The following is a 466,229-nucleotide window of genomic DNA, read 5'->3' on the forward strand; positions in this document are numbered from 1 at the left end:
GTTCCTATTGTAAAGAGCTAAAACATGTTGATTAGTCTGATACTTCCTTTCAATCTGTTGTATGGGTTTTCCCCCACTTCCATGTTGTTTTCTGAGATATTTTTTTATGGCTGTTTTTTATTTCTCTCTACCTTAGTTTTTGCCTGCTGTTCTTGTTTGGATGTTTGAAGAAGGTGACAAAACAATTAGAGTAAACCAGAGAAGTTTTTTGGCCAGATGTTGCTGTTAGGTGTGGATTTCTGGTTTATAAGTATTAATGCCTGGGTGAGAAATCCAGGACAAGCAACCATCTGTTCTTCCGATCCCTACAATGAATGTGGAACTTCCTCTGTTGACCATATGTTTTCCATTGCTTTTGGAGCAGTAAAATGAATTAGAGGCAATTGTGGTCACTTTTTTTGCCTTAAAATTTTTAAGCATCATAATAGTGAATCTGAGAAAGCAGAGACTCAGAAAATACTAATTGGAGGCTTAGGGGAATAGAGTCCTCAGAACCTGTCTTTTTACCTCAAATTGTAGTTAACTAAGTCTTCAGAATCCCTCAAAACCTCAAAAAACATGTGAATACATTTGCATTTTTGTGTTTGGTGGAGTTGGGAAGCATGAAGTGGTAGACACGTGGTGAGGAACTGTTCAATTTTCTTTAATGTGAGAGCACATATGCCAGGCAGGAGTGAGAAATGCCACTGCTGGCAGCAGGCAGGCAGGGTGCTGGGGGGGGGGGGGGCAGTTGGTTTTAGTGTCCACAGTTCTTATTAAAATAAGAATGCATATGATATCAGGGCAAAAACCTGGGTATTACTTCACGATTGTTACATAATTCCTTGTTATGTATGAGTTCATGACCTATTGCAGCCTTATAAAAAACCAAACAAAACACTCAATTCTTTCCTTACAGTCTTCCTCAGTTACCCAGAGAAAACCCTACGTGCCCCGTAAGAGCACTGCCGCATTGCAAGCCAACCCGATGGCGTCCTCTACTGCTGTGCCTGTAGGATTTCACTATGAAACAAAATATGTAGTTCTTAGCTACCTGGGACTTTTATCACAAGAGAAGCCACAAGAGCATCCTCCTCCTTCTACTCAAGGTAATATTTGCATATTCATCTGTACCTATTAACATATGCAGCTGTATTTGCAATTAGTTGTTCAGCTGTTTGTGCATGGATGCAGAACATTAGCCTGATGTTTAGTGTAATATATCTCTTAATATTTTAAAATAATGGGAAGAGATGGTGATGGAAACAAAGCTGTTTGTATTTAGATTACTTCTTTAATTGGTGTTTATGTAGCAAGTAAAAGTGGTTTTAGTAGCTGTCTCGAGGTTAAGAGAGGTGGATATTTATTATCTTTGTTGAGCCGTCTTGAGAACTGGAGCTCATGCTTGCTTTCTTTTGGAGGCCAGTGGAAGTAAGCAGGGGTATGTTGGTGGTGTTTACCAATGTAAACTCCGAGTGATGATACCCAGCTAAGCAGTGTCATGTGCTAAATAGTTTTGCCCAATTATGTTAACACTTCTGTTATTGTCAGTCAGTGGTAGTGCAGAGATGTAAGGCTTAACCTGACCTATGCTGCATCTATTTATTTATTTATTTTTAAGAAATCAAGGACTTCATGGAGTCAGATAAGAGTCAAATGTGTCTTCCAGAAGCGGTTTATACATACGGGAGGCTAAAGAAATAAATAGGAGACAGAATAAAAGAAGTTTGATAGATCATGTTTCACATAAACCTAGATAGTAAAAACTTCCCTTATTTTGTGGTGGCAAGCATTTAAATAATGTTGTTTGTCAAGATTGTTTGGGTGGCTTGTCACTTGTTAACAATATTTCAGTCACTACTAGTTCCTGTGATTCAGAACTTACTGTGATGAAAGGCATATTGAAAAACCCCCCAAAGGCAGTCTTCAGAATCTTTTTTTGTTAAAGAAGCTTTTAAGCATGCATACTCTCTCATTTACTGAACTTACCTGTCACAATATAAGAAATTCCTGAAAAGAAAAGAGAAGATAGCATCAAAGTTATGACAGAAATGATTTTATCAGTTTGACACTAAAGCATATAGCATACGCTGGTTATATTATGTATCGTTTAAAAAATAAATCTTAGTATATTTAAGGTATGTCTATTACTTTGACTGCATCTGTGGTCTATAAAAGGAGGGGCAAGATGGTGCTTCATAAAACTTCTTGTTGGAAAACGTGCTTATTTTGGCAATAAAGTCTCATTCTGAATATCCCATCAGGGGTAACTGGGCTATAACTGGAAATGTATTGAGTACATATAAAACTACAATGTAGAAGAGTCTGCTTTGTTCTCTAAATGCAAGATTCAGAAAGGAAACTGTTTGTCTTAAAGTTTTTCTTTTTAATAATTTGGCTGTAGTACCTTTGAAATCCTTGCAAATTGAGGGGCACCTTTCAACTGATTCTTATTACTGAAACCTCCAAGACACATTTGAATTAAAGAGCAATATTAAAACTTTATAAAGAGGAAGCTACAAATGCTTAAATAAAATTTTTGTTGTCAGTTAAGAAGACCTTTATGCTCCTGAGTCAAGGTAACCATTGGGTCTACTTTTCAGATACGTTAGCTTGTGTGATAGCAAATCCAACTACAGCCTGCTATTAAAATACTGTAAAGCATTGATACTTCCAAATCTATTCTCTCATCCTTGTTGCTCTAAGAAACTTCTAAACAGGAAATTCTCCAACATTTTCCCCACCCTCACTCCCCAGACCAGAGAGTGGCCAGAACTTCTCCTCTTCTGGTCATCTTTCACTGTGATTAGATCTCAGTATTTTTACTGTTTTCTGATCAAAGCCTCTGGGTAAAATAATTTCCCCTTACTTTTAATCTGCCTTGTTGTTTCTCACTGTTTTGTAGTGCCTTGGCTGTTACTGGACTAAGTGCACACACTTCATCCTTCTGCTTCAGGATTTGTTTCATTCTTTCCTAATTTACTTTTCCTGGTGCTTGTCTGCTTTCCATGCTTCCGACAGCTTTCATTTGTCTGACAGTTACTTTTAAAAATCCTTTCTCCCACTTCTTCTCTGATTGCTTGTAATTGAATAGTTGTTTCAGCTGTACTGCCAGGGTATGTGTGGTAACAGCTGTACATTTATTTTGAAGTACTGTATATGTTGTCTTTGAATATGAAGCAGTTTACATATACAGTCTCTATCTCCTTGTTGTCTGGCACATGGCTGGTGCTTACCTGGGGAGAGCTGTACCAAAGCACTCTGCTCTATATACTCTATTTTCTCCCCTAGAGAGAGAGAGCGAGAAGAAGAAGCAGCAGCCCATAATAGATATTACCTGCACTGCCTAATGTGCTGTTGGGAGGTAGCTGGGTATTACAGTAACAAGCATGGTCTGAGAAGCCTGGTTAGAACAAAAGAGATGTGAAAGCCAGTAAATGAAAATTAATAGCTGTTGCGTAGAATACCATCATGAGGAGGAAACTTCTGGGTTTTGGTAATGAAGACATATGAGGGATAGTTGCAGTATGACATTACATTGTGCTCTCAGTGTGTTTTTCAAGTGCTGTCATCAGCCGTTGATATGATATCTTGACTGATCCCAAATTCCCTTTGTTGGTGATTTTTGTGGTACTTTAATACCATGGTCAGTAGTTTTTCTACTGTGGCTGAACACTCTTGATTTATGAATTGAGAGGGTTAATGATACAAAGTACCTGTCATTTAATCTTATTTTGCTTTAGTTTGGTTATTGTGCTGACAGACCTTTCATGTGAAACCATTTTAACAGTGATTGTGGCTATTGCCGGTTTCTATTTTAGTTGGAGGACACTTCTGTTTTATGTGTTACATTCATATGAGGTATTGGCTCTGGTATGTGTTACTTACCCTGCACATGCTTTTCTTAGATCCAAATAAGTCCTTATTCTTTGTCTGATATCTGTGTGGTATTACAATGTAAGAGGTGTATCCAGAAAAGCTAGTTCTAGATTGCCCTTGTGAAGTTAACTTTTGTCACCTTCAGTGTTGGAGAGTGAGGGCCAGACTCCTCTAGAGGGTGGTTCAGAGCAGGGTCCTAATGACAGCCACTTTGTGTCACCTGCTGGCGGATCTTTCTCTCATTGCATGTGTACAGAACATGTGGAAATATGCTGGCGGACCTTTCTCTCACTGCATGTGTACAGAACATGGGGAAATAAGGCACCCTAGGTGTAGTTAGTGTTTCTGTACCTCCCTTCAGTCTCTTTCTACAGCAGTCTCCCAGATTTCAGTGAAGTTTCACACTCCAACTAGAGAATGTATCTCATGGGTCAAAAAACAACCAAAAAAGTGATCTTTCCCAACAGGAGTGGTAGTATTTTATCTCTGGTAGAACTGGTAGGAGAAATTGAATGTTTTTGTCCATTCCCTTCCCTTTCCTCCTATGGTCATCTTCCACAAACCTCTGCTTTCCTGCATTTCATACTAGGGTTCTTTTTCTAATGTATGTCTTTTTGTTCCAAAAACTCAGGTAAGAGGAAATCTTTAAGACACTTGTTAGATTTCAAGTTAAAACTTTTTGGGTTTTTTGCAGACTTAATATGCTTTATGAGAATGATGGTTTTTGGAGGGATTTTATTAAGTGAAAGCTCAGGCAAATTGCATAGAAAATTACCTTGCTGTATTTCCTTTTGGATTTCTTGGTTGGTATTGATTTTGTTGCAAGAAAGATGGCTTCAATTACAAGAGCTAAAACCACTTCTAGCTTCAAGCAAAGAAGGCTGACCTAAGTCAACATCTGATTACTACTTTGAAATGTCTATTTAGATGCCTTCTTTTCAGTGCAGGTACTGAAGAGACGACCATTTGCAGTATTGCAGGTTCTTGAAGAACTTCAAAACAGTTTTATTGGACAAACCAATCTTTTAACATTACAGCTCTATAGCATTCTGTAGTGGATTTCAGTGCCTCCAGGGGCAAATCCAGCAAACTGAACTGGACAATAGTTTGAGACATTATTCCTATTACAGTTTTGGCAGAATAGTGATTCTACATAGCACTCACTCCAGTGTATATGAAGCAAAGTCTGTTAGCAGTAATTTTTTTTTATTATTTTGTGGTAGGTTTTCAGGTAGGTGAATAGTACAAATTGCTCAGAAAAATCTTTTTTACTTTGTGATAGGTTTTCAGGTAGGTGAATATTACAAATTGCTCAGAAAAATCTGATAAAACACAAGTAAGATCATCTGTGTAAGTTCATGTGGCTTGAGGCAACAGATGAGTTCAGTTACCTAAAATGTGTAGAAGCTCTCTTATCTGCTCATTAGACTGTGGAGAGATGCTTTAGTATTTTTTCAGAAATCTTGTAGTATCTGTAACTACTGGTCATACACAGAAAATAAATACGAAATACTGGAAAACTTTACATTCTCCCCACAGAAGTTCGCTATTGTTATAGAAACTTCCAGTCTGCTGCAGTTGTTAGTACTACTTTTTAAGTAAGTCAGAGTACTTTGGTTTGTGATTCAACATATTTGTATTACAAATGCTTCTTTGTATTTCATCAAGGAGTAAATTTCAGTATATTTCTACTTTTTAATCTTCTTCCCCATGGTTTGACCCCATCCCATGAGCCTGTGGCTGTAATGAAGCTTGTGAAGGAAAGTAGTTTTTCTGTGTTTTCCTTGACAGAATGAGAAATCTTAAATAATCCCTTAGCTCACATAGTATCTGGAAGATTTATAATCGATGCCACTACTGCAAGGTGGCATAGATTACTCAAGAGGTGAACAAGGTTTTGACAGTTTTACAGTTTCCCTGAGGTGCATGCTATCCACGGTATGTAATCCAATTACTGCGCACAGTGTTCTTTTGACCATTTATTATCGGTTTTGGAGTTACTATATAAAGTGCTGTATATAGTCGGTGATCAAGGCATTTCAGTGGTTTCCCACACACATTTCTTACAGCTGAGCAGTGTTGAATTGGGTTACTGGGAGAAATGTTTTACGTTTGTTCACTTGTTTTGGTTAGAAGTAAACTCTTATGTCTCAGGAAATACATGTACAGATAGGCAGAGGTGGTCAGGTTTCATGCATTCTGGGTGAGCTCAAGGATCCTTAAGGGCCATCCCAAATGTAACCGTAGTACCTTGTTTTCATGGTTTTGACAGTCATGGTTTGGATAGCTGCCACTGCAAGATTTTGTCATCAGGTGACATTTGGACTGGTTGTTGCAGGATATTTTGGTTTTCTTCATACTCTATCCCTGGATCTTCACTTACGCTTCATAGTACCTACTGTTGGTCTGTAGGAAATGAAGGAGTTTTTGAGGCTGTTTTAGCTTAGATGAATAACTGGTTCCTGAGAAACTTTCCTCTTAGGGCGGAATGTACTTGCTTTGGCTGAAAAGTCACAGGCTGAAAAGGTACTTGCTGTAGGTCAGACCAATCCAGTTTGTGCTAATGAGGGAGCTATTTCCTGAACTGAGACAAGGATAGGGAGTTTTTGGGATGTGACTTGGAGAAGTAGGAGGTGTTGCCTCCAGGAATGTTAATTCCCACTTAATTAAGCCTCCTTTCTGCCCCGCCCCCCCCCTCCCCCCCCCCCCAAAAAAATATTAAAAAATTGGCTGCTGGTTGGCAAAGTTTTGTCTCTTTTTGATTATCTATATTTGGGACTAGTTTAGTTTCTTTTAAGCTGAGCCTTCTTATGGTTTATAAAGAGCTTCTTTTAAAAATTCCTTAAATCAAGGGCTGCATCTGTGTATGGCAGTGTGTGTTGTTCTGGAGTTTGCTGGGGTAATGGATATACTTTTCATTAAAGGAAATGAATACATTTGTAAAGAGATTTTTTATATATTTGTCACTATTCAGTGTTTACAGAAATTTTAGGTGTTACTGTTTTAAAAGTCTGAGATGTTAAAGAAATACTAGAATCATGTTGAAAGTACATTTTTAAGTCAATATTGGCTATACAGAAGTTAATATAGAGACCTAGGAGAACTTGAAAACAGATATTGACAAATAAAGATTGTAAGCATGAAAGAAAAATGTCAGGAGCAATCTGTAACATCAGTGGCTTTCTTTTTCATTCACCCTGCATTCACTTGAACTAAAAAAATGTAACACCTTTTCAGTTGGTGCTAGTAGTTGCTGTTGTCTCTTGTTAGCCTTAGTTTGACACAATGTAGAATCAGATGTGCAGGCTCTCTAGCTCTGGTGAATGACTTCCCATCCCTCCTCCTCCTGGGATCAAACCTGGGGAACGGGTTAGTCTTGTATTGCTGCTAAACTTCTGAAATAGCTTTATTGGTGGAGTTTTACTGAAGTATTACCTTTATCTAGTAGTCATAGCACTATCTGATTGTCAGTGATGTGGTGCTTGGTGGACTTTCAGAATACATTTTCTCTTAAATACCTGAAAAATAAAATCTTAACAAGAACATGCTTGTGCAAAAGGGAACATTTATTATATAAATAGAAAGTAGAATGCACTAACTTCTTCCTGTAGGACTGTGTAATTGAGGTTTCTTGTGTCTTTGGGTTAGGAAGAGGCCTTTCAGAGTCAGTTTAGCAAAAGCCCGTATTAGGCAAACACATTTTTTCAGCATAGGAGAGCATTCAGTGTTTATGGGCCTTACAAGTACCATTTCTGGTGTGACCATTTGCATTATTAAACAATGAAAATGTTCTCATCTACTAGAAGCTATTTTACTGTTTTATTCTACCTATTTGCAAATTGACCTGGAAGCTGTCTAAAAGAGAAAAAGATAATGCTTGCTTAGGACCGTTGGAATATGCTGTTCTCCAGCACTGTGTGTGATTTTGTTGGTAGTGGTCAACATACAATTGTAGATGCAAAAAATTGAAGTCCATTGGTAATTAGGGGAATGAACAGTGCGAAGTCACTGGTCTGGGAGGGGTAGGTTTTTGATGTTTTGGCAGGGCCGAATAGTCAGGTGCTATTGGAATCAGCAGCTGCTGCAAAGTTGTGGGTGTTACGAGATGGAAACCATTGACTGCAGCACTGATTATCTAAACAGCTCTTTTGTACGCTGGCAGCAGTGGAATTTCTCTTCCTTCCGTTTTCCGGGTGACTTGTTATCAAGTATGACAGCTTGTCATGTGTGATCATCATCACATTAGTCCCGTGAGAATGGATGCTATTCTAAATAACCTCATCCCTTCCATATAGAGGGTGAAGCACAGGTTAAAATAAAGAGTTGGTACTTGCATATACTTGTTGTACTTGACTGTGAAGCAGTGGTTCAGTAGTTCAAAGAGGCAACTTAAAGGGACTGACAAGGCATTAGTGAATGTTCATTAACCAAAAGGAGGAACAGTTTGCTCCTCTGGAATTTGTTGTTTAGCGTGGCAAAAAGAGACTGTTTGAGAAGGAATTGAAGAAGCTAAATAAAGTTATTTTGAACATAGTGATGATGTTCTGGTAACTGTGTGGTTAAGTAAAATGGAATTAAAGTGATGATCTATTGTTCCTTTAAACTGTTCACATAAATAAGTGTAAACATTTTACACTTGTGCGTTGCTTTAGAAAGATTTTGTCTCACAGTTATCTATTGAGCACTGAATTTTTAAGCATTAGCACACATGCAGTGGGTTGATTCTGGGGATTTTTAACTTACTTTTCAATTGTAGGAGACTGCACACTTACTGTCTATAGTGGTTTTTTAAATACAGAAAATGCAGTGTACTTTTCCTACACATCTGTGTGTGTTAGCTGGTATTGTTACTGTTATGTTTTTCACACACTCTGATAGGAAAACTAGTGTTACTATGTGTCCATTATGATGAAAGGGGAAGGTAATAAAACACATAAAGTGAGTTCAAGCAGATACAAATCGAAATGAACTGAATAGGCAGTCATTCATAAGACCACCAAATTATGATTTACTGTCTTTAAAACAGCAATGAAGAAAGACAAGCCAGAAAGCTGCACTGGGTGTTGCAGGACTTACCTGAAGATTTGGATGTGAAATACAAGTGATGAGGAAGAAATGAAGTCAGATGATAGCAACATTATAGATATAATTCCTTCCACTTTTTCTTTAATTGAGTAAAGGATGTCTGTAGGGTGGAATGATGCCTAGATGCCCAGGCAGAGCTGTAGGCAGTTGGTGTAGGTACAGTAAGGGTGAGATAGGTTGGAGAGTCATCAGTATTTGGGTGCATGAGAAGGGAACAGTGGACATGGGCACCATAAACAGAAGGATGGCCAGGAGGTGGTGTTTAAATCTTGGGCCCACGAGAACATGAAGTCCCAAAAAAGAATTCTAAAGAATATTCAGAAGTAAGACAGCTAAGAAGATGTGTTTTGGGTAACCTAGTCGATGATACTGTTGAAAGTAGCAAGGTGCAGGCTACTGAGGACTGGTAATTGACCTAAAACTTAGGGAAGGAAATGTCTGGAAGGGAGTTTGGGGGGCAGTTTTGTTTATTTATTTATTTATTCCAGGAGTGAGTTGATAGAAGATTCAGTTTTATATTCATGTGCATATAACAGAGATCCATTTCATCTCTAAGCAGGACATTTTAAGGAGTTGAAAGGAAGAAAAAAAATTCAGTGGTAGGCTGTTGATTCAGTGATGTTTGGTGAAAATAAAACAACAGTTAATGGAACAGATTTTGTAGTGTGCTTTAAGAATGGGATGTGAAGACATGCTTGAAAGCTGATGGAAGAAATAAGAGATGAGCAAACCCAAACAAAAAAATCAGCTAAACAGCAGGAGTTTTGAGCTGAACTCTGTCCCAGACATCTAATCTTTCCATTAGTACCCATCCCATAGAACACTTACTTGAGTAGTTATCTTGCCATAAGGCCTTATAATGGAAAACTTGACACTCAGCAAATTCCTTAAAGATTCAAATGCTTTAAATACCTTGGCTTGGTTGGAAACAGTTTTGTGTCTGTTTTGCCACAGCCTAATTAAGATGAATGAGAGTCAATGTAATCCTGAATGATACAGCTGAAACAATTTACTACCAAATACTTAGGGTCAGCACACAGAATAGGTATTTGTGATCCCAAACCAGGACATGTGTACTTCTGGGATAGGCAGCCATTTCAGATTCCTAAATGACTTGATTAGGAGGTGAGAAATGACAACTGTCTGACAATTGTGGGGTCCTTTGCCTCTATTGTTACTTGTGAACTCAGTCTTAAATTATTTAATTCTGGCCTTTAGACTCCTCATGAACAGCAAAATGATGCACAGCTAATAGATTTTGGGACCCTTTATTGATATTGCATAGTTGTTCTGAGTATTCTTGTAGATTTTGCAGGCATCAATACCAATTTTATATTTTGCTACTAAAAATCAAGATTATGCCTATGCCTGCTTTGTTTTGGTGTAGTTTGATAATGAGTGTATTAGTTTTGGTGACCTCTTGTTTATATGCCCTGGTTTGATTTTGGTCATAAATCTAAGCCACATTTGTTATGTATTTTATTTTTAAAGCATGTTTATATTTAAATCACCTGTTCTACCTTGAATAGGCCTGGTAGTTTTATGTGTTTCTGGGCTCATATAATAAAACTTTTGTAGTAAGTACCCTTCAGGGATAATACTTTTTATGTTGCTGTCTGAAATAGAACTTTCATCTTGAATTCCTCTACAGTTAATATTTCAATATTTTGTTCCATTATCTTATATCCTTATTTGAAATATTACAGTTGAATAATTTCTCTGGTTTCTTTTAGGGACTCAACAACAGCTTATGGCACAACATGCTTTGGAGAAAGAGGCTTTGGAGAAGATTAAAATAGAAATCGAGGAGGAGCTCAAACGTCTTGATGAAGAAATCTTGGAAGGTGCTCTTCTAATTTTCCCATTTCAATTGATAATCTGTGTGTGCTGTAATGGTGGTTAATTTGTAACAAGTACTCTAGTTAAAGAGATTTTTGGACACATTGAATCTCTTTACATCCCCCTCAAGCTATCTACACATTGTCACATGAAGTTGAATAGTTAAACTTTACCGTTTGGAGTTGGAGAGTCTTGCCAAAGCAAACAATTGAATGACATTTAATGGGCTATTATAAGTAATGAAATGTAAGCAGCCCTTAGCTGTTCCAGTTGATGACAGAAGTGAAATCATTCCTTAGCACCTAACATTCAGAGGAGTGTGGATTTAAACCGTTGTATTTCTCATTCCACCAGGTTTATTTTTTGTGACATGCTTTGACCTGTAGATGTAGCTTTTATATGACTCCCAGCAAGGATGATTTGGAAACAATCTTTGCTTTGCATGTGTGTTGAAAATTGGAAACCTGAAGTAGAAAGGCTCTAGATCTGTTTACATTCATCCATATAGACCTTTCTTAGAATTTTTAAACTGAGAAGGAAAAAGTTATATGAACAACATATTACTTTAGAAAATGATACTGCAGTACTGCTGCAGATATGTCCATGTGTGGGCAAATTTTACCATGGAAAAGGCTGTCTTGCTGCTTCATCAGGGTTGGTATCAGCTTAAAGTTGAGAATAGTTACACATTCAGCTATCTTATTGGTTAGGATGCAGTTGTGAAATAAGAGTTGGAGGGGTAATGTAGCTCAAAGTCATCTATGGCTTGTAAGTATCACTTCCAGAATATATTTGGACTGTACTTGTTTTACTAGAATTTGTTCATAGCATGCTTTGACTATAGAGCTGTGATTTCTTCGTCCCTCATGTAAGCTGTGTTAACTGGTGGGATAAGAAATCTGAGACTGTTGATGTTATATACTGTTTTATTTTGCGTACTTTCTTCTGTCAGCATTTACCACTACAGGATTTGACTGTCACACTTCCCCAGTGTTCAGTCCTGCCAATCCAGAGAGCTCAATAGAAGACTGCCTGGCTCATTTGGGAGAAAAGGTGGCCCAGGAATTGAAAGAACATCTTCACAAAGCACTGCAGAGCTTGCTTAGCAAGTGAGTTTCTATTTGCTTTTTCAAAGGGAAGGTGTTTCCTTTGGCATTGTGACTGGTGCTGAAATGCTAAATATGGGACTATGTTTTGTATTGCATTTCTTTTTTTTACAGCATTCTGTTATCTGGCTGGTTTTGTTGTTTTGTGTTGTAATGTGTGAAAACTTCTTTGTGGTATTTGTTCTTTGCAGTCCTGTAAGTTCTAAAATTTTTCTAAGTGTTTATCATTGAATTTCTGAGACAAATTCAAGTAGTTTGAGTTGCTGGTGAAACTGGCAGCTGGCAGCTGCTGGTTGCCATTGCCAATTTAATGCATGCTGGGCTGTAGTCAGATTAACTTCTTCTACCTTAGAGTTAAGAGTGAAGCTGAAGGTTTGTAGTCTGGCTTCAAGATGAGTGGGAGAGATTCACTGAAAGGATGGTAGTTAGATGTTTTATGACCACCATTCAGTTACACATCTGAAGCAAAGGTAGGCCCCAGGGCTAACCTTGGTGCCTTAAGAGCTGTCTTGCCAGGTTAAGCTTACTGTTTAAATACTACATTGTACTCTGCATGCTAGTATCTTGATTAATGTCTTTTGCGAATTGGTAAAATTGTTGTGGTTGCTTGGTTTTCTATTATAAATTACTAGCCTGATTTTAATAGATCCATATGAATTACTGCTGGCTCTTCTGAGTGACCTCTGAAATACATTTTTAGAGAGATGGCATTGGAAGGTGCTACTTTAGGGACATAAATGCAGTTGTGAAGGCAGCATTAGCAAATAGCTATCTGAGTCTGTGTTTTGTGGATTGGTTTTAATAATATGGCTCAAAAGAAGCTGAGAATCTCTAGTACTACTCCTCTAAACTTTGCATAGCTGTTAATGAAGTGTTTAAACAAGGGACAGGAAGCCTAGATATCGGTGCCTAGTGTAAATTTTCTGATGCATGGAGCTTAAGCCTTCCATACAAGGATTGGAGGCATCTCACACTCTTTATGGTAGGCTTCTGGAAGATTACAAATTTGGAAGTCATTCCATCTGAATATCAGGAAACGCATTTTTACTGTGAGGGTCACTGAGCGCTGGCACAGTTCGTCCAGAAGGGTTGTGGAGTCTCCATCCCTGGTGATACTCAAAAGCCGTCTGGGCATGGTCCTGGGCAGCCTGCTGTAGGAGGCCCTGCTTGAGCAGGGAGGTTGGACAGGATGTGCTCCAGCGGTGCCTTCCAATGTCCACCGTTCTGTGATTCCTTAACTAGCCCATCTATTCCTTAACTAGCTCTCTAGTCAACAGCTAAGGGCTGAATTTTTATGACCAGTATGATTTAAAACTGACTGTTCAGAGTCAGATAGGACGGGACTTTGGGCAGCCTGATGTAGTGAAAGATAGTTCCTGCCCATGATCTTTAAAGGTCCCTTCTAACCTAAACTGTCCTATGATTTTATGACTCTGACCTGGATTTCACAGCAAAGGTGCCATGTAATACCTGACTAGACAGATCATTGTCTCTTTTTCCATGAGCCACTGAAGGGAAAAGTACACTCTGTCAACTTACTGTTTAACTTTCAGAAACTACTATATATACTGTCTGCTTCTATAGGGTCAAAAAGTAAGTTCAGTACAGTGTAAACTAACAATTATTTACCCACAGAAAAGAGTATGTGGGGTACAAGTTCCTCCTTAAGTGGCAAAAGATATGCTGGTGTGTTCCTCCAGAAATGGCAGAAGCTTATCTGCCTTTACAAGCCAGGCATTTGTCCCATGTGACCTTAAAAACTTGCACTTAGTGTCTTCTGAAGAGCTAAGCTTTTGATAAATACCTCACTACACTGGAAAAACAGACTGGCAACAAGTTGGAAAATTATCAGTAAGCCTTGCAATCCATCTTTTGTGTCTAAAATGGTAAATTGAAATAACAGCATTTTTAGTTTGAATGTTTTAAAGGTTGTAGATAATTGGTTGACTGTCTGACTTTGAGGGGTCATAACCGGTGCACTCCAGGTTGATTCTTTTTGGAAAGTTCCTGAGATCAGGTCTTAGAAAATTAAGTGGTTCTAGCTTGTTAGTATCCTGATGTTCTAGGCTTCTTGTGCTTTCTATGGGAAAATATTTGCATTCTAAGTATTTTTTTAGATTTATGTATATGCATCCATCCATACATACTAAGTCTGAAATGCCTGTGAAAATGTGTTGACACACGTGCCTTTTTATAAGGCAAACTAGAGCTACTGTTTAATCTCTTGATAATATCCTTCCTGCAGCTGTTGCTCTTCTCATCCCACTGATTCATTTGGATTTGCATTTTAAAGGAACTGATGTACCAAAGAAGTTAAGAGAATGCACTTAAAATGACAAACCCAAATTATGTTTTTCCCAGTGTGCTTGAAGTCTGTTCTTTTACCCGTTTGCTACAGTAGTGCCATTTGATTCAATACTTATTTTTCCTGCTTATATTTTTCTGTCCTCTTGTATGCCTATAAACAAGTATGTTATGGTACTGTAGGCTGTTAGATCGTGACAGGTTCTTGGATAAGAGGTCTTCTGTCCAGTACTAGTTACCACATTTCCCTTTAACTAAAGTCTGAACTTGCCTTTTGTCATGGTCTGGCTCAGGACAACTGCTTTTGAAGCAGTACATCTTCTGGTGTCACTTGGCAAAAAGTATTTGTTTTTACTGACCCTTAAGGTACTATATGATCTTGGAGGAAAGAGAGGAATTTCATCATCCTAATTCAGAGAAATAGAGATGTGATAAATCTAAAATAGAGGTATCTACTGAAATATGAAGAGAGGTTTGTGATCAAAAGTGCTCTTTTTGCAAATAAAGGCTTTAACTCATAATGTTGATGTGGTCAAGCAGTCAGTGTTGGTTCACAGCCTATATTATATTTATAAAAATTTTACTCTGTATCGGCCTCTATCTCAAATAAAAATTTCTTAGTGGAATTGTCTATCTTTAAAATCTTAGCAAGAGCTTAGAAATTCTGGTATCTTATCAGAGAACCTACTTATCTAATGTCCTTTAAGTTGTGGAGATCGAATTATGAAATTCACTTACCCAATTATATCAAATTACGTAACTGGGAGGAGGTGATGCCTTCCTGACCCTGTCTGGTGCTGGTGTTTTATGTTCTGAAATGCGAGACTTGTTAGCTCTTGAAAACTATTTGCTATAATACATGTGAAAATATTTTGTTCTCTGAAAACTGAGAATTTTATTTTATTCTTGTTCTTTTGTTTCCTTTTATAACTTTCAGTGTTGATTTAACTTCTGCAGGCCAGTGACATATCAAGAATATCGAGAGCGTACACAAGAGACAGCCGCTCATGCCAGCGGATGGAACAAGGTACCAAATAAGTGATTTTCACTTTGATATCTCTCACATCTATTTGATGTCTGTAATGTTTTTACTAGGTACAGTTATGCTTCACAAATGACAAAGAATAAGAACGCTCTTGGTTTTGTTACAAAATAACTTTCACTTGCAGAATGGTAGATGTGGACATAATATGTGGTTTGTAGATAATTAACCAGAAGTTATCTAATGGAAGTATTATGTCAATTTTCCTTTTTTACAGTAAAATGAAAAGTTAAGAGGTTTTGCTTGACATAATTTTAAAAAAAAAATCATTAAACATTTTTAAATTATCAAGAGAGATTTATTTCTAACAGTTTTGTAAAGAAATCAGAGATGGATGTTTCCATTATATTTCTCTAGTGTTTCTTTGTTCTCTCTCAGGTTCAAAATACATGTTAAAAAAAAAAGTACTAAACATGGTGAAAATAAAAATTGATAGTATCTTCACAATATTTAACCTGTTCAGAAAACATAAGGATGGTGTGCCTACCTGGTTTCAGTAATAGTTATCTCAAATGAACTGAAGCTTGTTTTTAAAACGATATGCAAGTCTGTAAATGAACTATCTTATAATAGTTTTAATGTAGAATGAGTAGAATTACTGTTCCGAGATTAATCTTTCATTAGTGATTCAAAGTCATTTAATTAATCAATTAAGATTAAGTCATCTTAATCATTCTCTGATGGGTTCAGTGGGGATCAGAAAAAGAATGAAAGAATTAAGTAACTGCAAATTTACATCACAAGTTGAGTGTTAAAATTTAGTCTTAAATTTCAAATAGAACAAGAAATCTTTTTTCCCCTCTTTACATTTTTTTTTCCCCAGAAATACTCTTCCTTAACTAGATTTCCCTGCTTGCTTCAGAAATTGATCATCTAACCAAGGGTGTGGGCACTGTTAAAGCAGTTTATTAAAACATTGCTTGACAAGTTACTGCCCGTGGCTCCACCAATTATAATCGGGGTGTGTGTGCTTTCAGTTTATCATCTTGTGATTCATAGCATTTTAGTTTAAAGAACCATGAAATCTGATTATCGAGAAGGTGGCTTAAACTAGCACATTTTACTTTTCAGTTGGTGAAAACAAAAAACAAGCATAAAATCAGTCATTGTGGCTCAGCTGGCAAGGGAGGAGATGGATGGAGTTTGCCAGTTGCCTACTGCGTTTCCATATGCTACTGGTACACACCTCCTGAAGATACAGACCTGGGTAGATGATCAGCCATATTTAGGGGTTTATGGTGCAGCCTTCATTGCTGCTACAATTGTCCAGCCCCTGTGGCTAGTGGATTTTGGTCCTCATCAGCTTGTGATTGAGAACATCATCCAGAAGATGTTTTTGTCATCATCTTTGCTTACAGCATCTGTTTATATTGTTTTTGTGGTAGCTTGATGCTTCAGGAATGCCTAGCAGTTCCTTTAATAATACTTGTTTTGAGGAGATGGAATACATTTGTGTTGGTTTCATTTCCTTTTAAATTCCTTTATCATCTTAATCAGAATCGTATTTTATAACAGAAAGTATCTAGATACCTTTCCTCTGACCTCAACCTGGCTTAATTTTTACTCTAAAGAAGAAGCCGTTAGAAATAAAATTTTAAAAAGTAGCTATAAATTGACACAGTGTTAGGTCTAATTAGCAGACATACAGCAATAAATTGAGGCTGTAATGGAATGTGTTTTCAGTTATACATAAGCTGTATCTGTTGGGGTCACTAGTGGCATCTTGCACAGCAAGATGCTCTTTTTACTTCCAGTAGCCTATGAACTAGTATATAAAATCTCACTTTAAATTTCTGAGTCTTTGCAGTCATAGGTATGTATAAAAGCCCCACCTATTTAACATATTGAATATGATGCACTGAGGGCACCACACTGATCACTTAAAGGCCCAGTATCTCTGTGGCACAAAACAGGTTTAAAGTAGTCTTTGCAAATCTTCCTTGATGTTGTGTGTATGAGAAACATGGCATACAGGTAAGCATATGTTTCTGGGAGGTATGGATTACCTTGCTGGCTAGTTGGTTGGAGGTGGAATGTGAACAAAGGCTTGATCTCTCTGATTGGCAGTGGGGAAGGTGTCCTTTTTAGTCATACCAGTTTTCAAAGAACCTATGCATTACGCAAGCATGAGCAGAAAGAAGACACTTCTAAATACAGCTGGTATTTTTTCCACTTAAAAAATGTGGATCTTTTCCAGAGTGCAATGGTACATTTGAACTGCTGAAGAGATTTGGTTAACTGACTAGCATGTGGGGTGTAAAGGAATGTTTTCAGTCACTAAAACATGAGTATCTGAATGAGGAAGTACTATAGAATACGCTAATACATACGAACACCAGGTCTTCCATTAACATCCCACAGAAGCAAAATGTACCCGCAGATCTTAGAAGTGCTGGTTCTCAGTAGAAAAGTTTCAGGAAAAGAAATTATTTCATGTATTTCTCAGAAATTATGATGTGAAGTAATAAGCATGATGTTGGATTCTGTAGAGAAAGGGAGTCTTCACCTTGTATTTGAAATAAGGCTCTCATTAGAACAAACCAAAATCACCTCAAACTTACGGCAAATTATATTTCTGTAATAAAATAAATTTAATAATTGAAATACTCTGTTGCTGAGGTTTTATGCTTTGTGCTTAAAATTGAGCATTACATACATACATACTCCAGGATACATAATCCCACTTTTGTGCATCAGATAAAAGGATAACAAATACTGATATTGAGAGTCAGCTGAACTGGTAAGTAGGTTAGCAGTCATCTTAATGTCCTATTTTTACTGATTCATGGAGCCAAAGAATAATAAAACAAAAACATAAACAATAATCATGTAAAGAATTAGATTAATTTTATGTTGAAATAGTCAAAAGGTACACAGAATTGACAATTGCTTTGCATACAGCTCCTTCAAAGTCTATGAACTTTCTTTGTAATAATTTTTTTTGCATACATTTAAATTTGTAATACTGTACTATGGGATTGCAATAGTATAATTGACAGAAATCTTTCATTTACACAAATAGTCAGAAATCTTCTGATAGTAAAGTGGTTTTTTTAATGATTCCCTGGAAGTTTTCACCTGCCAACTGTTTTTTGGCATGCTGTGCTTGATATTGTGTATGTTCTTGTTAAGTCAAAATATAAATAGCCCCTAGCATTCCTTCCCATGTGTACTTGTGGAGGGAACTGCACTTCCTTTGCATGGCTAAGGCTGTATTTTTACTTTGGTCTAGTTAAATCTCATTGCCATTCAAATAGTTACTCTTGCGTACAGAAAGCTGTCGTTAACCTTTATGGAAGTACTGTGAAGGTGATTTCTTTCATGAATTTAGGGACAGTGTAATGCAAACCTGTTCCTGTTCCTAGTGGTTTCAAACGCAGAAGTGTCCATAATTCCAGTGGGAAAGGAAAACCAGGCAGTGTTTGTTGGTGTGCATGGGACTAAATATTAGAGTTTGAATTTGGTTCCTTGCTCCGGAGGCCTGCAGAGGCTTGCTGAATTTTGGAGCAGTGGATGGATTAGATATTTTAAATTGGCAAAGGAAGATGGCAACAATCATGTTCAGTATGCCAACATATAAACTCCCTTCATTTCCTAAGCAGCCTTTTTTTGCCTTTGTTTCTCTTGCCTTCATCTTACAGTAAATGTCAAATATTTTGAGATCTCAATGTTCCTGCTGTTGTAGAGTTATGTGGGTGTGCCCAAAGCCTCTGAAAGATGCCTAGTCTTGACAGCATGCTTTTTTTCCTTTGATCCAAGAAGACTGAAGTGTCTTCTGACACTTACCTCACCTTGACCTGCTCCTTATGTTTGTGCATTATAAGCTTGCACCTCTTCTGCCCCTGAGTTGAGATTAATTACAAGAAACTCAAAAAACCCCAAAGCTTTTAAATTTCAAGCACCATCTTGTTCCTAGTTACGTGACTGCAGTGTCCCAGAAGAACAGTACTATAACCTGTCTGCCATAGTATTGGACTCTCTCAGTTGTTAAACAGCTGGTACATCTTAAATTTATCAGATTATAGGCATTTTTAAGGCCCATCTGGTTTTAGTGATCCACCATGGATTTAGTACAGATCTAAAACCCAGCCTGCTTTTCCTGTTCATCTTCCTCCAGCTTTGCATCCTAAGGTGTGATTTCTGGCAATAGTAATGGAGGATATTTACATAGAAGAAAACCAGGCTGTACGAAGAGGGGACTGGCAAAGGCAGGAAGCCTGTGGAGTTCGGTCTGGGCAGTGCTATTAGCCTGTATCTGCCTTGTGCAGCTGGGAAAAAACGTTATTTGTACAGTGAATAGATATGCAATGCAGTTGTCACAAACTAGGTGCAGTAATGCTTGCAAATATTTTTCTCCTGTATCATAATAGTACTTTTTCAGATGCTAATGACTTCAATTCCTACAAGTTTCCTGAACCTGGCAAAGTGCTGCATATAAACTTTGCCCAGAGGGCCACTTGCGTGCTCTTGGATAATAAATTTAGAGTTTAAAAGTTCAACTGCATGTTGTTTAGGCAAACAAAAACATAATTTCAGAAGAAAGTGTCTAGAACTGTATAATATGAAGGAGGTGTGTTCACAGAATCTTGCATCTTCCAGAGCAATTCAGATTTGGGTTAAGGCTGAGCATTCATTTAAAGACAAAAGTTTTGGAAGGAGGAATGAGAATAGGAAATAAGGGGGGGGATTTTGTATGTGTTAAATTTGGCATAGGAGGGAGAATTTAATGTGGAGAGGGGGTTGTGTTCATCATTTTAAACAAGTCTGTAACGTTATGCTGCTGGGAGGAGTTGTTTCTGTCTTGTCTGAAAGTCAAGTGTGAACTTCTACAGACTGTCCAGTGTTGTGTATGTATTCAAGAATATATATGAGATTGCTGTTTGAATACAATTTGGATGCACATCCTTCAAACTATTTACAATGTGGCATCTTTTCACTTCTGGGGTAGCAAGTTCTGGACCTGTGGTGCTTGTTTACCTAATCTTGTGCTGGAAAAAAATGGGGTGTAAGAAAGCACTGCGGTCCTGTTTCTGTGAAACTCTCAAGTTAGGCTGTGGTGTTTTGCTTACCAGATTTCTTTCTATCAGGTTCGTTCTTTCTGAATTGTGTTGTGTTCCTGCTTTGTGTCTTCACAAAAATGAAGTGTATAGTCCCTGCTATCTTTGAATTTGTAGATGCAGACCTGTTCTGTGGACCACATGAATTTTCTGTTTTACCTACACAGTAGTATTGATAAGACTTTCTGTATTTATTCACAATTCTTGTTTTTTTGAAGGTCTTGGTACCCCTGGTTCTGCTACAACAGTTTCTGATGGAGTTAACTAGACAGGGCCAGGAACCACTGAGTGCACTTGTGAACTTTGGGGTGACATATCTAGAAGACTATTCTGCAGACTATATCATTCAACAAGGAGGATGGGTAAGAAGACAATGTTTAATTTTCATACTTTGTTCAAAGCTTATTTCTAAGAGTTACACTGATCTTAATAGGAGTAAAAGCTAAGAGGGTTGCTAGAAGTAAGCAGATGAGAAGGAATGCCCCAGAAAAAGCAACAAGAAAACAACAACAACAGCAAAAAACCCCAAACAAACAAACAAAAAAAAACCAGACCAGGAGATCTAGTTGGAAAGTGATCTTGGGCAGTCGTCTATTTCACCTGTCTGCCCCAGGGCAGAACTGACTTTTACCCATTTATTTCTGATGTTGACATTAAAGACCTATGTGACTGGACACCACAGTTTTCCCAGGCAGTCTGTTCTAGTTCTTTGTATGTCTGGGTTGTTGGATTGCAGTTGAAGTTGAAGGGGTCCTCAGATGTCAAATGACAACTACTTTTCATGCATTGTGTGTCAAAATGCTAATGTGTTGCTATATGGTGAGCTTTTGTTTGAATGTTTTCCTGTTAATATACACACAGAACTGCATTTAGAAGCAAACACCCGTAACAAAGATCCTGTGCCTGAGAGACTCATCTTTTTAATGCTACCTTCATACTCTGGTGACTGCTGCAAGTGGTATACGTTTTGGGGTTTTTTCCCTTCTTAAATTTCAGAGAGTTTTTTTAACAGGTAAGTAGTCAGGGATCACTTTGTACAGAAGTGTCAGTAGGTACTAATTAATTTTTATAATAAGTGATAAAATAGCTAATGCATATTGGAATTTAAACCTATATAGGAACATGGATAGAATGAGCAATCAAGATTTCTTTGTGCTGTATTTCCTTGTGGAAGTCTCCAGTTCATGGTAACCAATGTTCCTGGGTCACGGCATGCTGAGAAAGTTTCATTTAAAAATACATCACGGAGGCAGGTCACAGCTGATGAGCTGAGTCTTGAAGGCTGAGCTTTAGATTACTGGGTTTTGGAAGGATGCCAGATTTGAATGGAATTAATCTGGGATTAGTGAAATGGCTTCAGCAAGTTGATTTATTCTAAAAAGAAAAGCTGTTCAGGAAACCCCAGTGATTAAAAAGCGCTAGTAGGAAAAAATCTCATTCAGACAGCTTTGTATATTTCAGGAGTTTTCACCTGAAGTTTTTTTTTAAGAGCAGTTCTGGAATTTCTGCACGTCTGCACCTTTTTAGCTCCCTTCCCAGCAACCATGGATAATAGTTTTCAAAGCCTTTGGGAGGGATTGTTTGTCTTTAATGGACACAAACACTAACAGCACCCAGCCAAATGACCTTAGGTCATTTGATAAATGCACGCACATTTCAAAGTGTTTTCATCACAGGGAAAGTCCTCGCTTGCAGCTTTAAGACAGATGGATGTTATTTTGCTTTTCTGCCTCTTTTTTTTTTAACCTCAGAAAAGGCTGTGGCCTGTTGCCTAGCCCTTATTTGAGGCCTGCTATAAACATAATACAGTGCAAAGCCTCTGAAAACACACTGCTTTCCAGCATGGCCTCCAAGGGAGGGGGCTGTGCTTTGTGTTTGTGTGACTGTGCATGTATGTACAGATCTGGGTAGCTGGTGTTTAATGGGCTATGGGCTTGTCTGTATACATCCAGTCAGGCATAAAATCAGACTGACATAAGCGGTACAGCAAACAAGCCAGAGCTATTTTTGAAGCAGCAGAAGAGGGGAGGAAAGAGACAAGGTGATGAAAATTCTTTCCAGCTGAATTAATGTAGCTGCACTAACCCTTTGTGAGTTTCGCTGGGGCTGGGTTTGGGGACCCACTAGGCTTGTGGCTTTATGTGGAGGAAGGGAATATTTAGTTTTATTGTATTTTTTTTTTCTGTAAGGAAAATGTTCATTGTTACTGGGTGTCATGCTTCTCATTGTTCCGAGTCTGTGGGATGGTGTTCTGGGGATGGCAGTGCTGGGAGTGGGGTGTGGGGTCAGGGTGGGAGAGTTTGTGTTTCTGAGAAGAGCCAGGGAAGAGCTGCCTGGCAGGCTGTTAGCCATCACGCAGGTGGTGTGCATTTTTTCAGATAAACATCTGCTACAGTGTGCTGGATCAAGTTGTCAGTAGTACTTTGCTAGAGTTATAAGGGCAATGTATAAACCTAAGAGTCTCCAGTGAATTATGTCGCTGTGACAGTAAGAGTTTCAATTTCTGTAGTTTTTCCGGAGCAGTGTGAAGGTAGGTCTTTCCTATAGCTGCAAAGAGCTTACTTAAAACTGAGAAGATACTAGAATAGACAGACTGTTTTTTCGTGGATCAGGAGCAGAGGAGAGCTTCACCAGAGTCAGCTTTTCAGGGGCAGACCTGAAAAATTCTATAGTGTCTCTGGTACTGTCTCTTCCCTTGTCACCATGCAATTTGGGATCTTCTTCATTTTTTTGATTGAAGTCAACTTTTGCCGGGAGGGAAGTAGCCAGTCAAAGGTAAGAGGTCATCTGAGTCCTTCCTATGTCCCACTGTAGATCTGTGGAGTCAGAATTTTACAGAGCTGTGTCATCCAGTGGGACTTCTTGCTGCATCATGCCGCGCAGCCACAGTGCAGCTGGAAGAGCTCCTGAGGTTCTGCATGTGTGCAAGACTTGGAAGTTCTTTTGTGGGCTCAGGAGGCTTGTAGGTCCACAAAAGCATCTGGTTGAGGATGGTGGACAACAATTAACTAGAAGCAAAATTGCAAGCACAAGGGAATAAAGGCTGATAAATTGAATAACTATGCAGTAGATTTCAAGAAATCAGCATGGCTTGTGAGGAATGTGAAATTTGGGACACTAAAGGTAGAGCTTCTGAGATGAGAAGTTGCTTTCTGATTTTTCATCCCAGTCCTGCAGAGGTACGGTGATGAGATGGTGTGCTGAAACAATGAGTGTTCCCCTCCCATTCTCCCTTCAGGCCCTAAAATTGTACTTCAGCTAACTTTTCATGGTAGGGTGGGACTGGGATGTAATGGTTGGTTGGTGAATGACTGGCATATTTTTATGTTCAAGTGTGTACAGTACTTCGATACTATGATTCTGGCCGTTGTGTAGGCTGTTCACATTCCTCTTGGTCTGCGTTTCTGCTTTAGGGTGAAAGTGTTCAGAGTATCTGCAGTGCACTGCGTATTGTGCTTGGATGCAGCTGGTGACATAAATGTGAATGGAGAGATGAAATGACTGTTCCATCTAGTTTACCATCTCTTGGATTTGCGGGTAGATGCAAGTTGAGTTTGGAGGACTGTAGGAAGGCAAGGAAACCTTGCTTTTTTCTGGGCAGCCTCTCTCTTCCACTAATTGCCGTGACAGGTTTGCCTGCAGCTCTTACATTTACCCTGCTTGACTTTAAGTTTTAGTATGATCTCTCTTTTGGAGCAAAAAGCATGTTTGGCATTCCAGGTTCTCTGTTTAGACACGTGAGGGTGCACACATTCTTCCTTCTGACTCTCTGATTTGAACCCAAATAGCCATACTAAGATCTCGTTCCCTTATCGTCTTGAACCATTGCAAACCAATTCCCAGCCTGATGCAGTAGCCTCGTTCTTCTCTTTCGTGAAAGAAATGTTAGGGCTCAACAAACCGATATACAGTGTATATGCTCTCCCCTCCCCTTTCCTCCTCTTCCCTCCCTTCTCCTCTTATCCCCTCCCCTCCCTCCCCTCCCTCCTCCTACCTCCCCTCCCTTTTTGCTCTGACTTCTCCAGTGCTGAATGCTGCTGCATCAGAAGCAGTTCTTGGTCTCCTGGAAAAGTGCACAGTAAGGCCAGTCAGTTGGTAAGGATTTTTTTTCCTCTTCCTTTCCCACCCCTCCTCCCAAATAATTTATTTTTTCTCATGCTCTGTGGATCCCGTTTTCCATGGTTAGATTTAATCTATGTTGAAATAGTCTGTGCCTTTAAGGAGGAAAAAGTACAAGATTACTTGCAAGCTAGCTGCTTTTTTTCCCCCTCAGATTCACATTCACGTTACAAGCGCATCGGCTTTTCACGTGTTTGAAAGAGGTGAAATAAGTGCATGTAATTGGTGTTTATCAGTATTCAGCTAATAACCTTCCTTCTGTCAGTAAGAGGCTGGTATTTGTGACCTGTACCTGAAATTGTCTCTGCCTTCCCAGGATTCTTGGTGTCATGGTGTTCAGATCTGGATTTGAATTTAACTTAGTTAATTCCTCATGTTGAAGAAAGTAAAAGTAAATTTGCTTGAAGTATGAATAGTGTTTACAGTTTCATATCTCAGCCTTAGAAGAGCTGTTCTGTTTCCAGTGTTCTCTGCTTCCAGCTTTTCTGCCAGTTTTGACATTTTCTTTCTGCTGACAATTGAGTAATCTACGTACCAGAGTCTGTTAACAGTCTGGAGGAGAAAAAGAGTAAAGAGACACTTGCCCTCCTAGGGAAGTGAGGTAGTCAGTTTGTGTTACTGGAGATTAAAATCTCCTGTGCAGCAGTCCAGGTGTCTGCCTTGAGAATGACAATGCAGAAATAAGAGAGACATGCTCCACTGGAGGAGAGATAAGCAAGTTTAATATGGTAGAGATGTGAGAAAGGGCAACCTAACTGGAGAAATCCTAGAAAGGAATTTTCCTTTCAGAATAATTATACTTTATGCTTGTATCATGGAACACTGCAGTGAAATGTCCACTTTTATTAGTATGTAACTTACTTGCTACAGTAATAGATTTTTTTTTTTTATTTTTTAGGCGCTGTGGCTGAAGGAGAAGGAACTTAAATAATCAAGGAGTGACTAGATCTCCTTTCTTTTTTCCCTTCCAACAACTTCAGATTGGTCTGTCTGAAGAAGTAGTCTCTAAATAATGGAATTTACTTCAATTTAAACCAGTAAGACTGAAACCTTAAAGGGTGTTGCTTTGGTGCTGACTCTTTGCAGGTACTAGAGGTTATATTGGAGGGCAGTGGAAGGTATAGGATCATTTCTGCAGGCTGTTCTAGCCAAAGCGTTCCTGGAGGGGGATGACAGCAGTGGCTGCAGTATCATTGTGCATTGATTTGGTTCACACGACCTTTCCCCCCCGCCCTTTTTTTTTCCTTATTAAAAAGTACAGTCCTATTTGTGGACTCTGCTCTGTTTTTCTTGGCTACTCATATCTTGACAGTTTCACAGAGGTGAATGCTACAGTAAATGTCTGAGAAATTTTTGTTACTTTTTTTTAATGTATTTTTCTAGATCGGGGTGTTGTCGGCTGCCCCATTTGTAATCCATTTCTCTGAAGGATTAGCAGGGTAATGCTGTCAGGTCTGACTTCAGCGAGGCTCTGAAGAGGCATAGCGGAGCGGGGCTGCGGCTGGAGACACAGAGCAGGTGGAACTGCAGCCCTGTCCGTACAGGTGGGAGTGACTGTCGGGACCCCAGCAGCTGTCTGTGGCCACAGCCGTTACCTGCTCAGCCCTTGGCACAGGTGGCACTTCACCAGCACATAGCGGCTCCTCTATTACAGCTAGAAATCATACACCAGGCGCGCTCCCAGCTCTGGGGAAATTTGTTATTGTGGGAAGTTTGCTTATTTCCCCAGAGGGAGATCTTAGGATCCCTGGACACAGGCCAGTTCATTGCTCCTTGCTTTTTGTTTTTCAGACACTAGATTTTAAGCACAAATGCATTTGATGGGTTCCTAGTACTTGTATTGTCGCTGTGACACTCAGTGGGAAGAAAGCGATGACTGAACCTCATTTGTCTCTGACAGGTTATGTTACAAGACAGTCAGTACTATTACCTAAGAAACTTTCTAGCTGTGTTGAGTGTTTTGAATTTTTTATCATAGTAAAGACTGCTCTCTGGGGACATTTGCGTTCTGCCAGCATTTCCTCCTGTGCCTCAAGGTCCTCTTTTTCTTGGGGACTTCATGTGGGTCTGTTTCGTTTCGGGGGGGGCGGGGGGGGGGGGGGGAGTGGAAATAGTTCAGGGAACATAGATTTTTATTTTTATTTTTTTCCTGCAAGGTGGCACTCCTCTCTGACCTGTATACAGTATTTTTGCCTATACTGGACAGATCTGGGGTGTACGGGTGGCGTGGCAGGCTGTATAGTTTTATTGGGAGGGGGGCTTTTTTGTGTCTTCAGAGATGAGTTTTGTATGAGTTGCCTATCCACATCATTCCTTGTGAGAATACAAGGACTGTTACCTGCCTGTCTATACTTCTTTAAGAACTGAACCAGGGAGACCAGAACACTGGTTTTAAGAACACTTAAAACCAAACCATAGAAGTATACACACAGCTTGCACAGGAGTTAGACACAGTTGTTTTGCATATGTCTGGTCTTCTGAACTTACAGGGCAGGGCTTTCAAAGTCCTCTCTAAGATGCAGTAAATGATCTGTCGGACACCTAATGGGGATCTCTTTATGTTCATTATCTAATAGCATCTCCATTATAGATGCAATGTGTACAACTACTCTTACTGTTTTTGTAGGGAAAAAAGTTACTTTTATCTTCAGACATTCAGAATTTTTATATGAACATGTATTTCCACCAGAAGTGGCTTTACAGAAACAAGCTGGAATTACTGTTCTGGTAAATAAGAATTATTATTATTTTCTTATGTGTGGTTAAAGTTTTTCCTGTTTAGGATAAATAACTACTATAGTTAGTGAATCAGCTTGTTTGTATACACTTAATAACAGACCTATTAGAAAACTATGAAAAATAGTATAGTCGTCATGACAGTCAGATTCCAAGTCTTGATTTTTTTTTTTATTTTTATTAATGTTTACTGCCTTTAAATCATAATTGAAACTTGACAGGTGTTTTTAAGTAGCAATTTCATACTATATGCTAAAGATTGGTGGTGGTGTGAATCCACTGCTGAGAGTGATATTCAGTAAGGTTCGGATTACTGACTGGCAGGACTAGAGCTGAGTCCAAACTGGTGGGTTCTGCTTATTGGAGGAGCTTTCAGATATTTTTTTCAATAGTTTGTTACCAGTTTACAGTGGTCTGGTGTAGCTCACCCTGTAAGCATAATGGCTGTAACCTATCCTGAGGGCTAGTCTAGCACATTTGTTAAAAGTGCTTTGTCACTTGTAGAAGTTTTGTGGAAAATTTCTACAACTTAGGTTGAGGACAGTGATTGACTTCTGGAGCTCTGTTTTTTTACGTCTGCAAATGCCACCTTGACAGAATTAAGTTGATCTCCTCAAGACTGCCTCATGTGCTGTGGACCATCCCCACGTTCTAGCCAGGAAGGGAACTAGTCATCATCATCATCATCACTTGTGCCAAGACTTCCCTCAAGTAGCAGTGGTTGTCATTGGGAGTGGCAAGGTGCTGCGGTGAGGGACTGACTGACTTCTGCTTCTCTCGACGTACACATGGTTCTGTAAGTGTGCTGGATGAAGAAAAGCACTCCCAAGTCTGCAAGTCTCCCATCCCAAATTTGAAAACGAGGAACTCTGATATCATTTTCTGGTGTGGAGCAGATGAGTACCCATTTACAATAAACAAAGCAGACAGAGAAATGCTTACATACATTCCTTATTTACCTTTAAATCTAAAGCGCAGGGCTTATGTAAGGGCTCAGGTTATTAAAAATCCTTCCACATGTTCCATCGTGTCCTGAATTAATCTCTCTGTGGGAGCTTTGCTTCTGGGTCACATCTGTAGATGAATCAAGAGAATTGTCCTAAATGTCATTAGTTTTTATTGCAGCCGCTTTAAAAGAAAAAACCCACGCCAAACAACAAAGTGCAAATCTCAGCTGAATCAGTAGCTTTATCCTCTTGACTTTCTCAATTCAGCTCAAGAAATATTAATCATGGATCCTAAATAATGCCTATTACTGTCTGGCTTTTCAATTAAAACTTCATAAGCTTTTAATGAAAAAGTCGTGAAATTACCCACGGACACTCATTGTGTTAGCTTTCCCCCAGGTTTCCCAACCTCGGGTGATCTCTCTTCAAGCTTGGAGAGTTGTGTCCCTGAGGCACTGACACGGAAGTTAAATTGTCTGTAAAGACAGAAGGGAATCAGCCAGGCTTTATAAGGCTCTGATTTATAGGGAGCCAGCGACTGGTAACTCTTTTGAGGTCAGTGCAGGCTGCGTGAGAAAAGGAACAATAAGGTGATTGAGCTTCCTAGGCCCTCCCTTCTACTGAAGGCAGGGTGGGGGTGTAGTGTTTGTACATGTATTAATGAGGTATTTGAAATGTTGAGGATTGCCCTTGTTCTCCATATTACTGCTCCTTCCTTCCTCTCCTTACTCTCTCAAAGCAGTTTATTCTGCACGTTACACTTAGCATATGCCCAGATCTTACCTGTATTTTGTGAGAAACATATCTCCAGTGAAAGTGCTCCAGCAAAGCATGTGGCCTTTAAAAAATGCCCTGATAGGGGGGAATAACTAACGCCCGACCCTTGTGCATCCATGTTGCCTCCCCATCCTTTGTTAACCTGCTGAGGGTCTAGCATTACATCATACTGAGCTAAGATACTTCTCTGGGCTTGAGCAGCTACCAGCCCAGATAGTATTTGTGGTGGTACTTTGTGTATATTAATTCTTCATCCTTATCACAGTAAAATCATCTGTGGGTTCCCTCTAAAGAGCAACTTTGATTTTCCTTATGAGAGGAAAGGGGAAAGTTAGGAGTCGTGGGTCAGGAATGGAGCAGAAGCAGAGGCTGGAGGAATATGCATTGCGGAGTATCAGGATGGCTTCGATTTCAGCGCAGTCTGCATCCGATTGTCCCCACTGAGTATGGGTGGCTCCCTCCTCCCTGCCCCAGGCTGCTGAGTCACTGCTCAAAAGCGCTTGGCTTTTGCCAGTGCACACTGTATGACTTAAGGGCAATTCAGGTCATCTGAATATGGCCCTAGTTGGTGCTTTTTTTAGTTTATTACTGAAAAGAAGTTTCCTACAATTGCCAGAGCTTACAAGGCCATAGAAGCGTAGCGTGGGTTTGGAATGTTTTTTCATATGCTTCGTGTTGAACCAGTAGCAGCTGCATGGGTGCACTTCCTTCCAGTGGTATGTTAAGAGAAGAGCCTTTGTAAGTTGTGTGTGTCCCTGTTGCTTTTTGCGTCAGATCACATAGACTGGTGTGTTGCGATGTGCTGTGGTTAGGAAATAAATTTATTCTGATTTGTGGAAGGGTAGAGCTGAGCAGAGAGGAGGGTAGTGTAGAGGTTCATGAGATTGCAGGTTTTACCCCTAGTTATTTTGTTGTTTAATTGTTCTGAGTCTGTAGTCACATGTGGAAATAACAACTTTGCTGTGATCATAGGTGTCTGTTAGTGGTTTATATTACAGTGAGAGCATTTCCTGCTTAATCAACATCCAGAGAAAATCCTGGTGATCAAAGGAGTGAATGTACAACCTCAGAATGTCTGGACAGCAGGTTACCTCTCCATCCTCAGCACAGGGTGGTGGAAGGTAACCACAGTGACCAGCTCCTTGCTGTGCTGCTCTCAAGTGTCTGCTGGAACAGGACAGGTCGGCACTGCGTATGGGGTCCTGTTCTCACAAGCTGCCTTGGCCCACGCTGCTCAGTATTTGGTTTCTTTGGATCTGGTAATCTCTGCCTTTACTTAAGCTTCTGGGCGGGCTCTTCTTTTCCATCACCCTTACTTTGCGATGCCGGTTGCTTCCTCCTAGGTCGTAGAGCTCTGTTTTGTTTAAATGGCCTCAGCTGCATTTAAAAAAAACTTCAGTGAGTCTAGTGAAACATGACTTTCAGGAGGGTACTGGAGTCTTGAATTGTCAGTTACTGCTCACAGAGTAGAACAACAAGTTTGTTGGGCGTGTATGTGGTGTCTGAGTGTAATGCTTTATTAATTTTTATTTCATTCTGAATCAAGATTTTGTGGTGATCCTTAATGGTTAGTGAATGGCTTGATCGCTTTTAACCCCTCCTCTGAGGAACTCTGTGCATCATTTCTCTTTAGTGTCAGAACATATTACCGAGCAGAATGGCGTTTCCCACATCCAAGCAATTTAAAGGCACTTCTGAAGAAAAGTTCCTTTTGAAGTGTTCTACAAGATTCCTTTCTTCATACACAAATGTCTTCCAAAATTCCATGGCCTGAGATGAGATCTGCGTCCCACCTCTGCCACAATACCTTACAAAAATCCTGCATTCATGGTGCCGCTCTGTACTACAGCCTTCACTATTGTACAGAGGTCTCCAGGAGTGGGTCCATCGAGTTTTGCAAAATGGTATGGTTTGGGGGGAGTGGATAGAGAAACCTCACTCCCATACTTAACTCAGGCTCCACTGACCCCTTTTGACAAAGTTTGATGGTACAGTCATAATTTCCACCATGAAAGATTAAAGTGTTGCTGCCGTAAGTTGCACAGCTCTCTCAAGTGCCAGTGTAGTGCTTTCAGTGGGGGTCTGCTCCTGCTTCATTTGCTGTCGCTGCAGCTACTGCCAATGACCAGCAGTGTTTCTGCTGTCTCTCCTGCGCCTGCTAACTCACTTTTTTTTTCTTGGTGGTTTTTTTTGGTGTGTGTGAAGAGCCTTCCCCCTTCTAGGGAAGCGAGGAGTTGCAGTATGTCTGATGTCTCTGTGGAAAGTACACCTGTGTCCATGGAGAGTCTGGGCCTCTTGTGCTTCCCTGAGAGAAAAGTGCATTGCTGCTGGCCTAGGCACTACAAGATCTGCAAGTATGCCTACTCAGAGTTAGAAACCATTGACTTGTAGGCCCTGAACTCCTTGCATATTAGGAACTAAGTGATGATTGGGAGTTAGCAAAGCTGAAATGAACTTTCCTTCTGCTCTCTAAGCACAGTGCTGATACTGATTTGGCTTTTCCAGCATCAGTGCAAACAGGTGCAGCTGCTGGCCCTGTTTCACCCCTGGTTGCACTTATGCACTGGGAGGGTCTCAGTGCACCAGGTAGGACACTGATCAGAATTAAAACCAACTCAGCAAAATAAGGAATGTGTGTGTTTTTAACTTGGATCAGTTGCTGACATGGATCACTGCATGGATCCATAAAAAGTTGTGGAACAACCGTAGGAGGTGTCTTGGAATGGGAAACCATTGGTAGAAGACTGGAGCAGAACCACCCCCCAAATTCACAGGTGCTGGGAAGGGTTTAAAAAAGAGGGAGACAACCACCTGGAGTGCTTTAGGAGAGCTATTGCATGTGGAAGGGAGCAGGGAGAAATAGAAGAAGTGGATTTTTTTTCTTCATGTTCTGATAGGACTGTACAGGAGAGCTTGATAATTGAATGAGGAATTTGCATAGAAGGGGCTGTCAGCACTGCAGTACTTGATAAAACGTTCAAGTAATTTTTGTTAAGAGCAAGAAGGTAGTTGAATCTTTGTTAATAGCTTTCACAGACTACTGTGACATAGCAAGCTTTGGGGTTACTCTGTCCCCTTTCTTTTGTTTTTACATTTTGGGTATCACACCCATCTTAGGTTCTTCTTCTTTATTTCATTTTTTCCCCTTTTTCTGCTTGAAGCAAACCCCTTCTGTGTAATGTACTCGGCAGTCCATGCATGACCAGGATTGGCAATGCTGCTGTTTCTGTAAGGTGGGAATCAGTCAGTATTTTACACTTGCAGTTTCTCTAACTGGAACCCACTGTTAAATTTTTAAATGCCTACAGATTTTTCCTAGCTAGATAAAAACAAGCAAACCCTGTTAGTGTCTTTGGATGTCTGTACTCTGTTTTAACTTGTGTAGCCAAAGTTATGATGACAATCTTGGAAAGTGAACTCATGTAAGAATAGCTAAATTTGTTTATAGTAAAATCCTAGAATTACTGTGGGTTCCAGCTTGTTGGTACAAAGTAGAAATACAGGCTTCAGATAGCACTGGAAATGCGAAAAAAAAAAAAAAAGAAAGAAAAAGAAAAGAATGTAAGAGTAACACTGTTAGATGAAAATGGAGGAGCAATACAGAGCACTTGCAGCAAAAAGAGAAAGGAGTGGTATTCAGCTGGGCTCATGTACTTGTGTTTGCTTTCTTTTTCTTTGTTTCAGTTTGGTTTCAGACTTTGGTATCTTGTTCTCTGGTTAATAATGCCCACATGGTATGTTTTGGTGATGTGCTCAGTGATGCAGGAACATCAGGGAAAGGAGGAGCTCCCAGCAAAACTCTTACAAATGGTTCCATTCTCTGGAAATGCCAGCTGGGACTAGCTGGGTTTTGTAATCTCTTCTAAAATGCGGGTCAGACAGCTGCTGCTCCTGCAGGGCCCCTCTCACCTTTCTTCCAGCCCCACTAGGTTTCCAGGTGTTGTGTTTCTCCCCGTACCGGGGAGGTAATGCTGTGAAGTGTGAAGCCATCCCTTGCTCATGAGTTGTGTCCTCCTTTTCGTTCGTAGGGGACAGTCTTTACTTTGGAATGTGAAGAGGAAGAGTACGCCGGGCTCATCGCAGAGGACAGTAACGACATCTACATCCTGACCAGTGACAACTCGGGACAGGTGAGCCCCCCAGAGTCCCCCACGGTGACCACGTCGTGGCAGTCGGAGAGCCTGCCTGTCTCCCTGTCAGCGAGTCAGAGCTGGCACACGGAGAGCCTGCCAGTCTCCCTGGGACCCGAGTCCTGGCAGCAAGTGGCCATGGATCCTGAAGAAGTCAAAAGCCTGGACAGCAACGGAGGGGGGTGAAGAGAGGAGTGAGAACAACTCTTCCAACTCGGATATTGTTCATGTGGAGAAGGAAGAGATACCGGAGGGGATTGAGGAAGCAGTGGTGTCAGCTGTTGCTGCAGAGACCATGCAGGCAGCGCTTCCCGAAACCCCTGCTTCTTTACAGGAAGTAAAACCTCAAGCCGAAATTGCTGCTGTTGAAAAAGCACATCCCTCCGCACTTCTGCGTACGAAACAGGAGGAAAAGGGAAAAGTGGCCGAAGAGCTTGTTGAACCTGAAATCCCCATATTAAGTAAACCTGTCCCAAAGTTAGCCCCATCAGAAGAAAAGGCTGCACCAGAACCTGAGAAAATACTGCTTCCAGGGGAAAAAAAAGTGGGGAAAGAGGGCCATTTGGAAGAAATAGAAGAGAAATCCTCCGCTGCAGAGGAGAAGCCTATCTTATTGCCGGAAGGGAAATCTATATTGCTGTACGGTGGGGCTGCTGCGGTAGCTATATTAGCTGTAGCAGTCGGAGTAGCACTGGCGCTTAGAAAAAAGTAAGGGAGCTCTCTTGAGGAGGAGGAGGGGGGAGAGAGAAGAGAGCACAATCCAATTTTTATAGTTGTGTTACCTAAAGGTTGAGCTGCCTGCTGTTTAATTGGACATTTGACTAACTTAATGGTGATGGGGTGAGGCTGTTCAATAAGCCTCCAGCTGTGGACAATCATGTTTTTAGTAGAATTGGGGCGGGGACTGGTTTTTCGTGACTAAAGTACAGGGGTATTTTTAAAAAAAAAAATAATAAATTCTGCAAATTTAAGAACTTAAGTGCAGGTGCTGAAGAAAGGGGTGCTCATACTCTAGGAACTGGAACAGAGAATCCCCAGGGGAAGGGGACAGCCAGCTGCTGCCAACCCCTGGAGTTTTTGGCTTCTCAGACTGACCGCTATTGCAGCTGTGCTGTCTTGTCACTTCCCATCATGCCCCCAAGCCCCCTCTAACAAACATTAGCCCACCTGAGTCCTGTAGCGAGAGGCTGGTCTCCCTTTTGTCTCGGCTTCCTCTCAGGTACAGCACTGCTCCTCGTAACCTCGCAGGTTCCTCCTAAGCCCCAGTGGGAGAGTGCTTATTCTTACCTCTTTGCTTACACCGATTTTGGCCCCTAACATTTACTGGAGCCCCATCCTGTAAAGATGCTGCCTCTGTATAGCTGTATTATCTCTGAGCATCCTGGTGTTCCAGGTGGAGGGACACTGCTATTTGCTGGTTCAAGAGTCCATTTGCTCCGCTCCTTCCCAGCCCACTTCACTGCCACCCTTGAGTTACCAGAGGTGCAGAATTCATGCTGGACACGGTACCGTTCTGATCACTGTTCTGATACCGGGGTATATTCAGCAAAGGTACGGCAAAACTATGTGGAAGTGAGGCCAGTGCCTCCTGTGCTGTTCAGAGGTCAAACGCTATGCTGTCCTTTATCATGCTGCAGTCTGTAATGTCTTTCCCAGATTAAGCACAGAGCGCATTTAGTCCTAACTTGGTCTTGGCTGTGACAGAATCCCAGAAAGATAAAGCCATGGATTCTAGTAACTGAGCAAAACAGCATTAAAACATCTCTCTCTGCCTGTTCCTGACCTGACTCAAGAGTGTTGTTCAGTGCGGCTTCTTTTGTGACTCTGAATCTGTAAGTAGCTAAACTTACAGGCTCACAAATGATGAGGTTACTTTGGCAAAAAGGAAATCCCTCTTCCTGGCAGTCACACCACTTCAAATGTGCGTGGAGAGAAACTTGTTGCGTATTGCCATTACATATTAGTTACGTCAGATCCAGCCGCAAGTGTTCCTCTTTCAGTGCGCGTTTCGGTGTCTGTCTTGGGCCATACAGCAGCTCTGGGCAAGACCCTAGGCTTTCCAGGCAGAACTACTGATGCATCTAAGAGCGTTTGTGCTGGCCTTGTCGCTTAGACCAGGTGGAGTTAGGTGAAAGGGAACTTGGGATAATGTAGAAATCAAAATGCGAGCTTATGGGAAACTTACTCTTCATAAAGCACAAAGACAAGGTCCTTTATTTCTAAATAACCTTATCTAGAGTATGTCTTCTAATGAGCCTGTTTCGTAAGCGATCTGAGAATGAAGATATTTTAGCACATTCTCTATTTTAGGATATTCTTGCTACATTTTCCTGTCCCACCTGTATCCCATGGATGCTGGGAAGTCAGTAAGAACCAGGCAGATTCTGAGGAATTTTTTTTGTTTAAGCTTTTATGAGTGGATTTGCTAGAAAACTTCTTGGATTTTGAACTGCGTGTGAAGTTGAATATTAAGAGGAAGGGTTGTCGTGTGTGTACTGTTGTGTGGACCGAACTTGGGAGCTCTGGAGTTCTGGACTTTTCTGTTGATCATGGATTGCTCTTTCTCCATGTACAAAAGGTAGCAGGTTGGCCTCAACAGAAAAAAAATCATCTTTACCACGTTACAAAATGGAATTGACTTTTTTGCCATTTCCTGGTGCCCTCCTGGTACTCTCATTGCTGTGCTGTGTGCCCAGAACTGGTCACTGGGACCTCCTCACACCATGAACTCTCTGATGTCTGCCTTCCCACCACCGCAGTTCCCTCTCCTGGCCCCTCACAGAAGCTTCCCTCACGTGGAGAGGAGAGGTGTCTTTATGCTCCTTTTGTCATGGACGTGCACAAATGTTTATGGTTTTGCTTCATTTCACGTGTTGCAAGCGTTTATCAAGTGACGCAGTCTGTGAGGGTACCTGGCTGTTCCTCTGTGACAAGGGCTGCTCTACTGCCTGGTGGCGAGCTGGGGTAGCTCTGCCCCTCTGCTGCTTTGCTGATGGCTTTGGTTTCTTCCCCAGGCGTGTTCTGTGTGGGAGAAAGGCCGTTCTTCACCTGAACTACTTCCTCTCCTTAGTGGAGATGATGCATTTACCACGTGGGACATCCCCCATCTGTAGCCACACAGCAGGTTACACAGAAGTACCGCCATGCACTCTGAAGCAAAGATGGACTTTGTGAACACTGGATAACTTGTGTACAAACTGGGGGGTGTCGTGGTGGTGGTGTTTTAGTTCTTCTCTGCACCCAGTTGTTTCAGGAAAGGGGTGCAGGACAGACGAGAAGGATAAATCCATTGCAGCTAGGGAAGAAGCCCCTAGCTTGTTGGCACAAGGAGCCCAGTGGGGCATTAAATAAAAAGTGTAGTCTCCCACACACAGCAGTAAGGTGGCAGAAGTAATAAGGAGAATAAATTACTTCGTTAAGCATTTTCGCGGTGAGGCAGAAGCCTTGACTATCTGGTGTGTTGCTACATTTAATGGAGCATCATCTGCACCATGTGTTTTGGTTGCGTGGTCCCTTCTGCTTCTCATTTTAGGGTCTTCCAGCTTTGACTAGTCGGTAAGAATTTTTACCCTCTTCTGCCCCACCCCACTGACCATGCATTTAGAAAATTTATTGTATGTGTCTCCTTCCTTTGGGAACACTCCATTACCTAAAAAGGTCAGTTATGGACTTGAATTCTGCTGAACTTGGAGTTCTGCGGTCACAGCTGGGACAGGTCCTGTGGAAGTCACCAAGGGTGGAAAAGCTGAGATGACAGTGTTCTTACAGACTCGAGTGCCAGGCTGCTTGCTCTATTTTAGGTGTGAACTAGAAAATTGAAGGGTTCCCCCTGCGCCCCCCCCCCCCCCCCCATATCTTCAAGTATATTACAGTAATCCTAAACTGCAGGGTCTAATTACCCCAAACAGTGTGAGGTAACCTCTTTAGTGGATCTCTTGCAGCTGGCAGAGGAAAGGCAGTAGCTATATACTTATAGGGCATATAGAATTACTCTCACATGTTGCTTATCCCCTTCCCAAAAGTGCCTCAATATCTGTTCTCAAGTGGCCTGTACCTCAACAGAATATCTACCTTAGACCCATTCTTTCTTCACTTTATCCTTGTCTGCAGCACACCCTAAAGCCGAGATGTTAAACCAGCAGAGGACTGGTTTACAAAGAAGTGGTAAACACTTAAGGAACTGCAGTGGGTAGGATGCTAACTAAGGAGCTGGCAGGGAAAAGATAAGGTGCAACTTAAATTTCAGTTGTGCTTAACTCTAAGCTATACTCTTTTGGGTGTTGTGGCTGGGAGCTGGGCAAGGGCTTTCTTCAGCAAGCATTCCTGGAGCAGGCTGGGAGCAAAGACTGAAACTTGGAATCCCTCTGTTGCATGAAAGCCCAAACCACAGGCACAGAGCCAGGCCCCTGCCTGTTGCAGCAGTGTGCTGGGCGAGAGCCTGGTGGGCTCCTGCCTCCCGAGCCCCTCAAACTTCAGAAGATCCAGGCACAGCAGTGCCAAGCGGCTCAGCTGGGGCAAAATAGGAATATTACTGAGCACACGCAGAGATGCCGCTTGAAAACTCAAGGCTTTGGTTCTGGTTGCGCTAGGTGGAAGCTGGGTAGGGGTTCTTGGGGATAATTTGGCTGCTGAAAGATATTGAAAATAACTTCAGATCTAAAATACTAGATTTGGCCCAAGGCAACACAACTAGAGCCAAGACAGCAACACTACTGCAGCCTTCTGTCCATTCGGATGTGACTCATCAAGCAGCTGCCTGCTCCAGGTACTCAGCAGACCGGGGAGAAGCCCCTTGCACAGAGCCAGGGGATGCAGTGGAGGCACGGTCTGTTTAGTATTGCACCTGGGATTGGACACCAGTTTACCTTCTGGCTGGAGGTCAAGTGCCTGTTGTTTTGTAGTGTTTGCAGTTGGTTGTTTCATTCCTGACCTGCCGTCTGGAGAGCAAATGACTACCAAGAATCCACCCTTGTTTGTGAGGGCTTGATTTTTCATCTTGGCTGGGGGCTGTGCTCAGGCATCAGCAGTGCAAGGGCCGCGTGAGAGCTGTAGTGCTGAGTGCTCTTGCACAGGGCGTGTTCTGTTGCCAGAATCCTGTTTCCTTCTTTTCACGTAGCTCTGATCACAGCTAGGCTAGCATTTTGGACTGTATTTTTAAACTAATGGATGCTTTCTAATGGTCACAAATGAAAAATTTCATCAGTACTAAACAAGCAAAGTTCTGAAGTTGGGTCTTTTTTCATTTTGATGACTGTAGTACACAAAATAATCTGAGGTTATAAACCTTCCCTACAGTTAATTTCAGCTAGAGAGGTATGGCGGTACTAGCAAAGCCCTAGTAAGGTAGATGTTGCTATTTGGGGGGGGGGGGGGGGGGGCAGGGGGGGCCGTGCTTCTGGCAGCATAGTCTCTCACGCACTGAACCAGAGCAAGCTCATGCTGCAGCATTTCAGAATGTAATCACTGGATTCTTTTGCTGTGAAATAGGGGAGTGGAGGGGTGAACACAGCCCCAGCTGCCACGCCGGGGTAGAGCCCAGGTCTTCAGTAGAATGTCTCATTCCAGGCATGAAACATACTGAAGGTCAGCATATTTGTATGTGTTTTTTCCAACAGGAGCAGACACATACAATAGGAGTAGTGTCTACTCCAGTAGGTTACACAACAGGTGCAAGTGTTTCCCAGTGAGACATGGAGAGGTGAGGCACGTCGTTTCCTGTACCTAGTGAAGGCAGACGCTGTGCAGAACTTTTTAATTTGGCTTGGTCTGCTGGATTTCGGCACTAGGAAGGTTACAGGAACAGTACTGCTTTGACTCCACGTATGCATCTGTGCTTCAAAGTGCAAGCTGCGTATTGTGATTAAAAAAAGGAGGGGTGGGGCGTTCATAAGATTTAAGCCACCACTACTTGACTCTGGCAGCACTAGCTCGGGCCCAGACGGAGCAGGGACTGCAGGGCTGGCTCTTGGCAGTGGCGCTCCAGTTGCGTACACCGAAGTGAATCTCCCGAGTCGTGTACTTGGTGGAGGGATGAGAACTGCGCTGGCTGGGAAGGGGTCAGCTGCAGTTTACCAATACAGCCAGGGGAACCACAACGCAACACGGCTGAGATCCACCTCCTTAAGTTAAATAACTTTTATCATGTTTTTTCCCCTACTTAGAGCTGACCCTCTCTCGGTCTCTTAGGTAGGCTGACTTGCTTCCTCCAAGCTAGAGGTCTATGGTTATGCTGTAGAAGTGGGGGAGCTACAGTTAGCTTCCAGTGGAAGCTGCTTTTGATCTCCCTGCAGTATCTGCAGGGGAGGGAAGGAACACTTGATTTGGACAGAAGAAGCTGCAGAGGATGCATCTTCCTGCTATACCTTTAGGGGGTCTGTCCCCATTTTTAACTCGCATTCTAAGCTTTCGTTCAAGCATCAAGCTAAAACCCACTCAGACCAAAAGAATGCCACTTGATTTGTTAAGTAGCAAAGAGTAATGGGACTGACTGAAGCATGCATGTTAGGGGATATCTTCTGCTAGGCTTCTGCTGGGTGTAAGCAGGTAGTGATGGACTTCCAGGAATTTCAAATTCTGTTCTCAAGAGGCCTGCCTGGGGGAAGAGACCCTGACTGGTCCTTAAGTCACCCATTATTCAAGGAACTGGTCCTATTGTTCCTTTTAATATGCAAGTGCAGCCCTCCTGGGGAAAACTGTCTAAAGCTTCTTGTGCCATTGGGTTAATAAAAGTGTTTCCACCTTTACAAGTTCTTTCCAGGTTCACTGTTCTATATTCAGTTGAAGTGAAGGGGTACATAACATTTTTTCCCTCTGCTAATGGGACAGTGCTGTAAGACCATGCCCCCTGGTTGCACTTTAATAAATGGTACAGTTTTCAAAAACATGTGTAGACTACTTTGTGCTTTTCTCCCCTTCCTGTTCCAGTGCAGGCAGCAAAAGATAAAGGTGGTTCTGCTTACACGAGGCACAAGGCTAGGACCAGAGTGTCTCCATTGCTGCATCAGCAGTAGTAAATTAGAAGAACATGAATATTTGCACACAAAAACTGACAATACCAAAAAAAAATCCAGGTGGAAATTGAAATTCTTAAGAGCTGTATTGCCATAAGAACTGACAATTTTATTTAAGTTAAAAAAAAACCCCACAAAATATTTACATCGATTCAGAACTTCTGAGGCTGCTGGATCATAGGTGAAGTCATGACAGGTATGTATCAAATCAACCCGAGTCACAGTTTGTTGAACCTGAGATGTGACTACAATACTCATAAGAAATGCCAGGTCCAAGGCTGATACCTTCTTTCCCTTTATAGCATGACATTCTAAAGCTAAACACTTTTCCTCAAGCATATCCAGGTTGCATTCCCTGAAAGAATTTGCCCTGTACCTAGCCCTGCCCTTTTCTTTAGATTCTTGTTTGGTTTTAATTTTTCAAGCAAGCACAGGTTTATGGCAATTAATATTGAAGTATCTTTACTTCAGCTTTTCCTGGTCAAACACCTCAGTCTCTGTCAGTGTCTCTCTTGCTGCCAGCTCCTCACTAAGATAGACCTGATTGACATACAAGCCCCCTCCCCCCTTTGGTGATCTGTGTTGATCAGCCACCCATTTTACAGCTTGAGGCCTTTCTGGGAACAGTAACACTCAGTGTGGCTCAGCTGCAGCACCTGGAGCTGGACTGGGAAGAGCTTAACTAAAGCAAAATGCTACAGCTAATTCAAAAAAATACTGAAGTTCAGGCTCTGCTCACAGCACTTCCTCCAGGGGCACAGGCCAGGGTCTGCACAAAGGCTAGGAAAGTAAAAAAAAAAAAACACCCACAGAGAGAGCAAGCACTACCCCTCACAGGCACCAGCAGAGCTGGCACACAGCTCACACTATCACTATCATTGCTGTGCTAGTCTACAACAGCCTATCTATGAAGCTCTGCCTTCCCTTTCACAGCTGTATCTCAGAAGTTGAGAGCAGAAAAAGAGATTCACACACATGAAGTAAAGAGTCTTCAGGAATCCGCATCCTCCACACAGAGGGCTGGCGAGCTCAGTTATCCAGCTAGAGGGAGAGAAACAGAACCAGCGTTAACAGCAACAGAGCCACCGTCCCATGGCAAGACCTGTGCCCTGTGCCTGCCTGCGGAGCCCGGCAGCCACCACGGCTGCATGTCCCCACGGCCACAAACCATGGCTCGACTCTGCCACCTCCAGCACTGCATGTCTGCCATCACCGCCTGACATCACCCACTTTCCGTGCTAATGGCAGGGAGAGCACTGGCACAAGTCCCAGAACAGTGTGGAACAGCCTCCGGTGCCCAGCTCTATCCCGCTCCTAATGCCACCACGCTGGGGCAGGTGGGCAACCATCAGCCCAGCAGCCCTTTGCCTGCCCGCTCTGCGCTATGGCAGCGCCCCACGGAGCGGTAAGGCAGCACAGGGCAGTCTCCTACACTAGTGACCAGTTTCTGCATGCACGTGCGTGCGTGTCCCCTCCCCTCCCCCAACAGGGCAGTCGCTGAAGCAGGGGCCAGACGCCCGCCCGAGCCTCTACCCTGGCTTGACTGCTAGCAGTTCAGTGTCCCCCCTGTGCTGCAGCTCCAACAAAGAACAAGAATGGAGCTGCCGTGTCCCATCTGGCCATTCCTCGTTGTTCTGCTGTTGCTCAGGGGCAGCTCCTTTCTCCTTCCACTTCTGCCAGGCTCTGGGGAGCCCAGGGAGACAAGAGCAGAGGCCTCAGGCCCAACCGGTTCAGGAAACGTTGGCCTGCAGAGCTCGGGTCAGGCCTGCCTTGCCCGCACAGCTCCCCGAAGAGACTGCAGGGAGGAGACGAGCAATCGCATCTTTCTCTGCCCTACATTATAAATGTGCTCTGTTCACCAACTTCTGTGAGTGGGGTGAGGAGAAGCTGTGACATGTCCCCCTCAAGCCTCACTCCCTCAGCACACCACAGGGACTGGCATTCCCTTCTGGACAAACCTCCAGAGCACCACAGGGAAACCGGTTGTTCCCTCCAGGAAAGCCGTCTGACCGCACTCACCATTCTGACAACGTAGTTGTGGAGCTGCTGCCTGATGTAGTTCACAGTGGTGTTGAAGACACGCGGTAGAAGGGAGGGCATTGTATTTGCAATTTTTTTAGTTAAGACCATTGCTAGCACCAACATGCCCTTCTCCTGTTCCATGTCTAAGGGGATGGCTCGTGCAAGCCCTTCCACTGCCTCCGACATGTGCCGGATTATCTCCTGTATGGAAGGAAGAGAGAGATCTCAGCGCAATAGCTCTGGGAGAAAGGGATCTCTGCGCAGCCTGCCAGTCCTGTGCTGGTAACAACGTGCTTGTTCCAGCACCTCACAGGATGCTGCTCCCCCCTTCCTCCTGGGCACAGCAGCCTGCCTGTTACGTGCCCTCAATGGCAGCAAGGATGACTACATTAAGCTCAGCTGCTCACCCAAGACAAAAAGAAAGGGAGACAACACATACACTACTGGAAAATTTAGACAGCACCTTACACACTCAGGGCGAAACAGCCCCCCTTCCTCCCCAGCCTAGCCTGCCAAGTCCTCAAATGGCACAGGAATCCTGGGGCTCCCAGGAAAGGCAACCTGCCCTAAACACAGTGAAGCTCAGGGGTACAAGCTTAGATGGGGACTATCAAGAACACAAAGTGAGTTTCATAGAAAAGCTTTCACATAGGGAGGAGCTAGACAAGGTGTCCAAGCATGGAACAAATACTGCCTTGCTCTGCAGTATGTATATGCACATACTAAGCTATGCTACTAGTGTGAAAAAGCAAGGTCCACCTGGTCAGAAGTTAGGTTTGGCTCGTTCTTATTGAAGACCAAAAAGTTAGGCAATAAATTTGAAGGCCTAAACCAAACTGGGTGGAGAACAAGACAGCAGGAGTGGGGAGGGTCAGACTCTGCTGGAATCAGTCTGTGCAGGTGACAAACCCCAGTAGAAGACACCCACATCACAAAAAAAAGCCAAAAAAGATTGGTTTAAGTCATTAAATCCTGCCTTTTCAGCAAGAAGGTGAACCCTTAATTCAAAGACAGCATTAGCTTATAAAGCATAAGAAACTCAATCACAGGCAGAGAAAGCCAAACAAGCCATAAAGCCAGTTATCTTGAAGATGCCAAAAAGGCTCTGTGGAAGAAAACTGTGGCTCTTGATCCAGATGTGGATCCAATCCTTAAAAGGAAAAAAGGAGGTATGTCTAACACAAGGGACCTCAAACGCAGACCTTCTCAGCAGGTCACCCATCCAGGGCAAACCTCACTGCCACCCCCAATGCCGACAGCCTGAGCTAAACAGTTACGGCACTAGAAAAGGGTCTCACTACTTGCTGTCCCTTCAGTGTTCAGTAAGAAGCACAAGTCGAGCTGCTGGCACAAACACTGCTCCAGTTTTGCCGACATGACAAGCAGCAGACAAACAGGATCCAGCACCAAAGATCTTAAGGACAAATACTAAGCCTCAACCAGACAGTTGATTTTCAAAGATAAGCCATTGGGCCAACAAAATGAAGTCAAAATGCCTCTGAAAGTCTGTTCTCCACAACTACCCCAATTTCACCATCTGCAGAAAGGAGACTGAACCCAAGGAACCCAACTGGCAGGGTAACAGCTGCCACAGGATACAGCATCACCTCTTAACAAATCTTAAAATGTAAGCGTTTGGGCTGAATTTTAAGATGGCAACAATTAAATCGGCAAACTAGCAAAGATACAGACATTGCAAGCTTGCTGCTTCAAAGTCACTGCAGGAAGGATGCACAGCATTTAGAAAGGGACCTGCTAGTCAGGTGGCTTCTCACTCACCTCTCCAGACAGATTCTTGTTCAGGAAGTGCTGCATTAGGTCATTTACTACTCTTGCATTGATTTCTTTATCAAACCGGTCTCCAATCTCAGCAAGCTGAGCAGCAATGGTCTGGACAACTTCATTTACCTCAGGGTCAAACACTGCCAACACATACAGCAGGATTTAGTCCACAGGCTGCAGTCAGACTAGGTTTGGCACAGGTAAGCTGACCCACAGCATTTTGCAAGAATTCCCTTCCCACCCCACCCCCAATCACAGTGCATTCATGACAGTGATGCACACTACAACCTCCTTGCATGCACTCAACTCATTTACCAGAGACCGTGTGCAACAGGTTATCTGTAGTTCAGGTAAAGTGCAGCCATACGCTGCCCAAAAAACACCACACGGGAAGGTCAGAACACCTCCAACCAGAATTCGTACAGGACAGCTACAGCCAACACCTTGCTTAGAGAAGTGAGTGTGTGCCTAGTTTTGTCAAGTGACTACTGTCAGGACCTGTCTCTTAAGCACCATCTGAAGCATGCCATCTCGCGGAATCATAGAGCAGTTGCGTTGGAAGGGACCTGTAAAAGGTCCTGCAATGAGCAGGGACATCTTCAGCTGGATCAGGTTGCTCAGAGCCCCGTTCAACCCGACCTTGAATTTTCCAGGGATGGGGCATCTGCCATCTCTCTGGATAACCTGTTCCAGTGTTTCACCACCCTCACTATAAAAAAAAAAAAAGTCTTCCTTGTTATCTAGTCTGATTCTACCCTCCTTTAGTTTAAAAGCATTATTCCTTGTCCGATCTCCTTTTGGCAAAGCTTCCCATTGTCACTTGGGGCATGAGATCTATGCAGGTATGTGTAAGGGAGGGCTATTTACTGTAGCAGTTCCTCCTCAGTCAATATGCCAGCTGACACATTCTGCACAAGGGGCGATAGCCATCCTGCAGGTGGCTAGTGAAGCAGCAACAGTACCAGAAACTATCTGAGGAACAGTTTCCACCACACTGGTAGAGCAGAAAGGGATTCACCCAGTACCAAAACAAGAGTTATTCCAAAATCCCAGCCCAAATACTGATGCTGCCGGAAGAGCAGTGTGAGGCCTAACAACTGTCCTCAAGGACAGCTATCATTAGTACCAGCTTTGTGGCCCTCATTCTGATGTGCTGCAGACAAACCTCAAGGTGATGAGCGCTCTGGAAATCCATGGGGAGATAAGAGTGCTAAGCACTAGCTATCTTTGTGGTTAAAACTCCCAACGAACACCAGCACCACCTGCCACATCTGAAATCTCTCAATGGAGAAAACATTACTCCTCTGAAACAGACCAGCAGCAAAGATAGGAAAAGGGAAAAGAAAACAACACCTTCAGGGAGGCTTGTAGGATAGAGAAAAGAGCACTGACCTAGCTCACCGTTCTGCAAGTGGCCACTCCGATTGCCATCGGTCTGAAGTTCCACCTCATCATCATAGTAGCAGCTGTCTTTCAGGAATGGCACAATCCCCTGGCTTTGCAGGGAATGCAGCTGCTCTCTGAACCTGCAGTCAGAGGATGCCTCCAGGAAGGTGTACAGCAGTGCACACTCCATCTGGACAGATCCATTGATCTTAAAAGTAAGAAAAATCAACGTTAAGCCCATGCCTAGGAAAAGTCCCACTCAAAAAGTCTACACATATGCTGTTTTCCAACCCCCCCAAACACATTTCTCTGGCCTCCTTTGGGCATCCCAAAGAGCCTTAGTCAGGGAGTCCATAAGACTTCAGCAAATGCACACCAACACCTGGATGTGTGCCCACACAGAACGGTCTGGTGGTGAATGACGGATGGCTCTGTTCTTACAAACCAGTGGTGGAAGAGTCAGCTCACCTTCTCCTCACATTTCCAGCTGTGCCAATAACAAACCCTGCTCAGAACTCCTCTTTTGAAATAGGTGTGTACTTAGCACAAACCACCCACTTCTCCCTTTTCAGACATCTTTCTTTGGAAGGTTTTTACCCCTGTATTTGGGAATTGGGCATGCTACTTCCTGTGCATGAGCCCAGCAGCTTCCCTTTAAATGTAATCAGAGCACAACAGTAACAAGGTGAGAAACAGTTAATGGCACAAGTCTGCTAAAAACCCCAAGGTTCAGATTTATTCTCCCTCTTCAATGGGATCTTGACTAGCTCCGTAATAAAACTGTTCAGCTCTCTGTAGAGAACCAAGCAGCTGCTCACTAAGAACAACAACAGTGAAATGGCAGCACATTGGTGCCTGGTGTCATCTACACTGGCACATCCACCCCCAGTACGCAGGCTGTCCTGGTTTCAGCTGGGATGGAGTTAATTACCTTCTTAGTAGCCAGTACAGTGCTGTGTTTTGGCTTTGATGCGAGAATAAGGTTGATAACCCACTAATGCTTTTAGTTGCTGCTGGGTAATGTTTATACTAACTCAAGGGCTTTTCAGTTTCTCAGGCCCTGCCAGCAAAAAGGCTGGAGGGATACAAGAAACTGGGAGGGGACACAGCCAGGGCAGCTGACCTAAACTAGCCAAAGGGATATTCCGTACCCTGGGCTGCGATGTGTATATCTATATAGCCAGGGGGTTGGCTGGAGCAGGCAGCAGCATAACCAACTGAGCATCAGTGAGCAGGTGGTAAGCAGTTGTGTTGTGTATCACATGTTTCTTTCTTCCTTTCCCTCTGGATTTCATTCTCTCCTCCACCCTCTTTGTTCTAACCGTTATTGTCATTATTATTTCATTTTTATTCTATTTTATTACATTGTTCTTATCTCAACCCTCCAGTTTTAAATTCCTTCCCCATTCCCCTCCCCATCCCTCTGGGTGAGGAGGGAGTGAGCGACCACGAGACAGGCACAGGCTGCCCCCACAGCCATGCACCCTGCTGCTTCCAGCAAGGCAGGACAGAGCCCAAATTAGTTCGGTTGAGGAGGTCCATGAGGCAGTCAAACCGATGAGCAAGAGGTCCCACTGGAACATGGGGCCTCATAACCAACTAAGGCATCTGCAGAAAACTAGGAGGTTGTCCAATAATTTTAGTTAAGCAGCTAAAAAGAGTAGGATGTTGTGTAAGCACAGAAATAAAAGTGAGAAAGAAAATCCTTACTCTGGTACACAGAATGTCTGCAAGAAAATGCTTAGGCTTAATCCAACTAGGGAGAAGAATCAAGGCTAAAGTAGAATGGTTTGTCTTGCCAACTGCATAGGGTAATAGATATGCAACCAGGATGAACTTGATAATTTAAAGGAAGTTTCAGACACCTTTTGGGGAGTGAAACTTTGCAAGACCACCTATATGTACAGAACCCTATCAGTAATATACCAGACCCATATTGCCTAGGCAACAGCAGCAAAACTGGGACAAATGCATAAGTAGTAATTAAGGAGAGGTTTTTTTACTTGAGACTGGACAGAAAAAAAGACAACAGACAACAAAAAGGAGACTTCAGAAGTGGGAACAAATGGAAAATAAGGTATATAATAAATATTATTATATAGGAAATATATTATATATAGGAAAATAAGGTCAGAGACGACAAAAGGCACATCTTCCATGACCTGACCATGGATTTTTACAGACAGTAGTGAAGCTCACCTGGTGACCCACGCTCACTGGGGCACCAGCGGCAATCCCCTTGAACAACCCACTGGACTAGTTTGTGTCCAAAAGGCTTGTGGGTGGGCAGAGCAAAGAGGGCTATAACTGTACCCTCACACTAGGTAGAGTGGGGAGGAGAAGACATTTCAATCGCAGCTCAGTGTAGTTAAGATTTAAGTGTGATAAATAGTAGCTTCATAATTGCATTTAATATTGCACAAGATGCATTAAGTTGAGCACAGTGGTATGTCTATTCATTTGACAGCTTAGTTTCTAGACTTATCAATAAATACTGTAGTCTCTTAAACAGCTACGTCTCCAGCCTCACACTGTGAGGCAAGAGGAAGCAGCTTGCCAATTAAGTGGTTCCATCCACTTCTCTATTCAGAGCAGTGTCAGGGCTCCTGCCCGAGCTCCGAGGGAAAAAAGGAGGACACGAGCCAGGACTCTGAGACTTAACCCCTTTGAGGTATCTCAGAACAAGTGCACAAGAGAACTGGTCACTGTGAACCCCTGACTTCAGTCATGTTTGAACCTAACCTGTTCCATGATGGATTCAGAGACAGAGCACCTCTTGTCACCCTCTGCTTCAGACCAGAAGTCCTCGCCCTGCAAAACAGTAAGAAAGAAACGGGTGAAAGGAAAAAAATTTCCTGTAAACCCACATCTTGCAGCAATGTTCATGGGTCTGACCACATCTCATAGAAAATAACCTTTCTAGTGATGCATATCCATATTTCTGGACAGGGCTACCCACCACACAGTCAGTCATAAACAAAGGCTGAGAAAGCCACAAGTGTCCCAGCAAGAAGGGCCCTATTCACACGAATGAGGGGCATCAAACTCCTTCCCGTCACAGATGCATGAAAGACAGCAGAGCAACGTATCTTTAAAGCCAAGAGGTGGTGATGGGGAAGGGAGGGACAAGACTTCATAGTGCCAGAGGCTGGAACACAAAGCAGTGTAATCACAGGGGAGTTCCTCAGTATCTACTGAGAGCAGGTAAGCTGCTTGGGTCTGCATGCACAGCAGCATGTTCTGAAGTGAAACACCCAGCTGACAGTGCTACAGATCTGCAGGACTTTAAGGCTGCCTACCCTGACACCCATGCAGAGGTACACGTGCATACTCAGGTTATTTCAATACTTCCCCAGCAAACACCTAGGGACAGAGAAGGTTGCACCAAGCGTCATCAAAGGCTTCTAGTTACATGAACGCTAATCCATTAAGCCTCCAGGGAGCCCTACTAGGAAGAAGGGAAAAAACAGGACCCAGGTCACAAGCTCCTCTGCCCCCAAGGTGCATGCTCAGGGCCGACAACCCACAGCCTGCCTTGTGGCTGGGCAGTGCCCAAGGGAACGGGCATGCAGGGAGGCCAGAGAGCATGGCACAGGAGGTGGCCTCTCACCCACCAAGAGCAGCTGGTAAGGAGCACAGTGCTCCCTCCTCATTCGGCCAGGTGAGCTGACGGGCAGGCCAGACCAGCAGCTGAAGCAGTCACATCTGGTACAGGAAGTCCCAGAGCAAGAAAGGTGCAAGATTTGCACTTGCTGTGCAGATAACTCAAGGCTACCCACCTAGCAAATGCCAAAGCAGGGAGGACAGGAATCCTGTTTGGGAATCCTGCATTTGCTGCCTCAGATGCAATAGTCCCACAACTGCACACAGAAGTCTCTGGTGCAAACTGGCTTCAGCTCTTGATGAGCAGGGCCTGGCTGAAAGTGGGCACTACCTTCCCACCAGGCCTTCACCCAGGGCAATAGTCTGGCTGCTACACAGGTACCCTCTCATCAAAAATGGGGTGAAAGTGCCAAGGAGCCCAACCAGGTGGCCTGCAACCACCAAAGACCTGGCTAGCGATGAATGATCCTATTTCATAGTAACAACCCCTCACAACTGTGTTTTAAATAACTAAGCATGCTGGTGGAAAAGAGGAAGCGAGAACAGAAATTAATACAAACTCTGAAGGAAACCACAGTAATAATTTAGAGAGATCATGAATTTCCCAACTTTTCAAAGGCTCTTAGAAGCCCCCAAGACTGAAACATATTCTCAGCAGCCCACAGGCAGCCTCTTAACCATAAGCTTATTTTTCATTTAGTTGTTACAATAGACCAGGGGTCCTCGAACTACGGCCTGCGGGCTGGATATGGCCCCCCAGGGTCCTCAATCCGGCCCCCGGTATTTACAGACCCCCCCCGCCGGGGGTTGGGGGGGAAACCAAGCAGCCGCAGATGACTGCCTGCCACTGCATCCGCGCGCCGGCCCCCTGGTTAAAAAGTTTGAGGACCCCTGCAATAGACTAACAGCCTCTTAAAACACAGGCTCAGCCTTTACTGCTTTGCATTTTTCTTTATTCCATTCAAATCCCTATTGCTGCTACTCACCTTTAAAGGGAGTGCTGGCTGGGGAGAGTGCGGTCCTCCCTCTTCTCTGGGACCTGAAACAGGTCAGGGTGACCCTTCTCCTTGGCTTGACTTTGCTGAAGAGCCAGGTGTTAATTCAGGTTGGAGAACTTGAGACAGAATGCCTGAGATTAAGAGGAAAGTGGCGATTTAGCATTCAGCTGTGGCAGGACCTTAGCTTTGTTCAAATTCCCCAGGAGCTGTCCACACGAGCGACATTTCTGTAGGCTAGGCAAAGCCTCAACTCACACATATTTTGGTTTTATAGATAACATTTATTTTCAATTCAACATAATTCAGCCCAAGCCCAAGGTGTTCATGTTACAACTAGTAAACAGTGGATATTCTCTGATACTAACTCCTGCTCAGTTAAGCACCACGTCCTAAGCCATCACGGCTTCGACTGCGGGAAGGCTGAAGTAGTACTGAGCCTCAGCTGCCACATCGCATTTGCCTTGAAACTCACATTCACCACAGCAATCTTCTTGGCCTCTATCAGTGTTGCCATCCTCACCCAGCTCTAGTCTATGCCAAAAGCTTCATGCAGGACCACAGCAGCACTCTACAGCTGGTCAGATTAACCCATGCTGGCTCATTTGGCTGGCAACAGCCAGCTGACTAACTCGAGCACAGGCTGAACAAATCTCCCCGTTCTTTCAAGGTGCAAGAAGTTGCACCATCCTCTGCTCACACCACACTACATACACAGAGGGGCAGATGTTCTACGGTTCTGGCAGAAGTGCGATGCAACACAAGTCACTACGACTGCAAGTCGCACACAAGTGGCCAGATGTGCTGGTGAAACTAGCTGAGTAGCACTAAAGAGAATTCTCACTCGCAAAAACTTTACAGCAAAACCTCTTCCACCCAAAGCTAGCCAAACTGTGCTAGGGTTACCCATTTTCTTCATTGACGAGAATTCCAGTAAATTGCTGGAGGGCAAGCTGAGCAGTCAGGTGGCAATAAACAGACTAAATAAAACAACAGCTTGCAGAGGGACCAAGGCAATCTTTCTTACACAAGAGGATAGAGCAGAAATCAAAAAAAGCAGAAATCCTTCCTTGGGGGATTTACCACCTGCCACCTCTTTCCAAGGAAAGCTCAGGCTGAGGCTTTAAAATCCAGATTCCCTACATTTTTTGTCATACTTTCACACTGCCAGGAAACTCATTTGTCCAAAAACTCACAAAAAAGGCAACAAAAAAAAAGAAATGCACTGTTGTCTTTTCCCACTCCCTGCTTTAAAAGAAGATGTACAGACCACGTCAGTCCAGGAAGGAAAAGAGGCAAGCTATTCCATTCCTGTATCAGAAAATACAAGTCAAACAGAGATCCAGATCTGTTCCGGGCTTGCCTATACAGCTAAGCCCAGAAAGGCAGGGCACAGCAGCTTGGCACAAGGCTCTGCAACCACATCACCCACACCAGCTTACTATGCCGACTAGAAGCTCTTAAGAGGAACTTGACCCTGCTTGTGCATGCTCCTCACATCAGTTCCTGGAGATGTGCATGAAAGGTGCCTGGATCTGTCTCTACAGACCTAACGCTGTTTTGAAAGCGCTTATGCTTTTCAAAAAGAGGCAGAAGCTTATATGTTGGTTATGGCAGGAAGGTCCTCCCTGAGTGCTGCACAGGTAAAACCTCAACAAGAGCCTCTCAAAACCAGAAAGGGGCTGTGCAGCCCCTACCCCGCCAGGGTTCCTGCCGCACCCAGAGATGTTAACGGGTGTGCAGGGGGAAGAGACCCATGCACTCATGGGTGTTCTTCCCCTCAGGGGATCATCTCAGTTCTATGTAAAGTTAGACGCTCCCCAGGCAAGTCCATAGAATTAGAGACATTAAAAAAAAATATCACCCATCACAGCTGCAGATTGCAAGTTTGTTCACTCCGGCACATGAGCAGAGATAAGACAAAAAAGAACAATAATAAAATTCACCACACTCCGAAGTACTTATATGGTAAAAAATTAAGACAAAGAGGCTTGAAGATGAGAATTTCGTGAACTAAATTCCTTGAATCAGACACTCACCACTGAGGCAGTGAAAGTCCCTGAAGGGTTCCAGTCCTCAGCTAATACAAAGCTCTGCTTGGGTGGTCAAAAACACACCAAAGAACACGGAAAAGGATTTATCCCACACTACAAAATGGCTCCCTACTACTACAATACAAGGCAAAATTCCAGAAACTTCAAGTTTTAGACAATTACTTAAAATCAATGCAAGTGGCTTGCATAGTCACAAAGTTCCTCCTGAGAAGTCAAATTCCTTAACAGAATTTTAAACAAATAGACCCCTGAAGAGCAAGCCCCAATCAAGTGTAATTATGCTGATGTCACCTGAATTTTTTAATCATTAAGACTTTGGAAATCTGAATCTAACACTACCAGGATAAGACCTTTTCTCGTGGATGGAAAGAGTTACAAAAGAAAATGTATATTGGGTGAAAAGAATATTTAGTTGGAGAATGAGAAAAGAGGGAGATAATTGCTACAAACACGATCTGCATTCAGATTCAGATTCTAACTAGACCATTTGCTAAGGTTGCTTTAGGCCTGCTGAAAGTCATGGAATGAGTTTTATGGAGTATGATTTTAAAAAGCATTAGATACCAATTAATTTTAATGCATTATTCCCTTTCACACTTTCAATTCACTCATTAGACAAATGAGCTTAATGTGTTAACAGCTACCTCTGAAAAACCACTAGATGCCTTGAGGTATTCAACAGATAAGACTACAACCAGCTTTTTGAATCGGTTCTTACCATCTTCCTTAGAAAAGAAGTGGAGGGGCTATTTTAAGCACAAGTTTAGGACCCTTAAATCAGCTCTGAATAGTCAGTGTGGGGCATGTCCATTCCAACTCAACACTGTGTTGGGATGAAAGACTGGAGAAGCATGTGTTAAGTAAACATTAACTACAGTTAGAGGAGCACATCCACCAGCCGCTTGTCAACACAGAACTAAAGACCTCATTCCACCCACGCGCCAATTTCAACAAGAGAGAACTCTGTGGATGCTTCCCCCAAAGCAAGCCTCCAAGGCAATCACAATTCTTTAGATGGGGCCGGGTATATCCCGAGGGATGGTGCATACTGCTCTCCTCCAGCAACACCAGTCCCTTCAGGTCTGGTGTCCCGTCTTCTGTTTCTCCTTCTCACCCTCAAGTTGTATTAGTCTTTAAATCTTAAAAGGAACTCATCAGTGCAGCTGTTCCCAGCTGTGCCTACCAGTGAGGGGTGGCAACAGTAGAGGCAGCAGCAGGCAGGGCCAGAATCCCCTGACTCCAGGCTTTAAGGAGAAATGGCATGGCAAGTTTGCAGGGTGGAAAAGAGGGACAGGCAGGACTGCAAGACAGTCTGCACTCCACAGCTCTCTTCCACACCTGCACCTCCTCCCACATCACTGAACTACCTCCTGCAGTTCTGGGAGGCATAAGTAAAGGGAAAAGGCTCTTACTGTACCACGCTTCTCCCAGCACCCTTGCTGATGGTGCCACACCATCTTGGGCAAAGAGGCAACACTGGCCATAGTCGTGCTGGAGAGACCAGACTAAGTTCTCCCTGCCATACCACCGCCACATACTGCATATTTCAAGAGCAAATGCTGCAAGCACACATTTTATCTTCCCAGGTACAGAGCTACACATGGAAACAGCACAGCTGCAAAGCATGCAAGATTTCACCAGCTCTAAAAAACAAGGTACCTCCAGACACTGCAAGCCCACCACCAGCAGCTCCACACACACCAGCGAGAATCAGCTGGCAGCATATACTACTGTTAGAGGAACTCTCAATAATGCTCAAGGCTGCTGTGAACAACAGTAGGTCCCAGAATCCCTACAACAGTGCTAAGCCACCCTACAAATCAGCTTTCGTCCCCTCTTCACACTTCCATTATGTCTTCAAGACTGCTCAGAAAAGAATCCACCCCACCACAAATAATGCCTCTGCTTACCACCACCACCTCTCCTCACAGGTCAGCCTGTGAGTTACTATTCTCAGCTGTATCAGACACTGTCTGGTTATGAAAACATACTCTTTCCAGCAGCAAAGCCACATGCTTGTAGGGCTGACTCCTTTAACAACTTGTCTGGATTCCGAGACAAGTCCCATACAAACACCTGGACAGAGACACTATCAGTCAATGGACCTGTTGTCTGAGTTGTCAAGATATTTACCTTTATGTCTCACATTTGAGTTAGAAATCAATTAAAGCCTTCAAAGCAGAAACTGCAATAAAGCATCAGTCACCGAGAAAGTGCATAGGATTGAAGCCTTTTCGATTTCCTCTGCCTGGCAGCTGAAAGATAAGAACTTTATTTTTGGCAGTCAGGATGACATCATTCTTGGAAGAAATGAAATGGTGCCTATTTGTCCCTTCCTAGACCTGGCGGCTTTTACCTGTCTCGGAGGCAAATATTCCATTGCTGAGTTGCAGAGCTCTTTTCTAGAAGAAGGCATAATTTTACAGGTAGGGAAACTAAGGCACTTGATATGACCTGACATTTTAAATCCACAACCACTCAGTTTCACAGTCTTCCTGAAAACCTGCCACAGGCACAACCACTTTACGTAACCAGCCATTACTAGAAAGTGAGGAAGAGAAGCGAAGATAAACAGCACCGCAGACTTAAGAAGTTCCTTATTTGAGGAAGGATGTGCCTAAGCTGTGCCACACTGCTGCCCATAGCACTTCAACACATGACAGCATAAGCAAATCCTACATAATATAGCCCAAAGTCCGCCGAGGAGTCCCCATCACCCTGCCACACTCAATTTCTAGCCCATAAATCCAACGGGAACTAAACAGCCCTACTACCAGCAAAAACCAGAGCTTTTCCTCATATTTCTCTAGCTATGGAAGAAACCTGACTACTCCCATGGCAGTTCCACACATAACTAACAACTTGGCAGGAGGCAGAAACAAAAAGGAAGAGAGCCTGTTGAACTGCTGAGCTGTGCTGAGATGAATAGGGGTTGTCATAACCACAGAAAGCCTGTCCCCATCACTACTCGGCCTGCAAAGGATACGGCAGCCTCTAACAGTGCTTAGAAGGCGCCAAGGCTTTCCTCACCCGAGACCCACTGTCCTCCTAAACCAGAATTTGATTCTAGGCTTTGGAAAGAAAAGCAGGGTGGTGGGGAAACAGACAGTGCGATACATTAGCCAGATGAAGGACAGGCTGAACAAGCCCCTTTGTGCATTTATGGATGCACATACACATGCTACTGCAAAACCGAAGTGATTAATACCAAAGCTACTGACTTCGAGTTTCTCAGGACTTTCCCCACCACAGGGAACACAGCTTCCCAACCACAGGCATTTTCCATGCATTTGTCTCCAAGGGAAGCCACAACTCCAATAGTATCATTTTGGAAGTAGTAAAACTGACAAGCAGCGGGCAGAACACTGAGATGCCAGCAGGTCTGTGGCCCAGCACAGGACAGACCCCATCCCCCAGTCACTTGTGATTTATTTGCTAAACTCTTAGGAAAGATACCCTGCAGCCAGATCCACTAGACTGCTCAAACCCACCTCTCCAGCTACTCTCAAGCACAACTGCTGATCGCTTGAGGCAGTCAGCTTTTGTTTCTCTCCCTTTCAAGATAGCACCCTCCTTTAAGATGCAAATAACGCCACTACCAGTCACTCCAGCAAGGGATTTTAAACCTTTGATTTAAAAAAATACATTGAAAAGTGCTGAATGTTCTTGCTCGGTAGTTTCAGTGTATATTTATCTTCTAGTATTCAGTGGCACTGAAACTCTAAATAGAGCACAAAGACCCAACACCAATGGATGCTTGTCCAACTGCCGCCTTCGCTGGATCATTTTTACCTTTGATTCTTTATGCTGCCTTAGTACAGAGTGAACACCTCAGCCTGAATGCTAAATACTCTCAGCTGTGTATTTTGACTTAGAAATACATTGCACAGTTTTTTTGATGGGGCTTTATCTTCCTTTTTGAAAGAAAGGCTTTAGAGAGTTTCGAAAAGAAGGTTTCGATTGGCCTTTAAGGGATTTATTTCAGCTCCAAGGTCTGCCACTGTTTCACATTACTCTTCATGACAACATGAATTGCAGCAATCTTCTAGTTATCAGGGCAGTACTTTGACTTCTTAGAAGGAAAAAGAACTTCCTCATCAACCTTTATTTTCATTTGGCTGAGAATGTTGTTGCCCAGCCCCTATGCAGCACATCAATGAATAAGAAGGAACACTGCCATACTACTAACTCTCCTCAAACAAAAGGTAGGCAGGAACTTCTGATTATTGTGGTTTCTATATCAGATCAGTGATGGAGGCAGCACTGTTCAGTATTCTTCAGAAGCCAGCCTACAGATAAAGCTACATTGAAACTGAGTCAGAAGAAACCCTGCAGCTCAAATTGCCCCAAAGCTTGGAGCAGAGATTTGGATTCAGCTAACTGCAGCTAGACCCAAATGGAATTTGCACATCTCCATATTCTGGGCATGGCCACACCTAAGAGGAAGAGGCAAGATTTGGATCCTGACTGCCAATGCAGGTGGTTTTCTTTTGATCTGGGATTGAGCTTAGTTTTTTCCCCTCTGGTGTTGAGCAAAGTAACTCCAGTCAGGCAAACCCGCCCTGCATTTCATCTCCTCAGGAACATGACGAAAATACTTCTACCTTTCCTAAGGACCTGGTAGGAGGAAGCAGAGCAAACCCTGATGAAAAGACACAATCACCCTCCTAAGATTACTGATCTTTACAGGGTCAGCTCTGTGTTCACGAGTCCAACTATCAGCCCAGTAGCTGCAACACAACCCTGCAATAATGTCACAGGGCACGTTCAAGCTGTGCTTACTGTTTGCCTCTTGGAAATGACTGAGGAATCATAATTCCAGTCTTCTGACATTACAAAGGAAGGCCACAATGGGAGCAGGGAGCTCCTCAGTAGTGTTGGTAAGTGGTGGGCACTGGAACAAACTCCAGTTATCACTGGTGATGTGCAAGTGACAGTGTCAAGTCAAACAAATACAAAACTTGCATCCAAATTTAGAAGATGCCACTGCTGGGGCATCAGCACTGGACACTTATACTCTGGCATGCTTTTACAGTGGAGAAGCAACAAAGTGTTCAGTCCCTGGGGCACAGATGACAGTCTCTTATCACTTGGCCTCTCACAAATGCAGGTGCCACTTGGACAGGCTCTGACAAGAGCTGCCAAACAAGACATCAGAAAGTGGGACTGGATACAGTAACTGTCATGCCACCTAGAGGACAAGACTCCTTATTTTACTTTTAAACCCATGCACTACTGTTATGTGCCAGCCTGAGCACAGTCAGAAAATCAGGAATACCACTTCATATTGCAACTTTGAGGCATGTCACGGCTGATACCAACAATAAAGAAGAATGTAATTCTCTTTCCTTTGCCTGACTGGCAAGTTAAACAAGCAAAGTATAAAACTCATCAAAAACAATAAAAAAATGTAAAAGATGGCTGTACAGACACAGGTGGCCACTAACAGTAGCATTGCCTTTGCCTTTGGTTACCTTCAGGCTGTATGACTAGACAAGAACTCCTCTTCCAGACTTGTAAGTACCAGGAATATCTGCACTGCTTTCTGCAGACAAAAAAAAGAAAGAAAAAAGACAAGCTATAAAGATGCTCACAATGTGAAGTTTAAATACTGCATCAGCGTAGGTCATTTGAGACTACACATCCAAGGAGCAATACACCTAAGAGAACCTGATCAAAAGCTCCCTGCTTAAGACAAGTATGGTGACGCAACAGTCAGGATGGCAGGCACAGAGCTACAGCTTGGTGCACAGAACAATTTACTTTCAAGACGATTTTTACAGCTGGTACTCTCCAGAATTATTTTAGCGGAGCCTGTTTACCTTATCGGACTTGGAACACTCACTATAAAGACAAGACTTAAAGCATTGATGGAAAAAGACAAATCTTCACAGCTGCATGTTTGTCTGCTCTGAAAGCATACACAACCTCTCTCAATATTCAACAGATTCTCCAGAACATGAAAGTGAATCTTAAATGGGTTTCCTTCCTCCAAAACAGGAGGTGTATCATAGCTATAAAAATCTCTTCCATTCCTTACTTTTATGTAACAACCATGTACCGGTACAGACAGCCAAAGAGACAATCCCCAGAAGAAAAGCCTGACACTGGTCCTTTGATAACACTGAACATGCTGGCCCTTAGGAGAATTCTCTCCCACCGTGTTGCATTACAACCTCTTACTACCACCATGATAATTAAACTGATGAAGCCTGTGGAAAAAAACCCAACAAAACACAAATCAAAACAAAAACCACCTTGAAGGAATTTCTTAAGACAGGAGCCTAGACATCCTCAGGAACCTCAGAGGAAGTTGTGTATCAAACCAGGCTGGCAACTCAAAACAGCATTTACAGCCCTGATCAAAGGGTTTTGACAGCAGTGCCTCAAACTTGTGGACATGAAAGAAAGCATCATCTCTTTTAAACACCTTTAGCACAATGATAGATGGCTAAGAAAACATTCTCTTTCACAGAAACTCAGCAGGAGCCATTTGGAAGCTGTGACTAGCAGAACTGCAGAACAGTTGCCTCCAGGAGCACACATTTCCTACTGTCCAGGCAAATGGATGCAGTTACACAAGATGCCCCAGCACTCTTCATCACTCCTCCACTCAGCACTGCTCCAGCCTCTCTAGCTGTAAGTCCAAAAGCACAGTGAGAAAGCACCGATTTTACGAAAATACACGACCGTGCATGAAATAATGCAAACCATTTCACTTTCAGTTTTAGCTAATGAGGAAACACAGATTAACACTAAATCCCAAGAAGCGAATATAAAACTGAAATTAAACAACCAGCTGATCTAAGGGGATTTGTTTTGTATGCCTGTTAATCTAAGGGTGTAACAACAATTACAGTAAACTACCAGGACCGAAGTACATATTTTCTCCTTTAAATGAAATGAAAGAAATAGCCCAATACGTCAGAAACACCTGCGTATTGCCCATTCACTATGAACTGCAGCAAGAGCATACTAGGAACTGATCAAAGGTCACAGTGTTTTATCAGGAAATACAGATGGTTTCCAGACACTTAAATTCAACATCCATGTATGCAATGATTGCACACACAATCCAATTCCCCTGCTCATACCTTCAGTGAAGCTGAATAAAAGCTCTGAGATTTTAACGGAAAGTGGTGAGCAAAATACTGAGGTAGGAGTTTAAAGCCAAGTGACAGTCCTCTTGTGATATAGAGCAGCATTCTGAGGATGTACCGAGGTGTACAGCCCTTTCCTCATGTTCACCATCAAGGACAGTCCAACCAAAGCCCACCAAGGCACCTCCACGCAGTACCATATTGGTGTGAAGAAACAGGAGAGCCAGCAGAATGGATCAAGAACAGAAGTTACTAAGCAGACAAGGCAATACTAGCAACACTAAGCTAAAGGGCTACTAAAGGGGATGAGATTGAAAGATTCTTAGAACAGCTGTTGCAAAGGATGCAAAAGACACCAACACAGCACTATGCTCTATGCTTGAGCAATTGCTTCAAAAATCGTGTAGGCAGCAACGCATGCCATCTCATCCAGGTATAAGGAGGTGTCTAACACACACTGATGGCAGCTACAGGGTCCTGTTCAATAGGTGAGGCAACAGCAGGATGCCAGGACATGGTTCACTACAGACATCTGGTACCAATCAAGGCAATCACAGAAGCTTAACAGATTGCTTTCAAACCTAAAGATCGAGACTGGACACTCTGCATGACTTGTAAAAATAAATGTTACATTTTACCCCTCCTTTCCCTATCCTTCTCTGAGCTGGGTGAAAAGAAAAAATCTCTGGGAAAGGGACCAACTATACTCATTGCTGCTTATTTTAATTAAAGCTGAACCCAGCCCCCTGCAACTGCCTCCAACCCCAAGATAAGACATCCAAAACAACAGGGGATCATACTTCAAGCAGAAATCTGCTCCTTTAGCCAAGCTTTAATTTCAACTCCCTAATTAGAAATATTTGCATATACTTTGCTTTGCACAGCACACAGATACGAAGATAATTTCAGCCACAGTATGCTAAGAGAAAACCAGAGGAAGGTGCTTTGCAAAGAAATACCAGATTTGCTGGTAAATTCTGCTTTTTCACTAGTCAAAGAATTGCATGGAAATGAAACCTGCTCATCTGCTCTCAATTCCCTCCAGTAGAAAAAAACCCCAGACCTACCTCCTACTGCTTGTTAGTTCATTCATACCTAGTGGTCGCAGCAGCTGCTTCATCAAGGAGCCAACACCTCATAGCTGCTCCTCCACAGTTACACCAGCAGTCTTTGCACTGAGCATATACACTTTTTAGTGGTTATTATGTCCCTACTGCCCCATTCAGTGGGATGTAAGGGAAGCTGTAATTTCTGAATGCCAGGCCACTCCAGGAAGGTCTCCAAAGGTGGCAGTCACTAGATTTATGTGCCTGTCTGCTTCCAAATTAAACATTTTCATGCTATTACAAGAAAAAAAATCTGTTTGATCTGTCAGCTCCTCCAACTCCTTCCATCCTGTTACACAAGAAAAACACAATACACGGAAACAACATAGCATAACTGACTCCAGGTGAAAGCGCTCAGTGAAAATACACACCAGCCTCCCCCTAATTATGTATCACAGCTCTTAATGTTTTGGGAGCTAACAGAAATAAAAGGCCACACTAAGCACCTTTACAAGGCCCTCACATTTATCCAAAGGTGCAGTGTCCTAGTGCTGGGTACAGGTATACTTAATCCCCAAGAGGAGAAACTCCAGGTTTGCACAGGCAGCACTGGTGGAACTCAAGCACACTGTTCTGCTGAATGTGCACAGTGAGAAACCGAGCTGAACTCATGGTCTCAGCGGTACTAGCGCCAGCTGGCCTCCTGTGGCTGTAAGAAATTGGAAGGGCAGGAACTCAACAAAACCACCTAACCAAAAAAAAAAAATCAGTCTTATTTTTTCTTCCTAAATTCAGCAGATGTCACCAAATGCAAACAAGACGCAGCCAAGTAAGAAGGGGAGATTTTCACACCCACCTTTCTTAGTACAGGGCAGCTTATCCAGCAGGCTCACAGTCAGGTATTACACACTGCACATACACAATGGACGTTTTTTGCCTCAGCTGGACCCTAAACCCTGCCAGGCAGTTATTTTTAATGACAGGCAAGAGATCTAGAAAAGACGACAGGAAAATGGCAAGAGATAGGTTGCAGAAATTCAAGCAAGTTAACAAAGTGCTAGAATGCCTCTTTTTATACAATGCATTCCCCAGGTGTTTTTGCATAACACCAACGGCACAGAGGATATCACAAGTAGAGTATAGCTTTGCAACACCTAAAGAAGACTGAACAGCACTAAACTTGTTACTTAAAGAAGTTGCAAAGGAGAGAAAAATGCACAACCCCCACCCTTTAAGGAATACCTTTAAAAATGTTATACTTCCACGGGCAGGTGAAAACAGTTTCAGTCTGATTGGCGACAAAAAGTTACAACAGAACACCAGTCTTCCCCACAAGTGGACTTTTTGCAAAAGTCCTTTACCAAAAAAACCCAACCCAACCCAAAAACCTTAAAAATAATTTCCTGTTGGGAAACCACCTTGCTCCTTCTTCCACCTAACACAATCATTTCGAAAAGATAACAAAACAAGTATCCTGCAAGACTTTGGCTCACATACCTCAAAAAACATCAAGAAGAGCTGCCAACTTCTAAAGTAAGTATGGACTTTCTGGACTAAGACTTCAGTGATTTAAGTAACTCTGAGGCCCTCTACCTTTTTTTTTTTTTTCAGTAAAAGCTACAAAATACTGTGCATTAACAGAAGACAAGACCCCCCCCCCCCCAAAAAAAAACCAAACAAACAACAACCTGCCAGTTTCAGAGCCACTGGCCCTCCAAGGTACAGAGACCATCACCTGACCACGCGCACCAGAGAAACGCCTTTCTAGGGAAGGGGACCTGCTCACACCGTTTCTTTCCACTTCGCACGCTGTGCGGCTTCCTGCCCCAGCTTCTGCCACCCCGAACGAACGCTGCCCTCGGGTCACAGCGACGTGACCGCTGCTCGCGGGGAACAACGAGGCAGCCAAGGCTGTCACCCCCTGCACGGCGGCCAAGGACAAGCTGTGGGAAGGTGAAGGAGGCTGGAGAAGAGCACACACCGAAGTGACTCATCTTTATCAGTCACCAGGTTCTCCTACGAACTATATAACACCATTATCGGAAATCCTTCCCTGCCCGCTTTCTCGCCGCCGCTGCCACTCCACAGCCCCGCCGCCGGAAAGCCGAGGCAAGCACGGGTCCCGCGGAGCCGCCGCTACGGGATTAACCCCTTGCTCCCTCCTGCCCCGCAAACATCCCCCAGGCTGAAACCTGCCACCACAGACCGAGGGCGAGAGCGTCGGGTTTACGGCTGGGCTCGATAATCTTAAAGGTCTTTTCCAACCTCCATGACTCCACGCTCAGCTTTACCACGCGGGCCAAGGCAAGAGAGCGTCCGTCCCGGTTTACGGGATACCGCCCGTGCGGAAGGGAGCCCGGTCTGCAACAGACACAAACACGGTGGCGGAGGGTGACTCCATTACGGCGGGGTGAAGCCGAAGACGGGCCAGAGCGAGCAGCAGAGCGGCGGCCCGGCCCCGGCCCGGCCCCCCCGGGCGGAGGGCAGCGGGGGCGGGCACCGGTGACCAGCGGAGCGCGGCCGGGCGGGGCTGTCGGAAGATGGAGGGAGCGAGCGGGAAACAAAGTTCAAGGAAAAAGCGGGCGGCTGCAGAGCGAGGTCGGATACGGCCGGCGAAAACCGACCGGGGGAAGCGCATCAGTCGCGGCCCGCAGAACGTTTCCCGCAACCCGCCCCCCCCCGGCCACCGACCGCTCGCCTCGCCGGCGGGCTGAGGGTTGCGAGAAGCAACCGGCAAGTCAGGCCCCGCGGCGCCCCAACCCCCGCTCCCGCCGGCCCCCCTTCCCGAGGCGGGGGCCGCTGTCCCGGAGGGACCGGGGCGGGCCCGACCCGCCGGGGAGCGCCGCGATGCTCACCGCGCCGGCTTCCCGCCCTGCCCTCCCCCCAGCGCGGGCCGGCTGGCGGCGGCGTTCGCAGCGCCGGGCTCGCTCCCTCCCCGCTCCCCGCCGAGGGGAAGGGAAGGAGCAGGTGCGGCGGCGGTTCCGCGGCCCCCACCCCGCAGCCCCGCGAAGCGCTCCCGCCGCCGGGCCGGTGCGGGCCGTACTCACCCAGCAGGAGCGGGGCCCGGCGGCGCGAGCGCGCTGCCTCCCCTCGCGCTATTTGAGCGGCGCCAGGCCCCGCCCCCCCGGCCCTTCGGGGCGGCGCGCGGGCAACGGCGGCACGCGGGCAACGGCGGGCCAGGGGCGGCGGGCAACGGCCGCGCGCGGTAACGGCCGGGGGGGCAACGTAACGGGGGGGGGGGGTGGGGGGTAACGGCCCGGCCGAGGCCAGCCCGGGAGGCGGCCTGAGGCGATGAGGCCCCGCCGCCGGGGGGTGGGTGCGGGGCTGCCCCGGCGGGGGGCGGGGCCGGGCCGCGGGCTGCCCGGGGTGACGGGCCGGGCGCGGGGGAAGGCGGAGCCGGGCCGCCCGCCCCGCGCTTCCTCGGGGCCAGCCGCGGCCGTGAAAGTGGCTCCCGGCGGCTGGTGCCGGGGCTTTCCCCGAGCGGAGCCGCCCTCCCGCCGGCGCGGCCCCCTCAGCGTGGGGGTGACGCGGCACCGGGCCTCCGGCCCCGCCGTTGGCAGGATTGTTCTGGAGCTCGACCAGCGTCCGACCTTGTGCTGCTGGGCCGAAACCTCGTGTCCATTTTACAGCCACTACATCCCTGCCAAAAATAATATTAAATTTTCATTTAATATAGTTTTATGTGTTTAGTATCATTCTACTTCAACTAATTTTTATTTAAACAGCCTTACGGTTTTAATGTAGTTTTGTTTCTCTTACTTTGTATTTAATACAGGTTTCCTGTCGTGTGCTTTCTTCTTCCTAACATGCCGAGGCACCGTACCGATTTCAGCCTTGGTTTTGCTACGCGGAGCACACCGTGGGTGTTTAATCAGGAAGGGGCTGATGGCAGAGTGCTTTTTAAAGTTCCTGGGATTCTGCAAAATTAAGACCAAACTAATTCTGATTCAGGTTTGAGTCATGTGTTTGTCAACCCAGCAAGTGGCTTCATGCTGGGAACTAGGTAGGGGGGGAAAATTGACACGTAGGTATCTGCCAACTTTTGTAAATTCCAAGGAATTGAAGAGAAGTTTCTGGTTTTTTTCAAACTGTTCAACTTGATCTTGGAAAGTCAGCACTGCTAGCCACAGGTAGGCAAAATGCATACTCTGCCTTCTGTCCAGAAGAAATCGGCATTATTTTTTGTTCGCTTGGTTTTGGTATCTGAGTAATATAGATTATTTTATGTATTTGTATAGAAAATGTAAATAATAAAAAAGAGATGTGATCTTTTGCTTACAGGAAACCACGTGATTCCTATGTCTGAGACATTCAGAAAAGTACCACGTACTCAGCAAGTTTGGAAATACTCGTTTATCCACTCCCTTGCAGTCCACAGGCACTGAGACTGTTGCAAAGATGCCAAGGGAAAATGGTACTTTTTCCAAAGCCTGGACAGGTTTTTTGTCTTTCCTTATCCTGAATGCTGTGTAAAGGGATGCAGGCTAAGGAAGGAGGCAACTCTTCATCGCTTCCATTGAGTAATATCTATAAAATGAAGCAGGAGGCCCCCTCCTTCCCTCTGGCAGGATGATACCATCTGTGATGCAGCTGAGGAGCCACGTTACAGCACTGTTGCTTTTACCCATTACCACCTGTAGGAGCCTTTTCTCAATTGCCGCTGATGCTTTAGGATTTAAAGGAGGAAGATGCACTCGACCTCTGCTTGAATTGAATCTCCTCCAAGTATGCTTTTCCTGGTGAGATGAGCAGCCCAGTGGCATTCTTACGAGATTAGGTTTGCATTCTACCATATACAGGACTTAAAAATGCAATTGCTAATGCAGGCAGCTGTCCCAGCACTCACGGTTGGGACTTTTCAAAAACAAACATGAGGGAAGCCAAAATGCCAGGTTTTGCATCTGCTCTTTGATCTTAGCATTAGGCGTGACTTCCTCCTAGTTATGTTTCCTGACAAGTCACATGTGTTGTCTTTATCCAGGCCAAGCAGCTGTACAACATAATATGTTATGGCCAGGAGGCTCTGCATTGAACCCATTGACATCCTCCTTCCTGTGCTCCTCCTCAGAGCCAAGGGCACGTTCACGCTGCTTCCACCTCAGTAACCGCTGTGCTGTTCCTTACCTCAGCACTGAACCTGAAGAACTGGGGAGGAGTCACGGGGAACAAGGCAGGCTGGGTGAGGTAGCTTCGAGGGCATGAAACACCATGTGGGGAAAGGGTGGGAGGCTCTCGAAGGCTACTCATCATCAATGGAAACTGAAAGAAGCAGCTGCCAGCACGCTGGGCTCCTGAGGCAGGACTTTTTTGTAAGAGATCTTCTTCAGGTGTTACTTCTTACGCGCACATAGCTAATCTGTGCAGGGAGTGTGATCCTGCTCATCTCCACGGGCCCTCCATCCAGGGCTGGTGCAGCTCATTGCCAAAGTGAGCAATACAGAAACACCTCCTAGGAGACTGGTGGTTCTGTCCATAGTTTATAAAATAGCAGAACCTCTGGGTCCCTAATTGAGGTCAGGGGCTAACAAGTTTGCAGTGTAATTAAAAGCTGTGATGAAGTGTTGTAAGGCTGGCTTCCTGAGCTATGGATGGGAGCTGACCTCCTGTGTCTCAAAGTCCAGCGGTCAATTTCCATATATTCGTTTCTCTTCTGGCATCACAGAAATCCTTGTGGACTGGCCTTTTGACACCAGAGAGATCCCTCCTGGCTAACCACAGCTTTCTCCCACTACTCTCTGAAAGCAAGAGACCACAAGGACAGGAAGAGGTGTATGGTTTGAAACAGCCTCCAAGAAGTGCCGACCTACTGAGCTACACGGATGAAACGAAGTCGTGAGCTGTGTCGCTCCTGAGCGCAGCCTGCTATCTCCAGCCTCCAGGCCCTGGGGCCCACCCCCCAGCGCCAGCCACGTTACAAACACGAGGGTTTATCCTTTGTTTTGAAAATGGTTGGGTGCAGGAAAAGAAGACTCGTTCGGGATTTCCCCTGCCTGGGATTTCCCACAACTTCCTGTGTTTTCTGCTTTTGAAAAAAAAAAAAAAAAAAAGGCACGAAGTCTTATGATTTCTGTTTACTCAGTGACAGCATTGCTGCTGTCTGGGTGTCATTCCTTCAGGCATCAAGCTCCTGATGTTTACTGAACCCAGCACCCACCACTTGGGGTGAACACTGACCCTCTTCACACAGGAGATACCCAGATGCCTTGTCTTGACACATGAGCTGGTGAGCTTGAACCTCTGAATCCTTCCAGTCAGTTCAAGGGGCACAGCTCTGGAGCGCCACATCCCTTAAGCTGGCAGAGTGCAGATGAGACAGGGCATGGAGTGGTGGGGGTTTAAAACAACACAAAAAGTCAGCACAGAAACAGAAATGTCATTCATTCCTTATTTTACTGAATGCTGCTATACCACTGTCAGGTGTTCACGCTAGGACTGCAGGCTAAGAAAGTGAGCTACAGCTACAGAAATGAAGTCTTAGTTCCTACAATTCAATTTACATTACTTTCAGCCCTTCTGGGCCATTACTTGTAATTTCTCTTCACAGAGAAGCTGAAGAAACAATGTAAAATGTGGAGAGAGGAACCACGTATTTGTGTTGTATCAAGATCGATTTGTTTGTATCTCAGGTAAGATGGGCTGTGAGTGTTCCAGCAAAAGAAAAATTGAAGTCGGACCGTCTTAACACTGAGGTTTTTGTCTCAAGATCGCTTTCCCTCAGCTCCAGCTTCCTCTTTAATCATCAGCCATGGGAGTGAATGCAAGGGAAACAAACGATAACTCCACCAACAAAAAGAAAAAATAATGACTTTATTTTTTTCTTTTTTTAGTTCAGTTGGCCATCTGAGGTGCTAAACTCAACACCAACAAAGCAGTTGTGCATAAAAACAAACAATAAAACACACCCAAACAGAAGAAAACAGGCTGGAACAGATTGGGGTTTTTTACAGGTCGGGTATACGCTTTTCTGTTAACACTCCATACATGCCAACTGTAAAAGCCTCGAACAATCTGAATATCAGAGTTCACTTCTGTACTAAAGGGAACATCCCTTCACCTGGATTAGACCACACACACACGCATGCACGCACAGATACAGAGTATTTAAATTACTGCAATGCCATCAGAACATGGCATTTTCCCCTTCACATCTGCTTTCAGCAACATCCTCATCTACCTGGCTACCCTGCCTATAGCAGTACTCCCCGCAATCCAAAAGCAGGAACTTCTGGAGAGCTTTTAATCTCTGTTATTTTGCAACGGTCGAGACCCAGCAACCTCTTTCTCTGTGAACTATGTACAGGCTGGTTTTTAGTATGCTTTAGAGTTCTCTTTATTGCAGATGGTGATGACTGAAATTCCCATAAAGCCATACTGTGGCTTTTCAGTTTGTATACAGGAGATTTTATAATGCAACACCTTTCTCATCCACTGGTGTGTGGTGTAAACACTTAATTGAAAACTCATTTGAAAAGAACGTTAACTAAACAAGGTGTAGCTGTGAACATTTTAGGAACAGCTGGAAAGAAAATGGAACTGCTGGCTGCTCTAGATCATGCAGTCTAGACCACTTATAATAATTAATAATGTTCAGGATTAGGATGTATAAAAATACTAAAAACCACCAGAGCGCACACAAATGTGGTGACTAGCTCTACGCAAGCACCGTGTTCTAAGAGAGGCCTAGGCATTGCACAAAACTCAGATTCTTGACTGTGGGGGTAACCCAAGGATCCACTGGTGTCTTTACATACAAACAAATATTTACATAAAATGCAGAGACTGATAGAGAAAAGGACTGACTTTTAAAACTTGCGGTTTGCTCTAAAGTATGTTCAGCAACGCAGTTTGTAACATGCCCTAGCGAGACCATGGGGCATTGGTTAACTGAAAGAAGGAATATGTATGGAAGTCGGAGCTGAAACATCTTGTCACCTCCGCACACATTAATTCTTTGAAGCTCAGGATTTTACAGCCATTTGTGAGTTCTAATGAAAACATGGTTAAAAGGAACAGAACACTTAAAAAAAAAAATTGTACTGTGAAAACAGCAGATTAGTTGTTTTTGACGGTCCTCACTCCCTCATCCCCATTTGCCTCCCGGGTGTTTCCAGGAGGTGGTCCCCCTCCCTTCCCTGCCGGGGACTGAAGGGCTCGCCTCATCCTCAGTGTGCCCGTTTCAAAACGAGCACAGGTTAGGTTCTAAGCTCGGCTCTCCTCCTACCTAGTGCAGCGAGGAAGCGGCCAGCCCCTGGTACGGACCGTGTCACATGGGGACAGGTGCCCTTGGTGCCCACTTCTTGGAAGCTGAGGGCCTTTTTGCTCCCCTCATACGCAAAATGGACACACGTCATTGAATGCACATGGCCAAGTCATGTGCTGCTACCCACCTGGGCAGCACAAAGAGCTAGAACATCCTACTTGGATTCTGATACAAATAAGGAATCTTGTGGTCACAAGAGCCTTCTTCAGCTTTAAAAATACAAAATTTGAATTAAAAATACTCAGATAGTAAAAAAACCCAGTATCTGATATGCAAGTCATATTCTTAAAGTGCAACTGAACAGCAAATACAAGTTGTGCCTTTTACAACCATTTTGATATAAAAAGGCCTTTTAACATTCCCTTTCGCATATCTTCAAATAATTTGCGTGTGCGATGTTAGCTCTTCATTTTCACTCTCACTGCTGGAGGCCTTCAGCATAACCCAAAGACTTCACGTTTAGAATACGTGGTTTTCCTGTGCAGTAGGGCATTACACCCTCAAGTGATACCACTCTTCGGCATAGCAAAGATTGGGCCAGCATCCCCCAGCATGAAAGGGAAAGTAGTAATCTGGTATTTCTTCTTCAGGATTTCTTTCTGTTCTACAGCTCACATTCAATGATATTTTGTGAAGTTTGATGTGGTCCGTATACCTAGCGCACTATAAAATGGACTGAGGCCGATTCTCTGCACAAGGCAGTTCAACACGATGTATCTAGCTTCCCCGTCTCCCCTCCTCCTCTCCAGCTTCCACTGGCCCCTCAAATGCAGACTGTGCAAACTGCTGTTGCCCGTTCAACTCGTGCAGCTGGCCCCCGCACTGGCAAACGGGGGGTTTCTGTTTGCCGGACATCCTGTTGGTAAGCCCTCGCCCTGCGAGGTTGGTGTAGCAGGTACCACTTGCTAACACGCGCAGTTATGAAGTAGCACTGCAGCTGCCTGTCGACTTGGTTTCGTGATCATCTGGATTTAAGTTGTAATGCCTTAGCAGGGGATAAAGGGGAAACACCCGAGGCGGAAAAAACATGTTTCCACAGTTCACCAGCACCACTCAGAGCCTCTGGGGACAGTCCTACCCACTCTTCCTCAGCCCAGGTATGCTCCCGAGCCAGAGGTGAATTCAAATCGTAGACCCTGGCTTACAGATAACCTCTTTGAAGAAGGTAGCAAGAAACCATGCTAACTTCTGTCCTGGGGCAAAAAAATTAAAGGATGCTCAGCCCTGCTTGGGTGATACGCTCCAACAGCGTAATTCAAGCTGAGAGTCAGTATGCTGTATGAGTATGCTTGGGAATGGGACGCATTCTCAAAGACATTGAGGAGGAGGCTTAGTACTTCTTTAACAAGAACACGGTCAGCATCCCAAGGGGGGAAAACCTCTTAACACATCCCATTAAGAATGGGATGCACACCCAATGCACAGTGCTATTTCAGCTCTGCCGGACAAGTTACGGACATAGTGTGTTCAGGGAATCCGTCAAACAGTGAATGGTGCTGAACCGCTCATGCATATCCTGCTCACTGGTTAACGTACAATTACAATGAGTACTCTCCTGGCTGAAAAGCAGCAGCTTCACTAGCTGAGCCAAAAGGAGCTTCTTCCAACAGATGCAGCAGGAAATGTGCTATTTTTGTTTTCATGGAAGTCCCTCTAGCTGTATCTCAGGAGTGTGAGGGTTCCCTCTTTCCACGAGAAAGAGAGACATGGGATATTTCTACCTCACAGTTTTGGCTTGCTTGTTATAAAACTGTAAAATTTAAATAAATTATAGGTTTATTAGTCCAACAGAGGGTATCTGGGATGCAGAAGAAAAGTATGCTAGGAACACAAATAGATTCTTACAACTTCGTGAGTGCTCAGAATTTTGCCATAAAGGAAAACTCCTCACGCAGGATGCATCCATGGGTAAGTAAAGGTTGCCCTTGCTGTGAAGCAGGGACTAATCTGCAGTAGTGTCTTTCTCTAACAGAGTCAGAACAATTCCTCCATAATCAAATATGTGTAACAATTGAATTATTAATAAGAACACTAATAAATAGCCACAGGTAACAATGTCCAGTAATTTAGAAGTGGAAGTTGTAGGATGCAGCAAGCACACACACCCATCACTTGACTTGTCCATTTTTTTCCTAAAGATACAAAAATGAATCTTCTTTCAAGTATTAAAAAAATAAGTTAATTGACATAAAAGGGTCAAAGTGACTGAGGGCCCAGTCAGGTCTTAAGCTTCGTTTCCAATGTGCAAAAACAAAATACAGAGGAAAAAAAATAAAACACTGAAAAGTCTTAATGGTGGTTCGGTCACTTCAGGGCTTCTCCTTTTTAGGGGCCTAACAGCCAGGGAATGCCACCTGGTAACACCCCCGCCCCAGCACACACTTACCACTGTCCCACAGTCAGTATTTTCCAGTGTCAAAACAGTCACAACAAAAACAGAACAAGGAAGCCCACCAGCCTCTGAGCCGTGGCCGTGAAGACTAAGGCCAGCAGAGCAGTAGCTGTCTCTCCAGTGTGTAGCAAAGCAGAGGGCATCTTCCCTCTCTCTTCTTCTCCCCTTTTTTCCTCACATGAAGATTTAGGAGGCTATGATAGGGAGAGTGTCCTCTGATGCCCACCTCTCTCTAAAAACCAGGAGGCAGAGAGTTCCATCACACATACTAATAGTATCTTCTCTGTCTCATATTTCTTCATATCCATGCATAATGATCAACTGCATGTTTCTTTGGTGGGGAGGAAGACTAAAGCAAAGAAGGTGTCGCCCTGGGCTTCTGGAGCTCTCTTGGACAGCTGACTCCACCATACAGGCTGCTACAGGCTTCTGTGGTTTTCCAGAGAGGGTTACCACTTCCCTCCTTTCTATTAGAACTGATGTAGTAAAACCGGGAAAGGAACGGACTGCCATAAATCCAGTTTAGTTAAGGGCACTTCTTCCCTTAACCTCCTTCCCCACACATGGATTACTCATCTCCCTCCTACCACACACGCACAAATATGGTCCATTGTATAGGACCTCAAGGAGACTCCACAGTCTCAACTCTTTATCTTCAACTTGGCTTGCAAACATGTAAAACTTAAGCTTCTGGAACGAACGCACTTATCAAAAGGCTTCCGAGTGCTTCAAACCAAATCCCTGCATGCCGTTGGACCCTTTGGAGGTTTCCCCTTCAACATCTTCCTATCCATGTAATTCTGGCGAACTCAGGGTAGGCCAACTGGACAACACAGACCAGCAGAGGTAAATGTGTTAAGCTCAGGACCAGTTCAAGCTAAAACCTTTGGAAAGCATAACTGCCTCCAGGTCCTTGTCTTCTTCTTTTTCTCGAAGCCGTTGCTCCTCAAGAAGAGCCACAAGAGAATCTCTCTGCTCCACTACTTCTAGCATCTCGTTCAGGATCCTCTTCTCCTCTGAGAGCTCCTCATCTGTCTTCAGATGATCTACAGAGATATCAAAAACTATCAGCATACACTAGGCTAGAAATACACACATACCATCTATGAAATGTTCCCTTTTGCTCTCACCTTCTACTGCCATCCTTTCCCGGAGTTCCTGCTGCAATCGACTCTGCCTGTCTTCCAGTTCTAGCTCCCGAGCACTGAAAGGGAAACATCAGAAATACAAGTTCCAGGTATATTAAAATACTCCACACAATGCTTCACATCTGTCTCAATTTCTGCTCCCCTTCTAGGTATCTGCTATGCATTTTACCGATCTGTTTTGGAACAACTCTTAAAACACCTAAAAGACACATTTTTTTAAAGATTTAAATGTACTTTCAGCATCTCTGATTCTTTGCCTTCAGCTAGGAAGTGCAATACAGGAAATTGAGCAGAGTATGGGTGGGATTAAATCTAAAACTGGTGAAGGAACAAACAAAACTGCAACACCTCTATGCATCTCCTGCCACTTCCTGCTCTAAAGACAAAGTTACTTAGCAACTAGGGACAGGTCAGGCCATTGCCTTTTCAGATGCCAACACAGACAACACCCTGGGGCTTTTCTGACACAGGCACTAAGACAATCAGCTTCCCTGCTGCCTGGGTCAGCTGACATTCTCAGAAATTCATTTCAGTGAATTTATAGCAAGGGGACTGAGAAAGCTCCCAATTTCATTAACATGGAAAAAGCCTTTAATCATCGGAGCCCAAACAAGAAGCACTGGGATCCCACTACCGGCAGAGAGAAGAGGGCTACGTGGCAAAGGTGACTCAATTTTTGGCTACACTTTGAAAGTGGACTCTACCAAACCCAGGAGTCACACATTATTTCTGCATAGCTCTAAAACACCTGCATAAACAAGACATGTTTTATCCAAGAACAGCTTGGAAAGGCCTCAGAACTTTAAACACACACCTATACTTCTGCACGTGCACAAATAATTGGCACTTTCGTTCCTTATTGCTATTATTCCTTCTTCTACCCCTCTTCCAAAATGTACTTAGATTCTCAGCCAAGAATCAGCTTAAGAGACTGCTGACCTCCCGGCATTATAGAGAAGACATTACTGACATCCTCCTTTTGAAGCTTTGCATGTTCACTCACAATATCATCAGCTCGGACTCGTAGCGAACCAAGGCATTCTTCTCCTGCACCAACTTGAACCACTCCTGCATCAGCTTGGGATCATCCTTCTTACCCATGCCTGCCAAAAAAGAAACCCGGTAAGTTTTAAGGTAACACCCTGCAATCTTTACAAGCTGCAAAAACACAATGGGGCAAAATGTGCAAAGAAAGCCAAGCAAGATGCTGCCAGAGCACTCCCAAGCCGGGTCCAATTCAGTTTGCCTACAGCACACAGAAGAGTGGAAGTCACCTCCAAAAGGATTCTCTTCTCTTTGGAGCCTGATTTTTGGTTGGTTTGGTTTTTTGCTTTCTGCTTTTCTTACAATTACTTGTTTCTTCCTCACTCTTACTCCAGAAAGCCCAGATTTCTGTATGTATTCACTCTTCCTTTCCTTAGAAGAGCTTTATAGATCTCATGCCAGCTACTTAAATGTATGCTCATCAGAAATGGATTCGATTGCCACTCCATGTGTTTTACCTTTATTTTCTTCAATTGCATGTCCTCAATCTTTTCTTTTACTGGCCAAAAGTAATGTCTTCTCTTTTTTTAATAGCTAAGTAATCTTTTTCTGACTGCTTCTCCTAGTCACGTATATCTATCCATCTTGAAGATCCCCTCTGCACAATGAACACACAAACTACTACTGTATTCCACATCAGCACTGGAAAGAAAAAAAACCCCCAGACACATTTGCTAATGCCAAAGCAGAATAAAAATACCTTGGGCCTTTGCCACCTAGTAAAGAACTCTTAGTTGGCATTTCATTTATTTTAAAACCAACTCCTAAAGTTACTCAGTAGTCCACTGATGAATCTCATATCTGTCAGGAATTATGCAGAATAAATTGCAGAATGCTGTTCCCAAAGCCAAATTATTATCTAATTATTCTATCAAGTGCAAAACTCCTAGTAATCTCCTGGTCTGGGCCACTGTTTCCACACTACGTGCTGCGGCTTATACCAGACACCACCAAGGACAGTAGCAATGCGCTTGCCTGTGTGGAAGTGGACGCAAGAGCAAGGCCTCAAATCAAACTCAACAGCATTTTCATGCTGCTGCACGCTATCATCTTGCACTGCATGTAAGTTAGACATCCTAAAGTAACTAACATCCCTGTCTGTGTTTGTTATTATGGACAGATACTAGCTACATCAAGAGTAAAACCTCTCAAATAGTCATTTTGATGCCAATGACAATCAAGCAGCAAGCTTACTACTCGAACTCTGGGAAACACTTCACAAACAGCATATTAATGGCTAGTTAATTCAGACCTGTGCCCTGCCTCCACCCTTAGGATCTCAGAGAAGTGCTGCACTGGAGCTAAACAAAGGAGAGCCTACAACTCCTACTGAACTCTAGCTTGGGCTGAGAATACCTGCCTTTGAAAAATCGTAATAGCAGACCCTTGGGGAATACCAGACCCGGTTGTACCACCCTAAGAGCCTCTGGCTCCGTGGACTTTACACCAGTGTATTGCTCAGTTCCAAGCATTCCTTTCTGAGCATCTCTGCACAATATGCCCATGTGGCGACAGGAGAGGGAGACTGTACATGCAGATGTCCAGTGCTGTGGCGCCATGAAAACACTGGGAAGTCTCCCCATCCTTTCCGATGCCAGGATGTATAGAAAACAAATGCCTCTAAGAAAAAGCCAAAAACACAACGCTACTGACCTATGAAATACGTAAGTATTTTTAAACAGCCAACGAGCAGAGGAATAATGGGAGGATTGGAGAGGGAGCACTGACAACTGATGTGAGGGAGCACCATGGAAAGCATAGTAAGTGGTTAGCAAAATTACACCATGAACACACATAAACAACCCCTTCCCCCATGCCTTGGCAATGGAAACTCTACAGCAAACTCCATTTGGGACAGTTAAAGAATGTACTCAGCAAGACAGATGAGGGAAAACTGGTCTAGCTTAAGGTTTGTTGGTTTTTAAAGTTCAAGGATGCTTTTGCAAACCAGTCCTTATAAAGACACAGTATTCCTTTAATCCATACATACTAATTGAAAGGTCATATTTAAGGAAGCAGACTGTCTTCCCTTACCCCATCTTCCAAACATCTTTCAGGAGGAATAGAGAAATTGAAGCCACCAAATGAAAACAAACTTTCTAGTGTGATGTTACTGCTCCCACTGCCGCTGTTCAACATCCCTCCCAGTCACTACACCTCACCTAGCACAGCTGGGACTAGCAAAAGGGATACTGTACCTTTAATTACTCAACACAGGCTCAGAGAAGTTGGTTACCAGGTTGCTACTGAGAAGGCTGGTTTAGGGACACAGCAAGAAAAGGGCTGGGGACAGGGATGGGGGCCTTGTGTTCACTAGCTGACTAGCACTGCTACGACAACCCAGCCGTGGCATCAAGGAGAACAGGGAGTGTGTGAGGTTACGTTACCTTCATGGGCACAGCAAGGGCAGAAGGAGAGAGGTCTACGACGTGGTGTCCCGGCATTGGGCTCAACTTCAATAGGACCAAACGAGGAAGAGGAAGAGGCAGGAGAGGAATAGGAAGTTGGAAGTGGAACGGAAAAGGAGGAAAGGGGTGAAATAAAAGACAAGCAAAGGACAAAAAGCATAAGAGTGAGAAAGAAAGGAAACACAAGAAGAAAAGAAAAGAAAAAAATACAAGAAATGGAGAAGCAGAAACAAGGGATACAGTCTACAGATGAATAATGTCCCTAATAAGCACAGATAATAGGTAAGAGGTAGACTGAGGTACTGATGAACTCTTACTGAGTTGTACAAATACCAGGCAGGAGGTTATTGTTACTCTATATGTCCTATCGTACATTTTTCAATCACATGGTCTTTAACTGAAAGGTTTGTGAACAAGATGTCAGGATGAGCAGAGATGAATATTTGACTCCTGCTAATAAATGTCAAATTTCAAGCAGGGTTACAAAAAGTCTTGCCTGCATGCATAAGACACCAGCTGTAAGCAGCCACCCTACCTTAAAGCTTTATCAGGACCATGCTCTTATTACCATGGCAGCATTCACTGATGGTAAAAGCGTCCATTTTAATGGAAAATAATTTCTTCAGAGAGGGAACATCACAGTGAGAATCTGATTAACATGGAACCAGCCTGCCAGGATCTGCTGTGTCAAGTATGGCGAGCACACATGTACTCAACTGGACTGTTGTGCTTAGAGGGGGAAAAAGGCTTTTACATGGATAAAAAAGTGATTTCCAGCAGGGTGTCTGGGGGCAGTGACTGACTGAGGGCTTTGCAGAGTTAAACCAATACGTTTAAAGTTCTCAGTTCTCCCTTGACATTCTGATTTCACAAAGCATTTTAAAGCTTACAAGTCCTCGTAGTATTGGTGACATACTGAATCTTTTTCATCTTTTCTGTCAGCCACTGAAGAACAAACATTCCTCATCTCTAAAATGGTTCACTGAGGATTTGCTTTTCAGTTGTACTTAACGTTATAGAGATAAACAGTAGGAAATAACCAGCATCATGAACAGTTACAGGAGAACATATGCACCAGGAAGGTGATGAGCCTGAAACATCAGAGCTAGCAAAATGGAACTCTTACTGCACTCAGTGCACAACTGCATATATAAAGAGGAGGCATTTCTTGTGTTGGGAAAAGGCATAAACTCGACAACAGTGATATGGTAAGAACAACGCTTGTTTTGGAGAAGTCAGCAGTTACGTGGTTCAGAGAAAGCTTTACAGAACTAGACTACTGGCGAACTGGGAAGGCTTTAGAAGGGACCATCACAGAACTAGACCAGCACACAGAGGACACACTGGAGCGAGGGGGAGAGCACATCAGCTTCAAAGCCTGTGACTAAGCAGCACAGCTTTCTCAGACAGGAAGAAACCTCTGTACTGGGAGCAGGAAGGGGCAACAGCAGGAGAAGTGCCACAGCTGGCCATATGACAGTTACAAATAAAGCATCATACCAACATTAGTTGACAGTACCAGAATCTGAGTTATAGTTGTTTTGAATTTTCCAACTTCTTCATTTATAATGAAAAAAATACTAGAGCTTTTTTTCTACGATTGCCATTTCCCAGATTGGGTTACAAAAGCAAACACAAACAAGAAAAAAATCCCAAACTGCAAAGGCACAGTGAAGAAGCTTCCACACAAAGCAGAACATTTAGTCTGTGATACTTACAATATTTTTTATTTCACATCCTATCTTATTAATTAATTTTTCTATATAAGCTTTAATACTCTAACTTGGTCTAACTGCTATTTTGTGGGAGTCAGGAGACAGACATTTAACTGTATGGAAAAATCCACTTCGGTTTTCCAAGGTTTGAGATTTCATTCAGAATTGTGGGGCTGGGGATGTTGATAACCCAAGCACAGCTATACTTACAAATTTCAAACCATGGACATACAGACTTGGTGAAGAACTTCCCGTTTGCCATATTTGATGTGAAAATAAATACCTGGTATATGAAAATGCCATTCACCTCATTGTGATATGGCCACAGACTAGTAACTTTTGTCATCAGTAAGCAAATGGTCTGACACTAGGAGAGGATACCATCTTTGGTCTCCGGTAGAAAGCCACAGGGCTTACAGAGCAGAAGACTGTAATACAGAGCTCACTCCACACAATTCTGTTTTCTGCCTTTGCTTTTAGTTGCCTTATTTTTTAACAGAAATATTATACTCCCACTCTTGTCTAAGGAAAATTTGTCCTTGAATCAAGTTACAAAGTCCATGGTAGCTGTAACAGTCCTGCTACTGGAACTGTTAACATTGTTTTTCAGTAAGACAATGAACATAACCTGTATTATTATGATCCTTTCCAACTACTCCAGATGTAAATTATAGCTGCATCAGTGAATACAGGTTATATGATCATTACAATTACTTTAGAAACAACTTCTGTCCAGACTAGGATGACTAGCAAGGCTTCAAAAAGTGCTCCTTAAGTACTGGAGGTCCTAAACAGCAAGGGCAGAGGAAAGTGCAACCCAAAAACTTACCTCCTGTGGTTCCCTAAAGCTGTGAAAATTATTATGCCCTAAAAAGTGCAATAATCTGAAGTTGCAAGTATTATAAAACACACCATGCAACAGAATTTTAAATATATTTTTTAAAATTTATCTAAGGTGCTAGTTACAAAAACTGCAGCCCCAGCCTTGCTAATGAAGAGTATCCATGCGTGGTATGTCTCTAAGCAGATTGAATAGGAACTTTCTAATTTTAAAACTATCTTATTTCCTGAAATGGGGAAAGATTTTTCACTGACAGTAACCAATCTTTAAGTTTCGTATGTTTCACTATCCCTCAGATGAACTCTTTCAAGAAAAGGAGTCTTAACTGTTTCAGAAACAGAAAACCAGAGGGGGGAAAAAAAGATTACTTGCTAAATGGAAAAAGCATTCCTTCCTCAGCCAGCTGACAATTTTAGACAGTGAATGTATCACCAGATCATTCACATGCCTATCAAGGTTAATTTTTAAGGAAATATAACTTCACAGCAAGAACTCTCACAGTGTACACATATGTTGAATGATAATCCTGGGAAAAGGCTGAGCTCCTTGTCCAGTACTACCAGAAGGGAGAACTCTACAACACCCTGGTCCACAATACATTGTTAAAAACTGTCTCATCTACGTTGCCCTCATCACTTGTCCAATTATATTATGGAAATCCTTACATGTCTCCTTATTTCTCCCAAAGACATTACTAATCCTACAGTAAATAGTATTATTATATTATTGCTTAGAGAAATCACCACCTCGTGGTCTCATCAAAATAAAAACATGATCGTCACTGCAAGACAGTTTCCCAGGCCAAGGAGTCGGGGCCAGATGGGAAAAACTCTTCTGTCAAAGAAATTTAAAAACACATAAACAACCCCCTTTCTGTTTAAGTCTCCCCCACCACCAAAAACCCCAGGCCAGGTCTGGCAACACAGGTCTTCATCCACAGCATGGAAACAGTGCTGCTGGAAAAGCAGTACAAGCTACCACCCACTGCCTCGCTGAAGCAGCTCATTTGGAAGGAGCTGAAGGGCCAGAGAAGAACCATTTCTGTGAGCATCCACTTCTTAGGTTCCCTCTGCGCTGTCAGCAAGAGTCTGAGGTGTGACTATAGCTTCTGGACAGAAAATTATCACTTCTTTTTCCCCAGAGAGGCAAACCCACCAACAGACTGTGTTAATCACAAACGTTTCCTTTTCAACGCCACAGGCCAACTTTTCGGAACACACGTAAAGCCTTCAAAGCGGAGGTCAGCAGCCCAAGCTGCTGGGAAGCAGAGGCGTTCAGGAGAGCACATGGGAAGATCGGTACAGAACCAGGAGCTGCAGCTCGCTGAGGAAAGGAGTGTGCCCCAGCTCCCAAGCACACTGAAGAACCTGGAGGGGTAGGAGCTTTACCCTGCAGATTAGCCACATCCCATCAATAAAGTGACCAGAATGATCTCACCTCTGTGAAAAACAAGCCTTTCTCAGATCTTTCTGAGAAATGTTTCATGTAGCCATGACAAGAAAGATCTTGTTTGTCATAGTACTCTTGAGAGATTGCTACAGTGGTGGAAACAAAGAGCCAGGCCAAGAATAAATACTATAGCTCCAAAGCCTCTTCAAAACAAGGGACAGAAATTGTGCAGTCACCAGGAAAATATACCTTCTTCTTCACTGTATCTTGTGTTCTTTGTTACACAAGCTACACTGGACTGTTGTCTGCTTTTCTACTTTTCATTTACCTATTGTTTAAAGAAAAATACTTTAGACTTGTTGTGTCTTTTTCTGCTATAGCTACATAACACTTCTTCACAATCTGAAGCACAGCAGTAAAAATGACCGATCAGGATGAAGAAAGCACAGCAGAAAGCCTGGGGTGGCAGACACCGTCATCCCCAAGCTACAGCTCACCTTGATCCCCTTCACTATTTGCCCGTGTCCTGTGTATGAGAGCTGTGATGATTTCTGAGAAGCGGTGAGCCGCTGCAAATCAAAATGACTTGAACACGTATACCACTGACCAAATGGGATTACATCCTTTTCAAGCTTTGCATCCGAAGACTTTGATTTCTATATTGCTGACTTAGCAGGGCAGTTTGGAAATCAGCAACACTGGGCAGGAAATCCATCTCTGAGGCTAATCTCAGCTCTCCTGAACCATTATGCTGGCACTTGACTCACAAGCTAAGAGCACAACACTCTAGAAACTCTTACTGCACTAACAAATTCCATCATTCATTGAGCAGGCAGGCAAAGAGCTCTAATTTTAAATCAGTGCTTAAAATAAGAATCAGTCCAAAAGAGATCAGTAAGACAAACTGACCATGGATCACAGGAAATATATTCTTTCTCACCTTTTAAAAAATCAGTTATTGTCAGAAACCTGAGTATTCAAAAATAAAACATTCCAACTATTTGGTGAAGCTGTTCAACAGCAGTATTGTAAAAGAGCAAGAATACAGAAAGCCACCTCTTGGAGAATAGCATCCACCCAGCTGCAGGATTATAAAGTTGAGGGCAAGGATTGTGACAAATATCCCATAATTACTCTGTGTCTGACTTCACAGTTTACTAAAACAATCACTAGAAGAAACCTGGGGAAAACTCATAGACCACTGAATTGTCATGCAAACCGAACCGCACCTTTATCTGTCCAGCAGAAGGGGGGTGGGGACAGAGGCAGGGAGGGGAAAGAAAACCAGGGGAAGCAATAGTTGGACCAGAACATACATATGAATGACTGCACAGAAATCTTCTGTTTCTACCAGACCTCAAGGCACTTCAAAATGCAGAATTAGCACAGTCCTGCACTAAGCCTGCCTCCCAAGACTGTTAGTTTTTGTGTGCAGTTGTGAGAGGTGTGCGGAAAGAAGCAGATAAATTGTAATTGCTCGCATCCATTACCTAACAAATACTTTAATTATACTTAAGTTCTGCTTTATCAAGTGGTGTTTCCTGCTCCAAATTTACAGCAAAGAAAACATGTTGCCAATTCACTTCAGTCTCAAAAGCAGCCACAGACTGCAAAAACAATGTTTATCTTACAACTCCACTCCTCTTCCAGAAGAGCTAGGTTTGCCAGTCACCAGAAATAGGACTGTTTCCACTTCAGTGCATCAGACTCCAGCCCTGCAGAGTTAGATCTGCAGGGCTTTAAAGGACATGGTCAGCTCAAGTATTTTAAAATAAGTATGTTAATTAAAAGTGAAGTTTTTAAACAACTTCTAACAGAGTAACTTAAAAACAAGTACAAGGTACAAAGGATTTAAAAAACCCCCACAACTGCACTTCCCCACCCCCCCACCCCCATTTACCTGATGTTCTTAAGACTCTTGTCAAGAAGGGAGAATGTTATGTCTGAAATCAGCACTATGAAACATACCAGCTCTCTTCCTTACATCCTTCTTGTCTGTCTCGGCATACTCAGCCAAGAGCAAAGCAACACAGGAGTGTGGGACTCTTTCCTCAATGATTCCCTGCTGGGTCTAAGGAAAAGGGAGCCACTCACTTGAACACAGAGGGAACACCCAAGGTGCTTCCACAGGCAGATGAGGAGCAGAGTCGGACAAAGAATCAGTGTGTAAGGAGGAACTGGGGCTGGAACTAATCAAGCAAGGAGACTAAGAATGCAAACTACTAAAGGTCAACAGACAGAGAGGATAGGGTAAAAGGGGTAGGAGGTGAAAGGAGAAGGCAGATTTGTGGAAAAGATATGACCTACAATTTTCCAGACAAGCCCAAAAATTTTGGGAGGCCAGAGGCAGGGTCTGAGACTGTGGGGCTCAAGTCAGTGGGAAGACCAGAGCAGGAGTGAAACACTAGGAACAGCTACTGGGGAGGAACAGGAGGTCCGAAGGGTAGAAGGCTAGGACTTCTTTGTCAAGAGAGTAGGATTAAAATGAAATGCCTGAGAAGCAGAAACTGGGACTGAGAATGAAAATGGATGTGGAGTAAGGAGCTTTGGATGGAAAAAGACAGGATTAGGACAAGGACTGTCTAGAAAGCGGGAATAAAAGGGACAAGGAGCGTGTATCCCCCAGACCACTGCATCCTTCCAGTGTCTGGCTCAGAATCCATGTTTTCAAGTCTCACCATTCCACAGCTGCCTGGCAAACATCTGTGAAATCCACTGATTGTGTCCCATTTCCTCTCCGTAAGGATCTATACAGAGGATGACAACCCAGCATTGCTATCCGTTATTCCATGAGGGCATGAGGCAGAGTTCTCTGCAGTGGGTCTAAAGGTTATAAAGCCGTTGATATATCAACGTAACACAAAATCTTAATTTCAGTTGACTTTAAAACCTTTGTAACGTCCTTTTAACGTAACTGCGTATACGATATACACACAGGGGTAATTACTCAGAGTTGAAATTTGACCATCTGTAGTGTGAAATGAAACATCTGCTTTACAGCAACGGTACATGACATTTTAGAACAGGAAGAGAGGATTATGGAATCTGGGCAGAGCCACGGGAGGAGTTAAGATAGCAATCTATAATCCTGCAAACTGGAACTTGACCAAGGATGTCAGAAGTTACCACTCCCTTGCAGAAGCTGTTGCGCAATCTGTAACAGCTATGAAATGCAACCCACATTAGTGTAAAGGAAATCCAGAATTAATGCCCTTAACATTCAAAAATTATTACCTACTCACAGGTAACTTTTCGAAGTATTTTACAATTTTGCTTATCATTCTACTGACAGCATGACTCTAGAGTCATGCCTATGCCTCAGAGACACAAGTTGCCAGTAGAATAATTAATTATGTAGTTATCCTAGCTGCTCATAGTGCAGGACCATGCAGCCACACACTCTAGGGATTTTAACGGCACTCCACCTAGATGCAGCGTTCTGCACAAACATGTTAATTCTGAAGCTGAGATCTAGATCTGCCACTGAATAGTGGCAAGTATCATCAAAGTCATGTATCCCTTCTGGCAAAAGTGTTCTGGCAGCCCCAAAAGCAAATACAAAGCAAATTACAGACGAAACAATACTATAAAGACACATACTCCAGGCAGGCTATACTGGCTCACTGCATTTAAAGGGATACTGCCCAATACAGTTTTTTAAAGTTTGTTTCAAAACAGGTATTTTTGAGATGAGCAGAAACTTGATATAGCTTTAAAACAGATCAACCATTTTTAAAAAACGTGAACGTTGTCTCTGTTTGAAGCCCAAGTGACTGAGTTACCATGTAAGTAAGACCAGCCTGTTACAGAAGATCAAAAATGACCACTCTGAGGTGACTGTCTGATTTCAGAGAAATGGAAAAAGCAAACATGCAAAAAAGATAAACAGTAAATTCAATTTTCAGTTAAGAATTTCTGCAACACAGTAATTGTTAAGTGACAGTGTCCCTTTAATTAAGTATTATTTTGCTTTTCTTAAAGCCACTATTAGTGATGGGATTTTGATGGGATTGCTGTCTCTAAAGAGGCATTAGGATGAGAAGCAGGAGGAGGGAAAAGGCATAGTGGAAATAGCATTGAACAGGGATAAGGGTCTGTTAAGTGTAATTCAGCATTAACCCTTTTACAGCTCCTACTCTATGCACATAATGAGTATGGGCCAGCCCTGACGGACATAACTAGAAAGAGGGTTTTGAAGCTTCTCTGCAAGATACTCCAGGAAAGAATGCCAGAGGGACTGAACAGTGAACGAAGCACAGGGCTAGTGGAGAACTACCACATCAAAATCAGCACAGGGGAACTGGGAAACAAATTAGGTTTACTAAGGAGAAAAGTCTTTTGAAGTTTGTACTTTGGTGGGTATTAACTCAAGTGGATGTTCTTCACGAAAAGCCTATCGTGCCAGGACAATTCCCAACAGACAGCTACAGGCAGATACTAACTATGTGGGACAGCCTCCCCCAGGAGGAGGAGAAAAAACGACAGTTAAAAGCCTGGGCAAGATTATGTTTGAAGGATCAAAGGCAAAACACAATGACAGCAGGGAAGACTTCTAGTAATGTGCCTTGAATCAGGCTTAGAATGTGTGGACTTTCACTCCGCAGAGCTGGACTGTAATGCACTCCCTCCACAAAAACACAGCTTAGATCAAGTAGCTTTATACTTTGAAAGACAAAAGAAATGAGACCCTCGTGACAAGGCAACCATGCAGAGTTTGCTTTCTCTTGGATTTGCTAACAGATGCGTTCATTTCACATGAATAGATTGCGGGTGATTAAAGTAGCCAAGGGAATTTTAATTTACAAGATGGGCAAATGCTAAACAAATGCCATTTGCAATCCAAAAGTTATTGACCTATAAGGGATTCAGGAAGTAACATTAATTAAAGAAATGAAGAATCACGGTACAGAGTGATGACCAGATTATAACTGCTAAGTAAAAAAAGAGCTAAGGTAGTATGTGTTTAGCACTAAATGGGATATTAAGAAAAATAACACAGCAAGAAGTTTATTAGCTGTGTAATGATACAAACTGGGCTGACTGGAAATTCAGGAACAGCAGATTCCACCAAAAATGACTGGAACTCATAGCAGTAGATTCTTTCCTAACCTTACAGTAAGACAAAACAAGAAAGAAGAAGTATCTGTCGTCATCTACAAGTGCTTCCATAGTCCCCTGAGGGAACGTTTTTGTTTTGTTAGATCATCAGCAAGCTCTGGCTTTTCTGGAATAAGCAATCAAGCCTCGGAAGGGCAACAGGGAGGCAATGACATGACTACTTCTTTACAGTAATGTCGGTTCTTGGGAGCAAGTCAGTTCTGCTGTCCCCTTCACATCAAAATATTTTCCTAAAGAGGATTTCAGTGGTAGAGCTGGACTTTGCAAAGAAGAAGCAAAAAACCAGAACGACCTTCCACTCCTAGCAGGGAAGGTGGCTAGAGTGAAAATAGTAAGTAAATTTTGAAATAATAAGCACTTGTGGAAAATAGAAGAGGGAGCCTCACACATGGTTTGTGGAGCATGCCAGGATCTCCTCTTCCTGAGCTGGAAAAGGGGTTCTGCTACAGCCAGTCATGTGCAAGGGCTGTTTCTTCTTGTTTGTGAGCCAAGGATAGGAGAAGTAGGTGAAGGGAGGGGTGGGGAGGAGTGTCAGCAGGGTTAGTGTCAGCAGGAGGTTCAGCCATACATACCACCCAGATGCAAGTCGATGAGGTCACTGTAATAAGACTCTCCCCAATAGTCTACAACAAGGAATTGGTGAAGACAGTTATTGAATCAGATACCCACCCTAGCCCCACACAATCAAAGCAACGTCTGAAAAAAAGACATAGACAGAAACAAAAACAAAAGGCAAACAAGAAACATGCAGCTACACACATAGGCGCGCGTGCACACACAGAGACACACATATATATAAATTATGTCTCTTTCTCTGTATATATACATATATGTAAAAACACACAAATATATCACAAACATATATATTGGGAAGATGAGGAGAAAGTTCCCAGCAGACAGGCAAGGACTTCCAAGGGGAAAAAAATAATCAAGAAGTCTACACAGAGACACTTCACCTATTTCAGTCTGCACCGGTACCTGACACTAATGTCTCTCCTGTTCTTGCTGAGAAAAGCAGAACTAATCTTGTTGCTGTCACACTGAGCAATATGTCAGAAGGAAACAGCGTAATTTCTTAGGTCAGCTGCAGGAAAGGTGCAAGGGTGATTCCTCGGGAGGCGAGTGAGTGGAGGATGCGTGTGCACAGCACATGGGTGGAAGGCACTGACGGCTGACACAAATGGCAAACGCCTGAGTGTAGAAAGACGGGTACATGTGTTTCTGCTAATGCAGTATCTATGCCAGGGAAGAACCTGAGCAGGAGGTATGTGGAACAGGGACATGTACGTTCACAGCTGCTAGAGAGGCACACCACGAGTCTAGCACCCGTTTCTTTGGGGAAGAGACAGATGGGAGTACTGAGAGCACTATTTCTCACTACATATGATTCACTTGATGTAAAGAGGTGGTTCTTAAATTTTTCAGTATTGACCATCTTCCCAGCTCTTAAAAATGACTATCAAACTATATGCTAAAGGAGGACAAGGGAGAAAAAACAGAAGTTCCAGATATTTCTGATTTGATGATCTCAAAGGTCTTTTCCAACCTAATGATTCTATGATCCTATATTTTTAAATTAATAATTGAAAAAAATGAAAAATCCACACAGGAAATCAAAGCCATAAGCATGTCCAAACAGGCCAATGCACTATAATACAAAGTACTGTTACATTAATTGCAATACCATTCAAGGTATCTCTTGGGACACTGCAGAAAAATGGGAGAATTCTTCATTGAGATCATCCTACTTTACCTTTGCAGTGAAATACCATGATGCAAAAGAAAGGGGGTGAGGGGGGAAGGAAAAAAAAAGGATGACAAAAGCTTAGACCACCTGCACATGACAAACTTGCCACCCAAAATAGAGCTTACATCATCACTTGAAATACAGCTTACATTCCAAATCATTGATTCTTGCTATGAATGCAGCTATCAAAGGCTGAGATTTTCAAAGATAATCACAGCAAACATATTAAGGCAATTAAGTAATCATAGGGTGTGAGATCATTTTCTGAATTAGAAACTAAACATTAGATTCAGCATTCAGCTTTTAGAAGAACAAAAGACCAACTGTGCCATGCTTGACGCTGAGCCAATTTAAAAAAGGAAAAGACAAGGAGGTAGCCAAGAAGGTGCAATTATTTTGTCAAAATTAAGTCGACAATGACCTCCAAAATGTTTCCAAGTCTGATGAGTTGAATAGCTAGCATCATCATATAAATATTTCAACTCGACAACTTTCAAATAATGAGTGAAATTCTTGAAAAGAGTACTGAGCTGTCTGTCTGTACCTGCTGCTGTCACCTCTCAGGAGACACCATCAGGGCATTACTGTGAAGAATTTATCAACAGTCTCCTCAGTACAAGTCATTTGGCAAGAACATATTAAGGATAATGCAAAATGGATGGAAACTGAAACAAAATTATTCTAAGTAAAAAAATTCTTACTGATAGTACTGGTTTTGTTATTACCAGTCCAACTGAAAAATACATTTTTCTAAAAATGCAAAGAGGTCCAGAGGTCAGGGATCAGAGGAATTAAAGTTAATGAAAGACCTCTACAAAAGGAAAATTTGAAATTCTTCACAGACAGGAGAGATGACTAACAGGCAACACGCTAAAAGATGATAACTGACATACAGAAGTAGTTCAAATGGTCTTGTCTATCTTTTTCTACAATAGAAGAAGAAAAGAATCATCACAAAACACAGAATTCTGTTTCTTCTGTCAGGATTTTCAAATATCTAGTATTAGGAAACTACTACTAACACTATCTAAAACTTCGTATTTAAATGCCTAAGTCAGTGAGTGACTTGGTCTTTCCCTTCAGAGAGAGAAGCTAAATAAACCACTCATTACAGAGCCTAGTATGTTCTCCTGAACAGTTAATACTGGCCGCTGTCTATGGGACAGCCATTACTTTGATCCAGCACTGCAATCCTTCTACTTACATGGACAGGGTACGTGCACAGGAGGCATATCTCCCACCCTCCCCTATTTCTTCCCCTTGTACGGGCTTAATAATAAAAAGGAAAGAGTTTGGTTTTTTTTTCAGATGACAACACAAGGTTATATACTGCACTTCCCTTTTTAAACTTTTGTTCACATGGTTTCATTAGGGGAGAGATCGATCAGAGACAAAAGCATGATTCCACACCTTTACACAATGGTACCTGCTGAATGCAATGGTCACTGTTAGGTCACTATCTTAGGCAATGCAGATGACAAGAAAATTATACTGTTCACCTGAGTAATTAATGGCTATTGGAGGCAGAAATTAATTGTATTTATGGAATGTGATGCCACAGATTTTAAAAAGTAGAAATTCAGTCATTTTATTGCAAACGTATGTAAAATGTCCACACAAGAGTGGCTAGGAGGCGAAGCATGGAATTAATTTATAATCTTGTGTTTCGGTCAGGTTCTAACACAGGTTAGAACATGCTTTGCCCCCCCGGCAGAACGTGTTTCTTATTAATCCCCAGAAATAACTGGAAGAGTTGAGGCTGGTGAATTCTTTATGACAGAGTTAAGCTTCTGTAGCCATAATGTACGATCTGACGACAGAAACATGGCAAGAGCAAATACCCTAGAGAATTTCTGAAGAAAGGAGATTAATTTTGCAAAGAGTGACCTACAATTCTGTAATTCTGCTAGGAAATTCACAAATACACAAGCTCATCTAAGACTCCTTCCATTTTGGGACAACATTTGGGAGAAGTTATACAAGAGTTTAATTCTGCAGTCTTCCATATAAAATAGCAATTCTTACTCTCGGTCACATTCTGCCCTCTCTGAACATTTCTTAGGCATTCTTCTATCATTTTTCAATGAGAGAGCATTCTGTCATGAAGAATGTTCTCTCAGCTACTAAGATTTCCCACTTGTGCTGACATGTCTTACATAAAGGTCATTTAGCAGCTGAGTAATCAAGACAGACTTCCAGATTAAAAGAAGAAAAAGGAAAAGAACAATTAGAAATAAGAGAGGTGGTTTTAGTAAGTGTGGTAACTGGCGGGCCAGAGAACACAATGGGGCTAACACAGAAATACACAGCGTAAGGAAGGAGGCACCACCGCAAAGGAAGTTTTTGCACAAGGCTGTTTTTTTGAACCCACAGTGAAAAAGCCAGTCAGATCACAAAACTATTCAAGTCCCAGATTGTTCTCCACACTTCTGTACCTATTTGCTTTGGTAACCACTCAGTCCTGCTGCTTTGGCACATCCTTATGAAGCGTCAAACACACTGAATCCCGCCAATTGCTACTTGGCCAGGAAGTCACAACAGACTTTTCCTCTGGTGAACCTTCACTGCTTCACTTCCATCTTCACAGACATAGCGGTGGCTCTTCAATCCAAGCAACAAGCCAAAACATTTTTCCAACACCTGTTCCAATATTACCATTTCTGATCTCCAGCCCTTGTAATCAGGCACATAATCCGGGACCTGTCAGGTACACACACACTGCATTTGCCTGTTGGATATCTGACTCCTTGCAATCGAGGACTCTTCTTTTCAAATCATTACACTATTACCATCATTATCTGAACCAAGTACTCCTACACTCATATGCTTGCCAGATCAGATGATACTGATTTAATTTAAAGTACACATAAAATTCCTTTAACAGCTTGACATGGATACTTTTGAGTACACGTGTGCATTTCTGCTCTGCACAATTTTGTCAGAAGTAGCCAGTGTGCTGGGCTGTGCAGTGAGGAGGATGTTCTGTGATGGTCCCTTGTAAGGGCACTACCTTGATAGTCCAACACAATAGAGAAAGCACACACAATTTCACAATAACTTCCATAACGTATAAACAGGTTTTTCTTATGGTGACAGCTTTATGTGAATTGCAGCTAGGTAACCCCTGCAATTTTCTAGCTGTAATATCCAGTAACATGCAAAACAGTCAGGCAGCCATTATTAATACTTGGAGAATTACCTCCTAAGCCTTAGGCAAAGGCAAGTGAACTGAGTCTCTGCCAACAGGGAAGTCCCAGAATTAGAAGCAGCACAGGAAAAACAAGGCCACAAAAAGATAGTAGAAAAGGGAAAATGGATTCACATTGGACTCTAGGCTGTAATGGTCCAATTGCCTCTAAAACCCAAGCAGCTATGGACTACTGCACAAGCACTTGGTAATAAAACATTAAAAAGCAAACCAAGTTCTGATGGATACCTGCTTCTCCCCGGAGGGCCTTCTCCACAGCAACCCCTCTCTCCTCAAGTTGCCTCTGCTTCTCTTCCACTTGTTCAAGCTGCCGCTGGATGATCTGTTCAGAGAAGAATGGAGCAGAACCTCACCAACAGCAATTCTGCTGTCTGCAGTCGCTCATAAGTGACTTCAGTCAAATCAACCTTTTCAAAAACAAGTATTTGTATTCAACAATACACTGCTCCAAAAGCTAACTGCTTCTAAAGCTGGCATCAGAGTCCCTCCAGTGACAACATCCTCCCCACCCCATTGCACCCTATCTCTTCATTTTGCAAACACCTTGATACTCACTTATTTGCTGCAACTCCAATCACCTTCCTAAACGCTGAAATGAAAGGTGATGCTATTCAGTCAGCTGAGCCCCTGCCTTGAGTTTTAAACAAATCCCATCATCTATAGATGATGCCAGCAGTTTTCCAGCAGATTTTCTGGTAATTACAGGTTAATTTGGTAACACTTCACTCAGCAGCATAATCTAACAAAGCAATGACAGGTGCAGCTTCATCAGGTATTATCTGACTACCACTGTTCCATTCAGCGCATGATGCTTCAACTCCTCTCCAGCTAGAAAGGTGTTATGGTCATTTTTCTTCACTGTAAAACTATCATGATAGGTTTCAGCCATTCTTCCCAGTCTATAAGAAATCTGAAAGAGGGAGTAGGAGCAGGGACACTCATGTAAAACTAGAGGGAAATTCCATCTCTGGATCCTCTTCCGACACACTCAAAGGAATATCAGGATCATGGTGCTTCCACACAAGAGTTAACTGTCTGCCATGACAAGACGACTGTGAGACACTACCTGAGCTCTGTGTAACCTCTTTAGCTCTTCCTGCTTGGCTTGCCTACGGGCAGCTTTCTGCACTCGCCGGGTCAGCTTGGCATTCAGTTCCTCTTCTGTGTAGGCTCTCTGAAGGAAGGAAAAACAGGAGCAGATTTTATTTGCATGCTCAGAGGTATGGGAGGAGGGAGGACCATTTTTCTTCCAAAAATCTCAGAAGGGAGGTGTTCTGTCTTTGTCATGGCTGTGTCAAAAGTCAAGCTTCTGTAGGCAAAGGTGTTCACAGTGCAGTGAGCAACAATTTCAGGGTCAAATCAGGAGTGAAGAAGCATATACGCCAACTGCAAAGCTGTGATTTTATATAACATCCCACCCCATTCTTCCACTGCTATATGAAACCTCTTCCCAAAGATCAAATCAATTTTTATGCTGTTTCTCAATAGATTTAGCCAAATGGATTTAGTTAAATCCGTGAGTACCATATAGAGGGGTCACCTTGATTTAATTTTAAAAGAGGGCAAAGGTACATCTACATGAACAGTTACAGCAGTATAAGCTAACAAATTATTATAGACTAGTGTAGTTGTATTGATATTCCCATCTCACTATTTTATTCTCAAGCAAGAACATCCATAGTTGGGAGTTATACTGGTATAATTGGTAATGACTAACTGTGTATATTTGTGCAACTTTTCTATGAATCAAGAAGGCAAAAAGACACTTGAAAGCAGAATGACATTCTGGTGTGAGATGGGATTTCCCATCTCAAGAGCAACTCCATAAAACTGGCTGGTGTAAAACAGAGCAAACACCAGCTTTTCTAGAATTAGAATATTACAACACCAGAAGCCATCCACAAGGAGAAAGGCTATGTTTATTGAAATAGAAAGGTACTTCCTCTTCTTTTCTCTCAGTGACACTAGTTTAAAAATGTTTTTAACATTACTGAAATGGGGTTTAGTATCTTACCAGGTATACTAGTTGGGTGTGTTGTAATCTAGGAGGGCTTCCTCTCATAGACTTAAAAACGTCAGAGAAACTTCACTCTGCATTAAATGAACTATAGTGAAGAAAAGAACTCTTTTCCCACATAGATGTATGTAAGCTTTAAGGGACAGCTGTAAACAGATGTCTTCCACTTCTGGAAAGAGACCTTCCCCATGGACAGTCAACTTTAAGGACGAAATATTAAGACCGACCACCCTGAAATTTGCCTTATCTAGTTATTGCACTGTCACATTGGTTAATCTACCTCTGGTTCACTGCTCTCAGTGAAAAGAGTTTAAGGTAGGATCGCAGCTCTGTTAAAAATCCCTCAGATATGTGGTTAACAAGCATCACCATTAAAGCTCCAAGAATTTAACACTCGACTGTTTCTTTCTTTTTTTAAAACGTAAAATCCACAACAATACCCAAATCAGAAGGTAAAGTTATAGAGGCTGTGACTTTCCTATCCCACATAATACTGTTGTGACTGTGAAGACAGGGCAATAATAATTTCATTCCTGAAACAGAAAGGCAACTTCTGTCTTGATTTTAGCTTGATACAGAGTTTCATTAAGATTTCAGTGAACTCAACAATTTTGAAGGACATTGATTAAAGTGTGATGATTCACTTGAACTCATATTCTAAGTATTAAAAAACCCGATACGCACACATATTTAATTGCCTTGAAAACCAATTTGTTCTGAAGCTCAAAGATCATCTGTATCACTCTGTACAGTGGTGTAGTGCTGTGCACTGAGAACTGCATGCATTCTAACCAGACAGACAATTTGGAGCTTAATGCATTTTTGGTAGACAACCCTACAAAGAATTTGCTGCCCGTGTCTGCTAACATCTCACGCATGCAGAGTCAATGTTTGTGATGTTAGTGCACATGTGATGGGTAGCTATGGATTCAATGGGTTAATATAGGGGCATGCAATGCAACAATGGCCAACTAGTGGGAATGGAGACACTACCTTTGACGAATATGATCTCTTGAATGCCAAGGCGTGTGGTACATAGATCGACTTTAAAGGGGGAATGGTAAAGGGAAAAAAATAAAAAAAAAACGTACAAAATGAAGCAAAATCAGTTCAACATTGAAAACAGATGCACAGTAATAAAACAAAGCTGTTTTTACATGAAACAAATTTGTGCAAATGCTGAACGTGGCCCAGACTGATGAAGCACAATGGAACTTGTGTCCGCAAAATCAAGTTTCTAGCACCCTCCTGAAGGCAATTACCTTTGGCAGTCTCCCTGAGATACAGTCAGCTTGGAAACATCTTTTTCTAGAGGAATTATCTGGCTTATATCTGTCTATGGTTTTAATGACCACTGAGCAAGTATGCGTGCATGGACACACAAAATTTTGGCTTAAGATTCGGAATAACGGCTTATGCTGAGGCCTGTTCGGTCTGAACCAGCTCAGCCAACCATGTATTACTCTGCCACACAACTCTCCATTTTACTATCCGATTTACAACCTCTCCTAGGAGTCATGTTTATTTCATGCTTTTAAATTATCTCTACTTCATATAAATTATCATTTGTATTTAACTAACATTGTAAGTCTTCCTCACTGGTTTGTGACAGGAGAAACACCAGATGGGCTCAGAGCAGGTTGTGTCCTGCAGTAACAGAATTTCCTTGTCTCTCAACAGAGAGCCTGAGGAGCTAAAATTAGGGGGAGGAGGGTAAATCCCTATCTTTTCTACCCAAGGACATTCTACATTACCCTGTCCCCAAAAATAAGGCAAGTAAACCACTTAGTGTTTGTAAGAGAGGGAAATTTCCCTTGTGTCATGAAGTACAGATGGCACTGTGCCATTCTGGGCAAACAGCCAGCATTTTGCTTTTTCACATTCAATTAACTAAAAACAGTCACAAATGAAAAGCCATAGAAAACTTCACAACGTATGCAAACTCCAGTAAAAAGCAAGCTACCTGCAGTAGTAAAACACACATCTGATCACAATACCACAATTCTACAGGAACAATGACAAACACACAATGACACACACCTATAAACAGGAGACCCACGAGGCATTTACATTACAAATTCTTTACAAGATGCTTCTCTTGAAAGACACTACATTCAACAACACTGAAATAATTCACTGCTGATGACAAAGAACAGGCTAAACAGAGCAAGCTGTCTGGGAAACAAGCTCACTACAATTACCAGAAAAGCAGTACAAGCAGAATTTCAGTTTAGAGAAGGGGTTCATGTAAAAGTTATGGCACACAGGAAGTCAACTCTTACCCATAGCAAGTAGAAGGCAGTTTGTAACTTAAAAAAATATAACCCCACCCCAAATCAGTACAAACCCAGTTTTGTCAGTCTCAAAGTTCAGTTACATTTCTTTTGATAGCAAGGTATTGCAGTGTTTGCATGTACGTTTTACATCCTTGGACAGGATGCAATAAAACTAGGTAAGTGGAGTTCTCAGATTTGTTTCCTCTAAAGAAATTAATTTTCAAAAGTACTCTTTAGAAAATAGGCAGATGCTGAGCAAAGAAATTCTTCGTGTAACTTCAGCAACAGTAAACAGGAGAAAATGAAACACCATCACCATACCCTTGGCAGGGCTGGTGAGGTATTTTCAGTATTAGGATCCAGGCATCTGCCATTGTCACATACCTGCTCCAGTGCTTAGTGATGAGATTTTTTTCCTGCAGAATCCATTTTAAATCAAAGTAGCTCAGCACAGGAAAAAAAGGTGACCATCAAGGCATACTGAAGTTTGAAAGCAAGCATGGACCTCACTGAAGCCCTGCTTCCTCCTGAAGGAGCTTACAAAGCAGAACCATAACTCTGTAACTCTTATCTGAACCCCCTGTATTGCAATCTGTCCTCTGCTAGACACAGGTACCTCATTCTTTTGCATCTCTTGGAAAATGCAGAATTTCTCATGAAACGCCTTGAGTGCATGCAAGGAAGAATGGAAGGGGGAGAGAAAAAAGGGAATAAAATAAAAACAAAATAATCTTCCTCTTAGAAGAGATCTAGATCAACTAGAAAGAGAGATTAAGAGAGAAGTAAGTAAATACAGAAAATTCCTACTTATTTCATCAAGTCCTTCCACCAGCCTTAAATTCTTTAGTTATTCTAATTCATTCTACTATCTATATATAGAAAGCACTTCCTATGACACTTCAATCTGCAGTACTTCCACAGCTTTGCCACCTGAGCCAAGTATCAACTAGATCCTGCCATTTGAGACTGATTTGTGCACACTGGGTGACAAGTTTAAGACAGAAGGCACAGACCACTGGGTCTGTGACACTGCTCTCTCAGATGCTCTTCTCTTCTTGATTTTTTTTTAACAATCTGAACCAGGCACCACCAGTAAGGGACAGGGGGAACACACTTTTCATTCTTCAGTACCAGAAAGGCTTTAGTGTTCTGTAGGGTCAGTTAAATCTACTTACTCCTCCAAACCTTGCAAATTTTGTCTGTCAGAGCCTGGAAATTCTTAGGAATGAAAGAAGGGCTCTTCCCCATTACTATGATTGTGCAGTTCCTCACATCTTTCACTCATTTTTGCATTAATAATGCCATCCTAAAATTTAATTAGTTTAAAAGCAACTAAATTTGGCACTTTGCTTTCACTGTTTATTTTCCACATACAAATATGTGCAAGTAAACTGAATCTATTTTTCCCTCTGAGCTTTTATGGACACCCACTGGTGTCTCTTTCTCCTCAGTAATTTCCTTAAAGCACCACTTAAAGTGAAACTATGTCAGCTAGAAAGCCGTTGGTATGTCTTACAATATGACATTATAGCATTAGCTACAGAAGGTTGGTCAGGAACAAGAAACAGCTCTTTCAGAATAAGTAAGAGTTCACACCAGACCGCACTGGAACAAGAACACCAGGCCAAGACCAACCCCTATATACTGGCATTTCATAGGGCTCACTACTACGTATTTTGGCTTCACGGTTGTTATCTACATACACAGACATACAGAAATACTCGGCAATGGACTCAATGATCTTAAAGGCCTTTTCCAACCTAAATGATTATGTGATTCTAAGTCCTCAAAGAAAACAGGGTCAAAATGGGAAAGAGCTGATGGCTCATCTTTTCTCCAAAAAGAGAAGATACTAATTCAGACTGGGCACATTCTCTTCCCCCACAAAACATAAGCAAACTTGCATGAGTAGCAAAACTGCAGCCTGTAGCTTACCTGTTAGCTGATGATCTATCTTGACTATGTTAATGATATATGCAGAAGTACATTCCTGTCTGTAGTTTGCTAGGAATTCTACCATTTCAATGTATCAAAGAGGCTGGTAAAACAATATCCTAGGGTCAGAACCTTACAAAAAGTGAGAACTATCTCACTTATCTTTTTGCAGTAACATTAGAGCCTGTGAAATTTACTCTTCTGACATTAAATGTCTATTTTGTGTAGATCACTGGCATGCTCGTAACATGGACAAAATTCACTGTTCTGACTGTGATATGCGTTGTAAAGTAATGTCATAGTGACACAACAGATCCTTCATATAGTAACAGTGGGGAGCAGCTTGCAATTGTGAAACCAACTTATTTTAGGCAGAACAGTCAGCCAAATTACAGGAAAGCCTGTTCCACAGAAGAAACAGTAAGTACAACATAACTAATCATACACGTTTCTGATGTGGTTCTCTGAGCCTGTGATTTGCGTGTTGCTAGTTCCATCTAAAATGCATTTCCCATCTGCCTACCTCTCGCTTGGATTTCTGGGAGGAGCGTTCCAGAATATCATCACTGGAGAGGTCGGAGTCCTCTGAGAAACTCAGGTGTTGACGGAGCTGCAAATCTGAAAAGCCAGGAATATAAAGGGAAAGTTAGAGAAGTGGTAACTACTCTTCCTGTAAACATTTCAGAAGTCAGTTGTGTTTGACTGAGCTCCAAAAATACTTAGTCCTTTTATGCCAGTCTCAGTTGCTTTGCCTGGGATTGGAGTGATCAGGGAAGCACCGCTCCACAAAATGATCAATATTAGTTAGAAGCGTCATTCTAAGAGAGCATCACTTTCTGCAAATCCTGTTAAAAATAATGGTCATGAGTCTCCCTTTGTACTTTATCAATGCTCTTAAGATAGATGCAGCACTTGGATGACAGCAGCTGGCACCATTTTAGCTATTTGTACAAGGCCACAGAAATGTAACATGTTCACTTCAATCATTGAAGGTGAACTTATTTACTGTATCGTAAGTTGCCATTAATCATCTTCGCCTGCACCTGACAGCACGGGAGAGATTTACATGAGGCTGCAGAATCCCCACTTCATAGATCAGCAGCTGCCAGACCACTGAGAACACACGAGTAACTGCATCTCTGCAGTCTTCAGCATCCGTGGAACCAGGGTGAAAGAAAGAGAACAGACCACCCAAGGAAAAGATGAGGACCAGATGTAAAATAGAGATGAAATGTCACAAACAACTGATTCCAGCAAACAGTGCTTATTTCTCAAACCAGTCTAAGACACAAAACAGATGTGCCTTGTACATACCGAGAGTGAAGTTTTTATTTAAGGATCTATTATTTTCAGTGGCATATCAAATGACTCTATCAATACACAAACAGTTGCTAGCACTTATCCTGATCAGCCCATTTGACACTGGGGAGCAGTGTCATCCAGCCCAGTAGCTGAATGGCAAAGTAACCCAAACTCACTCCCAAGGACACCTAGCTGTAGGAAAAGCACATGGTGCAGAGGCACGTTTCTGTTATACCTGCAGCTGTGATCAATGGAGAAGCTTTGTGCTTGCCAGAATCCACAGTGGCACTACTTGAGGGAGTACTTGGGCAGGATTTGTCATCAGCCTTTTTCTTCTTGTCTTTCTTATACCCAGAGAAAACAGACTTCCATAACGACCTAGGCTTCGTTGCTTCCTCTGTCCCACCACTAGATTTGTCAGAAAGCCTGCTGTCATTTTTGGATTTCTTCTCCTTTTTGTTCTTACGAGGGGAGAAAAGAGAAGTTCTTTTCTTACTCTTCCCACTGGAGCCTTCTGAAGAGGTGACAGACCCTTCAGGTCCAGCCATATCAGCAGCAGGAGTGGAGAACTTCTCACTAGCAGCATCATCCTTTTGTGTGGGTCCCTCTGTGATTTTCAAGGCTAGATGCTTTGGAGAGTCATAAAACAACTCTTTGGTCTTCAAGGGCATAGAAGACGCCTTTCGTGCCCTTGTGGCCCCAGCAGCAGCCGCCGCCATCTCCATATCTTTCATCTTACACAACTGTTTAGCCATGGCATCACGCAGTGCTTGGCTCTTGACAGACTTCTCTCTGGCTCTCATTCTTTCTTCAGCAAGCTCCTTGGCCTCTGCAGAAATTTCAGGCAACACTCTCTTCTTTTGGTTAACCCCTCCTTCCATTGAGGGTGGGCCACCATTTTCTTTGACCAAGGGCAAAAGAAATGTTTTTTCTGGCCTTGGCCTACTGGTGGGAGGTGTAAAGAACTTCTCATGAAGGCTGGAGTCCTCTGTCCTGTCATCATATGTGTCTTCTACATCATCAGCAAATGGAATCTCATCCACACTCTCTGCAAAAGACTTCCGCACATCGTCTTTTTTGGAACGGGCTGACTCTTTGGCAGAAGAGGTCGGCTCATGGCGTGTGGGAGCAGGAGGTGTTGATGCTGGTGTTGGAGGTGATCTGACTTCAACCTCATTCTGCCAGACTGCTTGATGCCTCTTTCTACGCAAAGTGGCTGGTTCTTCATCCTGAGGAGGTGGTGGTGGCGGACTTGACGGAGGAGTGAGCATGGTAGAATCAGAAGTGTTGAAGCTCTGGCTAGCCATAGTTCTCATGTTGGACGAGCTCTCCTGAAGGCCAAGTCCAGAACTGCTGGATACATCTCTCCTTACTTCATTGGAACTCTTTAGCTCTTTTTCTGATGGAGATTTTGGAGTGAGCAGAGAAATCTGCTCATTTTCTAACTTGGACAGTCCATGTCTTCTTGGGGCAGGCTGGGGTTTCACAAGATGGATCCTTTCATCCCCTGAAATATTCTCATTATTAAAAGTCTTCAGAGGAGTTGTCTCAAGGGCAGATACAGTAAAGTTTGTCTCTGAGCGTTTGTTTCTGTCTACTGGGGTGAGCCCTAAGCTCCTCCGGATTTCAGCACTCTTCATCCAGAACTCTTCTACGAGGTTACTCCGTTTTAGGGCTTCTTCTGCAGTAGTAGGGCTCCCCAGTTTTTCCACCTCACTATCCTGGCCCCTAAGGACTAGTTTGGCTAAAGGAGTTGACGCTAAGGCTGGAACAGGTTGGAAACATACTGGAGGCTCCACTGGGGATGGAATGGATGTTTCCACAGAAGGCAAAGGCTGGGAGCAGATAGGCATTTGAGCAGATGTTGGGGACGAAGCCAGCGTTGGTGCTGCTGGTTGAGACTCTGCTAGCGGTGTAGGTGCAATGGCTTCTGGTGATGCAACTGGCTGGGATAACACTGGAGATGGTGGCACCAAAGGGCTCTTAACTTTCCTGTCTTTGGGAATTTCATCCTTTGGTCCTTCTTCAAGAAGGAAAGGATCCGGAAAAAAGCGTGCCTCTGGAGATTTTATTGCACGGGGTACTTCAGCCAGGGGAACTTTTATATCCTACAAAAATTGAAAAAGGGAAATATTAACTGGGCACATTAGAATACTATTCCATTTTTTCTTCTCTTTTAACAAAGTCAGCAGTAGGGCAACCATCTAAGTATCAAAATATGAAAAAACCCACACGTGGCATCCCATTCACGAGCCTGGAACATCACTTAGGATTTCTCATTAGGTATAATTCATTTTTCTGCCCCATTGTAAAAACCATCCTTTGTAGATGACAACAAAGCAAATTTAATTTTTGGAAGAAAAATGACTAAAGTCCACAAATCTGTTTCTATCTTTTCCTGCTTTCCCTCCAAACCTCTAGCTCTGTGTATTGTGGTGGTTCCTTATCTCAGACAGATTTGATGTAAGTCTCTCCAACTCTCACCAATATAGCACCTTCTGCTGGCTAGCATCTGCTGTAATATCTTCTTAAAGCAAGGGGTGCATCCACTGTTAAAAGTAAATTAGGCTGCAATTCCCTTGCCCCTTAATGGTCTGAGAGGTCTTGGTTTTCATCAACATCCAGACTGCCATATTACTCAGTAGAACAATTCTCCAATGGCATCTTTTGCACCAGCTTTCTTTTGAATGCAGACAGTTTGGTTTGACACGTGACCATTACAGCATGAACCTCTCTATCCGTGTGCTTGTATGACACATGTTAAACACCCAGGTCTTCAGTACTGCATTTAGGCACTGTCCTGATATAAATAGTAACTACGTCTAACAGAACCATTAAACGGTCCTGAAAAAGACCTCCTTGATTTTAATAGGAAGTGAATGTTGTCAGCAACTGGTTTCAGCAAACCAGCCCTATCCCATAATGTGTCCATTGTGAAAGTAAACTGGTTTATGACAAAACTCTCTAAGATAAAGTCTAATCTCCTAGCAATTCCTTAAAAACAAATACTTGGGAGGGAAAAATTTGCCTTGAACATTTTAAGGGTCATGTACTTCCTGCTCTGACACACCAGTTGCTGGAAACACCACAGCACGCCTCCATGCTGACTCCAGAAGCGACAACATGGCAGTACATCATTGACATGTCTCGCTTCCTTAAGGTGAACTATGTTGTTACTCTGGAATAAATAAGCACTGCTTTGGTTACTACTAAGAAATACAAATAGAATTTTGAATTGCAACTGCACGGAATCTGCTTCTGGTACAGAAAAGAAGGGCCAAACCAGGATAAACAGGAAACACCTTGCTTATGGCTCCTCTCATACACTTATATATGTTGTTAACTGCACATTGAAATTAAAATACCCGGTGTAACTCTTTTTGGGGCTTTGTGATGGGAATTTGTGTGACTTTGACAGAGCCACTACACTCTGAAGATAGGAAAGAAAGATAGCACATTATTTTTTAAGTCTAAATTAAGTCAGATTTCAAGATCAACACAAATTAGAGACAAGAAAGGAGGGAAGCCCACTGCTGTCAGTCCTTGTTAGTTTATCCAACGAATTGTTCCATTTAACTACAGGTAGGAAGTAGAAAACTTCAAAGATTCCCTTTCTTACCTCTGCTTGTTTTGCTTTGGGGCTATCAACTGGAGACAGAGGAAGAACACTGTCACTAGATGACTGGATAGGGATGGATGGCTTGCATGGATCTAGGAAAAGCAAAAATGTTTCCAAAAACACATGAGACTGCTAATATTCTCTTTTTTTAATGTTACACACAGCAAGTAGTAACAAATTTCTCAACTTGTTATGAATTCTAGATTGGACATCTGGAACACAGACAGAATTTTTTAAATGTCCAAAATGGTACAAGAAAAAGCAGTTAGACGGGTTCTCATGCTTTGAGAAGCGGTAATTAATAGATTCAGAACATACTTCTCAAAATGTTAATGCAACACATACCTTGCCACTGACAGTAGTAAGATGGTTCAAATCCAAGACTGTCTTCTCTTAACTCTCATAAATGTATAGATTATCTCAAATGCAATTACAATCACTCAAACACTGATGGGAAAGCTATTACCTTCTGTCACACTGCAAGAAGCACCTTCTGCTCCTTCATCATCTTCATCTTCAGAGACTTTTAGTTCTGGCTCTTCTATGCCACTTTGATGTAAACGAAATTCCGCTTCTGCATCAGATGGGATGTCATCTGATCACGGATGAGGTGAGGGAAAAAATCCAAGAGATCTTAGATATGAGTCCATCAGGACATCTGTTTATTATTTAAAAACCTTTCATAATCCTTTCTTCCTATTCACATGGTGCTAATCACTTTCATAACCTCGTAACCTGAACATCTAAACGATTCACTCTTTTTTTTTTTTTTTATTCCTAAGCAGTAAATGATGAACTATTCAATTACTAATTGAAGTCGTACCTTACCAGTTTTCTGGAAATTTTCCATTGTTTTCTCCCATATGCAGTTCATTCTACACTAGCAAGGCAAGATTTATGGCATAATATTGTGAACTTGTCACAAATTTACTTCTATTTCTGCTATTCAGCAGGATTAGTATTGAATACAGACACAAGATGAAGCCCTCTAGTTAGAAGATGGTAAGAGGACAAGAGAAATGGCATTGAGGTGGTTCTGTATCTTTTTGTCCTTCACTCTGGGCTCCCTCTTAACTATTTGAAACAAACTCCTACATCACTAAAAGTAAGACCAAGTTTAAGTACCCTCACACAAAACATTTTCTACCAATACAATGCTATTGATATAACAGGTTTAAATGATACACAGTGGTACCCTACCGTCATCCAGCTCTGCACCCGTGTCTCCCTCTTCACCTGCCTGCCCTTCTGTGTCTGCAGGCTCTGTGCCCAGCTCATCCTCCCCGTCATTATCCTCACATGGAGCTAGAACATATTCAAATATTGAGAAAAAAAAGAAAAAAACCCAACACTATACAGTGAAAAGTTTCTGCACTGAACTGTACCAACAGTTTATAGTGGAGGTATTTATTAATTACAAAACAAGAAATCCTGAAATGTGTCACCTGGAAAGACATCTATAGTAAAATGATACTATCAGACTCCAGTGAATCAAGGAATGCTTGCCCTTGTGGAGTCTCCAAGGCATTTGCAGTGAAAGCAGCCAGGGCTTTTCTGAGCAACAGGCCTTGTGAAAAATTAAACAAGTGACCTGGGAGGAAATCAAACCAAAATACAGTTTACTCTTCTTCCAGGAAGATTATTTTTTTTCTTTGCCACACCGTAACAGTTACCATTACTTTATAGCTGTATGTATTAGGTCAAAACTGAAATCTTACAATGTACCACAACTGTTCATCTTGAAACTGAAACAGGCTTTTGAGTGCATAAGTCAGAGAGACAGCCTAGCTCTGGAATTGATCATTATTACATTTGGAAACTGTTTAACCCTGGGAAGCTACAGCAGTCTTTGGTAAAAGGATCTAAGAGACCTGACATGCTGTACAAGTAACTAGGGCACAAATTAATTGAGATATTTTTAAGTAAATAAAAATATATATTCAAAACTTTCTTTTCTGTTACAGACCATAATTTGATTTGCTGGACCAAATAAAGATTCTTGAATTCATAACTCTGACAAGGGCATCTGACATCACTACTTGTGACAAGATTTAATTACAGGAGGAGAGACAAGACCGAACTGTAGGGTCTGCATTTCATTATTATATGATACTTTTTTGAAAAACCTAAATCTTATGACACCTTGTCCTGCCCTTAGTGCTATGGCATTTTTGTTGTTGTTGTTAAGCATTTTCATAAAACATACTTTATAAAAAAGGAAGCGAGCACTTCCAGGGTTTTTCCCACAGCAGTCAGTCAACTACATTTTAAAATTTGTGCAGCAGGTTAGCATCATGTTCAACAACATGTAGACATTTAACTTCTGTTGTATATCCTACTGCAAATGCGGACACAGTCAGCATGCACTATTATGCACAACGCTTGCTAATTATACACATGGGATATGGTCCTATAACAATAACAGGTATATTTATAACCTTCGGTTGCACCAGGTAAACTAAGCTGTGCAAGTCTCTAAACCTGAATGCATATAGTGCCATATTGTTATCTTTAGGAGGGCTCCTTGCACAGCTCCCAGCAGTTAGTTCCCATGGTAGGGCTAGAAGCTGTTTCCAACAGGCAGTCCAGATGCAGCCCCCCGATTCCGGGTGGCAATAAAGTTTAGCCTTATGGGAGTCAACCATGCTGTGCCAGCTTTCTCCTGAACCAGGGAGCAGGCCCTGATTCTTTTAGTTTACTAGTGATGATGTGGCTTTTGGACCTTTTATATGCCAGCATTGCTAATTTAGACAATCTTGAAAACAAACCATCCCTCCCTTAAAATGGAGGTCTTGCAGACTCTCCTCTTTCTCTAATACAGGTTTTTGCTTATTTCAGAACACAGCCTTCAGTGGGTGGTTTGTCTCCTTCCTTCAACCTCAGAATTTCTCTTTTTCCATGCTTTTCCCCTCTGTAGTATCAAAACAGACAAACATATAGGCTAGTTTATTCCCTCTCAACTATTGTGAAAAGGCAGTTACATTTACGTGTGATAAAACACCAGCCTATTCCCTTATGCCAGAGGCTTACAAAATCCAGAATCTTATAACATCAAGCGTAGGAGACTGAATCATATGGCAAAGGTTGCACTGCCCACAGGGGCATTTCACATGTACTGAACAAAACCAAACTGTGTCCCATACTGACTGTTGCTTAGGTATGTAGTAGCTTATTTTATCTTGGAAATAAAAACGTCATCGGATGGTTTTATAGTAGCAGAAAATGTGCGCAATCTTAATCAAAACAAGTAAAAATGTAACTCTGATGTTTGGAATATCTGATACCACTGTGTATGTGTGTCTTCTGATCCAGAAATCAGGAACTCATGTAACACACATAGGGAGTGTTGGAGAGAGAGGAGAGAATCAGTTCTTAAATAGGTTGGTACACAAAACTCGACAGAAGGTTACGGGTGCATACAGAAGTAGTAACTTGGTGCAAGGGGTGGATCCCATTTTGAGGGACACGGAGAGCTTGCAGGTGGCTGGTTATATTATACATATACTGTGCATATACGTATATGCAGTTAGAGTAAGGAGCAAGAGGCCAAAAGCTGTCACACAATAACTCGGAAGCTACACACTACGGCAGCCAGAAACTGGGATCAGCACTTGGCTCACATGAGCTAGCAGCCGTGAGCAGACTGCATTGTGTGCAGACATCTTGTAAACACTGCTGCCTTGCCAAAGCAGCAGCAGCAGAAGCAAATTTCTATAGGCAAGCTAGCTATTCTGATGCGCCAAAGCAACTTAGCTGTAGGTCAACTACCTAGCCACAAAATACTGCTGTTCCATTGATTTAGATACCTTCACCACTTTACACAAATTTACTCCCTTACTCTAATCCCAGCATCTTCATGCTCATCGGTTTTGTAATAGAGATAAAAGAACCACATTAAAAAGGCAGCTGAGCTCTACACCCGTACATCCTTCAGCTTTCCTGAGGCTTCCCCAAATAACATGAACCCCAAGTCAAAGGAGACGCAAAGCCATCTCTATTCCTAAAGATTCAACCTCATTCTTCTCTCATGTTTTCTTCACCAGGTAACTAGTTTACAGTTGCTACAGAGAACTGCAATTGCTTTAAGCACTCTCTGTCACTTAATCTTTCAACTGCAAGAAAGCCCCATGTTCTTTTTCTCAAGGAGCAAGGAGAATAATAACTGGTCAAGCCTTCAGTTTACAAAGCAAACTGAAGCACTCTAGCTAGATTCCTCCTTCTACTTTATGACACCCAAGACAACCTCTCTGTTTGGCCTGCCTTCAGAAGGGTTACAACAAATGTCGAGTTCATGCAAGAATAGGACTGTCTGTGCCAGGCGTGCATGCACACTCCCCCTTCCTCCCTCCCTCCACGTCCAGTCATGCAGTAGCGACAGGGCTGTAAGTTCCAGGGTTAAAGTACCAGCTCAGCTGCTGAAGGCATGGAAAAGAGACGGGCAGGGTTATTGTGCATTGGAATACATAGAACGTCACCAAACTACCTCCAGGGACTGTCTCCAGCCACGCCTGTACCGCCTCATGGCGTACGGAGGGAAGGTCGGATGCTGAATTTAAAAAACAATAAATTGTAAGAAATAAAAATTAGACCATCAGTAAGTGTCTAAAACAGAAGAGTGACAAAGGGAAAATTTTCAGTAGCAAATACAGGAATAAAACCTATGAGATGTTAAACATGGTATTCCAGGCTTGGGATTTAAATCGAGATAACATGAATCTCCGGGGCCTAATCTTCCCTGAGGATCTGTAAGGTTAGAGGAAATATGGACAGCACAGTGAGAAAAACACTGCATCTGACTAGCAGGTTGGCACTGCTGTGCTCCACTTGACACTCTGCAGAGGAGAGAAACTAAGAGATGAAAGAGCTGAGCAGTGAGAGAGGGGCGGTTGTAACAGGCATCCCAGAACCTGTGCTGCCTGGGTACAAATGTCAGCAGATTAAGAGTGCCCAAAGCAGAATGAGAGGGTCTTCTGCGTACCATCAACGCTATCCCAGGCTTCCACACCCAACCCTATCAACACTCACGGGCTCTCCAAACACCCTGTATCGCAGAATACATTTCAGCCAGGAACAAATTTGTCTGTTGAACTCAGGTTAAAAAATTTACATTGTATCCACAAGTACTTATTGGCAGCAATCCTTCAAAAAAACCAAACTGCTGATATGTCTGCACACAACTGTATTGTATGACAAAGTAATTGAAACAGCTAATCAATTGTTCAGGATTGCCCTAGTTTGCCCCAGTTCTAGAGGACTGAAAGGAAATACTGCTGCCTTTCCAAAGGAAGATGGAAAGACCACAAAGTCAATTTTGGAAGGATCATTTTTTGCTGACAGCTGTACCAATACACTATGGAAAAGCAGGAATTACAAAATACAAGTTAAAAGAACACAGCCTACTTCTGTGGTTGCAGTGGGAAGGAAACACACATCTCTTATTTGTAGGGAGGAGATGGCACACCAGAAAACTCCAATGTATTCTACTAACTGCAATTATAAGGATAGCAAAACTGATCTGGAACTGTGCATCAAGTTGGAACAGAATTAAAAAAAAAAAACCCCAAACATCTAGAACTACAAGGAAAAGACAATTATCTGGAATGGAGTATGATAAAGCAACATAAGGTAAAGCCCTAAGCTTTTTTTAGGGATCAGTCATTAACTTAATTTCACATTTGCTGTAAAAGACACCCCTTCCCACAGCACACTTACTCCCTCTGCAATTCTGGCGCAATGGTTAGAGACTCTTGAGAGAAGGCCACTACTCATTAACTGCATGATTAACTTTTACTAAGCTCAGGCTTCTGCACAGGTAAAGCACCTATGACATACTTACCTCAAGACACACTGTAATATAGCCTAGAATAGGTCAGCAGCGACTGCTAGAAGGTGCTTACAAGAGAGCTAGACCATCGGCATTTCCCCCCTCTGGAGTTTTCCTTTAAGTAACTGGCAATTCACAAAGGTCACACCTCACTTTAAAAAACAGATAATCCTGTCAAATCTTCAAAACAGGGAGCCAAAACCACCACTGATCAGATCTGCAAGCCCTTTAACCCCATCCTTCGCTGCTAATACCAGATGCAGCTCTACACTTCGAACAGCAGCAGCAGAGAAACATGCTCAATACAGAAGCTGACCCTGTTCAATCTTTGCTGTAGTAGCTACACAACGTAGCCCTCCGGCTTCCCATAAAGAGGTGCAGAGTCCCCACTGCCAAAAGAGCACATCACAGCTTCCATTACTATCGCTAAATTCAGTTACAGAGGGCTGATTGCCAGCACTGTCAAGTCATGTGTGCAGTGAGGAAAAACGCTACAGAGTCAGAGCAGGCAGGCAAATGGGCCAGAAGTCGAACTACCACAGAGCTGAGAAAGCAGTCATTTTAAGTAGATGCTGACCTGAAAAGCAAAATAGTTAACAAAGTGTAATTTGAAAACAGTTCCTTTCAGTCACTGCTGCCCCTGCCGAAGTACACTGCTCTTGAAGGGTGCAGCAGCAACAGAGTTAAATAGCTGCAACTGTGATCCAGTAATTGATGGTGTGGGGCTTGGGGGAGATTACCTCTGGAGGTGGAGGACTTTGAGGTTGGCACCATTTTTTCCTCCTCCTCTTTTTCACGGATGTGAGTCCAGTGCACATCTGCCAGGATCTCCAGAGGATCAACCGGATTTACAATCTGCTGCAGTCTAAGGTTTCCAGCTAGCAGGAGGAGGGCATGGCATACGAGGTTGTAGGCAGGGTGTATGAAGGATAGGGAGGAAAAGATGGGAGAACAGTTGGAAAGGAAAGGTAACACATCATAGGAAAGGAAATAAGAAAAGAAGAAAATAAAATATTACTGGCTAACATCAGTTTGCAAGACAGACAGAAAAAGCTTAGTATTGTGTGTGCACGCATACACCAATACAGCACTCCTCATACTTCCCATCAAAGCTGAATAATGCCATTCCAAAGACAAAGAGATGCGATTAAAAACATCACTGTAGATTACATCTCTATTGCAAGCAGCTTCGCTGAAATGAAAGATATTCTCTGGGTGTCCAAGAATATGTGGTATGCGAATACCAATTTAGCAGAAATTTCCAGTTCCTTCAGCCTATTCATGACGATTATTGCCAAAGACATCTTGCTGTTAAAGGCAAGGGACAATCTGCATTGTAGTTTGATGCACCAAAAGGTCTTTCATTCCCTACTATTGGGTTAAGCACTCCTTTCTATGTTGGGTACATATCTCTTTGTGAATTAAATTACGCGATGGATCTCAGAGTTTCACATGTGGGTATGCACAGATGGGCACACAACTTACTTTAGCACTTAAAACACTACTTTGTTCAGTCCTACTCTTTTGTACTGACTTGTTCAAAGGGTAGATTTTTTTTCTGAAGAATACCATACTTTCGTCATGACTTAACAGGCCTCCACCTCCCCAGAAGGGACTTCCTGTCACACAAATGAATTTCTTTAAAAGAAATTGCATTACTCCTCAATTACCTCCCTACACAAAGCTCTGCTACTTATGGTGTGTGAAAGGGAACAATGGGCACCTAAAGCAACTGATAAGCAACTTGTTTCACTGCTGCAGAATACACACCTTGGAAGCATCTACCATGGTGAGTATTATATTCATAGACCCTGGTCTCTATTGCTATCTGCTATGGGACTATAGCTCAGGTTTTATTTACCCATAATAAAATAACTCATTCTACGGGGACAGGTGTTCAGCATCTGCAGGAGTGGTCTTCAAAAGCAAATGACTCATCCTGAAAGGAAAATACCCACTTACTTTCAAGAGTCAACTTTCACAAAAGCTGCATTACCACTGTGTGGGGCAAACCACTGTTTCAGCAGTTTATAACCTCACAAGCAGTTAGATTTTCATACGGTGCTCTAGTGTTTGAAGGAAATAAGAAACATCAGCGGCATTTAGAGGTTGCACTCATTACTTCCTGCTGTCTTGTTTTAACGAAGTTCCTCTCTCCTGGTCATGTTTTCCCCAGACACAACACAGTGTTTGGGATTTCCATTTCATGAATGACTATGTGTGAGATTTGGCACTAAAACTGCAGAAGAAACAGGAGAAGGATCTGCAGGAAGGACAGAATCACCGGCTGGTTAATAAAGGGGAAAATGGGTCAGACGCACAAACTCAAATGCAGAGTGGGATTCACAATTTGCCAAGTACTTAGCAGTTTTACATCTCTGTTGCCTCATCAGTTTTCATATCAATTAGCACAACCACATGGTCTACCAGAGCTACAGGACATCCTGCAGGGACAGGAACCTGGGCTTTTCTCACTCCGTACCAAAGCATTCGCATGCAGGTCCCAAGATGAGTAGAGTTAGCATTTGCATTGCCGCACAGAATTTTGTGTTAAAAGGTTTAGGTTTGCCAGCAATGGCTGAGAAGTGTGTAGTCACTCAGGCTTAGAAAGAGCAGGTCCCACACGATCTGCATGTTTAAAAATGGATTTCTCTGGGATTTAGACAAGCATAACATATACATCTTCAGTTACCCTGCAAGTCTCTATACAGAAGCCTGAGCCTGTCCTGATTAGGACATCAGATCTTCTCACCTTTTCTAGTAAATCAACAGCAGCACAGCCAGCCACGAAGGACTGTGGCTTGGCTAACAGGCAAACCTAACGTTTCCTTGAGGTCTAAATGCTTGAGAATTTCAAACAACACCTGGCATAGCCTTCCCTCAGGGCTGCCCGCTAAGCTTTGGAGGAAGCTGGACATGAATTGAACTCACATGTGGAAAGGCAGCTTTCCCCTCCAGATCCACAGTAGCACCTACCAGCATTTCACCAACAGCAAACATTTTCAGGGTCAACTTTAATAGGATGAGAAGCCACCCACAAATCAGTTCCTTAGGAGCCAAGTCTAAAGCACACTAGCAACTGCAACTGGGGGAACTTCTTCAGTTATGCTCTTCAGCTGTCTTACTAACACTTCTCATTCCTACCATCAGAAGAGTTAAATTGGAAAAAATTATAACTGCTTCCCTTTTTTTTTTTTTTAAAAAAAAAAAAAAAGTCAGAAGCTAAGCTATAGTTTTTACAACTATAAGCTGCAATATGCAGTTTGACAACTACATATGCCCTCTTACCTGCAGGAAGGCACTTGGATTTTCCTCTTATGTATCCTGGCTCTAATGAACCACATTGAGGGAATAAGGGATTAGCAAGCTATTAGGACCAAGTGCTTCAAAAAAACCAACCATCAGAAATAAACTGCAAGAGAATGCATCATGGAAAATAACACAACCAGTTAGACTGGAATGTCAGATTAATTTTATGCCCATTATACGACTGTTTGAAAAATCTTGAGGGATTGCCACAGCTTGATTAGCTTCCCCCCTAGACTCTCCCCACAGACACACACTCACAAAGGACAACAACAAAAAATGCAAGTTTGCTGACACAGGTAATCTAAAGGAAGTAGTTCTGATGTGTCCCACGTGCCTGAGATATTGCACAGGTGCAGCTAGTCTGTGTGTATGGAATAAATCTGAAACCCCTAAATACATGGGGGTCACTGTTCATGCACATTACAGTAGCAAATTGTCCAGGCTATCCAGATATCCTGAGGTACTTGGCAGCTTTATCTTTTTTCTAAAACTCATGGCAATGTCAGACCTGATATATGGTAGTTGGACCAGGAGATTAAAATAACAGCTACCAAATCAGTTTTCAGGGAGCTGGTAAAGCAATTAAACAAAACACAGAAACTTCTCATGTGGGACCTGCTCTTTAAAGCATTCACCCCTCCTCTGGGGAAATGGAAGTGCAGATGGTATGCGGGTACCTTTAAATGTACCCGTGTCCTCTTCATTTGAGAGATGTTGAAGCCAGAGGCCTTGCTGCAGCTCTCTCTCCCAAGGGCAATACTCCCCCTCTACAGCAGAGGGAACCACACATCCATATATAACACCAGACACCCGTGTACACACACAAGCGATGGAGAGAGAGAAAGAGAGAAAGAGAAAGGACAGAATCAGAGAGAGAGACTGTCTGGAAATCTAGCAACTCCCCATACTCCCGCTGCTTTCAAAGTGCCTGACAGAAAACTACTTGCATGAAACAACGTCCTCTCAAGAACGCCATGGTTTAGCAGTCTAAACACACAACATGCACGTTACCATTCTTTAAAAGCAATCTTGACTTCCACAGACTTCAGTTATGGACATACAGCTCCTGCGCTGAAGAAGTAGCCAAGCAGCCTGCTGAGCTCATCAACAAAACTGCCACTAAGACTCAAAAAACTGGACCTCTGCTTGTATTAGGCAGCCAAAGACCTTTACGAAGAAGCTCTTTGGAGCCTACTAGTCTTCACAAAAAGGAAATGTGAGTAAAAAGACAAAGACAAGACCAGTGAGAAATTTGGCATGGTGGTGAAACACTGGAAACATGTCATTCTTAGCACAAACTTTGCATTTTGGTAACCAAGACAGACACAGGGGAAGGAGTCTTTCCCTAAGATTTTCCACAGAAATCCCTCAGAGCTATAATGGGAATCACGTGAACTCCCCGATTTCTCAAGGCCATCTTTTAACTATAGCGCACTACAAGCAGCTTCTGGGATGTCCTGATGACAGTTACAGGGCACTATCCCGTAGTGAGGCACTGCAAAACTGAAAACGCTGCCTCCACAATGCTTCCAGCTCTTGCTGCCAAAGAACAAAGGTCACATTCAAATCCAATTCCCAATAATAATAAAAAACAACAATAAAACAATACAGTGTCACAAAGCTGTGAATTGCACATGTTGGCATGGTGTATGGGAAGCATATTGTGTTGGTACTAGCGCTGTAACTGCCCTGTGGGCAATCCAGAACGATCCACCTAAAGCTTTCTTAGACAATAACTCCCTCAAAAATCAAAACAATAAAGAAATGAAAGAAGGGAGATTTTCCAAGGCAAATGTTCCTTATTTTGGATGGCAAATACTGTTTTCCCTGCTGTCTAGCAGAAAGGAAGGACAAATCAATCCATCTAACCTTCGCTTGACTCCTCGTCTTCCTCCTCTTCATCTTCCTCCTCCTCCTCCTCTTCTTTGTCCTCAATCTCATGATTTTCCTCAGCCTCAATCTCTTCTTCACTCTTTCCCTTCAGGAGGGCATGGATACGCACAGCCTCTTTCCATGGCACACCACCCAAGTCTGAAGGGGGTTGCTGAGGCAGCAGCAGTTCATCATCTTCGTCCTCATCTTCCTCCTCCATCTCAGACTCTGAACTACTGTAAAGGGTTTAGAAAAAATGATAAACAACAAATTAGTTACTGTTTCCTAGGTTAGTCTGAGATCACTGACAAGTTGTTTCAATACACACAAGCCTAAAACGTATGATGGAAACCAAAATACAGATTTTCTGCTTTTAGTATTCCATAGGCATTTTAGTGACAGCATCGCATGTGGGCTGCAGTACAGTCCTTGCCCTGCTTCTTTTAAAGGTGAAGCAGCAGAGAAGTGCCTGTGAAACAAAGTTCAAATATCTGTTGCAGCATTAATTGTTACAGTTTGTGACAGTTAAATACCACAGAAATTACTTTCTTCATATCACATTGCTTTGAATAAATCAGTGCAAGAGTTCTTAGCAGTGTCAGAATGCAGAAGGTCATGTCTTTTGATAATGGTAGCTACTGCTAGCTTTTTGGATAGCTAAGATGATTTTGGCACTTGCTGGGTGAAGCACAGAAGGCTTTGGGAGCAGAAAGACACACACACAACACAACCATCAGGCCAAAGGATACAGGGTATGAACTAAGGGGAGGTGGAGCAAACAAATACACAATTCCTCACTTTTCTACATCACAGACAGAAGTATAATATGTATCCCATTAAGTACACAGTGTACATAGTGGCAAGAAACTGCAGGAAGCAGTGCAAGGATAATTACAATAATGAGCTTATTATTCTCACAGCAAAGTCTAAAACATGCAAAACATTAAATCATTAGCGCTTTTTCGTACACAACTCTGTTCAGTTCTAACAGTTCCTCAATATAAGCAGCAGGGGCAAGAAACATAACCGCCTATACAATGACATTTAATTACATGATGGACTACCTAGAGGTACTGAGGAGGAAAACGGTTGCATTTGTCCTTGGAAAATTAATGTGAAGTACAGCACATTCAGAGAACATATCTGTGGGGTGAAAAGGTCCTCTTCTTTTGCTTTTCCTTTAAAGAACATTGTCTTATAAGAACTGCATTTAGTAGAGCAGAAGTTGGATGCTTCCCACATAAATCTTAAAGGGTCCAAACTCATCTGGATTGAAGGAGAAAACTGTACTTGAATGGTAAAATTTGGGTGAATCATCTGAAAACAGTACTCCACTTCTGCTGCTTCCTTATGAGAGCTATTGCCATTGTTAACAGCCTTTGGCAGAATCCATTCCATACAGACAATGAGAGAAAACTGACAAGTTTAAAATAATGAAGTTTAAATTTCATGTAGTTCTATAAAATATAACTTGTACAGTTGTAATTCTGTTTCCCATACACAGGTTTTATCACAGTATGTGACAAACTGGCAGTTAAAAACCAGATATATGGCAGCACTCTTTTATATTGCAGATAAACATATGCAGGTGCAGAATTTGAAATTAGTCTAACACTACACAAACCTATCAGATTTAAATAACTTTATTCACCTACTTGTCTGAACAGTTATTTTTGATAGCAAAGCTACTAAGGAAAACACCACCTTTTTCATGCCTGATTGTCATGTTACTTCTGTCCATAAGCTCTTAAATTCTTCTCACTGTTCTGCATATATATAACATTACTTTGCTCAAATTACAACCCACTTTTTCACAACATAAAACAAATTCTTATTTTTAACAGGTTGCCTGGTCTTCACATGCTAAATACTGAACACAGACACTGTTGCGTGCCATGGCCTTGGTGCATATTCCAGGAGACTGAAGCATATTGCAAAGACTTTATGCAGATATTGTCACAGAGATAAAAAGCGATGCTCTCCTTCTCTCTTTTTAACTTTCACACCCTTTGGTATGAAAATAAACCTGACAGGTGCTGCATGCTGGGGTTTTCGTGTGCTGTCAATAGGGTTTACTGCTGCTAAACTGTTGCCATGACCGCTGAATGGGACAAGCTGCTGCTCTTCAACCAGCCGGCTTATCGCATGTAATATTGACGACATTAAATTCTTTACCACAGAGCTCACTTTACCTTCTTTGGCTTTTATTTATAACTTGTTTTTTGTTTGACCTTTGAACACTGAGAAATGAGAAGCTGAAAGACAGCAGTGAGGTGGCCTGGTATAGTGGGCATTTCTTCAGCATGGCAACTCTGTGTTAATTCAACAGCTGAAACTTTTTTCTATAAAGCAGAGATCAAAGACCAAAGTAGGTTTCTTTATAGAAACTGTATAGGCAGTGATAAAGGTGTATCTACACAGATTTAGCGCTGAGGAACCAAAACCTACGCTGTGGAAGTGAACCTCTTCTCTTCCCTTGCCATACAGCCCCATACAGCACAAGCTGTACTACGACACTCCCTTGAAAGGCCACAGGGTATTGTCCCAAAACTGCAGAAAACATACGGGGAGTTACTGCAAGTCAAAGGTGATGAATAAGGGATCTAAAGGGTTTTCCGCCTCTCAAAACTGTGTGGTCAGGGTTTGGTTACTTACGTGATTGTTTTTCTTGTTGAAACTTAAACAAGATTAACTCTCTTTTGAGAAAATATAATTTGAATACTGTTTGCTGTAAACTTTCTCTGCAGTGTGCATACTCCTAAGTGTGCACATGATGGGAAGCTGCGCACCAAAACACATGGTCTCTGCTTGATTTAGAACTAACACCTTGGTGAACCCTGAAGCCAAATCCATCACTCCAGAAGACATGGAGGGAGGGAACACAGAGTTCCCTGTTTCCTCTGCCGGGTCCTAAACCCTCCAGCACTGTACCAAGACAGTGAAGATGATCTTTGGGGTTTGGTTGGCTTGTTTTGTTGCTGAAAAAATGGTCAGGGTTTTTCCCTTTTTTTTTTTCCTTTTGGTCTTTCTGTGACACATCATGGAGTGTGTAAAGCTGAACAGAGGATATCCAGTAGCTACATCGTCTAGAAAATTTTCTCTGAAGTATGGCCTGCATAGCCTTATCGATGCTCTGAGTAAATTGCTTGCTGTATTTGTGTTTGGGACAGAAATTTTTCCAGGTCAAACTGACAGGAAACGTGATGTGTTTTCTCTTTCCTCTCTATCACAGTGTCAATTGCCCACTAAACACTGTTTTTCACACGCAAAATTATACAATTCAGTCTATTAAAGACAGAGATAATACAGATGTATGTAGGACAAAGGGAGCTAACTGTAACACCCTGCAAGAGGAAATCAAACTCACTAACCCAACGGTGTACTGCCCTCAGACTCCACAACTCTGCAAAACACCTCTTGTAGATGACCAACAGCTTCATGTCAAAATGCCAAAACTCCACTTCTTTTAAGTAACTCTTCTCCTTTGGAAGACTTCTGCCATTTATTGAATGGGCTTACTGTATCTTGATTTACTGAAATAACTTGAATAATAACTCTCCATACTTGTAAATCTTGTTTTAGTGCTAGAAACACAAAGGACTAAAAACTCCTCAATATCATTAATGCCTATATTGTCACAGTTAATGTAATACCTAGCCCCGAGCAGGGAGCTAAAGGAAGGATGAGTGAAGCAAACAGAGTCTGCATCTTCTGCAAATAGTCCTGAGATTATTCAATCAGCACCACATGACAAAGTACTATCTTCGACAGAAATTAATGTTAAGAAATTAATAAAAAAGTAATATTTAGGTTTCAGAGAAAGCACTTGTACAAGATATTGGTAATTGCCAGGCGCTTACATGAAAGCCACAACTTCATTAGTCCACATAAATGCACACTCTTTGTCAAGGCTGAGTTCAGGCTACTAAAAGCTACTCCTTTCTAGATGTTGCATCTTCAAACTTGGCTTACCAGATAAATAACTAACATTCTGTTATTTATCTGTAATAATTTACAGATCATCTGTAATATCTGTAAATTATCTGTAATAATTCTGTAATACATTAATCCTGTAAACATTTTAATGAACATCTTCATTCCTGCATTCTTCACCACACCAATGCAATTCAATTCAATGTGTATAAATGTAGTATGGAATTTCTCATACAGTCCTATACCTGTAGGTAATGCATACAGAGAACACGTCTGCGGGACCTAAATCTCAGGAAACCTGTAACAACACTTTCTGAGTTTATTTCAAGATGACTACTAGACAGGCTGAGAGCTGAAAAGGTAAGGGTTGTTACTGCTACAAAGAAAAGCAGATCATTAGAAACTATATTAAGACTTTAAGACTCTACAAAAAGTGTGCGATTGACTACAAAGTTCACAAGCATTCTTCAGCAAGTGCTTTCTCTCAATGACTCTTGCAACTATTTCCAGTAGCTCTACCTGTATATATTTGAATACTGGTGTGCTTATACATCATTCTGCAGATAAAGACAAATTTGTGAAGGTACAGCATGTTTTTCAGCAACTGTAACTATTGCTTCAAATTAATCTCTCTCAGGCATTGCATCAGCATCCGGTTGGGATTACACGTGTCAAGCTTCAATCTTTAAACCAAAAGTCGTTTTGAATTGTAATGCAAAACATACAGAAGGGAATGTAACTTTGGAACACCCTCCCATTTGAATCTACGTTCTGTTTGCTCAAATGAGTCATCTGCCTTTGATACAATTAAAAAAAAAATAAATGAAAACATCCTTTCCAACTTAGGACTGAATTTCATGGTTTTATGGTACTACACGTGTCTTCTAAGAATGGCAGTAAGCTATTTAGAATAATAGAAACTACAAGATAAAATACCTGTGTACATATGCAGAACATTTGCAACACATTCAACAACTTTAGAAAGGGCAACCTGGTAAATAATAGGTTAAAAAAGCTAAGGGAAAAGTAGGCAAAAGTCTGTTGGGATGGTTATAAAAAAGCTTATGGACAATGTGTGCTAACCTGCTGGGCACATCCTCTTCCGTTCCTTTGTCCAACACACTGCTCAGGTTATGCTCTGCTAGCGTCTCTTCAGGAACCTCTTCCAGTTCTTCTTCCCGCTGCAGCGACAGTCGGTAGTTCTCCAGCTCAATCCGCTCCGGTGTGCCACGCAGACGCTTAGCAAGGCTGGGCTCCTCCAGCCCATTTATATTAGAACCTAAAGAATAAGCCAGCGAATAAACAATAAATTCAGCAGTCAGAACTGTACATTTTTAAGAAAATTGAGCAATTGGGAGAAAAAGGGCATGAGGCAGAGGGAGGTAAATAAAGCGAGAGAATACCTTATGTCATTATCCTGTTCACCACTACTGGCAGAACCTGCTGGGGAGCCAGACTGCAAAAGGGAATCTTACTGGTTTTGGCTAATAGATGCTTAAAAGAATGTTAAATGTCCTAGTTGAGAGAGGAAATAGGGACATTTTAGCTGGAAAACTACAACTGCAATGAATTCTGTGTAGTAAGTACTGGGGAAGGCCTGGCCACAGACTGGATATATTCTATAAGAAATAGTAGGAATGCTATGGGGCAATCCTGCAGCGTGTTAAAATTGTTACCAGTCAAGGTAAGTCTACAGAGCTAGGGAGCAAGAAAATATTATTACTACTAAAAGATGAGGGACGGAGGGAATGAAAAAGACCCACTTGGAATAAGTTTTAAAACTTTTTATAGACTTGAATTAACTTCTTTTTCATCAGAGTTTGTGATTAAAAAAACCACAGGGAAAAATCTAGGTGAGATGTCTGCAAGAACAAATCCTATGAATCCCAGAAAATTGCAAGGACATGTGAACCAGGCAGTTGGAGAAAAGTATACAGCAGCTGTATATACTGTGGCACTCGAACTAAATTCCAACCTGCATTCATCCGTTTCCTTTTAAAATTGGAGTATTTTAGCTTAAGTACCATGCCACTGTTTACCCTTCCCCAGCTTTCTATTTACAGAGCCCAATCTTTCCTAGCTTCTGTTTTGCTTTGCTAAACAAGCCAAGCCTTCCTCTCATGAGATAAGCTCTTCAGTGCGTTGATCATCCTCTAGGTCTCTGCACCTGTCCCAGTTCGGATTAATCTTTCCAGAACCTGCGTGATTAGAATTGAACACAGCTTTCCAGATGAGGCCTTATCAGCGTAACATACAACCCTGCCAGAAATCTTTCATCTGATACACACTCAGAACACACTTGCCTATTTATATGCCACATAATACTGGTGGCTTTTATTTACTGACTGATATTCAGATCTTTCTCCTTCTTTGCTTTCAACTGATAAGCACCTTGTTGGTAGCCAAAATTCTCAACACTTTCTTAGTGCATGACCTGGTACTTTCTACTATTACATTTCTATTTTTAGTGTTACAGTCTGCGACATTTTGCAGTTCTTAGTGTATGATGTGCCTATCCTCCTCTGCATTGATGAGAGTTTGAAATGTTGCCTCAGCAATGAATTTCATTAGCAGTTTTTTCCCTCTTGTTTTGCCAGTAACCTTAGTGAAAGTATTACAAAGACCAGTTCCCAGATCATTTTTTGTGAAGCTCCAGTCTGTAGGTGACATCCAACCCCATTATTTCCTTTTTTCAATAAAACATCTAATCTCTCATTTAAGTCAATGTCTTAGCTACTTGACACTTCATGTACTACTCCCTTATTTTATCCAGTTCCAATAATTATTTCCATCTGGCAGCCCTCAGGTGCCTTACTGAAGTCCAGACTGTTCAAATGCACTACATTTACCCTATGGAGGTAATCAGTTACTTCGTCGACAAAAGCTGTCAAGCTAGTCTGGCATAGTCTTTGGTGAATGTTTTATACCACTTACCTGCATAAGGTCAAAGGACTTCACCTGCAGGACTAGCAGTCTTTAGTTATTCCTTCAAAGGTGTTTTATCTACTGTTTAGATTAATTGTACTTGTTCAGATCACTTTTTTTTTTTTTCCTTTTCAATTGTTCATCTGCAAGTCATACTTCTGTCACCCAGTGGTCACATAGTATTACCCTGAATTAGATAGTCAAGGTACATCAGGATAGCTTGATTTAAATCACAAATTATTACCACAAAGCTCACAATTTCATTGTACAATTCTTCCACTCTTCTGAGACGAAGACTATTTGGTCGAATTTTAATTTGACTCATTACAGTACAGTAATATTTAAATTTTGCTTCCAGCTTCATTGGGTTCATTTCCATTTCCAAATTTTACCACACACTGACTTCTTTTGCTCCCATGTCCAGTGCCATTGTCCCAATTGAAACTGGAGACCAAGTATTCAGTTCATTGACTGACTATATGTAAAATTTCATTTTATGTCAGCCCCATCTTCACTATGGACCCACTTCTGCTTTCCCTTACCTTGCTTTTACTTACATGCTTAAGGAATACAGCTGTTTGCTTTACTTTCCTTTACAAATGTCTAACCCAGCATGAGCTTTGGCAATGTTTACTTTATCCTTACACTTTTTGTGTGTACACTTACACACTCTGAGACAGTTTTTGTTTTCTTTCTCCATCCTTTGTAGTTTCTCAGTTTATTTCTAAGAGCCTTTTTTTCAGGGCAGTTACTCACTCAGTACCATCTTAGTCTTATGCACAAAACTACACAGGCCTTGCCATAATTAATGGCATTAATTTCCAACCCCTCTCCAGAAAGATAAAATCTCATAAAGACAACCACCAGGAGTGGTTTTCTCTTTTCTTCTAGTGTTATCGAACACTTCTATGATGCGGGCAAGTGGCTGCTGTGCCCTTGGCTTGAACTATAGGGCTTCTTTATGGTACAAACTACAGAAGCTTGCTCAGGTGGCAGGCAGGAATACTACCTTGCATTTCCAGGGATATCGTGGTCTCTGCCATTTCCTGCTGCTAAGCCTTACATTGTGTTAGTATTTTCAAAGTTCAGTGGAACTGGACTGCTTTTTCAGGTGGGATTCATGGTTCATTTCATCCTGTCTAGATGGTGATACAACCTCAGCCAAATCTATTTATGTAATCTGTGTTACATTCCCCAAGCCTGAGTTCACAGTAACAGGGGAACTGACCTGGAATATTGCTCCACCACTTCTGGCTGATAGTAAAAAAGAAAAGACTCTGGGTAATGCAAGAACACCAAGGTGAGGGAAAACAAAGAAGGAATATACTAAAAATCATCATAAAACAAGAGTCCTACTTGGAACTCTTTTATACACAACAGAGCCATCAGCTAGGCTCAGCTACTTCAACAGAAATATCCTTTCACAAGCCGTTTTTAACTTGTTCCGATGCACAAGCTCAACATCGCTGCAAAGCCCACAAACAGAAAAAAATGATGAAAACAAGAAGACCAAGAACTCATCTGACATTATTTCACTCCTCTTGTTTTCTAAATCTTAAGGGTTTTTTGTCAGCCTTTTCAAAGTAAAACTAAAAAAGAAATATAAAATCATTTCATATAATTAAATTACATGAATGAAGTATTAAGAAAATAAGACTGCTCGTTTCAATGCTGTAATATCTAGGGTATGGAGAAAGACTGTCAGCAATCACTCTAAGGCAAAAGAGGACTGAAAATCAAGCTGACAGCTGTTTATATGCATTTCCTGAACATATATGATCTTTCGGGTATGTTTTCCAAAATACAAATCATCACTGCCCTTCTCATTATGAAAGCCCAGTATAACTGGTACATCAAGAATCAAACCAATTTATCACAGTGCAAACTTTAAGTGGGAGCGACTCGATGCAACTGAATTAAAAAACCTGAAAAGATGGAAAATCTGCCTAAACTTTCATGCAAAAGGACGTGTGATGTGGTCAAGTCAAGACGTTCTGCGAGCTTGACAAGCACTCTTGTGCCTCAAAATCTCAGGGACATTCCCAGCACTTTAATTAATTTATATATCCATACATTTGAGATGCAGGATTGGTCACATCCCTCCACTTCACTCTGCAAAGGAACAGCTCTACTTCAGCGAAAGAGATACAGAAACTCAACTTATTACCAGCTGCAGCAAGTGATTGCTAGGATTTTGCTCTATACAGACCATTTGGTCTACTTGGTCTGTTGTTTTTGTTTCTAAAAGGTCCTGCGAAGACCTAGCACTGGAGTAGGAGAAATGCAACTGATAACCAGCTTTCTGCATCACAAAGCCATCAAATATCAGAAGGGAAAGGGACCAAACTGTGACATACACATTTCGTTAACATGATCAGATGATTAACTATTTGTATTATGCTATAAAGTTCACACCAATTCATTTGAAGCTACAAATAAGAAACTGTAAATAGGGACAAGGAAATCTGAAGCCTTCCTGCCCTTATTTCCTCCATATACATATGGTGCAGTTCTTGTAGATGCTAAAGCTTATTCTCTAATGTTTCTCTGGAGGGGAAAGGTGCCTCTCAAATCATTATGTTGTATTGCCCAGACTGTTTTGGGGCTTGCTGGTGGGAGATAGCTGTGGAGTGCTCTCATTATCCATTACCTGACATTCTACCTCGTCAGTGCATCTGAGCCAAAAGTCAGCAACCAGTCACAACTGAAAGAAACAGGGCTGAAGAGGCTGTGTTTGCCAGAAAAAAAGCTATGTTACTACCCAGAGATGGGAGTTACCTGAAAGCCAAGAGCAGCTTCTCATGCAATCAACTGACCAGCTAAAAATCCACAAACAACATCCAAAATAGGATGTTTTAAAATCTGATTACTTTGGAAGAGTCAGTGGGCCATGAACATTACATAGATCATCTGAAGGGAACTGTTTCTTCTTAAGAGGACAGGCTGCTTAGCTGTTGCATGAAAGCTGCCAGAGTCCTTTATTTATCTCAGCCTTGACACAGCCTCCCTCCTGTAAAGATAATCATATGATCAGAGATAACATTCCTACGCTGAACTGCTCCTTGCCTGCATTGATGTGTCCTATTCCAAAAACTCTGGCAATTACTGGAAGGTTTGAGAAACTCCTCTTGAGAAAGGATCCCATCTCCATTTTCTCCCAGTACTACCTTGCTCTGTAAAATCTACACATTATTCTCATGAGCTAGATGAAATCTTGCCAAGCTTACTCCCTGACATAACATTTGCTAAAAATGCAGGAGAAAACTGTGAATCTGAGAACAATGAATTCTTCCCAAAGGGCAATCACCTGCCTGTTTCATTAGAATGTATTTTTACTAGTCATGCAGTACCTCTAGACTTCCTTTTCTAGTAAAATCTGTTAAGACTGCAAGCTAAGTTACATGTCATCTCTTGTGAAGTGTGGGTCCAGTATTTTGCACAGACTCAGCTTTAGCCTTGGGGAGTTACAGAAATTCAAGTAGTGGAGTCTACTGTGAAACACATGCAAAAGCGGGAAGGAATTAATACATTTCTCAGGAAAATCATTCTGGATTTCTCCGATCTTGTGCTTTTATGATAACGTGAAACACTGTACCTTCTTTGTTTGTACACTCGTCTTTTCCAAACTCTTCAATTACTTCTATCGCCACACAATTGTTTGAGAATGCAACTATGCCAGATAAAACAACTCCTATAGAAACAGCAGCACATTGTATATGACAAAGTACAGGTATGGAAGATGGGAACTTTTCTGTGGGAGTTTAAAAGTGATGCAATTTGGTGAGCCAGCCAGGAGAACTCTCCACCAGTGCTGGAATCCAGGGGCCTGAGTCAGAAATTCTCAAAGTCCTCAGATTCTGTTGCCATTCATTTCTAAGAAATATCTTTTGGGGTACTGTTTCTGAAGTGTGCTTGGAGTTCAGCAAATGTTATCACTGAGGTATAGAGAAGGTGGCAAACGAGATCCAGCAGCATTTTTTGGCTTCTCATTTTCCATTTGTGTTAATGTCAGATGGAGTTTCATTTTTCCCCCAGAAGTTTCACCTTCACTCACCTCAGTTCTATTAACTGCTGCTTTGTATTCCAACTCCACTTCTCATCCAAGGGCCTCAAAATGTTTTACAAGCATTAGCATATTAAAACAAACCTATTTTGCAAGTAGGTAAGTACCGTAGAGGCATTGCACAAGTCCAGACACAGAGATTAAATACCAGCAAGGCAATCTCACAACAGACTAGCAGCAGTGCCACAAAGAGGATCCAGACAGAATGCCCAGCTCCAATCCCCTCCCAACTTCACTTTAAGTTAAACCAAAACATTTTGAAATAAGAAACTACAATATGTTGCATTTTAGTTGTAATGATTACAGGGTTTACACGAGCAGGCTGAACAACAGCACCTCCTATGAGATGTTCACTGTGCTCAGCACAGTGTGTACAAAAAAAATATCTTAGTATCAATGCCTCTTGTTGGATGCTGCACATATTGAAATGATAAGTCAGTTAAGACATTCCCTTTAAATAAGTGCAACTGATTTCTTCTGAGACATAGCCAGAAATACTTTCCTTAATCCTCTCCAAAATTAGTATCTAACCACTGTTAAAAATTTTTGTACATGAAACATGTAGATGGCAACCATAAACTGACCTGCAGAAGCATGTTAAATGGAACGGATTTTTTAAGGGTTGGGAAGAAGTTTCAAGTTTTAAATCTAGATCCATCCACCCTTCAAAATTTATCTTTGCTTTTAAGAAATGTCTTCAGGAAACCACTGGAAAGAGCCCAGCCAGTCTGCTAAATTCTTGTCACTGCTTGCCCATCACACAGCCTCACATCACATACTGCAGAAATGCACATACCCTGGTAGGATCCCCCTGAAACTTGATAAGCATATCCTCAGAGCCAAAAGGGGTAATACAACACGTGCTCAAATAGAAACAAGAATGATTTATTCAAATATAAATACTTAATAGTCATGAAATGTCAATGTTATTTTGATATAATGCTTCAACTTTCTTTCTTACTATCCTAGTGTATTCCCAAGCTCTCAGGAAGCCTCAATTACTCAGCTGTATTAAGAAGCCATCAAATCTTGAATTTTCTGATGTCTGCATTTCCAGTTTGATCCATAACACGATCTGCTAAATATAAAAGCCCTGAATTCAAAGAGGATAGTATGATAAGAAAAACAAAGTCTACTCATAAGCAAGATATCCAGAATGGCCACGCACAGGGTTCAAAATGAGCTCAAACCTGAAGATGGCCTTACTGAAGTTCTTCTGTAATACACACATATCAATAAACATTAACTAAGCTTTCCACAAGATAGATATACTCTACTGAGTCAAAGCTCTTGGAGTTGGTAAGGGAATTGTACACATATATACTGTCTTAACACAGGTTGGACTTGGTCAGTACAACTGTCCTTGACCTGATATTTAAAATCTAGGGAACTAAGGAGCAGACACAGAGCAGAACGGCAGCTCTTTCTACCCTACCAGAAGAAAAAGGGTTTTGCCACTGAGCAACCAACATGCTTGAGATCTCTACTACCGTGTCAAGGCCATCCTCAGACTGTCAGTCTTCCTGCAATTCTTCCTAGTAAATCAGGAACCTAAACTTAAAAATGAGGGGACTAAGCTGCACAGACAGAAAGGTGTTTTATCTAAATATCCTCTGATGCAGAAGTACCCAGCAGAGTTACTAAACAACCAACACGACCTCCAGTGCTAACTAAATTTTACAGCATTACTCAATTCAACAGCACACAGCACATGAAATAAAAACCACTGAGATTCCTGTATATATCCACTGGTTCCCTAAGCAGTAAGGAGCAGGGAGGCTCCCAAGCACACACCCCCACCACCCCCATTATAATGTGTATGGGAATAACTGACAGCTAAAATATTCAAGGGATGCTGAAATAGATACCCCAGAAACAACCATACGAGATACAAGTCCTCCTCCTTACATTCCAGTCTCCACCTACAATTAAGTTCCTCACATCTCAAATGTCAGTAAACATGGAAGTCCCTTCTCTTCATAACTACGAAAGTGAACTGGACTGACTACTGAATGAAATTAGTAACCTATATGTTTATCTTACAGGTCTTACAATGTTTTCCCCTACCCACACACTATTTTGGTTAAAACAGACTTCCAGAATTGCCAAAACAGATACTGACAAAACACTGCTTCCTACAGCACCTGTAGGGCAAGGCCTAGCAATAGCTGCCAATTTGATTGATCTGACCTTTCTTTGTTTTAGTGGAAGCAAACAGAAGGAAATATAATTAACCAGTTTTATTTCAAGGTTATCTGTAATTTATATTTATGTCTTGAAAACAAAATTCATCTGCAATTTATACTATGAAATTATGTTTAAGGAAGTGGCTTTCATATGCGGATGCATGAATTAGCAGTATTACATAATGGAAGTTCAGTATATGGTTTTGTAATACAGAAAAGTTTGTCTTCATTACAGCAGAGATAAAGAGGTACAGAGGTATAGAATAATCCTGGAATATAGCTATTTTTGACTCCTGGAAAGAGTCCAGTGTTGTAGCTCGTGGGTGGAGAAAAGAAACAGGGAAAAGGAGGTATTAGGTCACCTAATCCAAGCCCCAGGGAACACTGCTAAGCTTGATTCCTCTTAGTTCATCTTTTCTGGCAGAAAATCTTAACATTTGTACAGATTTCACTTTTACTGCTTGCTGCCCAAACAGGTTTCCAGTACTAGAGATATATAAACCCTACATCAGCTTACACCAAGTCTGTTAGTTATTAGTGTGTCTATTACTCAGGAGTATTGCTAAGTCAGTAACATATTACCAATCATTTTCCATTTTGTTGGTAACATTTAAAATGCCTGAGCTCTCTCCAGTGTTTTGATCAGCTCTATCATGACTTGCCTGGCCTCGTTTCCATTTCCTGAAAGATGCGGAGTGTGGGAAGGCTGAAGAGCACTGAGGGATAATCGGGCTAAAGATAACATTACTTCGCAGGTGTAAATTTTGTCCTGGAAGCTATTAAAGGTATGTTACCTCAAAGGACCATCTGGGATGAGGCACATCCAGAGAGAAAACGGAAAGAAGAGGAAGGCCACGCTAGTTTTAAAATCATTATGACCTTGGCTCATAAGGTTTTCCTCCTTTTTAAGAGAAATACTCCTTTGTTTTGTTAACTAACTTGGAAATTAATATTTAAGAGTGATTGTCTAAGTTATAATCCAAACAGTGATCCCTTTCATGTGGTTATCCTCCCTAGTACGTAAGCCTTCATATAGTTTACACATAGTGGCATCTATTTCTTGTCACTTGTACGTAGCAGCCCTCTGGAACTTCTCATTTCACCGGGAGGGATCAGGCAGGTGATTCCCAGCATGCAAATAACACAAAGCTGAAGCAAGGACATTTCCATCTAAAAGTAATAGAGGTATCTATCAATACAAATATTGCCTACTTTTTATAAAAACTGGTACTTCCAGTTCTACCTTTGATGTCTTGATCAATAAAGAACAACCCATCAGGAAGTAAAAATTTTGTCATACATTACAGAAGTGTAGAATTTCAAAAGTTTTATGTTTCCCGTTCAAATTGTGATCAGATTCAAACCACGGCTTTCAAATGGGTATCTTCTTTCAACTGCTGAGCTAATAACCACTATCTCTTCTGTTGCAATCTACTACTGATTTCCATAATTACTGGAACTCAGAATATATTTAGATACCAACCATGTCCTTACTTAATTTCTTATGTCAAGATTATGAAGTGCTGCAAATGGAACAGGCTGAAATCTGAGGCTGGGAGTTACAGGAAAACATACTGGGGAATATCTGCCCTAAGTAAAAGTTCCATATACTCCAAAAAAGCATCAACATTTGCTCCCTCATCCTCTTGCACACTTTTCTACTATCTACATTTATCCCACATACTCTTGCATAACTTACAAAGCAACTGAATATTCAAAGCAATCCAAAGCTTCACAGCTTAGTGGGATTTTTTCTGAAACTAGGAAAATTCTTGTATATAGTTACATAGCCAGGTATATTCAAAATCTGCCCCAGTTCTGGAAAGAAAGCTTCAAAAAGACACATTACTGATTAAAGATAACTTACACATCAGTTCTGATGTTTTAAATCACCGAGTTACCAAAGCCTGAAAGTATTTGAAACATCTCTTGGGTAAAAAGGTCCTATTTTTAACCACTTCTACCCGCAAGCCATCAGATAAACCTCTGTAACAGCAGAAAGGTCAGCTATAAAATTTTCCTAAAAAAGAAAACACAGCCTTCTGGGATGACAGCAAACATGAGAAATGTCAGACTAAACATACATTTTTGAGAGAAGATGTAAGCAACTAAACAGAGCATAGAAGTGCCATCTCATGCTTAAGAAGCATCTGCCCAGTTTTGTTTAGAAAGCCAAAGCAAAACTCTACATCGTCAGGATCAGCTCAGCAACCACTGCTCCACCTTCCTTCATAAATACACTTCATAGAAGCAGGAGAACAGGTTCGATGTTGACTCTTGGCTATCTGTTCTTTCCCTTCAGATTATTTCCATTTGTTTTGTTGTTTGTTTCAGGTTTTGGTGTGGGGGGGTTGTGGTTTTTCTGGTGTTTTTTGTTAAGTTTCATTTTATGCCCTTGCTTCTCCTCATAGTTTGAGATGCATTACCAATGACATGCCTTAATAAATTATCCTGCTGATCACAAGCAGGTGGTAAAACTATCACTGGCTTGCTTTAATTGGTATAAGGTGAACAGACATTTACTCATTCATTTTATTATTTTTAAAGTACCTTACAGTTTCTCATCACTATTACAGAACGTTAGAGGAAAAGATCTGTATGAAAGTTACTCGTCATACCAGATGAATTGTAATATGTCCAAAATTTAAAATAACTAGTAGGCAGCAGGCTTTCTACACTACCATAGTGATGCATGTTGCAAAGGAGATGGTCTAAGCCAACATGCTTCTCGGCAAAACTGCTACCAAAATGTATCTGATGAAGCAAGCTGATTTGGGATGTATGGTGGAAAACATCCTAAATACTCCCAAAACCTCAAATCTTAGAATGAAGTTTCCAGACCCCTGTAAAAGCTAATTCAGTCCATCTTCAGTGGAAGTCACCTGTTTTCTGTGGAACCAAAACATGCCCACAGACTTTTGTGCATTTGTGAATGGCTCAGTACCTCAAAGCTTTAAAGTGATTTACATACAAAATTATGATACCTTGTTCTTAAAATTTATCTTTAATATATTACTGTTTATAAAATGAATTTCAGTACTTCGATTTCAGTTCTAGGATAAATAGTTGGATGTTTGTAAGCAGCCATAAGATTTTCTGTGGATAATTTCTTTTTGAGGGTGTTAACTGCAAAAAAGTACATGATACCTCACTTCCTCTAGGATGAAGACAATATTTAATCTGTTCACCAAGTTCTGCAAGTCCTAAATAATATTAAGAGACCCTCAGAAGTGACAGATGCAATGGAAGGACACATCTGTATAATTCAAGATTCCAGGACAGCATATTCAGAAAAATCAATACACTCTCCTTACAGAACTACAAGCAAAGAAAAAGAAGCACGTAAGGTCAGAAAGAACATGGCCCAGCCCAAACTGTCTACTTTTCTTCCTGATGTTCAGGTCAGTTTATTTGCACAACAATGGTTAAAAAGAATGATATTTGATAGAGTGTGCTATTTGGGGCTTTATTTACAGAATCAAGTTTCCTCTACAATAAATCATTTTAAAGTAAGTATCTTAGGCTGGACTGGGAGAGAGGAAGAAGGGTGGCACCGAAGGGAAGAATGCTTGAAAACGGTTTTGTTTCACAAACAAAACTAGGATGTCTTTAACAAAAGTGACTTTTGAGTGTCCAAGCCATGAAAGGAGTTCCCTGGCAGTACCCCTCTCCCATCCAGGGGGCAGGACACAGAGCTCAACTCCTCCTGTAGGCATTAGTAAGAGAACACCAGAAGCCCTGAGACCAGAGAAGAATCACAGGCACAGGAACAGAAAGTGGGAGGCATCTGTGTAGACTTCAAGGGGAATGAGGTGAGAGTGCCTGGGAACTCTCCCATCACACAAATACTTGGTTTCTCCAAGTTTTAGCTGAAAACAATGTTTCCTATACTGGTGTACAGCAAGAAAGTCTGACTTCACCTCTGATGGGGGTGAGCTCAGGAAACGCACCTCCTTTCATCCTGTTTTTTTTCCTTTGTTTTTCTTTTTTTTTTTTTTTTTTAATTCATGAAGCAAACATTTGATTTCTAGAGCGTATATGTAGCTGCAGAGTTAACAGTTTTCCTGATACAGAACAGTGGAGGCTGTTCTAGCAGTGCATCAAAATGACTTTTCTAGTTCATGCACAGCACATGAAATTTTACACTGAACGCTGACGGCTCCTCCTCAGAACTGAAAGTCCATTTTAGCCTCAAAATCAGGACTACTGATTATAGTAAAGAAACATAAAAGGCAATTTCAAAGGCACAAGTGATTACTCTCCTCCAACAAAGGAACTCTTATGTGTAACAGAACTGGTCTGTGGTTGCAGTTCTGTGAGCTACCATTTAAACACAACTACTCTGCCAAATACCATTCACAATTAGTCTCCCAACAGTTATCTGCTATTACAAGCTTTTATTTGCCAATGGTGCAGTAGAAAGCACGAGAAGCATGCAAAAAAGAGACACAGAATGAGTCCCTAATGTAGACTAATCCAATATACCTTTGAGAACAGGAAAATGTAGCTCAAAACTAAGATCCAGCTCTATCTGCTCATCATGAGAACATTACAGAATAGGCTCTTAATGGTCTTAAGGAAGGGAGGTCATCTCCTCATGTGCCATTCTTCTGAGAGAAGACAACTGTCCAGCTAGGACATAAGACACAGGGTTTGTCTATAAGGCACTGTATTTACTCATTTTCTGCCATTCCATCACAACAAAACACCCCATTATCACAGCTGCTGCTATACCAAGAGGAACCAAATCCTGCCAAGACGCTTACCTGTCATACCACGTGTGAAGGGTATGCCTCCCTGCTCCCCAGCACTGACTTGCACTCGCCCATGTTCCTCCTCTCCCCTCACAGGTGGGTATCACTGCCTTGCTTACAGAGTGCAAGACCTCTGGCCTGCAGCAAGGCACACAAAACTGCTTCCCGAATCGACCAAAATCAGTGAAGCTGCAAACTGAGAGCGCATCTATCCAAAGCCAGCTTTGCCAAAGCAGAAGAATATTTAGTATGGGGGTCCTTAGAAGGTTTTCTACTGCAATATGTCATGCTGTCCGTGCAGTGTACACCCTGCACTCCAAGCAAACCACAACATAACAGAATTTTTTTTTTTTAAAAAAAAACACAATCAGAAGCCTGAGAAACAATACTTAGCAGTGACAGATGGCACATGCCACACAGCTCCCCAAAATGTCTTCTGTGTTTGAGCATGCTAGATTTATGCCTTCCACCTTCCACCAACTCTGTATCCCCTGCAGCATCCCTCACCTGGAACCAGTGGAGGGAGAAGGGGGAGGACAAAGAAAAACTCAGAAACCTGAAGTTTGTTTGAATTTATTCCCTTGAACATTTCACACAGTTGGAACAAATAATGTCTTGATTTCACAGCAACAGGAAAACCACGTGTTACATAATTCAGAGACACACACCCAAAACAAAAACAGGTTAAAAACAACTGCATAAATCAAAATCTTCAAAGAGGCTATACAATGGAGACATGAAGCCTTTCTGAGCACTGTTTGTCTCACTTGAACATGATCTGTCACCAAGCTTATTTTATGCACACTCCCTCCTTTTCTCTGAGGAAAACAATCTCAAAATGGTCATTTCTTGGATTCCACTTTTCAAAAAAGCCAGGTATTTTAATTCGGCAATTAAGAAAAATCCAAGCCCTTCACACAAACTTGATACTTTTTTTCTAAGACACAAAACCATTCAATAAAAAAAAGTGCCCAGAAAAATTCATATCACCCTTCAGAATATACACATACAAACAATAAACAAATATTCCAGTGGCACAAGTCTACAGGTCTGAAAGCTAGAGAGAAAGGTGGAATCGGGAGCCCAGGCACTCCCAGGAAAAAGTGTTCTTAGCAGGATCCAGCCATGAGCACAAACTCAGCACATCGCTACTGTGTGTATCTTTCCTCGGTCCCCAAAACATTTTTCAGGATTTTTCAGTGAAGCTATCAGGTCAGCTTCATCTCCACTCTTCAGAACAAAATAACTTCTCCATCATGCCTTTGCCCTTCCCAGTTTTCCTGGCTTCAAATTGCTGGTCCTTTAACATTCTCCTTTCCTTTATGCCAAAGCTACCCAAATCCTGATAAGAACACTGACAAGGAACATGATGGACTGGGAACAGTCAAGCAGTTATCCTAACAGAGATTCCTGGCTTGCTATTGAGCGATGAATCACTGGGCACTGAACCTCGGTCCTAATCAGGCAACCCACACACACTCTCCTCAGCTTCCAAAAATACAGGGTCTGGTTCTTAAGTTTATATTTTAAATGTTCCAACAGAGAGACATAAATCTTGCATCAGATCTCTTTGCAGTTGTATGAAACCCCATAAAAGGGTTCTGTATCACGTGCCATGTCCTGCAAAACACGCCATCACAGCTCCTCCAAACAGAACAGACAACATTCAAGGCACAGTAGTAGAGGAATTATCTTTCCTCCCAATTTAGTGGTACATCCTGAAATATGGATGTACTACTTTTTTTCTTTTCTTTTTTTTTTTTTTTTGGGGGGGGGGTGGGAAGTTGTGGGTTGGCATGGGGTATGGATGTGTTTGTAAATGCACAGTTCAGCGGTTTAAAATGAAGGCACCACAACCAGAACATGATGTCACAGAATTACTTTGCTGTTATCTTCTGTAATTTAATGTTTATAACAGACCAAATTCAAACAAAACTCAAGTGTGAATAATAATGGAAAGAAGTGACCAAGTGGAGACTTCACGAAGATATATTTGTCTGCACATGCAAACAGTATTGCTTTGAGCTGAATAATTTTCACAAGTAAGGCATGTTCAATGTATGTAAAACCATAAAGAGACCATGTTTTTGAACAAGCAGCTTATTTCTACACAGAAATATATATAAAATGTATTTGTACTTTGTTAGACAGAGAAGTAGAATTGTATGCAAATAATACTGGAAGCATTCATAAAGATTCATTAAAATTGTACAGACAGTTAAGATCCTTTTCAAAATGTGGCTCAGATAATTCACTTTAAAGGCCATGCCACTTACAGGAAGCAGCCACCCCCTTTTCTAGCTCTCCAAGTCAGCAAAAGAACTTCCTCTCACAAAGTCCAGCTTTGCTTGCTATATACAACAGTGAAGGGCTTTGCTCAGAACATTGCTCCCTGAAAACACTTAAGGCAAATCCATAGGAAAATTTTTAACTTTTCACGTTGCATACCTGTATCATGTACACTATATATTTTTGTGATTTTAAAGCAGGAGATTTAATGCCTCTACTTTGCATTGCATTTTTCAGTTTTGCATACTATGGCTTATATTTGGCTTCTTAAATCTTTTACAGGTCAAGTAACTACTGCAAAGGTCTCATGACTTGCATTTTTTATTTAATATTGCTGTATATTTTGGAGTATGACCTTCCCTAGCAGGTCTTTCCTTTATGAACTCCCTATTGCTGATAGGGACAGAAATATATTGCTGTGAGAACACAAGCCTGAAATAGGAAACATCTTACAACAAAACATGACCAGCTAAAGTCACCCCAAGAAGCATATCATAAAGCTGATAGGGGTAAAGACTGTTCCAAGTCCACCTGTCAAGAAAGGGCTGAAAGTTCAGAAATATTTCTTACAGACCTTTAGAACAAACAGAAGAACAGCATTTGCATTAAAAGCACATTAAAACCATATGAAGTACTGTAAATAATATTAAAAAAAAAAATCCAAGACACAGCAGTTACAGATTATCAAAGGCAGAGACAGCTGAAAAGCAAAGTTGGTTTCATATTTTTTTTTTTTTTCTCTTGGCAATAGCACTGATTTTGGCACAAAGGCAAATGCAGAAGATAGAGAAAAACAGGCAGACAGCATACAGAGAAAGGTTACAGAATCTATGACAAGCATGCCACAGTCCAGCAGGACCAAAAGCACAGTAACAACCTTCCCCAACTTCCCTTCCCCAGAGAGAATGGCATCCATCACTCAAAAGCTTGTTGCCACTTCCCAAGCTGAAGGGTTGATCTATATTGCAAGAGCCAGTCTGACCATAACCTCCCTGGGAACACCCCTTGTAACCACCACATACGATGCCACACAGGGTCTCTGGCAAACCAGGCAAAACCTTAACAAGAAGCGTGATTCTAACTGACTGCTAAAACCCCCCTCAACCTGCTTATCAAGGATTGTGCCCTGCAATTATCATTACAGCACAAGGGACAGACAAAACACATTAAATGCCAGTTAAGACTGCAGCCACCCAGTGAGGGACTGACGACTTTAGCAAAATTAATACATGCCGATCAGGTTAGTAAACACATCACAAGAAAGTGCTTGTTGTGACCAGTCTCACCTCAGCTGACCAAGCCAACTGAAAGCCATTTTGTGGTTGAATATATTTTAAGCATTAAGCTGGCTAAAAAAGAAGAGGCCAGATTTGGTGGTATAGCAAAGGAGACACTGAGTGTAGGGGGAGAACCCATGCAATTTACATCCATTTGAGATTCCATGGCAACTAAAAAGCAGGCCTTGCATGAGTCACCATAAAGCTCACCAAACAAGCACTTGTACTAACTCAGGGCTGAATTTAACTCAGAGGTATAAAATTGTAAAACAGCTGGGTTTTTGTCTTGTATCTTCTTTGACTGATGTTTCTGTTCTACACCTTCCTTTTGCCTTCTAAACTATCTTTACATCTCCATCAAATATCAAACTTATGCATGTTACACTTTTTTTTTTTTTTTTTTTTTTACTTAATCATTTCAGAGGCAACTTACACTCCACATCAAGATCTACCTCACTACTGAGGACTGGCTCAGCCCTCAGGGTCTGAAATTGCTATTGCCAAATTACATTTGGTGGCATTTGCTTTAAGGGAGGTCAAACATTTTTAAGTGTATGACCTGTATGAGATGAGTCTATCAGATGGGTGAAGTGGAGCCTCGGAAACAGAGCTCTGCCTCTATCTCCATTTCAGTACAGGTTTTTTGCTCAAGGGATTTGTCTACTCTACAGTGAAAAGCAGAGTGTCTTTAGTGTCTTAAACAGACAAATTAATAAATTGCAAGAAAGCATATAGTTCAAAGTCAGAAATTATACTGAGATGTAATCTTATAGACTCCTTTTGATTATTCAGGAATAATATCCTTTTCTTCCACTGTATTAGCCTGTATTGTAATTCAAAAGGGTTTGTTTTATTTTTTCAAACCATATATAACTGTAAACACATCACAGGTTTCCTGACCTACACACCCAGCAAGAACAGGAGCTGCAGGACACGACTGTCACGCTAACAGAGAACTGACCTGCCTTTAATGACACTGTGGTTTGCTTTGAAAGTACACTGCATTTAGCCTCCTCCTGCTTCTTAACCATTGTTAAGCCAGTAGTTTTAAGATATACTTAGAACCTACCTCACGAAGAAAACAAAATCTCAGCCAATAATGGCATTTTTCTAGCAGAAAGGGGGAGAACAGCAGAGGCACTGCTCACTCTTCTACCATGAAATGTACTTCTGTCATGCACATATAAGAATGCACCACAATACGCTGCCTTGAAGATGGCCTAGCTTGACCCAGCTGGGTGTGTCCTACTACACACTTTGGGTACTGCAAGAGGCAAAGTTTTAAAAGGTTCAAAAGCTTTAAAAATTATGCTTCAGCTGTACACTGCTTTAGAAAAGCAGAAAGCAAAGAGAAGGAGCCCTAGATTTCAAGTTTTGTCATTTAATAAAGTAGTGTCTGTTCTGTTTTACTCCTCTGGAAGTACTTCAGTTCTGCTACAGGATTGTGCCACTGCTACATAAGGAGAGATGGAAACATCTGACTTACAGCTGATTCATATTTGATTTATCTAAGTTTATAGCAAACCATGGCTTATTGTTTGCTCTACTTAGTGATCACTTAGATGCTATTTACTGAATGCTCATTTATAAAAGTGAGTAATTAAATTCAATCAGTTGGAAGGACTAAATTGGAGGAAGGAGGCTTTCTGCCAGCAATTGGTTTGATAAACTAATTGATATATATAGCTAAACCCTCCTTCCACTTCTTATCACCAACAGCTTCACTCCATAAACCACCTCACTCTCACATCAGATTCCCTGTGCTCCAAGAAATATTTTTTCCATTCATCTTAAAGAATATGATCCAGCTAGAAAAAACAAAAAAAAATCTTTTAACTTTTAGAGAAAGCAATTTTAAGTCTATCCAGTTGTACAAAAATGCTGTAGTTAACCCATCTGTCCACAGCATTTTGCAAATGTCACTCTTCCACACCTTTTCCCTTTCCTCCGTTTTGCCATATGGAAATTCCACACAAACAAAAGAGGAAATCATCAAACTACACTTCAAGAATCAACTACATACACTAAGAATAAATTTCTGTTGGATTGCACTCAGTTAGAATCTTAGAAACACTTGTAAGAATAATACGTAAAGTAAAATAATAGCATGATTTTTATTTGCCTGTGTGTTTTTAAGGTCTTTTCTCAACTAGCACTGTGAAAACATTCTTTTCTCAAAGTGTTGCTGTAAGCATGTTCTCTCTCTAAAAGCAGCTTATTTAGTTTACCCATAATGTTCTGGAACAAGTACTAGAAATCAAATCTTTTCCTTTTTCTGACATCACTAAATGAACACTTAGGGGCTGGGCAAACGAGCATTTGTAGCACAGACACTTCTCCCATGTTAGAAGGAATTAGAATTTCAAGTTAAAAGGCAAAACTACTTCACAATAGAACACACACATCCACCACCCCATTCCCAAAGCCATGGCCAGGAGCAGCACAGATTCTGGAAGTGAGGGAAGAGCACCATGACCCTGCCAGCACCACGAAACTCAAGGGGTTTAAGGAATCCAATCCCATCAGCAGTCAGACACCCAGAATTCCAAAGGAGACAATCCAGAGGTAATGGGATCTTTCCCATTCAAGACCAGATTAATGAAGAGAAGCTTGGGAGAACAAGAAACCACACCCAGAATTCAGGCAAACACAGAAATCCAGTTTGTGAGCTACTCCAGCGCAGCGGAAGAACTTTTACCTTCAGTGGCGCTGAGCTGTACACATTACAGGGCCCTTCACGGGGGCCCACTCAGAGAAGACCCTCACCTGAGCATCCGTGTTTTCCTGGAATTCTTCCAGATAACGTCCTTGAAAGGACTGAGAACATCTAGGCCCCAAAGCCACAGTGCAAAACAATATATTGAGCTTTCACAAAACACACGAAATTCACATGGCACCCCAAAAATCACACGAATTACACAGCTCAAAGTTGGGTCAACATTAATTCTTACTGGTCAGCAGGCTGCCCACAGAATTCCCCTAGCATCTGCACAAGAACTTCTGACTGGACATAGAGAAAGGGAACCCCAAAAGCCATCAGCTGACACATGAAAAAGGAGTCCAAAGGGTTCTGGGCTACCTGGTGCCCAATCGAGGAAACTGTGCTTTGCAGGTGCTGGCTCGCCACCCTAACTCTGCCAAAGAGGCTGAGAGAGTACTGCACCACCCGGCTAAAGAAGGAAGCGGAGCTACCTGGGGCCCTCTCTGCTGAGGTGGAGATGGTATTTGCCCGTCCACTTCCGTCACTTGCCATGGTGTCCTGCAGAGGTCCTTTGGCGTCCTGAGAGAATGCGGGGGAAATTGAATTCATATTAAAATAGCAAATGCCTCAGAAATACTCTCTTCTTTTCAATACTGAATACACTGAACCAGGGAGGCATCCCGCTCACAGTGAAGATACCCCTTAACCATCACAAAAGGCAAGCTCTGAACCAAGCATGTTCCTTCTCAATTTGCAGATTTATTAAAGCTCTGAAAAACAAGCTGGATATCCAAGAAAGCACAGCACTAAGATCCCCAAAGTCTGCGCATCTGGGAAATAAAACAAGTTATATTTTAGTCTTCATTTTTGCCATGAAGTATGGCACAAATATTGGGATGGATCCCTTATACTTCCAAAAAGAAGGAATGCAGCTTCAGCTTGTACTAACAAAACCTGAGAAACAGGCAGAACGACAAGCACCACCACTACCACAAAGGAAAAAATAATTTAAGGGGGAAGGACAATTTGTAGCATGCAAGCGTAACAGAACTTGTTAAGAGACTAGCATGTAGTTTGCTCAGAGTATGCATAAATACTGAAAAAGGGGTTGAGGAGACAAGTGCCTTGGATTGCAATGACAGAAGCTGGGAGACTTTTCTGTATTACACAGTGCGTCTTGATCCTATACTTAGAGCACAAATGCTTCCATTATGATAGTATAGGAAAGCGATATCCTTTCTTTTCACACAGGTTCCCATTAACATACAGAAAACCTTCAGAAATGAAGGCTGGTCCTCCTCATAGCCTATGCAAGTGGGGTAGAACTTCACATCTCAAAGGAAATTCAAATAATTTGTTTCATTTTAAGAAAAAAGATGGAGAAACAAAGGAAAAGCGAAACTGGTAACATTATTCATTTATTCTCTGCATGGACTGAATAAGTATTTAAGTTGACAAGAAAACAAATCAAAACCCTGTTCTGAATGGGACAGTACATTATTTTACAATAAGAACCCTGAAAAGAGAAGTGGTAATTAAAGGAGCTGCTTTTAAATAAAATATATAGAACTGTAAGCTCTCATGACACAAAAAAAGCAACTCGATGCACTCTGATTTTTTTTCTACTTTCTAAAAAAAACCCCAGCATATTTACTTTTACAATGTTAAGAATCAAAACCCGTTAACATGACATGTTAGAGAAAATAATGAGTTACCTTTCCCGACAGAGGACCCACTGCTGGCCTCTTCCTTTGAGCATAACCAGAGAGTCGGTAACAGTAGTGAGGTTTACAGTAGAATTTACCTGCAGTAAAAACGCAGAAGATGGTCAATAATGAAAACACAGCAGTTTAGCACAATATAAATGTCCATCTCACTGCAACTTATTGTCTGCTGCCATTCCCATTGCTACCTCTAGTTTCTTCACTACAGCAAACGCTATCTGAAGTTTTAACTCCAGCCCTCCTCTCTCACCCTCCTAGCTAGCCTCCTTTTCATTGGGTGCCTGAGAGCCATTTAGCTTAAAATCCTATCAAACACCAAAGCAAAGCTGTGAGGCTTGTGTGGTATCATACGCTAACAATGGGGCAGTGTGTGAGGAACAAAGAAATCATCACATGAAAAGCTGGCAGAAGCACTTTTGGAAAAAGCAAGAATGAATACAACCAGCAGAGGGAAGTGGGAGAGGACAGTGTTAACTCCCAAAGAACCATCGATAAGAACGCACAGTGGCTTCTTGTGGAAAGGACAGTCAATCAATGATTCATTTCCACAGTTAAGACCTTTTGTGGTATTACTGGTTTAGTAACACCCCAGAAGCCTAGATGGGTTTTCACCGGTATCTGAAACACTGTCAGGAAGCCAAAGCAGCGCTCATATCATAATACAAATAATAACAGCAGCAATTTGATGGCACATGATTATCTTCCAGTGTACTTTTGCCAGTATATCCTGCTTGGTGTATGCAGTCCATAGCATTCCCTACTGCTATCCTATTCCTACAAATTTGCTAATGCATTTCAAACCTATATTCTGACCTTCACCTCTTCCTCTAGTTTCTCTGGGCTGGTATTGACACAATGCTTTGTTCTACGATGGAAAAGTGAAAAAAACACTATCTTTCAAGAAGTCTCTGCTTAAATAAACATTTCTTAATATTTACTCTTTCCAAAAACTGCTCTTTCAAATTGTCTGAAAAGAGCAGCAACAGAAAAGTTCTTACATAAAAATTCTCAGACTTTGAAGCCTAAAGCCACACTGACTGCAGAATGCTGCAGAATGCTCATCAGTCCAAGCTGCTAAATGAATAGCAAAAATGTGCGTATAGCTTTGTTATTTTTTTCTCTCAAACAAAACCCAGAATGAAATATAAGCTAAATTGTTCACAATGATTACATCAGATAGGAGACCACACATTTCTGTTTGGCCATATATGCTTCACATACATACACAACTGTTAGTCATGTAATATAATTTCAGAATCAATGCTGTAAGTGTGCTGAAACTCCAAGCTCTGTGTTTGCTTCATTGAGAACTATCTGGCCATAACTGCATACATAAGCTTGCCTGCACAGGGAATCTGGTGGCAAAAACTGTGTCAGCCCCAGCCCATACAGCTAACAGAGCAGTTCAGTCTGTTACTGCTAAATATAAAGCCAGATAGTCAGTTACTTGTGAATGCCCAAAATAACAGCAGTGCTCAAAAAATGCTTTTTCCCAACTTCGATCACTGATGAAGATGTTACTTTTACATGTTGATTTCAAAATTATAATTGGCCCCTTTAAACTCGCATGCCAAGTCTGCTGACCTTCCGGCCAAGTAATAATGGGTTTTCTATTCCTTACTGGGAGACTGGTTTGATGACTCTCAGTTTCCTCAATTCTTTGTGACCAAGCAAGTCTGTTACTTAAAGTCATTATATAATGCACCATCAATACAACATTTTGGTTCTTTTTGCCCCTTAAACCTAGATGATGTTTCCATGGCCATTATTCTACCCAGTACACACAAAAAGATTCTTCCTAGTTATACACAATAGATACCTGTCAATTTCATAACATTTCAATCTGCAGTAGAATATTCTGGAGTTTCATTCTGTAACATATCAGTTAATAGTTTTTACTTCATCTTTGCTCCGAGTGGGGAAAACCATCAGTACTAACACTTTTTTCCTGTTGTTTTGGTTTCTACACCATCGTATCTGAAATAGACTTCCTTCTATCTAACCTCTCACTTGTTTTACATCATTTTGCACATATTTTCCCATTGAGATAGACAGTAAAGATAAATGGCAGCTGTGGAAGAAAATAAAGGCATACCTGCTGATATAAATAAAAGCTAACAGGAGATACTTTCTCATATTTTTTCTTCAGAAATTTCAACCACTGCTCAAGCAAAGAATGCAACACATTGCTACTCTTGGAAGATTACTTTTCACAAGTGATGGGTGAATTCAAGTGACTACTTTTAATGTGCACATTTAGTTGATAAACTGAGTTTAATATGCTGCCATATTATGTGGTTTCTCAGATTTGTTAGGTATATTTGAAGCTTTCTTTAATTCTTAGCATGCTAGATTCTGTTAACTAAGTCATCAGCAAGTTTTGTAACCATATTACTTCCTCCTTAGTCTATCAGATACAGAAAGCAACAGTCATTACTGAACTTACATTAACTACTTCAACAACTCTTTCTATGTATACATAACACTGACTTACCTCTTCTCAACTTCGATGCTCCATTTTTCACTATATAAACAGAACATGGTTTGTAATGAGCTATTATCGTAGCCCCCGATTATAAAGTTCCTATTTTAGCACATCTAAAGTAAACATACAGAGTTGGGAGAGTTGCAATGTCTTAAAGAAGAAAAAGCTGACTGCATTTGCCTCCAATATGTTATCTTAAGTCATATTAAACACTAAGGAGTTTCCTCATTTGACAGTACTGAAGTAAGAGTAAAGGGTCTAGCTTTCAAACTCTGCCTCCAAACCACTTTAAAGCCCCCAACTACTATTTGTTTCATTGCATTCTAGCTGCTATTATTATGTTAAATTAATTCCTAAGAGATCAGTTATTTTGCTGTCAGCATGACCTGGCTGCAGGAAATCTATATTGTTTCAAGAGTTTGAGAGGTGGTGTCTTTGGAACGGACATTACTCTGGTCCCCATCCACCAAGTAATTTTTAAGCAAAGAAAGAGCTGAATTAACAGATGGATTTCCAGGACAGTTAAGAGAATTCTGGCAAAAAGGCAATTTCTCTTACCATCTTCAATATCATAGGCATAAGATGACAAACGGAGAGTTGTTGCACAGTATTCACACTTGAAGCAACTGCGGTGGAAGAACTTGCCTTCAGCACTCAGCCTTTCCATCACATAGACTCGCTTGCGGCAGAAGTAACAGACATCGCTGCCTCCCAGGTTTTGGGGGAACTCCTTTTTGAGCGAGCCCTAGACAGAAATAGGCATGGCTAAATTTGTGTGTATCCAGCCTCATCAAGATTGCATGGTCGTATTTTCTCTTCATTTATGTGGATACAGAGCATCTGGATGCTGCAGGTCTTTCACACGCGGATGCTGCAGTTCTTGGACACAATTCACAGTTTTAACCAGGACACCAAAAACTAACCTTATTGTCCAGGGAAGGTCCTAGGATGCCATACCTACGTATGTCAGGAGTAAAATAAGCTCCAGACGGAAAAGTGGACACCAGTACTATTAATGAAGACCTTGAAATAAATGACTGAATGAGGTATATGATGGAAAGCCAACACAATTAGAAATCCCTCAAACAGCAATTCTTAGACCTACATTATCAAAATCAGTATCTCCTCCAGAAAACAATAATGCAGAAGTAGCCCCAGTGGATTAAACACATCTTCATGAATATGACAAGCGATTTCTCAACTGTTCATGCACAAGGCTTGGACACTGAGATTAGATTAAAACATTTTGCAAGGAAAATGAGGACAAGAGTGAGGGTGAATGGAGAGAGGGAAACGAAGTCTTTCACAAAGCTATGACAGGTTCCATAAATGGCAGTAACAACTGGACACTCACAATACTTCAGATCTACAGTACATCTATTCACAAACACACATCATCTTCTGTACATTGTCTTACCAGTTCCTTCTTGTCTAGAAGGGTTTTGGGTTGCTCTTTCCTTTGAAGCTGATTGGCTATCTGCTCAGCCAATGAGCTCACTCCGCCTGTGTACATCTTTATATACTTCTACCAGATGGATGAAATAAAACAACAGTGAAGTGAGAAAAGAAAAAAAAAAACAACCTCAAATTAAAAAAATGAGTAAATGATAACAGTTAGGTGGTGAAAAGGTGCAGAAAGGTCAAATCATGCCAAGACAGTGGACAACATGGAGTGACAAGTAGTAACAGCAAAGCTAGTGTCATCAGAAATCACCAGTATAGACCAGGATCAACTGTAAGAAGGGAAAAGGCGGCTTACAACATTCTGCATTCTTTAAGTGCTCTAGAAATACAATGATGATGAAGAAAGCAGATCCTACTTTGACTTGTGGAGTATTTTGCACCTGGAAACCTGAGCATAGACACTTCTCAAAGATAAGGCCAAATATAGGATAAGACTTTAGGCTCCAGGTAAAAGTGGCATCAGAAACAAAGATCTTTTAGAAGGTATGTTATGTAGTCTATTGCAACATGCTGATCACAACAGCGTATTCATATGTTTAGCAACTGCAAAGAATTCATTTATAGAGCATTCCTAGAGGAGGGAAAAATCCTTAACCAAGAAACTCACACTGATTTAAAAACATGAATTCTTCCAATGTTAAAAATACACAGAGGTTTATATGGGAAAAGATGCAAGACCCCCATCCAATGCATTAAAGCCATACCTGCATACATCTGGAACATATATTGGTTCAACTGTGAACATGGCTTTATGACCAGGCTTTTCTCCATCTGGGTACTGACTGACTCCAGAACTCTGGATATCTAAAAACCTTCCAGTATCCTGAGAAATCTAGGCAGGCTGGCTGTTACCTTGCATGTACAAAACGAGTATCTGCAAGCCAAGTTCAGTCACCGCAGGAGCGGAGGAAGCATTTTTCACAGGAAATACTTACAACCGTTGGCAATAATTACATGGTTAAGAAAATCATGAGGTTACATCCATGTTAGCTCAATCACACTGCAAACACTATGTATTTGACTCAGAGCAGCAAGAAGCACACCAAGCAATTTTCCTTTTCCAGACTAAAAGCATTATGAATGTTTCTAGTGGGAGTCTCCTCAGCAAATGAAGGATCATTAGAGAGACACTCCAGCTTCTAGCAAGTGTAAAATACCAAAGGTAACGGTTTTATGAAAGGACGGACTGAAGTTGTATCTCAAAACCCCCTTTACTCATGTAGCAGAACGTGTTTGAAGCACACTAGTTATCTCCCACAACTAATAATAGAGCATAAATTTAATACATGTGGTTATTAGCCTTTAAGACCTTCACATGTTCAGACATGAGAACAGCAAGAAGCATCAGAAAAACTGAAATTCACCACAGAATGGGTACTTCTTTGGGGAAAAAGATTTTGAAAACGGAGTGCTCAAGCCATCAGACATCACCACTGCTATCAGTGAAGTCCTAATTCCTTAAGTTCTGTGCCACTGCAGTAATGAGGGTTTACTCCTACACAGAAAGAACTTCTGTCTACTGATTCCACCCCAGGATGCAGAGCACTTGCAGTATTTATATATGCAAGAAATATGATTTGTCTTTAAAAATTTTCCAAGTTCCATATTCTACCTCAGCTAGTGTGTGCATACACATATGTGCAGACTTGCCTTTCAACAACATATATCATCTCTTGTTGAATATTACATTTAAAATGGTGCTCACTGGAAAAATTTTCTTCAGCATTGATCTTTAACTAGCAATCATAACCATTTGGCCAAGAGTTTTCCTTTTTCCTCTAAAAGACCAGAAACCTTTGAGGCTTTTTAAGTTTTCTTAAAAGTTAGTTCAAGCTTTTCCATTGGAAAAATTCTCTTTTAGCTGAACCAGGTCTCCACTGAACAAATTTTGATTTGAAAACTTCATACGACCATTTTTGCAGATGCTTCAGAATCTTTAAATCTCTACCAGAACACATGAAGTTCCATGTTTCATAGTGATTATGCTAAACTTGACTCACAATACCTTGTACTATTTGGTGTGGGAAATTTAGTTGCTGAATTTTTTATCTGGGGTTCTGTGTTTCTGATTTGGTTTGCTTTTTTCCTACACATCACATCTGGCCTAATACAGGGTCTTAAATGAAGCACTTTATCTTTCCTCCCATGGGCAAAAACCTTCAAAATATGCATTGTTCTGCAGCACTTTGAAGAGCAGGCAAAGAACCCACTCCAGCTTAGGTCAAATCAAGTTCCTGCTGTTTATGTACAACAACTGCAAGTAGTTCAAAATCTCAGTGATGTTTTTAGAAAGCCAAAGTACTTCTTATTTCACACCGTCCGTTAAACATATATGCACAAATGCATTCTGTAGTTTGGCCCAGGATTCCAACAAAAGCAGCAAGCAAAACAAGAAAGCTTTACTGCAAAGCCAGAAGGACTATCAGTGCTCAAAAAATTTGATTGGAGAGTGAGATGTACCACAAGCTTTTCATTTACGTTAAACTTTAAATTTATTTCATACTGCTTTATGGCTAATAATAACCAGGCTATGCCAGGTTGCCTCTGGCTTTTCATTTGTGCATGAATATGCACAGGCATTGCATTCTGCAGGTGAGGCACTGCAAGCCTAGCCATGTCTTGTGGGGTGTCCTTGGCTGTGGGACTGGGGCGCAGCAAGTGAACACAGCTGATGCACCTTGCAATGCTCATTGCTACCTGTCGAAGAGAGTCAGATGAAGGTGAAGAAGGGCGATTAGAAGAACGGAGGCTAAGGGAGAGCTCCCACTGGTCAACAAAGAATCGGCGAGACGGTTCAGTCTCAGGCTAAAAAATAAAATAAAAATCAAAACAATCATATATGGCTACAGAGGGAAAAGGAGAAAATAAAAAAAAAACAACTCAGGCCCTTCTGCCCACCATAAAAAAAAGACTCCTGTAGGAAAACATGGAGAAAAAGGTCCAGTGTATAAATCTTTGCTTTCTCCCTAGTGAGGCAGAATCAGTTATTCTTAATTTGCTCTTTATTAGGTTTTAAGTTATTTAGGACCATTTGGAAGCAGTTACCTACTTCCACAGATGTCCAACCTCCTGTAAGCAAAGCAACTAAGCCACTGGCAAAGATCCCAAATGAATTTCCTCTGCTCCTCCTGTATCTCCCATTGTTCTGTATTACTGACCCAATGCACTTAAGATCATATTTCAGGCCATGTAAGAACTCTTCTATATTTTAACTATATAAACCAAAAGCCCACTCTCCTTGGGGATGGAAGAGAAAGAAGTTACCTTGTATGCATGCCAGTAATCAGCACCAAATTTCCAACCTAAAATTTACTGTAACCAGATTGGAAACACCACACTAAAAAGAATGAAACAATATAAAACAATCTGCTATTCTTGCCTATCAAATGGCAAACAATAAATTCCAAACTAAGAATCTGCACCCTTCTGAAACTGGTTCCTCAGAGGAGAGCCCAAAATTTTGTCACCCCTCTCATATTTAGGATTTAGGGGACCTAAATAACACACCCCTCTCATTATCTCTATGGGTCATTACGCCTATCTCCCAAGGAATACTTCACATTAATAGGAAAAAAAAAGTAGCTGGAAGTATGAGACAAAAATAGCACTGGTAGAAACTGTGCATTCCTAGAAATTAGTCTGGAAAGAAAAGTAATGCAAATTTTAAATATTGGACACTCTTTTGCAAGAAAATTACATTTTTAGTTATAAAAAGGAAAAATAAATGCCCTGTAGCTGCATGAGCCACAAAACCAGCTATTTCTAGCCACTTAGAATAGGCTAGCCTCAAGATTAAATAAACTGGACAAAATGTAAAAGCTTAGTTTTCACAGTTTCCCCAGTTCAATGAAATATAACTGTTTACTTTATACACAAATTTTCTATACTTAAGATCTTCAACATTCAATCAAACTTCTTTTCTGAAAATGTCTTACTTTGCTCAGCCTTCTTTCTCTTACTATTTTTCTTGTTTTCTTCCCTTAAATCCCACATCATAATCCATCATTGCCTGCAGTGTTTCCAACATCTGTTTCCTCTTTTTCCGCTCTACCTACCCACTTCATCCTTTCCTCTACTTTTTGTCTTCCATCTCCCCTCTATTTTCTTTCCTCCTTAATTCTGCACTATACAGAAATTAAGAGTTTCAAAAACAATTTCTATCTTTGCATCGTAATGCTGTTAATCTTTTCCACCCTCAAAAGGAACTTGAAAGTTCTAGTGAGCAACACAAAAGGTAGGAGCAAGATGGTTTGGTCTAGATGTTCATTTCTATACCACCATATCAACTGAGTAAGGAGGTGTACCTGAGCATGCTGTCTTTGGATCATGCTGGAGATATTCAGTTGTGTCACCCATTAACAAACAGGTGCTAATATGTTTCAACTAGTCTATTCAGTCTTTTATAGATTCTTCTGTGTCCCCAAATCCTATCTCAAATCTAGCCAAAGGTTCACTCTTCCTTCCTGAAGAACAGCTTCCCTGACTTTAATCATCAGCAAAGAGAGCAAACTCCAAAGAACAGCAATGAAGAGTGACCTACATGTTATAAATTTCTTTTTGGCATGGCTTGGAAAAGTTATGCCACCAGCAAAAGCTCTGGGACTGCTTATACTCCAACTCAAGAAGACAGCTTGATTTTGGACAGTTAACTGAAAACAGTAAGTCATTAAAAAAAAAAATAATCACTTGTATAAATGGTGTTTTCCAAAAGCAATTTCCAGTTTGCCAAATGTTGTTGAAGATAACTGAAAACAGAGATAGGGGCAAGAAACTAGAAACTAAAGACACCACTGTTCAAACTGGCATGCTCCCATATGCCAAAGGCGACACACTGGAGAGAATATTTAAGCACAAAACCAAACCAAAAGCACACACTGGAATCAAAGAAAATCTGCACAAGCTGCCAACTCTACCATTGGAAATAAATATACAGGAAGTACGGACACAAAAGTAGTACTTCAGAGCCAGGAAAATGTGCTTGGAAAATGTGAATGTTTTTGCTTCCAGAAGCAAGTAAAATCTGTGAACAACTGACTGGTAAACGACCAGTGTGAGATGATTTGATCTGGAGTCCAGGTGGTTTTCAGCACGTATTCTGAAGCTTTGGAGGCTTTTTTTTTTTTAACCTTATTGTTTATATCATGTTTTGAGAAACAGAAACACTGTCATTCATCAAACAAGGAGACAGAGCTGGCAAGTAGGATAAAAATACTACACAAAATACAGTTGACCGTGTCTTTTTAACCACATGACTGTACAGCAACGGTCACTGTATTTTGGTGAATTTTTCTATCCCTCTGACCCCAGATGTCACCAGTACCCAGAATCCCGCACTAATAGGGGACACCAGATATGCAGGGCTGTAGTCACCTGATGCCTCACTGCAGGTCTGGACTCCAGGAGGGCAGCCAGCTGACATGCCCTTTGCTCAACATTCTCAGGGGCTTGGTCATCAGAAAATAAACGAGAAGATCTCTGTGAGGTGAGGAAGGAGGGAGGAAGTAAACAAAACCAGCCAAAAAAAGCCCCAAAAGGAACAGACATCGAAATGCCAGACAAAAGGTATGAAATTTACATGCAGAACAGTAAGAGAAGCTCCCATGTGAAGACTTTTTTTATTCCCTATGTCTACTGTTCTAACGATGTCTTAAGTTTTTAGCCTCAAGGCCAAGAAAAACACAGTTGAATTAGTCATTATTCACAACTCTCCCATCTAGCACTGCTGCAGCCAAAACCAAACAAGCATGTGGCCTCTCCCTCTGGCATTACCACCCCCCACCCCAAAATAATTTGTGGCTTTATCATGCACAAAGGAGCTTATTTGCCAACTTATTTCACCATAGTTCTCAATTTTCAAGGATTTCCTTTACATAACCAAACTTTTACATACTTGTGTTTCTCAGATTTTGTACACTGAAACACATTTTAGGTAACGTACTTCAGTTTTCACAATGAATGAGTTGGTTTCCTTAAAGATGCTGGTAAACGGCAAGTGAATGCTGTACGTACCTAAGCAAGCATTGTTTAATGAGCCTGGCTGGTTGAAGCAAAATCAGACTATCACAGAAGCTGCCAGTTTTACTTTTGCAACTTCACTGTGTTAACTTGTTCTGACTGCACTGCCATGTCAACACAGCCCATGCACAATATTTGACACCTCTGCTATTCTGGTCTTTCATATCAATCTTCTTAAACTGTTGTGTAGTGCACTTAGTGACATGGAAAAAAGACTTGGCTTACGGCCTCCTGTACAAGACAGGCGTGTAACTTGCAATATCACACAGTTTTCAGCTAATTTGTTTGCAGAGTTCAAAAGTAAATAGACCAGGAACTACAAATGTGTGCATGAACAAACCTCAGGCTTGATCTGTCAAAAATGTCAGGGTGCTGTTCCATATTGCTAAATGTCCTCCAAAGCAGAAGAGAAAATTAGGTTCACACCCAATTTAGGAGAAACACTTTTCCCATTCAGATGCATTAATAATACTCTCTACTTTCAGCTGCTTTGAGTTCCACCTACTCCTTCCTACTAGATCATTTTCACTAAAACTAGGGCCTATTATAAAGCTGTGGGCTTCCGTGTCACTGCAAACACACGCTTATTCATTTTTTTCCGCCTGTCAGAAAACACTCAGCCCACAAGAGCCTTTTGTTACAACACATTCTGAAAGTTATAACAGTTTTATATCTGGCTACCACTTATGACTTAATTCATTCAAAGCCTTTACTGGAATGTCAATTAATTTGTCAATATGAATTCAAATCAACCAATTCTTTTGAGTGCCTCTCTTTTCTTTTCCCAAGCTCCTCTATAATACTGAGCCATTCAGACAGACTGTTGAATATTTCATTGTTAAGAAGGCTTCAAAGTCTCTATACTAAATAATGCCTCATCATTTTTGCTTTTACTTTGGCCTGTAGGAGGCAAGAGGGAATGCCAGTTGTTTAACCATCCAGAAAGCAAGCAGTGAAAACAATGCAACCATGTTCGCATGAATTAGCACAAAATATAACTCTTCTTGTTCTGCTACAGCCACAGCATACTTCACTAAAGAGGTGTAAAAGAAAAAGAAGAATGGGAAGAGCTTATGGGCTAGCTAGATCTACAGCAAAATAAAAGCATATAGCAAATTGTTGATGAAGGCTTGTTATGCATTTATGTGGCTATCACACAGAAATCATCACTCCTAATTGACTCTCAGGAGTACCAGCGTGTTAACAGCAGCATTAGGGTAAGTGTGTTTTGCTACCCGGTATATTTGCTCTCTGTATTGCAAACATCCACCACAGCCTTGTGTCATCAGCATCCATGCCATTTGTTCATGCTCTTTACCCTTTCCTGTCTGGGACTCTGCTCCCCGGGACTGTCGGCACCAGGTTCCCTGTTTCTCTGCAGGCAACAAATTGTGAGCTTAATAACAATCACAGACCAACTTCCTAGTCAAAACACACTTCATAAGATTTTTCTTATAATGCAGGCAGAAAAGAGGCCATAATGATAGCAGAACAGTTTATTAAGAATATTCTAAAACTGGCAATAATAACTTGGCTCCTGTAGGGAAATTTTTTAAAAAAAGTATATAGTCGTATTAGGTCAGTAAACCACGATATAGTACCACAATGTAATGAAATTAGTACAATAAAGATAGTAAAACACTCAATAAAACTCATACTGTGATGTTAGATCAAAGGAAGGAAATGGAAAGTTTAAAAGAAGTGGCAGAATGAATACATTAGAAGCACAGAGGTACAGGTTTTCCAAGACATCAGTGTAGCAAGGACGCAGATCTATCCGACTCACTATGAGGCCTGGGCCAAGACAATTTAAGGAAAAGAAATCATTCCTAAGGAAAAAAAGAGTGTCTCCAAAAGCAGACCCCTCAGCTGAGTCTAACAGACCAGTTCTATAGCACAAGGGGTAAAATTCCTCAGAGTTAAAAAGAGGAAGCCAAAATTTTATTATTAATTTCTTCTTCAAGCAAGAAGACATGCAAAAAAAACATTTCCTACAGTACAGAACACAGAAAATGGTCCAAGTCCACTTGGACCCAGCAGTAGCTGGCTCTCATGACTGAACTAGGCAACCAGAAAGACACAGGACAAGCAAACACTTGGAGAAGCTAAGGAGGGAAAATAAAGGGCTAAGAGGTCTTTAGTGACTGAAAGCCAATTTCTCCATATGGAAAATGAATCCCATGCCATAGATTAAAAAGTAAAACTCAGCATTCAGCTGCCTTAGTTTCTCTACCTGTAAGCTTGGGGAAAACCTTTCTTCTCTCATAAAATGTATCTGTCAAAATTTTCAAAGGATGTCGACAAGAGGAAGGCAGCTAGCTGTCACATCATCTGATAATACTACACTCAGATCTGTTTAAATTTGGGTTTTGCTAATGAAAAGGACTTTCCCCACCCATTCTACCTAGATGTCCATTCCTGTATTCTTCTTTGCATCATAAGCTGTCCACAGTGTGCCAGAAAACTAACCACTTTTTTCCTTAGGACAGCTTTAAATCAGATCAGTAAGCAGACCTGACCTATCTTGCAGATGCAGACACCACAGAGGCAGTAAAGAATGTGTGCTCCAGAGGCTGCCAATAATTTGTCCAGATTAACTATAACATGTAACTTAAACTCTGAGAAATCACAGTAATAAGGCAAGTCAAACTTCATGTCCAAGAATAAGGCTTTTCTACTCTGCTAAAAGGTAACAGGCCTTTACAGAGTTCATAGGCATACAAGTGTTCAACAAAGAAACATTTTCCACCTACAGGGAAACTTATTTGTACTATCCTCATGTAAAGTTGTGAGAGGTCTATGGAACTGCAGCTGCCTTATCACCTCAAGCTTAGTTCAGGATTGATCAGGGAGGAGTGGAATTTACTAGTGCAGTAGGAAAATGAAATAAAAATTTTAAAAGTATACAACTCAAAGAAGCGCGATGACCACATACAAAAAGACACAAACAGTAAAGGATTTCAGGTTATATCTAACTAGAAGGACAACAAATACATGTGCATCAGGACACACATTTATACACTGTGTTCAGAACTGCACTCACTCCTCCAAATCCAAACGCAGACAGACTGAACACAAACTCTTGTGAGACAAAGGCCTGGGTGTGGGGGAAACAGAAGGACCACAGTGGACATGTACAGGCCACTACAGTACTCAAAAAAATCTCTTCATAGAAGTAATCCTAAAAGAGTGTCATGGATACAAGGGCAAATTTTCAGTCACACCTGTTTAAACAAAAAGTGGAGACAGAGAAAAGCTCTGTTTTCTTCCCCTGCATTACTCCAAACATTTCATTTCTATTTTGCTGCAACTCAAAACTGAAAAAGGCTACTGTAATTACAAATTATGCTATGGTAAAATCTCAAGAGTCTCCCATGGAGATTCTCCATGCTTGTGGTGAGCTAATGCCGACCTATGATTCTAATCTAAGAGGCTGAGGAAGCCCTATCACAATCTGAAAAAAAATTGGAAATGGATTTGTAAATGGGATATCCGGTAACTGATCTAGTCACTTGTACAAGCAGTAATGAAGAGAGAGGGACAGAACATGCAGAGGGAATCACCTGCTGCCTGGGATACGGTGGAGAGGAAGGTGCAGTGGAAGAAGAGAGCATGATCACTTTTTTGGGGCAGGTCCGAGAACGTTCCTTATTCCTCATCTTTTTTTAAAACAGGAAAAGAAAAAAAAATCATAATAATGGTAGAAAAAAAGATAACATTACCATTGCTCTTGGAGAGAAAGGCCAGAACACATGAACTGAGAGACTGTGGATCTTAAGTTCACACCTCTCATGAATGACCTAAAGCCACATTTTCTCTGAAGCTGGAAGACCAAAGTTTTCCACCCACAGCCACAGGATCACATGTCCATTTAACAGATACTTCTAGGGGAAGCCAATGAACATATATCAATCATCAATTAAACCAACAATTTCTAACTTGAAGTCTTACAATCAGTGAAAGGTACAATTTGGAACTCTCCACAGCACAGCGGGACTGCTCTCTCTGCTTCATGAAAAGTTATCCATTGCTGTGCCTTGCAATGTTTAAAAATATCTATCCTGTTGATCTAATTACTCTTGCTTGCAGTCCCCATTAGCAATACAACTCAAGTCACAGTGTTCTATTCTCAGCTTAAGATCCCTCGTCTTTAACTTACAGATATTAAATAATCTCAGGTGAGTTAAACTGTACTTCATTCTACAGGAACAGAAATACAGCTGCTTTATAGTCAAGATGCAGCCAAATCTAATAGTCTGAATAATTTACAATGCATGTGTATGTCCTCACTTTAATATGCCTGAAAACATGCCTTTCTAGTTCTTAGTTCATAGTACCTCCTTACTATGTACAGTCTTTTTTCTACCACTTCTTGATTATTAATGTATCTTCTGCCTGAATTATCCTTTCTTCTGAGTCCTCACCAAAGCATATCTGGAAATTGTCGCGCTGTGAAAAAAAATGCTGTGTATCCAAAGCCACCATTAGATAGCCCCCAAAGAAAAAGCAGGCTGTTAGTAAAGATATTGCAGATGTTCATTACTGCCCTTACAGCTGAGCTGGCACTAACATCTGTTTGGGTGTTCTCTTCCCCCAGGAAAAAAAATAATAAATCAACTCTTCTATTTCAAACAGATGCTACAAGCAGCTTAAACTAAAGCACATGACTTTGCACTGAAGTGGATGAGGGACATTCATATGCTGTTTCAAAAGGCTCAGCTGTGAAGTCACTAATTTCTAGCTCAAAGGGTGATAACATTTTCAACCACTACAGCTGTTCACGGATTTATGTCTGACCATGGCCGAGTTTGCATTTCAAATTTCAAAATTTTCACAAACTTGTGTATTTTTCCATGGCAGATCTCAGAATATAACACTGAATAGGTATATGAAGTACATGTTCAGTCCTCCAGCAGGATGCATTTCTGAGCATGCAAAAACAAAGATGGCTATAGGAAAGAAGAAAGATCTATAAACAGATTTAAATAAGAAATTAAGCAGGAAAAACGGTATCTGCAGAAATCATTGGTGTTGTAAGTTCTTTTCTGTTGAGATTTTAGCTCCTGCTGACTGTGGTCACCTCAGTCTTCAGAAACCACATTTCCAACAGAATTACTGAAAAGCATTTGTACTGCTGCTGCACTTTTATCACATTTTATGTAACCATCTCAAAAGAACAAGCATCAGACCCCCAGAAGCAGAAAACATGGGCATCAAAAGACACGTGATCTCCATCTTACAAGCATCTTTGTACACTTCAGTTATTTAACCATATGTATATTACACACATACCTTGTTGAGGTTAGGACGCCTATGAAACTATAGCAGAAAACTGCTGAAGGCTGTAAGTTGAGAGCCTGGAAAGCCAGGACAAAATTCAGTTTAAAAGGGTCATCTCCCATACCATACCCAAACAGTCAGATCCTCTTCTGGATAGACTATTTGGCTTTCCAATGGTTCCATGATCCCTGATGAGATGCTCTTTCCCAAAAGCAGCCAAAAATGGCTTGGAAAGCAGTAGAATACACCACGGAAGGTGTTTTTATACAAGTATGCATTTATCCAGTGGGATTAAACACCACACCATGAAACATAATCCAGCTTTTTTAGGAGATACTACCACTGCATTAAAAATTACACACATTTCCACTATGCATGTACACTTAGCAGTATCTTCATGCATTACTAGCTGCTGCTGAGGTGCTCATAATAGCACAAACCCAATTTTGACAACACAGATCAACATTCTCAAAGTATAGCTCAATAAAGCAAACTTTATTAGTCCAATTCGTGAGGAAAATGCAGGCCACATGCTGCAAACAGCAGATTGGTGAGGTTTTCAATCTGCTTGACCTTTTGAAGGTTTTCTCTTTCCAAGAGAGATAGCATTAAAGATCTTGTGATTTAAGTAAAAATTGTTTCAGAACAGATTCTGACAGGATTTCACTCTTACAAGGAATTCTGTCTTAGCAAGCCATCCCTACCCCACCTGTGCAACAGACACAGAAACATTCTGCCTTATAAGCTCATTGAAACTGCTGGGCCTCCTAAGTCTCCTAAGTCTAAAGCAAGATTCTAGACTTAAACTGATAAGCAAGTACAGCTAAGGAAGTCAACCTGACAGACACTGGCAGGCAACAGCCCAGGGCAGATGTACTGGAGGCCCAACCTAGACCACATCCTTTGGAACAGTGTGGTTTCTCCCCTGCTATCACTCTTACGCTTTTGCAGTATACTTTCCTCTTCCATGCAGTTTCCAAGGCGCAGGAAGGATCAAACCTATCAAGCACAAGACACAAAACTAACTGCTCTTCTCCAAAAGATCCCTGAGGATCTCAACTTCATTCTTCCTACTGACAAGAACATCAGGAACCTGTGGTTTCCCTCAATAACACACCACTGTTTTGTCCCCTTAGGAACTGCTTTGCTCGTATTCAAAGGACTCTTCAGTAGAATGTACTTGCTATGTGATTTATCTTACACACGGTCACTGACAGAAGTTTCTGCTCATAAACTCTGACACCTGTGCCAAAAGACAGAACCCCTTCCCACAGCTTCATGAACAGCTCTTTCTAGTAAACATACATCCTCCCTAAGGAGCTTGTCATGAGCAATACTGATCCCTTTACAGCATCTCCAACAACATACACTGGTACCCAGCACCAACCCCACTGTTGGTCCAGGAAACAGCTTCGTAGCGAGAGTGCCCAACGTCACTGCAGCAAGCCACTTCAGTACTGTAGAAAGGTACGGTCTCACAGCTATCAGATTCTGTGTGCCTAAGCAAGCAGAATTAGGAATCCCAGCAGCCAGCTGAAGCACTGCTTCAGCAACAACTTCTTGCAGGATGGACTTCTGTCCAAGCTTGGCAAAGCTGCCTGCTTGGCTCAGTGGATGGCTTCCTACCTCAGCTGATCTCTGATCAGTTGAGAATAAATGGTTTTATATGTACTCATGGCTTTTGAATGAAGACAACTGATGTTTTTCATTTCCCCAGGCAAGTAATGAGGAACCTTTGGAGCAGGGACCTTATCAATTGTTTCTTTGAACCTCCTGTATCCTGCAGATTTTACATTCTTGAGACTCAGTTTTATTCTTCTCCATTTCAGCTGTCAGATTGCACTGCAAATCCAGCATGAAACCTGGGGATCCAAGAACCAATCATCATCTGTTGATGAAGTAAAGCCTATCAAGAAAAGATCATCTCCAGGTATAATCTTGAGAGGGAAATCATCCACACAACGCAATCAATGTCAGCGTTGAATAAAATAATTTAAGTCATCTGAAAGCACAACTGTTACAAAAAGATTTTTCAGAGATCTGCCCTACATTGCTGCCTGTTTGGAGACGCTATCAATGTTTAGGGAGACCAGATGGATTTTGCTCTTCCCCCCCACTCCCCCTCTTTTTTTTTTAAATTGTGTAGTGCGGGTGAAAACAAGAACACACACAAGAACAATAAACTGCTCTCTGATGAAGAGAAAATCCTCATCACAAAAGCAGGAAATGACAGTTTGTCCTTCTTTTGATCAATTACAAAAGGAAGACAGTAAGAACTTCTATGTTTCACTGCAAAGACTTAATTATAAAGCCTTCACAAAGTTTCAATAGCAGGTTCAAACAGAAATCTCAAGGCTGCAGGGATGTGATCTCTTCCAAGTGTTAAAGCACAAATCTTCATCCTTCTGATCCGAGAAGGACAATCAATGCAATCCAGTTTTCCTTTTTTTTTGTGGAGTAACATAAGCAGTGCTCATCAACTGACTTCATCTTTTAGAGCTATATTATGCTCTTCTGCATCGGCTCTTTGGGTTCTCCTCCTTTCCTTGGGAAGTGTTCTTAAAAAAATGAAATTTGCCTTAATCATGGATGATGTGTATCCATCTGAAAGTGCTCATTAGTCTATAAAGATTTTGATGAGATGGTAGAAGAAGAAACACTGAGTCAGGAAACCTAAACATAATGCTGATCTTTTGAAAACTCTTGACTCTCCTACTGACAATTCCCCTGGCTTGGGTCTTCTTCTTGCAAAGAAATCTTCTACATCATGGCTTCAGTCATGACATGCCCCATTAATTATGTTGAATGCCTCAAACATGAAGATCAGCATGAATCCATAGTCATGCAAAACAGTGAATTTCCAAACTAGTGTCATCTTCTTCCTCTTTAATCAGAGCATATTTCGGAGTCAACTGCAACCAGAAAAAAGCAGATGTTTCTCCGAATTATGGCTGCCGGATAAACATCTCTTAGCACTCTCGGAAACATGAGGCAGCCATTTGCACCGGGAAACAGTGGAAGCAGAGGAAGCCAGTGAGATAAGTACCCCTACCTGCCTGAAAAGATTGTTTGTCACAAGCCTTAGCTTTTGGAAGTGCATGGCTGAAAGAAAAACACCAGCGACAACGAGCCAAAACACAAGAGAAAATAATATTTGATAGCCACTGATTTTTTCTGCTGTCTATCCCTATTCTGAACTACTCTTTGACAGAAATCCTAAAATTCACTTAATTCACAGTAATACATAAATCTGCAATGCAATCTATGTGAGAAGTTGGCAAGGAAAGCTACATTTGTCACAGAGAAAGGGAAAGCACAGTCTCCTGTAACTGCAGAACACATAAGATTCCACACATGAATAGCAAAACTGATAACCGATTTTACTATTTATACCAGAGAAAAGCTTTAGTGTCAGAGATGGCATGACACCTTTCACCTCACTGGAAGTAATTGCTCACATATTTTCAATTTTTTTCTGACAGAACAAAGCTAGAAATTCTGTACGCAAGGTTTCCACTAAAACATCCACTGAAACCCTGGGGAATTCAAACTAGCATATGATGGCAGGGAAAAACTGACCAAGTCCTTTTGAAACATTAAACCATGCATCATTACTGAAAGGAGATACTGCTTTTATTCATTGGAAGTTACATTATTTAAAATAACAGACTCACATAAGGTGCTGCAAAAGGACTAGTCTAAAACCAGGACAGTGATAGCTAGTGTTGGGTGCAGGCAACACATTGTATTCATAATCAGTTTCTTTACCTGTTTCCACTGGGGTATGGGAGCAAGACGGCCCTGCTCTCGTCTGCTGGATGGTTGGTTGTGAACACGTTCTTGATAAGGCAGGACAGGCTGCTGCATGCAGGTTGTAGGGAAAATGGGACCAAGGAGGAAAGATAAAATAGTAAAGGAAACTCAAAGAAAGCCAAAGGAATGGGATACAGAATAAGACATACAAACATTTAATTAAAAAAAAAAATAGGGTAGGGGACAATTCATTTACCAAGTAAAATATAAAAAGGAAAAAAACCATCTAAAAATGGAAATCTGCACATATTTTGGATCTTCCCTTTATTTTCATTGTTTCTTCAAATCTGCCTGGTTATTCCAGCCAATACATAGTGGCTCAGGAAACATTAGATTGGTAAAGAGTGTGATAAACATCACCATTCTGAGATTATGTTATACTACTAACACTGATGTGCAGTGTAGCACAGACATACTTGGACCTAGCTTTAAAGCAGCTAGGTCAGATCCCACTCACAATCTGGCCATGGCAGCACAGAGCTTGGCACAACCTATGAAGAAAGACTTTATAATAGAGCGAGAACTTGGGCATTTAAACCATACTGAGCCTCATATTGCTGACACTGCACTGCTAGCAGTAGCTTGGAGTGACTCAATCTAACTTCAAAGACAACTACCCTGCAGCTGCAGTAGTTCACATACCATCTTGAATAATCAGCAGTCACCAGGAAGTCTCACTTGGAATGACACAAAGATCCTGATTGCAAAGAAACTCCCAGGCATTTATCTGTTGCCCTTACAGACACATACAAAACTTAATCACAATGCACAAGAAGAAAAAAAAAAAAAAAAAAAAAGATGTAACCTGGCATGAAAAGGTTCTTATCAGAAATTGAATTATCATTCTTAAAACATTAGAAGTGGAACGTTCCTGGAAAGCTTTTAAACAGCAATAGTAGTTATAAAAGAAACCTAATTGCTGGTATGTTTGTGAAAGAGATTACATAACATAATATGAGCAATAACAGAGAAACAGATTTTTATTAGGAAGTTCTTCTCTACCCCATACTCCTAAATTTTAAATTCTTCTGAGTAAGCTTCACTCTTTGCTAGGAGAGTCTCTGAAGCAGAAAAGCACCAGTACCATCCAGTCTCAAGGAATGCATGTTATTATTCATGATTTTCCTCCACAATTCCAAAATAAAGGGGTTTATTATCCAGCTCTTACCTGTCTTCGTAAGCTTGAGGACTGCACTGGTGCATTCTCCTCAAACTTTGCCAGTAGCTGGGTTGCCATAGACTTGACTTTGTTCTGATTCCCAATAGCAGCATCAATTCTCCTCTCTGTCAGGGCACTCACCAGCGTGGGCCTTTCTTCTCTGTAACTTCGTGGGATGTCCTCCTAACAATCAGTGATATCAAAATTCAACAAGACAACTGGATCACCTTTTCTCTCTACCCCTTTGCTGTGATAGGTTTCTAACACTGCAGAAAACAAATCTGTTAGTCTGCACTTGAAAGCTCACATTTCAATTTCTTTTGGCATGTCATCAAAAGTTCTGTTAAATTTTACTTATCTTTTCAACCTTCTTTGATATACTTACCTACCGAGAGACCACTGCTGAAACATTCCCATGAATCCCTTGACATAAAGCAAAGGCCTATCTTTAAACCTTCGCTGACAACTCAAAGCACTGAATTGTAACTCACTTGTACCTATTTGGCTACAAACATTTCAACAGAAGGACTGCCTTACGGGGCATACTAGAAAAGTATGCTTTTTGCACTAAAGAAACCTAAAGTTTAAATATGAATGAAACTTCTGACTATACTGCATGACTTTTCTAAACGAAAGCTTTATCCTTGGTTCTAATCAAATCAAAGTAAATTGCAACAAAAATAGAACATCAGGGAACTGCAACATTTCCTTTGTTGTGTACTATTCTTTCATAAGCATCGGTAAAATATTTGCACTATAGATACAACAAAGCATAACCTCTGAACAAGAACTAATTTTTATCTAAAAAGTCTTATATAAACAGTCAATATAGAAAATGGAAGGTCTGAAGTGAGAACAAGGAACCTACCATATGTTTTCCTCCCTGACACCTTCCTCACTGCAATACTTACATCCTCCGATTGGCTGGTTTTTCTCCTCTTTCCTGCTCCATCCAGTTCCTTTTCTTTTTTGTCCTGAAAAACGTGGAAAAAAAACAAAGACAAGGATTCTCCTACCTTTCTGGCCTGAGATGACTGTCATCAGTACATTTAAATAAGCTTTGCAACACAACTGATTAATTTTCTGGGCTCATTTTTTTAAGAAAAGGGTGTTTTCCTGATCACCCTTAGGGGATTCTTACCTTCAAATTGGACATTCTACAACACTTTCAACTAACTGGGAACTGAATAACTAGTTATGTTCCAATAAAAATGTATCTCCAAATAATACCACAAGACTAGGATTTTAAGGCTGAACTATCCCACTGATTGAGAGTATATATTATGGATGTAATGCTGCAGTTATAAATGTCATGTATTGTCCCATAGCAAGAGCTGATGAACATATGGTCTCTTGTAAATACGTAGCAGATACACACTTGCACATGCACTTTTAGCACCACCTACTTGGACAGCTGCCTAACAGACACAAGTGTTACCCAGAGTGTGGTATGGTTACCTTTGGAGTGCGCTTCCGAGAGATGCTTTGTCCCAGTTTACTGAGAAAAGAGATAGGCGATTTGGTACTGGCAATTAGGGCAGCTTTTTCTTCTGCATTCAGGTCCAGACTATCTGTTAGTAAAAACAGGTAGGACAAGGGAATGCCAATAATTTTTTTCTGTGGTGCTATTATTAAATACTCAACTGAAGGGGCTCACTGATTTTTTTAATATAACATTTTTTCTTAAAATTCTCTGTACAAAGTGATTGTAGTGTCCACAATTAATACTTTTCTCAGCTACTCTGTTTTTCCATTTTGCCAAAATCAATTCTTCTTTCAAGGTTTACAACAACCCAGAATGAATACTGTGTTTGTTTCCTCTAGTTACTTTCATATTTAAAGAGCATCATGATCACCAGTATTCTTAAGAAGAGTTCAGAGTAGAGTTTTGGAAATAATACATACTGTATTTTTAAAAAGCTATTAAACACACTTTTTTCCCACCCCACCAGAATGAGAGATTTGAATTAAGATCATCAGTAATAAAAAAAAAACTGTAGTAACATTATTAATACTTCAAGGCAGGCCATACAGATTTGTGTTAGGCAATTACATCTTTCAGTTCTAATCAAAGACCTTTCATTCCTCATTGGCCTGAAGTTAGTTTCACCATTCACAGGTGGTAAATAGGTATAAAACTGGGCCAGGGTTTTGAAATTACTTACTAAACAACTACTAGCAAGGCATCTCATATTAGCTAAGACAGATGAATCTCTAATAATAGCAAGAAAGCAGAAAAGTTATCTATTACTACTGAAGTGAGTTCAGAATTTTGTGGAAATTACTTTGTATTAACTCCTTTTTTTTGCTCCTGATGGTCTTCATCAGCACCACTAAGAAGCCAAGTTTTTGTAATGTAAAGTTATTGAGTGACTAGTATGAGCTCATGCAGAAGAAGCATGAAGATAACTGAAGCACACACACACACCTTGAAGCCATCTTTAAATCTGACAGACATGCCCCAAACTCCTTACCACTAGAGGGGATGGTGTCTTTGAACATCTCATAGAACTGTGTGAGGTACATCACCATCGACAGTTTATCTGGCTCTCCAACAGATGCCATTTCCTTTCCAGTCATAATGGGAGATATTCCAAACTCTTTTTCAGCAATGTCAAAGGCCAGCTGGTTGTTCTTCTCCACGTTGTGCTCATCCAAAGAATCAAAGTCTCTGCAAAGGGAAGAAAGAGGGCATGCACTGAATCAAGTAGAAACCAGTCTTCTGAAAGAACACCGGGATCCATCTGCTTTTTTTTCCCCCCTCTGAAATCTCAAATTTATTTGCCAGCAGCCTTTTTGTCTTGCAGAATTGATGCTACTTAATTATGGTAAACTTTGGCCCAAACGTATTATTTTTTCATTTTTTGCTCCTCCTCCAAACCCAGATTTTTCTTTTTAAAAACTTTATTATCCTCTGAAATACAACTTAACTTCCTCCTTTGCTGGAAGACTGTACTGTTTTCCCCTACATAAAATCTTTTGTGTGCTTGGAACTAAACTAGGTCTTCACTTCTGTCCCCTCTTTTCTTGACTGATCCATATTTTAGTTCTGCTGGCTTTTTCCAAAACTTGTAGAACTACATAAAAGCTGTATAAAAAGCTATAGCTTGTGAAGAATTATATAAACCACTTCAAAAGCTATTTGAACGCTCCACAAGCTATATAGCTATTAAACAGAGTAGCTCAGGTTAACTTGAGGACTCCAATAGAGAAGTAATTCAGTGCACATGGAAAGGAATAACCATATACCTTTTCAGCATGCTTTACACTGGATTATGTCTTTTAAATACAGCTCTAGCATTCGCTTTTTCTAATGTCCCTTTGGGAAGTTAAAGACGTTTCAGATTTCAATTGAAGCACCAGAGTCTTTGCTACTGTTATTTCTTCCAGCCAGTGTTTTCCTATTCTAGAATCTGGGCACTGTTTTACCCAAGATAACACGCAAGAGAATGCCTCTCTCATTCATCCAATCAGCGTATTAGTGTACAAACAGTATCAACATCTCTATTTAGACTGTGGGTCACTACTTCTAAAAAGAGCAGCCTAAAAGTCTTTTAAAGAGTTACTGTTAAACAGGAGATTTATAAAGGGCTATGTACAGACTTGTTCACAAGAATAACCGAAGCTATGAACTATGCCTGACTAACTTCACAGAGAAAAGAGCTGTCAGTCAATAATGCTTTCCAGTCAGTACCAATCTGAAGCTTAATTCTGTCAAATTATCCAGAAGGGAAAATGACAACACATTTACCTTCATATTCATCAAGCTATTATGACCTTCCACTCTGTTGGTGAATCACTGTACATTAGCTTCTATCAAGTTTAATTGAATTCATTACAATCCATTTCTCCATAAGTCACAAGTGCATTGCCTCAGTCTCCACACCATTACTTCCAAATATCACTAACATCCTGCCCTTCCCAGTTATTCAAAACAGTCAGTTACTCACATTAAGTCTGGACGGTATCTGTGGATAATGGCACATAAAGCTAGGCCACTTTTCCATGACATCGTGAGATCTGTCACATTAACACCAGCATATCCATCAGTCTGCCTCTGGCACCAACTAAGCAATTTACTAGAGCGAGCTACAGACTCTAAAAAAAAAATAAATTAAAAAAAATAATAATCATTTTCAAGTAGAAAGGCATGATGTCTCTTTCACGAATTCCAAACACAACATAAAATCCATGAATCAACAAATAAAACCTTCATGTAAACAACAGCCTCCTAACAATGGACAATAGAGGAGAGAATTCTTTTTTTTAAAAAAAAAAAAGACTGTTGTTATCTATTTTAGATCCAAGAAAGGATTTTTATTTTGCTAAAAGGTAATTAGCTAAGTCACCCTACCCCTTGTAAAAGAGCCCCAGGAATTATGAAACAGCCACAAAGGCTTGTTACATATGATCAAAAGGGTATGCAGTAGCACAGTGCTCTCTAAAGCCCAGATACACTACTTCTAATGGAAGAACTACAAATGTACTTCTGCAACTTTTTCTTTTCTCTTGAAAGCTTTCCTTTAAAAGCACTGACCTATTTTGACCTTGCCTTACTGCAAGATCTGATGAGATTACAGCCTAAAGGGACATGGTTGCAGGGCAAAGAACAAATCAAAAGACTACACAGCTATTCAGCACTGAAAGGGAGGCTTAGCAGCAAAGCCCATTCTGAGATTCCCCAAACACTATCTAGACATCCAAAGGCAAGGTATGCAAAAGGAAAAGTTCAACATAACCCTCAGGGTACAGGACGAGTAGACAGATAAAGAAGTGCTTATCACAAGGCATCTAACTTTCACAACAATGCAAGCAAAGTGAGGTTTCATCTGGTTAAGCTAAGAGATGAAATTAAGTAAAGGAAAGCATGAAAGACTGCACAAGAAATACCTTCTGTTTGTAAGAATTCTGAGTTTACAGTTACAGTGAATTCAGGCTAGGCTTCTGCACTGTAAAGACAGTGTTATAGGACAAAGGAGGTGAAAACACGTTTGTGTAAGTAAGTATGCTCAGAAATTTAACAGCATTATAAAGCAAGGGAAATTAGGCAAACAAAAATGTATTTACATGTTAATGGAAACAAAAAACTGGAAAAATCAGACTGTTGATGAAGCAATTGCTGGATACATTTTCTAAACCAAAAGAGAATGGCTAAATAATACTCTACAACCCTGATGCTCTATGGTTCCTGCACTGATCCAGCTCCAGAATAAACAGTAGCCAAGCCTACCATTCCGAGTCAGCTTTGGTGTCCTGGAGTTCACAAAGTTCTCTATTTCCAGGTGAATGTCTTTCAAGTCTCCTGTGTTATATAAATGGCGTACCTAAAATGACACAAAAAACCTAAAAATTACATACAGAAAGAGTCAGAGGACAGGAAGGAGCCATCGCAAGGCACAAGAAGGAAGTAATTATGTAGCAAAAATATCTAGCCCAAGAACCCCGGAACAAGTATCGGTTTGTCAGTGCTAAACAGCAGACTGCTGCTGCTCAGTGGATACCAAATCGCAGTAACAGACTGCTATACTAGATTACCACAAGGAAAACCTGCATACGCACACGCAAACAAATGTATAGATTTCATGTATCATTACAGCATGGTTAAAACAATCAAAATCAAAAACTCCTAAAAAGGTATTTGTTAAAGTGCAGAAGTCTACTCTTGATTCATGTATTTGCTTTTCCCTGCTTCCATGTTATACCGCCACATCAAGTCCCTATCTGTTCACAAAACATGAGCATAGCTTCATCTAAGGAAAGACAACGCAGATTGCAAGCATTCAGAAGCACCATTTGTCCAGTTACCTGCTGTGGTCGCAAGAAGTTGACATTGATATTGGGATACCGGGTGGCAGGATCAATGCTGTAATGGCTGAAGTTTTTACTCACATTCTCAGGGGTGGTCTGAGGCAGTAGCCTATAAATGCTTTCCCTTGGGAAAATAAAAATAAAAGTTTTGAGTTTTGTTTTGGTTGGTTTCTTTGTTTTAGGTTTTGTGGTGATTTTGGGGTTTTGTGTTTGTTTTTGTTAGGTTTGTGGGGTTTTTTTTGAAGACATGCATCATTACTAACACTGCTAAGTAAATTCTGGAGAGATAAACATTCAGATTAGAAATCTAACCACTTCAGACACTGAATAGCTAAGATTCAGTGTATTAAAGCCTGAAATTTAATTCAACTCCAGAATCAAAAGGAGGAAAGAAAACAATACATTAAGCATAACTGAAAGGGTTCCCCAGTGCAACAGACACTGTGACAGTGGAGCGCCTCAGGAAGAGGGCCACCAACGGGATTGGAGCACTTGGCCTGTGAGAAGAGGCAAAGGGAACTGGGTTTGTTCAGCATGCAGAAGAGAAGGCTCAGGGAAGATCTTACCACTGTCTGCAAATGTCTAACGGAAAGGTGATGGAAGTCTGGCTCCAACTGCAGGATCACTATCCTCACCATTTTTTTAAATTCAGACAAACAGAAATTAAAATATCCCCATTGTGCCATTTATACAATTTTTAAAATTATGCTATGGTTCCTGACGGTCAGAAGCTGCAGTTGCTTAAGTTTAAAACAGGTTCTACTAGCTGTGGCTTTTACTTACTGAATCATTTAACTACCCAAGTCCTGATCCCTAAGAAATCATCTTGTGCACCAAAGCAACACTCAAAGATGACAAAAACATCAGGAACTCAATACTCCAAAAAGACACAAGATGTTGTTTGGCTTATACGAAATGAAGCAACCAATTTAGGACAACATGAAATAAAAGCAGGTCATAGTTTCCTTTAAAAGGAAATCATGAAAGATATTTACAAGGTAATAGGGGATGGCAAGAATTTTTGTCTCTAGTACTTTAAAGGCACATACATCTTCATCTGGTTTGCTATAGCAAGGCTGGTGACAGTAAGTCAGGCTCACTTTCTCCATGCAATGCCAAGAAGCAAAAAAGAAAAAAAAAAAAAGTATTCTTGATCTAATCAACCAAGAACAGCTGCAACACTTCTTATTCCTCTACGAATATACTTCAATTTATCAGCTCCTTAGTACATTTTTTTTTCTTCAACTGAATTATACCCACAAGCACCCTTTCGAAACAGTGAGAATCTGTACCTCCCATTCTGTCTACATATTTGTACTAGAATAAACTGGAATGGATGATGAGATGTTGGAGGATTAGATTAGAACAGAAAGAGTATTAGTTTTCTCTAGTACCTCTCTGCAAGAACTTCCAAAGGACTAGCTCCGAGTGACCAACTTCGTACCATCCAAGCAGAGTCCATTGCAGCCAAAAATCCCCTGGCTATTCCAGTTCCCATTGGCCAAAATGGCTAATATTATAGTTGACAAAAAAAGCAGAGAAAGAAAAAGCATCCGTTAGGGAAAATTTTAAGCAAATATCAAAAATACATTCAGATGGTAATCTGCTGGGAAATTATAGCTCAGTAATTAGCTTAAAGCTCTATGCCCGCTGGGCTAGAGGAAGCGGTGTGTATTGTATGGTGAATTGCCCCCGAGTTCCCCCAAAGCCCATGTTTCCTCTATTTCCAACAACAATTCATAGCCTGGAGTGCCTTAACAGCTCCTCTTCAAGATTGTCCTTTATAACCCATTACAAAATGCTAATTAGTAACAGGCCTACAGTAGGTTCTGTAGAGAGCCTAACTGTCCCAATAAGAAGCAGATGGAATAGACACAACTTCAGAAAAATCTCTGCACACATTTTCTTAAGAAGATCACTACCATCTTAAATATTCTGTTTTCCCAACACTCCTACTCTTCATTCAAACCTCCCACTTTATCGTATAATAAACAGTATCTTTCCTTATAGTACCTCTCTTATAGACAGCACATATTTCAGTGATGGGTGCAATGGCTTGTACTTATGCTTCATTTCACTGCTTTCACATGGTAAGTTTAAAACACAAACCTCTAGAAGACTGTCCCCAACCAGTGCCACAAGTAACTGGTGGCCGTTCTGCTCTCGCACCAGGGCTGCATTCTCTGACGCATACATGCACGTGAAGTCAAACATGGCCACATCTGGCTGACCATAGTGATTGATGGCAAAGTCCAGTGATGGTAGCTGCTGATTAGTTGAGAAGTCAGCTGCTTCTCTGGCATAATTTAGCAGAGCCTCCTGGTCCACATTCTCCCGTGAGAGTAATAACTCTGTGTCGGCAAAATCCTGCCAAAACCAGAAAAGTAAAAGTGAAATAGTGAAATACACAGGTTTAAGAGTGGTGTATACAACAGTTGGCACTAAAATTCTGACAAACCCTCTGATACAGGTCTGCCCTCTAATTTCTTTCGTTCTTTTCTGTGTTTATGCTTCCCAAGAAAAGATTTGTAAATCTCTTATTGCAAACATTAATCATGTCCTACTAGCATTCCTGACTGTGAAAGGGCTAAGAAATTTCTGAGTATTTCTCTTCACAAACTTCAGACAAAAGGCACAAGACTCCTTATTTATTCATATGTGGCCAAACTACTTTTAAATCAGCTTCTGTCGGAATAAGAGGTAGGTAAATACTTTCTTCACTCCCCACTTTTTCATTGCCATAAAATGAGGGAAACTCAACCAAACTATCAAATGTTCTTTAAACATATTTCACCCTAACAGGAACAAAACCCCCAAAGCTACAAATGGATACAAATCTGGAGAGGATAGGTCTTGTAACACACTTCTGGTGGCTCAAAATACTTCAGAAGGGCATTAACTGCATATAGTTGTGTTCTAAAACACACCTATGTAAAAACATTACGTGGTGGAAGAAGAGCGTTGTTTCCCTTCTTTCAGCATACTAAAAGCAAGTTGTCCTAAAAATCTTAGTTTATAGAGAATATAGGAAAAGTTAATACCCACATGCCGTATCACTCCTTTTTCCAGCAAGCTCTGTTTTTTGGCAGTCATGACGAAGTAGTGTGTATCATCTTTGTAGTAGACAATGTTCTCCAAGTCAATACCTTGTGGTGGAACAAAAGACATGGTAGTGAAGGAACAAGTTACGTGTTACATGTGACACAAGAGCTCTATTAGAAGAAAGCAAATTGAAATTACACGGTTAGAAAGCCTTAGAGAGAGAATGCCAAGCAGCTTCCTTCCATGACTTTGAAGAATCTGAATCTTCAACAAAACCACAAAGAGCACATTTCACCTGCATGCAGCTACCTCTTTTAAAAAATACATTTATCATTATTCTAAGGTTTGCATTCAGATGTGGAGTGCAAGAAGCTAAACTCAGCATTCAAACTTTTCCTATTTAGGGCTCAGATTTCCTGAAAACTGTCAGGGAAGTTCTCCACTTCTTAACAAAAATGACGTGCATCTGCTTGATACATATCTGCTTTGTACAGCTGTAAAGAACAGCTGTAAGAATGAGGAAGTCAGATTTCAGAGACAGCAATGACTGACTTCCTTGCACAAGATGTTCATTTACTCATTAAACATGACACCTGAGTTACAAAGTTGTAGCAACAAAGACAAATAGTTTTAACTGGAAATCTGGTAATTGCTGGCAAACCTGTGGCTTCTCGTAGATCCTGGAAGAACTTCTGATTGAATATGAAGGCCACACCGCTGATCTCTTCTACTTTGGCTTCAGCTGTGGTGTTACGATTGATGAAGTTTGCTGTGATAGCAATTGCTAGTTTTCCACGGAACTCTTTTCGGCGAAACCCTATGGGAAAGATGAAGTAGTAACACTGAAAAATAGAGCATACCTAAAGAGAAGGCTCAGCACGTTATAGACAGGTGCCCTCACAAAATAAAAACAGTGAATGGATCTGATGAATTACAAACTCCTCCACAGAGAATGCAACAATTGCTTCACCAGAAAAATAGAAGTTTGTTTAGGGAAAAAGCTCACCTTCTCTTTCTTACCTCTTTTCCAAAAATTGCAACTTGCAACAAAAAAGTTAAGATAGAATTCTCTACTATACAGAGTAATATTCAACACTTCAATTCCTGTTCCCAAAAGTAAGAGCTATAATAGTACTCAACTGAAGAAAAAATGTAGGAAAAATTACCCAGGTTAAAACACCTAATTCCTTTGCTAGTGGACAGAAGTGGGAAAAGACAACCCATGTGTCTTTGATACAAATGAATTTTTTACATGGACTTTTAATCTCCCTTTCACTAATCAAATGTCTTTCCAGATTTTGATTGGGATGTTAAAAGCCATTTTTGTTCTAACTAATTTAAGAATACTTTCTATTTGAAAGCGAATTATGGACACATTACCTTCTAAGGTGTTCCTCCTGCCATCCCCTCCAATGATTACTTCAAATTCATACTCAGATACCGGATGGGTTTTTGGGTGGACCAATGCACGCCAACCTATTCCTGTTGATAAACTCCAAGTTAATGACAATATAAACAGTGCTCATAATAGAACAAATACATAAAACTACTTCTTACTGTCCATAATCCCTTTGTCACATAGTTGGTAAAGATACACTGCAGGACAGCTATATTGTTGACAGAGCTATGGCTGACTTGCACAGCCAGTCTGTGTGAATCAGAGGCAGAGACAGCTCTGGTAAAAAAACCCTATTACCTTTAAGGATCACTACAACCTTTATAGCTTCTCTAGTGCCTACTCAAACTAATAGGATGTCAAAAAACAAGTAAGCCGCCATCTCCCATGGCAATCAGAGAACAGGTTTCACAAAGACACAAAAAGCATAAGGATCATTCATTGATACAAATATCCTCAGTGAATGCAAAGAAAGGAGTTGTTTTAAAAAGGTATCTTCTAAGTGTAATAGCTTTAAATATTCTAGGAGCAATTACGATCTACTGTGTTTTGGTCTATTTCTCTGTAGTACTTCAGGTGATTTTGTTTCATATAGTAACTAATTTGGATTTGTTGCTAGAAAAAATAAATCCTACTAAAAATTCAAGTGAAAGTGTATTAATAATTACTCTTATTAATGGAGCATGAGGAAAGGACTTAAGAGTCATAAACAGGATTATGGAGTAGGAGTCTGTGCATCCTACCATAACTTCCCCTTTCTCTACAACCCATTTCAATGCTACTTGCTTTCATTCTCCTGATCCTCTGGAGGGTAAACAAGCCCCTGAAATTCCACATTGACATGGATCTCTATTCCCAAGATCAAGGCAACCTTCAAAAGGATAAGCTGGAGCTGACGGATACCTGCAAAAAAGCAGATGATAATGAAATAAAAGAAAAAGAAAAGAGCACAAGTGCCAATGCATCTCTGGTATTACTGATAAACTGATTTAAAGGCCAGCGCTATTTTCTTTTTCCCACTGTGTTCCCAGCATTTCATCCAGGCAGCACTGGTGTGTCATATCACAGCATGCCAAGAAACTTCTATATAGCTGAAACACCAGCCTTTTCAAAGAATAAAAAGTAAGTAATCATTGAATGCTTCAGTCCCCAAATCAGCAACAAGGGAAACAACTAGAACATGTACTGCAGGAGTGGGAGGGGAGAGCGCACCAGCGGGACTGCACTTCTGTCACAGATGGCAACTAGCCATTTGATCAGCTTAGCTGTTGATACTGAACTGCACCTTCATCCTAACACCTCTGGGTTAGTGAGGGCATAGTTAAGTTCCTCACCACCTCTTTCCTCTTCAGTTAATGTAGGTAGGGGGCATGAAAATAAGTGCAAACTCTTATTAATTTGAAGGAAGATATCCTACTGTCATATTTTAGACACTGAAATGAAAAAATAATCCATCTAAACACTAAATTTCAGCTGTGATGAGATACGAAAGAAGACAACATGCAAGAAGTACTGAAAGAATAAAAATGACAAGGAATTGAAAGGGAAAAAGCATACTGAAAGAATAAAAACGACAAGGAATTGGAAGGGAAAAAGCAATCTGCAAGACTGACGTTCCAAAAAGCATCCAGTTCAACCATTCCTTGCCAAAAAAAAAAAAAAAAAAAAAAAAAAAAAAAAAAAAGGCAGTTTTTGCTGTGGACAAGAAGCCAATTCTTATCTACTATGTCTGTGCTGCTTTCTGCTTCCAGTGGAGAACACAGACTGGTGGGCCAAACCTGGTTGTGCCATGTTCAGTACATTTTTTGGAAAAAATAAAAAGAAAACCTGAAAAATAATAACTCCTGCTCCACCAAAGCATTCAGCTTTCAAAGGAGACTGATTCCTCAGAATTTGAGAATCATCAAAATTATTCTCAATTTTAATATGTAAACCTCTATTATTCATAGGCTGACAGTATTCTTGAAAATATCTTCATCACTCTTCCAAAAATTAACAAAGCCAAAATTGTTCCTCCTTTTTCTAGATCAACATTCACAAGAATATTCAAAAGATCCAGTAATTTTTCTTTTTTACAAGATGTTTTCAATGCTCAAGAGGAACAGAATAATGTGGCAGCTGCAGGAATGTAACAGCAAAAAACGGAGTATTATCCATCAAATCATAAAATAAAATAAAAGGCTTTGAATCCTAAATGTACTTTTCAGCACAGGAAAAAGATATGCTTGGAAGGGTATAAAAGATGATAGATATATATTGTATGTGTAATAATCTCATGACAATGTATGTATTTCACATCAAGGTCTAGGCTGAAATGCATGATGCAAACATAATGCTGAATCATACAATAAAGACTTGAAAGCAGTGACTGGTGTAGGCTGCGTTTTAACGAGCTACCCCGTGCCCTTGCCTACATTTCCCCTGTAAAGAATGAGTGCTGCTGTGTCCAGCAGCGGCTGTACTTACTGATATGGTCTATGGATCCTGCACAGAATTTGCCATAAAACTTTTTGGCGCCAAGACCCCTCAAGTCATGTATGGTGAATGGCCACAAATGCAGCACATTATTGCGGGAAAAGGCATCCCTCTTTTCTATGACCACCACCTTGGCTCCCAGGAATGACAGGTCGATGGCTGTACGAAGGCCACAGGGTCCAGCCCCAATTATCAGACACTGCAAAACAACCAGCACAGAGTAACTTTACAGTCCTAGAAGGAAATAAGATATTTTTACTGCAGCTTCCAAGCATCCCATGGCTCTTAGGAGTAAGTGCTCTTTGTCTGCAAGATAAGCTGAAATTTCAGATCAGTCTTTCTATTGTTACCTGCCATGTTCTGCAACTGGTAACATTAAAGCAGTAACTGCAACCTGAAAATAAAGCATATCACAGAGCAGTGAAAAGTTTGGAGGAGCAGGCAAGTAAACTGCCTGTTTGCAACCCTTGTTTTAAGATAAGCTACTAAGGTGTACTCTCCAAGCTATGTAAGCACCTGGAGAACAGCAGTATTTCTGAAGGCTTCTCCCTCCCCCATTCAATTCAATTCATTGAATTTTTTCTTAAAAGAAAAAAAAAAAAAAAAGGTGATGACAAGTTTTCCTCTCATCTTCCAAAGCCTGAGCTGGCCTTTCTTGAGAAAATCTTCAGTAACATTAAAGATTCCTCATCATGACTGAGGAGCATAGCAATAGCTACTGCAGATAAATACATGAGATGCTAGCATTTTTATAAACATCATCATCTAAAGTAGCACAGACAGTAGTCAAGTCAGAGCGTTCTAACATGCCTATGCTGGTGCTTCTACTATTGCAGCAAAGGAAACTTCAGGAAAGTAAACATAATGTAAATACAAATTTTGTGCGACTAGACTATTTTTATCAAAGTATGCTTTCTCCGGCCTACCCTTTGTCATATCAAAGGTCTTTCATCTTCTCATATCTTTTTCCACTCTACTCACAAACACTATCAGAGGCTAATAAACAACTTGAGAATGTAAAATACGTGCATACTTAAGTGTTGGAAATACTTTCTGAGAAATAATACAGCAAGACCAGTTCTTTTAAGATTAAAAAGCCAAGATAGCCAGTTGACATTTCTCACCCACAGAAACTGAAGTCCACAAAGGAAGCTGGCATGAGTTTGTGCCTTCACAGGAATATAGTACATGGTCCGCTCTGTCATATCATTTTTGTACTTTGATTTCTATTGAGTATAAACTAGACCCACAGAATAAAGACTTTGCTACAGTGCTGACTGCTGCTGCCATGTGAGTATTTTCCAGTTCCTTACATACCCTTATGGCTGGACAACAAAGCGCTCTGAGAAATTCTTAAGTATGCTAAAACTTAACCAGAACCCAACCTTCTGATAAACAGCATATCCCAAAGCAAAGCTCTTTGTTTGTTGGTCATCCCCTTATGCCAGTTTTTACAGGTTGCCACTTATTCACCAGTTGTTCACTGGAGCATAAACCCTGTAAATAATGTAAAACTGCAAATATAAAGCCTGAACAATGAATACAACAGTACAAGTTACAGCAGTGACGAGGTAACAACTGACATACAAATTTGAAGTAAGACTACTGTGTAAGGTAAGAGGTCACACAACTCTGAGGGCAGAGACCCAAGTCTAGTGGAACAGGAAGAATAACAGCACTGCTTTAGTAGCTTCAGGAACCTGAAGGCACGTGGGTCAAAAAGCAAACCCAACCACTGAGCTATTAAATTCCTAAACAAACTTGTGCATTGTCCAACTTGTCATTCGCTACAAGCAATAATCAATTAGGCTCTAATATATTCCTCCAGTGTAATACTGTCTTCTTTGCAGGTAAGTATAACTCTCAAACACCACTTTTTAAACTTTCAAGAAAATTTGATGAGCATATCATATTTATCCAGGTAATAATTTTGCCCATATGGCAGCTACAATCTTCAAAGTGACTGGCTTCAATAAGCAACATGACCACACTGAGTTGGGTGACTTTTATTCTTTGATAACATTCCCCACATTAAAATAGTTATGATGGAGTACACAACAACAAAGGAATTGTACTAAAATCAGACTATTCAAACTCAGGTCTACATAATCAACTTGTAAATTAATTGCCTGTAATTTTCTCACAGAAGAAGTGTAAATTTTTTTTTTTCTCTACAACCTTCCACCCTGCCCTCAAACAAGGATGTGTTTAACAACATCTAGGTTATGTTTAAGACTCTAGATGTTCTGGATGTAAAATATATGACAGTCAAGTCATTCACGGTCAAAAGTTTTTTTGTTATTGTTTTTTACCATCACAAACACATTAAATTATGTTGTTACAGAACACAGTGAGTTTTAAGCAGTTAAAAACAGAAGAAAATTCTGCTCCCTTTTCCACCTCTAACGCTTCTTCCAGTTTCACATCTCTCATGGAAACCTACATCCTGATACTCTCACAGGCAGCAGTAACTACATGAGATGCCAAGTACAGCCAAGAAAATCAAGGCAGCTGTTGTTCCTTATTCCCTTTCCCCTCAATGACTCCAATAACTGCTGCAACTCCATGCACTGAAGCTGTCTCACCACTCAGAAACACTTCTTGCTCAAGATCTTTCAGAGATCATGCTAAGTTTTCAGTAACACCACTATGGTAATGGAACATTAAATGCAAATTGCAATTCTGTATTCTCTGTGTAACGAATGAAGAAAGAGCACCATTTTTAACTATTTACATTTGAACAACCCATCCCATCCAAGTCTCGCGTTCACGAACACTGGTTATCGGAATTCTGGCTAACTTGGACGCTGGCCATGTGATGCACTAACTGCAGAACCCTAGTCATGGCACTTCATCCCTGACCATTTTTTAAATGGGCAAGTAAAAACTATGCTACAGAAGATGAGAACTTCAAAACTTGTATATGTTCAAGTGTATAGAAAATGAGCTTCCTAAAGAAATGACTGTTCTGATAAAATGGGTAAAACCCTAATCTTTATTTCACATTCTATCATGCCACATGCTCACTTAAATTTCTGTATTTTTTAATCAGTGGTTTGCAAATTACATTAAACACTGAGAATACAAAACTAAGTGAGACAGGAAACATAAAATCAGATATGATTCACTTCTCAAAAGGCTGCTACTTTGAACAGTTACAATTACCTCTTAGGAATTACATATAAACATTTAATGGCAGATACTGTTAGGAAAGGAAACAAGTAATTAGCACAAGCATAAAGAAATATTAAAAGAACACATATTTATCATTTGTTTACATTAAAAATTTCAACAAAGTTTATATGTAAAGGCATACAAAAATAATTTATCATCACAGGTATATATTCTTTAAGACACACGAACAACAACAAAAAAATTAACTAGATTTCACTTCCTTTCAGGTACTAATTTCACTACTCAAAATGGCACGAATCGCAAATCCACAGTCCTAAATGTTTCTGCACTGGGGCAGAGGCGGGGTGCCACCTTTAATTTATTCACCATCCACCTTTTCACTTGTGTTCCTATACAGCATCTCACCAACAGCTTCTTAGCAAGACCGGCAAATTCCTCTCTGTCTTGCCTCCACTCCTCTTCCTCTTTTCCTTTACTCTCTCTCTCCTCCTCGTCACCCACACAGGAGAGAAGCTACGGAGTAAGTCTTCCCATTCCTCTAACAGAGACCAATTCAGCATTGTCATTGACATGTCCCCTGCAATTATTCCCACCACCACCACCAACAGCAGCAAGTTCTGAGGTTTCTCTCTCATCATTAAATGACAAGAGAATCACACATGACCCCTTAAGTCTGTTTATCTCACCATTACCTCATGTCCATGATCACTGCATGACACTTCTACAACCCCTCCCCTGATCTCATTTCTCCATTTCCATCCTACACTCTCTCTACCTTGGCTTTGGTGCACAAAATAGGCCAAGCTTTTGGACTATACAAAATCTCTAGCAATCTCTTTAGTCAAACATCACTCCCAGTATGCTTTACCTCTTTTACTCAGTTTTCAACTGCACTTTAAGAGATGTTTTATAGACAGCTGGCTACATCTGTTTCTTCAAAGCGTGTCCTTTTCTGATTTATTTTAAGACTCAGTACTCCTCTATGTCTTCAGCTATTCTTTCAGAGCACTAACTGAAGGACTTCCCTCACTTCTCCCACACCTCTCACCACAAACTTCCCACAGGCTTCACCCTTCACCTCTTTACCATCTTCCTCTACAACGTGCCTTTGTATCACCTCATTCACAGTCACTGGCTCAATCAGCTTTTCAGTGCTGCAGATTCACAGAACTTTTCCAGCTCAGAGTTGACTACTTTTTGTCTAAGCTGAAGTCTCTACCTTTCTGACATCTCCTCATGGCTGCCTAGTTTTCAGTTCAAGCCCAACATGATAAAAATCAAGCTCCAACACCCTTAACTCACCTCACCACTTCCCTTCTAGGTAAGTGTCACAATCAATTTCCCGAATGTCTTTCATAGCTGGATGTTAATGTCCACTCCTATCTATTTTTTTGTATATCCTCATAATCAAGCAATATTCAAGTCACACACATATTCTTCCATTAAATCTCCTCTTTCATGTTACACCTCTGCTGTCGAAGCAACCTTTCCTTCAAGGTTAACAAATACAGTCTTGCCCACTAAGATATATATTCAGAGCCCAGATGCAAAAATCACTTTTAGTCTGTTACTTCAAATAAATTAAAATAACTCTACACTCTTGCACAGCTTCCTCAATCTCTTTCTCATTAAAATATAAGCTACCTGTCTTCATTTCACAGCCTTTAACACCCCATTTCAGCTCTACTCATCATGCTTCATTCAAAATCAGAGCAATTCCTGAATCCATTGAACGCAAAGTGCAGTCAAGTTTTCAGAAAAAAAATTTTGAACTTTGCTCCATGATGTCCATACCGTTTGGAAGGTTTATTCCTAAATATACACAAAAGTCACTATATTTATCTTCCTGTAAGTCCCTCCTTTGTCATGCTGCCTCAAAAAAGTAAACCTCAATAAAGTGGTTGGACCTTCAGGGTGTTAAGGCTACTGCCCCCTGTGATTACCAACAGCGCCCAACTGTTTTATTGTTTTCCAAGTTAATCTATATGCACCTGTTACCTATCATCTGACATATCAACTGTAAGCTTTTTGAGGAAAGTGTTATCTTTACAAGGTCTAGTACAAGTGCACCTTGGTCCACTAGTAATTTTTCCAGTGATATTGTAGTAATTAATTATAAATGCCACCATCATATGAAAATGACCACTGGAAAGTGAAACAGAATAAACAATCAAGAAATCAAGAAATATAACTTTCTAATATCTAGTTGGGAATTAAACTTCAGTCCACAGATCTGAAACAACTGACATATTCTGAACAGGATGTATTTCCCTCTTAGTTCTCTACTGAGGAATTAGTCATTAATTCCTCCTATTAAGATATTTCCTTCTCCCAAAAGGTGAATATTCAAAAGAAGAAACAGCATGTATTGTCCTCAATGAAGGACAGAATCCTGTTCTAATTCTATCATCTTTTGCACTATCTGTTCCTTTTTTAAAAAAGTAAAAAATGTAAAAAAAGAAAATCCTACCAAGATTAAAGGTTTACCAGCTAAGATTTTCTAAGCCATCTACGGTACTGATGCCACAAAACCACAAAACAGAAACTTGCAGGCTGCTTCTCCTGAATAAATTACAAATATTCTGGTAATTTCCAAGGACTTCCATTTAGCTTCTGCTATTCAAGCGGGCAGTCAAATTTGGTAGTAGCAAACACAATTACTGATTGAGCATTAAATGCTACCAAATTGAAACTATATATTATAAATAGTATGCCTGAGAACATTCCTGAATCTTCCCTGGGCCTGTATTGACACCAGGCAAACATTGTTCTACATCCAGACATTTTTCTTGTGTATTCTAGAGACAAACTGGGTAATAGGTGTCTTGACCACCATAAATAAATCTCTTACCTTTGTATTGGCGCATGCTTTCCCCTTCTTATAGTCCTTATGGCTGCCTCTTTTATCCAATTTGGCCCATAAGGCTTTGGCTTTCCAGTAATTGAGCTTGGACTTCAGTTTGTGATAGAAAGAACGGTAGTCCTTAGGCTTTAGCTCTAGGTAGTCACAGAGTTCTTGGAAAGCCTTAAGAGTTCCCTTGCAGGTTGAAGCCTGGACGAATCTGTCGAAGAGAACATGAGCCTGGTTCACCTTCTCATTCTTACTTTCCTCCATCCTTCACGCTTTGCAGCTGCCCTTGGGGGCAGCTGTTCTCTTCCAGTCTGCCAGACTTCCTGATGTTGCTCTGCTGAGCCACTTTCACCTCTGGCTTACAAGCATTATTAACCTATAAAATAAAAAGAAGAAAAAGTAACTGAGCTTGCTCTTTTTTTTTTTCTTTCCAAAATTTTGACTAAGCCTGTTGAACTGAGAGCCCAGATTCTCAGTAACTAATAAGGCATCAGTCCTATCTAAGTCAACTGATCAATATCCTGAGGGCTCCCACCCAAGCTGATTGAAGCTGAGCCTTCCAAAGCTCACTGAGCCTCACTGCAGACTGGGACATCTCGCCTCTGTTAAATCGCAAAATACTTTAACCTGAGCCAGTCCCTAGGAAGTTTTATCAAAACTCATTTCACGTGAACAGCAGAGAAGTTAAAGTAAACTGGCAGATATTACATGATGTTTGGAAGTAGGCAGCATTTTAAAACAAAGGATACAGACTTACTAATGTAGCAGTCACTGTGATAACCAGATCACTGTGGTTAACACCACAGCAATAGTTACATGCTTGTCTTAAAAATACTACTACCACAAAGAACTTTAGGAGCTGGTATTCCACCAGTAAAGTAAGTTTTGGTTCCTTCATTCTAAAAGGACATGGGTCTTTGCTCATGATAATAGAGAAGAAAGAGGATGGCATAGCACAAGCCGATACCTCTGTCAGAGTCCTTGCACACACTGCTTTTGTACAGTGACATAACCATCCAGTGATGGCTACTGCAATCCTACAAAGTTAAACCTGCTAATAGCAATCAAATGCTTAAGCAAAGATGTCAAGACTGAAAAAAAATATGTCTGCCTGTGTTGTATCGAGCAGTATAAGCATTTGCCTTCCTAAAGTATTCTGTGTATGCCTGTAGGTAAGCAAGCAGTGCAAGAGTGACATGTGGCCGACGCACGACCCTCATGAGATTCTCCTAGTAGTTCCTCTACTCTGTGAGTTTTCAACTTCTTTTGACATTCAGGTCCCTACAAAATTTTAGGTGGCAACTGGGGTCCTCAGCAGATTAAATACACTAACAGGACGTCTGCTACTCTTAGTTGCTTTTCTGGGATCCCTCAGAAGCAGCCTGCAAACCTACAGAATGAATTGTTCAGACCATAAATAGCAGATTTTGTTTAAAGAAAAGGTATTTTCTCTCCCTCTCCTTTTTTATGTATAATAAATCTTTCTTCTTTTTATACATAAAACTAAGTACATGCACATAATAGACTACTCTCTAAGAAAGAATCCTTCTGTTTGTCTTCAGATAGTAGAGCAGCATGGGAATGTATGTGGGAACTATGGAAGTGAAAGCATTTCTGAGGTGCTTTTTGTCCTTTGTTTTTTTGCAAAGGGTATTCAGGTAAAAAAGGAAGTATGTGAACTTGGATAAAGCCTTCTAGATTCTCACCAGCTCTTTTCCTGCTTCCAGCAGACAGGAAGCCAACTCAAACATTACAGCTCATGTCTCTTCCCCTGCTGTATGACAGCTCCGCAGCAGTTTATTTGGGCACTCCTGCATTTCACCGTAACATGCTATTTATTGCTTACATTTAGAAATAGCAAAGGAGACCTGGAAATCTTTACATACAGCCACAAACTCTTTGTTACTGAAAATAAAAATAGAATTTCCTACAGAAGCAACAGTACAACAATGGGTTATACCGAAGAATGTGATTATGACTTTATTAGGACCACCGCCTTAGAGGACTCAGTACATATGAAGTTGTTTTTCTAACTGACTGGTAGTGATGCCATGTCCGTTATCATTACTGCTCACTAAGCAGGATGGAACTAACTGCTTTCCTTATTAATCTTAACTTTCCTGTTGTGCAGCTGGAAACAAGCTCCAGGCTTGCACCTCAGGGTAACAACTGCACTACTGCAGAGGTCAAAGGTACTGTGCTTTAAGCTTGTATCTCCTCCTCTGCTCTCAAGAAGAATGTGATAAAAGAGCTCCAGCATCACCTCTTACACTGAAGCAGTAATTTCAGTGCATCTGTGTAATACAGACACAACAAAATAGCTACAGTCATATGCCTTATCAATCAGCACATTGTTGCAAGTTGAATACTATTTTGTGTTATGTTTCCCCCACCTTTTCACCCTGCTCCACCACCCAAGCACTCACTTTACACCAGCGCTTCAGGTGACTGACACTTCCTCAGAAAAAGCAATTTAGATCATATAACTTCTACTAAGTGGAGTGGCAATTTTAAGTCTGCTAGTCCACAGTCCATTGCTGATATATCCAGGTGTAAGGACAACATGGGTTTTGTTCCTCACCCTTCCTTCTATCGTAGTTTTTCAACAAAGGAGTGAAGCGTCATTGGTCCTGCACTGCTCAGAGAGATCCCAAAGTTAAAATCCAAACTACTTTCATTCTAGGAACTTACTGCTTTGTGTTCAAGGTTTGCGAAGCCAGGAGACAAACCAAGCAGGTCATTTTATGCAGCACAACCCAAGTGGCCCATTATAGAGCAGTTCTGCCGACATCCCATTTCATGCAGGCTGTGAAATCAGTTATGCCCACAGGTCAAATACTGAGGCTTCCGTCACCTCGGTAAATCACTCCCCAGAGCTCTGCATTCTTGATGCAAACCGAAAGTCCTTGGAACCCATGAGGAACACATCAGAGAACATGGAAATTACACGAGGAAAGCAAAGGCAGGCAAGAACTATCTGCCAGGTTTCCAGAGTATTCGCATGCCTTGTCGGCTATTCTGCAAGTCTGCAGTATCCTGTATGTTTTGTCTCGAGGCAGCTGATTGCTGACTCAGAAGCTCTGTAAATTCCTTGGCTGGAGTGTTCGAGAGAAAGACAAAGGCCGTGAAAAAACGCATGCAAGAAGAGTGTTTGTGTTGCTATTTACAATAATAGCATGAGGTTGTCACTGACTCATGACTGCAAGTATGCTCAGGATCTCCAGCATTTGCCCCGACAAAAGAAACCTATGAAACACAGAGACACTGGCAATGAATAATTCCAGGTGGTGGTTCCTTCCCACAGTCACCACAGATGCAGGAATATGAATATTTGACCAAATGCATATGCGAAAGTCCAGTGCCCTACTTCTGGCAAATGCAAAAGAGAGGAAGAGACTTTGCAGATTATATATATAATGGATTTTGTCATACAAATTCAAGCTCCTGCAGAAAGTGTTGCAAATGCAGGGCTCCTAGATTCCAGGCAAATAAATCCCCATTATAGGAGTCATCCCCACTATGTTTCCCATCCTTATTTTGTTGAAAGTGCTCACTCAACTAATGACTTGAGCCTGGAAAAGTAAGATATTATGGGAATGCATTTTCCACTGGAAAAAAATGGAGAAGGATGCTGGAAATTATTGAGTTAATTCCATCTAAATTTGCAGCTCGTTCTGCCTAGCTTAAAACAGCATTTTGAGTGAATAAAACATTTGCCAAAGTAACTGCCTGTCTCCACTTCAGCATGCTGAGTCTCTCTGAGCACAATGTAAATGCTTTCTTACATTTTAATTATTTCACAGCCAGGCAAACACCACAGATGCACCCTCGACAGACAAATCTCTTGAGAAGTCAGAGATCAACAAACTGCAGTAGTATCATGAGGAATCTGAAAGCAAGCTTGTCCATCAATCGTAAAACTCCTGATAGCTCCAATAGCCCCATTTCCACTGATTTCCTCCTTTCCTTAAGAGTTCTAGTTCCCCAGCAACATTCCCCCTATGTCCTTGTCTCCCTTTCATGGCCCCTCCGCTTCTGCCTAAGCGAGACTCAGTCACACGGTCTGGAAACTCTGAGATTCCTGCCGTACCTAGGCAGCCAGTACACACTTGTAACTTGGCTAACAAAAGCCTAAGCACAGATTATTGTTAAGCTTATGCTGCAGACAGTGGGGACACCTATTTTTGTCTCTCTCCTCCACCCAGCCTCCAGTTTTCTTGTAAGAAACCAATTACCTTTGGGACTTTTATTCTCCATCAAATCTGGATGAAATTGTTCAAAAGTTACTAAGGATGAACTGAAAAGCAGATGGACAAACAGCTCAATCTCATAAGCCTCCCTTCTTCAGTAAACCACACTAAAAAAAGTCTTTATTCCAACAAATGAAAAAGCTCTGTTTTCATTTCCAGGATTTGATTTATTTTACTTTTAGCTAAAACTAAACAATGGACTTTGCTACAATATGTTCACGACTTTCTAAGTGATCACAGGTATCAAAAAGTGCAGCTATTGGGCAGTGGTAAGACTGAAACAGGTGGCAAAAAAGAGGACAATTTTAACAAGAAAAGCTAAAGCAATTATTTTAGCTCTGTATTATACAAAGAATGGGAAAACAGGAGGACAAAGGCGTGGTTGCCATTGTTTGCAGCTTCCCTTTTATACCAGATGGAATAAAGGAATGTCAGCACTGTCCACAGTATGTTTTAAGATGGTATTTAGGTCTGCTCCCATTCATGAAATTCAACACTGAAGCAAATACGGTGGAAAAAAGATGTTTGTGTTTTAATACACTTATTAATCCTGATTTGGGGGGCTTCTGCCCACCATATGGGAGTGAGTCTTTTTGGTCTCCACCTCTTCCCTGTCTACCCTCTCTCCCAAGCTAGGACAAAAGTGGGAGAATGAGAGACCAAATACGAACTTGGCTGCAAATACAAGAACTCATTCTTAAAGAGAAGATCAAAGCACATACACAAACAGTTCATAGAATTCTCACGTCAAGAAAAACTCAGTCCAGTAACGATTTGAAAAGAAATGCAAATTATATCCAAGAACATGGAAACACAAATACAGAAGCTGTTACAGATAGTATGTTGGTTCCAAATTCCTGTCAAGGTACTGAAGAAAAATGTTTAGTTGTTTATTACTAGCCATTACTTAAGTGCCATAACAAGAGTACTGAAAACATTACATCTATAAAATAAAACCTTTTATCTATATGAATTCAACAAACACTATTCTGAGGCACTGTCATACATAACACTGATCACAGAAGAGTCCCTGCAGTGAATGAACACCAACATAAATAAAAGAGACCAAGAAACACATTATTTTTTCTTTGGAATAAAAATTATACCAAGGAAGAAGTAGCTGCCCCCTTATAAGATAATAAGAGAACAGCAGGCCACCTGGATAGCTGTCATATTGCAAGACAAGCTTCAAGAACTACTAGCTTAAATACCTGACAGCCATATATTAGGCAGATCCCTCATGGTACAAGCCTTCGCATTGGGTGACCAGCAACCAATTCAGTGATCCCTTCCCACCTAGCAACAACTCACCAGCTGTGTATTTGGGAAGCTGGGGTCATTCTTTACATCTTGGAACTGTCACCATACTATAAACAACCACACAGTACTCTACATGCACAGCAAAAACACCCCTGTATTTCTCAAAGAAGTAAAGATGCTTTTATTCCAATGGTAAAAAGTACTACATCTCACTAGAACCAAAACTCTCATAACAAACTTCTTGGAGCATGGCCATTAATGCAAAAAGTCAAATGAGCAACACTTCCCTTTATAGGCCTCCCAAAACCCAATGCCATACAACAGCAAAAGCTCCATTTGTTATATGGGTGGTAAAATCCATGCATCTCCCACAAATCCTTCCAAGAAAACACAAGTCATCAAACCACAAATCTGGCTGTTTCAATACAGGGAGCCATTAGTTTACAAGCTTTTCCCATAAAGACCATGGCCCACGCCTGTAGGCAGTCAGAACATGGGTATTTTTTCTCATGAGCAACATATATCCCACTTCTAAGGTAAGCGTACAATCACTTTACACTAGGTGGAGGTGACTCCACTGCCAGGCTGAAGCACATGGAGGCTTCTCATTCCACCACTTAACAGGGCAAGAAGGTTGAATGCCAACACTGTTTGAAGTGCTTTGAAGCTGCTCCTGATATTACATTTCAACATAAAAACACATCTTAAAAGTTAGTTCCCACCCAGTTTTACAAGCTGAACTTCCCCAAACACTATCCAATAACCTGAGGAAAGCTCACATGCAGAGGGGAAAAAAAAGAAAAAAGAAAAGGAAAAAAAAAAAAAGGCCTGTAAGAAATTACTGGAATGAGTGTTTCACAAAACTGTATTTCTGACTTCAAATGGGGATAAAACAAATCAGCTGCCTTAGCACAGTAAGACATACCAGCTTTTGACATCATACAGGACATGGATTGATTCATCTTTCTGAGCAACATGCTATGCCACAGGAAAAGGAGCTTTCAGAAAAGCTTTACTGAACCTAAGAGAACAAGAACATTGTTCTGACTCAATTAGAAATTTTGAGCAGAACAAAGACTGGAGGCTACAAACACACTCTAACAACCTCTGCAGCCCAGTGAGCCAAGTCCTCTGAGGCCCTCAGGTTCTGCCAGCACACTGATCACCCCAAGCCATTCCATGACACAGTGAGAAAACAAACAAGAGCCTATATTTATGTGTAAAAAAAAAAAATAAAAATATCTCAAAAAAGAAATTCTCTAATGAAACTCACATGAACACATCTTTTAAAATTTAGATTAGTGAAGGCTTCTATCTGTCAGAACCTGGTACCAAAACACAGACTGCAGCAATCACAAAAGTTAGTACAGGAAAGCAAATCAACAGGGACAAAGACACAGACACAACCGTATGATCTGCAAGTGACAAAAGGAAAAAAATTACTATTCTTCAAAGAACACATAAAAAGGTTCATGAGATCTGAGAAGTGTAATGGTCTAGCATCTAAAGCAGTATGTGCAGTATGTGCTTGCCTACTATTATATCCACTTATGTGCTACAGTTCTCCCTTATATTATGTAATTCTGCTTTACCCAGGTCAAAGATTACTAGTCACACAGAATCACACGATCCAAACTAGGCTGAGCTTACCAAAGCCACCTTCATTTGGGTCATCAAAAGAAACATCTCAGCACCTCAGAAGCAAACCCAAAGATTGGTCATTCATTCTAATCAAGGCAGATGGCTGCCTGGACTTTTAACTCACTGCTCACTGGCTTGACAAATACCAGACTCCCACAAAACGAAGAACAAATATTCCAATTACAGACTTCAAAAACGTGCATAGGGAAAAAAAGTTTTATTTGTGCTGCTTCCAACTCTCAGCTGTTATAGGTGCGGAAAAGAGGCAGGCACTTCCTTGAAGAAAGCAGTGGAGGAGAAAGGAGTTAGAAAACAGGATTAGAAGATTCATAATTCCACCCTCCACACACACTCAACCAGCTGTGGCATCACAAATGGAGTACGCTGCACAGAGCAGTTCAAACATATTATTTAATGGATGTATATCCTGTTTCTGTGGAGGAAGACTGAATATGGAGAACAGAGGGACTTAAAAATTTTTAATTTTTTTTTTCCTAATGCAGACCTTGCAAGACTCCTTCGGACGCCAAGAAACTAAAGTAAACAGACATTTGAATAAAAGGAGAAATACAGATTTCTCCAACCCACAACCCACTTCATTTAAAAGCTGTTGAAATTTAAAAACAAAACAAATCCCAAGCTTTATTCTAGGAAAAGTCACGCTACAACCTGTGGTGCAACCTCAGCCTTTGTAATTACCAGGTAAAATATACATGCAGAGATCAAAAAACACCAAAGAAACTGAACCTTAAACCCAGACCTCCAGAACTTCCACCTCCTTTCTTTAATGAGAAAGGTTCAACTAGGAACATTACCTCAAGGACTCACCTGCATACAAGGATGAGCACCTTACCCAGTACCTGCTACTACCCTCATTTGTCACTGTTAATGCATCTGGCACTCTATATCCCAGCTATCACTGCCCCCAACCCATGCATAGCCACCAGACCCAAGCTTCACCAGCAGGCCAAGCCCCTCAAGCTTTGCTGCTGCCGCCAAAGAAAATCCCAGTGTGTTTATAACTGCTGATAGGTGTGCCCTACTCATATAGCTCAAATCACTACACCTAGCTTTTCTCTCTTCTTAGAAGCTGTGCATGAATGTGAGCTGCGTACCCTCTCTAAATATCTAAAACCAGAAATGGCAACAACTAAGAACTCAATCTGTAGTACACGGAGCAGGCTGTTACTTGATACTCCGCAGGCCACCACAGGCCTGTACTGTCCTCCCTCATTAGTCACTAGATTAGACCATGAAGTACAATTCAACAATTTCATTTCATTTTGCAAAGACAGAGAATTACACACCTCAGCAAGAGCACTACTGACTGAAAAAAGCTTGAACAGGACATAAAGCTGGATCTGAAGGGAACCAGAAGGAGACTGGTTTTCATCATGTTTTGAATTTTCTTTTTTTGGAATGACTGGCAGACGCAGCATGGAGCTACACTTCATTTTCATAGTAAAACTTCTTTGTCTAGACTCTTAAAGCATGGGGCTTCTAGATAACAGAAAAGAAGCAGAACATGTTCAATGTACACAATGCTAAATCCCAATTCATTAGATCACAGGAAGAAAAAACTCCACACATAAAATAACTCTATAACTTTTATTTCATAAATTAATAAATTAGATCATTTAATTGAGGTCTATTCCACAGGTCCCATAAACCTCTTCTGTAACCTCTCCCAGGCTGAATTCCTGTAGACATGATTTAATTCTCAGAGGGGGGAAAAAAACCAATATCTCCATCCTAGCCTTTCAAAGCACTCTCTTACTATATTTACGTCTTGGAGTCCCTAATTTGACAGTATCTTAAATTTAGTTTAGTATTAACCCTTGATAAATCTACTCACGCAAATCTTTCCCCTTCTGAACAATACCCACCCTTTGCACTCTGATATCTTTGGCAACAATAATAATTTAAGAAAGCAAAGCAAAATCCAGCCCTTAGCAACTGGAAAACTTCACTGTGAGACTGTCAAATGACAACTGATCAAACATAGCATCTTAATGAAAATTCATCTCTATTACACAATCCTGTGTGTCTAATACTTCCCATCATTCATCTTCCTCATAAGTACAAGGAAAGCTTTTACCTGGAGACAGGAATATATTGTAAGCAAATAACTTGTTTAACATTTTGGCTGAACTATGACAACAGGTAGAATACAGAAACTACATCTTCTCATGCTACAAAACGTAGCAAAACCTGGAAAGGTAATGCAGATGAGGGGGAAGTGTATATATATATATATTTATACATATATACATATATATATATATATATGGAGAGAGTATGGCAAAAACAAAACATGTAACATCGAACTTTCAACTCTGGACATAAATTAGTAGCATTTGCACATACTGTTACATAGCTTAAAAATAGTAACCAGTCAGTATGTTCCCCACTTGGCTGGACATTTGACTCTCAGTAAATGCTGAAACAGTTTCAACTGGCCAGATAGCAACTCCCCTCCAGCTGCCCGAGGCAGAGAAGATGCCTCTCTCAGCCAACACCATGCCAAGCTCATTGCCTCAAGCAAATGAAAATCTGTTAGGAAATCGGTTACAGAGGAAAGAGGTGGAGGCGGGTTTGTGATTTACTCTCCTCTCCCTGAGGCTTTGGCAAGCAGTTTCTGAAATAAGATGGCAGTCATCACTTCCACAGGCAGACATTACCAGTCTGCTCAAATACAGCTGCACTGGTGGGGACATGAAAAGACTTGGTATGAATTAGTCAGAGATTTAATCCAATCAAAGTGTAAGGATGCCATTCAGCAGAATCTGTTCCTAGTAGTGAGCACACATAAAAGCTTCTCTCTTTGCCTTTCATCCTCAAGGACTTTTCTGTCTAGTCTTTTTAATTCCATCCTCCTTTAGATAAAGGGCATTCCTCTGCAAGGATATCTGGGGGTCTGAGGCAGATATCCTTAGCTGAACCTCCCAGCTTTCTGGCAGAGAAAGTTGCTCTATGAGAGAGCATGAGCACCCTCCTCACTTAGTGCAGGTCTGAGAGTCCCCACCAAGAGACACACAATCACCTTTTGTACAAGGCACCTACACACACCTCTTTCATTGGTAAAAGCTCTCAGTGGTCATGGAGAAGTACCTGACTGTGAAATAACTTCTATCCAGCATAGTTTCATAGCCCTGGCGCACTGCTTTGCCACTAAGCTACTTCCAGGCTGGAATGTGTCTCGCAGGGCATTCCAGGATTTCCACTGGCGGATGATTCAGTCTGCACCTTGGGTTCAAACTGAGCAACTTCCATAATCCCTTATTTCATAACACCATCCTCCATCTGGTATTTGAGCACTAGCCAGAATGGCACTTTTTCAAAATGCTTTTAACGCAGCCAGGAGAAGGGGCAAGAAAGACTAAAGCGAACTTGTGACTTTCTCAGTGATAATACCAACAGGCTGCTGCTAGCTTACCTGAAGGCAGGTAGTAACTTCAGAATCAGACTGACAAGCTCTCTTTAGGAAAAATACTGAAGTTAAGAAATCCTTTCTTCAGCTTCACTCAACTGCTGCTTTCAGGCTCAGTCGGCCAGAAAGGACTGGCAGCACAGCACAGCTCCGTTAACTGGGGACGGCCAACACAATGGTGGTAGAACCATAGCATGACAGTAGCCACTTTCCTGGAGATCTATACAGTGCTCCTGGGCAGCAGACCACAGCATTAACTGTATGCTCCTCTCCAGAGAGAACAACCTGGGGCCTTCAACCTCATCCTGGTTGCTCACTGGTACTAAATAATTCAGTATTCACATATTTACCATTTGTTTATGCTAACAGAAGCATATGCTGCTATTAAGGCTTGGTCTTCTCCAGTTTGAAGGCTGAGAAATATTTGAGAAGAATTTGTTCCTGATTACATTGGAAGGCACCACCAAAATCCATATGCCTACTCTCTTCACTCGCCTGTCCTTTGCCAGACATACATCACAAAAATTATCACAAGTAACCTTTTCTCTGTGGACCAGAGATCTGGCTAATTGTAATGAAAAATTTCCTATTCCATGGGGTAGACTAGAACACTCTAACATTCGGATCTTCAAATACTTGGAGTGGCCACAATGAAAAAGCAATGTTTGCTTTTAACCTTTCACTTCCATAACATCCCCAGGTTTCTATAGTAGAATAGAATATTTCAGTTGGAAAGGACCTACAACGATCATCTAGTCCAACTGCCTGACCAATTCAGGGCTGATGAGAAGTTAAAGCATGTTGTTAAGGACATTATCACTCTGAAAGCAATATGGCTTAGTTCCCTTCCCTGGCTGACCCCACCAACTGGGCATGCACCGTCTACAGCAACTACTCAGTTATGTTCTGTAAGTATAGGGGATAACTGGGGAACAATCATTTGGAAGACCAAAAAGCAGACAGAAGGATCTGAGGCTGACAGAAACAGCCAATTTTCTGAGCTATATCATGCTATAGCAGTGGCAACTGAGATTTAAGTAACACTTTTTGTCCAATCCCTGTTACGACCTCAGAAGTTTCTTCCTGAACACAGTTGGGTTTTATGATCAACAGCTTTCTTTTCATTTCCAGGCAAAGTTTACATCCCTTTGTTTCTGTGATAATACTGACCTACACATTAGCTTTCCCTCCTTTCCTATGTATATTTATAGACAATGCCATATCCCATCTCGATCTTCATTACACTGAGGTTAAATCAAGCTCTCCTAGTCTAAGATAGGGTCTCTTTTCCTAGGCCCCCCCAAGGAGAAGAACTGCATATTGTTTGGTTTGGGGGTGGAATGACGACGATGGGGGCGATGACACAGGACTAGCAGGGTGAGAAAGTTTTCTGTATGGAATCTTAGGAAGGCCTATAGCTGTAGGTGCATTTGGGCAGACAGTTCTCAACAAGAGAATGGCATAATAGGGTGCATACTGCAGGGTACATCCTCCTCCTGACAATTCTGGGATTGTTTTAGCCTCTTCCACAACTACAACCCAGCTCTAGTACACACGTCAACGTACTCATTGATGACAGGGATCCCTATTTCTCCTTTCTTGGTCATTTCCAAGTGAAAGGACATCAGACTGTTCATTGTTTCTATACTACTGAATTTAATTTCATTTGTGTCCTATAAATTCTAATTCCTTCTACAGAATGTCAATTTAAAGATCAAGTTAGTCTCAAAGGAGTAGCATCACACTCCTCATCCTTTACGAACAGAAACAGTAATCTTTCCCCACAAACCTAGTTCCTTGCCCTCTTAACCATAATTTGGTACTTTCTGTTTCCAAGGAAGATGCTCTGAAGTGCAGTACTCATCCCAAATCCAAGCCTCACTCATTTTTGCAACTGAGCAGCATCAGCTGTAAGTAGCCTTTCATGTATATGATGATGCAAGTATGATGCATTCAGTAGAATACATGATGCCCCATATACAGCTAGCAATATTTCACAGTGCATTTGCTAGCAGAGAAGGGTCTTTGTGTTCAGATCTGAACTAGCTTCTTGTGGGTACAGTAGAGGCTTCAGAATATTGTGCTCCCTAGCAGAGAATCAAAATACCACACATGGGAAACTGACTGACCTCAAGCACTAGAGCAACAGAAGTAGGATGAAAGAGTGCCACCAGGGCTATCAGAAATCCATCTGATCAAACTGTGAAGGAAACAAATACTATGTTTGGATGTAGCAGTCTCACCAGGAAAGAGATGTAACATTAACACCACTGGTCAGGTGACTGATAAAGCTTCACATGGGCTGTTAGGCCAATCAAGCCTACAAAGAACTTGTGATCAGCCCTTCCAGTCTCCCCTACTTCCTGACCCGTTCCTATCCACGTAATAGGGTAGTACACCTCTGACAGCAGCAGAAAAATGCGTGTTATCTTTCTCACTGCAACTCAATGTTTAAAACCAGAGAAATGAGGCTGTAGAGCACTCTCCCATAAGAAAAGCCCCAGGCAAATAAAGACGTAGTTTATTAACAGAATACAGTTTTCTGAGACTGAAAAGGAACAGAACACATCCTAGGATTTGCCTCCAAACTAGTCCAGTGCTTTGATATTACTGCACATATATAGATATGACAATATATGCACAATCAATATGCCAAGCCAGAATCAAGTCATCTTAACCATGACTGCAAACATGTATACATAGCAAAAAAGCTTTACTGAAGGACCATAATGCTGTACAAAATTTTCAGCTTTCAAGGCCTTTAAAAGCTACATAAAGATGAATTTTCCGTCAAACTAGCTGTTACTGTAGCCATTTCTGTAACCGCCTGTCCCCTTACTGATGCATGTGTTGTGCAGGGTGGGAAGCAGTGCGAAGGAGGTGACCCTAGTCATTTGAAACTCCATTCCCTTGCCAGGATGGATGACATTTTACTTCTTTCTCTATTTTAAAGAATTACAGCCTTGAAAGCTGAAGGTGGCAACAGATTTCCAGAATTTTGCCTATGTGTGTAGAGCTGAAAGAAAGAGAATGGTTGTTTGGAAAGACAGGAAAGAGGTTCACACAGTTTCAAGAAAATGGCGTTTTTGGTAGTGCACCAGGGTGCAGAAGCAGCCTACTAAAAAATATTGGTATGCTCCTGCATGTTGTTTACTTTGGAAAGTAAAATCTGAATGTTGGTTTTCCCCCAAAGGCATAGGTACGCTATGCAAAGAAATACTTCAGGTAACTTATGCCGCATCTCTGTCCCCACAGCTAATAAAGGAATGTAAGATGACTACAAGCTATATGGGTATAATCAGTTCACCAAATTACATCAGAGAATTTAAGAGATAAGTACTGTTCCAGTGCTTCGAGCGTGCATTAGACTGCTCAGAAGTCTTTTATACCAAAAGAAGAAAAATTTAATGTGTCTTTGAATGGCTCTTAAAAATACCTAAAATACACCAACAGTGTAGGACATTCAGGACTGCCCTAACCTGATCTTGAATGAGTTTGGTTTTCCCTTTTCCATATATGCTATGTAACAGTGACCTCACTTCCATTAGTCTCTTGGCTAACTACTCAGATCTGACAGTAACACAGCCATTAAGCAGACCAGTAGGATTTCAAGTTTAACAGAAAGATCAGTATTTATAAATACCTATTACTTCAATCTGGAATTGTTGGCACATTTATGAACAGCCATAGGTTGAGCTGTGTGAGTACCTCAGACAAACAGAGAACAAAACAGCAGGAAGTTTACAGTATCTAGCTGGAAAGAAATTTGAAGCTATGTCCTTGACAAGCATAATACAGTATTCTTCACTGGATACAAGAGGTGGTCCTTCTGCAGCTTGGATTGCTGTTAAAGTGCTTCCAAATGCCCCTATGCCCATTATACTTGCTACCTTTAGAGAAAACAAGCTGCCGGTGTATTATGGCATGGAGGGTCTCAGAGCTCATCTCTGTATACACTGTGGGGTGTAACCCTAAGGTTACTCAATATTTAGGTATTTCAGTAACTCACAAGACACACCAGAGAGAACACTTGTGATATGTCCACACACTTCTCCAAGTACTCAGCATAGCACTTACTGCCTCTGTGTGTCCATATCTAGGCATTAGACTCCCATGTACGTCCACTTCAAGGGACAAGGCAGTTCAGTTTTAGCAGAAAGCTATTCATTATTTATATCACATTACATTGGCATCAGTTTATGTAAATAACTTAATAGTAAGGTAATACCTAATCAAAATGGCCAACAAGATAGGTACCTGGCTATTAAATACTGTTTTCCCTAGAAGAATTTAAAGGTGCGTAGGGAATCCATGAGAGAAGTTGGTAACATTGCAACAGCTAGTTGCAGCAAGGCAGATGTGGATGTAAAACATCTGCAAACTCAATCCGTTATCTAAGGTGGGTTTGTTCTTCATCTAATAACTAAATATCACATACCAACCTTGCCCACAGCTATTTCAATCCTGCCTCAGGCCAGCCCACAAGTTTTCAGTGTGATCTCCACAGATGTACCACGCTTCAAGGCCAAACAACCACATGAAGTGAACAAGATCAGCTTTCCTTTCAACAGAAGAGCAAAGATGCTCTGTGGCTCTTCTGTGAGCGCCCAGGACGAATGGCTCACTCTCAGCAGTCTTTTCTACAGACAGGATGTAGCACAGAAAAACTTCCTGCCTGTTCCTCTTCTGGCTTCCTTCACCGAACACAAGTAGTTAAAATCCATTCTTGGAAAAACACATGTGCATGAAAAGAAAAAATAGCCTGTGCCACCTAAGCTACACTCAACAACATGAGTCAATTACTACACTGATCCTGACAGTATTAAACTGGAGGCCTGCCCTGCCATCAGCTTTCCTCAGATCAGTATGTATGACTGCAGAAGCAGGATCATTTCTGGGGGAAACTTACCTATGTTTCCTTTTCTCTTCTTGGTTAGGGAAGTTGATTTGGCTGTTGATCAGGGAAGTGCACCAATCTACCCTGTTTGAAACTACCAAGTAGTTGGTCAAATAAATAAATTTTAAGTCACAGAACCACAGAATAATTCATGTTGGAAAGGACCTCTGGAGATTGCCTGGTTTGATCCCACTGCTCAAAGCAGAGTTGGCTAGAATAGGTTACTCAGGACTGTGCCCAGTCGGGTTTTGAGTATCTCCATGGATAGAGTCATGAGGGACACTTTTAACCTAACCTAATATCCTTTGCAGCAGACAGAACTGCTTATTTAACCTCCAGGCAGATTAATTTTCATGTAACCAAGCAATACAAAAGAGGATAAATGCTCAAGTCCCAGCACACATCACCCTAAAAGGTGAAGTCAAAAGGGCCAAAAGCAGCAAGTCACTTTTTCCCCTATATTAATGAAACTCACAAGGTCCTCAGATTTCCTCCTTTCCTTGAAACAAAATGAAGTGTTTATTCCCAGCCCTCCTGGAACATTAAACAAAAGAAAGCTTAACCCATGAAGATAACACATGAAACTACTCCGGTAGATGGGACTGTAGCTGCAAATCCCATTTCACATTCTGCTTTCTAAACAAAGGAAATACCTAGCCCAAGGGTTCAACTAAACTGCCTCCTCTTTCTTTGAAAATACTTCTTACCGGTCAAGTTCGGTGACATCTGAATTCATAGTAAACAAGCTCTGGAACAATCAGAAAAATAACATTAAAGAGAACCTCAAGAAATTATTATCATGTTCATCCAGATATTGACCCTGAACATAAGAGTTTAAGAGCAGCAGTATGAAAGAGGTACCTAATGACATCAGAAAGGATATTTACACATAATAGGGGGGAAAAAAATATCCATGCTATATTTTCCAAGGGTAGAGAGTAATTCCTGGCAGTGGGGCCACAGGGAATAGCTATTCAGCTGGCAACTGAACCACAAGGTTTTAAATAGATAGTTCAAAGCTAGAGATTATTCTCTTATCCTGTGCTGTCAGTGTTACAAGGCTGTGAGGAAAGGTAATACTGAGGTACAGAGAGGAATCAACAATGTTTCACTCTAAAATTAAATTATCTACCTTTGCCTATACCAAACCACATTTTGGATGACTTGCACTGTGTCAATATGATTAAAAACACTCGATATATGCAGAATCCAAATACCCATGGTTCAGTTTTAGTGCAATCAAGAGGCTTTAGTTCTTGCAGAGCTGTCATTTTAATTTTGACATACAAAGAACTCTTTCATTAAAATAAGGTTCACCTCTGGGATGAGAAATTGTTTCTAGTGCCAGTTTGTGGTAGGTACTTATAATTACTTAGGAAAACCAGTGATTTTGCGGGGGGTGGGGGGAAAGGTCACTTATGGGTGAAGACGGGTTAAGAAACCAGCAGAGCAGGCTGACCCTACAAACAGCTGATTGAGAAAAAAGCCTTGTTTAGTGGAAATCCACTACACATACGCATGTTGGACTGGAGAACCTCTAGCAGATCAGCCTCCTTATGCCCAGGGTCCCTCTTCCTTTCCTCATCCCCTAATAGGAGGGTCTGGCAACAGGATTTGAGAAGATTATCAGGCCAAAGCTGGAAGTATGCTCCAGCCAGCAGTCTAAAAGTGAAGTTAATCATCTCAGCACCTTTAAAGGGGTAAGGCCTAGGAAAGACCGAGCGAGACTGCTGCCATTAACCGGTCTGAAACTAATTGCAAGCCATGTAAATGTCCACTCTGATCATATGGGTGAACAAGTCCTAGGCCATAGTTATTCAAGGCAACAGATGCTGGGTAATACAGAAAGTACTTTTTTTACACTGTTTGTTTCAGCAGTCTCATTACAACACTGAAGTCCTCCAGTTAGAAGTCTATGTTAAAGAGAACTTTTGCTTTAATAAAATACAAAGGTAATTTGTGTGCGTGTGTATGTAGAAAACAAACTACCTCCACTCAAATCCTCTAACCAGGGAAAGCAGCACTAAGCCTTTTACAGGGGAAAAACTTTGGTCTAGACTTAGAAAAGGCTTAGTCTAAAAGCACTGAAGAAGTGAAACCTTTTCTAATGTCATCAGCGCACAGGATCAGCATCTCCCTCCTGGCAGCAAGCAGCCCAGGTAGGGGTGCTAGGCTAGCTTCAGCTACCACCTTACCATACGCTGTCACTGTGCAGACTTGTTCATAAACTTAAGAATTTATGCTGGAACTTGGAAGAAAATATCCTAAGCAATGATTTTTAGCCAAAATTTGAATTATGGCACAAGAATTCCAAGTCTTTAGGCTAAAGAGGTCAGCTACTGCTTGTAGAAGCATTCACTGAGTTTCTTCTCCATTTGATACATATATAGCCATCCTCCCCTTTGCATAAAAAGGGAAGTCAGTCCCGCTACAGGGACCCGATTTCTAAAACCAAGCTTGTTTTCAGTTAAAGAAAGAAATCTGCACACATACAATTCAGAAATTATCAAGTATTCCAGATTTTATGTGAAGTTTTTTCTTTAGCAACCTGGCTCCTCAAGCAGTAGATAAAAAGCACATCTCAGAGACTTAATAGGGCTCTGCAAATTATTAAACACATTCCTGCTCCTACAGTCCTTAAGATTCATTCTTCAAGGCCCATTTCAACAACCAAACTTTGAATACAGCATTAAGGTTTTAGAAGAAACAGAACTGCCTAATTTCAAAACTTGCTTCCCTATCATTGCTAAATTCAAATAAATTAATTACTTCAATTCTTCCTTGAGCTCTCCAGTTCATGGTTCAATGAAATACAAAGGAGTATAGATTTGTTTAAACCTTACTAAAAGCGCTAAAAAATTCATCCAAACAGTTAAAAATATCTTGGCATATCTAGTAATAATTTAAAAATCAGTTTTGAGATAAGGTAACCAACAGGGTTTCAAATGTTTTGAGACTTGAATCTGCCACAAACAGAATGAGCAGGAAAAGCCACAGCTAGTTTTTTCCTCCTTTGTTTTTAGATCCCACAGTGAAGTGGAAACCCTCCTAGAAAGAAGAGCAATTCCTTTCAGTACTCTCTCTCCATTTCAGATTGCCAAGAACAGCACAGGGAACAGTTTCTAGGATGGAGACAGAGAAACCTTCCAAAAGCAGCTGCTAGTTTTGTAAGTTTAAGGACACTCTACTCAGACTATTTTGGTCACCAATAACTGCTGTGGAATGGCACTAGAGATTCCAGAGGGAAAGCTGTTATTCATCACCGGCAAGTGAGCTACACTGAACTCTGTAAATGTATCTCTGACAAATCAAATGTTCAAAAATTACTCAGATCACTGAAGTGCATTTCTTAAATTGTACTGCACTAAGTTTCTTCAAACTGAGTATTTAAAATGTAATTTTAGTCAAACATGATAGAGAAAATTCAGCACCTGTACCCAAAACAGAAGTACTAACAGACATTTCTGCCTTCAAAAAGGACAAAGACAACATGCTTGCTCATCAAAACCAGTTCCTGAATTTTACAACTTTCTCTTCCCATCCTGTGGTTTCACTGGGTTTATTAAGTCGTATCACTTGGTATTATTAAGTACTTAATGATACTGCAGAAAGGAACACCACTACTCCTGTGGTCTGAAAACTAGCCACACAACCTTCCTGTTAATGCATGATTAGAGACAATAACTAACAGCAGATGCACTGAGGTTCTCCATGTACACAGATCCATGCTTTCCTTAAATCTATTTATTTAGAATATCTATTTCATGCTACCATTGAAAGGTATTTGTTTCCCTTTCCCCTGATTTTGGAAATAAGAAAGAGTTTCAGCTGAAGACCACAGTGCCACTACCCCTTCCTAACCAAAGAAACAAGAAGAGTCTCTTCAGTCAGGTGAGAGATTTGATCCAGCTCCCCACATGGCTACACAACTATCACAAGATATGTGAAAAGGAAAGAGAAACACCAGGTTTGTGGTGAGATAGGATCCATCACTTATGCCACAATGTGATCTTCAGCTGTTTTATGCAAATCATGAAAAGACACCCTATGGATATTCTTACACCTTAGGGAAGAAGCTGTAAGTAGTGTAATAACCTCCCTCATATTTCAAAGGCAACAAAAATTGAAACACAGAATTAAAACCCAACAAAGTCTTGGCAGAGGAAAATATTTATGTCATTATTTTTAAAAATACTGCAGTTCCAATCACCTCAGTATGCCAACATGTCTGGAAAAAAAAAATGTTGTGTTTCATTTTGTTTTTTTAGTTGCAGTAACACTAAGTTTAACTAGAAGTTGCATAAGCAAAGCCAAGAACACCCAGCCTGCTTACTGTCAAAGAAAGAATATAAATTATTTGTCTAGATCTTACCACTGAGTTTAGGCCCTCTGGATGCTTTAAGGAAACGCCTTTTTAAAAAATGCAGACACATTTCATCTTGCTCACCCCTTTAAGAAAGGTTCCAGTTGCTCTTTTAATATCCCCATATTTAACTTCAGTTTTAAAACCTGTAGATTTATTACTGCCTTTTTCTTGTGCTCGCAGCAGCTGCGCACTAAGCAGAATTTCCTTCCAGGATCTTAATTTGGCTTTTTAGGGCTACAGCTAACTGGCTCCCATGAAAAATCTGGAGGAACATCAATCAGGAACTGTGACAAAGCAGTAAAGAAAAGCTCATACCCACATCAGAAGTGCTGCGGAACAGAGTCAAACTGAATGTTTGCTGTATTACCAACTTGGCATACTCAAGGGAAGTTGTGGAAGTCTGCTGTTTAAGGCACTTAAAATTAGACTATTTAAAAAATAACAGGAGGAATAATAAGCCTTAGCTGTCTAGATTATGTTTCCTATAATTCTGCAAGAAAATTAGACAAATATCCACAGTTTTATTTTTGTGCTAGGGCAATAAGCTTGTGGGATGTTAACTACCATAATGTTTGATGCTTAAGGGTTTACACAGAACATTTGAACTGCAATATCATCCACACTATTAATTAATGTTCTCAGAGCTCTAGAGCAGTTAGGTGCCTCACAAATATATTTAGTCACACTGAGCTCCCAGGTCAGCACAAACACCTGAGTTCCTCCAAGTTTCCCAACACATTCCCCCTCAAGCCCTTGTACACACAGCTACAAAGCTTGACAGAAGACAATCCTACCCATGTTTCTTTGGGAACATGCAGTATCTGTGCCAACTTACAGACATGTTTTCATGCAGAATTTTCAGAAGGAGAGGTAAAAGTAAACACAGAAAAAAAAGAAAAGAAAAAAAGAGAAAGCATATAAAGGAGGCTCACTTTCATAGCCCATCTCTGGTGGCATACATTACATCAGGTGAAAGTTTCCTGAATGAATAGATTTGCTATTCCAGGTTATAGTCAGAAATCTAGTAACTGCTTATGCTATTTTATTGCAAGAGCTTGTGTCACCACTACCTTCTGATAAAAAGAATATCTACTACCTACCAAAATAACATCTTTTTAAACTTAAAAAATAAAAATAAAAATTAAAGTACATGCTGTCAGACAAAATTAGAAAGGTGTCCACCTACCATGCATTCAAAAGTCAGAAGATGCTGAAATCAAGGCTATATCATACTACCCATTATGATCCGGTTTAACTGCACTAGTACATCAAACAGGTCTCCTATCTCTGCCAACAATTCCAGCACTCAACACCAGGAACCACACTTCAATACAGCCGTAGCAACAAACAGCAACTCTCACACAATCGCCACAAATTTACCACAGTCACAGTTCTGAGGCTTTTTATTTTATTTCAAGTCTTCTTTGGCAGCCAAGTGCAGCATTACATGAAAACACTGTCCTGTCCGTACCTATCACTAAATCCCAGGAGCTGTCAAGCATTAATACATGTCACCTTCAGTCCATGAGACATGGCCACAGCCAGTTATCACACAAACATAACCACTAACTGTTGCATATTTTTTGTTGCTTTGTTCACCACATCCCTGCCAGTTTTTCAGCATCCATACTTCTAATTTATGTGACACAGGTTTCTGAACAGCTTTTCAATAGGAACAAGACATTCCAGGTTCCCATTCAGAAGATTCCCAAAGGGTCGGACAGGTAAAATCTACACATTTCCATTGGAAATGCATTTGTCCTAAGCCAAGAATTAATTTGCCTGTAACAGATAAAGCTAGCAATTTAATAAGAATGATGTAAGGAAAGGTTATTGTAGCTGTTGAGATTTTTAGTGTGATCACTTGTATTCAATATTAGTCACACAGTATATAAGCAAATAGCAAATTAGAGCTACTCATCTTAATAGCAAGTTAACTGTAGATGTCATGCCATATTTTTTAGTTAAAGCAGAAGAGACCTGAGGAATTTAAAAGTCAAAGCTAAAAAGCCATTTCTAACTACAGGAAGTATAGCAAGAATCACAGAACTGTTTTAGTCAAGTAAATGTACCAGTTTACTTGGGGAAAAAAAACCACCAAAACCACTTCCTCTCAAGCATTTTTCTCCCTTTCTTGTTCTCTTCTTCTCAGTTTATATGACTTATATGACTTAACTTTAAGACATCTATATAATTTCTGAATTAAGAGTAAGCCAAAAATATTTCTTCAGCATTCAACATCAACACTTAGAAAAACAGGTTCAGGAACAGTATAATGGAAGCTTTTATAGGATCTTGCCATGGTGAGTTTTCACTAACATTCCATTATAATTAAGAAAACTTTCAAAAGATCATGCTTTAGGGTCTGGCTTATGCTCTATTTTAAGTGTGATCATCCAATTCTTTCGAGAATTCAGAGCAACACTTCACAAGCTTACATACTTTATTCACACTAGAGAGTTTCTCAACAAAAGAAAAAGTTGTGAGCTATCAATATGGCTCTGAAAGGTCAAATATCTTATTTCCATCAATTAAGTTTTCAAGCTGAATAAAACTATCTGATTTACCATCTTCAGCCAGCAAGCTACTCAAAGAGCAGAGCTCCAGAGCATGCCTACTCTTCTGCAGTATGTTTTGTTCAGGAAAATGTAAACCATCTGTGATATTTTGTCTTTCATAGGGTAAAGTTGTACCACAAAGCAACTAAAGATTTCACAATGATTGTATGTTTGCAAGAAAGCAGCTAATTAAACTTTGCCTAAGCAGGCAGAAAGCACCACAGCTTGAACAACTACAATTTCTATAATGGTTCTTCATCCTTCTTTCCAGAGCCTAAACACATGGTCTTCCAGATCCTCTAAAGGGTTATGACTCAGCTAGACAACGCAGGTTAGATCTTCTTTCTTCAAATCAGCAGGGATTTTCACGTGGCATGATTATACCCAAGTTACACAGGTAACAAGCATACCCAAGACCTAGAAGGGAGAAGTTTTAGAGAAACAGCAAATTCAGCTGGACACAATCCTGCATCCAGGAAAGCATATACTGTCCTTGCTACAAAATCCATTTACTCATCTTCAAAGCGTCAAGATGAGAGATTGCTGAAAAAGTGCTGGACAAAATAATGCAACAACTAAATTCAATTAGTGTCATTCAGTTTGCGTTCAGCGTCAAGTCTCTACCCACCTCCAGTCCCTGCTTTTTGCCAGCTCACCACCATTTTAAAAGGAGAGCTACTGCAGCCTCCAGGCCTTCCATTATGAAAGAGTGGGGGGGCATGGGGTGAGGAAATCTATTTGCAACACAAAATTGTCTATTTTCAGGCATTTCTTGAATTCTCAATTGAGGCTGCTGTCACTTATGTGGTGCAGCAAAGCGAGCTGCTCCAGCATTTTTGCTCCCTTACTTCACTGTTCCTCTAGAACAAGAGTACATATCCCGCTGGCTAACCTCCTGCTTTTCAATTTTGCACTCCAGGGAAATCTATGCATTTCAATTATGCACACTTACATCACCACTTACCAATCGAGGCAGGACAGACAGAGTTCAGTTCATCCGTTAAACTGTGCGCTCTTTGGCGGATAGTGAAAGAGGTGCAGGTGTAAAGCAGGAATCTATCATCTGTGATTTCAAAGGGTGAGGGCAGATCAGACAAAAGTGCATGCAAGTGTAATAGAAGTGAGCCACGAGAGTCTTAGCTGAAGTTCTTAGAGCACATACAGACATTCTGGTGAAATCTGAATACTGTAACTTTCTTTTTCTCCCCATCACAGACACACAGGGTGGCGGGCAGACAGAACTCTGGTGATGTGGCAGTTAGTTTCTCTTCTCTGCCTAGAGTAGATGATTTCATGTCAGGAGCACGTGTTTCAGAGTATACATTGTTTTCTGTCAAAGAAAACATCCAGAACTATTATAAACTTTTAAAAAAAGATTTCTGACCACAATGTGGCAGAATTGGGGTAGAAAGGGAGAAGAAGAAAAAGCAGATTTGTTTTGAGACCTATTCTAAGTTCACATCTCCAGGCAGAACAGCTTTTAGTATTCCTATCATCAGTAAGAAGCTTCAGGGCTAGTTACTTCCATTTGTTGTTTTCTTCCCTAAGGAATAACTAGGTTTGCACTAACAGAGTTGTCTAGCTTGGCTTAGAACATGCTTGTAGGGGGAGGTGGAAAAAGACATGAGTGGGCTGGAGGAGACAACAAGAAAACTACAATGCAAATACTGTTTACAAATGCTACACCACACTGAGACCATCTCCTCAGCTGCTCAGGCAATCTGTTAAACTGAACTCCAAACAATGAAAACAGAGGTGGAAGGAAGCGTGGTACCATCTCATCCTTCGCTCCAAAGGGAGGCAGAAGGGCAAGGACATTCAATGCAAAGCTCCTAAGACCACAACAGAGGAAGTCTTTCATTTTCCCCAGGAATTAAGCACTTGGCTGCTGACTCATGTGAAGGAAAGTCAGCCTCTGTCTCGCCACAGCAGAGTAACAGTGTATACAAGTACGAGCTAAGCAGGACTTTGAAAAAGCCACTGGAATCAAAGAAGTGGTAATTTGGTAGGCAGGAGGAGGTGACTGAAAGTCAGAAGGAACTCAAGAACTGTCTATTTTGACAATGCTTTCAAGTTCTACTGGTGCCTAGCCCACCCAGCAATGTTACCCTTATGGGTTTCTATTTTTATCTGGACAGTGAAAATGTAGATGATGTAGTTAGAAGCTTCTCACTGCTTCACTGACTAGTTTTTATTTGAAATTCAGGAAGGAATGTATAAACACTCCATTTATCAGCTGTACAAGCATGAGTGTTCAATGCCTGTTACTCTCTGTATGCTTATTTCATTTCTTTGGATTACCATTGACACCTGCTTAATTTCTGTGACTCCCAAGTTTATTTGCAAGTACCATTTGTGGTAGTTTTGCAGAAACTCATGCCCTAAGAGCCTGACAGATTGCCAGCTCACTTCATTAAAAAACTCCTGTGGTAACAGCTTTCTTCCACTGCTGACCAAGGCTGTATTTGAACTGATGACCCTAAACTGAAGTGCTCCACACGTCAACTATCAGCTATGCCAAGTCAGCCTGTAACCCAGGAATACAGGGAATTCTCAAAATGGAGCCTTCTCTGTGGCAGCTGTTATTCCCCTAGAAAAACAGAAGAGCTAGTAAATATGCTTTTATAGTTATCTTTAAGCCTCTAGAAGAGGCTCTCCTTTCTTTGTCTTAATACACCTTTCCTCCCCTTGAATATTGAGTTTTCTATTACCCCAGCACATTCTAGAATACATTCCCTAATCTCCTTGTTAACTGACAACTCCTCTTAAGATTTTATCTGCACTCTCTTGAGATTACTTACTTCCATGGTCAAACTCCAGTCTTCAAGTAGCTTGTAAAGTGAGTAATAAACAATAAGAAGCAGGAGAAATTAATTCAGCATCAGCCAGACAGAAGAATTCTGGCTCTTAGGGCTGGACAAGTCTGGGAAAGGACTACAAAACTTACTGTCATCATACTGCAGATCACCTGCCAAACTGTTACAAAACAAAAAACACCAACACCACCCTGTGCCCTACCGCCCCCCCAAAAAAGAAAAAAAAAAACCCAAAACCTAAAAAGACCACAAAAAGGCCACTATCAGTCCCAGTTACCACCCTGAAACGCAAAGGAACAGGCAACACCACAGAGCAGATAGCCCCCACCCTTGCTACAGCAGCAGAGTCTGCCAAACAGCCATTTATCAAGGCTCCACAGCCACATGAACTGGAAAGTACTCCATTTCAAACTTTTGCCAGCTGTATCAGCTCAGGTTAATACCAAAACCACAGTTTGTTACAGACAGTACCTGTGACAAGCTTCACTACACTGAGAACATGACTAAAAAGGTGCTGCCTGAACACCTCGTCAACTTAATATTTCTGTTAGGTCTAAGGCAGCAGAATAATAAAAGTCCACTAATGGTAACTGCTTTCATCAGCCTTTTAATAATTTTTCCATAGAAGCATCTCTGTGATTTCTCCCTTACCATCTTAAAGTGCAGGGATGCACAGCTGCCTCACTGTTTTCTGAAGATGGCATGGGGAAGAGAGATTAAGGACAACTAAAATAAAAAAAAAAAAAAACCAAACACGAAAACTCCGCAAACAACCCAAGAATCCAACAGCCTCTGCCACTATAACACCAATAGCATCCAAGTGTCAAACTGTGCGCACTGCTGTTCTCCAGGGTGAGCTTTTTGCCACAGTATCTGGTCACACACATAGGGTAAAGGCAGCCCTTTCCCTGGGAGTCCCAAACACAACACGACCAGCATCCACAGTGGGTTTCCCAGGTTACCACAACAAAAGTTTTCTCTTCTGCTGGCACACATTAAATGCATAGAAATGGTAAGCCTTGGGTGTTATAAAAAGGGGAAGCTACAATTAACTTCATTCTTCTGTACTAAAGCTCTCAAGATTAATCATATTGCACAAGCACCTTTTTAACTGCTCTGAGGAGAGGCCTCTACAAGCAGTACTCACACATGGACCTGCTCTCTCCAAAGCTGCTGTGCTACAAACGTTGAATTCACTCTCTCCAGAGCTGATGTGTTACTAACCTTGACAGAACAAAACAAAACGAGGTAAGCAGGCAAGCCTTTCAAGTCTAATTTCTGAAGCCATTCTGACACTGAAAACAAAACTGTTTTATCAGCATACAGAAACAAGCAGACAGGAATGGCTTGATCCTGGAAAGGTTCTGAAGGAAGAAGGAAAACACTCACAGCACAAAAATTTGTTTCACCAGTACTGCCTCAAGGACCTAAAGATGACTAGCACATGAGTATGTCACAATTTGTAGTACCTTACATGCCCTTTTGACCAATTCTTGACCCACCGGGCTGGGGAGGGGCGGGGGGGCAAATGACCTAAAGAGACAGGGGAGAAACCACCTGAATATTTATGCTCTTTAGGAGCAATAATCTGTGTGTTGAAATACATAACACGTAAACAGTTTAGTAAGTGTCAGATTTTAAGTGTTCCATCATTCAGCCAAGATTTCTTGTTTATTAACTACTACATGAATCACCACCTTTAAAAAAACCTGTCAGCCTCCTACTGAAAATAAGCAAAATATTAGTCCTCAAAATCTCACACAAGCAGTAATTAGTTTTTGTTTAAAGGATACTAAGTCAAGGTTATAAGGAGAACAGTATCATTTGCAAATAAGCTCTCTAGAGCAGGAAACAGAACTTGGGTCTGTCACTGTTCAAAACGAGTTACATGGCACTTCTAGCCAAAGGCATATCCTACACACACAAAGGTGCTGGCTTCTAGAAACAAAATATATCTGCCACTCTTGAGCACCAGCAATAGGCACTGAGCCTCCAGAATAAAAAACAATGACAGAAGACAGACCCTCCACCTACCCAATTTGCAGTTCAGGACAATTTGAATCCTTAGAAGAAAAGGAAAGGAGGCTGCACAGAATGTGAGAGGGAGAAAAGGAGGGATGGCTCCTTTTCAACAATAGACAGTTCCAGCACAATTTCAATTCACATAATGTGACCATGGAGGTCACATGAGTTCACTGTATAAACCCCTCAGCACAGACAGGTAGGGCAGGAGGAAGGTGGAATCAAATGTTTACACTGGACATATTCCTCTTCCATCAAATGGTCCATCAGGTGACCAGTGCCCTGCTTCCCACCGATGGCAGTACAAGTTAAGATTCCGAATGATCAACTCCTGACATGTAATTCAAGAGATGGGACTCAGACGTACATCTAAGGATGATGCCCAGCCTGCCCTACTGCATTATGGACAAACTGAGATTCAAGGAGTAAATACTGTTCTCCCACAGCTCTGAGATTAAAGTTCAGCAGAAGGGAAAACACTGGCCTGCATAGTCCACGTTTTTACACCAGCAAGGAAGAGCAGGTTAGTATGAGAGCCTCATGAAAATATCCTGTCAGAAGCTTCCCTGTACAGGTCACATTTCTGTGCTTGTTCTCTTCTCCCTGACAAGACTATTCCACATAACTATTTTCACTTCATTGAAAAATCTTTTTGGAGGTGTGGAGGAAGGTATGAATATCAGAAGTACTTTTTATGGGTAGGCAGATTTTTCTTCTCCCATATATGCTCTTAATGCAGATTATAAAGCACATAAGCCTTTGGGTACTTCATATTCAAAAGCAGTTATTTGTTTATTTACAGTTCCAGCCTTTCTTATTATTGTTATTGTTACACACAGATACCCATTACCCTGTCTACTTACAGGGCTGAATGCCAAATGCAGCAGGATTTCCAAGACTTGAGACCTTGTCAGGTAAGAGTTCTTCAAGCTTTATCACACACTATGTCTCTTGCATAAGCTTTACGCAAGTTAAAAACCAGATGCATTATTCTTTTAAACAGTTCTTATTTAAGAATATAACATAATATTTGACGGTTGTCTTGAGAAAAGCGTAACATTTGCAAGCAGTTTACAGCCATTGTTCATTTGAGATGAAGCAAACTTCTTTCAGCATGTGACTGGATTCAAATTGCCATAGCTGCAGAGTCAAAGACAGAGGCTACTACTAATTATTTTGCATTTAAGCAGAAGTGGGAGTTACCACTTGAAGTCTAGCATCCAGCTAGCCGATATAGCCCAGAAGATGTCTAGCATATCACTAGCATAGAATTAAACCAGCGTTAGCCAAGGTTGGTACCCAGTCACCATGAAACTCCTGAAGGGACAAACTAAGCTGAAAGGCAACAGCTCTACCACACAGCTCGAAGCAGCAGCTTAAGACTCTTCCCTATCAATCAGGAGTATTTGTATTTAAGGCTCAGATATTGTGTATCTCCATGGAATAGTAGACAAGTTCTAGATTTAACTGTGTTAGAGTGGGAACCAAACATTTTAGGTTTACGTATGCTCTCAAACAACCCAAAGATTAACTCATTTTAGCTTGTTTCTCTCCATTCTAGAACAGCCTGAAACCATCACTACAGAAGGCCAAAGTTCTGAACCACCTTAAAGTTTCAAAGTTAACACACTTAGCTAGAAAAGATATTTTTTTAAATCAATTTTTTCAACAAGAGTTGACATGACTTACAAATCTTTGTACGAGTGGTGGCTACCGAATTCTGCAAGATAGAAAGAACACTGACAAATGTTAGAGTAATACGGTAAGAAAAATGCATTATCCCTTTTTCTGTTTTAAAAAGCCAGTGTTTACACATACAATATGACGTCTTTGCCCACTGCTTAGCCAAAGAAATCAAGGGATTTCCAAGAAAATGAAGCCTCCAGCCCCCACATTAACACACAATAAATGTATCTCCCTTATTCTGTGGGAATTGTGTGTTACATTTATTTATTCATTTAAACCAAAGTCAAGGATCTGAACAAGAACTTTGCTTGCCTAATGGCATTAAATGCCAAATGTATACCCCATTGAACTAGACGGGAAAGGAAAAGCTAGATCTACAGCCACTCCATAGATCTGTCTGAGCCCAACTCCAATTGGGAAGGAAAAAAAGCCAGTGATCAGCAGACTTAGACAAGTTTTTATAGAAGAGGAGATCTGTTGGAATGCAGCTGCCGTGTGCCTAGCCTATCTTTTTTTGGCAATGCTATAAATAAGCTTCTTTGGACACCACAGCTGCCCTCCCCAGTTCTTCATGAACCACTGCAACTCCCTAAATATTTCTCAAGCAGGAAGCACCACAAGCCCTCGGTGAATATCCAGCGAACTTGCTGTTCCCCCATACAACATTCACACCCTGCCCTGAACTTCAAAAGAGTCCTTATAGCAGCCTTCCTGAACCCAGACGGAAGACTTTACAGCGAGTACTAAATAAACATGTGACTATGGGTGCTTTTAAGAGGGTACTTCACCTGATAAAGTAGTAGAAATAACACTGATAACACCTTAATAGAAAGATGAAGCCCTAGCTTATCCTAACAGCCCAAGTGGAAGGGTGTAAAATAGTATAGTCTTTTCCATATTTCTACCTGCTTTAAGACAAGGAGACATAGGGGAGGCAATAACTCAAATTCTTCCTGTACTTAAGCACCGAAGTCATGACAGGTAACCTCCCTTCAGGGCCACTAATTGCAATCTTCAAAAAACTATGAGCTAAAGAGTCAACCAGAGGGGGGATGTGACCAGAAGTTGCCTTGGCAATGAGTAGATAAGGGATTTGCAAGCTTGCTTCATTATGTATTGAGTTGCTTAGGCAGTTTTATATCAAGAACATAGAGAATTAGCAGCCAGAAGACCATTTCCAAGGGGAGACTTCAACTTCCATCCTATAAACCTCCATCAAGATATTTGTATAACTGTGGATTAACAGGCTCTTCTTACATAAGAAAATACTTTCAGTTAATGGTTAGTATCTAAGACCCGAGCGCCTATGCTATGCATCATCTGCTAAATCTATTTGTGAAGTCTTATCAACAGAGACCAACCTCAGAGAACCATCTCTACATTTATTGTGTAAGTGAACAGAAGTCAAATATTAGTCTAAGTGTAAAACCATAAGTTTTTAGTCTTTTAGTCCAAAGTCCTGTGCAAACAGAACTGTCCTTCAAAAAGGAACTTCACTGTAGAGTCATCTCTGTGTTTATCCCACATCATCTTTACTTTGAAGAGTTAACAATTTATTCCATCTAAAAGAAAGGCTTGTTAAAAAATATTTTGTTTTGCACAAAGCCACAACAGGGTTGCTGAGGCAAAGCAAAGTCTACAACTCTGATCTTGGAGAGAATATTATCTTAAGATTCAAATGGAGACTACTAGCACCAGTACTGGAAAAATGAAGGGATACAGAACAGCAGCACATAGGCCACGAGAGGCAGGAGTTAAAATCAAGAGCTTAAAAGTTCTCTCTACCTTAAACCTGAAAGTAACCCTGGAACCCCTGTGACCAGGAAGTGATTCACAACCTTTAAGTCTGATGTGAAAGACTGCTAGAACTATCTCAGGTCAAAAAAACTACAATGGAACTGTTCTCCTTCCTTCCTCTTTCATTCCTCAGTAAGCCTTCCCTGTCTCCCGAACTGCGGAGAGGATGTGACTGTCAGTTCACTGGCAGCAATTTGCAGGATACCATCCCAACAACTGTCAGAGGAAACAGTGTGGAGAGATGGAACAGGCTGCATGTCTGAATATACTTCCATCAGAGACAGTTACTGCAAAACAGATCATCCAACATCGCAGAAAGCTCCTCATATTTTTACATTATCAAAACCCCACCAGGAAGTTCAGAGTCCTCCTCACCTAGATCGATTTTTGCCTTCCCACTAATTGTTATCAGCAATATATTTCACTAAGTGCCTCTAACAAAGCAGTCTTGCTACACAGAGTGGTGGAGGACACAAGAGCACAGTTACAAGGCAGGAAAACTAGTTCCTGATCTTCTGCAGAAGACCTATTCAGAGTCTACTCTGCATTGACAGAAAAGTTGCTCCTTAACAGTTCACAGCAAGATATCCAAGGCATCAGGGAAGACAAGAGTGTACCTGTGTAGGTGGCCTTTCCCGTTATGACCTTCAACGACTAAATAAAATTCAGGTTGATTAAATTATGACATACATAAACTCTGAGAGGGCATCAAACTCACCTAATACAAATCCTTTCTTAATTCAGAGTCCTGTTCTAAAGACAGAGCTATGAAAACACTCCCGAGACTCAAGTACTTATTTCAGAGTCCAAATATTTTTTGCTTAGAAATTAAGAGTTTCTCAATTTAAAGTTACTTTATAATAAGCTAATCTGCCCAGAGTCCCATGTTTTCAAGGATTCAAGCTTCTCACATGGTTGAATTAACTTCTGGCTTATCCTTGGATTTACCAACTTATTCCTTGAAAATAATCAGTCATGACCAAAACAAAGCCAACCAACTTTATGTATCAAATTACCATAATCACATTGGCACAGCTACTGAATGATGTGACAGACGGCTAGAGCTGACACAAAGGTATCAAAATTTTTAAAACTGATAGCATTTTATATCACTTAATTCTTAAGTAGTTACAATAACAAAGGTTTTTATCTCTAACCATATCTTTTGAGATAGGCCTATAAAGCTGGTTATTTTCAGAAGAGTTTTAAATATGTGCATATCTAAATCCCACAAAACCTTACCACGATTTGATTCCTCCTTTCCTTAGGCCCTCTAGGAAGTCCTTACCAGAAGCATGCTTTGCCACAAAAAAACCCAGCTGTTTCTGCTGGGCCTGTGCCCAACTCTAGCAATGGTTCCTCAGAGAGACTGGACACATACCTAGGAGTGCAGAACATCACAACCACGCTATTTAAGATGACACCAATATACCTGACCTAGGGGAGAATGGCTTCCACCCGTACACATAGCCACATTGTTATTTTATTGTGAAGAAGGTCTCTGGCAAAGTTATAACCAAGGACACTTGCCACAGATCCCAAACTAAAGAACACCCTTCAGCCAAGTTCCCCCGTTCTGCATCCTGCCTATCTGCCTCAGCCCATGACATCAGCTTTCCTTCCTTTTTCCTACAGATGCCAATCCAGACCTTCTCACTAGCAGTATAAATTCACTTAACAGCTAAATATTGCCCTACTCAAGGGAAGAATACACATGCACAAACACATTCTGTGCACACAGAGCTCTCCCCAGTGAGTCTGTAGTACTTGAACACCGGGACACAAAGATCTGGCTTTTCAAGAGCACTATCAGTCCTGTAACAAAGTCCAGGGCAAGCTGACAGCAGCTGCCAATAGAGCCAAGCCCTCTCCTGAAAACATCAACTCTATAGTTATCTTCCTCGCACAGAGTGCTTTGCGCTTCTCAAAACACAGAGCCTTCCAGCATGAGAGGAAAAGGGCTAAGAGAGCAAGATGCAAAGCAGCTGTTTCGGTTTATGGGCTGTGACCCAGTAAAGCAGATAGCCCTAGCACATAAGGTAACACCACAAACATCAGTGCATTCCTTGTGAACAGAATGGGGAAAAGTTTGTTATTCCCACCGTCAGAAAGATGCTGCATTTCTACATCTCACTGCAAACAACAAAAAGCAGTTGCACCCTTCCCAATTAAGGGGATAGCTGCAGAGAATCAGGCACACAGAAGTTTTCTTTAGGATTCACGTACTCTGTCCCTGTCACATTCAAAACAACACTTTTAATGCATGCTTGAGACTTACTTCTCCTATTTGTAAGTAAGGCTTGTAAACAAGTTTTATTTAGAGTGGATTTATATCATACATTATTGCTGAAAGTAACACTTAAACCCAGGTTTTTTCAAAAGAGACTACAACGGGACATCTGTGTCAGAACTGGGCTAATGCCAACAGGACTGTCTTCAGCCAAGGGGCACAGTACCTCACCAAATCAAATGTGGCTATTTGGTGCCTCTATTCCATAAGAATACCAAACACCACTTCAATAACTGCAGGTTTGTGAGATGAAGAGCTCTCTCCAGCTGCGTAGTCTGAACTTCATAAGCAGAAGAAAATGTTTCTACAAACCAGACAACAGTGTGTAAGCAGCAGCTTCAGAGAAGCTCTCAGAACTGGTATGTGTGCCATAATACCTATTCAATTTCTTCAAATCCAGTGTGTTCTCTTGTTCTAGTAGTGTTTATTAAATGTCTTTTCAGCACAAGAGAAAACTAGCTATGCAAAAGAAAAGAAAAGCTGAACCTGACACACTATGAAGCTGAGAAAAAACTGAAATTTCATTTGCTTTTGTTAGCGAAGCATACATTTTAGTTGAAACCTGTAAGAGCGTTTTCAAGGAAACAAGACATTCAAGATGAATGCATTTCTTTAGCGTGCCAAAATGAATCTCCATTGCTTAACCATAACACAAGTAGTGAGCATGAACCTGTAAGACAGTAAAGTAGTTAAAGTTCAAACTGTAACTGCTGTTGCACATACACAAACACATGAAAAACAAGTCTTACTAATGCAAACCGCAAGCACTGGATAGTGCTGCTCTAGGCTCTACACAACAATAGTAGGAAATGGAAGTATCTTGTCTTTTCCAGTCAAAACATACAAAATATGAACACACTATGAACACTAAGCATCTTCCAAGTAGCCTCTCTTCCACAGAAAGGTAGAGGAAATTTTCAACTGTGATAAAACCTGCTATGCCAAAGCTGTTTCACTAGAAACCAAGAGCAGCCCTCTCCCTTCACAGACCAGGTCCGAACTTCTGCTTCCCCACATCACAGCACTGGCACTCACAGGAAAAACTCAAAGTAAATGATTCACTTTCTCTCTGACAATTATTCCATAGAAAGGAAGCTGTCTAGCACTTAAATGATTACAGTGGGGCTTTTCCTTCCCGTTAACTAACCAAGGCATTCTCTGTATTTTCAGGTCTGACACTTCACTGGGGTCACAGTCTTGGATTTCTGATCATAAATCTTCTTTTTCTGTGGAATGAACAGAATGCACTGCTCAGTGTGGATAACCAGAAACAGAGAAGCAGCACAAAGCTGACATCTGCCTGGCATCCCAGAATAGCTTCAATGAATCATCTGAATCCAGGTTTGTGAGGAAAGCCACTTAGAAAGATACAACTATCAGTGTAGTACAACAAAAATGATCCTCAAGGAGTAGGGAAGATGCCTTTTGCCCACAGATTCCAGCTGCAGCACTGCCTGGGCTTAAGATACTTCTGTAACATCCCTGTATCAGAAAGCCCTAGGGACTATGACAGCAAAAGAACATGACCCCACCAACTAGGAAGGCAGCAGATTCTTGCTATAACTACAACAGAACAAAAGAAAATTGGGGAAAGGTGCCTTTCCCTTGTCTTTAACCAGACATCTACAGTGCATATGGAGGCTGAAGATATAGCTCAATCCCGGAACAAATAACCTCCTAGTCCTCCACTCAAGACACACAATTCCAGATCTTTGTGGCCTCTCTTCTAACTGCCAAGGAAGGAGGGGATTTCTGTCTTTAGGAGACAAGTTACAACACAGTTTATAGCAGCCAGGGCATGTAATTCTATTTTATTTTTTTTTTAACCACTGCTATTTACCAACAAAGCAGTCCAAGTTGCACATTCATATCCAGCAAGTCAGTCATTCAAAAAAACAAAAAAAACCTACTCAGAATCTGTGAAATGTATCTCAGATGAGACTTTGAAAGAACTAGCCAGATCAGGAAAAGGAGTAAGTCATTTGCTCATTTAAATGTTTTAAGAAGTCAGAACTGAGCCAAAAAAAGCTACCATACATGCTTCCTTCAGCTGGCAAACTGCATACTCTCATATTTGTCCTTTAAGCTCCTAAGTAAATTAAGAAAACACAGCGATCAGTCTAGGGATTGTTTCGATTTCTTTTCATGCTTCATCACCAGTGCCAATAGTAGTCTAGGCACCATTCACTAATTATCCTTCTACAAAGCCAGAAGTGAGCGCTTTACATGTATAGAAGAACCTCCCCCTCTCAATCAGAAGTGTTAAAAATAGTCGTAAAAATCTGGAGTCTTTCAAAAGCATGACAAAAATACAAGTCAGGTTTACTATAGTGAATAAGTTGGTATAAGAAGACAGAAGCCACATAAAGCCTTTCTGCCTGCTTCCCTTCTGAAGAAGGCAAGAGTACCAATTTAATTTTTTCCTTGTTTCACTGATATTTCATCGCTATTAATATGTGAAGCAGGAGGAGTTCTGCAAGTTTCCATACATTATTAGCCCCGGCAAGCTAACTTCCCTCTTTTCTGCCCGTTAATTTGAAGCATGCAGAGAAAGGTCTCTGAGACACTATCTAACAACTCGTGGAAATAATTTCCATAAATTACTCTGCAAGCAAGTCAGTCAGTTGGGGGGTGGGGGGGGGTTGTAGAGAAAAAGAAAAAAGGCACAAACACAGGGAAGAAAGCATCTGCAGTCATACTGGCCAATAATAAAAAAGTATACCCAAGGGCATAGTGATTTCAAGGCAGGAAATCCACCCATGGGGAAACATCGTAACTAGATGCAGCACACGCTATCTCATACCAGAAGCTGAACGCTACATATTGCAATATGAACAGCAGAATATTCACTGCCTTGCAAAAAGGGTGAGCATGTGCATATCGATCCTCAAATACCAACTCCAAGTCAGTTAAAATCTGAAAATCCTGTTATTGGACTGCCTATTAATTCGCTAGTTTCCACTGTATGAAACAGCTCATGCATTGATCTTCCCTGCCTCCAGTTTTTTTTCAACTGTTGTAATAAGACACCTTAAGAAACCTGCTGCCAGAACTAGTATTAATACCAAACATTGTTATACTGCATATTTTAGTACGGTTCCCTGTTTCAACTGAGGAGATGGCAAAGTTATATGGAGTTCAAGCACTGGTTAGTCAAACGGTTAACATCTTTTTTAAAAGGCAGTAGCTGGGAGGTTTGCGGGGAAGAATCCCAATTTAGTCCATACTCAGCACTCAAGATCTGGATGCACTACATCGAAAAAGCCACTAAACAGTGACAAAACCAGGAAAGTTCCTTTCTTGGTTTCCTGAAAAGGAGCAGTGAATGTTACAAAATTACAAAAGGGGCTAACTAATTAATAACTCCTGGCTGGCCTGAGGAATAGAAGGCTTCAGAGGTAGAATCTGAAGTATAAACAATAGAAACTTTCAGACAAAAATTACATAATAGACACTGAAACAACAGTTTTAAGAAGATAACTGTGAATGTTAAAACAGGCTGCCTCCAAGTCACTCCTCTTAAAAGGCCAAAGACCTTTAAAAAATGAGACTACCAAGAAAGAGACAATAAGAGAGCAGAATACTGTACTCCCATTTTTCAAATTATCAAAACTCTATAGTAAAAACCATAGTCTGTGTTCCCCCCTGTAAATCAGCACTTTTTCAACATTTAAATCAGAATGATAGTTGCACCAACAGAAATATTTCAGAATCAAATACTGAGGCTTTTGCTACAGCATAATCTTGTTAAAGAAATAGAAGTGGTTCATGGGGACCATCAGGTATGACAGAAATTTCAGAAACACCACCAGTGTCAAGGAGAGGCTTCAGTAACACTGCAGGTAGGCAGATAGAAAAACCTGTTATTTTCAGAAGTATTCTTGTAACTAACCCCCAACTTTTAGCAGATCGGATTTTGTAATGTAACTTTGAATCACCCAACTCTAAAAAAGCAAGCACAGGGGAAGGGGCACCTTTGTCACAGAATAGGTTCAATGCATACATCTCTAGACATAACTCCCAACATGCAGCCCAATGAAATTGCCAACTTCACCCCCCACCCACCCAAATTTTAAATTGCAGAGTATATGAAAAAGGGTTATCAGTTTCACTCTAACACCATTCACTTTCCCACCTGCAACATTACTAGGCTTGCCGCCTTGGGGATGTAGTGTCACCAACAGGGGTTCCCATTCAAAAAGTCAAAAACAGAAAGTAGAAGGGTTTTGTTAAGATTTTCAGCAAGTAGTGGTTATACTTAAAAAACACCTAGGGTTCATGACTTCTAGGAAGGGAAGAGAAGGTAGAAATTTTTATTTTGCTTTTTAATACTTTTCTGCAAGTATGCATTTGTACATGCCGTATGTGCCAAGTGGCAGAGTTACAAGCTATTACAGTTTTCCCAGGCCTGCATCTATTCACACCCACACCGGTATCTTGCAAATCCATACTCATATGCATATGTAAAAACAGATGTAGAGCTTCATTAGTGTATACATAAATATTCATTAGTTGCTACTCATGCCCACAAACACGTATATCATATCTGCAAGATAGTGAAAAGTTCCCTCTTACTGTACCGATCTCAGGAACAAGGAAGGACCTAGATTCTTATCCTAGCCGTGTCTAAGCTTATGAAGGTCAACCACAATAACGTGGCATTTCATTTATTTCCCTTCAAAAACTGAGGGGACACACACTTTTACCCCTCTTGTAAAATGGTCAGAACACTTTGAGATGAAAGAATGTCAGTGTAATGTCAGATCAATGGCATTTTCACTGGTTTAAAAGGTAATGCTACTTTCCTAGATAAGAACAGACTACAGCCAGAAATCCTGCAATGCTGCAAATGCCTATCTAAACTAGAGAGCAAAGTACAGGAGAAAGACAGAAAAGCAACTGTCAGTATCATTCTCCTGCATATTCCACCCCAGTTTGTACACAAGTTCTGTGAAACAGGAAAGACAGCTGGATCCTTCCTTTCTGGTTTTACTTCCTTTCAATTTCTCTTTTAGGCTTTGTATAGCTGAGTAACATTCCCACCCATCAATGTTAGGACCTCCAATTTCTCACTAGTGTTTATTTTAGGACTACACTGACTATGCCTGGTTTACGATCATACTTCACAGATCACATAGGGCGTCTTATTTCCAGTCTCTTCTGCAGAGAGCTAAGAAACACCATTCCTGAAAGCGGCTGCTTATCTTTAAATGGTAAGACAAGTCACCTCCCGTCATTCTCTGAGTACAGTGAGGATTTAAGTCAATTCTACCCAACCACCTCACAAGCAAATCCTGACATACAGTCTGACCCTACTTATGTTTATGTGAAAGCACCATCCTAAGGCCACACTACAGTAAAACGTGCCCTTCTGATTCAGTGCAAAGCCCTCTGAAGGGATCATACAGAGGAATTACATGGCTACAAACACCTCGGTGTAACACAAGTGGGTACTTTAAGTATCCACCTCACAACTAACTTTACCAAAAAAAAAACCCAAAAAAATCCAACACAACTTTTTAGTTTTCCAACACTTTACCAAGCTGCTCCTAATTGCCAATTAACAGGAAAATGCAGTCATTTCTTCAATTGTTAGAAGCCTCAATTTTTTAACATATTCAGTGGTAATTAAGAATAAGCAAGTAGCATATATTTTGCTAGTAGAAATATTATGAGGTCATGTACAGCCAGAGGTAATTTTCATGATAAAACCAGCTGATATATGCAGAAGTGACCATGTTCACAAGTGCACAAGCATACCTGAAGTTTGCCGAGCTAGGAGAGAAAGCAGACCGCAGCTAACAAAACTACATTCCCTGAGAAGTCCTGCTGCTCCTTTTGTCTCTCAGCTGCAGCCCTGGAGACACAGAACATAATCAGAACACAGACCTAGGAACCAAAACCCTACACCAAAAAAAAAAAAGAATAATGGTTCAACAGAAACAGTGAATTTGTGGCACCTCATCCCTAGCTGTATTTTCTCTCCTTTATTAACTTGCATCTATTTTCTCTTTCATAGAAGCTATAGCCTTTTAACACTTCTCTTGAAAACATTCCTCCTTTTTCTCCAGAGGTATCAAGTATGTCCTCCCAAATAGAAGATCAACAAGCAACAATTTCTCTTTGTCACTCACTACACTTCTACCCATACCCTAAGCCACACTGACAGCAACCTCATCTTCACTTCACCACCAAACCATCCCCACCTGACTAGTAATGCCGTTACAACAGTTATGGGACCCCACAGTAAACCCAGCCAGGTTCGCTATCTTTTATTCCAACAAGGCTATTTTTAAATCTAGATCAGTTTTCCCATCAAACTCTTTATGCACACCCAGACAGCTGTGCTGTGTGACAAGACCAGGAGAAGAGGACAAAGCACCCCAGGGATAAAAAAACACCAGCAGCTGAAGATAGGGGCACTGCCCAGGACACTCCTAAAAATCCCCCCTTTGTAATAGTTTTCCTTTTGTATTTAGCTTTAATGATTGCTTCTGTTGTTTCAGATCTGAAGAACCTGAGGGCCTTAAAGCCTGTCCATTTACTGGAAAGGAATGCACTTCACTGAACAATGTAGCTATAGGAAAGCTGTTTCTAAAGTCTGTTTAGAGAACAACGAACAGTTGTCTTGATTTAGTGTCTTTGGATCTCTAACTTCTCTACTATCAATATTTAAACCAAGGAGAAAAAACGCAACTGTCATAGCAAGCACTATATTCACTTTACCCTACTGGTTCTGCAGTAACACAGCTTAGCTGAGAAAAGTCCTGGTTTTAATAACGCTGCCGTACCAGGGAAAAGGAAAATAATTTTTAGAAGGGAAAAGCACAAGTCAAGCAAGAAAGGAATTTTGTTTGTTTGTCTCTAGAGTTGCCTTTTTATTTAAGAACACACAATGGAAAGCATAAAAATCTCAGAAGAATGAAGCAGACAACAGTGCCCTAAGGGAAAGGGAAGGAACACAGAGGCTGCACTCCAACAGCAGGCAAGAATTATTGGACTGTAAATTGCTAAGTGGTGCAGAATGAAAGCCCCCCCCAACCCAAAAGTATGTATTTATGATTATACATGGGCTGTCTTCTCAATAGTTGCCATGCTACAATATGCCTGCTAAGCATCTGTTTCATCCTGTCTGTGGGGCTTTTTAAAGTCAATTTAATGCCCACAAAAAGAGATTCAGCACATCTTTCAGGAGCCTGGGGAGAGCAGCATTTAAAATATCACACACAAAGGTGACAAGCAGCAGCTATTACACTTTCACTCTAAAATCAAAATGGATCTCTAAACCAACGCAGGACATTTGAACTGCTCTCCCCTAACAAAAGGGCCTCCCAGAAAATATTTTCCTAAATACCAGTCACACATGGATTGTTTCACTGGAGCAAACATTCAAGGTCACTTAACCCCCAAAATCCTACTTTTTCTAGCTGATTTCTGTGGATCCTCAGATACAGGACCCTTAAAAGCTTTTTCTCGTTTCATAGCATCATGTCCAAGCACTAGCATCAAAGCCTGCTACGTTTTGCAGACCCTAGCATTAACCAATGCTTCGTCCTACATTTACCCGAATTCTCAGTAACGGCGCAGCTATTTAATGCATTTCCCCACCAATCTTGGAACAACACATGCCATGTACCAGATGTTCACTCACCCAGGAGCTCGCAGCCTGCCACCAAGGGGGAAAAAAAGGTGGGCAACAGCTCTTAATTCTTCTGTCTATGGCTGAACAGCGTTCTCCCTCCTGTGTGCTGCATTCTGTACAGCCACTGCAGTGCTCAGAGCAAGCAGACTCACAGGAGCAGCTGGAAAAGAGCCTTGCATCTTCTAAGCTGAACACAGGTGTCCATCCCAGATTGAGGGTGGTTCTTTCACAGTAAACCTATCATCTACAGCTCCCTTAGCCAGAGGGTGGGTCACTGTGACAAGTGGCCATTGGAAGGTGATAACTAGGGCAAAAGAGAATAATAAATCCAGAAAAATTGCGTGTGCGCGCGTGTGTCTGTGTGGGAAGGGAAAAGAATAAGTGGAGCAAATAATGAGTGAAAGAATGGAGTCAGTATACAAAGAAAATTATTTACTGAACAGACCATTTGTGCTGCTGACCTCAGTTCATTCCTCTCCAAGTTTTAACTCCTTACAGTCAGGGCTTTGTCTGGGAGAGAATGTCACAGCTCATTTCCACCACTACCCTCCCTTAACCATTTTAAGATACCACTACTAGATCCTGCAGGTGAGGACACACTCCAGCAATGGGCTGCTGCTCAGTTTCAGTGCTCTACAGTAAGCTCTCACAAACCAAAAGCCTGGTCAGCCCATCATGTTTCTCCCTGCGTCCACCTCTAACAAAAAGACTCTTTGAACCCAGAGTTCAAGGGGGTGGTGGCTAGGATTCATACCTCCACCATTTTTAAGACCTTCACAGATAATTTTTCTGCAGTACCTGAATATTACCAGGATATAAAAAGTTAATGCCTGCCAAACATTCCTTCCCACAACAAGAACTGCTGTACGCAACTAAATCTCACACCATGACCTTGTTCTTGCCACCTAAAGATTTTGCTGTTCTAACTGAAACTCCATAGACACTACATGCATTTGCTGTGCATAACTGTGGCATAAACTCCAATATGTCACAGCAACACGTATTTTGCACAGCAGGAGCTATCCCACCAAATGGGAACACTAATATCTTCTGCATTTCTGCTTGGGGAAACCAGAGAATATAGGTTTTTATAACTGAAAAAAAATGTAATATATATTTTAAGTCATTACTGCATTTGAGAATAAGATCACAGAATCTACTTGCTCTCAGATTCCCTGATACTTATTGAGGATACTGCCTCCACACTGGAGCCTACACAATGAAGCAAGTAGCAAACCTGAGTAAAATTGTGCAATATGCAGCGTAACTTCACACTAAATGTCATGATTTTGTTACACAGCATAGCATTGAACTTACAGCCCCGAAAACACATTCTAGCCCATACCACTGTAAAGAAACTTTTCTAAAAACAAGCCAAAGTGTCTTGACTTTGTAGACAGGCTGAAGGCTGTTCACATTCTTCTGCGAGGTGTCAGAGGACTGCATTCAGTCAAGTCATAGGAATTAAAACTGAGCATTTCCAATTGCCCTTGTAGCAAATGAAGCACAATTCTAGCAAATAAGTCAACCTAGGTTAAGCTAAGACACCTGTTAGAAGGACCACATGCTCAGCTACCCACTCTTGTGAATCACTTCCTGAATTGCCATAATTAGCACAACATTGTAAAGCAATTCATCTTCAAATCCAACAGAAGAAATAAACACTCGGTTTACTGTGTTAATCTCACAGCACTTTATTGCTAGTCCATTTCAGAGTCTTCCCTTCAAGATCCACCTGTTGCGACACCAACAGGAAAAAGGAACAACCGAGACCAGCCAGTATGCAGCAATAACTGGCCCACTGGGTCAAGTCTGACCTATGCATCTTGAAACTACTCAGCCATCTGGTCCTTTCTTCTCAGTACCCTCTTCCAGCTTTGTGGTACTTCACGTTTCTGAAATTCCTTGCTTTCTTAAAAGTCCAGAATGAAATTACTACGCCCAATAGCTGAATTCACCAGCAGACGCCAACTGTGAGAAAGCATCATGCCTGTAAGTTATCATCATGGTTTGCATGAATACAGAACAGAATTCACCACCACTGTCCTCCACCATCGAAAAACCCTTGACTGCCTGGGATGTTTTTCTGTATGCTGGCTGATCCCTATAGCTTTATGAAACACGTTAGCTTCTCTCACCCTTGGAGATCTAGACTTTTGATATTATAAACCTTGAGCTCACTGGGAGTTTGATGAAGCATAAAATAAGCGTAGTTTACCAGTCAAATGAACAACAAAGGATCTTTTGTGATAGCTAAAGAGTACAGGAACAGTGCAGCGAAGGAGTGAGGACTTAGAAAAAGACAACCTCTTATATTTGGAGGTGATATTCTGTAACATTTGATTAATCATCTGGTTTATCAGTGACATGATTTCAAATGGATACAATAGCTTTGTTAAATGTAATTGTCGTACTGACACAACTCACCTGAAGACTTTAGATTAAGGAAAAGATGATATAAATTAGAACCACTGCAATGGTGCACAAGTACAATGCAATAAGGAAATCTGACCTCTTGAAAAACATTCACTCTGAAATGTTCTGGCAGAGGGTAAACAGTAAAGTCCCCAGGTTTTTGGCACAAAGAAGGAAGACTTAGAAAATGTTTCTCCTCAAAAAAGTAATTTTGCTTCTGTAATAGCATCTTACTGCTCCATGGTAGTTACAGTTCCAAGGTGACTATCTGAAGATACAGCCCATCTTAAGAGAATGCAGGTTAGTGCACAGCAGTTCCTGAAATAGAACATTTGGTTTTGCCAACATTTCAGTTTGGGAATGTCCACAATTTAAACTAGAGTATAAGAGTTTTGAGGAAGAAACTGTGAAGTAAACAAGTCATCTTGTAGAACACAGTTCCAACAGCACTTTCAGCTAGCCTTAGAGAATATAAGACAAATGTATTTTTTTCAATCTACCCTTTCAGAGGCTTACTATTTTAATTCCTTCTATCCTAATACTGCAGCATTTTAGAAGACTGTTGCTTCAGTAACTATTTAAAAATAAACTCTCCAGAGAGCACACAGCACTAAAAAGAAGCCTCTCCAGACTGATGAGACATCTAGACAATCGTCCACAAAAGGGCACATTAGCAGAAGAATTCTCCTACAGAGGAAGCAAACATCTCAAGTGACACTCTCCAAGCAATTTAGCTGTTTTAGATCACACTTGAGACTACACCATTTCTAAATTAACATTAGCTGATACTGCTGCTAGAAAATAATACTGCAAACTGCACCGCTAATGCAGCCTGCGAGGACAAACTTTATGTTCCTACTGGCTCCCCCTGTCAAGAACAGGCTTATGACTACTGCTAACAAAATTCAGTAGTTTCTCCTCCATGCACCAAAGGAGGGTAAGACAGTAGACAGCCAGGAGAGAACAAAAGAAAATGCCTGTGGGGAACATGAAACAGAAAGAGGGCAGTGGATTAAAGGAAGGAAAACACATAGTAAGAGGAAACCAGAAGAAACACTGAATAACAAACCTGAATAGCACACACTGCTCTCTGAAGGCACCCAAAATGCTAGTTTTCCAAAAGCCAGTTTTTCCAGTGGCACCATGCCCTGAGATGCAAGGATAAGGTACCAGAAACACAGTCCACCATTGCTGGGATGTCAGATTCCCTCCCTAATGCTACTGAAGTTCAGACTGACCACAGTCAGAAGAAGGTTCTGCATCTTGGGGAGGCACTAGGTAGGAAAGGTACAAAAAGAGATGGAAGGGAAAAGTACAGTCAAAAACCAAACAAGCAGACCTGGAGAAGATGAGAGAGGGGCTATGTGTTGTACACACAGCATAGTCATCAACAAAGATCTCCCTCCTGTCCCAGAGGAAACATGGATCAGGAGACTCTTCTCTCTCCTCATGAACCACACTGTGAATAGTCATGACCACAGCTGTATGAAGGATTGTATCAGCAAACTGTGGAATTGGCTCAGCGTACAAGCTGGCCGCCTGGAATACCTATCTGTCCTCTGGTTTTATTAAGTCTCATCACTTACTGTCTGGGTAGGATATGAGACCAAGGAAATGGGAACAAGTGCGGTATGAGTGCAGAGAGGTGTCTGAGGGACAGATCAGAAGCAAGTCTGATCAATGTCACAAAACCTGACCATGTTGAGAGGAGCGCGATAAGGGAGGATGTGCAAGGGATATTTGCTGTGAACACAGACTGGTTATTCTAAGACAAAGGTTCTCAGATTACATGAATATTTACCTCTCACAGGTATATACCTCCTCATAAGCCCACAGAGTTTATATTTTGCAACTTTAGAAGAGTCTCACTGAATGATTTGAAGGTTGGTTCACATCCTGAAATAAATTCACTGTCAAATGATACTCTATTCAATACGCTGAACTCAAAACTTCTCAGTATGTGCCATACTAAACATCAACAGAAAAAGCATACCTGCTTTCTTCCACTCATCTGCCCTATTTAAGAAAAATAAATAAATAAAATCTTAGAGCAGAGACTTCTTTACTGTGTTTTAAAATACTTGGCACAGCAGAGTCCTGGGTGGGTCTCCAGACATGTGTAACGCAACAGGCATCACATATAATGCAAAAGCAACAAGAAAGTACCAGGTACAGTGATGGGCTCAGCTGTGGCCCATCTGTCTTGTCTCTCTCTGTGGGAACACTGAATACCATCACTGTGGAGAATTTTGTGGAGATCTGCTACCGATGCTGTCACCTTCTGGATAGCTCCTCCATTTTCACACATACAACTCCTCTGTCTCTGAGGTACTGGAAGCAGACCAGGTATCACTGACACCCAACCTTTTCCTGTATTTCCTGAATGTGTACGCAGTCCTACTCTCCCTGGAAAGTCCACAGTATGTTTAGCTTCTGTTTATAAGCAGCAAGACAAATTACACTTAGGAGATCTAGAAGAAACTTGAAATACCAGGTGCAAGGCACTGACCTTCCCAGGGTCGCCAAGAAAACTACATACAAAGGCTAGCTCCAAACTAGTCTTCCTTTACAATCAATGCAGAAAGAAGCACAGCTCTAGAGAATTCTGAATGGGAATCTCACTTAAGTGATTTAGCATGGCTACATGAATCATCAAAAGCATGCCACATTCCCCAAAACTGTTTACACTTCCTGACATAGTTTAATCTAGCTTTTCTTTATCAAACTGAGCAGAACTCTGTTTATAGCAGATGGAGTACCATACACAATGTACACAGACTGTTATTAAAGAAATAATTTACTCCTACAAAAAAAGATTAGCAAAATATTCTCGGATTTGACTGTTTAAAGCATGACTCCTGGGCAAACACCTGCCTTCATTCCTCATTTGTGTGCAGTTCACCACAAAACAGAGGCAATGAGAAAGTCTACCATCTTCCCCTTCCATTTCTTTAGTCATAACCATGATTTTGCACGTGTTGGACATTTCTCAACACAAGATCCAGAGTAGTCTATGACATGGGTATCACTGGATGGATATCAATTAGGTTTGCATTCTTTAACTTGGTTAGAGCCAAATTTGGTTTCTTGTTGCCTTTAGATTAATCTCTTTAATAAACCCTGAAAAAAAACCGTAAGCAAGTGTTAAATGGTGCAAATTGGTACAAGCTGCAGTGTCTCACATAAATGGAGCAGAGTTTATACTGTCCTTTACACAGGACCCAAGAGAAGCCCTTTTTAACAGCTGTGTTAAGTATACATGGCATATTGAGAAAGACCAAGACAAAGGCAAGAAGGGCCTCCCAACCATCCTGTTAAACCAAGGCAGTTCCACCAAGGCCATAAAGAGACAGAAGCGTTAGATAGGACTCACATGGCCACAAGCACTTTTACTTGCATGGCAGAGATAACGAGATATGATCCCACAAAAATGCAGCTGTTCCGCCTATACTTTAACTTTCAGTGAAAAGTCTCCCCACAGCCTCAGAGTAAAGAGATCTTCATAATTTAAAGGGTGGTCACTATAAAACTTATGCTATGCATTGTCACTTTAGTTCAAAAGTTACTTAGCAGAAGATTACACCCTAAGACTTCATCAGACACACCACCCAAAGCTCATTCCAAAGCATCTTGCAGCCATGACAATAAAAGATATAACTAAGCAAAACACTTGAAAGGTAGATTTATTAGAAGTCTTCAATGCATTGAAGTGTCCTCTTCCCTCAGCCACATCAGCTCCCAGCAAGCCTTGCCTCACTTCAAAGCACTGCAGATTCAGAGGAATTATTTCCAAACAGCGGGGCAGAAAGCAGTAAATCAGAACAATTTTCCTGCTGGCCAAAGAGGAAGTTGATGCAATAAGTGCATTATTTCCCAGATTTTAATTAAGCTGTACAATTGGAATCCTAATGCAGGCAAACACAGCAAAAGACCCATAACATAAGACAAATACTTCTGGACTGATGTTGGAAACAGTCAGCACAGAAAACAGAAAGCTGCAAGATTTTACCTTTGTTTTGTATCCTACAATAACGTTTGAGATTCAGCAGTCTAAACCAGAACTCCAGTACACAATATGCTACACAGGAACAGAAGAAAACACATATCTTGCACAGAGAGGCTCCAACTCAAGGGATGACTGATGGACAAGTGGATCCAACAAAAGAAGGGAGCACATCCAAAAGGCAAAAACAATCAGAAAAATAAGCAATGACCTACTGAGTCCACTGCTGGGCAGTTCTGGTTCAGTCAGTTCATGGCAAGGGAAGGCATTAAGAACTTCTCTGAAGGCAGACGAGGCGGCTTCATCGATGTTTATGGAACTCTTCTTCATGATGGATGAAAAGCATCCATCTGCCACTCCTCTCTTCATGATGAGAACAAGGTAAAGAAAGGCCACAAGGGTTTAGCAAATGCCTAAAAGTTAGCAGCATTAACAGGTGGGACTACACGTTACATTCTCCACAGTATGCCCCTCTAGATGACAGTTGAAAAGGGCTAAAAAAACCAGCTTATGTCTGTAGTTGTAGAACTCCATACAGGAATGATTTGCTAAAAGGCAAAGGCAAACAAAAAAAAACCCCAAACAAAAACCTCCACTTTCAGTAAAAACGGCCATTGTTTTGAACAGCTGAGTATCAAAAAGAAATCCAGACAAAGCAAGGGCAGCCTAGACAAGTTTTAACCATGTGGCTAGACACAAAAGATCGTATCTCAAAGATGTTGTGGAGAAAGAATGAAAAAGGTTAACATTCAACCCAGATAAAGATCTGGGGAGAAGTCAGAGATGACAGGCTGAGAGAGACAGGAATCTAGCAAAAACGTTTTCCTCACAATCTCCATACCTTTCTTCCTTGCCCCTTCTCAAAAGAGAAATGCAGTTTCTCATGTTGTCTATTGCAAAAACAATAGTTTCAGAACAGTTGATCCCTACTGGAGCAATCAGGTTACTGTCTTCAGCAAGACATTTAACCTGGTACTGACCACACACCTTTAGCAGAAAAGTTATGAACTCCCCTTCAAAAGTGTGGGACAAAATAGGTTCCTCTTTCCTGAATCCGAAATAATTCTATTGTTAATTTACTGCTGTCTACAAAGAGCAAGAACTTGCATTTTCTTTTCTTGTCTCACTGAATACTTTTGAATGGAGTAAATTTCAATACCTCAGAAAAGAAAGAAGAACATCCTTCAATTTCCTCTTGCTACTTAAGCCAAATAATTCTGCTTGACTGAACATTAAAAGAAAAAGGGGGGGAGGGAGTGTCAGAAGAGAGGATGCCCACACAGGTGAGCAACCTTCCTTTCCTTAAATTGTTTCCCATATCTGGACACTGAATTTCTATCACAAGCTATTCCATACATAAAAGCATCACAGTGCCTCTTCAAATCAAGATACAATACAGGCAGGAGAATGAGAAGAGCTATGATCCATGTCAGTTTACTGTTTACACAAAGAAACTAAATGCTCTTAGAGCCCTATCAACTACGTATTCCAACTACCTCAACATTAGGAAACTGCAGGAACAGACAAATAATTCAGCGACTGAGCGTCCCAAACACAGGGTTGGAATCCAAATGTCTTCATACCATGCACAAGCACCATCTACATGCAGATCTCTTTCCTCGGAGCGTACATTCTTGGGTTCTCCTAGATGCACTTTTCCCTTTCTCCCTCTCCCTTGTGCAATCACACAGAAGATGGCATTCAGCTAGGGGAGGGAGGAAGAGAAAAAAGGAAGGAAAGGGTGGTGATTTGATGTTCCTATGCTAGCTTACCTCTTGCTCTGTCTCTACTGTTTTGGGCTCCCCTCCTAGTAAATAAAATAGTGCCTGCCTCTTGTATCTTACCATTTCCAAAAAGCAGCATGAACACCAAATCAGTATTATTGCTGCTTTATTACCACCTATCAAATTATGAACAGCATTTCTGTAGGTGACATCTCAGTTACATCCTGCTAGTTTGCAAGGCTAAGATCAGCTGTAGGCTCTGGGGCTGCTGGGAGACCTAAGAAAATGCAAGCAAGGCTCCCCGATGGAGCTCATGTAAAAACCCACTTCCTGGATTTACGGGCAGGAATTTCCCCCTCCTCCCCTTTCTAAATGAAAGGTGAGATCATCATTAGGATCTGCTACAGTAAAAGCACTCACCCAAGAAAAATCTCTCGGATCACACCCGCACTAGGAATATCTCAGCCATATTAGAACAGTTGTACAGTACGTTGCCAAAGCTGCATTTCACACCCATCTATTAACAACAGACCACAGTGTTAAGGCAAGCCCAAATAGTACACGTGTGCTTTACCTGTATAACTGAATCTGTGTGAGAACCTTACATACCATAGATCATACCCTGGATCAACAGTGTAGCCCCAGCTTCAGCCCTAAGTGAAAGGATTCTTCCACCCCAGGCTATTAAGATGTAGATCAGCTGGCAGAGAACAGATTCCTAAAACATCAGAGCTGGAAGCTGCATGGCAGAAACAAGTTTTGACCAACCTCTTACCACAGCTTCCTCAGGCTTCTCCACAGTAACAGAACAACACCTGTAACACCAAAGAAAGTCCATGTCCAGGTTCTGCTGTTGCTCTCAGGCAATTCCCTGTGACATAGTCAAAACAGAGTGGAAGTTTTCTGTCTCTAATAAAGACAGCAGCAGCAGCATAGACAGTTTTCTCTTTCTTTTTACCTAGAGCCACCCTGAATACTATTCATAAGATTACATTGGCAAGACAGCCTTTGTGTTTGCAAAGGAGAAAAAAATCCTAATCCATTCATGGATTACATAAGTGACAGAGAAGTCATTTTGAAATCCCACACGATGAGAGGAACACATACCACTAAGGACCAATCCTGCCTCAGCTTTCTCCAAAAGCAACATGTCATCAGCTCTGCTTTACCATGTGTACAACAATAATTCAAGCTTTTTCATAGAAAAGTAACACTGCTGTAGGCTTTATCAAAAGAGACTGGCACCTGCAAAATAAGTAAGATTTTTCATATGAGGCACGTTTGCAGGATATTTGAAACCCAGAGAGGCACAAAAGCTTAGAATAAAATGTCATCCTGACCTCAATCAGTTTTGTTTAGGTTTACGCCAGGAATTACAGAGTCACGTAGTATTTACAGATCCTTTCTTAACACACAGGATAGTCAGGAACAAGGTTTGAATTCAAATGTATTGGAAATTGGAATTGAGATACATGTCATTCATAACCTACATAGCTATTAGTTATTTTTTCTGCACAAATACTTAAGAATAACTGTTAAAAGAAAAAACTTCATGGTTGCCCAGTAACATCTAAGAGGGCTTTAATTTAAGAACTGAAGAATTTCCAGCTTCACCAATTAGTTATAAGGTGTACCTCCCAACTATAATTCACAGAATCACAGAACGATTTGGTTTGGAAGGGACCTTAAAGATCATCCAGTTTCAACTCCTCTACCATCAGCAGGGACACCTTCCACTAGACCAGGTTGCTCAAAGCCGCATCCAACCTGGCCTTTAAGATCTGATTGAATACAAAGTCTAGCATAGCTAGTTATATCCATCCATGTTCTTGGACATGAGTACTTTAGCAAGCTGCAAGCTAAGTACAAATCTAACTGTTTCCTTAACTGTAGTGTGACTTTTTCTGCTACAGATGAACATGTAGTGGAATTCTGGCTGGTTTAAAGGGACACTGCCAACTTCAATCTAACTCCAAATCTAGTTTTGTGCAAGTAAGCTTTCACAGACTCTTTGACCAGTAGAAATATTCACATGATTAAAGAAGTTAATTCCCATGCAATGACTTACTTTTACCAAAATCATGCCTGCATTACGACCAACTCAAACACAAGCGCTGAAAATGTTGACAGTGAAAAATAAGTAGAATAAACACATTCTCCAAAAGAAATGCAGGAAGAGGTAATCAGCGTAACTGTTGGGAACAGAAGTCTATTTCAAGTCAGTTTTTGGTTATAGGCAGAAAATCTTGTTTACTGGGTTTTTTCAAGCTCGGGTAACTTGTAGATTTCAAAGTTTGTAACCAGAATTAGCCCTAAGAGGTAGTTTCTGTATCTCCATGTTGCCCAGCAAGGGCCCATTTCTTTTCTCAGCTTCCCCTAAGCCCCCTATGCTAGTACAGACCAAGTTCATTTAAAGTGCAGAATAAGCAAGAACCCCAATTGAAGTCTTAAGTCTAACACTCCAAGAGACTTTCCACAGGTTCTTCATTTCATTAACCTTTCAAAGTAGTACAACAGAATCAACAAAGGAAGCGGCAACTTTTGTAGTGCCAGACTTGTAACATATTCCTCCATCTCAACAAAAGTTACTGTCAATTGCTCCACAGCACTAACCTTAAATGGATGACTGCATGAGGTAAGAGATGACTTCTTCAGAATATGGAATGGAGTTGTTACAATGAACGCATAAGCAAGTTTTCATTAGAGTAAGAGAAGGAGCCCTATGCCTGGAAGCAGTTACCTCTGTTAAGTCTAACACCCTTAACACATCTTAGGACAACAGCCTGCAGCAATCACGTCCGTAACATAACAAAAAAACCACAACGGACACAAAAGTATTAGATAGCTGGACATCCCTTGTACTGAGCACATCTAGAATCACAATAAAAAGCCTAAAGGCTTAGGTCTGCGACACAAGCAAAAGCACACACAGGACGAAGCCAGTACATGCTTTCTCTTTGTGGGGCTGTCATCAGCCGCCTGGCTATGGAAGCGCTAGGTGTGCTTCATGACACTGTGGCAGCCAGCGCTGTAAAGTTTACCGGCGTAACGCGACCCGCAGAGCGGCGGTCAGCGGCACAGCCGGCGGCAGGGAGAAGCAGCACGCCCCGGGCGCCCCGGCGGGACCGAGCCGGCGGGACCGAGCGCTGCCGCCCGCGGGGAGCCGGGGCAGACTCCGCACCGCGGGGAGCCCCCGCCGCCCTCCCGCAGGCAGCCTGCGCCCACCCCGCACAAGCGCCGCCGGCTCCTCCTCCTCCGCCCGGGCCGGGACCAGCGGATGAGGTGCCCGGTACCTTTCGCTGAGCCACCCCCCTCCGGCGAGGGAGCGCTAGGGGGTCCTCGGGCCGGCCTCCCGGCCGCCACCGCCTCGTTCCTCCCCGGCGCCGAGCCGCGTAATCGGGTCAGCGATCCGGCGGGGACCAGCCGCCCCGCCGCGGGCCGCCGGGGATCGGGTCTGGCGGCTGCACCCCGCCGCCGCTCCCCGCGGGCCCGCTCCCCGGCCTGGCGCCTCGCAGAGACCCCCGCGCCGCCGCGCCAGGCCGCTCCCCGCGCGATGCCGACGGGCGAAGCGGCTCCTCCGCAGGGAACGCGGCCGCCCCACCTGCCGCACCGCGGGAGCCCGCCCTCCTCCCTCCCGGGGGGCGGTGGCGGAGGAACCCCGCCACGCACTTGCCTTCGCCTCATGCTGCTCCGGGGGCGGCGGCGGCGGGGCTGGGTGGCTGGCGGCGCCTCTGCCCTGGGGGGCGCCGCGCTCCCCCCGTCCGGGTGCCGGCGCGGCGCGGAGCGGCGCGGAGCGGCCCGACCCTGCCCGCCGCGGGAGGGGGCGGGTGAAGCGGCGGCGGCGCGCGCACACCTTGGCAGCCCCGGCTACCGCTGCCTCGGCCCGGCCCGCCCCGCCCCGCGCGCGGAGCGGTTGGCGGGGCGGGAGGAGGAGCGCGTGCGGGCAAGGCCACACGCGCGCGCACACACACACCCACACACACACACACACAGACACACCCACACCGTTCCCTTAAAGCGGTACACGGGATCGAGGGGAGGGCGGCGGGGAGCGGGGACTCCAGCCGCAGGGCCCACGGGGCTCTGAGAAAGGGGGAGAACGGGGGGAGAGCGACGGCAACGGGAATGAAGCAGGTGCGGCGGCGAACAATGAAAGGCTGCGGTCCTGTCCCCCTCCCAGCCCCGCACGCTCTCGGCTCCTCCCCCGCTCCCTGGCAATGGTACGCTCCCACCGCTCGAATGGCACAGGCCGAGCGGGGATTGGCCGCCGGGGCGGGGCGGGGCCAGGGCGCGCGCCAAACGCGACTGGCGGAGCGGAGATCAAAAAAGGGGGCGGGGCGAAGAGCCAACCGTTTAAAGCGCCCCGGGCGGGGGCGGCGCTCGCGTGTGAGGCGGCGCACGCCGGGGGCGCGCTCTGTGACCGGGGCGCGCGCACCCGCCCGCCGCGGCCATGGCCCTCTGCGCTGTCCCCGCTTTGCGCTGTCCCCGCTGCTGTCACGCCGGGCCGGGCCCCCCACGCTGTCACCCACCTCCTCGACGGTGGGCGGGTGTTTCTCGCTCGAAGTAAAGCTGCTGCTGCCCGGGATCCCGTGAAGAGCTGCCCCCCGCCTCGGGCAAAGCCACCGCTCCCCTCGAGGAGGCCCCCTGGGTGGCCGGGACAATGGGCGCCGCCTGCCAGCCAGGCCCTGGCACCGGCCGCGGTGTGCGCCTGGAAGGTTTCCACGCACGTTTTGCATGTAAATGTGAAACGCTGATGAAACCGAGCGCGGGAGAGATGGCACGTAAGAAACCGGCAGGAGAAAGGTGGCAAATCAGATCTAAAAATGTCTGGAGAGACGCTTGCAAAAATCATCATGAGAAAGGGCTAAATATATTTTTGGTTCGGGGTTGGCTGGGGAGAAGCTTGGAGCTGTGGTCATAGCAACTCCCCCAGTTTGGATCCTGCTGTGTTTGGGGAAAATAGCTCATTGCCTGTTAGCTCTGCAAGAACAAAATTACATCAGATGAATGTCTGCTCCCATTATCCTTGTCTCCTGCTAATTGAATCAACTTGGAAGACCCAAATATTGACTAATTCCTCAGGTTACGCTGAGGTAATAGTACAGGTATTGGATGGACAGGGAAATGACAAAACTGTTCTTCAAGAAAGTACTGAGAAACATAAAATGTTCTCTGTGTGTAGGGTTATATATGTATGCATATCTGCATGCTTATTTAAATGCTCTTGGAAGCCGCTGGTTACTGGCTGAGCGTTCTGCATCTGAAGTGCAGTCAGGGAAAGCAGTCAGTTCAGCACATAGATACACCCGTGTCTGCATATATATACACAGGTTTGTATTCATTTATGTATATTTGTTTCATTGCTATCTATACACTTCAGTATGTATAAGCAGTGCACACATACATGCTGTCTTTGCTACGCTCAGCTGAGTATGCCCTTGAATTCTTCAGCTGAGGGAGCCAGTTGATGTGTACCTGAATAGAGCAGGAATGCAAACAAATACAGAAGCACTGTGAATGACCCAGGGGTTAAGAATCAAGTACAAACCCAGGATAATATGTTAATAGCAATGGTAATATGAAAGTACACAAGTTTCCCTTCAAATAGGCCTTTCCTTTCCAGCAGAGATAATTCAAACCTCTTTCACATCCAGAACCACACAGTCCCAATGTCCTAAAGCCACAGTCTTCCAGCCCTACCTTAAGAGAAGTTTTGACCTCCACAGTCTATTAGAGATTTTGGCGTGAAAAGCAGTCAGGTACTGCAATAACAATGTGATAAAAACCAAAATAGATACAGTTCATAAGAGATAGATAAAATGAGTTCATGACACAGCTGAGGACATTTTTACTACAGCGTGGTGTGACAAATATCAGCCAGAAGTGCACAATTCCCAAATCACTATCTATATCCCTGTCTGAGAACAGATGGAGGAAAGCCTTTAGCTGAGCTAAATTTGGCTCAACCCACCCTGTTTACTGATGGAGTTTCCATAAGCATAGAAATTAGAGCTACTGGTTGCAATCCCTTGAGAGCCGCAGCCTGCTGATAGAGCTTATGTGTTGGAAAATCTGGCAAAGACGCCTGTCCTTACCTGAGCAGATGCACAAAGTCATGCACATACAAGTCCCAAAGGGCAGCAAGAGCTCGAGTCAATGGGCATTTCCACCTCTGAAGTCAATGAAGGTCACTGACATAGTAGCTCTTTGAAGGGCAGGCAGCAGCTTCTATTACCTGTTAATAACCAATATGTCAAGGTGTCCTCCTCTACAAAGATGCAGGTTGAGGAAGCGTTAGATTATTGAAAACTGAAAGCAGGCAGAGAAGAGGGTTTACATATGTTGATACAGGAGACATTTTAAAATGCTCTTAAAGGGGCCAACGTGTGCAGTGTGTCCACTCACTGATTACTGGCTGAGCACTCTGAACAGTCAGGAGGAGAGCTGCAAGTTTAACAGTAATCTTTGTAAAATCCTAATAAGCATCTGAACAATTCCCACTAGGGAACTGAAGAGCCATCTGCACTCTAGCATGAGGCTGTCTGTGGCATCCACAGCAAGACTTGTACATCTTGGCTTGATATTTTGTAATCCAGCACCAGAGAGGCTTAGCCATATGATAGGGTTATTTGCATCATTATGCTGTTAGGTTCCCGGTGAAGTTTTCACAATGCGCTGTAAGAGGAAGGGTTTAAACAAGTAGAACTAAAGCAAAACCAAAATGGCCTACTTTGTAAAAGCAAGCTGTGGCAGCTGAAATCCCACATCACAGCCCAGCAGAAGACTGATGTTCCAGGCTGGTGATGTGCAAGGTAGGCCCATCACCATTATCTTCCCTGAGGACTTTACAGAACTGCTGGTTTGCACTGGGCTAGGTAACAATCACCTCACCCCAGCCAAGCAGTGACTCCCTGTGAATGAGTGCCTGCAAGCACTGTAAAACTAGATGCCTGGCACTCCAGAAGTCACCACTAGTAAGTAAAACAGCCATCAAGGAAGCAGTCCCAAACCAACTCAGGAAAAGATACTGTGGTTCAAGATGCACCTCTTAAAAGGAGGTGAGCTGCTACTGCTCAAAATAAGGTCAGAGTATGGTACTGTGTCCCATTTTGAAAAATCAATATACAAAAGTAAGGCCTGACTTTTTTTATGTATTCTGTTTCTACAAGAATTTATTGAAGGTTCATAAAGGCCAGGTGCTACTCCCAGTTAGACACGGAGTATAGCAAGGAAGGCAAGTTAAAGAAGAAAATCCAAGAAAGTTTTTGGTATCTCCATGATATCAAAGCTATTTTCACAGTAAAAATGGCCAAGAAATTGTGAATTCTCTTCTGACGACCTTCCAAGGCTCAGAACTTGCCAGGTGCATGACTGATCCTGTGGGAATTTGTAATCTTTAAAAAACAAGAACATCAATTCCACTCGAAGAATACTGTCCCAGAGCAGAGTCCCCACATCTGGAATTAGCAAGTAAAAACACAGCAAGTGGATTTTCAAATGAGGAGGTAATCACCGAATTACAGGGCTGGAAGGGATACTGAGGGGTCATCTAACTCCATCCCTGTGAAAGCATCTCTGTCCCATCTGTTTTACCCCTTAAAGACCTCCCCAGTGCTGCAGACACCACAGTCTATCCAGACAAGACGTTCTTTTCTCATGACTCACTCTTTTTGCCTTTAGAAAGTTTTCCCTAACGATTAACCTGGATCTCTTTTACCATAATTTATATCTACTTCTCATCCTACCCATCACAGAGAAAGAAAACATTTGTCCCTCTTATTCCTGCAACAGCCTTTTAGATGCATGAAAATCACCTCTTAATACATTCCCCAAGTCCTAAAACTCCATTTCTTCCTGACTGTCCTCCTAGGCTACATTGTGAGGCCTCTGGTGATTCTCAGCATTCACCTTTGGCGACTCTCACTTTAGTCCATGCCTTTCCTGAATTTCCCTGTGCAGGAACAACACACAGCGTGTTCCCAGTTAGAGGCCTTACCAGTATGATGTAGAATGGAAGGAGCACTTCGTGTGTTCTGTAAACATCCCTTCTGTTTATATATCTTAGTATGACATTTACAGTGCCAGAGAATTTCTTTTGCTTTCCATATATGTGGCAAGGCCACAACATGAAACCAAAGTGCCACTGAAGCATCTGCGATGCTCTCCGTCAACCAGAACTCTTACCTCCTGTATGCAAGTGTTTCTGCTAAAACTCACTACATTTAAATTGCTACCTGCTGGAGGCAATTTAATTGGGGTTCTCTTTGACGAGTTATAGTCTTATTTTCTGATGCTCACATCTACTTGGACAGCTAGAGCAAATTTTTTTTAATGTAAAAGTAATCTGTATTAAAATCAGCAGCTGAATGCTTCCAAAAGAAATGTTCCCAGAAGAAACTGAAGGACAGCAGATAAAATCTAGTCTACAGAGGTCTGAAAATTTGCTGTCTTCTGGATCAGCTGCAACTGTTAGCAGAAAATGTTGTCCAATTCTGGAGAAAATATAGAGCTGACTTCCTAAGCAATATCATAGGTGTTCAACTTGTGTTTGAAACACGAGGCAGAAATCATCAACCAGCATTCTCCTGATGCAAGTGGTTATTCACTGCATAAGCATTTGAATAACTGCAATATTTATAAAATGATGCTATTTAACTCCCTTCCACCACCCCTGAACACACACGCAACACACTGATCTGGAGTGATGTTGTGTGCAGAGGTGGGAGCCAAGTTCCAGATAAATTGCTGGTGGTGTTTTATTACAAGAAAACAAATATAAGACTAATTCACTGGAAAAAAACTACCTATTAGCTCACTAAAAAAAAGTAGAAACTTCTCTAGGTAAAAATTTCTCCAGTTCAACAGGGAAATAAAAAGCCAGCCCATCAGATTCAGTAAATTTTGATCATGTAGAAAAATGTTTCTAACCCTTCAGGCTTAAGAAAATAAGCTTTCAGATAGGAACGAATAAGGAAAGTTTCTCTGGGGCTACATGCAAATCTGCTGTGGATTCAGTGTAGACTTAAGCATTTGGGAGCATTTTAGGAATAAGAGAATCTCCAAGTCTGTGCATACACACTGCAGATAATTGCACTGCACACAGAGTTTTCCAAGCAGTAAAATACAAAATTGCTGCTGGGTTTGCTGCTTTGACTCAGGACTGTGGGCATGCAGGAAGCTAATGAGAAACACACAGCTTTCACTTCACTATACTGTAATTTTTTAAGTAAAAGTAACCCAGAACAAAGGCTACACAAGGGCAGAAAACTCCCTCCCAAAACTGTACGGTATGCTAAGGGCTGGGAAGAGTAGCCCCGCTCAGTTTGACTTCACGTTTCCTTTAAGAGCAGCAACAGCTCAGGTCTGTAAACAGGTGCAAGATCATCTAAAGCAGTATGACAAGTGCTTTTCAATCACAAAATGTAGCTATGCAAGAAGACCATACCCAGATGAAGACTGTTGCCATGCTATGCAATTAATATACTAAACAAAGAATCAGAGTACAGCATTTCCTTGTACTCAGCTAGTCCCTGACAAGGACTAAAGAAATGGATTTAAATATACCTTGGTGAAATGTAATGGAATGAAAGTCCTGCGAGGTCATCATTGAGACACTTCATTGGTTCTTCACCTAATTTGGACTATACAAATTCTGCACAAGAGCTGTCTGTGCAGAGCTCCTCCTGGGACTCGTTTACTCACATAGCATGCATTAAAGGCTAAAAGGCATGTTTACTATTTGGAGTTTGGAATAGGGGAGAGTCTGAGCTATGTTTTGTACGCTTGTTTTTAAACCAACATCTTTTTACTCCTTTAACCAAGTGTATAGAGACCAGCTCCCTTGCAGTGGTGTCTAGAAATAACTGACAGCCCTGAATCTCAAACAGGTCTGGAAGTCTTCTTCAAACTCTTAACTTACCCATGGTTAGGTTCTTTTTAGCAAAAGGCTCTGGGGTCCTGGTTGAGAATCTTACTGCTTTACTAGCACTATTAGAATTGTTCTCTGACAAGCTATAAAAAAGACTGTACCTATGTTCTATCCAAATTCATCACTGTTTAGAGAAGTATTAATAAAAAGGGGAAAGTAAATCAATTGAGTCACTTTATTGATCCTGAGGATGTGGAACTACTATTAATAGAACATGTTGATGTTGTTTTATGGATAGGTCAAAGTCCTGGTAAGGGTGTGTTTGTCATTCTAATTTATGTGCAATTTCATCAACAAAGTATTTGTTATTGCAGTATTGTATTTATTCATCTCCTGTTTTCCTCCCCCACAGCCAGAACATCTGCTAAACGTTTCTGAATCTAAGCTTGTTGGGATAGGGCCCATTACTTTTACATATTTATGAACTGTGTGGTACACTGGCATTCATTCAGCAAGGACTGCTTCCCGAGGCTCATGCGCAAATGACGTAAACCGGTATGGGTTTATGTGCAAGAGGTCCACATGTGCAAGGGTCACAGAGGGGACTGGAAATCCAGTTACATCCAGAAGTACTTACACTCTGCTGCTGCAGAGGAGCAGAACTATCTGCTAATATTTGAGTGATGCAGGAATGCAAAAAGGGAAGAACAGTTATTTATGGTGTCCTAAGGAATTGTAAGGAAGAGTAATGGGATAAACTTGGATGAAAAGAAGTTGTATCTGACTCCAGAAACATCCTCTATCATCAAAATATTTTCAAGTTTGGTCCAACAGTCCAAAAAAGCAAAGGCTACTCTGCTTGTGTTAGACCGGACAAAGCAGAACACAGGACTGGTCTCAGGATGGAAAAATGAACAAATAATTCATTTCTGATTTCTGTTTTTCTTCTGTTGTAGCCCAGCCTCTCATGCCAACACTCACACAGGCACAGCTTTATACTATTTACACACTGAAGGGAGTGTATTCTGCTGTTATTGTGCGGAGAACTTACACATGTGACTCCCATTACCACAAACAGAAGCTATGTTCATAAATTGCCCTCGTGTGCCTGGACGGAGCGGACCTGTCCCTATTTGCCTTTCCAGCTGGTTTGCAAACAGTGCCTTTCCAAAGTCGAGGCTGTAAGATTTTCAGACCTCGTGAGAAAGAACATAGCTCATCTCCTCTGAATTGAGAGAGCCATCCATGCTCCAAGGATCATTTGCCTGCCTAAATTCATGCCAGCAACAGAGCACAAGTACAGTCACAGCCTAATAGTCTTAATGAGATTACAGCTATAGATGCCCTAGTGCTGCCGTCTGGCCAAGGAACAGAACAAGCACCAAATTCATCTGGATAAAAAAAATATCCTTGGCTTTCATGTGAGCGGGCTGCAGGCTGATCGAGATTTCAGATCTATGGTGTACAAGATCCCTTTGATTGCTTTTTCCTTATAATTTTTTTGCAGTGCATTATTATTTTTTGCAAAGCAGCATATTCTTCTCATAGATCTCTAGATTTAATTAATATTTCTCAGGTAAGAATTTAAAACTGATGATCATACTGCTCTGTAGCACAATTACATTTATAGATGCCTATTGTTAGCCATGCTAGATTGTTCTCACCCATGGCTTTTGTATTTTTGACTGCTGTGTCTATATGCTTAGCTGTGATATCCATGTACTATGGTGGAGTATGGTGGATCTTTGCCAATATAATAATTCTTTTTATCAGCAGCTTATCTGATGCATCTGTTTGGCTCACTGGAATGCAATTGCTTGTAACTGTATCCCACATAGAGCAAATAGTCTTTCTGCACCTGTTCCAAGCAGCATCTGGTTTACTTACTGCTTAAATTCTTAATCTCAACAAAACCAAATAAGTTACCCTGTATAACAAAGGATGGAATCATGAAGTAAATTAAAAAGCTGATCTTTAGATAGCACCGTATCAGCTGGCTAGAGTACAAAACCTGGTGTCAATGCATTAAGGTACGGATTGTGCAGTGCTCACTGCAAACTGCAGATTTCATCGAGCTGCTAATGGGTAAGTCTGCAGCTCCTGCAAGAAGGACTTCATGCCTAGAAAAAAAAATCCAGTAGTAGCGCATTCATGGATTTTGCATGAAGCCTATTTGGAAGAGCTTGCACAAAAGAAAATTCCTCCCCTTAGAAACAAGAAACACCAGAATTTCATAGTGAATAACAAACAATAATATTTTCAGCAGAAGGTATGAGAGGTCAGCTGGGTCAGTACTCACAGAGCAAGGCTGCATAAGTGACCTTCTTCTCGCACAAGTCAGCTCCTCCCCGACAAGTACCCATAGTTCGCCCACCTCTGCCAGGGCAGGCATCTAAATTAGAGCTCTCTCGCCACTCATCGTGCCCTGCCTCCACACAGGTTTCTCTTTGGAAAGCTCACACAAACAATTTTCTATTTCCTAGGCCTGCAATATAAAACCAAAGTAAAAAAGAAATGGGACCTCAGATGCAAATCTCCTTCTCTAAGTCTTTCCCAGAGCATCTCGCAGGGTCTCAGGGAGGCTGTGTGATGATGGGTCTGGCTGCCAATTCGTCACTGTTGCCACGGTAACGGAGCAGTGGTCCCCTGTGGCTTGGTAAGGGAGCAGCAATGGAAGCACCAAATGTATGTATTGCCTTCTCCTTTGAGGATTCCTCTGACCTGGGTAATCCCCATTTCTTTAAAAAAAGGTTGTTTTATACAGCAGGTACTTCCCTCACCCCCGATCCTCACCCCCTCTGCTTTGGTTACTCCACTCACAGAGCTCTACAGCATCTCTAAGTCTTGTTTGTATGGTGTAGGAAAGCTGGCATAACCCCGAGAGAGCCACTCACTTCCTCTGGGAAATACAGTGCCATTTGAAAACAGGAAAAAAGAAATGTTGTTCTGGTAAACATCTCAACATCAGCACACGCTCACCAGTGTTTGAAGTGCTAGGATGGAGCAATATAATTTTGTCTCTGAGCAGGTGAATGAGCAGTTGAGTCGGTAATAGGGTATTTTTCTGCCAAGTGTTTCTCTGCCAACACAAGAGAGTGCAAGTGCATCCATGAGGCCCTATTACAGCTACGGGGAAGCTCAGGGCAGGCAGAGTTCCTTTGTTCCTGTCCCCTCAACTGAAAAGTCTTGGCATTATCCTGAGCCTTAATATTGCTCTTTCCTACTTGCTTAACGTATTTTCATTATAACATAAGCCTAGATATTAGTAATGTTAGGCAGGACAGACCACAGCAGCAGAGACCTACGCTGGGACTCTGGGCTGTAGTTAGAGAAGCAGCCAGGACTGCAGAAGCAGGCGTTATTTTGCTGGACAATGAACAATTGAGGCTTGTTTTGGAAAGCAAATCCTTGGATAATTAAATAATACCACTTGTTTACGAGACAGACTATTTATCTCATCTTCTTAATAAAATGTTGCTAATGGTTCTTTGTTGCTTTCCTTATTATTCTCTCTTCATGCCAAGTGCTTCTTTTAAGGTAATGCATTTCCTCTCTCAGGATGCCAGTAACAAACACAGCTCTGTGTGCACGTAGGTGGTATGGACAAAAGCAAACAGAAGTAAAACCCACATGTTTGCTTTCGTAACTAACTTTCCTATCCCCACTTTCAACTCAGGTTGTCTGAGCTTTCTCTGACAGTGGCTCATCACAACTTGCTAGATACAGACAGGCCTCCAGATGCCCAAATCCAAATATTAAAGATCCCATCATGACAGGGGGTTAAGTACCTTTTTGCCCCACCATAATCTGAAGCAGCAGAGATGGGACAAGCTCAGAACAGCAGCATCAGCCAGAAGGGTTAAAAAGACTTGAACCAGATTCAAAAAGCTGTGAGTGGGCTAAAAAAATCTCAGATGTTAAAAACAATAACAATTCAAGTCTTTTTACTTGTCTTTGCTTCTGCCTTCAAACTGAGTTTTCTGGGTTTTATCCAAACACTACAAGGATTATAATTTAATTTGGTTAGAAAAAAATTTCCATTTCTCCTATATTTACGTGATTCTAAAACATGGGACTTGGAGAACGTCACCAAATGCAATGATGGCCATGCCAATGCCACTAGACTCGGAAGAAGTATCTGTGCAAAGTAGGTAAGCCCATCTAGGCCCAGTCTCAGGAAGTCTGGACCCTTCACATTAAACATGCAGGACTTCAACAGCATCCCCCCCACCTCCTTGCATGGTGGCTTAGTGGCTTGTTCAAAATTAGTTATGAGTACACCCAGACTTACAAATATCTGTTTCCACATGGATATGAGACTACTAAACATATGAACACATGTTATAAAAAGTCTCATTAGCACAGACATTTTATGGCTGCTTCTTCAGTAATCGTAAATGAGAATGCAATAAGATCAGAAATTGAGCTGCACACTTAACTTTACACAGTGAGAATGCTGGCTGGTGCATGTAATTATATATATCTGTATTGTTGGCACCGCATGCCCCGACTTTTTTACCCTTAGCTTAGTGGGAAAGACTTGGTGCCTCTGGGTGTGATAGCATGAAGCCATTCAAAATGAAGCTGTCCCCTAAAGAAAACGATTCTGAGAAGGAATAATGCTGGGCTAGCAGGCAGTATGGAAGCAGCAGAGGAACATAGCGGAGAGGAGGTGGCTGGGCTCAGCCTGCAGCACTGAGAAGCCTTTTCCATCTGCAGCTTTATCTTCCCGTCGTCAGAGCACTAGGTAGAGCTCTTTAATGGGATCACAAGGGCTGCTGTACATTACTTATGGAACAGGGTATAAAAATGACAGCAGCTAATAAGAACCAATTTCTAATCTGTCGCCTCATCAGGCTAATTTCACAAACAGAAGGTCTGAGAGGCTAAATGGCTGGAAACAACATTCTGGCTGCTGGATCCAGGCCAGTACAGAAAGAGTGCATCTCTGCGCCTGGACACTTCAGTCTCAACCACAAACAAAAAGAGAACTACCCTAAATGTACATCCACAGGAGGACATAGATTTCGTAAACTGAGGTGGAAAGCTAAAGCCACAGCACATTCATTCTTCCTAACAATTAAGAGGCAACAGGAGTGGGAACATGAATGTTCCTTTGTCCATAAATGTCCAGACCACATTCCTGTTTGTGAAGTTCCCTTGCAGAAAGGAAGGCTTTGTCTGGAGGGCACAGCTAAGGCAAGAAAGCTTTAAAAAACACCCCAAACTTGCTGGACCAGGGTGAAAACACACCTTTAATTGAGGAATTAGTTCAGAGGAGGTGTTCATGCATCAGAAGGAGGAGGCTGGCTGATGCAAAAGGTAGAAACTGGACAGAGATGTGTGTGTGGTCCAAGAGCAGGATAAAGGCTGGGAGTGTGTGTTTGTGCGTGTAGGAAGGGGGTGGACTGTTTGTAGTGGGAGTGCAGTTCATGCATGTGAATTATAGATGTTAAAGCTGAAAAAGAGCTTGTTGGCCTTTTCATTTTTCCTTCTTTTAGCCACCGAAGATTTGAAAAGTTGAATCTTCTACTCGTTGCGCCAAAGGATCTAATGTAGTATATCTACTTCCGTATCTTCAGTCACCAATTAGATAATTCTGACAAAAAATACATGACAAGATTGGTTCTTTCAAACATTTAGGTTCATCTTTGCTCTTAGTATCACTCTCCAGGTTTTTGTAAATCTGATCTATAATTAGTCTTGTTAGGAAGTAACTATGCTGTTTTTCTATTTTAAAAAGATGGGCCCATGTTTGTTCAGTTTTTGCTTCAAATTCTCTGGTGCACAGCTGGTAAAATTAACTCACAGTTTTCAAGGCTATTAGAAAGTTATTACCACACTAAAATACGTTCTGTGCTAAATTATTTTGATATGCTAGGTTTTTTCACTGTATTTCCACACCTGATATTCATGGAGATCCTTGCTCCTGCTTGTCTATACTCCTATTAGCTGCTGCTTTGGTCATGCATGTAATTGATGGGTTTCTGGAAAGCTCAGCTACTTAGCAATTTTATAACTGCATTATAAATAATTCAATCAACTGTTCTTCCCCACATCTACTTCTCATTTATTAATGGACTTTCTTTCTAGGCAGTATTTTCTCATCTCTCATCACCATCCAATATATATACTTGGGGGAGGAATGTAATTAGTTTTGTGGTCCTTCTGCCAAATCTTCCACTGACTTCAGTCAGAGATTTGCCTGAAGAATGCGTGATTATAGCCTGTAGGAGTTGGTTCTGTTTCTGTACACCAGGAAGAGACTGAAGTGGGTGCACACAGGTGGGCAATGGAGTCCCATGGCATTTTAAGAGAAGCGTGAAAACATGGGTTTATATGTATGAGGAGAGGGAGGTGAAGGACATGGGTGAGACCAGGCAAGGTGAAAGAGGATTCTGCTATACAAGAGCAGAGCAAACTGAAAATTTTATATGACTAACTCACATTAAACTCTGGTTGGTTGAGGTTTTTTGTTTTAAACTTTTCAAATAACAGAAGAATGGATTTTGTTTTTCCCCCCTTTTCTGTCATCAAACAGCTGCGCAAATATTTTAGCATGTGATTATGGAAGCACAACACTGAAAACTTCTGAATTGTGCCAAGAGAAAAGTACAGGAAAACAAAAGGCAAAAGCCTAGGGTAAATCTAGCTGCCAGGATCTTCTGTCCTCAGGGGAACTAGACAGAGGAAAAGGGACAGAACAAAGGGAGAAGTCTGATAGCTTTCACTGCTTAACGTGACAGTATCCCAGGTCAGAAGGAAACACAGACTTTTGTAGTCTTTTTGAAGGAGGGTAGCAAAGGTATCAGAGCAATTAGTAGTCTATCAAATCACGTCTTTCTTGAAGGTTGTTGGCTTTATCTGCAGCACCAACTGCTTGTATTGTGCCTGCCTAAGATACCGAGTTCTCAGATTGCAGGTAAATTGAAAATCTGACTTACACAGTGCAGGAAGTCAGCCTTTTAATTTAGGAAATCAGAGCTATATGTTTGGTCTGTGGCTATACCAGCCTGGCATGAAAAAGGTCATCTTCCAGCAGCTTCAGGGGTTCATCAGCAAACCAGTGATTCAGGCCAGCTGACTAAAAATGCATCTCTTCACAACTTCTCTCAGGAGTTTATGCCACATAAGTGTGGGCAGCAGGTGATAATGCAAACCTAAATATGCCACAGTGAAGAATCAAGTTGCACTGATTCTTTGCCAAAGAATCCTGTCTTCTTACTGCAGCGGAATGAATTAACCCATAAAAAAATTAGCTTTCACTTGCAGCATTCTCAGTGTCTTTTTGCCACACTCATTCAGTGATTCCTCTACATGAAATGACAGAACAGCTTTGTCTTTCCCTCCTGCTTAAGTTAAAGCAATAGGTCATGTCATAACCCTACCCTATCTCCCAGCCTGTCCTGCTGGTGAGAAGTCAAAGGAAAAGATTTCTTCCTGAAGCTGGTCATCATTCTGTGCCCTGAAACACAGAGCTGGTGATACTTCTTATTTTTGTTAGGCCCATGCATGCAGCACTGCCGAAGGTACTCAAAGAAACAAGAAACCTTTGGCTGTGCTGCATGTAATCTCCCATCCCAGGGAATTAAGCAAGTGGTTATTAAAACTGCAATAACACCCACACTGTGAGCACATTTAAACCCTAAAGGAAGAAATTCTTCCTTCCATCAAAGACAGCAAAATCATTTAATGATTTCAGGAAGACTTCATACTCCAAACTTCCTCTAATCATTTTCATTCCACTTTGATTTAATTACCTGAATGATTAATTAAGGTTTATAAGCTAATGTTTTGCACAGTGCTTTGAATAAGTAAAGCACTGTATAAATCCTTGGCATGAATTGTTTATTAGGCTACTATCTATTTCACTGTTGCTCTCTCGACTCTTCCTATTCCTTTTCATATTCGCTTTCATAGGTAGTGGCCAGTGCTACCATGGCTGTTATTTCTAGCCCAAGTTAGGTGGTCAGCAACACCATACCCTTGTGGCTGTTTCAAGAATATACAGCTTTTCTGGCATCATCACATGCATTTTCATGGAACCCGAGTCTGCAGCAAAGACCTTGTGCCCTGTTAGCCACTTAACATCATTTTTACCTCAACACCAGGCTCAGTCTCCAGTCTTGCTGCACCCACCCCCTGCCCACATCTCCCACAGTGAGAACAGAGGGAGGCTCCCCTCGCTCAGCACGACAGCAGAAACCAAGGATGGTTGCAGCTCCTCCCAAAGGAAGATCAATTTCCCAACCAAGTCTTGGAAATAGCTGAAATCCTGTCCTTCCTTTAGGAAGCCTAACCAGGGCTCTCTTGATGCCACAGAGGCTGAACACAGACTACAGCACTGTCATAATTAACGTGGCCTCCAAGGCCAAAGAGGAGGCTTGTCTGTGACAGAAATCCCACCCACCTCATAGCTTCTCCACAGGCTTATATGACTGAGCAGGCAGTTTACAACTAGATGTACGAGCACTGATTTTGCCTGTCTCAGGTTGTGGTTGTTTTGAGAGATCAGAGATGTGACTCTAAAAACCAAGACATATCCCTCCAGTTGAATCAGTGGGCTCCACAGTTATTGTCTCTGCGGATCCTGTGAGGTAAATATACAAAGTACTGGGTTTGCTTTGTTTTTCTTTAACTGTCAGCCATACAAATTATGCTTTATAATTGAGAGTCAAGTCAAGTTCTTTCCTTCTTACTCACAAGTAACATTCACCAGGCCAAAACAGGCCACAGGGTTGCCAAAAATATAACTCTTTGGAACTCGGTAAACAGTTTTGTTGATACGGCTGAAAACGGAGCAGAATCATTTTCTCTTAGCGCATTGGCTCTTCAGAGGTAACGACAGCTCATTTCTTTGAGTCACTGAACTCAGCAGACCCAACTGTGAGTGCAACCCAGGCAGGCTGAGCTGGTAAATCTCATGATCCTTCTCTCATGTTCCAGTTTACTTTAACTCCTTCTAGGGTCTCCGAAGCAAAACTGAAGCATGCTCAGACACTGAAGCAACAAAGGACAAGTCCAGAAATAAAGTCCCAGCGATGCTCCTTTCTTCCTTGCCTAGGTCACTGCTAGACAAGCATAGGACTTCCTAAGTAGAAATGCCCATGCGGAGAAGGGAAGTACCCTATTCATTCTGCCCTCACAATCCCCTTTCCTTCTGTATCCTGGTGTTGCAAGCGGCTATGGGCATGGGTTTGGAGGGACTAGGAAGCCCTTCTTTCTTTTAATCCTTCTTGTCTTGGCTCTTATTAACTCTAGAAGAAAACTGCTAACAGCATCAGTTGCCATGCAGGGCCGCCATGCAAAACAGCTGTTGCAAGTTGTCCAGGTAAGTTCCACAGTGATGTCCAGGGGTTTGCCCAGCACAACGGCCAGACACAGTCCCCAGTGCCGAGAAAGGATGCGATCTGCAGTAAGCCAGCAACTGAAGAGCAAGGAGCCAGAGAAAAAAATGGAGGAAGAAAAGCAAAGGGAAGCAAATGGACAGCGCAGAAAAGAAACATACACAAAATACAAGAGAAATCAGAGCCACTTCATATGGTTTATCTAATTTGTGACTAGCATCTCTAAATACCAGGAGAGCTAGTTAAAGCACCAGAAAGGTGGGTTACTTGTCCTGAGACCTGTATGCACGTACAGACATGGAGGCATTACACAGGCAGTATGGAGAATTCAAATATAGGAGTCTGTATGTGCATGTTACATGGTATGCAGCACCAGCAGCTCTGAGAGTAGAAAACCGTGCATCAGGCCTTGCATTATAACATGATAAGCTTAAAAACCTTAGGATTTTAGTCTTTAAAGAAAAAAAAAAAAAACCAAAACAGGACTGTGAGCACTTTTTTGCTAAAATCACAAAAGTGACAGAAAAAGGTGAGGATCAACAGAAGTGGTTGCTATAGTTTGTCTGCCACCCATTAGTACCTGTGCCGGAGAAGGTACACAAACCTGCCAGTGCATTCTCTGCCACGGCAGAAGGTACTGCTTTATCTAAAGAAAACTGCAAATGCAGATTTGCTCTAACTGTCCTGACTGACAGCTTTCTCTGATGGGTATAAACAGCAAATGATAAATTTGGAACAAATTGCACCGAAAGGCTGATGAGATGTTGCCTGAGTGCCCAATACAGGATGTAACGAACAGCCCTGTGGAGAAGATTGGGTAGAAGGAAGAAAGACTTTTGACTTTTTTCCACCAAATCAAGGAGGAAACTATATACTGGCCTTCCTCCTCTTCAGCTACAGCCACTCTGCCAGAGCAGGGGGATTGGTTTCTGTGGCTCATTAACCCAGGCTACTGCTGTTTAATGGAGATCAATGTATCATTTAATAGGGAGAGGCTTTTCAGCTCTGTGAGATTTTATCTGCTGATGGCTACCATGATATTTATAGACATATCCATCAGCATAACAGCAGGAAGCAATTCTCTAGGGGTCAAACTGGGTGGATACCCTCCATTTAAACTCCATTATGGATGCAGCTTTCTGTATAGATTAACCACTTAACTCACTGAATCCCGAACATCATCAGCTATTGTTCCCAAGAACTGATGATCTCTACGGCTTAGCTGTGGGATGGTTGACTTGTTTTCAGCCTCAATTATCTTTTCAAAGAATAAGGCCCTTTGTTAACCTCTAACTTGCTGAGCAATGTGTAGGAAGCCTATTAAGTACTTCACAGTCCTCTTTTAACCCTATGATTCAGGCAGTTCTAGAGATTTAGTCCCATGATTGCCCTATTTCTGACCAGTCTGAATCTTCAACTGTCACATGAATAGCAAGACCAGAGAACCAGCTTTGGTCAGAACAAGCTTAAGAAAATAAACAACAGTGGCTTGGAAGATCAAGGCAGAAACTATGTGCATATTATGCAAAGTGTTTTAATGCTTTCAGCCTAACTTTTGGTAATGATTTACAGAGCATGCTTCTCTGCTAATACTATTTTAAGAGTCAGCTCCTTTGGGGATTTAGCATGCTTTATTCTACTTCCTAAAATTATCCAAGTATCTTTCTAGTATTGAATTTCTCCTGGTGAACACACCTTTTGGAATGAGACAGTCTTGCAAGCGGAGCTCAGAATAGACCTATTGTTCCACCAGCTCACAGCGCATAGGGAATGTTCACTGCTGCTTAATTTGACACAGAAAGAGGGATGCTGAGTCCTGGCATGGACAAGTGTTCTTGAATACAGATAACAAATTTGAGTGATTTAAAGGTTTTGTTTCTAATCGACAGAGCTATTATCAGTCATGTCTGCCCATCCATTCTCCCTTTCAAACTTACCATCATCCCTCTGTTTCTCTTAACCTTCCCTCATGTGACCTCAGTGACCTCCACCCTCATGACCTAATTGTATTCCTAGTGCCAGCCTGACACACCAGCATGCAGCTCTCATCTTCCTCTGTCTACTACCCTTCTAGTGCTTCCTCACAAATACACTTAGTAAGAAACACGAGGGCCAATGCTATCTATCTCTGAGTGCAAAAGTTAAGTTCCCAGTCTCCGGCAGAACCCTATTTTCCATCCTTGAAGGTCTGGTAAAAGTTCATACCTGAATCTCCTTCCCATCACTTTACTCTTGAGTAATTTTGCTAGTGTGTAACAGCTGCAGTGTACTCTTGCTCCTTTGCCTTGCACGAGTCTATTTTTTTTCATCCAGATATCTCAGAACACTCCATAAATACAACTTCAATTACAAAACTAATAAGCCTTCTGTCAGGTAGGAAAGACAATGACATTATCATCTCTGCTGTATGAAAAGAGAAGATGATGTTCAAAGGGAGAAAAAAATTTTATAGGAGAAAATGTCAATAAACTCTACATCCAGGATGACTTGAGATAATTTTAATGCTTGACATGTGCCTATCTGGGAAAGTTTTAGTTTTTAGCAAAATTGGGACACTTGTGCAAGTCCATTAACTAGTCAAATTGTTTAAAAAAATGACAAAATTATATAGCTCTTTAATCGTCTTAGAAACACCTGGAGCAGCTTAAGTAAAAGTCATCAGCAGTGACCACCACCAATGGCACTAATAGACCTTCAACACCCTGACCAACCTTACCTGGGACTCTCATCCTGTACATTCTGCCTGGTGCTTCTGGAGGGGGGTCGGGGGGCACTGTTTAAGCCCCATCCTGGGCACCCAGGCCTGTCCTGAGCTACATTGTAACTGTGCAGGTCTGCAACCTTGTCTCTGTTTCCTGGGCGGATGCTGGACCTAGTCCTGCCTCCTGCTGCTCCTGGCTGGACTGCTGGGATGGACCCTGAACCTAATGCATCACCTTGCCTTGTCTGATGCAGTTAATAAAACCTGTTGGCAGCGCCTGGCACTGCTCAGTCTGCTCAGGTCCTCCAGGTGTGACCCTGCCCTTGTCGGGGAGGATGCTGCCCCTGCCTGCCCTGGGCTCACCCTTGGCCTACGACTTTTCCCCTGCTCTTTCTGCTCCCCAACACTCTCATCCCCACTGCCAGGTCATTTTCCTACTGGAAATGATGGAAAAGACTTCATGAGCACTTCAGTGCAAAGCCAACAAGCCAACTTGGTCCAACCCCTTCTCAGTGGTGGTTTAAAAGCAGCCACTGGCTTCGCAGCAAAGTGGCTGCCAAGCTGTAACACCAGCCGTTGCGTTACTGCTCTCCAGATGAGCCAGTGTTGATCCGGGGTGAAAGTAAGTCACTGTGGGAATGCCATGCTGAATTGCCCTGGTTATATCTGCTGAACGATGACTGCAGTGGGAGACGGGAGAGTTACAGCTTAAAGTTCTTTGATAAACCTTTGATAAATTAAAAATACTTAAAATACAACTTCCCTGATCTACAATAGCGTTCCAAGAGACATTAATTACAGTTTATTAGCTTTTCCGTAATGTTTCAAGCAAGTTCTTTCAGGCTGTCTACACTGAGTCATTTTTTGGAAATAAAACATTTTGGAACTAACCCTAAATGAGAAATTATTTCAGATTTGGTAATACAGACTGGGTTTTCAACTTCATCTGTGAGCAGGCATCTGGAATGAAAACACGTCTAGAAAATTTTGGCCTCCCTGTTCAGCCTGCCCAAGCTTAGGCTGCTCTTAAAGCTGAAAACTTCACCGAGAGACAAGGGTTAGACTTCTCATGGGCTGCCCTTCCCCCAGTGCCAGGAAGTAAACATGTATGTCTAAGGCTACATAAACTAATTAGACATCTAATCCTACCTTTGCCTGCATCTGGTATTGCCGAGAAAGACGAGAAGGAGCAGCAAGTAAGGGAGGAACAGAGGGAAAGAGAACATCAGCTTGTTGGAGAAATGGGGGCACACACTGCTCAAGACATTCATTTTACACAAACTGTAAGCATACCTCTCAAACCAGTAAGACCCTAAAATAGTACACAGATCTTCAAAAGGAGGGGAGAAATCCACCCCAAAAGAGAGGTGCAGCACTTTCGTTGACTACCTAAAAATGTTCAGAGGCAAACTAATAAAAAAAGCAATAGCTTCTTAATTACTGTATCAAGTTTGCGAGCAAAATGACAAGCAAGAGAGTCCTGCCTGCCAGTCCACCTGCCAGAGGGCCACAAGGGGGTATGCTTACCATGAAACACAAGCCACAAAGGTTACATCAGTGAACAACCCCTTCCCAGCAGGTCTTCTCCCAAGGCTCAGGCGCTGCAACCACATAACTCGGCGGCACTCCTGGCTTTCCTAAAACAGCCTCTCACCACAGCTTTTGAGAGCATTGCAAGACCTGGCTAGATAAGAGCCAGCACCAGCAGTCTGAGATGCGAAAGAATTTAACTTCTGTGGTATTTTCTGCAGTTTCCAACTCAAGATGTAGAACACGCATCACCTATTTGTAGCGATAATTAACAGGAGATCGCAGTAAACGTGCATTCAAAATGAGGGACAGATGTCAGACAAACACTGAAAAAAGTAGTATTGAGAAGTTAGGAAGCTAGGTTAAAAATGAAAAGAAACATTTTCTCAAATCACCTCATTTGTCTTATGGTACAAATACTTCCAGGATTCATGCTGTCAAGCACTTGTCCCAACTATGAGAGCACAAGGTTTCGTTTTGAAAAAGAGGAAAGGTGGAGATTAATGGATGACAACTGATTTTGGCAGGTGGGGCTCTGAGAAGAGGTATTAACCATCAGAAGGGCTTGCGACTCTAACGCAGTGAGCAAAGAGATGCTGTGCTAGGCAAACAGGATTTAATTGACCTTCAGTGATGACAGGCTTTAGTATTTTCTCACAGATAATAACTGGTTGCAGAAAAGAAGATGCCTTAAGCCTTTAACCAAATTGGTCACCTTAAAGCTATGAAATGCCCCACCCAGCACTAATTATTACTATTATAACAGTAACAATGAAATAAAAAATAACAGATGTTATTCTTTGACTGCTGCCTTGCCAAGGCTGGTATTTTGTTTGACATGGAGCAAAGAAAGAGGCTTAATAAACTTCAAATCACCCTTTGTTTTGGAAAGCTTTTGCCATTATCTGAGTAAAACTCAAGTTTGGACGAGTTGTGAAAACAACTCTGTGTTTCCAGTTTCCCAATTTCCAGAATTTACACTTTACACAGTGTTTGTGCATCTGTGATGAAGGTTAAAACAGGGATTTGCTCACATTTTTATGTTATGTGATACCCGCCAGTTGGACTGTGGCTGTGACTACCCCTGTAGTTGTCTTTTCTGCCTTCTACCATCCTTGCCTCTTGTTTATATGGGTTTTTGTGTGGCCAGAATAAGAGGTGACTGCTTTTAAATATGGTAACTAGGAACATCAGCAGGTGGTCTCAGAATCAGGTGTCACCTCCTACTAGTTCTATTTTTGAAACAACAAAATAGGTTTGATTCTGTGCCATGATGCTTGGTAAGATAAGAAAGCGGAGCATCACCATTGCCCATCTGTTCAATGCACAGCCGGAAAGCGTTCACCTTCACCCGATCGAGGGCTCTGACAACCAGCTGCCAGAAGCTAGGGGAGCCCTGAATCTGGGCTAATTGAAAGGATCTGCAGCCAGCTATCTTCCTATTTAATAGGGATGTACTGTTGATGGAAATTACAAGCAAATTACAGATTCCAGCATGTCATGGTCTCACCAGACCCAAACAACGGCACATGGTGATAAGGACAGAGTGCTGCATGCTGGGACCTGCAGTCTCCATAGACCTCATTGCTTTATTAAAGAGTTGCTGATAAGCTATGATGTACTACAAAGCTCCACATCTTTCCTAGAAACTGTCCTTTCCTCAGCTGTGTTTATAATGGCTTTTATAATTTCCAGTTTTTCTGTTTGTTTTTATATGGATGTAAGAGGGTTTCTTTCTCTTCAAATCAAATCATAGGGCCTCATTGTTTCTATCTCAAAGTCTCTCTAATGCTGCTAATCTCATACTAACAGCCTACTGACACAGAAGAGACCACAGAAAAGTCTGTTTGCCAGTGACTGTGTGCTGGTCAGATCTGGATTAATCCTTGAGGCGATTTACCTCAGGAGGCCTTGTTGCAGGTGCCTGTAATTCTTAACTCTCCTCGAACTGCCTGGCAAGAGAGGGAGGAGAGGAACCTGTGAATCCACAGCTGATGCAGACACAAACAAGGCCCCTCTGAAATTCACTTTTCTATACAAAATCAGGATGTCTGTAGGAAAAAAATCCTTTCTTTCAGATAGAAGGTGAGGAGCATCAAGATCCCAACACAGCACACAAAATGCACTGTGATGCTGCCTCTTACTACCTGTCACTGACAGCAAGTTTGCTTGACTTTAGCTTTTCTGGTTGTTAGGAATTGTTATGCAGGAGCATGGGCAAATATGCCAGTTTCGTCCAGTGTTTCCATAACAGCGTAGCCCTGCTGTGTAAGCTAATTCAGGTACAAGAGTGACTATTTCAGCTTAAAACATAGTTTAAGCTGTTCACATTTAAGGAAAGATGGAAAACCAGCATCATTCTTATTTGGCAATGAGTGTCCATGTGACGGTTTGGTTCACCACCCCAAGCGGCTTCAGGCTTCTCTCCAGGGCTGGACTGCACCTCCTACATTCACAGCACTGTGCCATGCCATGCCGACTGTGCTGCTTCATGACCCTACATAGTAGGAGGAGGGTGCTGGGATGATGGATCAGGCTGACCAGCTGCGCCTGACATCACTTGGCAGAAGAGAGTCCACAAGCTGCATCTGAGCTGCACAAGGAATATGCCCAACTGCCGGAGAGAGAAACGGAGGCAGGAGCTGATGCTGCCCATAATCAGGTCAAACTCTGAGGCTTTGCATGTGTCCAAGTTCAGACCTAGAGCATCTGTCATCTCCACTAAGATGATTCTATTTTGGAATTATTTCATTTTGCATGCTAACGAGTTGCCAGTAAAATAGGTAATTGTTCCTGGCCTGAAGTTAAACAATCCTGTTACTGAGTGACTATTATTCGCAGGTCAGAGAGCTGCAAGAGGTTTAGTCTTCAAGGCACCACACTGTCCCCTCCAGGAAGAGAGGTGAAGTACAAAAACATTCTACCATGCCTTGCAAAGAAATTAATTTTACCTATATTTATTGTTATTACAAGGCTGCTCGTTCCACCTTGGCTTTTTAAACAACCACATTGCAACTCATACAGATCTTCTGTTTGGAGCAGCTCCTACCTCTCCCTGACCCTTCCCTGCCTCTAACATAACTGCACAAGTGTTGCCCTCACAGATCCTTCCATAGGTCGTTATTAATAAGGAGCATCTGCAGGGAAACAGGATCTGACTCACTCTGCAGCGCAGCTGCTCCTGCTGCTCACTTCCCCACCTGAAACAACAGTCCCATTTCAAAAGTCATCTCCATCACCGCAGCATGCAATTGCAACACCACCAATGCAATAGTGTGCCCTGCTAAGGGACAGAGTATTCTTGGCTGCTGCCCACGAAAAAAAAATCTTGAAAAATATCCTTGTGTATCGCAAACTTACCTTGGTTTTGATGCTGTCTCACTCCCTTTCTGAGTCTCAGTGTGGAGTATCCAGCCAGTGTGAGTCTTTTTCAAAATTGATTCCTTACCCATATTTGGGAATTTGTGCAGGGCACTAGCTGGTACAAAGCATGTTCTTCCCACAGTGCACTTTGGGACTTGTAGTTCCCAAAAAGGAATGTTGTTTTCCAAATTGTAAGTGCCAAGCAACCGAAACAGAAGACTGAAACGCCTTTACCTCCACCTTTGTTCAGCTGCAGGGCCCTTCCCTTTGCAAAGTTTCTGTGCTGTAGATTTGCCTTAACCAGCCTGAATCCTCTGCGGTTAATGGCAGAGCGTGCAAACCCCTTGGGTGCACCACAGCAGCCTACTCCTGTGGCCACCGTGCAGAGTACCACCATCGGGGAAGAGCTACTCAAAAACCAGAGAGTTCTGATCAAGTTTTTGCTTGTGCTCTCCACGCTTTCTTCCCTGCTTCCAACACTGAAATGTCATAGAAACTCCCCTTTAACAGCTGTGTTTCACTGCTGAACACGTTCTGCAATAGCCTATTTTGTTTTTTTTTTTTTAAATTAAATAATCGTAGTAGGGGGTCAGCATTACGAAATAAATAAGTCCTGCCTCTCCTGTAGAGATTAATTTTTGAAGAGGGTTTACACTGACTGCTATAATTATCTTGTAACCAAGACTCCCTATTGTTTTTCAGTAACAACTGAAGAAGAATGTGAATCGTTGCCTGCAGGGTACTGATGGAGACGCTGTTACTACGCTCCAACTCCGGCTCCTTTAACAGCGCAACGTGTTTAACGCCGCGGGGGTGACAGCAGGGCCCGGCGGGCGCGGGGTGACGGCGGGGCCCGGCGGGCGGGGCAGGAGGCGCAGGGCCTCGCCGGCCGGGCTGCGCTGCCCCTCTGCTGCCCCTGCCAGCCGCCTCCCCCGCTTGCCAGGCCGCGGCGGGGACAGCTGCGGGGCGGCAGCCGTGCCGCCGGACTCCGAAGCGGCCGCTCCCGGGGCCCGTGGCTCGGCAGCGACGCGCCTGGGGCCGGCCTGGCGCCGGCGGCCGCCGCGGGGCTCTGCCCCGCCTGCTGACGGGGGCAGCCGAGGCGGCGGGCGTTGGCTCGGCCGTTTCCCCTTGGCAGCCGCACGAGTGGGAAACCGATGGGGTTTGGGCAGAGACCGGCACCGACCCCTGTCCCGGCACAGCTGAAGTCGTCGCGACCCCACAGCCGGCGGCCACAGCCTCTCGGAGGGCCACCGAGACCGCACTTATAACGACTAATCCCCGCAGGGTCGGCTCTGCCACCGCCCCGGGAAGCCAGCGCACCGAGAAGCCGCCGCTCCTTCCCGCGCCTCACGCCGGCAGGCGTCGCCGCCGCTCCCTCACGCCACCGCCAAGACTACGTGTCCCGCCGGCCTGCGGGGCGGGGAGAAGATGTCCGCCGGGGCGGCCCTTCCGCTGCCGGGGGGCGGCGGGGTAGGGGCTCCCTCACGGCCTTCCGGGGCCGGGGAAGGCCGTGCTGCTGCGGGAGGGGAGCCGAGCCCCGCGGGGGGCGGTGGTGGCGCTGGAGCCGCAGCCGGGCGGGCGGCGGGCGGTGGGGCGCGGGGAGGGCGGCGGCACTGTCAGCCCTCCCGGCAGCCCGCCCGCCGCCATGAGGAGCGAGTCTGTGGCCTGGCCCCCGGCCTCGGCCCAGGCGGCCTCGCTGCTGGAGGAGGCGGCGGACCTGCTGGTGCTGCACCGGGACTTCGCCGCCGCCGTGGAGAGGTGTGAGGCGGGCTGCGACAGCCTGGGCCCCGGGACCGGCCCCGAGAGGTGCGAGCGGCCGCCGGGCGTGCGGAGCGGGGCCGGGGCGGCGCTGGGAAGCGGCTGGGGGTCGCACCCGCGTCGGGCTGGCGTCTGAGCGCAGGCGCTGGCTGCCCTGCTTGTGCTTTGTTTTTTTTGGTTTTGTTTGTTTGGTTTTTTTAATATAGAGGGCCTTTGGGGTTTAACAAACGGTTTGGTTGTGTTTTTTTGGCGGAGTTAGGGACCTCTTAGGTTCGAATGTAAGTATTATCTGTATGAATGGCAGTAGCACCGATGGTCCTTGTTGTGGCTTTGGTTAGTTTTTTCTTAATTATATAAATTAATGGCGGGCAGTGCGTGTTGGTAAAAAGCAAGTTAGTAACTGTCCAGAACCTGGCTTGGCTTTGGCTGCCGTTTGATAACGGCCTGGCCACATCGGCAGGTTTTGAATGAAGGAACGGGCATGTTTGAGGGAAGTGCGGTGTGCCTGGGAGCCTTCCCCCTGTCCCAGAGACACAGGTGCGGGGCACCTTCTCGGGGGGTTGAATTTGCCTTTTTATCGGGGGTGAGGAGAGGGAAAGCGGGGGAAGCAGCTGCTGGAGCACTGCAGAGTACCCAGGCTATATTGAAGAGGACGCAAGGGGAAATGTGGTTGTAAGATGCACTGATTTAGGTGTTTCTTCATTACCAGTTCTGCAGAAGTGAAGTGCTCCCTTTGTGTTGTGGGGATCCAGGCGCTGGCTGAGATGAACCGGTGGAGAGAAGTTCTGTCTTGGGTCCTACAGTATTACCACGTCCCTGAACATCTACCTCCAAAAGTCCTGGAGCTCTGGTGAGTTTCTCTCTGTGACTGTCACATACACACAGGGCTTGCATTAGGTTTAATAGCAGGCCAGACTTGAATATTGTGTGATGTTTTCCTTTTGTGTGGTGTGAGTGAGGATGAAAGTGGATCCTGGGACAGGACTGTTCTTGACTTGTGTATGTTGGAGCATGCCTGCAGATTGTTTCATGGTGATAAAATACAAAAAGGGTGATACTGAGAAAGTAACATAAGTGGCTACACCTACTGTCTGCCTTGGAAATCTCTGTGCTTCAGGTGTGGACCCTGATACGTGTCTTCATGATAGCTGCTTGTGTGTAGTAACTGTCAGCAATCTCAACTTTCACAGAGTTAGTGTTTTCTAATATTTCTTTCTTGGTTTTCAGTATCCTGTTGTACAGCAAAGTGAAAGAACCCCAGGTGATGCTAGAGGCTGGCGGTAGCTGGCTCAGAGACCGAACCAATAAGAGCCTCCCCGAGTACGGTTCATTGCTGGAGCTCTATCTGTTGCATGTGTTGCTTCCGCTTGGTCGCTTTGAGGGGGCAGAAGAGCTTGTACGTGGATGTGATGTTTTTGACAGAGACCAGCAGCTAGCATTTCTCGGGGCCATTTGTGAAAGCCGATGTCAGTGGACTCAACGGGAGGAGATGCACTTGGCTGCTGAAGAGCAGCAAGATGCAGCAACAGAAACTGTTTTGGGTAGGCTTTCCCTCTGATGTTTGTGCTCCAGGTTGGTCCCTTACTAACAAAGGGCAGCAAGTATTAACTATATATTAAGAATATTGTTGTTACAAACCAGCCACAAGGAAGTCCTGTTGTGTTATCACAGCAGGAAATGGAAGACTTAGTGATCCATTTGCTGACAATTACGAAATTTATTTAGTTTCTGCTGATGTCAAGAAATGAGAATAATTTTCCAGGTTCAGAAGCACTTCAGAATAAATGTGGTTTTGTTTTTTTGGTTTTTCTTAAGGTATAAAAGGGAAACTAAAAATACTTAGCAGTCCTTTAAGGGTACAGTTTGTTGGTTCTGTGTCCTTTCTGCTTAATCTCCATTTACAGCCAAGCCTGCGTAGAACAATCTATTTCAAGCATTTAAAGTACTGCTTCCCCTCCAGAACCATAAATCACTTGACATCAACTCCCAGGAGACAAGCTGGCGCTACTGTGGTATAAGATCACATTATACTAAAGTAGATGCCTAAAAAAAAGGTTTAATGAATTTATTACAATATTGTACTGTTTCTGTTCCCTATTATAAAAAACCCCAACTCTCATGCAATCAGACTAAGAACAGTATTACTTCAGTATCTTAGTTTCTTATTATCTGTATCTATGTGATTCCTTTTTTTCTTTTTTTGACTTTACTTTCCCCTGGCAGCCTTTCTGTTCTTGTATTGTAGGTGCTCTGTCCCAAAAGCTTTTGAACATGTTGACATTGCTACGTAGAGCGCTGCGGTCCATGTCAAGCCACTTCTATTTACTTCCTTACAAAAAGGTTCTCTTGGCTACTTTTCTGCTGTACCTGGTGGTGGTGAGATTAGACCCAGGTACAGTATTGATATTTCCAATTTTTTTAATTCCATTATGATTACAGAGAAGAAAATACTTGCTTTTAATTGATTTGGCCTGTGTGAATGTCTCTTCTTTGGGAGACACCAATCGGATGACTAGCATCTTACTATTAGGCTTGTTTCAAATGCGTCCAGTTTCAATCCATGTAGAAAAATGTAGCTTTACAAAAGCCAGTTTTCTGAAAAGTTATTCCGTTCTTAGCTCTTTCCAATAGACAAAGTACAGACTGTGAGAGGCAGGCTGAGCTGCCCTAGACGCGGGTTCAGCCTCAGTCAACTTGAGGTGCTAGAACGTGAATGTCTCCTGGAAGAGTGATTGCCTAAAAGGCTGTTCTGTCAGGAGAGCGGAAAGTTGCCCAGGGCAGCAATGTAGTTGCACAGTTGCTCTGCTTATGCTGGGGTGTCAGTAGCGATGGCTGCTCCTGTCGCTGAAGAATGGGCTGGTTCCGTGAGGTAGTGGTAGCAGCTGGGACATGGAGGGGATGGGTGTTTCCCCTTCTGCTGGGTGCTCCATAGCTATTCTGCAAATAGTTTTTTGGAAAGCACGGAAGGTCATTTGCTAGGGATGGGAGCGGTGCCCTGAGTGAAGGTCCAAGTGCTGAACCAAAGAAAGAAGACAGACAAGTAGGTTTCAACTAACTCTAGTTGGGATTAGTTCTTTCTTAATATGCTCAGTGTATCTTAGTTTTACCTTTCATAATGAAAGGCTCTTCTCTTTTTGTTTTGTTCTGCAGCTTCTCCCACATCACTGCCATTCATTTACAAACTGGTCCAGCTCTTCCGACAAGCTTGGGCAGCTGTATTTTCTCCAATCCATAGGCCTCCAATTCAGGACTAAGTGTCACAGAATACATTTTTCTCTGCTGCTGTAAAATTGTCAGCTTGTCTTGAGGATGTTAACAGGCTTTTCAAGGATGGTTGAAATCAATGTCCTAATTGAGATGACCACCTGTGAACTCCTGTGTGGTAATACCTTCATTTCTTCAGACAGGGAATGGTTTCGTATGAGTTTTGAAACCACACAGAGTATTCCTGACACTTTGCTTGGCTCTACAGCACCATTCTGTCCAACACTAGAGTAAACCACTCCTTCCATAATCTATAGCTGAATAAGAATCCTCCTTTTCAAACACTTTGCTTTGGATATAGCCGTTGAGTGAGGGTTGTGTAGCCAGTTATGAACTATGGAAGAAGGTTCCATCCTTGCAAATGCTGGGCAGTTCTCTGAACAAGTGAAAGTGTTCCTGGAGGCATGACTGTAAAAGACAACAGAGTACCGATAATTAGTGGAATATTCTGTTTTCCCTGAAGACATCTGAAAAGCTCAGTTCCTGTGGCATAGGGTTTAGAACAAGCATGTGGAACTAAAACACGGGAAGGTGAAGCCTATTCCACTTTGAAGGCTGTGGTTTCTCTTGTGACTGATGCCTCCTTATACAGGCATTCCTGATTTTAGTCATATTTAAGCCAGAAAGCCAAGGTGGTTGGCCACAAAGACTATTGTGCTGCACCTACTCTTCTTATATGCAAATTACAGCACTTTGTGCTTGTCTGATGCATAGTAATTCTTTGAAGCCTGTGGTGGTAAGGAAATAGATAAATTTTTTTAAACTAGATTCTGTATTATTGTCCAGTTGAACAGCTGAAGTTGTTGCATTGTTTTCCTCTTTCCCTACCTCTTGCTTTGTTCACATAGATGTCAAAAAGTCTCTATATATCTAGAATTGTCCCCCCTGCCCCAGTATCTAAAGTCCTGGGTTACATGGAGCCATCTAGCAATGCTTATTGTTCAGGACCAAAGTTAGTTAATAGGTAGAAAGAGATACTCTTCTGAGATCCCAAAACTTTCCCCAGATCTGTGGCAAGAAAATTAATATCTTTGCTAAAGAACTGTCACCAGACTGACTCCATTTCCAACAACCAGGGGCAAAAATTGGAGGTTTGGGGTAGTACATTAATTTCTTCTACATCTATCCACCTATCATCAGTTGACAAAGAGTAAATTCCAAAGGAGAGAGCCCTGACCTACTTAAATACTGCTTTCACTGGAGCAAACTGCTGGGTGCTGGAAAGGACAAGTTAAAGGCAAGGAGCCTTTGTGGCAAACAAGTAGCCCAGCATCTGTGCCAAAAGGATGCAGGCTGACTGACGTTGGCCCAAACTACAAAATGGTGAACAAAGTAGCATTTGGTGGGTAAATTCTATCCAACACACCAAACCTGTGAAAAGTAGCCAGTGTAGATGCCAGTGTGATGTCTTGAACAGTAGTCCCCTTCAGGTCTGTAGCAGTAGTCATACACTGATATGGTGGCTATTTCTGTTTTTTTCACACAGGTAGCAGCCTGCCTGTGCCTTCAAACTGTGTTGCTTTGCTGTCTACCAGGACACTTCGAAAACAGCCTGCATCTTCACTGTTAAAAATAATTCTGTGTCTATTTCTTCTGAAATTATCCCAATAGAGAAACACTCCCAGTATTAGTGTCAGATAAACCGGAGCAGGTCATTCATGAGTGCAGTAATGACCTTGCCTGGTTGTCTCAAGAGTAAAAACCAAAACAATCCTGTATCCTTTCCCAAGTTTTTGTCTCTGCTAGGACTTTGCCCCAGGAGAAGTAACACATAATGCTTTTATTTAAAAGTTACTTCTTACATACTCTGCGCACATAGGGAAGGGGTGCTCTCGATATTCTTGTAATCCAACTACAAGTGTAGTTGCAACTCTGCAACCAACAGTTGATGGAAACCAGGTAGAATAAAACACAGGAGCTCTGTCTGGAGTTGAGCTCTTTCAAAAAATTACTAAGTTGTGTTTACTGGCCCCCTGCTTTGCAAGGCCTCACTTTAAGATCTTTGTAAGCCAGTTAATGACATAGCAAAATTCAGCGACGTCAGGCCAAATTCTCACCAAATTGACTGTTTAGGCAACAACCATTTTTTGTTCTAGTTTTCTATTCCCATTTTTTTGTTAGGTGGCAGAGATGCAATTTTGGAGGTTGGGACCAGTGGTCTGAGCCAGCCATACATTGTGTTTAGAATGCTGTATGTCATGGTCATTCATTTACCAGGACTTTGACATTCAATTTGATTTTAAGTGTAGGTTGGTAACCTCCACTTTTTTTGAGTACTACTGATTTAGCATTTGTATTGTATTTAATACATCATGAGAGGGCAAGAAGGCAGAAACAAGCTGTCAGGTCTTTTTGCAATTAATACTGAAACTGCAGTATTTAATATTTACAATAAAGTCACTGCTGATTTACCGCTCTGTAGAGTTGCTTATTTGTGCTGTGATTAAGCGTAAGAGAACTTTTGCATTTAAAGTATTGATACTCCAGTTTTCAAATAATTTCCGGAAATGTTTCACTGTATGTCTTCATTGTACAGGCATATTTAAAAGAAGTAGAGGACTTAGTGTGAATCTGACGAGATCTAATCAACTGATTATGTTGGTAGGGTATAGGTCTGCATTTTCTTAGGAGTTCAGGGAGTGGTAATTACTTTCTGTGAAAGATCCAGCTTTTTTTGTTTTGTTTTTTAGATATGTGTCTCTGTGTACCTTGGGATGACCAAAACCAGTAATGCCAAGAATAAAGTACTTGCTGTTTATCTTTAGCTGTGTTTTTTCTCTGCACTCTCATTATATCATTGAGGGAAAAGACATAGTCATGGGGACTGTACTGTTTAAGCCCTGTTGGAGAGAATGTGCATGTATGCTGTGTGTATGTGAACTCTCTGCTAGTAACTCCAGGTATAAGAGCATATTATAGTTCTGCTTTCTCATTTTGCCATCTTCTTGCTAGATGCAAAAAACTTGTATTGGCCCATATTGTAAGCAGCTGAAAGGCTGAACAGTTGTTTATTATCAGATGAACAGTGGTCACAAAAATAAGGAATGGCTGGCAGAAAGATGAGGTTTGGTGTCTTAGCACCGGGAGGCAAGAAGATAATCCTGTGTACCTTGTCTACAGGTGATCGGATAGTCAAGTGGAATTCCTTGCCGTTCAACCTGTTCCCAACTCATTTCAGTCAGTGGAATTTAGGCAAGTTAACTCCATGTCCACGATTCATCTATAGTCACCTTTGTCAAAAAGACACCATTTTAAAATGATGTCACCTTTTGAATGTGTAAATGAAGAAATTTTGAAATGGTTAATGATCTTTTAAATGAGTTACCAGTAGCATATTCATCAGTTGTCAGTTTTAAGAAAGGAAACCTGTTATTTGTAAAGACACTCCATATGTGTTAAAATTCTGGTTAGTAATACCAGTTACAAATTTTCTTTTTTTAAAAAATGCCTAAGGTTTAGCTTGCAGAATTAACTGGGAAGACTTGCTTAAGAGCAGACTTGAGGGCTGGGTCCTCTCTGTAGGTGAATGCACGCAAAGCTGGCTGCTGGTGTAACGGGTGAGTGGGTGGACTGAGACAGTTGCCTGGGAGAGATTATGATCTCTCCTGCCTAGTTGTGATGCTGTGGAGCCCCTGCCAGTGAGGTGTGGATGCCCTGCCACCTTGCACCAGTCTGCTTAGACAACAGAAACATCAGTAACCAGAGCTGCCACTACCAACCAAGAAGGGAAGCGCACAGGAGAAGCCATGGTAAAGAAAAGAATTGGGTTATTTTATGAGGCAATGAGCAATGAATTTGGCCTTGTATCCCCCCTACTCTGATCAAGATCTGAGTGAAGGCAGGGAGGTTGATGTGACTTTTTTTGTTTTATTTTGGAGGCAACAAATACTGCTCACAGTATACAAACTATTGTATTAGCTTCTTGGTAAACAAATCTAGAGTCCAAGATGTACAGCTACATTTATGTTAATAAATTTATTATAAGGGAAGTCATATGCAGCAAAAGAAGGACGGAGTTGGAGCTTTTTTTTCTTTTTGAGTAGAAACTTCTCTGGATGTACTTTGAATACAGTATTTTAACCCTGTATTAATGGCCTTTTCCTACTAGCTTGTGAGTAGTGAAATTGGTAGCAAAGAAATGGGGACAATTCCCTAGATACTCTGTAAGACTGGGTGGAATCATCTGCCAAAAGATTCATATTTAAATATACCATGTCCAATAAGAGTGTTTTTGAGAGAACCCATTACATCAGAGGTCCTCAAACTTTTTAACCAGGGGCCGGCGCGCGGATGCAGTGGCAGGCAGTCATCTGCGGCTGCTTGGTTTCCCCCCCAACCCCCGGCGGGGGGGTCTGTAAATACCGGGGGCCGGATTGAGGACCCTGGGGGGCCATATCCAGCCTGCGGGCTATAGTTTGAGGACCCCTGCATTACATTCACGGTACTGGGGAGTCTGCATAGCAATCTACAGGAGACATGCTTATTTTTCTTTTAAAATATATCGTATTTTGTGTTTCAGATTTCTGTTATTAAACTATGTGCATGACACAGTAATAAACAATTTAGAAACTGGTTATTGACTGAGCAGCCATGATTACAGAAGTGTATGTATGAGAAGGATTTCTCAGGAAGTTACTTTAGTCTAACATGTAAAGGAGTACCAAGTCCTCTTGAGTATCAAGTTAACTGTTCACAAATTGAATTCAAAGTACCCAGGGAATGGACCAAAACAACTAGCAGCTGAAATTAATTGAGGTACTAAAAGCACTTTAATTCTCTTTCTTTTAATTTCTACAAACCTGTCTTCTACCTGTCCAACACATGTTCAGTGGAAGGTTGAGAGATCAGAAGATAGTTATCTATATATCAATAAGGCAATATAGCTGTGTCTTGGCCTGGATAACTGGACTTGGCTCATTAGCTGGGACCTACTGTTGTTTATTTTGCATACCTGTACACAGTTTTTGTCTCTGGACTTACGTGCACTCTACATGTAGATCTGTGTACTGTACACCATGTGTAGGCATGGCTACACATCTCTAGCTGCTGTGATTATTGTTTCTTTCTATGCCCAGCAGAATATTTTTCTTCCTACTTGTAAATAAGTGTTAGAATATTTTCCATTAATTCCAGTCTTATGGAAAACTTTGTAATTGCTGGTTGATTTGGGGTTTCAGGTAAGATCAGCTTACAGACTTTTAGGATATTCACTGGTTCTTCTCACCGTTTCCCTCCCCTTTCAGCGTGAGTGCATCTCTCTTCACATTGGCCAAAGTGGAGTTCAAATCGGCAACGCATGTTGGGAACTCTTCTGTCTGGAGCACGGCATTCAGCCAAATGGCACCTTCATCAACCAACCCAGCAATGATGACTCTTTAGCCACATTCTTCAGAGAGACAAGCTCTAGCAGATACATGCCCCGGGCTGTTATGGTGGACTTGGAACAATCTGTAATAGGTCAGTATAGAACTCATCTTGGAAATTAATTAACTCTTCTGGGTGCCAAAGTTCAGATCACTGAATAGCAGGGCAAATGCCCTTACCATGAGGGATGACTCCAACACAGAGGCAAAACGTACAGGTTTTAATTTTTCAATACCAGGTATTACTAAATGCTCTGTTATTCTCAGTCAAAGATGAAAACCAGACTGCACTCTGTCATGGTGCTCTACTAATAATACGCTCAGAAATTTACTGTTTAAACCTCCACTGGTTATGAGTACAATTTAGCTTTCTTAAAGAGAATCCTTTCTGGTCTTTTTTTTGGTGTGTGGTGGTATTTTTCCTTTGTTAACTGATGGAAAATGCTTTCCTTGCATTCAGATGTAAGAGAGGAGCATGAAGAATCAGACAACAGAAGTGTCCTCAGAGATTTTCAGGGGAAACCACTGTTTACTCTTGCAAGTCTCTTTTTTTCCAGTCATTCCCCTGAAGGTTCTGATGAATCTTCATCTGATCAGTCTGTAGAGCTGAAATTCTACAACAGCATGGCACAGCCCTTGTTTGATTAATTTGCTTGTATAACACAGCAACTTACATTTGCAGCACAGTCCCCTTCTTTTATTTTTCTTCTTTTCAAAACTGAGAACATCTCAGATGATAACTCCTCACTTCCATACTTTGTTTTTCAACATAACAGATCTTCCATACCATTTTATGCTAACATAAAATGTTCCGTTTGTTTTGCAAATATCATCAACTTTGGTGAATTATCTCTTCCAAGCTTATGCTTTTTCTCTTTCTTGTTCAGATGAAGTGAGGGCTGGCACCTTCCGGGAGCTTTTTCATCCAGAACAACTGATCACTGGGAAGGAAGATGCAGCTAATAACTATGCACGTGGCCACTACACCATTGGCAAAGACAAAATTGACCTGGCATTAGATCGTATCCGCAAGCTGGTGTGTACTATTACATTGGAAGCAAGACCTTAGGAGGATGGGAGGGGAAATAAACACCACATAAATTTTTTTTTGGATAGTGGCTCTCATTTTGCTTTTACTACTGTCGTTGGCTCAGAACAGAGAAATGCAAGTCCTGGATTTTCTTTCTTACTTTTTATATGAATGAAAGACTTAAGTGGAAAACCTCAAATATTGTTATAGCATTCCTATTGTAAGAAAAAAATCAATACTGCTCTTTTGGTACTCTAGCTAGAGATTTAGAGGAAAACATGCATGGAGAGTTTTCTGGGAGAACTGCTGGTTTTTGTACTGTGCACTGGGCGTATTTGCTGTCTCTATTTCAGGGTGTAATTTAAAGATACGTTCACTTACTCTTTCATGTTTCCTGTTGGCTTTCAGGCTGATGCCTGTTCTGGGCTGCAAGGATTCCTGATCTTCCACAGCTTTGGTGGGGGTACTGGCTCTGGCTTTACCTCCTTACTGATGGAACGCCTCTCCGTGGATTACGGGAAGAAGTCCAAACTGGAGTTTGCCATCTACCCAGCCCCTCAGGTCTCCACCGCTGTGGTGGAGCCCTACAATTCCATCCTGACCACACACACCACCCTGGAGCACTCGGACTGCGCATTCATGGTGGATAATGAGGCCATCTATGACATCTGCCGCCGAAATCTGGACATTGAGCGCCCCACTTACACTAACCTTAACCGCCTCATCAGCCAGATTGTCTCCTCCATCACTGCCTCGCTGCGCTTTGATGGTGCCCTCAATGTGGATCTGACAGAGTTCCAGACAAACCTGGTACCCTACCCACGCATCCACTTCCCCTTAGTGACCTACGCTCCCATCATCTCCTGCGACAGAGCATATCATGAGCAGCTCTCGGTGGCTGAAATCACCAGCTCCTGCTTTGAGCCCAACAACCAGATGGTGAAGTGTGACCCGAGACACGGGAAGTACATGGCCTGCTGCATGCTCTACCGTGGTGACGTAGTTCCCAAAGATGTCAACGTAGCAATTGCTGCCATCAAGACCAAAAGAACTATCCAGTTTGTTGACTGGTGTCCAACGGGCTTCAAGGTGAGCAGGGCTGCCATGAACTTCTCTTGAATGTTCAAAGGGCAAGTCCAGTCTAGCAGAAACCTTCATTTAAGTTTTTGATCTGGTGTGTTTCCCACTTGTGAGATGAATGAACAAAAGAAAGATGCATTTATATAAAATGTACCTTTTCTCCTTTGGACACCCCATTGACACAGACTGCTAAATTTTTAAATAAATGGAAACATATACAGTATTTCTGTATTCAGTAGCAGGAAAATGTCAACCCTATAACCTTCAAACTTAAAAAAATTGCATTTTAGAAGAAGATCAAGGTAAGGCTTATAATCTGAAGACATTGACACTGTCCTTCATGAGATTTAAAAAAACAAACCAACTAAACAAAAAAACCCCCCAAAGTTATCAATAATATTTTGTTGACAAGTGAAACATTTCTACATCAGTCCGCAAAGAGATTCTTTCCTTGTCCCAAATTTTTCCATGCATACTGACATATTTTTATAAGCTTTTCTTCATTTAGGGTCTAGTTCAAATTGATCTCTCAGTTCTGTTTTTTTATTCCCCTTGAGTGAGGATAAGGAGTTGGCTTGTGCACAAAATAGTAGCTTGAATCACATTAGACTTAATACTGATGTGATTCAGGTTTTTTCCTACCTCTTTTCCTTCCCCCACCAATGGTTTTACAATTTTCCTACCCTGTTTAAATTTTGTCCCTTTTCTCATAACTCTTTTTATTCCTCCATCTTTCCTGTTGTTATTTGCAGGTTGGGATCAACTATCAGCCTCCTAGAGTTACACCAGGAGGCGAGCTAGCCCAAGTTCAGCGAGCAGTCTGCATGCTGAGCAACACCACAGCCATTGCAGAGGCTTGGGCAAAGCTCGACCACAAGTTTGATCTGATGTATGCCAAGAGAGCTTTTGTGCACTGGTATGTGGGTGAAGGCATGGAGGAGGGAGAATTTGCAGAGGCCCGAGAGGACCTGGCTGCCCTGGAGAAGGACTATGAAGAAGCAGGAACTGACTCATTTGAAGAAGAAAATGAGTGAGAAGAATCTTAAAATTCACCCTCCCCTTTTCTGTGCTTACAATTGTCTCTGTGTCTTTTTTCATGTGGCTGCATTTCTGCTTGTCTTGCACACACCAAGTCCATTGCCATTTAGTAGACTTATAATAGGATGAGTTCTCCACTTAAGATTATAAGACAGTAAATGCAGAATATATGACCATTATTTACTTTATATCATTAATCACTTTGCCTCAGAGGGTGACTGGCTTCAGTGTTTTTGCTAATATATCCTGAAAGGATCTGTGTCATCTATACTGTCATTTATTCAATACAAAGGTAGAGTTGTGTAGCTGTAACATTGAAGAACTTGTGCTTCAAAATGTCCCCCATAATTGCTACGGACACTATGTAAGGAGAAGATCCCTACGGTGCTTGATCTTTATTTCATACTAATTCAAAACATAATGTTTGTAAAGCTGTCAGATGCAGCGAGAACTCTGTTGGGTGCCAAGAACATAAAGCTTGTCCTAGTGCCCTTGTTTCTACAGAAGTCCACAGCATGGGCTGGTTAGAAGGTGTGATCTGGCCAGCTGCTATAAGCAGGGGCCCAGTTCAGGTACTCTTAGCTTCATCAGGGGTTCAGAGCACACCATGCTTGTGCATCAACTTGTCTAACAATCACAACTGGATTGGTCTGGAGGTGCAAGCGTGCTGACAGTTCTGTTGGAGCCGCTAACTGGACATAATCTGTAACAGCTGAGGGCCTTAAAATGACCAGCTTGTGGCATGCAGGACAGAAGCATTACCAGCTCCATCAGACTTACTGAGATGACAATAAATCAGAACTGTGACAAAAAATGTGTGTGGTAGGTATAGGTGGGATGTCTAAGAACAGCAGCTATGACTTCACAGCTTAAGTCTTTGTAAGGTATATTTTTATATATTCCCATTGTTTTAGGGTTTTAGAACAATATATTTTTAAGGCATGTAGGCAGGTGGCCAGGCATGGTCTGAGGTTAAACTGATGGGATAACAAGAGAAACTGCTGGATTTTGCAGATAACAGAACAGGAAACACAGCTGGCCAGTCCGAACCCGTGTCTAAAGTAATGCGGTAACGGCAGGAGAAGCTACTGGGTGTTACATATAATGAAAGGGGAGTTTTGGGGGAACCCCACCTTGAGTGTAAGATATCAACTGAAAGTGAACGGGGTGTTGGCTTACTGGGGGTACTAACTGAAGCTGAAATTGTCAACTAAAGGTGTAAAATTAGCAGAACAGGGCCAGTCGTGAAAAAGTGGTGTGTGTCTCTGTTTAGGACTGGGGTGGAAGCAAGAGAAAGGTAATCGAAGGCAAAGAAAATGGTGTCCATTTGGGGGTACCTGTTGAGCAGCCCTGTGCTTGAACAATGCCTGCAGCAAGACAATAAGCCTGTTGTGCTGACTTTGCCATGTGTGTCCAACTTGCTTATGGTTATCTGGAAGGTTTCCCTTAACAATGATGAAACAGAGACACCCTAGAGACCAAATGTATAGCACTGTTATTTCAGTGCAGGATTTACTATTGATCTTTCATAAATTTATTTTTTTAAAAATCCATGTTTTCACTGAAACATATACTCATGGCATATAACTCCAGCAGGGCTACAGAAATGCATTATGTTTTGCCCAAGCTGTTGAGGAGTGTCGCCCCCTGTCCCCTTTCTGGTAAAGCTGTTTGTATTAGGTTTGCTAAAATGTCATAGAGAAAAGCAGGCACATCCAGAAACATCACTGATGTAGTTGGTCTTTTTACCTGCAAAATGAATGGCTGACCTTTATAGTAGAAACTATAATTAGGGGAGATAATTCAGCAAGTCCAGATCTAATTCTGTAATTTTTAACGTATCTAGAAAAAAAAATAGTATTACAGTTTTTACCAAAAAGGAGAGAACGCTTGAAACTGTACTCCAATATGTACTTAATTTTTGTTATTTAAAAGTATTTTTAAAAGTACATAGCACAGTTCTCTGTTGCAGGCATAATGCCTGAAAGCCAGTATTTTATCAGTATAGCAGTTTTATGCAGGTACTGAATAACTCAACTTTGGGATTTCAGAAATACCTGAACTGAGATGCTGTCAATTCTCCCAGCAGGTGGCAATAGAATGACAGAGAGAACACAGGGAAACATTTGTATCTTTACTGATACCTAACATGAGAAGGTATTATCATGTGTGGGAATGCAAAGACTTTCACTTTACACACCACATCAAAAGCAAAAGAGGTTTTTGTACGATCACCAAAGACCTTCTTAGGACTGCACTGTTTTGTAAGATAGCATGTTACTGTTCTAAAATAATCCACTACTCTGCCACTACTGGTGAGTTACTTAGGTAGCCAGTCTGTAGGGAGTGATGCACATCTGTTAGAGGAGACAAAGAAGTTGACTCTCCTTCATTTGCCTGTTGATGTATTTTGCTCTTTAGCCAGAACAGAACTGATAGATCACAGGACTTACTGGTTTTCTTGGCCTGGGATCTGGTGCCAAGTTGTGCTGGTTTTGGCTGAGGTAGAGTTAATTTTTTTCCTAGTAGCTAGTATGGGCTTTGTTTGGGGTTTGTGCTGGACACAGTGTTGATAACATAGGGATGTATTATCATATAACAACAGCAACAATAAAAATAATCATAATAATAAAATAATTATTTCTGAGCAGTGCTTACACAGAGCCAAGGCCTCTTCTGCTTCTCATACCACCCCACCAGTGAGTAGGTTTGTGGTGCACAAGAAGTTGGGAGGGGACAAACTGGGACAGCTGACCCCAGGCTCAGCATATATAGCTGGGGGAAGAAGGAGTGGGGGGATATTTGGACTGATGGTTTTTGTCTTCTAAAGTAACTGTTACAGGAGATGGAGCCCTGCTTTCTTGAGGATGGCTAAACACCTGCCTGCCGACAGGAAGTAGTGAATGAATTCCTTGGTTTGCTTTGCTTGCATGTGTGGCTTTTGCTTTACCTGTTGAACTGACTTTATCTGAGCCCAGGAGTTTTCTCACTTTTCCAATTCTCTCCCAGGGGAGTGAGTGGGAGGCTGTGTGGTGCTTAGTTGTCAGCTGTGGTTAAACCATGACAACAGTACTTCTAAGCTCTGGATTATTCACAAATGCTATTTGCAGAGATGTGTCTATTTTTAAATAGAGACAGAGTTTAGGGTTTGTATGGCCATGTTAAGATTTTTTTTTTAAAATCCCTCTAAGAGGCTGATTTTGATAGTATCATAAACAATTGGAGATGATAACTCACAACTCCTTTGCCCTGTTGCATTGACCTGGAGGGCACCTATGGCACAACACCCAGTCCATGTGCACATGAGAAACCCTCAGAGAATGTCCAAACCATCCCAGCTGCATGCAGGCTGCGCATCATCCTGAGGCGCAAAGGCTATTCACGAGCCCCCTGGCAGTACCAGTAAAACCACCCTAGCACTCATGCCAAATTCACTTATTTGCACACCTCAGGACTCCATGGCAGAGCTTTTTTATAATCAGCCCTATTTAGCCCTTGTCATCATCTACAGTGTCACAAGGTAAAAGCTGAAGGGGGCAGGTCTTGACCAGGTGGCTGGGCTATCAACCCTTTCTGTGTCGGGCATGTTTCAAGCCTGTTCCGTGCAGGACAGAGACGTGCCCTTACAAGATCACCATCTGCCCACACAGGTTGAATGCCAGCATCAAGCAAGATGGCTTTCTGAGAATCCAGGTCCAAGACGTATCTGCCTCATGTCTCTATGAAGTAGAGCCCAGAGGCCAACTCTGGAGTCCACAAAACTCACCGGTACCTGGGAGCACAGTTCCACACGGCGCTTTCAGGTTACCCTCTGTATCTAGGCTGAGGGTTTTCTGTCCAAGCACTCCACAACACAGGTGGACAGAGCAACATAAGGAAGCCTCATGAAAAACAGTGTGCCCAAGTCTTCCTCAGAATTTTTATATCTATGTCTGGCCTTCACCCCAGACCAGCACGTATCTCCAGCACTTGAGTTCATGGGCTATCTCAAGACAGAGCAGGTCAAGCACTCTCTTTGGTCTAAAGCAGATTTGCAAAGGCCTTTTTCTTAGCTGTGCATGTGTGAGAAAGGGAAAAATAGTAACCTGGGTCATCCCAACATTCTTCAATTGATTCTAGGGAGAAGGGACACCACTCAAGACTCTGTCACTCCCTGCTCCCTGGAAGTTTTTGACTGGTGAGGTTCTGTTCAGTGTGGCAACCCAAAATTGGTGAGTCTATGGGTCCTGGGACAGTTGAGTTTGAGTGGGGTGGAGAGAGGAATGATTAACACTGACTCCCAAAAGTGCTCTCACTGCCTGTTTCAGAAGAGAGGAGGCAGGCAATGGAAGAGCAGAGAAAAGGCAGCAATGGACTAAGCTGCAAATACAGACCTCTTTTAGGTTTTGTAGCTGTTGGATCTGACATGTTGACTCAAAGAGTACCTAAGAGGATTTGGGTGGTAGATTGCTCGAAGTATTTGCTGTGAGACTTTTTCCTGAGGTGATTCTCTGCACAGAGCTTCACATTTGGCGAAGCCACAAGCATTAACATTTCAGATTTTCTGGAGTGCCAGAGCTTGGCTGGAATGTTACCCATTCCATTGGAAGAAGAACACTAGAACAACCTATTTGTGTCTCAAAGCAATGATCTGATAGTTTTCCAGAGAAGTATGGGACTCAGCTTAAACAAATCAACAGATAGAAATTATCATGGGAATTCTTCCTCTGTAAAAAATATTTGTGGCTCCAGAAATCTCTAGCTTTTCCCAGCCAAAATCAGAGTAGTGATTTGCAGGTTTATGTAAAGATCAGCAAAATGAAGACTATACCAAAGTAAATGTGAGTTTATAAAAAACAGTATGAACTATTTCACACTGTTAAAATGTAGGCGTTAGTTAGAGAAGATACTTAGATTCTGGCTGCCAACAGTGGCAGAACAATCTATTAATACCATCATGTCAAAGTAGATTAACCTAAATTTTAGGAATTGTGTATTTCAATTTCTACTGATTAAACATAATAATAATCAGTATGTTTATAAAGTCAGAGGACACATAATACTCATATTCAAGCAATTAAGCATGCCATCCTCCTTGTTATCTAGGAGTTGCAAACACGAGGAATTCTCCACTGAGAGAAGCTGCTGCTTTCCAATGCTGAGCTAGTGCAGAAGGAGGAAACAATACAGCGGTGGAGGCGTCTTCCCTAATTTGGTGTGGGAACGTTTGTGTGATGCCTCCAGCTATGTCTTGCAATAAGCACTGCAATAGAATCAAATTTCTTTCTCTGTTTGGACAGATGAGATAGAGTCTGTACTGAATGCTGTCCCATGCTGCTGACAGCCCAGATGACTGTACATGGAAAGAGAAGCAATAGAAGTAAATTGAAACATTAATAGAGAGGCAGCTGGAGTAAGGACAGAAAGAAGTCAGGCCAGCCTTTAAGAACACTGGTAGAGCACACTTCACAATGGTAATTATATTTACTTTCCAGTTCTCTATTTTTGTTTCTTCCTCTGTCCTTCTGTTTTCCATTCATTTGCATTCTTATGTCTTCCTGTGCTTCTGTATTGGAATTTAGGAGTGGCTTTTGTCTACACATGCACAGATTGGCAGAACAGGGAACTGGGATGGGTTGTGTTCTGTAGGTGATAGATATGTGTAATACTCAGGTGTTAGAAAGTATAGTGTACGGCATGTTACATGGCCACACTGAGATTTAATAAGCATGCAAAACCAGGAGGGACTAAATGTGAAATCTGCGAAATACCTGAGCCCTGCTTGTCTGGATGAATTTGCATACATGGGGTGGCGGGGAGGGCAGGAGGCAGCGATGTGGCAGGCAGAGCTGCGGAGTCGGTGACCTATTCCCCACCGCGTTGTGACACTGAAGCACAGCAGCAGGTGCAGGGTGCTGGGCCCGGGCTGCCATCTACCCTGCAGCCCAGAGCTGGTTCCTGCAAAGACCTGCCACCGCTGATCCGAAAGGGAAGGAAGCACCACTGGAGACACCATGGTAAGGGGGATGTGGGAACACCAGTCATCCGGGGACCAGGAGAACCGCGGGTGAGGGAAGGCAGGGGGATCTGCTGCTGTTGTCAGCAGTTTGTGCCAGAAAACCCTGATCTCACACACCAATTGCTACGTAAGAGGATGGGAAAAGAGTGCCAGAAGATCTCACTGGAGCTGTAAGGCATGGTGAACCAACGTTTTCTTCAGAGTCTCTAATTGGTGGAATTATAAGATAAATTAAATCTGGAGCCTTAGCTTTTTCATATTTTCTGTTGTGACTGTATTTTCTCAACACAGGTTCATTTTCAAGTGAGATAATATTTTTTTAAGAAATAAAACAGAAGTTACCTTTGTGTCAGTTTTAAATTAATTTAGCCCCAATGGCTGTACTGTTCATAGCTATACAGTGTATACATCTGTGTTTCCGGAGAGCTTGAATGTTTTTATATGTGTATGTGTTTAAGTAAAAAAGGCCCTTAATTTTTAAGATTTGGGGGGGTTATTAAAAATCTGTAGAAATCTCTCAAAACCTCTTAAAATGTGAAAAATCCATTTCACCTTGTACCCCAGTTTATGTCTAGCACCAAGTCTTATTTTGGTGCAGAGAACTATGTTATTTTCTGCCAGTACAGCTGCAAGTCCAAAATGACAGCGCCCAGTTTGCAAGCAAGACACATACTTCTACAGGCTCCCGTGCCTTAAGGCAGACATAGGGGTAGTGAGTAAGTTTTGGGAATAGCTGGAAGATTAGTCTGCCTTTGTACAGTTAATACTTAAACCAGGTAGTATTCTGTTTTTGTAATAGAGTTAAAGCTGTCCTACATTTAGTTTCACAAAGGACCTGGTTCTTTCTACTGTCTCTTGATACATAAAAAGTCAGGTAATTTGTAAGACAGGTCCTAGTATATTAGTGATGGGATATGAAACATGAGTTCAGAGTAGGCTCCAAATTCAAATATCACGTAGAGATCAGTTTACTCTGCCTGTGACTCTAAAGAAGGCCCACTCTCTTCCCTAGTAAAAGTCCGATACCTATTTTAAAGCTGCTTACTATGAAAAATTAGAAACATCTTTTTTATTGTCTTCTCTCCTTGTCAGAATATTTCCAAATTGCTGCTGGGGTAGGAGAATGGGAGCTGAAGGCAGGAACGTGGCATGAGGCCTGGCTTAAAAGGCAGGATGGAGATACTGCTTCAAACTAGCACAGCTGAAACCCCAGTCTAAAAGGAAAGGAACTGGTTCTGCAGTCTCCAGCTGTAGTCCTATATTAAGTTTTACAATGATAGCTTTCTAAGGCAACATTCACTTGTTCCATCTGCAAAAAAACAGACCAATTCCTCTACTGATCTGAGAAACAGAGCAAAGCAGCTCTTCAGGTTCAAAGTATTGCTTGACTTGCAGTTTTGCTCTACAAGATTATATTCTTTTAAAAAGTCACTTGGCTTTATTGCCTGATTTAAAAGGAAAAAACTTTTTTTTTCTTGCTTCCAGCCTCACAGGTTCACATTGGGATTTAAAAGAAAAGCAGGAGCCTGTCCTATACAAAATCAGCATTTAACTGAAATCTCTAAGCCCAAATACACCTTCAGCGTCTCCTGAGTAATCCTGCATCCAGATTGCAACTCCCCTGCAACACACTGACCTATGAAGCCTCATCATCACTCAAATAATTCAGATACTTTTGCACAACTCTAGTTGAGGAAAACAGGGTTGTGCAAGCACACTTGAGAGCACATTACATACACTGCTGCGTATGCATTTGCAGTCAGCCACTCACAAATAGAAATAACACATTTCATTAAATGAAATATTTAAATTGGCCTTCCACATTCATTTGAACTTCTGAGGATAACTAACTGGGGCAGCAGTGACTTCTTAAATTCCACTTGCTTCTGAAAAAATATCTTTAGTTATGTTTCTAAAACATAAATGCATGCCAATTTGTGGGGAAAAAAAACCAAACACCAAACCAAAACACTGCTCCAGAGATGTGGCTGGTCACACATTCTGCCTGAGGATTTAGATTTTGGGGAAGATGCATTTTACTGTGAGGTCACAGTATGATTTTGCAGAGTAAGCAGTTACAGGATTATTATTTTTTTAAAGCTAACTGGTAAAATCTGATATTAAGTCATTGGATATGCTTTAAATTTGATATTGCAAAATAAATAATGAGCAAGGACCATTCTCTGGCCTTGAAGCCAGGTAGCATGGCCTGCTTCATATTTAGGCATCTGAATTTTCTTTCCCTCTCCAAAGCTAGGCAGTGGTCAGTGAGCTGCTCACTGAGTGACAATGAGTTGTATTCCGAATGGTGCCCAAACATCGTCTGGGAAAGTATGAACTGGCACAAGCCAAAACCGTGCCAGAGGGTGTGCTAATTATCAATCAGCACAGGCAGTCACAGGCCAGTGTTCAGCACTATGATCTGACCTTTTCTTACTCCCTAGTATAGACAGGGCCATCGAGATCATAAAGACAGAGCTCAGAAAGCTTTAATTACAATTGTTTCAAAGCAGAAACTGATGCTGAAAAACTCCACTTGCCTGAAACCACTCTCTCCATAAAAACCTGCCTTTCACTACACCTGAGTTAGTCCTGATAGTTACAACACCAGAAGTATCTGCTTTATAATCCTCTTTCTGAACTTCTGAATTCCAGCACCAGGTCCTTCATACTCCTGTACTCTTAAGTATAAAGGATTTTGGAGCAATTAGCACCTGCCTATTTTAGCCTGCTGTTACATATGCTGTTTTCTTTCTATCAAAGTTCCTGGCTGCCACAGAAACTGTGCTCAGAATTAGGCAAATAGACATGCTATATTGCAATGACACTGCCTGAATAAGCAGTGGACCTGCAATGTAAAATTCATAACTGCTCAGGAGCTTGAAGGAACATTTGTTTCAACTGAGAGAATCTGAAATAATTTCCTGAGGTGAATATTGCTTAAAGCAGTTCTTCCAGGTTTCCACCCTAGCCTGCTATCAGAGGGTAAAAGGATCAAGAGACATCACCTGTCTTGGGTTACATAAGGTTGAAGGATACCACATGGCTGTGTCAGGTTCCAGCCAGGAGTAAAAATAAACTGAACTGGGATGTGCTCCTCAGCAGGGCCAATCTATAGGAGGAAAGTTGGGTGTAACTGAAATTATTTTTTTTTCCTGCCTGTTTTCATGTGTCCATATATTACAGCACATAGATGCCAATTTTTTGAAGAACTGTCCTAGTGTCTGGTGTGTATATGTACAGTCTCATTGTGGTCAGGGAGCTGAACAGCCAAATGGAATGCTGACAGTGACAATTCACCTTTTTTTTTTTTGGAAAAGCAATACACTGGGCAAAAGTTACAATTAGGAATAAGGAACAGTAATGTGCACTGGCTTTTCTGACCTTGTCTCTGCTCTCTCCCCATAGCGTGAGTGCATCTCTATTCATGTTGGCCAGGCTGGAGTTCAGATAGGAAACGCATGCTGGGAGCTCTTCTGCCTGGAGCATGGCATTCAGCCAGATGGCACCTTCAAGAATCTGCAGGACAATCTCAACTATGATGACTCTTTTACCACGTTTTTCAACGAAACAGTCACTGGGAAGCATGTGCCACGGGCTGTAATGGTGGACTTGGAACCAACTGTAGTAGGTCAGTACAGAAATAAACCTGGAAAACAGAGAAGAGCTTACTCTTCCTACTATCACCATGGTGTGCCACCAGTGTCCACTGGTACAAAGCAGCACACTCTTTGTAGCTTGGTCTACTACTAGATAGCATGAAATTAATTTTCTCATGACACAGAATACCAGATTCTGTCACAGGTGTTAAAAACATAGGAACAGCAGGATCCCCAGCAGTCTGACAGCTAGTACGCATGTTTTGTATGACTTCCCTTGCATAAATACTTAACTTTTGGGGTTTTTTTTATTGTGGCATTTTTGCCATTTGAATTCTGCTTTTCTCTGATTCAGATTCAAAGTGGGAGCCCGACCGTTTTCCTCCAGGAAAAGAAGGATGTCTAAAAATTGGGGCACCTGGGGGAACCTGATCATCTTCACACTTTCTTTCTGGTGACTTATCCTCATGTGGGTACAGGCTGTACAACTAACAGGTTCATGAGAAGATAACTTCTGTGGCTCGATACAAGTTGCAGTATAAATCAACAGAATGCAACAATGAAAAAAAATGCTTAGGAGACAGTTCCCTTCTCCATCAACATCTGGTTTTGGGGGTCATGACCTCCTGTGAATAAAAGCTTGCATGAAGAGCAACAACAACCAGAACTTGTTGGCACTGGAGCACAGCCATGCAGCTTCTTACAATTTCTCTTTCTTGTTCAGATGAAGTGAGGGCTGGCACCTTCCGGGAGCTTTTTCATCCAGAACAACTGATCACTGGGAAGGAAGATGCAGCTAATAACTATGCACGTGGCCACTACACCATTGGCAAAGAAAGCATTGATATGGTGCTTGATCGTGTCCGTAAGCTGGTAAGTCCCAGTAGTTTTGAAACAGAGGTTTGGATTTGGCAGAAGAAAGAAATGTAGAACAGATAGCTTGTTAACTACAGATACTAATGGTTTAGAAAAGAGATTGCAAGACTCATTACTAGTCCAAGCGAGAGAAGCACAGTAGTTCCTTCCAGCTGTATGCCTCCTGATTTCTTAAAAAGTGGTTGTGAATATGTAATTTACCATTATTAGCACAGCCCTAGCACACCAATACTGATATAAAAGGGTGAAATAGGCAGTTTTACCTTGCTGGTTTCAGCTAGACTATCTAAAAGAATTGTGAAGTTCAGAGAGAGAAGCTCCACTGATGAGAGTCTGATTTTATGTCATAAGTTGAGCCAGTGAGGAAAGCAAAGCATGGGATTATCACACCAGCCCTTTCTCAAGAAAACCTGACATGAAATCTATGCTGGGTATTGCTGGTGGCTGCCCTCTCCTTCAGCTCAGAATAAGTCCATGCAGTAGATGAAATCTTTTCATTCTTCTTCAGCCCCTATTCTTTTACCTTCTTTTTCACTTTCTAGACTGATGCCTGTTCTGGGCTGCAAGGATTCCTGATCTTCCACAGCTTTGGTGGGGGTACTGGCTCTGGCTTTACCTCCTTACTGATGGAACGCCTCTCCGTGGATTACGGGAAGAAGTCCAAACTGGAGTTTGCCATCTACCCAGCCCCTCAGGTCTCCACCGCTGTGGTGGAGCCCTACAATTCCATCCTGACCACACACACCACCCTGGAGCACTCGGACTGCGCATTCATGGTGGATAATGAGGCCATCTATGACATCTGCCGCCGAAATCTGGACATTGAGCGCCCCACTTACACTAACCTTAACCGCCTCATCAGCCAGATTGTCTCCTCCATCACTGCCTCGCTGCGCTTTGATGGTGCCCTCAATGTGGATCTGACAGAGTTCCAGACAAACCTGGTACCCTACCCGCGCATCCACTTCCCCTTAGTGACCTACGCTCCCATCATCTCCTGCGACAGAGCATATCATGAGCAGCTCTCGGTGGCTGAAATCACCAGCTCCTGCTTTGAGCCCAACAACCAGATGGTGAAGTGTGACCCGAGACACGGGAAGTACATGGCCTGCTGCATGCTCTACCGTGGTGACGTAGTTCCCAAAGATGTCAACGTAGCAATTGCTGCCATCAAGACCAAAAGAACTATCCAGTTTGTTGACTGGTGTCCAACGGGCTTCAAGGTGAGCAGGGCTGCCATGAACTTCTCTTGAATGTTCAAAGGGCAAGTCCAGTCTAGCAGAAACCTTCATTTAAGTTTTTGATCTGGTGTGTTTCCCACTTGTGAGATGACTGAACATAAGAAAGATGCATTTATATAAAATGTACCTTTTCTCCTTTGGACACCCCATTGACACAGACTCTAAATAGTTACGTAAGTGGAAATCTGAAGTGCATATGAGTTAAAATTTAAAGAAGAATTCCTTTCAGATCTGAATTTTAGAAAAGCCAGTTAGTGTTCCCCCTGAAGCAGCATCTAAAACTAATGAAACACCAAACCCAATACAACTATGAAAGGAAATGCTGATATTAGGGAATGTGTCCATTAACCCCCTCACCCAGAGATATTATATAGCCTCTCCCTGCTGGCTACGTAGCAGTGTTGGGAAACATGATTTCAACAATAATACAGACATTAGCAGTGGAAAAAAGTTTGTCACACAAATAGCTGGTTTAAGAATAGAAATTTTTAACTGGGAACCAACTTTCTGTATTAGTTTTTATAGAGTATCTTGGTGAAACTGTATGTTCAGTGTTGAGTATTTGTTAAGAAAGCTACGAAGTTGCCAGTGTGCATTAAACAGAAGAATAATATAGATATTAAAATTACCATGTATGTTTATGTAATTACCATTACTGCTTATGACACTATTATTTTTTATGCCATTTGCCATCTGGTAGTTTTGAAGGTGGCAACACTCTACCCCAGCCTCTGTAACTTTACTCACATTTTTTTCAGCTCTTTGACTGTTTTCTACTCTTGCCTTTTTACAACCTTCTCTCATATTCCTGTTTCCAGGTTGGGATCAACTATCAGCCTCCTACAGTAGTTCCTGGTGGAGACCTAGCCCAAGTTCAGCGAGCAGTCTGCATGCTGAGCAACACCACAGCCATTGCAGAGGCTTGGGCAAGGCTTGACCACAAGTTTGATCTGATGTATGCCAAGAGAGCTTTTGTGCACTGGTATGTGGGTGAAGGCATGGAGGAGGGAGAATTCGCAGAGGCCCGAGAGGACCTGGCTGCCCTGGAGAAGGACTATGAAGAAGTAGGAACTGACTCATTTGAAGAAGAAAATGATGGGGAGTAATTTTAAAACACACTTTGTTCCTAGTAAGCACAGAATTGTCTCTGTATCACTCTGTTGCATGTATCTACCATTAGGTCACCTTTTTTGTATGTAATATACAGATTTAGGAGGGGTCATATAAAGACATCTTTGATTCCATAAATTGTCCTGTAAGATATGATCAGTTGTAGTAATGCCCACCACTCCCAGCAATGCCAAAAGACTTGCTCTTCTTCCTTGCACATTTATTGTCTCTTCAAACTATAATACACATGCTAAACCAATTACAATTCAATACCTTCAAGCTTATAATGGAGTACAGTGAATTAGTAGAATTTTCAAAGTTTTAATTTGACATACCTTCACCTTTTTTTTTTTTGGCATGTCAAAAAATAATGGCCACAGAAAAACAGGTCCTCTGCTTTGAGCTTTATTCTCATTGACCTTCAGCTGACTGACCTAAAAGGGACATTTCTCTCTTCTCTGAAACACCATTTCTGATAAAGCAAACATTTTCTTTAGAAATATTAAAGCACTGCATTTTTTCCACATTTGGGGGACAAACATCTCTGTTGTGAGAACATATATCCTTTTTAACTGGGTACAGCTGCAGCAGGCTTAAGATTTTTTCCTGTGTTTCTGTGAAACCATTTAAATGAGAGATTTCCCTCTTTTTCTAAAAAAAACCCCAAACAAACCCAACACTTCTTTTGCATCATCCCTACTGAAAAATTTCCGTATTCCTTAATCTACGTGAATGGTTCTTCCTCTGCAAGAAGCAACCTCTGCTTTATCCAGCAGATCACTGTGCCATCTGTGGCAATCTTTATTTAGTGCACCATGGGCAAGTGAGTCTGCGATACAGGCATTTGAATGTTCACTCAATGGTAGTTCAAAGCAGTGGTCAAAGATCTCAGATTTACAGGATTCATATCTTGCTAGGCAATGACAAATTTTCTTAGCTAGCAAACCCCTCAGTAACTTTTTATCTAGGTCTAGGTCCCTGATGGGATGCACTCATGAGTGCTGAGGCAGCTGGCAGATATCATTGCAAGGCCACTCTTGATAATCTTTGATTGATAATGGTGATTGGGAGAAGTGCCCAAAGACTGGAGGAAAACAAATGTCACTCCTATCTTCAAAAAGGGCAAGAAGGAGGACCCAGGGAACTACAGGCTGCTCAGTCCCACCTTGGTCCCTGGGAAGGTTATGGCACAGCTAAACCTGGAAACTGTTTCCAGGCACATGAACAAGAAAAAAATAATCAGGACTACTCAGAAGGGATTCACGAATGGGAAGTCATGCTTGACCAAACTGATAACCGTCTTTGATGGAACAACTGGCCTGGTAGAAAAGGGGAGAGCAGTGAGAAAATGTTTGTCTACTTAGACTTGAACAGGGTTTCCAACACTATTTCTTGTAAGATCCTCATAGAGAAAGTCTTGAAGTATGGGGTGGATGAGCAGACAGTGAGGTGGACTTAAAACTGGCTGAATGGCCAGGCCCAGAGGGTGGTGATCAGTGGCACAAAGTCTAGTTGGAGGCCATTAACTAGCAGCGTACACCAGGGTCAATACTGGATCCAGTCCTGTTCAACATCTTTACTAATGATCTGGGTGATGGGGCAGAGGGTATCCCCAGCAAGTTTGCAGATGACACAAAACTAGGAGGAGTGGCTGATACACCAGAGGACCATGCTGCCATCTAGAGGGACTTTTAACAGGCTGGAGAAATGGGCTGACAGGAACCTTGTGAAGTTCAACAAGGGGAAGTGCAAAGTCCCGCATCTGGGGAGTAACAACCCCGTAAACCAATATATGCTGGGGGTCAAACATTTGGAAAGAAGCTTTTCAAAAGCCAAGAGGAGCTGTGCTTCAGTACCAATTACTTCTGAAGGGGCTCAAACTCCTTCATAGGCTGCAAGTATCTCTTTTTCAGTTGGAGTATAGAGGGCCTCAGATCCTTTATATTCCCGACTCCAAAAACCCAAAGGTCGTCCTCGAGTTTCCCCTGATGCTTTCTGCCAGAGGCTCCAGGGTGGGACATTCTCCCCAGCTGCAGTGTAGAGCACATTCTTTACATCTTGCCCAGTCTGAACTGGCCCAAGACCTACTGCTTGAACTCTCTCTCATTTAATTTGTTCAAAAAAACCTTGGACACCAAGTTGAACGTGAGCCAGCAATGCACCCTTGCTGAAAAGAAGGTGAACGGTATCCTGGGCTGCATTAGGCAAAGTAAATCACAGAATCATAGAGTGTGTCAAATTGGAAGGGACCTCCCCGCTCCTCACACAACTACTTAAAACTAAACCAAACTACTAAGACTGTTGTCCAGATGCTCCTTGAACTCTGACAGGCTTGGTGCCATGACCACTTCCTCAGGGAGCCTTTTCCAGTGACCAACCACCTTCTCAGTGAAGAACCTTTGCTTAAGGTCCAATCTGAACTTCCTTTAATGCAGCTTCATTCCATATCCTCATGTCCTATTGCTGGTCACCACAGGGAGGAGATCAGCACCTCCCCCTCTGCTGCCCAACTTGAGGAAGCTGTAGCCTGCAATGAGGTCACCTCTCAGCTTTTTGTTCTTCAGGCTGAATCAGCCAAGTGACATCAGTCGCTCCTTATAAGTATTGCACTTGAGTTCACTGTCTTGGTCACCCTCCTCTGGACACACTCTTAATAGTTTGATGACCTTCTTATACTGAGGTGCCCAAAACTGCACACACCACTTAAGATGGGGCTGCACCAGTGCAGTGTAGAGTGGAACAATCACCTCTCTCAACTGGCTAGCTACACTGTGCTTGGGGAGGTCGAAGGAGGTGATCCTTCCACTCTGCTCAGCATTGGTGAGGCCACACCTAGAGTACTATGTCCAGTTCTGGACTCCTCAGTACAAAAGAGCCATGGACATCCTGAACAGAGTCTAGCAAAGGGCCACAAATATGTTTAAGGGACCGAAGCACCTTTTTCATGAGGAAAGGCTGAGAGAGCTGGGACTGTTCAGCCTGGAGAAGAGAAGGCTCAGGGGGGATCTTATCAAAGTATATAAATACCTGAAGGGAGGGTGTAAAAAAGATGGATCCAGGCTCTTTTCAGTGGTGCCCAGTGACAGGACAAGAGGCAATGGACACAAAACAAAACAGAGGAGGGTCCATCGGAACATTAGGAAACACTTTTCTACCGTGAGGGTGACTGAGCACTGGCACAGGTTACTCAGGGAGGTTATGGAGTCTCCCTCCCCGGTGATATTTAAAAGCTGTCTGGACACAGTTCTGGGCAACTGGCGCTAGGTGGTCCTGCTTGAGCAGATGGGTTGGCCCAGATGACCTCCAGAGGTCCCTTCCAAACTCAACCACTCTGTGATACTGTGATCTTCTTCATGTTGAGACTTCTGTAGGCAGTTACGTTTCACAGTACATCACGTTGAACTTGTATACTCTGTATGTATTATATGCATTTAATTAACCAGATCAGTAAATTACTAAACTATGAAGTTATGGAGCACCAGAAATGTCTCTGTTTAGGAAAACATCCTATTCAGGATATACTTGATTGTGTACCTAAATGGAAGCAACATGAATAAGTATTACCCAACTTAGCAGGATTTACACTCTTGCATGGCTTCCCTCACTGTTCTGTCCTGAATTGGGACCATAACCAGAAAGAGGAAATTTCATACATGAAACACATGTATGTGTTCATACCAAGAAGTGACCCTGCTATTCCAGTGACAGAGAAAAAATGGGGGGCAAGTTAAAGACAAAAAACGTGATTAAAAATGGCAGATGAATTGCTTGCTCTGTTCTTTCAAAAACTGCTGAAAGCAATGCAATGAAGAAGTGGAAGTTATTAATCCAGTGTGGAGTACTTTGTGCATTCTAAAATGCAGGGTGTGGAGTTCCTAACTTCCTGAAAACTTTTAAAATCTCATCCTGATCATCAATGTTATAGTTTATTTTATTTTATTTGCAAGAACACTTAGGAATCAGGATCCCTGCTCTTGCTGTAGTCAATGCACTCTTTGAAATGGTTTGGAAATTACTTTAGAAGTGCCGTGGCAGTTCTCAGGAGCTAGCAGCTTTTGTCAAAGTGACACTACACCATGACACTCAGTAGGCAGTGTATTTGGAGACCTGAACACCAAGTCTTTCAGTTTTAGCCATCCTTCCCCTGAGCATATTCTCTGGGCTCAGACTTCTGCCCACTATCTGTTTTGGAAGTGGGGTGTCACAGCTGACTTCCACAGGCACACTTAAAATACTCTTGTATAAGACATATGTTCCTCTTAATTGAGCATCCAGGCTCTTACAGGGGTCATTACCAAAACCCACTACAGCTGCACACTGCTTCACTAGCTTCCACAGACCTGTCAGACCTGGTTCCTGTTTATCTCCAGTGTTGGTTTTTACTTTGCTCAGGTGGTTTAACTGTCTCTAGGTAACTTATAGCTTAGCAGTTCTTCTCTCTTCCTCCCTTTTATCAGGGCGATGCTACACGAGCTAGCAATAGAAAGGCAACATCACTAAATTTAAGCCACTGCTAAGAGGCAGTGCCAGAGTCACAGTAAAGATGCCGAGTCATTTCTACTGTTCTGCTCACAACCCCCTACAGATATCCATATCCACCCATGTGACAATTCAGGAACCTTTCCACTGCTGCTGCTGCCTTGGCTGAAGAGCTCTGACTGCCAGGCAGCTGTGCTGCCTCCAACGGAGCCAGGTTGTATGAGCAGGTTCTCCATAACCTGCTCCAAGAGTATGCAGCTGGGGACCTCTTCTGTGGGAACTGCAGCAACGATGGCTCTGATGGCCTCCTGACAACCCCTCTCAAAGCCTTCCTATGTGCTGTCTCCTTCCCATGTTCAGTGAAGCAGGGTAGGGGCTGCACAGAGGTACCTGACAGGGCTGGGAGCACATGCTGTCCTCACTTGTACTAACAGAAGAACTACAGACAGTTTAGCCTCTCTCCACAATAAATTCATGTTAGCATAACCCCCCCCAGAAGGTGCACTCAAAGTGGTTTGTGTTAGATGACAAAGGGGAGGCAGTGAACATCCCTTCTCATCATCACCAGGGTTGCATTCATCCTCCTCCAAATACATGAAGTCTTCTAGACACACCCTCAGAGGGCTGGCTCTTTAATTCAAGGTGCAGCAGGAACAAACAGTATGTTAATAATAAGAACACTTATATCACAGAGCCTTGCAGAGCATCTTTGCTGCAGAAATATAGAGGGCTTCCATGTTCAACTCCTAAATTCCTTCTATAACCACTAAATATCTGTGTAATACAGGAAGGAGCCAGCAAGTCAGGGCTATGTTAAGCTGTGGTTTTCCTCCGCACACCTGTTTTTTCTGTAACATTCCTTGAATTAGTCAGACAACAGCTGAAGGCTTCTGCATAGCACATGTGAATTCAGTTTGGTAGCAGCTCACAGAAGGGGCTTTTCTGAGGGGTAACGCGGTGCCTCAAAGACATCTATGAGCTTCTAGGGAGCAAAGAAAGGGAGGCAGAATCCATCAGGAGCTCTGCACAGCCTGCGGAAGGGAGCAACCCCTTTCACTTCACTAACCCCTCATTTTCTGTTCAACTAATCCCACAGGCAGAGAGAGAGAGAGAGACAGAGACAGAGACAAAGGTTTTAAGGTTTGAACCTGACCCTAGACACGGTCTGGTGGCAGCTGCAAGAGAAGAACATGGTGTTTCTGACACAGCTGGAGCTTCTCCATGAAGGGTAGGCAGGTGGGCCCTGCCAAATCACAAAGGGACTGTCCCTTCTGGGGTTCCAGACACCCATCTATGGTCACCCACACCACATTCCCAGTCAGCAGAGCTCTGCGGCGCAGCATCACTCACCTTTAAACTCTCCCACTTCCTCAAGAGGAGCAAAGCTGGGCCAGTGCCCATGCTCTGACAAGCAAAGCTCCCTTACACGGTGCTGCGCCCCTCTGTTCCTCCTGCAGACACCCAGGAACAAGATGAAGGGGAAAGCCTGGAAACCGAACATACACACTGAAGAAGTGGCCACCCAAGCACTTCTGCTAATCTGGACATAGGCAGCTCGTTAGGGCCTGAAACCTCACAGCTTGGGTTGGCGCTGGAGTGTTTGTTTACCATTGCGCTGCCATTTGTATGTCCCGCTGCACCCTGCGGCCCACCATTGCTGTGTCATAGGTGGGTTCCTTAGCCGGCACGCAGCACCAATTCACACCCTGAGCCAAGGTATTTCTATTCCTTTGCTCTAGCTCACACAAAGTAGGAAGCTAGGTAGTAACCCACAAATGCCTAGCTCACCCGTTGTAAAAAATGTCCACTGTTTACACAGTTCAGCAAGTAAAGACATCAGCCTTCAATGGTTGCAAGTTAGCCAATTCCTTCATTACTTAACACTCAGTTTCCTATTTGCCAAGTGATTCTGTTGCTTCTCGTGTTAATCAGTTTGCATGCTCAGTCTCAACTTCTTTTTGGGTCTGGGAGGTTTCTTGAGTACCGGTGGTCGCAATCTCCCACTCCTGGAATTATGTCCCCTAGTTAGTGCTTCTTGTAGTAAACTTGGTCAGCTCATTTGTCTTGTGGTGGTACTTTCCTCCTTTAAACAAAGCACTTGCTGATGCTTAATGAAGCGCTTAGCAGGGCATGCAAAATTGCCTGTAACTTGAATTAACCATTGACAACTCATTTGTTCTAAATGTCTTAAAGTCAAACTACTGACAGTACGTTCAATTTTATTGATCATTTGATATCACCATTAGATAAGAAACTGCCGAGCCTTTCAGTTTGCCACATGGGTGAAGTTTCTAAGTGAGTAATTTATTTGGGTTCTTTTAAATGAGCTATTCCTCACTTCTAGGTAGGCTACCGCAGGCGTTGACAAGAGTTCGGCTTTTCTGTTGCTTTTGTGGCTAAACCCAAGAAATGCCAGGCCGGAGCCGTGTCAGCTTCTGAGAGGTAACAAACCCCCATGCGAGGTCCGGGCAGAACCGACCCCCTGGGGTACGGCCGCTGCCAAAGAGGGGCCTTCTGCGGCCTCCAGCCTCGCAGCCCTCCCGCTACAGCTCGCTCTTGCCTCTGCCCAGAAGAAACCAGACAGAACCGGGCTGCGGGGAGGCGGCGGGGGAGGGGCAGCTGTCCCAGCCCGGTGTCCCCACAGTCCATCCGGGGCCTGCGGCCCTCGAGTCGAGCGGGCAGGCGCTGCGCCGGGGCGGTCCACGGCGGCTGGGCCGCCCCCCCCCCCCGCCCCGCCGGGCCGCTGCCGTGAGGAGCCGCCATGTCGCAGCGGCGGGCCCCGGAGGCGGGGCGCTGCAGCGGAGCCAAGTTTCACTTTCTGTCCCGGCTGCCTGCGAGCGGGAAATGAAAGCTGAGCGGCGCGGTGGGCGCTGCTGCCCGCTGACGCAGCCGGCGAGAGCAGAGGCGAGGCAGCGCCGCTCCGCCCGGCAGCACCGCCCCGGCAGGCGCTGCCCCGCTGCCCTCCCTGCCTGCCGCCGGCCTTCCCGACTGGCAGCGGCTGGGCCGGCGCCGCAGACAGGTGCTCCGGTGCGGGGAGACGTGGTGCCCGAGCCCGCCGGCGCCCGTCAGCGGGGGCAGCGTGAACGCCGAGGCTCGAAGTGCGCCTGGTCCTGCGGGAATTGGTAAGAAACCTTTCTGTTGGTTTGTCAGATGGGATGACCCAGAGCTGCGGCGTGCTCGAGGGGGAGGGCGGCGGGGAAGGGGGAGCCGGACAAAGGTGGGAAGTCTCGTTTCGGTCACATCTGAGAGAAGTGTGGAAGTCGAGGGTTCGAATCCCCGCGGCAGCCCTTCAGGGAGTGCCTCAGGGCAGCCGCCTCCTCCCCAGGGCTGCCCACCTCCCAGCCCAGCGCCACCCCCCAACCGCCTGCTCCCCAAGATAGCTGTGAGGAGAAAGGAGCTGCTGGTGGCGGGGAAGGGGTGATAAGGGGCAGAGGTGCTGGTCCCTCCTCAGGCAGCGGGGAGCTTCGGGGGCTGCGGTGCAGGGGTGTGAGGGGACCGGTGGGGGTTTGAAGCGAGAGGCCGGTGCCTTGGGAGGGCAGGTGGGCTGTGAAGCAGGTCAGGGTGACAAGGGAGGGCAGTGGGCTGAATGAGAGGGCTGGATGGCTGCAGGGTGCTGGGTGCGAGGAGGGTATCGCCACTGCCTGTTCTCTGCGTGGTGCTTGGCTTGGCCAAGCCATGTGCGCTGAGGGAGCGGTGCTGAGGCTGCCCCTGACCTGCCGAGGGAGAAGCAGCCCCGCGCCTCCCGTGCAAGATGGGAAACCAGGCCCAGAGGGGAGCCAGCTCCGCAATTGCTATACTCGCTTACCAGGTGTTTTTTTTTTTTTCTTTTACATTTATTCAGGGAAAGGAAAGTTAAGTGCAAATCTTAGGAATGCTGTATTTCTGATAGCCAAAACGAGGCAGTTCTGTGCAAGGGTTGGGAAGTTGTGTCCGTGTCCCTGGCTGCCACGCTGAGGTTCGCACTAGTAGCGCCTGGGTGCCTGGGGGAAGAGTTTCATTGAACCAGAGACCCAAAACCTCCCGTCTCTCTGTTACCCTGCACCTTCCTGCTCTAATATCTTTCTACCTATTTCTCAAGTCACCCAAAGCGTTTTAGCTCTGAGCTTGCTCTCTCGTCTCACCCTTAATCCAGCCTGTACTACCACAAGCTGTATCTTGCAAGTTTGCCACGTCCCTAGCTGTTGTTTAGCTGCCTCTGCTGTGCCTGTCCTCCTCCTTTCTGTCTCCTTCGGCATCCCCACTGGCTGTGAGCATTACTTAGCTTCTGGCTGATGCTATACCAGCTAAACTGGTGGCTCTTGCAGTAGAAGTACAGATGGGCTCCTGTTCCAGCTGGGCTTTCCAAAACCTGAATGCCTCGTTAAATCATTTCAAGGGGAGCAGGCAATGTGAGTTCAGACTCTGTTTTGCCAAGGAGGAAATCAAATCCAATTTCTCTTTTCCTCTGTAGCTATTCTGATCACTGGGTTTGGTTATAAAAAGTAATACTCTTGAATCTATCTTTGGAAGTCTGAGGTTTTTTTCCCCCAAATAAAACTCCTCAGCAAATCTGGCAATACTTAGCGAATTTGAGTGTATGACGCTTAGAGTTCAGAAGTAAGGAATCAAAAGTACAGTTGGGGAAAAAGTTTTACTTAAGCTTAAAGATAATAATTAGGGGAAAAAAATATCTATTTCTAGTTTCCCTGCCTGAATCTTCAGAAACTTTGATATTTAGCATTATTAGGCATAGTTAACCTGAAAAATAACATGCTCTAAAAGCAAAGATTTTCTTTTTGTGAAAGGCAGAACCAGGATTTTTTGCTTATTTCTCTTTCTTGACATCTTTTCTTCATTCTTTCAGCACCTGGCCTCATGTTCATTTTATATGCCGTTTCAAATTTGTAAAATAATAATTTCTGAGCATTTGTTTTACGGTGTCGTGTCGTCTGTGTCCGTGTCACGTCCCGTCCACCACCTCACCCCCACCCCCCGCCCCAAATGCTTTCTTAAGCATATCCTTTTTTCTGATTCTGCCTCCCTGTTGGAAGTTTGCTTTTAAAAGGTTTCATTTTTGTGTAATTGCATTTGAACATTCGTCACATTGTTTTGCTTGCATATTTTTACTTTAGTGATTTTTTTTTTAAGCTTTTATTTAAAGAGCTAGTAATTGTGTCATAAGAGACTGTGGGAGTAATGGTCTGTCCAATATTCCCTTGAAAATCAAGACATTCTAATGGTTCTCTTGCTTAAACAGTTACTTTGCTTGTGATCACTTGAAAGAGCAAATGCCACCGCCACCCCGCCACCCCCCGAACATTTAGGTGCATAAAGGCCTTTAAAAATTACAATCCAAAGTGCCACAGTAGAGCAGTGACTGAGGTGCTTAAAAACAATGCAGGGAGCCCAGTACAGAAAAGAGACAAATGTTTATCAGCTCAAAACGCTAGAGAAGGTGAAATGTGCCCTTTTGAATACTTAGGATACTTTTGGTGATAGAGCATTACTTTTTATTAAACAAAGGAGTTTTGCAACATCTGCCGTTTGAACATTTGTAATCATATTTTTTTACCAAATCTTTGACAGGGATATCTGGAGTTCCCTGGCTAGGTGGAGCTGTTTCTGTGGAACTGAAAGGTTCACTTATTTATTTACCCACAAACGGAAGACAGGATGTGCAATTGCCATCAAGCTCCCCATCTGTTACCTTGCCAATAGCCTGCACACCTACAATACCCATGTTAATTCAAATATAGCAAATGCTGTTGCAGTAATCTTACTAATTTTATTGACATTCCAACTTTTTCACAATAAAAATACCAAATACGAAGACAGATCCTGTGTTTCTGGGTGCTCCCCCTCTTTCTGATCTTTCTGTGTCTTTCTGCAGTCCTGTCTTTGTACAGTAATGTTGATGGGACAAAGAAGTGGATGTCAAGAAAAGAGCAAGAAACTAGAGCTGGCACTAAGTGAGACAATGAAGGCAGAAGCAAAAATACAAAATAATGAAGAAGAAGCCGAAGAGCTGAAGGCCAAAGACCAGAGGCTAGCATCAGTCTTTGGTGTGGCAGACTTAAAAAATGGTAATAATGTTTTGTCTATTCTTCACTCTCGTATTTTCTGTTCCTAGTGCCTGCTGTTCCATTCTCTGTCCTTAGGCTTCATTTTCTCTTACTCTTTACCTCTTCACTGAGGAGTATACAGATGATTCTCATTTTGCCCTGCCAAGTAACCATTTTGGTGTTTTGGGAAGGGATTACATGAGGATCTGAGAGCTTTTTCCCATTTTAAGTCTTTAAATTGTCTATTGCAGCTGAAAATATCTAGCTGCTGGCCCTGTCACTTTCCAAACACAGCCGACATTGCTTCTGGATTTGTTAAACCATGGAATAGGCCCTAGTTATTCTACTGCATCACTAGATTGGCTTATCAAAAGCTGTCATCAGTATTTCAGGTGTACGTACTGTTCCATCCCAGCTATAGCCCACCCTTACCGCTGACTGAATGCATTTCTGAGTTTCTGTTCCATGTCCTCTCTCCCTTTAGTGCTGACTTCAGAAAAAAACCTGATTTCTGACCATGCTTACTTCTACTGCTTTGAGGCACAGAATACACAGTCTTTTTAGATGCATTGTGAGCAGCTGTGACTTGCTTTTTCCACTTCTCTCAGGCTAGTTCCTTTCTTTGAAACTGAGACAAAGAATACCAGAGGTAGGCTGAAGGGGAAACTTGAAGCCTGTGTGGTGGACAGCTAGCTTGTGGTCCCGCATGTAGCTCTTTGTTTTGTTACTATGCTTGGCTGTGTAAAAGTCTGAATAAAAATCCTCATACAGGCAGCCTTTGACTTCTGCTTTATTTTATGTTTAGGTGTGTTACGAGAAGACTGAAAATAAAGGAACTGGGAGACATCTGAGTTTCCTGATCCAGGCTTGCTTTGATTTTTCTTGTCAGTTGCCAAACAAAAATAGGTGTTACCTGCTTGAGTGACATAAGAATAGATTGAACACTTTCTCAGATCTGACCAAGATGCTGGGCCTGTACACTGGATGGCTGAATACGTGCAAAAGGAGTTAGCTGCTTCTAAGTAATTTTCACTTTCTTTTCTGGTACCTATCTGCAGGCCTCACTTCATCTTTTTCTGTGCCTACAGGAGCTATTGGACTATACAACGTTGGACAGAGCTGCTGTCTGAACTCTCTGCTCCAAGTGTTCTTCATGAATATACACTTCACAGGGATACTTCGAAGGTACCACCTCTGCGAGCTACTTGAGATACTTCCATTGTTGCTGTGTTGTTTCCACTCCTTTTTTTCATATAGGATGTACATTTGAAGGCTTGGATCATAGAGGTGCTAGCAAGGTACTTTCAGATCACTCAGCAAGGTCTCTGCCTTATTGTGTCTGTCATATACAGACTAGGGCCTGCAAAAGTAGAAGTTGCAGTGTTCTGACTTGTCATCTATGATTCATGTGCTGTTTGCACACTGGTAAGCTGCAGTCTTGAGCTAAGTCCTTATGACTTATATCTCTCTTTTTCCATAACATGGTATGAGTTTATTCCAGGTGTACTCATAGGCTGTTAAAACTAAAGGATGTGTCATGTACAGCCATATCCACTATTAATTTTTTAACTTTAAGTGTGTAAATATAAACATATTGTTATCCATAGCCTCTGGCACCTGATAGTCCTGGCTAGCACTTGATAGAGATGAGTAAGTATTGTTGCAGATAGAAAATAAATAGTGTTATTTTATTTTGCTTGACTGTGCTCCCTGCTTGTTTGTGAGGAAGATTTAGTCTTCTACCTCCCTACCAACCACACTAATAACTGGTTTCATTTGTCTTCAGTTTACTCAGTTCGCTGCAGCTTTAATCATCTAAGTGGATCATTCCTATTAAGTCCTCCTTTCTCCAGATTTCTTACATGCTCACCATTGTGCAGAGGGGGAGGAAGACAAGTTACAGACATGCAGAGATGAGAAGTGTCATAAATGGGCAAAGCTAAATAATGTAGACAGTAGGTTACCATTGCTATTTGAAGAAAGACTTGGAAAAAAACTGTGGACTGCAATAAATTGAGGGTGGATAAAGAGCTTTCCAGCTGGCATATAGTTGAAATACAAAAATTGTGATATACAGGCCCATGAAATTTTGAGGGTGTGTTGAGAATGAAGTTGTGAACAGGTGGGAAGTAAAAAGAGCTCTGGAACTGTCTGTAACTAATGTTATTTCTAAAGCCCAGGAAGCATTTCAGGTCCTGCTCGGTTTGCCCCTTATTCAGGAACAGACCAGCTTCAAATTGTGACCTTTTACTTTAGAACTGTCTGCCTGCATTGTGGAATGAGCTAGTGCAGGTGTCTGCTTTCCCTTTTTCCTTCTTTTGCTGGAAACATGCCCATTCTGGTTCCTCTTGAGCTGCTATCTGTGCTATCTGCCTCTGCTCCTTCAGGTGTGATGTCTAATATTTCTCCATTGTACTGCTTGATTACTGGTCACATTGCTGCTTCTCTTTATAGGATCACAGTGCCACCATGTGCTATGCAGAAGAGGAGGAATGTCCCATACCAAATGCTCTTGCTGTTGGAGAAGATGCAGTGTGGCAAGCAGAAAGCTGTTTCTCCCATAGACCTTGCTTGCTGTCTTTCAGCATACAGAGTGAAATGTAAGCAGTGCTGCCTCATGCCCACCTCTGTCTGCAGACCAGGGATGTTAATTATCAAGTATTAAGCAGTGCAGACTTTGACATCTCGTTCAGAGGTTCAGAAATATGAGGAGTTAGGTACATGATGATGTAGTGCTCTTTATAGCTGCCTCTCAGTTGTGAGTGAGATGCTGTGTCTTGGGGGGGAAAAAAGACCTTGCCCAATATCCTTGATGATGTCTAAAGGGTGGGAAAACTGTCAAACTCCTAGAAGACTCAGCTACTGATACTGGCCAGAGGGAAAAGGCTGTGCAGGGCAGAGAGAGGACAACCTGTAATGCTATACTGGCATGATAATAGTGAAACAGCCGCTGTTTCTTAATAGAAGGAAGGGATCATGATGAAAAGATACTGAGGTCATCCAGATTTCCAAGGGTAGAAACCGTATCCTTCCTGTTCCTTGTTATAAGGGCAGAGAGAAGAATTTTCTGGTTTAACCTCCCACCTGGGCAGTGTCCCAAAGGAGAGAGATTGTTAAATGCACAGGCATTAGGTGACAGGTGACAATGGGATGCTGAGGGTCTATTTATGTGCAGAAATACACATGTATATCCAAATGCCCTGATCTTTTATCACATAAAAGCTAGAACAGGACAGCACTGAAAGGGACAGATGCTAGCCAGCCCAGACTTGTGTTAAGGAGGAACATGAGATAACCTGAGTGTTTTCTGTTTGCATCATTTTCTACCCTGAGACTGAATGGCTCTGCAGTACGCCTTCACTCTTCCAGTTAGAGATGCCCAAAGAGAGTTTGTAAAGCTCGACAGTTTCCCACATTGTCCTTCTGCTTTAAAATTCAGGTGTGGCTCATATAGTCCTGTATCCCAGCAATTGATGCTTTACCTGAATCACAGATGTGCTGTTAGACATGAGGAAAGGTATATTTTCTGAGCTTCATTTAGTCAGGGATGTCTGTAATCTTACTAGCACCCAGCTGAAGCCCCTGCAGACTTGCAGGGAAGTTGAAAGCACTTCCACCTCAGGGTGGGTTTTGTTGGATTATTCCATAAAGCTTGTTTCACCTATGATCAAGTATAGAGGTAGTCCACAAATACCGAGATTTTGCTAAACTATGTGTAGTTTTTACACAGTTCCTAAATCTTGAGTTCATGGGCTGAGAACATCAGTTCTTCACGTTCAAGGGGATGGATTTCCCCCCCTTTGAATTCAATCTTGAGGCAGTTCCCTGCCGAGCCATTTGAAGCAAGCTGTGGCTGTATCCCACCATCTTAGGTTTCTTAATGTGCCAGTTTAGCCAGAGTGTAAAGCCAAAGCGTGATGTTACTACGTCCTTGGCTTCCTGTGCTGAAACTGTGTGCTTTTTCCCTGGGTAAGAATCAAGGGGATTATATCATTCTGTGGATGAGACATATAGATAGGCCTCGCTATCATTTTTGTCTCAGCACTCAGGAGTGTTACAGCCTTAGCGAGGGGCTGGGGGAGGCAAATCTATGCAGTAACGAGGGTGAAAAAGAGAACAGAATCTTCCCCGTATTGTTTCTAGGAAGAACTCAAACAAATGTAACCCTCAACTCAGTGAAGCATCTGAGCCCTGTCCTCTAGTAAGTGTTGGATATACTCTTGACCCTTCATCCAGCGACAAGAACGTGACTTTTGCACTGGGTTGTACAATGGGGCACTCGAGCCCTCTCATCTTCTCTCGCTGCCTGCTCAGGTCACACAGGCACATTGCAGCTTGTCTCCAATCTAAGCTCTGCCCCTGGCAGGGAGTGGCAAGGCAGCAAGAGACTGGATCTAATGGGGATCAATAAATCTCCCTTTGCTGTCTGTGGGAAATCTGTGCTTGGTGCTATCTATAATACTGATTGAGGCTGTGTTTTCTGTTTGTCCAGTGTTTGTGCAGCATGATGCTGCCCAGCTCTTTCTGAATCTCTGGAACTTGGTAAAGAAGCAGATGAAAAAGCCAGAGCTGGTAAGGACTATCACTGAAACGAACACAAGGTCCTTTGGGCTTTGTCATGTATGGTTTGCTCTGTTTCTTGAATCCTGTTCACTGACAGCTGTCCTAAATGAAATTCTTAAAGTTATCCCCTATTTGGATCTTTCCTTGCATCTTTCAAATGGGAGAGGGAATCCTGATTTCATAGGCTTCCAGCATTTTGAATCACAGTTAACCTTTGTTCATCCTACTTTTAGGGCACACCAGGTACTCCGTTCTAATAGGAGAGCTGATTAATAACAAAAAGATTGATAATTTTGCAACACTGAATTTAGTTGTCGTGCATTTCTTTTTTTCCCCAACTTTCTGTAAGCATTTATTGGTGTGTCTTGACACAGCTTCTCCATTCTTTGAATTCAGCCATGTGTATTTCATTGAAATTAGTCAATGTTAGTAAGTTATATATATGACAGTTCCTCCCAGGGAAGCTGCGTAAGGTAAGAGAAAAATGACTCTTCTTCAACCAACTGTCATAGTTTTATTCATACAGAAGACAGGCTTCTGTGACAGTTCCAAACAAAATAGTAAAATTCTGCATCAAAGCAGGTATTTCACTGTCTGATCTTGTTATAGGCTGTGCCTTTCCCCTCTGCTAGGGGATGAGAGGAAGGAGTTGTTCTCCTTTAAATGCTGAGAAGTGCCTTGTCCACATAAGTCAAGCCTTAAAGCAGTAACATTGTGTGAAGTAACCATGTCCACATGGACTTTCCCACCCACAGAGGGAAATACCTCAGCTGTGTTCTTAGTAAACCTAGTTTTGGCTTTTTTTTACCCCCCAGGTTGAAGAGCTGAGCAATTTGTACACTATCTGTGTACAGGAGCACCTGGCATGTCAGAAATGCTCTTTAGAAACAAAGAGGAACAGCAACATGTTAACTCTTCCACTCCCGGTGTTGGATTCCAATTCTCGTGCGCTGAGGACTCTGGTAAGTTCAGTGGCAGCACTGTTTCCTTAGGAAGAAGATTCCCTTCTGTTCACTGTGGGAGCCTTCTCCTTGCAGCACTGGTGTCTCCTGGGACTCATCTAGAATCTCTGCAAGAATCTCCACGGGGTGCCTGGGACTTTGGAGTCATCTTGTCTCATTCACATTTCTTTGTTTTGAGGGGTTCTAGATTTCTCAAACAATTTGTTTGATTTTGAGGGATGGAAAATAAAGTCCTTGTTAAAAAGAATGTTAACTATATACTTTGCAAGACTCAGAGACTCATTACTGCAGTGATGTGTACCTGTGAGACTTTAGGTACCACAGTGAGGCGCCCTAGATAACTGGTAATCCCTGGCCAGACGCGCTACATTTGACAAGCGCGGTGTGTTCTTTTACTGTTAAATCAGTGCTGCTGTTTGATAGCTAGATACAGCAGTGATGTAGGTGCTATGTAGGTGCTGCCACAGATAGACACTGGATTTTTCAGGTGACAGTGGACCATTGGACCATATTTATTTTCTGATTACTTTATACTGTCTCAGCCTAAAGGAACCTCTTTCAAAATCTCTAAGGCTTTGAAGCAGGTATAACAGATACTTACATATCAATGTATTTTTTGTGGAAAATGTGGAACACTTTTTTTTTGGTAAAAAAAATATTATTTTTCTTCTCTTTTTTTTCTTTTCCATCGAATGTAATCACACAAGCAGCTAAAAATAGGGTACCTTTTTTTATGCTGCTAGGCAATCTTTTGTCCTTTGAATAAATATGCCTTTTGTAGCTTTGCTGTTTGCTTGTACCCTGGGAAGCAAAGTAGAAATAGAAATCTAGCTTGAAGGAATTTGGTTCAAAGAAATATCCTCTGACTTCTTAGGAGAAATGTCTGCAATACTTTTTCCATCCAGAAGAGCTGACTGATCACAACATGTGTTTCTGTGAACAGTGTGGAAGGAAGACACCTTTTCTGCAGGTAATCAGAGAATTATGTCCCCATATATCTCTTATACCCAGAACTCCCTTTAGGACTGGTAAGGATTGGGGAAGTACTCAAACATACCAGTTTAAGAGATCAGCAACTCAAAGATTTGTCAGCCATGGCAGTGTCAGCCAGATACAAACTTCATGCATCTTTCTTGTTAGTTGTAGATGTAGCTTTAGCAACAAAAGAATGCTTTCATGGGTTTTAATGTAAGTTACCAAGGGACGTAGCATTTCTGTGCCAGTGGAAAAGCTTCTATTATTATATTGCATTTCCACTGTGGGGCTTTGCACTGCTGCATAGTTCCAGGGGTAGGCAAGAATATGTTACTGGAGCTGTGCATACACATAAAAGTAGGATATTGTAGGGTGATTTCCTTTCTTCCCTGCTCTCCACTGGGCTGCCCATTTTTTGCAGTGTTCTCTGCTAGCTGCTGAATTAACTGTTTCATGAAGAGGCAAGTGCATTGAAGAGAGGTGTGTGAGGGAGACTGCTTCAGCTCAAGGCTTGGAGGGGACTTTCCATAACATTTCCACCATTGGGCCGCCTCCAAGGCCATGGTGCATCCATATGTTTTGGTGGAAGTCATGGCAGCAGAAGTAATATCAACAAAGGCAGGGCTGGAAGGAATGAACTGTCAGCTTGGTGTCCTTCACAGAGCTCTAGTGGCCACACATCACAGGGAAGTTGGCTTGCCTCCTCAGCCACCTAGTGCTACCCACCTAGAGTTAAGAAAGCAGATGAGAAATGAAGTAGCCCTTGGGACACCCAATGCTGAGTGCTGACCACGCTGAAGTTGAGAAACTTGGTTATCACAGCTGTGTTACATATGTGTGTCTCATGTGCAGATGAGCTACAAACGTTTGACATCTGCTCTCTGGTGGAATTGGCAGTCATTCACGCTGGCACTGGCTGGTCCTCATGCTACATTCACTGGGTGGCAATGGCTGCTTCCACCCCACCTCCCCAGGGTTTGTTTCTTAGTTTTCAATGGCATTATTTATTGCTTTACAGAGCATGAAGCTAGTCCATCTGCCACAGACTCTGACCATACACCTAAAGCGCTTCTGCTTCGAAGAATCGGCCTACATTCACAAACTTAGTCACTATCTGCCGTTCCCACAAGACCTTGATTTCAATGCAGTCTTGACAGAAAATCAGTGCCAAGCAGATGACAGTGAAAAGGTAAGATACTCCTAATGCCCTTTTTAAAAAGGGCAGATTTTCTTCTCCCTTCTGCTCAAGTCTCTTAAAACTAAGAGATCACACCAGTTCTTGCCTCAGTTCAAAGCACCCGTCTTAAAAATGTATGTCTTGGGCTTTACCTGTGCCTGGTGTTGTCTTGCATCCTATGGTTTTAACTGGTTCAGGCATTATTCAACTTGCTGTGTTCAGATTAAATCACCAAAGGCACCACAACTGAAGCTTTCTGCCATAAGGAGAAAAAACAGGCTTAAAAAAAAAAATCCCTTTTTTCTGAGAGTGTTTAGTGTAACCATTTTCTTCCATTTCTAAATGTGCTAAAGAAAAGATGCAAACACAGTTCATTTGGGTGACCAAATCCAGACATTGTAAACAGTGTCTTAGAGGCATCTTCTGTCCTGTGGTTCAGCCTCCAGTGCAAGATGGCCTCAGTGAGCAGCAAACCTACTGCTTGGCTCACGTCACCAGTCCAAGACGGAGGAAGTCCATTCCTGGAAGTTTCCCATGCAGTGGTGTTTGCTGCAGAGCTAAGGTTAGCCGAGAGATGATGGCTTTGCCAAGCAGCTGAGAGTGACCTGCCGTATTGTAGATCTGTTCCCCTAACTGAGAAATAACAAGGGAAAGTGGCAACAGCAAAACCTCATTGGTGCAGTGTTGGCTGCAGTGTAACTCCTTTGCTGCCCCTTTGCAGTCCTACTGTCTTTTTCACATTCCTGTGATCTCCAGGGAGACTGTCAGCCCATAGCTGGCAGGCAAAACTCTGAAGGTAAGAGTGAAAACGGCAGGATCCTCAAGGCCAATCTAATCTTTCTCCTTTTTCCTTATGAAACACACATTCTTGCTGTCCTGGCTGCTGCTTCTCTTCAGCCAATGGAAAATGAGAATTGCTGCACTAAAAGTTTCTCTTTGTGGCTCTTCACAGGCTGCCTGGCAGTACGAGCTTTTTGCTGTTATTGCTCATTCAGGATCAACTAGTTGTGGACACTACTGTGCCTATATTCGAAGTCTCACAGAATGTAAATGGTATTGCTTCAATGATTCTGAGGTTTGCCAGGTGAGGAGACAAATCCATGTTTCTTTTGTAGCTTCCTGGACACTCCTCCAGGTCTCATTCAGTCAGACTGACTGCTAATTAAAGAGAACCAGGAAAGAAAACTGAAGCTGCAGAGCTTTGTGCACTTCGTCCTCTGCTACAGCATACTCTGAGCTGTGGGCAAAGCATCTCTAGCTTCTGTACTAAACAAGGCCTCAGGTTCTGATGTGAGATTTGCAGAAGCAGCCATTCCCTGTATGCCCTACTTTATGTACTCTAGATCTGTTTAATGTATGTCTTCAGAAGAGGTAAAAGAACTGTTCTTCGTTGAAGGATAAAAGCAATAAACCAATTTATTAAAAGGTGTTTAGCTCTTGGAAGTACGACTTAGACCATTCTTATGAGAATTGCTGTGCTGTCATCACTATGTGTCCATCTGCTAAGAGTTTTTACCAGCTGCCTCTTGTGTGTTTTTCTTCTCTAGGTATCATGGGATGATGTTAAATGCACCTATGGACACTCCAACCTCCACTGGTAAGCAAACATGTCTCTGTTTTTACCTAATGCTGCTCTAGGGTTTGGAATGAGGGTAGCAAGGAGAGGGATGACAAATGGTTTGAAGTGCATATTGCCTGGGATGTACTGGGATGCAGGAGGGTAGAAGAGGCATCCTTGTATTCTAGTTACTCTGATGTGACTGTATATGACTATACCAGGAGCCTGCAGGATTACTGAGGAGTCACAAATGGGACTGCCAGAGTAGTCTTGTTACTTACGATTGCTGCTTGGACCCTATATCTGGACTGAAGTCAGATATGTCAGTCAGGATTCCTCCATGCTTTGTATTTTGATCCATCATAAGAGAATGAGCCATGGAGGCAGATAATCCCGTCTACAAGCTATACCACTGCCAGGGAGTCAGCTTTATATGCTGCCTCAGGACCAGTGGAGAGGGATGGTGCAGTTGACCTAAATGTCAAAAAGCTAAGCAGGAACAAACCTGGGAGGTTACTTACAACCTAGATCTTCATACATACATCATCTTTTGTTTTTCTTTGCTTCCACAGGGGAGAAACAGCCTATCTCTTGATTTACATGAAAAAACACCCTCAGTAGCCTTATCCAGGAGTATCAGAATGTCTTGGGAAGCTGTGTGTTGTCCGTGGAGCTTAGCACCTCTGTGCCAGTGTGGATGTGTCCAAACGTTCCACAGGAAAGACATTCTGCACTAAGTGACTTCTGCCTTCACATTTATTTATTAGAAAAGTGCAGGGGTTGCACCTAGAAACATTTTCTTTCATACATTTTGATATTTATGTGATTCTATATATTAATTTCCTCTTAAAAGATAGTAAAGTTAATCCTTGTCTCTGCTGACTTTACCGGTTTCTGTAATGCTGATTCCTAGATTCCAGGGAAGATTTGGCCTGAAAACCTGTGTGATGTTCCAGGGAGGCATATGATATGGCTGGAGAGCTGTGATAGCCATATCTAGCCAGTAAGACTGTAAGAGCCTGAGACTTACTCTGCCCTTTTAGCACCATGTTAGATGCCGGCAGGCTGGGCAGGGGCACCCCAAAAGTCTTCAGAAACAGCTGGAACAGGGACCAGGACCCTTATGACACATGCACCAGTGGTGTTTACTCCTTAAAACCTTCCTGAAAATGAATCGCTGCAAGGCTTGAGATGTGTTTGAAAGATGGTGTCAGCGTAAGGAGGTATTTTTAAATCAGGAGCTATTGTAGTAGTTCTGCAAGGTGAGTTTGTATATATTTATACAGATGATTATTGTTTTAGCATGCTTATCAGGCATATGTATGCATTTTCTTTCCTGTATAGAGGAAAATATTCAGAGTAACAGAGATTCTGAAGCCAGCTAGTGATTTTGCACAATACAATCCATACACTGTAACAAGAGGAGAAGTGAGATGCCTTGATGTCCTTGAACTTTTGGGATTTTCCTTTAGTACTTTAGTACTTTAATACAAGCCAGCTGCAATTGTCTTGCTCTCTCCCTTCCTTCTCTGCCCATAGAGTGGAAATGTCCCTCAAGCAGGAAGTGTTCTGAAGAGAACAATTTTATAAAGAGAGTGAGTTATTTTAAAATTTGTTGAGTCCTGTCACTCTGTGCTGTTGGTTCAGCCCGTGCTCCCATGGCAGGACCACACAGCTGGAGGGAAAATCTAGAGTGCTAGAAAGGAAGGTGGTAACGTAACAATCAGAAGAGTGTTCTAAAAGTTCATTGCAAGACTCGGCTGTGAGGAAAGTTAAAAACTTCGGTTATGATGCTTTTAAAGCTCTTGTGGTAAGTCTTGGTGTACCACAATCTGTGAAAGGATCAGTGATTCTAGTAGTTTGAGATCTAAAAGTACCTTCTAGCCTAATGTATTATTTGACTGTATCTTTACAAGGGTGCTATTTTTGTGAGACTGAGCACATTTTAAAATTACTAGTTTAGTTATAATAGCAACTATATATAACCTACTTTAATTTTGCTAATGGTGAATTTGTTCCCAAATCATGTCCGTTTTCTGTCGATACATGGAAGGTAAATTGAGAAATCTTGGAGCATAGCTGCAAAATTTATGATCTAGCAGGTATTGATTTCACTGTACTAGCAAGGTCCATTATTCTGTTCAACTCTTTCTGTATTTGTACTGTTCGTGCTGCATTAAAAAAATTCCCAGTGTATTGTTTGTCACCAGTATGAGGCGTTTTCAGCTTCTTCACCTTTGGGAATGGGTTACACTCTTTCTAAAGCACCTTGCAGTGGGTGAGTGAGAAAACCAAGTTCCTGTCTGCTTTATCCAGCACTGTGTATTTGTGAAGTAGCTGAAAGATGGTGCACTTCCTGAAATGGAGAAGTTAATGGGTTAAGAGGCTGAGAAGACTTCTAATTTGATACAACCTGAAATTGAAAACCAAGCTAGGTGTACGAAAGATGCCTCAAATGTGTCATAACCTTCCAGGTATCTTAGCAATTGCTTCTTGATGGATGACATATATGAAGGATCTTTTCAGTCAGTATCTCAATGAAAAGTAGTCAATGTTTTTTGAATAAACTAGTATGGGATAAATTCACTACAAATAAGTGTTGTGGATTATTTTTGGTGTGTTTTTCCTAAACACCGTAAACACAGGTGGCAGGCTACAGGCCATATGCACAGAGGTTGTGTGCTCAGGTTAAGTATTCAGGCTAAAGCTGCTGCTGATGTTTAGCTCAACAGCCAAGGAAAAAAGGCTAAACCTTCCTGCCAACTTCGTCCTTGTGCTGGAGACACAACAGGTTTATTGTCAAGTTTGCCATCACGTGAGCTTATATTACTTCCAGATCCTTATGGGCCGTGGAAGGAGCAGAAGGGCATGCAAACTGCATTACATATAGATTTAAAAACTCTGCCTGACTGAGCTGCTTTTGCAAAAAGTCACCATGGCTGCCTGTGTGTCCACAGCAAAGTTTAGTCTTACGCCGTATAACTGCCTAAGGATGATTTTAGCTAAGTGCATGGGATTCAGTGCTAGTGTACTGACAGACAGTTACAACATGGAGACTGGTTACAACATTGAGTACACCTCGCCCAGGGGCTGGCTACTGAAAAGCACTACCTGAATTTCTGCCAGAAAGAAAGTTTTCTGCCATAGAAGCACTGCAAGGGAATCTGATTATATGCCCTGTGTTTGAGTCACTGTGTGAATGAAGCCTAGCACAGACAGTAAGGGTTGAAAAGCCAGGTAAAGCCAGTAGTACGTGTGTGGAGAGATTATTCCAAGTCCTGGTAACTCTTCCTGTCTGTTTTTTGTTTGTTTTGGGATTACCCTATCTTAAGGGAAGGAGCAGTAGCAAAATACATGTGCTCTGCTTCATATCTGACAGACCCCTCCTCAGATTCAAATATTCCCTACCTTCAAGAAACACAGAAAAATGGAAGAAATAAATATATGTAATAATAAATATCACATGCATGTATAATCTCTAAAAGTTGAATATGTTGTAAATCCAAAAATTTTACATGAAAATAAAGGAGAAATAATTTTTGATCCTTTCTTTCCAGTATCATTTCACTTTACAAGAGTCACTTACCAACTAGTTATCATTGCTATTTACACAAAAGCGCTGCACATGAGACTTAAGTTTGAAAAGGACCTATTCTAATACAGATTTTAAAATGTGGGTTTATAAAACTGTAGTTACTCTAAACTACAATGACAGGTGTAAATCACATTAGGACTTCGCGTTACTACTGATTTTAGTAGTAATGGCTTTACTGATAATTTTGTGGATCACAATAACTGTTGTGTGTCATAGATTCCAACAGCAGATCCCATGGTAGTATTTCCTGCAGGGGAGTGGTGGTAGTTTTAAGTCCTCAAAGGCATCTTGCAATAGGTTAAACCTGTGCTGAACAGATCCTCTCACTGGCAGTTGCTGCCTTTTTCTGCCCCCTGGGAAGAGCTTCCGCGTTTGGCCCCCTGGAAGCCAGCCACTACTGGCCTCTCACTTGCCCCTGGCATTTCCTACAGTGCTGCCTTTTGGGCAGCTTTGCCTTACTGGTCTCCTGTCCTTAAAGCCAAGTTTCTAGTCCTGCCCTGGCTGAGGCCCGTGCTTGTCCCAGGGATGTTTTGGTGATGCCAAGCTGGGACTGGCATTGCCAGTCACGTCCGTGCTGGTTTTTCTTCTGTAACACGGCTTGGGCTTGAAGCTGTGAGCGGAGAGCAGCACCTTCCTATCAAGTGCAAACAAACCTCAAACATCTTTTGAAGGTATTCTGTGAAACTATTAGTTTTTAGAAGAGAGCTGTTTAGCTCTGTCTCCATGCTGTTTCCCACATGGCCGCCTTATATTTTATCAGCTTCAAGTCGGCAGGCTCAGCGCTGTTTGCACCTGCCTGTGGAAATGTGCCCAGGAGTCACCAACGCTTTAGAGACCGTCATAGATAACAAAAACTTCTGACATAAGTGAAGTAAAAAAAATTTAAGAGAAATGCTTTGGAGCTAAATCTACCTAATTTAAAGAAGTCATCAGTGCTGCAAAAACTGACCAAGGGCTTAAAAATACAGGCAAATCGAATGAAGACCTTTGCACAGGCTTAAGAAATACTCTGAGCTAATGACTGTTTTCCTAAATAGGCTAATGACTGAAATTTCTGCAGCTGGTGGGATACAGTTTGATTCAGTATGAAAATGTGCTTTGCTGTGCAGGGATTGCCAGAGCAGGGAATGGGATAATGTTCCTGTTATGGGGGGCATAGGCAGAGTGGAGGCCGAGGAATGAGAAGAGTCCCTCTCATTAGGGAGGCAGCTACATGTCACCGAAGGACAGGAGACATGACAGCTGACTAGAAAGCCAACACATTGTTAATCTACATTAGTTTCTGCAATGAACTGGAGTGAATTTCTTCCCATCCTTGGTTGCAGACCAGCTGTACAGGTACCTCAGCAGTCCCTGTGACCAGGTGTGGAATTATTAGTAAAATTACTAAGTTTTATATGAAAAACTTAGCATTGTTCATCCATTAAGGAAAAGTCTAAAATCTAAGAGCTCTGAGGATGGGACACAGCTGCAGCAGACATGCGAGGAATCCACTAACACAGCAACTCCCTGCAACATACATAGAGAGTGGAGAGGAGTGGAGACTCCGTGGCCGTGCTCCGTGATGATAACTGGGAAGAAATAGTCCTCCAGAACTGGTAAGCAGCCCATATGGTCCCCTGAGCCAAAAGTTTTTCGAGACCTTGCCAAAGTGCTACCCTTTTGTGAACTTTGCTCATTTTAGTGTCATTTTAATACCAAAACACACCTCCGTCCTGAAGGCTACCCAGCTCCGAGGTGTGACCACTCCTCTTTGAGTCTGAGTCCTCAATTTCTTGTAAACTATACCTTTAAACGTGAAGCGAGAAAAATTTACACCAATCATGATAAAAGGTATGTATGACTACAGTCACTCAAACTCCACCTTGAAGGTAGAAAGGATATAAAAACAGCCAGGGAAATGGGGAATTTTTGGGAGGAGATATCACCGTGAGCAAGTCAAGGGAAACTCCATCTCAGACTGCCTCTGACTACCGGGATTGGCCGGTGGGCTGAGCCTTGCTTCTCCCCCCTTGGGACGCCTTGGGTGAGATTTAGACTAAGCGCTTTTCTTGGGAATCTTAGAAATCTCTCTAGAGAGTTACTCCCTAACATTTATAGCCAGGCTGTATTATTTATAATCTTTTCATGCATTTTATACTTAATAGAGTCATATTTTCCTGTGCTTTCTTGCAGGCACTATCACGATAATCCAAAAAACCTATATATTTGTTGCACAAATAAAACTGTACTCTTTAAGTAGCCAGTCATCAGTTTCTCACTGAACGTGGCTGAACCCCAGAGCGCGGCTGTGCTAGTTCATGAGCATGACCAGACTGAAGGTGCAGACCGCTATTAGTGTATCCAGAATCGTGGTAGTTTAATTTACATATTAAACGTGACTGGACTGGTAGTGGCAAATTGGATACCACTCAGAATTTAAACCTAGCCACACCTAACCTCCCGTTCTGGTGAGGAGAGTTAGAAAGCAAGGGGGTTTATTTTCTGCCAAATTACTCCATCTCTTTTAACGCAACACCAGGACATCAGGTGGATGATCCAGAGAGCCATAGTCATCATCTATCTTTCCTCAATGTAGCTCATTTTTCCCATAGATAAGGAGAAAAAACACGTAAGTGCATCAAATCTCCACATAGCAGCACTGAGCAGTACAACTGCTTGTTAAACCTTTCTTTCACCGCAGAATTCAGGCAGAAGAGGCTCCATCTTTTTGATCTTGGCAATAAAAGGGTTCTCCTTTGGCTTGTCCCAAAGCTGCAGCGATCTGCACACCTCCGTTAAAACCCCTGGACGTGGGGCTGGGGTGCCACGATCCAGGGCCAGCTCTGGCTCTGACTGCTGGGGAAAAGGCCAGGCTGCAGGACGGGGGGCGCAGAGGTCTGTAGTGCGGAGCCGTGTGGGAAGGGTCTGGCTGAGATGGGTGCAAGCAATGCCTCAAGGATGCAAGAGGAAAACTACCCGATGTGAAAAGGTACAAAATCCTAAGGGAAACCTGGTACTGGAGGACAAGAGTTTGGTGCCACTGTGGACCTGTTGTAGGGTGCAGCAGGGTGGACCTTTGGCCACCTGATGGATGCCTGCTGGGGCTCTTTGGGTGTCTGAGCTGGGAGAGCTAAGAGTGCTCGTGCTCAGCCTTGCAGCCTCTCAGGCTTTGCTGACTTTTATCTGTGCTAACTTCAGAACAACAGGTTCATGCTTCAGGTTGTGTATATTCTGTGTGCAGGATCTGCGTGCGGTAACAAGTGCCTGAACCAAGTGACCTGCCCTGGGTCACTGGGCATCTGAGGCGCTGCCTGTTGAAATGTGGGGTTACCCTGGGGTTGGTTTTGCCTGTAACAGGCAAAAAAATGACAGGGAGGGAAAAGGTCACTAATGGCTGGATAAAAATAAATGCTTACCGCTCATATCTTTAAAATGAGTGTTTGCAAAATTGTGGGCAGGGCTCCAAAACTAGATAGCCTGCCAGCTCCTTGTGGCAGGACACAGGAGCCTCCAGGATGGCGTCAAACCCACTCTGCCTAAAAATGAGAGGGCTGGGATTTTCCAGAGTAGGCTGCTATTCCTACTAAGCCTTGTACAACTGGTTGTTTTTTTCAGTTTATGCAGAAGTTGTTTTTGGGTTGTGAACTGTAAAATAATCTAACGTTAAGACAGCATGAAAAAGAAAAAGGCCATAAAGTAACAGGAACACAGCATCGAGGGACAAGACACTTAAAGCCTTTTGGCTTCTGAAAAGTGCCCAAGTACAGAAAATGCTGTGGTAGCTGCTCCAGGAAACACACTTGTACCATAGTGCGCCATTAGTGATCATCAGTTTTGTAGATTAATTAGTTTTGATTTTGAAGTCACGCAGAGCTAACATGGTGGCTGTTGAAAAGATAAAGCTTTATTTCTTCCTTAGCTCTTCTCTCAAGCAGAGGGGAACGCTTAAAAGGACTGTGTTGTCCCTGTAGCTCTTGACAAATCTTGACATCAAAATGCTTCCAAAATTTGTCCTTAACATTTGAATGGAGATATAATCCACTGTCTGCCTATTTTAAATATACCAACAAAATTGGATCAGAATATTTTAAATGTGTTGTACAATCAGATGGTTTGACCTTTGACAAGATACTATCATTATCATGTCCTAGGGATGCTAATATTAATCCCGAGAAACTCAGGGGGATTCTAAATAAATGGAAGATGGGATATTCATTTTAGGTTACTTTGCCATTTAAAATATTGTGTAATACAGTAAATTATACTATAGATAAGCCATCATTCAATCTTGGAAGCTTAATGTCAAAGTGAAATATTCTCCATAGGTATGAAGTTCTTTGAGCAGATGAAGAAACCCTAATCAAGATTGAAACACATCTTCAATGAAATGTTAATTCACGTCCTCACTGGGCTGGTACATCCCTATGCTGAGGCTGAAAAGTTTGTAAAATGTATTTTCTGATACTAGAAATTACTTTTGTATGGCAAGGAAGGACTGTGGAGTTGCAGAGTGACCAAGGTGGGAGTGATGGACAACTGAGAAAAAAAGATTACAATACAGCGGTATATGAATTGAGTGAACACTCATTGTGCAGGGGTGGAGACCAAAAGCCACAGAGGAGCTTGAGGTCAACCAGAAGCGCTGTGGCGCAGGGATTTTGATGATAAGCTTGGCCACAAGCACCAGGCAGCTGCGGTGTTGCCATGCATAGGCATTCAGGGAAGTGAAACACGCGCTGCCGCCCCATGGCTCACGAGGACAAGCTGCAGGCTGTAATGGGGGCAGCAGAGGAGATAGAGAGATATATATATATATATCTCTAATATGGGTGCCCAGTGCTGTGGGGGTGAAGCAGTATTGGGAATTTTTTAGCAATAGTCCTTCCTGTGGACAGATTGCTGCTTCCTCCTGAGGCAAATAGCTTTGTGGCTGCTTCTGGTGATGTGTTTAGGAGCAGACAGTGAGACAAGAAAGGGTTCATGGGGCATGTGCAAACTCCTCAAATACCAATTTTCTTGCAGAAAAGCAGACTAGGTGTCATGGCACTATCAAAACTATCAGCTGCAACAACATCTTTTACCATCACATACCAAAATACTCTTCATGCCAATCCCTCTGCTGCCTTCTCCTAGTCTCTCCTCACCCAGGCCACACTCTCTCTCTCCTCTCTGCTTCTTCCTCAGCTGCTCTCCTTTCATCTGCTCTCAACCACTTAACAGATCCAGCCACAGCTGCGCCTTATCCACATCGGCCAACCCGCTGCCCCTGAAGCCAGCCCACAGCTGTATATTATCAATGCTAATTAACCCAGCTTCATTCCTCTGCCACTGGGAGGTATACAAATGCTGCAACCTTGGTTAATACAATATGTGTAACTGGCATGGTGAGCTCACTCAAACTCATGTGAGGGGCCCACAATCAGTTTTCCAATTCTTTGAGGGGTGACATACAGGCAAATCCCTGCCTTCTCTTGCTTATTGTTGCACTTCTGCCCATATTTCCCTTGTTCGCAGGCGGGAGGGAGGGGTGAAGCCTATATAAAAAGTTTTGCAAGGGGCTGTAGCCTCTCCTTGCCCCACAGCAGCTGGGAGGGGACCGTCACAGCCACCTACTGTGGAGCTGCTCACCTGTGCCAGGATGCTCATCCTGGGACTGGGGATCTGGCAGGTACCTGCTGGAGCCGGGGACCTCTCCTCATCCCCATGCCTCTGATCAGGCAGGTGACACCAGGAAATTGCTGAGTCACCGAGTTGCTTTTTCAGCAGCTTTCTCTTCAGGTCAGGAAAATGCAGCAAATCCTCTGTGCGGTGTTTCTTGCCTTTTGAAGTATTTCAGGTAGTGCATCCCTGTCCTTCAGGGAATTTTTTAAGAGTGCATGTAGTGAGCTGGTAGAAGAAGATTTTTCTTAGCTATGGAAAGAATTGCATACTACAAAAGTGAAAATCTCTGCCTGGCTTGTTTTTCGTTGGTTTTGCTTTTGGCACTGGGTATTAACGTCCCAGCATATCATGTAGGTGTAATCTTTGACAAGTGCATGTAGATATAGGAACTTAAGTGGCATTGAGTGTTTTGAAAATGGGAATTTACATTAACTCCTTAGAGACTGAGGATAACTTACTTGTATGGCAGCAGATGAGTACGCAGCACTTTGCAGGAAAATAGTTTGGGTAGTTCTTTACCTGCAAATATTACGTAATAGACTTTTGGTAAGAGAGATCTGAAGATATACTGAATTGCAAATGTAAAAGGACTCAGGAAATGAGCTGAAAATTTTAAGAAATTTGAGAAATTTAAGAAAGTGGCTGCTTAAGAAATAGAAATAAGAAAAAAAAGTGGATTGTCTCTGGATTTGAGACTGGAAACTAAATGCGTTGAATTGCAAGCTTCCAACTCTATGAAACACTGTACAGTCAGGGTAAAAGCATGTTAAATAATTCTTGCTATAGTTTTGGGTCAGCTGCTACTCATCTTGAGAAAACTGATGCACAAATGGGGCTGAGTTTATTTAACCCTTTCATTCTTGATTGGTCTGATGACAAAAGACACTAAGAAGCCTAAAGCAACTAAAGTAAGCTTTAAAAAAACAAAGCGTGCCTTGCATGGGACCTCTTAAGGCACCGACGCGGTGATGGATGAGCTCTCTGAAGGGAACCTGTCAATTTGCTAACAGGAACTGGTTAGGACTAAACAGAAGGAAAATTTTGGACACATCATCCCTGCCACCACAAAAGTCTCTTGTGTTAATGCAATGAAAACGTGGCCCAAATCCACTGTGATTACTTCATCAAAGCTATTTGATTTCAAGGTTCCCACAGCAACTTCAGCTGCAATGCCCTGTGGTTTGGTGTGTCAAAGGGGCCTCTCCTTTACCCAGTCACTCTGACCTGACGTCCTGTTTAGTGAGCACCATGTCAAACGAAGCAATGGATTATTTTTTCTGATAAACATCTCGCATTACAGAGTTTTGTGTAATTACAGGGTATATTGTCACCTTTGCTCTTCACCAACTCCTTCTCCACTCGGAAACAATGCCGATTGCTCCTGCGCAACAGATTTCCCGTGCTGCGGCAGCACCCAGGGGTGAGGTACTCCATACACCTCGCATCTGGCCAGTGTCACCAGTGGCTTGTTTTCCCATGCCACCCTGGGAGCCGCAGCGATCATACGTAGGAAGGGCTGGGATAGAGAAAGGAGCTGCAAAAAGGAAAACCTGTACAACTTTAAACAAGCTATTTGGTTGTGTGTAGCCTTGTGGAAAAAAACACTGCAGTTTCTACGTTTGGGTGGGGTTTTTTAGTTTAGGTGAACCAACCAAGCACCCTTGTATTTGAAATACTTGAAGAAGTGAAATCATTAAAAAAAAAAAAGATGATGGGTGGGGAGGTAATGAAGTTATATGTAGGAAATGGTCACAGTTTTGAATCATGTTTCTGTTTGAAGTGCCATTTTCCAGGATCGGTATCCAGTCATCAAACAACTCTTCAGTGTCTCCAAGCCAAGAATCTGAAGTGATTTACTTTGCTTTTCAATACCAGGCTGTGTATTTTACCCAGGAGGTGGCACTGTCTGTAGTGTTTTGTCATCCCCGCACCTCCACACGCCAACAGGAGCCAGCCTGTTCGCTGCAGGGCCAGCAAGCTTTCCAGAGGTGATTCTTTCCTCATGTCGCCAGCATCTCACACTAAAACTGCTTTTAATTTCTGGTGTCTGGTGTCTGAATGTGAATGTTCAGTCCTTAGAAAAAGGCAGATCAGCTCTGGCAACTCAACAGTGACTGATTCCCATGGCTATTTTATTCCAGAAAAATAGTGAAAGCAAAATCCAAACTGGAACACCTCATTATTTGGGGGCTTAAAATCTCCACATGTGGAGAACTGCAAACTGCTTTTTCTGCTGTTTACTAAATTGCTAACTTCTCTTCTTTTTTCCGTCTCCCCCAGTAACAGCAAGAGACAGTGACATTTGCCATCAGTGCTGGGTACTGCCACTTCGATTGTGCCTACCTGTGCCAGGATGAGCGAGGGATCAGGGATGCACCATGAGAAAAAATTGAAGAGGGGGTTGTAAGGCGAGAAAACCTCTTTATTGTAAGGTATGTCCCTGGATAACTTGTCTCACATGATGCCAGCTCTCAGGAGAAAAGGTCCCTATGTGAAAAGTGCCAGGGGATGAAGCTGGTCTGGGAGTTAACTCCTCTCCGCCAGGGCAAAGAGTGTTGTGGATGGAGGGAAGGAAGAGGTCAACACTTGGGGGGAGGGGGAAGGCTTGATTTGAGAAGGATTTTTTTATAGTCCATATCCATTGTCAGCCACGGAGACAGGAACTGAGGCCGTGCTCTCAGTTGCCTCTGAGATAGGAAGCAGGGCTATTGTATTCCTGGTCACTCCTGCTGCGCAGCTGGCCTCAGCCTGTCAACTCCTGTATGTTATGTTTTGTTTTGTTTTTTCCCCCCAACAACAATGGTAGGAAAAATAAAGTAACTTCTATCTGCTGGAAGCTGGCGGGTCGATTTTCACCAGTTTTGCTTTTTTTCTTAGTTTTATTGAATTGTTACACGCGTCGTTGGAATTTTAGATGATCTCATTCTCATTTTACTTAACTGATAGTACCGCAAATAAAATAAGGTGCACAAAAGTGGCACTTCCTCAGGATGGGAAGATGTGCCATACTGTGAGCTGCCTCTGTGTCTGTGCCATGTGTCCCCCTGCCAGGGATGCTCAGCAGCTCTGAGGCTAGGAGAGCAGCTCCCAGGCACTGCGTTACCCCTGCAGCTGTGGTCCACCTTCCACGAGAGATCACTGGTGAAGGAGGTGTACCAGAAAACACTTGCTGCCCTCCAGCTGGATTATCTGGATCTCTACCTGATGCACTGGCCCATGGGATTCAAGGTACTGAGACTTCAGTTCCTGGGAGCCATCTGACAGAGCTCTGCCGCTTTTTCCTTTGGGACTAGACATGCCCTTAGTCCTCCCTAATGAGGAGTGTTGTTAAACCTCATCAGGATGTAATGACAAACCTCTGCAGGGAGTGCCCAGGAGGAAAGGTAAAGTTATGGCTGCTTAAGCTATGTCTTGTAGTACAAAAGCCACCTTATTTTACCCTGCACAGCACGTCCATGTCAAAGATCAAGTTACCATCCAGACAACATTCCTCTTAAAGCCTGGGACGTGGCTGTCATTTACTTATCCAGGGTCAAACAGTTGTGAATTACTTAGTTCCTATTTTTCTCTTCTCTCTCTGCCCCAAGGTTAAATAAATTCTCGTTTCCCCATCGTATCACATCCCTGGCCTTCCCTCAGCCTGACTGAAGCACATAAAAGCCTCTGCCCTTCCTCTGCCTGCAGGACGGATTCTCAAGAGGCAGATTTTCTTGAAGATTACTCTGTTCGTACAGATCACGGGTTTTGGCCACCTCTCTCCGCAACACAAACATAAGCCAGGATATCCAGTGTGTCTTTAGCTCCACTCACTCGTAGAATTTCTAAGTAATTTCTTTACTCACGATTTGCCCTACCTGAAACTTGCTTTTCTTTTGTGATGGTAGGCGGGAGAGGAGCTATTTCCTGCAGATGGAAATGGCACCATCATTCCCAGTGGTACAGATTTTCTGGGTACGTGGAAAGTACATTCATTGAGAAGCTGAAAAATTCTTGCTAGTTGGAAATAACAACATGAGAAGCTTCAGGTTTCCACTTTGGGAATAATTCTGAGAGAATGTCCGATGTGAAGTATTCCAGATGGCTGATTTCTCTGTGCCCTCAGGCTCCTTCTTCTGTTACTTTGCCAAGATTGAGGTATTTTTATGCCTACTGCTTACTAAACTGGCTGGGTAGGCATGGCAAGAGGAAATCTTTGAGTGTGTGTGTACCCTGCAGTGGCTTGAGGTGACACATGCTGTCACTTCAGTCCCCACACCACTCCCCGGGCTTTAGCTGTAGCCACGCTCATCCCTGGTTGCACCTGAGCTGTCCAGACCACAGGAAAGCCAACATGTCTGTGCCAGTGTACCCAGAGCATCCAAATTCCACCCCCCCACACCCCCCCGAAAGTACTGGAACTTGTCCAATGTCCTTTGCTAACTCCATGTGTGCAACACAAACAGGCATGAGCACAGGCTGCGTGGGAGGCACGACTTGGGCTCAGGTTCCCGTTTCTCCGTGGCTGATGGTGTGGGCTCCCTTTCCCCTCCATGCCCACCCTGTGCGCGGCATGGCCAGGTCAAAAGAAGACATGAGACTCACGAGAGTCAGAAGAATTTGCTGATGCTTTTTTTCCTTCTGTTAGATGAAGAATAAGGCACATTTTTGTTGCTCATTTGAAAAAAAAAAAAAAAAAAAGTGGACATTTCAGGCTGCTGGTTATTATAGCAACATAAAAAAATTATTTCTGCTTTGGAAGAGGTATATCTTCCGCTCTTGAGGCTGGTAGTAGATTATTTTGTCCTGTTTCTATTCTGCTGGAGGTGCCAATTTAATCAGGGCTTTCTAGCTGTTTTATTGTTCGCTAGTGGGAAAGAAAATGGGAGGAGGGGGGGAAGAACAGCACAGCACTGCTTATACTGTACTGCCACTGCTAAATGGGAGATCTCACTGGGGAAATTAATTGGTGTTGATGATCGGGTATCCTGCTCTAGCCCTCCCAGAACAGCGCCTTGTGGAGCTGCTCTGTTCCAAATGTAAAGCTTTTTATTATGGGATAATTATTTTGTTAGCTGAGGAATTATCCTAAACACCCCTTTTATTTATGAGCAGAAGGTCTACCTGGGGACAATATTTCAAAATAGCTGTATTCTACTGAAATAATAATAGCGTTGTAATTGTTAATCTGAATAATGCCATTATTTATTTGTATGATGATACATGGTGTGAGAGCCTCTTTGACCAGGGTCCCATGGTTCACTGTACTGTACTAACGCCAAATCAAAAGAGGATCCCAGCCATGATGATTTTTACCAGTCAAGTCTTAGTGCAGGCATTTTTTCCATATGAAAAAAAATAAAAGATCTCAATTGAATAGCAAGTCTGATTCTGTAGTGTTTCTAGGCTATGGAAGAGCTGGTGGATGCAGAAATGAAGGCTGTTGGAGTCTCCAGCTTTAACCACAATCAGATAGATCAGCTCCTGAGCAAACCAGGCTTAAGACGCAAGCCTGCAAATAATCAGGGAAACTGTTCTCAAAACTCATCAGTACTGACATCACACCTGTCTGTGGTGTTGCATTTGATAGAACACCTCTGGCAGTAAAATACTTTATATGTTAAGGCAGTGCTTTTTCATATCTGTGTGGGAATAAACCTGTATTTAGCTAAATTGTAAAGTGACGAAAGATGCAGGGGACACTGTGCCCTTCCTTGTGCAGGAAGCTGCAGTCACACAAGCCTGCAGCCCTCCTGGCTTGGAAGTGCAACCTTCACCTTTCTTTTGACTGCAGCACTGAGTTCGTGTAGGCTGAGAGCTGAGCTCTGCCATGCAGAACGCAGTGGGGCTTACCCTTCCCCGCTCCTACAACCCTAAAGGAAAAAGAACAGACAGGACCAGAGCCAGGCTGCACTGCTGGGGTGAACAGGTAGGGCTGGGTGGCAAGGGAGCTGGGTGCTTCAGCTGGTTGTGCACAATCGGCCCTTGGAGCCCAGTGAAAAGAGGACTGTGAGAGCTGCCTGCCTCTGGCAAGAGAAACTAATGTTTGAAGATTGGGTCTTGCTGGAGGCAGGGTTGGGAAGAAGGGGAAAGGATCTCAAACGCTAGCTGATCCTCTTAAAAAACCCACAGCTGCAAAAAGAACCACATTTTCAAAGCTGCTGTGGGGCTTGATAGGTCACCACAGTGATGCTAAAACTTGAAGTATCTTTTGCTTTTGAAGAAACCTTTTTTTTCTTTTTTTCTTTTTTTTTTTTTTTTTTTTTAGATTGAGAGCCACTCCTATCTTCCTCAGGAAGAGCCTAAGTTTTGATTAAGTTTTGCCAGTCCAAAGGGATCTCTGTCACTGCACATTGTCCCCTTGGAGCACCCAGCTGGCCACGATAAGAACACTTTGTGAGACTTCTTTCTTAGATGTAGACTGGAGCCAATACAGTAAACCAGTCTTAGAATGTGGATAAACCTTCACAGAGTAAAACTGATGTGATTAGAAAAATATTTACTAATTCATTAAAAATGACACATGCACAGAAACCTCTCTCACGCTTATTGTGATATTCAGTCCACTAATTCATACCCATGCTGTTACTGGAGTTTCATATTTAGGAGGAAAAGGAACAACTGGTTGGTGAAAGTAGTGAAGGTAATTCTTAACTGAGCTTGGGCAAGCTTCTTAAATATGCAAGAGAACTTCTGAACTAAAAAAAATAACCAAAAACAAAGCTGTATATGCTTATGCGAATAGCAACCTTGCAGCCCTGCTGAGACAAACGGATTAGGGTTTTAGACCGATGACTTGAAGAAATGTTCCTTTTACTCCAGTCTTCATGGCTTTCCCTGACCTGGAACAGGGTGTTTACCAGAGCAGCTGTGCTTGTGAAGGACATGACAGCTGCCCATTCTGAAGATGAAATTTTCAGGATCTGGAGCAAAGAAATTCCTGGCCTGATCCCAGGCTGGACTGAAACATGTTATAGTTACTGTTATACCAGAAACTACAGACCTCTTCTCATGTGCCAACCTCTGATAAAACAATTAAGAACAAAGGCAGGGATTCGAGCAATAGGAAGATGGTGAATTAAAGTGTGCAAGTTGATGCTTTCTTATAATTTAAATAATATTCATACACTACAGTGCTTGAACGAGAATATAGTGGGCCATTTAACTGCTGAAGCCTGCTTTTTATTTGCACAGGTCCAAGCCTGAGGATATTTCCTGTTCTGATAATTCCCAAATCAAGGAAATTGCACTCCAGTACAGCAAAACCCCAACTCAAGTTAATACTGGTCGCAGTATTTTCCCTGGTGACACATATTTTTCCCACTTGTGCTAAAGTAACAATTCACCGAGGTATTGTGGAAAGCTGAGTTCTAGCTGTGTCTCATACGCATTGTAATGCTTTAAAAAATATTATGTCTTAACACTAGTTTTAATGACGGACAGGAGATTACCAATGGCTTTGGGCTTTAATTGGTACACTAGCCACTTCTACACACAGCATCCCTGGTCAATCCTGCACTCTTGTTCAATGTACTCCCATGCTGCCATCTCAACTTCAGAGACAAATAATCATTAAATGAGCTCATGTAACAATTAGGAAGAGTTTCCTATATTGCTTTTCCTATGTAAGCCATCTGTGATTACCAGTGGAACTGCTCCATGTAACCATGCAGGCACATACAGTTTTCAGCTTTCAGAACACAGGCAGAACTTCTCAGCTGTAACTCCCTATCTGTTCCTGCAGGTGCTTATCCAGCTCCCGATGCAAAGAAATGGGAGTATAATTCCCAAATCCATCACTCCACACCATATTTATGAAAATTTTAAGGTAGAAGTGTACCTTACAAAATTACCGATGGCGTTAAACTTTACACAGAAAAATCCACTCTGCCAGTGGAACAAAGTAATACCTTCATACTTAGAACTGGCAAAACCTTTTGTCTGCCAGATACCATGTAGGTTACTTCTTTATGAATGCAAAAATTTACTTTGAAAGTAAGGAGCCAAGCCTCCTTCATTAGAACACATCAAATAAGAGGGAGTAACTTTTCCACCTTGTGATAGAAATATGATGCAATTAGAGCCCACCAGCCCTGTAACCTTATGACATTTACTGACTGTTCACCACAAACGTGCATCTATTGCATGCTTCCTAGTGCTTCTACAATGCTTTTCCACTTCTGTTTTTGATATTCTTTCTGCAAATGAACTTAAATGTCTTCTTGAAAACTGAACTCACTCGGCTGTTTGGGATCTTTACTCAGGTGTTTGAATTGTCTAAAAAGATGGAAACCTTCCTTGCTTTCAAGAAGTGGTAAGCGAGTAAGTACCTCTTCCTCCTTCCTGTTTTAGCAAGATTGGATTATCATTGCATATCCTCTTAACAGACAGTATTTGCTAGCCTCACTTCAATCGAGAGGGAACCTTAGCCAATACCCAGTCACATTCATATCTGCTGGAATCCAGGACTAGGGTTTATAAGGGCATTGCCTGCCTTGTACAGGTTGGCAGCACTAGGATTTTTGCAGGTACATTGTGTGTTAAGACATCTTGTAATGTATACATACCAAACTGCTGTTTGAAAATCAAAATCAGCTAGAAACTCCAAAATAAGTAAGTGGCAATTTTTTTCTTTCTGTTGGGTTTTTTTTTTTTTTGGCTACTTTATATGAGAGACAGTCAGTGTAAACAAACTCCATTTTAAGAACGAGAGTTTTAAGTTTTTTTGAAGTGAAAAGCTGTGCCTATGTATTTGTCAACATTATTAAGGCAGTGTCAGATAACAGAACGGTTAGATACACTTACCAAGATCCGCAATTTACTCTGTTTTCCCAAGTTACTCCCTTATCTAATAGCAGACTTAGCAGTTCACAAGGAGTGGTTCACTATCACAGGGAAGTTTGACAACTTCAGCTAAGCAAAACATACCAGCGACCTTGTTCTTAAAAGATAATTTATATGTGAAGAGCATGAACTTCCACTTCCCTGTGTAAACTAAGCAGACTCATGTTAATGTTTTTATTTTTGGTCACAGTTTCAGTTCTGCAGAACTTTTGTCAGGGGGAAAAAAAAGCTTTTTCTTCTTAGCCTTAAGACTATACCCTTAAAGCTTTTTAATCATACTGCCTTTTTCTAGATGCAAAAAATCACAAGGACTATCCTTTTTTAGAAGACTGTTTAGGCATCATCTTCAGATCCTCCAGGAATCAGGACCATATATCACCATTTCAAGTTTGTAATACTTCACATGTATTGAATCACAATGTAAGCGGAATACGTGTTACACGACAGGACAAAGGTAGCTTACAGGCATTCTGAAGAGTAATCTTGGAGCATGCATGCGTTTGCATCCCTTATATCAACTGCAGTTGATTCAGTTGTTTATTGGTACCTTTGCTCTGCTTTTTTAGCAAAATTCTCAGTTGTAGCCAAATATATATTCTCTTACCATTCAGTAATGATAGTTGAAGTTTAATAAACCTGAATATTTGGGATTTGTGAAAAGCAGTCTTTTATCATAAATCCTGATAAATTTTAGAGAAATTGAGACTCTTAGTGATTGTATTTTTGGACAAAAGGTCAAAACATACGCTATCTTTTAGCTGTTAATGCAAGACAACCCATTTAACATCAGATCTTTATGAGATAAGACAACATGCTGCTTGAGATTCTTAGATCAGTAATTCCAGCGTAACAGAATGAAAGCTCTTTAGAGGACACTGCTGAACTATGTTTGAGGAGCTATTTTCTTAATGAGGTTTCCTATTTATGAACTGCTAAAAACTAATAAACTAGTAGATTTGTATGTTTGGTTTGTATCTACAAGAATACATAAATACTGCCTTTATCAGTAGAATGGCTGTGGTGAAGACTGTGAATCTCTCTCCCAACAAATCCGAAGTCTGATAAAGGAGACATGGATGAATTATTTTGTTTGGCAACTGTCTTGTTTAACAAGCAGAAAAGCTGGGCAGCATTGTAGAAGCCAACAGTGGATTTTCACTCTCTCATACTGCTCCCTAGATACTGTCTGTGTTTTGACTCAAAAGGTGTCACTAGATGTTTTCTCTAGTAAAAAAAAAAAAAAGTCAGTGCTACTGCAGCCGATGCATCTGCTGGAGTTTTAACAAGGCACATGTTAATCAAGACTTCTCGCTCTTGAACTCTAACATGCTACTCAAAGCTCCCACAATCACTTTAGGTTCTTCCAGTCCAGTAGAAGAACAATGTGGATCAGCACTGCCTGCAGAGAGGAAGGACAATTGTGTAATTAAGGTTCAGGACTAGGATACACACTTGATGGATATCCTTTTCCAACTGATTTTCTTTGTAGTTGATAAAGGAAATGATGACATATCTTTGAGCTACTTTAGACTTTTGCAAGATATTTGAATAACAAGTGCCCCAGAAATGGCAAAGCAATTTCCATCCAATTAGATCTCCTACAGCAACTCTTCTAAAGAAAGAGGTCTGAAAAGCACATCACCAATTAACAGTTACAGTGCAGTGGTATGGACAGGAAGGTGCCTGTAATAGATAGTTTCTCCCCCCCCCAGACATGCTAAATTGAAAAGGTCAGTTACAGGGTATTATCACAGCCTCAGCTAGAAAGTGAGCTATGTGGAAGGTGCTCTGCTTCCAGGCATTCAGACTGTGGTCAGGTTGTCAATCCACAGCAGCAGGAGCAATACCCACCTAAGGCTGTGGCACAGAGCCAATCTTGACATATTCTCTACTTCATAGGAATTTTCTAACAACATTCCAATTTAATCACAACTATCAGACTTCAAGTTATTTACAGGATGTTTATAGATTGTGGTTGGCAGGAAGTCAGACTAGATGATCACAGTAGCCATATAATAGTAAAAAATTCAAAACAAGTTAGAAGCCAGAGATTGTGCATTTGTTTTAGAGACAATAGATCTTTTTCAGCTGCAGAGACTTTTGCAAAGGTAAAAGGAGAAAAAAAATTGGGTGATGTCATTTACTGAGAAATAAAGTACCTTCTATTTTGCAGCAAAGCTGCAGCCATATGACTGAGACAACGTGCCTTTCTAGCAGACCATTACTTCACAGCAATCACAGCAGCCCATGACGGCAGTAAGACTGCTTGCTGTAAGCTGCTCATGGTGCACACTTCCTAGCTTCACCAGTTCACCCACCTCAACACATATGCCACAAGGGCACTGCTCTAATTGCATCTACTATCTGTAGAGATGAAACTACAAAGCACGGTCTCCCTTGTATTCAGTTCCAAGGATTCCAAAATCTTCCAGCCTCTCCTGTGTTTTGGGAGTTCACACTCTGCTTTACACAGACCTACAACTTGTTAAGAAAATAAAAATTGCCATGCAGGGCTAGGGCAGAGGCTTGGGCTTGTTTTACCGCTATTATAAATTCCGAGCCAGCGTTTTCTTGGTCAGATCACTGCAGCAGCAAAGAGGAAGGGAAAAGATACAACTGCCTTCTAAAGAGTTTCATTTGTTTGGTCAGTGCAGGGACCTGCAGCAACATGTACTGCCACACACACTGACAAGTGCTGGTAACTCTCTAGTCTCCACCTTCAGATTTACCTGAACCCCGTGTTCACAAGCAAGTGTACACTGACAGCCATTTAACCCACTCCCTTCTTTCTGTGGTTGTAACTAATCCAACTGCATGTTGCTGCCTAGGTAGCCTCAAGACACAGTCTGTCTCCACATACTTCTCAGCAGCCCATGAGCATTTGTTAGCTACTAATCCCCAGCTGGACCAATGTCCAGCTGGAGGAGCAGATGTACAAGAGGCCACAAGTGTAGCGCTTCATAGACCTGACATCAAGGCCATCTCTTTAAGCCAGGAGAACATGCCACACTACAGACAAAATCCTTCAGGAAAAGAACATAACTATTCTCCCAGTGTCAGGTGCAGCATAAAGAGGCTCAAGTCACCACGACCGGCTCGAGGGAGTGGAGTAAGTTTCTTGAAGGACTAGCAGCTTCTGTTCCTGTGTACCTACTTCCTCAGCAGCATAATAGTCATCCTTCTTTTGGAACTACGCTAAGAGATTTATATTATCCCCAAATTTCCAGTTTTCATCAGCCATGTAACACTGCTCCTAGACCAAACCCACAGATACATCTTTCCTAGTCAGCAGTGAGATCATCTGTACACCACTGGACTGAGCCCAGTAAATGGAAAACACCTTAGCTTAGCATTTTGCCTTTGTATCACATGTTGTCCCATGCTTTTATTGTGCAGTTCATCTGTTCTGGTATAGTCAAGCCTTCATTAAAAGTTCCAAAGGGGCTGGGTGAAAACTAAAAGTGTTTTTTAGAGGGAAAACAGGGTAACATAGGTGATGAACAATAGGTAAAATTCAAAACTGCTGACCATTGCTGCTTAGGTTTTCCATCTGTTATTGTTCCAAGCTCTCTCATATTGAGCTCAATATCATTTGAAAGAAAACAGGATGAGAAACAACAGAAACAGTAATATAGAGACCCATTCAATCCTGCAAATGAAGTTCTGGTCCTTGCCTTCCTCTATCTTAAAGATTTATAGAAGACTGACAAGGACAATCAATGGCCTAGGAATAAGTTATACAGATGGTAGTTAAGTAGACTAAAACTTTGCTTGACCTGACACTAGGGCAGAGAGCTATGCCAGAAGTTTACCAAACCTGGAACAGCTTAGAAAGTGTGACTGGAAATAGACCAGTTGCTATCTCCTCCGCTGTAAAAACAGTGGCATCAAATGAATCTAGCAGCAGACAAGCCCAAAACAAGTCAGAGACAGCAATTCTTCACAAGATGCGTGGGTGTGAAAAGCCATTCTCCTGGAATGTTACATTCACAAGGTAACTGAAAAGGAGTTAACCGATGGCCATGAAACATGAAATACCCTAAACTGTTGTCAGATTATTTAAATTACACACCACTGCAGTGCTCAATTTACTCATCTTCAACAACTCCTTTTGGCCACTGTTTAAGACAAGATATTGCTGTAGGTGATTATTTAGCCTGATTCAGTTCAGCTGTTCTTACAAGCCAGCTGATTGCTGCTTATAATCAGGCTTATTTAGTTCAGAAGAGCTAGATTGTATATTCAGCTTGACTTTTTTTTTTTCCTGAAGAATTTGGATTAAAAAAAATATGTAGTTTTGCAGATGTTTATACTAGTGGTCCTGTACCATGCACTTTAACAATTTCAAATGCAAGAGCAACATGGCCTATCGGTTTTAAGAACTGCCTCTCAGCTTAAATGAGCAAGATCCTGCCAGAATAAGGCAGGGCTCTGTACTTTAAGTGACCCAGGACAAGGAATGGATGATGAATAGTTACTGACAGAGTTTATAGATGAAAAACTAGGGGAGTATTAAGTGATTAAAAAGATAAAATCATTTATCTTGAGTCAACTGTTCTGTGCTGCAATAAAGCAGAAGACTCCAAATTTCTAGTCATATCTTCAACGCAGTGAACGCAGATTAAAAATCTAAATGAAGGATTTTCTTTTCCTTTTTTGAGTAATTTCCTGTGCCCCAGATTTCACAGCTCTGCACAGATGTTACAGTATGCACTTATGTCAGTCTCACGAGCTCAGCAAGAAGAGAGATCCCACCGGCCCCAGAGAGAGGGAAAGACCAGGTTACAAAGCATCATATAAAAAGTGATTCCAGCCAGGCAGGCTGGTGTATTTGCATTCCAGTATCAGAAGTCAAGCTATTTTCTCCCAAAGGAAGATCAACTGCAGCCTGAAACATACTGTGCCTGTAAGACTATTTATGGTGTCCTGCTTCCAACCAGCAAGATACTAACTCCAGCTACTTCTTGTAGTCTCCTCTACTACCCCCAAAAAAAGTCTCATAAAAGGCATCTTGCCACCTCCAATGAGGTAACTGCTAATTTTCTCTACCTGTTCTCCCTGATAAACCAGTTCATCATTCTTTGCTACCACAGCAATAGATCTGTTCCGAGAGCCATTTTACCGTGAAGAAAGGCCTGCTAACCTGGTATCATTTGAAGCAGTGAGAGTGCAGCTGGAAGTGAAACATTTTGAGTGCAAGTACCAATTCTACCTGTCCCAAGAACATGATTTTTCTGTCTCTCTGCTCCTGTAGGCTGAATTCTTTCCCCAGGATGTGCTACAGTATCATGCTAGCTTAACTCCTGCTGCAGAGTCCTGAGAAAGTCTAGTAAGAAAGGCCAACAAGGTGGAGCCGAACTACAAGTTCTTAAATAAAAAACTCAAAACAAAAAACAACCACTTTTCATTGGAAGAGCTACAAGATTGTATTTGTCCTTAAAGTGCTTTGATCAGAAACCCAGAGATCCGTCGAATCAAAATACAAAAACAAATGCTGTGAACAGTTATAGCAGGAAGAGCTCAGTTATCAGGAATGCTAGGCTCCGGATATCTAATTCTTTGATCTTTCCACTTTACCTTTTAAGAGATGAAAGGAAATCTCTGCCCTTGTAGGCAGCGTGGCACAAGTATGGGGGTACAACAGCCATTTAATTTTACTGTAACAATCCCCAGATCAACCTAGATTAAAGGAAGACTTGGTAGCAGTCTCGAAGACTGGCTCTTCCTCTAGCTCAGCCTTATTTAATTATATCTGGCCTCGAAGAAGCGATCCAAAAATCATTATGGGTTGACAGGGTTTTCCATCATTCCCCCCTCACTCCTCATCCATTCTGACAACAGCCTGCTTTCTGTTCAAGCTCATGCATCATTGTCCCTTCACTCAGGTGCTTCTTTTTCCTCTGCTCCCACTCATTTCACCAAGCATGCCAGCCCTCTGCCGGGTAAGTGCTGCACTGTGTCCCAGAATGACCCTTTCCAAATTCTTTCCCATTAAGTCATCCAGCAGAATACAGAGAGCGCCTGTTACATTACCACTCCACCCTGAGTGCTAGCTAGTCTCCCTTCTGCTGCGAAGCAGTCTGAAAGCCTTCTCCAGTAAAATTCCTACTCAGAATGGAAAGTTTCAGGCACAAACTTTTGAAAGTTACCGTGAAATGAAAACAGAGGAAATTAACAGAACCTGATGTACTATTTTGGAAACCCTGACCTTCAATGTAACTTCTTGCCAGAACACACTTGTCACAAAAATGTTGCTTCTAAGCAAGTCAACATTGCCTCAAACGGTTTTCTGTCACAGCTCAGACTAGTCTATCATCAGCCATTCTGTTTTCACATGCCTTTGGGCTTTTATTTATTACATTATAGACATACAAAACTATCTGTAGAACCAAAACTTTTGTATTTGCTTTTAAGCTAAGAATTTAAAGTGATTATAATCAATTTATGTTAGGAGAATCAGCATTAGAGAAGAACACTGCTTAGAGTCAGATCTTGATTCTCTCCTCCCTCATGCTGTAAAAGTTAACTCAGTCTTGTCTGTTCAGCCCATTGTAAGTTATTCTGACCAAAACCACAATGCATGTAAAGACTGGCCTCAGTGATAGTGTAGACTTAAAAGAAGCAGTCGAAAATAACAATCTATTTTCCCAATATAATGGCTACCATGTATCAGAAAGAAAGAGTTATTAGCATGACTCCTTAGTACCTTTTTATCAGTACCAGGAAACAAGCCACCTACTTTGCAAATGGCTTGAGAACAGCTGCATTCACAGTACACTATAACCTGGCTGAGTTTCCTTTAAGGTACACTATACTATGCAGTTACGGAATCAGAATCCTACTTTATGTTTACCATTTAGGGGTGATTATGCATTAAGAGTTATGGCATCTCCCTTTTTTCATCTATTCAGAAAGAACCCCCTTTCTGCCAGGCCTACACAACCTGCTTGATAGGTAAGTTCATGCTCTAGATCTGCTCAGACTTTGGAAAAAAATTCACAAGAACATCACCCAATACTAGCCCCTGTTTTTACAAGTGCCCAAATACATTTAGTGAAATCTGAAGCAGCTCTCAGAAGGCAATAACTTTAAAACCATTACCTGCAATTATTGTGAAGACTATATATATTTAAAAAAAAACCCCAACAACCCAAGGGACAAACACACCTTACATGTCAAAATTTGGGTGTAAGCCTATTTTTCTGTCGTCCCAAAGTAGTAAGTTTCTGATCTGCTAGCTCATGACAGGATTTTCTTGGAAACCCATTTTTACTGTATTTGCAAATGGTAGCTTGTACAAGCACAGAATTCTTTCCTGCATCATGTATTGCCTGCCTGGAAAGGGCCAGCTTTCTACTTCTTAGTGAAATAATCCCACAGGATGCTGTGTAGGCCTCATGTCTTCAAGGGAATGAGTTTTCTACTAGCTAAAGTATACTACCACTTCAGTAAAATAAAGAACTATTTAAAGATTAGTATATTAGCTGTCAGACTTACCAAGACAGATCTATTTAAAGAGAGGCTCAAGCAGACTCAATGGCCACAGGTACATCACACTCAGGTGTTCTACATGTGCACCAGCATGACAGCTAGCAGGTCATACTGGAGAAATATCAACAGATTATTTCTTAGGGGACAGTGATTTTCCTTGCTTTTATGTAATCTCTGGAGACAGCTGACACAATACAGCTACTCCAGCATTACTACCATTAGAGCATTGCTGAAATAACCATCTAATTACACACAGTAATGAAACTGTATTTTATTATAAGCAAAAACAGCTTTCATATCATCAAGAAACTAGGACCTATACACTTTTCAAAGAGCTACCCAGGTACAAACTGCTGTGCTTAGAAATCAACTTGCACTTCCAATTTGAGAAAGATCCATGGAGTGTTACAAAAAAACCCCAAACAAACCCAAAACCAAACCCAGAAGTAATCAGAAAAAAAACAGACCTCATTAATTACATAAAATCTGCCATTATCCTGGTCCTTCCAGACAACAACAGTTACTAGCTCCAATTCACAGTGTTCCAAAATGAAAGTGACTGCTTGTTCAAACTTTCTCAGTGTTTTTTGCTTACCGATTCCAGACATGCAGTTTGGCAAAGAATCTACTAGTCCATACAGGGTGCTCTTCAGAACCATTTTAGCATTTCCTTCTTCAAAAAAAAAAAAACCAACCAAAAACCAACCAACACCACAAAATCACCGAGTACATATACTGCATCTTTGTGGGAGAAAAAGTTGGGGTGGGGGAATCTGATGCAGTGAGAAAGCTACGTAGACAACTCATAGGCAACAGCAGAAGCATATCTGAAAAGTCTGGAGAAAGGCAGGTGTCCATCTTCAGTATTCTGCATTGAAAGGGTAGTCCTTGTGAGTTTTGCACCTGAAGAAAATCAAGGAGGAACGATTATCTTATCTCTGAAAGATACCATATGCAGCTGTAACCAATGCAAAGAGCCACCAACAGAGGAGCTGAACCGTATAAAACCAGTCTGTTTCTGTGTTCCTTGGTGGTACACTGCATTTGCAAACAGAAAAATTCCTGAGTGCCTTCTGTTGCTCAGACTGAGCATTTCAGGTGACATGACCTATGTGCTTTGCAGACAGCCAATTCGAGGTTTCACTGTTTACTGCCAGGAAGGCTTTTTCTGCAGCCTTCCAACATAGATTTCATATCTGGATTTAGGCTTCAAAGCTGCAAATCCTTATTTTACTTTTTGGATGTTTATTTACTTTCCCAACCACTCCTGAAGAACACAGTTTTTCTAATATACTTAAGAGTCATGGCAAAGACAAAATACCACAAGCAAAGTTAATTAAGAACTTGAGTCTGCATCATGCTCAGTTCTCCAATATGGAGAAAATAAAAATTATGAATAGGAAGCCTCCTGTTGCAGCTCCAGCTACAAAGAGTTTCTTGGAGACTGAACTGAAAATGAACATGAGGTTTGCTTTATGCTCATCATGATTTGGTTTGTAACAAACATTTAAAAGCTTACTCTGAAAACATTATTTTGAGGATGATCCCTTGAGAAACTGAGTTTGCACGTCCTGAATTTTCACCAAACTTACTATCTCTAACTTCATATACTAGACTATGACATACCGATAACTTAACAGCTTGGAAAAAACAAAACCCAAACCAAAACACTGCCACTCACGTGCTCATTGCACAGACTCTCCAGTTTCTATTAAAGCTGAGAATAGCTGCCATCTCCTCTTTAGTCAATTCAAAGTCAAACACCTGGCAAGAGAAACAGCTGGAAGTCACCTCTTTGAACATATCAGAAACTGTAAGCAAAAAAACCCCCAACCCAACCACAAAATTAAAGAACAAGTCAATAGCGCAGGGGTGCTTGTTAGAAGAAATGACTGTTTCGTGAAGGTGGGAAAGGAAAAAGATGGCTCGCTGGATTTCCAAGACTCTACTTACTAGTCAGAGTAGGGGAGGGACGTGAGCAGGAGAGGGAGAAGTTAAGAAAAAAAATATCTCAAGTTGCAGTTACATGTGCCCGTTGTTTTAAGTTTAGAGAGCACTTAGTGTTGCACAGTGTCTCCATCCTCCACTTGGGAAAGATGCATCTTTCTGTCCTATTTCAAAGGAACATCTACGAGACTTTCATATTCCAACTAATGCGATTACACGTCTTCCAAAATCCTAATAGTGGTTTCAGTCAAGGACCACTGAACCAGGAGCAGCAAGAGGATTTATGGACACCAGGAGTATTTTCTTAGCAGTGCTTGCTCTACATAAGCCTTTTGTGGCGTGCTGCTGCACCCAGGGCCCTAGGCAAGCTGTCAGACAACTCACCCACATGACACGGAACAGGAAGTATCACATAACATGACTGCTAAGGTTATCCGTATAATATTTCTAAAAGCTTTGTTTACTCCTGCTTTCCAGCTGTAACCTTAAGTTTAGCCCTCAGTAGAGTGCAGGTAAACATACAGAGAGAAAAAGCCCAGTCCTCTTGCCTGAGGAGGACCTGGGAAGGATCACCGATTGCCCTGCAGGGAGAAGCCATGCCACCCCTGAAGGGCAGCACCCAGCTCACTCCTAACGACTCACCTTGAAGTTCTCCACAATGCGCTGTGGTGTGACAGACTTGGGAATCACAATCACATTTCTCTGGATGTGGAACCGAATAAGAACCTGCAGAAGATATATCACCAAGTCAGAGGGAGGATGGGTTTTGTTCTATCGCAAGCAGAGCCTGTTCCGACAGTTGTTTGCCACAAACTGTACAATTCAGCAGAGTTAACCCATTTCTGCAGAGCTGCATTTCAAATCATACCTGAATTCTAAATGGCACTTTCTAGAGTGCAAACAGAAAAGGGGTGAAGCCCCACATAAAAGGCTTCCTTTCTCCTTCCCCTTTCACTTTAGTGATACTTTTTTCATTCCCACCCAGACTTAGTAGGGTATACAAGTTCTCATTTTCTGCAACAGGACTTAAGGGAAACTGAAACATGACAACATCTGAAGACAGGTCAAGAAAACGTTTCTTGCTGATGGTCAAAGAGCCCTTGCAAGCATGCATTGAAAGCTACAAAGTAAACAAACTTGTGTTGCTACTTAAAACCACAGAAGAGCACCACAGGTGACAGGGAATGAAGAGCCAGCCTGTCCTTTACATTGTCTTTAGCTGCTGTTAAGGCTGCGTAACAGGAAGGAGTCCCCGCTGCCTGGTACCTACCTACCTGTGCTGGGGTTTTGTTGTGCTTGGTTGCAATCTCTTTGATCTTGGGGTCATCCAGAAGGGAAGGATCCTCTGGCTTAGCCCTACACAGAGGAAAGAAGATCAGTGGCTAGAAACCTCCAGAGATCCAACCTAGCAATAGAGACCTGTATCTGGATGAATAATTAATGGTGCACGTGTAGTCTCAAAGTTTCACGCCAGCTCCCTTGCAAAATGTGATCTTACCATGGTCTGTCAGGAGAGCCAAGTGGACTGTACGCTGTCACAGCAATCCCCTTGGATTGACAGTACTTGATCAGCTTCTCCTGGGTAAGGTATGGATGACATTCAATCTGCCAACATAGGAGTACAGAGATTTACAGTGATTTAACTGTTTTAAGATATTCCACGGATTAGTTTTTAATTAAATCGAAGGCCATTTTTAATTCTAATTTATACTCTGTACAATATTATGCATCCTTTGTTTTCTATATGCCCCCGCTCTCTTTCTACAAGTAGCTTTCCTTATAGTGATGGGTCCAAAGACTGCTAACACCACTCATTAAAACTATGCTGATCTGTATAATCTCCAGCACATGGGATGACCAGCTACACCGTTGCTTAAATGGAGCAGTTCAGTAAAATGCACACGTAAGAAAACTGTAAAACTCCTAACAACAGGATAGCAGACTAGTAAGTACAAAGGTCTTTTCGTCCCTACTTAAACATCGAATAATGGTGGAGTGTGGTGTTTGTTGTTGGTTTTTTTTCTTTACAACAACCATATTAACTTCAATACCAGTATTGTTTCATTTGGTTTTATTTGCTTTGTGTCAATACTAACAGTGAATACCTCCTAGTCCAAAGAGTGAGAATGGCTAGCTGCTACATATTTTAGACTTTTAGCTTGTGGTCCATTACAGACTTCTCATAAACACATGTACTTACTATGAATCTCTGTAAGATTATCTACATAACAGGCTACAGACTCCTTAACAGTGGATCTGTATTCTGGCAAGCTAACGTGCAGATATGCAGTAGGGAACAGGAATTATCCCCGCGTCAGGAGGCTGAAAAATTAACATTTAATAGTTTGCATAGCTGGACTTCCAGGATAGCTCCACAACAGGGAGAGAGCATCCTCCTGCTCTTTCTGAGGGAAGTCCCTGGAAATTTGTGCTCTTGGCAACAGAGCAAAAGAGTGCAAAACACAGGATCAGTTTACTGTCTTGAGTGTCTTACTTGTGGTTCTAGCTGCTTGCTGTTATCAGAAGCTTGCACGGCTGTTTCCCTTCTGCAGCATGCTGGGATACTAAACATGACAACTCAGTTTGGGATGTATTATATATATTTATTTTGCTTCAGCAGCTCAAGAGAATATCCAGTTATTTTCTCAACTATTCAATAGATAGAATTTATGCAATATAAATGAGGCAAAGTCATTCTTACTCCCTACTGGCACTCAAGCTGAAGAACTGAGCTATATTATTAGGCTTATGTTTGGACCAGGATGAAAAGCCTATGATATCTTTAAAAAGTGTCTTAAGCTATTGCAATCCACACTGTACGATAACGATCAAGTACTTCAGAGTCAGATTTCTTACTGAACCAAGTACTAGGATCATTGTAACACAACTACTACTTTGCAAAATAATTTCTCACTACAACCAAAACCAACGTGCATACCAACTGCATCCAAATTAAGAATGGGAATGGCACCAAACGCAGGGGATTACTGCATTACATGTCAAACATCTGCACAGAGAAAGTGTTTACAGAAAGCGCTATCACTATTAGGCCAGCTGGTAAGTGTTAATAACAGAAAAGCTTTCAGGATCACAAGCATTTCTTCAGGAGCAGTAAGTTTGGAAGGACAGGGACCAAAGACCCATTGTTCTGAGCTTAACTTGATTACAGTAAGCTGAGAGCTTGCAAACATTTACAAGTGAGAGATACAAGATCAGTGACCTCTATGCAAGAGACAAGGGTAATTATCAGCTACAGTGACAGCAGCAGTGAGGTGTGGTAGACGCTGAAAGGTATAAATACTTCTACCAAGTCTCCTAAAAGTACATTGGGACCGATAGTGAATAGCTATAGTACAGAATTATGAATTTTGCACTTGTCAGAATGTTTCAGTTCTATGTTGAATAGACTTCCAAGAGAACAATCCTATTAGCTTTCTGAAAAAAAAGGTGTTAAAATCCCTTTTCCATACATATGCTCAGGCTAACACAGTAAGTTAACCTGTTCTAGTAATCAGGTAACAATAACTGAAACTACAGCCCTTCAAACACCATAGAAACCAAGGACAAGTCTAGGTAGACTCCACACGGGGCTGTCCTGGGATCTGTCCTTTTCAACAACTTGTGCCAGGCTATGATCTTGTCAAGTTTGCAGATGATGCCAAACTGGGGGAGGACCAGCCAATACACCCAAAGACAGGACTGCCACTTCAAAGGAACCCACTCAGGCAGGAAGAACAGGCCAACAAAAGCCTCATTAAGTTCAACAAGGCTGCACAAAAAGCCCTGCACCTGGAAAGGAAAAGCCCCTGGCAGTAACACAGGCTGGAGCCTGACTATCTGCAAAACACCTATGCTAGAAATGACCTGCGGGGCATAGTAGGCTGAGCTGAACACCAACCAGCAGTGAGCCCTGGCAGCTGGAACACAGCCAGTAAATCATGGCAAGTGATGATCTGTCTCTACTAAGCACTTGTCAGACCACCTTTATAGTACTATGTCCAGTTTTTCCCCTTCTCACCCACTTAAGTAAAGACTGACAGACTGTCATGAATTCAGAGGGCCACCAGGATGGCTGAGGGCTGGAGAACATGTTGTGCTGGTAAAGGCTGAGGGAGCTGGGCTTGTTCAGCTTGAAGAAAGGAAGGTTTCAGGTTTCCTAATACCAGCTTTTCAATACCTGAAAGAACTTCATGCAAAGACAAGCCAAACTCTTTTTCTCCCACTGTGCACCAGTAAAGAGGCATGAGTTTAAACAAGAGGGGTTGAGATCAGATATAAGACTCCCTCCCCTGCCCATACACCCAAGGCACTGCATCAGACAGCAGAACACACTGCCTAGAGAGGCTGTGCAGTCTCCATCATTGCAGGCTTTCAAGATGGATAAAGCCCTGGGCAACCTGGTCTGATATCACAGCTGATGCTGCTCTGAGCTGTGAAATACAGCAGATTATCTTCCAAGGTCTTCTACCACCTGTATGTTCCTAAGATTTTTGTTTAAGTGCAGTTTATGTATCTGGACACTTCTGCCCTACAGCCTACCTTGCAACTCCATTTCCTCCTTCCTCCTAACCCTCATTAAGTCTGTAATCACTCCATAAAGCATGTTCCTGTTTAATTTGCCCAGGCAACAGCAACTGGCCACTCCATAGAAGAGCTGCAAAAAGGTCATCCAATTTTCTCTCAGGTCCTCATATATATGCCAAGTTTAACTCTATTTCAAGGAAGTTTTTAAAGCTCATCTGATTTCCCTCTGCTCCCTCCCCCTCAAAAAAAAGGTATTCTGGAACTGCTCCTTGCCCGATTTTCCAAGCAGTAGTGCAGAAAGTCCATAAAAAGCAGCACCTTGTGCATCTAGAAGTTGTTAAAAGGTGGGATTGAGAGAATATGCTCACCTGGTTATTTGCAGGCTTGTATTTCAGTCCCGGCTTATTCAAGATTCTTTCTATCTGCTCATGGTTAAAGTTAGAGATACCAATGGCTTTTACCAGACCAGCATCCACCAGTTCTTCCATGGCCTAACAGAAAACAGCACAAAGTCAGCACAGTACAGGGCCCAAAGAACACATTCTTCTTTACATGGCTTATTTCCTTTATGAGGAGACAAAAAAGCACTTAGATTTTCAGAGCTCAAGCTTGAGGTAAAGCAAACAAAACACCCCACCACCAGGGCACTAGTATATTTGTGCCGTGTCTCCCATTTCACCAAAGCTCAAAGGCTCATTCTGTGAAACTGTGGAAATTCACAGGAAGTTAGAAGGGGAAAATAATGATACCCAACAATCTGCTATTGTACCAATGAGTTCTTCCAAGTAGTTCTACATACATGAGAATTTAGACTGCTGAACATAATGAAAACATGGAAAAGATTGCCGAGAACAAATGTGATTCTCCTGCTGTAGCTAAACTTACCTCCCATGTCTGTAGAATATCTGTGTTGCTGGGTATAGACATGCCTTTGTCATCTGTGGGAAACAACTCCTCTCCTGCCTGTCAGTGAGAAAGCAAAATGCTTAAAACACTCTTTGGTGGGAAGTTAGGTCATCATTGTCTTCAGCTGGTGCTACTACAAACTCCTACTGCAGGACATACCAATAGTCATTATCTACATTCTTCAGTCTTTTCCCTTGCTTTCACATGGGATTATGGCACTTTTGCCCACAGCCATCTCAATAAGGACAGGTACTTCTGCTGGATGCAGTGTTCTCTGACTCATCAAAATAGACAAGACAACCTCCACTTGTAGAATTCTAGCCAGTTTACAAGTTTACTTTCTTTATTACAAAGATATACACAACTCTCCAGTGGACATAATGAAGTGCTTTATTAAAATGTGTAATAAGGACCCACTTAGGACCTGGAACATGTTCAGTCTATATTGGACCAGACCTGCTGACAGGTCTTTCATGGGGAGAGCCATTGTTTAAGTTGCTGGCATAGGGAATGTTAGAACAGCCAGTGTCCCAGTTAGGACTACATGCCAAGTATCAGCTTCATTCAAGACTAGTTGTTTTCTACCGATAAATTATACCACAACATATTTTTCCTTTGATAGCGATGTCCACGTGAAGCTAGTTTTAAAAATACAGACACTATGAAAACCAGTTGATCTCACAAGCAACAAGTAGGAATAAGATTCTGATCAGGCTCTAGCAGAAAGGCTAAGCTTAGAAATATTCAAATGGAGACATCAGTTCCTTTGCATGCAGCCAGTAGAAGTTAGGAACTAATAAGTTGCACATTTTGAAATCCAAGGTCTGTGAAGCACTAAGGCTCCTACAGCAAAGGTCAACTCAATCTGTATCATATTAAAGGACTCAGTGATTATAGACAGAAAGGGAAAACAAATACTTTCTTGTTCTGCAATTCTGTAACATGCAGACAAAAGAATCTGTCACACAGTAAAGTACAGCCCTCCTTCCCACAAAGGGGAAACCGTATCATTGCCCGCTGAACACACTTTGGATTTGTATAAGATAACACATAGGCAATAATCAGAAGGAGAGCAATATAACTCTTGCTTGCAGTAGGGAAACTTACCCCTAGTTCAAGGCCTACCTCTTCCATGATCAAAAGGGCAGAGGGTGCTGTGCAAGCAGGAATCTCAGAGGTAGGGATAAACAGCCTGGCTCACACAGCCAGAGTAAAGCTGCACAGCAGCACGGGGCTAATGTACAGACACAGTATGATCTGTGTCTGCTGGAGCAGTTACTGGGCTGTACAGCCATTTAGCTCTTCAAAACTGCCAGTCACAACAGAAAAAGGTATTGCTGTTACTGTACCTTAAAACCAAGAGGCCAGTGGATGAGGTAGAGATCCAGGTAATCCACTTTCAGGGCAGCAAGAGTCTTCTGGCACGCTCCCTTCACCAGAGGCTTTTCATGAAACGTACACCACAGCTACAGACAAAAAGCCAAGGCACACCATGACCGCCTGGGTTAAACTTCTTGGAACCCTTCTGTCCTGTTCAGGAGAGTGCCTGTCCCCTTTGGAAGGGGATGTGGAACTAGATCATCCTCCTGATCTTCAAAAGAGGCTTGTTCTGTGAGCAGGACTGGTCTGCCATAATGAGGGCAATATGTGCAGTGGCAGCACACATGACTGAAGGGTGTCACATCAGGTAGCAGAAGCAGTCTGATTTCATTAATTAAGACCTCATTCAAAAGTCACCTACTAGAAGGTCAGATATGGCATGAAAGAGGACTGCATAACTTCATGCCATGAAGTTTAAAGCATCACCCATACCCATGGTACATACCCTGCCTATTCTCCATACAAAACAAGGCAGAGCAGGGAGCTTGTCTCAGGAGTGGCCTAAGTGATGCTCTGAATTATTCCATGCCATACCACAGAGTAGGAAAGTAAAGAACCAGGGGGTCACTATAAAAAACAGGTGCCTCCTGGAATCCTATACCATCAGATCCATACCTTACTGACAATGAAGAGGTCCTCTCGTTTCACAGCACCTTCCTTGATTTTTTGCTGGATCCCATCCCCAACTTCATTTTCATTCTGGTACACATAGGCGCAGTCAAAGTGACGATATCCAGCATCAACAGCAGCCATTACCGCAGCTGTTACCTTCCCTGGAGGGGACTGAAAAAATAATATCCAAGAAACACTAATCAATATATATTGAAGACCTTTCTCCTGGCAAGATAAAATTAAGGTGGCCACCCCTCTTAAAGCAACCCCCCAACTGAAATAAAACAGAACACCAACAGCATCAAACAGAGCCCCGGCTTTACGTGCAGCCCTTTTGAGCCTATATACATCTGTAAGGAGAGATCCTGAGCTCACACCCAGCCGCAGCCGTTCCGCGGCCGCCGCGCTCAGCCCCACGCTCCGCCGCGCCGAGGCCCCCCCGCCGGGCCGCTCCCCAGGGCCGGGCCGAGGCCCCCCCGCCTCCCCCGCCGCTTCCCCGGGGAGCGGCCCTCAGCAGCTGCCAGCACGGGGGGCTCAGCCCGGCGGAGGGGCCTCAGCCCCCGGCGACCCGCGCAGAGCGCTGCGCTGCCGCGGGGGCTCGGGCTGCTGCGAGGGGCCAGCGGGCAGCGAGCGACCCTCGGTGCCAGGCGCCGCGGCGGCCCCGCCGTGCCGGGCGGGGAGCCCCGGCCGGGGGCTCGGTGGCGCCGGCAGCGCCGCGCCCGGGGTGGCAGTGGGGACGGCCCCGAGCCGAGCTCCGAGACCGGCGGCCACGACTGCGATGCGCCGCGCCGCCCCCGCCGCACTCCCCCAGCGCGGGGCCGGGAAGGGCGCTCGTCCCGCACGGGCGGTAACGGGCCGGGCCCGCGCTGCGCAGCCCCGTCCGCCTGCGGAGGGGCCCCACCGAGGCCCGCGTTACCTTCCACGTGCCCAGCCCCAGGATGGGCATCTTGGCCCCGGTGTTGAGCTGCACGTAAGTCGCCATGGCCCCACACGCCGCCCAGCAACACCACGACAACAGCTGCCGACCCAGCGCCTTTAATAGCGGCCGGGGCGGGGCGGGGACGGGCCCGCCCGGCACGGCACGGCACGGCACGGCACGACAAGGCGCGGCGCGGAGGGGAGATGGCGGGGAGGCGCCGGCGTCGGGAGCGCAGCTGCGGCACTGGGGCCCGGGCCCGGGCCCACGGCGGGGGTCCAGGGCGGCTGCCGAGCGGTGAAGAGGCCGCGTTTGCGGGCCTCGGTCACGCAGCCACCCGGGTTGTGCCTGAGGGAGCTGCCGCCGGGGCTGCGCTAACTTCACAGGCAGGGCGCGGGGTGTGCGGTGCCGGCCGTGCCTCCCACCCGGCCGGCAGCCTCCCGCAGCGCCCCGGTCCCCTGATGTGGCACCTCAGCCGCCCCAGCACATGGCAGAGGAGATGTGACACGACAGAGGTGTCTCCTGGCACCCTAAGAGCTGTTTGCAAATTGTGCTCCACAGGGCAAGGGAGGGCTGAGCCCTGTGCTGGAGCAGCACGTCCCTGTGACAGGGATGGTGGCCTGGGCTGGTCCCCCTTGTCAGAGCCCTGTCACCCCACGTGCTGGTACAGTGAGATGGCTGGAGAAACCATGTGGTGGCCAGCTTGGCAGAGTGGGGAGAACCTGTTCCCTGCTCCAGATGGGAAAAATGCAGCTTCTGCTTCAATGGAAAGTGACCTGTGGTTTAGGAGCAATTTAGGAGAAAGTGTGTTAAAAAAACCCCACTTTAATGTTAGGAGAGTTTTTCTAAAAGTGTTTTCAAAGTCACAGAAGAGGAACACTGACTTTTTAATGAGTGACATAATGATGAAATTATCCCTCCATCTTTAGAGAGGTGCTGAGGGCATTTCCAAATAAAATGCACAGTCATAAATTGTACGTGGCCAGTAATCTCACATCAGAAACTGGCTTTGAAATTTTTGCAGACAAGCATATGCTGTTTGCTGAAGAGGTCGCAGTGCAGTGGAAAAAACCCAGAGCTGCCCGGGAGGCTTTGCTGCTTGCTAGCGCATGGAGAGTGTCTTCAGGTGCGAGCGTTTGCCCTGGGTGCCTCCTCCCATGGCAGAGGCCCCTGCTCGCTGCAGCTTGGTATTTTTTGCTCCATTTAACTAAGGGCGGGCAAGGTAATTGGTTTTCCTCTTTAATGTCCCTCCTGTTTTGTGTCAGCACCATCAGCTGTCCCTGGCAGGATGCGATGTGTTTTCACTTGGATCACAAAGCCATTATGTAACTTGGTGCTTACTTCTTACCGTTCGGGTTCGGTTTTCCCTGGCGGTTTCTTGTCAGAGAGATGTCTCCATCTGGTCACAAGAGGCTTCAGGCAGAAGTTCTGTAATTTTTATTTTTTTTATTCTTTGCGCACACGAGTGGGAGAGTTTCCCCTCACAGCTGTAAGGCAAGTCGGCTTTTTGCTGTTTACCTCCCCCCAAGGCCTTGCGGGGGCTGTCACATGGCAGCAGGACCTTGGGGGAAGAAGTACTGCTGCATGTGTCACCGGGTTACAGCCAGCCTGCTAAATCCTGTGCGCTGTGTCCTTGCTAACATGGCCAGCTGTTTCTTTACAGTGAATGCTGGCAATGAGGAACTGTGTGGGGGAGGAGGGTTTTTCTTCTTTTTTTTTTTTTTTTCTTGATCCACGTTCGAGGTTTTGCAATGAAACAGGATGCATAGTATCATGAGTTTTCAGTTTGTTTTGCTGACTTTGCATTTAGTAACTGTAATTTCACAAGCTGCAACTTTGGAGACCAGCAGTGTTTGGTATCTGAGAAGAACAGAGCCCAAATTAATGGAAATGGGTATGTCCCTGGGGAGCTGTCTTTACTGACTGAGACCCTGTGGCCTGCCAAAAAAGCACAAAGGCAATGTAAGAAGGTGACAGAGTCACAAGGTGTGATCATCTCTATTCGTAAAGGGGAGAGCTGCAAGGGTCTGCAGCTTTACGGCTACCAACAGTTACAGGCATAACTGGAACCAGTGTGCTGAGGTAAGGGCACGCAAGGTTTCAAGCCCAGATCCCTGGGAAGAGCAGCGGGAGTTTCTGCCTTGCTCCGAGCCTTTAAAAGGGGAGATTTATCTTGGTCAGTGGGGTGCTGCAGTTCAGCCTCCCAGATCTGAGCATCTTTGGCTGAACCTGACTGTAGAAGACCTTGGCCTATTTTTCACTCTGAGCTCAAATCAAGGCAGGAGCATATCCTGGTGGATCTCCCATTGTCCTGGTTTCAGCTGGGATGGAGTCAGTTTTCTTCTTGGTAGCTGGTGCAGTGCTGTGTTTTGGCTCTGATGTGAGAATAGTGTTGATGGGACACTGATGGTTTTGGTTGTTGCTGGGTGGTGTTTGTACTGGGTCAAGGACTTTTTGGTTTATTGGGCCCTGCCAGCGAGACGGCTGGAGGGGCAGGGGAAGTTGGAAGGGGACACAGGTGGGACAGGTGACCCGAACTAGCCAAAGAGGCATTCCATACCATATGGTGTCATGCTGAGTATATAAACTGGGGGAAGAAGAAGAAAGGGGGGGACATCTGTCATTATGGCATTTGTCTTCCCAAGCAACTGTTATGCATGATGGAGCCCTGCTTTCCTGGAGATGGCAGAACACCTGCCCGCCCATGGGAAGGCGTGAATTAATTCCTTGCTTTGCTTTGCTAGCGTGCGTGGCTATTGCTTTACCTATTAAATTGCTCTTATCTCAACCCTTGATTTTTACATTCCTTTCTGATTCTCCTCCCCATCCCTCTGGGTGAGGGGGAGTGAGCAAGCAGCTACGTGGTGCTTGGTTGCTGGCCAGGGTTAAACCACAACACCCATCTTCTCGGAGTGATGAGAATTTTTGTCTTCACACTAGTATTTGTCCGACGGAGCTCTGGCAGATGGGAAGAGCCTGCCTGAGTTTTGGGGAGTTTGGGCTCTATGCTACTTGCAAGCACTGCCCTGCACAAGGGAGGAAGGCTTTAGGATCAGCTAGTGAAGGGCTGTGTGGAGCAATGGCCTGATGTTCCTGATGCCACAGGTGAGACACTTGCCCAGAGGGACTGGAAAGAAGAGGGTAATCAACTGGAGTTGCTTGGACTGCTGGACTGCATTTACAGGGAAGGGGCCCTGAAAAAGCGGTGATCACTGATGCCATGGCTTGAAAACTCCAAGGTCTGTACACAGTTATTACTTCCCCTCTGGTATTGCCTGATAAGCGGATGGGACATAAGGAGCAACTTGCACTGGAGGGAGCATTGTAGAATATAGGCAGGAGATTAGTGGCATGGCCAAAGATAATGCTGGATGTCCAGTGGCGTGGTTGATTTTGGAAAAAGTTTTAGAAGGGGTTGGAAAGTATATGTTAAGATTGTTGCAGTGTTGACCCTGATAATTTTGGTGAGTTTGTGATGTGTGTTGTGTTCACACTGATGAGTTGTTAACAACAGTGCGCTGGTCTGTAGTGACAAGGGATAGAGTTTATAATGAATATACATTAAGGTTGTGATTATGTTAGAGTTTGTATAAGGGTGAAAATTCTTAATATATCTTTCAGTGAGGTGAAGGGCAGAACGTAAAGGACATAAATTACAGTGGGTATCAGGGAATGGCAGTGGCAACCTGTGTGAAGACCGTGAACTGCTCAGTGCCAGCCAGAACCAATTCCAGCTACCTCCAACACTGATGTAAACACCCCATCTCATGCCAGAATTTAAGCCCACGATGCCCTGGCTCAGACACACTCCTGGAAAGACAGGTCCTCTTTGAAGGAGGTCCATGCTGAAAGGGTTTACTTTTGAGGGACCGCAGCTGATGGATGAGCCATGCTGGAGCAAGGAAACCCCTGAAGGCACTGCAGCCACTGGGTGACCCGAGCAGGAGAAGGTATACTGCTGAAAGACAGTGGTCTAAACCTTTGGCTCCCCCTGCCCCATAGCAAACATTGTATCTTTATTGTTCAATGAAAATGTGTATTTGGTCTTAGCGGAGCTGTCTCACCTGCGCCTGGGGATTACTGAGGGGTTTTACGGGTTGCTTGCTTCAGGAAGCTGCTAAACAAATGTTCTTGGATTACACGTTCATAAATTGAAAGTGGAAATTTCGGGAAGAGTCCTAAGGTGCCTCTGTTCTTGAGCAAAGGTTTTACCTTTTTTTCCATGAAACCTGACATGCAGCTTTATGGTTATGTGTTTGGTCACCTGCCCAGTAGGAGGAAATGGAAAGGTGCCACAGCCACAAAAGCAAATACCTCCTCATGTCACCTGACCTTGTTAAAGGAACCATGATTGTTTTGATGGCTTGAGTTTGGCTCTAGAGCGGGTGTCTGTGTGCGTAGGGGTGTGTGGGGAGTCCAGGTGCCCAGCTCTGCTGTCACTGGGTTGCGGGGACTTGTGTCTCTGCACCGTACCCTCCAGGGCCAGGGTCAGCCAGAGGTGGAGAGGCCAAAGGGGTCGGTGGGCTCAGGCCCTGCTGCTCCGCTGTGGGGGTGAGCAAGCCCCGATGCTGCGGTGCTGTGGGAGGGCTCGGGTACCCCAGCTGCTGTGGGAGGGGGTGGCTGGGCTGCAGACGCCTGCTGGAGGAGACAGCATCCTTGAGCACCTGTCCTGGGCTGGGTGCCCTGGGCCGGCAGCGTTTGGTGCGGCCAGGGGAATCCCCCCGGAGGCTGGCAGGGGGCCAGCAGCCTGGGCTCGGCACCGAGGGGCTGAGCCGCCCCTGCCCAGGGGCAGACCCCCGGCTTGCGTGGTGTCCGAAACGCGGTGGCCAGAGCTCAGGGCATGGTGGCCACGGTGGCCGGCGGGGAGGGGGCGACGCGGGTCTCCTCTGAGGGCTGGCTGCCCTCTGGTGCCCGCGGGGCAAAGCGCCGAGGGGCTTCGCTGTCCCAGGGAGGGTCCCTGTGCCCCCGTGCATGCTTCAGCTTTGTTCACAGCAGGGAGGGTGGCGAGGTCCAGAGAGGCTAAAAAGAGCAAGCGGGGCCTTCACGGGAAGGGAAAGACAACCGATTGGATTTGCAAAGTTTGTCTCTTGGGGAAAAGTGTGCACTGCTGTGTTTGTGCCATGCCTTCCATCTCACCCAAGCTCAAAGGTTCATTTCTTGAGATGACAGGAATTCATACTAAGTTATTTACACAGGGAAAATAATGATAATCAATAGTGTGCCATCAAGCCAGCACTGGAGGGCTGTACTCTAGGCTGTAGGCAAGATCACAACCTACTACACCTTTATTCCAGCGAAATGTATTTGAGCAGTTCCAGGAACTGTGGTGAAGGCAGTTCTGCGGTTGTTATGGTCAGGCAATGTGGTCTGCAGCTCCACTGGAGACTATCAGCTTGACTAAGCACGTATGTTTTAAAAATCTACACTGCATACCGTGCAATAAATACATAAGAACTTTGTGGCTTCTAAAGGTAATGCAAGCACGGAGAAGACTGTCAAGGACAGAAAACGCGATTGTCCCACTGTGGCTGAACTTATCTCCCATGTCTGTAGAATATCTGTGTTTCTGGGTATAGACGTGCTTTTGTCATCTGTGGGAAAGTTCCTCCCCTGCCTGTCAGTGACAAAGAAAACGCTTGAAACCTCTTTGTTGGGAAGTTAATACCAATACAACTGAGGACCATGACAGCTTTAATTTCTAGTACAGAAACTACTAATACTTTTCTACATTGTTCATGCAGGTTTATGGCACTATTGTCAGCAACCATTTCTAGTAGGAGGGACAGGTGTATCTCTTGGACCAAGCAAAGTGAGGACTCACCAAAACACATACAGATAAACAACTCGCACCACTTGTGGAATAAAGCAGAACAAGCATGCTTGCTGTACTCCTCTATCATGACTATTAAGGGAAAATAGGAAAAAGAACTGCTTTTTAAGATTTGTTTTTTGAAGAGTATAAGGCCCTGTTTAGGTCCCAAGAACATTTAACCTTGGTCTAGGGTGAGCCACATCTGCTGAACATTATGTACACACAGGCCTCCTGTGAGGGGAGCCTCAGTTTAAGTTGGTAGCACTAAGAAAATCAGAACATCTCAGATGTACAAGGACAGCAACAGATCCCCACATTTCCATATTGCTCTACACTTAGTGTGTTGTTCAGATGTTAATTATGCCATGACACTTTTACTCAAGGGCTTTGTTCACATAAAACTAACCATGACAGCTTTAAAAGTATGAAAACGTTAACAAGCTCAAAAGCAGATAGGATGGAGGTCTTAACCTGCCTGTAGCAGAAAGGAAAAGCTAAGACTAGAAATAGATTGAGACATCAACTCCTTTGAAGTACATGACGTATGAAACTTGGATGTCAGAAAGTCTCACCTTTTGAAATCCAGGGTCTGTGGAACAACACTAAGGCTCCTTCAGCTCAATCTGTACTGTATTAAGGACTCGGTAATTAAAGACAGAAATGGAAAATAGAAGCATTTTCTTTTGCTCTGTGATTCTGTAACATGCAGAGGAAAGAATTTCTGCTGGGCAGCAAAGCACAGCCCCCCTTCCCACAAAGTGGTAGGCTAAGTCATTGGCAGATGAGTATACTTTGGATTTGTAGAAGACAATGCATAGCCAAAAGTAAAGCAGCACAACTCAAGCTTGCAGCTGGGATGCCTAATCTGAGCGTTAGATCTGCATCTCCCACTATCAAAAGGAAAGAGGACACTGTGCAAGCAGCAGTCTCGGGGGCAGAGATCAAGAGCCTGGCTCGTGGGCAGAGCAAAGCTGAATGAGCAGCACCGGAGCAGTACTGATACACACAGCAGACATGTTGCCTTCCTGGACTGGAGCAGCAGTAGTCCTGCAAGCGCAAGTGGCAGTTTTGATGAAGTATTCCAGGAGGGAAAGCCAAGGATACTGCTGTTACTGTACCTTGAACCCAAGGGGCCAGTGCATGAGGTGGAGATCCAGTTTCAGGTTGGCAAGAATCTTCTGGCAGGCTCCCTTCACCAGAGGCTTTTCATGAAACACGTACCACGGCTAGAGACAAAAAGCCAAGGCACATAGTGGCCTCCTGGGTTAAACCTCTTGGAACTTTTCTGTCCTGTACCTGTCTCCTTTAGAGGTGATGTGAAATTAGGCCACCCTGGTGCTCTTCAGGTGGGGCGTGCTCTGTGAGCAAGACTGGCTGATGGGCAGTGTGTGTTGTGGTAGCGTATGTGATCAAACTAGGTTGCAAACTGAAAAACTGATCCTGTTCCCTTAGTCAAGACATGTAAAAGCCACTTATTACAGGCAGATATGGATTAAAGAGCTCTTGTAAGTTAATAATTTTAGTAGTGAGCCAAATACAGGAATTCCTGCGCAAGCAGGGGAAAAACCCAGCATACTTCTGAGACCATTTCAGCTTAATACATACTTTGAACAGTCAGTCCCCTGAAAATGGAGAATGCGGAGCATATCTGTGATAACTCTTTACTAAACAGGGTGACAAAAAGAAGCTTCCATCAGCATTGACCTGAACTATGCTCTGAATTACTCCATGCTCTAGTACATAAGCTTTCTCCACTGCTCTGAATTTCCTTCTGTTAACACGTTCGACAGAAAACAGGCCTTTCCCTAGATCCTAGGTCACCAGATCCTTACCTTACTGGTGATGAAGAGTCATCTCATTTCACAAAGCCTTCCCTGATTTTCTGCTGGATCTCCTCCCCAATGTCCCTCTCACTCTGGTAAGTGCAGGCACAAAGTGGCAGTACCCAGTACTGATGGCAGCCATCCCCGCTGCTGTTACTTGCCTGGCTGGGGACTGGAAAAACAAAGTTAAGGTCCCAAACCAGAACATACCGGCCACCTCCTAGTTATCTAGAAGCTAATGACAGACATACAAAGGGGTTTTAAGAAGAGTTCTCCCACGCAGCATTGTTAAAGCTATATTCATCCTACAAACGCAGTGTCCTGGGCTTGGAGCCAGTCTCCCATGCGGGTCAGCCCAACAGCCAGGCAGCGCAGAGCTCCTGGCACTGGGACAGTTCTCCAGGGCTGGACCAGGGGGAAGAGTGCTGTGCCAGGGAGCTCTGCAGTGCCTCTCACCCCACGCTCCGGGCTTCCCTGTGTTGGGTCTGAGAAGGGAAACAGCAGCTGCCCAGCTGTGGAAATTTGGGTCTGACGGAGAGGGCACGGATCTACACCTCCGTCATCCACATCAGCAGGGTGCTGTACGTGCTGCAGCCCAGCGCCACCCCATAGCACATCACACCTGTGATCCGAAGCTCACATCAGCTGCTTCGTGTGTGCGTCTGTGTGTTTCTACCGTGAAAGGGCACGTAAGAGCAGTGCACAGAGCCGCTGGTCTACCTTGTTCACACACGTCCAGTAACGTTTGTTTTCAGGCACTGCACAGATCGCCGGTTTTGCAGTCATCGGTAACGGTGTGCACGTCTCTGCCCGAACTTGCCTGAAGCCCGCAGGTGGCCTGCCAGAGCCGTGTGTCCCTGCCAGGTGACCGAGCCAGCCCTTGGTCGCGGGGGGGCTGCCAGGAGTCGGGGGGCTCGCAGCCGCTGGTGCCCTCCGCAGATGGGGTGAACGTAGCCCATGCTTGCCCTAACAGAAAAGTGGGCTGTTTCGTAGGAGTTATTTGGAAAGCACTGGTTTTAAAGCAGAATATTATTTTTATTGTTGGGAGAAACTACTTTTAAAGTCCTTTGCAAGTGGCAGAATAGTGAGCTGTTAATGAACCTCACAATGATCACGACACCTCTCTATTTTCAGGAAGGTGCAGGCCATGTTCAGAATAAAATACAGACGTGTAGAAATAAATGGTAGGTGGCCTGTAATTGCACATTACAAACTGGCTTTGAAATTTTGCATATAAGAACATGCTGTTTTGTTGAAGTGGTCACAGCGGAGCAGGAGAAGAAAGAAAGAAAAAAAAAAGCACACCTGCAGGATCCAAGAGCTGGTCTAGGATGTTATGCTAAGCTCACCTGAGAAACTTGGCTGCTTGCTCACGCTTGGGGAATTTCTGCGGGTGCAAGCATTAGCTGGGAATATAATAGTGCATTTTTCTCTGGGTACCTTTCCCACAGCACACGCCCAGCTGCTTTGTACTTTTTGCTCCGCTTACCCACGGACAGACAAGGTAATTGGCTGTCTCTTTAATCTTCCCCGGTTTTGCTCAGCGCCATCACCCATCCTCAGCAGGATGTGATGTTTCAGTTACATCACAAAACAGTTATATAACACAGTGTTTGCCTTTTACTTTTTTCTGGATCCCTTCTCTGTAAATCTGCTCTGACAGTTGACAGAAAGCCTGAGAGATCAAATCTTACACGACCATGAAGACCTTCCCTTGATCAGGAGTAGAATAACTGGATATAATGAACCATCACTGACCAGCCACTGCAAACAAGAATTGTGTAGGATGTGAAAGTGACAGGAGAACAATACATGGAAGTAATTCACGAGGTGTAGTATTATGTGTCCCTCATCTACTACTCCACTGAGTCAGTGTGGTCTCACCTGGGGGAAATGAAACACTCTGACCTGTCTTAGTGTCAGGCTCTGGGCAGTTGCTCAGCAGTAACACATACTATTACACCTTGTGTCTATCATCTTGGGTATGTGCATAGTGATGTTTCCCTGTAGTCTGTTCTATTGTGGGCTTTTAAAGTAGACGTCAGCACAGCCTACAGTGATACCACTGTGAAGCTTTCCAGCACTTTCAGGTGTTGATCTCCTGGTGCTGACCCACAGTCCATACTAAGGCTTGTCACACTCAACTGTTCTGGTCAGCACTGCTCTGTCAACCAAAGCTTGTTGTACCAAGTTATTATACCAGCTTTTCAAGACAAGACGTTGATGCTCCTGTGCCATCATTTAAAACGGAATATGGATGACTTTTCAATGACACTGTTGATGCAAGTGGCTTGGTTTGTCATTTTCACATCAGAGTAGAACTTCCAAACCAGCAGTAATCTGAGCAATTTTTATTTTGGATACAAAGAAAATTGAACATTAATTTCTGTCCGGGTTCAGCCTATAAAAGAGCGTGAGTGAAATAAGGCCCAGTATGAGTTGGTATGCATCTATACGTCTAGACATTTCTCCCATTTATTCTTCTTTCCCAGAAAGCTTTGGGAAAGCTAGAAGTAAAGTTAATTGTTCCCTTTTATCCTTAGGCAGTGATTATGCAGTTCATTCTTTCAGGATGGATCTCTCTTTTGTGCTCACATATCCTTACCTGCAGCCTTAAGTGGTAATGACTTGAAAACCGATGCAAGACAGATCAGTTGTTAATTCATTCTTCATGTCTTCTGCTTTGCTATTTCAGCTGTGCAGACACTCATTTAATGAGCAGAGAATTATTTAAGCCCATATATTTCACTACTTCCTTCCACCAAAGAAGAAAAACCCACAGTCAGTGAATACATATACTATGCCTTTCCTGGCATAGTTATTCCTATACAGTGTGTAAGCTACATGGTGGACAACTTCAGACAGTCATAGAAGCTCATCAGACCTCAGAGGCCTGCAGGAGGGCATGATAAAAGCGTCTTCAGTATTCTGCATTGAAAGGGTACTCCTTGTGATTTTTGCACCTGAAGGAAATCAAAGAGGAAAGATTACTCTCCAGACTGAAATAAGTGCTGTATAGAACTATGCTGGGCATACAGAAGAGCCTTCAAGGGAGGCTCTGAATTGTGCAACTGCAGAATTTAAGAGACTTACTAGTATAGAAATGGCATAGATGACCAACAAGTTCAAGTCTTTTTCTGTTATTCAGGCACTGAACAGTGGTGGGACCAAGTTACTTTCTAGGTAAGAGTTAAAGTTCACACTGCTTACAGAGAAAACAGCCGTTTCTGTGGCCTTTCAGCCAAGACTTCTTGTCTTGCTATAGGTTTCCAGGGTGCACATCTGCAAACAGTTGTTCTTCATACTGCACTTCAGGTGGTCATTCCCTCCCCCAACCACCTGTGTAAGAGCTGACATCAGTTTATAATAACTTACAGAAAAAAATTACCCTAAGTTTAAAACTGCCTAATGCTCATCTCTCCAATATGGGCATAACCAAAGTTATCAACTAGAACCCTCCTTCTGGTATTCCAGGAAAAGTCTCCTGGAGAAAGGATTCACAATCAATACACAGTATGACTTACACTCATCCTTTTAGTCAATGAAGTGAAAATGTAACTCCACTAAGATGTTAAACAACAGATGCTTCAGCCCCCAAATTATTTCAGATTTCAAAATATACCAAATTTAAACAGCTACACCAGTACCTATGAGATCAGAGTAAAGATTATGAAAAATGTAAGAATCTGAAGGAAACAAGCTGTCACTTACGTGATCATTTCACAGATCCTCCAGTTTCTGTTTAAGCTGAGAAGGGTTGCCATCTCCTCTTTAGTCAATTCAAAGTCAAACACCTAGCAAGAGAAACAGCTGAAATCACCTCTTTGATCAAATCAAATCAGAAGCAAGACTCACAAGACTGAAGAACACGTTCACATCAGGAAGGGTGCTGGTTAGAAATGATAGCTTCACAAGACAGGGAAATGAAAAGAAGTATCTTTGGGTTTTGAGACTCTGTTGGCAAAGGGAAGAAACAAACAAAAACAGACTGCCAGTTGCAGTTACATGTGCCGGCTGTTCCAGGATGCTTGGTGAGCACCTCAGTGCTGCAGAATACCTCTATTTGTGGAAGATGCATTTCTCTCCAATTCCAAAGAAACACGTGGAAGACTTCCACATTTCAATAAATCCAGCTATGTTACTTCTGAAACCTTGATGTCCAATATCAGGAAAAAGCAATGTGGTTTACTGACACCAGGACTCTTCCCCTAAGATCGCTTACTCTGCTTTTGAGGAATGTTACTGCACTTGGGCTCCAAGCAAGCCCTGCCCACCACTTCATCCACAAGTCACAGAACAGGAGACACTAGGTAACGTGACTGATATGCTTATCAGTAAACTGTTTCCAAGAGCTCTGTCTATCTTTTCTCCACCTGTAGTTTTCACTGTAGGCCTAGCTTCCAGAGAAAAAGCCCAGTCCTCTTGCCTGAGGAGGACCTGGGAAGGATCACCGATTGCTCTGCAGGGAGAAGCCATGCCACCCCTGAAGGGCAGCACCCAGCTCACTCCTAACGACTCACCTTGAAGTTCTCCACAATGCGCTGTGGTGTGACAGACTTGGGAATTGCAATTACATTTCTCTGGATTTGGAAGCGAAGCAGAACCTGCAGGAACAGACAACGGAGTCAGAGAGAGGATGGCTGCTCTGGAGGAAGCAGAGCCTGTTCCAACAACTGTTCTCCCTAAGCAATACCCGGTTCTGCAGAGCTGCATTTCAAATCATTCCCATCCTTGTGGCCCAGGTAGTGCTTCCTGGAGAGCAAAAAGGGAAGTGGTGAAGGCCCAAGTGGAAGGCCTCCTTTCCCATTCAGTTTTGGGACAGTCAATTCCTTTTCTTCCCACCTGAGCTTTTAGCAGTCTATGCAAGGCTTTCATTTTCTGCAAGGGGACTTAAGCAGGAAAGTGACATCTCAAGATGGTTCAAGAAACTCTTCCTGGCTGAGGGCCAAAGAAATAGTAGTAGCATATATTTGTAAGCCACAGAGCCTGCAATCAGCACTGCCTGTTAACACCACGAAAGAGCATCACAGGGAACAGTGATAGAGCCTGCACCTTCTCTTCAGACAGTTTCCTTACTGGCTGCACTACAGGAAGGAGTACCCACTGTCCAGAACCTACCCACCTGTGCTGGGGTTTTGTTGTGCTTGGCTGCAATCTCTTTGATCTTGGGGTCATCCAGAAGGGAAGGTGCATCTGGCTTAGACCTACACAGGAAAAAAAAAGGAAGAAATGGCAAAGAATCACTCCTGAAAGATTCCACCTTGCATGAGTACTTAAAAAATAAATACATACACACCTGTGCCATTACTCATTCAATTAGTCTGAATGTTTCAAACCTAACCCACACACTAACCTACTTCAAAATTACCTGTCAGGGCGTCCAAGTGGACAGTATGCTGTCACAGTGATCCCTTTGGACTGGCAATAGTTGATAAGTTTCTCCTGGGAAAGATATGGATGACACTCGATCTGCCAACACAGAAGCAGAGACTGTCAGTTGTACAACTACTGTAGTGTTCTGATGCTCCAGAGATGTTTTTTCTGAATCCTAATCGCCTAGTTACAGGCTGCTTTCATCCTACCCTGCATATGGTCTATGTGACAATACGAGACTGTAATTCTATAAGGCACCAACTTTTATACTGAGTCCTTATGTGTTTTTTGGGTTTTGTTCTGAGAGGCCTTATAAAAGTCATTGATTACCACCAGAATGATAGCTTTTGTCTGGATTCTTTATCCCTCCAGAGAGAATGCTTCATAGGAAAATACTCCGTTCAACAAGGTGAGACAACAAGGAAATATTCTGGTCCTTTTTGTACCGAGAAATATCCAGACAGCAGAATTTACATGACATACTGTGTCTACTTTGCTCTCTCTTTTTCCATCTCCTCATTCAACTGTATTGGCTATTCTACCAAAAAATCAAATCCCCTTGGGGTACACATCAGACTTCCCCATACTCCTGCATTACCCACCAAATGTGCCCAGGTCCTTGAGCAAAAGCAATCCCACAAATGGGTTTGCCTTTGCCTGAGGCAGGAATAACCCAGACTGCTTTCCCCAGCATATTTTTAATGTGCACTACAGGAACTTTATCCGATTCCACAGTACACTAGAGTTTTGATTGGGCAGGGCCAGTTCCATTCAACTGTAATCAGATCTTTATAATCCCTGGAATATAGTCACCTGCAGTCACTTTGCAGCTACCTGGTTATTTGCAGGCTTGTGCTTCAGTCCTGGCTTGTTCAAGATTCTTTCAGTCTGTTCACGGTTAAAGTTGGAGATTCCAATGGCTTTTACCAGACCAGCATCCACCAGTTCTTCCATGGCCTAACAGGAAGAAGCACAAAGTCAGTCCAGTGTATAAGACATGACCCAAATACATTCTTCTTGATGTGACTTGTGTCTCTTCATACGAAACGCAAAGTAATTGTTGAGAATTGCCAGGTTTTTGATTCTCAAGGGGAAAAGTGTGTACTGTGCCACGTCTTCTACTACACCAAAGCCCCAAATCATTGCTGAGACTGTGAAATTCACCATGTTACACAAGGAAAAGATGATTCTAACTCTTGTGACAGCACTGGAGAGCTATGCCCTAGGAGTATGGCAGGATCACAACCTAAATGTCTTTTTCTGCAAAATCTGTTTGAGCAGTTCAAGAACTGCATGAGAACTGTGGTGAAGAAAAATCATATAGTTACGGTCAAGTAAGTAACTTTCTAACCTCAGTCTGGTCTGCAGCTCCACTGAAAGTGACTGGGCAGCTCAGTAACTTGAGATGCTAATCTACAGTGAATAGGAACAACAGCTTGACTAAGCATGCACATTTTTAAAAGCTACCACATACTTTTGTGATTTTTTTCCAACTAATTTTGCATACATGCATGAGCCATTCTGTGACTGCTGAAGCTAAACACCACAGAAGACATGACTCTTCCACTATGGCTGAACTTACCTCCCATGTCTGTAGAATATCTGTGTTGCTGGGTATAGACATGCCTTTGTCATCTGTGGGAAACAACTCCTCTCCTGCCTGTCAATGAGAGAGAAAATGCTTGAAAATCTGTTGAACAATTCGCTTAATACCGTGAGAGTTCACAACCACGACAGCTTAAACTTCTAGTGCAGGCAAGAACACTTAATTCTCATCTACATTCAGTCATTCCTTCCTGAGGAGTGTGCTGAAATTAAGGCATTTTTTCAGTGACCATTCCCATAAAGACATGTTTTTCTGCTAGACGCCCTCTGCATGACGACTCACCCAAACACATGGAAAAAAACCACTCAGAACTATAGCCTCCAGTCTCATACATGTTCACTTCATGTGTTGTTCTTTTGTGCCCACTTAAGATGAACTGGTTTGTTCTTTTTGCAGAAGGGCATCGAGAGACCTAGTTAGGTACTAGTAACATGTAACTTTGGTCTACATAACACCAAATCTGCTGAAAAGAGCTATTACGTGCGGTGACAGTTCTTCCATGACAAAGCTCAGTGTAATACTAGGAAAATTAGAAGAGCTTGTGTACAAGTTACAAAAGACACCAAGACTGAACTGCATTTAAACAGCTGTTTGCTACTGTTACCATGAGACAATTTCATTTTCATGGCTTTGTTAACATAAAGCTAAAATAAGAGTATGAAATAAAGATGAGCAACTCAAAAGCAACAGGTAGGATGGAGACTGATCAGACTGTAACAGGATAGAAAGGCTAAGACTAGAAATAGTCAAACTGAGACATCAACTCCTTCACTAATCTGTGAAAGAGTTTAGGCCCCCAAGAAGTCTCGCCTTTTGAATTCCTGTCTCAATGCAACAACACTAAGGCAGGGTCAACAACAAGCAAGGTCAGCTCAGTCTGTACTGTATGATGTACTTGGTGATTAAAGAGAGAAATGGAAAAAAGAATTATTTTCTCTTGCTCTGTATTTCACACAGAGGAAAATTTCTGACAGGAAGCAAAGTGCAGCCCTCCTTCCCACAAGGAGTAATTTTCAGATAAGCATATACTAATTAATAAAAGAAATGGAGAGCAGCCTTCCTTATGCTTGCAGCTGGGGGACCTGCCCCTAGTTTTCAGTGGGTGTGCAAGCATCAAAGGGGTATGCAAGCAACAGTCTCAGGGCAGAAATCAAAAGCCTGGCTCATGTGGCTGGAATAATGCCAAGCACCAAAGCAGTGCTGGTACGCAGGACAGACAGGTGGCCGTCTTTCTCAGCCAGAGCAATTGCTGGGCTGTAAAGCCCTATAACTCTCTAAAAGCCATGGTCACAGGAAACAAAGCCAAGGGCATTACCACTAATGTACCTTCAAACCAAAAGGCCAGTGCATGAGGTAGAGATCCAGGTAATCCACCTTCAGGTCAGCAAGAGTCTTCTGGCACGCTCCCTTCACCAGAGGTTTGTCATGAAACGTACACCATAGCTAAAGAATAAAAACCAAGGCACACCGTGACCTGCTGGGTTTAAGTTCTCAGGTGATCTCCTGCACAGGACAGAAATGCTCCATCTTTTTTGAAAGGCAATGTGGAACAAGGCCATCCTAGCGCTCTTCAGGGGGGGCTTACTCTGTGATGGGACTGGCCTATGACACTTAATTCAGTATGTGCAGTGGCAGGACACACAGTCAGACAGATCAGTAGTAAAAACTCCTATGCAAGGTCAGATGTGTGTAGAAGAGGATGGTTTAGCTCAAGAATGCCTTCTGTCAGATTTGACCATTTGCACATTTCCTGTAAAAACTTCAGCAGGCAAAGCCATGAAAATTTAAAACAAGGTGTAAAGAAGGTTGGCACCAACCTTTACCAAGGTAAGGAGCAAGCTCAGAATCAGCTAAACAGCCTGTTTTCCTTAGTAAGCAAGGGAAAGAAAACCCAGCAACCACACCTTCCTTGGGATGTGCTGAGCAGATTACACTGTCCCAGGGTGCCCAGAACCTCATCTTCACACGGCAGAGACACTCCTTTGGCAGGACTGTGAGCCTAGCTGCTGAACAAGCTTGAGGAGCTGCCAGGCTCATCTCCTCTGCTGTGCTTTAGCAGTCAGTAAGGTGCCATTACCAAACTGGTTCTGCCTCTGTATCAGTCCATGACACCAACGTGGTCTCAGACCTCTGCATCACAGATTTGCTTGGTGCTACCTAGCCCACTCTACCTTTTCCTGCTTCCCTTCTGCACCAACTACTCTGCAGATGGCCTCTTCTCACCTATCTCACCAGGATGCTGGGTCTCCTCAGCACAGTGCCAGACCACAGCAGGGTGTAGACGCAGTGTATCCTCCCTGACTCTCTGTGGAGAATGGGTTGAATCAGTAAGCTTCTATCAGGAGTGACTTGAATGATGTTATGAATTGCTTTATCCTACAGCATAAAGTTTGCCTCCAGTACTTAAGCTTCCTACTGCGAAAATACTATAGGCAAAGCATTCCCCCATCCCTCCTCCGGGGTGGAGGATCATCAGACCCTTACCTTACTGACAATGAAGAGGTCATCTCGTTTCACAGCACCTTCCTTGATTTTTTGCTGGATCCCATCCCCAACTTCCTTCTCATTCTGGTACACGTAGGCGCAGTCAAAGTGGCGGTACCCAACATCGATGGCAGCCATCACTGCGGCTTCCACCTTACCTGGGGGGGCCTGAAGGGAAAAAGGGTATGTGTGACATGCCTTGATCTGGGATTCTCGCATGCTGCTCTCGAGGTAGCAGGACGGGAAACAGACACATGAAGGGGCTTTAAGAACAGCTTCACCGTAAAGCTGGGTCTCGTTTTAAGCACGGGCACGGGAGCTCACACCCAGCCGCAGCCGTTCCGCGGCCGCCGCGCTCAGCCCCGCGCTCCGCCGCGCCGAGGCCCCCCCGCCGGGCCGCTCCCCAGGGCCGGGCCGAGGCCCCCCCGCCTCCCCCGCCGCTTCCCCGGGGAGCGGCCCTCAGCAGCTGCCAGCACGGGGGGCTCAGCCCGGCGGAGGGGCCTCAGCCCCCGGCGACCCGCGCAGAGCGCTGCGCTGCCGCGGGGGCTCGGGCTGCTGCGAGGGGCCAGCGGGCAGCGAGCGACCCTCGGTGCCAGGCGCCGCGGCGGCCCCGCCGTGCCGGGCGGGGAGCCCCGGCCGGGGGCTCGGTGGCGCCGGCAGCGCCGCGCCCCCCCGGGAGCGAGAGGCCGCGCACGGCAGCCCCGGGCCCCGCTGCAGGAGGGCTCGCCGCGCCCGCCGTTACCTTCCATGTGCCCAGCCCCAGGAGGGGCACCTTGGCCGCGGCACCCAGCCGCGCGTAGCTCGCCATGGCCCCGCCCGGCAACGCGCTGCCCGCCGAACGCTCCAACGGCGGCGCGTCCCACCGCGGGGCTGCCGGTACGGCCCCTCCCGGGGGTGGTGCCCCCCGCCCACCGCGGTGGTTGGTAGCGCTCGGCCTGCCCCTCCTTCGTAGCCAATCACCGCTCAAGTCCTGCCCTATGGCGGCACCACCCAATCAGCAGCAAGGCGGTGCAGCCAATGGGGGTCCCGGGCAGTTGCCAGGGTAAGGTGCGGGGGGGAACCACCTGCGCGCGGGGGGGTGTCGCGGAGTGCTCTGCCGCGGGTCGGTTTAGCTTTCCTCCGAGAATGGCGTTTCGCGGGCCCGCCGGGGCCCACCACGGCCGTTACGGCTTGGCGGTGCCGTGGGCCCCGGCGGGCCTCGCACCGACCCCGCCAGGGCAGCCCAGCCACTGCTGGGGCGGGCATTCCGCAGAGGCTCGGCCCGTGGGGGCCCGGTGCGAGCCGAAGTCAGTTAGAAATGGCGGCGGTGTCCGCCCCCGTGGGCCGGGCAGTGGCGCGCTCCGCCGACCTTTCCTCCGGGCCTCGTCCTTGCCGAGGGGCTGAGGGCAGCTGCGTCCTCACAACAGAGGCTCGCCCCGTCGGTTACACGATGGAGAGCCTGGTTCAGCCGGTGGCGCCTGGGCCCACGGTCTGTCACCGGTAGAGCCGGAGGGTGCCCCGGGGCGAGTCACTAGCCGCGGGGCAGGGCGTGAGGCGGCGGCCGCGCTCCCCGCTCGGGGGGCTGCGCCCTCGCCGCTGGCCGTGCGGTGGCGGGCGGTGAGCCACCGGCTGCCCCAGGGCTGAGCCCTCTGGGCGGGAGCTGCGTGTCCCCGTGACAGGGATGGTGGCCTGGGCTGGTCTGTCCTCGACAGAGCCTTGTCACCCGGCCTGCTGGTGGAGTGCGATGGCGGTAGAAGGCGTGGGGTGATGGTACAGGGGAAGAAACGTTCCTTGTCACTTGCACGGGGGTGTGTGTGTGATCCCTGCCCCTCACGGCACCGGGGCGGGGGGGGGTGATCCCTGCCCCTCACGGCACCGGGGCGGGGGGGGGGGTGATCCCTGCCCCTCACAGCCTGGGCCGCGAGGCACCGGGTGGGGGAACAGGGAGGTTCACAGCGGGCATGCGTGCCAAAGGTGAGAAGTAAAATTAAATCCCCATTTTCCTCCAATCTCAACAGGGCCATCCCTCTGGTAAAATTCCAGAGTTGCCTGTTTTTTCTTTTCACTTTTACTTCTCCTCGTTTTATTAGTAAAGGCAACAGGCATATCTCCATGGCTTGTTTTTTAGTTACCAGTGCCTTCATAAAAGGGAGTTTCATAATGTAGAGAGATATGTGACCGCAGAAGACAAAAGGTGACCTGTAGCTCTGTAGTCGTTGTGGATGACATAGTGTCATAAACTAGTGCATCCTTTTGCTCAAAAATAGAACGGGATCCGGGTAATGGATGGGAGGGTGTATTTTAATGTTTGCCCACAGGGGGGCAGAGTTAAACTCGTGTGCCTGCTGCTTTGGAATTTCTTCAATTTCTCAGCAGATTGAATTAGGTATTGCATGCCTTAGATTTTGTAATAATGAGAAGGTGGAAATCTCTCTTCCTCTGTCTTTTCGCTTAAAAAGGTTAAGGAGGAAAAAAAATGAAGGTGGCTTACATTTGTGATAAATAAATAGGTGTGAAAATTTTCTGGTAGGGACTCAAAAGATAAAATCTGAGTTTTGAAGAGAAAATTAGCAACTATCACTAACATACTGACTTTCTGAATTATCTGATCCTTAAATTAAAGGCATGGGAAAAAAAATTCCTTTTCCCTGTTGTCTGTTGCACTGAAATGTATGAGACTGCTTTTCCTGCCTGAACTCACCAAAAGATGTTCCAAAACACGCATTTTTAAACATGTTAAGCATGAGGGGCAAATCAAGTCTGTTTTCTGCCTCCTGTTAACTGGCCACTTACAACATGTTGTATACCCCAGGGGAAACAGGAGGACTGTCTAAAATTTGAAATGGTTGGATTTCCTATGACCAGTAGCACTCTAATGTGTTCAGCACCTCCAGCTTGTTTTTGACTGCAGCAATCAGTGGGGATTGTGGGCTGATTACAGCTTGTAGGAAGAAGTATGCATTTCTTATACAGAGTTGTGTGGTTAACTACACGTTTACAGCCAGAGGCCGCTTCCACTGGCAGATTTGCCGTTGATTCAACAGCATCAGAGGAAGCCTTTTGTTAAAATGTCTGCTAGCAGTGTCAGCTCTCTCTTTGTTCAGCCAGTCTAATACCAAACTTTGTCTAACCTATTTTGTATGTTGGCCCAGATGTCCTCAGAATGGCTGGACATCCCAGTTTCAACACTGTATGTTTCCCAGGGCTTCATCACCAGAGATCCCTTCTGTTCCCATATTACAGCTCACCATGCAGCCGTGCTGGTGGCTTAGGCACAATGGGGGAGACAAAATTCCTCAGGATTTCTCAGCCTTAGTCTGACTGTGCTGGCATCTGCGGGAAGGAACCAAGCACAGCAAGAAGAATAAGAACTGACCTTTTCCCAAGCACTTTCGCCATTCTATAGTGTAAACCAGTGGGCTCAAGCTGATTGAACAGGTGCTGGGATATCATGCCAGGCAAAGCAAGCAGAGCTGCTAAAAATGGTTTATGGCCTTTTTTATACTTTTGCTCCGTCACTGTGTGTCACCTTCTGGAGAGAGATGGACTTCCCAGAAAGAGTAGTCACATTCTGACATCTCCACAGCATTGGACACCCACAGGAAGCCTGCAGCGGTATGTTTTGGTTTCTGAGGTCACCCTAGCCAATCTGGCTTTGAAGCTGTACTAACTGTTACTGTTACAAATAGAGGAAATAGGAGAAAGTCTGTGGAACATCAGCTTGAAACTACACTGAAGAGGAACCTTTTAACTTAGCAGAACTGTAGGAAGCTAGTTTTGAGAGCCACATCAAATGAGGTGGTTTGATGATAAAGAGAAGTGTAACTTGCCAACAAGTGGGTACCTGAGGGTAAATAAGACAGGAAGAGATAGTTAATAAAACTGTCAGGCAGTGGGGAGCAGACCCCTGGAGGCAGTGGAGGAGGTGTTGACAGCAGAGGAGGGCAAAACAAGGCACGTTCACAATATCCCCGAAGTATAACATGGTTGCATTTTCTTCTGGGTTGTCTACATGAAAATCTTGTGCTGTTTCATTATATTGATGCAAATGCGTTTTTTGGACATGTATCAGTTGAAGTATGTTGTATATTGATTTAGCTTAAATCTGTTACCACTTCAGTTAAAACAGCAAAAAGTACTCTTCAGCAAAATAACATCTGTCCTCCCACAGATTTAGCATTGATTTAACAGCATCAGTTTTTGAACTGGTTTAATTAAACTGCAACTTCCTTGCACAGGCCAGGACTGGTTGCTGTGGAAGCAGAAGCATGTCAGTGTCTTTTGTGTCTTTTCTCAAATTTGTAAAAAGAAACCTTCTAATCATAGAGTAGGGAGGTGGATTAATGTGGGACTGGCAAATACTTTGCTTGGTTTTCTCTAGGTCAAGCCCTGTGAAAAGAGCAGGTACCAAAACATCAATAAAGACCATACCTTCTTTGTTGTTTCTGTAGAGGAATGGGCTTTGTAATGAGGGGATAAGCAACTTAAGTTAAATAGGAAGGACACCATGGCCAGCCTCCAAATTCAGCTCATCGATGGAAGATTTGCCCATCTCATGTACGTCCCTGTCCAATTCTGTTGGTAGGCATGGTTATCACAGGAACAAGATTTTCCTCACTCATATGTACAGACTGTAGGTTTTCCAAAGCTCATCACCTTTGAGAGCAGTCTGTTATTTTTCTTGCCAAGTGGAGCTTTTGTCCTTGTGGAAAAATATTTTCATGCTCCATTTCAGGTTTCAGCAATCAGCTGTGTCTAGTTCTGACAAGAAAAGGGGTGTTTCAAATGCCTTTGGAGTAGAGGAAGGGGTATGTTTTCCATTTGTGAAACACAAAAGTGTTGAAAATATTTTCCTCATATTTGAAAACCAAACAAAATGAAGCACACGGTAAAACCAATGAGTTCATCTTGATTAGGAACAACATGAAAAATACACTGTGGAATCTGCAATTAGAGCTGAATAGAAATTGCTTTATAACCTGAACTTGTACACAACAGGGGAGCCAGATTGTTTTAGCTGAGTTACTCAGGTTTTGTGAATACGAGAGCAGAACCTCATGTGGTCTTTCTCCTGTCACATGGCAGGACCCGTGGGCAATATGAACATTTAGTGGGGATGTGGAAGGTCCAGTGATTCCCACAAAAGTTCGGCTTATTGTGCTTCACTAATCCATGGATCTGCAGTTATTTCGCTGTATGCTCCAGGTTTGCTGTAGGGTTGGTCAGATAGGCCTCCGCACTCTCAGCATCTGTCATTTCCAGAAGCAATTCAGGGCACGCAGGGAGAAGTCTGTGAGCTTCAAATTGTTCTCGCAGGATGCTTCCAGCTATTATCTTGCCTGGGGACACTTGCTTGTCCTGTGACCAGAACATGCCTGTAACCCAAAGGGCTGGAAAAAGATAGTGGCCAGGTGTGGGTTGCTGCAGAAGCCAGGAAAATAAATTTGGCCTGTGTGTGCTCCCAGCTGCCCCTGTACATTAGATGTAACCCAGAAGACCAGGTAAAGTGGCTTCTTCATGTCTAAGGTTTGAAATCACCTATATCTTTAGAAGGACAAGAGACCTTGGCCAGATAGTATCAGCTTTGTTTTATGGTATCTTCTAGAGGCATGATAACCTTCCCACTCTGCCCCACCCCCACCCCCCCCCGCAAAAAAAAAAAAAAAAAAAAAGATAGTTTGTCACCAGAGATATGCCACTTCTGCAAATGCCTTCTTAAGAAGGGCAGGACCATACTGGCCAGGTTTTTTCCTCACAGGTCCATTGAATTGCTCTTGGCTCAGTTACTTATTTGGTATATCGCAGATGCAGATTTTGACAGGGAAGAATAGTGACAGCAGTGCTGAATGTTTAAACAGTTACTTGACCTTTCCAAAATGCTAAATGTTGGATAGTGCCTTGTGTCTCTGGGAAGCAGAAAAGTGTCTTTTTTGTAATATAAAAAGGATATGCTGAATTACAGGCAAAATATTTTTCCAAGGCTCTTCTGTGGATGGCTATACCTGATGGCAATAGAGAGGAACAGACTAATTCTGAATAATAAAACAATGGAAGTCAGGCATAAAATTATTTAAATTAATGGATTCCCATCTAAGTAAAACAGGTGTGGGATGAAAATCAGAATTGAAAAGTTCTGGGAAGTTGGATATCCTGACTCCCCGTCCATGTGTGATGTATTAGTCCTGGCTGCCTTTCCACTCATGCTCCTTTTTTGTTAAGGAAATGGGCAGGGGGAAGCATGAATTAACTTGTCATACACAACTATTTATTTAGCAACTTAACTCCTAAAGTTTCCTGGGAAACAATCCTGTAAAAGAGAGGCTTGATTTTGTTGCTTTTTAAAGTCAGGAACAACCCCTCTGAATTCTGAGAAGAACAGCATGACTTGGTCCTTCTCTTTATATTACTTAATCATGACACATAGGATACATTTTTTTTTTTTTTTTATATAGGAAGCTTATTTTTGTGCTACATTCAAAACCAAACTAAGTATCAGTCAGGCTTGGTTTGTAAACTGGTATGCTCCAAGAGAACCACGTACCATGGAAAGAAATGTAAGAAGTGCAAGACCAATTTTTGTGATTTGTAGGGTGTTTGTGAGAAAACAAACATAAGAAATACAGAGATAGCTTTGCAGACACACATCAGCAAGTTCTTAGTTAAGCCAGGGTTCATTGTAACATGGAAGTAAAAACCTTTAGAGCAGTTTTTTTGAGGTGAACCATTAAGTTTTCATAGAAAGACTTTAGTACAAGTGAACTTGAATATGTCTCCCATGTGTGTACTGTTCTCCCCATTCTCTGCAATGACTCTGGAGTTCTCATTTTACTCTTTTCGTTATATTTGCTCAGATTCTTATGCGTTGTTACTATGCTTTAGTATCAGCACTATCCAGTCTGTTTTCTAACTAACTTATCATGCCTTGACTAGACACCACCCTGCTGCTTTCTTTTTTTCAAGAGGCCCTTTTAAATTATCTCCTCCCAGACAGTTTCTTACTGACGTCTGATGTCTGCAGTACTTTTTTTATCATGGAGAAAAAAAAGGCAGAAAATCATGAGATTTTCTTTGCTTTTGATACTGCTACAAGAAGTTAATTTGCACAGTATTGCAACAAGAAAACAGTTAAATGTCCCAAACCAAAACCTGCAATGTAAACCACTCCAAACCCACAAAATTTAAATGAACCTTGTAGATCTTAAAATTGTGTTTCGTGCTCTAGAAATGGGAAAACTTCTGGTTGTGAGAAAGGATTTGTTTTCCCAGCCATTGGCACCCTGTACAACTTCTTTTAGAACTATTTTTGGGGGCTAGAGCTATATCCATGAGGGCTCCTTCAGAACATTGTGTTCCACACACTTTTCTGTAGCATCTAGGCACCTGTTATGGTAAGGTGTTTATTTGAAGATGTCTGCGTAACAGTTTTGAGAGCATAGAGAATGTAAGGTTTTTCCCATGTGTATGTTTTCAGCTTGGCATATGCAGAAATAAAACATTTTTTTTGAGTGAAGTTTTCAAACAAACACACAGAAGTCACACATTTTAATTCAGAGTAACATTAGCAGTACCTAGCTGTAGGGATTACTTAAGAAATTCTGTTCCCACTTTGAGTTTGGAATATGGTGCCTCACACAGCAGCTTCCCTCCATCTGTTTTGCATATAATGAAGGCTTTTATGTATTTTCTTCCTCTTTCTCAGTCATTTATTTGGTACTTAATGATTCAGAAAAACTTCTGCATTTACTTAAAGACTACCGCTATGATTCTGGTCACAAATGCAGGGTTAGTTTAAGTGCTTACACACTCACCTCTCTCTTTTTTTGAACAGATTTGCCCCCAAGCAATGGAGTTCAGAGTTTTTGGGTTTTGTTTTTTGTTTAACCAAAACAGTAGAATACTTTATTTGCCCTCCATGGACTTATGCTTCTGGTTCTGACTTAATGAGAATCCACTCAGATGCATGAAGTTATATACTGCCTCCATACCCAAAAAGGATGAAAGCCCCACTGTATTTGCATATGAAAGCAGCATTGTATTAGGCACTAGTAAAACAAAAGGTGGAAAAATCCCTTCACTGAGGAGCTTAAATTGTAATTGGGTGACTAACTGGTGTGCAAAGTATGCCTCCCTGCTCTGTCAGGTGCACCCCCAGGTTTTAGGTAATAATAGGCTTGGTTTAAGACACGGTGGTGTGATATATTGACAAACATGCGTAGGTGTGTGATGAAAAATTACCCATGCATAGGTATGCTTGAGCCAAGAAAATGTTGTTAACTTGTCTGGTTAATGCAAGACTCGGTGAGTGGCTCTAACAAAAAGACACAAGGAGGACCGGTATGTCCTTGCCTGCTATGTGCTCTCTGAGTTCTGATGGAGAAGGCTTTATTCTCCTTGTATTATAGACCAAGGTTGGTGTATAGAGGTGTGTGAAGGACTTCAGGCCAACAGTACTGGGCAGTACTTCATGTAAGCTGTGGCTGTGGTCTCAAGAACAAGGAAAACAGCTGCCAGTCCATGAATACACCTTAGTTTGCTTGGGATTCAGCTAAACAAGGGAGTTTTGAGACTAGGCTTGGGTGAAAAAGTGATATTGACATCTCGTGGACTGATTGAAAAAGTGAATAAAGTGGTCTTTTAAACTGGAAAAACTGAGTAAGCAGAGATGTAAAAAGAATAAGTAAGGAGGCTGAAGGCATGGATGGGTAAGGTGGCTGTGGTGTTATAAGGAAAGGTATCCCTCCTGGCTAGCACAGTCCTGCTAACAGGAAGCTTCCCAGGCCCCTGTCCACATTGCAGTTGATTGCTTGCAAGAATTAAAGTTTGTGTTTAGTTTACAAGAGAAGAGGTGACCAGTGTATTGTGGTGTGATGGGCAGGGAGATGGATGTAGCCTGAGTGATTTTATGATGTAACGGTTCCTGAGTCCTCTTGGGGAAATGATATGTTTCATCTCTCTGCATAGTGTTCTCAATACGAATTTGGCCTTGAATGAAAGTGGACCATCAGAGAAGTTGCAGAGGAATGTGAAACAACAATACCATGGATAGCAGACAGAGAAAAGACAGGACCTAGGACTTTTGTAGAAGAAAAACTGTCAAGTGTTAAAAAGGACCTGAATGGGCCTACATCCAAGAAAAAGGTGAGGATTCCTTGGGCACACATTTGGGTGGCAGAGAAAACAGGCATGCTGCTGGCAGCAACCGAAGGTGGAAAGAAGTAGGGAGAGCCTAGGAGAGGAAGGCATATTTTCATGCAGTAGAAAAACACCCAGGAGGAAGTTTGAGAGAGAAGATTTCATTAAAGAGTGTGAGGATTTGATTACAGATGTTTCTTTTGAAGATGAAATTATTAGTAGAGACAGATCAGGTATCAAATAGTTCTAAACAAAGAGCTCAGAGTCTTCTGGAAATTATAATGGGTAAGTCTGCAGTGCTCTATGGCGAATACTTCACCTAGCTTTGAACAAAGTAACTATTCTATGAAAAAGTATATCAAGGGCATAATCAGTGAAGAACGCTCCTGTTTGCCACAGTTTTCATCAATCATTAATTTGTCTTTCTTATTTCCAGTGCTTTTTTCTTCTGTTTCTGCCTCACTTAGCTCCAGGCCTTTCTTCAGTGCAGTGCAGTTGCACTGGTGCCCCAGTGGAAGCATATGTGTTGAGGAAAGGAGATTCCTGAACTGCTTCTGCCATAAACATTCCAGCTAAACACTACAGCCTGGAAGGGCTCCACAGCAGAGACCCTGAAAAACATAGCCCAGCTGGTCTGAGAGATAATAGCTGCCAAATGAGTGTAGCTGTCTGCAAGAAATCAAAAACGGGGATATGGCTTCAACTCTTCCATTCTTGTGTAGTTTGAAATATGAATCAAGGTCATGAGGCTGGTTTTGCCATGCCAATGAAATGGTCTTGTTCAAAGGCTACTGGAGTTAAACCCTCTGTATTTAATGGCCATGGAGATCCTGGCTTGTGTTGCTGCGTATTGACATATAATGTTTCCTTCTGTTAATTGCATTAATGATTGAAGTATAGCCAATACATAGTGCTGATACTCAGGAAGAAATATTTTTCTTTCTATCTCTAGGACCTTTGGTTCTTTTCCTTGCAAAGTCAATCAGCTAGTTTGCCTGTGATGCACCCATATTCAGAGCTGTACCTCTAGTATATTCATACAAGAGGAGGCAGGTCTGCCCTGACTGGAGGCAGGGTGAATGCAGTGCGATGTGGGAGTGTTTCTCTTTGCCAGGTTGAGCTGATGGGTGGCAAATCAAACTCTTCTGGTACAGTGAACTTAGAAGTATACTTTGATTACATAGGCTGGACTAGCTTTGTACTGTAGGTTCTGGCTTAGACAAAGCTGATAGAGACGAAAGGTGATTGTTAACATTAAAGTTAGTGGGTAACATGAAAAGGATTATATTATATATGTAACTGTAAGCACAATTCACATCTAGTGGAAACATTTTGCAGAAGCAGCAGATTTTATTGTGGTTCTGTACCGAGGTCAGACATAGCTCTTTTTATGCAGAAAAACATTGAAAATGTTCTCCCTGAGATGCAGAATGCTTTCCAGAGCTTCCTAAATAAGCAAGTAACAAAGTCAGTGCAGTAACCACCAAAGAGGCACAGGATGCTGCTCACTGACAGCCTGGCCACTCTAAACCACTTAGCACACAGTGCTGTGGCTGAGAGCTTAGCGAAGCAGTGTTTCATCTGGCTGGTCCTGTCCCACTGACAGGTGAGGATCTAATCCCTCTAAGTGCAAAACAAAACACCCTTTCTCCTCACAGCACTTTAGAGACATTATTTTAAAACTTCTGCCCAAAATTTTCTTTAGTTTCCTTGTGTCACTTTGTCCTAGCAGAATCTGGATCCCCCATCTTTCTTTTTCATGCACTATCATTTTAACCCATTAAAAATGGAAGATAACACCCACCCACCGCCGTGGAAAGGGTGATAGATCACATTAGGTATACATATGGTTTGTGGCCCTTTAAACTTTGCATTGTGGCTGTTCAGGGGTAAACATTTAGAGAAGAAATTGTGAGTCAGATTATGTATACAAGATGTGCTCTGCTTCTTTTTGAAAATAAAAGCAGACCTTTGGCAACAGAAGCAGCAAAGGACACCACCTTCCCACACCACTTCTTTCCATTGCTAGCGGGAGCTGCGCAGTCCCGTCCGTGGTTTTGATTACTTTGGATTGGAATGACAGGCATGAGGGTAGCTAGCACGATCATTAGGAAGACTCACGTCTATTTTTTCCCCTGCTGATTTCATTATGAGTAATGGGATTTTGGACCCTTGCTTCTCACTGAAAACAAAAGGTCCTAAAGCCAGAAGAAAAAGCGACCTCTGCCTGGAACCCCCCCCATCTGGCTGACCCTGCGCCCCCTTTCCTCACCTCCTGGGCAGGAGCGCGGGGTGCTGGATGGCAGCCCAAGGTGCCGGTGCTATGCAAGGAGGCTCTGGGCAGGGGAGCAGGAAGGATCCGGGGGGGCAGCCCAGCTCCTTCCCTGCCTCTTTCCTGGTGTGCCCAGCGAGTGAGCCGGCCTCTGGCCTCCTCCCTCCCTGCCCCCCTGCCTGCCTCCCTCCCTGCCCGCCTGCCCCCCTCCCTGCCCCCCTCCCTGCCCGCCTGCCTCCCTCCCTGCCCCCCTGCCTGCCCCCCTGCCCCCCTGCCTGCCCCCCTGCCTGCCCCCCTGCCTCCCTCCCTGCCTGCCTCCCTCCCTGCCCGCCTGCCTGCCCCCCTGCCCGCCTGCCTCCCTCCCTGCCCGTCTGCCCGGCGGTGGGTGAGGAGGCCGTGGGGGGGAGATTCTCTGGGGGTGGACGGAGGCGCGGGGCAGCCGTGGCCCTGGAGGAGCGGAACCCACCGGTGCCTATGGCGTTAGCAGGGCCGGGGGTGGTTTCGGGAGAAGCCAGCAGCCTGGCTGCCGCCGGTCGCGCTCTGCACACGCTGCCGTGACCCCGTTTCTCCGTTTTGGCGGTGCCGGCAGAGCGGGCCGGCGTTTGCGTGTCCCGATCCACGGGGGGAACCAGCATCTCGGCTGCGATCCCTGGCAGAACGACCTGCCCTTACAGGAGGCATTCGCGGCGGGGGGCAGCGACCCCAGCATGGCCGCAGGCCCCGCGGGACCTCGAGCCCCGGGCAGAGCGGGGGGGCGCGTGCGGGCCGGGCTGGCTCGGCTCGGGCCCTAGCGCGCCGTGGGCACCACGCCGCTCCTTCGCGTCACCGCCCACAGGCTCGGCTTCATTGGCTGAGGGCAGTGCTCATCCTCTGGATTAGCCAATCAGACACCCCATCTTCGCGGGCGCGGGGACGCCGGGGCCTCAGTAAAACGCGGGGCCCGCCCCTCTCCCGGCGCGGCGGCGGTGAGTGTTTGCTGTGGTGCCGGGGGCGGGCTGCGGAGCGCGGCTGCAACCTGCTGCCGTGGTCCCTGTAAGGCAGCGCCGGTCGAGTCTTAATTCTCTGAAGCTGGGAGACGAGCGTGGGGGGAGGGTGGTTAGCGGCCGTGGGGGAGGGGGTGGAGGGCCCCTGGGCTTAGGGGGGCTCCCTGCGGGGGAGCAGGCGTTGGAGCCCGCGGCGGCGGGGAGCGGTCTCTCCGGGGCGCTGTGCCGGCGCTCCGGCGGCCCGACGGAGGGGGGTTGTCGCGGCCCGGGGGGGACTCCCTGAGGCGGGGGGCGCAGCCGGGCCCCGCTGGCGGCTGTCGGGACCCGGGTGCGTGGGCCCTTTGAGCGGGAGCGTGGCGGGCCCGGGCCCGGGGCGGGCGGCGCCGCCGGGGGGGCGGCAGCTGAGGCGCCTCGCGTGTGTGCTCGTGTGCGGGGGACGCGGAGAGCGGCGGGCGAGTTGCGGTCCCGCTCCCGGGCAGCCTTGTGTCCCTGTGTGTGTAGGGGAGCTGCCTCTGGGTGAAGCCTCTGCGCTCCTGGGGGGCTGGGGGGCAGGTGCACCGCACAGGGACGCTGCATGGGAACGCTGAGCGGGCGAGCCTGTGCTGGTTGGAGCGAGGAGACCGGGAAAGAACTGCTTCTGGCAGCTCGACCTTAAAACTGTGCTGGGTTGAACGCTCTGCCGATGTAAGCTGTTACCCTCAGCACCTTGCTGTGTTCTGCCGCCCTGAGTTTAAGCTCTGTGTTCCTGTTCTGTGCTGGGTTCAGGTCTGTGGTCTGTATCCCCCGTGGTGTCTCAGAGGTTTTGGTAGATTTCTGCATGCTAGAGCTATGGTAATTACTGTCTAAACAAATCTCGGGGAGCAAAGGATATCCTGGGGCATCTGGGAGACGAGCAGCTTTTCCCCTGCTGGGAATGCAGGAGCTGTGCATTTGCATCTTTTTGGGAGAAGGAAATTGGTAGCTTTCCCAGCTCATACAAGGGGTGTGTGCTTTATTTTCTTACATCTCTGAGAGCAAATGATGGTTGGCATAACTATTTGTACTTGCGGTTTCCTTCTGAGTGAGCACTTGATGTTCATTCTCTTCCTGCAGGTAACTAGTCAAGAGTGTGTGGTGGCTTCTGTATAAAGCAGGTCTTGAGTCTCTGCTGGGATTTGCCATAGGAAAGGTGAGTGGCATTATTTCCATGTGTTGCTCTCAGGCTTTCTAGCTTAAATGCTTCCATAAGCAGACTGATATTTAAATGCTGTGACGGCCAGTCTTCTCTAAATTTGTTTTGACAGTGGTTCTGCCTAATCTTTTATATGACTGAACTAGAGTTCGTGGTCCCCCGGTGATCTTAGGTCTTTGTATGAGTGTTTTGTGTTATATTTGTTGAGGTTTTTTATTGGTTTTGGCCAAAAGTACCCAGCTAAGAACTTCTACAAACAGGTGTATCACCTCTATTGTTGGGTCTTAATTAGGTTGTGTAAATTATGCAGTCTGTTCCTGTGGGTTATACAGTCAATTAATCTGAACAGTGAGGTGTCTGTGGAGTTATAGCCCCATAAAAAGCTCTGTTTTGTGTAGTAGTTCATGCTGTGAACACACTGCAATTTTTAATCGTATCTGTGGGATGCTGGAGAAAGATGGCTTTAGGTGGAAATGCTGTCTGATACTCCTTTTGTTTTAAGCCTCGGACCTTAAATGCTGTAGTTTATTGTATCTGATTTGACATGCCACCTGAATCCTAACAATAATTGATTTCTTCATTTAACATGAAGATTAGTGTGAGCGGAAAGTGGAATGTACAAGAGATTTTTGTCTGAGATGCTCATTGTCATACAGGAAATTTAAGCCTCCTTTGCATGAAATTGCAGAAGACTTCCTTTTTTTTTTCTTAATAACTGCCTTCTGTGTCAGACAGTAACTCCTGATATTCTGTAAAAATCCATCAGTCCTCAAAGGCCTTTTTAAGTCAGCTGTACCAGTAGTCAAAGTTAGAGCTGGGGAGGTTTTGCATAGTGTCTTTGTGTGATGTAGACTGTTTTCAGTGGGAGTAAAAGAGAACTAAACTGCTGTTACAGTCAAGATCACATTACTGAGGCTGTTAATTCAACTTTTCTATACACTTTTTGAAAATCTGGTAAAAATGAATGCTGATACAGTGCTGGGTGCTTCCCAAAACTCCGTGGGCATAACCCATCCTACTGACTAAACTTAGGGTCACAGTGGGCCTGAATTCGAGACGCTTGGGAGTGTGATTGAAGCAGCTCCAACTGACCTGAGATGATGGGAGCTCCCATAAGCATGTCTCTTATGGAAATGTAGTCCAGAGTTGGGTGTGCAGAAATCGGACCTCGGTCTCCCACTGTCCGTGGTTTTGAGAGCACTGAATGTTCATTGGAATATACAACAGTCCTCCCAGCGCAGAGTCTTATCTTTATATTTTGATTCCTGTGCTTTGTCCATTGCTATCTAGTCTGTGATGTCTCTGACCAGAGTGATCAGGTGGGGCTTTCAGAGTTGCAGTGCTGTGTTAGATGGACCTTTTGGGCATTACACAATCTGCTAGAAGATGTTTGACCACAGTGCAAAAGCTTGGGTGGATGGTCAAAATCCATCTCTCATTAAAGACAATCCAGAGGTGGTGTTACTTAGTCAACAGGAGCAGAGAAGGGTGCTGTTTGACCTTCTGAATGTGTAGCTGTCTGTTACTTAATGAGGACAGCAAATATGCCATTTGTGCCCACTGCAAAAATAAAAGCATTAATCCCGGTGCCTGAGAATCTGGTATTCATAGACACAAGAGGGAGAAAATACACTTGAAAGTCAAGAAGGGGATGGGATCATCTATGAGGTCACTTATGGGTTCAGTGAAATGGGGACTTGCTAGTGGTGGATTGCATCCCAGAGTAGCTATGTTGTCGCACTTGAGTGTAGAGGAATGATGGAGGAGGTGGCTTGGGGAAAAATTGGGCAGAGACTGGCATAATTACCAGGACAGGATGGGGATGTGAGGAGTTCGTTATGCAGAGCATGATTGTGGTGACATCTCTTGAGGAAAACTAGTAAGATTCTGTGTATTGCCAGTTCCAATTCTGTGGTCTTCCTCTCCACTTGCTCTGGCTGCTGTTTGTGCCTGAACTCACTTAGAGCCAGTGTGGATCTGGGCAGCTCATAACAAGCTTGGGCTTCACGTCTCACCTCTAAGCTCACCAGTGACAGCCGCTTCTCTCGTTGGGAGCCCCTGATGTTGAGTGAGGCTTTGTTTGAGCACTTGAGATAAATCTGTAGGCCAGAACAGCTTGTACAAATCTGCGACTCATCAGTTGGTTAAGTGGGCTAGTTGCAACAAGCTGGGTGGAGGATGGTGCAAAATTTTCCTCCCACCTGGGGGTGGAAAGGAATTCAAAGTCAGGAGACCTCAAAGGTAAAAACATACTCAGCAGACACTTGTTTCTTTGTTTTGATTTTGATAGTTGTCTACTCTTTGCTGCCATATTACTACTTGTAATGCGTTATCTGTGAGATGTTTGATATATCTATCTCATGTCTCTGTCCAGATGCATCATTATTAGATGCCAGACCTGTTGTCATCTGTGCTAAGTTGCAACCAAGATGGCTAAGTACAGACTTGTTCTCCTAAGACATGGGGAAGGAGCCTGGAACAAGGAGAATCGCTTCTGCAGCTGGGTGGACCAGAAGCTGAGCAGTGATGGGATAAAGGAAGCTCAGAACTGTGGCAAACACCTTAAAGCTCTGGGCTTTGAGTTTGACCTTGTCTTCACGTCTGTACTCAGCCGCTCCATCCAGACTGCATGGCTTATCCTGGAAGAGATGGGCCAAGAATGGGTGCCCATTCAGAGTTCCTGGCGACTTAATGAGCGTCACTATGGCGCACTGATTGGTCTCAACAGAGCAGAAATGGCTCTGAATCATGGGGAGGAGCAAGTGAGAATGTGGAGGAGAAGCTATGATGTTACCCCACCTCCCATAACAGAATCTCATCCTTACTATGAAGAGATATACAATGATCGCCGGTATAAATGCAGTGATGTCTCTCAGGATAATCTCCCAAAGGCTGAAAGTCTAAAAGATGTGCTTGATAGACTCCTTCCATATTGGAATGAAAAGATAGTGCCAGAACTGAAAAGTGGCAAAATGATCCTTATCTCTGCTCATGGTAACAGCAGCAGGGCACTGCTGAAGCATGTGGAAGGTAAGGGTCTTCCTTTCAGCTGTCCTCTCTTCTCCTTACACAACTGCTTAGAGCTTTGCATCTTGTTCTGTAGTGTATATTATTATCTGGGCAATGTAACACTTAATGTTTTTGGTCTCCAAGGAGAAAGTAAAGTTGGCCTGTTGGAACAGGAATCAAACTGGGGGATGTGGAAGGAGGAGAGAATTTGTTAGAATGTAAAGAGGAGAGCCAGATGCTTTCACCTTGTTTCTCACTGCTTATTTTAGATTGGTGTATTCTAACTTTGTGGTTGGTCTAGATATCCAAGAATAGTTAGAGCCTGAAGAGTCTTTGTCTTTATTCAGCTGCTTTGTCAGAAGGGTTGAAGTCATAATCTGTTCATTAAACAAGCATTGCTACAATGCAGTGGAATAAATTGCTTGTCCTGGTTTGTGAAAGACATTCTTGAGTGTTACTGTGGTGGGTGACTTCTGAGGCTTTATTCCTGATAGTTCTTTACTTTAAAAAGCTGCTGTGGCAGGGAGTTCTGCAGAGAGTAGGGACTTGCAAAAGCTTATGCAAATGTTGTATTTCCCAATATAGAAAATGCCTACCATTAAACAGTTAAGTTGGTGGCTTAGTATAAGGTTGCTTTGTTTGGGACTTGAAAAGGCTTTAAGTCATTGATAGATTCTTCCCCCCCTGCCTCTTCTGTAGTGACATAGCTTCTAGTTTAGGTTATCCTAAACTGGAAGATGGACTATATTAATTTCTTTGTCTGCGAGTAGAGTAGAATTTAGTGATTATACATGTATGAATGCAGCCTACTAGAGTTGTGGTTGCAAGTATGCACAGACTGAATTGTGTCCACTCACTTTCAGTTGTCAGACTCTCTGGTGTGTGTCTCTACAGCTCTGACTCTACTGAGCACTTTTTGTGTTCAGGCATGCAGGGACAGTCAGGATAGCTGATGCTTTCGCAGGAGTCAGAAGTCCAGGGAATATGCATGTACAAGTGTCCTGAGCTACAGAGGCAGTGAATTCTGGGGTACAGATCTCTGCTTGGATGAAGGAGGAAGGCTGGTTCAGCCAGTTCCACTGATGTAGTCAGAGTGGTTGTACATGCTACACGAAATAATTTCCAAAGGAAATAGGGGCAGGGGCATCTGCAGCCATGAAGTTTTCATATCTCTGTGAAATGCATGCCACCCTCCCAGCTCCCCCCTACCCCAAGAATGGAACCAGTTCCATGAAACCATGCTGGCCAAGCCCTTTGTGGGTGAAATGCTGCAAGTTCACTACAGCTTCAGCTGAAACCATGGGTCACTTGTACAGGCATGCATGAAAGCTGGAGCTGACAGCATCAGTAACTGGTAAAGGTTACTTTAAAACTCAGTGTGGCTGGACTCCTTGTTGCATTGAGATCAGAGAGAACAGTGTATGTTAGAGCAGTTGCAAAGCTTGTCTTTGGGATTATGTTAGGTATAACTCTGGCTATCCACACTCTCAACCAAAGTAAAATAGACCTGTCTCCCTTGTCTGTCCTACCTTGTCCTCCTGGCACATGCTTACATAGGGAGGTGTGAGGAATCCTTGGCAGAGGATGTAGTTCTGTTGACCAAGGGTTGTCCATCAGCTATCCAAACTCCACACAGGAGAAACTGCCAGATATGTGCTGGCTTTGCTGCCCTTCATGCAGTGAAAATTTGGATTGCTGCAGAGCTGGCCTGAAAGGGTGGCATGAACAGAGCTTTAAGACTTCTGCTACTGCAACCTGCTCTTCCCCTGCCCGCCCACCAGAGCTCCAGCCTACATCTGGCTGGATCTAAGAGGTTCCTTGTCTGCATTGCTGACTGTCTCCCTTTCTCTCCTGAAAGGTTGTGAGCTGCTCTTGAAGCCTTGCTGGAGTTGAATCTGATTTAACAGTGCTTAAAGTTTGTCAGTCTGTTGTATTTATAACACCCACTGTGAGGTGGGCTTTGGCTTTGCGAACTTTTTCTAACAAGCTTAGTGTCCTGCACTTGAGTGGAAGTTTCTTAGGCCTCTCTATCTTAGCTGGAGCCGTGGTTTTTGGCATTTAGAAAGTGGGCTTCACATGCCTCAAGCAGCAATCCTACATGGCTGCTTGGATGTCTTAATCATAGTGGTAACTTAATCTTGGGATATGTAGCTTGGAAACTTTAAATGGCAGTAAATATGAGTGTTTTCATTGTTTGATCTGTTGAAACAATTCTGCTTGTTTCAGTGTGAAATTTAATGTCTTTTCTGAAAGACTTCAGAGTATCCTTGAAGTTACTATTTCACAGATGTATTTTTTTTTTTTTTGGAGGAGGCCTGCAGATCCTCTGAATCTGGATGTTTTCAGTGTTGTGAGTAATTGGAAAAGAGCTTGAAATGTGGATCTGACTTCTGCTTGCACATAAAAATGATCAGAGCAACAAAATGTCAGGCCAACAAGGGTTTGACTGTGGGTTTGAATTTTGTTCTCGTTTTCTCAGTGCTCAGAGTGGAACTCATTAAGGTGTATGATATGTCTGTAGGATCTGTCATGGTTTGCATGTGAGGACTTAAAGTTAAACCCCAGCAGTCTTTCTGAAAACAGCATTTAATGCAATGTGGACCATACTCTTTGTATGCAGTTGGAGTACAGAAACAGCAGGTTCTCTGAGAGCTTGCTCTTCTGTCCTGGTGGGCTAAGCAGCATTTCTCCAGGGTGCTGCTGAAGATCTCAGTGTTGTGAGCTATTGGTGTCTGGTGGGGATACTGGGCTGTGGCCCTTCTAGGTAATTCCTATTTATTTGATAAATGCCACCAAGGACAAGTGTGGCTGTTTTGTGCAATCCTGTCAAAGATACAATGTTGGCATAAATTTTTTAAGTCTTTGTAACTGAGCTTGTCTAGTCTTTTCTGAGCACTTATTCTTTGTATCACCTTCAGGTGATGTATGTAATGATCATAGGATTGCTTGGGTTAGAAGGGGCCTTGAAGATAATTTAGTTCCAACCCCTGTGCTGTGGGCAGGGACACCTTCCACTAGACCAGGTTGTTCAAAGTCCTGACCAACCTGGCCTCAAACACTTCCAGGGATGGGACATCCACAGGTTCTCTGGGCAACCCATTCCTGTGTCTCATCACCCTTACAGTAAGGAACTTCTTCCTAATATCTGATCTAAATCCACCCTCTTTTAGTTTAAAACCATCACCCCTTGTCATGTTGCTGTGGGCCCTGCTAAAAAGCCTGTCCCTATCTTTCTTATAAACCCCCTTGAAGTATTAAAAGGGCATCACTGGTACAGCTAAAAATTGGCAGAGTAAGAGGACAGTTCTTATGTGGTTAGGATTGGAAAGGCTCTCTAAAAGTAACACTTTCTTCTCAGGCAGCAGTCTTGTGCTTGCTGGTGGAAGTGTCTTGTCATAACTTAGCAACAGTTTTGTTCTGTGCGACGTGTAGGTATGGCCCATGACCTGTAACTCGGGTCTTCAGGCAGGCTGTATTTTTTTTTTTTTCATGGTATACAGTCTCTGATGCATTTAAAAAGTGATGGCAAGAAGATATTAGTGAGGAGGGTATCTAAAGTAACGATGTGAGACTTGTTTGATGAATTTTACTTTGGATGCTGAAACATCATACTGGTTATGAAAGCATCAGTTGCAAAAATCTGCTAAATAAGAGTCCTAGATGCACAGGATCTATTTACAGGTGATTTTCTCAATTGTTTGAAGGAGGAATAGTTTTATCTAATAACTGACACTTCAGATTGAGACCCTTTTAGCAATGTCCCATTGTGAAGACAACAATAGTTGTGATCAGCTGCCCGTTTCTGTTGAAGTACTAATTGGAGACCAAGTCTAATGGACTAATTTACCCAGTGACTGGCAGAAGGATTGATAGGTTGCCTCAACTTCTTTCTTCCCTCCTGACTGTTTAACTCTGAGGACTTGAGGCATTAAGTACCTCAAGACAGGGTCTTGTGGAAGGCCTGAATCTAGAACATCTTCCCTGTTGAAAGGTTGCCATCTCTTGGTTATGGTGTGGTCACTAAGCCTTGTCATGCTCTGGGTAAAAAAAATATGGAGGGGAGGAGTTACTGGTTTCTTGAAGATGCAGATGTTGCACCCATTGGGCTTGTTTGGTGGTCAGATAGCTGAGACACATCTCTGGAGCTGGGCTTGCAGGCACACTGTGGTGATTGGGGAGGCCCGATGCTGGTGTCACCAGCTGGTGAGCAGGGAGAGCAGTGTCCTTGGGACTTTACTCTTTTGCATTACTGTGAGTGTGATACTTGTGCAGTTACAGTATTCCAGTAGTTTACATGCTAGAGCTACACATTGTGAGTCCTAGTGTCTGAGGGCAGTTACAGAAACCAGCTCGAGATCTAACGACTTGCTGCTGTTGAAATGAGATGGCCTTGCACTCCCTGTCATTCGTCACGGTCTTTGCTCTGTGATTCTGCTTATTTCTTGTGAGCTTGTGGGGCCTTTTTGCAAGTTAACTTTGCCTGTAAACTGGCAAGAAACAGCAGGGAGTGGGTAGTTCTTTGTCACGTTGGTTGTTTCAATCAGCTCAGGGAAAAGGGTGGCAGGTGCCTGATGCTAGTGCAAAAGGGCTGAAACTGCCTGACAAGGACCTGCAGCTGGGGCAGAAGGGTTTCGGATGTGAGTTGTTAGTGATGAGTTTCCATAAGCTTGGGCTTGAGGAACTGTCAACAGTGCTTCAGGCAGAGATGAGGACCTTTTACCATAGCTCTGTCCAAGGACTGTATGTATGCTGGAAGGCTCTGGAGTTGCATGCTTGGAGAAGTCAGTTTGTCACAGTGTTGCCTTGAGTTCCTGGTGGTGGTAGCGCAGCCTGGATCCCTACGCAAGACTTCTGGGACTTTCTCGCCTTATGGCTTAGTTGCCAGCTAGTGGTGATGGCTGAAAGAGGCATGAGACTTGCTACCTATTTTAATCTTGGACTGCTTGAGGAGTTTAAGGCAGGCTGTGTTTCTCTACTGCATGGGAATGATAGGCTCATGGTTTGCTTTCCTACTGTCTCATATTGACTGTGGTCATTACTGAGGCCATCCCAAAGTCAGACTGTGATCAGGAGTTGTTTTTGTAATGATGTAATGTTGGGTCTGGCTGAGATGGAGTTAATTTTCACCATAGCAGCCCTCATAGTGCTGTGCTTTGTATTGGTAGCTAGAAAGGTGTTGACAATACACCAGTGTTCTAGCTACTGCTAAGCAGTGCTTGCACAACCTCAAGGCTGTCTCCAACATTCCTCTCCCAGTACGTTGGGGTGGGTGAGGTCTTGAGAGGGGACATAGCCAGACAGCTGACCCAAACTGACCAAAGGAATATTCCACACTGTATGACATCTGCTCAGCAATGAAAGCTAAGACAAAGGAGGAGAGGCAGCATTTGTTGTTACAATGTTTGTCTTCTGGAGCAACTCTACTAGGTATACTGAAGCCCTAGTTCCCAGGAGGTGGTTGGGACACTGCCTGCTGATGGGAAGTAAAGAATGAATTTTTTGTTTTCCTTTGCTTCCATGCCTGGCCTTTGCTCATGCTTTATTAAACTGCCTTTTTTTTTGACCCATGAGGTTTTTTTCCATCTTACTTTCTCTCTTCCTGCCCTGCTGAGGAGAGGAGTGATAGACTGGCTTGGTGGACACCTTGTGTCCAGCCAAGGTCAACTCGCCACAGTCCTTCTTGGTGTGTTGACCTTGGGTGGATGCCAGGTGCCCACCTATCTGCTCTCTCATTGCCTTCCTCAGCAGGACAAGGGTAGAGCAAGTGGGTTGGGGCAGTCCCAAGCACAAATACAGGCTGGGCAGAGAATGGATTGAGAGCAGCCCTGAGGAGAAGGACTTGGATGTTGATGGACAGGAAGCTCAACATGACCCAGCAATGTGTGCTTGCAGCCCAGAGAGCCAACTGTATCCTGGGCCACATCAAAAGTGTGGCAAACAGACAGAGAGGGGATTCTCCCCCTCTATTCTACTCTCATGAGTCCTCACCTGGAGTACTGTGTTCAGCTCTGAGGCCTCCAATGTAAGGACATGGACCTGTTGGAGTGAGTCCAGAGGAGGGCCATGAAGATGATCAGAGGGCTGGAACACCTCTCCTGTGAAGACAGGCTGAGAGAATTGGGATTATTCAGCCTGGAAAAGAGAAGACTTTGGGGAGACCTTCCAGTACCTAAAGGGGGCCTACAGGAAAGCTGGAGAGGGACTTTTTACAAGGGCCCGTAGTGATAGGATGTGAGGGAATGGCTTTAAGCTGAAAGATTAAAGGAAGAAATTAAATTCTTCTACTATGAGGCACTGGAACAGGTTGCCCAGAGAAGCTGTGGATGCCCCATCCCTGGAAGTGCTCAAGGCCAGGTTGGATGGGGCTTTGAGCAACCTGCTCTAGTGGAAGCTGTCCCCACCATGGCAGGGGGTTGGAACTAGATGATCTCTAAGGTCCCTTCTAAACCAAATGATTCTATTGCAGAGGTGCTACCACCATCACTGATAGGCTCTGCCTTGGCTAGCAGCAGGTCCGTCTTGGAGCTGTCTGGCATCGGCCCTATCGGACATAGGGGAAGCTTTTAGCAGCTTCTCACAGAGCCACCCCTGCAGCCCCCTGCTACCAAAACCTTGCCGTGTAAACCCAATAGAGACATAAAAAGTCTTGGCAGCCATAAGGGTGAAACAAATGTAGATAATACGCTGCTGTCATGGTGGTAGCCTACCTGTCGTCTTTTTTTTCCTTAAAATGTGCACAGTGAGGTAACTTTCTGTAAAGATTAATTGCCAGATTCTAACACTGTGCCTACTTCCCTCCTTTACTCTGCTGAAGCTAGGTCTTCTGTCAGCCTGCAGGGAGGGCAGGATCTGGCCTTGAATATTCATTAGGCTAAAGCTTCAGTATTTTCATTAAACTTGTGAGAAGGATGCTATGACCCGATTTGGATCTCAATTACAAAGCACCAGTTCTAGAAGAAGCCCATTGTGGCTGAATTTATGCATATGATCTTGTGTGTTTTGTTGGATGAATCATCTGGCCTCAAGTGTAGCTGACCTGCAGGGGAGGAGGGGTATAGCTATCCTCAATAGCTGTTGTGTTTTCTGTGTTGCTCTGACCATATGAATAGAAGGAAGGAACTTGGTAAGAACAGGGGAGAGGGAGGGAGAAGCTGAGCCAGCCCTTGTAGAAGTTGGCTGTAGGGCCTCAAAATGAAGCCCAGTGGGGTCTGCCAACATATGATTTCCCAGGGTGCAAGTATTTCAAAGAATCTCATGGGCTACTAGCTAAAGGTCAGTTCTTAAGCTTTGCAGAGATACTACATGTCTTTGTGTGTTTGATCACCCAGTTCAGTTAAATGGAGCATAAGTGAGCTGGGGAAGAATTCTGAATGTGATTTTTTGAAAGATCTTTTTTGTAATAAGTGTGGTTCCAAATTCTTGTCATGTTTGTATGCCTAACTGCCTCCTTCTACACACTGCTTTAAGAAACAATGTTTAACAGGTGCTCACGAGGGAGAAGGTAGATGGTGTCCACTTGAGGAATGTAGTTGCCCAGTCAGCATTTTATCTGGGTTCCTGAGGAAGATATTCCAAGTACTTCAGTAATGTCTGTGGGTTCTTATGGCTTTAAGTAAGTAGACCTTAATTTTAAACTTTATTGGGGAAAGACTGCTTCCAGCCACACAGTACCCTTCAGCAGTGCCGAGACCCAGGCTTTAGTATTATGCTGGAAGCAAGACTGTTGCTGCTTCAATGGTCTTATTTCCCATTGCACCTTGTAGTCAGCAGTTGAGTCCTTTCCCTGATTTTTACCCTTCTTCCCTGTGAGATAAGATGGGGTTGTGACACAGGCCAGCTCAGATGAACTGTGAGAAAAGGTCACCTGGCTATAGTTACAGCACATGAAGTAACTGGATAGCAGTTAGCTCGCACTTGCAATGGTTGGAGTGTAAGATGGGATTTCTTTACTGTCCTCCCGGCCTGCTGGATCGGGAGTATTCTGTGTGCATTTTACCTGCAACTGAAGAGCTTGTGTGACAAGCTGGATCAGCTTCTTGCTTCCTGAAGAACAAGTACAGTAACAGTGCTGAAATAAAGCAACAGTATCCTATTGTTTCTTTAGGATTTTCATTTGACTTCACTGTGTATTTCTAGCCTCCTGGCTGTGAGGCAACACTTCCATATGAGGAAAAATCCTGAGGAGAAAGCCAACATGCTTGCTACAACTTGTTTGTCCCAGACTGCAGTGTTTGGCTTTGTAAATCAATACTAGTTGACATTGGTGTGGTCACTTTGTGTTCTGTAAAAACAGTAAAATGTATTTCTGAATCCATGTAGCTACAGCTAGTTTTGTTTAATCCATCTTTAGAGGAAACCTTTAAATATCCTGGCTCCTGACCACATTGTGTGGTTCACCTAAATTCTCCTGCGTGACTTCATCTGCTTTGTGTATATCTGAATGGTTTAGTTTGGGCGACTGCATTTGAGAGGTGGGCAGACCGCTTCCCAGGGCCAGATTCTCTGTGAATACATGGTGATGAGTATGTGTTTAATGTCTTTAAGAATCCTTGAAAGAAGAGCTCAGGCAGCTTGGCCGCTTGTTTTGCAAACTGAAGTCCTTGAGAATGGTGCTTGTGCTTGGTAAATGGGCTCAGTATTTTTCCCATCAATTTCTGTTTGGTTTTAAAATCTCAGATGCCCCTTGAGTGCTTTTCTGTAGGTCTGTGATACTGCTGCCTACACCAGGTGAATTATTTATCCCTTATATACAGAGAGTGCTTAAACTGGCATAGTATGACTGTTACTAAATGGAGTGGTGGCTCAATATGTAACAAGGTGTAAGCTCCTTGCAAGGGTTTGTCTGTTTCTCTTGCCTCACGCCGTTCTGAAATTAATGGCTAATGTGCAGCTGAACTGAGAGCTTAGCCTAATCAAAAGAAGAATAGGTCACTGCAAAACTTGCATGCTTGTATAGTCTCTGGGCAGGGACATAAAATGATTCTTACCTCATGATTCGTTCTGTTTTTTTCTGACCTGTTGTCATCCCACCGTTGCCATCCCACTGTTGCCAAGTGCTTTGACTTAGTGGGTTTTCCTGTTCATATGTTGGCTCTGTTTTTCTACTTAATGTGAAAATCACTGGTAAATTTGCACCCATATGTTCTGCAAACCATCTGTTTTGTCAGCTGCTCAAGAGGATGTTTTCTTCTTGCACCTTGGTCTCGTTTATATGGTGTCATCATTTTAGAAGCTTGATTGTGTGCATTTTCTGAGCATGAATTACTTGAAGCTGTCCTGCTTTACAACAGCAGGCTGCTGCTGTGACCTCAGTGTTTCTAAAAAGGGGAGAAAAAAGAAATATTGACATTCCCAATGATGCTAGCTTTCTCTTGCCTGGAATTTTTTGAGGAATAATATCTTTGCAGTCACTGCTTTTTACTGCAACTGTTTAGACCTTGTGTGGAAACTACTAGGAGGTTTGATCTCGACATTCACTTGGATGTTTTTGACTTGTGTTTTTTTAACAAACACACCCAAACCCAAACAAAAAAACCTCAAACACCCCCACCCCCCCCAAACCAGCAGTTTCACTGAGATTAAAATAAATTTGCTCCCCAGGTACACATTTTAGTGAAGTGGAAAAATACAGGAAAGTGCTCCAAGTTGACCATCTCCAGTCTTTCCTTCCCCTCTCCCTCATTTGAAAGAGGAAGTTATCCTGTATCTAGTAATTCTGAGAATAGTACTGTAGGTAATATGCTATAAACTTGCTTTTGAGAAACCAGTTGTGGGCAAACAGTGATCCTTACACCAGGAGAATTACAGTGATTTTTTAAGACTACTTGTGTGAGAAGCTTTAAGAGAAAAATTAACCTTGGTATCCCGCCTTTTTAAAGAGGCTGTTTGTATTGGTTGCTTAGCAGAGGTTGTTTCATGTTGGAGTAGCATGTGTGGACTCTAGTCCTCTTAGGATTCATGAGTTGGGAAGATATGGAGAAGAACCAGTGTTCTCAATGTCCTATATTAAAGGAAACATAGTCCCCAGAACAGTCTCTCCCTGTTTATTTCACATGTATAGACTGGAAAAGGAAGAAACTGTCTTCACCTTGGTGGGAATTCCCTCCTTTAGCTGTTCCTAAAACACTAACCAAGCTGTGGTCTAGCTGTGAATTGACCCTTCAGTGGCTGCTGGTGTTGATGGAGGCATGTCCTTGGCTGTTTTAAGACTGGATAATCTCAGAAATAGGGCTGAGCTAGGTAGGCAGTTAGGAAGCTGTTCACCAGGTGTAACTTTATTTTTTTCTTTGGCAGGCATCTCCGATGAGGACATCATCAATGTTACTCTCCCCACTGGTGTGCCTATACTTCTGGAACTTGATGAGGATCTGCACCCTCTGGGCCCTCATCAGTTTCTGGGTGATCAAGAAGCTATCCAAGCTGCCATCAAAAAAGTGGAAGATCAAGGGAAAGTAAAATCTGCTGAGAAGTAAAACCCCACTAACACAGCTGTTCTTAGTGTGGTAATAAGTGATGATTTATGTATGACTGCTAGGTTGCTCTGTGTGAAAGTCTCAATTTCAAGCACTAAATAATTGGAAGAGGCAGTTGTTGAGTCTTGGTCTCTGCCTTTCAAAAACTGGAATTTAGATCTCAGCATGAGGTTATGGATAACTGAAAAAAGAAATCAAGAGATCATTCAGGATGGAAACTTGCAGGGCAGTTTGCCCCAGATCTAGGATTCAGGGTGGCCCAATACAGAAAAAAAGGATTGTTATTGGTATCTACCAGTAATCAGTCTTAAATCTGTTAAGGGGAAAAGCACCAGTTTACTGGATTGTCCAGGCTGTTGTAGGTACTAAAACTTTCTCACAGTTTTTTATCACTTGTTAAGCTACCCAGTATGATTATTCTGTGTCAGTGGCCATGACAGTTTGTTCTGGATGAAGTTCCTTTGGTCTTTCAGAACACTTCCAGCTGTACAACTTTGCCTTTGTTATTTTGAGTCTTCCAAGGCCAGTTCATGGTCCAGAGGAGAATTTTTGTAGAGACGTTCAGACTTATAGTTACTATAGTTGTCTTTTGTTACACTATAGTCCAGTTTTTAAGGAATCTGGAAGCAAGCCCTTTTCCTCCACCATCTTTGCAAAGCCTAGCATGACTGCATTTTGCTGGCTTGCAACAACAGGGTTTAACTCAGACTTTAGTCCACAAACTAAGCACAAAGGTTTCCTGCTCAATGTTTAAGTTATCACTTAGCTCTTAGTGAGTGACCTGAATAGCTTTGAAACACTTAACACATACTAGAGGTTTGATCATCTTAGTCAAGTTAAAATAATTCCTGCTTACCTCGGTAAAACTGGACATAGGAAAATCCCCCTCTAAGCTTTCCTGAGTTGCAAAGATCTCTTGATAAGTATGTTCCACAGTAATAGTACTGTGGCATTCCTTGTATCAATTTCTCCAGAGGGCTGGAAGAGATGTATAAAGTATTTGAGAAGTGGGTGCAGCTTATTCAGCCATTACCCTGGTAGAGGAAGGATATTGGGCCATGCCTGAAAGTATTCTCCGATAAAACTCCTCTCACAATTCCAGCTTGATTCCAGCTGATTCTATTGCTGTTGTGTTTGGCACTGAATTTGAACAGTTCACACTATGGTTGGGTCTAGTGTAGCATGTATGCCAATTTGGTGTTCTCTTTGTACACAAGCACCAGGATGATTCCACTTTTGAAGACTTGCTCTAATCCTACTTGCAAATACAAAACTGTTACTTGAATGTAGATCTGACCTAGTGTCTCAGCGCCTGAGGATTTGGATTCTGACCTCAGTTACCAACATAGGTGGCACTTGGTATGTACTGTTTGAGCTGAATGTGTTCTCAGCATGGCCCAGCTACAAATCTTGAGAAATTGATGAGAATTCCCTTGGTATGATGACAGTATTAACTACTAAAATCCTAGAGTAGCTGCTTCTTTGCAGGGAGCAGCATTGAAGCTGACTTCATAGGTGTGAGAGGATTTATTTTTTTTTTTCCTTTGAGGAGAGCAGTGTGACAGTGTGGTGTGCCCCTGACTGTCTCCTTGCTACATGGAGCTATCGGACTTTCCTGGTCTGATGCTGACTTGCATTACTGAAGCACATACTCCAAAAAAGGCTTCATGTTAGATGGTAGTTTCTTTCTCTTGCATGGATGATGATTGGGGTTTCGTTTTGGTTTTGTGCCCCTTGCTGTAGAAACCAAGTTACATATTTCTTTTCAACATAAAGCTGGTAGCTTTCCTCTTGCTTTGTACAAGCAAGGATATTTTGGGGGTTTTTTTTGTTTGTTTGTTTTTTTGTTCTCTGAAATACTATTAGTAGCTTCCCTGCTACTCTGTTTGATATTGACTTCTTTCTGGGGCTTTAGTTTTCTGTGTGTAGAGTAACTCTAAATCTTAGTTAATACTTTACAAGTCAGTGTAATGGAATTAGATTGCTGATCAGCAGATGTTCAGCTGACAGTGCCCTGAGGAGGGCCACTGGCACTCAAGTTGATTAGGTTCTTCCCCAAATATTCAATAATGTGTGAAGTTCAGTTTCAAGTAAGTTACTGTAGCCTTGTTCACAAGGCAAGCAGAGCCACCTGTTGTCAGCAGGAGCTTCATGCATCCAGATGTGTGGGCTTACAGGCCTTGGCTATCAGTGTCCATAACCCTTTTGGCATTGTGTTACTGTAGCGTAGAACTTGTTCAGGTCCTGAGATGCAGCTGGAATATACTTGGAAACAGACCCAGCTGAACTGGGAGATATGCTCTCTCCTCCCCTTCTCTTAGAGAATTCATGATCTTTTTTGTGGATGGGATGTCGATGGATTCTGGGGAATGGAAAGGTGTACGAGTGAATGCAGAGAGCATTATTTCTTACTGCACCTGTGTGGATAAAATTGACTGAAAACGGCCTTTCAGAGTGTCATGGACAGTAAGAAAAGAACACAATGTGATTTTTTTCAGGTAGCACTGTTTTTACAGTGCTGCTTGAGACATGAGTAGTGACAGTGCCCTTGGAAGCTTGACTTAATTTGCTTTGGTTGTGTCTCCAAAGCGATGACAGGATTTTACATGCATACCTGGCAGCAATACCACCTCACAAAAGTACCAAATGGAACCAACTGGAGATTTCATTGTGCTCTTCACGATTATTTTAACACCTTACAATGTTTGCTTCTGAATAGCCTTCTAATTAAATTCCTGATTCATAAAACATGTATATTGAAGAACAGAAACGAACTTTCATCACCAGTGGCATGAAGGATGCCTGATCTTCAGGCATAGCTACATTAGATGGAGAAATGAGAAACTTGCTGGTGGCTTTAGAGATCAGTGGTTGGAAAACATTTTCCCCATATGCCTCGAAGTCCTATAAGGTAACCAGTGTTCTCACAGTTGACATTATGGATGTGGTTGATCTGGTTTGTGTATGCATTTTTAACTTGTGGTTCAGTAGCAGTAATAGCTCTAGAATCCTCTTGAAAACCTCTGTAAATATGGTGGAGCTGGCAGGTTTTCTATAACTCAATAAATTCACCTGAAAAAAAATCTAACTTGGTGTCAGTCTTTTTTTTCTTCTATTCCCTTCTTCTTTGTCTCCTTCCCAGAGTTGATGGGTAATAAAACTGACCTTCAGGGTTCCAGAACTCAAGCAGTTCTTGATCCTATATCATGTGGCCAGTTGGGTTAAAATAATCTTAGAGCAAACTTGAAGCAGTCTCTACCTGTAAAGAAGTTGGACTGGAGGGGATTACTTAATTGTCTGAAACTATGGGGGTATTTGCATAGGAACAACAAATTAAATGGGTCTAGAAAAATGGAGCTAAACAAATGTTCACTGTTTCCCATGCTTGCTTTTCCTTTTAATAAGAAGCATTACTTTTTGATAACGTGTTTAAAATTGTAGCTTCTAGAGACAAAGCCAACCCCTTCACTCTCCAAAATACTCTGGTGTCAAGCAGAGTTGTGACTCAAATGACAAGTGCAAGGAACTGCAAACTTGCTGAGGACTGTTTCTTGTTACTGACCTTCAACGTGGAAGGCCTTGGATACTGGGATAATGGGAGGCAGTGTGAAGGTTCTAAAAAAGTTCAACATTCAGGTAGAAACAAGGAAGATGCAACTGTGTGGCTTAAGATAAGAGTGTACTGATGTTTTTTTAAAATTGTTATGATTGTGTTGCGAGTGAGTAGGGAATGGAGCAGATCTGTTATTTAATATTATGCAGTTAATGTGGGAGTGCTGCTGGTTGGTTCAAAGTTGTATAGGTGTTCTTAAGGTGTATTTCCCCCTGCCCTTTCCCCAAGTCACCTTTTGTACTTTGCTCTAAATTCTGTACATAGTTTTTTGGACAAAGATTAGCAAAATTGTAGTAAATTCTGCCTTAGTTGTACCTCAGATTCTTCCTGATTCATGTCCCCCGTTTCCTGTGTTGGGAAAAGACGATCTAAAGACTGGCTTGGTTTAGTCCTCTGCCTTTTTGTTTAGAAAAGTTTGGAGCGCAAGGGAGTTTGTTATGGTCAACTTGTTCTGCACAGCCTGAGGAAAGACTGCAGACTGCCTCGGTCACATTTCCAAAATTTACTTTTTTGGGCTTTTTTTAGGAGATTTTATTTAGTCTATAGCATTGATGGAAAATGTTGAATGTCAGGCCAGCTCTGCCTCCGCAAGTTTACAGTCACTTTGTTTCAGAGCTGCCAGTTCTCAAAGTTTCTAATAACTGGCACTTGGCAATTGCCTTGTCTGTCTTCTGTGCTGGCCCGAACCTCTCCTCTGCCCTAAATTCCCATGGGTAGGAAAGGAAGCAGGTGTACTGACAACTCTGCTGCTTAAGAAAGCTCAGAGCTGTGGTAGGAGCAGACTCTAGTGATTCAAGTGGAGAGTGCAGAAGGGTTTGGAGAGAAGGAACCACACTTCAAGAGCTGTGCCAAATGGGTGTTGCTGCCTCTTCCTTGTGTTCTGGTGACCAGAGGTTCTGGGGGTGGATGAATAAAAAAAGGAGCTTGGCTTGAGCATCACACAGAGGGCAGGATGGCAAAGACGGGGCACTCCTCCCCCCTACTACCTCATTAGCTTGTCAGTCAGCTCCCAGGCCGCCTTGGGGGCTATTCGGGCAGAACTTTGCCATGTTGAGTTCCCCCACTCTACTGAAGGAAGGCAGAGCTGGGGAAGAGCCTCCCTGTTCTTGCTCTTCATGTTATGCTGACAGAGCAGGGGAGGGCAGCAAATACCAGGCTATGGATGTTGCTGCATGGTGGAGTCAAGCTCAGTGCAATAAAGTGGCCTGAAAGATGTGTTCTGGTTGCTCTGGTAAGGGAGGGGGCATTGACCTACAGCTCTGTCAGATGGCAACACAGATGCTGCAATTACTCTATCAGGCTTCAGAAAGCAGTTGTGGCCCCATGGGACCCCTGGCATTAGAAGTGCTGTCCCCACAAGCATACCCACTTGTATCTTTCCTCAGGCCTCTTCCAGCTTACATGCCGTGCTGAGGGGGAGCTGGGCCATTTCCCCACCTTCTGTCTGGCACGTGTGTGGAAGAAAAGTACTGGTACGTATTAACTAGGTAAAAGAAATTGGCTCTTCTAGAAGAGGAGTGTGAGCCCAGTGACAGCAAACGCTTAAGTTTTGGTTGCTGTTGGTCTCAGAGGAGCCAAGCGGTACTTAGCTGCCATCTTCCAGGTTGGTCTTTTCTAGCCCTTGGGAACAAGCAGCACAACTACAAAGGGCCCTGGTGCTGCCAGAGCTGTTCAGTGGAAGTGTCTGTCTCTTTCAATTAAAGACACTTTTCCTCCTTGTTTCTGGTGCTAACCTAGCAGAAGTGCTGGGAAGGAGGAATGTGCATTTTCTGTTAATCTAAATTGGGGATGCGTTGTTGAGTTAACTACCTAGTGAATTCTGCTTTCCTGACAGACGCTTGTCAGGCTCTCGGTAACTCCAGTGTACTATGACTAAAGCTGAGCTAGTTCTCTAGTTCAGATCTGTGGCTTTCCAGCTGTTTCTAAACCCTGCTGATTGTGCTCTGCAGGATCTGTACAGAAGGCAGCCGTACTGACTGTCGGGAGTGAGCAAGCAGGCCTGAAGATCCGTAACTATCCCTAACGACAAAGGAATTGCTCTTAAGAGAAACTGCAGCCGCAATGGACTTGCAGAAATGCGAGTGGACAGGAGGTGGGGCGAGCGCGATGGCGAGCCGTGTGGTGAGCCCGGAGCGACCTCACGCCGCTGTGTGCACGTAGAGCTAGCGAGGCGTGAGCAGCCGCCCCTGAAAGGCAGCGCCTCTGGTCTCTGCCGGCACTGCCCTGCGGTTTAACAAATGGTGCGAAGGTGCCTTAGTTCTGGTGTGGAATAGGTTGCAATCATCGTCTAGGTCGCTTGTACAGACTGGTGATGAGTCCTCTTTTTGTCTTGCATTGGCAGCTTTGCAAAACTAGGTAAATTCAATAGGACCAAGATTGGCTATTTGCAGACATTTATTTATTCTGGAAAAAAACCCCAAACCAAACCAAACAAACCCAACCAACCAAAAAGCCCACAATCTGTCAGTGATAGCACATTAATAATTTTGTGTGTCAGGAAAGGTCAGGGGGAAGTGTTGCATGAGAAAAGGAACTCAGCCATGAGCAGATGCCAAATTCAAGACAATAGTAAAAATTGGAGGGTGCCTTGTTTCAGCGATTTGATTTCAGATACTTTTGTACTAATTTTCCCAAAGGACCATGTATTCTTCTCACTACCACTATTAGAAGTTGTGGAAATTTATGTGCGTTTTACATGCTTTCAAAACGAGCTTTAAGGTAGGCAGTCCACCCCCCACCCCCTAAACATACCTTGAAAAATATTGACGGATGTGACTTATCCAAGTAGAATCTGTAGATGTACCTGATAGAAAAAGACTCCAGCAAAGGAAATTCCAGGTCTTGTACTGTAAGCCCCGGTATTGCTGCCTTCCCGAACATGTTATTATGAAAAATGCTTCTTAATGATATGAAACTCCCGAGCTTTGTTTTTGCACCTGCTGTATACTTCAGCCCATGCCTGTAAAGGAATATTTTTAAGTACATGCACACACACACTTCATTTTTGTGACATATTGTGGGAACAGATACTCAGTTTTTGTCAGGCAATAACAAAGCAGAATAAACTTTCACAGATGAAAGCCTTAGGAGTTCTACTGAAGTAAAAGGTACTTCCTTTCAATGCTGGAAATCTTACATTCTGTGCTTTCTCTTTCATTGCTTAAGTGATTTCCACAGCAGCAGCTAGGCTGTAAATATTTAGATAATTTAGATATTCCGCAAAGCTGTAAATCCTTCACACAGGTTGCCAGGAAGAGATTTCTGAGATCTGAGAACTGTTATTTAAATCACCTCACCTCAGTATCGGGGAGGTACCTACGCAGTGGTTATTAGTAATAATATAAGGTCAGATATTAATCTTCATTTTTAAACTGCATGCCTTCTGTTATTTATAGGTAAACTTTAACTGAGAGTCCCTGCTATGTTTCATAATTTTAATTCTCCCTGATGCCAGGCTGGGCCTGATCCGATCCCAGTCATGTGCTAGTTTATATAGTAGATGAACTATGTGTTACTGTCAAGTAACATACATTTGGCAATACCAGATGCAGTCAAGAGGCCTATGTAAATAATGATTACAAATACCCATGTTATTTTAATGCATATATAAATGGATAAATTGTTTGTTTTTCTTTAACTGTTCTAAAAAAAAAGAAACTATTTTCTGTCATTATCAGTCCCATGTTCTGAATATCTTGCTCATATCACAGTGTTAAGTACATTTCATATAACTCTGAATTCCCTATTCTCAAGTGCAGTATGTGAAGTAGAAAGTGAGATTACCATACCAGGACTTCTGTTCATTTTGCTCAAGTTTGGGGTTTACCTATAAAATGCTATCATGTTTTGGTGGCAAAGCTTGTATCTTTAGCTGTAGTGCAAATATATTTTGCACTTGAAGTTGGGCAGAGTTTCTATTTAATAGACCTTAGAACTGAAATTTCAGGCGCATCAAGTATCCTCTTAATTTTTTACCTGTGGATAACTGACTAGCTGAAAAGGGTCACATAGACATAGTCCAGCTGGCTGGACAAAAATGCACATCGCTCTCAGCTTATCTGAAGTAAAGCAAAAATAACTGTCTTTGGCTGTTCTTGTTACACAATAACAGGAAGATTTTGGTGGGAAAAGAATGTTGCAGGTGGGAACCGATAACTACAGAAGAGAAACTAGGGGCGGGCTTGGTATTTAGGCAACTAACCAATAATGAGCTTAACTTTTGTAATATGTATGAGCTAATTATAACAAGGCATAAAAGGTGACTGTAAGGGACAATAAAGGAAGTCTGCTGATCACTCATATTGAGCGACTGCGTCTTCCCTCCGTCGCAACATTTACCTTTCCAAAAGTATCAACGTATATGACTGTGAGGGTTTGATTTGTTAAGAAAGATGATTGCAAAGTAATTTTGAGGCTTCCCTCAGGGAACTAACTAGAATGTGATTTATCAATGTGATTTTTCTGTAGCACAGGAATTTTGCATTTTTATTTTTCTTAAATTATGGACTTGGTAAGCTACGGCTCTGAGTGTAACAAGTTAATTAAATTCTGTAAGCAAGTTATTATTCATTAGGAGGATAGGCTAGGGGTTTTGCTACTTCATTCAAAGTTAGAAGTTCTGATTCAGTTTTGCCATAGGCACCTCATCACAGGCAGGTCACTTATTCTTCCCGTTTATGAAACGGGGACCTCAGGGCTTCATAACCCCCTATGGGTGCACTTTCATTAGGAGCTGAGATGCTCTAGTGGATGACAAGAGGACTTATTCAGTAGGATGTGGAAGCTCCAGCATGGGGTTTGCTTTGACAGTGTGGCTCTGGTTTCAGTACCTAAGTATGAGTGAAGCTCCTTTTAAAATCTTTGTGCACTTTTGAGAGCACTTGCCTACAACTGTTTAGTAATGTCAGTGTTATTATCTAAAAAAAAAAAAAAAAAAAAAAGCCTGAGAACCTAACAGTTTGGGGCAGAAGTCCCCTGTCACTTCCATGACTAAACAGATGGGCCTGCTGGCATGTCTCTTTTTTGCGACTGTTCACAAATGTGTTGGTAAAATCAGATCTTTGTTAATGTTTAGTATAATACAGGTTTTTTTAGGCACGTGCTTGAACTGCTGATATGAACAGGGTTCTCCCTGATGGGAGGAGTATTGTTACTCTTCTTTTGGCTTTCAGTTCTCCTGGCAGTGCTCTTCCAGTGGTTACTGTTGACGTGGAAGAAATGTCAGCAAGTCCATCCCAATTCTGCATAGGACAGCCTTGCAGTTGTGTTGAGTCAGCAGTCTCACTTGAGCAGACAGCGTACTAAATGGTGGCGGTTGTATTGCAAAATACGTACTAGGGCAGATTCCCCTAGCTGTGTATCATCTTTGTACTGTCTTCACACCTCGGGCTGGGCTATTACTAAAGGTGCTAATGAAAACATAAGTATTGATGGTATATAAAGAAAATATGTTGGGTCTATATCACCCTGGGGAAAATGTAAATACAGTTATTTCTGAAAAGGAAGTATATGGCCTTTCAATATCCATGTTTTAATAGAATTATTAGTGAGTATAACTATAACAATGTTTAAGGTTTTTCTGTGTCCACTTTTTAATTTAGTGTCATTTGAACTTGCAGTATCTCTTATAGACATGATTTTTATTTCTTCTACATAGGATAGTAAGAAACTGATGCCTGTAGTTACTCTTTTCCCAATTCTAATGTAACATTCAGCTAAGCTTAATACTTAATTGTCTTCAGAAATACAGGTAATTCAATTTGATTTCAAGAGCCATAATATCATAGAATTGTAGAACAGTCCAGGTTGGAAGGGACCTAGAAAGATCATCTGGTCTAACCTTTCACGGGAAAGGAAGCCTAGATGAGATTATCTAGCACCCTGTCAAATTGTATCTTTAAAACCTCCAGTGACATGGACTCCACATAACCCTGGGAACATTGTTCCAGTGATTGATTGTTCTCACTGTGAATTTTTTTTTTTTTTTTGTATTGAGATGAGACCTCTGCTGACACAACTTGCACACATTGTCCCTCGCTCTCTTTGTGGCTCCTTGTGAAGTCAGAGCCTCAGTAGCCTTTGTAGCTGCCCTTTAATTGCTGTGGCATACTGTGATGAAGGTTCCCCCGAGCCTTCTCTTTTCCAGGGAGAAAAGACCCAGCTCCTTCAGTCTTTGCTCATAGGACAGGTTCTCCAGCCCTTTGATTGTCTTTGTGGTCCCATATTGGAACCCTCTCCAGCCTGTCTGCATTTCTTGAATTGTGAAGACCAGGTGGACACAGTACTCCAGATGAGGCCTGACAAGTGCGGAGTGTGGTGATCACACCTCTACATCTGCTAGTAATGCCCTTGTGGATGCAACCCAGGATCCAATTTGCTCTTGCTGCAGTGCTGATTAATGCTCAGCTCGTTGTCTACCAGGACCTCCAGGTCCCTTTCAACAAGGCTGCTCCTCAGCTGCACAGATCCTAGCCTGCGCTGGGCTCCTTGGTTGTGTTGTTTCAGGTGCAGGACTTTGCAGTTGTCTTTGTTAAACTTCATATAGCCCTTGCTAGCCCACTCTTCCAGCCTGTCCGTGTCCCTCTGTAAGAAACGCATCCACCTCATCACCCTGTTTGATGTCATCAGCAAACTTGGTGAGGGTGCTTTCGGTTGTGTCATCCAGATTATTTATGACTATGTTGAACAGTGTAGGGCCCAGTACTGATCCCTGGCAGACCCTACTTGTGACAGGCTGTCAGTCTGAGTAAAAACCATTGATCACCACTCTCCAAGTGTGGCCTGTGAGCCAATTTTCTACCCATCTTGCAGACCACCTGTCCAATTTGTATTTTGCCAGGTTGCCCAGGAGGAGGCTGCAGAAACAGTGTTGAATGCTTTGCTGAAGTCCAGGTAAACAGTATCCACTGCTCAAGATCTAAGTCTGGATTCCAGCTTTGCTTTAATGAATATTCCAGAAAGTGCCACTGATTCTTTTAATAGATACATCGATCTGCTTTGAAATGACAAAGTCTTATGTCTTAGACTTAAAACCAACCAACCAACCAAAAAAGAACAACTAATTATCCTGTAAATGCATTTTATACATATATTCTCTACCTCCTGTTACTGCAGTTGACCAATTCTAAAATCTGAAATGGTATGCGCTGGGATTAGGCCTATGACATGCAGATTCTCCCTGTGGTGCAAATCTGTTGGAGGGCAAAAAGGGTAGTGGTGGAAATTGCTGTATAAGCTCCATCCCAAGTGGACTATTTTGCTTGTTAGCATAGCAGCAAAAGGTAAGTATCACCACTTCGTGCATGGTAATGTGTGTCATTTGCCATGTTCACTAAATCAGTAGTAGAGTGAAGTTGTTAGGGTTTTCCGGATGAGGAGGTACCCCCAAAGTACTTTATCTCATATCTTTCTTTAGTTCCTTATTTAGCTTCTCTGCCCTTCCCTTCTGCTACCTTAGAACTCAGATTCCAGGGGAACTTGGATTTTGGTGCTGACTTCTCAGCTTGGAAAGCATTGATCAGATTTGGTCAGAATCCACTTGAAATACTGGCATCTTTGTTCAGAACAGGACTTAAATGAAAAAAACAAAACACCAACAAGCGTCAAAACCATTTCCATAGAAAGCTGCTGTTTAGATAATTAAGAAATGAATGCCAGTTGGCTGAAAGCTCACGTGGTCCTTCATGTTTGTTTTATGAGAAGAGTCACCACCTGGCTCCCTTTGGTTACTGTGTTTCTCATCTTTGCAGGCTTGTGGTTCTGCCCCATCCCCTGAAGTGGCCCTATCCTGAACTTCTACATCCAACCACATGGTACCTTCTCCAGCAGCTCCCATGCAGCGTATCTCCATGACACCTTCCTCAGCGGTGTGCCCCACTAGTTTCGGAGCTGATTATAAGAGGTGCTTAGATGGGAGGAGACGGGGTTGAGTGTGGAATAGGTCTGAGAGGGACATGTATCCAAAAAAGCCTGAAAAATGCTGTGCTGAGGTATGGATTTCCAGCTGGATCATGTTTTCTATTTTACAGTCCTGTCTGCATTCCTGTGATGCACAGGAGAAAATGAGGATTTTTGTATTTTAACTGGAAAAAGCCACCCACTTGAGAGAAGTGACCCATTTTCCTCTTAATAATTTTCCTCTGCTTGTTTTGCTCTTTCTGTTACTCCAGTGAAACACTCTCCCACAAGCAGCTGCTCATACACAGCAGTTTTTCATAGCTGACAGTGGAACTACTTGCACAGCGGGACCAAGTGGATGTAGCAGGAGAGTGCTGTAACCTGATGGGCTGTTATGGTGCGTTTCTGTGTGCGTGGGCTCAGCGGTCCAGTGTGACAAATCATTTTTTCTTTTTACTGCTGTGGCTTGCCAAAGACTTCAGTTTGTGCCTCCATCGCTGCTGGTGAGACTTGTGGTTGTTCATCACCTCATGGATCAGGTCTTTCGTTAATGATGTCCCTAAAAAAAAGTATCATGCTTGCAGGTACCACTTGATGTTAATTCCTTGAGGGTCCAAGTGTAGTGTGCCAGGAATGAGGAAGAATTGGTTGAGTTAAAGAAGGGAAAAATTGGTTACAGAAATGTTAGGAGTGCTATATTAGATATGCCTGTACTCCCAAAAAGATAAGCGAAGGGCTGTCAAAATGTTGTGCAATCTCTTTCCCAGTTTTATGTTGCTTTGCCTTTGGTTTTCATGGAGATGCAAAAAGGGCTTCACAAAGCCTGGTTGTTTGGTCTTGGTTTAAAAGGTGCTTAATAGGTTTGCCTCTCATGTCCCTGTTTTAAAGCGTTATGTACAACAATTTCCACTGTGCTCAGCATTTCTGAAAAAGCAGGTCACTTGAGCTGTCTAACTGGATGCAGAGTGTGAATACGTGACCTTGTGCAGCTCTGAGGCAGCGTTGGGGGGGTAGAATGAGGCGAGGAAGTGCCGTTGTCGTGCAGGTCCAGTTGCTGGGTAAGTGCTTAGCCCTCATGTGTTTCATGTGTCCACTGATAACCACGGAACTCATGACCGAAAACACAGTAGTGGATCTAGCTCTTTGCACTCGCGTTTTGCTGTGTTCATCTTGGTGGTTATAACCTGGGATCCTGATCCTTGTTTTCTTTGCAGTAAATGATGGAAGTCCTGCTGACTCCAGAGGGAGAGGACCAGGCTCTCCACAGGCTGTTTTTCCCCTGGATGCAGAAATAAAGCAGCAAACTCTGAAATGCAACCCTTATATCTTGTCAGCATGTTTCTTTCTAGATTCCTGGGAGGGCCCTCAAAGGGAACAGCCTTGATTGGGAGACAGGAAGAGGGCTAGACATTGCAAAGCATGAGTAATCTTAAATTCTAGCCTGGTTGTTCGTTAATGGAGCTCTGAGTGATGAAATGAGGTTTCTGAGAAAGCTTGAGATTTCTGCTCCCACCTTCTGTTTACAACAGTTTTGTGCATTTTGGTTTTGTCTGTGCTTAAAAGATTAATTTGTTTTTAAAATGGAGTTCCCTGACTCTCTACCCATGCACATGTGGCTCCAGTACCCCAGTTGCCACCATAGCTTTATGAGAGCATGTGCCACCCCCCGCCCCCCCCCCGGCCTCATGTCAACAGCTACCCAGTCTACCGACATACTGCTACTCAGAGCGAGCCAAGAGAGGTTTTGTATTGGCCCCTGTGAGTGGAGAGCACAAGAAACAGCTTTGTTGGCGTACTGAGCAGGACGGGAGGGTGGAAAGCCGATGTCCGCACTTCCCGCTGCTGCTACCAAAATCACAGTCTCCCTGTGCAGCAGCGCGAGCCCCAGTTCTGGCAGAAGAGATCCCTGTGGACGGACTGCTCCTGTTGCTGTCAGTGCTCTGGCATGGAGCACTGCTTGTTTGTGTTGTTACGACCTGTGGGCAGTGATTCTTTCCAGGAGGACTTTTTCTGAGGCAGGATTTGCAGGGGGCAAGAGAAACTGCCCCTAGAAGTCAGGGAAACCAGAAGCCGTGATGAAGAAATCCATATATACTTACTGTATTTCCGCTTCCTCTTGTTCTTACTACAAGAGCTGTTACAAGCATTTACAACGTAAAAAAAATTGTAGAGAGAGTAAAGCTCGGAAGTCTTTGGTGGCAATTTATGTTGCATTGGCAGAACCATGCTGTAGGTGCCAGCTGGTATCCCTTCGAGTTCATTCGTACTCGAAGTAAATGAATGTCCAAAACCAGCCCGCAGTAAGCCAGTCTGACCACTTCCAGGTCTGCAACAGGCATGAAGATCATTCTCCAAGTCTTTGCAATGCTGTTGCAAATGGCCAGGGACTTTTTCAAGTTAAACCTTGATGCAAAGTTAGATCTGGAGTAAGAGTTCCTGCCTGTTGTGATGCAGCACTTCAGGGCACGTTCCTGGTAACACTGATAGCTTCACCAAGGGGGATGGGTGGGACAGGCTTTATCTAGCTCCTTGTACATGTCTGCAGTATAAATACCCTTACTTGAGCAAGGCTCTCCCTTGGCTCCTTTTATTGACAAGAGGGAGTAACAGGCGTTTTTAGGATGTGAGTCATTGGACCTGTTTTAGACATTTCATTTAGGTGAGGTTAATGGTGGCTTCCTGCTACTTGCTTCTCTCCAGTGACTTGGGGAGCTCCAGTGTGACTAGATCTGATTTAGCACGTGTTTTACAGAAGCCCGTATCTGCACAGAGGCATCACCCTGCCTGATTAGACCTGGTTTCTTAGCTGCAGTTATTTTGATAGGTGATAACACATAACATGCAAACAAAACCTTGTGTTGGGTACCTTTATGCTCTTATTTTGTCATCTGCACCAAAGCTGGATTTTGCTGTTGATAAAGACAGTGACCCAGCGAGCCTGGTCTCAGACACAGCTACGGTTTCTCTCCCACCCCACCCAGGGCCACGGGCCTGGCTTCCAGCACGCCTCACTGGTTCGTACACTGTCCCCAAACACCCGGGTGGGCGCCTGCAGACTGCTGTTCTCTGCTCGCTCCGCTGCAGTGCAGGCAAACCCACGGCGTCAAAAGATGTCTTGGGGACTTGACACTCCTCCTGGTTTCAGGCTGTGATTGCACAAGTCAGAAGGATTACATTAGGGTAAATACAGTGTGACTCAGGAGAAAAACAGTTTCACATCTTTTCTTAGAAAGTCAAATGCTTGACAGGACTTTGGTTTTCATCTGCTGTAGTCTCCAGCAGGTCCTGCTGGGGAGATGGGTCAATGCAGAGGGAACTGGGCTATTTTTTCTCATTATTGGAGCATTAAATATTTTACAGAATTCTTGTGTTGAAAGCTGCAATCTGAACAGCTGAGAAAAGTTCAGACCTGCATACTTAGCTTCCAGAAAATGCCCACATGAATTTCTCTGATTAAAGTGGAGTAACCATGAGGGAAATTCTCAGGACAGACAACTTCAAATTCTAAATAGAAATGTAACAGGAAATTAAAGTAAAAAGGAAAGACCTATGACCAATACCCATAAAGAATCATTTGAACGGTGTCTAGATTTCAACTTCATAAAAAATCTAGGCAAACCACCGAGAAATATATTTGTTATCCTTTTTTGGTTATGTTTCTCAAGCTCAAACCACTTAAAGATAAAACTGACTCAGGAAATTAGTGTATTAAGGTTTTCATTTTCCGTATGTAAAGAACATATTTTACAGTATTAACATCAGCATCCAATCATTAATTTGCAATCGGTATAATCGGATGCATCTGATAATGGAAGTTTGATCCTGATCCCATTGATCCTTTTTTATGCTGTGGAGCCTGTCAACAACTGTATTTGGTGTGTATGTACAGGTAAGAAAGATTTTGAATGATGAAAGCTCCAGTCTTCCTGACAGTGACGTCTTAATGGTCTCTTCAAGTGATTTTGGTTTTGGGAGACAGTGGATACCTACCTGACGTTAATGAGCAAATGTTCACAAACTGTCCTGTTTCACTCTGTGACATAACTTTGCAAGTAACTTCTTACAAGTTGAAGGTGACTGTTTAGCGTTGGGCCACTAATACTCTGGGTGTTATGAGTTCACAAAACCTGTATGGCAATGCTGCCATATGCACACCATCACTAAATGGGACATCCAGTGACCTAGAAACGCGATGGAAAGGGAAAATTATACTTAGTTCTATTTGTAAGCCCAAGAAAACAAATAATATAATTGCAAGCTTACAGCCTATCAAGCTTTCTTCTCAGATTAATATTTCCAGGCATTTAGGGCTAGAAAATTTTTGAAACGAAAATTCTAGTCTATAGTATGTGAGTGTGCACATATATATATGCTCTGTCTTATATATGACAGTATAACAGTAATTGTAATGGAAAATCATACATCCAGAGTATACTATTGTTGCTCCATTAAAATTGCTTGTTTTGGTGTGTTTGCACATAGTGGCTTGATGTTCTTTTAAGTGAAAAAAGCCTTAGTGTTTTGTGTTTTTTTTTTTTTTTTTAAACAAACCAAGCTTTTTAACACTTTACATCTCCCTACCCCAACAACCAGAGATGAATTGGATTTCTTAAAACTCAAAGGATTCTTTTTTTTTCCACCCCCATCTAGGCTAAGAACAAGCATGAAAAATGTCAAAGGAGGCAACATAAGTATCTATATAGATGCATGTATGTAACAACATATGCATTTTTATATTTTATATGTGAGAAACTTCATTCACATTCAGCAGGGCAGGGTTTCTAAGGGGCTGCACCATGCCAGCCATAGCAGTAATACCAGTTGCTTCCCCTCCCTGAGCATTATCCCATCACTTTTGGGGTGGAGAAGCAGGGAGCAGAGCTGGAGCTTTGCTGTTATAAGAAGCAACTGGCAGAAGCCCCTTGAGCATTAGCACTTGCTTGCTTTGCCCTTGAGCTCAAATAACGCTTTTATTGGTCTTCCAAGCAAGCTATGAGTCCCATTTGTTTCTCCAACATGGAGGGAATGAGAAGACTTTTGAAAAGTCTTGCGTGCGTTTTTTGCCACTGCTGATTATGGAGCTGTTGCTGTGCGCTCGAAGGGGTTGGGATGCTTCCAGGAGCGGTGGGTTCCTGCATGTACATGGGAACAGGCTGAAGAGTGCCTGCAGCAAGGTGGGAGGATTTATTTCTTCTGGTTTTTCAATATAGCTAGATAAATACAAATAAAAAGCAGCTGAGCAAGTTATTCTCTAAGTACCTCCTGACCAGGAAAAGTGAGCTAAATAACACAAACACTTCTCTGAGCAGCAGTAGGGAAGACAGATGGTTCTACAGGGAGTCAGTTAATTCTTGCTTGCTTGACATCTTTTGCTAAGATTTGCTAAGATTTTCTCTGCTTTCTAAGTATGTTGTAAGAATTCCTATCCCGAGTTGGTCTTTTTTCTGTTACTCTTCCGCGCAGTATTTACGCAGGGGTTTGAGGGCTGCTTCATTCCAAGTTGGAGTTAAGATCACAGGTAATTTGGCCCAACTTGTGAATCTTCCACCGTTGCTGGAATTTAAGGGGGTTTGAAAGGTATCAGAGACACAGGCATAGTGCATGACTGGCAATCCTATTTTCCCCATGTAACAAGGTAAAAATTCAGTAGGTGGAGGTAAAAAGCATTTCCCCAAAGACTGTAAGATACTGAATATATGTACCTCTTCCCCATGTATGACCCTAAGGGCAGTATAAAGTTTGCCAATGAGAATCCAAGCAAACATGAGTTGGAAAGCTTGTCTCATTATGTGTACAGATACTGAGATAAAAGAGATCATAAAGCAGTTTGAGGTCTGCAAGCTGCCTGCTGCTGCAGAAAGAGCAATCCTCCTACCATCTCCTGTGTAACTTGGAAGTCTCCCGTCTAACCATACAACAAGCCTACCTCTGCTTAGCTCTATAAAAAGCATTTTTCAATAAACCAGCATGTGCTACCATTGTGAAGAGCTGGTTAAGTTTTTTTTTCCCCTTAGAGTATTTCAGAAGACAAAAGTGTTTTTTCATGGATTAAAAAAAAAATGAAATGAGAAACCACAACTTTGGGGTACAAATATTTTGTTTATAAAACCTGGAAGTGATTTTGGGAAGTGTTTTTTAAAGATTCTTTTTTAATAGAAAATGGTTTTAAGAAAACAGAAGAAAACTCAGTTTTAAATCTGGGCTTCTTTGTCCAAAAGGAAAACATTTTATGAGGGGGGAAAAAAAGCTTGTGTAATCTTCTACAAAAAAATACTTGGCATTTTTTGAACATGTCTGTGTCTTTGCATATTGTGCTGCCTCTTAATTGTCATAATTTAGCCTTCCCAATATGCAATATTATTTATCAAGGAATTTTGTTAAATACGTCATGCTCTCAAAGGAAGGTGGCAAAAAGGAAGGTTCCTGTTGCAAGACAGCATTCCTGGGGGCAAGTCACTCTGCTAAAGCCCTCTGCAAGGCAGATAAATATGCGATAGAAGAGCTTTATCCCACAAAGAATGTTTGCAATGAGCTGTCTTTTTCTTCCTTAAAAGTGCAGCGTATACGTCATCTTGCCAAATCATTGTTCTCACGTCAACTGCATTCCATGTTGAGAAACTGCATTTCTTCGTGTAAAATTGCAGCTCTCCAAAGACGGCTGGAAGTTTGGGATGGTACTGGGTTATGAGGGTGGAATAAGATGCTGCTTCTACACATTGGTATGGTTGGGGAGTAAGGTGACTTTTCCTCATTATGTTTCACCAAAGACTTGCTCTAATTCTGTGTTGTCAAATACAGGGCAGAAATTATCCTCCCTGTATGATTTATTGTTAACATGAGACAGTTTCTGCAGGCATCTATAGCTTTCTGTGTGGGTAGATTTGATGACTGTTTGTCCTGTCTTTTCTTTTAATGGCAGACACAGGCAGCAGAAGTTGACAACAGGGCCAGTAATTAAGGCTGCCTAACATTAAAAAAAAGATCATTAGGCTTGTCTAGATCCTATTTTCTCTTGTTAATATTCTTGTTAAACTTCACTCCTGCAGAATGGTTATTTTCCACACCAGAAGTTTTCCTCGGAATAGAGTGTCAAAAGCCAAATCACAAAGGGCTTGCTGAATCTACAGTTAGGAAATGAACTATTTTTGCCACTGTGAAGTCTCAGGAAAAAGGAAGAGAGGATGCAGTTTGCCCTGAAAGTGGAGGGGCTGGGAGGAAGGTGGCAGCAGGGTCAGCAGGAGGGTGACAGTAAATGGTAGAGAGGGAAGTGACAACTGAACTGCAACTGAGGCAGAGAAAGTGGGGCTGGAAGGGAGGTGGCACAGATCCTAAGGCTTGGCATTTCTTTTCTGTTGGCCAACAAATGGTCTAAAGTGGGCTTTGTCCCTCCCTTGGATGTGGTCCATGCTGTCTTCCTCCTGTTGGCGCAGAGCCCAGCAGTCCTATGAGTGCCACAACACTGAGGGGTTTCGCAAGACATGGGCTTCTGGTGTCCGTTGGTCTTATGGGCAGCTTGAATGGAGACACCTGTAAATCCCATGCATCCTGGTGGCAGATGGTATTTGGGCCTGCGCTCAGTCGTCTACTCGGCTCTCCATGGGCGTAGGAAGCTGCTACAGGAGGTTCGTGATTGCAAGTGAGCTCTGAAGCCCACCCAAGGTATTCTTACAGATATCTGTCTGAATAAAACATAGGGCACGTGCCTCCTCATGCGGAGCAGACAGGTGCTTCAGAGCCATCACTCTGATGGTGTCTTTGACAGTAGGTGACATGGCCAAGTGATGAGTTTGTTCTTGCGTGTAGCCTCAGGCCTGCTCTCTTGCAGCGGTGTAGATGCGTCTTCAGAGGATAAGGGGCAGCTACGTTGTTAGCTTGTGTGATGTGTGTCATTGTGTTCTGGTTTTGGCTGGGATAGAATTGATTTTCTTCACAGTAGCTGGTGGGGGCTATGGTTTGGATTTGTGCTGAAAACAGTGCTGATAATTCAGGGATATTTTATTTATTGCTGAGCAGCGCTTGCACAGAGTCAAGGCTGTTTCTCACGCAGCCCTGCCAGTGAGGGGGCTGTGGTGCACAAGAAGGCGGGAGGGGACGCAGCCAGGACAGCTGAACTCAACTGGCCAAAGGGATATTCCATACCCTATGACATCTGCTCGGCAATAAAACTAGGGGGGAGGTTGGCTGCTGCTCAGAAGTGGCTGGGCATCAGTTGGTTGTTGCTGAGAAGTTGTTTTCATATGCATCACTTTGCTTTCTTGGGGTTTATTTCTCTCTTATTTTTTATTATTTTATATTACTTTCCCTTTGATTACAGCTTTATTATTATTATTGTTGTTGTTATTGTTACTAAGCTTTTGTTTTATTTCAATTATTAAACTGCTTTTATCTCAGCTCAGGAGTTTTCTCACTTTTACCCTTCTTATTCCCTTGCCCTTGTCCTGCTGAGAAGGGGAGTGGGTGAGCGAGTGCCTGTGTGGTGTTCAGTTGCTGGCTGGGGTTAAACCATGACAATCCTTTTTGGCACACAACATGGGGCTTGAAGGGTTTGAGATAATAACAGATTGACCAAAGTGTATTAGAAGGAATTTATATCTGTTAACTGTTGAGTGTGATGTTATTGATTCACCTGGTTTTGATACTAGTTTATCTGATCTGTGCCGTGCTGGTTTTTTTTCTGTACGTGTTAAAGATTGGTGTCGGCTTTTGCAGTTTGCTGTGCTCTGTGGTGCTTAGTGATGTTTTGCCTGGGAGATTTGTTATTAAAACACTGACCTTGAGCTTAATCTAGTATTTGGGACCTGTACTGAAGCCATTACTGTACTTCAGGTACCATCTGATAGAGACATTTAACAATTACACTTCTTCCTATGAGAGGTTTGTTTGTGGAGGAATTACAGAATGGCACCTTCACGGCCTTCTGTGATGTTTTCTCTATTGTTAACAACAACTTTTAGTATCTTGAACATCCTTGGGTAGTTAAAATACTTCTCTTGGTATTTCTCAGGAATACTGTTTCAGTTTTGTCTAAGATTAACAAACAATATAGGAATATGATCCAGGCTCTGTGACAGTATGGTCATGCAATGCATGTGGGATAATATGGACAGCTATCTAGAGAACTTCTCACCTCCAGTGGTCTGGAACTTCACTTTCACACAACTGTAGCATCCTGATGAAGTGATAGAATGTTTGAAAAAACAAAATGCCATGGCTCTTCCAAAGCAGCACAACTTAATGTGCTGTGCTGTGCTGGTCCCTGGCCAGCATCTACCAAACTCTGTTCGATATTATACAGTGCCGTCAAGGAGAAGAGAGCACCTCTGTATCTGAAAACGTACCAACAGACAACCGCATGGCTCAACCAGACTTTACCAGTTGCCCCTATAACTACAAATAAACAATGGAAGCAGGTCAACTCATTTAGTAAGTGGTGAAGAAGCTTCTCCTAAGAGCAAGCAGGAGAAAGAATCGGAAGAGGTGGCCTGTTGTGCAGCAGACCAGTCACATGAACAGGAGGAGGAAGAGGCTGAAATAATAAATGAGACAGAAACTCTTGAGAGTGGGAACTAAGAGAGAAATGGGTGGCAGGAGCCCCTTTCAATTTGAGGAGCTTCACCTTATCAATATCGCCCAGGGAATTCCCCCTAATTTTCGAGCATTGCTCAGTTACTTAAGCATGACACCGATACTGCTGGAATAAAACCTGAAAGACAAGAGGCTCCGTCTGTGGTTTTCAGAGGCTTGCAAATGACGTTGCGCTGTCCCAGTTGTGAGCCTCACATTATAGTACTTTGGCATACCTTCCACTATCTAGATACTCTTGCTCCATCTAGTGAGTAAATTTATTGCTTATCCTGGCTTAGTTTTGGCTGTGGAGAGGGCCTGGGGAAAAAATAACATAATTTATGAATTTGACCTATGCAAAGATGGGAATTACCCGGGAAGATTCTAAGTTTGATTTTGTTGGGAGAGTAAAGGTGACAGTGATTTTAGCTTACAGCTGCTTATTGATATGTCTTTTAAATCCTATTTAAAAAAGAATTGAGGGTGGGTTTTTTTTTTTCCCCTGAAAATCTACTTGTGTTTATGTTCAGTGGGTGTATTTACTTATGTGAATCAAATGGAGGAGACGAGATAAAGCGAAAAAAGTTGGTTTAAGTACTTTAAGTGTATCTGTCACAAGCCATCTTTACAGCCAAAATGCATTCCTGTTATTCCTGTTTTATAAAAGAAGGAACACAAGGGCAGCAGCTCACAGATCTTTAACTCAGCAAAGCCATCTCTGAGGCCTGTCTGAGGGGCCACATCCTGCTGGGCACTGATAAGAGAAGAGCAGAGACAGGGCATGCCAGCACAGCGATGCTCAGGACCCTCTCTGGTGCTAGCTGAACCCCTGTTAAACTCAGAGGGGTCAGGATTTGCCCCTTCTTTCTTTCATGCTGCTTTGTCTTTCTGCTTCTGAGACCATCTTGCCTGACCCCTGCCAGACACATGCCATATTCCCCCTTTTCTTTTTCCCTTTCTCTTTCCAAAAGACATTCATTACAACTGTGAGTGGAAAGCAGAAAGAAGGGGGGGGGGGGAAGAGACCATGGCATTTTCTTCTGAGTTCGTGTTTCATTTCTTGTTTGATAGCCATGGAAGAAAAACGTGCTTTCCAACTGTCTCTGGGTGAGACCCAGGGTCTGGCACCTCACTTTTGATGCACCTCACTTCTGGTGAATGTCACAGCCTGACCTGCACCGGCCACCACCCTCACCTTGCTGCTCTCTCTACAGCCCCTCTTGTGCCTCACAGTCCTTGCAATCATCACAGCCTTCTTCCTCTGTCCCCATCCTCCAGGCTGTGGCTGGTGGCCACGGTCAGTGAGGTGACTGTCCTGGCAGGGTGCCCAGCACTGCTGCCAGGCTCACCCTCCACCACCTCTTGCCCAACTCCCCTGGCCATGCATGACCAGGCTGGAAGCAGCATCACCGGGACCCATTTGCTCTGTCTGAGCACGCATGTGGTTTATGGAGTGGTGACAACGTGATGTGCATATTTCAACCAGATGTGATGGCTATGTAGCATGGTAGCAGCAGGGACGCTTGACTGCACAGTAAGTGCCATTTTCTTTGGGTAGAAGCTTCCTAATTTTATTTGAAAACTCCTGTTATTACTTCTGAGTTTGGTTAGACTCATGTAATGGATATGTATATATACACCATATATTAAAAAAAAAAAATTCTGAAAACACACAAGCTGAAGACACAGGACTTCCATGGCTCACAGGATTTTCTGCTTTTAAGTGAAAACAGTTTTTTATTTTGAAAAAAGGTTTAATAAGGAAAGTTCCCTTCCCCACCAAAAAACCCTTAAAAACATGTCAGTGCTGTTTCGTGCCTGTTAAGGCCAAAGTTATACAGGACTTATAGAGACTATCTCAATGCTTTTGCATGTCCTTGACCACCCTGTTTATTGGTCCAGCGTTGCATGCCAGAGTAATAGTGAGCAACTCACACAGCCATCTACAGAGGGCCCGATCCAGCTGTTCTCTCTGTACAGTACTCTGTGCTATTAAATATCCTTGGTATAACTCTTTTGCACAGTACCGTTTTCATGTTTTCTTGAACAGTAAGATCTTATTTTTATAAATTCTGGGTTGCAAGGGTTGGGAGCAATGGTAAAGGAAGTCTGCTCTCCCATTTATGTCCCTGTTTCCCCAGCACACAATGCAGCTCTGGGAGCCTGCCTGGTGTAAGTCTGATGGTCTTATGGCCCACTGGTCCACTGCCAGCCTGAAGGACTCTCAGGACCATGCTGAAGGCAATACATCATTTCAGTATGTTGTGCTGTGTGTCTGTCATATCTGTCACTATCAACTACAACTGGGTGCTAAAATCCTGCTTTTCTGGAGAGATAAAAAGACAGGATCTTGATAGTGAATGCTGAGTAATGCCCAGGTGACACTTACTGCAGCGTTTGTCCTGGAGTCCTGTCTTAGCCAAATTTCAGGTTAGGCGGTTGGTTTGTCTTACCATGCAGGTTTAGATTGACAGTGCTTCTTGGCTTCTTCCATTTTAAATAGTTATTTTTGTTATTGCTAGCCATTAGATCACTTCACTGCTCTATTACTGTTGCCTTAGTTCATCTGTGAGTGATACAGACCCTATGGACGTCACAGTGGAGGTAGAGGAGGTCATTACTTATTATTTCTAAGGATCATAGCTTTTTTACTTGTGCAGTTTGGTGGCCTTGCATGACCTTCACAGCTCAATGTGAAAATGTTGTGTTCTCATCCTATGCGTCCCCAGGTTATATAAGCCTGATTCAGGGGTTTCCACATTCTTGAATATAGACTGTAATGAACCTTGTCACCTTTAATGCTGTCAGTAAAAACTTCAGATTCAGATGTCTGACCTAGGTAACAGAAATCTGCCTAAGGGAAATCACAAAATCTGCTCAGAATCTGCCTTCATGAGCTAAGGAATCAACACAGAAAGGCAGAGGGAAGGAATACAGATGGGGAAAACTTCTGGATTGATTAGAAATTGTAGAAATCTGAGAGCCAAGTATTCTTTTTCCTCTGAGACAAAGCTAAATGCATTCAGACGCCACTGTAAAATGAAGTGACTGACTGCTCATTTTGTGACTCCATGGAAAAGGAATGGATACACTTTGGTGAAAAACAGGAAGGAGAAGCCTTCAAAATATCTGACAACCGGAGCCTTCTGCTGAAGTACAAGAGTTGGTGGGAACCCTGAGAAGATCTCTGCCATTGAGGACCGCTGCTGCCCCTGGTAGGATCTTTAACCATTGCCATGGGGTTTAGACAGAGGTCAAAGATGCTCTGATTGTATTAAGGAAATAGGACAATAGGGTTGGACTAAGAACTGCTTTTAAAACACTGAAAACTGTCCTGGAAGCTTTTGGTATTTAATTAATCAGTTTACCTAACAGATAACCAGGCATTTCCTGTTGTGAACACAACCCAAGGCTTTTAGCTGTGGCTGGGAAAATGTGGGTGAATTAAAGAAGCTCAAGTGGTTCCTTGACAGAAGTAATGAGAAAGATGGATTACAAGAAAAGTACAGTGAATTTATGGAGTTCCTGTGGGGAAGAAATCAAGACGTTATAGTGGGGCAGCAGCTGCTGAGCAGACATTTGGGATGGCTAATGTACAGGAGAGCATGTAATTTATCAAAGGCAAAAGAGACTGTCTGTCAAGCTTTTTAAAACGTACCATAGTTTCCTGAATAAAAATGAACCAGTCATCTGATCAGTGTTTTGAATCTCTGGTCCTTCAAAAGTTTTGTGTTGGAGGACATTGACTTCTCTTGAACTGTTTTGTATGTGAACGTGGTCAGATGAACCTGGAATCGGACCACTCGAGACTATTTTAGCTGATATTTTGACCTGCATATTTTGACCTCAAGGCCTCAGACGAAAGTCTGAGGAGACTGTTCCTATGGTGTCTTTAGCATGGGCTAAACTGGATGTATCATACGCGTAGAGCAAATACCAAAAGGAATTCAGGAAGAGAGAACAGGCCAGATGTTCTGAAATGCAAGTCCCACAGAAAATCAAGCAGCAGCTTGGGAACTCTGCATCTCTTGTACTGACTGGAGTCCTGCTGTGGGGGAATGGGAATCGGGCAATGATTCCTCTTGTCACAAAATGTCTAAGGGGACCTTTTCATGAACAACAAGCTCCATCTTTAATCTCATGTGAGAGACCCAATCTCTTAGCTATAAGAAGCTCCTTGGACTTCTGATCCAGATTGCCTGGGGGATCACTGCCTCCAGGTCTGCCAGCACTCAGGTTTTCCTCGGGGAGACCTCTCAGCAGGGCTCTGTCCTGCTCTCGCTGACCTTGGCTGATCTGATGGAGTCACAGCCCAAACTGTCTACATCAACTCGGCAGTTGGCAGGACCCAGTTTAGTTCAGATTGTGCTTTAAAAAAAAAAAAAAAAGAAGAAAACAATCCAGGTACTTTTCTTTTTTAGTATCCTTAACATCCATTTGAGAAAAAAACATATCTAAAGAGATTGCTGTACAACTTCAAAGGCACTTTATGGAGTTCGATACACTCAGTAGCCAAAAGGCCAAAAGATGCATTAAATTAAGGTGGTATATGAATTGGCATCTGAGACCCCTAACTTTCACCCTTTGCTTGTGGGCTCAGGGGTTCCATTTTGGACCCAGCCTGGGCACCAGGTCTAGCCTGGGTCTGAGCTGTGCCGTAAGCATGCAGGTCTCCAGCCCTGCCTCTGCCCCATTTCCTGGCTGGTCTTGGCCCGGTGTTGCAGGTGGCCTCATCTCCACCCTTGTGTTGGGCCCCTTTCCTACCACTCCTGATGGGTCCCCCTGCATGGACCCAGACTGGGTTGATCTCTTGCCCTGGGACGTGGGTGACCTGGTCAGCAGCCCCCAGACCTGCCCATTGTGGGCAGCCCCCTAGAACTGTACCTGTTGGTGAAGGATTGGCTTGTATAGGGGTCGCTCCCAGCTCGTCCCCTCTCCCAAAGCAGACCCACTCCCGATGCTCCTTGAGACTGAGTTAGTGCTATGACGATAATTTAAAACATCAAGAACTAATACAACTGGTACTTGGCTTTTAACCTTCAGAACATACAGTGAATCGTTTTATTCCTATGCACTGTTTCTAAAGTCTTAAACTTGATTATGCATTTTTATTCAAATGTTCTACTCTTTCAAAGGACTAAACAGTGCAATTCTGCCCAGGGTATTTGGAAGCAGTATAGAAGTGCAACTAGTACTGGCAACCCTTTGCTGTTATTTTTGCAGTTTCTTTTAATTAGTAACCAAACTTAAATACAATTTTTCAACTCTGTAGTTTTTTATTCCAAATCTTTAATGTTTTCCAGATCCACTTCAGGTTCGCTAGACTGGGTGGTGACTAAGTCTTAAGTTTGATCCAGAGGAAACTGCCATGCCCATTTTGAGCATTCCATATTTGCTTACTTTTGCTCTTTTATTTTTAGCTATATTTTGTATTGCATTTCTCCCTTTGTGTGTATTTAAAAATTATTTTAGACTTTTCATTTTTGTGTGGCATCGATTCTTGGCACTGAAGTTAAAGTCTGGATTTGAGCAGACTATGAAATTACTGCATCAGCACAACCACTTGAAAGTCTCTGTATGTAACTGGCCCTGCATTTGTCAAATCTCTGCTCAACCGCTGTGCAGGATCCTACATAATATATTCCTCAGCTGGGGAAGAGAGAGGAAGAGGGGTGACAGTACCAGTTGCCCATCATTAACCTGGTTGACTGTGCTCCAGAATTTGCCTACTAAGCCCTGAAATGCAAAGCAGTCAAAGCTTTTCCTTGTAAACAAAACATTAAAAGTAAAACGCTCTTCTTTTTAGTATGTTCTACACCAAAGGGTCCCCCTGCAAGAAATCTGTTTTACCAAGTAGAAGGGAAACAGTAATGGCTGCTGCTTTATTCAGGTGTGATTGTGTCTTGCCAATGCCCAGGATGGACGAAGTTCTGGGCTGGTGATTGATAGTCAATGCATGGAAATGTTGTGATTTTGAAATATCATGATTTGCATCTTTTTGGGAAGCTGAAAATGTGGAGGGACAGTTTGTGTGCATAGGAAAGAGGTTCTTCAGTTTTGCAGCTAGACCTTGCATGCTTTGGGGGGACATTCAAATGATCTTTAAAGCTGTGATATTCCTGTTTAGCAAAGGTATTCCATGTCACAGGCAGAGCTGTCTCTGAGCACAGAACATTTGCCAGTGCCGCTGCACCCTTCACAGTTAAGACCAGTGACCACTAGTGGGTTTTTGCAGTGCAAAAGGTCTGATTATAGCTCTGATGAGCCCCAGGTGACACGGTATAGGACAGAGGCCTGAGCTCAGTGGGTGGCTACTGCGTGGTAGTAGGTACTGCATGGTAGCAGACAGATGCTGATGGTCCACTACTGCTCTCTGCTTTTGCTGTTTGCAGCCCTTCCTCTGTGTGCGTGTGTGCGTCATGCATGTGTATGTGAAACAACCAAAGCGCTGAACGTGTGAATGTGCGATGTGCCCGCATTGCGCCACCCGATAACCCGCTGTGCTGAGGGTGTGTTTCCCCCTGCAGCAACAGGGACCATTTCTAAAACTGAAAACCTGCAACCAGTGTCATGGAATTGCGGGTCCAGCCCCACATGGAGAGGAGGTGTCCGCCCCATCCGCCCCGTCAGCAGGGGCTTGTCCCCATAGAATGACATTGGCTTCTCCCTTCTCAAGGCCTCAGCCCCAGACCTCACTGACCCTCTCCTGAAAGACGCTTGACCAGGAGTAGGGTGAGGAGGGCAAGAAGCCACGTTGGCACAGCAGGTGGCTGGCAGTAGCGGGCCATCACGTTCCCAGAGTGTTACATTTTTCTTGATGTTAAATTAATATACAGTGGAGTATTATAGACGTTCCTTCTGCATCTTAGCCACAGTTAGATGACTTGTGTTATTAATGCCAAGTATAATAAAAATGTTTTCTAATCTTAATGGGGTTTCTGGTTCTTCCTGCCATCTTATGTTTCACTGCCTTTTTTTTCCTTCCAGAACTTCTCATGATCATAATGCTTGTGTGTCTTGGCTTCCATTGACCCTGTCCCTTTTTAGGGCTTTCTTTAGTTGGTTGCAAAGTGCACTTTGAAATTTTGCTCTTCCTTTATTAACATGTTTGTTTATTTACAGAGGAACAGTGAGGGAGTGCTTGGGGAGGATCTTTGCTTCTTCCTTTTGCTTTAATATTCTGTCATCTCATATCACCTCCTCCTTTCTGCATTGTGGAAATCTCTGGACTGTGAGAATCTTTGGACTGACGACAGCACTGTCTGGCTCATGCCAGATTGTCCTGTTCTGTCTCCTTTGACTTTGGTTCCTTGCAAAGCAGAATAACCGGAGCCTTGCAGGTTATTGGGTGTGCAACACCTCAAATGCAGCAGTTGAATCCATTGAAAATGGAGGTATTACCCTAAAATCCAAACCAGTGCTGTGTTTACGCTTGCTTCTGCCAAGAGCACCAAAGAAGAAAGTTAAAGAATTAGAAAGGGAACATCTGTAAAATATGGGGTCTCCACATCTTTGTGGGGGGTGAAGAGAGGCGGAGGTTTCAAAAAATACTGCGATGAAAAATGGCTTATAAGAATCCATGTCCTGTTACAGACCTGAACTGGTCCAAATCCTTGTCTTTTCTTACTGTTTTCTTCTCTAGTGCGTAACTTGAGGTTTCAACTATTTCAAGTATTTCTGAAAGATCAGAAAAACTGAAAACATTTTTACTAAACTTTTTTATTTTTCTGATAATTTTTTCTTTTCATTGCTATCAGCTACTGAATTCTTACCCATGTAATCATAATGTGTGCCAGCACAGGACCATGCCCTTACGTCATGCAAATTCTCAAGTCACTTTTCAGACCATATATAGGGATCATTCCCTTACCTTGGGCAGGAGGCAGGGCACCGCTTCACAGCGCCAGCTGCACTTCTCTGCAGGCCTGTAGAAGGGAAGTGAAGAGGCATTTTTCCTACTGAATGACAGTGGAAATTCATACACGGGCAGAAATGTGGTTACCTCAGCCGTAGTTTACAGGGACACCCAGGACTCCCTCTTGGAAACGAAGTGCGCTAGGGGGTGTTTAATAACCAGAAATGTTCAGGGCGTCTGTATGACACGTTGACTATAGGACAAGAGTCTCCCCCTTCCCCGAGCAGTCATCAGGGGATTGATTTAAAGTAGCAATAAGCATATTGGGAGGCAGTAGAAAGATCAAAGTACAGTAAGTATTACAGCTGTTTTCCAAAGTGTTTTATTCACAGGGGTGAGCATATCTGATCCTCTGCTTGATGGAGCTGATGGTCACATAAAACACTGCTTCGTGGGTCACTAGGGCCAAGACGCTGGAGGTAACTGATATTAGTCTTTCTCTCTAACCATCTGTCTGTCATCATCAATAACCTTCCCAATGATTTACCATCCAGGTTCTTGCTTGATCTCTGTCCAAAACTGATTATTTGAAATGTGAAAGTAATCCATCACCCATTCCTGAAGCCAGATTTTTGGGAAAAATAAATAATACCAAACAACAAAAAAAAAAAAGTTTAATGGTTTTCCCTGTAAGAAAGAGGCTGGTGAGACAGAAGGGACTGCCTGAGAGTGTCCAGAGCCAGCCAACACTGCTTTAATTTACGTCTTAACAGAAAAACAGGCCCAGAGGAAGAGAACTCACGTGAGCCCTGGGAGACATCAGCAGCCTGTGTGCTGTGACAAGCACCAGTGGGTGTCTGGATCCTGGGCCTGGAGGGGGGAAACCGAGGCAGCAGATGAGAAAAGAGAAGAAGGAAAGGGCATCTGCAGAAGCAAATAATTATCTAAAGGGTTTGTTCAACTCAACCTCTGCCTGTTTCTTTTTTCACTTGTTCTTTCCTCATAGACAAGGAGCACTGCTCACTCCTTCCCTCTTCAGCCATGATATTCTCCCTTATCATGGCTTGTTCCCTGCCCAGTATAACTTGGTAGGGCAAAATATCTTCAGGTAAGAGGCAGGCTACTTTCATGCCTGCTTTATGCAAAGGTCATTTATCAAAAGGGCGGCCTCTTTGGACGAGAGTCTTCCCGAGGAAGCAGGTAACACTACATCTGATATGGAGTGCCACAAATGAAGAGAGACGGTTCCAAGGTCAGTGTGGAAATAACTTCCACTGCAGTCAAATGTTTAAATTACTCCTGCTAGTCCTGAGCTACCACAGTGCTTGGTTTAAAGTAATGACAATTTCCCAGCATTATGTAGCAGCACAGAGCACCGGGCAGACCCTGAATGACTGGTGACCAGACAGATTGCCTGAGTCCTGGGGTGGCACAGCTGAGGAATGGCCGGTGCTGGAGTGAGCTCATGTCTAAGCAGGCAGCAGTGACAGTTTTGACTGCAGTCCAGAGGCACTCAGAGACTCAAAGGTGAGATAATGTTCAGTCAATGGGAGCATCACACAAACACAAGTGAAGAGCGGCAAGAGCACAGGGACTGGAGGAAGGACTGGATTCAAAGACCAGGTTCCTGAAGGGGAAGAAGGGTGGTGGCGTGGTGCAAATACCTGAATTTTGCTCCTGTTAGCTTTCCACAGGATGGAGAGCAGAGCACACATAAGATGTGGATGAAATGCAGCCTTGGAGATAAAGTAGTAGCAGAAACCTGCAGCAGGAGGAAGAACCCCTCTGCGTCCAGGAGGAGCACATGGTACAGTGCTGCCTGAAATGTCTTGTCAAAATCTTGTGTGTTGCCAGGTGTTGGCCGGCAAAGATTGAGAGGCTTAGGGCCCCTTGTGACCAGGGATGCTATCCATGACCCCATGAAGACAGGCTTGGGTACAGCCCCAGCTGCCCTGAGTACTCTACCAGGTGCTGAGCGAGTGTCAGTACCTTATGGTCTGGGTGGAAGTGGGGTGTTTCAGCCCTTTCTGTTCGCTTGCTGAATCCACTGTGTGTGGGTGATCTTCCAAAAATAGAAGTATAACCGATGATATGTCCCTGATAGGTCCAAAGAGCTGTCAGCCCTGCTCCTTCATCTAACCCAGCTGAGGTGCTACAGGAAGGAGATGTTTCCTAGAAAGGACTGAGGGACCCTCAGTGAGAATGTGGTTTTTGTAGGGTAAGAGAGTGTTAAGCAGTGAAGTGAGGACAGGACAGGGAGAAGAAGCACATAAAAGGTTTCTGTTGTCTGTTTTGGTCAGGAAAATAGTTTTGTGTTTGGAAGATAAACCAAGCCCCGAAGAGAAGGAGCTGATTCAGGCTCTGTGGGTGATGTCAGCCCTCACCCAGTTGCAGAGATGGGCCAGTGCTGTACAGCGGAGTGCGTTTTTGTGTATATTTGGACTACTTCAAATGCTTTTTCTTTTAAGCCGTGACGTGTGCTTTGCCCCAAGGGATTAATGTTCTTTGCACTGTATTGGTCAGCTCAAAATAAAAAGCCAACCATGAGTGAGCTTGTATGTAGAATTCACGGGTGCGACTGGCCTTGCCACGCACAACGGGCAGAATGAGGGGGTGAGTCTGGTATGGTGCCATGCTGTAACCACGGGTTTGGTGAAAGAGGAACTTCTGGGGTTTTGTGCCGTTGTGGATGCTGGGCTGTGTAACCTTTTCCTCACCAGTAAATGGTGTTTCAGGTAAGGGGAGTTTTAGGAGGGAGAAGCACCTACTGAGTACCCACACATCATCGCAGGCCCTCATGCATTGCATTCATCTGCTGGCATTCCACAGGAGTTCCACATGTTAGCAGCAGGCTGTCCATATGTGTGTTGCCTAAATGAATGCCCTCGAGAGGGCTCTGTACCAGATGGGGCACCAGGATGCTTTAGAGATAACACCATCCTCATGAACACTGCAGCTGTTGTACAGAAGTTTGGTTGATTGAAAGGAGCCTTTAAACGGGGAAATCTGGTCCATAAGGCTTTGCGTTTTCTCCCACAGTAACTCAGTTTTTCTGCTTATAGTATGGTGAATAGGAGTTCATGAATTCGCCAGCCCTGGTGTAATGCATCCTCAGATGGATGTTGTGGGGGTTCCTTTTTTTGTGTGTGGTTTGTTTTTTAAATGCAGTCAGCAGGCTGGTAACTAGTTACTTCAAGTTAGTAGACTCAGTGGTACGCAGGCTGAATTTCTCCCCTCTTTCTTAAAGTAGTCTTGGATAGCTATTTGAAACTGCACTTTCAAAATTTCTACTGCCCTATAAGCTTCTCTGTGACAGTTACTTCTGCTATTAGTAACTTTATAGTGTGTGTACTCTAGCTACACAACTTAATTAAAAAGATGATGAGCAATTTCTTTCATCCTCCATAGGAAATGATGGTGATCAGCACTTATATTAAAAACTATATATATATATATTATATATATATGGACTCTGACTCCTTTTGATGCACGCTGTAGACTTGCCAAGCCAGTTATTTTCTGGAAATAGCTTATTTTTTTTCTGGGCAGTTTAATGACCTAGTCAGTTCTAGACATCAGGCTGCTGTATAACACCAGATCAATTTGTGCACCTATAATGGCCCGGCGTACATAGGTTTGAAAAGTGGCTGCTGCACACTCACGAGGATCCCAGCATGGAGGCATTTAGGTTTCTGTGTGCGAAAAGACTGGTTCTGCATGCTGGTATCTGACCCCCTTGATGCCGACAGGCCTGAATTGTGCTAGTGTTGTGTGGAAAGGCTTTCTGCACCATGCACAGTGCTCAGGGTTCCAGCTGATGGAGCAAGAATCTGAGGTATTGCATCAGTACAGGTAATACTGGATGATGCTCAACCAACACAATGAGTTTTTGCCATTCATCTCCAGCTTTGTGTGTAGGTGAAAGGTGATCGAGAGCTTGCTTATCCTCCGTGTACATTAAATGAAAATTGTCCTTCATAAGAATGTCAGATGTCTTTCCTAATAAGATCTTACAGGACAGGATAAACACACTTATTTTGCATGTACATGACAAAGTCAAGAGATATCAATCTTTTAATGTCTATACTGCTCAAGTTCCAAAGCAAATGCTAGTCCCTGGAATGTGGTGTGTTGCCATTTTAAAGCCATGAGTTAGTATTTCCATGCATTGTGCTGAAAACCTGTTGCACTGTGGGGACAAAAACACAACGAATTGTGCTCAGAAGGAAGAACAATACTTGAACAAAGACATGACTTTTTTTTCTTCTGTCCTTAAGTAAGCCAAACCCACCATCAAGAACATACTTAAGAAATGCAGCTGAACAGAGTAATAATGGGTGTTCACATTGTGTTCTGTCACTTTAAAATGCCTGATAGCCTTGGCAGTCTTATTTTAGGTCATGTCACTAGGGAGAGGCTGACATACAAGTAAGGAGGACCCCGTGCGTAGTCTGACGTGGTACGGGATGGATGAAGCAAACAATCACGAGTCCCTGTGTAGCAGTTCTGCTTTATAGAGTTGGCAAAGAAATACGCTCTCTACGAGTACCAGCTAAAGAGCTCAGTGCTGCTGTGGGAATTTCTTGTTTTATATTCCCCAAATCCACTTTTGGCACCTTCGACAACTACAGAGTTGAAGGGTAAAGGCAGCTCATTAGGGGCCTAATCCAAACCCCATGGATGTCACTGAGAGTTTGTGCCAGCAATGGGACTTGGTTGAGTTTCGTTGTGAGCCTTTATCTTTTCTCCACGTGTATGGGTGCCTGTGATTTAACTGCTAGTGAGTATGAGTGAGTCCCACTACCTGCCCCTTCTCTAAGGGGTGGCTGCAGGGTTCAAAGGAGTGAGTTTCATCTCCCCCTCTCTCGTAAAGACTCATCCATTGTTTTTCTCTGCATCTATTAGCCAAAAAGACACTATCTAAAGTGAAAACACATTCCATTATTGTAGTTTTGCTGCTTGGAATGTTATGACACATCCCTCAGATATCGGCTTTGTTAACTGTCAACAAATTAGTGTCCTTTCACTCCCAGCATGTGCACTCACGGGCCCCTTTGGCCCCTGCCATTACAGAGAGTATCACTAAGGATGCAGTCCAGGGGACGCTCCCTTTCCTGACCTTCTACCCCAAAATTCACCTTCTCGACAGCTGAATGGCAGGACAGCACCCCTGCAGCTAGGAAAGCTTCCTCTCCTTCTGTAGCATCAGGAGAAAATGGCTGGCATCAAATTTACTTACTGTTGCCAGAAGAGCTTGAGGCAAAAAATATCGGGCTCAGTCCTGAACCAGCTTGGTTATCCTCCCATCCAGATTTATTTTATACGCTTTATGAAAGCAGATGACAGTCTTGAACAGTATCACTGGGATAGTACTTGCAGTGAAAGCCTATCTGAAAGCCTGACCCAATATTGCTATGCACTGTGCTGAGAAATGTGCTAATGGGGGAAACCACAAGCCTACAAAGGCAGGAGAAGGAAAAAACCCAGCTTATCTCTGTTTATCTCTTTTTTTCTAACACTGTTCAGTTAGAGAACTGGAGTGGTCCCAGTGAGTTTTCTGCACCATCCTACAGCCCTAAGTTATGGCTTGACGAGGGTGTGAGCCTGCTTTGCTTCAGCAGATTAGCCAGGGGACCATCCTTTTGCTCCCTCAGTGACCCACAAGGTCCCTTCGGAAAGCTGATGCTATCCTGGACCCAGCAGTTGTGCTGGCGAAGGCTGAGGGTGGCTGTGCTCTGCCCTGCGGCTCGCAGCAGTGTGATCAGTAAACCCATGTAAGTGGGCCAGCTCTCAGGGTTTAAATCCGAGTGAGAGATACCAGGATCTGGGTCCTTGCGATCCGGGGATTATGAACCAGTTATTTTAGTCACATGATTAGCGTTTAGATAAGCAGTCAGTGAGTAACCAAGGCATGTCCCCCAAATGCAGCGAGTCAGACACACCATTTAAGGGAAATGAGAGGTGAATAGCTTCGTTCCAGCCCAAGGCTTATCCCAAAAGTGTTCCAGCCCTCGGCTTGAGGCACTGGCAGGAGGAAGCTTAGTCTCACAGGCTTCTTCATTGCCTTTCACCAGCAAAATAATTACACAATTTCACTGCTGTACCACAGTCTGCCAGGCAGTGTGTTAACCTTTCCGATATGCTAATGCAGTTTTATTAAGTAGCTCCTATGTATGCCCATAGGTCAATAAATATTCACATGAATTGTGCATGGAAGCCCTACTTTATGTTTCCTGCTGAAGACAGTAAGCAACTGAATCAGGCTTCAATAGAAATCCTCTGACTTTTCTTGCTTAGAGATCTAAATTTTAGAAACAGATGTAGCACATCTGATTTTTTGTGGCCCCTAAGCAGTCAGACTGACCATGACAGTGAAGCAGAGCAAGGGCATGCTTGTTAGTCAGCTCTGCTTTCACGTCTCACCCTTGTTTTGATTACGCATCCTGACTTTCCTTCTCTTGTTCGCTGTTTGAGGACAAAAAGTAAATTCTGGGTGAATTTAGGCATGGAAAAAAAATGGATTTTTGCTATTTTAATGCCAGTCTTGTCTTTTAATGCATGGAAATTGCTGCCTGGTCTCTTGTGAAGTCAGTTTACACTACGGTCAAAGTCTTGCAAATACTCAATTAGGAGACCAGTCAAGTATGTGGGATTAAGCTGTTTATATAAATGTTTGCAGAACCAGGGTGTGAGTTCACAGGCAGGCATGGGAGCTTTGGTTTCCCAGCTGATCCATAAAAAGGGTCAAACACAGTATACTGATAAATGTAGTATACTGACAAAACGCTGGGTAGTCTCAATTCAGTCCTGACCGGAGCTTCCAGTACCAATTCCCGGTTGTTTATCAAGGTTAAGTTGGAGGCTGATGAGATTGCAGGATGTATCATTTAAAAACAAATTCAGTCTCTTCGGTGGGCACCACTGCATGGCTTTACACATATACAGGCATTTGGGAGCATGAAAACAGATCCTGCTTTAAGTAAACCAAGAGCTCTGACTGACCACCAAGAAGCAGCTCTGGTGTGAGCTGTGGGAACAAGTGAGAGTGGAAGAGGCCCATGGAATAAGGTCTGAAGATTCTGGGTAGCATCTGTCCCTGGAGTGGTCTGCATTCGTTCCTCTTTGTTTCTGCTTCTGGTACCAAACTCCTGAGAGAAGCTAGAGAAAGCACCTGGTTTTCAAATCAGGGAAAGATGGAGAAAATTAACTCCTCTGATGGAGAGAAGTAAATGCTTTCTCAACTCCAGCTTGAATTTTGGTGAGCCATGGCAGGACTGAGGAGAGTACGGTGGAGGATAAAAGCTAGGCAAGGGAGTAAAAGGTGAAAAGAGGAGCATTTCACACATTTATGCTTCTACAGTGCAATCTTGGGGTGGTGTCTTTTTTATAATAAATTTCTACGGTCTCTCAGGAAATAGAGAGAAAGCAAGGCCTCCAATGTTCTGAAAGGATTTGGTGCCTGGTCTCCTGCTTTCTGTGCTGGTCAGGGCAGGGAGGAATGAAGCCATCAGTGAGCAAACAGGACTTTACCCAACACCAGTGTGTCAGAAGGAGGAGTGACTTGTATTATGCTTGTTTTTTCCCCTTTGGGTAGCTGGCATGAGACTACAGGGACGTCCCTTATGCCCTTGTATATTTTTAGGGTAGTTTCTTTGGACAGCTTGTGGTTATGCTGTTGAAAGTATGCAACTGTTATTTTTTGAGATGAAAGGTGCTGTGTCAATGCAATATGTAGCTTTTGTTGCTTGGATTTGTTTTTAAGCACTGGTATCTGTACTGGAGTTATTAATAGACTGAATTGTCCAAGCAGGGATTCTTTACCCCCTCCTGCTGCAATATACATACTGTATTCCTGTTGCTACAGCATATACAGCTATGTTACAGCTCATACAGTCTGGTTTTCACTAAGTGCATCAGTGAACAATGTTTAAACAAAGTTAAAAAAAAAAAAAAAAGAAAAGTACTGGCAACAAAGAGATGACTTATCATTTGCAACTTTCAAAAGGAGCCTGCAGCTATACGAATCTGGAAATAATATAAACTTAACCCACAGGACTGTTGCATTGGTTTTAGAAAAGCTTACTTTAAAGCTGGTATGTGGGCTCACTAAGAGACTGAGTGGTTGGCAAGGATGCTAACGATTTATGGAATGTGTCTTTGGAAAGGATTAAAGCAAAAAACATGTTGCTTCTTACCAGCTCTGAGCTAGGAATATAGCTCTAAGGGGCGAGCGTTAAATTTTAAGCATCCAGTATGTAAAGCTTTTAAGAATAATCTTTTTTCTTTCCTTGCCCTGGTGCTTGGGATCAAATTCAGTCCAGACCGGATAGACTAAAAATCATTTCCATCTGACGTCCAGGAAAAGGTCAGGAGTTAAAGGAGTACTGGCAGTGGTGAAGCAGTTCCCAGCTTGCGTAAGTACTATTTGTGAACTACACAAGATAACAGTCAGCATTTTAGCTCGAAATGTCCCAAGCCTCATATAACTGTGCCTTCATTTTCTCCCTCTAAGCTGATTTTTAAAACTGCTTTGCACCAAGTAAAAGCACAATTAAAACTGAAAAGTGAACTCAGTTAAAATGCAAAATCCCTATGACTTGGTTGGGAAATCTTTCATTTCCTGCTTTCATTGGCCCTGTATGACTCTCTCTGCCTTGGAGTGCTCACGGTCCAGCCCCTCATTGTGTTGTCCTCCTCCTGTGGCATCCCCATCCTAGGCTCTGTTTGAAGAGACAGTGACAAACCTCTGTAAGTGGCATCATTTTTCTCTAATAGAGATTCCCTGTTACTAATGAAAACAACTCTGTTTTTTCCCTCTTTATATGTGGGTGGATGTGGTGTTGCATCTGTGTGTTTGCAGAAAGGTACTGAGACAGGCCTTGCTGCCAAACCCAACTTCCTACCCAGTATGGAGGAGGAGAGGCATGGTGCTGTTCTCAGCTCTAACAATAGCGCTGATTGCAGCAGTAAAGCTCATCCCATGTAAGGCTTCAGACATCAAATGGATGCTGTAGTTTGTGTTTGGTCAAATGGCAGAGCTTTTCCCCAGCAACATGTATTGCAGTGGGCTATGCTCACCTACTGTGTGGTTCCAAAGTGCAGGGGTAAATCCAGAAAGCTGCAAAGCAGAAGTGTGCTCTGTGTCAGGGAGCAGCATCAAGCCAGCTGGCACTAGCAATGCGATGGCCATGGTTATTGGGCATCTCACAGGACTAGTAGTCCAAAACATTTGCAAAACTACAGCCACTTGCACAGTGTGAGGGTATACGCTGTTGGATGTGGGACATGGACAAAAACTGTTAGAAACGACCTCCAAAAGGGACAGTGTCTCTTTTCCTGCAAGCATGTCTGCCATCCTCTAGTCATCTGCTCTTTCTCCACATGCTTATTTAGCTATGCAAAAAACCCCTGGCTCGTGGTTGTGGTGCAGTGTGATGCAAAAGTGCGTTATCTGCTATTTGTCAACTTTCATGCAAGTCTTGGTGACTTCAGGGGTGAAATCAGAGGTAGAAGCCTGACCCTCAGGTGCAGAGCTGGGGGGTCTGGATGTGGAAGATCACCTTGGTGGGTCACAGCCATTTTGGAGGGCTTCCACTGACTGTGGCAGTTTCTTAACAGAATCCTTCTCTCAGGAGACTTGTGTCTCTCTTTCTCTCTGAGCATTCCTGAAACCCAGAATCCAGTCCTGTGGAGGCAGTGTGAAGACATGAGACAGGATGGGCTAGTTTAGGGGTGATCCACTTTAAAACCTTCCTCCAGAATTTGCATCTGATGGCCAGGCTGTCTTTGTGGTCTCCCTGAAATCCTTGATGGCTTACTATAGAAACTGGCTATAGTGGTAGGATTTGTGTATGAGTAAATTTTCAGTGTTTAGGAAATATGGTGGTGTTCTTGCTTTGGCGATGAATGGGTACATCAGTGCTATAAAAGCATGATATCTCACACTCATTGTGAAGCTCTGAGAAAGAATAATGTCGCTAAAATATGGAAGTGAGCAACTCTTTCTTTTTTGAAGTGAAAATCCTAGAGCTATGCCTTCATTGTTTGTAATAAGTGAATTTGCTTCCAACTGAATGACATTATGTTGAATGCTCACCTTTTTTTTTTCACCATATTACTTCCACTGATTATGTTCCAGAAAAGGTAATAACAGGTGCTCATTGTGAGGGCCCCAGGAGGCTGTAACGTCCCTGACCAGCTTCACCTGAGCTCCCCATCTACACCCACGGCCGTGCTGAAGCTCAGCCCCAGCCCATTAGTTCCCCCTTAGGCTGCGGTGTGGGAGTGCTGGTCTCCAGCCCTGCCTTTGGCTCTGTGTCCTGAATGGATGTCAGACCTGTGCTGTTGGTAGCTCTGTCCTGGATGGGGCCCTCCAGTGTGCCCTGTATGTCTCCAGTGCACTGTCTGACTCTTCCCTGCTGCTCCTGAGGGCACTCCTGGGGCGAACCCTGGACTTGGTTCGCTGCTTGCTGTACCTGGAGCTGTTGATGGCCCCTGTTACTAGCACTGTGTGGGACTGCCTGACCTGTGTGCTGCCTCCGCTGCATCACTCTTGGCTCCTGGCTTGCCTGCACTTGGGAAATTTTGTGCTAAAGTGCTTGGCTTGGCTCCTTTGTGCTTTGCTAAGGTAAGATGAGAATGTGTAGCTACTAGCAAAGTTAAAAATATGAACTTGAAATTAATCTGGTAATGATAGAATTAGTGAAGTCTGATGTTACTTTTTTCCCCTCTGCTATGGCTTTATGACTATGGCACTTTGAAGGTGTTTCCCATTTCCTTCTCCCATGTGGAATATCTGCACAGCTGTCTTTGTGCATGGCTGAGCTGAGGAAAATAATGTAATATGGTTGTTTTTAAGTTGCAGGTGTGCTGCTCAGCTGCCTGAAAGGTCAAACAGCACAGATAACCTCAGAACTACAGCTGCAGCTTTGCTACCAGTGTGGGTGCCAATTTGCATCCCTCTCCTTCTGTTTCTTTTTTTTTTTTAAATCTCTTTTTCTTTTCACAAAATCTTAAAGCATTTAATAGCTTTTGAGGATTTTTTTCAAGCTGATTTAAAATTGGCTATTTGTGAAATTTAAATTTTCCTGCAGGGAAGGGATGAAAAGAAGAACAGATGGGCAGAAGCCAGGCAGCCTGTTTCCACAGGTGACTATGATGAAAGGGCATCCATACTTCTAGTGAGAAAGGGGTTGAGGTGAATTCATATGAAACTTACCTATTTTTTTCTTTTTAGATTTGGGTAGTGAGGGGTGTGACTTTACTGACTCTGGGCAAATACAGAGTTATCAAATACAGAGAAAGAAATAGTGATGAAGCAGGTCAAGGGACCTGGTGAGAGAAGGAAAGGGAAAAGGAAGGCCTGCCTTGGCTCAAACCAGGATGAGATGTGAAGAAAATTCAATTTGAGAGAGATCTATGTAGGCAAAGTTATCACAAGGAACATGGGCTGGGCATATGCCTGTACTGTTGTTTCCATCCTTCCTTGAGGTGGTGAAGCCCCTGCATGCGGTGTGTGCAATGCTGTGTGTACATGCTGGGGGGCTGGGCTTTCCCAGGCGTGGGGTGGCCTTTGAAGGTTTGATATTAAGCACATATCAGCAGTATCAGGAATTCTCATGAAGAAGGCTGCTGTACAGCCAGGAGTAATTCCCCAGTGTCTGCCCGTAAGTAATTTTCACAAGGCAAAAGAAACTTGGGTGAGTAGAGTGGAGATGACATTCCTGCTAAACAACCTGCTAATAAAGCTTGGAATGGTTTGGGAGTGGAGCACAGAAACAGCCCAAACAAAGAATCTTGTTTTGCATCTTCTTGTGGAAGTGTTCCCCTGAGGAAGTAGTCTCTGTTCAAGGGCCTTGAATGCTCTTGGTCTCTTTTGGTACTGATGATTTTGCAAAGATGTGGTGCACTGTGGCAGGAAGAGACTTGGGGATACTTCTGTGTTCGGAGGTGCTTTGTGTCTGTAGGTTGGTTGGCTGCAAAAGACCAACCTTGGAGACTCCATCAAGGAGGGTGGTGGAGCTGAGAGATCTGGTCAGAATCAGTAATGATGAAAGCATATGGGTTTAGTGATGGATGTACAAGACCAAAGCAAGCAATGCTTCTGTCAGAAGCTGAAAACAGCTCTGTCTGAGTTGTGGAGGTTCACTGGTTACTGTCAGCCACCTCACTTGGAGGTCCAGGGGAGAGGAACCTTGGACAGACATTGCTGGATATTTGCACCAGTGAATAACTAATTCAGTGAATTGTCGGCCGCTGAAGATACTAGTACATATTTCATGTTGTCTGGGTCTGCTGGTGTTTGTCAGATGCTCTGTCCAGAATTCTTGATGTCTGAGCCTTTGCTTGCTGAGTGAAGACTGTGATTCTAAAGAGTTTATCTGACAATGTCTACAGAGTTGGAAAAAAAATCACATCTGGCATTTCAGTTGCCTTTATAAACAGCATTCTGAGATAGCAGCAAAACGAGCCTCAAAACACTGTCAATAAGAATTATCCTTGCAAAGTCTGTGCTACTTTGAGTGATCCTTGAAGAGGTAAATGGTACTCAAGACACATAGAGTCAGCAAGGCTTGCTCAGTCTTGCACATGGCCACATCTCCTTAAGTGTTAATGTGAGTCTTGTGCAAGGGGGCCACAAAGTCCTAGAGGAAGTGCCAGAGAAGGAGGTATATCTTTGGAATGTGCTAGATGTGCCAAACTAAGACCTGATGCTTGTCCACTGCTCAGCTCCCAAAGGGGGTATGTTCTGCTGAGCCTAGGATCTGGATCCAGTATAGCAGCTGCAGGCAGGACTGTAGCTCGTCCTGCAATATAAAAAAAAAAAAATACAAAAGCAATTGTACCTTCTGATTTATTTATAGGCAAAACAAACCTTCGAGGCCTGGCCATCTCCTTTCTTTCTTTGATTAGTCTCTTAAAACAGATGACCTAACTAAAGAAGAGTTTTGCTTGCTTCTTCTCTTACCAGCAGCTTCTGCTGTCCCATGGCTGCAATCTGCTTTCTTCTGACAACTCCATACAACTTAATGTTGCTCCCAGGCATGTAGACATATTGCAGAGTTGCACACAGTTTTTATTGCAGCATGTTAATGAACCTGAGAATTGTTATTAATAGGAAAAAAATATTTTGGGTCCAGTGATGAGACTGTTCTAGGGTTAGGAAGGGTTTCCAGACTGGAATTGTGGAAGGAAGATTGATGCAGGTGAGGCAGTTAACTTGCAGAAGTGATCATGAATCTTGGTATGGTTGCAAGGGTGTTAAGTGGAAAAAAGGAAAGGTCTGGGTTTAAGTTCTTGAATCCTTTCAAGGAGACTTGCATTGGAAGGGCTTTAACTAGCCCTCAAATTGTTCAGTGAGACAAATAGCTTTAAGTGTCTGAGAAAATACTGGATGTAGGACTGTGGCAAAGAAAGGTGCTCTTAAGGAACAAACACCTTGCCTGCACCAAAAGGCAGATGGAGCTGAAGATGGTACAAAGCATTCATGATACCTGGAGTGTTGCTGTCCAGGTGCACCCTACCGCCTTTTGTGTGAGTGGTCCTGGGCTCATTAGAGATGTGAACTATCACAAAGGAGTTGTGTAAGTCACCCTGGGCATGCAGTCAGTGCAAATTTAGCTTTGTGGTCTTGTTTAGACCTTTTTGAAAAGGGCAACGTTGGAAGGTTGAGCTAGTTCACAGGAAGCTAGGGGTTCAAGAACTGAGCTGTCCTTACACTTTTTCTTCTGTGTCTTTACTGCTCTTATGACCCCTAGTAAACCCTGTGGAAAAGAACCTGAAGCTAATTAAGAGGGTCATTTTTGTGGCATTGGCTAAATGGGAAATGGAATCGCTTCCCATTTGCATAAACAGAGGTCTGGCAGCAGCTGCAGCTCACTGCGCCTCACTCAAAAACAAAAGGGACAAGGTCTGAAATACGTTTCACAAGAAATACATTTGTTCAATATGAGGGTTTACAGATCTGTGTGTTGAGGTAAGAAATATGTGCCTTAATGTGATTCTGTTCTACCCCATAGTTCTAAGGGGTGTCTTCAGATATCTGAACCAGGGCTGAGTTTTCAAAGCTGTGTAAGGACATGTAACATTTAATGCCCCAATACCCTGCCTGTCCTATTGCTGCACAATTAATAATGTGAAATTAAATTGACTCGATGCCATCATTACCTTGGGAAAGGAATACTTACATTGCCTTCTGTGTTATGGTGTAATTATGGGCATTCTGGATTATTTTGGTAACTGCCTGGGCTTGAAACAATCATGTTTAATTTTAAAGGAAAACAATTGGATCTTTTATACTATTTATAACTGATTTTGCAATAGATTGCTTACTTGTAAAAGAAATTTCATTGTTCATAACTGCATGGTAGACCTGATTAAACTTGATCATTGCTGGATTTCTGTGTTCAAAATCCAAATCTAGATCTAAGCTCAGTTCTGCTGTCCAGGCTGAAATGTGGAAAGGGTAGGTGTGACAGTAAGCTTATCCAATATTGACAACACTGAACATTCCAGTATCATGAGTCAGGGTCCTCCCAGATTCTGTACTTGGCTTCAGTTAATAAGAGTTGGAAAAATATTGAGTGATTTTTTTTCTTTTTTTTTTTTCTCTTTTTCCTGTTCACTTGTGAAACTTTAGGGCTATGCTTAGGTTGTATTTTCATCCCCCCGCCCTGTAATAGTAAGGCCAGTTTCCAAGGAAACCTGTAATTCTCACATGAGCTTCTGTCTCCAGGTGCTTTCAAAATATTGCCAATTATTGAAAGACTTGAAAAGAAATGTTATTAGGCCTTCTGACTTTAAGCTAGAACAATGGACCTGTTAAAATATTTATAGTTAATGTTAGGGTAGCCTGTGGGAATTGGGTTTGATAGTTTCATTCAGATTCTTTTATTTCATACATACATGTATGTTCTTACTGAGTAAGCAGTGGTTGCTGCAGGACTGGGATGTAGGGTTAGATCTGACCCCCCTGCATAGCATTGTCTTCATTTTAAGCTGTCGTTCTGGATGACAAAGAATAATTAATTTCTGTGTTTAGCATGTTGTACATCTGATGGTCCGGTGAACGTTTCCCTTGTGCTTGGTCCTAGCAGTCTTTATGCCATGGTGCTTTCTGCCCTATTCTTTTGCACTCTTACTGCCCTTGTTCTGCGATGTCTGAAAGCATTGACAATTCCCCATTGCTCAGTATCCCATGAGGGCAGGAGGCGCTGATTTCACTTAAAGCAAGAAGCTAGCAGCTTTAGATGCTTGCCCAGATCATGCAGTAAGATGTTTTCAATGGCAGGAGCAAATTGTGGGAATCCTGACTTCCAAACTCATTTACACTGGGAACACTTTCCAATCAGTTGTAGAAGTACTATAGAAGTTGGTTAAGGCTTCCCTAAACTGCTCGCATTTTATAGCATGACTTCTACTCCAAGGACACACGGATGTAACTGGATCTTTTCCCAAGAATTAGCTAAAATTAAGCAAGGTCTAATCAGATAATAAGTACTTCTACCTGAACCAATTCTAACTTCTGTGAAACCACACTTACAAAACAAAATGTTCCTGTTTCTCCTGCTCTAACCACAGGAGAATGTGTCCTCATAGGAGAGGACTCTGCTGTTTTCAGTTTATCAATAGAGTGCGTTCAGTCTGGTATCTTTTTTACACGTGTGTTTTATTGCTGAGTACTTTCTAATTCTTCAGTCTCTCTTTCTTTTCAAACTAGACAAACCCATGTAATCAATCTCAGATCCAGCGTTCTGCTTACCTGCTGTTGCCCAAACTCATAGACTCTGTTTGCCCTCAAGCTTTTTTGTCTTTTGGCAGCTGCTCTCATTCCAATTACAAAATATCCTTGGAAATTCAATACCTCATTTTTCTATTATTTAAATTATGGCTCATATTGTAGTTCAATGAATTTAATTAAAGCATTTCCTTACACACATGGTGTCCATGTGGACAGGGAATAAGAACTTTTAATCTTAAAACTAGGCATATGTAATAATTACAACACAAAAGATCATTCATTCTTATTATATTCTTCAGGTAAGATGAATGTTCATATTGCCTGGAGGAAGACATAATCTGTAAGAGCTGGCTTTAAATCCTTAGGTAGCAAAGGGAATAATCTGTTTTAAATAACCAATGACCATATTGTAAGTTGTGACCTAGTTTGAAAATCTAGGAGGAAAAAAACCATCAGGCTAACCAAATGTTTGGGCTATTGCGTGGAAACACTGCCAAACAGTGCTGAAACCTCGGACACAGGCATTCTTTTCTGGAACTAGCAGAGATTGCCTGTGGCTGGGATGCATGTGTGACCTGTATCAGTCCAGCGAGCCGGGCTAGTTTAATCAGTGGAAACTGCTGTCCTTCGATAGTGTGGATCTCTTCAACAGCAGTGGGCTAGTGAGTAGCGTCAGTGAAAGTGGAGGGAGCCATCCTGTGTGGATGGCGCTGGACCGAAAAAGTTCATTCACAGCCTTGAACTGCCTGTCCTCAGTCAGGCTATTTTACAAAATAAAAAGTGAATGTGCATATTGTACTTATCAAGGACCTTCCACTGAAATAGGATGCAGTGTGAACTACAGCCACGGGTGGGAGTCAGCTGTGAAACCAGACGACCCTGTGCTGCCTCCATGCACCAGCAGTCCCTGAGCTGCTGTTGCATCTTCCCTCAACTTGTGTTTGCTACTCATGGTTGTCCCGGTCACTGTGTTTCCAGGACTGGGCTTCTAGCTCACTTGGTTAGGAAAGTCAGGCCTTTGTGGGATATTGGAGGGGTGGATCAGGACTGCGGCTTCCCCTTGCAGGTCTGGGGGCTACCCGGTGGGGTTGGGGCTGTCCCCCCCCTGCTGCCTCAGCCCTGGGGCCCTCACCAGAGACACTGGCTGCTGAAAAGGGATCGTGATGAAAAAAGGTCTTGCTAAGGTTAGCAGATCGGAGTGTTAATTTTGTGGTAGGGGTTTGACTCTCTAGAATACCAAAAGCTGGCATCTAAGCTTTCTTTTTGAAGAAGGTATGATTTTTTATTTTTTTTTAACTTCACTTGCTGATGCACTGAGGAGGATGTGCAGCTGATAGTAGTCCCTCTCTTCCTCTCTCTGCCTTCCTGCAAGCCTGTTGGTTAAATAGCCAAACTTGCCAAAGAAGCAAATTCGATTTTCTTTGTTTAAACAAACAAAGAAACAAAACAAATACTCAGCATTTATATATAGTACAAATCAAGGCAACAGATGCAGCATGCACTCAATGTGTACTTTTTTGCTTTGTTCCACTAGCTGTCTGGTCAGTCTAGGATTGAGGTGGTCCCTCCGCCCATGCTGCTCTATTGGATGCTGTCCCTTGACTGGCTGGTGGCTGGGGACCACACTGGGAGATGAAGGTGCTGATATGTTTGTTCCCTGTGCAAAGGGAAGTGAATTTGCAAGTGAAGTAAGAAGTGAGGGCTGACGTTAGCTCCAAATATTTTGGTGGTGCTGGGAAATGAAGTTTAAGGATGTGGGCTATAACCCATAAATAGCTGGCTTTCAGTAGTGCTCTTGCTTATGCTATGACTTGCTTTGTTTCCACTGGAGTGTATGAGCTGTGATTATGGATCAGGACAGTGGTCTGTCTAGTCTGCTGATGTCTCTGTGAATGGACAACATCAGATGCATCAAGAGAATTGTAGCCAAATAAGTACTCAGGACTAAGCAGTGGCTGCTGTAAGTCAATCCTCCTTTCCCATCCTTGGATACAGCTTCTTGTTTATTGTTGCTGGCTTCAGGAATAGAAAAGACTGTGCTTTCAGGGGTGTGTGAACGTTTAGGGTGGCTGAAACTTCTCTTGTCCCAGACAGAGGGTTGACCCTGTGACTCTACAGTAGCTCTTTGCCCTCTTGTCAAGCCTGGAGTGTATAACTTTTTTCTTTTGCACCCCATTCCATGTGCTTTCTTAAATAACAAAGTAAATTCAAAACCAGCTACTACATATTTAAGATAACAAAAGGAAACGCAACAAATTCATTGGGAAAACTGCAGTTACATTTGATACACAATGAAGCCTTCAAAACACAGGAAACTTGAAAATTGTGAAATATGCAAATTCAATTCTGTTTATGTTCTTTCTGAGCCACATAGTTGACTTTACTGGTTTTTGATAGTTTTTGCAAAGCAGTTTTCTCAATCCCCTTTTTAATATAAGTGATTCTGTTTCACCATGATGATGCCATTTTACGGAGCTGACCCAACAATTTAGTATTCTAGAAGATGATTCATCCCAAATGTAAACAACTGCTTGCATTAAAAAAACCTGTAGTTCACTAGGTTCTTCCCTTCCCTTGTTCATAGTTCCAACTGTGATAAAGACACTGCCTCTTCTACTTGGAAAACTGGAGACTGGTTTGCATTAACTGAGTGTAGCTTAATGGCTTCTCTTGGGCAGGTGTTGCTAAATGAAAGAAAATACATTCATATTTCAAATTCCCAGTAATCGTGAGCAATTCTGACGTATTAATGTTATCTTGGTCACACTCTTTTTTGAATGCAGAGAACTAAGAGGATTCAGAACACGAATTGAGTACGTTACTAGTGAAGCATGTTCTTGAGCAAGAGAAGAAATGTGCTGTGCAGCAAATACTGTTATAACACCTTAAAGGCAGGATAGTTTAACTCAGTGGGATCATCTACACTGGACAGCTTATGAAAACACTTTGAGTTAAACCATTGTTGTAGTTGTATGTACTAAGGAAAAATAATTGCTAATGATAAATTCATTATTTACGCAACTACAGGACCTCTGAACTTCAAAACCATCAGTTATAACATTCTTTGCTGAAATATCCTAGCAACAAAGCTGCTGTAAGTTAAACGTAATCAATGGTTAGCTTATAATCGATACCTTGTTTTCCTAAAATGTGGAATTTTGTAGTGCTTCTACCTACGGTGATTTTAAAGTATATCTTGACATAGTAACTGCTTTCTCAGCTACTAAAGTACTGTAATCTGGGCTTGAAGTATGGTGGCAGGGTGACTTTGTTATGTTTTAATTTCTCCTTTGCCTTTCCATGATATCAGTGAGAACAAACGCGTTACCATCCGCATTGGACACAGACAGGTCCCAGCTGCATCTGGCAAGAATCTGGGGGAAATCTACTGTGAAGCAAAACTTGGAAGAACTTGTTCTACTTTAATAGCAATAAACTTCCAAAACTTGAGTTTCCTGAACACTTTGGACACTAAAAAAATATCACTAATGAGTGCTTAAAATGGGGCCTCTTCAGTCAGTCTGCCTTTCCCTGGAGGATGTTGTCCTAAGCAATGGAAGCGTGTACAGCATGCTCTATTTATAGCCTAGAAAACATACGTAGTACCAATATCTTTGGCCACATTACTTTTATTGTGTTTGCAGAGCAGTTACTAAGCTGTTCTGTTTTGCAAAATTGCAAAAAAAAAAGATTATATGGGCTGTGCAACCTTTTCCCAAGCTCCTATATTTCAACAAGTAAAGACTGAAAGGATGTATCACACATGTCCAGCCATGATGGCCTTTATTCAGAATCTGCTGTATGTTGTGGGAGTCTTCCTTTTGGCTTCAATATATGCTGGATGAGGGCCTTTGGCAGGATCACCATTACCAGTGTCTTTTACTCAGTGCATGTGCTAAATCAAAGTGAAAACATGTCAAAGAAATGCTGCTTACATGTTGCTCTTGAAAGCTGGGTGTGGTGGGGATGTTCCCCTCATCCCTCAACAAGCTGAAAGAAAAATCTGGCTAAATAACTTACTACTCATTCTGGACAACGGTGTTCTGTTAAACAGATTCCGTTTGGATTTAGCAAGGGAGCAATGTATGTGTCTAGCAAATTATATTATACTTCTATTAGAAGGCTTTCTTGATGACCAAATAAAACTCATTAGTGGCGATGGTGTTGATGCACTTCTGCACGGCCAGCGCTGTGGGCCCCATGGGAGTCACTGGGGTTGAAGGCTTTAGGTGGCTCACAGAACCTCTGTGGGTGCCCGAGGTGGAGGGACCTGAGCCTGGCCACCAGCTTGCAAGCTGGGCTGGCAGACCTGCTCCTTGGTGTTGTGTGTGTTGCCTCAGTGTGCTCCTTCCTAGTGCGAACAGCCGCAGCCAATTTGGAAACCTATGAGCAGGAGCTTCCTAGGATGACATTTTGACAAAGTTATTTGAAGAGGAAGGCTTTGTATGCACAGTTAAAGTCATTGGTCTGGATGAGTGTGGGGTTTAGGGTAGTCTCGACAAGTCTGGGATAAGGACAGCATGGTTTTGTCAGTAGTTTTGTGCTGAGGCTGTCAGGCTGTGTTCCTGATGGATCATTAGTTTTAACTACCTGGGTCCTAGCCTTCTGGGTGAGTAAGCTTTGTCACCTTCCTGCTGAGGGGTGAAACTGTTCCTCAGTTCCCCATAACACTTCTTGCTTATCCACCTCCGCAGTGCCATTTGCTGTGCCACGCTGCTGGTTTCCCAGCCTGTGTTGGCTGAAGGCAACATGCATGTGTTGTATCTTCTGCCAACGCTGCCTTCTGTGCTTGGGCTCTCATCTGACTATGTAGCCAGTTTGTCAGCCTGGTAGACCTGGAGTAAACTGTGTGTAAAACCAACAAGCAAGCAAGCAAACAAAACCCAAAAACCCCGCCAAAACCCAAAAACCCTCAAGAAAACAAAAAACTCAACAAAATCCCCTCTCCAAATACAAAACCAACCACAACTCCTCCCCTGCCCCCCGGCATAGCTGACTCATTTTAAGGGGAAAAACAGATCCTAGAAACAGCAATCTCCCCCTCCCCTTGTATGGAAGGAATGGCTTTGGCCTCTTATCTCTTAAGTCAGAAATGCATAGTAACTAGCTAAAAGAAAAAAACATATCTTAAATTGCTTATTAGTATATAACATGCCAAAATTGCCATTTATTTCTTCATCTATACATATATATACACACACATATGTATGGGCTGATAAGCTCTATAATCTATACTTCCTCTAAGTCACAGGCATATGGCAGAAAACTCTAAAGTTTGCCTGAAAAAATTTTATTTTATTTTTTGAAAATGCCTGCACAGTAGGAGTACTTGCTCTGTGCAGTTTGGGATCCTCAGTGACAAGTATATGCACCATGAGGGTTAGGAAAGGTACGTGAATGAAACGTGTAAATATTAATCACAGAGGGAGACCATGTACAGTTTACATCACTGTGTTTTAAAATTAGTCCAGTATCTCACATTTCTGGTTTTAGTCAGAATGAAAGGCTTTTTCAAACTCCCAATTAAACCACTTAGTACAGGAATTACCTCATGCTACTTTTATGCCTAAATACTGGACTGAGGCATGACACGACAGATACCTTTGCCCCAAAATTATGGAACCAGCTTCTGCCCGGTATGTTTATATATATGTGTTTTCCCTGCAGCCAGATGCTTGGATTTTTGTTGGAGGATTGGAAGGCAGAAAAGTGCTCACCGTAGTCTGGATGAGAATGTAGACATCTGAAATAATGTTACCAAGTGCCTTGTTGAGTGCAAGAGCAAGTACCCAGGTTAACTGTTTTGATTTGTTGGAGTGTTACGTGGGTTCTTTATGTATGCAAGTTGGCACACAAGGTGAAGAGCCACAGAAGGCTGAGAGCCTTTGGAAAGGATTGATTTAGTCTTGGGGGAAGACCTTCTGAAAGCATTTGTGGTCATACTGAAGTTCCCTGTGGTAGTCTGTGTAATCCTTGCAACATTTTACAGCAGAATTGCCACTAAATCAGGTAAGGGAGCAATTGCTCCATGTTTCCTCCTCCTGGTCTTCCCTTCAGAGCTGTTTGCTTTTTACACAGAGGGATGCTCAGGTTCCCTTTAGAGGATCTTGCCTGTGCTGTGCTACCTGCCCAGGCAATGGTTTCACTTTTGAGGAGTGCCTCTGTGAAAACGCTTCAAGTCTTTTAGATAGCAACTCCTTTTACCAGGGACTCTTAACTGTAGAAATATCACACACTGAGCTTATATGCCAAACAAATTTAACTTGGAAACCAAATATTATGTGGTGGGGTTTTTGTTCGTTTTTGTTGTTGTTGTTTTTTGTGTGGATCTCTAGCAGTAAAGATTATTCAGCATGTCTTTTTCTTAAAATCACTTTTTTTCTGATCCCCAGATAGTCCACTGCATGTTTTTTCCTTCCCCTTGTCCCTGGTTGATCCCAGTAAGCAGTGTGTGTATCTCCCAAACTTGTCTGTTCTGGAAATCAGCCTGTGTGTGACCTTTTTGTAGGTATATGAGATTTTTTTTTTTTTTTTTTAGGTTTTCCATCTATTGCCTTTGAATAACAATTCTTCCCATTCCAGATCATTTGTTTCCAGCTTTGCAATGACTAATCATTTTCCATTATATTTTACGAAAACTAATTTGAACAACTTTTTAAGAGAAGCAATACGTACAGTAGTTGGTCTGAACAAAACCCAGTATTACACATTTTAGCATAACTACACAGAGTTTACTCTGCATTTGGTCTTCATTTCAGATATCACTTTAGCTTGAGGACTGTAAGCCATTAACTTTATAGCCACTTGTACATATTGTGAGCAGAACTCTACTAAGACTTCTAGTCTCAGATTTTTGCCACTTTTAGAATCTAAACTAGTATATTATTACAGAGAAAATTTTCATATTTATTAAATGTTTATTTTTAAAAATAAGTTTTTGTATTTCCATAAACTTTGTTCAAAGCTGTTGCTATGTGAATTTAACCTGATCCCTTTTTCATGCTGAGCCTTTCCATCTTTCTCTGCCCTCCTATTTGAACACTCTGCCTTAGCACTTGAGGTTACCATTTTACTATGAAGAGATGAATAAAGATCTATTTTGTGGATTTTGCCTTGTCGCAGGTTTGCTGCTGGACTGTAACCGTATGTAGAGACTTCTAAACTGGCACGCATTTGCGAAATACTGTACTTAAATAGCACATTTGCCATCTAAACGGGCACTGTGCGATCAGTTGTGTGTTTTGTAGGGTTAGCTCAGTTTGTGGAGGTGGTGTTGTCTGTCAGACCTCAGTGAGCTCTGAACAGAAGTCGTGGTGACTGGGTAATGAAAGTAATTTGCTTAGAAAAGTGCAGCCAGCCTGGTCTATGTATATGGGTATTTTTTGCTGGAGTTGCCTAGTAAGGCTGTGAGCATTGGTATCTGTTAAGACATCTTTAAGGTTGCTGACCCTGTGGAATTCACTTAACGTTCTGACTGCTGCATCCTTAGGAGACTAAACATAATCAAAGCTATCTGGTACTTGAGAGATAGGAACCAAAAGTTCCCTTTTCATCCTGGAGCTGCTGTGTTGCAGCAAGCTGCCAAATCCCAAAGGGAAAATTTGACCTGTGTTTTGTGTGTATGATACTGAACTGTAGTAACTCACCAAGCTGGGTTGACCCAAGGGACTTCTCTGTATATCGTCCTTGTCCCTCTCAAGGGGATGTGATGGTGGGGATTCCCAGGGAGGCTGGCACGCTGTACTCTCGTGGTCTTGATAGTGGTAATCACTTCACCTTTTTGGAAGGGGACTTTGCCTCTGAAAACTGATGACTTCTGAATACTTGCCACTATAACAAGCTTTTGAAAACTTATAGGGAGAAGATACAAGTGTTATTGGTAATCGAATATTTGCACCTTGCTGATGACTAAAGCAGGTTCAGCTGGCCCAAACTTCATGAAAAGCAGAATAACAATTGCCAGTATTTTCCAAAGTCGGTATTGAAAGTTGTCTGATGTGCGATGCATTGAGTGACCCCAGGTCTAATACTTTCCACCTCTCAGGGTCAGGTCTCGCAGGTGCATACCACATTTTCTACGATAGCGGTGGCTGTATTTATATTTTGTTGGATCCTTCCTAGAGTGAGCAGATTACTGGAGACGTACGTGATCCCCCGAGGGGTCATAGTTGCATAAAGTGCTCACATATCTTATGTAACCCAGTCTGGATTCCTGTCACCTCAATGATACTAGATACCTTATTATTTTTTGTAACTTGGCACCACTGACATGAATGTGATTTATTTGTGGACTGAGGTAGGCACGAAATCTGGTATCAGAAATTTAACTTTTTCAGTAGTGGTGAGGAATGGAAAGAAATAAACATCTCCACTTGCTCGTTAATGCAATTACCGTACCCCATCAAACATGTGCTGATAAATTTGAGAGGCTTATACTATTCATTAGGCATATGCATTCATTAGCGTAGCCATCATAAAATAAACAGGGGAGTGTCCAGCATGGGGAAAATTTCAGAGAACAAGAGCTCACATTATACAAAGCTATGATGATAAATGTCTCCTGTGGCATAATTTTAACTCTTACCATCTGTGATTCCCTGTTGCTATAGCAACTTAAAGTAAATATTAAAAGTAGTCTGAAACCAGGAAAAGCACAGCAGGGAATGGCTGTCCTGAAAGAAAACAAGCCTTCAATGTGACCGGGCAATGGCAGGAAAAAGGACTGATGAGAACTTCAGGAGTTTTAGCTTGGAGAGTTTTCAATATGCAGGAGTGGGAGAGAAGGATCCCAAAAACTGTTTATAAGTGGTTTTAGCTGTGCTACCAAAACATTATCAAGATGTTTGGTGCTGTGCTTGTCATCTGTTTTCAACTTCAAGCTTGAGAAGTAATTTTACTTTAACTGTTAGGAGATCTATGGATATACATAAAAATAAATATGATTTTACATTTTTGACGGATATGTTTTTGATTTTTGTGGAGCTAGGGAGGGGTAAAGAGCCCTTCTGATGCAGTTTTTAAAATATAGGAACACTGCAGTGGTGTTCATCAAATTATGCCATTCAAATAGTATTACAACTGAGCGTTTAGGCCAAAGACAAAGCTTAAAAGGAGAGCTACACTTTCATGCTGGGCCAGCACAGGAGCTGCTTCCAGTGGCTTCTTCCTGGAAAATACAGGAGCTGAGCCCCATGCAGCAGGAAAAAAATGACCAGGGAAAGAAGAAAAGAAAGGGTGAAAGACTGCATTTAGTGGAAGGGGCATGAAGAATTGTTTAAATAATTGAAAGTGTTGTGAAAAGGCAGAGCGCTTCAAGAACCTAGGAACTTTACTCTTTTTCTTTTTTTTCGGGGGGGGGGGGGGGATGGGGGGAGGGCAACACAAGGGAAACCTAAATTAACTGGGGGTGCCCTCTTTAAAGAAATCCTTTCTCTGCAAAGTTTTTCTTCAACCAAGAAAAGCCCTGCTTGGGGGAATTACTAGCTGTTCTGGGTGTGTCCTTGCTTTGGTCTAATTGCAGTGAAGATTTGTTTAGCTTCTGTGGTGAGCATTCCTGTATGTTTTTTAGTGTTCCCTTTCATTCATTTGGCAGTGACTTCAAGAGTGATTTATAAGAGATGAGAAAACAAATGCAGATTTGATGTTGGGCAGTAGCCAGGGAACTTAGATGTGATAGCCGCTGCCTAACATTCTGCACAGTTCTGTGTGCAGTGTGTGCACCATGGTGGACTTAATGCATAGGATCTCTACTGAGCTTGCAAACCAACATGGCCTGGGTATTCAAAACAGGCTGGGAATCCAGGTGCCATCAGCACAAATTAAAGGTCTGTGGCTGGGCTCTAGGTGCATGAGATCAGAGGAACATAAATCAGAAATTTTGTTTGGCCCTGTTATCACTGACCTGATAGGCAGGTTTTTATCTGCAGCCTTGTGGTTTGCTCTGACAATGATAACGAATGCAAATTCTGAAAGGCAGCCAAATGTAGATGACTTTTAGGAAAGCTCTGACCCACCAGAGCTGTAACGTTTGGCGAGAAAAGTCACATCACAGTTACAGCTACTGTACATCTGAGTTTTCCTAGGTGTGTCTTTTTCCCTCTTTCATTCTCTGCTTTCTCAAAAACCTCAGTGTAATCTGAGAGTTTTCTATATTTGGCCAGTTGCTGATCAGTGCTGCCCTCAGCCTGTTGTATATCTGGAAATTGTAGACACTTCCATGGCACAAAACCAGGCTGACTGCACAGCTTCTGTGCAATGAGTCAGCTGCTCTGGAAGTATTGAGAGCTATTGACTATGTTCAAAACAGTTGTTCTATGCATGCAATAAGCCTGATGCATCTCAAAAGCCTTATAGGCTCATCCCCAAACCCCCTTGAGGTAGGTCCAAGGTTTCTCACAAGGCTGCATATTCTTTCTGCCAAGTTAATCAGGACAGAAATGGGATGTCTTAGGTGGTGGTGTGATGTAGAAAAATCTTTCCCACTCTTGCTCTAAACTGGGAGAGAGCTGTATCACATTCTCACTGATACAGCTTTTCCCTGGCTTGCTCTCCTAGCCCCAGGTGAACCATGGAGCCCCCCCGCAGAAGGCTTTCCCTGAGAACCTCTGTTTTGACAGTTGATAAAGGGAACCAGTATGTTGACCTATTAGGATATGTCATAAGATACAGTTTCAGTCTTTACACTGGCATTCCTACATGTCCATGGTAGATTCCCACAACCATGGCAAATTAAAAATTCCTCAAACTCCACCTGACTTCAGCTAATCAAATAAATAGTTTATCCAAAGCTTCACCCACTTCATCTGGGTTGCGAGTGCTCATTGTGCAAAAAGGATTCATCAGAGCCTTTCGAAGAATATTGTGCAGTCTTGTAAGCTTAACTTTTAGGATTTTTTCTTCATGTACTCCATTTTTGTCTGCTTAGTTTGTGGGGAATCCATTCCTATACTGAAGTACTTTCTGGCATGCTGCAGGAAGGAGAAAGGGTTTTCCAGGAGTTCTGGGAACAAGCCAATTGCTTGGAAGTCCTGCCGGAAATATTACTTGGAAGTTGCATAGAAAATAATAAAACTTTCATGTATTTGCCTAAATTAGGCCATTGTTCAACAGCATATCTAGTTGGATATGGTGGAGACGCATGCATACATGTGCCTTATTTGTCTGCTCAGGGTGTATATTATTTAACACAGACAGTGTGCTTGGCGGTCTCTTACTACTGAAGATAAAATGTTTCCTGCTTTGAGGAATTTACAGCCTAGATGGACACTTCATGAAGTCAAAATCCAACAGCAGCTCAAGATGGAAGAGTTCATTTTAGGAAGTTTATCTCTATTTCATGATGGTGATGACATAATTTTTACTTGGAGGAGTAGGATTTATGCTGATGTACTTTCAGTTTGTATGCCAATCTCCTTATGTATTGCATTAGACGGTCCCTGCTGCAAAGGTTTGAAATCTCAACTAGATTAAGATATCTGATCTCTGCTTCCCAAAAGTTCCACTGTGTTGTCAAATGAAAGCAGAAAGCTGATGGAAGACATAGGAGTGTGCAAAAGGCCTGCCATATTTCACCGGGATTTACTCTGACATCTGCATGTAGCTAGCTGATTTTTCTTTTTTCTTTTGACCCAAATAGCAACATAACTGAGATCAGCAGGCAGCAGCACACATTCTTTAATGCATCTAGAGAATTCAAATTATTGTTTTATGGGGGAGGTGATAGCCATGCAATTAGGATTTCCATCTGTGTGATCCTCTACATTGGTATGGTGGCAAACGTAGCATTAAATAAGCTTATTGCAGCTGTGGGAGGAGAGCTAAGGGCAAACTTTCTCTGTTTACAGTTGTTGTAGAATTTTACTACTTTGGAAACTTTGCATATGTTTACAAAACTTCCATATAGATGCTTCCTGAAGCCAAATGCTTAGATGGTCCTGAAGTTCCCTAACTCCCTATTTGCCCATCGCTCTGGTTAGCTCTGAACTTGCTGCCCCCTCAATGAAAAGCCCTTACCGGTCTTGTCATAGTCCAGGGTTTTGCAGTGTAGATCAGTGCACGTTTTCAACCAAACCTGACCCTTGTTTTGCATGAAGCTTAGTTTGGAGCCGGTTTAAGCCTCCCTGTAGTTTTACATTTGGACTGTAAGGGATACATGCTTTCATATGTGTTTTAGAAACTTGTACAAAATGTAGGGGGTTTTTTTGACCAAATGTTGTTTTGCAGTTAGAAGCCATGTTATGCTGACTGTCCTCTGTGTTGGTGACATATTATTAAATTGTAAGTAACTTCCAAGTTCCAAAAGGCATTTCCTTCCTTATTCCGTCCCTCTAACTTTCTATCTTGTTCAGGCTGCAGTAGTTTCCATGCTTGCAGTTCACAGTCCCATGGATCTGGAGAGCTCATGGCGGCTATCATTTTATTGTGCTGAGTACTTTGAAAGTTGTAATGAGACTGTGTGGTAAAGTTAATACAGCCTCCTGGTTATTCTCACAGTACTTGCAAAAAATTACTTGGTGTCATGACTTCATATCCAGATGACTGCATAAAATCAGGAAAATTCTTAATGCCTGTTCTCAGGGATATATATTTTTTAATTTATTGGTGCCGTGAAAATGCAATCATTTTATCAGGGAGATAACCCAGAACTTTCCAAATGTTGATGAATAGCATGCCAAGTCTTTTCTGCGTTCAATAATAAAGTTCAAGGTATAATGCACTGGACACATGAGAAAAGATCCTTTTTGCTTGCAGATGAATGATGTGCCAACTCTTTGTTCTGCTTTCAGCATGCTTGTGCCTGGAGATGCAAATTATTTTATTACTATTATTATTATTATTATTTTTAAGAAAAAGGTTACAGGCCTTTCAAAAATTCTGACTTGCTTAATCTATTTAGAATCTTAATGTTTTATCAATTAAGGGACATGAAAATTAAGTTTTATGTCATCTCTTGTAAGATGTTCTTAAAGGTCTTGTGGAATAAACCCTTCTGCTCAGAAAATACTGCTCACCTAACCCATTACTACCTTCTTGTTTGTAATAATTGGTGTTGTATATAAGTAACTTTCCTGTTGTATTTTTTATTAATCAAGAAGAGGGGAGGAAATGAAATGCTAGCATAGTTTTCATAAAGAATAGTGCACTTTTTTTTTCAGAAGGTTACTGCTTGCAGAACATAATACTGTTATACTGTCTTACCAGCCCATTTCAATTATTGTGATTAAAAAAAGTGATGGGCAAGGCATACTCCAGTTATTTGTGAACCACAGCACTGAAGTGAGCACCCATAACAAATGGTCCCTTCCTGGTTTATTATAATTATTTCCTGCAAGGCCTCTCTAGCTCTTCCTGCACCATCAGCCTCTTTTGCCTGAGAAACAAAAAAGAAAAAACACAATGAATGTGACTTACTGCACCGAAATAATCATGCTGCAAAGGTCAGCCTTTCCCTGGAGTTGTCTTACTATTCCCATGCTAAGGATAATATAGTCTGTCCTTTATAGAACAGTAATAACTGCATGATCTTGGATACCCGTGTGTGCTAGCAGGGAAGGGATGGCCCTGGTGCCTAATCTCCAGGATGCGTGGCTGTAACCCTTCAGAGACCCAGATCCTCTAGAGCCAGGCAGTGATTTGTGGGGTAATGCTGGGGAAGCTGCTTTCTCATTTAACGTGTTGCTTATTAACTCCTTTGCCAAATAAGATGAAAGATTCTTTCAGGTGCTTGAGTGATACTGGTGAGGCATGTGGCAGAAAAGCCAGGTACTGCATTTACCTCATAGTGCTAAACATAGAGATGTCCATTCAGGACAGCCCAGAGCTGGGCAGTTTGTGTAGGTAAGGTTTCGGGAAATACAAGTGCTTCAACAAATAGGCTCACTGGACCTGATAATCCCTGATATTTCAAAATCTATCTGTGGAACAAAGCAAGAATAATATACAAAATCATGCATATATGTATGATATGCAATCCCATGTAATCGTAAGTGAGTGTAATGTGTGGTCTGAGTAATATGCTGCTCTAGTTTAGCTCAGTTGTAAGAGGCTACTGAAGCTAATGGGAGCTTTTTGTAAATCTGGGGTTCTTCCCAGGGTGGCTGTCTGGCACTGTGGCATCATAAGAGGCCTTGTGGTATGTATTTGTTCCTTTAGAAGTAATGTCTGCATGTTTATTCCTCATGAAAGATACACATTTACAAACAACAGGTCTCCATATGTACAATGTGAATTCCTTATGCCTGGTGAGGACGTGGTTGCCAGCCTCATCAGACCCAGATGTAATGGGATCAAGTGTCCAGCAACAGGCTACTGGGGATGGGCATTATGACTCTATATCGCACATGCCACTGTCACCCAGAACAGCCACAGCTGTCTTTTGCCTGAACACTCAATGGATCACTGATCAGCACAAGGACAACAAAGTGGAGAGATACTAGCTGATAATCGGGACTTGTTTTTACTGTGAACAGGAAACTAGTGAGTTTTTTGGGTGGTAGTCCCTATCCCCTAAGGATGATTTATACCTGTTTGTGTCCCTCCATGGTTACCATACTGGCCCAGAGGAAACTGGTACTCTCTTGGCAGTCTGTGGGCAGCATTAGCTGCTTCAGGGGGAGGTGGTACATGCTCTGGCCATACTCCAGCTGGAGGTTTACTTGTCACCTTGACTGTCTAGAGACGCCCAGGTGTGTGTTTGTGGTTTTTTGTTTTGTTTTTTTCTTTCCCAAGAGGAATAACTTTATAGTAAATGGGATAGACTTAACATCTCCACAATTTATTAATTGCCAGATGAATAAGCTCCTAGGCAAAAAAAAAAAAAACCCAACCAAAAAACCCCCAAAACCAAAAACAAACAACAAAAACCAACCCAAACCAAAACCACCCTAATTTTTTAGGTGTTAGCAACACACAATTGTGTAACTGAGGCTAAGTACTTCTGCAAAGGGTCGTAACAGTACTCTGCTAAAACCTCTAGTCACCATATTTCACTATGATCTTTGGCTGATGCTAATGGTACCAAGGAATTACTGAGCAAAAATAAATGCCTCTGTGAAAAGAAAAGTCATTAACAAGGTAATACAAATGGCATCTATAAATGTCTGATGTTTCTTCTTTATCTGAAAATCCAGAGAGGGTACTTAATCAAATGTTCTCTTTGGTAGGTACAAAGCCATGTAGCTTCTGGCCCATCTATCTAAAGTACAGGCAAGGGAGAAAGCTACTTTGTAAGGTCAATCTGTCTGCTAATTGATAATTTGGCAAGCTGGCAATGATTATCAATGGCATGAGAAAAGTGACAAGGTGATATCTTCCGCCTACACAGCTGCCTAAGCTCTTAAGAATTCTGCAAGTATCCTGAAGCTGCTCCATCAAAATAACTCCTTCTATTATTTGGAATTTAAATTCAACCCTGAAAGGTATGTGAGAGCTGCAGAGTATTTTACTAGTGATATGATGTGCCTGTAAGTTGTATTCTATGCCAAATTATGCAGCAGTACTTCTGTATAGCATATACAGTAATTAGATATGGAACACAAGCCTAACGTTTGGCCTTAGGGAGTTTAATTCAGTTGATTGTAGTGTTGGTGAGAAAATGAGTTCCATAATTGAGGCTGAGATCTGATGTCCCCCACAGTATTTGAGTATTCAAATACAAGTTTCTGGGAGAAGTCCATTTCTAATATTCACACTAATTTATCATTTTAACTGACATACTTGGAGCCCAGTACAATTGTAGGTTAAACAAAAGGAAAACAGGATATTAAAGGATCCGATGGGTTGCATCCAAGTTTTGTGTGTCTCTCTCTCTACTGGCTTTCATGGAATGTGGCCCACTGTAGAAATAGTTCTTGAATTCTTTTCATTGGAAACACTGACAAAAATTAATATGCCCCTAAAGTGAAACAGACCTGGGAAACAAAACAAAACTCAGCCTCTTATAATTCTCCAAGCCAAAGGGAGTGCAGAAGCTAAACAAATACCATGAAAATGTAAGAGAAGATTTATGCTTTCAGTTTTAATACTTTACTGTATGAATAAGAAAGATAAGGTAATGGTGGCCTATCTGCTAATTAGAATAGTGCTGGAGACATACTGAAAATGGAAATTTTAAATGTTTGGAGGCTTACTGGAATTTAAACAGTGGGTATTTGAAAGAGGTGATTTTTAGAATGGTTCTGGAATGGCCCAGGTTGTATTCGGACCATGGTGCTGGACTCTTGTCTGATGACAGCAGTTCGCCCCTAAAAGCTGCCTTCAGAGCTGTTGTGGTTAGTTCTGAGTGTGCAACCACCAGCAGCAGAAACAAGGTCTTTAGGGACCGATTCTCAATAGAAAAATCTGGTGAAATATACTCCAGTAGGGTAAAGTCTCCTTAAAATGGATGTAACTATCCTTAAGGTCCATTTATGGATCCAGTAATACCCCTGTGAATACATTTGCTAGCTGGTTTGGTAACTTGTCACACTTTAACAAGCATGTCACAGAATTCTAAGGTGTGGGAGGCATATCTCTTGTTGAAGGAACAGCTCTAAATAAAACAGAAGTGTGAAAAATTTACTCTGAAACAGTTTCTTTCAAAGTTCACCACATCTACCTTTCATTGGGAAGGAGCTACTCCTTAGTGAATGACATTTTCCTTTGCTGTTTTAATCTGCATGGAATTGTTTCCACGTGAAAGCGTACAGTGATGTGATTTTTGTAGTAATGTTGCTGTTTTTGCAGTGTTGTGCAAATGGCAATTAACAGAACACAAAAATGGGATCCTGGAAGTCATCCTGAAAAGCATAATGAAAAATATTTTTGCCTTTTTGTATGAATTAAGTGCAATGATTCAATTGGTGCTGAATCCCTGCTTCCAGGCTGATTCCTCCTCTCCACCCCCCCTGCCCTGCCACTTTTTTTTGTTTGTTTGTTTGTTGTTGTTGGTTTTTAGTTTAAGTTATTCTGGGCACAGTGCTATTATAGGAAATCCCCATTCTTCAAACTGAGAGTAGTTTTGCTGCCGACTTACATGGTGCCCAATTTAGCTTTAAATGTAATGGGCTTAATCCTGCAGGAAGGCAGTGCTTTGCATGAAAGAAGACATCATATTTTTTTTTTCTATGGAAGAAAGTACTGGTTTAGGTGGACTATGATAGTAAGTATTGAAATATTCTGTATCTATCTGGGGAGCAAAGCAGTGCTTCTAGAGACCTGCTTTTCAGAATGCAACAATGGGCATTTAAGTGGATTTTTTTTTTAATGCTGTGATGATTTTTTTTGGTTTTTTAGAACTTGAATTTTGGCCTTTGATTTCCACTTCTTAGCAAAGAAGGCCTGAAAGTGTGTGTGTTCTGAATTCTTCTCCAGTTGATATTTGCATCATAAGGTGCAAAGTCCAGAACTTTTCTCTGAACAGGTGGAGGCCCTATGTACAAGCTTACACCTGGTAAGTAATGAGCACTCAGACCTCTCAGTACGTGGTAATGCTGAGATTGTGCTGGAGATAGTTTCTGGACAAACACCAATAATTCTGAGAGTTTAAGTCAAGGAAAATCCCTCTTACCTTGCAAGTAACTGGGAGGAATAAATGTAAAATGAAATCTGCGTTAGATCATTCTAGCTGCTTATTGCAGTACACCGTGGTTAGGAAGAGGAACATATGATCTATCCTCCACTATATACATTCCAGAAAAATGTATTTGTTGAGTTTGTTTATAGACACTTCTGTGGGGCTCACCACTGCAGTATTATTTCATTGCTCTTCGGCCATTCATGCTTTTAATGGAAAAGGGCAGATGTTTTTCCTCAATAGAGTTTTGTAAATGAGGGCACATCACTGAAATTTATAGCAAGCCTAAATTGTTACTCTAAAATAATTAGGTTTTCTTCTAAAAATGTCACTATTTTGCAGCAGTTTTTGGCAGGGCAGAAATGAAATGATAAATATACTCTTCATGGTTCTTTAAATGCACTAAGTATTAAATGTGAAATTAAATTGTGAAAAAACTCTACTGTGCATAGTTTTTCTGACTTGCACCAGTGTTTGTTTATCTAGATACTTGCTTATTCTGGTAAAGGGCATATGTGATAGGAAGTACAGCTGCTTGGAAAGTATTGATGCCTTTAGTGACCTGCCTCTCTCCCAGTCCTCAAAGTGCTGATGACAATGAAAAGAATTTCACTCCTAACAAGAAAATAAGAAACTTTTGAAAGTTTAATTCAGGAAAAATATCTTAATCATAACTTTTTAAAGTGAAATAATAACAAACTGTGCCAAGTAAAGTTGTCGCTTAAAATTTGACCTCTGCCATCTGCTCCTGCAGTCCCTCACTACCCCAGGATGTAGTTCAGTCTTTTTGCTGGGCCACTGTGCAGGGCATCGTGAGAAGCTCAGTTCAGCTGAAAAACTTGGCCTCAAATGAGTGATGTTTTGAAGCACTGGTCCTGGAAATCTTGAAAGGCAATGTCTTAGCATTTCTGATGGTTAAATTTTCCAGATGAAACAATAAACCTATTTTATTTTTGTTATTGTTTTGGTACAAACATTTAGCAGTTCTCATAGGAAAACATGATTTCCACAGGGGAAAAGCCTTGCTGAACAACCAATTTTTCTATATCAGTATTTCTACTTGGAATTTTAGATTACGCCAAGAAGAAAATTAAGAAGCCTGAAGTCCTAATCCCACTCCTGATATTGATTTGATGCTTAAAATCAATAAAATTTCTCATATTTTTGTATAATACTATTGAGCCACTGATTGGAGAAAAAAGTGGTATAAAGATTTAACTCTTGATAGAACATTGCATACTTGAAACACTATACATAATTTTTAATGTTGTTATCTCTGCTAATGTTTTGAGCCAAAACTATCTCTGCAATATGACCCAAAATGAGAACAAGAAGATAACTTATTTAAAAAAAAAAAGTTGTAACTGTCAAGTCTTTCATCTATACTATTAGTACACCATGTGTGGTCTCTCTGAAAGCTAAAAAGCTGATAGCTTTGACTCTCATAACTCATATGTACAATAAGTATTTCTTCTGGTATATGTTTTATAAAGTTTTTTGCCAGTCTTGAAAATGTTGCAGCTTGCAAAAGAGCCTGAAGCTAGAAAGAATGTTTTAAGTAAAGAATACAATGGGAATTCAGAGAAATTCACAGGAAGAGAAGAAATCTGATCCTGGAGAGCTTTCTGGTAATCTGGTCCGAAGGGGAGAGGTATGATTCCTCAAAGCCATAGTTGATAGACATCAACTGTTCAAAGCTAACAAAATGAACAGGAAAAGAACTGATGTGAGGGCCAAAGGAACTCTGTTCAGTCAAAGATGTGAGGGACAAAGCTTGTGCTGGCTCTGCTGAGCTATTGTGGGGACACTCTATGACAAAGGAAGTGAAAAATTGCAGGGATGGGTGGCCCTCCAAGAGCAAGGGACGGGAGAACTGATTGCCTTGTAGAAAGGTAGCTGAGAGGAAATTGCTGAGTTTTCCTACGTTTGCTCTGAAGTAGGTCTTTTTTCTTATCCTTTTGTTGTGTTTCTAGTTTTGTAATAGGGATGCTAAATTTTACTCTGAGAGAATTAATTTGGATTATTTTTGTCCTTTGATTGCTTTAAGAGGTTTTAGGGGAACCCGTTTGGGCATGAAGACTCTCTTGTTGTGGGCAGTCAGACTTTGCAAGGCACCAAGTGTGAGGAAAAGACTTTCTTGACACACGTAGTCCTGTGCCCTTTTGGACAGCAGGATACAGTGGGAATTGTCAAATGGACCCTCAGCAGCGTGATACGTGCACTATTGGCTCACACAGGAATAAACTTTGTTTATCCCTATTGAAAATCCTCTGTTTCTAACCCTGGGCAACTAAGTGATAGCAACTATCATTTAGCTCAAGCTTTGGGGTTTTGATGTATTTAAATATGAAGTGGGTATCACAGATGTAGTGAAAGTTTATCTTCCCTTCCACGTGCTTCTTGTAATGCTATATAAGAGAGGAATCCCTTTTGAAGGCAGAATGGTTTCTGTGTATGGATGTTATGAGGAGTTTATGTGTATTTAGTTATAGGGGAAAAAAACCACCCTGCTCTGATAATATCTCATAAGCCAACTCTTTTGTGTTAGCAGTGCTGCAAGCATGGAAGACAGGTACAATAAAATTACAAAGTATAGTCTCTGTAAAATTGCTAATAATAGTTATAAAGCTTATACTTGCCAGATATTGTTGCTCATTCATTCCAGTTGGGTGGGTGACTCTAGAAATCTTGAGTCTAATGCATCGGCCATTAAATTCAAACTTCAGTGGAGCAAAAGTTTCTTACTGCTGTATGAGAATCTTTCTTGGCAACCTATGAATTGCTTCATTTCTAGCACACGGGATGCCCCACATGAAGAAATAAAAACCAGCTGCCTGACACTGACTGAACTCTTTCTCTATAGATACAGAAGGGCAAGATAATGTTCACAGCTAGAAGGATATATCCTGATTATTGAAGGTTTCCATGCGTTCGTCTACCTATCTGTAAGCTGGTGTTGGAATTCTTAAGCCTTCAGAAACTCACCAGAAATGGGCACTCTGAATCTGCTTGGATGGGAGGCATCAGAGTTACCAGAAGCAGCCTTGGTCAGCAGGTGACACTCTGGTTTCCAACTTGGAACTGATTATCTTGGTATGTTGCTGGGGGACAGGCCAAATCAGACTGTTGGTGCAGGGGATACAGTGCTGGGGGAGAAACAGTCTGTTGGATGAGTTGTAAAACTGAGCTTATGACATTTTTCTCTGGCATTTCTCCGACGTTCAGTGTAATGTCTTGAAGGGAGAAAATTCCAGTTCATTGGCTTATGCTCTAGCTAGTTAAAACTGCTGTTCCTGCATATTCTTCCTCCTTGTTCTCTTGGTACTCAGTTCTTTGGTGTGGTCTTGCTAAATATTCCTTTCTTTTGCTCTGTGTTTCATCTGTTTCAGTGATGACTGACGCAATTCCTATATGTGTCTGTGAAACTCCTTGAAACCTACTACAGTGAGAGGTAGTGTGTAATGCAAGATGTGTTTAGAATAAGGGTTTATGTGTGTTTTCAGTTCAACAGGTAACCTCTCCCTCCTTGTTGTGAAAACCCCATCAGTTCAAACTTTTGCACTGTTCAGATCTGAACAGCAATTTTTGTTCCTCGTTCTCCAAACACCCATTACATACATCAGTTATTTGTTGGTGATGGTTTCCTTTTGGAGTATTTGCAGACACCTCAAACAAGAAAGTCAAGAGTAACATAGACATGTGCCTAGCAGGAGTTTTACTGAGACCACCAGCTCACTTCACATAGGTCATCAAATAGCTTTCAAAGCTTGTGCTGCCTTGGACTGGTTTTGAACCGTTGACTTAAGGTGGAAATTTTTCATATCCATTACTAATACCCTGAGCCAGTTGGCCTTCCAACCCTGTGGTCATTATTTTAAAGGAAAATCAATTAAGGTGCAGAACTTCAGCTTTGTGTTCTTTCACTTAGGTCTCTAGCATTCTGTGCTATTTCAGGGAACCTTTATGAAGTCTGACAAAAATGTAAAATAATCAGGAAACTGCAAAGGGAAAGAAATTTGCTTTTCTTTCTAAACTATAGCAAAAAAAATAATATACTTAACTAGCAAAAATCTCTGTTAATGTTGCATGTGACTTACAACTTTCTCAGCATTCCTTGAATTCTGTTGTGCCTTTCCAGACTTGCTGGGCTATTTGATTTCAAGGGTCTTCCTGGTTTTGGTATTTCATTTTTGTTGAAGTGTAGAAAGAATTGTGCTCTGCAGCTAAGTGTTGTGTATAAAGCTACATATTAGCTCCCTTTGAATCTCATAGGGAGCATTTTCATCTGATGAGTCAGAGGAGCAATAAAAACTTGTCAAAGGATGTGGATGCCTAATCCTTGCAAAGTATAGACTTCAGTAAGAGCACGACAGTCAGGGTGCTTCTGATGAAAATAAAATTGCTGAAGAATGATATAATAGTTGGGATAAGGTTCCTAGTGCTGAAATTTTTTGCTGTGTTCAGTAGTACTCGGTGTTGACACAACTGTTCTTCAGCCCAGAATGTACTTGCAGAAATGCCAGTGGTGATTTCAGTTCAGAGGTTTATGTGCTTGTGGCAGCTGCTGTATTTCTAGAGATAAGCAGATCTAACAATGTGCACATGTAAACCTTAAGTCTCCCTGACTGCTACTTCTGCATTTTCTTCCCAATAAAGATCATGAAACTGGCACTTCAAGTTACCTCAGTATTTCAGGTAGAATTTGAGTATGAATATTCTTTGAATATGAAGGTAGAAAAGGAACTGCAAAAGTGTATAGAACAATATTATGGGAACTTGACATAGGTTGGAAAGCTGTGGGTTTCCGTCACATCTCTAAGTGGATTTGCTTTATTGCAATTCTAATAAATAACTTAAGCCATTTATAGTAGATAGCTTGTGATCACATCCATTAGGCTAGGGTTTTTCCTGTTATGATGGTAAAAATTTGCTTTTTTTAATCTGGTAGTTCAGTCATGAATAGCATTGCTCTACTTTTTTTTTAAGTCTTAATTGGACAGATGTTTCATGCCTACCAATGCTCTTGTAACCTCTTCTGAGCAGAGCACCTGTAAGAGTCTGTTACCGTCCGTAATGGCGGAGATGAGTCGTCTCATTGCTATGGTACACAGGTTAGGAAAGTGGCAGCTTGTTCCCAGTTCTACTAAAGACTTCAGGAGTAGTCTTTAAGCTCTTTCAGTATCTGAAGCTCTCTGTTTGCAAAATGGGTGTAGGATCTCTACTTTCTGGAAAGTTTAGAAAACCTTTCTGGAGAGAGGTTAGGAAACTGTTCAAGAAACTTGCTCTTGATAATCTCTTTTGGAAATTGCTCTATCATTGTAAAATATGTATTTTTTTCAAAACTGACGGTTAAATTGACTTTCCAATGGTTTTTGTTTTTTGACTGTATTTTTTTGCTTTTTCTGCCACTTGTTAACCTCTTTAGGATCAAGTGGTAACAGTATCATCCCCAACATCCAACTTTTTGTTTTGGTAGGTTGTTTCGTAACAGTTCAAAAGCAATGTTTCCCCACCACCATCCTTCAGCAGTGAATAGGTGATGGAGTTGTTCTAACTGTTTCTTTACCTCACCTAAAGCATAAACTTGTCTCACATCTAAAGCAGGAACTTTCACCATCCAACAAATGGTCTAGTTTGTTATGAAGACTTTATATTTCTATCCAAACCACAACTTCATTTACCCCTTCCTCTTCACACACCCAGAGCAATGCACGCGGTTCTCATTTGTCTGTCTATATATATCTGTCAGGTTCATTTCTATTGTATTTGTCATAGTTGTCGCCTCTGGAAACACTGGGATAATCTATTCTGGTTCTGGGATGGTGAGAAAAGAGGTGCTTTATTAGCTCTTTTGGGTAAAAGACAATGCATCAAAGTTGTGTTGTGACAATAAAAGTGTGCTAGAGTTCCCGGTGGCTCTAGCTATGTCTAAATATAGCTTAAAAGCTGATGCAAGATCTGTGGTGAACTAATTAAAGGCAGTATGGTGGAAAGCATGAAAAAACTGCCAGTCCTAAGGGAAAAAAAGTTATCTCAGTGTCTGCAGTGTTCTTTGGTATTCCTTCTTACCCTGTAACTCTTAATTACTGCAATTGGGAAATTCTTTGAGATCTGAAGACTTACTTTAGGGCCTCACCTCTCAGTGACCTTTGTGTAAGTGGATGGATCCTACTACTTCATATGGCTCCCCTGAAGTTCGTGGGATGATTCACAGCTCAGGAGAACAAGTCTGTTGCCATTTCAACACTTCGGTTAGTAAAGCAAGTTCTGAAAGGCCATTGCTGTGCTATCCTGATTTAAAAGTCGTTTTATATTTGTTAATGTCTTAGAGAATCTTGTTTTGTCTATCTTACCCTCGAGATGACGTAGTAATGTGTTCTTCCTTCCAGTAACTTCCTGTTGGAAATATTTCCCTTGTTGTTTACAGTGATGTGTTGTTTAGATCTCTTCCTTGGCTTTTAGCTGAGCAGGAGGGTAGCTAAAGTGTGATCAGGTCTTTGACTTGGTAAATCCAGTATGTTGCTGTGCACTTGGATTTGATGAGAGGGATATGAACGTAATTGTGATCCCACAGAGTCTGTTCCAAACCTCAGTGAAGACAAAGATATTGAATCTTTAGACAGCTGCTGTCATGATCAGTGAAAGAAAATTAAGCCTGACTTCTGTAAGAGCAAGACCTCTTCTATAAAGACTATTTCTAAGTGGGTTTTCTTCCGAACTTTCATGGTTAAATGCAGTAAGATACCCTTAAGGTACCTACAAATTGTTTTAGATTTTGGATAGCTGCTGAAATAATACAAAGCCAAAATAAATTGAGGGTGGCCATTCTCTACTCAGGGCAATATGCGAATAAAAGAGTAAACGAAGTGGAAAGGAAAGGTTGTATATTCATGTAGAGCTCCTTTGACTACCACATCTGATTTCCATGGGCAAATCACAGTGTCTTCTCACCCCTTGCACAGTTTCAGGTTTGCCTTACATGCGACCACAGTAAGAGCGAGCCACTTCCAGCTATCTCTGCTGCAAGAAGGCAGAGGGAAAAGGTCCAGCCTAGGTTTAAGAAAGCATGCTTGCAGATATGTCAGTTGTCAGCAGCTTCCTTTCCTCTGATACCCTACCTCTCTCAGTCCTAGAAAGCCCTTTCCTGAATAGACAATAGTGTCTGTTCTCTCTCAAGCAAATGCAAATGTCAGAAACCCTGCTAGGGAGGTGATCCTGCCTGTTGCCCTGATGGGATAAATGGAGGGAGTTCCTCTGAAGTCACTGTGGCTTTGCTGATTTACATGCAAATAATTTGTTGACATATTTTCATAGACTATTTCCACGTTGTGTCTGGAAATGAAAATGACTAACATGTCTTGTATTTCCTGCTGATACTTGCTGACTTCACCTCTTCTGTTCTAGTTAGGCTAACCTTCTCCCTGCAAGACTAAGCGGTTGTAACAATTTTCCTTTCCTCTTAATTTTTCTGAGATAAAATGACCACCAACAATAAGGGTGATCTTTGTTAGGACTGCAAAACATTTTATCCCCAGTCTTCTCTCTTTCTTCCAGAAGCTGTGGATTTGTGTTGTTTCTTACACTGTTGCATCTTCCCCTCTTGGTTTATGTCTGCTAAATCCTACTTTCCATTACCATCATGAAACAGCAGAAGCCATGCCTGTTCTCCAAAATAACCAGTGTCATCCTCTTTTATCTTATTTTTCAGAATACTGCAATAAACAGTGAAAATATTTTTGTTGATGTTTCACTTCACTTGGCAGCATAGGGTCCATTCCTTGTTCTGATGTTCACCTTGCTGAACGTCGGGGCCCAGATAAGTATCTAGACTTTCTTGTTCCAGCACACCTCTACAGTCAGTAGTACTTTCAGAAAAAGTCTTTATCCCAATAGGATGACTAATCCTCAGAAGGTGCTTATCTTTCTCTTAAACTAAATTCTAGGGCAGCTCTCATCATATGGGAGAGGGGAGAAAAGGGCGCATATCTGGGATTTCACAGGGCAGGAAAATCCTGTGGAAGCTGCTGCCATAAGTGAATGAAAGGGTGCATTGGGATGCACAGAATGATTTCAGCCACTTTACAGTACTGAGGTACCAAGGTGAGGCACTTTAAGTATTTGGGGGAGGATGCTCTCATATTTCCCTGAATATAAGAGTTTAGACTGTTCTGCATGTAGTCTTGCTTATAATAAAGATAAAAACTGGTCGTATACGCTAGAGTTATGGCATGCTATGAGTGCTGAGCACCTGGGGCTCCTTGGTCTGCTCCGTGTGAGACAGAAGCATTGCTGACTCTCATGGCCAAAGGATGTTACTGTGTTTGAACAGAGCATGCAGTGTGAATCATAGTGGGAAATTAGGAACAAAGAACACTTGAACTTCTGATAAGCAGTTCAACTATGCACCAAAATGTAAACATTTGGCAAAACTGTCTGGCGCACATGTTTCATATTTCAAAAGATGAGTTATAGTTTCTAAAAGCTTAAGGGCTTTGATGTTCTCCAGTTCCTTCAAGATGAATTCCTCCTAAATGAATCTGTGAGGAATGGATTCTCTCTTCTAAGAACTTATGAAATATTTTGGAATTTTTACTGTTGTCTCTACTAAAGCAAAGTGTTGGGATGTGTGAAATGAAAAAACAGGAAAATACAGACAGTATTCAGGTTAAAGCTGACCAAAAGTTTGAGAGTTCTTGGCTGAAGACAGTTTCCATACAAACAAAATAAATTAAAATTAAGAAGAATAAAAAAATCAGCTGTCCAGGGTCACTGGTCTTTGTTCAAGTAAAACCACATGTGCAACAGTTTTGCTGAATAAGTTATGCATGCATCAAGTCCTCACTGTCCTTCATAGGAGGAACTGGAGAAAGGTCTACCCAATGTTCATGAAAAAAAACCAACCAGAAGAATATTACATATCTGTTATTTTCTCCATAAGGAAGCACTTTAAGACTAAAACAAAACAACAATGTCTGACTCTAAGCAAATAGGAAAGACTTTATATCCAGGAAAGATGTGGCATGTAGAAGTGTAGGCAGCTTCTTCTCTGCCAGCACAAGAGATCTGCCATCTTCTATGGGCCAGTCAAACTCAGTAACTTTGGGCTGTGCTCTTTCCTTTGACTGCCAACTTGAACCTCAAGATAGAGCCCTGAGAAGGAAATCTTCAGTGCAGTTTGCTAGTGCTGACTCTTCCCTTTGATATATTTCCGAATGCGGGAAATCAGTCTGACTTTGGGCTTGGAATACCGATGGCTTCCCTGAATCCCCAAAGTTGAATAGGCAGAGGGAAGTCTATATGTGGACAGTATTTTGCTGTATTTCTTCGATAGCTGTGCAGTGGAATTCAAGGGAAATCCATCATTTTCAACATATTACAGTAAAAGGCAATAAAAATACATTGCAGCCTTATTTTACCAGCAATCTGGAGATAACACAGTATCAGATACAAACTCGGAGGGCTGCAGTCCAAATCTTCAGTGCAGACAAGCTGATACTGAGGTGTAACAGACCAGACAAGCTTGAAACTTGCACCTCAGCGAAGATGTGACACTTCCTTTGGCAGAAACTACTGGGATCCTCTTGTGGCTAAAGATCCTCTGCTACAGACTTACTAACCTGTTCCTAGTGCTTTTAATCACTACTTGAAAATAAATAACTCGCTAAAAATACTCAGTCTACCTCTGTAGCATGGAGATGATGCTCATTCTGTGTGCAATGATAGTGAAAGGTCCAGGCTTTCCATGGAGGAGCCACAAAGGAGTGTACAGAGTATTCCCCAGGACAGACTAGCAAAGATGCTCTCTATCTATTTGAAAAATGTCTGAGGTCATCTGGAGATGAGCTCAATCTACTTGAAAAATGTCTGAGGTCATTCAAAGGCTCCTGAGGAACACAAGCCAGCAAGAACCATCCTGCCTGGCATCATGTGGTAAAGTGAGAGTTGTGGTTCAGGATCAAAATGGGTTTTTAACTTGTACTGATGCTGAAGTCTAGAGACAATCTGCCCAGAGTAACAGAGATAAGGAAGGGGATATCCAGGCGTTTACAATGCTTTTTTTCCTAATAGGAATGCCTTTTGCCATAGATTATTAGTGTTATGTGTAGGGGAAACCCAGAAGAATAGCGTAGAGCTGCTTTTGTACAGCTCATTATGTACAATGAAAAAAAGTACCTCTTCTCTAATTTCAGTTGCTCTTTTTTTGGGGAAATAAGTATTTGTAAGCAGAACCCCTAATATTCTGTCAGTCTCACTAGCTTAGCAGCGGTGTCCTCTGACCGCAGCTCAGGCTCACTTTGCAGGCCTGGCTACAGGAGCAGATTCCAGAAAATTAGTTTAGCATGTCAGTCTGGCATGGACCTCCAGGCTTTGGGGGGAGAAATGAATGGAGGCACAGTTCTTGTGCAGACCACGTGGATTCAAGACTGCCCTCTGATTTACACACACTGAGCTTAGGGGAGCTGCACAGGTGTATGTGAAGGCAGAAACAGACATGTTTGTGTTTGTTCTAAAAGCAGCGTGGATCTGGCACATGCAGCCAGATCCATACTGCTCAGATGCATGTTTTATGTCCAGCCAGTAGCTAACTTCATACCTGAGGCTAGACTACAGAATATGTTGTTAGTTCAAAGTGACTTTGTACTATTGCCAAACAAGGAACAGGCTCGTTGCTTATTCTGCAAATCAAAAATATATTGTAAAAAGCAACATAACACAGAATTAGGGCTGTGTGGTTTAGACATTAAACAGTCATCAGAAGCAAAAGGAAAGATTTCTGTGGCAGCATTAGCCCTAAGCCAGGCTATTTCTATTACTAGTTTTCCAGCTAGACGTGCAGCTTTACTACCTGCACTTGCTCTTGATGAAATCAGCTATGACATTTTTGTGTGATGGGAGGCAAATGGAGCCTTAAAATAGGCTGGTATGAAGCGGTGCCAACTTCTGACTATAAACCTCACCAGTGCTTCTGGTTTAAATTGTAGCTTGAACTGACCTAAAACCATTTCACAGAATAAGGAGTGTCTCTAGAGATGGTGTTTACTCTGTATGGCTGGGCCCAGAGGCCATGGCTTGATTTTCTTAGGAAGATAGTGCTTGTGGTGTCTGACTGACTGAGTCCAAAGTATGTGTGCAGGTTTGTCCATAAAATAGAGAAACTAATTTTTCCCTGTTTAAGTAGATAGGTACAATTTGGAAGTATTGAAACACAATAAGTATTGCTCCCTGATAATGACAGCTGCATCTTGATCCTATCCCTACTCTTGTTTTCCCAGCCAGATAGCTGACTGACTCTGGCAACAAGTTTGATTAGAGCCTAGCAAAAGCCAGCCGGGCTAGAAGAATTAAAAATTAAGAATTACTGATGATCTTGGTCATGTCCAAGAAAGGTCATAACTGAACTTTAGGGCCTTCAGTGAACTGAATTGTACTTACATATGTTAACACAACTTTAGACACTGACAGTTCTCTTAAGCGTTTTGGGCTTTTTATCAGTGAACAGCTGGCCTTGCCATGAGCTATTTAACATGCTTCTGAGACACGTGCTCTGTAAATTGGTTAAGAAGCATGAGCCGCAGAGTGTAGATCTCTCTTCCCCAGTCACTGTAAACACTGGTTTAAGTATGCAATCCTATAGATTTGTAGCCCTCTAGTTGCAGCTAAAATGGTCTTGAAAGCTGGTCAAGAAGAGCAAGAGCAAATGCCTACATTTGGCAAACACAGCCAAAGGCTCTTCTTCACTTATTGCAGATCTTATTCCAGGCCCTATGGGTTTGACAAACTCATAATTTAAGATTTCTGATTAACTGTCCAAGAAATAAAGTTTGTGTCTTTTTTCCTTCCTGTTCTGTTCCATGCTGCTTAATTTTCATTTGGAGCAGACCTCTTTCTCCTGGGAGAAGAGGGGGGGAAAAAAACAATCTCTGGAAGAGTGGTGGTTGCTAAACTTGCATAGTAGGTCATGGATAGGGGCTGACGCTGCAAGACTCCAGTGTGGGCAATGTAAATGCCTTCAGGAAGCCAGCAGGCAAGTGTTGGGCTGTGCTGCTGCTGAGAGCAGCCTGTGGTAGGAGAGCAGGAAGGGACAGAAGTGAGAAAGTGACAGCTTCAACACTTTTAATGAATTGCATCTTCAGAGATTTCAAAGATATCAAACAAAAAAACCCTTTTGATTTATCAGCCTGAGGAGGTGGACCTTGAGGACAAGTATCATGGTAGAAAATATTACTGCTAACCATAGCTTAAGCATATCAGTTTCGAAGCAGTAGGCTTTCTGAGACTGATTTATGAGTCACCATTCCTTTGCTTTTTTTGTGCTTGTTGAAGCTCAGGCCAGGTTGTCAGAGGCCTCGCTGTGTGCTTAGTAAAAGTGGTCACAAATGGTTTCTTTCTCTCATTCCTTTTGTAGAGACAGTTGGAAGGAACTACTTTGTGTAGTCAGATTCTTGTTAGCACCGTGCTCTCATAGTCAACCTCTCACTTTTGCAAGACTGAGTGAATTAAATTGGGGTGATTTCCCATGTGGATGAGAAAAGCCCTTATGTGGAGTCTGTCCCATCAAATATGAAACTTCTGCTCTGAAGCCCGGAGCTTTTCTGTAAAAATGCTATAAGAACATTTTTCATGTGTCCAAACATTTTTCTCTAAGTTTTGGAAGCCAAACAATTTTTTTTTCTTTTTTTAAATGAAAAAACCCCCCACCCAAACCAAAACCCAACCCATCCAACAACAACAACAACAAAAAAAACCCCAAAAAACCAAACTCCCCCAAAACATCATCAGGTAGCATGACAAAAACACATAGGATGGAAACTTCTACTCAAACAGTTAATATGGAGGAAAGTTATAAGCTACTGTAAAGGGGGTGTCCTGTAATGGAAAATGTTATGCAGGATGAGCTAGATGTGAAGCTGCCTCTGTATGTAGAACTGTAAAGCCATGGGTGACTTGTTTTTCCTCTGCCTTTGCATCTAAGTTGTACAGGCAGCATTTGCCACCAAGGTTATATTTCAATGAAATGTCAAACTAAAAGTAGAATTTACAAGCTAGTTTTTGGTTGGGTTTTTTGTTGTTTTTTAAAACTATAAATATACATACTTTCAAGTAGGACCTTCCAAATTTAATGCCAGGGAAAATAATTCATGCTCAGGTTCTGCAAAAGGTTGGTTGTATTCCCCCACCCCACCCCCCCCACCCCCGAATTCTGATTCCCTGATTTTGCTCTATCACTGGACTTACTCTCAAGGGATGGTGTCATTCTTTTTACCTCCAGGAAGACGCGAGAGAGACTGATTTTACATGGCCTATTTTTCTGGGATAGAAGTCTGCAGTTTCAACCTCTTTAACTCTTGCCTGTGAATCCTGAGCGAACAGTCCAGGGCTTAGGGACCTCTTGACCCTTTCTGCCTTCCCCTCTGCAGCTCCCCACACCACCAGACAATATATCTAGGGAGATGGTGGCAGCAGAGCAGCCATTAAAGAGGGAAAAGAGGTCCTGGGGTAGAGCAGAAGGGCTGGGTATTTTATTTACAGGGAATCCAAACAGGGTCCCAGCTGCCCTGTTTCTCCACTCTTCTTTCTTTCCCCTCTCGGCCACAGAAGATGACATAATTTCTCTACAAATGCCACAGTGGCTGGCCATTTCTCCAGTATGGTTCCTTCTGGGAATTTTTAGACCTTGTCTGAAGACTCATAAAGGTTCAATTACTCTTCTAATTAGGAAATAAAGAAGGCTTGTTATTTTGTAAGGGGCATAGCATTTAAACCTTTTAAGCAATTATTTCCATGGTGCAATATTACCCTTAATTGTGAAATGAAAATTGAAACCAAAGAGATTAAGAACCCAACAATTGGTTTAATGTGAAAAAGGAGGAAAGAGTCCACAAGAGTTATGATTGCCCCTTTTGTAGTAGTCCTTCCTCCCAGAATGCAAAAACTCCCAGACATCTGGAAGAATTAGGTTAGCAAAAGTGAATGAAAAAATTTAGACACACATGAAGGGTTACAACAACAAGCAGAAGATTATTCATAGAAACTGAATGTGCCAAATCCCCTGTGCATATGAACTGGGAAGGAGAGGAGTAAGAAAACAATGACCCAGTTTTGCCAAAATCTTCAAATTATAGGAGTGAGGAATACAGATATTGCTTAATATCAGAGCTTTCCTAGTTTATTTCTACCACTGTGCTAGGTAAGCCTGGCTTTCTGCTGCTGCTTTTTCTGAGCATAATGAATTACTTGCACAGGAATGAAGTGGCTCTTCCTTATTTTAAGGGCACAGGAGAATGCAGAAAGGGGTAAAAATCTGTAGGATGTCTTCAAGCCTAGATGAAAGCTTGCTTCTGAATTTTTATTTATTTATTTATTTATTTTTAGAACTTCCAGTTGCAAAAGGAGCTGATTTGAAATTGGTCATAATAAATTGTTATATAGTTGACAGACTGATTCAGGAAACAGCCTTCCCAATTTACTATGTAATAAGAGTTTGGTAGTGAAAAAGGCCTTTCTGTCCAGCCACTTCACAGTGCAAGCAGCACAGCAAAAACTGTGCATCCACTTAAAGAGAACATGGTGTAGCTGTGCAAAAACTGCTGCCTACTAAAATCTGTAGCTCTTTAATCATGAAAGGACTTGAACTTGACTCTCTTGGGTTCAGCTCATCCCCTGAGCTCAGCAGAGCTCAAAATCCCTGTGAGGGTTTGACATCCGTATTAGTACGCCTCTTACCTCTTAGATGGCTATACTTCTCAGCACTATATGTTCACAATAGTGAAATAAGTTGGTCCAGTAGTTGATTCACTGATGCAGTGGACAGGTGTGAAAGAGCTAACAATGTTGTTGGCATTGAGTGGAAATAATATACGATTTTATTAACAGGATATGTTTTTTGAATAATTAGAGGAGTTGGTCCAGGCTCTGCAAACTCAGATGGAAGCTGTGTTTGGTTTATCTTTTCTTTTCAATCTCAAAGTATAGATGCTTTTTTTTTTTTTTTTTTTTTCTCCTTGTTTAAAGAGAGACTTGCTGGGTCTCAAGGCTCTCTGTAGGGCTTGAGTGACGCCCTGGAGAAATCTGAATTCATGGTGAAGTCCTAACTCTGATGTGTAATTCCAGTCCCCTCCATGCACTGTGGGGACTCCTGTTGGGCCTTGCACTGAATGTAAACAGCTCTGGGTGTGATGGAGGACAAGCAAGTGAAAAAAAAAGGTGGATGGGACGCAAGAAAATGGTAGGTGTTTAGAGAGCTGATCATTGCCCTGGTAGGATGCACATTTCCTGAAAGTCAGATTGAGGTTTCAGTGTGGCAAATGTCTGGATGGGGAATCACCTGAAAAGTCCTGTAAATCAAGAGACTCATCAAGGTGAATTTCAAAATAAATCAGCTTAAAAAAATCTGCATTTGCTGTTGATATAACAGGAGGAGGAAGATAGTGTATGCAGAAAATTAGCGTCTGTTCTCAGCAGTTGTCACGTTTGTGTGCATGTTCTATAAAGAAGGAGTTAAAGCTGAAAATCTGAGGAGACTCCATGCACAGTGGATAGGGGAAGACAAAAATCCAGCTTTCTATTTTCTTAGGAATATCCTGTGCCTTCAGAAAAGGGAATAGAAATATCTTAAAACAACAGGGAAAGAGTTCATTCAGTTCCTCAGAGTTATAAAATCCTTCATCACTCACTACTGTCCCACTTGATTTACACTGGTCCCAAAGGTGGGCCAGCCACACTTGAGTGCTGCGATAGCCAAATACATAACAATAAAAAGCTAAAAAAGTCATAAAAGTTTTACACAGAGGATGTGACCAGCATAAACAGCTCACAACATGTGTCTAACTTGCAGAATAGGTGTCTGGGGCTGAGCAATCAAGAGTCTGTAGAGCAAGAAAATAGCCATAGTTTTAAAAAAATAAAGCATAAGCTACACTACACAATCTAAATGCATAATAGTTCTGACCCAGGTGCCCCCCTCTGGTTATGTGCTAGGCTCTAGCAGCACAAAACAATTTTGCACCAAAATTTTGGAGTGTTTCCATTTTGGCAAAAAGTGCTGTTTGGAGGAGACAAACTGGGTTGCTAAGGTACTGGGATGAGGGAGAGACTGGTTCAAGTCTCTGCTCCCCTCCTTCAGGTCCCAGTTTTCCTTCCCACATTTCTTCCAACTAATTAGGGCAGGGACTGGATTAGACTCGCCTACACTGCAGGTCAGGTTTTAGAGGTTTACTTCTGCTGTAGCACAGAGGAAACCCAACGTTAAATGGAAATAAAAATCTAAGCTTCGCTGAGTGAAGTGATAATTCACGTGAGAGTTGCCCTTTTGTGCACATTCCCACTGAAATATATTATACTATACAAACCTTCACTCCTTCCCTTGAACACCCTGTGTCGTAGATGAACTTTTGGTATTTTTGGGGAGCACAAAAGCCTTTATGGGGAAATTAACCCCTTTCTCCAATGTTATAGGTTTCCTTGACTGTGCGGAGCCTGCTGGCTGTAGGATCTGCTGCTGTTCTCTAGGCAGAAAATATTTACTGTGCAGACTTGGCTTATGAGCAAGTGGGCTTTGGCTAGGTGTGAGGTCTGAAGAACTTGACACCTCGTTAAGGACTGCCGTGATCTGAGCACAGTGCATTCTATGTGTCTTTATTTACAGTGCTGTATATGGAGTATCTTTAGTCTGGTTTGGGCTGCAAAGATCACTCAGGCGTTTGTCGTGTCCAGAGGAAGCCTGCAACACAGAAGGAGCAGAACTGTGCACTTTTAAAGGGTTTAGGTGAAGGCTTTGCACCTCTGTAGAAAGAGAAGGAGGTATGGTGGCTTAGTAGCGATGACAGCACAAATGAAATACTGCATTTTTATGTATTTTAACAGGTAGAGTTTGACTGTATCACAAAGGAATGGGTTTGGAAATTGCTTGACTTGATTGATTTACCCCTGTTGTATATAAGGTCTAAGGCTATATTAGCAAACGCTTGCTTGTACCCACTGGAGACACTGTACACTGCTACACTGTATAGGTAGTTCTCAGTAACTGACCTACTCTAGCTGTTATATTGAGCTTCAGCAGCCCATTTAAACTTGCTCATCCTGGGTAACGTTCAGATTTGTTGGGTTGTATGTGTACATGTGGCCTCTCAGAAAGTTTCTGGGGTTTGGGATCTGTCTCTTGTCCCCTTCCGGGGAGCTATGGCTCTGACGTGTAGTTTCCTCCAATTTTGTACGAATTCATCTCTCTTCTTTATGCCATCTCCCTATCTCTACTCTTGTTCTTTTTAGTCCTGTGGAGCCTTCATGATGAATGGTGAAAGCAAGAAACACGGGTATTTTGCAAAGGCACTTTCAAACCACGTGTGCGCTGTACTCATGGGCACAGTTCATGGTAGGTGCACAACTACAGAAAAAAAGAAAATACTGCTTTGCAAACCTACATACAATTTCCTCATGCCACTTGACAGGCCCTTCCAGGGAGGGTGTCCACCTCCTTTCTCTTCCTTCTCTATCCTGATTTCTGTTAGTTTCTGGTAGTGGTTTCTCCTTTTAACAGTTCGTCTCCCCTGGGGATTGATCATGGTAGCCTGCTCCAGCCTGCAACTCTTCCTTGGAGCTTTGTCATTATTAAGTCAAGGGCTGTAGGCCAGCAGATTCTTTGGGGCTAAGACATAGGGACAGCAGCTCTTAACAACAGCTGTTGCTCTCTGAAAACTTAATGACTGGGCCATCTGCACCTGTCATCTACTTTTCCACAAATCCCAGGACCCAGATTAACTCCTGTGCCCATGCTGCACACATCATGACAGTAATATAAAGGGCGGGACATAGTTTAATTTCAAAATAGTCTAGATGTTTTCCATAGCTTTAGTGGTGCTAAGGTTTTGTAAAAGTCTTTTTCCATCCATGCACCCCTGGTCATATTACATGTAAACTTCATATTCCTGATTGCTGTACAAACTAAACAAAGATTAGGAGTGATTTATGTTGGTGGGAACCCTGATGATTCTATCTCCATAGAGAGTGGTTGTTTAGGAATATTAACAAGCTATTAAGCCAGGAAAGGTAACAAAGAAAGAGGAATGAAAAGTCAGGTTAGAGAGCGTATCTGTGGACACGTGGATGGATACAGTTTGTGCAATTTTTTTTCCAGGAAAAAATAGGAAACATCAGTAATGATGTTTGGAAAGCACCATTGTGTGTAAATTGCCAGTACTGTTTAGAAATAATCAGGAATGGGTAAAATCTGTGCTTCGGAACAGATAGCTATGGGTAAGGCATTGCTTTTGGCATGTGGTCATGTACCAAAGTTGTTACTCTGAGTCAAAATGCCATCTCCTTTTGAGGCCGTGTTCCAGGCCTTCCAGCTTTGTGTATACATAAGGGCTGCCCAGAGTCTGGATCTGAGCCTGTAGCAGTGTGGCAGAAAAAGATGCTTGTAAAGGTACATGACTTCAAACAGGGAGGATGCACTGAATCTGAGTGGAAGCCAAGGAAGCAAACTGGCATTGAAAGTCAGAACAGTTATTACCAGGGAATATTGTGGAAAATAGTGGACTCTTTTTTTCAGTACTTTTCTGGATGCTCATCTCATAGTTTTTCTTTATGAATTAATTAGAGGGAATAAAATATAGCTAAAATGCGCAGCCCTATAATAAGAGAAAAATCAATATAACAAGACAGGAAAACCAGGAAATTGAGAGATGGGTTGATGACTGAACTATCCAAATACTTGGATTAGCACAACAAATTATGTACTTGCAGCATGTATGCATTCCTGCATCTAATATTGGAGAAAAACAAGAAAAAGAGGCTGGAGAGAGATCTTGTGTGGTTTGGATTGTATGGATTTTTTCTTTAAGATTTTTCTGTTGGATTTACATAAATTTGCCTAAGGAAAACCTGAGGAAAACATGATTTTTGGTCAAACTAGAATCAACGCAAAGACTTTTTGGAAAGGTAGATATTTGAAAAATATCTGACCTTTTTAAAATTAAAATGCTTCTATGTGAGTAAAGATCTCTCTGATGGCATTGCCTTGTAGCTGAGGGAAGCACAGCCATCTGGGTTGTTTTTGTTTTGTTTGTCTGTCAAACCAGTCTCTCATGTGATATATTATGAAAGCTGCCAAATCCTCTCAAATCTTGGGTGGCCTGGGCCTGAAACAATAAGCGGTCCAATTTCCCATACTGTTGCAGTATGTAGCCACCAATATATTTTTTTTCCTGATTGAATTTGTACAGAGAGGTTATAAAAAAATTACTCTCTTGGAGAAAATGAATCAAAATGTCTTTTGTTAATCCTTCTGAGTGTATGAAGTCCATGTTCGTAAGCCAGAACTTGTACTGTATGACTTTTATAATCAATCACAACTAATCTGGAAGATAAGTTGAAAAAGCAATGGGGAAATTGGTTGCTGTACTAAAAGGCTTAAGCTAAACACTCTTCTAGATATTTCTCTGTGCTTCTTCACATATCCTTGGTGACTTCCAAAATAAACCATGATAATAAACATTGAATAAATAATATTATTGCAGGATCTAAATTTTTTTTAATTAGAGTCTCTTTTTACAGATCTTCTGAATTTCACTGGAATGTATTTCACAGGAGTTGATTTTTGTCTCTTTTGGATTAAACATTATTGAAGAAATTTTGAGAGCAGTTGAAGCATGTTGTTCTGGCGTTTACCTCTTTCTGATCTTTTAAGATAAAGCTCAGTGGGGAATTAGAAAGGACATCCTTGACGTTGTCAAGAAAAGTTACATCTGAAATTTCATTTACTTGGAGAATTTTTTTCTTCCTTCCAATTAAATAATGAACTCAAGGATAGTCCTGAAATGTTTGAATTTCCCATGAAGCAGACATTTTGGACTTTGACCACCCCAGAGAAGTGTTTGAATAGAATTTTGCTCCATTGTAGCATTGTGCAAATAGTATTTAACACTCCACAGTATTTAACATGCCTCTGGCATGGGTAGGGGATGAAACGGTTCACATCCGCTGTGAGGTAGAGTATGGCTTTGCATTACTTATATTTCATGGCTCCAGGCAGGTACTGAGCACAGCGAATGCCAGTGGGATTCTGCAGTGGAGCACAGTGCAAACTGGGGAGTAAGTCCTGCTTATGTGGGCTGAGGAGAATGAGCAAATCCTTTCACTGATTTTATGAGTTCCTGACATCACTGGAGGCACAACGACAATACTTTGAAACACAAAGCTATACATTCTCGTATGTATAGCTATCCTACTGGCTAGTTATGCAGTCAGCAGCTTAATTGTTTTATAGTCTGGTTCAGGGTCTGTCAGATAGATCTGGTATCTCATTGAAGACTGGTGAATTTATCCATGATCTGATCAGAAATGGGAAGTGTCACCAATCAGGCTGGACTTGGGCAAGCTGTTTCTTTGATGTTTGCATTGCAAGCATCTGTGTAAGGAAACCCCTTGTGATTTTGAAGAAGCATTCAAATGTATATAACTGCTCAGAAGCCAAGTTAAATAAGCCAAGTGTCAGTTTTTTCAATCAAATATGGAACATTTCAGACTTGCTTTGGATGCCAGAAGATGGCAACCAAATGCAGGAATGTGTTTCTGACCCATGATGAATTTAAAGTCTCTTTAAAAAGGCCACTTCTTAGAAAACCTATCAACTATGATTTTACTTTTTTTTTTTTTTTTCTTTTTGCTTGTGGTGTTATAGTGTGCTAAGTTCTGGAAAAAGTAAAAAATGTGATATTTCTTCTAATGAATCCAAACACTAGCTATTAGTTAGGAATTCACGCATGCATTCTGATGCTCAGAAGCAGCTCTGACTCGAGGTGTATGGATGTTTATTTTGATGGCTGTAATATATGTGGTAGATGCTGTCAAGGACATCCCTTTCCTTTACCCAAAAACATTTAACAGTGATGCAAAGACTTTTGTAAAGACAGGCATAATTCTTTCCATATTTGTGCTTAGAAGAAGTTAATTGATTAGTTTTTGTTTATGGAAGTTGTCTTTGTGGCTGAAAATAATAAAGATATTAACCATAAGCCACTGGTGACTGGTTTACATCATTGGTATCTAAACTTGCAGCTCTGGGAATTGCTCTTAACTGCTTGTGAGACTGAGTATTAGAAATGAGAAGAATGTGGTAATGGTTCAGCCTTAATAATGGGTAGCATATGATAACGTGGAGAGTTTCATGGAGGAATAAGTTATTTCCTTTATAGGAAAATGCAATGAATAATAAATAAAATGCTAAATATCCTTAAAGATATGTCTTTTCAATCTCTAATATGAAAAGTGCAACCTTTCAAAGACTGTTTTTTTTTTTGGGGGGGTTGTATTCTGAGAACCTTATTCCTTATTTTATCCAGACAGCTGCAAGATCTGCTTTGAGAGGGGGTACTCTGAATGTGTATCGCATGGACATCCTCATGCCAATTTTTTTGTGGTAAAACATAAACCAGCAAAATAGTGCTACCCAGCATGTATGATGGCAAAGAACATGCTTTATACCAACAGTCCACTGTTACCACTGCAAAAAACCACAGGAGCGTTGGAGTCTTCCCTGACATTGTATGGCTTATCTGGGGAAGTATCTGAGGAGATACCATGATTTACAAAAGAATTCCAGAAACCCAGTAGGAGCATTAGTATCGTATTTCCATTCCTCCTGAAACGGAACTGGAGGGAAGATCATTACAAGCATTTAAAAAAGGACTTTAAATATAAATTCAAGGGACTGAATGGGAAAAAGATTAAATTATTCCCCCAGTATCACATATTTCTAATTGATAACAAGTGTGCTTCATACAGTTGGCACTTGGTGCTCAGTTGATGTGAATTGTTCTTGAAGGAACAAAAGAAAATTTGAATTTTTTTGTGATTTTCATCTGTCTCAAACAATAGGAAGAAAGATAGGGTATTTGCACTGACTGCGCAAATATCAATGTGCTGGAGGTTACACTAAATTTCAGGAGTTCAGAGCTTGCCACAGAAGGTGAACATGGGTCATTCTGGAAAGGCACAAAGAGAAACTGGAGCCACTCAGGAGATCAGACATTTTAATGAGTATATGATGAACACTGATCATGGGAGAGCCAGAAGGTCACAAAGTAATTTTTTTCAGGTAAGCGTGACCACTGCCTAGAGAATTAAACCTAGCACTTTCAATTTCACCTTCTGACCAAAGGGCAGGTCAAAGTAGACTGCTATAATGTGCTCAAAGCAGAAAGCTACACTCTACATCATCCTTGATTTTGCCATAAACTGTGGCTACACCACTTACATAGCAAAGCACAGGGATCTCTTGGAATCAAAGCCATTTTGAAATGCAAAGGAACTGGAGACTGGAACTGTGAGAAACATATGAGCTGTTACTCCTCTTTTCTGTATACTTCTGTAGTTACCTCATCATGTGTTATGCCAGTGATATGGCTTACATAGACTAATAGCATAGCTGTCTGCAGTTCAAAACTCCAGCTGCCCCCTGATAGAGTCCCCTTGAGAAATTCTGTCATGCTACTTTGTCAATACAAATAATTGAGACATACTGGGAATACTGGAGGGTAGGAAATGTAGAATGATACGTAATTTCAAAATACGTAGCATGGAGGCTTCCGTACTGCTCCCATTTTTTAAATTCATATTTGATTTCTTTTATTTAAATGAAGCTGCTGCAGGAAATTGCCTGTCAGAAGACATTACCCAGAGCACTCAAGAGGAAGCTGGGTGTGTCTAGATTTGGAGAGAAGCAAATGTCATGCCTGAATAGTTAGCAAAAAAGCTACTATCCTTCTCTTTCCATATGAGAGGGGGCATTGACAGATGTTCTGCTATGTCCGCTATTTCGCTAAATGCTGCATCCTTCAGAGAAACTCCTGCTCAGGTTCATACTTTCCTAGGATTGCTGGCATGGAGTCCCGCCTGTGCACAAATGATTTGGTACCTGGAGATCCCACCAGCCCCAGTGCCTCCTGCAAGCTGCTGCTGTGGTGTAAGCAGAGAGACCACCTCCTGGGAACTTGAATCCTGACTGAGATTGTTAGGCGATGTTGCAATAGGGAATAGTCATCATTTCAGTGACACCTCTCAGCTTTGGGACAAGATGGCTTGGCAGTATGTGCTGCTAGATGAATGTTAGGGACTTGGTGCACTCTTATATCCAAGTTAACAAACTTGGTCCATGGTATTACATAAGCTGCATTACTAACGTTTTGTCATTTGCTTCCTCTCCTGCTTCTAATTCTTTCTTTTGTTCTGAGGCAGATATTGCAGTTCCCCTTCCCTCCACTGGATAAACCCAAGGGCAGGTAGAGGTTTTGGCTTAGCAAAATGCCTGGGGCTACTGTGGAGGCTCTGTCCGCTATGCCTACTCCTCTTCCTTATAGATCCCTTGTCAGTGGTGGTGGCAGAAGTTTTCCAAGGAAGTGGCAAAAGCTTGTTCTGTCCAGAGTGACTGCATGGCTGGAAGATTGAGGGAGGGATGTACTTTGGCTCACATGTAGCTCCTTTCACAGAACCGTCGTGTTACTTTGGCACAGCCACAGTCTGCTCTAGTTGGCTCCTGGCTGTGGCTCTGCCATTGCATCACATAAGCTGACAGCATATGGTGCAGGGCACTAAAGATCTCATTTTAAACAACTCTGTTCACTAGTGCTAGTAGCACTTGCACAGTCTGTGCTTGCTCAGATTGTGGCACAAACTGCAGCTGGTTGATTTGTTCTGAGCTGGGACAGTGCAGCTCTGCCCTCTGCATGTAATAGCAATAGGACTGTGAAAGTAGGGGCTGGGTGCTCTTGTCTCTCCCATTTTTCGCCATGTCGTTCCTCTTAGTGCTGTGTCTGCTGCTGTATCTAACAAGTCTTGTCCTCCAGACTTTTTCTGTGTCCCCTGCTGCCTGTTTTCTCTATGTCCCCTATAATGTCATAGCTTGTTCCTGCCTAACACAGTCCTTCCTTGCCCGCCTTCCGCTCTCCAACTTGCCCCGCTGTCTTGCTGTGAGTGAAGCTGGTCTTTCAGTGGGAGGTTTCCTCTCTTGATAGGGGTTGCACTGAGATGGAGAACTGGGTTCCTTTCTTGGGTCTGCCAGACACTGCCTGCATGATGTCATGCAAGTCGCTGACAGCCAGGTCTACATTGGACTGAAGTCTTAAATGATGGGTGGCTTATTAACCGCGTAAATATCAGCTGAATGTCTGTGTGGCTTTAAGCTGGATCTATGTGGATCTCTTCGGTACCTTGTTTTCCATCTCTAAAAGTAGAGCAATACTCCTTGCTTTCTATCATTCTGGTTTTTACCTGTTCGGAACTGAAGTCCATTACCAAACAGAAAGCGAATTTGGGTCCTCTCTATAGACATGCAGTGTGGCCTGTTAGAGCTTCTTGGGTCTAGAGGGAGATATAGGGTATATATGACAATAAGATATAGCATAAACAGGATGGAACGTGGTGACTGCATTCAAGCTCTTCCCCTTATGCATGTGTTGCATGGATAAAATGGGGACAGTAACAAATTCACTGTTTGGAACAAATACCAGTGGAACTGGGTATCCTTGCCAGCAGCCTACCAACGATCTCTACTTGATTTTGTTGAGTAAGGGCAGCCTTCAGTTGCCTGAGGTGCCTTTCACCATGGCTTGCCATCCCTAGGGATGTGGCCCTAGAGAAGCAGCTGCAAGTGTTCAATTCTGTTACAGCAGCCAGAGCTGCACAGGAGACCTAAGCAAAGATCAAAGTATTGTTTGCAAACATGGGCATGTGCAGGACTTAAATGGATTTTACCCAGTAAAGTTGTGTTTTTCGTTTGAATTCAAGTTAATGACTGAGACCTAACCTTTGCTCATTGCCTGAGCCAAACTGCTGAAGCTGAATAGTTTATTAGCATCAGAGCACAAAGGGGCCTGGTTCTCACATTGCTGTAACAATAGGATATGTCAGAGAATATTGATTTGATTAGGCTGACACTTGGTTTACCCTTGTCTAAGTGAGAGGAGAATCAAGGCCAGGAAATATGCTTCACCCTCAAAATACCCATACCAGCAGCTATGAAATTTGTAACCCAGTTGCAAGAGTAGATGATGGAACCATCTTTTCTGCCTGGAAAACAATACTGAAAATAAAGCCAAATTTACAAAGAAGGAGCATGTACAGTGCAATTTTTTTGAGCAAATGCACTGATTTTTCTCAAAACAAGCCAAACTGAGAATGTGTGCAAATTTTCTGAGCACTGCTAATTTCATTGCATGTAATTTTTCATGGCTGGTGATGGAAAACATGGGTGTTTGGAAAAAAATACACACCTGCTGTCCATAGTTTGTGCGAGAGAAGAGGACATGCCCTTCAGGAAAAGGGGTACCCCTAAGGGCAGAGTTCCCTTAACGTATGTTAGCCTGCAGAAAAAGTGTATAAAAGCCCTGCTTTCAAAAGCAATCCAGAAGAGTCGTGGGTTGGTGTTTTTTTCCCCTGCTAATGCGTAAAGGTGCTGTGAAGTTTCTGTTCTTTGGGGGGCACTGTGTACTTGTAGCTAGGCTTAGTTTTGTAGTGGAAAAGTGCAGGTATTCTATTTTCTTTGGAATATGGGCCACTATGTTGTTTGTTTTACTTTTAGTAAGGTAAAGTCACTTTGTCCATGATTAATTCTTTCTTACTGTGGGTAAAATGTCTCTTTCCAGCAGGTTATGGGATTCCTTTTCTTTGTTTTGATTATTCTTTTTAGTATATGAATGTGCTTTTCATACATGTAGTTGGCTAAATCAAGAGAAATAAAATACTGCACCTAGCAGAAATGAGCAGATATGCCATACCAAAACGAATGGAAATGATACATAATTACACACCTACTTCTTCATTTCTTTCATTCAAGATGAGGGAGTGCTGCTCTTGGAAACATTGAACCAGTTCTTACTCTGAGGATGCTAAGTAAGTCTTTCTTCCCCATACCAGGGGGTCACTTCTTTCCCAATACCTCCATGCAAGCTGAAACTGGTACCATCTTCTGCCCTGCATTCCTTGCTTGGTTATCATGGCATGGACTGATGCATGGCATGCTTCTGGTTCCTGCTTCTGGTTCCTTTAAACAGGATCCATTGGTTTTTTTCATTTATTGCTTTTGTTACCACCCAGAAGACTCATAATGCCTTTCAGGAAGGAAAGAGAACACAGTCCTTGCCACTCATGG

The 466,229-nt window shown here is 42.6% G+C and overlaps 9 protein-coding genes and 1 long non-coding RNA gene across 45 annotated transcripts; 7 read left to right on the forward strand and 3 right to left on the reverse strand.

The window, feature by feature from the left end:
* Window positions 1-898: 898 nt before the first annotated feature.
* BCL2L13 (BCL2 like 13) lies at window positions 899-39,883 on the forward strand. Its single transcript, XM_056339021.1, is given in 7 exon segments — window positions 899-1,088; window positions 10,677-10,787; window positions 11,735-11,891; window positions 15,150-15,219; window positions 20,510-20,653; window positions 32,899-33,177; window positions 33,179-39,883. Coding segments are annotated over 7 exon segments (1,416 nt in total). The 5' UTR covers window positions 899-967; the 3' UTR covers window positions 33,713-39,883.
* Window positions 39,884-40,098: 215 nt separating this feature from the next.
* On the reverse strand, window positions 40,099-63,184 carry BID (BH3 interacting domain death agonist). 6 transcript variants are annotated; one of them, XM_056339031.1, is made up of 8 exons: window positions 63,046-63,174; window positions 57,327-57,397; window positions 49,790-49,932; window positions 47,943-48,011; window positions 45,216-45,408; window positions 43,812-43,954; window positions 42,030-42,233; window positions 40,099-41,051 (listed from the first exon to the last, which is right to left on the reverse strand). In XM_056339031.1, the coding sequence occupies exons 4-8, from the start codon at window positions 47,949-47,951 to the stop codon at window positions 41,040-41,042; spliced, it is 561 nt and encodes a 186-aa protein (XP_056195006.1). In that variant the 5' UTR covers window positions 47,952-48,011; window positions 49,790-49,932; window positions 57,327-57,397; window positions 63,046-63,174; the 3' UTR covers window positions 40,099-41,039. The 6 variants fall into 6 exon arrangements, with proteins under 6 accessions (XP_056195006.1, XP_056195000.1, XP_056195002.1 ...); XM_056339025.1 differs by having other exon boundaries at window positions 45,207-45,408; window positions 63,046-63,162; XM_056339027.1 differs by lacking the exon at window positions 63,046-63,174 and adding an exon at window positions 60,855-60,990 and having other exon boundaries at window positions 45,207-45,408.
* On the forward strand, window positions 63,124-66,642 carry LOC130149424 (uncharacterized). 3 transcript variants are annotated; one of them, XR_008821919.1, is made up of 3 exons: window positions 63,124-63,203; window positions 63,774-64,737; window positions 64,980-66,642. It is a non-coding gene; the product is annotated as an uncharacterized LOC130149424 (long non-coding RNA). The 3 variants fall into 3 exon arrangements; XR_008821918.1 differs by having other exon boundaries at window positions 63,774-64,412; XR_008821917.1 differs by having other exon boundaries at window positions 63,774-64,128; window positions 64,280-66,642.
* A 144-nt stretch (window positions 66,643-66,786) lies between these two features.
* MICAL3 (microtubule associated monooxygenase, calponin and LIM domain containing 3) lies at window positions 66,787-228,548 on the reverse strand. Of its 18 annotated transcripts, XM_056339015.1 has the most exons (43): window positions 214,971-215,081; window positions 176,198-176,573; window positions 170,203-170,410; window positions 168,523-168,639; window positions 167,721-167,822; window positions 167,002-167,157; window positions 166,344-166,444; window positions 165,408-165,665; window positions 164,693-164,808; window positions 163,296-163,422; window positions 162,721-162,814; window positions 161,441-161,588; window positions 159,965-160,161; window positions 158,949-159,061; window positions 158,402-158,464; window positions 157,500-157,673; window positions 156,287-156,379; window positions 150,802-150,897; window positions 148,557-148,613; window positions 146,594-146,698; window positions 143,921-144,028; window positions 141,177-141,284; window positions 140,318-140,504; window positions 137,266-137,354; window positions 136,042-136,129; window positions 116,439-116,634; window positions 111,420-111,658; window positions 110,228-110,317; window positions 106,982-107,119; window positions 104,901-104,963; window positions 101,618-101,722; window positions 100,884-101,012; window positions 100,418-100,509; window positions 97,034-98,906; window positions 96,020-96,114; window positions 92,279-92,329; window positions 90,335-90,442; window positions 89,497-89,590; window positions 84,886-84,936; window positions 75,230-75,295; window positions 72,802-72,901; window positions 71,781-71,854; window positions 66,787-71,696 (listed from the first exon to the last, which is right to left on the reverse strand). In XM_056339015.1, the coding sequence occupies exons 2-43, from the start codon at window positions 176,459-176,461 to the stop codon at window positions 71,512-71,514; spliced, it is 6,918 nt and encodes a 2,305-aa protein (XP_056194990.1). In that variant the 5' UTR covers window positions 176,462-176,573; window positions 214,971-215,081; the 3' UTR covers window positions 66,787-71,511. The 18 variants fall into 18 exon arrangements, with proteins under 18 accessions (XP_056194990.1, XP_056194973.1, XP_056194976.1 ...); XM_056338998.1 differs by lacking the exons at window positions 110,228-110,317; window positions 143,921-144,028; window positions 146,594-146,698; ... (1 more) ...; window positions 150,802-150,897; window positions 214,971-215,081 and adding exons at window positions 94,178-94,225; window positions 228,288-228,548; XM_056339001.1 differs by lacking the exons at window positions 110,228-110,317; window positions 143,921-144,028; window positions 146,594-146,698; ... (1 more) ...; window positions 150,802-150,897; window positions 214,971-215,081 and adding exons at window positions 94,178-94,225; window positions 216,862-217,012.
* On the forward strand, window positions 149,831-271,681 carry LOC130149418 (tubulin alpha-4 chain-like). Of its 4 annotated transcripts, none has more exons than XM_056339020.1 (7): window positions 149,831-149,844; window positions 261,079-261,580; window positions 262,069-262,282; window positions 263,076-263,224; window positions 263,627-264,307; window positions 265,051-265,328; window positions 268,987-271,681. In XM_056339020.1, the coding sequence occupies exons 3-7, from the start codon at window positions 262,240-262,242 to the stop codon at window positions 269,222-269,224; spliced, it is 1,389 nt and encodes a 462-aa protein (XP_056194995.1). In that variant the 5' UTR covers window positions 149,831-149,844; window positions 261,079-261,580; window positions 262,069-262,239; the 3' UTR covers window positions 269,225-271,681. The 4 variants fall into 4 exon arrangements, 3 of the variants coding, with proteins under 3 accessions (XP_056194995.1, XP_056194994.1, XP_056194993.1); XR_008821916.1 differs by lacking the exons at window positions 149,831-149,844; window positions 261,079-261,580 and adding an exon at window positions 259,743-260,574 and having other exon boundaries at window positions 268,987-269,547; window positions 270,616-271,681; XM_056339019.1 differs by lacking the exon at window positions 149,831-149,844 and having other exon boundaries at window positions 259,743-261,580.
* PEX26 (peroxisomal biogenesis factor 26) lies at window positions 253,146-259,589 on the forward strand. The gene is made up of 5 exons (XM_056339024.1): window positions 253,146-253,609; window positions 254,271-254,411; window positions 254,789-255,102; window positions 255,807-255,953; window positions 256,712-259,589. The coding sequence occupies exons 1-5, from the start codon at window positions 253,449-253,451 to the stop codon at window positions 256,813-256,815; spliced, it is 867 nt and encodes a 288-aa protein (XP_056194999.1). The 5' UTR covers window positions 253,146-253,448; the 3' UTR covers window positions 256,816-259,589.
* LOC130149420 (tubulin alpha-4 chain) lies at window positions 270,648-278,603 on the forward strand. Of its 2 annotated transcripts, none has more exons than XM_056339023.1 (5): window positions 270,648-270,789; window positions 274,743-274,965; window positions 275,658-275,806; window positions 276,352-277,032; window positions 277,869-278,603. In XM_056339023.1, exons 1-5 carry the CDS (start codon window positions 270,787-270,789, stop codon window positions 278,154-278,156), a joined length of 1,344 nt encoding a protein of 447 aa, XP_056194998.1. In that variant the 5' UTR covers window positions 270,648-270,786; the 3' UTR covers window positions 278,157-278,603. The 2 variants fall into 2 exon arrangements, with proteins under 2 accessions (XP_056194998.1, XP_056194997.1); XM_056339022.1 differs by lacking the exon at window positions 270,648-270,789 and adding an exon at window positions 271,237-271,332.
* A 6,901-nt stretch (window positions 278,604-285,504) lies between these two features.
* On the forward strand, window positions 285,505-301,458 carry USP18 (ubiquitin specific peptidase 18). 5 transcript variants are annotated; one of them, XM_056340929.1, is made up of 12 exons: window positions 285,511-285,761; window positions 286,481-286,594; window positions 288,509-288,701; window positions 289,769-289,865; window positions 291,135-291,280; window positions 293,173-293,252; window positions 294,059-294,205; window positions 295,080-295,175; window positions 296,199-296,369; window positions 297,310-297,441; window positions 297,905-297,954; window positions 298,488-301,458. In XM_056340929.1, the coding sequence occupies exons 3-12, from the start codon at window positions 288,527-288,529 to the stop codon at window positions 298,534-298,536; spliced, it is 1,143 nt and encodes a 380-aa protein (XP_056196904.1). In that variant the 5' UTR covers window positions 285,511-285,761; window positions 286,481-286,594; window positions 288,509-288,526; the 3' UTR covers window positions 298,537-301,458. The 5 variants fall into 5 exon arrangements, with proteins under 5 accessions (XP_056196906.1, XP_056196907.1, XP_056196904.1 ...); XM_056340930.1 differs by lacking the exon at window positions 286,481-286,594 and having other exon boundaries at window positions 288,525-288,701; XM_056340928.1 differs by lacking the exon at window positions 286,481-286,594 and having other exon boundaries at window positions 285,513-285,761.
* Window positions 301,459-323,715: 22,257 nt separating this feature from the next.
* On the reverse strand, window positions 323,716-351,747 carry LOC130149991 (aldo-keto reductase family 1 member B1-like). 3 transcript variants are annotated; one of them, XM_056340384.1, is made up of 10 exons: window positions 351,590-351,718; window positions 332,837-333,004; window positions 332,191-332,307; window positions 330,821-330,898; window positions 330,304-330,426; window positions 326,910-327,016; window positions 326,686-326,767; window positions 326,054-326,137; window positions 325,146-325,228; window positions 323,716-324,367 (listed from the first exon to the last, which is right to left on the reverse strand). In XM_056340384.1, exons 1-10 carry the CDS (start codon window positions 351,653-351,655, stop codon window positions 324,325-324,327), a joined length of 951 nt encoding a protein of 316 aa, XP_056196359.1. In that variant the 5' UTR covers window positions 351,656-351,718; the 3' UTR covers window positions 323,716-324,324. The 3 variants fall into 3 exon arrangements, with proteins under 3 accessions (XP_056196359.1, XP_056196358.1, XP_056196360.1); XM_056340383.1 differs by lacking the exon at window positions 351,590-351,718 and adding an exon at window positions 333,750-333,908; XM_056340385.1 differs by lacking the exons at window positions 323,716-324,367; window positions 325,146-325,228; window positions 326,054-326,137; ... (4 more) ...; window positions 332,191-332,307; window positions 332,837-333,004 and adding exons at window positions 343,721-344,347; window positions 345,096-345,178; window positions 345,905-345,988; ... (4 more) ...; window positions 349,690-349,806; window positions 350,848-351,015 and having other exon boundaries at window positions 351,590-351,747.
* Window positions 351,748-351,870: 123 nt separating this feature from the next.
* BPGM (bisphosphoglycerate mutase) lies at window positions 351,871-379,716 on the forward strand. Of its 2 annotated transcripts, none has more exons than XM_056341027.1 (4): window positions 351,871-351,889; window positions 364,306-364,381; window positions 366,759-367,414; window positions 377,687-379,716. In XM_056341027.1, exons 3-4 carry the CDS (start codon window positions 366,814-366,816, stop codon window positions 377,863-377,865), a joined length of 780 nt encoding a protein of 259 aa, XP_056197002.1. In that variant the 5' UTR covers window positions 351,871-351,889; window positions 364,306-364,381; window positions 366,759-366,813; the 3' UTR covers window positions 377,866-379,716. The 2 variants fall into 2 exon arrangements, with proteins under 2 accessions (XP_056197002.1, XP_056197001.1); XM_056341026.1 differs by lacking the exon at window positions 351,871-351,889 and adding an exon at window positions 363,139-363,262.
* Window positions 379,717-466,229: the final 86,513 nt, after the last annotated feature.

The sequence above is a fragment of the Falco biarmicus genome, chromosome 5 (genome assembly GCF_023638135.1).
Source record: "Falco biarmicus isolate bFalBia1 chromosome 5, bFalBia1.pri, whole genome shotgun sequence".
Taxonomy (NCBI): domain Eukaryota; kingdom Metazoa; phylum Chordata; class Aves; order Falconiformes; family Falconidae; genus Falco; species Falco biarmicus.

Excerpts from the sequence above, each read along its gene's own strand:
- LOC130149991 (XM_056340384.1), bottom strand. The coding sequence starts at position 351,655 with ATGGCGAGCTACGCGCGGCTGGGTGCCGCGGCCAAGGTGCCCCTCCTG. Across the intron at positions 326,768-326,909 it reads GGCTCTCCTGACAGACCATG|GGCTAAGCCAGAGGATCCTT; the intron begins GTAAGATCACAT and ends TCCTCTGTGTAG. Across the intron at positions 325,229-326,053 it reads GCATTGTGGAGAACTTCAAG|GTGTTTGACTTTGAATTGAC; the intron begins GTGAGTCGTTAG and ends TTCTCTTGCCAG.
- MICAL3 (XM_056339015.1), bottom strand. The coding sequence starts at position 176,461 with ATGGAGGAAAGTAAGAATGAGAAGGTGAACCAGGCTCATGTTCTCTTC. Across the intron at positions 158,465-158,948 it reads CTCGGAAGCGCACTCCAAAG|GACAAAAAAGAAAAGGAACT; the intron begins GTAACCATACCA and ends CACGTTTTTCAG. Across the intron at positions 141,285-143,920 it reads CATCTGACTCTCTTCGACAG|AAGTATATAAAGATGTACAC; the intron begins GTAGCAATGAGC and ends TCCATCTGGTAG.
- BID (XM_056339026.1), bottom strand. Across the intron at positions 43,955-45,206 it reads CTTGCAGAACGGTGAGCTAG|TGTTTGACCCTGAGGTAAAT; the intron begins GTCAGTGCTCTT and ends ATGTGTTGGCAG. Across the intron at positions 42,234-43,811 it reads ACAAGAATCTGTCTGGAGAG|GAGATAATCCGGCACATGTC; the intron begins GTGAGTGAGAAG and ends CCTTCCATACAG.
- LOC130149418 (XM_056339018.1), top strand. Across the intron at positions 263,225-263,626 it reads TAGATCGTATCCGCAAGCTG|GCTGATGCCTGTTCTGGGCT; the intron begins GTGTGTACTATT and ends GTTGGCTTTCAG. Across the intron at positions 264,308-265,050 it reads GGTGTCCAACGGGCTTCAAG|GTTGGGATCAACTATCAGCC; the intron begins GTGAGCAGGGCT and ends TGTTATTTGCAG.
- BPGM (XM_056341027.1), top strand. The coding sequence starts at position 366,814 with ATGGCTAAGTACAGACTTGTTCTCCTAAGACATGGGGAAGGAGCCTGG. Across the intron at positions 367,415-377,686 it reads ACTGCTGAAGCATGTGGAAG|GCATCTCCGATGAGGACATC; the intron begins GTAAGGGTCTTC and ends TTTCTTTGGCAG.
- USP18 (XM_056340929.1), top strand. The coding sequence starts at position 288,527 with ATGTTGATGGGACAAAGAAGTGGATGTCAAGAAAAGAGCAAGAAACTA. Across the intron at positions 291,281-293,172 it reads TTCAGCATACAGAGTGAAAT|TGTTTGTGCAGCATGATGCT; the intron begins GTAAGCAGTGCT and ends CTGTTTGTCCAG. Across the intron at positions 297,442-297,904 it reads ATGATTCTGAGGTTTGCCAG|GTATCATGGGATGATGTTAA; the intron begins GTGAGGAGACAA and ends TTTCTTCTCTAG.
- LOC130149420 (XM_056339023.1), top strand. Across the intron at positions 274,966-275,657 it reads CTTGGAACCAACTGTAGTAG|ATGAAGTGAGGGCTGGCACC; the intron begins GTCAGTACAGAA and ends TTTCTTGTTCAG. Across the intron at positions 277,033-277,868 it reads GGTGTCCAACGGGCTTCAAG|GTTGGGATCAACTATCAGCC; the intron begins GTGAGCAGGGCT and ends TCCTGTTTCCAG.
- PEX26 (XM_056339024.1), top strand. The coding sequence starts at position 253,449 with ATGAGGAGCGAGTCTGTGGCCTGGCCCCCGGCCTCGGCCCAGGCGGCC. Across the intron at positions 254,412-254,788 it reads CCAAAAGTCCTGGAGCTCTG|TATCCTGTTGTACAGCAAAG; the intron begins GTGAGTTTCTCT and ends CTTGGTTTTCAG. Across the intron at positions 255,954-256,711 it reads GGTGGTGAGATTAGACCCAG|CTTCTCCCACATCACTGCCA; the intron begins GTACAGTATTGA and ends TTTGTTCTGCAG.